This window comes from Neolamprologus brichardi, chromosome 11 (assembly GCF_056152115.1).
Source record: "Neolamprologus brichardi isolate AB-2024 chromosome 11, ASM5615211v1, whole genome shotgun sequence".
Classification (NCBI taxonomy): Eukaryota; Metazoa; Chordata; class Actinopteri; order Cichliformes; family Cichlidae; genus Neolamprologus; species Neolamprologus brichardi.
The window spans coordinates 4,602,339-5,105,774 of record NC_142114.1 but is presented as its reverse complement, the minus strand read 5'-3'; the positions used below and the strand labels follow the sequence as shown (position 1 = coordinate 5,105,774).

Here is a 503,436-nt window from a genome sequence, read left to right as displayed (position 1 = left end):
CTTATGCAAAAGCTTTATTTTGAGTTTGGAGAACAGTAACAGTGACACACCAAAACATGCGTAAATAGAATATTTAGGCATCTTTGCACCCCGTAAATACATAAATATTTATTCATTTATTTAAATAATTTATTTGATTAAGTTCATTTACATGAGGAAACTTTCTAGTTTTTATAACTTAACTTGAAATTTTACTTAACCAATACCTTAACATCAGTTACCCTTTGTTGTATTACTCCTTCCAATAGGAAATGTAAATCTGTATAGATGTCGTGAGAAATAAAAATAAATAAATTAAAGGAGTTTCAGAGTTTCAGGCTTTTTTTCATTAGGAAAGCTGCTTTTGGTACTGCAGTCGGTGAGGGTAGTGCTGGTAGTATTACATGTGGGTGTGCTAGAAGGAGGGGGAAGAGGGAGACGAGCAGGGGCAGGGAAGAAGTCATAATCACGTCTCCCTTCTCGCAGTTATGTGCAGCTCTTTGTCCCGGTTGTAACGTTTCCTAAGAAAGGAGCCCGCAGGACAACAGGAAACATGCAAATGCAAATACATGCAGTGACAGTGATTAACCACACTGCTGTTCACAGGCAGAAGAAAAAGCCTCTGTGGCTCTGCCAATTGGACCTGACCTGGGTCCTGAAAAAGCAGCGGACTAGTCAATACTGCTTTTGTGCGCAGCATTCTTTGTATACACCGGTTTGCACAAGTGTGTGTGTGTGAGTGAATGCATTTTGGGAACATCTAGACACAGCCAGTTAGGTAGAAACTTAAAAAACGAAAGATAGCCGACAACACCACTACTGTGTCCTTCATCTATATGCCATACAAATACAAATAAATAATAAAATAAATACACATTTAATAAATAATAAAAGGAAGGAGCTACTCCTCACGGAAATCTGTGTATTAACAGCAACTATAACAAATGGTATTTGCACATAGAAATAATTGGGGGGGGGGGGGGGGGTGTAAATCACAGAAAGCAGATAAATAGTCATATAGTCACGTCACCACAACAACACCATCTACCCCCTTGGGTTTAGCTCAGGATGGATATATTATATACAGACAGACAGAGATACAGTCATACCTCTCTCTGCCCCCTCCGGCAGAGCTCTTATCCCCCCCCTGCTGTGGTTTTACTGGGCCACTGACTCCAGCAATCAGCCTGTTCTGCTCCACTCTGCTCTGCCCTGACTGCTGCCTGCACATCTCCCACTGAGGAGTCAGCTGAGCCAGGCATGAGACTGCACACTGAACAGGCTACATACAGCTTAGAGGAGCTTAACACACACAGAGACACACAGAAGTGCTGGAAATCTTAAGAAATTTGCAAGATTATACCAAACAGTACAGATATTATTGCTTCACAATCATGGGGACATTAAGATAGGAAGTATGCAGTGGGTGCTAAAACTGCCAGCTGAAATAACTGTTTATTTGCAGTGTAAGGTTAGTTTTAAAACACGACTAATTAAGCTGCTATAAAATGCATATATCTGCATTTCATTAAGGAGATAGTTAGCAGTGGTATCATGATATCCACTATGGATTTATGCACTTGTACATGCTCACTTTATTTCAACAATCAATGCAGATTTTTTTTTTATACACCTTCTCCTCGTTTATTTAAAAGGAGACGTCAGACAGTGAAAAAGGGCACCAAGATGCATCTAATTACGACAATAAAAATAACTGATAACTCCTAAACATGCTGGTGTTTTTACCATACATAACAGTTTCACAAAACCAGTTACACTAATAACCCTGGAACACTTACAGTAATTTAATAAAATAAACTGTTATGCAATAAAACCAGTCGCTGTGTGCTTTGAGCTGCACAGAAGAGAAATAGCAACAATTAATAATAATAATAATAGCAATGATAATAATAAATTAAACCATTAATATTTGAGCTAAGTATACAGTCTCTTGCCTTGTTATCAAAAAATACCCATGTCATGTAGTATGATGCACATGCCCGCACACACACATGCACACACACAGACACATCCGCATACTGTAGACAGACATGCTTGTCAGCTACGCTGGAGGGCCCTTGGCTGACTGCTGCTAAAACAGCCCTTCCCCCACAATAAGGGTCTGTCTGGGAGAGGGGGAAGGGAAATCATGACTGAATCAAGTCTGAATGCCAGCGTAACGGCACAACAGGCTGGAATAGAATAGAATAGAATAGACATATCTTGGATGAAGATAATTATGTATTCACTAATGAGCTGCCTTCATTCAGTCACTTAAGGTGGTCTCAGTATGTGTGTGTCTTTGATTAATGATGTAAATAAGCAGTGTGCTATTATATAGAAGAAATAAGGTGCTTAGGCAAACCTGCCCTAACTGCTTGAGGCATATTTTGGTCAGTTGCAATGGTTGTGGGATCGCTTTTCATGATCAGTTCTTGGCTTGGGTGTGTTTTCTTTAATGTATTATCCAAGGGAGGTTTGAGGGGGAAATAAAGGAGGGGTGCAGCAGTCAATTCATGTTTTCCTTTTCAGGTTGTATTCTTGCATCATCTTTCTAACAGTTCTCCAGTTACCAGGTTGTTTTATTAAATATTCAGGGATAAAGAGCGTTCTGTCCATTCAATGTTATCTGTTCTGTTTTTTATTACTAAAAAAATTCACGTGAACTCCAGAAGTAACATTGTAGCAACACCAAAAGATACTCTGAGGTCACTGTTAATCGTCATGATTTAGCGCTGCTGGGAATACGACTTGTGTCTTCTGTTCGATACGAGTGACGCTAAACTATTTTCTGCTTTGACCCAGTAGCAGCGTGGTTTTAAGTTATGCATAATGCATTAGAATTTTAAACTCTAGAGGCATAAATCAATTTTACATGTGTGCTTGAACAGACAAGTGCAGCTTTCATGCGGTTTCTTGGTGATGTGCAAATATAATAAAAACAGTAAATACAGAAAAAGGTCATGTCATTTATACAAATAATTAAAATAAACAAATCTACACGTTTGAATATCTGATGTAGACTTGAATCCTAACGTAAAGCTTCCATACCACTTAACTCCAGCATCAAACTTATGTCACAAAGGGGTTAAGAGCATCGCCTTTTAAGCTTTATTTACAGAATAAAGTGGACAGTGACTCTAGGGATGCTAACACCTGCTACAAAACTCTTTCCAAACCAACCCATCCCATTTTGTGGTGACTAGAATTTAAAGTGTGTGTGCTTTTTTGAGCTGAGCCAGTCTTCAGAAAGTTTCTTATATGAATGAGGCATTTACACCGAATTAAGAGGAAACTTAAATAAAAGTCCCTGCGATGTGCAGACATGGATAATATAAACTGACTTAATGTGCAATTGTCACAGTAGCTGAGAAAGTTTACAACACAATATTTGAATAATTCTTCGCTAAACCACTTTTCTTTCACACTGCAGACCTCACAACCATTTTTGCTTGCCTCTTAAAATTATGTAAATAGTAGTTTTTTTGGTGGGGGAGCGTGTTGCCACACCGCTGGAGTGGATTTCCCCAAAAGCAGTTAATGCTCATTACTCAAGACTGTTTTTATAAGTTATTTTGAGCACTTAAATTATTTTCAGCCCCCATTGCAAACGTTTGCTTTCAGTTGTCCATTTCTCCCCAAGTAAACCATGGCTTGATTAACTTGGGGAGAAAATAATAAAAGAATAGAAGAGCCAATTAAAAGCAGCTGAAGTGGTGAGTAAAAACCTTCATCTGCTTATAGAAAACACTTAACAACATATAATGTAATAGTTAAACACAGTTTGGACAACTACTGTTAGGAGAGGAACTTGGAACATAATAACACAAATGTATCATGTCTTGGGTATTCATGGCATTGAATGAGAGATTAAAAAAAACACTCATGAATAAAGAAAAAAGCTGTTGAGTTTCAGTTCCAGCTGATATTTATTTCCTTCCTTGAAAAAGTTCTGTACACAAGTTTGTATCAACAATCTGACAGGCAGTGAATGGACACAATTTAGCTGGCATGAGTCCCCGCCCCTTTTCTCTGAGACTCAAAAAGAGGGTGGGTACTTTTGTTTATGGCATGATTAGAGACAATAAATGATAATTCTACACATCATATTGCACAGGATGGATGAAAAATAAAGTTAATATATTTAAAAATGCTTTCATATTTATATATAAAAAAAACAGTCTGAACTGACCACCTCGAATGTAGGTAATGATGTGTAAAAGATGGCAGCTCTAGACAGTGCCTGTCCTCGATAGCAACAACGTACATAAACACACAATCTTTTTGCTTTATGATACAGTCAAATATACAAAGACCGAGTTCACGTTTCATCGCTTTTCCTCATTTTTTTCCATTTTTTTCTGAAAAACACAACAGCTAATAACCTGAATCTGAAATACAAATGCTATTCACCATGCCATAAAGATACTAAAACAATTATTAGCTAATAGTTAGCCCACAAGTAGAAAAGATTATATATTCAAATACAATGAGAAACGCAGTACAAGTAGGTGTTTGCAGAACTCAAGTCTGAAATTTGAATACGCTTGATGTTATCATCCTTGTTGTTTACTTGCTGCAACGCTAGTGCTATTTCAATCCAGTGGTTGATTGGCAAATGTGACATCAGTTAATGAAAACATCAAGAAATAAGTCAAATTTAAAGCTACAATCTCCTTGTTGTTGTCGTCACAGGCAAGATATTTGACAGGAAATGCAAAAGCAAAGTGGCTGCTCAAGATAGTGATGCTCTTAAACCCACATGGCCCACAGGAATAGCCTGCAGAAACAATGCGTTCCTGTGTCTTTAAGGAGCCTGCAGTCTGGCACTGTAAACGTTGAAGGTAGGCTGATACAAAGGCTGATGCTGCTTTCAAGTGCTGTCGGGCAAATCGCAATTAAATCCTTAGAAGTTAAGCATGTCATGCCTGCAGGCTACGGTCGATACAGGATATTGAAATATTTAGGGACTGGATATCAGAGAAGTCTTAAGAGCATATGCTGGTAAAAGACACGCAAAGTTTGCCTGTTTACTGAAGTAAAACATGAATTACACACCTGAGCCACGAGGGCTCCTTTATTTCGTCAGTAGGTAAATGTAGTTTGGTGCCTTTGATTTCTAAAATCAAAAACAATTGGCACCGCGGTTAAAAGGTCTGTTTTGTTGCCTGTTTTTGCGAAAGAAAAAAAAGGAAAAAAATGTGGGGGAAACGTTTGGACAGGCAACAAAACCTTAGAGCACACGAGCTTACTGTAAGCACTTGAAGGCAGCATGAAAAGCAGCCTGCCGGTGGTATTAAAAATTAGAAAATCCAATACAGCTGTATTAGTAGGCTACACACACCGATTGTTGACTCCCCCACTTTCTATATAGATTTGTACAAAAATACACTGAGAAAATAATCAAACTGTTTCCTCTCTTTTTAAGTGTCCAAAAGTGTGTACATTTAAATATAAAAAAAGAAATCAAAAGTTGTGTTTTTTTAAACTCTAGCCCTTCGCCTGAGAAGGAAATGTGACAGACACAGACATACTGACAAACAATCGTGTAAGAAAATAATAATAATACAGGACTAGATCATGTATACAAGAAATTAAAAAAAATGATCAAGTCAAAAATGCTTGGCCCAGTATATAAATACAACATCCCATATAAAATGGCATCTGAATACATGTACAAAACAAAGCTCATAGGATGGAGGAGAAAAGGGGAAAAGAAGAGAGAGAAACCGGTGAGGATTTCTCTATAGTTAAAATCTTGAAAACATTAAAAGAATTTTGGTCCTGAATCATAGAGAACATGTGTATAAAGTTCAGCACAGATTTGAAGTTGCGTTTGAATCCTGAAGTCTGAAAAATTACAACAGCTGGTGATTATTTCAATGTCCGTTTTTTTCCTTTCTTTCTTTTAAAGAGAAGAACCGAAGCGAGCGCCACCTATCCATTTAAATAACCCTAATACTAGTTTTTAAACTGCTCGACAGTCTCACAGAAAAAATCTCAGCACAAGATAGGAACAAAGTAGGCTATCATGCTTAACGTGTTTTTTTTCCTTTTGCTTTTTGAGAAAATAGTCGACTTAGAAAAAAAATTTAAAAAACTCCAACCCACCTTGGTTTCACTTTTTTTTCTTTTTCTTTTTTAAATCCCTCTTTAGTGACACACCACAACAACAAAAAAATGTCGCACGGCAGTCCCATTTCTGTACCTTTTTAGTGGTGAAGTTCACCTGGCGATTGGTAAAAAGTTGCAAAATGTCTCTTTTTTTTTTCCTTTCTTTCTTTTGCTAAATCGTCAACAACATTGATTAAGTGAACGACGTGCAAATCAATCACAGTAAAGTTGTTCAGTTCAAAACAGTCCACGACTGAGCGTTTTCAGTCTCCAGTACTACTTCCTCTTCTTCTTCACCCCCTTCACTGTCGTGTTGGTATTAAGTCCCACAGTCGACGCATCCAAAGAAAAGTAGCCTAGGAAAGGCATTTATTTGCTTTAAAGTTTAGCTCTCCAAGGATATGCAGCCTCTTGCCTATTTTGGGGGGCGAGAAAGGACTGGGGGGTAGTTTCAGCGGGGCTTTAATAGTCCGATGCAGTTAAGTCTATAACACAAACTATTGCGCCCACTTATGTCCCCGTTTCTGTTTGTGGTCTCATTCTTCTTCTTGTTATTATTATTAATTTGCTTTCAGGACGTTACCTGACGTTTCTTGCCTTTCTCAGTACGTGAACACCAGGTTGGAGATGGTGGACTCTAGCCAATCCCCGGAGATCATCTCGCTGACTTCGGGTGTGCAGTAGTCGGGGAATTCGAAGTGGGACCCTCCGGAGCCGGACTCAAAGTTCAAATCCCAGTCCCTGTCCAGCACCGAGGAGCCAAAGCTCCCCAGCGACATGCTATCAAAGCTGGGGCTCGGGTTGATGTCGAGCAAGTCGTCCTCGAACTCTTCGTCCTCCGAGGAGGACGAGGAGGAGTGCGACGAGGCGGAGGAGTGAGAGCCGGAGGGGGTAGGCGAGGAAGCCCGCCGACTGCTGTACGTGTGCCCACCGTGGCGCTCCGAAGAGCCGCCCAAGCTGCCGCTGCTGCCGGGGGAGTCGGCACCCTCCTCTCTGCCGCTGGCCGCGTCCTCGTACAGGCTAAGCGGGTCGCTGGAGTCCGCCGAGCTGCTGAGCGTCGGGCTGGCCGGGACCACGACGGAAGACGCCGGGCTCACGCTCAAGCTAGCCCCGCTGCTCCCCAACACGTATACTCGTCGGGGCTTCTTGCCATCAGGTATCTGCTTGGCTACTGAGGAGGAGACGGACTTGGACTTGTAGAGAGAGTTGTGGTGGTGCTCTGCTGGGTGCTCAGAGGCAAACACTGATGCTTTGGTGCTATTGCTGCTGCTCCCGAAAAGTGATTTGTGGGGTTTGCTGCTGCTGCTGGGTGATTTGGATCCGTTCTTCCTCGAAGAGGAGGACGTCTTAGTGCTGGTGTTGTTGGAGCTACAGTTGAGCTTTTCCCCCTTCTCTCCTGCGGGCTTGGATGCGCTCGATTTTACCTTCTTTCTTGGCCGGTACTTGTAGTCGGGATAGTCCGCCATGTGCTTGAGCCTGAGCCGCTCCGCCTCTCTGATGAAGGGGATCTTGTCGCTGTCTCTGAGCAGTTTCCACCGCTTCCCCAGCCTCTTTGAGATCTCGGCGTTGTGCATGTCCGGGGACTGCTCCATGATTTTTCTCCTCTCTATCTGGGACCACACCATGAACGCGTTCATGGGTCTCTTGATGTGACCGCTGGGAGTTTTACACCACGCCGGGTTGTCTCCCAACTTGTCGCCGGCGGTCGAAGAAGCGGTGGAGCCCGGGGAGAGAGGCGAAGCGGCCGTTTCAAGGTCCATGCACGCCCCGGAGTCGGAGCTCGAGTCCCCGGCGAAGAAGGACAGCGCCTCGGTGGTGCTCTCTGTGTGGCTCATTTTCTGCACCATGCTGCCCAGCTGTGCAGACAGAGGGGGAGAGCGGTGTGCTTGCTCTTTCTCTCCCTCTCTCCTTGCTCCTCTGATTCACTATTAAAGCAAACTCAGCTCTTTTCTCTCCTCCTCTTCACAGTTTGAGCCGAGTAAAAGCCAGTGCAAGAAATAATTCACTCCTGAGATGCGCAGTAAACTCGGCAACACTTCAGTCCAGAGTAGCCTCAGTGGGCTAGATGCGTAAAAAGAAAAAAAAAAGTTTAATTTCCAGCTTCTGTTGGCGTTTAAAACAGCACGGATGGTAGCCCAGTCTCCACTGTGTACCCTGTAATCAGTCTCTCAGTCTCCCCTTCTGTTATAAAAACCAGTTTAGCCGTGGGGGCCACTGAGCACAGTCTATGCAGCTGCAGAGCGCAGACCGGGTGCCACACTGTGCGCTCGGGCACTTACAAAGGGCTCCCAAGTACAGTGTGTAGGGTAAGTGCTTTTCTCTGCATCAGAAACAAAAGCCATGCATGCTGTGTAAGGGAGAAAAAAGCAGCTAGAGCGAGTTACACTGTCCGCCTCCCATCAACTACAGTCGCGTTTCAAGCAGCCCTCACGGCCCGGCCCCCTTACTTGCATTTATTCCTTCCCGTAATACAACGGCGATAAAAATCCACCAATGAAATCCTGTCGCTAGCCTGCCTCCGCGCCAGACTCACGCCCACCTCGGCGCCGATTGGCCAAAAATGGAATCTAATAATAATCAGCGCGTGCAATGAGGAGCCTCGTGTCTGACCTCATTCCAGAATACAACAAGAAACTTCATTTTTTTTAAAGAGACATTGGCTTATGTTATGAACACCCCCCCCCTCCCCTCCAGACTCTCACCACCAGCCCATGTGTATATCATTAACATGTAGCCTTGCTATAGGAAAGCTAAGTATACTTCACCATATGGCCGTTTAAACACAGTGCAGTTTGTACCAGCGCGCCCGAGACGTCACAAAAGCCACGCGCTCTATTTTAACCAGCCTCCTTTTCTTCCACTATCCTCACACAGACAGTGAAGATATTGTGCATGGTGCGCACCTATAATAAAGCCAGTTGATACAGTGGTCCATTGCCGTGTGCCTGCAATGCTAAAGATGACACACTCTAAGGTTATCTGGCGTATACTGCAGGCTATATTATAATGGGATCACTCATTTAAACTGATTATCATTCTAACGACTGACTGAAACATGCGATAATTAGTTTAATTGGAGGTAGTTTGCCTACAGGTGGTCACCGTGCGAGCAGACTGACATGATAGTTTGGCTGGTGTGAGTAAAGACTCCAAGACAGCCAAGCTGTATATATGCTTTGCTTTGCTTTCACTCCTCTCTCTCTCCGAGGCGGGGTTGGGCGGTCTTTTGTCACATAACACATATCGAACGAACCCTCTCCAGCGCACTAGAAAGAGAGAAGCGAGGAGGGAGAAAAAAAAAAAAAAAGAAGAAGTAGGCAGTGTGTGCGATGTGTGTGCGCATTAACCGCCTGCGAGAGCGCTTGTTCTCTTTCTCTCTCTCTCGTTCGCGCACACACGCACACACAGCTCAAAACTGATACTCAGTGCAGTTTTTCGTAACACAAAACGCACCGGTGAGTGAGAAACGCACGGCACAGCGCAAGGTAAGAGTGTGCCCAGTTTTAACCACAATCAGATGAAACGTGTGTACAAAAACATAAAGCCAACAGACAGCATCATTTTATCTTGTTTTCCTGAATCTTAACACATGCACCTAATAAAGGTGCGCAAAAAGTATCTGGGTAAGAAGAAAAAAAATATATTTTGCTTGTGGACATATTATCATCCTAAAGCAATCACAGCACGTAGTAGGCTCTGTTTTCTCGGGGCATCCAGTTCACCCAGTATGACAATTTGTGGTTTAATCTACTTTAAACGTAATGAGTCACATAAATGAAAAGAGACAGATGAGAGTAGGACGTAGGAAGGCTTTAAACTACAATGCGGAGTTAGGAGTGACGCTAGATGGCGTCGCATAGCCGGAGAGGACCCTGTTTCGGTCTGTGCTGCAGAAAATTTAGGGAGAGTAAAAAGAGATCAACCCCAGCATTGAATACAGTTACCAGGGGTGAATTACATAATGTCTCTGTGCGACAGGGAGGCATCCAAGCGATACTGTTGTGCAGAGTGAACGTGTATCTGCGGGTATGTTGGAATAAGGTATAACAGACTGCACTGAGGTAGAACAGGCTGTGGAATTAACTGGAAATGGAAGCAATATGGTGGTGTTAAAAAAAAAAAAAAAAGATTGAAATCAGTCACCACTTTAATGATTCTGGCTTCCAGGGGAGCATGCCTGTTTCTTCACATTAAAAAAATCAATCTAAATAATAATTTAAAAAAAATAGTGCCAAGTGTCTTTGTAACAGAGAGAGACCAGGAGAGTTGATCAGATGTTCAGTGTCTTAATGAAAGTGGAGTCAGAGGTGACTTAGACCGCCACAGGGAAATTAGTATGAAAGTACAGTCGCCAGAGTTACTGGATGCATTTCACTGGATACAATTATATTCAATATGGCCTCGTATCTGCAGTGCATCCAAGTAAAGCAGTGGGTAATTGGGCTCCAATTTGTGTGTTCATGGAGCAGAACTGCAATGGATATAAGAATGTTAACTCGTAAACTCACACTTTGCCATAATGCGTCTTTTAATATGGAAATGTGGGACAACACGATGCAGTTTCACTCTTTGCTATAGAAGTCGCTGTGCTTTAGCCCAGGAATTACCCTTTACTGTACAAGTTTAAAGCTAAAAACACACACATTTCAGCTTGAGTCTGTTGAGGCTGGTACAAATTCTGTAATTTATAATAATTACAGACAACAATTTCAAGTGTAGTATATCTTCTTCATACATTTTCCTCTCTTCCAACAAACTCTTGGGAGCTCTGTGCACCTGGAGGGACAGCTGGTAACCTTTTAAATCTAACACCTCATTCAGTACCTTGAGCAGGTGCTGTCTATTCTATTCTATTCTATTCTATTCTATTCTATTCTGTTCTATTCTATTCTAAAACATAAATGCAACCTTTCACCTAGCTTTGGTTTCACAGTTAACTTGAATGCACGTCAATTTCTTGGCACACTTATCTGTCTTTCTTTCACTCTGCCCCCCCCCCCCCCCTTACCTTCTCTGTAAACATTAGCATGCCACACACACACACACACACACACACACACACACACACACACACACACACACACGCACACACACACAGACAGGTTCGCACGACCTAAAAGGATAAGTAGTGCATTCAAACTTTCCTCTCGCTTTCTCCGTCTCTCTCTTTTACTGCCATTGTTACACTAAGGTGCAGCTGCCACGCGAGTCGGAGTGGGTCGCGTGCCAACCCCAGTCTCAACAGGTGTTCTTTTTGCACACACCCCAAGCCCCCAACTTCCTTTGTCTGTCCTCACTCTTTCCTTCTCACACACTTTCTCTCTCTCTCACTCAACTCCTCCCTCCATTTTTCACTTCGCTAACTTTTCTCGCCCTCTCTCTCTCTTTTCTCTCTCTCTCTCGCTCTCTCTCCCTGCCCCTCCCAGATCCAAATTTACTTGAACCAAATAGAATGACCACAATTAAATGAAGTTAAGCATAAAAACGTGTAAGAAAATACATTAGCACACATTACATCCTGTGTTACATTACACTTAAAATATAACACGACTTGAAATGGTACTTTAACCAGTGGGTAAGATGGTAAAAATAAACGTAAACATAAGGCTGAAAAGTATGAAAGAAAAAAAGGTGGAATTCAAAGCTTCTGAATATCCTGCCACTTAAATAAGACTTATAGAAATGTCAGGTTTTCACTGAAGTACGAACTGAATTTTGCTTGGGTCTTAGATTGCATCAGGAACTTGGTATTTCTGTCTTTATACTGGCTACAGAGCAGCAAAAGCTCTTTAACTCTCCTTCTTCTTTCTTCTTTCTGTGTGCACTCTCTCTTCTTACCCATCTGTCATTCAGCGCTCCTTCTCTGCTTTCTGCCTCCCTCTCTCTACTCTCAAGCCCACTTTGTTTTATTGGCATGAATGTTAGGTGAACACTGTTGCCAAAGAACCCCGTCTCTCTTTCCTTTCTCGCCCCATCTCCCTCCCGAAGATAAATCTGATCTGAGGTCATCTGTTATTCAGAACACTGACACCATATGGTCAGCCACCCACTCGGGGTGCATTCAGTCGGTATCATGAAAACTTAAATCTTCCCATACTTAAATATTGATGAAGGTGTTATGCTGCCCGGCTGTCGCAAACCCTGCTTATCTCATATGGAAAAGAAATAGTAAAAACTTATATGATTTACTCATGAAAGTGGCCACTTTCTCATTACTTTCATATATTGTTTTAATAAGTATCCAAAACATACAAGCTTCATTTATATAATTTTTCAAGGGATCTTATATCTGTTTTCACTCTTGTATGCTTTTCATACAAGTTTCACACAAGACAGATACAAACTTTATAAGATCTATATATATCTTTTCCATATGGGATACTTTACTCTGCTTGAACTTTGAATCATAACAGTAGTTGATCTATTAAAAAATACTGGCCTTTTAATAATTAAATACGTGAATGTTCATGATAAATAATTAAAAAACCGAAGAGTACAGATATAAGTGGAATATAAGTAATGGAAATCCCAGAATGGCAAATAGGAAAATACAAAGTTTAATGATGAAATCACTTATGAAAATATGATGGACTGTAGAGTGAAGCTGGGAAACATAATCACCAGCATTAACAAACACAATTAAATTAACAGTTATGCTTTTCCCACTACCACATTTTTTTTGTTCATCCCAGCCATGGTTGACCTTTAGTGCAATCTTCCAAAAGAAATAGCCACAACTGCAGTATTAAGCATGTAGTGAGGCGAGTGGTGGTAATTGATGTCTGGAGGGTGTCAGCGATGTAAAAAAACGTGAAAGGTTTTAATTGTTCCACAATTTTTCATGGAAATGAATGAACTCTGTGTTCCTATGCATCTCAGGCATGTCACTATCTCTAACACTCCTAATTATTTTCACTCCACAAACTAGCAGAGAGCGTGGAATACTAAACAGAAGCTCATCACTTTAATGTGCACATCCACACAGCAATCTGCATGGTTACTTTGCCTGATGTTGGTTGCGCAAGAGTTAATCAAGATAACCAGTGGATTGGATGTTTATAATTACACTCTGACAATGCATGCTACTTGAATTAGAGTCTGCAGATGGACCACATACCTGCCTCCTTAAGTAGCTGTGAAAGGATGTAATCAGTGAAATGAGAAGACCATTATATAAGAAGGGCCTGGGCCGGCGGCAAGGCTGAAATACTTTTTTCAAGGATTTTGTGTTATTCTTTTGAGCACAACAAGAATAACACTGTTTTATGTTATACTCTGTAGAGAGCTGAACACAACAAAACATAATGGATAGTATTATAACCCCAATATTGGAATGGCCTTGGATTTTCCCCCTCTGCTTCACCACTGTGACATCTGGGTTTATCCAATGGGCATTCTGGGCACATGTCACGGGGCCCATGTACAACCTGCCCCTTTCTTCCATATATTGCTGAGGCTAGTTGTCTCTCCCAAAGTCAGCTAGCTTTGGAAGAGTATTTCAGCACTTCCAAAAGGACTGAAAAGGGCATGATAGAAGAAAAAAAGTGATACCTAAGTGGTGGGTGTAAAATGTTCCAAAGTAACATGTTAGTAGTCACTCTACATTTTTTAGTAATGTAATGTGTTAAGTTGCTAAATATAATGATTTCGTATTAATTGCAAGAGCAAATACCACTCTCAACCACAACTTCATTTACAATTATGTCATTGTGTTTTCAGTTATCTGCATGCCATATCTTCATGAAATGAAAACAAGGGCGATGGTTTAATGCAAACTGCATCCAACAGCATTATACTACTAACACAACTTTGGCTGTCTGCAAGCATCTAGACTGACTGCATGCAAACACAAAGCTAACAAAGAACCCAGAATGATGTTAAAGCTGATTGTATACTGACCAGCTCAGCAGCCAGAGCCAGATCTTCAACAGGTAACAAAGGCAGTGATGAGAAGTAGGGATGGGTTCCCAGTAGTTCAGTTTCTTGGAAATGTTAACCTGCTTGCCTATCAATCAAGTATATCAGTTCCACTTGCACTGCGCTACAATCAACTGATTTCGGTTTGTGTGCTGGAAGAAGAAAGCAGTTGTGCAGTCCGCAGTGTAGATATGGACATTACTTTTATTTTTATTGCACAAAAGGACAAGAACATGATGGTAAAGTACAAACTGCATCCAGGGACGAAACAACTACTTTACACTGCTCACACAAATTTAGCTCTCTGCAAGCACCTGCACAGATAGCATGCTAACGCTAAGCTAGCCAAGAACCGAGAGTGATGTTAAAACTAAGTGAATGCTGACCCCAGCCCAGCAGGCTGGGTCCTGAACTTCAACCGGTAACAAAAGCAGTGATGAGCAGTGAAGCCTCTGTTCCTACCTGTTCATGTTTCTAAAGGAGAATCCCAGTGCATGGCCTGGAAGTTTTTAGAGATTGTTGTGAAGTTGTATTGTGATGGTTACTTTTCATTTTTTCAGTAAGGCACAGTGCCCTTCATTTCAAACTACTCTGTGTACATGGATGTCAACATTCCTGTATGATATGTCTGATTACTGAGAAAAGAAAAACAGTGTGACCACTAAAAGAAGTTGGCTAGGGTCCACCAAACATTTGTGCCCAGGGGTCTGTAACTTGAAGATCTGGGCATGGGTGGCATCCAAAGAATTACAGAAATTCAGGAAAACTTTCAACCTCTTGAAAGCACATGGATCTACATGGCAGTAGGACCCACATCATGTATTACTAAACTACAATAGAGACAATAAAGTTCTTTGATTTATTATATTCAAGTCATTGAAGTCAATGACCCCAACAGAGTTCTTTACAACCTTATAACAGACAGATGGCTGGTTACTGTATATATAAAATGTATTTATTCAGTAATATTTCTAAAGCTTTGTTTGAACAGGTGTTTTCAAGCGCAGATAGAGACAAAGATGCAGACATAAATCCACACAAAAGAACACACAACAGTGTCTCTTTCACAGCAGCAAAGTCTTATCTTATCCAGAAAGAGCAGCTGCAAAGTATGACCCCTAGTTTAGCTGTTAATGATTGGCGGTGTGTGATTGGGAGCGTGTATGTTTGTGCATATATACGTTTTTGGTTTTTTGGTTTTAACCCCCACAATCTCCCCTTTTCTAAACTGACAGGAGCTTATTATTAGTGGTCTTGCTTTGATTTGTGAAGTTCAGAAAGGTGAATTTGAACATCTGTCGCATTTCAAGGTTGTTTCTCTAGGAAGTTCAAACACAGGCAGGGCTTAACTACCAAGGCAATGGTTAAGTGAAATGCAAACACACACACAGACACACAGAGTAGGTATATGCGCCTTGAACTAATCATGGTGTGCGAGAAAATATATATATATACGTATAAATATTTTGTTTTTGTACATCGTTATAAGGCATTTGATTATTTTCTGTGAGATACAGGGTGCTGCTATATATCCAATGAGCTTGTATCAGCCTCAGTGGTTTTGTCCATTGTGCAGTGTGCAAACAGTCCAGTTAAAGAGGAAGCCTTTACTCTAGCCACAAAATGTGCTTGTGGGGTAGCCACACTGTCAGCTTTAGACCCAAATTAGATATAATATCAGTTTCCATCTAAATAAACAGTTGTACCTAGAGATCATGGTGATGTATACAGTTTAACATGCCAACAGTATAGATGGTCAAAAAGAACACGGATAGTGTCGCTTTCCATTTGGATTCTCTGTCATCCAACACAGAGTGTAGCAGGGTATAAAGAGCTCTGGGTGCAGACAAAGAAAGATTACTATTAATGCATGTGTATTAAACTAAATATGATGATTGACATCTGACATTCATGTGCAAAATGCTGCACTTTCAAAATATCATTGTTTGGTGTGATAGAGTAGCTTATATCATGCGCATCTCTGTGCGCATAAGCCCAAGTTCATTTACACATCAACGTGTGTGCGAGCAGTCGTGTCAAGTCAGAGGTGACCAGTTGTCACTGAGCTTTGACAGAGACCAGCTATCACAGAGACATAGCGTCACCTTGTCACCTCCAACGTTTTTGTGTGCGCACGTGTGCGTGTGTGTCAGTGTGGAGCATACCTCTCCAGAGACACCTCCTAACCTGCCCCAGGCAAAGTGCTTGGATGACACACATGGAAGGCTCCCTGGAGTGAACCTCAGGTGATGAGACAGCAGCGTATGTGTGTGGTTCACATCTCCTGAGATTAACGATCTTCTTTGGAGAATGGATGGCAAACACACACGCACAGTTACACAGTTTTGACATAAGGAAAGTTAAGCTCTGCTCTTTCAGTGATGGTGCAGTCAGTCAATATCAGGGTCAAAGGAAAAGAGAATAGAGGAAAGAAAAGAAGGAAGAAACAAACGAGCATCTCAATAAGGTTTTAAGTTTTGGAGAAATTAGAAACAGTCTTTTACACCAGCGCTCCACTTTACATAAAATGGCACCAGGTCTATGTATATATAACACAAGTAGCACATTTGTGACGCATACAAGAAATGGTTCTCTGCTTCACGTCTTTAAGAATATGCTTTGTCAGTGGGAAGTCAGTGACTTGTGGTATGTTTTCAGGGTAGAGGATGGAACACAAACAGATGTAAAATGAAAGATCTGTGTTGGTTTATTCCCAAGATTAGACCTTCATACAGTGCATTTGGAGAAACATAGATAATAGTTTGTCCATATCATGGGCAGACCTATTGAAAGTCCTGTAAAAATGCTGTTTGATTGTGCAGACATGAGTACATGATGTAAATGTGTCTCAGCTTACAGCTTTAAAGACTTCAATTAGCAAGAAGGTACAATTTGCTCTCAGCAAGATGTAGTACAATGTGTGTAAGTGGGTTTTTTTGTTGGGTTTCTTTATTGGCTTTAATTACATTCCACCTTTTTGTATGTTGTGGTCCTTTTAGAAAAACAGAACAACCTTAGTTCTTTCCAGCATCCATCATGAGCAGTTTCGTGAAATCAGAGTGCATTTTATTACAAATATCAGGGCAATGTAGTACTGCATTTTGTTTTTCACTTTAGGAACTCGCCTTTGGTTTTCTGTGACAAGAGGGGATATGATTTCTATTCTCTATGTTCAATCATATTAGAAACACATTGGATGCAATCTATTCTCCAGCAAAGTGATAAAGTGCTTTCTCACCAATTACCGACTGCCATCTCCCTCTTCACACCTAGCAGGCATGGGATGGATGGATGTGGCTGACAATGCGTATGTGCATGTCACAGAGGGATGGGGGAGAGGTTGGGAGGGGTGAGAGGGGGAAAGGGGGGAAAAAATGGGCAGCAAGAGCCACAGTGTCAGATTAAGTCAGAGAGAGGTTTTAAAAGGGTTGTCACTTGTGTTTACATTTTCTCAGTTATCATCAGGTGAATGACATATCTTTGTTTCTGCAATATCACACTGCTGTATTTAGGCCCTCTATAGCAGTGTTTTTCTCTTTTCTCCCTCAAGGACCATTTTGCTCTGTGCAGGAATCAGAACATTTTGACACTGGATATTCCTCTTATGCATGTCTACTTTGCTTTTCAATATATTCGTGGATTATCATTGATTAGGCATTTAAATTAGTGTAATATTGGTTGGATTAAACACACACTGGTTTAAACAAACCAGACAGAGGTTAGATGTAATCTCTGGTAAGTGGCTATTTTACACTCGCTGTGTGTTGCAGTGATGACACAAAACAAGCATTGTGTGAATTGGAAACAACGGGAAAAAGCAGTTGGCTCTGCCTTCAATTTTTTTTTTTTTTTCAAGAATGCAAACTCTCATTTAAAACAAACATGAACTGTACAAGACTTGTTTCAAAGGTTAAAGGCTTTAAAAAAATCACATCCTCCATGTTTCTTATCTCAGTCTGGATGCTGAAAGCCATGTGCTAGTGAACTGAGTCTTAGTCAGCTGACAACAGAAATTCAATAAACACCAGCTGTTCAGCTCTTAGAAAAACATTTAGATTACTATATTTAATTGCACTGCACAAACAGTATATTTACAACTCACATTCTCTTAGATATCGCTGCATTATCAAGCAAAAATGCACCAGACATACATGTAGATGACTCTCCACTGACTGTAGGTACATTCATTCCATAACAATGTGTTTTTAAATGACTGAATCACTGTAGATGTCCATATGTATTCTTTGGAGACATATGTGCTATAATATAATTAACCAGACCTTGAAAACAGAACTGTTTGATAGAGGAATGCATTAAAGAAAGAAAGAAAATAGAAGAAATTGTATCCTTTTGTATTTCCTTAATATCCCAAGGAAGAGAACAGCAGGCTAAATTTTGCTTCGAAAGATTAGGTCACAAAACAGAAAGCAGATATTAAGGTAAGTATGAGGAGAAAAGAAGATTACCTCCCCTCAGGACAAACTCTTTTAAAATTAAACAGGCAGTGTTGCCTGAAGGAAGGACAAGGGCGAGATGAAAGTAGCATTTGAAAAAAATCTTAAAGCACTAGAGGCATCGAGCAGGCCACCCTGAAGGAACTGGAAAACCAGTGGCAAAAGCAGGTGAGCTAGCTTTTAGCAGTGGAGGAAAGGGAGACTGGGATCAGCCGGGTCAGTGAAGAAAAAGGGAGCCTTGCACAAAGGTGCATCTGAAGACCTTGGCCCTGCTCATGTGAAGAAGAGAAGAAGAGAAAAAACAAGTAAGAAGGAGTGGAGAAAAAATGTGAATGTCTGAAGGAAAGCCTCTGAAAAAAGCTTTGAAGACACCTGAGGAGAGGTGAAAGAGGTGGTAAGTCAGGTCCTCCTCTGACCTGTGTGCATTTCAAATACTCTTACAGAGCACTGGCATTTTAAGATTTAAAGATACGTGAACCAAAGCCTGATTATTTGGGGGTTGCTGAATTTCAATTCAATGACAAAGACTAAAACTGAAGACCTTTCATCTGTACGTTTATTTTAAAATTTAGGTCGTTTCATAAGTACCCTTTTCTCATTTTTTCCTTTTCTTCCAGGTAATCGGTTGTTTCAAACCTAGTTTTAGTCTAATTTTAGTTAATTATGATAAGCTTTGTATGAATGCCTGATCTTCTCAACCCAATAAGACAGAGAAAGATACGTATCTGTATCTTTGGGCAGTTGCAAACTACATTAAGGTATCTAAACTACAGGAGACTAAATATAGAGGCAGAGCAAAAATCTTGCTAGTCAGGATAAGTGCTGTCTGTATTTATGTGCAGCCATGTGTGTGTCTGCGTGTCTGTGCGTGAGGTGTCTTTGTCTATATGAATTTTAGGGTGTCTGTCTGCATGGTCTCTGAGGTGATGACTGTTGTGCTCACACCCACTTACACACCCACTCACGCTCCCACTAATGCACGAGGCTGTTTGTTTTGACTGTGCTTGACAGTGAGTGATGGCTGATTGACAGCCTCAGCTGATTTTTGCGCTACTAAAACTGCAGCCATCCAGCTCCACACAATTCAACCACTCTTTTTGCCAGTCTGCCACCACAGAGTTAGCAACAGTCTGCGTTTTGCCTCCCTCACTTCTCCAAGCCAGTCGCACTGCACTGCGGCAAGCAGGGGAAGCAGACACACACACTCACCACTCCACTCCCAGATTTTTTGGAAGGGGAGAGAAGAGGAGCAAGCAAAGCCTTGACATAACTACGATATTTTTTGCGCTTCTTGATGGAGAGCTGCTGTAAAATCCAGAAATACCTTTCAAAAATCTCTGTTTTCTTGCCTTGTGCTGAAAGTTGTTTCAAAGAGGCTCGGAGCATCATCCTGACAAAAGGAATATGCACAACTCAACCTGCCTGCCAATAACGAGACACAAAAAGTGAGAGGAAAGAAAACGAAATTTGGACCTATGTGGTGGATTTTGGAAGCGAACGAACACGCAACGTTCCAAGGGTCTTTTTCTTTTTTGGACGAGATTAAGAAGGCAGGGGCAATGCCAAAGGTTTTTTCCTGCCCTCTTTTAAAAAACAGTCTTGCAGCAGCTTGGGCTCTGGCTATGCTTATCTCCACCTGCATGTTGCTAGGGAAAAAGCACTGGAAATGTCTCCGCTAATTCCAGGATATAGATGCGGCCGGGCCTTATAATTGTGCAGCTCCTGCACTCTCCATACGCAATATAAATCATATCCAGTACAGCGGTATCCAGCCAGGCGAGCAAGCTATCCGGCAACCGGCTCCCAGCCCAGACAAATTGCATCCCCAGTGGAGGAGAAGAAGAGGCAGGAAACGATGGGCTGAATGACTGGCAAGGGAGAGAGAGGGAGAAAGGAGAGGGGAGCTTCCAGACAGAGTGACCTACATTTAACAGTCTGGAGTTAAAGACAGAGGGAGAGGGAGAGAGAAAGAGAGAGACAGAGAGAAATGTATGAAGAAAAACAAGGTAGGGGGATGAAATGGCATGAATAAAAGATGAAAAGCAGAAGATGAGATACAGAAACAAACACAATCAGAAATTAGCCGTGGCAGAGGAGAGAGAAAGCCGATCCTCAGCGCTGTCTCTCCTACATTTTGTCTTTTTTCCCTCCATCCGCTCATTTTACACCTTTCACACCCTTCCTCTCCCCATATCCAATGTTATTTTCTTCCTGCTATGTTGCTGCTTTACTTTCATCTTTTACCATTAATCATCCATTGTGTGGGGTGTCTGGGGGGAATGGAGCTGACTGTGGTGTAACCCAAGTCTCTGGCACACAAACAGCTGAGAAACAGAAAAGTCAGCCCGGGACGTCGTCTTGGTTTTGCTTATGTTCTCCATGTTTTTCCACAAATTTTGACTCTTTATCTTCTACTGCACCCTTCTTACTCCACATTGACCACCCACTCCAATTTTTCTCAGCACTCTTTAAACTTCATTCGCCTACGTTCAACCACCCCATAAACCCTCCCCTATATATTTACCTCTCTCTTCTTTTCTCTCCTCCCCAGCATTTATCATGTATGGCTAACTCTAACCGCAACACTTTTTCATACTGGATTATTATCTAGCTTCTTTTATCTAGTATCAGTAGAGAGGAAGCATAAAAGTAGCAGCAGCAGTTATATCTATCTGTGTGTGAGCCTGACTCATGAGCTTGGTTTTATATCTATTTGATTGCCTCATGAATAGAAAGCTGCCTGTCTGAAAGCTGATGGCCTCCAAGCTGGTTCTCACAGCTTTTGTGTAGCTGACTGTACAGTTGGTAAGGTGCGATATTCAAGTGTGACTGCCTGGCTGGTTGAGCATTTGTCCATCTGGCAGTATTGGATTTATATTGTGTCATTCTGCAAGTTTTTTTTTCTTTTTCATAATGATTATTACTTTTAACAAAGAGATGTCTTAATTATCTTACGTGCTCTTTTGTCTTTAAGTCTGTTTTTTTAATGCACACAGCATTGATCATTCCCACTGCAACCTTTTTATAGTTTTTACCAATTTTCCTCGTGACCCCCCCATCACTTCCCTCCCCTTACATGTCAGTCCTCAGGGATCAGTGTTAAGGACAAGAGCAGGAATTGCACTTGAAGGAGAGGAAATGACATGGGTAATGGAAGAGGACACACAGGCATCTGTCAAGGAAAATCGAGGCTGGAAAGGGGGAGAAAATGATTTATTCATGAAAGAGAATTACACTGCTTTCACCTTCTTGAATAGGCTTGATCAGAATCCTATATTTCCTTTAACTCTTTAAAGAAAAAGGTGGTGGGGAGCACTTCTTCCATCAGACTGTAAAAGCTTTTTATGCACAGCTCAGACATTTTTGGTTTATATTAATTTTATGGCTTCCAACACATTTTAAACAAATGCCACGTACATTGCATTCGTGGCGCGAGCTTCATGAACGCACAAGTACAGCCAGCTCTTTCTGATCTCTTTTGGTTTTGCTCACACAACAAATTCCAACATCACTGAATTATTTACTTATACCTACAGTCATAAAACAAACGTTGCTAATTTTATTAGTAGGATTTCTAGTTCACATTTACTGTAAGTAACAAAAAAACAATGGAAATATCCTAGAGAAGCATTTACGATTGTGTTTGTTAGCATTCGTTCTTGCTCTCTCTCTGTACACGAGTCCAGGACAGAACACACTTTGCCCTGAGACATGTGAATTTATAAATAGAGTGTTATTTCCCCTCATTGGAGCACTCTGGCAGCTTAAATAATCACTAACTAGGCTTCCGCTTGCCTTGTAACCCTGACAGATACTTGCCTTGTTTGACAAGCTTGTTTTTGCTACTGTGCTCTCTCTGTATATCAGCATAATAAGGTTGACCTTTCCATAAACATTCACACAAAGAATCAGTAGCATCCCCCATTTTCTATACCCTCGTCTTCCCACATCATGTATGACAGGTCCATTATTTGTAAATGGCAACTACACAGCACATCTCTTGCTTTAAGCCACTTAGAGTAAATCACATCTGTTGGCAATGGTGTTTTCTGTCTCTGTCAAAATTGCCTACTACTAAATGTACTTATATTTTTTTCCTCTGTTCTTCTTACTTTTATCTTGTTTCCTATTGAAACCTGGTTTGTAAATGTCTCTAAAATCCCAAGGGAGAGGAAAAAAGCCTTCATGGCTGGCACTACTTCAATATTGTATAGTCTATTATTAGCCAAGTACATGGTGGACAATGCTAGCTGTCAGTAACAGTCATAAAAGTGCTGCAGAATTGGAGATTTTATACAGGACTTCATGCCAGGAAGCAAAAGCACTCTGCCCCATGGTCCTTAATGTATCCGCCATCTATTTGATGTCAGTGGGGAGTCTTGGTTCTCGGCAGGTTTTGCTTTAAATGTGCTTCAAATAGTATAGTGATTTTTTCAACTCAAATACAGTTTATTTTTTAAACATAGTAATTTTAGCTAATATAGATATATGAATATATTCCTAATAATAGAGGCATTTAACAAGTAAATGTGTTGTAGTGTTGCTGAATCTGGTTTCTAAATGAATGTGTGCTATGTTTCTCTTTAGTGTTGCTTTGTGTTTGACCCATAAAGTAAATTCCAAAGGTGTATCTAAGAGGTAGACATGCTGGAAAATAATCCACATCCATGGTGATGTAAGACTTTTTAGCAACAACTATGTTCAACATATGCCACATTTCTGTTTCAATAGACCATTAGACACTAAATACTAAAAAAAAACGCATTCATTCTAAATATCATTTAACGTTTTTATTTCTTTAATAAAAATGGTAATGAGAATTTTGAAAACACCAGGCTTGTAGTCTTAACTCTCTCATCAGTGCCATGACACTCGTCCTCCTTGTGGTTTATTTCTAATGTCACATTGAGTCTGAATTAATGGAAATAACCGGCACACCAGGAGGTAACGTTGGCACAGTAATGCTCATGGATCAACCGGTGAACTGACTGCATAGCATTACATTAATCAAGGAAAAAATGTTTTTGCCTCTTATAAGTCACGTCCTTCACATTAAGCTGCATTTTCTCACTGTGTCTAATACAGTTCTGTCCTCAGTAGGCGGAAAAAGTGCTATATTATTCCTCATTATATTCTTTTTTTGTCTCAGTCATCTGCTTCCAAGACAGCAGCATGTTCCCTTTTCATTAACTCTTCCTGCTCAGATGCATTAGAGCAGACTGTTCTAATTATTATATGAAATGTTAGGCCTCAATAAGACAACAAGGCAATAAAGACTAAATAACAGGAAGTATCCTTAAACTATTTGAATGAAGAACAAATTGTTCACCTTTCTCCTGCTGACTTGTAGTTATATCTGATGTGTGAAAGGAGGAAAGTTAACATATACTGTTGTGATGGATTGTGATGTACTCAGTTTGACTATAAAGTCTAATCTGATGCATTAAGCTAAGCAATAGGCATTTCTTTCAAATGATTCATCTAATTTTCTCCTTTCTTACTGACTTCCATAAATAATGGCAGGCGAATCACTTTGATGCTGTTATGTCATTTATATTTTAATACAGCTGGTCGTTAACAGCCAGTAAATCCAGCAAGGCAAACACTAAATGATCAGGTAACAGGTAAGTGGTTGTCCACTAAGTTTTCTGTAAGTATATTTCAAAAGAACTGTACAAGGCAGCTATTTGTGAAAAATTTGTGATTAAAATTATTTTTCAAAACGCTGATTTTGTGACGTCTTTCTGCTTCTGCACATGATGACAGAAATACAGAAAATAAAATCACTTCCAAAGCACACAATTTGTGATGTGTGTAGAGCTCCTCTGTTATAACGCCCATTATAAAATAACTGAAAGCGTCGCACTTCTTTCACTGCATCCGATCTTCTTCACACATTTTCATTCATTAATTTATTCCTACTTCTCTTGTTTTTGCTGCTAATCCAAACAAAACTTGTAACACATAACACAAAGCAGTATGCTGCTAACACTGAATTGGATTGTATGTTAATTGTGTTTTGACATTTTAGAAAAACATCAAAGTGTTTACTGGAGATTCTCTCCACCATGCATAATGAAATGTGTCACTTTGGTAGTCTGCTGACACAAAGTGCTCTTTGTTATTGTTTTTGCAGCCGTCTCGCTCCTCCAGATGATGTGAGGCAGGTTTCATGTAGCAGGTCAAACCTGCTTTAAACCACTGACTCAACACTGTGACTCAGCCTGTGTTGAATAAACAAATAAAGAGATAACGCTTTTGAACTCGAATGGAAAAATCTAGCACACACACACCTCATAGTTTAAGTTTAGTGTACACAATGCCGACTGTGTGAAACACATCTGTCCACTGTGTTCAGTTAAACTGATATAACTGTTCCCTTTCTTTTGCATTTGTAAGCAAAAATCCTGCAGATAGATCTGTTGCATAAAAATGGATTCTGCTATGCTTAAACATTTTATCTTTAAAGACAAAGATTACAAGGAAACACAATATTAAGGTCAGACTAACCATTTGAAGGCACACTGTTTTGTACATTATAGTCACATATTTGTATTATTAGTTAATCTTTTAAGTAACTTGGGCAGCTTTTTAACAACACATAACAACAAAAGTTCAGTTCAGCTGAATTCAGGCTTATTTATTTAGCTAACTTAAGGGCTTTTATACTGGGAGATAAAGACCTAAAGGACTCCTGAGAAAACCCCAAATAATCAAGCAACTTCCCATGAGCAAGTACTTTGCAATGGTGATAAGGGATAACTCTCTTTAAACAGGATGAAACATCAGTCAAATGCAGGCTCAGGAAGGGGTACCCATCTACCGTGACCAGCTGGGGTGAGGGAAGAGAGAAGAGAAAAAGAGAGCCTAGGGAGATAGGATTACACAGACCAAGAGAGGGAGGAAACAAAAATTTAATGACATGCTGGAGCGGTATATAAACACCTGTGACGTGACAAACTGTGAGTGGAGATGAAATACTTAGAGCACCACATAAATCGCGTAGCCGTATGAGCCTATATAATAATTATAACCCTGCACCATCACAGTGTCACCTGATCCAGCTTTAACAATAAGCTTCATCAAAAAGGAAAGCTTAGTCTGATTTAAAAAATGGGAGCTGATTTCATGGGAGTGTGACCTGACAGTTGAAGGTTCTGCCTCCCATTCTACTTTTAGAAACCACAAGTAAGGTGGCAGTCTGAGAGCAAAGTGCTCTTATGTGATAATGTGCTACCGAGGTCTTCAAGATATATTGGGATCACATCAAGACTCAGTATGTGAGGAGGACAAAGATTTTAAATTCAACTTTGGATTTGATAGGGAGCGGTGAAGAAAAGCTAATATGGGGAAAATATGATCTTTCTCGCCCCTCTTAGTACTCTTACTACAACATTTTGGATTAAAAGGAAGCTTTTAGAACCTGAAAATAACTAATTACAACACTCCAGCCTAGAATTAATGAATGTATGAATTAGTTTTTCAGCATCTGACTGAGACCGGATGTTTTTAATTTTAGACACATTGCGGAGTTGAAAAAAGAAGTCCTGCACACTTAATGTGTGTATTGAAGGACATATCCTGGTCAAAAATTATTCCAAGATTACTGACAGTGTTGTTGGAGGCCGAAGTAATACCATCTGGAGTAAGGATCTGATTTGACACCATATGTCTGAGGATTTTAGGGCAGAATATAATAACCTTAGCATTGTTTGAATTTAGGAGAAGAAATTTATGGGAAATCAAAGTTTTTTCTTTAAGACACACCTGCACCAACTATGTTCTATAACTAATTGAATTATGCATGTGGCTTTAAAGATAAATAAACAGAGGAATAATATAGATAAAAATAGTTGGGTATCATCTGCATAGAAATGAAAATGTATCCTAGTGTTGTGTTAATAATATTACCTGAGGGAAGCATCTATAACATAAAATGTCTGAGTCCAGCAAAAAACCACGTGGAACTACATGGCTAACTTCCCACATAGCAAGCAGGTCTGGCCTGGATCTGGTATCAAGCCGGCACTGCTGGCTGACTTCTGGCATGATAAGACGTATGTCATCCAGATATGGGCCAGGCCTGGCATAGATGACACTGTCTACGTGATGGCATGCCATATCTGGCTCGATTGTAGTTTGGTGTATGTGGCCCAGGCTCATAGAAAACAGGTCTGGCCCAGATCTGGCATCAAGTTGGCACTTCTGACTGACTGGTGTCTTGGCAGAGTGTATGTCAACCAGATATGGGCCAGGTCTGGCAATGATGGCACTATTTATGTTCCTATTTTAGTTAGAAGACCCAAATGCTATGTTGCAATACTATACTGCTATGGTAGCTAATGTTTCAAATGCAGGTCTGACAAGTTTGTGAGTGTACACTTTATCCAAAACCTAGTTTACCCATGTTTACTACTGGGTGGCTGTAGCTCAGGCGGTAGAGCAGGTCACCTGCTGATCGGAAGGTTAGTGGTTCGATTCCTGGCTCCTCCAGTCTGCATGTCAAGAGTGTGAAGATGTATGTAGTTAAAAAGCTCTCAGTTAAGAGAAAGTGTGTGATTGGGGGAATGTTGTATGGAGCACTTTAAGTAATCTGGGAGAGTAGTAAAGCGTTACATAAGAATCAGTCCATTCACTGTCTGAACAGAGTTTCGGCAAGTTACTTTTGCATGTTCTGGCACATGTTGTTATTACATGGCTTGATTAAGGTACACATTAGAGGCTGATATCTGGGGCCAGAGCTGAAACTGTTCTGGGCCAGCACAGGGCCAGCAGTCTGTCTACAACTGGCCCATGGCTGCACACCACCTACGAATGGCCCACATACCGCAAACAATGACGGCCCTTTGGTGGTCCAGATCAGGTTTGCCGGAGGTAATCCACACATGGGCCAGCATAGGACCAACAGTGTGTATGCAACTGGCCTTGTGTGGGCCACCAAAGGGACCGTCATTCTTTGCGGTATGTGGGCCATGTGTAAGCACATTGTGTGAGCCTGATCCGGGCCATACCAATTTTGCTGTGGGTTTAGTGTCTGAGGAAGACTCCCCAGACTGTAATCTGTCAGATAGACATTTTTCAAACCACAGTGCAATTCTTTTGATACAATAAGTGTTTTCTAATTTCGTTTTTTTTTTTTTTTTTCGTTTTGTTAAATAGACAATTCCTCTGCAAATGATCAGTTAGCTGTGTGACAACTACTCTTTTATTTTCATTTTTTTTAATAAGGATGGAAATTGTTCTAGAATTAACTAAGATAGTTCGATGAAGTAAAGACTTTTTACCTTTTTTGATATGCATATTAAATTGTGGTGCTGAGTAATGATCATACTTTTTTGATCGGTCTTCTAGGAATGATGTCCAATAAAGATGTAGATGATTTAGAGGAAGATATTATTGAAGTTAATTCAGAAAGATCAATAGGCATGAAAGATTGTAATCAAATATCAGCAGTTATTAAAGTTGCTGTAATTAATTGTATGTCTGAGGGATGACTGTGAATATTTTTTTTCTCTTATGGTTGGAATTTTATTTTTAAAGAAATCTTTTTTTTAGAGAGCAAAAAACTATAACAAAGACTTATTAAATTAGTACAATGCCATTTTTACTTTAAGGCATTTAAGAATCATCAATTTGACTCTTTGATTTGACACTTTCTTTTTTTGGAGTGACTGTATTCAGGGCCATAAACCATAACGATTTAATACTATTACCAAGATAATTGACTTCTGTGGGAGTGAGGTTCTCGTAACTGCTCTGAATTGTGTTGGTACAAAGAATTCTATTGAACATAGAAGGATGAACTTTAAATTGTGTTACAGCATTTTCAGTGAAATATCTAGTGTACCGAAAATGTTTTCCAGTTCGGTGTAGTCCATTATTATAAAATTAAATGTTATTAAGAAATTGTCAGACAAAAGAGGGTTTCCAGGAAAAACTGTTCAGTGTTCAGTGCCATATGTACGTTACTTTACATTTTGAGAAAAGCCAGCTGAGTCTAATAATTCAATACAGTATTGAGGCTGTTATTGGCAAAATATATATGAATGTTAAAATAATTTCCTTGGCCTTTGCCTCGAGGATTCTGACAGTTAATATAACTTCAGTTGTTGATTCATTTAAACTATCATATTCATTCTGCTGCAGCCAGGTTTCTGTGAGGCAAAATAAATCAATCTTTTAATCAATTATTAAGTCATAAACTGTCAGGGACTTGAAAGAGAGTAATCTCATGTTTTTAATACTCCACATTTATTTTTTTTGTTCTTTAGTACAGTTAAAAAAGTATTTTTTTCTTGTGATTTTTTATAATTCAAATATTTTTTGCTGGTATTTTGTTTGTTCCTAGGTGGTCTAGGACAGCGGTCCCCAACCTTTTTTGCACCACGGACCGGTTTATGCCCGACAATATTTTCACGGACCGGCCTTTAAGGTGTCGCAGATAAATACAACAAAATAAAACTAGTACCGGTACCGAAAAAAGAAGATTTATTCATAACACACGTGAAATGACCCTTTAAGTCTGACGTCATTAGCCGTTTCCGGGTCCAAACTCCGCTACAGGTCCCAAAGTCAAAAGAATACTGCAGCATCACTGAGAGTTACAAACTGTCAAAATTCTTTCATCTTTAATAAAATGATCAGTGTGGCTGCTTTATCAGGTGTAACAATTAAGTTTAACATCCTGTCATCCACAGAAACAGAATTTCTGAAATTTAACGGAGTTAGAAGTTAGCAGGAAGGTAGCTCGCTAGTTTCCACCTAAACATGATATACCATGTTCTAAATAAGGGAACATAAATGAAGACATTAAACTAAATAGCAGTGATGTTTGTGGGGTTACTGAAGTTGGGCTACCAGGTATATCATGATGTGCTATGTCAGGGGTGGGCAACTCCAGGCCTCGAGGGCTGGTGTCCTGCAGGTTTTAAATGTGTCCTTAATCCAACACAGCTGATTCAAATGGCTAAATGACCTCCCCAGCATCTCCTGAAGTTTTGCAGAGGCCTGGTAACGAACTAATCATTTGATTCAGGTGTGTTGACCCAGGGTAATATATAAAACCTGCAGGACACCGGCACTCGAGGCCGGAGTTGCCCACTCCTGTGCCACGCTACAAAGCCATGATTAGCATAATACAATCACATTAGCGCAGTGAAGTTGGAGGATAAACGCTAACTTTTTTTCCACTCGATGAAAGCTAACGTGATGGTTCCTGATGGTTAGGGACAAATGCAATCACATGGCAGGATGCTGTAAACGGACCAAACTTCAGTCAGGAGAACAAATGAGATAATCGATCCACAATAGTGGTTAGTAATTAATTTACCGCTTCACGGGCTGAGCTGTAGTTACATAATAATGTTTTTAAAACTGACTTTTAAAATGAATAGTGGTAATAAAACCCAAGAGAAGTCGACAGTGATTACTGCCTTTTTTAGGGGCTTTTTCAGATTAAATAGAATAAGATACAAAGCATTAAAACACGTTAAAAACACAACTGCCTTAATAAACACCGAGTCGTTTAGACCCAGGAGAAGGATTCATACGTCATCACTTAAACACCAGATTGTGGCAGTTGGGTCGCAGTTGTCAGAGAAAGGTGCAGCATGCAAGTGGTGTAAACATTAAGATAGTTATGCCAATAACATCCAAGAACCCAGTCTATTAGAGTGTAGAGACAGCAGGTGACGGTAACCACAAGTTCATACTGTTGATACTGGATATCATTTGTTCCCACATGGACTACAACCCACTTCAACTCAGATAGTCTTCTTTAATCTCTGGGATTTTGTCAATAACTTACAGAACTCAAGCACGAGGAAAGCTGTAAGTTTTGTCCATCTTAATGCTGAATTTCAACATGATGGAGATACCTATAATAAGAATTGTGGAGCAGGATGGAGTATGAACCAAGGTGGAATTGGCTGCAGTATCACGGACCAGCCTGACTGTGGATGGAGTGCAAGGCCATGCAGGAGGCTATGGAGAATCTGAGGCCGTGGGGTTTCTTGGTGGAACCAAGGTGACAGCCAGTGGTGATGCAGGTTTCCTTTGGAAGCCTTGTCCAGTTGAATTCCTGGAATTACTGGAGGAAAATCCTGTTTATCCAGAATGTCCTGGGAGCGCATGACGGAATTAGAATATAGAAGAGCTGAGCTGTGGAGCAATGATCAAGGCCAGATGTTACTTGATCAACTTCTTCAATCCTTTATCCCAATTCGGTGATTTATCGGTTGACATTGGGACAGCTTGCACTCCCTGGTAAGGAGGTAATTGGTGGAAATCTGAAAAACCAAGCAAAGATAAATGATTAGCCAGACTAAAAACACATGCAAGAAAAACAAACTGGGTTAATCTAACTGAGAAAGTCTATTACAGAAATGCTTGATTCTATCCAGATCAGGACACTCAGTAGTTAATTTCTAATTGCCTGGTTTTGACAGTTTTATAAGAAATATAATGCATTAAAATGCAAAATGAATCCTTGAGAATTGACACAAGTATAAACAGAAACTGCTGTAAGATCAACAGAACACCAATAGATGTGCAGTAGAAGCCATAACAATGCTGGCCACAGAACCCATAATTTGATTGTTACACAATGCAGTGCAGAGAATTTGCATAACCAGTGTGCATGTTTGTATGTGGTTGTAAAAGCATAGCAGTTGTTTGCAGGATGCTTTAGTTCACCCACTGTGGCAAGTTTCATCTTTACTGTTCTCAGTGGGTGGGTTGTTCTTTCTCACATACAGCAGGGCTTTACCTTTTGTGCACAAGAGGAACATTGATATCTAAAGTGCACAGTGACTTTACCGGCCAGTGGTACACACACACACACACACACACACACACACACACACACACACAGCACACACCTCTCCCAGACAGTCCCATATGGACTCATTAGGGGCCAGTCTATCACCACCTGTGCATTGAAAGACCCAGTGGACTAGCTTTGACAGTGACTGTGGACAGAAGCTGTGCAGGGAATAGACACACACACGCACACTTTCTCAGATACATCATGCATGCATATGGACTCGTGTACACAGCTTCAAGACATCTACACACCCGCTTTTGGTGGCAAGCAGGGAAAGCTTGGGGACATCATGTGTACTAGGTGTACACTAACAACAGACTATGTAACTAGACTTCAACTGCTGACTTGAAAAATACCTCTTTATGAATGATATAAACTACATTATGGACTCTTTTTACCTCTTTGAAAGATTGACTTAAAAGAAACAACTGTCATATAACCAGCAGTTGATGATCTCTACAATATCTGTTTCTGTAGAAGAAGTCACAATATGCAAACTAATCAAGAGAACTCCAAATAAACTTTACATCCTATTAATATTTTGTCAAAGCTCAGATGTGAATCATAATAGTTAAGTGTCATCAATCAGATGTGTTGCATTCTCTGACTTTATTGAGGTAAAGTATTTAACATAAAGCTGTATTTTGTGCACATTTCATTCTCCAATAGATGTGATATTGTAAGAGTGAAGTGTGAACTCAGGAGGCTGGAGCTGGAGGCTAACAAAAACAAGCTTTTAAACCATTAACAACTAAAGAAATAATCAAAGTCCAAGAAGGAAACCGAAAAAGGAGAACATGCATGCTCTTAAGCTTACACAGGAAGCATAAGAGACACCGTGACAAAGACTAAGGGGAAGGCGGGATTATTTATACACGGAGGGCTGATTAGTGGATGACAAATGGGAAGGCAATTAAACACAGGTGAAATAACACAAGACAAGACAATCAGAGGGAGAAAGACAGGAAGTAAAGCTAAGACAGGACATGAAAGAAAACAAACCTTCAAAGACTAAAAGGTAATAGCCTGAAGATACTGATGCAGACGTGAATACTAATGTTTAACACGATGTACGAGACCAAGGCCTTAAACACAGAAATGAGACAGAAACACAGCAAAGGTGATCTCCACAACTGCTACTAGAATAAATAATAGACCTGTTCCATAAGAAAGTCATGAACCAAAATTTAAGATATCACAAAACAAAATTAAAAAAGAAAAGACATTCAGTATTACCAGAATAATAATGGAAACATGAACCAAAACAGGATCACAGAATAGTAACAAAAAAGGATTCATGCAGTAAAAAGAGAAATCAAAAACTCAACAATATCACAAGGAAGCCAAACTCCCCATTTAGAGATTAAAGAAATCAAATCAGGAATTTTCTTGAATTTTCTTTCTTGTTAACTGACTGCTATTGGGTATCATAGTGAATACTCTTCACATGCTAATTTCAAGAGGTCTATTCAAAAGGAACAAAACTGATTACTAATGATGTATGAAATGGTTACATACCACATTACAATATAGTAAACAGAATAAACAACATGTTGTAACAAAAGTTATAGTGGTTGCTACAGATTCTAATCAGCCCCAATTTTTCTCCTTCATGTGACAATGGGAGAAAGAACCACTCTTCTCTCTTCTGTATCAGTCTATACTCTTTTGTCTTCCCCTTGTTACACTACCACACTCTTCTCCATCTTCCATGGCCAGGCTGTTGCCCTCGTCGTGCTGGATCCATGTTCAAAAACTGTTGGAAATCTGTTATGCTCAGGCTCTAAAATACTCATATTCATAACTTAACACATGTGAGTTCAGCAGATTTTGACAATTCAACAATCTGTAAATACTCACATAGAAATGGTTTCTTTCTGGTGTTCACAAGTAACACAATGCTGTGAAGGATTTCACCTACTGTTTTGACAATTTCAACTGCCAAGAAGTGAGCCAGAGCAACTGAGGAAAACTAGAATGGAAGGGAGCGTGTTTGAAGGGAGTTATAGCGACACTCCAGCTTTGTTCCTGCAGTGGGCCATGGCATTAACCACTGTGGGGAATCCTCACATTCCTGGCAATTCTTGCCAAAAAGCTTCAGAATCACTTGAATGAGTTGTCTGTGAGCACATGACAAAAAAAATAATAAGAATACAAAGGCAAAGATTATACTCAGTTCCAGACACAGACATGGGAAGATGCAGACACCAGAGAAGGTAGGCCTTCCTGTTACACATCTATAAAGTCCACCCAAGTGTGCTGAAGGGCACCGTGGCAAAGCGCTTTGGGTGCCTTGAAAAGCGCTATATAAATCCAATCCATTATTATTATTATTATTATTATTATTATTATTATATCCACAGTTGGTCAGTCGTAGTTTAGTTAGTCTGCACTGTCACTAAAACTGGCAGGCATGTGGACGTCCACAGGCTCACCATCTGATAACATTGTTTACCACAGCAGACTCGCAGATATGGAAACTATGACATGGCTGTAACCGAGAGGAGGTCTCTGTGTCCGTCTGGGTACTTACATGACCTTTTATCCCAGTTACTGATTGTTTTTATTCCTCAGATTCACAACAGGTTCTCATTATATTATCAAAGTGAAGAAAAAAGTCATGTTATATAGTGCTGTGGTCCCCAACCTTTTTGCACCATGGACCAGTGTATTCCGGACAATATTTTTACAGATCGGCCTTTAAGGCAGATAAATACAACAAAATAAAACCAGTACCCACACCAAAAAAAGAAGATTTATTCATAACACACGGGAAAAGACCCAGGGAAACCGAGTTAACAATAAAAACGATTTAAAAAATAACAATAAAAACCGCTAAATATCCTGAAAACCATAAATTTCATACCCGAGCCTCAACTCTCGTGGCCTGGTACCAAACGACTCACGGACCGCTACCAGTCTGTGGCCCGGGGGTTGAGGACCGCTGATATAGTGAACAAGCTTGATCACACACAGCCTAATAGTAGCATAACCTTAATGCTGCATCAGCTACTGGTGTCTTTGGATGTTTCATGTGGAAGCAAGGTGAGAGATCTCTCATTCTGAACGTTTCTTTCTTGCTCCGCCTCCCCCTCATCCCTCATTTTTCCCAAACTGCCCTTTATCTGTGAACTTTACTTGACCCTCTTCGACTGAACTGATCTGTCACGCTCTAGGGAAACCAGGGTCAAAATGCAGAGCTTTAACAGACTCTGGGAACTTCGCGCTAAAGTAGCAAAGGGTAAAAGGAATAAGAAATAGCTGCTCATAACATAGACTGATAAGAGGCTCCACAAAACTCTTTTCATCGTGGTTTCGAGGTAAAAGATTAATGCCAAAAGTCTTCAGTTAAATCAATATAACATGTACTTCATTATGTCATTCGTTATGTGGGTTTTTTGGGGGCTTTTTTGCTTCGTTTTGTTACTTTCCTCTACTGTGTGCATGCAGGACCATGAGCATAGTATTGTAAAACACAAAGCTGAAACACGTACCGTGGTTGGCAACTTGTCCGTACTCTGCTGAGAAATGTTGATCGGCTTGTTGGTTTTTTTGGGTTGCACCCTTGCCAGTAAAGTCCATTCTAAACTGGGCCAGCGAACTGGAAGCGACGCAGTTCACACCATGTTTGTGTTTTCACGGATCAAAAATCAATTTAAACCCACTACTTTCACACTTGGGTAGCTGGCGCATTTTCCAGTTTTTGCTATGGCTGCTTTAAATAATCAGCAGGGTTCCACTCAAAATTCCACAACTTTGCTGCAGATGTCATTCTGTCGTAGAGTGCAAAAACATGCAGAGGCATTTTAGCAAAGAAAGAAAGAAAAATATCTGTAATGTCTAATCATTTTAGCACTCTACAACTTAATTCTTTCTATTCTCCCCATTATCATACTATCTTGGAAGCCTTATTTATTCTATTTGTCACAGAAATAACACAGAAATGCTGTGCCTTTAAGTTTCATAGGTTAGGGTAAGGGTGAGGGTTAGTAGCCAGCAGCTGGAAAAATGACCCTATTCAATTCAATTTTATTTAGAGGAAAATGTCAACTTTCACCTCAAGGTGCTTTATATTGTAAGGTCAATATATTTTCAAATACTATAATAGAGAAGAAGGTGTGAAATTGATGAGATGTCTTACAGCTTTTACTGCACTTTACACTTTTAAAACAACAATTTTTTTTACTTCTTTCCGTACTGGAAAAATGTTTGTCCGGCTTTCACTCTGGTGTATGCTGCAATTGATCTCTTCATTCTGGAAAAAGGAAAAAAAAGACTCCTCATTGCCTGAATGTGCAGGAACAGCACAGATCAGTAGCCAACACCCCAACACATATTGCAACAGAAATCCCATTTGCCCCGTCCACTAAACACACACGTTTTTACTCGCATTTACACACATCCTGCAAATAACACTCACACACAGCATCCCATTCAATTTCGCACATGTCAGGGGAGGCTCTCAACTAGGCATTCATATTAAACTAGTTCATTATTTATGCAAGGGAAGAGATTGCCAGTCCTCGATTTGTCTCATGAAATGTTAATATATTCATCGGAAGATTGTAGTCTTTTAATCTGCCCCACCAGAATAATACTTATCTGCCACTACAGCAGCATGTTGTACAGTAGCTCTATCTCTCCTAAGACTCATTGCCTTTCTGTACCTCTCTGCTTTCCCCCCCGCTCTGTCACATTCTTTTATTCCTTATCTTTTCTCTCTTTTATCCAAGGAGTAGCTGGGAGTGACCTAGTGTGGCATTTGGGATGCAAATTCTCATTGTGTTCATCTTGGTTTTAATTGCCAAATGTTAAATGCACTATTTAGTATATTTATTATGTCTTGGCTTCACACTAGTTTTTTCAAATGACAATATTTATCTTTTAAATCAAATTTGTGACATAGCAGTACATCATAAATACTTTTCTTTCTTCTACTACTACTTTAAAGGGGAGATTGAATTGAAGGCTACATTATTCTCAAAAGGATTTCCTAATTTAGAAAACCTACACAGCGCTTCTGTTATTCATGGATGTTACTAACACCATCAACTTAACTTCACAAACAGTGATCAAAGCTGTCAACCCGGGCTCCTAGAAGTTGCATATTAATAAATTAGCTGTCTAATTAAATCTGTGTTACAATGTAATTGTTGACACTGCATGCCTTGGTGGGACCTTTGATTGTGAGAAATTTGATTAGACCAAAGAGAGAAGAATGTGAGTTTTTGAGGTTGAATATAGTCCTCGTGGAGCACCAGGAGTTCATGTATTGCTATTGTTTTCACTGCATAGAAACTACTTAAGTTTGGTTACTGAAGTTCAGGTCAGTGTCTTCACTTTCCTGGTGTTGGTGAAAAACTGTCGTGTCGAATGTAAGGATTTCATATATCAGTTTAAAGTAAAATTGTGGGAGGTAGCTGGGGTGGAAGAGGCTCAAACTCACCTGCCTAACTAAAAAAGTGGAATCTTTTCTTTTTTATTGTCACTCACTAATTAAGTGCATATTTATTTGCTCTTTTGTGAGGCTGCATTGCTGGAAAAAGTAGTTTTAGTTCAAATACATAATTTTCATGAGAGTAGAAGTAAATTGTCATAAACGTTTTGCCAGGATACTATGCGGTCCTTTTCTGAGAGAGGACTTGAAAAGGTATATATTGCTCATATAAAACACTGTACTGTACTACAAAAATACATTGCATGAAGTCCAACATGTATGAAGGACATCAGACTTTGGATTGTAGAATTGTACCATCATCACGCAAAAGAGTAGACCTCAAATTGCGGTTGAAGGCCCAGCTGTGGATTATTTTTCCTTTTTTGGGGTGGAATGATTACGACTTTATGACTTTTCCCCAGTTTTAACCGAGTGCTTCCAGTGTTTTAATATAACCGTATAACCGCACAAAAAGCTTAACAATGCTGTAAGTCCCTACAGAGCAGTGCTTGATTGTTTCATTTTCCTTGTTAAAATATCTAAAGACTGAACTGATTTGTTCATTATCAGCACATTTGCAACATGCAAATATGTCAATTAACAATGTTAATCTTCATTATATTAATAGAAAATAGAATCTGATAGCAGTTACGTTCCCTTAAAAACACATAGTGATATATAAATGCAATTTAAAAGACTGCTTTTTTTTTTCTTTTATTCTATCCCCCATTTCTTTCTCCCTGTGGCTGGCAGCCAAAAATATCTACACTCCTCCTGTTTTATTAACAAAAAAATAAAATTCTATCACCTAAAATGAAGCAGTGTTAGCTATCTGAAAATTACCTAGGTTGCTATGCAACGGCAGAATCATGCAAAGCCCTGTCATTTCCCAAGCCAAACTAATGTCCCATAATAACCTCAAATAAGCCCTTTACTCATATGTGTGTGTACATTTGTGTGTGTGTGTGTGTGTGTGTGTGTGTGTGTGAGAGAGAGAGAGAGAGAGAGAGAGAGAGAACAGCACAGAGAGATATTGTATGTGTGCATGTGTTTGCGTTTTCAGTTGTCTGTTTTGCATCTCTTTGGATAGAGCTGTTTCTCTGTATGTTTGTCCACTTCTGAAAATACAGAAATTGAACAAAAAGAGCAAGAACATGAAATTATTATTATTAAAGAAAACCTTTTTTTTAAAACATTTAACAAATACAGTAGGAAAGTCAAATGTTTAACTAGTAACTGGTGGGATTTGGAATTTGTCTGCAAAAACGCTACCATTTGACTTAGCATCAAATAAAATAACAAGTCTGTATCATGGTATATGTATACCATGTTATATTGCAGCTCAGTGCCTTGCTACAAAGAAAAGAGCAAAGCAGGTCAGACTGAAACAGCCTGACCAGTCAAAAGTAACGCTTTGGCATGTGTGCCAGCTAATCTCGAAGATCCAACTAACTTGCAGAGTATGAAGTCATCGTGACAACAGTGTGGGCAGACCATCAGTATGTGTAGCCCTGTAGCTTTGCTGAGATTTATCACCAAGTGTTGAGTGCAGTGACAAGTTGCTGCATGTGTGCTATTTGTAGGGCGATAGTGGGTGCTAGTGCCATCCACTCTACACACTGGTCAGGTGGAATAAGGAATGAAGGTCATTTCGAATTCTCTTGACATATTAAAAACTTCACCTTACAACCATTCCTTCAGTGCTGAAATCTTAGAGTTTTCTTTGTACAAAAATAAATAAATACTGCTATGGAGAGGCTAAAAGTACAGCTTGTGAGAGCAGATGATACCCTCCAAATTTGCAGTCTTACCACAGATTAATAAATTGATAGATTTGGAGTACACGTGGCATAAACATAGGTAAGATATGAAGCTAATACAGCAGTTTTGTAAATAGTGAGAAAAAGATTTCTCAGAAAAGAGTCTGTGTAGTCTTATTTGGTTATTTTGGTTGTCCCTGTATTGTTATCTCCTATATTTATGACTTTGATAATGTTTGATAATGTATGTGGTATGTGGAAGCCTGTCAAAAAATGTATCCTTTTTAAAAAGCATCAGCCAGAGCTAAATTTTACCTTGCGTGAAAATAATTTACACCTTCAGGTACAGTTGTCACGCTCCACCTAAAGCTCAGGTCTTCCTAAGGCCATGTGTATAGATTTCTGTGTGCTTTATGTCTAAGGCATTCAATCTTTCTCGTCTTCCCTGGAAAAATAAGCTAATAACAAGCGCGGGCAAAAGACATAGCAGAGTTTACATTAACGGTGAAGGGTAACAATGTTTTGTCATCAGCAGATTTAAAAACCGTTTAGTTTTCATAGAAAATTGACTCTGTTCACTCTATACTTGTGATATGTCAACAGCAATAGAACATTATTTATTTATGAAACACAGGAGGGAACAAGGACTTCAAAATACCTTTAATAAAAATTCTATGATGGCCAACAGCCAGTGAAGGGATTTAGAAAGTCACCTGTTTGAGTGTACTTCATACTAGAATGAAATTAGTAATGGAGTATAGCATTAGTTCCAGCAGCTAACAAGGTTAGCCTTGGTGGACAGTCCTGACACAATGACACTCTTAAGTTAATGGCTAATTATCAAAGCCTCATTCAGGGTGTGCTATGTAACTGCCTTAGACACAGTATCTATCTGAGTTCAAGCTACTTTGACTGGAGTGGTGGTTTTCAGTCTCAAGCTGTGACTTACTTAATCTGCATCATTTCAATTGTCATTGATGGCCGGACTGTTCGGTTCCCTAGGGGGTCTTTGTTGCCGCTCTCTGTGCCCAAGGCATTCCAGGTAGGTAAATGCAATTGCAAGGAGCTGTGCTTTGCCTATTTTAGTATTTTCACATTGTCACATGGAATGATCTGGAGGTACCAGAGAAAATCCATGCTACCATGCACTCACCAGTTATATTATTAGTTACACTTCGATAATACCGATGTGGATCCTCTTTTGCTTACTGTAATTCTTCCTGGCACATGTTCAACAAGATGCTGGAATCATTATTCAGAGATTTTGGTCCATACTGAGATGGTAGCGCCCCACAGCTGCTGCAGATTTTTAAGCTGTGCATCCATCCACATCCCAAAGGTGATCTGGTGACTGTAGAGGCCGTTTGAGTACAATGAACTGTTTAAGAAATCATTTTGAAATGATTTGACCAGACAAGACATGTTATCTTGCTGAACTAACCATCAGAAGACTGGTACGCTGTATACATGAAGGCATAAACACGATCAGCAACAATACTCAGGTAGGTTTCAGTTTTTTAGTATTTCTTAGTTGGTACTAAGGGGCACAAAGTTTGCCAAGAAAATAGCCAGCACACCATTACACCACCCTTTTTCTGACCCTACCATCGGCACATCACAGCAGAAATCAAGACTCATCAGACTTGACATTTCTTATCTGCTTTTATAGCTGCTTCAAGGTTCACTGTGCAGTGCCTTCAAAGATCCTCTTCTCCAAATGGTTGTTTGAGTCACTGTCCCCTTCCTATTAACTTAAAGTATTCTGGCTATTTTTTACTTTTGCATCAAGAAGGCATTTTTGCTCATGTGAAATCATATTCCCTGAATAGTTTCTCTTCTCGGACCATTCCCTGTACACCCTAGAGATGTTTGTCCCAGTAGATCAGCAGTTTCTGAAATACTCAGCTTGAGTGTCACCAACAACCATGCTGCAAAATCACTTGAATCACAAAATCACTTACATTTGTTTTGATGTTTGACCTTCAGCAATTTGCCTTGACCAACTTGCTGCCATGTGACTGGCTGATTATATATTTGTGTTAAATGGCAGTTAAACACCTTGTGTAAGTGCACCTTATAAATGAGCTGGCATATATACAAGTGATTGTAGTTGGAAATAATAACTTCCTTTCAGTAAAGTAAAACTGGAGTAATTGTGGATGATAGACTTTTAAACACCTTAATGTTTGAACAATTTTTAACTTTTCTACAGTCTCACCATTCTTTATATGTTGAATGCAGAGAAAGAGTCTTTCTATTGAAAGACTCCAAATACACAATAAATGGGATATAATAGCCATTCTTGGACAATACCTTTGATTCAAATGTTTTTTAAGAATGGCTGTGTTACACAGGTATGGGTCTTTTTTGTATAAGTCACATAAAAATGATCTTTTAAAAAATGCCTTTCAGATATTTCAAGTCCAAGTTGCACTGTGAATACAAACTTTAGTCTAAACTTTCTTCAAAGAAACAACGTTGGCCTTGACAGCATGTAACAGACTGACCCTCTGTACTTTCCAAATATCAAAAGACTCATTTCAACACCCATTCATTCACTTTCACACATTAATATAACACATTCCCTGGTACAATAGGCCAACATACAAACACACGCAGATGGCAGACGCTGGGACCAATCCAGTCTGAGTGTGCGTGTGTGTGTGTGTGTGTGCGCTTATGTGGCTGTAGGAGGTTGATAGGCAGTGTGTCTGTGTTTTTATGTCCAGTCCAAGTCCTCCTGCGCCTGCCCATAGAAGGAGGCTTAGTGGGCAAGCAAGTACATTAAAAGTACGTATGGGTGTGTGGAACGTGAGGGGGGGTTTTGCTGCGTGTGGTTAAACGGGGTAACAGAGACAAACATGTGTATTTATGTGTTTAAGAGCAAGAACGTCTGTATGAAAAGGCACTGCCAGATACAGAAACAGGCTTTACTCAGTTACTTAGCATTTCTGGCACACTGATAAAGCTCTTGAAGCCATCAGAGTGAATAATATCCAACAGTCTGGGGAGGCCTGCTTAGATTCTCTAGCCAGCCCTCTCTGGTTTGATAAGATTGTGTTAGCCACCACCCCGCACCAACTCAGACTTCAAACAGTTACATATTGCCCTGGAAATTGTCACAGGAAGCGCGTCGAGCAGATAAATTTATTTCTGATCATACATCTAGCTCAATTCATTTATAGCGCCGCCAGGCAGTCAAGCAGGAAGCTAGGATGAAGGCGAGTAGGAGGGACGTGGGGTGGAGTGAAATAAGAGACATGCAGAGATGGAGAATGAGCTGTAGGGAACATTTAGTTTACTTTCTGTGGTTTATACAGCATCCAATATGTAAAAAATGAGTAATGCCTCTTTTTTTTTTCAACCGCAGCCTGCTTCACTACTATAAAATGTAAACAGTCACACTTTTTATTTTTTTGATTAGACACCTTTTCCAACATGTAAAAAAAGAAAAATCATCTTACCATGTTTTAACAAGGTGATGATATCAGAAAGAGAGGCAGCAGACTGCTGCTGTCAGAAAAACAGTCATTGACATCAAGTCACACAGCTGCATATGTGTGTGTAGGAGTGAGACACCTCATCAGGTGGTTTCACCTCGTTGTGCAAGCTGAGACAGTTCTGCACTGACAGCGCTGCCAACTTCCTGCCTCTAAGTATTTTCAGTCTCACTGTCTCCTTTTCACTCTTGTGTGCACATATCACAATGTCTTTTTCGAAATGTTTTCTACCTCTTCAAGCTTCTCAGGCCAACAAGGTTGTGTCTTTTCTTCAAATTCTTTACACAACTATACAGAAGGTCCTCCACCAGGTTGTCTTTCTGCATGTCAGCGGCAAACTTGTGATGACATTTTTACAATCGTTATTCTTAGGCTGACTTCAGAGGTGATCGGCAAGGGAGCAGTATTTGAGCAGCAGTTTCTGTGTACTTATGAGTGCATGTTCTGCAAGTAAAAAGGTGGATAAATCTGGAATAAAAATTTGACTTATTGAGTTGTGTCCTGCATTCAACTTTTTAGGGCTCCTTTCTGTGCATAACAAGGTTTATTAAACTGGGGCTGCGGGACAGAATATGTGAAACACAGATGTTATCCTGGACTTTTGTCAAATCTCAGACTGCTCTTCCATCCTGGAGATTTCAGAGACGTTCGAGTTGTGCAGTTACCAGTGGTTTGTGCAGTGGCAGTGGAATTAAGATTATATACTTGACACTGACATTACAAACTTACTTCAGGTACCCTTGGGAGAACGCCAGCATCTAGGAGAAAACACTTTCCTATAAGTGTCCGGGATCAGAGGCCAGAGCAAATTAGAGGATTAGCAGGGCAGTTTCATGAGCAGTAACTCTTTTCATACGCTAATTAAAACCATGTCAACAAGACCCAATCTTGCACTGGCGTCACACCAGCCACCAAGCCAATTAGTTTTTCAAAACCTGTGTGTGCATATACGAGGTAAAGACACCTCATACATTGAGTTAGAAATAGAAAAACTGCAAAAGAAAGTCAAACAGGTGAACTAAAGCATGGGGCCAAACGATGCCTATCTTCGAACTCAGCCTTCATGTCTTTTGTAGCTGTGACTATATGCTGCGGGCAAAATCTGTCCACAGATTTGTTGTAGTTTCTGCTAAAGTATATGTTTCAAAGACCAACTCACAGACTCACAAAGTGAAAGCAAAACCAGCCAGAGTACTTTGATGAAGGGCAAACTAAAAGCACAACACTTTCTTAAGTTTTCAGAAGGAAATTTGAAAATAGGTTTCCATCAGTCAACAGGAAGATTTTATCAGCTTGTACAAAACAAAGACAACACGACAGGCAAACAGTCACTAACACAGTTGTATTCAGTTCTGAAAAGGTGTGTGAAACATACACAGATCAGTTAACTAGTGCCTAACAAGGTGAATGACCTAATGGATCAGCTTGATGAATTAATGTCTACCAGATCTGTGGTGACGACAGCACTTACCTTTTAGAATAGAGTGTGCATCACATTACCAGCTACAGTAACAGACACCGACAGTCATGTCTGTGCATTGCAGCTCAAAACTCTCATTTCCTCACTTGCAATGACACCTTGACCTTTTCATCGCTGGATGTTGTACACAGCAGTGCAGGTGACAGTGTGAGTCAGATGACAAGTTAGATGAGCAGCACACTTCATAGATCTAATGAGGGAATTAATAAACGGTTTAAGCTGAAGGACTGAGTGAGTCTGCACAGAAAAAATGATGCTATTTCCAATTAAACTGTTGAAGAAATCATTTACATTTAATTGTAAACTGTAGAAACCCTTCCATTGTCTGAGTTGTTGCTAGCTCCTACCTTAAGCCTGTGTAAATATTAATTTGTGTAATAATTAGGTGCTCTTTTGAGAGTCACTGCCAATTGAATACATAGCGTTTTATATTGAGTTACTTCAGTCTACTAGCAATTATACCAATGACTTTGAAGTGCTCTGTGCATCAGAGCTATTAGCTATATGAACGCTATTAGCTTTTTAGCCATTAGGTATTTGTCTTCCTTTCAGTTATAATGGTGTTGTTAATAAGTGTGGCCTTTTTGTAGCACTCAAAGCCAGGCTTAGTGAACCTGAAATAGACAATGTTAGCCTTTGAAGTAAAACACAAACACATTTAACACTTTTACTTTGAAGATAAACATTCTCCATTTACAAGTGCCATCGTGCTTTTCCGTCAGGGCAGGATGTAAAAGTTGAAAACCCAAAGTGCAGACATGGGAGGCAGGTAGGAATGGGTGAGCTGTGTAATCTAAGAGTGTGAAAATAACTAATAACAAACAGAAAAGCTCACAAAATCCAACAACTAATAATAAATACACAAAACCCCTGCTACCATACTTACACAATACTTTTCATAGTTTCACTGCAGCAGGTTTGCAAGTGATTTCAGACATGTTGGCGTCTTCCATGTAAAGTGTGGGTGAATATTACAACCTGCTAGCCACCAGAGCAATCGCATGGACGTTTTTAGTTTAGCACCAAATCCATCTTTGTGATGAGTTTCACACTAACAGCTGCCAGCACCCACTGGCCTGTTGTCCAAAACACACTCGTCCCCAGAAACCTGTGGTTACTAGGCCAGTCGCTTGGCCGGTGTGAATGGATCTTTAATGATTAAATCCTCAACAACTGCCAACAACCGCTCGCAACCAGTCAGGGAGTATATTTTTTTTCGCCTGATGGTCACTGATTATTCTCTAGGCCTGTGTAACTAAGGCCTTGGCCTCTGGGAATAAATATTTAAGGGACACTTTTCTATCATGAACATTTGGGTGATTAGATGGAATGAAGCAAAGGAAATGGAGATGAGAGAACCTTCTATTTAAACACAGGTGGCAGAGAATTTGAGTTAGCAGACAGATGACACGAACAACTGGAGATGGGGAGATTATGGTCTGATTGGCAGAACAAGAAAATAGCAATATATGAGTAATCCAGTGATTCACTGGACTGGAACAAGAAGACCTTTAGTGCAGGGTAACTTAAAACAGAGAAAGAGGAGCGTGAACAGTCAACTCTCTTGCATATTAGCCATGCAATAATAAATGCCATCTGTCACCATCAACTACGTCATGTCTGTTTAAGTAGAAGAACTGAAACACAAGCCACAAAACTAATGCGTACAGATTAAAAGAGAAGCGAGATGCACAGGAGGTTAGGTGGGATTGAAAGTGGTAAGAGTGGGTGTGCAAGACCGTCCGGTTATTAATTAGTCAGTGTCAGAGGGAGGGATGGGGGGTTGGGAAGCAGGTAATGCACTGATATGTTAGTGATGTGATTCTGAATGAGTGGCAAGGCTGCTGCAGAAAGAGCTGCTGCGTATGGAGCATATATGTAGCGTGTTACAAGGCTGCGAAGCTCATCTTCGTTCAGTTCTGACAGGCTAAAACTGACTTCCAGATCTCCTTTTCAAATTATCAAATGTTTAAAAGGGTATTACTTAAAATAATGATTTGGTTAGCATATTGCCTTTAATTCTGAATTATTTTAACCTGAGTGCTCAGTGTGAGTCCCTTGTTTCTGTTCTCATTTTTCTTTTGTTTACTTGTTTACTTACTCTATGCTTTTTCTTCTCCGGCACCAACAAATGTGCATTCCTTTCATTATCTCATTGTCTGCCATCTATTTCTTTCTTTCTTTCTACACTGTACCGTTTGGCCCTGTTTTACTTCGTTCTTCTTATTCCTCTTCACTCATATTATTCTGTATCCTCCTTGTCAAGTAAGTCAAACAGAAGATAAAAATCTGGTAGTTATTAATAAACCAGAATTCATCCATCCATTCATTTCCTCTTAGTCTTCTATGACCTTTTCCACCTACTTTTCATCCCACACTAATCCCATTCAGAAGAGATTCAATAAAAGAGCTACTGGATCGCAGATCCCATGGATAGGGGATGCAGCCTTTAATCACACTGATGTTAAAGAGATTATCTACAGAAAAAGGAGTATAAGCAGTGTCTGTTTATCGCTGCGTTATCTACCGCTATCCCATTTTGCATGCTGAAACTGTGCCAAGGGATTTAATTAATACAGGAACCGACATCCATACAGTAAGAAATCTGAAATGAAAAGCAGAGGATATTTGCATACATACTATAGGTCAACATGGGGCATCGGGGCACTGAGTGAGACAGATGGAGAAAAACAACAACAGAGAGGTTAATTAGAAAATATTGCCATGAGTGATACGAGGCTTTACTTTCTCCTTTGCTTGGGATAACGTGCTAATATTTAACTCTTCATCTTATTATTGCTGAGCCCGTGGGCACTGCTAGCTTAATAAAGGTTTCATATAGAAAACTTTTGCAACTTATGGAGCTCAATTCACTTGGTGCTGTTTTTCTTCATAATTACATGAAAAAAATGTTTAATACTGAGTGAAGTGAAGAGAAGAGAAGAGTGAATTTGTCCATAATAAACCTTGCATTATTAATGAGAGCATCATTATGACTGCTTAGCTATGCAGTGTCTATAAAGGGCCCACTAGACCTCCTGTCTGAGCACTCCTATGAACAGCACATAGTGCACAGTTAATCACCCTCCTGTACAGCTGAGACTATTACAGAAATATTCTTTCAGGCTGAAACTATACAGTATATCCAGGCAAAATAATTCTGATTGTAATCATTGCATACATGAACTGTTAAATCTTATTTTAACCAAAATGTATCTCTTGCTAACATTAGCATTTATATGATAATAACAGCTCGGTGAAACAGAGGGAGGTCTGACATTTCATACATTTGCATAAGGCCATCACATATAGGGTCTGAATTCGTAACTGGGAATACATGTCAAAGCCTAACAGTGGTTCTGTTGCTGCTCTTTATGAGGCACATGGAAGAGAAAAAAATGAAAAGTAAAAAAAAAAAAAGATCCAGAAAGCGGTGCCTTAATCACTCGCTCATTCCTCTCTTTCATTCCCCCTCTCTCTTTTTCTTTCTGTATGCCTTTGGAGATGCTTTAGTCACTATAATCCACCGAGCGCTGCTTTAATCACATCTTCGTGGGTCTCCACTTTTTAATTAAGGCCCATGTTTCAGCTCATTTCACTGTGCATATTTAGTGAGCCAGTGGGACGCAGAGGCATTCATCAGACAGAAGTCTGACAAAACAGCATCAAGCCACTCCTGAGTATTTATTTTAAAGGCACTGATTTGGTTTTAAACCAAGGGCAGATGAAGGGCTGTATTATAAACACAAACAGATCATTGCATATATTTAATTTCCTCGTGGTTTAGTTTTCTTTTAATTACAGATGCAGTGTAAGAATAAACGGCACCTCTCACTCTTGGATCTCCTAAACAAGCCAATTAAAGATTTTGTCCAAACATCATATGGATAAAACAACACGCTGTGCCGTAGATGTTACATTAAAAGCCATTTGCTTCTGATTTTAAGCTGTTTGTTAAGTGTTCTATAAAAATGGTCACTTCCTCTCTATGAATCTGGCATGTGTATGTCTTAACTCATACCCAGGATTCCATATTGCTCTTGGTTTCTCTCATTCAGACTTTACCTTTTATTCACTCTATCTGTCTGTGTCTCTGTCACACACACATACATCTCCACCCACCGCTCCATCAGTGATCATCACAAAGTCTTCCATTAACTTCACAGCAAGTGGTTTTCCATCTCGCTCAGATTGCTCTTGTTTGTCATCCTAAGCTCTGCCTTCAATCATGTTTGCCCACGCCTTTACAGCACATTGCCCATTTAATTGGATTGAGAACCCCATTTTGAATATGTAAGAGAAGGAGCTGCATAATAATCAGGGATATTCAAATGAAGGACAGTGCTTTAACTGACATTTGTGGATGTGCTGGAAAGGACGGAGTCACTTTGGAGGATTAGCAAATGATGTTGGCTTTGTAAAAGGATTTTTTAAAGAGCAGAATCCATGAAAAATGTGCAGAATTGCCTCATAATCTTTAATGAAATCTACTTCAGATATTTTATCACAGTGGCATCAAATGATAAACATTATCATGCAGCTAAATGAAAATCTCTATATGGATGATTTTAAAGGGGCGTTTTTTTAAACAACTGGTGATTGCAAGGAAGTTCCCCACGTGTTCTTCACCTTTCCGCACAACACATGTATTTGGAGATACACCTTTTGTTAAGCAAACATGTTAACAATTATATTACTTATATTAATGATTTTAAAGAATATAGATTTAAAGAAAACCAGTCAGACTGAATACAAAAAGGGGAGAAATATGTTCAAAAACTAAAATTCACCTTAATTAGACAACAAATTATAAAAAGACAAAAGGTAATGAAGCAATTTGAAATTGACTGAACCCAGGAATACTGGACCTAAGCTCATCCCCATCCAGGTTTAATTTGTTTCTTTCTTTAAAAGCTAAACGTCAGTTATTGACTGCTTGAGTGTGGGCTGAATATTGACATCCCCAGGCACACGTAGGAGCTAGTGGGGTTAAGGTCAGGTCCACTGAGTCAGAGTTCACGTGTTAGTGATAAGAGACTTTGCTGAGTAATGTAAGAGAACTGTCACTGTAATCACAGAGGTGAATTAAAAAGTTCCCAATAAACAGACAAATAGTAGATGGTGTAGAGCAGAAAATAGCCTCTTTTTGTGGATCAGTGGATGGATATTAGACTGAAGCTCTGGTAACAATCAGACCTGCGTGTGTCTAGTCAAGCTGCAGTTTTTTGGATATAGTAAAATGGTAAATGGACTGGTTGTTACATAGTGCTTTTCTACTTTAGCTCTCAAAGCGCTTTATACAGCCTTCACACATTCGCCTCTTCACATACACACTAATGTAAGTACTCTTTTCTATGCCTAAATGCTTTCTATCTAACGTGTCTGTGAAGGTTCTCAGCCATCCAGGTTGTGAAACCTGGTCGATTTGAATCCTGGGTGATGTGACCTCAGGATATCACATGATAGGGTGGGACTAGGTTTCACAATGAGTTCACCCAAAACCTTGGCTGATTGTGACCTACACCCGTTTTCACACTTTGGCTCATGCGATTAGGTAGAGGACCATTAGGGGGTCCATTGTCCTTATTGGGAGGATGCTCCCACAAGGCTTAAATCTGGGACTCTCCACCATTTGACCCCAGAACTGAAGAAGCTTCTCGGATGACAGGTGAAACGTCTTCAAGCAACTTAAAGAAGTCCAGACGTTTTTCTTTACAAGCTCCTTAGACCCTTTCTATCTAACATTCACACTGCAATAAACACACTGAGAGCAACTCGGTTTCAGTATCTTGTCCAAGGATACTTGGGCATGTCAACTGGAACCAGGGATCGACCAACCACAACCTTCTGATTAGTAGATGCCTCCTGAGCCACAGCCGCTCATAACTAAAAGAGGAGATTCTTTTTTTTTCCACACAAGCACCATTATAGTTTAAAATGTGTTGTGTGTTTGTGTAGTCTGGCTTCATGTGTTCATGGAGAAAAGTAAGAAGGATTTCATGGCACTGCACAGTTAATTGATGAAAATAGAGGCTGTGAATTTGTTCCAAACCAATCCAGAATCAGGATCACATGAAGCTGATGTCCGAGAAGCTGCAATGCTTCCTATGTGTTGTGAGATCAAACCCACTTTAATGGTTATTAGAGCTACATGTTGTACCAAGACCACACGAACAGACCTTGGATGAACACCTGCTGTCTAACCAAGTAATTAAAGATTCTTAAATGCACTTTTTGGTGCATTATTTCTCCCACCAAAATGTTTCTGTGCTGTATTTTGTGAGCCGTGGAATGTATTGATTGAGGAAGAAGTTTTGCAGTGAGCAAACCAAAGAAGCAGATAAAAAGGGAAAACTGCCGAGAGGAGAAGAGATAGTGAGAGCTCAAATGGAGAGAGCATGCAGACAGCATAAAGTAGTAACTTATAACAAAGTGACAGAGTTCAAGGCAAGGCTGAGTCCTCTTGTCTCCTCATTGCTTTTGTCATGCTCGCACTCACACACAGACACACACATAAAACACACAACGGTTGACAGAGAAAAGGGCTGATTCCATTTCTTTGAGCTGACATAAAGATCAGTGTTGCATGGCCCAGGCAGCCTACTGAGCGTACTCTGTGTCGACTCCAATACTTCCTGACACCGGAGCCTCGGGGACAAGAAGACTCTGTCGCTCATGCTCAACCATATAAAAACACAGAAACCACAAAGACCGTGACAAAACGCCACTTCTGTGTATAAATGTGCGCCACAATATATATCTATATATCTATGCTTGAGCACCTACCTTAGAATGCACAGTCCCAAACTCGAGCTTAGGTGCGTGCCTGTGTGTCTGTGTGTGAGTCCATCTATGTGTGGGTGCAGAAGTGTGTAAGATCCTGCCCTTTTGCCTCATCAGCAAATGCCAGCAAGGACCAATGTGTCAGTGCTATGTGCAAATGCCAGTCATGATAAGAGAGAAGGGCAATTACCACCATAGGGCTTTGGAGTTGGACAGCTGATGGCTTTAGAGAAAAAAATGAAAAGGACTAGATATTAAAAGGAACTTTATTGAAGTTCTTTTTTTACCCAGAAAAAAGTTAACACCAAGGTGTGACCATGTTGAATGGGAAATCAGTTCTAGGTATCAGAGCTATTCATCTGCAAGTTAACATAAATCCCTAGGAAACAGAACTTTCGAACACTGCGCCTACAAACAGCTGATCTGACTTCACCAGCACAACAGTGTGCAGCAGTGAGACAGTGGGGAAATGGAGATTGTTGGACTTGTAATTGTAAACATAAGTAAAGCATTTCTATCTTGATTTACAGCAAAAATCTCAAAAGCCTTTCAACTTCAATCTGTTTCCAATTTTAAATCCCCTTATAAACAGGAATTTCTTCCATTTGCGCTGAGAAAATCAAATTTTCCCCAGCGGGAAATCAGACTTGACCTTTGGGTTTATCTTTCCACTGGTGGTGGTGGGGGGGCATCAGTGCAGATCTGTTTTCAATAGGCTTCTTCTGTTAGGTTTGATTTTAATGTAAAAATCCAAACACCCTAAACACTACTAAGTCGCTAAATGTTACTCACGAAGGATGTTTAGACTTGAAAGATGTGAGGAATGCAGCATGCTTGTGGGGCATGTTACAAAACAGATTAAACTGCACATCATTTGCTGTGCCGGTGCTTCATGAAAGTAAACTAGAAAAATCTTGCAAAGGAAACATAGAAAGGGTCTCTGTGGTTAGAAATATAGCTCATTTGCAATGTTGAAACTTGATGTTTACCTTTGAGAAGCAGCGTTTCCACTGCTCACTGGTGAACATATGTATCTCTTCTAGGGTTGTAGCAGGAATATATATCATACTGTTTGAAATATTTTAGATGAAACATATGAAATGCTTTTAGGCTTGTTAGGGTTTGTGATATTTTGTTTACTGATGTTTTGTTCTCAACGGCAACAAACGAACATGTGTGTAGCTTTTGGACCAGTTTAAATCAGGTCTACAGTGATTGAATGCACAGTTTATGAAGTAAGTTTATCTTATAGGCTTGCTAGAGAATTTCACTGTAGTTTTACAGTTTTTTCTGAATGCTTAAACCGTAACTGTGATTCTTATAGCACAATTTCTAAAACTATTAATACTTATAGCAAAACCAAACACTGCTTTGCACTCAGTTTGCCATTTTGTAACACACACTTTGCAAAACTGTAGGCACAATCCACTGCACAGCACTCTTTTTACAGAACTGTTAACACAACTCACTGCTTTACACTCAATTCCCAAATGATCAACGCACTCCTAGCAAAACTATACACATTTATGGCCATTATTTACACTATTTTGCCAACTGTCCGGCACACTGTCACATGTGAAAACTGTTTTAGATAATTAGTTCACTTTGCAATCAGTATAAGCACTATAAATATAAAGGTAACTATAAAGGTAAGCTGTCCGTGTGGAGTACAATGGAGGGAGCAGGAAGAGTGAGAAGAGTGAGAATTAGAGGAGGCCGAGGAAGAGGACGTGGAGGTGAAGACGTAGGACGAAGAGGACGACAAGGACAAGGAGGTGAAGTTAGAGGAAGCGGACGAGACGGAGCAAGAGGAGGACGAGGAGGGGGAAGAGGAAGGGTAAGAAGAATAAGATATAGAATTACTGATGACATCAGAGCTACAATAGTGGACCATGTAATCAACCGTGGAATGACCCTGAGGGAAGCTGGCCAACGGGTTCAGCCTAACTTCAGCCGCTACACTGTAGCAAGCATCATAAGGACATTTCAAAATGAGAATCGGTTAGTACAGTCACTTTGCACTAAGACTTGTAGCACTGCCATATGCTAATGAGAAACACAACAATACCATAGATGTAAAAATACTGAAATTGTTACTTTACAGAATTGCTAGATGACTAGATGTTGGGGGCAGAGGAAGAATGTTCACTGCAGACGAAGAAGCCCATATAGTCAATATGGTAATTGCAAATCATTCCATAAGGCTACGCAAAATTCAGCAGCGCATAATTGAGGATGACACCACCTTCCAAAACATACAAAATGTGAGCATTTCTGTATTAGGCCGTGTACTTGCTCGCAACAGAGTCCGAATGAAACAAATCTACAGAGTACCTTTTGAAAGAAACAGTGAATGTGTAAAACAGCTGCGATATGACTATGTGCAGGTAAGCTATAGTATCATTGATACTGAATCTGGAAGTGCACACTGTAGTGCTGTGCATGTGCCTGCTGTGCTGAATTTGTTTCGTCTTGTCTAGAGAGTGATGTCATGAGCAGTTTTTTGTGGATGAGGCTGGTTTGAGGTGGCAGGAACATTATTGGACACCGTGCCATAATCAATGTCCCAGGACAACGTGGTGGTAACATAACTATGTGTGCAGCTATAAGTCAAAATGGTGTTGTTCACCATCATGCAACGCTGGGCCCATATAACACTGCACACATTATTACATTCCTGGACACCTTACATGACATGCTTACTAATGTTCAGAGACCAGAGCAGACCAGATACGTCATCATATGGGACAATGTTAGTTTCCATAGGGCTGCGTTGGTCCGCAAGTGGTTTACCGATCACCCACTCTTCACTGTAATCAACCTCCCCCTATACTCTCCATTCTTGAATCCAATTGAAGAGTTCTTCGCTGCCCGGTGCTGGAAGGTCTGACCGTCATCCCCATCAACACATAGCCCTTTTACAGGCAATGGAGGAGGCATGTGGGGATATTGACCAGGCATCATGTCAGGCCTGGATACACCATTCCAGAAGATTTTTTTCCCGGTGCCTTGGACTAGAGGACATTGTATGTGATGTAGACTAAATTTTATGGCCAGACCCAGAGAGACGACATGATGTAGACTGATTTCTTTTTTTTCCTCAGTGAAATTATTATTGTGTTTTGACTTGGAAATAAACACTTTTGATGTGTGTGAATAAACACCAGTACTTGAAGTTTGGATCCCTCTATGCTTACGGACCTATGACAAAAGTATGACCTCAAACTGACATAGCCTACCTTGTGCACAGAGAAAGCAAAAGCCAGATGTGTTTTTTTATTCATACCATCAGTGTGTAGTTGGTGCATTGTGTGCTTATTAATGTGATGGCTTGTGTTAACTGTTTGATACGAAAATACCATTTTTACAAAGGTTTGGAGAGTTAAGCAAGGTTTATTAGCTTTTGCAAGAAAACTACAATGTTTTGCTGATTTGGTGAAGGGTTTTCTTATTTGTGTGTAGAGTTTTGCAAAAAATAGCCAATAGTTACAAAAAATGTGCTTAAGCCATCAGAAAAAACTGTAAAAATAATAATGCACACTAGCCAAAAATGCTGTATCTGTATCCATGCATATACTTTCATCTACCTAAAATGATGTCCCTGCCGAGGTATTTTGTCTGTGGATGTGCATGTATGCCCATGAAATGTGGATACACATATCAGATAGGATTGGGGTCACCAGTGTAATGAGCTTTGTTGTCCCCACATGGTCACTGAGTATTGGTAAAGGGCTGAACAGACGGGAACACACACACATACACGCAGGTCCCCCCGGAGCAGTCTACATATAGGCGACATGTTGGCACTGATGAGGGCAGACAGCTCACCCCCTACACGTAGACAGACCCAGACAGGATGGCATGGTGCCAGGAGGATGGTGCATGCATGTGTGTGTATTTGTATGTGTGTGCGCTTGTGCTTGTGTGTCAACTCTGCCCACCTCAAGTGTCCTGCTGGGAGTTCGGCTCCATGTTAAAAACAAGCAGACAAGAACAAACAAGAGAGAGATGGATACTGGGAGGAATGCAGACTTTCTATCTGTCTATTCAGCAATTTCATCTTTCTACAATACCTTTTCTTTACACCTGGTTTTTGTTTGCAGCAAAATCTTACCACCCCTGACGATGGAATAGAGAAAAGTTCTTGTAATCATCCCCCCTCCGTGTGTTTATTTATCTTGGTAGCAGACCCTAAACTAAAACTAATTAACCCTCCGTGACCTGGTTACAGATTGGCATTTGTAATATACACTTTTGTCTTTTTTGAAAGAGAGCAAGACAGCATATATATATATTTATGTATAAAACCACACCATGTTTTCTACATCGGTTGCAAAAATCACAAAGCATAGATTAAAGATAATAAGGTTGAAGTTCTCTAACTCTGTGTCGGGAAAATGACAAACACCTTCCATCCGCCATGTGTGTGTGTATGGTTGTGGGGATGTGCGTCAGTCTCCCAAATCCCACACCTCTAGGTGTAAATGAGATTGAGAGGCAGCAGACAGAGGCCTACCTCTAACTAAGACAGAGTGAAAGAACAAACAGACTGGCATTTTGTCTCTTTAGAGCATTTCTCTCAAACAGATTGAGACACACACACCTACATGTTGTACGTGAACAACAAGGACCCCCTGTGGTTCGTGGCGCTAGCTAGTTATGCTAATGTCTCTCCTCACTAAGACTGTCAAGGAGTGGAACCGGATTAGCATAAAGTTGATTTCAAAGCATGTACACACGTATACCCGGGCATCTGGCCTATTTCAAATAATCACTCCTCATACTATAAGCTAACAGCACATGGGTGTCAGGCATTAATAGAACATATATGTGTGTGCAAAAGCAATCACTGCAATCGTGACATCCTGAACTTAACCCTGTCTGCAGATCTGTAGCATCAAAGTAATTTGCAGTTTTGCTGAGAAAGAGATTTGGAGTTAGAATTGGATTTATTGGATTAAAACAAATCTATATATAAAAGATCCCTTGAGAATATACAGAATATACCCGAAGCAAAGAGATAACAAAAAAACCCAAACAGGTAACCAGTTTCCAGATGACCTTCTTGGAACAGGGATGCAGTAACCGTATCCAGTAACATAAAATGTTCAAATTTAGACCAACCTATTAAGAAGTGCAGGTATAGACACAATAAATAGTCAACAGACTATAAAAGGGAATTCCATGTGGAGAGAGATTATACATTTTATCAATCTTGTTTCTGGAAAATAAAATCCCATTTTAAAATATTCAAAATTTACCAGTAGCAAATCCTGTCTGATTACCCTGAGAGCATCTTTGGTCCCTTTTCTAATAAATCTTTCTCTAATCAAAAGAACCATGTCAAAATTTTTCATTATAGAAATTTATTTGAGATGCGTAGTACCGTAGTCTTCTTAATCCCTGAATGATATGGCAGGAATTATGTCATAAGATGTAAGGTTACAGATTTTCTTATGCCTAAAACAGAAATCTGTAACAAATTATTCTGTCTCGTACATACATCGATGGGCATTACGGGGCTATCAGCTCCAGCACAACACAGTGAGTTTCATCAGATGTTTCGCTTATTTCTCTCTCTCTCTTTTCACTTTCCCTGTATCTACAAGAAACAACAGATGGATGGAGAGGAGGGAAGTGGGGGAAGTGGAGTGGCAGGAGAGCGAGGGAGGGTGGGGAAAAGAACCGGGGGGGTCTTCTCTTTTTTTTCTCTTTCCTTTTTAAATCTAAACTGAATCTAAACTCTGTGCTGACATATGCTGACCTGCAGAGGAATGTGCCATATGCTCAGAAATTCATCAAGCGATACCAGAGGCAAACACTGAATGAGCTATGTGGATTCAAGGACTGTTGGAAACCTTAATGCTCTTCCATAAGTGCTGCTGGTGAACATCGCTGCAGAAGCTGTGAAATAGTTTTTGTTGCTGCAACAGGCAGAGGTTTAATGGGGGCGATTAGCTTTGAATATAGAGCCTGGCACATAAATGCCTGAATATATGAAATATAAAAAAAGGAGCAAGGCCTTTTAATGTACCAGTAAATTCGCTTTACAATTGCATTCAGTGGTGCTTTTCAATGCATACATAAAGCTTGAGATAAATGTTGTTTGGGACTGGTGCTCACCTGATTTTTGCCCTATAGACCCTGGTCTTCATGAGAGTATTTTCCTAATACTGGATGTAATACAAAGTGCAGTTCAAATCTTAAAACACTGCATTGAGTTGTACCAGGAACCAGTGTTGTGGCTACACATAACAGGTAATTTAGCAAAGAACCAGTTTTAAATTTTATCTTTGTCCACTTTATCACTAGCAGCCTGTCACAAAAACACATCATTAGCTCCCTTTTCTTTTTTTATTAGCTAAATCAACAAAAACTGCCAAAGATAATTTGGCAAAAAATGTTACTTTTGCCCCAACAAAGTGATTGTTAAGAGCTATGAGCTGAAAACTTGGTAAGTGTTGGCATGGTGTGCAGTGTGTCCTTAAAAAATTGAGGAAATTAGACAAGTGGAGGATGAAGGATGTAGCATTTGGAAAGTGTCTGATGAGCAACAGCTTAATTTTTCAGCATTACAACGATCTCAAAAACGCTGATAATACAGTAAAAGAATACCTGCATAGAAAAACGTGCAATGGAACAGTATCAGTCATTAGCCAGATCTACCCAGAGCTCAGACCTCAACATTGTTGAAGCAGTGTGGGATCATCTTGACAGAGTAAAGAACAAAAGCAGCAAACATCCAAAGAAGAGCTTTGAATGTCCTTCAAGAAGCATGAAGAACTATTCCTGATGACTGCTTAAATACTTACCAGAAAGCTAAGAAAATTCAGACTGTATTGAAGATTAAAGGTGGTCATACTAAACACTGACTTTCAAGCTCATCAGAATTGTCTGATTGACCAACGGGGATTATGCCCCGGTGTTGCGTTTCCTATTCAGAAGCATTCACATTAACGGTGTTTGAGTTATTTCTCTCACAGCTAGAAGAAGAGGCGGAATGTGGCACTGCAGCTTTAAATGGAAACATGCAAAATATCAGTCATGTATCAAAATATGATACTCCAATGAAAGTTTGAAGCAAAACATAATTTCCATACACAGATAAAGTATTTTGTCCTTTATAGTCATTAACTTTATCTAACATGTTTGTTTTTCCAACACCATGAGATACCGTCTCAATGCGAAACTGTTTTGCATGTAAATACCACCTCCGTTTGGAATTTAGCTACTGTTATAAATGCTTTTTAAGCCTTTGACTTCTTTCTTTTTTGCCCAGATGTAAAGAAAACACCCCTGAGACAAACCATTTAAAGGTCGCTGTTATATTCAATGACATATGCCTCAGCTGGACAAAGATAAATGAAAATGGTTTTCAAAGCTTTTTCAGTATTTCAGGAAATGCAGAAATAGTATGAAATTCATACACTCTGAAAAATGTGAATTTCATAAGGAAATCTTTTCAAATCAACTGAGCAAGTAGAGGGATGCCCCAAAGGCCTCGCCTTGATCACGAGTGGAGGTATATCCTCTCTCTCTCTCTTTCGCACACACACACACACATAAACAGAAAGTGCGATATGAGGGTTCTTCCCACAGATATGATGGGATATCGTTTGTGTCTACCCGTTGAGGTCCCACCACGTGCATACACACATATGTGTACACACACTGCCTAGGCCCTGCTTGTCTGCCACGGGTGTCAGTACATCTAAAAGGTCTCAACATAAATGGGATTAATTCAGTCTCTCTCCCATCGGCAATCATTAAGCATTCTGTTTAAAGCGCAAACACACTCAAAATAAACGCACTACCAGTCTCCCCTGCTGAAGTAAATTATTCAAAGAAAAAAAAATTTAAAGAAAGAAGGAAAGGGGGAAAAAGAGAGAAAGTGAAATAGGGGAAATATAAGTGACTCCTCTGAGGGAGGAGGTGCATTGGATAGGAGGCAGAGAAAAATAAGAGGTGGTAGGGGGGCACGTAAAAGAATTGTTTTAGAGTTAAGAATCCTAAATGCAGCTTTGTCACCAAGGACTGATTTCTCCCTTTTCCTCTAGTTTTTCTCTTCTTCTTTTTCCCTCCTCATCTCCGTCGCTCTGTCCTGACATGTTCCACCCGCTCTCTCCAACTTTCTCCTCCCATCTCCCTCCCAGTTTGAAATCCCTGCATGCTGCTTGCCATACGTTAATAACTGTTTACTTCCCACTGAGAGCAATTAGGCTAAGAAGGGCTTATTGTTTTCTCCTTTCATATTCTTGAACTTTAGAAACTGGGCTTAGGTTTTCAAGTCTATCTTTGGTGGTCCTAAGTAGTTAGAGCGTGGTAGTCTGGGTCTCTTTAGCAAATGAAAAATGTTGGGACAAATCAGAGCAGAGCAGAAAGAGTCTGCGCTGGTCTCTGCTTAGTTTGGATTAGGCTTCTTCTGAATTTACAAACAAGGCTTTTATTTGATGTTAAGATTGCTACAGAAGGAGATTCTTTTTCATTAATAATCCGCATTGCCTATTAAACAGCAAACAAAACGTAAGATCCAGTTGACTGAAAAACTAAGTGGAAGCCACTTTTCTTTGATATCTTGCACTTGGGAGGGGGTGGGGGCTTATGTTGAAATTGCCAGCCTCTTGCTGAAAGAACTGCTGCATTGACCAAAGGGTCCCCTATAAGCATCCACATGCACCACATATACATGCCTGCCATCACTGGGTCACTGTCATTTTCCAGTGGGCATGATTAATGCTCCATTTTTAACGCAAACCACCAAGCTTTTGCTAGACCTAAGTATTTTTTTATTGTTCTAATCAAGCCAAGTAGGCATGAGGTTTGAATTTCTAGTGCGATGACAACCCTAATCTGAAGTGAATTATGAAAACAAAGATCTTCACTGTATTTCACAGAATTTACTGATCACATATTTCCTTCATATGACTTCTCCTGGTCTCTTCTGTAGTAACTATATCAATATAAGCCACAAACGGTGCTGGGAAGGTTACTTTTAAAACGTATTCCACTACAGATTACAGAATTCATGGAGGAAAATGTCGTTTGTAACGTATTCCATCAAGTTACTCAATGCGAGTAACGTATTCTGAGTACTTTGGATTACTTAATATATTGGCATGCCTTTTAGAACTACATGAATGTATCAATCACATCCTTCTGGCTCCTTCTTAACGGGCTGTTAGGCCTAAATTTCTCTGACTAGACAATATATGTAATGTAGAGGAGCAAAGACTTAGGTTAACATAAGTTAACACAAGATAAGACGTTAGCTCAGTGGCGAGTAGCCTTCAGTAAAAGTAATAAATCACACAGCAATAGTACATTGAAGATACCGAAGTGGCACAAAACCCAGGTAGCTACCACAACTAAAACAAGGTAGTTGCAGTAGGCTAACGTTAGTTTAACGTTAGTGTCTTGACGCTGAGAGCAGCTTGGTTGCTGGCAAACAGCACTTGCATTACACGGTCAGATTTCGCCCATCCCTTTCTTCTTTAAATGTGAAGCGGTATCGGAAGAAATGCATTCCTGTCCTGGCTCTGTTGTGCTGGCTCCGAGTCCATTGTGTATCTGACACCACCAGCATTAACAGGATGCTTACATTAGAGCCTCTCATTGCGTGTTTTGTTTGGGTTTCCAACAATGCGTGGAATTACCACAATTAGAGAGGGGATAGCCTAACATACAAAATGGAAACAGGCCGCCGTGTAATCCATTTATTTTAACAAAGTAACTGTATTCTAATTATCACTGCTTAAACAGTAACTGTAGCAGAATACAGTAACTCATATTTTGTATTTTAAATACCTAAGGCGGGTACAGGTATTCCATTACTCCCCAACACTGGCCGCAAATAACATTAACTAGTAATTGCCAATTGATTACAGCAACTTTTCACCAGATACTCTGTGCTTTTTGAGGTAATGTAAGGTAAACTGTTAACAAAAACAGTTTCTGAGACCTTTGTCTAACTCTAACAGATATTTTCATTGTTTAAAATTGACATAGATGTACTTAATTAAAGAGGGCAGCGTTTCTCTGTATGTACACAAGCTTCAATAATGGTCTTTTTTCTCACTTTAATGAAACTTGTGAAAAAAAGAAATGTCTTCATGCCTCTCTAATTTTATTCTATTGTCTTTCGCTTTACATATTCATGTGTAAATTTGTTCTTCTTTCCTGTTTCACATGTCTTTAGTATTAAGCACAACCTTGTTTTCTGTTATGCACATAACATAATATCATAGCCAGAAGTAGAGATTAGAGGTCACCATCTTTATATTCTTTTAATCAGAAGCAACACTTTAACAAATTATTTTTTATGTATTATGCATTTGATGCAGTATTTTTTCATCTTGTTTAAGGAATAAGTCTTTATAATAATAATTATTATTTGCTGTATTTTACAAAGGCATAATTGTCATTAAATGTAACAATGAAACAGCGGTGATCAGCAGTGACTTATTGAAGAAGCATAGGACCTTTAGTTCAAGGAACATTTTTCACTTATCTAGAATGTTCTTTAAAGCTTTTTTTATTCATTTCAAAGGTCACCAAAAACTTGGCAAATCAGTCGTCTTGTTTTTGAAAAACAATGGCCATTTTTACATATAAAGCTAGACTGGGCGATCGTGGCTCAAAGAGTTGGCATTTCGTCTTGTAACCAGAAGGTTGCCGGTTCGAGCCCCGGCTCGGACAGTCTCGGCCGTTGTGTCCTTGGGCAAGACACTTCACCTACCGCCTACTGGTGATGGCCAGAAGGGCCGATGGCACGATGTGGCAGCCTCGCTTCTGTCAGTCTGCCCCAGGGCAGCTGTGGCTACAACTGTAGCTCGCCTCCACCAGTGAGTGAATGAATAGTGGAATTGTACAGCGCTTTGAGGGCCCCGAAAAGCGCTATATAAATGCAATCCATCATTATTATTAAAAATTCAATTTTATTTATATAGCGCCAAATCACAACAAAAGTCGCCTCAAGGCGCTTCATAGGTACAGAGAAAAACCCAACAATCATATGACCCCCTATGAGCAAGCACTTTGGCGACAGTGGGAAGGAAAAACTCCCTTTTAACAGGAAGAAACCTCCATCAGAACCAGACTCAGGGAGGGGCGGCCATCTGCTGCGACCGGTTGGGGTGAGAGAAGGAAAACAGGATGAAAGACATGCTGTGGAAGAGAGACAGAGATTAATAACAGATATGATTTAATGCAGAGAGGTCTATTATAATGTGACTGGAAAGGAAAGGAAAAACTCAATGCATCATGGGAATCCCTGGCAGCCTACGTCTATTGCAGCATAACTAAGGGAGGATTCAGGGTCACCTGGTCCAGCCCTAACTATATGCGTGAGCAAAAAGGAAAGTTTTAAGCCTAATCTTGTAAGTAGAGGTAGTGTCTGTCTCCCGAATCCAAACTGGAAGCTGGTTCCACAGAAGAGGGGCCTGAAAACTGAAGGCTCTCCCTCCCATTCTACTTTTAAATACTCTAGGAATAACAAGTAGGCCTGCAGTGCGAGAGCGAAGTGCTCTAATAGGGTGATATGGTACTACAAGGTCATTAAGATAAGATGGGGCCTGATTAATTGAAGGCTTTTCAGGGAGTTTTTTGGACATCTTGATAATAATGAATTACAGTAGTCCAGCCTGGAAGTAATAAATGCATGAACTAGTTTTTCAGCGTCACTAAGAGACAGGATGTTTCTAACTTTAGAGACGTTGCGCAAATGGAAGAAAGCAGTCTTACATATTTGTTTAATATGTGCGTTGAAGGACATGTGCTGGTCAAAAATGACTCCAAGGTTCCTCACAGCGTTACTAGAGGCCAAAGTAATGCCATCCAGAGTAAGAATCTGGTTAGATACCATATTTCTAAGCTTTTCAGCGCCGAGTACAATAACCTCAGTTTTATCTGAATTAAGAAGCAGAAAGTTAGCGGCCATCCAGGTCTTTATGTCTTTAAGACATTCCTGCAGTTTAACTAATTGGTGTGTGTTACCTGGCTTCATGGATAGATAGAGCTGGGTGTCATCTGCATAGCAGTGAAAATGTATGCTATGTCTTCTAATGATACTGCCTAAGGGAAGCATGTATAATGTAAACAGAATTGGTCCTAGCACTGAACCCTGTGGAACACCATAATTGACCTTAGTGTGAGAAGAGGACTCTCCATTTACATGCACAAATTGGAGTCTATTAGATAGATATGATACAAACCACTGCAGCACAGTACCTGTAATACCTACAGCATGTTCTAATCGCTCTAATAGGATATTATGGTCAACAGTATCGAATGCTGCACTAAGGTCTAGCAGGACAAGCACAGAGATGAGTCCACTGTCAGAGGCTATAAGAAGATCATTTGTAACCTTCACTAAAGCTGTTTCTGTGCTGTGATGAGCTCTGAAACCTGACTGAAACTCTTCAAATAAGCCATTCCTCTGCAGATGATCTGTTAGCTGTTTGACAACTAATCTTTCAAGGATTTTTGATATGAAAGGAAGGTTGGAGATTGGCCTATAATTAGCTAAGACTGCTGGGTCTAGAGATGCTTTTTGAGTAAAGGTTTAACTACAGCCAGCTTGAAGGCCTGTGGTACATAGCCGATTATTAGAGATATGTTGATCATATTTAAGATCGAAGAATTAATTAATGGCAGGACTTCTTTGAGCAGTTTTATAGGAATGGGGTCTAAAAGACACGGAGGTTTGGAGGAAGTAAATATTGAAGTTAACTCAGAAAGATCAATTGGAGAAAAAGAGTCTAACTTAACATCAATGGTACTAAGAGTAGCTGTAGATAATATTACATCTGTGGGATGATTATTGGTAATTTTTTCTCTAATGATAAGAATTTTATTTGTGAAGAAGTTCATGAAGTCATTACTAGTTAACATTAAAGGGATGGTTGGCTCAAAAGAGCTCTGACTTTTTGTCAAAAAAAATTATTAACAAGATAATCGACCTCTGTTGGAGCAGCGTTCGGATAGCTGCTCTGCTCTATGTTGGTACAGGGCATTGAAGATGTTAACAGTGGGTGGATTATTTTCTTAAACTTAGTTACAGCGCTTTCAGAAAGACATCTACTGTGATAAAGTCTACTCTCCACTGCTGTGTAATCAATTATTGTAAATGTAAATGTTATCAGAAAATGATCAGACAGGAGAGGGTTTTCAGGAAACATGTTCAGTTTCTATGCCATATGTTAAAATAAGATCTAAAGTGTGATTAAAGTGGTAGGTGGGTTCTTTTACATTTTGAGAGAAGCCAATTGAGTCTAATAACAGATTAAATGCCATGCTGAGGCTGTCATTTTTAGCATCTACATGGATGTTAAAATCACCCACAATAATTATTTTATCTGAGCTGAGCACTAAATCAGATAAAAAGTCTGAGAAATCAGACAGAAACTCTGTGTAAGGCCCAGGTGGACGATATATGATAACAAGTAAGACTGGTTTCTGAGTTTTACAGCTGGGTTGGACAAGGTTAAGCATCAGGCTTTCAAATGAATTAAAAGTCTGTTGGTCTTTCGTTAATTAATAGGCTGGTGAGAAAAATTGCTGCCACAGCGCCCCCTCGGCAGGTAGTTAGACACAGTCTCAATTAGGGATGGGTATCGTTTAGGTTTTATCCGATACCAGTGCCAAACCGGTACTTTTGAAACGGTGCCGGTGCTTAAACGGTGCTCAAACCGGTGCTTAAAGAATGGAGAACACAAAGTTGGTCCAAAAACCTCTCACGTTCAGCTGTTTTTTTTGTAAAAAGATAACAATGTTAGCCTTTTCTGCAGCTATAGGGCATATATGGTATCACTCTTGGCTGGAAGCAGTGCTTAAACAATGGAAAAAGCACAAACTTTGTCCAAAAACCTCTCATGTTTAACTGTTTTCCACTTTTTCTTTGGTCATTTTAGCCTTTTTAGCCAGGGTGAAGGGAGTATCTGCCATCAAACAAGAAGACAGCCGCATGTAGCTATGATGATGTTTGCTAGTTCACCTTACATGCATTAATGTAATAACGTGGTTAGCCTACTCAACGTAAATTACACACAAACAACATTAAGCTACTCACGCAGAGAAGAACGGCTGCTGCTGCCATCATCATCTGTCATCATTTCTGCTACACTGGCAGGGCTAGGGGTCAGGACTGTACTCTTCGGGCTTTTGGGGGATGTTGCTAACTCCGGGTCCGATAACAGGCACCACACCCGCAGTAGATGTGCTCGGTGTGAGGTCTCGCAGCAAGCTATTAAATACGGAGCATTTCTCGGCTTTAAAAAAACGCTATGCGTCGCCAGGTGTTTCATCGGATTTGAGGTGTTACTTCCTTTGACAGTATCACAGTATCAGCTTAAAGCACTTGTTGCAGGCTGCTGAGTTTGCATCTTTTGCTGTGAAGTACAGCCAGACTTTTGACCGCTTCGCCTTGGGCATTTTTAATCTGTAGCTCTGCTCTAAAAGAACGTATGTACCTGGACCCGCCTACTATCCTCGGAAACGTAAAATGATTGGCTAGAATCTAAAGTGTATCACATCCCAGGAAAAAAAGCACCGAAATAAAGCACCGAAATGTGCGCTGCTTTTCGGTCTGTTTACTACCGTTTATGTCAGAACCGGTGCCATGATGGCACCGGATACCGGTACCCATCCCTAGTCTCAATGGAGATGGGTTTTTTGGGGGGTAGCAGGAGGAGAGAAGCCTCAGAGAGGCGTGTAAGACTGCAACTCTGCTTCCTGGTCCCAACTCTGGATAGTCATATTTTGGGGGGTTTAATAAATTTGTCCATATTTCTAGAAATGAGAGCTGCTCCATCCAAAGTGGGATGGATGCCATCTCTCCTAACAAGACCAGGTTTCCTCCAGAAGGTTTGCCAATTATCTTTGAAGCCCACATTGTTTTGTGGACACCACTCAGACAGCCAGCAATTTAAGGCGAACATGTGGCTAAACATGTCACTCCTGGTCTGATTGGGGAGGGGACCAGAGAAAACTACAGAGTCCGACATTGTTTTGGCAAAGTTACACACCAATTCAATATTGATTTTAGTGACCTCCGATTGGCGTAACCGGGTGTCATTACTGCCGACGTGAATTATGATTTTACTGAATTTACGTTTACCCTTAGCCAGCAGTTTTGAATGTCCTTCAATGTCGCCTGCTCTGGCCCCTGGAAGACAATTGACTATGGTTGCCGGTGTCTCTAGCTTCACATGTCTGAGAACAGAATCACCAATTACCAGAGTTTGAGCCCTGTCGGGTGTGTCGCCGAGTGGGGAAAAACGGTTAGACACATGAACAGGTTGGTGGTGTACCTGGGGCTTCTGTTTAGGACTATGCTTCCTCCTCACCGTCAACCAGCCACCCTCTTTCCCCAGCTGCTTGGGGTCTGCCGGGGAACAGCTAGCGGGGCCTACACTATCTTCGGCTGCACCAGCTACAGGAGCCTGGCTAGCTACGGGTGAATGAAGGGTGCGAAGCCGAGTCTCCAATTCAGTAATCCTGGCCTCCAGAGCTGCAAATATGCTACATTTGTTACAGGTATCATTACTGCTAAAGGAGGCCGAGGAGTAGCTAAACATCTGACACAATGAGCAGGAAAGTGCAGGAGGGACAGGTGAAGTAGCCATGGTGCTAACGAGTCGGCTACGACCTAAGCTAAGCTAGCGAAACAGTACAGAGACAATGAGTGAATACTTTGGCTATAAATTAGGTAGTGAGTACACAGAAAGTGTGCTTCGGATGAAGCACGTGAAGATTATACTATGAAAAAATAATGTATTTAAAACTTTTTAATTAAATTGCTAAGTAGATAAGCTACTCAGAAACACTGTCACTACCCGATCCGTACCGGAAACCCGATCGGTACCCCGCATGCGCGAAAGGTGTCTACCTCTGGTCGAAGCGTTTTACGATAGTTACGGGTCAGAGTATCTGTTAAGAATAATAAGTATCTCTTAAAATGTTTACGATAATGAAAAATTTAATATAATGTAGACAAAAACAAAAAAATAAAAAGATAGTTACGGATCAGGACTCCCCGATCCTTACTGCGCATGTGCAAAGTCGGACCATACAATTCGGGTCTACCCCATCCGTACTGCGCATGTGCAGGGGTTTTCTTCTTCTTCTGTTCGTTTAATGGCAGTTTACTCCCCTGTGTACGAGGATACTGCCACCTGCTGACCGAGAGAATGAACCCTATTGTAAACTGAATTAGCGTGTGTTAAATTTGATTTAGTGATAGTCGAGTGTGTTTATGCTTGTCTGTGTGGAGAGGATTGATTGGAATAGTGATGATGATGTCCGCTATCACTGTCAATTGTCAGTAAACACTTCATCTGGCTGATGAATCTTCATGTGACATATTACAAAGTCTGTTATTAACTCTGTAATTAGGCGCCATTCTTCTTATTTTACGGCGCTGTTGTTCAATCGGGGAACGCTCTCTGTTGAGGGGAAAAGCATGAATTTGTTTGTATACAGATTATCCATTGTTTAAATGTCCTGGTAGTCGAAAAGGAGGCAGAGCTGTTGAGAAATGCAAGGAGCTAACTGGGCGCTAACCGCTAATCATCCCCAATGTTCTCAAACTATTAGAAGGTATAATAACTAATCAGGAACTTGTTGAGAGATAAACAATATAATGTTTTAATAAACAATTAATATTTTATATTGTTTATATAGAGATAAACAATATAATATATAATATTTCAATATCATATAATATTTACAAACTCAGTTTCAGAGGCACAGACTTCTTGTGGAGTGTATAAACCACCTGCAACAACATTGTAGCTCCACACTCATCTTTAAACCCTCAAGCTTTTATTTCGATGTTATCCGCATACCTGTGCATAATTGCATCTTGTGAGGTTATGACAGTATCATGTTTTACATAAATTTATAAACACCTACCAAAGTCCTCAAAACCACCTTTTGGTAGGTCCTGCTGGAGTGTTTTCAAACCAAGAATTTGGGATGGAAACACACATGCAAAGGGAAATAAATAAACGTTGGCCGTTAGTTTATTTTTATACTAAATAAAGATACTTGTCACATTGTTTGTTATCATATCTCTGTGCTTTTTTCTCTTTAAGCTTTACCCTCATCTCAAGTCAGTTGAGGCAGATGGCCCTGAGCCGGGTTCAGTTGGAGGTTTCTTTCTCATAAAAGGGATTTTTTTTTCAACACACAGTGTTGTCAAGTGTTTGCTTATAAGGAGTACTGGTGTTGGTGTGTGTGTGTGTGGGGGGGGTGGGGGGGGGGGGGTTCTGAAACGCAACGATTTTACATAATGTTTGAGGCTGTATTTGTTATATTCAGGACTGTATTCAGGACTCTATGGAAAGTTGCAGGGATTCCTTTCTGAATTATTTGTTTATAAGAGCTCAGGGCCAATCGGAATGAGTTGGTATCTAGCAGAACTGTTACTTGATACAGTTTGATTGGCTAATTTGTTACAGTGCTCACCTCGGTTTTGCTCATCCTCTTGTCTTCTCTTTCTTCCTTTTTTGCTCAAGTTTCTAGATATCTTGCATTTTCTTTTCATGCTTTGTGGCTGCTGTGCCCATATGTACTGTGCTGTTTTTCTTCTTCGCTACCCCCTCATCCTCCGTTCGACAAGTGACTTAACAAGCCAATGTTCTGATTAACTTCAAATGTATGACGCAGCCAAACTGTCATTGAATACATAAAAAATTCTTTTTCGTAATTAACTATGACTCTGCTGTAGTTAATTACCTTTCCCTTGGTTCATAAGTAAGATAGAGAAAGCTTGCTGAGTCTATATACTCCCCTTATCTCTCCAACAGTGATTTACAAGGAGCCATTTTTTCATGTGTAAATTGCTTTATTTGAAATTTAAATGTCTAATCTTATTGGTAGTGATAGCGGCACCATTTGGGAATCCTGGCATTTTCATCAGGGCAGAAGTATGAATGTTTCACTTTTTTGGGTTACATTACACACGAACATTGCAACAACAGCATACATTGCGTTTAGAAGCTATATACCCAGTATATATCCAGTTCAAAGGTCTGATTGCGCTCCTCTTTGGACTCTCTGATTTGTCACTTTTCTGTAGTATGAAATCCACACTCATGTACTCTGATGTACTCTCATGTACTGAGCTCAACTTATACTGCAAAAGAAAATCTTGTGAGCTGTGTCTTTGACAACAAGGGTCTCCAGCCATGAGCTTTGATTAAATATGGTTCAAGGGATAAGGTTATAACATCTATACATTCTTCTCATCTCTATCTGCTCCCTTTCGCCGTCTTTTGATTCATAAGTAATGTTACACAGTGGGATTCATCAATAACCGACTACAACGCTCCTCTGTGAAAAAAGCATCACGCTCATAAATGTTATCACTACCCCCAATGTACAGCACTAGATGCTGTGGTATATCAGTGATATTTCTCTGTGCAGGCTTGTGTTGTTTGTGAAGAGAGAGGCAGAGTCAATAAGCCATGAATGAAGTTACACTCATGTATATTCTGCTTTAAATGTATATTCCCCGGGGTCAATTATGTGAATGTGCAGATTTCTTTGTTACTGCAAGCGGAAAATGATATTCAGAGTGGCCCAGGGCTCTCTCACCTTCCTGGTGTTCATAATAACACTGTGTCAGTGCAACACTTTACTCGTGAGTCATTAAGCCATATTAGAAGAGAGTCTAAAGCTGAGAAAGCTACATTCAGATGAACAGAATCAAGTTTTTGCCATTCAAATGTAACTGCAATTCAAAGTCCCCTTTGTTTGTTTTTTATTTTAAGGTTAGTAGTACAGGTGGTTACCAAAGGGACCAAAGGATACCATTGACTGACTGTTGTTAAATACATTTGAGGCTCGCCAGAATGTCTGCTTTATATCTGGAATAGGCTTTAGAGTTTAACCACTGTTAGCCAAGTAGCATTAGCCAGTGCTGAAAAATAAAGCTAATGCAGAACTGTGAAGAAAACCTGCAGTTCCAATACCTACTTAACACTCCCTAAAGATCCATCCATTTTCTTAACCACTTTTCTAATGTATGGTCAGGAGGGGCTGCCGGAGCCTATCCCAGTTGTTATAGGGTAAAAAGTGGGGTACACCTTGGACAGGTCACCAGTTTATCATAGAGCCATCACATACATACTCACACTCACATTCATAACTAAGGCCAAAGTAGTACTCAGAGAGAGACCACGCAGGCACAAGGATTACATGCAAACACCGCACAGCAGGGTGCCTCTATTTCTTTTTTCAACAATTCATTGTACATACTTAGTTTCAGCCTCCGTTATTGGTGTGCCAACATGCTGAGGGCTGTCTGCTTAGCCTCACATCTAGTAATTCCAGTCTTGACTGAACTGGACCGTGTTTATGGTGTTGGAATGGAATCATGATATTATAATAACATGGCCTGCTGCGAGGTACAGCCAGCTATACATCCAGAAAATCCACTGAAAAAAAATCACTCCACCCTCTGGTCTAGAAAGTCACTTCTGGTTGCAAATAAAGACACCAAGTGTGTAAACAAATGGTTGATGCAACTTTGATATACTGGACATTCCTGCACTGCCATATTTTGCATTGTTGTGTAGAAGGCATCGCTCGCTCTCTGATCTCTTTATAAATGCAGTGTCAAAGGATGTACTCACGTGCATGAAGACGTAAGGGCAGTCGGACTGGATAACAAAACACGGAGCAAGGGTTATGACATTGAAAAGTGTACTACAAATGTCATTTTTATAATGCAGCTTTATATGACACATACATAGATCTTGCATGTAAAATATTTCTGGGACACAAAACCAAATCAGTTTTGTCATTTTGGTTTGAAGACATCCTTTACAATAAAGGCAAATGATGAATGAAATGTTGATGTGCTTTGCTGCAGTTAATGGTGCTATTTCTTGTATAGGTAACACATGTCAAGGATGCTTCATGTAGCTCTAATAGCTGGGTTAGAAGAGTCATTCTGGCTATCTGCATGTTTCGTGAGCTGTTTTGCAGGGAAAATGACTAAATCTTAAACCCTGATCGTTGTTGATGTCTCCTTGAACAAGACATTGAATGCCCTACCTCTGGAATGGCACCATTAACTTAATTAATTTTTCACTGCTGAGTTAAAACATGTATGCACCTCCCAGAAATATACTTCTAATTACATGGCTATTTAATATGGCCAGTGAGCACCCTAGATTCTTAAATTTAGAGTGCCCTAAAGTTGAATATAATATTTCCCTTTCATCACCCACATGCCTTTGTGAATATTACAGAATAGAAGTTCGCAGGGTTCACATTAGCTGTGGTGATGGTGGTCGGGGGTTAGAATCAGAGAGAGTACTTTCAACATATTAATTAATAATCCATGGCTGGGTTATTATTGTAGGAGCGATTTCAGGCCCCTATTACTGTAGATCAGTAAAACTAGAGGGCATCAAGGGAAGGGATGAAGGAAGACGACACAGACTGCCTCTTAATTCTAAATACATTAAAATAAAATGAGTACATTTGTTTCCTATTCAGTGGCTCCCTGCAGTGTTTTCACCCTACAAGCTACTAACAGTAGAACTATTTGTTGAGGATGCTAGTTAACTAGCCAAGTTAACTACTCGACTTTTTCAAGTCAAGGACAAAGTTACTGGTAGAAACAAGCTATATCCCGACCTCAATTCTTGGATATTTGCTCCTATCAGTCAGTTTCCTATAACATGTCCTCATATTTCAATTAATAATGACTATAATTGAATCAAGAATCTATGAGCTTTGCGGGCCCTTTTGGATCTAAAAACAGTCTGACTTCACACTACACAAGAGGAACACATCTCCTAAGGAATCATCAAATGTAGCCCATTACCTACACATCACACGAAAAAAACACCTTGAAGCCACCGCGCCACTATAGCCAATTTAATTTCCATACGCTTATGCTAATAAGCCTGAAATAATCAAGCTAATTTAGAAAGATGCAAATGTGTTGGAGGCTGAGTTCATTAGTAAAGGAAGCCTGTGTGTGTGTGTGTGTGTGTGTGTGTGTGCCTGAGTGCGTGTCTGTGTGTGAAGAAAAGAGAGAGCGAGAGGGAGAGAGAATGGGTGTCATTAGCGCGGGGCCCTAATGTGTGCTGAGAGGGAAGCTGTGCAGTGAAGGGGAGAAGAATAGTGACTATGGCAGGTACAGTTTCTCCAGAGAGTCAGATCATTATGTATGCAGTGTATTTTAGTCACTTCCACCCATCTATCCATTTTCTTCACCACTTATCCAATTTAGGGTCACAGGGGCGCTGGAGTCTATTCCAAACTGACTCTGGGCGAGAGGCAGGGATGCACCCTGGACACGGCCATCATGAAGAAATAGGAACTCTCACATGCACAAGCTAATTTAGAATCACCAATTAACCTAACATGCATTCCCTGGACTGTGGGAGGAAGCTAAAGTACCTGGAGAAAACGCACGAGAGCTCCACACAGAAAGATCCCACCCAGGAGGTCCTCTTTGGAAGGGATACATTAAAGCCTTTATTTAATGGTGCAGTCGTGTACATACTCATGCCATGAGAATAAAAGGATTTTCATTATCTATAAGAGACTGCATTGAAATTCTTTGATGTTTACGCTTACTTTTGGAAACCACAGAATTTAAACTTACATGCATGGCTACATGTGGTTAAATCTTTTCGCTTTTGCATTGTGATCTGTGCGCTGTCCTACACAGATTTGCACAAGGAGACCTTTGTGTATCTGTAGCTACTAATTAAACATTGTAATATCCCCTTGCCCTGCTCCGCTAAGAAGCTGGAGACCCAGATTACGCACAAACACCTCTTCCGCAATTATACTGATTACATTAGAGCTGCAAGTTCAAACACGTTCTCAGATGCACATTTTTTTTGCTACACTTACAGTACATATTCTCACATCAACACATACATATAATGGCATGCATACTCTGCCAGGTCCCTCAAGGCCAGGCGTGGGTGCCACTGGAGGTTGTAGCAATTAAAAACATCATCCTCCGCTTGTCACAAACATGATGAATTTGTAGCAGCAGAGCAGTAAGGCATAACTCCTACAGCCCATAATGTGTCACTTTCTTCTTCTCTTCTGATTGTTTTGGGTTGCTGTATCATTATGCTTGTGTTGACAGCAAAATAAAAAGTATGACGCTGAGATAGCACCAGTAGTCAATGCTATATTTATATAGTCACGTAACTTCTTCTGTTTTTTTCATTTGCTGCTGAAATGGCTTGGAGTCTGGATTTGTGGCGGTGTACCTGTGCATGTTGCAGCACAGCAAATGCATTTAATTGTCATTGTCAAGTGACAGCTGCAATTGAGCAGATTTCAAAGGACAGGGCATTCTGTTGACACGGGGAACACTTGACTTGCCTTATTATTCAAGAGGCTCAATAATCATTCAAGTGCTTGTCAACGCAAGTGCCATTAAATGAGCTGAAAATGGTCTGTTTCTTTAGAATCGCCGTTTTACCATTAAAGACCCACAGCTCGGGTTGTCTCCACATTTTTTCAATCATAAAACCGGGGTTTATCTCAGCTATTTCAATATGGCTGACACTCATGAAGGAGACGAGTGGTTGAAATGCCTTAAGGCATCCATTTTTTTGTGTCCATCGCATCAGTCAGTGGTCTGTTTGATGGCAAACAGCTGAACAAAAGAAGAAAAGAATATGGGGGAGCTTCAGAAGCTAGCCTTCAGTGCAAGCCTCTGCTGGAGTCTTCATGCTCAGTTTATGTCAGCTGTAGCAGTTTGCTTTAGGTGGAGATCCCACTTCATATTCATCAGGCAGTACATATGTGTGTGTGTGCTATTCTCTTTGCTGCTTTAACTGCATTGCCCCACCTCATAACATATGCCATCTACAACACATCTAAAGCTCCAGCATGGTTCAACGTGCTAACCCACACGCTGTGTGTGAATAAGTGTACGGGGGGAATAAATTAAACCACCTGCAACAGTGTGATCAGCAAAATGTTGCTGGGTGAAAATACTGCGATTAATTGTCCTCACTTTTCACCCAAGGCTTCAACTTATTAAAGTTAAATTTAGAGTATTTTAGATTTGCATATGCACAAATGTTCTCCAAAATCATTTATAACCCTTTAAAGCCACGTGTATTGTGTTTGATACATGTGTTTTTGTGAGTTCTTTTACATCATTAGCGTGACTTTTTTTACCCTCAAAAAATGATATAAATTGCATGACACAATTTTAATGATAGCCCTGTGACAGACTGGCGACCTGTCCAGGGTGTACCCCGCCTCTTGCCCTATGACAGCTGGGATAGGCTCCAGCGCCCCGCGACCCTGAAAAGGGTAAATGGACGCGAATGGATGGATGGATGGATGGATGGATGGATGGATGGATGGATGGATGGACATTTTCAATGACTAAATTGCAAAAATATGACTAATGTAGCAAATTTGATACAAATTAACACCTGTATATGCAGTTTAAAATTTTCATATATTTTTATATATTTTGTCTAAAGGTTGAACAAACACTCCATTATCAAAAACTTAAAGATTTCTGGCAGGTTTTTTTATGGTTCAGGTTTTAAAGGGATAAAAAATCTGACAAAAGTCTTTTGAAACCCTCCTGTTTGAGTTTGCCGCTGCTGCGTTAGTCTTTGAGTAAAATGACTTTTGTCTTGACGTGGGATTATAAATCTTTAAAACAGTGCACCTTTCATTACTGCAAATGTCACGGCGGCCCGTAGAAGGCATCCAAATCATCGGCATCAGTTTGGAATAAAATCATCCACGTTAAAATCATTCCCCTAATGAAACTCATGGTTAAACAATCAGAGCTTGTTAAGCTCCTTGTTTGTTAATCAAGCACTTGCTTGTTAAATATGAGATGAGATAATAGACCTCTAGTGTGTGTGTCTAATTTTGGGGGCTGTCTATCTGCCTGATTGTTTATTACTTTTAAATATCAGGCACCGCTGAGGAGGCTTCTCTAATTGGTTTGTTTGACTTAGCCTTGAGTTGGTTGGGTCTTTGCAACTGTTTTCCTAAAAATCCTCTACCAAGTATCAATTTTTTTTTTTTGTAATCCGACAGTTTGGTGGTGTTTGGGATAAAAATGAACATTTGCATGTGTTGCGAGGCGCTTACAAAGACAGGTTTGCTTTACCGAGTTTCATGATCGCTCCTTTTTTTCTTAATCTCTTGTTTTAGTCCAAGAATTTTCCCATTGACAGTTACATCCTAATCCTACACCCTGTATTTTATTGTCCAAATCAAAGTCCAAATTGTGTTGATGAGTCTATCATGTGATGGAATACACTGGCTAGTCAGCTCTTGCATTTTGTAAGGGGATTGGTGTAGTTCATGCACATACTATTACCCAAGTAAACTGCTGCAACCCACATAGATTATCAACCTCCACAACACTGACATCAAAGGTTGAGAAAACCTCCATTTCAGGTTTCAGCCTACATATCTGTAAGTCATAAATCCTAAAACAAGGAAGGGTTTAGGGGGAGAGGTGTTTCTGTGCTATTATGAATGCTAAGTCCTTTTTTTGAGAGCGCTGACAAATCCTTGTCAATGAATGCATCAAACCTGATCACTCTGGATTTGATTAGCATTGCCTAATGTGCCATTAAATGCAGAGAGAGGGACGGAGGGAGTGAGTGAGACAAACGAAAGGAGGAAGAGGGAATAGTTTAAAGATTTTGCCGCGTTGGTTTCCGAAATCATTTCACTGTAAGCCAATGGACAAACGCGCTTCTTCTGTTAAGACGCTTTGAGGCCTAGAATAGCTGAATGGTTACATGAGAATGTTTTGATGTTGCAGCAGGTAATTCGCCGCGTATTGGCCTAAAGCCGGCCACAGAGCTATGCCAGATGATAAAATAACATGGGTTCAGTCAATGGTGTCTGTTCTTGTCAGCAAAGCCTTTATCTCTCTCTCAGGATTTTATTTTTCTGAGAGGTTCTTAGGGGAAAATTGTCATGTTTTCATGTCAAAGGCGTGCTTTTATCTGTTTGTTTTCCAGGGCGCTTAAAGTTGTTTACTGTGCCAGGGGGGGCTTTCAGTCTGTAGATACTGTGTGTTGGTGTGTGTTCCTGTGAGTGTGTGCAAGACAGAGAAAACCACCTAAGCAGGGATGATGCAAGGAGGAGGTAGAAATCTGACATCTAAGCCTTAATGTATCGCTGTATCAAATAGAAAAGTAGAAGCACGGGACAAAATTTAGCAATGGCCTACTTATCTTTGATCACGCAGAGATGTCATTGATTCCCAGCCAAATGTTGACATAAAATAAGTCAAACGTGTTGATGACCTTTTCAAGTCTCCCAAAGCAGAGCAGGGCCAAGGTACAAAAGCTGACATAGTATGTGATGGAAATTATTCCTCCTTGACATTTCAGGGACCTCGGCCCGTAGGTTTTTAGCATTCCATTCAAGGCACCAAAGAGAAAATGTCACCTTTTTATTTACTTGTGGGAATACACCAATTAAATGTGACTTTAAGGCTAGGCCGCAATAGCTCATCTCTACCACTGCCACGGTTGTTCAGGAACCAAGCCACGCAAACGCGCACTCTTGGAATATGTCCTGAACGTATCAGTGACATTTTAAATAGAGCTGGTGTTTGACCCTGTTAAGGTAACCTGTTTCACACCTTCTTCTGCTTTCTGAGTTAACTGCACCGAGCTGTGGAACCACTGTTGGAAATTTGTATTAGAGGGAGTGGTTGCTTTCTACCCGGAAACAGGACCCACAACAGGAATTCTAATGCAATGTTAGGGTCCTCCTTGGTGTTGTTGTTAGTATTTCCTTCATATAACTCTAACACACTAGCATTTGTTTGGTAAAATGAAGAATGGTATACTTTGAAAAAATATTCAAACACAAAATAATGTTGTGTTCTTAAAATATGATACCATAGAGGTGAATTCATTTTTTAAAGATTTGTTTGTGAGCATTTTTATTAGCAGGTGTAGTGGAAAGAAACAAAAAATATACATGAAAGAACTGACATGCAGTGAATGAACTGGCCAGCCAGGAATCCAACCAGGGACTTGCTACCCGGGGCATCAATAACCATGTGGTAAGCACACCAGCTGCTTTGCTACTGGGTAGAACACTAAATTATTATTGTTCTGTATTTGGGGATTTCATATGTATTTTTTTCATAATACAAATTATTTGATAATTGTTTCATGATTAGATTCGAGATTAAACATTGGTGTTATATATATATTATTTATATATTGTTTATTAAACTTGTTTGTCAGTGAACTGAGCTATAGATCTCTCTGCAGAAGTCAGCAGGTGAAACGGGAAGAGAGGAGAAAAACAGAATATCATCATTTTTCTCAAGACAGGACACAAACTTAGCTGGTACAACACGCTTTATGAAAAACTATAAATCAAATCCAGTAAGCAGAGGAGCACGAACAGACATTTTTTAAAAATCCATATACAGTGCAATGCCCAAGGCCAGGGTACAAATACAAGAAAAAACGATTTTAAACCAAGTTTTTTGTTGTTGTTATTCATAAGTATAGCAGGACACTGTGACTTAAAGTATATAATAAAATGTATAGTAATATACTACAACAGCCTTTATTTGTAACATACACAATCATACATAGTACAACATGTAATGAAATGCTTCGAGATCCAGACAGGCTGCGCCATTCCAGGGCTTGGTTTTAGCATGGGGGGGTCTAGCCAGGACCCTTACTGGATACCGGGTGGGAATTGAACTTATGATTCCCGCTCCAAAGGTGTGTAGGCGTACCATTACACTGTCCAGCGGTAGGCTGGAAATACACTACGGTAAAAACAGTACGTCAGCATTTGTAATATGTGTTTTATGAATTAAGCAGAAATATATAAATGCACCAAATCATCAAAGACCCCAGTCACCCATCACATGGACTCTTCACCCTCCTGCCCTCTGGGAGGCGCTACAGGAGCCTCCGGACTAAGACCACCAGGTACCGGAACAGCTTCTTCCCCACAGCTGTCAGACTCCTGAACTCTGCCTCCTGACATCTGACCCACGTTAAACTCATGGACTGGACATACACACACCCACAACCACCTACACACACACAATGGACAACCGTACCCTCAAACACACAATAATAACATGGACTGAACCACCATTCACAATCACTAGCACTTTATATAGCCTCTGTAGAAATTATCCACATATCTCACTTATCTTAACTGCACTACTGTATAGTTCTGTGTAAATAATCATACGATAATTTTTTAATCCTACAACTGTTTATAACTTGCATAGTTCACATTTCTGTATAACTGTATATCTCAGATTTCTGTATAGTTTTTTTTATTTTCTTATTTTCATATTTATATCCTGTTCATAGCCTGTACATAGCTGTACATAGCTTGTACTCACTACAGCCTGTACATACTCATAGTTATAGAATATTCCTAACATACTTCATACCGTGTACATTATAACATACCATAATAGACCCATTTCTGTAATATACTCACATATCTATATTATTGCTAATATATATTGTAATATATCTATATCACTAAAGCACTTCTGGATGGATGCAAACTGCATTTCGTTGCCCTGTACCTGTGCATGTGCAATGACAATAAAGTTGAATTCTATTCTATTCTAATTCTAAATGTACATATGCATTATAGGACTGTGCAGTGCATTCATGTCATTGTAGCACATAGTAATAGTTGTAAAGATGATGTATAAACATCATCAACATTCATTCACTTTGCTTTTTTTCCTTTAAACAGATTTACCGTCAGGCTTCTTTCCTACCGTCAAAGCCAAAAAGGAGTTTTAATGTTGAAATGACAACTGTGTTTATCACAGTGGCCAACGCAGTCTCTCGTTTTTCAAACAAGCAAGAAAAGACAAATTTAAGCCAAATAAAACGATTAATTGGTATTTTCTCAGCAGCGAGAAATCCACTAATTAATCGTAATAAGATATTAGCTTACAGAAACATGGTACCCATGGTCATTATAACAGTGACTACGAGGCATTTGAGAACATCCTACACAGTCATATTCCTGCCAAGTTTCCTATTCCACTGTAGTGTGCGTGACTTGGACTGGGGTCAGGCAGAGAACCCTGTGTGAATGTAAAAGTGTATGCAAGAAACAGCAGTTCAAAAATAACTGATGCAACATATTAAATTGGACAGGAAATGCCTCTGAAGCACAGAGGATCTTCATCTCTTTCCCCTCTTTAGTCCCAAATCCAACCACCCCCCTCTTTAATTAGTGCTTTTTCAGTTTCTCCAGCAGTTTTTTCATCAGTGTATAGCTTTGCTAGCCTCGGTTCAGTGGGAGTAAGACAGAAATGGGGAGAGAGAAGGTCCTCTGTGGCTGTTAATAGTTCTCATCTCTCCCCTGGACTCTCCTTTAATTGCTCTGCTCTGCCTGCAGGGTCATTATTACTCTGATCAAGTGCAACTCTGACTTTCCACTGCTTTTCATGAATATCATTTTGCAAAACAACTGCTTTGAGGTTTCTCAGCCAAGACATCAAATTTGATCACCTACTCTGACGCAAATGTGTGAGCATTCTTAGCATTAGCAGGACACAATATCTTTCACATGCACAACTTTTAAGTCTTTAACAAATATGACATCCACAACACTTTGAAGTATTTTCCCCCTTCACTTACCTGCTTTAATCAAGCAAAATGCTTTTTGAGGTTTTGACAGTCAGTGGTCAGACCGCATGCATTAGTTCACTCGCTGCAGCTGCAGGAATTATTGTCCTCAAATTCACATAAATGTAACCTTCTGGTAATATTAATGTCTCGCTCCCCTTTGCAGTTTTCTTAGTCTTTCTGCGGGTTATTGTTGCTCTGATCAAGGGCAACTATGTTTTTAGAGGTTTTCTGAATGACATTTGGCACATAAAAAAATTAGTCCTGGTTTTCTCAGCTAACAGACACGAATAAAGTCCAAAAATGTAGCACAATGGGAAAAAAAGGGAACGATCTCATTCATTCAGCAAATTTAACAGGGCTGAATGTCAATGTTTGAAAGGTATATCACTGACAAAAAAGCGGAACCAGATGTATCACATCAAAAAGTACAAATTGTGTCATTTTTTTAATTCTATTTTCACCTCAAATGAAAGAAGATCATTAAAAGATCAGCAGCACTTTCTAAAGGAGTACGTAAGAGGGGAGAAGCTGAAAAAGAAAACAGCTGTTTGCACTTGTCTATCAAACTTTAGACAAACATGACCTATTCAGAGCTTCCTACTGAATAATGTCAAACCAGTTCAAATAATGACAAAAAAACATATTGTACTATGTAGTTATGTCACATATTTTTGAAATATGTTCCAAATATTCAAGTGACTATGAAAGGCAAAAAAGAGACAATGTGTTGGTATCTGTTCTATAACACAGGTATAATGTTAATAACAGCTATCTATCTTAGGTACAATTATATGCAACCCTACGTGATAGCCCCCCAAATTCCTCTTACTATGAAGGCTCCTAAGACAAAGACTGCCATGTTGTTTGCCAATTGGTAGTCAGTCACGCAAACTCTGTGTAGCATGCAATCTTCCATGCAGGCGTCGTCAAATAAACAAGTGAATCTTCAAATATGGAGAGGCTTATCGCGTACTTCCACTCCCTTGATGCTTTCGAAATTCAAACGGTCTCCTCGGTGTGGCTCTGAATGCTGATTTCGCTGGGTAAACACACTTTTAAACTTACCACACATGTTTTTACCAAACAGATCATCTGCAAAACCAAACATCTGCCCGGCCAGCATTTGCCACTGGATTAACAGTCACCTGATTGGCATCACAGAAGTATGAACAAAGACAAAGACATTTTGCAGATTTCTACTCATAAATTACTTGCTTTAAAAAGGAAAAAAGAGCAGGTGCAGGAAGTTTCGCTCGAGAGCTTCGTCTTTAAAGTTAACCAAAGCAGAAAAACACAAGTTATTAATGAAAGGACCTAAAAGAAAATCCACGGTTTTGCACTTTTCTGCTGAACAAATCAGGCAGTGAAGCACGGATCAAAGCGGTTGCTGTAATGAATATTATGTGTTCACCGTTTGTTCTCTGTCATATTTACAAATATTGTATCCCATGCTGGTTTGCAGGCAATATTTTTTTTTCCTCAATTGCATCTTTTTTGACGGCTAATGTAATGTGTGTATCATGGAATCAAAAGAAATATTCATGTCCAAGGTGTGACTGACTGCCAGCGGTGCAGTAATGAGCGCCTTCCTCTGCCAAAGACCAAACTGCTTCAGTTTTCAAATAACAGTGTACCCAAAAGCAGCTCCATTATTCGCTTGGCTGAATAACAAGCTCTGTAACAATATTGTCAAATATACTTCTGTGAATATCAGAGGCACTCTCTATGCTTATGATTCAACTCAGTAATGTGGTTAGAGGGTCCAAAAGCACATTTTATATCCAATTTTCTTGGGCTGCACAGTCTGGGAGCCTGCGGGCAGGCCACTCAAAGCAGGGGATTCTGTAATGGTTGCATAGCTGTTGAAACAATTTGTTATGCAACCTCTGAAATACAGAAAAGAAAGAAAAGGCAAGCAGTCATTTTCACTGCCGACACAACACAGACAGAAATACCAGTTTCAGCTGCATGCCAAAATTATGCCCACATGCATTCGGACAAATAATTCAGAACTGTGCCTTTATGCACCTCTGTTTATCTCACGTTTTACCATATGTGCTTTATATATCGTTTATTAAACACACGTACAAAGTGGATGTTTACAATTTGCTTTGTAGTAGCAGGCCCAATTAAAATCATTACCAAATGACTTCTAATCTGTATATTTACTGTATAGCCTATATAATATTTAGCATGAAAAGTGCATGTTAAGTAGCACTCATTATAACAATTAGCTCTCACACAGGGCACAATATATTAACTCACAAGACTTTCACTTAATGAGAAGCAAGTACTTAAACACTGATACACTGAATATTAAAGATATTTGTAACTCTCAAATAAGCAGTAGGTTTTAGTCATTTCAACATATATGTATACACTTATACTATTTTGGTAACATTGTACAAACAAATAATTTCTCAAAGTCAGAATGTCAATAAATCAAATCAAATCTCTTCCCCCGAGGTCAATCTGAGAGTCATATTGGTTTTCAGGAGGTCAGGGCTCTTTCAGCAGAATCCTATCTTGTCAATATATCACAATGTAGTTTCCAGTCAGCATCTTCTGTGTGCCTGTATGTGTGTGTGTGTGTAAATGCGTGCATTCCCGGCAGACCTGCCACTGGCCTGCTTCGACAACAGATGTGTGTAGAGTCCAGCGGAGAAGAAAGTCAGCGCATTGATCCACAGCACAGCAGACATCAAAAGATCCATAGGAGAAAGAGGAGAAAGAGCAGAAAGGAGCAGGGAGGAGGGTGGGAGTATTTACACCGCAATGTGTGTGTGTGTGTGACTGAGATTAGAGCTCATACAGAAAACAAAATGATTAACTTAATATCATTATACCTGCCATAAAAAAGAAAAGAATGAATCATAACTGTCCTCCATATTCAGAGATTACCGAAAAACTTTACATCTGGTTTACTAAAATCATTACTTGTTGGCGACACACTACGCCTGTGTTTTATGAAAAACTACTGGGGGAAAAAAGAGTGATATTCATTACTGTGATTGGGTTGGCTGAGGGAATTAGAGATGTTGTAATGCCCTGGCAACACACACATGGATCCTAAGTTGAGTGACTTGCCAAATCTCTGGGTAGCAACACGGCAGAGAAAGAGGGGGAGAGGGGGAGAGAGGAAGAGAGCGAGCGACTGAGAGAGACTGTGGGCAAAATGCAGCACATTTGTAAAAAAAAAAAAAAAAAAAAAAAAAAAAAAGGTCTCCATGTACCGAAACAAGATTTCAATTACCACGCTGCTCTCTCCGTCACCCAATAGACTCTTAGGCAAACACACGCATTTGAAAAACCAGTGCCATTTATTCTATTCATTCTCTGTTTCTGACACAACACAGAAATTAAAATGTTCGTAGCAGGAGATAAATGGCACATTGAAAGACCGTATGAATAGAAGGAAGCAAGAAGAGGCAGCCTTGACTCAGTAAGTTTGCAGGGAGCTGCACCCTGAACTTTCCTAATAAAGCTGTTTTGCCTGTCAAACAGCTTCTGTTAAGAATATTTGTAAGGTAATGTATTACTGTTTTCATCAGACCAGAAACGGTGAAAACGTGTAGTATTTCTTAACAAAAAAAAACCAAAAGCACCGGAATGTATCTTTTTTTACAAGTCAGAGAGTGTCGAAACACAAAAAAGAAGCAGACCTTAATTACTGCGATAAGGAAAAAGAAACACCGAGGTTACACAGCGTAACCCTAGGTCAATGCAAAAGTCTCATTCATGGCTATAGTTTTTAAATGTAAATTTGCTCGAAAAATGAATTTGCACTGTTTCACATAGAATAGTTTTGCAGCTATGAAAGGTTTATATTGATCATATGTAACTGTTGAACTCTGACTTGTTCTCCCATAGTGTATCTTTTGTCTGAGCTCCCTCTGTTCTTGTCTCTTTCCCTCCGGGTTTCTTCCTGTTAAAAGGGGGTTTTTTCCTTCCCACTGTTGCCTTGTGTGTGCTCATAGCGGCTAATCTGATTGTTGTGGTTTCTTTCTAATACTGTGGAGCCTTCACCTTATAATCTAAAGCAGCGGTCCCCAACCTTTTTTCCGCCACGGACCGGTTTATGCCCGACAATATTTTCACAGACCGGCCTTTAAGGTGTCGCGGATAAATACAACGAAATAAAACTAATACCGGTACCGAAAAAAAGAAGATTTATTCATAACACACGTGAAAAGACCCAGGAAAACCGAGTTAACGATAAAAACGATAACAAAATAATGTTGAAAACCGATAAAAACCCTGAAAACTATACATTTCACACCTGAGCCTCAACTCTCACGGACCGGTACCGGTCCGAGGCCCGGGGGTTGGGGACCGCTGATCTAAAGCACTTTGAGGCAACCTTTATATTATATTATGACAAAGACTTACAACCCATAATCACATGTGGTCAGGACAATTATGCACTTTGTGTGACTCTCTTTATATTCCACTATCAAAGCCAGGATATTAATCTTGGATATTTTTTTATCGTTAATGGTTAATAACAGATGTGGGTTATGGAGGTCAAAGCCTTATACAACATTTGGTAAAATATGTGCCTATGTCAAAAACTAATTGGTGGCAGATATAAAGAGACAGTGGTAATACAGTGGTAATAGAAGACATATAATACAGATTGATAGCTATTAATCCTCTTAAGACTTTCTTTTTAGCTTTCAATAAACAAACATCTGTTTTGTGTGTCTGTGTCCAACACATTGTTCAATAAAGTTGAACGGGTTCGGTAGCTGATTCCATCTGTTGACTGTCAGCTGATGCAATAGGAGGCAACTGCTGAGAATTAGCTCTCCTACTGTCTGTGAAATCTGGGCTCTATCCAGCTCTCCCTTTCTCTGTCCCACACACACACACGCACACACACACACAAGCAAATGCACACCGATGCTATCTTTGTGAGGACATTGCCTAATACATTCCCAACTCTTGCTTAATTCTAACTCTAACCTTAAAACCAAGTCTATGAAACCTCCAATCAGCCCGTCAAAGGGGTGTGACAAAGTAAGAAAGGGTGTGTTTCCTTTCTTTTCATACCTTGTTAAAAAGTGGTTAAACTTTGCACTTAATGAAGAGCTATTAACCTATTTGAATAGCTGGTTGTGTGTAGATCTTCCCTTTGTCCCTCCTGCCTACTAATTTATCTTCTACGTGGATGGCACCAACAGCCTTGGGTAGACCATGGCTCAAAAGTGGCACATGGTGAGGGCAAGCTGGGTCAAAATAAGACAAGCGGGCATGCGCGCACACATGCACGTACAAAAGAGGACAGCAGACGGGACAAGGGTGGTGCATCTGCTCTTTAATTAAAATAAGAGGGGGGCCTGCAGACAAGGCCTTAATCAAAATGTGCACTTGCTCACATACACCTACACACACATACGCAAAGAGTGACCTCTGTTGTTGATCCATGAGACATAAAATTGTGGGCCACTGCAAAATAGAGAATAGGATAGGTGGGAGAGAGGGAAAGGCAGAAACACTTCACCTCTTAAGCCCCAAGCCTACCTGATCTCCTGCCTTTTGCCCGTGTATCAGGGGCGTTGGGGCTTAAGATGTTAAAGAAGGGCAACATAAATAGGTAGGTGAAGTATCATTAAAGCTAGAGTGTTTCTTTAACATTAAAATTAGAATTTAAGGTATAAGGATGGCTTCAGCTCTTAAATGTACTGGCATGTTGTATATAGTCAGGTCCATACGTATTTGGACAAAGACATATTTTGTTTTGTTTTCTTTTGTTTTGCAAGATTAGCTCTCTACACTTGATTGATTTATTTTACATCAAATAATCAAGATGTAATTAAAGAGTAGAGACTTTCACCTCGGGTCAGTGAATTGGCCATCACAGAATATCCCATTTCACTGCCTTGAAAAACTCTGTTCTTTTTTTGGCAGTGAGCTTTTGGGTCATTTTCCGTTAGCACTGTGAACCCTCATCGGGTCATTTTTGCAGCATTTCTCTAAATCTGAGCAAAGAGAACAGCCCTGCACATTTCAAAATCCCTTCTATCAGCAGTCACATCATCAGTAAACACGAGTGACCTGTCTCCACTGGCAGCCATACATGTCCGTGCCACATTTCTCTTGCCATCACTCTAGTACAAGTTAAAATTGGAAATTAACACACAATGCAGGCAAAAAGCAACAGAGAAAAGAAAGAGCTATTTTCACTGATGGAGAAAGATAAGAAAGACAGGACAGGACAGGAAGAACTGAGGTTAGATTTAAAGGTCAGGACTGCTCAGTGGGATTTGATAAACTGCAAATTTGAAGCTTACATGCAAGTTTAAATCAGATACTGGGTCTGAACACGTGACATTATGTTTTTTATATTGTGAAACATGGTGCAAAACAAACCGAGGTAGACTAACTGTGTTATTTAAAGGTTGCATGAAAATCCTCTGCAGGTTAAAGCAGGATAAACAGGTTAGTTTGCTCTACTGTGATGGAAGTAAAGTAAATAACAGAGTGTGACTGGTGCACAGTGGCCATATGAAGTTAATATAAACAGTCAAATTAGGTCAAACCTAAACAGTGGGCTGTTAGTGTAGCGCATAGGTGTCAAACTCTGGCCCGCGGGCCAAATTTGGCCCGCAGCCTAATTACATTTGGCCCGCGAAGCCATACCAAATTACTATTAGAGCTGGCCTACTGGTATTATACAGCTAATATATATATTGTTTAGTATTAAGCTTTGCTTGTTCCATATTCAGTTTTTCAGCAAAACTTGTTTGAGTCCATAAGAAAAGATTCATTCTTATTTCTAGAGGAATATATATATTTTTTTATTCAATAAATATTAACGTTAGCCCGCGACTTTGTTCCAGTTTTGAATTTTGGCCCACTGTGTATTTGAGTTTGACACCCCTGGTGTAGAGGATGAAATCAGCCAGGACAACTCATTAAACATCTGCTGACATCTGGTTGATTTCAGTTGTGTACATCCACAAAGAGCAGCAGGTCGGCTGATCACAGCCTGTACACTAAGAAAATCTACTGGAGCTCCTTATAAAAATCTACTGATATTATTTTATCATTATGTTAATATAGCACAAGGTTCAGTTAGATTTGCACAAAAATAGAAAGATCCCCCAAAGAGCTACTTTTTACTTTCTTACTTTGAGTACATTTCATAGCCTGTACTTTTTTGCTTTTACTTGAGTAAAGAAATTGAATTAGCACTTCAACTTTTACTGGAGTATTTTCAACAGTAGTATTTTTACTTCTACTTAAGTGCAGAATGTCTGTACTTTTGACAACTCTGTTTATTATTATGGGGCTTGTTGAACAGTATGGCAAACAGGTAAGCGGGCAGCTTCAGTGGTGTCTGTTTGTTGATTATGTCAAACACCAAAAAGCAATGAAATGACTTTAAAATTTCTTGAAGCCAGCAGGAAAAGACAGTCTGTACAATATTATTGTTGCTCATCAGGGAAAGCTAAAGGGTTTAGATGGCATCTAGAAACTACACCCCTAGAGAGACTCCTGCAAACTCTCCTTATTATCCACACACTGAGCTCAGTAGGAGCTTCTAGGAATGGTGATACAGTTTTCAGCAGAACTGGTTGGTCAATAAGCAGCTGTTTCATGAACGCTAGACTTGTTATCTCAAATAGCCTTCTCCAGAGCAGATTAGTTTTTGGGTGTAGGTTACCATGGTGATGTATCCTGGTAAATGTAGAACCAGAGTGAAATGATAAAAGTTACCTCACAAAGTCCAGAAACCTGTTTTGTAGTTCAGATCTCAGTTCATGACAAAATCTCAACGGAGTGCTAAAAAAATGCAAAGTGCTGGTGATAAACGACAACACTTAAAAATTATCTCCAGAGGAATGGGACATCGTCAACTGGCTTTTTTCTCATTGTCAGTAAAACATTTTGTTTTCCTCAGCTGTAGGCTGATAGTTTAATGAATGATCAGCTCTGTAAGTAACAATTTGTTTATTTTTAGAAAAGCAATCAGCCTTTCCTTTTTCCCCACCACAGGCCTGTGCCATGATGTAATACTTGGAGCTTAGTGGGGTAGCTTCAAGTTCAACCTTGGGTTTTCAGGTCCATGCAGGTGGTTCGCTTTTTAAATCAATATGGTAAATAGTGCTGATGCACACATAGTGAGAGGGTATTAGCAGACTGAAAGTTTTGCCCCTCCGTAATAAGAAACAGAGATTTTTAAGACCAGCTTAATTCCTTGCTCTTTTCCCCCCAGCTTGCTGCAAGCAATTTTAAACCAATTTTGTTGCTCGCTGTGTTAATATAGTGAAGAAATCCTAAGGGCTCCAAAGCCTCATACTTGTTGACCCTTATAAAAATTTGCAAGTATGCCTGCTTACCAGTTTGAATTCTATTTTTCTATTTGCTCTTTACTTGCTCTCAGACTGCCTGGTTTTGCAGCTGAGAGAATATGACTCAAGTTGTCTTAAACATCACAGAAATACCTTCATTTTAACCTTAAAGGAATAAAAAGTTATAGCCATTAGAGCTGGATATAGGAAAGTTACTTACACGTTTGGTATTTTGTATAACTCCCTTCATGGCTATGCAGAGATTTATTTATATAGTGTTTTTATACTCTTGCTGATCACTTGAAGCATACGAATTCATTCTGTAGAGCTTTTTTACTTTCAGTCACACGCACCCACATGCTGCTTTGGCTGAAGGACTTGTGTTACATTTATCTAGAATTACTTTTTACTCTCTATTTTCTTTTCTAATATTATAGCCTTCTTTGTAAAATAAGAGACTCTTCTGCTAATACACCTGCTCCTTTGTGCACTTTTTCATATGTAGTAAATACAACCTCAAGTGTTGAGTTAATAACTGCCTGCATATGCCCAGTTGCATATAACAACTTATCAGCGTAAGGGTAAGTGTGGCAATATAAGACAAGGATTTTCTAGGTAAACTGAATTTATTTCATAGAATATATTCCCAAAGGCTATTGTACCCCAAAGAGTCTCTCATCACCTGCTGCAGAGAGCAGACAGAAGTACGGGCCAACACTGTCTATTGTTGTAAAAAACTTTCCCCTGCTGTTTAAAATGTTAGTTTTAAATCATGTCCACAATCCTATCACTGTGTGCACCCTCAAATGTTAGTGGGTTATGAAACAAACAAAATCTAGTGTTATGGGTTTGGTATGCTGTAGTAATCTAAGAGAAAAAAGACACATCTTTGCATTTCAGCGGGAAAATATGAAAATGTCTCCAGTCCACATCTGTGTTTTGCTCCAGCTACCAATACTTAAGAAAAAACAGGGGGAAGTCATCGAATTGTTCTTTACAAGGTCATGTGAAATCATGTGAACTGGCAAGAAGGAAACTGTAATGTTGTGATTATTTCATTTGCAAGCATTTAAAAGAAATTGCTGGGGAGTACTGGAATTGAAGATACAGGCTATTATTTTTAAGTTTATTTAATTGGAAAAACAAATATTATTCTCATAAATATACACTGATTAGTGTTTAATTATGTTTTACAACAAAATAATGCGTTCTAATAACCTTAGATTTAATCCATTAAAAATACGCAGGAGCTGGCTCTGGTATTGTGGAAGACACCATGTTACTATACCATGTTGAATACAGTGGTCAAGATGGATATTGCCATTCTGCCTAATCATATTATATGTTTGTGGCTAGAGACCAGCCACATATGTAAGTACACAAAAGGCGAAGGAGAAAAGAACCTGTAGGCATTTGTGTACCAATGAGGTAAATTTCAATTCTTGTCTGAACCTTTAGACTCAACATATGGAGTTTGTTTATGTGTCATGAACTGAATTCAGGCCTTTAATGCAAGAAAACATGTTTATTTATTCCTGATATTATTGTCAGCAGATTAGAAGTGTGACCCTCCCATCTCCAGACAGCTGTCGGCTAAACAACAACAGCTGTTAAGCAAAAATTGTGGCAGCTAATGATAGCTTTGTGTGTCCTTAAAAAAAAAAAGAAATCACACTTTTCTCCCGATACACCATCATATGAGAGCAAATTCACTGTCCATGTCCAACAATGTTAGATTCATTTTAAAGAACGTTTCACTTACACCGCACAACAGCAGCTAACAGAAGATAACAGCAGCTAACAGAGGCTAACAACAGCTAACAGAGGCTAACAAAAGCTAACAGAGGCTAACAAAAGCTAACAGAGGCTAACAAAAGCTACTGATAGAAAAGTCCAGGACATTCTCAACAACTAACCTCAGTGTCACTACCACTTATCATCTCATACTGGGCTTGTTTCACAAAGTTTTACAGCCTCATCCAGAGTTAATAGACAGCGATTCTCACCTGGCATATTGACAGCTGAGGTAAAGAGCACACAGACAGCCTACGCTGACTACAGATGAATAGCGGCCAGCGTTTTGAGGGGGCTGTCAAATATTTAACAAATCAATTAAAAAATTCGGAGTTTATATTAGTCAAATATCTTAAAATATTCAATGTTTTGTTTTGGTTTTTGCTTTTGTTTTTTTGCAAGGTGGGGGTGGGGGGTTCTTTTTTACAGTAGTAGAAACAAACTGGCTGGCCACGGCCATTATGGGTTAAAGTGTAAATTTTATGCTTTTGAGCTCTAATTCTGTTCGTGCTACAGTGGCCACCATAGCTATGATTTCAAACTTACGAAAACAATTCAGCTGACTAGAATCCGCAGTCTACTGACATCTAGTGGTGAGATTTTACATACTGCAACTTTAAAGTAATTTCAGGATAATGCAAGACTGTGCAAATTTTCATGGTTTTCAGGCGTTTCATGCATAAAAGTAAACACCAAGAGTCGCCACATGCACTCCAAAATCTGTACTATATAATGTGTATATATATATTTTTTTTTTTAATTGTTAGATTATCACTTCAGTAATTCCTTATTTAAAACACTTTCTGGCAAAAGCAGGCGAATCCATCTGCACATAAATGTATTCTGCGTGAACACTTTTCCCTACAGAAGTAGTTTTAAACTGAGTGTGCAACTGAATCTCTACGGTTGCTCTATGGGGAATGTCTCACTGGAATAGTCAGAGTGAGCAGGACCCCATATATCCACCATAACTAACAGGATTAAACCTGACTGGGTAGGGAGACTGATAAAGGGGGGGAGTTAGTGGAAGAAATCAGGTTCTCGTCTTTCACAGCAATGGGAGAAAGAAAGGAGGAGGGGAAAGAAGAAGCAAGTTATGAGCATCAAAAAGAAGAGGGTAAGGCGGAGGATCAGAAGAGACTGATCAGTGTGGCTGGAATGGTGGGGGAAAGCAGAGTATGTCTGTGCATACATAAAAAAATCATTTTATGTTTACCTACGCAAGTGTTTCCACCATGGATGAGTAGTCCTCCTTCCATCAGCTTTGTAAGGCATATATTCACCAAACCTGTCCCTTGGGCAATTTAAGAGCAATTTCGAAATGCGTTCACACTTTAATGCCTTCAACACCACTGAACACACACACACACACACATGCATATACACAAAGCCATGTAGTGCAGGGAGCATAAAATCAGAAAGCACAGGTCAGCAAGATTTGGCATTATTAATCGAGCAGCATCTAATATTATATTAATATTTAGCAATATTAATCAACTATGGTGAGGGACGGGGGGAGGGGGGGGGGGGGGAGGGAGAGGACCTGTTTTGCATCATCCCATGCTGAGTAAAATATGTTTTCCATAAGGTTGTCTTTTGCAAAGTGTGAGCCCTGCTCTGCTGGGTTTTTACATTAACACCCTGCAAGAAGTCATTCACCACAAGCACTGCAATTTCCTAAGTAATAAGTCAGCATGTTATATTATTCAATAGTCTTTCAGTTTCCTCTGGAAGCTACACCAGGGTTTAAAATCATGTTCCTGCTAATGTTTTAGCTATTAAAAAAATGTTGCGCCGAGACCTGAAAAAAAAAATCTGATTTGCTTACTAATGCATCTGAAAGCAATAACTACATTGCAGTCCCATGAGCGAGGCTGGTTTAGCAGATGGAAAAATGTAAATAAATGATCAGTTGACAATCATACTGCGAGCTTTTTCATGATGAGAGAGTTGTTAGAACCGCACAAGAAAACACAATCAACAAAATCAAGAGGAGGTGTGAGTTTATTTAAATGGTAAAATAAGAAGGGGAAACCGAGTCACCATCATTCATTTTCCAAAGTCAAAAAGTTTGTGCTACAGATTTTGTGTCTGGTGCTGAACTCTAAAAGAAAAAGAAAGAGAAAAAAAGTTTGTCTTTTCATCTCAGTGCAGCAGGTTTTTGAGAATGTCCTTCAAAAGGTCCTTCCTAAATCCACCGGTGTAACATCCACTCTGCTAAAAAAAGCCCTACAGGCTAGAGAAGAGGACTTAAACTGTTTTAGATCTTGAGTACAGCTAAATAAATGTAGTTGAAAATGAATGAGCAGAGCTCTGCCAAAAGGTGTGACCTAGTCAACCTTGCTCAAGTCCCAAGTCTACATAAAACGAAAAGAGTATGTGAGTGGAGAGGAGCCACAGTAATTTCTGCTTGCTGCTCAAAGCAGCCTGTAATCACTCTGCTCCCAGCTGCTCTGGGATTTCTATCTGCCCCTGCAGAGAGAAAACCTGTTCGCTTTGTAACAGGTTTGGCTCGTCTTATCTCCACAACAGTGACAAAGTGTGAATCCTGCCCTACAGTTGCACCCTGGGCTGCTAGAATGTGTTCTTTGCATTCAGCTACAATGTGAAGTGAAAGAGGTGGTATGGATGTGTATAAAGTGAAAATGGAAATTCACGTCAGTGCACAATAACACATCTGCTCAAGCTGAAACTTAATTTAAGAGTAAACTTTGCAGTTAGAGTCAGATAGTTCTGTGCATGTGCTGAGGCAGCAGCAAACAGCCGGAGGCCAGGAGAAGAGGAAGTGAATTAGTTTGAGGTTTGTCTGGACCTCTGCACATACACAGAAAAGCTATCACACACATCCATGTGCTGTTTATCGCTATGGATGACAAAATTTATCTAAGTCACATAAAAAGATGCTTCAAACTCTATGATCTTGCGTGAAACAAGACGATTCGGCCTGCCTTATTTCTGCCTGCCGTTTATTTACTTTCCGGCTCTTTGAAACGACGCGGCAAAATGTCGAGGAAAAGCACAGAGTTTTTTAAATGGACTAACAATGAGGTGGAGTTGTTGCTGCGAGTAACACAAAGGTACAAAGTTGCAAAGGAGAGTGAGAATTAAAGAATTTGAAGAAAAGCTATCTGAAGAATGTACAAACTATTCATCTTTGATAGGGCTGTCAAAATTGAGATCAAACAAAACAACTACTGTACCCTCTGCTATCTTAGTTTAATTGGTCACTTGACTGCATCACATGACTAAAATATGTCATTGCTTTGAAAAAGTCTCAGTTTTCGCTGTCCACGCTGCGACGCGAAAGCACCGTTTTCAAATGTATGCGTTTTTGAGAGTGTTTTCATGGAGTGAAAACACCGTCTCAGTGTGGACATGAGGACAAACCAGGGAGAAAACGATGCGTAAAAGTAAAAAAGGCATCGTTTGCAATGAATTTGTGATTCTGTTGCCTTTGAAATTGTTGGTTTGAAGACGGGGACCTGGTCTGCAACCGCTCAGTTGGTGCATCAAGACGGCAATAAAATTTAATCAGTTTGCTATCAGTTTGTAACTCATTGGTGCCCAGTTTGCAATTACACACAATCTGTTTGTGATGATACAGTGATTAACTGTGATTAGTCTGCAAAATCACAAATATCCTGCTGTCAACATACACAGATATTCACTAAAAACTTACAGAGTCTGGCCAAAACCTACAAGATCTGAAGCAGAAACTTTTCCTTGATTCCTCCAGAAATCAATGCAATTCTTTCATCATATTTTTACTTGAGTGTGACAAAACCATTTATGTCTGATTGCTGTCTTTTTCATGAAATCATGATCAACTCATGTATTGCTTTAGCGAGTGCTGACCTCATACCTTTTAAATTCCTGGAGTCATTCCATTTCAATCAAAGAGCTCACACATAAATCAAGCTAAATATTCCTTTAGGGGTTTCTTCCTTCCTTCTTTTCCCAGCCACAGTGCCCTTGAGCAAGGAATCTAGACTTCAGGCCCAACAGAGCAGCTGAGAGAACACCGGGTATGCAGCTGCAGTTAGTGGTTCCCAGGTATTAACATTTGCCAGGGTGCTGCTGTAATGAAAACAAGTGTGCTCCATTGACTTTCTTGGATGAATAAAGGGTGATACCCCATAAACACTGATGACTGATACAGACACTCAGAGAGATTATATAGCTCATGTAGCCTGCACAGAATGCTGTAAGGAATCAGAGAGAGGGACTGGAAAGTGGAGATACTATTATAATGGGAATAAATCACGCTACACTCTGGGGCTTGAAAATGAAACCTGACATGGGCCATAAATCTTCAGGGATGTAAATAAAGCAGGACCAGAAATTAGATATTAGAACTTCAATATCCGATGACACCAACTCTAAAATCCTTATCGTTTTATCTAAGGAGCAAAATATTATACAAATAACTAACATGTTCCAAGAAAGAGGAAGATGGAGAAAGGGTAAAAAAAAAAATAAGAGAAAAAAGAAAAAGATTTGGAGAGCGCAAAGGAAAAGAGCAGAAAGAGAGATTAATGCAAGCAGTAGACAGCATGAGAAGCGAGAGAGAGAGAGAGAAAGAGACAGGGATTATGAGTACTTTTCTTTTGCAGCCTCATCACAAACAAATAAGCCGATCGTCAAGACCCAGCCAGGCAATTAATATTCAAGGAATTAGTTTTCTTTTTAAAAAGGAGGGGAGAGGAGATTTAGATTCTTTTCCTCCCTTTGCTGCACGAGGATCCTTTTTGCGAGCTTAGGCTTTAAACAGCTTGAAATCACTTTGACAGCCTGCGCTATCTCATGGAATACACACACACACACACACACGGGCACCCGCAAACACACACTACAGGGAATTTTAATTTTCAACCTGTGAAATTGTAATTGCCTCCCGTGCAAGAGGCAAAGGATTGTGGGAAGGCAAACTCCCATGTATCAGCTCTGACAGTACGACTTCTTTATTTGATCGTCATTATCTATTTATTGGTAAGTTTAAGTTTTGAAGTAGTTTTTATCTCTTATTTTCCCGCTCCCCTTTCGCCTCTGTCTTTTCTTCCACTCTCGCACTTTCCTGCGCTCAGATCTGTTTCACAGCGCTGAGGCGAGCCTGGCAGAGCTGACATTAAATTAACTGGAGCTGTCAACGACAGGAGGAGGGTGGCTAGGAAAAAGAAGAGAAAATGAAAAGAGCAGGGAGGAGAGGACGAAACATAAGGAGGAAATGAACAAAAGAGAAAGAAGAGTGATAAAGAGAGAAAAAGAGCAAAAGGTGAACCCCCACCCCCACACCCACATGACAGGAGAATGTGACGAAAATGTCTTCAGGGAACTTGAATGCCATTACTGTTTTTCCTTTTCTGTTCATTTTGTAGTTCTGACTCCTCTCGCTGCGAGGCTGCCCTGCGAATGACTTCCCAACTCCGTACGTGTGATTTTTGTTTTGCAGACCGCCTGCCTTGCAAACTGTCAGCATAAGCTATGTTCAGCTCAGAAAGAAAAAAATAACTTCAAAATATGGCATGAAAGCCTTGCACGTGCATGTAATTAGCTGTGATATTAAGTCTTTTCAACCTGTCAGTGCTCTTCTCCCTCAACCCAGACACTCGTACTATGAGGTGAAGAGGTGCCTATTAAATAACAGCTCTCTTTTATCAGAACCTAACAGTGAAAGTCCTTTAGATGTATGAATATGTTTGGATATGATTTGAGCTTGTCTTCTGCTGTATGTGCACCGAATGGGGAATGGAGGACAGGTGAGTTTACCTACTTTTTTCACCAGTGAATAACAGTAACATCAGTTCAGTTCTGTTCTATTGTATCAGTACAGTGCTAATTCACAATAACAGTTGCATCAATGTGCCTTATATTTATATTCTAAGGCAAAGACCCTACAACAATCCCAAAAAGCACACAATAATAATGGATTGCATTTATATAGCGCTTTTCGAGACCCTCAAAGGGCTTCACAATTCCACTATTCATTCACTCTCACATTCACACACTGGCAAGCTACAGTTGTAGCCACAGCTGCCCTGGGGCAGACTGACAGAAGGAAGGCTGCCATATTGTGCCATCGGCCCCTCTGGCCATCACCAGTAGGCAGTGTTGGGGAGTAACGGAATACATGTACCGCCGTTAGGTATTTAAAATACAAAATATGAGTAACTGTATTCCGTTACAGTTACCGTTTAAAAAGGTGGTATTTAGAATACAGTTACTTTGTTGAAATAAATGGATTACACGGCGGTACTTCCCTGTTTCATATTGTCGCGGGTCAGGCCTGTTTGGGTTTTGTTTGACAGCTAAGTTCTGTTGTTCCAGGTGGCAGCGTTACGGTTGCCATGGTTACAGGGTGACGCTCTCTCTCTGCGTGTTTCCTGGGTGAGAGAGGCTAATAGGCAGAATGCTACCGGTATAGCTCTAAAGAATGTAGCATCATGGGCAGTGTAGTCCGTGCTGCAGGGAGAATGGACTGCCATACTCGTTATGTGTCTGTGAGCGAGGGAGGGAGAAAAAGGAAAAGTACGAGCTGTCATCGAGCAAAAATGGGAGCTGGAAGCATGTAAATATAATAATAACCACTGCAGCCAAGAAGAGAGCCTGACGAGCCCAGTTGTAAGTAAGCTATTAAGACTCGACTGTACACCGTGTTCGTGTTGTCCTCCAAAAACAATAAGTTCTGTTGGAGCAGCCTTTCAACGCCTGTCTCTGTCTCTCGCTAGCAAAGTTGACCCAGACAACAAAGTAAAGCTAGTTTTCGGCTACGAGCCCGACACAACCTAGCAGCAACCATTTGGCAACAGTGGGAAGGAAAAACTCCCTTTTAACAGGAAGCAGCGTCCAGCAGAATCCGACTCGTGGAGCAGCAGTCATCTGCCAAGACCGGTTGGGGGTGAGGGAAGGGAGAAGAGAGTTGAGGGAAACAGCACAGAACTATAGGAGAAAGCCAGAGTTTATACTTGCTAATGAATAAATACAGTAGTGGTGTATGAGTGAAAAGAGATACAAGTAATGAAGAATGCAGAGATGAGTGAGAGATATGACAGAGCGAGAAAAGCAAAAAAAAACTAATGAGGTGAAAATGGGGATGATGATTTTAAAAAGTAAGGCAGAAGAGAGAGGCTGCCCTATTGTAGTTATTTTTAATACACCAGAGTAGTTTTCAATATCCTTATTCACCTTTTGCTGGATGATGGTTATTGCTCTCAGTTCATCTGTGTGGGGAAACATTTTTTAGCTCCTGTCCCTTTTTTCTTTAGGCAGTTTTTCTACTTCTCATTGGCTACCTCATGAGGAGCTTCTGAGCCTGAACTGATCTCCGCTCAGATTGTGTCACGGCTTGGATGGCAAACCGTGGCGGTGTAGGGAAGGAGGACCCAGGCGTGGAGCTCTGTGTGCTTAGCGGTGCGTTTATTTACAGTGATGGAAAAACACGACAATAAATCCCCGTGCTCTCCCGACTCCTGTGATGTGTCCTCTTCTCAGTGCTAGTCTGTGATGAGCACCCCGTGCTCGCTGTCCTCTCGTCTCCCTGCTACTCCTGGGGACATAAGGGAGAGGCAGCAGTCAGACACACAATAATGCAGCAGACTTAAACTGAGAACTGGTCGAGAGACTAACGTGAAGCTACGCAATGATCCAGCGTCGGAGAGAGCTCCACCACACTCTCAAGTAGCTCCTCTGAAGAGGCCTGATCAGCTGCAGGAGTGTCACGGTCTTCAGGTGTGGCCAATCACCTCCCAGGGCCGCACCCACCAGGCCTGAAGATGCCTGTAAACGAGTGCTTACAGCACACCTGCATCCACACACATATATCTACAAGCAGGGAGAACGAGGGACAGCAATACCAAAAATACATATATTATAATACAAGCTGATAACTGGTCAGGGTCCCTGGGTTGCTCAGACCCAGATATCCTGACAGATTGACGTGATACAGAGCCGAGAGTGATAAAAGACTTTGCGTTTAGAGCGGCCTGAAGGGATGTTTCACACAGAAATGCAGAGAAAGTTTCTGGTCTGTCAGTGAGGGTGAAAGCATGCAGCCTGTTCTACAGTGACCACTTGAGTCATAGCCTGGAGGATGTGTGGAGAAACCCACCATGGCTGGATCTCTGGACCTTTATATCGATCTACAGTGTATACGTTTTTACTGGTATTGGTTTATTCAAGTAAATTTTCTTTTTCCAATCGGTTTGAGAACAGTTTAATTTCTTCATGTAAATTTAATTCAATTTCATGTAAATTTAATTCAATTTTATGTAAATTTAATTGGTCAGACTGGGCTGAGTTCTTGACCTCACCAATATTTGTTCTGACACTTTGTCCACTATGCAAGTTGAAACAGTAGTAAATAGACTAATATGTACACTTATTCAGGGAAAGCCATCTTCATGATCGCTTAGCACAGACCTTCCCAAAGTGTGGGGCCCGGCCCCTGGGGAGGTGCGGTATGAAAAGGGGGGGAAAAAACCCAAAACGCTTGGACACTGCTAGCACAGGGCTCCCACACAAACACAAAGCAGGAGATGAAGCATCACTGAATATGTTTCCAAACCAACTTCATTCTAAGCCAAAGACTAGAAAATATGGTGAAGCATATCTTCCCTTTGGTTTCACCTGCACAAGTGCTGAGGTAGGTCTCCCCTGCAAAATTGGTTTTCCCTTCGTTGGGAGCAGCGCTGGGCTGTTCAAATCACGGACAAACAGTATCCCACATTCTTGATTTTTAGTTCACAAACACTTCTTGTAATGACTAACTACTCCTGACATTTTGGAGATGTTAGCTCTTTATACAGTAAAGTTACAGCGGGATACAAATAACATCAGGCTGATCCTGCTACAATTTGTTCCCCCTGTCTAAATCACAGACTAACAGTATCCCACAGCTGTTTATGTTTTTAAACCCATTTTGCACAGAGAGGCATTTTTGAAAAATGTATTGATAGCAATGTTGAATATTATTACACAGGAAAAAAACAACTACACGTAAAATAATTACACCGTGACACCTCTGCCTTTCTAAATAGAGGGACATTAACTGCATGTGTATATGTAAGCATGTAAAAACCGAAGAAAGTCAGATTAGCAGTATTTTGTCTCTTTCTGCCATTCTGCAATTCATCTCATGTAAACAATAACGTGGCGCACAGCGTGACGTGAATAAAGGCACATATCTTTGACGTTGCGTGATGAACTGTATTCCTCGTCCACACGTAAACGCAAAAACTGAGTTTTAAAAAAATCTCAGTTTTCGGTGATTCGAAACGCCGTTTACGTGTGAACGAAAGGTCCAAACGCATAGAAACAGCTGCGTTTTCAAAAATACCCGTGTAGGTGTGGACGTAGCGTAAAAGAGTTTGTAGTTTATTTTATTACCACCTGTAATTTATTGCAGATTACTTGTATTTGCTTAATTGTTTACATTCTGCAAAAAAGAGAGGATAATAAATAAATTTAATTTGATAAAAATCCACTTTTTATAAAATTAAATATTCTCAAATTTAAAGATTTGGTTGACCTCAGAACTGCGCCAACAATGTACAAAGCAGCAAATAAATCTTTGCCTCACAACATTCAGAACTTGTTCCAAATAAGACCAAATACTCATGACCTGAGAGGAATCCTTATGTTCAGCAAGCCAGTAGTAAGGACAAATGTAAAATGTCAGAGGAGTTAGTGTGTGGAACACCTGTACAGATGAAATCAAGACAAGTACATCAATACAAAAATTCACACGATTGTTCAAAAATAATAAATTGCATGAATATATGAAATCTTGAGTTGTCTCATTGTGTCCTCATTTTTTATAGATCAAGCTGAGTAACCCAACCTTAAGTGTTCATTAAGGTGTTTGTCACATAGATATAAAATAAGCTCAGAGATTAAGCAGCTGTTATAGACAGGGTGATTAGTTTATGTAAAAATGTAGTTTGTTGTTGTTCTGGTTTACATGCTGAAAATGGTTTTATTTGTGTATGTTCAATGTGTTAGACTTGTACATAGTTAACCATATATGATCAAATAATGATGAATCCTGGATATGGATTTGTAAGCAATGAAATTTGAAATAAGGGGTTAGGAACAAGAAAAGTGTAAACTTCATCCTACTCCTTTTCGAGCACACGCATTCTGTAGACATAGATATTTACATGAAAACTTGATGATTTTTAAGTTTTGGGTTTTTTGGGGTTTTTTTTCTGATGTTATTTCAATTATATTTGCATGTTCAAAATAAAATTATATCTATCTATCTACTAAATGTTTGAGGTGTGAAATAAACCACAATGGAGCAAAATATGGGTGTGTGTGGTTGGAGGATGTGTGCGTGCGGGGGGAGGAGGGGGCGCAAACATTTTTTTGTTAAACAAAGGGGGGCCCAGCAAAAAAAAGTTTGGGAACCACTGGCTTAGCAGATATGATGTATCTACATATCTCTACTCTTAAAAAACACCCTTAATTCAGCATTCTTCTTTCACACATGTGAGAATATCGCCAATAAACATTAACAATGTAGTTATGTAAATGAGCATTGTTTCATGCGCGGACAACGCCGCAGGAACACTTCACCATGGCAACAAACCAGCCCTCAGGAGTCTCAGGCAATGTACAGTTATTTCCATGACAACATCATTAAAAGTTTCTTGGAAGCCAAGTGAAGTACTCTAATCAAACATTAGCAAGAGGAAAACAGCCACGAGACCTCAAGGTGATCTCTCTGTTTTTCTCTTCTGTTTTTTTCTTTTTTTCAAATTCCTGTTTAAAAAGATATTATGCACGTTCCTGCTGTTTGATGAAAAATATTCAACTCAGACGGTTCATTAAACTAAAACCTGCTAAATGTGGCACATTACCGCAATTAGCAAAGTTTCTCTGAGTTACTTTTTTGACCCTTCCCACGGTAAAAGTGAGTTGTAAGCTTGCCAAGATCTACAGCGTAGCTCTTATCTGAGCAAACTTACCTGAGTAAAGTGCTCTCTCTCTCTCAGAAGAAGAAGAAAAAAAGCAGCTATGAGCAGTCCAGCAGTTCAATGAGAAGCTTTTCATTAAGTATCCAGAAGCCGGAACAAGTTGAACATAAATGACATCATGAACTCCTAAATAGACTTCATTTTGACAGGGCTTTTGTGTGGAGAGATTTTATTTCATCGACAAGATTTCACGACTATGCAGACGAGTTCACGATGACTTAACAAAAATCTTGTCTTTTTTTAGTTTCAGACAGATAAACTAAATGATTTTATCCACTTCCTGTTGTGCAAACAGCACACGCACGGCATGTTTAGGGACATTAAAACTGTCTCCAAACTAATAACAGCTTTTAACACCAAGTAATACTGCGGCGCTGCCGTGTCTCTGTGTGCTTATTAAAGTGCTTTCAAGAACAATGAAAGTGTGGAGCTAAAATATTGACTTTGGTCTCCCGTCCCACTGGTGATTACAAACACCCTTAACCGTTCAAAGTCAAAGATGTATGTAGGTCCATCAAACACGAAGACACAAAACCAGAGACACACAAAGAAACACACTGAATCAGAACTGGCAAACCACCAAGACGCTCAATAGAGCCAATCTCTCGCTCACACGCCAGGCTGTGAATTCCCAGTTTGCTTTGCAGCGACAATGGGGTGTGTGTGCAAGTCTGTGTCTGTGCGTGAGTGCAGATAAAAACGCCACAATCACTGAATGCAGGCACAAGGGCCACCAAACTAAATGCTTGGACGGAGCTGGCATGAGGACCCATGTACACACACATATATATGATTAGGAATGGATATGCTTGCCAAGACAGTTTCCCCTCTGTTCCAGAAGGCACTAAGGTGCTTAAGCACTCAGCCTATATAAATGGAAAGGCAGAGTGTGGCAGAAAGAAGGGGTAGGGTGGGAGGTGAAGAAGACAAAGCAACAAAGCAAGTTGGTCACCAAAATTGCAAAAATTAATTGGTTACACCCATGTGGGCTTTCATTCACACTCAACAATTGCTTGGGTCTAGTTGGAGCAAATTAAGCCAGTTTTAGGTGAAATATCCATCAGTGCAAATATTTCCATTCATTATCACAATCCGTCCTTGTCCTTACTCAATTAATAGCCGGAGTACTGGTTTAATTCCCTGTAGCTCAAGTCTGATATGGCTTCAGTGTGCTTCTTTACAACATTTACGATGTCGGTGCATGCAGTGTGTGCAGAAATGTGTGCAAAATTTGGAAGGTGGTGAGGAAAAGAAGGATTTTTCCAACCTTGTTTCCAAAGAAGGTCACGGTTAAAGAAAGGCTAATGTGCGCTGCACGCACATTAGCGGATATTGTTTCAGCCAGGCCTCAGTTGTAAGGTAATGCCAATCACTGCTCTTACGGTGTATCTGCCCCGGGGCCAAGTAGACCAACCTCCCTCCAGACACACACGCAAGCGCTCACAGATCGCAGTATTTTCATATTTCTTTTTGTGGGCTCGTCATCCTGCGTCAATTAGAATCAGCGCTGTAATAAATGGTGCGTGAAAGGCTTTGATGGTGTAAATATTTTATTTGCACCTTCAGCGCCGTTGTCCGTGTAATCTCGCTGCTGCAGCTTTGACTGGCGTGGAGGAAAGATGCTGGTTAAAATTCTGAGCTAAAACACACGGGGAGAGAAAATGATATTTTTAATGAAACCGTTGTGAAGCATGCTGAATGACAGCATGGTAAATTGACTGTGCTAAATTGGGCTTAACCTGACATATATCAACATGGGATTTATGTCAGGTTTTTTCATTCTCCGCACTTTAATGACTGCTTTCCTGCAGGAAAGCGGAACAAACATTAACAAGAGTAGTATCAGGTAAAGTCTAAAAAAAGCAAAAACCTTGCTTACTAAATTGTATTTGTTTGCTTTCATGTATTGAAAATTGAAACAGTCGAAATATCCATTAATCAAAAGAATCATTTACATTCAGATAAACTCGAGCAGGGGCTACTGCATACATAATCTCAGAGGTGGATGCAGAAAAATGGGGAGAAATTTACTTCATTAGATGAGAATGAAAAGGTCATTGCCTGAGATTGTGGCTAATAAGAATCTCCGTCAGCCAGTGGCTGATGTCAAGACCCTCTGTATTAACCAACAATTCACACTAGTTATTGCTATCAAAGTGTATATAGTCTAATTTTGACATGCATTTATTTAAACAGAACTCATCTTCTGTGAAATTGAAGTTTAATCTAAAAATAATTGTATTCTTACGAACTTTTGATCAGCTCAGTGGAAAGGGTACCTGGAAAGCCAGAAGAGAAGACTAGCTAGTGCATGTCAGATTCTACAGCACCATTAGATTTACCGGATCATGGGCGCTCAGGACACACAGATCCAGTCAAAGAAAAGAGCTTGGATCAAATAGCAGAACTCAGAGGGTAAAAAAATTCACATTTGCAACAAGGCTTACTGTGATTTTGGAGTATTGATTTTACGTAGGATTTTAGCCCTGGGAGAGAGGAAGCAGGTGGGGGCAGGTGAGCGGAGACTGGAGAACACAGGTGTGGCTGGTCCAGTTAGCCGAGAGCAAAGTGGACAGCGGAGAGGGCAGGTTTTATCCGGTGAGAGTAGAAGGTGGATGGTGGGGTGAGGTAGAACTGGTGGCTGGAGGAGAAGAAGAAATTGAGATGGAAAAACGGATAGCTTAGAGGTCAAAAAGAGCACAAGGAGAAGAAGACGATAACTTTACAGTTACAGGTGTGGTGTGGTGTAGTGCAGGCCTGAACAATCCAGTAGGGAATGATAAAGAGAGCCAGGGGTTAAATACTGCTAAGTCTTGATGAGCTGATGAATCTCAAGTGTGCCGTTTAATTGGTCAGAGATGCAGGAATGTGGAAACACCTAGATAGAGGGAGCGAGAGAAAGAGGGGGCAACACGAACATTAGGAAACGAGAGAAAGGTCAAACGGAGGCAACAACAACAGCAATGAGAGAGAGAAGCATAGTAACCAGGGGGCTGTGGAGTGATTAAGCATTCAAAATGATTTAAAAAATGATTTGCATTCTACATTCTTGGTGCATGTGTTTCATTTTTATTAACTTCTAATTAGAATTCATCCGATTCTTGTGTCACATGGTATGTACAGTAATTTGAAAGAGTTCTCGGCAGCACTGTTGTGTGGCTGTTAGAACCGTTACCTGAAAGCAAGAAGGTCTTGAGTTTAACTCCAACATCTTTCCATGTGAAGTTTGGATGTTCACTCTGGCTTCCTCCCACAGTCCAAATATATGAAGTTAGTGGAGTTAGGTTAATTGGTGTTTCTAAACTGACCATAGGTATGAGTTGTGTGTCTCTCTGTGCTAGCCTTGCCACAGTGTGTACTCTGTTGGGATAGGCTCGAGCCCCCTGCTGGAAGAGAATGGATGGATGGACTTTTAGGAATTGAAAGGGCAAGTAGCTGCCAGGTACACTCAAATCAAATGCACTTGATTTAACTGATCATCAGTAAGTGTGAGCACATCTATAAAAGCAGATGATTTTTCAGTTTGCTGGTCTGGAGCTTTCAGGTACGCCTGAATAAAATGCTACAATCTTACCAGGAGTGAATTTCTGAGCATATTCACCCCAACAACAGTCCATGCAAGGCTTGGAAACAACACAAAAAATACCATAAATACATCTCAGACCCTATGGGCCACAGTTAGCATGTTAAATGTTAAAGTTTGTGGCGGCATAACTAGAAGATGATTCAAGTACCGTTTATTTGGAAGGGTTGCCATGCTTCTTCTCTCTAAAAAAAAAACATGGCTGCACAGCTTAAATGTAATTGATACTCTACTGTGTGTGTGTGTATATATATATATATATATGTATATATATATACACACACACACATATACATACATACACACGTACACACATATACACATACGTACATACATACATACATATATACATACATACATATACATACATACATACATACATATACATACATACATACATACATATACATACATACATATATATATATATACATACATACATATACATACATATACATACATACATATATATATATATACATACATACATATACATACATACATATACATACATACATACATATACATACATATACATATATATATATATATATATATATATATATATATATACTAGGGGTGCAACGATACTCGTATCGATATCGAACCGTTCGATACAGTGCTTTCGGTTCGGTACGCATATGTATCGAACGATACAACATTTTTAATTTATTTTATCAACTTTCCTTCTGACGATGCTGTCTGTGTTGAGCGCTCAGTGGATCTGCGCTCGACAGTGCAGCCTAGGCGGAGTAGTCGAACACAGATTCACTGAGCGCAGGGCAAGCTAGCTAGACAGAAGTTAAGCTCGTTGCAACATGGCAAATTGAACCTCCCCCACCCTCATTCAGATCTGGCGTTTGGAACTATTTTGGTTTTCATGTGACGTATGACCCTGAAGGTAAGCGTGTCATGGACAAAAGTAAAACAGTATGTTGGATGTGCCAGCAATGCTCAATTGGTGGGAACTAGTGTGTTAGCGCAGTTAGCTCGTTAATGTGTTGACGTCTTCCAGCCCCACTCATGAGGCGATCCGCGGTAGCTCGTTAACGGAGATTTGCCGTGTTGTGACCTTAACGTCATTTCAGATTAACGCTGACAGCACTAGTGGGAACACAACCAATATGACTGCACATTTACTCCGACATCATCCTAGTGCAAAGACAAGTGGAAGCAGACAAAAACAAGCACGCATGCTACAAACTTTACCCGAGTCATTTAGACAGCCGTTAGCACATGATTCTCCTTATGGGGACCTGATATGTTTAATATGCTGCTGAGAATATAGCCCAGAAGAAGCGTATAGTATAGCTTTTATTTTGGAAAGAGACATTTCTCCATAATAAACTCTCTTTTCCAAAGATGAGTGATTCCTCAATCAGATACAGGGCTCGCAAAATCGCTAGCCCGACGTCCTGGGGCTTTTTTCCAGTCGGGCTACCAAAATCTATCTCTGCCCTGCCCGTCGGCCTATCGTAGGAAGGAAAAATATATGTCAATGCTTTTGCATTCTTTCGGAAATGTAGCTGGGTAATTATGTCATTGGCATCGGCCACTGTCAATATGTGACATACTGAAATCGCGTTTGAATTTGCGCTTGTTTTTTGCTTTCACTTTGCAATCGCGTGAACTGTGTATAGAAAGCGACAGTACTGATTGGTGAGTGATGATAATTTGCGCACCAATTCCTCTGACATCGTCTTATCAATCGTTAGCTTACTATGCAAACATGACAAGTGAAATCTCCTGCAGCTTAAACATGTGAGAGGTTGATCGCGCAGAGAATCGCTGAGCGTTATGTTAGTGCGTGTGTAAAAGCAGCAGGATATATATTTTAGTTCTGCTGAGCCAAATAAGACAGGTCAGGGTGAAGAAGTGACAAAACGGAAAGGTTATGACAAATCAGACTATAAGGCAAAAAGAAAGTGCAGCTTTATGGTTTCATGGACATAAGAATTTCTGTGGCTGCAATATGACGAGCTAAATAACCAGGGCTGCACATAAGTGGTCCGCAGGTGCGCATTCGCTGTCAAAATAAAAACCCGCACAAGATAAGAAGTTGCAACGCGTGTTTGCATACATAAGATTTTAAGGAAGAGGACAGACATTTGTTTAGAACTCTTAAAGATGTCGAAGAAGCTCCTTTAAGCAATTACTGTGAAGTTCCTCCACCTCCAAAGAAATGTCAGAAGGAGTCCGAACCACAAAAGAAGCGCGTATTCTCGGAAAAGTGGTTGCAGGAGGTGAGCTGGCTTCAAACAAATGATGAACGCACAGAGATGTGGTGCAGAATGTGCCGTGAAAATTTAATAAATGACAAATTAATAAAAAGGCATGAACATTTTTTTTGTATCGAAAAAATATCGAACCGTGACACCAAAGTATCGAACCGAACCGAACCGTGAATTTTGTTGTATCGTTGCACCCCTAATATATACATACATATATATACATACATACATACATATACATACATACATACATACATACATACATACATACATATACATACACATACATACATACATATATACATATATACATACATATATACATACATACATACATATATACATACATACATACATATATACATACATACATATATATATATATATATATATATATATATATATATATATATATATACACACACACACACACACACACACACAGTAGAGTATCAATTATTACACAGATAGAAAAAAAAAAAAAAGGTCCTATACTCACTATCAGACACAACAATTTGGGCTGCAAAGGGATGACATACTGTGTAGCAGCATGAAAACAGTGAGCGTATGCTGGCCTCCCACATGCTACCACTTGTACAGTTGAAAATGCAGAGACGTCTTTCTTCTTTCTTCCCCCTGCGGTCTACATATTAATTGTAACTTTTCCTGTAGTAAATCACTGTCAAGCTCTAGAACAAAGACTTAAAGTGTGATCATATAGAATCTTAGATCTCTTAATTTTTTTTTATTTTGGATTAGAAGACCTTAGTTTGATATACCCCTGAAAACATTTTCTTATGCCGGCCAAACAGCATTTAGATCAATGAACTGAGATGACAAACAAATGAGAGACGACACCGAAAAGTGTGTTAATGTTCAGCCTCCCTTCCATTTGTCTTGCGTCCAAAGTTTCTCCGTTTCAAACCAAGAGGACATCACAGATGACAAATTGACAACAGCTGCAACTGTAAGACAAGAATTCAGAAACCGCCGCTTTTATTAGAAACGACTGAAGTGAATGATGCGAAGTGAATAATGATCTTCTGTGGATGGCTCCCGCCTCAATATTTCACAGTAAGTGATGATCTCCTAAACATAAAGGGTGTCGTTGAATCCATATTTCATTGGAGAACAATGCAGTGTTACTGACATACACAAGCAGGAAATGCGCTTACAAAGCATCAAAAGAACTGTCGCACAGTATGGATGGCTGCAGAATAATATAGGGCACTGCTGGATGGATGTAACAAGCTTCACAGCTACACGCATCATTTGATCACATAATACAAAAGGTAGTGTGTGCGTCCGTGTGTACGACATGCATCATTTGATCAGGTAATACAAAGCTTTGGTGCTTGTGTTTGTGCACAAGTTTGCCTGGCATGCATCATTTGCCTATATACTACAAAGCTGCAATATGCTGTGAGTGTATGTGTGTGCGTGCATGTAATATGCATCAACTAGGGAAGAAAAAGCCTGAGCGCATGCTTGTATCTGTTTGTCTACAAAATGTGTGACATGCATCATTTACTTAGATAATACAAAGCCTGCGTGTATGTAGGCTACAAGCAGTGGTATATCTAACAAGAGGGCTTTTTGAATAAGAGAGCGATGAGTCCTGTCAGTTCTAAAGCATGCGCGCGCACACACGCACGCACAGAGACGCACACATGCTGACTTTCTGCTAAATTAAGCACAGGACGACCCTACAGACAAGACATCAGACAGCAGAGGCATTTTCTGACACACACAACTTTTGACACAAGCCCATAAACAAGCTAAGTGAGTGACTAGAAATAAATATGCACAAGGCGCGCACACACACACACACAAATACAGACATACTGGTGGAGACACGTGCCAGTGAAGCGCCACATAAATTGGGGCATGCATTATTAACTGTCTGGGGTTTTTAGAGCTTGCGCTGGGACAGCTGTAGGTCCAAACAGCCTGACATTAGAGAGCAACACAGGGAAACTCTATGCATGACAGCAACCGAGCAATCAATAATTCAATGACTCAGTGAATCAATCAACACTTTGGCAGTTTTACTCATGGCAAATGGATTTTATCCTTTATTTAATAATTCTGGATGGTTGGGACAACAACACCCCCCAAAAAATCTAAGTATAGAGAGTTGTATTGGAGGGTAATTACACTGGAATTATAGAAAGGGGGGGAAACTAAACAAACAAAAAAACACAAGCAAGTTTTGGTAAAATCCAGCAGTAGTATGGATATCGGTGCAGTTGAGATTTCTGCTGCTATCCAACTATTTGAATTTTGTCCACATGTGAATTATGAACCCTATGAATCAATAATGGAGGTGGAATCATTCTCGTTATTTAGATTGGCATGGCAGGAAATCAGCTAGATACCACTGCAAGTCAGCCACACATGCCTAGAGACCAACTGGTAACCCTCTGGGAACTACAGATTGCTTGGGAAAATGTGTATTCCCTGCTGTTTGCAGAGGGTGCTGCACCAAAAACCTCTTTGCTTTGGTTGCTAGCAGATTGATAGTCACCTATAGTTTATCCGGGCATTAGATTGATGTCCGGAACACTCTAGTCGCTGAGCAGCAGTGAAAGTGGGAAAAAGTGTGATGCAAAGTAAAATCTGTGCTTTATTCCTTTAACCAACAGGTTTAAAAGGAGCAACTTTTACAGTTTCACTACTGCTAGGCAAGCAGTTAGAGTGTGTTTGGAGACAAGTTGGTATCTTCCATGGAAACTACAGGTGACAACGGCTGCTTGCTGGTTACTAAAGAAATTACAAGGATGTGCAGGACTGTATACCTCTTTGCAATCAATGTCACTCAGCAACAGCCAGCAACTACTTGGCAACTGGTGGCGGATTTTTCTATCGCAGCCTGTGGTTGCCAGAGGGTTTCTCACCATTCTCTAGACCTGTGTGACGGTGGCCTATTGGAGAATATAGGGAACCTTGTATGCTAGAAGCACACAACTACATCTTGTAAAATGTGTGCGTGGTGACACAATGCGTGTCAATAATAAATGAATCCCAGCTGTAAGAATCGTTCGCCTGGCATCTCTGCCAAATATTCTATGAATTATTGTGGAAAACTCTAAACACAAAGCACTTCTTGAACAATGAAACATAAGGTTAACATTTTAAAACAACACAAATGACATTCATTTTCTGAAAATATGTTCATGTCTCACTTTCAAAAATAAATACTGTGAAATGAAGTTGTACACACTTTAATCAAAGTATAACACAGATCATCACTCAGTTTCACAAAATGAAATAAACCAAGCTTAATCACGGTCCAATTTAAAAGGATGCAGAGTGACAGATCAGACTCTCGTACTGATGGTAAAGCCCTGAATGTATGATCAACTGAATATCTGTGTAACAGCTGCACCAGTAGCCATCAGTAAGAACTAAACAAAACACACTTTTACCTTTTTCCTAAGCAAGAAATGGCTCTACTGTCACTGTCACAAGTAATCAGCACTTAAAAAAATATTCTAAATGAACTCCTAAATCTGGTGAATTATTTGTACCAAAAAGACTGGTATAAAAGGTGTTTGGTGAAGCCGTTTGACCATGCCGATAGACTGCCAAGAGAAGGTATTGACATTACAATAAAAAGACTGCACACAACAGTCATTGTTCAGTACACTCTCTGTACAATATAAGCCAAGATGACTGCTGCCAGCGCGAGCCCGATCCCAATCTTCTTCAGCATTTCTCTGTCCAGACTATTAGATCCAATGGAGAAGGTGCACGGAGAAGGCGTGGGAGCAGAAACATGGACGCCATTGACCTTTTGTTCCTGTCGGAGGAAAACAAGCAGATTAAAAAGAATCCCAACACAAATCAGAGAGTTAAGAGAGTTTTTTCTGCACCATTTATAACGATTGGTAGTTTAAATGATTTAATTTTAGCATCATCTGTGATATGTGAAAACCCATCTCCTATGCAGACACACAGAGAGCTTGATACTGAGGCGGTTCATATCATGTATATGTATATAATTATGGTGGAATCATCTTTAAAATAAATCAGCTGGCCACAGTCACAAATCAAAGAAGGCTTGACAGCACAGTGAAAAAGATAAAGAAGAGCATTTAAGGACCAAACCCCAGCTGTCTTTGAGTCTATTCCACAGCACACAAGCTATTTCTTTGAATATGACACTTCAGCCAACTAAATAATTTAACTGCAGTTACTGGACAGATGTGAGGCAAGCCCCAAAAGAAATATCAAAAAATAAAAAAAATAAATCCATTCATAGATCATACGTGTTGATTACTGCGTACATTTTGAAATATATCTATGGATGCTGGTATGCTGGCATGATGATAATGACAGGGATTTATCACTTCCTCTGCTTGCTCACTGCTGTCTCTTCCTTACACCTTCTGTCTCTCTCCATCTGTTTCCTCTCTAGAACTCAGTTTCATGTGGAAAGGAAAACAATAATAAAGTGAATTTAAAATGCAGTGCTTGTTTTAATACTTTGCGGATGAAAGCATTCATAAAACTGGCCATTTGCTTATGCAAATGAGTGCATTTCAATTATGATGCTATTATCTCTGTGTAAGCAGTTAATGCAGTTTTGTAGTGATCCAATTACTGCAGAGTGCTGTCTATTGAATGGAGCTGATGTTGAGAAGGTGCACTGTTATGTAGTTAGAGAAGCCTGGATCGACATGAGGAAAGAAGACTGATGTGATGGTGTTATAGCGGCACGGCTGAAGCAAGACTGTGGTAAAAAGACGGTGACTGCATTTGTATTACAGTGAAATGATACTGCTCTGCTACAGCTATCAATTCAGCCTACAATATCAAGATCCTAAAATCAAGAACAAAGCAACTTTCTAAAATCAATAAGAGGAAGCATTAAGCCAAGAATGCTGAAGCAAATGGCTACAGATAGTCTGGTTCTGTTATTTAAGTCTGCAGTGTTCTTCATCAGTGGCACATACAGTGCTGTATAATCAGACAATTGGCAACATGTTAGTAAATTTGATGTTGATAACAATGGTGATATACAATATGGCTCAGACCTCAACACCCTAAACCTCTGGTCAACACAACTACTGCTACACTCAACCTCTGCGAAAACACTTATGATTGCAAGATGACAGCAGAGGTGACCCGGTGGGAGGAAACTTGTCTCCAAACAATCTCAGTCCAATTTGTACCAACTGCAATGAATCTGAGACAGATTGCCAACACGTTGCCATTAGTCTGAGTCAGCCTGCACGGATGAGCCCAACTCGTCACCACATCTCTGCAGCAGTGGACTCGACTTAGCTGGTTGCCAACTGGTTGTATTCCAATTACATTGCTATACAAAAGTAAGGTTGCCAAACAGTTATGTCATTTTGCAGTTAAACTGCTGTCCTGGAGCAATTACGTCACTATTTGTGGCGAATACAAGTACTTAATGTCTGTATATAGACGGCAATAGATTTGCAAGTTTCACCAGTTTAATTAACTATATTATCACAGACAGAATGCAAAGACATGCCAGCCTGACCACTTTTGAGTGGTCAGACCTGGTCCCTGTTGTTGAAGAAACCATTTCAAAGGTAGCAACAGTGCAAGTTCATTGCACACGACTGCAAAAGTTTTGGTCGTGCTGCAGTCTCCAACTACTGTCTGATTGTAGCATTTCAATATTTTGTGAATGTTCATAAAAGGCGTTCATCCGTTAGACCAGGGGTGTCAAACTCAAATACAAAGTGGGCCAAAATTCAAAACTGGAACAAGGTCGCGGGCTAACATTAATATTTATTGAAAAAAAAAAATCTTCCTCCAGATTTAAGAATGAATCTCTTCTTATGGACTCAAACAAGTTTTTCTGAAAACTGAATATGGAACAAGCAAAGCTTAATACTAAACAATATACATATTAGCTGTATAATACCAGCAGGCCAGCTCTAATAATAATTTGGTATGGCTTCGCAGGCCAAATGTAATTAGGCTGCAGGCCAAATTTGGCCTGCGGCCAGAGTTTGACACCTTTACGTTAGACTGATTTCTAATATTTAAATATTTAAATATGTAATATATGTTCAGCGTGCAGTCCTTCATTTACATTTGTTATCTCATTATTTTAGTCAGGTTATCCACTCCTGATTCAAAGCATTTTTTAAAAGTTAGATTTAGCAATTTCCATGTTTGCCATGAAACATTTCAACAATGTACATGATCATGTGACGTTCAAAAATGCAGTTTGTGGCGAGAAAAACATCAAAAACTCGTTTCAGGCCTTGATAGCTGTAATAATTCAGTTAGTAACACTGACTATTAATCACTAGCCCAATTTCTCTCTGGCCTCCACCCACCATCATTGATCACCATTCTGTTTGATTACACATTTATATGATTTTATCGTAATGTATGAGAACGGAGACCTTAGGTGTGATTTGAAGCTAGGCTAATTAATTGATTGATTTATAAATAAATAATCCTTCACGGTGTGGTACTTTTAATTTCAGCCTTAAACAAATTGCAAGAAGAGGAAAACGGGGAGACAATCGATCCAAATGTCCTTGTTCATGTACGTTGCTTTTAAATATGCCATCATCTTCATATTCCACGTCTCTTTAACACGTAATATGTGGTGTTTCCAATTTTCTGTACCTTTCAAGCTTTTGTTTTTAGGCCAACAAAGAAAAATTCCAAAATAAAAAGAGACTACAGAAACTCACACTTTACATACAAACATACTAAGATATTTTTACCCAAGGACTGAAAGCAAAACAATGGCAAACTTTGTTGACTACAAACACCTGCATGTACACTATACATTCATATGAAACTGAGCATCGCTGCACGCCTACACGTCTTGCACGCACATGGCTGCGTGAGTGAGCAGCTGCACAGTGTCTTGTCCTCTACCTCTCTATCCTCCGCATTACTCTCGCTCCCCTCTACTTGCTGGAGGTTGTGAATGCTACCTTGCCACCCACTCTTTTCCTGAACACACTGTCATGAATGGGTTCCTCTGTTACGGGCACACAATGGTGAATGGATACTATAACCGACAACGCCTAGGTGACACATCTCTAAGTCACTTACAGTAACTTCAGACAATGAGTCGAGAGAGAATCTGTAACAGTCGTCTAGCTGACGCATCCACATTCGCTTAATGTTAGGATCACAGCTTGACTCCCTAATGGCAAAGTGATACGCTGTTTTGTTTTTAAAGATGCTTGAAAACAATAAAGGTGCATTCAGGCTCAGTGGCAAGACACGCTTGCCACTGAGCCTCATGACTGTGAGAATTGCATCATGATGGATGAACCTCATTCAGATTTGGATCGCCCATCCTCTCTCATCCAGAACATCATATTTATAAAGTTCTTTTCTATGAAGATAAATGCTAAGTATTGTTAGTATGGTAATATAGTATTATTAGGGATAGTAGTGATAGTTTTGCGGTGCATACCACACCGGGCAGAGAGGGCAGCTGATAAGCGTGTGTGCCCAAAAAACCCTTATCAATAAAGACCCGTCACCTTGCAACGGCGGGTGCGTGGGTCATCCTCCTGTCACGGATAGGTTTTAAAAGAAAAGACATGGCAGATGAGGAAAAAGTTACAAGACAAAGTAAATATTTAATTACCACTGTGACAAAAGAAGAAGTTTATAAAGCGTAAAGGACTAATGCAAGAGAAATAAATATGCTGTGGGCCAAGTCCACCACCTTCTTCTCTATGCTTCTATTTATCTGTCTCTCTGCAGGTGTCTTTTAACAATGGGGTGCCAGAAGAGACACTGAACACTACAGTCGAAAATCTATTACTAGTAAGAGGGATAAGTGAAAATCCAAGTGCCAGTAGGTGCGTGTCAGCACAGTAGGAAGCAGCGGAGCAGAAGAGCAGAGAGGAGAGAAGGAAAAACTGAGAAGAAATGAGAAGCACAAGAAAGGGAGCCCCCCCCCCCAAAAAAAAGAGATGTGGCTTTCAGTGATAGTTTACCACCTGCTAGCTGGCATGCTGAGTTTGTGCATTTCTGTGAGAAAGACAGCTGGCATTTGTGAGTGAGTGTGTGTGTACATGTGGAGACCTGTGGTAGATAATGTCTGTCTCTCTGCTCACAGCAGTAAAACACAGCAAAATAATCCCCCTGAAAATCATCTAACACTACACCAGGAGTACAGACTGGCTAGCACAGCTAGATACTTTTCCCTCAAGGTCTAAGGCTTCTCAAATGTCTGTTTCTTGGAGAAAAAGAAAGAGAGAGCGAGTGGGGGAAAAAAAAAAAAACAGAAAACGAAAACTCTTGCTCCAGTTCCACATATGCACCTTTTTTAAAACAAAATCTGCCTGCGCGTCTGCTGCAGCCTTTGCCAATACACTGACATATTCGCACAAAAACACACACTGTGAAATGCACAACACATCACGAGAGCCAGGAAGCACAGTGCACAATGGTCACATTTCTCACATGATCCTCACCAGCTGTCAGTGTCACTCTAGACACACACAGACCATGGAAGTTGGTGCGTGCGCGTATAAACAGATACTGTAACAGGCTCCTTAGTCACGGCTGATTCAACAAAGCCATAATGACAATCACAGTGTGCTGTAGCTGTATTTACAACAGGAAATAGGGACAGTCGGGGGAAAAAGGAGGAATTGCAAATTTTTCTTTTTCTCACCAAAAGGTCATTAACCTAAAACCAAAGATGGAAAGAGTGATTTACCCTAATGTATGAAAGTCTAGCAAAGCTAGAGCACTAACAGCTATGCTCCTGAGGGCTGGCAGTGTAGTGTGACCCTCCTGCCTTTGCCAAGCTCCCAACCCCAGGGGAAACCGTAATTCTTACTAAAAAATGTCTGCAAATCACCACTACTGATAATGAAGCTATTTCTTGACAAGCTTTCTGTAACTAAACTATTACTAGTCAACTTTTAGCATTTACTTCTATTCAAACTTGGTTAAAGTTAGCCATTCACTTTTGACATTTTGCCATCAATTCTGGAGGTTATTTTATTGTGTTATTACTGATATCTATACTCTCTAGTCAAAATGTCATCATTTATATCAATAAATCAACTTTCCACAGTGGATAACTGCACTTCAGGCCTTTAAGTGAGTACCACACTTAAAGTAGCCTTTGCCTCCAAAGGACTCTTGATGGGCGATACATCAATCAGTCCATCAATTTATAAACTGCTTAGTCAACTCAGTGTTTTGTTCGTTTATGCTAATCTGCCCCATTACTTTTGAGTGAACCTCTTAAGAAAGGCCTGAACACCACAATCCCTCAGTGTAAAAACTGTCACTGTCAAACTGTATTTGGCTTTTGTGCAGACTCACTTTTATCCCACTATGGCTCAGAAAATCACAGCCAATCAATGGAAACTAATCAGTTCTATTCTAAAAACAGTCTATAAAACAGTGTTTTCAACACTAAAGGTAAGAGTTTGCTGTGATGTGATTTTTATGTGTGTGTTTTTTTAATTGTGTTGTTTGTTTCCAGTGTTGTATAGTAAATTGTCAGAAGGACTAGTGTCCAAGCAAACAATTTGTATTGGAATGCAATTTGTAACATAATTACCACTCTAATAGACATTAACTTTAATCAAAATGATCTCAAGAGATTTGGTACGGACACTCAAGTCCTAACCAGCTTCTATCACTGCAGTGCTAATGATAACTTGTCATTAAAACACCATGACACACACATCTTGGTCTTCATACAGTCATTGCTTGTATAGAGTGTATACAACACTTGCTCACAAAGAGACACAAACACATACGGTTTGCACAGTTTACAGTTACTGTAACTAAATACAGAAGAGCACTACATGTGCTACACTATAGTGTTGGGTGTGCAAACACATGACTGATCAAACACATGGCAGGCAGTCACACACAGACAAACGGGGGAAGAGGCACATGTTTTCAGGTACTTGGAAAAGTACACAGACATAACAGCAAAATAGCATTTGCAGATACACACATCAATTTTAAATGAGCAAATGGTGGGATAAAAGGTCCGTGTTAAAGTGAAAAGACTAGCACTAAAAAGAGAACGCACAAGAGAAATATGCCAGTTTCCATGAAAAGGGTGAAAACAACATGCCAAAAGAAAAGACAAGAGCACGAGTGGTGTTTTGGGAATGTTTTCTTGTTGGGGGGAGAAAAAGACAGAATAAAAGATGGGCTGGGATAATGCTCTAACCACCTTGCTGTTCAATGCTTTATAGCTTTTGAAGATGCTGGACTTGTTAGTGGTGTTGGAAAACGAGCTGACATGTCAGAAAGTGTAGCTTGATTGCTCAATTGCTCAAGTTATCATTGGTGCTACATTAAGTTGTCAGTTTGATAAAGATATTTCTTTAATTTCTCTGTGTTTTTATCTATTTGACTGTGCTGTCTTAGCACTGACGTCTCTCAGTCTTTGTACTAATTTGCATTCCTTGTGTCCACTACATATATCCACTTGCATTATTTTATGGTTTTAGTATATTCTGTTTTACATTTCCAAAAAAAGAAAACAGTTAAAGTAGTTAATAGCTCTCACATAAATGAACTTGTTGGGTCGCTGTGTAAAATACAAATAAAAAATGGACAAATCAACTTTTTGACACATATTACTGCCATCAAATCATTGCCTTCTGCCCCCCCCACCCCCACTTCTGCCTTGTGCTCTGTCATCCTGGAAGAAACGCTTTCTATCTGGACAGAAAGATTGCATCATAGGATAAAAGGTGATCAGTAATCCTTTTCTATGCAGCGTCTGTAACACCGAAATGACACGCCAAGCTCAAGAGGAGGACACACTTATAAATAAAACACAAGACACGGATGAGACATTTAAAAATGTAGTGGTGTTTGTTTACAATGCCCACGCTTGGTTATGGCTATGAAAGCATGCTAAAACATAAAGACTGCTCTAATGTGAACAGATCATTCCTCGTTCACACAAACTGATTTAGGTGTTCATTTCGTTTTTGCATTTACTTTTTCTACCCGTGGTTCAAATATTAAAAGCCGTTTGAACTCTTTAACATTATGAGGCAGAATGAGGATTTGCAATGCAATCTGACATGTCAGGCTGGAACAGAGAAAACACACCCGACTGATATTTTGATGGCGTAACATTTGGCTCTAAAGTGGAGCCGCTGTAATGTAACTTGACACGCTAAACGAAATGCTTAAAAATAACGATCCCTGCTGTTTTCAAGGCAAAACAAATGATCTGCTATTAGAGTAAACAAAGTGGAGCAAAGGCCAAGCAAAACCCTTTGACATTTTAAATATAAGGTTTAAAAATAGACCAATTTCAGAGGATTAACCGTTCCCTGACCAGAAAATTACATCCCGATCTTTGATTTTGGCTTCTTTCTTGACAAAGCAGATGACAACACGTGAGCATAACGCAACATCAAAGCAAGAACTCACAACAATTGCACGTCAGTCCGGAGGAACAAATAAAGGAAAATGAACTCCTACAGAGAAATACTGACTTTTGTGCGAGCTCCGTGTCTGTGTGCATCACCACTGCTTCTGTTTTGTTTATGTGATGATTGCGTGTGTGTAAAAGAAGCACCTCATACAGCCCGCGGCCAGTCAGAGTCTGCCAGGCACACTGGGGGAAGACAGCATAAGTAAGTATGTGCTTAGAAATGTGCACGTATAATAATCAACATGTGTGTATAAGCTTTCCTTTACCATTGACTGCTGCTATATGCAAGTGTGTCCGAGTTTACGTACTATAAACACTATGATGCAAAGCAAAGGCAATCCCACCCACACGCTCTGTACTAAAACCCCGTTTTTCTAGTTGCATTTAGAAGATGTATTTCAAAAACTGCAAACTGACCAGATGCCTTCTCTTGCTGGGAATTTACATCGAACGTAAAGGAGAGAGAGAAAAAGCTGGCAAATTTCAACTCCATTTCTGTTATCCTGCCAATTTGTGGTTATGGAGGAACATTGTTCACTACCTAGATTCTTCCCTCTTTCCCTCCTCCAGATCTCTCCCTTTTACATTCTGCTTCCATACAAGCTGTCAATTTACTCTCTTGAGGGAGCAGAGCAGTTTTCTTCTCCCTCTCTATTCTCTTGGTCTTCTTGAGGAAATATGCTGTGAAAAGAGCTGATTATTATATGGCACTCCAAGCTGCTTCTCTGAGTCTTGATCTCTCCATCTCACTCACTCTCTCGCCATCATTCCTGCTTTATTTTCCAGTCTCTCGCTCTCTCTGTGTCTCTCATTCAACCCCTTCCCATCATTTAATTTCGTCTGCAGATGAGGACTGGTGAAGAAACTTTTTCCTTCACCATGATGTGCTTTCTTTGCTATTGTGTCTCACCAAAAGACTCATTACTGTCCTTCCTCTCATGTTGAAAGTGCTATTTCTGTGAATGAAGGACTAACAGGTGTAGAGAGAGTAACAGAGAGAGAGAGCGAGAGACTGGGAGACAGGAGGAAGATGTGATCCATCTCAATAAAAGAAAAAGTATGGTGTCATTAATGCTTTTTATTACACGGTGGAAAAAAAGCACACTTAGCAGTTTATAGATCTTAAGGTGGCTGACAGGAGGTTCAACAATACACACAAAAAGATCTATACATAAAGTGATGCTCTTCCTCTCTCTGTAGAAAATCAAAAGTGTTTCTTGTCCAGTGTTTAAAGCAAGAAAACACAATTTACTACACTTTGGCATTAGTTACACAATAAAACCAAAACGTCCAACAGAGGTTTTGTGTTTTCTGTGGATTTTGCCTCATCTGGTCCATAAAAGCATCGTCACAGACACATTCTTTGCAAAACAATTTGGGGATGCTTTTGGATCACTATTAATCACATTACTCATCCATCCATAACTGTAATACATTGTTGATATATTCACACATCTCTGCACCTATTAAACCAACTCATTCACCAGTTTTGGGCAACTAAGCCACATTCATCCATATCTGTCACATCTGTCGCTTTTTCCCCAGCTATCCACGCAAGCTTTCATATCCTATTCTTCTATAAATGCATCCATCTATCCATCTGGCCATGACGCTTTGGCCTCACACACATCACTACATGCTGGCTTTTGCGCATTCATTACTCTCCATTTCTGACATGAAAGATATCTCACTTTGGACATTACAGACCTCAGTCCTCTCCCCTGCCGATCCCAACCATCCACTTATCTGCCACTTTCTTTTTCTTGGTTTTTTTTGCCTTACATTTTACATTTTTTGCCTCTGCATCTTAGATGAAATGACAAAGCTCAGATTCTTTCCTTCTATCAGCCATCCAGCTATCATGCACGTCATCACACACAGTCTCTTATCCTGCTCTTTTTTTCCTTTTGCCACAAGCCTGCAAATATAGACCCTGCCACAAGACACAGGAGTGAATATGCGCCTTACCGCAATCACTCGTTCGTCTCATACTCCACCTTTTTCTGCAGTGGACTCAGCTGCAGACACTCACTGTTGCACCTCTCTCTCGACCTCATTTGTACATATTGAAAACAATGTGAACCTAAAAATTCCAAATTTTAATTAATCACTCCATAACTAACTCCACCTGCTGCCACTGTGCTTCTACCTCAGCCCTTTTCCCCATTGCTGTTTCTTACAGAATGGCTTCTTGAAACCACTTCTGATGAGGCTTCAGTGAACAGTAGGTCAACTGTATCAAGTGAAATGAAAGATGCATCTCTCGGGTCCTGTGTCAGGCATTTAGTGGATTTATAAAGGATATAGCTTTCAGATACTGTTCACCTGCTATATTTATATATGTTTTTTCTTAACTTTGGAATTTTTAATAGACTCAACAAAATAGGAAAACATTTTGTATACTCGTACAATAAGCCGGTCTTTTCCAGATACTATTGTTTTTCCCAGAGACTAGGTCGATTACTACGCTCCGCTTAAGTGCAACTCAGTACCATTAAGAGCTGACAATGCAGGTCATCAGGATTGCAGATCGTCAGCATCACTGGAGATTTTACTTAATATAACTCAGTGCTTAATTGCAAATACACCATGGAAAGCAGAGGAGCATAAACGGAACTTTTCAAGTTCAGACACAATATTTAATTAAGACAAACACTAATGTTTGCCCCTGTTTGTCTTTTAGCTTGACTTCTTAGTTGTCTTCCTTCAGTTCATTTAATACTTCACCAAATAAATTCTCTACATTTTGTTTTCATTTGTTAAGTCCTTGACTTGCTAAAGTACCAGCAAATCAAGACAGTCAAAACAGTCAAACTCAAAAACCTTCACAGCATCAGTTTTGCTTGCAAAGGGATATTAAATCAATGTTTCCTATTCAGCTATTGCAATTCCAAAAGATTCTCTCTTCTTCCTTCTGTCAAACTCAACCTCTTAACATAAATTCTCTTCTACTTCTCGTTGACCTTATCTCCCTTCTCACCTTAAAAAAATTCCAGAATTTCACCTTGGGTAAGAGAATAGCTGGAAATATATGTATTTGCCCATTAAGCATGAAAAACAGAGTGCAGGTAGAGTGCTGGGTTGTTACTGGATCTGAATAGGCATTCAATATGTGAATATTTCCAAAAGTTAGTACGATCGACCCACAATTAGTCTGTGTTGCACTATTTACACCATTTATATATATGTGCAGCCCTGTTTGTTTTTAACCATTACTTAGTGATAACGATCAAGTATGGACATCTAACAGTGCCCGTCTCATTAAAATGAGTCAAAGTTCCATGAATCTGAGTTTAATCAAGCTCAGGGATGCTGGAGTGTAACTGCCTCCTCTACAGAGGTTTTCGAGAAAACAAGTTACCAGTAGACGTTTGGTAAACTGGCTCTATACAGGCTCATCGTTTCATTTGAAGGGACTGCTGGTGTGTTGTTTTTTTGTTTTTTCATTTTCTTTTAGTGCTGCCTGAGGTGATTTTGGTTCATCTATCTTGAAGTGTGATCGGATGTGTGTGTATGAATTTATGGGCAATCCACATGTTTCTTCAGTGCCCAACAAAATAAGGCCTGGATTATTGTGTAAGATTTTCTTTTGGAAGACTGCGAGTGTTTGAGAATGAAGCTGGGTGAGGGGCGAATGCATGTGTGCTGGATGACCTGCGGGATTCATAAAGCTAGTAGTTTTACAAGGCCTAGTCTCCTCTTCTGAACTTTTTACTGCTGAGTGACGTGCCACTTGGCTTCCTGTGAAATCCTTCTTTTCCCTCTCTTTTTTATCTCAGTTTCTGCTCTCCATTTCTCTTTCTGCTTGCTTTCCTCTTCATCCATGCCCCCTCCCACCATGTCTCTGTCTGTTCCTTTCTTCCCCTCCCTCTACGTCTGGCAGTAAAGGCTGATGGAGTGTGAAATTAGAAAGTGTATCATATTCTGCTCTGTGGCTCCATGTCCTGAGCTATAAGCTATAGCTAGTCAGAGTGAAAAATAACATGCAGTGAAACAGATACATTAACATGGTTTTGTGTGTACATGTGCGCGCGCGTGTGTGTGTGTGTGTGTGTGTGTTGAAAAGGACAGTTTAGCCGGCCTGCAGCTTATCTGAAATTACTTATCTCACGGATGATACACTGGGGCTTCTTCCTAAACTACAGGACTGAGCATGGATTCAAATTATGGACAAACATAAATACACACCTGACTCAGATGCTGAGTGCACACAATTTGAATAGCCTGTTGTAAACAAAATTTTAATAGTTTTGATAAAGAAAGTGCACAGAGTGAGAGATAGATCCTCTCACTAATTGAAAAAGACAAGTCCCCAGTATTTGATCAAATACATGCATAGTCACAAGAAAGAGTTTGCAGACCAAGATTTCTGTACTTACTGCTGATACAATATATAACCGTCATCTGATTTGCAAAATACATAAAGAACTGAGTGTAAGATGAAGTCCACACCACACTTTATGAGCAATGAATGCATCCTAATCCTGATTTTTTAAACGTTTTTTTGCGACTGTAATTATCTGTTAGGTGTACCTGCTGCACATTACATTCGCTTCCAACACAACTCACCGTCTCAGGTTCACTATTTGTTCCACCTTGGACAGCTATCAGTTTGCTTACAGTGTAGCTTACAAAGAGCAACCTACAAACCTTGTTCCCGAGATGCTGTAGCCGATTGGTTCAGAGCACTATCCACCAAGTGGCTATTAGAACAGGAACCAGTAGTACCACATCATGTGAAGTGGTCTTAATAAAAGGGAACACTGGATCGTCAAAGTATATCGTGGAGTCAGTTAAACTTCAGGGATATAAATGTGTCCACTCTGGAAGTCACTTTCACCTGCTTTGGTGCAAATTAAAGTGACAGCAGTTGCACAGGAGGCTCAACAACAAAACCTCCAAAAATAAAATAAAAAAAGAGAATGTCTTTGGAGCCATAGACCATTGTTACTTTTCTTGTCATTCTTGGTATTATGGGAAAGTACCTGCAACCCATTCACATTGCACAGGTGTTCCACTTCTTGCAGTAGGACATTTTCATTGGCGCAAGAAGCTTTTTGTGTCTCCCAGCACAGTCTCAAGAATAGGGGGTAAATACTGTACACAAGAACAGCTGGACAGGTCTGTAAAAGTGCATCAACCAAGCACCAAGACCCAAATCTGCTCTTTTGTACAAGGAGGAGCAGGAGGAGCTCTACCACAACCCTACAAAATTCTTCAGTAACATGCACACATGTAACCTACTGTGTTAGCATACGGTGCTGCGTACGTATTCGCACCGTGCAGTGAGCACTCCTGTGCACAGATCATAATAAAGGACCAAGAACCCTCATGCCACCCTCACGGAGGCCGATTCTGATAGGCTGAGTAGAAACATGCACAAGTAGCCTGCTGCATGCATTTTATGTCTCCTCCTGTTTCTCATCACATAAAGCAGCAGATACCATGCCTTGTTGCTGGCTCAGTGCCCTTCTATGGTCATGTTCAGCTCTCCTTCACACTCCTGAGACTGTGCTGAGACACAAAACTTCTTGTGAAGGCATGTGCAGAAGTGCAATCCTGGAGGAGCAGGTCTGCTTGTGCAGCCTGAATGGGCTGTAGGTATGGTCACATGGACACACTAGCCTAAAGCGAAAGTAGAGAGAAATTAGTCAGGAGGGAGAAGGAGAGAGCACTGATCTGTAGCCAACATGCACAAAACCTCCCTTTTTGGGAGTTGTGTTGTTTTTGCCTCTCCAGTGGACTTGTCATTTTTATTTGCACCAGAGCAGGGATAATGGACTCACAGTGATTTATACTTTGTAACTTGACACACTGACATCTCTGAGGTTTACCTTATATTGTGTTATACTGTGATCACCTGGTGTTCTTCATTTTTTGAAGTGTGTTTTTGTTCAAGGTATATATGAATATTTGAAAGACGATATCTGTTTGTGCATCCATTTAAAAATGTCATAGCACCATAATGAGTGACTGACAAGACAATGACACATCTAGGCTTTAATTTAATTACTGTAACTGTAAGCATGCATGTATGTGCTTACCTGCAGCAGACCAGACACCTCTCCTTTCTGAAGCGGCATGGCAATGGAAGGAGTGAACGGCTTACTTTCCTCAACTGGTTTGCCTTTCATGAAGTGTTTTCCTGCCTCATAGACGTCCACCACAATCATCTTTCCTTTAAACTCCACCCTTTTAGGTACCAGCACCTGCAAATCGGAGGACATCATAACTGACTTCACTGCAAAAAAAATACACAAATAAAAAACACTTTAAGGCAAAAATTCTAACAACTCCATATTGCTAAAATTTCAAGGTAGAATATAATGGATACAATTTTGTTGTTTGCCGCTTAGTCACCTTCTGTGGAGTACATGGAAGATAACTCAAAGACTTTAATGTGACTGACGTAAAACAGCAGACCTATATAACCGTCCACTCCACCAGATAATGTTCCCTGGTTCTTTACATCTGTCAGCCTCCATACTGATTTAGCCAGTCCACGGCTTCATAATAAAAACCAACAACGACAACAGCGGAAAAAAACAAACAAACCCCCCCAACTGAGTGCTTTCAGTTCCATTTATGGAAGACCTCAAGGTCGACAAGTACAGGAACAGCTGGGCGCTAAACCAGAGGGAAGGATTTGCTGGTTTGTCTTATTATTTCACCATGGCAACTGCACATCTTAGCTGATCACAGCAGGAAGGAAAGGGAAAACAAAGAGTTATAATTACGGATTCATGTGGAAGGGAATTTGTTCTTAATGACTTATTCCTGTAAATAAAGACTGTATGAAAATACTTTTTCCTTCAAAGACAATTTCAAACTAGCTACAAAGTCAACAAGCTGATAATGATGTACGGTGTATGATTATCGTGCCGATTTACTCCCTTTCTTCGGCTCTTCTTTTCAGATTCAGTCGTTTTATGTAGTAAACACTAATTAAATGATTTGGTGTGCGTGCATTTTTGAAGGATGTCAGGCAGTTATAAAAACTTCTTAAATTCTAATCACTGCAAAAGTGTGACTTTCTTTGTGAAGAAGGCATCATTTTTTATCAAACTTTGTGAACACCTTAGGAGAATAATAGCAGATGTAAATCCATCCACCTAGATGGATTTCATCTGACACTACACAATAACCTTTGAAAAAGTTGTTTGAGAACTTGTTAGCGTATTATTATACATCATTAAAGATACAGATGATGTACAAAATGAATAATGATGATAATAAGATGGCATGTCACTGATCCTTGTCCCTGCTATAAGTCCTGTAACGTTTTTGCTTAATCCTTTCCAAGGACAGATCAGAGTTCGGGTCATCAGCCTCAGACATGCTGGGAATTCAATGTCTTGTACACATTGGCTTCAGCGAGGCGCTGACGTGCCGACTCGGATCATCTGGTGGTCCGTCTAACCATTACACTACTCTGCAGGGCTTAGGCACTGACTGAGCAGAGAATAGCGTATGAACTGGAGGAGAGATTGTTACTGGTGTGATGGCGGGGGCACGCCTGCCTCAGTGTTAATCTGTCAGCCTTCATCCAGCTGGTAAAATATGATAGGAGACAGAGTGCTGGCCAAACAGACACAAAGCCAGCACGACGTCTGCCCAATCAACACACCTGCTGCTCAACACTCTGACCACAGAGAGAGGCTGTGTGTGTGCGTGTAAGTTACCAGCAGCCAGACTGTGAGTGGAGAGGTGAAACCGCAGGGCTGTGGAAGAGATAGCTGTCTTTGTGTGTGTGTGTAGGTGAGGGTCATTCGTTGCCCATTACATAGTGATTAAATGATGAAAGAGCTTGTCTGATTTCATTGGAAACCCCCTCTCCTGCTGCCTCACTCAGACACTAACACATACACACACACACACACAGGTGGGTTGGGTACCTATTACAGCCGTCAGGATAGATATCCATCTGATGGTGTAAAAGTGAAACTAGGCCATTTGTTCACTCTCACACCTCTCTCTTCCTTATTCCCCATTTCCTTCAGCCCGCACATCCTCCTCCTGTCCTTTCCTTTCCTCTCAAACTCATTGTTTCTTTTACAATTGAACTACCTTAACTTCCCTTTCTCGCCATCCATTATTCCATCCATTTACACTTTTATTGCTACACAAGCTTTTTAGCAATAATAGCACAGGTTTTAGAATAATTTGATCTTTATGGATCAATATGGTAAGAATTAAAGTGAGGCTGAACTCACAACATCTGTAATGTATAATGTGTATGAACTGGAGATCAGTGAGCTGCCTTAATGGTCCCATATAACGCTCCTTTTGGACAAGTTAACGTCTCCTGAATGTGTCTGTTATGTTTCAGGTCACCACCTTTTGTTTTCTCTGCCATGTGTCTATTAACCTCTCTGTTTTAGACGGATTCCAAATGAAGCTGGTTGTAACTTTCAGTCTGTTGCCCATGACCCCTTTCATGCCCTTTTCCTGTGACTTACCTACTATTGCTATGAACACCTGAGTTAAAACAGAACCAATGTGTCTGCAGTGAGACTCATAAAAGTGAGCGTGTAAGAGGAAGAGCCGGTGCTTTATGAGCACTCGTTTCATAAACATCACCTAAGGCTACGTCCATCGTTTTCTCTCCATTTTGGCCTCACGTCCACACTGACACGGAAATGGTGGAAAATCACAGCGTTTGATGGAAAACGCTCTCAAAAACGCGTACATTTGCAAACTGGACACCAATGAGTTACAAACTGATAGCAAACTGATTAAATTTTATTGCCGTCTTGATGCACCAAAGTTGCTTTGAAGACAGCAACTAACTGAGCGGTTGCAGACCAGGTCCCCGTCTTCAAACCAACAATTTCAAAGGCAACAGAATCACAAATTGATTGCAAACGATGCCTTTTTTACTTTTACGCATCGTTTTCTCCGCGGTTTGTCCTCATGTCCACACTGAGACGGTGTTTTCACTCTCAAAAACACATACATTTGAAAACGGTGCTTTCGCGTCGCAGTGTGGACAGCGAAAACGGAGAGTTTCTAAAACAATGACGCATGTTAGTCATGTGATGCAGTCATGTGACCAATTAAACTAAGATAGCGGAGGGCGCTATACAGCAGTTGTTTTGCTTGCTCTCAGTTTGGACAGCCCTATTAAAGATTAATATCAGTCTGTACATGCTCCAGATAGCTTTAACTTTCTTTAACTCTCACTCGCTTTTGCAACTTTGTACTTTTGTGTTACTCGCAGCAACAACTCCACCTCATTGTTAGTCCATTTAAAAAAACTCGGTGCTTTTCCTCGACATTTTTCGGGAAAGCAAATAAGCGGCAGACAGAAATGTGGCAGGTCGAATCTTCTTGCGTTTCACGCATGCGCAGGACTAGAACGTATGCGTTTTCGCCCGTTTCAATGTGGACGCACAACTCTGTGAAAACGACTGAAAACGCTAGTGTGGACGCGAACAAAAACACCATTTTCAAATCTATCCAGGCTAGTGTGGATGTAGCCTAAGTGACAAAAAGCTTGATTTTATCAGTCAATGTTGTAGTTACAAACTTATTAAATGGCTATTTTTGCAGCGAAATTAGGGATCACTTTGTAAATGATGGGAAGCACGACATCCTACTACAAGTTACTGGCAGCTAATTAAACTGTAGTCTTACATGTGGGCTCTAACAGCTATAAAAATGCAAAAATTCTTCAGGAATGATTTGAAGAAGATGACTGATTTCCAGGTGTTCCCTTTCCCAGCATTCCCGGTCTAATTCATACCAAGCATCTGTTTGATGTGCTGAAAAGACAAGTGTGATTCATGGAGTGTGCACCTCACCACTTATGGGACTTATGGGACTATTGCCCGTGGAGTCTGTTTTAACAGCACTAGAGCGTCCCAAACTATTTCAGGCAAATGTTTAAAGTGTTTGCATGTTCAGCAGGAGTATGGATATTTCAACACAAGAGGGTCAGAGATTGTGCTTAAGTACGGTCAGCTGACACACATGCCAAGACATACACAAATCCAGGCACGCATTAAGGAGTGCGCACTCACGCAACGCACACATGAACCGAGTAACACTTGTAACTGAAGTTTATAGCCTCAGACGAAAGTGCAAAGGAGGAGGAGAAGAGGGGAGGAGAGGGAAGTGGAAGGGAGGAAAAATTATTACCATCCTTTGCCCTCCCTGCTAATAAAAAGCATAACTTCAAACATGTTTCTGATGATGGTTAAAGCAGGAGGAAATTGATTTATTTGAAGATGTTTTAAAGTGGATTTTTCACAGGTTGAGAGAGGGTCTTTGAAGCCATGCAAAGGTATATGTGTGTGTGAGTTTGCAGGATGGAATGTTCATGTCTTTAGGGCTGACCTTAATGTTAGTACAGTTTAAAAAAAAAATAGTACTGCTGCTATCAGCCTCCAAATGCTGCCATGACCACCGCAGGGTTTATGTGTGTATTTGTGAGTGTGTTTGATATTACAACTAACCTAGTTTACTCAATACAAGCTCAAGCATCTGACACCTAATGTGACTAGTCCTGAGACATGAAGAAGAGTTGGAAAAGTTTCACGCTGAAAAAACATATTCGTTAAATTATTGATTAATTTGCCTTTCCACTAGAGTTGTCTATGGAGGAAAGTGTATGTGGAGAGCATCTTAAGCATTATTGATCCATACAGTGCAAGAGCTTGGCTGAATGGTTCTTTAGCAGACAAGCTATTCATAAGTCTGTGCACTTAGATTAAATTTTCACTATCAAAATATGACATTTTTTTAAATATTACCACACTAAAATTCATACTTTTTGTAGAGAATAATTAAATTCAGCAAAGGCACGGCTCACAGTTATCCTCACTGGCTCCTTGAGGTTGCATTTAAGAAATATATTCGATATATAAACGGTGAGAAACAAACACGATTTATGGATTCTGTGCTTGAGTCGTTTGTTAATGTATCTGGACAATAACCATACCTGTTCGTAGTACTTGTTGTGAGCCACATAGTATTGGGAATCAAATGACTCCTCTGTCACCAACACATGCTGTCTCTCCCCTACCTGCACAGACAGAGGGAGAGAGAGTGAAAAGGAGAGAGAAAGAAGTTATCCAGTGGATTTACTCAGACAAAAAGGAAAAATTGGACTATGTTAAAGGTGGACATCAATTAACCATTCACAATAAACAAGCTGTAAAGCCGTTTGATTTAGGCTCATCCAGTAAAACTGTGCTAGTTTCGCTGAAAAAGAACACATTTACTGCTGCAGCGCACAGCAGACGTTTATGAATGTCTGCCGTGCATAGATGCGTTGGCTATGGGGTTGCAGTTTTTGTTACATAGGCCGCGTTTCTTCTTCAGTTTTAATTCAAGCAAGCTTCCTCAGTCAAGCTTCTATTCACGGAGATCCAATATTCAATAAAAGCTTTGCTCTTTCACGTTTTTTTCAAGTTTTATGTTAGTGCCCGCCGTTCACCTTTTAATTAAAATCTCAAGGTTTCAGAGCCACTTCAGTTTTAGTGCTTTGCAAAGAGATGGCGAGCACTATTCAGTTCAGAAAACTGCATTTAAAAAAAAAAAAAAAAAAAGTCTATACACGATGCAATTCAAATGCATACAGAAAACAGTCTATTCAGGACATCAGAAAATCAAATACTACAAGGTCTCCCCATCTGGCAATTTAGTGTTGGATGAAATGAGAGAAAGCACATTTTTGTGGAGGAATGTTGTTGACTCTCCGAAGGATTAATAGAAGAGTAGAAGAACTTTTTTGAAAGTTCTACAGGAAAGAATAAAATCTATTTAGGACTAGTTTTCTTACCAAAAAGGGGGAAGTGTTTCCATATTTGAACAAGTATCAATTCATCACAGTTTCTGTACTTCATGACTATATATACGCCCGTACATTTCCTAAACGGCTAATTCATTTTAAGTATATTAACAGGTATAAATTATGCATTAATTCTTCCCTTCATCTCTGATGTAACTTTGGCCAGTATCACCTTTAGGGTCATCTTCTTGGGCAGCCGTGACTAAAAATGACCAATGGATCAGTAGCTCCACTTGTGTTAAATCCTTGCATTTTCACTCTTCTCTTTATTGTAGACTTGATTAATGTGCACATGCATCACCCGGCATGCAGCCTGTTTCAGTTGCTCCTTTTTCTCCATATTTGAACTTTTATTTTTTGTCTTTGTCTTTTACTTAGTATTAGAGTGTTTGTTTTCATAGTTTTCTCATAATTTCCTGCCTCCTGGAGATTTTTCATGACCTTGTTGTGAAGAGGTTTTTCTATATCATGACTGTGATCACCACACACGCGTCTTGAGGATTTCCAGGCCGGTTTATGTTGCCAAACACAGCACAATGTAGCAAACTGTGGATGTCCTAATGTCCACGCCGTCTCTCAGATGGATTTGTTTTGTTTTTGCAGGCTAAGACGATTTGCACGGATATCTGCTTCGACTTGGGGTTCACAGAAGTACTTTTTAAAAGCCAACATGAGCATTTGAACAAAGCCAGGCTTTGATCTTCTAATTAATGAAAAAACAATAATGAAAAAACTAGCCATACTTTTTCATTTAACAGTTTTGAGTAAACTGTCCATTTCATTTGAGCCCATGAAAACAGGCTGACAGCATTCAGTGCTTGAAGCAACACTGTGCAACTTCAACTGTGAGAAAAGTGTCACCGTTTAAACATTTTTAACTGCATTTGAAAATGTTTCAAATTCAGGTGTCCTGTGGGTAGCATTTGCATTTTAACTCTGTCAGTGATGAGACCTTTACTCAGAGTATGCTGACTGATCATTTCCTGAGCAAAATGTCAGAGCCTTAGAAGTCACGGCTCTGACATATCGCCCAAGGTATTTCCATTTTTGCAGACGTCCATATTCTGCGCTCTCTTCTTCCTCCTCCCCCCCCCCCCCCATGTTTACCCTTTTTCTTACATCCCTCTCTACTGTCTCTGGGCTGTCTCTTTGTTTTCAGCCACTTCCTCTCATCATTGACTGACTCTCACAGAGAGCACCTGCAGAGGCAGAGACAGACTCAAAAAGTGATCAAATAAATTGTTTTTATTTGAAGGGTTTTATTTTCAGGGGGAGAAGTGGGTAAAAAAAACAACATAAGACCATTATTACTGGACAGCAAACACTCAATTGTTGCCTTTCTTAGTGCACTTAAACCGAAGACAAAATATTTTTCCAGGAAGATAAAAAAAAAAAAACCCTTTTATTTAGTCATAGTCAAATTCTCCTTTCCCCTTCAAGTACATTACAAAATTATAAATATAACATTTATGTGGAAATGTATATGTATGCACACATACTAATGTTGCCTGAGTGCATCTAAAAAAGAAAGTATTGTTGAAAAAGTTATTTTTTGTAATTTAATTGAAAAAAATGTAATTTTCATGGAGTCTAAGTGCATATGTCAAACTTCTCTTTAATTTTGATTGAAGCCTGGTATCTTTAATTCAGTTTTTCAACACATTACTGCTCAAACAGTAAAAATACTGTGCAGCTTACTTTAGCTCTGTACATGCAAACACAATCTTGGGGAAGACTGCAAACTTGACAGTGGCCCAGATGACCATCATCAACACCGTCCAGAAGGAAGGCGAGCCACAGAAGGTCATTTCAAAAAAGGCTGACTGTTCACAGTGCTGCAGCAAATGGAAAACTCAGTGGTAGGAAAAAGTGCACACACAAGCAACAGGGATGACCGTAGCCTTAAGAGGACTGTCAAGAAAAGTCGATTCAAGAACACGGGGAATGAAGACAGTGCAACAAGAGCCACAGATGGGTAGGAATGTGGCTAAACTGTCAAATTACCAATGTCAAGCCACCCCTGAACCAGAGACAACGTCAAAAGCATCGAAGTACTGAACTGCTGCTCAGTGGTCCTTTTTAGTCTTTTTAGATGTAAGTAACATTTTAAGTCAACAAAATCAAGGTCCTATAGACAGTCTCAAGGTCCTACGGCAGGAGAATTCAAGCTAGTGTGAAATTTATTCATTCTGTACTGATTTGGGGTCCCATGTGGTCATCTTCTAATGGTGGTGGAGGTTTACCCACTATGTATGATCAAGTCAAAAAGTCAATGTTGCAACCTACTGGAGGTTTCAGAGCATTTCATGCATTCTTTCGATGACAAGCTTCATAGAGATGCTGATATCCTTTTCCAGCAGGACTCAACACTTTCTCACAGTACCAAAACTGCTAACCAACTTTTACTGTACTCGATTGACCTTTATATTTACCATTTTGAATGAAATAAAACATAAATAATGCAAATATTGTAAGGAGTAGTTCTAAAGTAGTTCTCCAGTTATAACAGTTTGTGTATGCATTTGTTTTGGCTTGTTTGGCCGCTGGACTTTTTTCCTCTCATATCTGCGTATGTATGTGTATTTAGATTTGTATTTACTCCATCTGTTGAAGAACGTCACAGCTTTACAAAGAAGGACTGAATGTCTTTACACAGCATGATGGTTTTTTATTTCACCATCCAGAGAGCAACATCCCAGGATACACCGAAGATCCAGTAAAGATTTGCGGGATCATGTGTTTAATTGATAATTAATCCACATCAAAACAAGAACAAGGAGACGACTGTGGCTTTGAATTTTAATCACCATTTTTATCTGCGCCACTAAACATCATCCAAATGATTTTGCTGCTGTCGTTTTCATTTTGAGCAGGAAGACTAATCCGGGCGAGAAGCAGTCGGTGCATGTTGTAGTGGGATACGTAACGTCATTCAGACATAGGTTAGCATTACATTCATGCCCGTCACAGCTTCATTCAGACATTCCCACAATGATGTAACAAACCACTATTACAGAATTATTTAATATGTGCAAGATTTCACAGCACAGCAGCTGATATTTAATGCATTATGTTAGAGTTTTCTTCGCATGGGGACTACATTTTAATACTTAAAGCAGTCAACTAATAAAAAAAGCAGCTCAAGTATATAAATCACTGATCCCTGTCATCGTGTTCAAATGTCTGCAATTATTTTTTATTTACGACATTACTAGTGTACTGTAACTACTGTTACACCATGTGTGTAAATGCATGCACCTCTTTCAATTTGGAGAAGGTTGCTGACGGACAGTGATGTTGTTTGGTGCTGCAGGTATGCAATAGAGAAAGTGACAAAAAAAACTTTATACATACTTTACAGTATTGTAGTTTCTTCTTTTGAGTCATAAACCTGAACATCCACGTTTGGTTTGTTCTGAAATGTTGAAAAGTTCAGTTTGTGTGCAGAAAAATCCTGAACACCACTGTTGAGCAGTGGCTTGTAGACTTACAAACACAACGCTAAACGCCGTTCTAGCAACCATTGTACATTTTATCACAACAGTCTTGCACAGACGCACTCATTTTTACCTCAACTGTCCTCTGGACTCATTATGCATCCATACGATTCTCATATACACACACAGTTTATCACACAAACACATACATAAACATACACAATACATAAACGTTACTCAACTATGACATACGCACAAAGCGGCACACACACGGCTTTTTTGTAGCTACTTGTAGAAAGATAGTTTGTTTTGTTGCCTGCTTAACAATCGCTGTGGGGAGTGATTTAACAGGGCTAAAGAAAGAAGCTCTGATCTTTTGGAGGTTCTCTTTGATTCTTGAAAGATGAAGGGAAAAATCGCCCCTGTTGGTCTGGGTATTTTGTTTTAGCCTCAAAGTAAAAAAACAATATAAAAGAGACTCAAATTTTTGAGTGTTGGCCATGAAACAGAGGGGATTATGGGTGGTTTTGGTTTAATGATTGCAGGGACAAATGTAAAATCAAATCAAGTTATACAAATAAACTGTTCTACACAAGGCATAATTACTTTAGACAGAGTAATAGCTTACAAATGATGAAGACACAAGGAATAGATGTAAGAAAGGTTGGAAAACAAATGAAAAAAGGATCAACATTGAAGAAATTTAGTCAAACTAAGCTAAAACAGAATAGCCTGGGAGCAGTTATCAGATCTTTGTCCCAGTCAAAGCCTCTACTAGCTGGTCCAGGTCAATAACTTCACACACATACACACCAGCACCAACAGTTTCTTCACCAAGTCAATAAACCTTCCTAACACTCTGTTCGGGCAATGCACTTGACTGTTTTTACAGCAGATTCAAATTGCATTGTGCTTGATTCTCTGAGCCCTTCAGAACTGCAACAATATATAAGGAATATAAGACGAAATGTGTGGTTTGCTAGCCTGTGGAAACTATCACTGTTTTACCTACCTCCAAAGTGAGATCAACCATAATCTGACAGCTGAATTTACAGGTTGATAATGCATGATGCCAAATAAGCAGTGATTAAGTATAATTAAGTAATGACTACTGAATATTTTAGGGGGGAAAATAGAGAAGTTAGCTTAGAGAACAATGCAAAGTTCTGGTTAATCTTAAATACGTAAAACGCTGATTACACACAAAGTAAAGCATACACAGAGAAGGAAACAAAGCAATCAATGTCTTTAAGCTTTCAGGGAGGAACTACACTTTGAGAAAACATGTTAGAAATTTCAGGGGTAAAATTAAGTGAAAAGTTCTTTTATAGCTTTTAAAGGAAGTTTGAAAGTCCTTCAGATTTGCCCAGATCTATACACAAACACTCCCGCTAGTAAGAAAAACGGACCGTGAATTCATGAATAACTCTTTTAAAGGTGGTTGTGTGTGAAGATTTTTCCGTTTGACAGAAACAGAAAAAATAAATTAATTAAAACCTGGTGTTTGTTAATCCAAAGTAGTCTCCATCCACCTGCCTGAAACTTCAGTGCCTACATGTACATTGGTGGGAACATAATTTGCAACTGTAAATGTGAAAATCCATTAGGGTGGAATTCATTCTTTTAACACATAATACACAATAACACAATAATGCAGATTAAACCATACAAAGGGAAACTTCTCATGCTTTTGAGATTATGCCTATGATACACAAAAATATCCTGTAACATTGTCTCTTACAAAACAAGTTCACAGTGACATTTAAAGTGCTTTTTTTAAAAGTATTTTTCAAGGATTTCAGTATTTTGTTGACTATAGATTAGAAATATCCCTGCTGTTGTGAGGTGTTAACTTATACGGATGTTTATACAGGCCTGATGAGAGTATTTAATTACACAATTTGGGGCGGGGGACTAAAAATGCTGTCTGGAAATTTAAAACCTTCCTATTTCCCTGGATATTTCAGTAAATCATTTGCTCTGATTTCATAAAACATATACAATAGAGTCAAAGCTGAAGGAAAAATCAGTGTTTGTGCTTGTTTTCTACTTGGAACCTTGAAGCTGAGTATCAGTGAACCATTGACCGAGCCATATAATAGTCAAGACTGATAAACAGCTTGGAACAAGTTGAAGAGCTGGAATACAGCAGAATAGTGACTCTTCAATGACATGCCCATTGTAGAGTCTTGACTTTACAATGCAAAGCTCCTTGAAAGCGACTCTTATTTTATGCAGGCACTATATAAATAAATAAAAATTGCATTTGAAGGTTGTCTATGGAAGAATAATGACGGATTAACAGAAAACAGAACTATAATGGAAAATGTGTAACAGTTCAGGTTTGGAGTTAACCACACTAGTTGTAATGATAAAGGTTAGGGTAAAGAGCTTTGCGGAAACAATACGTCAATGAGGATCATCACAAATACAGAAAGGTGAGTGTGGATGCGTATGAAGGCCTAGATATCTCCTGGATCATAACAAACTCTCACAACACACACAGGACAAAAGTATTCACAATAACAACTTGTCCAGCAAAGCACTTTATAAACAGAGTCTAACCCAAGCTCCACATTTACAGAGAAAGGCTTTTTAGACAGCTTAATATTCTTGTTGATTAACTTTGTTTGTTTGCCTTGAGGCTCTGAATTAGACCCGTAAAGTGTTCTTGGCCTTGTAATGTCCACTGTCCTCTCTCAGAGCTAAGGGAAGTGTCGGCAGTTTTTACCCAAGCAGAATGCTTCGTGCCTGCATCAAATCTACAAGCCCCCTCCAGGTCCTCTCCAACACTCACACAACTCATCAGACCAAAGCTCTCTCATGCACGTGTGCACACTTAAAAAAAGATACTTTAATAACGTTGAGCTGCTGATTCAAAGGAAACAACTGTTAAACAGAAGGGAAGAAAAAAAAATTTTTTTAGCAAGAAGACTAAAACCCACAATAAAGGAAATGTGCAAAATTAGTAGAATTAGTACAACCCCAATTCCAAAAATGTTATTAAAAAAATAGAATTCAATGATTTACAGATCTGGTAAACCCATATCTAGTTCACAGTAGAACATAAAAATCAAATATTTAAACAGACATTTTAGTATTTCATTAAAAAGTATAAGCTAATTTTAAATTTGATGCCAGCAACACGTCTCAGGAAAGCTGCGATGGGAACGATAAAGGCTGGAAAAAAAAGTGGTACTAAAAAGAAACAGGTTGAGGAACATTTTATAACTAATTTGGTTAATTGGCAATGGGTCAGAAACATGAGGAGATCTAAATCAGAGATTAGATTAGAAATCTCCGTATGCAAGGGACAAGGCTAAACGTCAGTACAGGATGCCTGTAATCTTCAGGCGACACTGCTTGAAAAACAGGCATGGCTCTGTCATGGAAGTGCATGGGGGTCAGGAACGCTTCTGGAAATCATTGTCTGATCACAGTTCAATGTCCTATCCACAAATGCAGGATACATTTCAAAAGCACTGCAAAGCCAAATTGGAAAAGTGTTCTGTGGACAGACAAATTGAGATGTTAAATTCTTTTTTAGAAAACATGAATGCTGCATCCTTGAGACTAAAGAGGAAAAAGGACCATCCGGCCTGCTGTCAGCGCAGAGTTCTCCAATGGTTTTAGAACAACACATGCTCCCTGCAGAGAATGTCTTTTTCAGGGAAGGCCTCATCCTAAACTGCATACTCCTGCCATTACAACATCATGGCTTCGTAGTAGAAGAGTCCAGGTGAAGTACTGGCATGCCTGGAGTACATACCTTCTACTGATTCAACACATGGACCACCTAGGGGAGATTTTTTACTAGGTAAAAATCCAGAAACTGATGTTATATGATCGATAACATACACAAGTCTGCAACTGCTAGTATTCCCTAAATGAATGATTGAATTCTGCCATGTGTATGGGTCTGAACACATATGTATAACTGTGTGTGTGTGACTGTGTGAACATCGTTTTTGCACCACAAAAACCAGCCAAGACTGTTGAGCAGCTTGAATCCTATATCAGATGAGAATGTGACAACATTTCTCTCCCAAAAGTTCAGCAAATGGTCTGCACAGTTCAGAGACTTTTATGCACTGTTGTTAAAAGAAGAGGGGTTACTACACAATTGTTAATATGTGTGCAAATTTAAAAAGTGTTAGTGTTTGAACTTTGAAATGCTACACAATGCTGGTTAAGCTTGCACCAAGAACACAGACTTTCCAAGCCTGAAGGATGGCATCCTTGCTGTTCTCTTCTATATAACAAAGTAAAGTTCTTTATAGTTTTCTTGAATGCTGAGGTCATAATATGTCTTGTGTCAAACAAGGACTTTCAAGAAGTTTCACAGAGTGTTTACTAAAGAATTGAAAGCATGCGAAGGTTAGCGCAAAATCATCACAATAATAATGAACAGGTTTGGTATGCAGTGTCAGTTTTGGTAACATGTTCCAAAACATTCTCACAGTACTTCTAAATTGACAAAAAAAAAAAAAACCTCAAAGGGAAACCTTGTACAAAGCACCTACCTTTTAAACCCTATTTTATGAGCTATTTTATTCTGCGTTTAAGCAAAATGGAATGTCTGCCTGCATTTGATTTTAATGCCAAAAGGTGAGCATGCAAGAAAACTCAATACACCAAACATCAACAACCAAAGTCCTATAATAAAGCTTTTCTATCAACTCAAAAACACAACAATCACGAAGTGCTGGGCTCCATCGCAAATAATAATGTCCTTCATTCTGAGCAGCAGACTTGAAATCTGCTCTTAACAATAACTTCTGCAACGAACACATCGTCGGGTTACATGATTAAACTAAAAACCTTTTATTTTACTTCTTGTGAAACCAACTAATGCTCGTGTTACTGCTGATCGCACCAGTTTATTAAACATTCTTTACCCTTACAAAAGGTTCAAGTCACATTCTTAGCCGGCCCCAAAATACTGATTCTACTTAATACTTAATATTGCCTGTAGGCACTGTGGTACCTCTCCTTGATCTTAATTTGACCCACACATGTCAATGTTGGATTCGTCACTCTTTAAGACCTGTTCCAGAGTCACACCTCAGCCTTTTCTGGCCGCTCCCCCTCTTTAAGAATGGCTTCTCCACAGCCGTCCTCCTATTGAGAGCACTTCTGTTGAAGCTTCAGCAAATGGTGGGTCAACTGGATCATTTGAAGGGCCTGATGCATCTCTTGGGTCTTTTTTATTACAATGTGTTTTTATTAGTTCTTGAAAATAGGAGAAGCGACCCAAGACTTTTGCATAGAGCTGTATATTTTCGCCTTTTATTTTCACTAATGCTGACGTTACCCTTGAACTAAGGACGGTATCTACCACTGGCATACAATTCTTTATAGCAGAAAGTTCCTACAGTCATAACTGTGGGTTAAGTGAAAAGACTGCATGTTTTAGCATCTTGAAGGCATTTGCTCAAAGCTTTACAAGCTTTAATTATTTTGTTGGAATAAGTTGGAATAACATTTCTCGTTTATTACAATTTTTTTTTTGAAAAAGAGACGTTGACCTCGATGAGACTTTCTAAATACATATCGTTTGCTAAACAGTTTCTAAAAACAAAGGGGAAAAAAGCCAAATAAGAATGATTACACAGCGCAGTCTTTTACCGTTACAGTTAATTTTTTCGAATTATTGCTTATATGGAATATGTCCCATAAAGCTGCTTTATTCCTTTTAAACTAATGAATGTGTACTCTGGTCCTACTTGCACTCTATAATCTAGAACGTACAGACGACATATAGTTTTCTGGCAAAGTTTCACTAAAAACTTACAAACATGAGCAACTGATTGCCTCATCAGTTTCAGCCATTTGAAAAGAAAAGACAGCCAAGTCCGCCACCAGCGTGACAGATCTAGTTTGTCAGACGAGAGACAGATAGATGTATCTCTCACTACACATAAACACGCAGGCCTGTGACAGTAGCCCGTAGGCTGTTTAGTGTCTCAGAATGAATCACATCAAAACAGAGACGTGGCAGAAGACGCAGGAGGAAAGCCTCTGAAACATCAGTTGCTAAAATCCAAGGCATTACAGACACAGAACTCACAAACTGCTGAAAACACATATACTTGGTCATGCTAGAGGAAAGATTAACGTGTCATGTCTTAGAAAAACATGTGAACGAAATACACAGAAAGAAATCACACAGCACAAGAGCTGTAGGTGGATGTGGTCTCGAGTTTATCCCGTCCTTCAATATTTTATTTTCTCTTATTCTCAATACATGTATTTATTTATTTGTTTTTTTACATGAGATACTGCAGACATCCACTCCTCACAAACTGTCACCAGTACCCTTTGGCCTACACCCATTTGATCTACAAGGTTTCAGACAGAGGACTGGCCATGTATTTCTTTCCTGTCCCAGAAAAGTAACAACTAACCTCAACTCGCTCCTGACCACAGCGATTGTAAACGTTCCATCCTTCATTTATTCAGCCCCTTATTGTCAGGCTTATTAGACAGAGTGTGTGTGTCTGTGTACGTGTATGTTTACGTAGGGATGTAGGCTGCAAAGTCCTCTTGGCATTACAGCATCTGTGCATCTGAAACTGTGTGTGTGTGTCTGTGTGTATGCAACTGTAGCATCAATCAGAGCTCAGCTGCGATTGTCAGGCTGATTGTCTGTTATGTCCCTGTGGGCCTGGAGGCCTTGGTGTGTGTAATTCATGTATTTATGTGAATATGTAACAGACACGGGAGGAGACGGAGAAATAGAGAGAGTAAGACAGAGTTCACATGTAAGGCATACATCTATACATCAACATTAATCTATAATAGCAGCCGAGGCTAATGCCTTGGCAATAGCGGTACAATTATGATTATCACTGGAGGCCACACCGGGAGACACAACAAATAATCGCACATGCACTGGCCTATCTAGAGCAAACGTCGGATTGCTGTTCAAGGCTAGCCCTCCAGTCATCATATTAGGATGAGGGAAAGTATGTGATAAGGGAGAAAGAAAATCATGAGCTACAAGGCCATCCTGGTGGCTCTGTGGGATAAGGCGAGGATAGTCCTAATGCCTCACTGGGTTAAAAGCTGGATCATGACCTTGATGCATATTCCTTTCTTTTCTTGTTGCTTTTTTTTTTAACGTGATTTTTTTTACCAACTGCACAAATCCAAAAATACTGATAAAAGACTTTAAATTTGGTGAGAAGTGATAAGACAGTCCACTGGGAATAAATGTGTAGAAGTGGGTAATTTAAGACATTTATTGTATCCATCTATCCAGGTTCTAATCCCAAGGCCCTTTTCCAAACCACTGTAATGGTTGGTGAGTGACTTGACATTGAAAACAGGGACCTTCAGTAAATCTTGTTCTTGAAAAGTATATGATGGTCTATTTTTATTCATGTTTATGCATTTTATAACATGCTGGTGTGACATTAATTCTACTTTATGTTTGCTTGGTAGGCAGTAGTTTGAGGTGTTTCAGATTTATGTTTATTTGTTTAAAAGATAATTTTGTACTTCCCACTGGAGATCAAAGACAAACAATGGAATTTTTGTCACTAGATGAAGCCAACAAATTTGCAACTGTAGTGTAGCATTTTAACAAGTTTGTTGGAAGGAATACTATGAATACTATATAAATATACAATTTCTTTAAAAAAAAAAAACTGTGCTTAATCTTATTACCAAGTTTTCTTTTCTGTTTCGCTGAATTTATATCTTTCCCAACAATTCTCCTCCTTTACAAACAGAAGCGTTCCTGTCAAGCAATATCAAGGAAGCTGCAGCTGTCGTTCAGTACGGAGTAGGTTTTGTGTATAATTGTGATGTGCATCTTTAATTTCCCTCACTTATGCACATAGAACGCAGACACGGGGTTTAAATGTGTGCTGTATAGGGTTGCTTGCTCTTGGAATCTCAACATTTTGATTCCTTTCATGAGCTAAGAATTTTGCACGTGCGTGTGTGTTTGAGTCTTCCTGATTCAGCATGCTTGTGCCCTCTTCATTTGTCCCACTGATGGTATATTCTGAAGTGCAGCAATGATGGACTGTGAAGTACTTTGTTTTTTTCCTTTCAATGAGTCACTCAGGTACCAAGGACAAAAATACAACAGATGTCCTGAACAAGGAAATGTGGAGAGCAGGACGCAAGACTGAAGGTTTTTATTTTCTTTATGCAATCCATTTGTTTTCGCAGGCTTATTGTCAAATGTACTTTTATACTTTTTGATAAAAAAAACCCCCCCCCAAAAAAACAGGTGAGTGATGAAGCAATCTGTTGTTGTTAAAAGCGTCTTTAAGAACACACGTGTGCTGCTAATTTGTAACAATGTTAGCATTTATCTATTTCTTAGTGAATAGTAGTAAATCACAGAAAAGTGGGAGTCATTTCTGCTTATAATAGGTTCAGTCTTTAGATATGTCAGGCAATTAAAAGAGGTACATACACTAATTAAAATGAGGAATAAGAACATAGAAAAACTGAAAATGCAGTAGGAAAAGTAAAATCAAAGCACTCTAGTCCACCTATGCAAATGCGGTGCACATTAAAAACTGCAGACACTCAATACAAGTACAGCCCTATTTTTGCTGGTAAATCTAAACCATCAAAGTGTATAGATGTATATGTAGGTAGCCTGAGTGGAAAGCGCAAAATCAATAAATGAATAAATAAATAAATAAAGACAGGCTGTTTAGTGGCCACAGGGTCAAGATTGACAAACTGGATATGTGTGTGCTTGTTAGCCGTTAGCACATGGACTATGTGAGAGTTGTAATTTGAAGGTTGGAATATGTCACTGTTTTTAACTCGAAAAGAAAACAAGTGATTAACGAGAGCAACCTGAGATGATATACCTCCAAACTGACTAAAAATTCCTTCCACACTATGCAAGAATTGAGGGCCAGAAACTAGAAGGATATCTGACCCAGAAAGAAGGGGTGACTTTCCCAAAACCGAATGACTCTGAACAGACACCCCAAATGAAAAGTCTTCAGATGGTGACAAAGGGATTCGATTAAATCACAGAGAGGGGAACCCGTCATTTTAGAGTATTCTGCTTTTTGCAAGCTGATCTATGAATTCATTTACTTTGTTATTTGGCAGCCAGAGTCCCAATAAGAAGAGACACAAACAGTCAATGAAGCATTTATACTTGCTGACCAATTATGCAGTTGCCAACTATAGCATGCTTTGTATTTCAAGTGAATATAAAGACAGAAGAGCCAACAGATGAGTGTCGATGGAAAGGGAGAATAAATTAAAATATTATTTATCGTTTGAAACACTGAGGGCCAAAATTAGCAAACACACACACACACACACACACACACACACACACACACACACACACACACACACACACACACACACACACACACACAAAAGGCAGATTGTAACATAATTAACAGGTTCAAAATGCTCTGAATGGACATTTATGTTCTTTAATGACTTTGCCTTAATATCATCTATCAGATGGTCTTACTGTTCATTAACATTTAGAACAAAATAACACAATTTTTTCCCCCTCTGATGGATGTAAAATTGAATAATGTAGTAATTATAAAATATATATAGTCTGATGTTCACAACTAGAGGAAAGTGAATACATAATTAGCAGATGTGTTCAACAACAACATGTTAGTAATTATGAATTTATTAATTCTGTCAAAATATCTGAAAAAAAAGTATTTTTTTGTTGTCAAACATGGAATTATTTATTAAATTCTTCCAATTCAAAGAAAGAAAGTTTACATTTTACAGGATGGTCTCTTGTTATTTGCCTAGTAGTCCAAAAAAAAACCCAACTTCAAAATATTCAGTTTGCTATCATGCTTGATCAAAAAAAAATGTTGGGTTTAAAGGGGGAAAAAATCAATTATAAATAAAATGGTTGCAAATTAATGTTGCGTGGCTTGTCTAAACTTGTCATAGAAATCATTAAAAATAAAGTCAAAATCCTCATCAGTAAATGTCAGATTGCCTTCAGCGAGATGAGACTTGAATAAGAAAATGGCTCACAAAGAGGGCAATATTAGCACTTCAATGGTGTTGATTGATTTATGGCAGGGGGGTCAGGTTGAACTGGCTCTGTGAGCACATGCACACATGGGCGCGCACACACATATACACCCAGACATAATGAGCATTAATCAAAGGCAGCAAGTAGCAATCAGAGTGAGATTTAAGAGGCTAGTGTGCTCGCACACAGCTGTGCCATTCAAACCAAAAGTCATCAAAAGACAGACAAAAAGTCCAATCCCTCAGCATTCAACCAAAACCAGTAAGATAAACACATAGCTAATACCCAGGATACACTCATAAGAGTGCTCTTGTTCATACGAAACCACTTCAAACAAGCACGCTAAGCATGATGCAAAGTGTCTGTGATTAAAGCAAAAACACTTTATGAGCTCAGCCTTTACATGGTCACTGAGATGTGTGAACTGAGAGGAGGTAAAATGGCATATGTAAGCACTGATGTTTAAAAAAAAAAATCAATATCCTTCAGTATTTATGACCAAGGAAACGATATGTGATAGGAAATAAAATAGTGAGTTTATGATTGAGATAGATAACATTAGGTAATGTAAGTGCAAGTCTTGTGTGCAGGCAAGTCATCTTTGAGTGGAAGTACAAATAAAGGAATAACCTTAGTGGCTAATTGAAATATGCCTTAACTCGGGGGATGTTCCATTCTGGGTATGATTGTGCATTTTTAAAGGGCTGGTTTTGCCGACAATGATCTGTTGTCCAAAAAGGGGTTACACCAACAAATATGTCTGGATTATACATGTGTTGCTTTAAATCGATTTTCATACAGGGAATGAGCTGTTAAAATGACAGGACTGCTTTGTGTGAACGGAATACACACAAAAAAACCCTGATTACTTCAGCATGTGTCTCTTGTTACTGTGCATTTGTATTCCAGCAGATGCCAAACCCTTCTGTGGCATATAGCTGAGTGACAGGGCTCAAAAACGGCCAGTGCTTGTGTGTGTGTGTGTCCGTGTATAGACAAATTCCGGCTCTGAAAAGACTAAGATATGATTGCTTGAATGTAGAGCGTGTATATTAAGCACTTCGAAACAAACTGGCTCACACACTCACAAGCACCTGTATGCTTGGCATGGTGGGCTTCACTAATTTGACACTCAGCAGATGCTTGAAGCTACTGTACTCATTAACACAAACCCATATTCACAAAACGGATGTAAATGTATGAGGAAGTGTTAAAAAAACAACCCTTGCATAATGCAAATGCACAGACATTACACAAAGATCTGCATATAAATGTGCATGTGCATGTGAAATGAAGCAGAGTGCTGGAAATTATTTTTATTTATATAAAGGTGGTAACACTTTAATTGCCTTGCACTTTGCAACAAATAGATAATAGAACAATAAGAGAATTAGTGAGTCCTATTGTGGGACTCCAACTCTCTAATCTTAGACTTGAGGTAGTCGGTAGGTCCTGATCTGCTCTGAAGCCTTCAGCTTGATTTCTGGAAACAAGCCTGTTCAACTGCAGCGTAAGAGACTGACTGGAAAACCAGCTGAATCACACAAAGGACCACCAAAGCAGCAAATGAGCCAGTGAACCATCCAGCAGGGAAATACAAGATGGGAAGGGTTGTGCAAGCTGGTTACCAACTACTGAAAATGAAGAAATGTGTGTGTGTGTTCCTGTCTAGCTATCTTTGTGAGGACCAAAATCTGCATTCTACTATACTTGTGAGAACCAACAGTCACTTGTGAGGACACACACACTGGACTTAAAGGTTTGAAGGCCTTTTTGAGGCTCAAAATGTGGTTTTAGTGTCAGGGTTACAATTAGGTTATGGCTAGGGTTAGGCATTCATTTTTGATGGTCAGGGTAGGGCTGCTCGATTATGGCAAAAATGATAATCACGATTATTTTCACTGAAATTGAGATCTCGATTATTTGACGATATTTATTTAACAATAACAATGTATTGAATAATGACTTTAAAGATTGTCAAAAAATAATATAAAATAGTGTGCAAATACTGATAACAGTGCAAATGTTTGCAATATAGAAAATAAATGAAAAATGTAAACATCTATGTGTAGTGAACTTTGCAGTGTTGCTCTGTGGTGCAGCTACGACACCGTAGCAAAGTTTACACACCATGTCTACTTGATCCACGTCTGACTCCGCGAACCCATAATGTTTCCACACCACTGAAGTTTTTTTTTTTTACCTCTCTCTTTTCAACCAACGGCAGTCACTCTCCTCTCCAAATAACTTCTGCTTAGCTTTCCGAGCTTCCCTCGGGTCCTCTAGTCTTAATTGTTGTGACACGTGTTCGAAATGCAGAGAGGTGCGCTCGATTTGCCACACGGAGCAGCGCGAGAGTAAAGCACGAGGGAGGGGCTAATAATCGGCTCAGTCTTAATGATCCTTGAAAGCCCAGATCGTAATTTAGATTAAAATTTGATTAATTGAGGAGCCCTAGGTCAGGGTAAGGGGCATTATGTCAATGAAGGTCCTCACTAAGATGGCTGAACGGGCTTGTGTGTGTGTGTGTGTGTTTTTTCATGTCTCAGCAGCTACTGTAAGAGTTAAATCAATATTTCTATGTTTCTATATTTAAGGGAACACAAGTATATTGGACGCACTATAAAATAAAAGTTTTTGTCTTGCCAACTGTCATTTTATCACCTTTTACAGAACTGGCAAATTTCATCCAACTACTAACAGCTTTTCTGTATGTGTTAGATTTAGCGTAGTCGTCAACATGTTATATCTTTTAATGATTGAAATATCTCAGTTCTCCATCTCAATGTGAAACTTACAGTAGCTTTAAGCCATGAATTAAAAAGTTTTCACATTTGAAACAGACAAAAAAACAGACGTCAGTTACTTTTCAAGTGTGCAAACGCAAAACATACACAGTAACAACACTACTATAGTGTTATATAAAACGGGGTCACGGTGAACAAACACCATGATATAAGCACGGCTGTATGGGATACGCCTGCTGGGGTTCGGGCTAATACTTAACATAATGTCTTTTAAAACAAACCAACTTTTTAAATGATCCTTTAGGACCTTGTTCTTAGATTTGTTTTCAGTCTCGTGTGTTAAGAAGATCTAAGCAAGATAAACTGGCATATTGGCCGATGGCAGACTTCAATAAGACTTAATAATTTACCAAGTCTACGCATCAAGTACAAGTCTGCGGTACTTGTTGGACACACACTCAGTTATACTCAATAGACATTTACTCAAAGCAAGAAAAAAAACCCTCCATACTATACTAGATTAATAAACTAGCTGGTGCCCTCCATAAGGCCTCCACACAGTTAGTTCAATCCATACTTGCCACTAAAGGTTATCCACTCATATATGGTGCATTAGATATGTAAACAACTTTGCCCTTTGTAAAGACCTGAGGCATTTCATGCACATTGCTGCACAGTTACTGCAAAGAATGACTTTTGACTTTTTCTAAGGCCTTAAAAAAGGCTTAAACTCATAATGCATAATTTTCTACATATTTACTGTAAAGCCCCGCTCAATGACACACATCATGCATGAAGGCTTGTGCTATGATGAAACAGTGTAATGTTTTGAACATGAACTGCACATCAAGCAAAAAACTGTTAAATAGTAATGCAAAGAAACTTAACGAGTCACAAAGGGACACAAATATTTCTACGACTTCTGTATTTGTTCAAATAAAAATACAGTTCTATGCATGTTTGGTCAGAAAATGTCTATAAAACTGGCAATTCATTTGTGCATTTACATTTTATGAATGTAAATGCATGGTACGTGATATTACATGACGTTGCCCAGGGCGACAGCATAAAAACATCCCACAAATAACCAAACCTCAATCAGCAACGGCGTTTTTTTTTTTTTTTTGCTTTTTCTTAAGTACAGACACATACAGTGTATGTTATATGAAAGAACTAAGACACACATCAGCATATGGATTGTGTATTGCTTGTCAGTGCATTCACATTTTTCTACGTGCTAAACATCATACACAAGATGAGGCCAATGAAACCCCCAGAGTGCAGTTTTACAACCTTTAAATTAAAACGTTAACATTGTCTCTCTCTCGATATATCTATATCAGGGGTGATTCTAGGATTAGAGCTTTGGGGGGGGTGAGCACCTATAGAGCTGCCCAGCCAGGCAAGATAAACTTTACACGTCACGATGAGACTTCTTCCCTGTCTCTGTCAGTCCCTGCATCCTTAAATGTCTCCAGTTGTCCCGCGTTCTCTATAACTGTCTCCTTGGTGCATTTAAACCCCTGTTCCTCCCTGTCCTCGTCGTCTGTTGTCTTCTTCTCCATTATCAGTCATCATAATTTTACCATCTCTGTCTTTACCATTTTTACCATCTCTATCTGCAAATTTCTTTATTAAATCATCCATCCATCCATTCACTTCCGCTTCTACTTTTCAGGGTCGCGGGGGGCGCTGGAGCCTATCCTAGCTGTCATAGGGTGAGAGGCGGGGAACACCCTGGACAGGTCGCCAGTCTGTCGCAGGGCCAACACACAGGGACATTTGCGCTCGCAAATTCACACCTAATGGCAATTTGGATTTTCCAGTTAACCTATCCCCACAAGATGCATGTCTTTGGACGGTGGGAGGAAGCCGGAGTACCCGGAGGGAACCCACGCAAACATGGGGAGAACATGCAAACTCCACACAGAAAGACCCCGGCCTGATGTTGGAATTGAACTCAGGACCTTCTTGCTGTGCGGCAACAGTGCTAACCACCATGCTGCCCCTGCCCCTTAAATCATAAGATTCCTAAATTCATCAAGTCTCTCTGTGCCTGGGTCCTCGTCTGAAAACATGACATCACTGTTTTGTACATTTTAACACAATTTAATCCCACATTTGTGAAAGAAAAACAAAACACTTTTTTGAAAAGTCTGTAACAAAACCATCAAATCTGATAAAGGTTATTTAAATGCTGCAAAAGAAGGATGGATTGGAATAAAAAAAATACATATCCTAACCTTAATTACTGGGGGGGAATAATGAATGATGCTCATAGTGAGTAAAAAGTAAACTGACTGCATTGTTTTGGAAGGGATTTACTTTTAATGTGTATGTATAATATAATACAGATACATTAAAAAAAAAGAATAAATTATTACAAATAAATTATTACAAAATATTAATAAAAACTATAAAAATTGAGGCAACTTTGCCTGTGGTAGAATGTATAAAATGTATGAAAAAATCTTTACTGCAGATACTAATTTTGTATTGTAAGATTTATGAGTTTCATGCTTTCATAGTGGTGCTTGGGAGAGCTTGACATTTTATCAGGTGGTACACACTGTAAAACGTTTGAGAAACACTGAGAAGTGTATGTGTGCTTTTGGAAAACATTTTAAGCTGCTGTACAGAATCTTTGAAACAAGCTTAAAACATGTTTAGAATATAAGCAGACCATCTGCTTCTCTTTACAGCTCCTCACTCCACCAGGGCTGTTTGGCACTTTCTGACAGTGTGCAAATGTGATGTATGTACTGCGGCAGTCATACAGACAACTGGACGGTCCTAGGGAGTTGGCCCACCTCTTACTGGCTGAGGTTTTAGAAGAGTTGTGGCTGAACTACATAAAAATATATCATTAATTTTAATCTCCCCAATCAATGATAATGTTATGTTGGAATGTTGTTAAAGAGGGTCAAAAATGTTTCAACCCAGTTTGTTTTGCAGATTCTGTATAACAGCTTTAATATAGGGAGAACACAACTTCCTGATTGTGTGAGTAAAATCAGGTTTTTTTTTCTTTGTCAGTTTAACAGTTTCTGTTTTGCCTGTCACTGTTCCCTCTGTTTTCTTACCTGGTTCTTACTTTCTCTTCACATTCCCCTCTTTCCTCTCTCCCTCTTTGGACTGACAATCGTACACAAATAGATTGTATACAATTAGATGAAAAATTACATTAATATGAAAAAAATACTATTAAGATCACTAATGAAAAAGTCCTCTCTCAGTGTACTTTCAACCAAAAGGCAAATAACCAAACCACATGTATATCTAATACAAGCACCCCCGAAAATGGGCTTAAATCGCCGCTGATCTATATCCATCTATTCATAGAAATAAAGATATATATAAAACAACAGAGCTAAGAGTTTACACCACAGTTAGTAAAAAATAGCCTGTGTCCCTATGAGATTTCCTGAAATCTCAAACACCAACACCAAAATACATCATACAGATACCCAGAGGACATAGCATTAAGCTATAGTCTATATCTCCTGTTTTTGCCTCTTGGGTATTAAATACACTGATTTTGCCAATGCTCAGCCATAGCTTGAGGCCTTATTGCTACTACCTGTGCTGTACTGATGAAAAATACACCATTTTATTACAATCTGGCATTTGCATACACACACACACACACCCAGTGAGAGAGCGAGAAAGACCGCTGAGGCTGTTATAGCCATATCAGAAAAACAAACATCACTTACACATGCTAAGTCACACACAAAACTGAAGCCCACATGGGCTAAAAAGGCACATATTCAAGACGATGCATATACAGTATATCTCCCTACTTGCACAGAAAAACAAAAGCTAGAGGGGTGCTTAATTTGTTTATGCTGCAGTTCCTGGAAAAGACTCTGCTCAAGGCTGGCATTACTTCTGCATCAGAAGAGATGACTCGAACGGGTCTGCCCTGCTTTTAATGTCTCATCCCCTTTTTTCTTTTTATTTGTCGCCATTCTCGGCATATGTGCTTTTAACAGGTCTGTGTCAACTGCTGACTTTATCCTTGGTTTGTAGTTTGTATTGAATATATATTTGTGTGTGTGCTTTTCACCCTATATCATATTCCCAAGCAATTTTGGGGCTAAACCCATACAGGGATTGGGTCAAATGGTGTATATATGATGAATACTATAGCACTGTAGCGTTTAGCTGTAGCTATTCCGTTCTTCTGTTTTATTATATTACTTTTTAAGTTAAATTCCTCATTTTGATTCCACCAGCAAAGCACAGTGAAGTTCCATTATGTGCTAAAGATTCAATCCATCACTTGAAAAGACTTCAAATAAGAGTCTGTGTTTAATAACGGAAACAGGCACAGACACATATTCACAGGTGGCCATTAAGCATTTGATCTTCCCTGCTTTCTTTCAACAGAAGCTTCATGTCATCAAGTCGGCTGACAAGCCCTCGGGGTACTGCTCCTTCCTTTCAAATAAAAAAAAAAGAAAAGAAAAAAAAGACTTATTTTAATGGTGTGACAGAAATCTGTCTGACTCAGAGATAAATGGTAGAGAAGGAGACCAAAATAAGAAAGAGACACAGCTTGAAACATTAGTTCAAGCTGTTTCTTTTAGTGAAATATGTATAACAGTTAAAACCATATCACAGATCCAAAAATTGAATCTATGCTAAATCACTAAAGATGTAAATTAAGTGCAGCTTATAGAATGAAAATGTCCCCTTTAGACATCAGATAATACCTCCAGTAACCATTATTAATAAATGTAAGTTGATCGTTAATTTAAATGTAGTTGATGATTTACTGTAATTTACCTCAAAATTCATTTTTTTAATGTAGTTCCTTCCTGTTAAGTAATGAATGATCATTAATGTTTAATAACTGGTTGCAAATTGGTTTATAGAGCATTTACATGGTTATTCTAAAGCTGAATCTCATTGTTTATAAAAATCTGCAAATTAATGTGATGATATGTAGTTTGTCTATAGCATAAACATGTTAAAATGCCATATTTACAAGTTAAAAGTTGTGTTCTAACTCTTGATTTAAAGAGGTTGGCATAAGCTAATTTTAGTTTACTTAATCTTTCATTTCACTTGCTGTTTCCTTATGTTTACTAGCTTTTTGTTTTCATTTTAGGTATCAAAACCCACATGTATAAATACCCAAACACAACAATGCTCGAGGGTTCCAGTGTGTTAAAGTGTGTCTGTGAAGAGCTCAATATATAATAACACAAAGTGTCAGCCACATCATCAGACTGCAACTTATCGGCTATAATACAATATCTAAGTGAATATATAATTCTTAAAATATTATTTTTATTACATGTGCTGTGATGAATTTACTGAAAAACATTCATTTGATGAATTTTGTGAGTTTGGTATCAAATTTAGGTTGATCGCAGAGTGATAACAGAGTGATGCTAATGGAAAAGACATGGTATTGTGGTATTGTGACATTTCTAGACTGAAGTGTTTATATATTTCACCATTAATACTTACAAGGTTGACTAATACCCTACAAGTGATACAATGCCTCAAAGCCATACAATAAATGTGTTGATAAAGCTCAACCCTGAACCACCACAGGTCAAGCCGCTGTATGCTTTCTGAAACACCACTTCTTGCATCCTTTGGCTTTCTAAAGTGTCAATTAAAAGTAATCAGATCAGGACACAGGCCAGTTATTTACTTCATGAAAATCACAATAACCTCAGGTCTATTACTCGTGTCCCTGAAAGCCCACAAAATGAGAGGGTGTGACAAAACCCCCTCCCCCCAAAAAAATAGACAAATAAAATGCATTTGAACCTCACCTGCTCCCATTCAGCTTTCTATTTGCTTCTTCGCAGGCATGAAATAAAACCATGGGTGAAAATAAATAGCTGATACAGTCGAGAGAAAGAGAAAATCCCTGATGCTTTTCTGCTCTTTAATGGGCTTAAAGTTCATTTTCTTGAACTGGCAGGACTTCAAACAACTATACCTCACTTCAACAAGCCTGGGCTCATATATCAACATACACAAAAAGACAAGCAACCGTGCAGGTCAAAGAACATAAGACAAGATCAGGAGCAGAATGAAGATGACAGAATGATGACTAAAGATGACAAAGGTGGGGTTTGCAATCAGTTTTCAGCCAAACTACAAACACACAGTATCCTTTGGCTTTTCAACACACTGTCATTACAACACAGAGACTACACGTCTTTAACAACATACATTAAATGTGTGATCCACCTTACACTTTTCACACACTACAGCATATAGCGCAATATATATTTAAGATTCACATGACACTGTTAAGGCGTTGGGGTGACAATACCAGGTAATACTTCCGATTTATCGCTGTTAGTATCACAACAAATTAGGGCTGCCACAAACGATTATTTTGATAGTCGACTAATCAGATCATGCATCCATTGGACGTAAAAGTACAGCTTATTGCACCAGCACGCATCTGCTCTTAAATAACTATCATTAGCTTTAAGTGTTTAAGGTATGTGCTAACTAAAAATAGAGGCAAGATGATAGTTTATTAAATTTTAATGAAATTTGCAGATTGTTTCGGCGAAGTTCAATAAACTCCTTGCTATCTAAAATATAACAGGACACCGGAGTATATTCTCGAGCATCTCACACTTCTGATAATCAGTTGTCTGCTTGACATTTATTCAGCTGTGTAAAAACTATAACTTTAATCTCAGCCAAACTGATTTACTCAGGAACAAATAAAATACTAAAAAAAAGCCAAACAATAACATTTTTAAGTTATCTAAGTGACTTATATATGTTTAACCTGAGTAGCGAAAGACGGCGGTGGGTTTGAAAACGATTTGCCCGGAGTCCGGGGTTCTCACCGGTTCTAGTGAGCTTTGCCCCCGGCTAGCTATCGAGCTAGTGGGTAACAGATGTCGGAGCGCTTTTCGAAATATGTGGTGTCTTGATAAACTGAGCAGATATTTGAGATTTACACAGTTACATTCTCACCTGAAAATATGTTAAATGTTTATTTTGTGACCCAGAAAGAATAATAAGAGTAATATTAACACTAACTAGCTGCTGCCATTGTTGGAAACTGAGCTGGGCCGCGCTATGAATTCTGGGACAGAGCTACTTCTTCTTCCTCTGGGTTTAACGGCAGCTGGCATCCTTGTACATGCTGTGCTGCCATCTTCTGTTTTGTCCGTTATTACACTCTTAAATCCTACTACTTACTCCTGCGTCTTTTGTGATCTTACAAAGCTTCAAACGAGGCGTCGACTATTAAGTCAGTTGTCGACGATTAAGTCAGTTGTCGATGATTTTGATAGTCGACGTAATCGTGACTAGTCGACTAATCGTGGCAGCCCTACAACAAATGTCTCACTGGTGACAGAGAAACCTACCTTCTTGGTTCCAAAGCCGCTTCTGTCAATGCTCCTTTAATCTAAATGAGTGATACTTTCAGGTGAATTTCACCATACTGTAGTTCATTGTTCTCCTGCATCTGGTTGCCAAAGCTTTAACACCCCTGCCTCGCCCATGCCTGTTAATTACGGCTATTTATTAGCCCCAAACACCCAATTAACAGGCCTTCAGCACAACAAGCAAACACACTAATCTATGCGCAACACATTGAGAGACAACTCCACCAAATATTATGAAGAAAAATTAAACCGAGGGCCACCTCAAGAATAAGTGTCAAAGCTGTTGAACATTGTCTTTGTTTTTCTTCTCTTCCGTTCAGTCCCATAAATATTCAGCCCATTGTTCTTTCTGAGGTGTTTTTGTTCTTTTTGTCTCGTTTTCTCCTCTTCAATATGTGGAAGCTCCAGCTCTTTTCTCCCCTTTATCTTTAATTGATTCATTCCTTCATTGTCCCAAGCTGTCCAGCGTGTTTCAAAAGAGCCGAGACTAATGACGCCGGGTTGACCACATCGTTATGACCTATACGAAGAGTGTGTACTATAAACGCAATGATCAACAAAATATGGACAGAATTATGTGCTGCTATTGAAACATTCCAACCAAAATAAACAAAATTCTGCAATAATGAATCAACTTCAGTTGCAAGCTTTTGTAGTGGCAAAATGTCTCGAGCCTTAACATGAAATGAAAAAATCAAGCAATTGATTACTATGTGGTTGGTATGCATATAACATTTATCATACCCCTTGTCTGTCATTAAATGAAAGGGATTTCTCACAGAGACATGGATCAGCTCCAGGGTATGTGACAACAGTTTTATATTTGGACCTACATGGTACAGCATACACATGAATCTGGATTATTAGCATTCGATCACTGAAATATTCTGAAGTGAGAGAGGAGAGGAAATACCCTAATTCTCTGTTGCTTATTGATTACATCCTTATAGCAAATGTTTCTGAATATGAAAGTCATTTGTTAATATGTAGTAAGGAAAAGAAACGGCAACAAGATTAGGGTGTAGAAGGAAGCATCAAGTTTAAAAAAAAGAAACAAAAAACAGTACAGACTCCCACAGCATGATGACATGGGTTAACCACAAATGAGCTCTAATGAATGATCCCATCAAACATACAGGAAATTTCTGAAAACAACAATCTCACATGGTTATAATCTACTGACTGACTTTTAAACGAAAAAATAAATATTTTATACGTCACACAAACATGTCAGATATGACAACTTGGGAATAATCCTTGCCACCCGAACCCGTACAAAGAACATAAGGCAGACTTGCATCACTATTTTTAACTGCCTTCATTTAAATTCTAAAAATCTGGCTTGCTTACACAGACACACACAGACACACACCCACACAATGCCTGCAGACAGTTAATGTATCACTTATCCCCCCTACTGTGCCCCAGTTTCTGGAAGTCAGTTATGAGAATAAGGACTTTACAGCAGTGATCCTACATTTGGTGCTATACACACAGCTCATTTGCAGGGCCTTGTGAGCAGCATGTCTATACTCCAACTGGAAAAACTGTTGTCTTGAGCGTAAAGTCGCTATTCTTCAGGTACTCTAAGATCTTCCTATTCTAAGATATGTTGCTAACACCTCTCCCTATCAGTAAATTTACAAGAACATAGATTAAATAAATAGATAAAACAAAAACAATACGCAAAGGACTTAATGACCAGGCAAATAAAGAGATTTGACACAAATTCAGGTATGTCTGTCAACAAACAGTTCAGAGTTCAGATGGTTCTGAATACAAATTATGTATTTGGTCAGTGGAGGCAGCATGCCCACTGAGGCGCTGCATAAAAGGCAATATGAGATAAACACAGATGGGTTTTTTTCTTTACAGAGAGAACTTTGTGCAGACCAAGAGTCTGTGTGTAAATATATAATCACATCTTATTGGAGTTATACTAAAAAAGCTAATATAGCGTTAACTGTAAACTTTTAATGAAATACCAGAGGAATTTTTAAAAGGCTGAAATAAAAGCTTAAAGATGTATCCTGACTAACAACAGGGATCTCTTGCAGATGAAATGGTGGGTGGTGCGCTCTCCCAGAAAAAAGCCAAATAAAGCGATCTTAACTCAACTGAATTAAGATAATTTTAGTTTCATCAAGATTGTCTTGGACAAAATGTGGTAACAAAACTGACTTTTTCCTTTTGTTTTGTAAAGACAGGTACGCTTTGAACATGTTGAAGCCACAGGAGGAAAACTCATTTTGCATACTGCTAATTCAAAACCTTTAAGATTTAAACATTTATGGTGGCAGTCTGCTTATAGCGACTGCCGAAGTTAGTTATGTTGGACAAATAGATACTCTGTAAACATACAGTGGACAAGATAAAAGCCAAGTAGAATCAATAAGCAAATGCAAGATTTCAAACTGTGTTAACATTCAATTTACAATGGAAGATAAGCTTTCCAAAGGCCTGTGAAACTAGAAGATAAAGTGGCTAACAAAAGCGCTTGTGCAGTATGCAATGTATACAGGCAAAGAGAATTAATTATAGAGAAGGGCCGAGTTTTTCCGATGTTCTGATGAAGTGTATGCGACTCTGACTGTGCAGTACTGTGATAAGCTGGGATTTAAGTGGGAGAAGTGCATTAAATAACCTTAAAACACACATAAAATTCGTACAGCATGAGATCCAGGTATCTTGGTCTCTGTGCTAACAATTATCCATCTTTGCTTTAGTTAGTGGCTTAGATGGAACATGACAGGATTTCAAGGTGAGGTTTGGATTAGGGCTGTGCGATATGACCAAAATCTCATATCCCGATATAAGACATCTATTGTCCCGATAACGATATAAATCACAAAAATGTAACATTTTCTGTAAATTCTGTGAATCTCGTTCAGCTCGACCTGCGGGAAGTGTTTCCTACTGTGTGTCATGTACCTGGAGTCAAGTGTTCTAACCGATGCATGAAACGATACATTTTTAGACTTAAGTTATAACAGCCGCCGTTTTCTTTGTGAGTATTTATTACACGGCGTGCTGTGGGGAAAAGCCTGTTCTAACGTTAGTCTAAGGTTTATTTTTTAGCACCTGCCGGCTTTTTTTTACTTCTCATCCGTAAATAATCTGCTCGTTCACGTGATTCCGTTTATTTTGAAAAGTCTCAACAGGATCTTGAGCTTTATTGTGAAAGGTTTATGTGGAACATAAACAAGCGGACACGCGATGGTGTTACCGTCGTTGTTGCTAACCACAACGCATAAAAACAGGCGCTTGTCTGTCTGTAGTGTGGTTATATTAAATATAAGAGAAAGAGAGAACTTTAAGAAATTAATATAGCCACTACAGTGACCATCAAAACGATGAAAAAATATTGCCGTAAACAGTTTATTTTGCGACACCACAAAACAAACGATAGCGTAAAATGAAACGATAGTTTTCATATCGTCATCCGATATATATCGTTATAGCAAACAGCCCTAGTTTGGATTCATTGGATTCTTCCTGTGAGGAACAGAGTGTTGGCAACTTTGTACCTCAGCACTCAGCGACCCCGCTCTGTAACTTTTCATACTCTGCTCCTTTTGATACAACTCCACTTTACAATAATACAACTCCCAGTTGATTGTGAAATGTCTACCATGGAAGAAATTTCACAAACTGAGCTGTTGCAATGATGACATCCTATTACAGTACCATGCTCAAATTCAGTGAAAAAAAAGAAAAACCAATTTTTTCACAGTTGTTTTTAAAGGCACACTTCATGCAAAGTACGTGATTTTATACACTTGTAGCAAAGGGACTGAATTCAATGTCTTTGTAATGAAGATATTTATTCAGTATATATAATGGAGGCTGCAGGAAGTATTGGGAGCAAAATGTCAATCATCCAAAATAAAGCTAGATAAATATCGAGAAACAGGTGGGAAATTGTCATTTTGGTCAACTGAGGGAATTTTATTTTGAAAGGCCAACAAATTTACAGGTACCCTGTTTAAACAAGGGTAGTCAGAAACTGAGCCAGTGAGGCAGGATTACTGCCACTGCACAGCCAAACAAGCAAAAACTTCCAGATTGCTGATTTGATATTAAGCCATCTCCCCTCAGAGATTTTCATCACATCATACAGACCTAATATGTTATGTACCTTAGCCCAGCGGTCCACAACCATTTTTCCGCCACGGACCAGTTTATGTCCAACAATATTTTCACAGACCAGCCTTTAAGGTGCCGCGGATAAGTACAACAAAATAAAACCAGTACCAAAAACAAGATTTATTCATAACACATGGGAAAAAACAGAGTTAACGATAAACACGATTTTAAAAATAACAATAAAAACCCTGAAAACCATACATTTCACACACAAGTGTTAACTCTTGTGGCCCAGTACCAAACGACTCATGGACCGGGGGTTGGGGACCGCTGCCTTAGCCTACCTAAAGCCCCCTCAGGTTTGTCACAAAGATTTTATTTTTATGTTCAGCGGGTAACTGCCAGGGTGCTAAGCATCCATTACTTGAATTACTACAGAAAAGCATCAAGAAGTGTGACAAAGTTGAACAGTCAGTCTGATCCACTGCCCAAAAGTACAATCTACAACATGTAACAGTAAAACTTTGCATTGAAAGTGTGAGCCCTGATGTGTAACCCAGTGAGTAAGTATGCTCCAGGCCACACTCATGATGTGACAGCTTCAGGCTTGGACACTGCAAGCCATGCCAATGGAAATTAATAATTATCATCATAAATAGTAAATCAGTTGGAAAAGAGTTTAATTTATCAACATGAAACTAAATGAAACAGAATCAACTGCTTTTGTATGCTAGTAACAAAAAAGTCTAAGTACTTAAAAAAAAAGCCGCACAGAGTAAAACGGGTCTTTCACAGAAAAGCAAAAACCGATGGATGAATAGACAAGTTAAGCGAACATGGCAAGAAAATAAATTACCATAACCAGTACTAGTGTCTCATTTCTCCACTTCCTCCTTGTCTTGTCCTGAATAGTCAGTTAATTAACAGGAAAAGAAAAAAACAAAAGCAAGGCAAGCCAAAGTCAAGTTTAACAAAGATAGAGGTTAACATTTCACAACAATGCAAAACAACAGCAGCTTAAAAACTCATTTTAAAGAAAATAACGGCAATTAAAAATGGCAAAAGAGGAAAAAAAGAAAATGCTAATTGTTTGGTTTAGTAACAGGCGGGGAAAAAAAAGGCCAGTTTTGTAGAGAGCTGCTAGACTAATTAGAATTTTTCCTTTTATTTCCCAATGATAGATAACTCTGTAAACTCCTAAACAAAGCAGTAGTTCAGAATATCCAAAGGGGGAGTTTATTAATGTGTAATTAAGTGTTTTATTTTCTACACATGCCTTTATTCCCTGTTTGGGCCTTCATTATGAGCCTATTATTCAGCCGTGTCTAACTCCCTTTTTATTACTATATTCCCTATTTCTGTTTCGCTCCCTTTGTGTGTGTTTCTTATGAGGCTGGGCAGGTGCACCGGACCATATTGACAGCTTGTCCCTCCTCTCTTGCCGCGGGGAAAACTGTCACCCCTGTCATTCAGGCCTATGAACACAGCATGGAGAGTGTATGTGTGTCTGTCTGTGTGTGTGTGTTCTCAGGAGACTGTGACAGTGCGTGGGGGAGAAGAGGGAGGTGCTTTGTTAACTCGAGTCAGCTGAATGTGTGGACGCACACATTGCTGACAATGACCTAATCATGATGGGGACTCCACAACCTCAACCTGGAAGGGCAAATCCTTCAGGGAGCAAAACTTTGCAAGTGATGACACGGTGATGCAGCAAAGTCTGAATGAGAAAAGTGCAATTACACCCTTTAACTACATATTTATACAGGGAAATATAACTTAGTTGTTCTTGGCAAACAATAGCAAGGATGCTAGTATTACTGTGCATCACCACTGACTATGCGATACGCATAAGAAAAACTCCAAGTATCTTAATAACTCAAGCTATGAACAGGTTTTAAATTGTTTTCACTGTAAAAGATACTTATTGGTTAATAGTGGAGGTCATATTGGTGTTTGTTCCTCAGACAATTACACAAAGAGATATGTTATTATTTCTCTTACAAGTCTGTCTATAATTAGTCTGTCATTTCTCTGTATCATCCTCTCATTTCATTCACAGGATTCTCTGTGTGTCACCACAGAGTGACAATTTTAACATGAGTGTAACGTCCAATCAGAATGTCAACATCTGGCTGGAAAAAGCTGATTGGGGAGAAATTTCCACAAAGAATTTCAAATATCAACCACCAGACCAAAGCACAGTTTTGGTGTCACCATTCACAGAATATCTTCCTGTCCTTACTTTTGAAAAGCTCAGCATTTATATCTTTTAGTAAAAGTCTCTGCATTCGAAAACCCTACAGTAGTATACTGCCCCTCTACTGCATGCTAGAGAAAAGAAGTTTGGCATTGATATAAAAAAACAGAAACAAGCCTCCACCCTAGAAGTTTGTTTGTTTTGATTTTTTTTTAAGTTGAAGGCAGTAAAAAACAACAAAAAACAAAAACAAACAAGAACCTGCAATCCTGCAAAAAAAGAAGAAAAACCCCAAAACAATAACACAAGGATCCAACACGGCTTAATAGGTTACACTGTCAAAGCCTAAGAGAGTCTGTATGTGAGTGTGTCCGATGGGGGCACTGGCCCCAGACAAAGTGCTCTGCCAGCTTTCTGCCCACTGCTCTTTTCATTGCTGATGGATGGGCCTTGTTCAGCACCATCTGGCTAAGGGATACCTCACATTAATCATTGTAAACACACACACACACACACACACACACACACACACACACACACACGACACAAGAAAGTCTTTTAAACATAAATACAACAGAACAGTGCAATTGTCTATAAGTAATGTATACTAACTGTTTGAAAGTGGAGCTCTCCAATCGCTCACTATGACTTATATATATTCATACATTTATATTTTTTAAACTAGGTGATTATTTATATTTATATTAACATAATTTTCTCTAGAGGCAGATATCGGGGGGGTGTTTAACACCATTTACCGTGCACAGACTGCAATAGTTTAACTTGTAATGTCAAAGTGAAAACAAAAAGAAAACACCTATGTTTTCTAAAAACCTTTTATGGTTTTTATTTTAGCGAGCCACTTACTCAGTTTGTCATTCAGAATTATTGAAGACAGATTAAGACACAAGCTCTGTACAAAAACAACAATTAGTTCATTTAAAAACATTGTTTCATCGGGTTGGTACCCTGAAGCTACAATAAAGCCTCGACTAACTCACAACCCTCTCCCCAACTCAGTCTTTATTAATGACCTTTTCATCACAACAGGCAGATGCATAAAAACAATAATGGCTTCAGAAACGACTATTTCTCCCCTCTCTCTAAATCTAAACGCTGACTCGCTCGTTATCTCTCCCTCAGCCTCGCGCACAAACACGCACGGAGACGCACAGACATAGGATGTGTTAGTAAACACATGATATCCTTAAATAAACCATAAGCTGAGCTAGCAGACACCCAAGGGAATCATGGAAAATGAGGGACATTATCAGCCTTCATTTATTTTTGTCTAAGGGCTATATGGGCTTAATACACGCTGATTTGCTTCAACATTTACACAGTATACGAACACGGGCAAGGACAGGAAAAACTCTGCCTGCTGTGGGAGAATGCATGCTTGACATTACATTTGCTATCATTAAATCACATCTCACGGCCATCCAGATTTTTAATCTAAAGGGATCTATTGGCACATCTCCACAAAAGGAACAAGACCAACGGTAACATTTATATACCATGAGCTGATTTGTAGAGTGTTAAAAACACTCAAGCTGGAATATTTTTTGTAAATCTAAAGGAAAACCTTCACCTTTACTTTTAAGGGAATAAGACATTTGAGGTGCAGTGAAAACAAGCTTAAAGTGCAGCCTTTTACACATTTCCCCCATCAAAACCATTTTTAACGTACCTGAGAGAATTTTGAGTACAATTATTTTTTATTTATGTGGCTAAAGTACGTGTAAGCATTCATTTAATCTTTTAAGTTCTCTTTTCCAAAAATGATTATACTTATTCAGGTACACTGTACATGTATTCAAACTGTTATGAATATGTTGTCAATACAAGCAATGCTCTAAATATCATTACTATCACTTTAACGTTAATAATAGATAATCAGGCCCAATCTTATCTTAACAACCTTGTAGTACCATATCACCCTATTAGAGCACTTTGCTCTCGCACTGCAGGCCTACTTGTTGTTCCTACAGTATTTAAAGGTAGAATTGGAGACGAGCCTTCAGTTTTCAGGCCCCTCTTCTGTGGAACCAGCTTCCAATTTGAATTCGGGAGACAGACACTATCTCTACTTTTAAAATTAGGCTTCAAACTTTCCTTCTTGCTAAAGCATATAGTTAGGGCTGGATCAGGTGACCCTGAATCCTCCCTTAGTTATGCTGCAATAGGCGTAGGCTGCTTGGGGATTCCCATGATGCATTGAGTAATTCTTATTCAGTCACCTTTCTCACTCACTATGAGTTAATAGATCTCTCTGCATTGAATCAACCGGTCGCAGCAGATGGCCCCGCCCCTCCCTGAGCCTGGTTCTGCCGGAGGTTTCTTCCTTTTAAAAGGGAGTTTTTCCTTCCCACTGTCGCCAGAGTGCTTCCTCATAGGGGGTCATATGATTGCTGGGGTTTTCTCTGTATGTATCATTGTAGGGTCTACCTTACAAAAAAAGCGCCTTGAGGCGACTGTTGTTGTGATTTGGCGCTATATAAATAAAACTGAATTGAACCTTCAGCTCAGTCTATTCATCTTTGAAGGAGAGGTCATAGGTCAAATGTGACATGATATTTTAAATACTTATACAGTACCTTCTGTACGTTGACAATATGCAGCACACTTGTAAGAATCATAGTTTTAAGTTTTAAGGCTTTTTGACAATTTTTGACCAATAAATCGTTAAGTTGAACTTTAAGATTTCAGTGGACGTAAGACAAATGTGTACAAATAGACTACACATGATCCCACTCTAGATCACTAAGAAGTGCTACAAATGTGCTCTACAGTATAAACAAACACAATGTAATGTGCAAAATAAAAATAAAAAAATATCACAACCAACCTCAGATTATGTCTGATATATGGTGTCAAATGTGCTGTATTATCTCAACAGCTTAATTAATCCTTAATTCATTCTTTCATAAATCAACATCCATGTATACTTTGAATTTTCATAAAAGATGACAGCATGTGGAGCTGAAAAGAATATAGCCATAAGCTTTACGATAAGGGTTTTATTTCCAAGGCAATTTCAGAAAGAGATATTCTTTATGTGTAGCGTCCTGTTATTAAATTTCCTGTTATTAAATTCAAAGATTTATCCAAAAGTGGACCAGGGTTTAATGAGGCTTCATGCAGTAGTAAGAATTTAACTTCTTCAATAAAGTTAACTTTATCAGCATGTTCAACAAACAGAAGGAAAACATGAAAATGAAAAAAGTAAAAAGATATTTACAAGATGCCGCAGCTTACCACGCCAAGTGGCATACATCTGGTTTCTCAATCCCTGTGAGAATCATACTTAAGGATAGAGCCTGCTTATGAACCATGTCTGATTGAGATAAAAACACGTTTATAAAATTGAATGGCATTCTCCTCTTCTCCTTATTCACCCTCTCTGCTTTTGCTAAAAATTCTCTTTTCTACTAATTTTTCTGAATGTCTTTCTGAGGTTGTGTGCATCTGCAAAGGTGTGTGTCTACACCAGTAAAAACGTGATCTCTCCCAAATCTTTAAAATTACTGCTTAACACATAAAAAAAATACTTTGTTACAACTAAAAAGCTAAGCTTAAGTGTTGCTACATAGCTGGATATAACTGATCTCGTTCATGATGGGAGATGGTTATTAGAGTTCATGGGTTTGACCCTTTCAGAACACGGCTTTATATATGAATGAAAATCATAAATGTGCCTGAATAGTGTCATTTTTGTTCTGCTGTGTAATGTCAATCTGATAACATTTAATTTTCTTTTCCGTGCTAACAGCACAAAGCCAAGGTCACATGACACAGAGCAGTAAGTGTAGTAAGAGTTTCTGTGATGTTGTGTGATGAACAACTATTGGCTGTACAGCTGTGGCTCAGACAACAAACAACAGTTTTAAGAGTGAAAAAAGCCTCAACTCTTGCCGACACTCATCCAGTAGCACATTGTGAATTTGTCCCCCAGCAATAGCCCATCAACAATGACTTCTAGTCGAATGTCCTCAAGTATCCAAGAGAATTTTATATCACGTAAGGCTTTTTCTTCTTATAAGTGCAGTTCATGACTTTTTGATCGCACTTCGTATGAACCCAGACGGAGATAAATACAGGAGGATCCACACATGGACAGAGATGATTAGCTTTATATCAGACTTCACTCTCTCAAACACGCTCGCTCTCACGATGCAATCAGGAACAAACACTTGAGCCGTCCTCATTCACTACATTTCTAACAAGAGCCATAGATCTTGGAGAGACAACAAATTCATCACAGCCTTGAATACAAGGCAGCGATGGTGACCTACAACAACTAACCTTGCGGTCTAGAGGCGAATGACACTGAAAGCTCAACGCTCGGCTCGTTGAGATACATTAAATGAGCAGATAAAGCAATATACACTGTTGAAAAAGAAATGCTGCAATTCACGCTGGCGAGGAAAGTTATTCAGGGACAAACAGTGAAAGATCTTACCTTATGGTCATAAGGGTTGTAAGAGTGGAAGACCTGCGACAGCTCTTTAGTTCTTTGCTTCTTCTGCAGACAGAAAAAAAAAGAGAAATGTTTAAGAATCACTTACACAACACAAAACAAATAATCTCACTAATAAATGACGTTATGTTTTTTAATGACAATCTGGATGGAGACTTGAAGAGGTGCAGTATCGAGTTTGACGCTGGATGAGGGGGTGATCATATTTTTTGAAGTGCAAACCCACGGGAAGATTTTTGACCTTGAAAGATGTCAGTTTTTGATCTTAAACATTGTTACATACGTCTGTCACGTAATTCAGGTACGATTATTAATAAACATCTAAAAGTGACTCTTTTCAAGATCAACCGATCAACAACAGCAGAGGCTAACCGCTCATCGTGACTGTGGCTAGCTTTGCTGAAACAGTGGCAGTAACACATTCAAACCTTTGGTGCTAATTAACCACTTTGATTTAACTGTAGCTCCATCTACGTAGTTAAAAAGACATGATTACTCTCTTACTACAAGACTAACAATAGAACTTTAAAATGACAACTCAGTTCAGGTTTATTTATATAGCGCCAAAACACAAGAACTGTTGCCTCAAGGTGCTTTATATTGTAAGGTAAAAAACCTACAAAAAGACAGAACAATGGAAACAAGATTTCTGATTCACAGCCTGAATTTTCTTGTCCTTTATTTGTGTTGTTTGTAAAACATTTCTTTGGATGTGTGATACATCTTATTTGCATTTCCTTGTCCTCTGTATTTCTGATAATGATCATAGAGATATTATACAGATATGGACATACATTACAGCTCCACTGATATTAACTGGATTACTTCAAATGGATGGAAAAAAGCCAAGGCTTATAAGTATGCCCACAATGAATTCCTATTAATAATGAACGGACAGTTGGAATGTATTTATCTGTACACCATCTGTGGCAGAAAATGCTTCATTTCATTTCTAGTTAAAGTCTGGCCTTCGTGTACTTACTGTATAATGAGATGCACAAGCGTGAGACGTGGCGGTTTGATCTGTGGCAGTTGTTAATGCAATGAGTTACATGAGGCTGATGCAGCTACAGAAAGTGCTAATTAGCTCACTGATTAGGCCATGTATGGCTAAAGGGAAAGGGCATATGAAAATGGTACTGTACCTAAAGGGAGTATGCATTCATAGCTATTCTCCCTCCTGCTCTCCCCCCCTCGGGTCTCTGTCTTTTTGAGTGTTAGAATGTGCAGGGTTGAGTTGAATGTCCTTAAGCATGAGCCGTACATGCTGAACAGAAAACCTGTTGTTCCGCTATTGCACAGCTGGACAAACAGGCTAATTCCAGACTGGCAAAGACAGCTTGATCTTTCAACGTAGAGGAGGAAAAATCTCTGCTGACTAACCAAGCACAACATTCAACTAACCATATTTACAACATGGTGTAGTCAAGTTTCAGAAGCATGCCATGCAGCCTCTGCTAAAGTCCACAGATAAGAGAAAAATTAGACCAAATTAAGAAAATAATAACAATAATACAATAAAAAATGTGGTGTATGAACAGAAATGTTGTGTTTTGGCCAGTTTGGACCTTTTCTGTTGTTCTCTGCCACTGCTCCTCTCATAGCTCGTAGCTCTTTTCTCCATTCCTCCCATCTATTCGCTTTCTTCTGTTTCCATATGTTACCCATCTTTTACTCATTGTCTGTTCACTCAAGCCTCTTCTGATCCATACAATCCTGTAATCATTGGCCCCGTCCCACTGCCATCCTCACATTCTTGTTTTCATCTGATTCCCTCTCTATTCCTCTGCCAAAGGGTTCTTTGGAATCCCCAAATCCTCTTTTCTCTCATTTTCTTTGCCTTTCCACAGACCCCTCAATGCCCCTCCTCCTCCTGTTCTGTTTTTCCAGAGGGGGAAAACTCATTCTAATCATTCATTCTTCGCTCTCTTGCCCACTCTCCCCCACGTAAGTATGTCTCTTGATAATTTCTTGCACTCTCTCCTTTTGCCTTGAGCACCTCGGCTCTGAGCAGCGATCTCATCATTGTTCCTCAACACCTTTCTCCCCCTTCTTATCATCCCTTCATAACTTTTACCATCACTCTGTATTCATTGATGCTCCATGGTGTTCTTGTGTGAGAGAGTGCGACTAAGACAGCTTTAACTCCAGGTAAGGATTTATCAAGCCCCAATGAATACTCAGCAGAATTTGGTTCTTTTCAGGAGCAGCACACATACACACAACGCACCAACACAACAAACAACAACAACGTGCCAGCTCAAAGGCACACACTGACTAACACAAAAAACAAAAGCTGTACACTCATATGGACAACGGTATGAATATAAGGGATTCAAAGATCAACATAAAAACAGACAAACAGAAGACAAAAAGAGATAATGTGAGCCTAAAAAAAGCTGTTAAAAGATAAAAACTCGTGAAAAAAGTGTCCCAGTGTCGCACCAGATCGGGAAGAGGTGGAAACCTCAGCTCATTATTTGAAATCCTACAGCTTTGTAATATTCTCAAGTCAACTTACCTGTTCCTAACCTTTAAGATAGGAGCTACAAAATTCCTTTAAACCTCCCGACTATTGTGGAAAGCTGCTAAAGAAAGCTGAATGCTCTCATTATCCCACAACTGCTCTGTCTGTGGGTCCTAGAATAAGAACTACACTCTTAGCTATAGCAGTAAAAGTCTAACCACATGCATTAGTTTATAGTCTGGAGGTAAAGATGTGTAGACTAAAACTCAAATAGACTGCGGATGATCTGTAAACACATAATATCATTTACATCAGCGGTCCCCAACCCCGGTCTGGTCAGCAAGTCGTTTGGTACCGGGCCGCGAGAGTTGAGGCTCGGGTGTGAAATTTATGGTTTTCTACGTTTTTATCATTAACTCTGTTTCCCTGGCTCTTTTCCTGTGTTGTAGTTGTGTGTCTTATTTTGAAAGAAATATTTACGCTTTACCATAGTGACCAGAGAAAATAAGGGACAGAGAGGAGGATGTTACTCTCAGTGTTGTTGGTGCATATCAGAAGGACGCTGCTAATAAAGTTAGACAATTACATGCTAAATTTGCGTTTATTATTATATTTACCAAGAAAAAAAATAAAAATCACAATTTTGTCTTGGTCGTTTCATTTTATTTTGTTATATTTATCCGCAACACTTTAAAGGCCGGTCCATAAAAATATAGTCTGACATTAAACTGGTCTGTGACAAACTGCTCTGGAGTTTGTTTGTGAACCGGACCTAGACCACTGCAATTATCATGTTCATATTTGTACAAACAAACCACACCAAAGGGAAAAACAAACCAGAGTCTGATTTAAACAAACCAAACATCACACTTTAGTTTGTTTAAAAGTGACATCTGTCCAAATAGTCATCGCCTAAAAATGATCCCATGACATCTTTAATGTTATCAAGTTGTCCAAACGCTCTGCATGACATGTATGACTTTTTCCTCTGTACACAGATATGTGTGTGTGCAACTGCGTGTGTTTGGGTCCATGTTCGAAGTTAATTTTGCATGCTGTCGATGTCGCTGTTAGTGACAACCCAGCAATGCAAAGCCAATCCGTGAGCGTGTGGACCTGTCAGCCGGGTGATGATGAACAATGGTTGTTATCATGACATCCATCTGTTGTTGTCCCCAGAGACGGATGCTTCATAAAACCAGAAGTGACATTACATGAACGTAGCCAACTTCCAACGCAGGAGCAGTGGCGACACAAGTAAACAATATCAAAGCCATCATAAAAAATACAATTATCTTATCTAATAAACAAGTAGCAGCACAAAGCTCATAAAGAGTTGATCTGATCACGCTCTGATTTTGTGATCATTAATGACACCATCTGAAAAGATTCAATATTAAGACCAGGAAACAACTGCTAGTTTCGCCGACTTAAAACATAAAACTAATAACGGGATTCTAAATGGTTTATTGCTGATTGAGTGACTGATTTTATATGTATGGTTTTTTGTGCCAGCTCTGTACATGACAAGCAGAAGCTGTTTTTAATGAGTATTTTGTGTATATATTGCAATTCAGTGAGGCCCTGCGCATAGTTTGCCAATTCACAAAAAATATCGATTGCATGACTCTGTGACGCAAGGCAGTAGAATTGTGTGTAATTGCACGTGTGTGTCTATGAAACCCATACTGGTATTATTCCAGCATGCCAAAATGATTGTGTGTTGTGGGGCAAGGTAACAATGATCTTGCCAATACTTAAATTGCTTCTGGCCACCAATATGCGCCCACTTGTCGTTCCCTAATGGCAAACAGATGTTAATGATATAGAGCTCGAGCGTCATTATATCTATAGTCAAAGAACCTGAGGCATCAACCGCAGAGTTGTGAAGGATTTACACCTCCTAAAGCATCACAGAGTGGTCACAGTGGGGTTTATGACCTTCCTCTCTCACAGAGGTCACTAAACTAACATTTTCTTACCCACTATCTCAGTTAAGCAATCATCATTCATCCATCCTCTTCCTCTCAGTCAAATCAGTGTTGTGCGAGGGCTGGAGTCTATCCCAGCTGTCATAAGGCAAAAGGCGGGGTCACCAGACTATCACAGGGCTAACACATAGACATTCACACCTACAGCCAGTTTACAATTGCCAGTTAATGTATGGCTTTGAAAAAGCCACTCAGAAATGCACCAGCCAGTGGATCTGAGCCCAGGACTTTTGCTGTGAGGCTTTCCACACCACTGTCCCACCCAGATATATACTGCAAACTGCTAAAATGTAGCAAAGTTAATTTTGCAGCATGGGTCTCCTGTATCTGCTTATAAGAGAAATTGTGGATCATTATCTCCTACAAAGCACTTTCAGTTCATCAACATTTCTGGCATGAAAAGGCCCCCTGAGTCATTTGACCAGGGTTAAAGGCACGCCCCTGACTTAGCCGGATCCAAAGACTTTGGATCACCCAACGTCTCCTCTGAGTACTAGATCGAAGACTGGTCGCTGAAAATTTCCTAATATAATTTTGAAATCCTCCTTCCATCAGTGACTGCAAGCCATCCAGGCCTGAGGCATTATGAAGCAGGACAGCCCCGAACTATGCAGCTCCCGTGTTGTACAGGGTAGGGATGGCTCAGCAGGTAGAGTGTTCGCCCCGAATCCACCAACGGCTACCCTGTCTCTTCATGAATGTGTAAAACTTGAGTGAATGGGTTAAATGCAGAGGACTACAAAAATCTCACGTGTGGGGACTATAAGGGATAAAAATTAAAAAATACATATAGTATTTGTTGCCTTTTCCCTCTAAATTTGGGGTTGTGCAGAGCTAAGATAAATTGACCCTTTTTTTCCCTTTTGTCTCATCTGTGCACAGAACATTATCCAATGAGATATGAGAACATTGCCCGAGATGTTCTTAATTCTTTTGATTTCCTTCATGGTGTCCTTAGATTATATCAGCTCTTTCCGAATTGCACATTTTGTTCTTGGTGGTATCTTTGTAGCACAACTACTATTAGGGAAAGCAGCAACAGAGCCCCTGCCGCCCATTTTTTTAATAGATTGATGGATACAAAGTGTATAATGCTTCTTCTAAAGCAACCAGATTTTGTACACCTTTGTTTTTAAGGAGGAGCACATCTACAACCTGCACTTCTAATTGCATTCGCTTTAATGGAACACCTGGTTCCAAGTAGCTTTTGGGGAGTCATTACCACCAAGGCTCGTATATTTCTCGAGCCCGGGCTGTAAAGTGATTACTCAGTGTGTTCAATAAGGCATGATAAGCATGGCTGTTGCCGTGTTATTTGTCTAGTCAGATTATTGTTGTCTATAACCGTGATTTAGAAAAAGACCAAATCACATTTTGTGAGTAATCAATTATGATATCTACATAATTCCAAAGGGTTTTGAAAAGTTTTCTTCAGAGTATATGCTTCAAGTGCACCAACAGTCAAAGTGTTCTAATTAAGAATTTCTCCAAATTAAAAAAATGACACTTTATTCACCACAATCATCCTTCTTCAACATCAAACAAAATTCCCTTCAGTCAAAAAGCCTACTTTATTTTTCACACACTATTATTGCTTTTCCCTCCAGCTATAACGGCGCGCTGATGACCTATACACAGAAAAAAATCATTTGAATTAAAAAAGAAAAAAAAACGTATCATTAAAATGCAATGTCTTCTATTATTAGTGGGCTAGGAGCTCATTAATCAAATGTAGGCCTCCCTAGCATAGACAGCAATTTAACCATTAACTCAACTTAATACCTGCTAGACTCCCTTTAACCAACTGTTATTAGCTCCCCTGTTATGCTTGTAGGAGTGTTTCGTCTCAAATACAGACAGAGATGGAGGGGAAGCGTGGATTTTTCTGAGTGTGCGTCCAGGCATAGATAGATGATACAGAGGCTTGAAGATGGAGCTACTGGTGGCTGGCCAGCTGTTTTACTTTGACAGCTACTGCACTGGTGCCTCGTGGGTAATGGAGTTTTTAACCAATTACAACCAGGGGAAATTAAAAACACTGTCCCATTTGAGCAGCCAATCTCTTTCTCTATCACTTTTTTCTTTTCTTTGTCTCGTGCAGCTGCTCACTGGAAAACCCGGCCTTACCAGCAGACATCCAAACAGCTTCTACTTAGCAAGTTCATTTATCAAGGCTAGGTTCGAGTCACCTGGGAATGATTAGAGGGATCCAAGCTAATAATATTCACTTCCCTTTATTCTCAACATGATAGCTTTCTCTCTCCATCCATGTGGTCTCCTGTTCTTTGTGTTTTCCTACACTCGAATCTAAAGTGAGTATTCTCTCATAAGTCATCTAATACAGCAGGTCATAACAGAACAGAACAGTTGGACATTGAAGATGGACAGGCTTCACTCATGACTGTATTTTTCTAATCAAATATTTGTTTGCTTGTTAGAGAATAGATTGTCAAATTAAAACAATTTAACCTTAAAAATCAGGATTTAGAAATGACCAAATATTCGCACCAAATTCTCTTTTCTGTCCTCAGCTCATCGAGTGCCAAAGCAGCAAAGCGTGAAAAAAAAATCTCGTTTTTGAAAAGGAGTCGTTTCTACACAGTGACATCGAGTCTCATCAGTACAATACAGAAGTATTTTCAGGAGACAGTGGCACTGACAAAAAGACAGGAGCCTGAACCAGAGATTCTGCGATTTTCATTGAGGGTGTCCAAGATGGACAACATTAGAAATGAGTGTATGAGACACAAATTCAGGCTGAGTGGCTTGGAGACAAAGATGGTTTGGACACGTGTAGAGAAGGGATAGTGGATATGTTGGAGATAGGATGTTGAATACAGACCTGCTGGGCAAGAACACAGAAGATTCAAGGGATTAGAGAAGCAGTTTGTGCAGACAGCTGGTGTGACGGATGCAAGGGATAGGGCAAGACGGACATAGAAGATGCCCTGTGGTGACCCATTAGCAGTCATTGGTACAATATAGTAAATATGGTTTACTATATTTCCCTCAAAACCAAACTGTAACTATGAAAAACCTCACTACATACATTTACATCAACATCAGCGACCACATTTAGGAGGCTGTGCAGAACCCCCAACATGCATCACGGTGGACATGTCCCTTTATGTGTTTCTTCCTGTCTCATTATTTCTTCCATCCATCTCCCTTTCAGCAGTGCTTTCTATCTGCTCGCCTTTCCTACACACTCTTTATCTAAGACCTCCGTTCCTAATCCATCTAGTTCTCCATCCATCCCTCCTGTGGCTATTGAACACAGTTGTATTCCAGACAAACCATCTGGTGCGCTTTATTAATGACCGACCCTACATGGCTTAGATGTCGTCTGTTTGCTGTGTGTGTTTGTGTTTGAAAACAGGTGCATGCTGACTGATGCAGTGATGTTGTGTGCGGCTTTAACCACTGAAGCAGGTGTACTGTATACGGAGCCACACGAGTATATATTTCTTGTCTCTCTGACAAGAAATATATACCATTCTCTGTCACTTTTAAATTGTTCCTCAAAATGTACATTTTCTATAAAGTTTAATAACAAAAAACCAAAAACAAATGATTGCCATCTTATTCTAGGCACCTAAATATGGACTTTTGTTCATATGAGGCAAGTCTGTTCTTTATTACAATGATTTTTTTCCAGTATACCCAGTGACTCAGTGCAACAGTATCAATTTGAGAACTATTTAAACCACAGATGTTGCCTCACCAAGATAAGAAATATACAGCATGTTTTTGGCGTACAGTTAAAACTTCTGGATCCATGATGGTATCTGGGTGCAATACTGAGCAATGAACACAGCATGGGTGACTGGCGGGTCACAGGTTTTGGACCGACATGTCACGGCATCTATTTAGGGCTACACAGTTTAATTTTTTATATCAATCGTGCTCGAAGATCAAACTATTTTCAAAATGAGCGCTTTGCCAACAGGACGCTAAAGAAAAAAGCAAATCCAGCGCTCTCTTCATCACTGCCTGATTCCACGTGCCTGCATGTGATGTTTCATCCTAATAACACTAGGATGAAAAACAGAAATGCAACAGGTAACAGATCATCAAGACAAAATGCAAACATCTGGCATGGCAGGAGATGAAGTCCTGGATCCTTTACGTGCAACATGCGCAACCAAGCTAATTGCAGTATGAAGAATACATAAAGGCCAAGAACACGTTGCCGACGTGAATTGCCCAGCATCAGCTCAGATGTCTATAAAAGCAAGCCTCATCAGTGTGTCTGTGTAACCATCAGTGTTGGGCAAGTTACTTTGAAAACGGAATTAATTATAGTTACTAGTTACTTCTTCAAAAAAGCAACTGAGTTAGTAACTGAGTTACAATATTCTAAAAGTAATTAATTACTTGAAAAGTAACTATTGCGTTACTTTAAAAAAAAACAAAACAACAACATTTAACCCTCTGGGGTCCAGGGTATAATTGGCCATTTTAACTACTTTTGATTTTCCCTCCACAGTTTACCTTTAAAAACTATTTGCTTTGCCATGTTTGGTATCATCCTTTTCAGCACAACCTCACGTGTCTGAATTTACAGTTATGTTTTCATTTTGACATACTGTATTAACACAATTGATCTAAAATCAGACAACAAAAAATAAAATCAGAGTAAAAAAAGTTGTATTTTTTTACTGTAGCAACCACAAAAATATTTAATGAATCATATTTCGTAACTTTAAATGCAAATATAAATTGTCAATTTTAAAAAAAGTTATTTACCTTTTACCTTGATTTTTTAAATAACCATTTCAAACTATTTACAGAACAATCAGCTGTTCTGCATTCAATAAGATGCCACACAAATTATTTGTGCCACTCCAAAAGAAAGATTTCTGTCCACTATAAAGGAGAACATCACAGCCTGATACCTGCAGGTCTGACAGCAGCAGGTGTATCACTCCTTTTTCTACCTGGAGACAGCAGTCACCTCATTGTTCTGACACACAACACAAAACTATCCACAACACTACACACTAACTACACAAGACAACACATTAACTACACACTCCAAACACGCTAAACGTCACAAATCTCTCACATCTCAAAACTCGCTCTCTCTCTTTTTCTGCTCTCTCTCTCTCTCTCTCTCGCCGTCACTCCTAAAACGTCCTGTTTTTTGTTTTTGGTCATAAGCAGAGAGTGCTTGCTAGCGCTGTCCTTAGACAGTAAATGTGATGAAACTATTGAGGAAAAAACGCCGCGTATATATTGTTTATCATGACTCTGGTTTTATGTGGCCTATCAACACAATTTATAAACTGGTATATATCACCTTGTTGCTTTGTCTTTAAGTGGTCATGTGATTGGCTTACCACGACCACTTTATTCTTCCTCAGTCAAACAGCAGCACTCATGCTAGGAGTGGGCGATATGACCCAAAATTCGTATCTCGACATTTTTTAGCTGGATGGCGATATACGATATATATCTCGATATTTTTTTAAAGCCATAAAGTAAGAACAAAAAGAGAGTTCTTAGTCAAAGCTGTGTCCCAGATGTCACACAGGCACTTTTATTAACATACAGCGTAGATGTACATGAAAAAAATACTCAAAAATAAATTATGAGCATTTATTAAATAATAATGCTCCATAAATAAAAGAAAATGTTGTTTTTACGCATAACAAAGAGCTCACAATTGTGCAGTCAAAATGTAAACTAAAAGACGCTGAGCATAATAACAAAGAGACAGATTTCACAGCTGCTCTGTTCCCAACTTCTACTGCGTGACTGACAGCCTTGAGTTTGAAATCTTTTTTCTAACCATGTCTCTTAACAGGTGCCATTTATAGTCATATAGTCATATACACACACAATACGGTAATATTACGTTGAAGCACAGTATGTATCACTCCGCGAGGCTCCTCGGTAGCCGTAATGCTCTGACAATCAAGCGGTGCAGCTCCGTAGCTTACCAAAGTCGTACCAAAACATATTTTGACAGATTGCTGAGTGCCGTGCAGCACATAAAATTGGTTCGCGGTCATCAAGCACAACCAGAATTCATACATAAGGCGCGCTGTCAACTTTTGAGAAAATGAAAGGATTTTAGGCTGTGCAGCCCCTCTGGGCTGCATGGCGTTAGCGCGGTTAGCTCATTAACACGTTGACGCCATCCAGTCCCACGCACAGGGCGATGGGCGGTAACTCGTTAAAGGAGATTTGCCGTATCCATCTTGTCGTTGCCTGCAGGTGAAGCGATGGGGGAGGGGGAGTTGTGTTCAGTGAAGGAGAGAGTCAAAGGAGCTTGCAAAGAAAAGCGTCTGGACTTCTTTAAGTTACTTGAAGACGTTTCACCTCTCATCCGAGAGGCTTCTTCAGTTCTAAGGTCAAATGGTGGGGAGTCCCAGATATAACCCTAGTGGGAGTGTCCCCCCACAGAGGGACAAAAGGACCCCCTGATGATCCTCTAATCGCCTGAGCCAAGGTGTGGAACTGGGTGTGGGTCCCAATCAGCCAGAGTTTCGGGTGAGTTCATTGTGAAACCTGGCCCCACCTTATCATGCGAATTCCTGAGGTCAGATGGCCCAGGGTGTGAGTGGGCGTTAAGGCGTCTGGGAAGGGATCTCAAAACTGGATTATAGATGGCAGAGAGTTGGTGTCGTAAACCACCGCCTCTGTTCAAAGATGGTCGCTCACAGTGGACATAGATGGCTTCTTTCACTCCTCTTTCAAACCATCTGTCCTCTCTGTCCAAAATGTGAACATTGGCATCCTCGAAAGAGTGTCCTTTATCCTTAAGATGTCCTTTATCTGCACGAACTGGAAACACTTCTACCCTCTCCAATCTTAGAAGAGGTTTACAAGTTTGTGGACAAGGCTCAGCGGGCCCAACACTCGAAAGGAAAAGAAAGACAACGCAGGAAATTTCACACCTTGCTTTCAAAAACACACTCCTCATTCTGAATCTGAACCTACACAACCCATAGAAGAAAACACACCTGAAGACAGTCAGGAGAAATGGGTTAAGAACTTTTCAGACAGGAATCTCACTGAACCTGAAAAGAGAGTATTAGCCAAAGGTCTCAATTTTGCCATTTCTCCACAACAGTTGCCCATAGTGGACCTCATCACAGCCACAGAATCTGCCATTCGGATTAATAAATTATCACAGACAGAAGCAGAGCAAATCAGGATGAAAGTCTCAGCAACCCTCTCCAGTGCCAAAGTCCCTCCGTCCAACCTCACAATACAGGAAAAGAAGGCCGTCGCTTCCCTGAGCAAAGACCACAACATCACTGTTTTACCAGCGGATAAGGGAAGATGCACCGTGGTCCTAAACACTACAGATTACCATACAAAGATCACTACTCTCCTCAGTGACAACAATACCTACGAAGCCTTAAAGCGAGACCCCACAAGCAGCTACAAAAAGAAAGTTATAGCTTGCCTTCAAGACTTGGAAAAGGACAAAATCATTGACCGCCTTACTTATCACCGCCTTTACCCAGGGGATGCCATACCCTGCATTTACGGACTTCCAAAAAATCCACAAGGAAGCTGTCCCACTCAGACCCATAGTCAGTAGCATAAACTCAGCCACTTATAACATTGCAAAACACCTTGCTACCATCCTTGCTCCTCTCGTGGGGAACACCCCACACCACATCAAGAACTCCACCGACTTCACTGACAAGGTCCAGAAACTTACCCTGGATCCAGATGAAACCATGGTGTCCTTTGATGTAGTCTCTCTCTTCACGTGCATACCCACCACGGAGGCAGTGGAGACTGTCAGAAAACGACTACAAGAAGACAACTCCTTGGAGGACAGGACCAACTTCACACCCGATCAGATTTGCACACTGTTAGACCTCTGCCTCACCACCACATATTTCAAATACAACGAAGGCTATTACAGACAAAAACATGGCTGTGCCATGGGCTCCCCCGTGTCACCTATTGTAGCCAACCTTTACATGGAGGAAGTGGAAAGGAAGGCTCTTGGCTCTTTCAAAGGAAGAGTACCCAGCCACTGGTACAGATATGTAGACGACACCTGGGTCAAAATCAAGACACAAGAAGTGGAATCCTTCACTGCGCACATCAACGCTGTGGATAAAAACATCAAGTTCACCAGGGAAGACACGAAGGATGACTGTTTGCCTTTCCTGGACTGCGCTGTGCACATTGAAGAGAATGGCAACCTCAACATCGAAGTTTACCGGAAGCCCACACACACGGACCAGTACCTCCTGTTTGACTCCCATCACCCTCTGGAACACAAACTTGGAGTAATTAGGACCCTACACCACCGGGCAGAACATGTTCCCTCTAAGCCTGAAGGGAAAAAGAAGGAACACACACATGTAAAGGAAGCACTCAAAACGTGCGGCTATCCGAAATGGGCGTTTTTAAAGTCAGCAAAGAGGCACAGAAAAGAAGATCAGACACCAGCGAGGGAGGATAAGAAGGACAGGCGCAACAACATTGTCATCCCCTATGTAGCCGGTGTATCAGAGAAACTCAGGAGGGTTTTCTCCAAGCATGACATCCCGGTTTACTTCAGACCCAGCAACACACTCAGACAAAAACTGGTTCACCCGAAAGACAAAACGCCAAAACACAGACTTAACAATGTGGTGTATGCCGTACAGTGCAGCGAGGAATGCCCAGACCTCTACATTGGAGAGACCAAACAGCCACTTCACAAGCGCATGGCACAACACAGAAGAGCGACCTCCACAGGACAAGACTCAGCGGTCCATCTGCATCTTAAGGATAAAGGACACTCTTTCGAGGATGCCAATGTTCACATTTTGGACAGAGAGGACAGATGGTTTGAAAGAGGAGTGAAAGAAGCCATCTATGTCCACTGTGAGCGACCATCTTTGAACAGAGGCGGTGGTTTACGACACCAACTCTCTGCCATCTATAATCCAGTTTTGAGATCCCTTCCCAGACGCCTTAACGCCCACTCACACCCTGGGCCATCTGACCTCAGGAATTCGCATGATAAGGTGGGGCCAGGTTTCACAATGAACTCACCCGAAACTCTGGCTGATTGGGACCCACACCCAGTTCCACACCTTGGCTCAGGCGATTAGAGGATCATCAGGGGGTCCTTTTGTCCCTCTGTGGGGGGACACTCCCACTAGGGTTATATCTGGGACTCCCCACCATTTGACCTTAGAACTGAAGAAGCCTCTCGGATGAGAGGTGAAACGTCTTCAAGTAACTTAAAGAAGTCCAGACGCTTTTCTTTGCAAGCTCCTTTGACTACGATGACCTGGATGACTGAGAACCTTCACAGACAGTGAAGGAGAGAGGCGAGGCGGAGTATGTTGCGTAGAGTCAAAAGTGACGAAAGAGAGGCAAACTTGCGGCTCCACAAGTATAATTACATAACATATACTATATCGATATAAACGATATTGTCACATCTTATATCTCGTATAAAAATATATCGATATTTTTAAAAAACTCGATATATCGCCCAGTCCTAACTCATACGATTGTTTTGCCCCTTTAGCTCCAGGTGTTGTGCAAGACAGTGATCGTGATTACGTCCGCAGGAGAGCACGCAGCTGCTTAAAGCTGTAGTGTCCAGATCAGTGTTGCCAACTTAGCGACTTTGTCGCTATATTTAGCGAGTTTTCAGACCCCCTAGCGACTTTTTTTAATAAAAAAAGCCGCTAAAGCGCATATCGCTTTTACTCTCAACAAGCAGCGGGTGCTGTAACGCAGTCAGTTCTTCTTTTACTCTTTTACTCTTATGCTGTTTTGTGGATCACAAGGTTTAAAACTACTTATAAACACACACACACAAAGTAACTCCACCAGAGTGCCTATTTCGGGTCACTTTTGCCGGTCCAAGCCCGGGTAAAGGAGCAGGGTTGGAATTGTGACATTAAAAAAAAAACAATAATTGCTAAAATAAATTTAATTTGTAGTTCTAAATAAACTCTAAATGCATTTAGGACGTTTTTTTACTCACATTATGTCTCTTCCACGATGTTATTTCTCTCTCCAACAACATAGGTTACAATGACATTAGCATGACCAATTATGCAAATTAGGTGATGACGTCATTTAGCGACTTCTAGCGACTTTTAGGACAACCAATAGCGATTTTCCTTACTGAGGAGTTGGCAACACTGGTCCAGATTAGTCAGTAGTCAGCTACTTCCGTGCAACTGATATAAGATGCGGTAAGCTGAACACAGCTTCAACCATCTGTTTGTTGAAAAATAGTAACGGACCGCATTTTCTTGTTAGTAACTGTAACGGCGTTGTAACGATAGGAATAGTAATTAGTTAGATTACTCGTTACTGAAAAAAAGTAACGCTGTTAGTAACGCCGTTATTCCCATCACTGGTAACCAACCAGGTCACCAAGAACACTGAAATCCACAATGTAGTCCCGTAGTTGCATTCCATTTGTCCAATAAACACAGTGAGTAACAACTTACTACTACTAGTAAGACTTCAGGAAAAAGAGTTACCTACTGGACAAATATGGTACTTTTCCAAAGTGGCAGTGCATCGCAGGGGAAATGGAGAGAGATCTCATAGATGTTAAGTTATAAATTTTATTCACATCCATCAATCAGCCACGATGAAAGAATTGAATGACTTGATATTTTGCTTCTTCATATCAAATATGTTTACATTGTAATTTACTTCACTTTATTCTAAGTGACTCTATGAATTTAAGTAAGAACAATTTTATTTTGATGCAAAGAATTGCAGCACGAATAAAGATAACGATAATGTCAACATATCAGTGTTATAGTTAACTGACACTACAATAAAAATATTTCTGCTGTTTAAAATCAATAAAAAAAAACAAAACATGATAAATAATTGCAATAGTACTTTTAGGCCATAATGGCACAGCCCTACATTCAATCAGCTTCTTGATTAGGTTACCTTGTTTATTTCAGCAAAATACCATACCATATTCTGTATGTATTAAAAGCAGAGCACTGCAGTTCAGTGAAGTCCAGTTTTTAGGATTTTACAGTGTCCTGAGTTATTTTGAAGCAGTTTTGTAAGCTCTTGTCTTACAAAAAGATTTTAATTTGACAATTAAAGGTCTTCTTACATGCCACATTTTAAACTCAAAAAGCTGAATGAAATCTTGGACTGATTGTGCTATGATCTAAACACAGACAATAAAGGTCAGAGGAGAAGGAACGAAGAGGGAAATAAAGAAGAATAGAAGCTGCAGTGTGGTTGTGTCTGGGGATTGATCCCTCTAGGAAGCACCCGGCTTCTCCTCAGAGAGCAAAGTGAGGAAGGCGAGAAAAGGGAAAAAGAGAATGACTTATGAAGACACTCCACTTGAAAGAGATGTGTCAACACTTTGATGTTGAGTATTGGAGTATAAACGCAAGAAAGAAGACAACACGGTATAGAGTACAGCATATGTAAAAGGTCAAACTAAAGAAAAAGGAGGTCAAAGAAAATATTTCAGGTAGAAGTACAAACACAAGCAGCACATGTGCAACGGCAGCACTTCAGTAATGTGAGCTGTTGCATTTTGTTGCACGTTTTGTCCAATAACTTTAGAAACAGGATCATATTTTAGTAATAGTAAATAATTTTCCACGAGTAAAGATTTTTACAAACAACTGCAAATAATCGCGTGTTAAGTTTAGTTCCTTAAGGGAAAAAAATCACAAGGTGTACTATTGCTAAAGTGTAGTATGAAGAAAAAAGTGTGTATAATCAACGGTGTGATCATAAAGTTCAACTACATTATTACTTAGCATTGATATAATACATATGAACGCTTTAGCTCATTATATAAGAATTTAGTTGTGCCAAACAGCAATCTAGCTGAGAAATCCATGAGCGAAAAGGTCAAGAAAACGTTGGTGTGACTGAGTGTGATATGCTCAGTCTGCGTTGCTTCTCACTCCCTCCCTCACTCACACACCTTTGCAAACAATTAAGATTTTATTAGCTGTTAATTGTTTTATTTGGCAGCAGATGGGGAGATGTAGGAAGCTAGAGAAGCGATGTGTCGCAAGTTGGGTGGTTATACAAAGAACAATAATGTGTTCAGATGAGACTGTTACCACCGTTAGGCAACATTTACTAATAGCATGTAGATCTCCTGGGAAGTCGAGAGAAAAATGCTTCAGACAATTTCTTATTTAAGAAGATTTTCAGCTAAATAATGTCTATAAATGTCTATGGAGCGTATTAGCTTGATTTATGTTCTCTCGCAGTCACTCCTCCATATATCTCAGGATTAGTGATACTAAAATAGTGCAAAATCTTCACAAGTATAGAAAAGGCTTTTACATTTTTAAGTAACAATAAGCTAAAGTTTGCTTCTTTAATTGGCATGTTTCTGAGCATCTGATCAAAACTCTGTCCGTGTCTGCACTCACCACATGTGCTGGTACTTGCTCCAACCTGGCGGCAGGCGTACCGGGTCGGGGGTAAAACTGGTTGATGAAAAGACTGGGGAATCGATAGGCTTTCACTAAGTCTATGGTTGCTTGAAAGTCTTCCTCGGTCTCTCCGGGAAAACCACAGATGATATCTGTAGCAATCGTTACACCAGGGACTCTATAAGAGAAAGAAAGACAGAGACACTTAGGTGGAATTTCAAAGTTTTTGCTATATCCTAGAAAATCATTTTAAAAACAAATAGTGTATAAAAAGGGCATTCATCTCTATTTTCATTGCTCTGAAATGGAAACTAATCCCTCTCAAATAATGGATGTCTGTCCTGCTTCTTTTTTGTTACACTAAACAATGTCAGCTGATTGGGTAAAGATACTGGTAGCTACTTTGTAACACAAAAAGTGTTGCACTAGCTTTATTGACAAAATTGTATCGTGCAACCAAGAGTTACAGGACACTACTTTAGATGAAAACCATGTCATAGAACATCATGTTATCAACATTTACCTTTTAAAAGTCCACAGCAAAAGATCCAGTTTTGCTATGAAACCAATCTACAGAACTTTAGGACCACTGGTTCATATTATCCATCTTGTATCTACTTTTACTTTGGTTACACACACAAAAACAAATCACAATACAATCACTGACAGCCAACTACTACCTAATTTATTACATAAGATTCTGCCCAAGCTTGGAAATCACAGACATTTGTCCACTGCTGCTGTGCACCTTTGAACTATCTAAGGCACCACAGCATGAAAGGAGGGTAGTGCCTTTCCCCGTGGACTCGGGAGGATTCAGCCAATCAAAACCTAATTAGCAACCTCTGGTGCTGATCATTAGTATTTGATTATTGACCGGCTGGCTCATTGGATTAATCGGGGCCAGTAGAATGTTGTGGGAATAAATGCAATGATTTCTTCCATGTATTTTGTTTGTATTGACAGCTGTTGGGTGGCTTGGAAAAGAACTCCATAGGGGAAAAAGTGCATACCTATAGGACATGACATTCCCATTGAGACTGACAGTATGTGTTACCACAAATTTCTGTGATAACACCTAATCCCAAAGGCATTTAGGCATTTATTACTATTATTTATCATTATTTCTTCCAATTAACAGCCAATTACCCCAAAAGCCCAAAGTAGCATAAGAGAATTCTTCTAAGGACAAAGCATTTTACAAGTACAGGAATCTAAATTATTTTTGGGAAACTGGCCTTCCAATAGAATCTTCTGTAAAAATTCAAACTGGAAAAGGTTTTAAACAGAACAGAAAATAACATTTATATTTAAATAAGCAAAACCACTGACTACAAGCTTTCTATCAAAGTACAACAAGGTACAGAGTGGAATCAGAGGGGTGCAGGAGCATCCTCATGTAACAGCACCCTGTCAAAGACAACACACGAGACCATTACATGTAGCCTTCTGACTATTTATGCCTTCAATCTGTTTTCTTTCCCCAGTCACTTTCCTTCTTACAAAGGCTTTCAGATGTCTTTTTCTGTGTGTGTAGCACAAGTATAAGGAGTGTTTGGATGAAAATCCATGCAAAGCACAAGATATTTGGACAAAAATCAAAAACGCACAAAGGCATATTAAAGGGCCTTACAAAGAGAAGACAGCTCAACAAAGAAATTAAGAGTGGAAGAGACACTTTCTCTGCAATCGACAATGTGATGCATCTTTAATTACATTAACTTCCTGCATCTGCAACCCCAAGATAACCTCTGACCTATTGATGACTTCCAATTGGCTGCTGGTCATTAATATTAAATCACGGCTTGCGGGCACAGGTATCCTTGACCTCTCGGATCTGCCTGACAACTATCATATGGAGAAGTGGAGCTACGTTTAAAACGCAGTGCAAGGAATGGTCAAACGGCTGAATAAATGTATAATTCCCGATCATTCATTAAAACCGATTCCTTGGATCTTCTGAAACTGCAGTTCTACTGAGTATTTCAAATAACTAACTATTGAAGGCCTGTACCCTCCTACAACAATCAGTCAGGTAAAGTATCCTGAAAATGAGAATATATATTTCATTTTCTGATGATGAGGCTCCCAATTGTGTCAGTGTGGCCTACAAGCCACATTTAAGAAATCCTGTGCATCACATGAGATTTAATCACACACACAAAATGAAAAGCTCATCTATTCTTAGGATAAAAGAAATACCGAATAAACTAATTTACTGCTATTTAAAGCTCTTGCTCATATAGTCCCCTGAGCTGTTTTATTAACGCAGTGGTAGGGAAGGTAAATAAAATTAGCACTATGAACAAACAAGCACTTTTTTCTAAATACAAAGACGCTTCTTGTACCTCCAGAGGGAACGTATATCTAATTTGCTATTGCCCTTGGGTAGTGGTGGCAGTGAGGAGTTAAAGGCAGGCACTAGGTGCTTTTCATTTTTGTAATACTACTAGAAACTCACACATTGCTGCTATGAAGAAAAATGCACAATTCAGGCCAGGGGTGCAAAATAACAGAAGAAAAATGGAACACTGAGGGAAAGAGCAGGAACTAGTGCGAATCGACTTCTGTGGCTTTTTCTTTCGGTGAAGGAGAGGGTAAAAAAATATGCGTGCGCACATGTGTCATTTTGACACCTCTGCCTCCTCCAGATCTAAGGGTGACAGAGGTGTGATATGTGATACTAATGAACAAGAACCACACTGATACTGTCCTTGTTAAAATGAGAGAGGAGAAATGGATCTTGTTATTGTTCACCTTTCAAAAACAGAGAGTGTGAGAAACAAAGAACCAAAGATAGACCCAAAGAAAGAAAGATGGGAAGTAAAAAAAAAAAATCAAGGAAAAGATGTAAAATTACATTTCAGCTCAACTCGCTTTCAATTAAAGCGGTGCAGAACAGAGCTATTTTTACAAACTTCAGATCCTGAAACACTGGTTTGTCTTTTTAACCTTGTATTAACATTTGCCACAAAACACCGGGCATAATTTAAACAGCGGATGAGGCATGCATATGTCTTTGAATCCTTAATAAAGCCTGCAAGTTTTATATCCTTCCACTGAATTTTTTAAGCTCTATTTTACACTTTACGCCTAGAAAACGCTTTCTGATATTCAGTAGCGCTCTAATGCTGTTCTTACAACTGTTGCTTGTGAGAATTTTGAGGACGCGCGCTTTAAAAATGCGTAGTCTAAGGAGCTTGGAAAGAAAAGCCTCTGGGCTTCTTTGAGTTGCTTGAAGACGTTTCACCTCTCATCCGAGAAGCTTCTTCAGTTCTAAGGGTCAATGGTGGGGAGTCCCAGATTTAAACCCAGTGGGAGTTTCCCCCCAAAGAGGGACAAAGGACCTCCTGATGATCCTCTACCTCAGGGGTGTCGAACTCCAGGCCTCGAGGGCCGGTGTCCTGCAGGTTTTAGATCTCACCCTGGGTCAACACACCTGAATTACGTGATTAGTTCATTACCAGGCTTCTGGAGAACTTCAACACATGTTGAGGAAGTAATTTAGCCATTTAAATCAGCTGTGTTGGATCAAGGACACATCTAAAACCAGCAGGACACCGGCCTTCGAGGCCTGGAGTTCGACACCTGTGCTCTACCTAATCATTGCCAAGGTGTGAAAGTGGGTGTGGGTCCCAATCAGCCAGGGTTTCGGGTGAGCTCATTGTGAAAACTGGCCCCACCCTATCATGTGATTTCCGATGACCTGGATGACTGAGAACCTTCACAGACATATTTAAAAATGCATGATTTTCAAACCAGCAGACCAACCAGTAAAGATTTACCAAAAAAAACCAAAACTGTGTGTGGAAAGGAGATAAACAGAAAGCTGAAAAGGACATTTCAATAACTGAGGCAAGTGAGTGAGTGACAAAAGTGTTAAAGATTTTATATTTATTAAAGAAAAGCCCACAGAGTGTCTTATTTGCCACAAAACACAGACAAAAATAAATGTATGTTAAAAATATATTGTGAAAGAAGCATCATCATCAAAGTCTAAATATGAAGCTCCATATGTTAAACTCAGCAGCATAAACATCCTCCGCTTTCACCCCTACTGACAACTTACAATCTCCCCATATATGAACCATAAACATATATTTAGGATGCATGAAAACCTGCATTTAATTTGGTCCCTATTTGATGAAGTCCGAGACCATGGATGATGTGTTATAATGGAAAGCAAATGAATACCTTGTGAATATATTACACATGTGAAGAGAAAAGAAAGAGCATGCAGCATACAGTCAATCGCTACTCTAATGACTAATGGTGAGACTTCAGCAGGTGCTTAAAAGGCGCTGCTGAAGAAAATCATGTCTTTGTCTGTGTATTTTCCTCTCTGTCACTTCTGCTCCTGCTTCACTGAGGCAAATGGACAACACCCCCATAGACAGCAGCCTCCATTAGCTATTAGTTAAGTTTTAGTTAAGTTTTGCACATGGGGACAGGGAACCATCACGAAGGCTAAGCTCTACTATTAAAATCTCCAGCTAATCCCTAATCAGCCTGGATGGGCTGAATTAAGCTTCAGAAATCTCACCATCAACTCTTTGTTTGCTAAAGACTTCACACGTTCAATACACGCGTGCACGAGTCCCCATAGACACAGAACGAGCCTCGTCATCGGATATTTAAAATATGTGTATGTTTGAACAACAGATGCCTGTGAACGTGGCCTGTGACAAAATGAGGGCACGACCACTGGGACGGGAAACAAACCAAAACGCAGCAAGCGACAAAATAAGTATACGGTATAAAAAGGTGGAGGAAAGAAGGATGAGATTGGAAGAAAGACAATCTGGGATGGTAAATATTTACCTATTCATGTGTGGGAAAGAGACCATGCCTGCCATCTGTGCTGCACTCTGTGTGTGTGTATGTGTGTGTTCTCCGAAATGATAATGTTTGGCTCAGTCGGGCTCCTGTAGCGTAGGAGTCAGGAGGTGAAGAGAAAGAGATACGGCAATGAGAAGAGATGTAAATTAAGCGCTATGACAGATTTTTTGTTAAACGCAAAAAAGTTTGCAAAAATCCCTTGAAGAAACTTCAAGTCCTACATACAATCACATTAACATGTAACCTGACAGCTTAACTAGAAAGTGTAATTATGTGTGAGGAAGGGAGAGCGCAGCAGCTGTAATGAGACTGAAAACAAATTCTGTTTGAGAATTATTGCAGGAAAATTTCAGGTCTCACATAAGCAGTGCTGATGTGAGGAAGAGCAGTGGGAACTGCGCTACGGATTTCAAGCTTTAAGATCCATCTGTCCAGTCCAATACTCTAAAATAAATAATCATTCATGGGTTTTTTTCCTCTTTTTGTCCAAGATAGAAGGGCACTTGAAAATTCTAGCTCTAAAAAATAGACCGGTAAATGCTTTAGACTCTCATCTATTACATAATGTCACTCTCTACACATGATGAACTTCTAGAGCCCCCAAGACAAGTCACATCAAACTAAAGAACGCTAAAGGAAGCCTGAAGAATATTGGTAACCCATTCTTTGATCAGATGACAACAACGCCTTCAGCTAAGGTGGGCATGTTGGATAAAAACCTGAACTGTGAATGTGACGATGTGGGGCTGCATGGGGACAAAAGGTGTCTTAAAGAAAGCAGCTTGAAATACTGTAGCTCACAGTATTAATATGGCTTAACATCTCTCTCCATCCTGAGGTGGCTTCTACTACTTTTTGCTTTACAGGGTGGGCCATTTATATGGATACACCGTAATGACATGGGAATGGTTGGTGATATTAAAGTCCTGTTTGTGGCACATTAGTATATGTGAGGGGGCAAACTCCTCAAGATGGGTGGTGACCATGGTGGCCAATTAGAAGTCGGCCATCTTGGATACAACTTAGTTTTTCAATAGGAAGAGAGCCATGTGACACATCAAATGTATTGGTAATGTCACAAGAAAAACAATGGTGTGCTTGGTTTCAACGTAACTTTATTCTTTCATGAGTTATTTACAAGTTTCTCTTTGTGCACAGCCATTGACATGTCGAAGAGGTTAACACGTGAGGAGCGGATCGAAATTGTGTTGATATCTGGTGAACGCAGTAACCGGGTCATTGCAGCAGATTTCAATGCAAGACACCCTACAAGACCACCCATCTCCCATGCTACAGTCAGCAAACTGCTTGCTAAGTTTCGTGAAACTGGTTCAGTGTTGGATTTGCCAAAATGTGGACGCAAGAAAACTGTCACTAATAAAGAAACATCAGTGGCTGTCCTAGCTTCATTCAGCAAGAGCCCACAGCGTAGCACTCGCCGCATGTCACTGGAGAGTGGCATTAGTCGAACATCCCTTCGGCGGATATTAGCTACTCACAAATGGCACCCTTACAAACTCCAGTTACTGCAGCATCTCAGCGAGGATGACCCAGATCGGCGCCCAGAATTTGCAGAATGGGCAAAACAAAAATTGGAACAGGACCCTCAGTTCACGCAGAAGATTATGTTCAGTGATGAGGCAAACTTTTATGTGAATGGTGAAGTTAACAAACAAAACCACCGCTATTGGTCTGACACTAACCCACATTGGATGGATCCCTCCAAGACTGTTGGAACAACAAAAGTGATGGTTCGGTGTGGTATATGGGGTACAACAATAGTGGGTCCATTCTTCATCAATGGAAACTTCAAGGCCACTGGATATTTGAAATTGTTACATGATGATGTGTTTCCCTCTTTGTGCACTGAAGCTGGCACATTCCCTGAGTTGCCAGGTCCCGAGCATTCCTCGATGAACAATTTCCTGGAAAGTGGATTGGTCGTCGTGGGCCAGTTGAATGGCCCCCAAGGTCTCCCGATCTGACCCCCTTAGACTTTTATCTTTGGGGTCATCTGAAGGCAATTGTCTATGGTGTGAAGATACGAGATGTGCAGCACCTGAAACTATGGATACTGCTGTGTTGCTATCAGTGTGTGAAGAGTGGGAGAAGAGGGTTGCATTGACAATCCAACACAATGGGCAGCACATTGAACACATTTTATAAGTGGTCAGAAAACTGTAAATAACTCATGAAAGAATAAAGTTACATTGAAACCAAGCACACCATTGTTTTTCTTGTGACATTACCAATAAGTTTGATGTGTCACATGGCTCTCTTCCTATTGAAAAAACAAAAGTTGTATCCAAGATGGCCGACTTCTAAATGGCCACCATGGTCACCACTCATCTTGAGGAGTTTGCCCCCTCACATATACGAATGTGCCACAAACAGGACTTTAATATCACCAACAATTCCCATGTTATTACGGTGTATCCATATAAATGGCCCACCCTGTACTAAATGTAAACTCTTGATATACTAAGTTGAAGAAACAAGTCAGGGATACACCCTCTTCTGTTGTGTCCTGCGATTCTTCTGTAAAAGAGACAGAAAGAATCTAAGAAAGAGGAAGGAATAAGGACACTTGTGAGGAGTGTAGGTAATCACTCACACACTTAAGTGTTTGATTTAGCTGTGGCAGCTGGAGGTAATAGCACTGTCATGTAGCAGCTCAATTTACAGGGAAAGACAAGGAGAAAGAGGCCTGCTTGGTTATCACTTACTTTCCTCACCCACTGCCACTATCAAGGATGAGCGAGAGGGGGCTGTGAATACCAGCAGAAGACATGCCAGGTGACTGAATAGATAACACCGGAGTTAGAGGCAGATCAAAGCTGCAAAAGTAGGGTTCACGGCTTCACCGTGGCACTAATAAAAACTCTGATTACTGTTAGCAGACCTTAATGAGTGCACCGGCATGGAAGCAATGCTGTGAATTCTGCAGGTAAGACAAAAAGAAAATAACAATAACTTAATTTTCTCACAATGTGCTGTTAACTTAAAGATTAGAAGATGTGAAAGGTTTTAGAAAAAGAGGTTAGAGAAAACTGTGGCAAGATTAAGAGTAGGGAAGTGACATAAGAGTGACTGGTTAGCAGACAGAATGAGATGAGACAGGTGATAGTTTCAGACGGCACCAGAGGAAACTGTCAGAAAGACTTTCTAAGCCTGTATCGTTTACTTTTATTTTCCTCAAGTCCCTGATGCCTCCCAAACTAACTTGTGGGTTAAAAAGTAGAAGATGGAGCAACTTTTTCAAGTGTTTTAATGTGTATTTGCAACAATTTATGCGACCATTTCTTTTGAAATAATGAAAAAAACAACTATGTAATAAATTTATCTTATGTTTATTTATGCAGCATCTCACTATCTGAAATTTAAAAAAAAGAAAATCTGATCTTGGATATCAGCGCAAATTGGTTGTGCAAACATGCTGGCTCTGGTGGTCTCCTGAAAGAATAATAAAGTTATTTGTCTTTAACCCTGCGGTGCAAAATAACCTCCGTCTTTCTTTGCAGCGGGTCATTTATAAAGATCGAGGTGGCTGCCGTGGAATGAATGGCGAGCCTACTAAATAATGATCCCGCTGGAGTCATCTGTAAACTTTATCATTTAATGAAACAGTCTGAACACAGCAGAGCAGAACTGCAGTTCAATTTAACACACTCGCTTACACATGCTGGCACACACATACTTCATTAGTCTCGGAGAAGGGTAATGAGAACGCACGCGTACGCATTCCATTAGTCTCAGGGAGGAGTAATAAGAGCACACAGACACCACAAATCCATCCATTCACACACACAAACAGTTATTTTAAACACGTCTCAGCACAGACACCAACGCGCACATCTGAAGACTTTCGGGAGGGTAGCGGTGCAAAGGCATCCCACTCACGACTGGTTAGCCAGGTGTTAAATGGACTGACCCTTTGCACTTTATTTCATATTCATCCAGCCTTCATTGGCATAGCAGTAGCATGTAATTTACCATTCCACTCCACTCTCCTGACCTTACCCTGCAGATATAGATAGGATCTTGGCATCAGATAAATGAACATAAAAGCCTCACCTGAAGCAAATGAAAGGTAGACACGTGTAAGCTTTGGTGCTTTCTTTACTCAGCAGTTCACCCAAAGCAAATTAGAAATATTCAACCTGAATGGATAAGATAAAGAGTGCAATTTATAAAGTGATAAAAAAAGGAATTCACTTAAACCGGCTTACTGAAATTTAACAGTTAAAACCAATCAAGTAGTTGCTGTATTAAGTATTGATAATAATCAGCCTTTTTATTAAAAAAAAGAAAATCTGATCTTGGATATGCAAAGATTGATTTTATGTTACTCACGCTGAAGATTTCTCTTGAGCTGGCAATGACACTTGATTTACTTATAACAACATTGTGTGAAAGTACTGAGCCACCTCTATTTATTTATATATTGCTTCCAAGCAGCCAGACTTTCTTGTACTTTCTTTCTAAAGTGGTCTTGAGCAATGGCTCATAAGCCACTAACTGCGGACCTATAAATCATTCAAGCATTAAAAAAGAAGCTAAGTCACGGAACGAACCAGTGTTGTGTCTACACAGTGAACTAAATCGGCACTTTCTTATTTGCAGCCTGTCACAAAAACAGAAAATTTTAAGATTACCAGGCGTAAATGCTGTTTTTGCACCAACAAGGTACATATTACTGTGTGTTGTGTAATGTGTTCCTAAAAAAATTGACAGAAACTGAACAGGTAGAGGACAAAAGAAGTAGTGGCTGGTCTAAAAGATATCAAAAGCTGGTTTTTTTTTTTTGTTTTTTTTTTTTTTTGGGGGGGGGGGGGGGGGGGGGGGGGATACAGCAAAGACATGCATCTGTCCCTTAAAGTGATGCATCTGCTGTTCACTTAAGCCTGTTTGCTGAAGAAATGGCTTGAATGTAAGGTTAGCCATAAAACAATTATTAAAGATTAAAAACAGCAGGAAAAGCCTTCATTTCTCAGCATAACCATGATGCAAATGTGGTAAAAGAATATCTAGAAGAAAAAAAGAACACAAGTCATGGATTGGCCTCCTCAGAGAACATTACAAAAGGAAACCAAAATCCAAAGACGAGCTTTAAATGTCCTTAAAGACGTCTGGAGAACTATTCCAGAAGACTACTTAAACTTACCAGAAAGCTAAGAGAGTTCAGGCTTTGTTGAGAATATGTCATGCCACAGACTTTGTTTCTGCATATATATTTTCTCATCTTTCAATAAATCATTGCAATTATTCCTATATTTCCAGCAAAATATAAAGACTCAATGTCTAGAAAGTCAGTTTTTAAGCTTCAGTATTTCTTTGTGTTAAAAAAAACAAACATGAGATATGGGTGCACAAAACAAGCAATGATTCAGTTTGTAATAATCTTTAATCAGAACAGAATAGAATAGAATAGAATTCACCGTTATTGTCATTGCACATGTCACAAGTACAAGGCAACAAAATGCAGTTTATGGGCAAATTCAATTCAATACAATTCAATTTCATTTATATAGCACCAAATCACAGCAACAGCTGGCTCAAGGTGCTTAGAAGCACTACAGCTCATAAACATCAGTAGGCGTTTTCCTGAGTGAGAAAAAAACCTGTCGTGCCTGAACTGCCCAGTAAAACCAGGGTTACAGAGATTGGAGCCCACGCTAACTGATTCACTTTCTGTCACTCAATTATTTTAACAATGCCACGACGGGGGTGGGGGCAAATTAATGTCATCAATCATTTTGGCATGTCACGTTAGAATGAATCTAGGGTACCATTGTACAATTCACTAGCAACATTGCAAAGAAGGGTGACTACAGCCTTGGAGGCCTGTGTCTTCTTAACATAACATAAAGCATGACATTGCAGAATCCTCCCATCATGTGATCCTGGAGCACATCTGTGAACGCCAGAGATCACTCAGAGGTTCAGGTGCACCCTGGTACAGAAAGAGCATATGGCGCAGGATTGCCTCCTGATAAAGTGAAAGCTTGCAGGAAATCTAAGCCTGATTGTCTTTCAGTGTTGCAGACATCTGAGCATTTCCCTGGAGTAAATCTTGCCTGACATTAAATCTGATTTAGGTGCTAGTAATTTCAGTTTCTACCATGCAAGATCAGCATTTAAGCACAGGATTAAGTGGAATCATTATTAGGGTCAAGGATTCTCATGTTAAATTTGATTTCACTTAATGTCTTGTAAGTTATTTATGTTTTTACCTAACATCACAATGTCATTTTTGAACTCAATGTAAATAACTGTATAAATAATACAATACAGAACTGGTTTATTTATGTCATTTATTTTGCTTCTAATTGTTCCTAATATTCCTTCAAAGGAAGTACATGTATAAATGTTCAGAGGTGTGGACTCGAGTCACATGACTTGGACTCAAGTCATTAATTTTATGACTTTAGACTTGACTTGAAAAAATGTTCTAAGACTTGTGACTTGGACTTTTACACCAGTGACCTGGGACTTGAATTGGACTTGAACCGGTTTACTTGAAAAGACTTGATATTTCACCCCAAATCTAAAATTTAATACACATATTATATAGAAAGTGTGTCAACTAACTTTAATGTCTATGATATTTTTGTCATGCTATTTTAAAGCCGGTCCTACAAGCGCATCCAAGAATAACATGCAGCTTATCTCAGAACTGTCGGTGAAAATTATTCTTGGAGCTAAGTTTAATTGAGCTGCATTTTATAGAGGTGCAATTTCACAATTTGTGTATATTTTCTAAGTTCACTATTTCGTCATGTGTTGAGAAAAATGGAGATTTAAAAATCACATGGTCTAATATTTACATTTAGCATATAACTGCAACATTCTTTTTTCTTTCTTTTTTTTAAAGACTCGAAAGGACTTGAAATTCAAAGTTTCAGACTTGTGACTTTACTCGGACTTTTAAACCAGTGACTTGAGACTTGACTTGTGACTTGCCTGACATTACTTGAGACTTGACTTGTGACTTGAGTATAAAGACTTGAAACTTGAGACTTACTTAAGACTTGCAAAACAATGACTTGGTCCCACCTCTGTAAATGTTTGATGGCCATAAATAGTATATCAGCATTCCTCATTTGCTTTGGGGCTACATAACCGGCATGACGGCATATAAAACCTGAAGGACATAACTGTTAAAATGGGTATGGTGTAAGAGAACATAGTTTAAAGTTTAACTTATTAACTCTGGTAAACATTGCTGGCTCATGAACAGAACTGCAGTGGAGGGAAATTTCCCGCCATGTTTGTGGTAAAAATTATATATAAAAGCAAATCCTGATAGCTGCTTCACTTCTTACACCCATTTCTGAAATGTATTGACTAAATCAAGCTTAGTGTGATATACTCAAACTGTAAGTTGAACAGATTTGCCTTATGCAACAAAGTCTGCTGCAACTTCATGGTTTGTTACAGTATTAGCTTAGGAATCAATGTGCTGTCCTCGCAACTCAGTATCAGACTGATGCAATCTGCTGTAGACGAGTAAAATCATTTAAGTCAATATTTTACTTCATGTTTTATGTTTCCTGTGGCCATTGCCATTTTCAATTAAAGCATCCACATTTTAATGTTTTCCAAATGCAGTGGTTTTAACCTTGAGAACGGGAGTTGCAGCTTAGCCTGGAGTTCCCCCCCCCCCAAAAAACACACCATTTATTCGATTACATTCAAGTTATTCATTTTAACATCAGTGTTGTCAGAAGATGTGACTTTATTTTTCAGCTACATTAATGATGATGAGTCGATTGTCTTATATTTTCAAACTGCCAGGAGTCATGCAGAGGGTGGACTCTCGATGAGGAGAGATGGCGCCTTTCAGGGCGAGTTCTAGGCTGGAGGCATTTTAATATGTTCGACACAATTACTGGACACTTTAAAAGCTATTTTAAGTTTAAACAGTTGTTACAGTGCTGTTTGCTTGTCGTTTCTGCAATAAAATGATTATGAATCCGAACGCTTCTCTATTTTAAGTGTTTCGTTTACCTACCTACCTGTATTTGATGAAGCTTTCCAGATACCTTGGCGTTAGCACGTTCCAGAAAAAGGCTAGTTCTTGGCCAGATAGAGCCATGCCGGTATCATTAACAATACAGCATAATACTTATTTTTTTGCATTTAAAAAAATAAAAATACCTGCCGAGTCATCTAATCAGGTTCTTGGATTTACTGACTTCCAACCTATTCAGGAACGCACCATCAATGAAAAATCTAGTAACCAATCACAACACATTGCTCTAGTTTGTTTCTGCAGTGCTGTAGTGAGCTACTCCTAGCATATTCGAATGAGAGCCATTCACACCTTCGCTAGACAACCTGGTTTGCTATCCCTGCTCGTCATTCTTTCCCGTTTCTGACTATTTCTGGCATTTATGAATGTTTCCTTCACAGTCGGTGTCTACAGAGCTGAAAATCGTAGTTTTCTTCTAGAGTTTAGAAACACAAGTAGTGGACAAACGGCAGAAGTTGTACTGTCGTCACCGGTAAGCAATCTCAGGCTGGAGTACCTGTTGCCCAGCGATAACGTTTAACAAGAATAATACTCAAACATGTTCAACTCTCACACAAACAGATTCTAATACAACCCTGAGTGAAACTGTGTGGTTCTCAAAGGCAGGATGACTCAAACACTAAACAAGAGAAATCTGATATCTTAAAGAAACTGAGAGGTGAGTCAGACGCTGAAATATGACTATGTCCCAGTATCAGCTGAGCAGCAGTGAGTGCATGTGAAGTTAACAAGTTACTGCTTGATTTACTTGGCATTCCATTAGTGTGTGTTGTTTGCAGGTTGCTTGTATGTCCACATTTCACTGCCGCGCTACTTCGCTCCCACTCACTCAGTGCTACTGTGTTAGCATTCCAAAGGTAGGTATACAGGTCTGTCAGAACAAGACAAAGTCAAAGTGTTTAAACCTGCTCTGCATGACCAGACTGTAGAGGCAACTGAAAAGCTGGCATGTGAAGAAGATGTAACATGATTTCATGTGGATGAAGTCTATCTGGGAGGGCATTATTAGCTCAAACGCGTTTGCGGTTTAAAAGTAATTTCTAATGTTCTTCCCTGCCCAAAAGGTTCCAGTTTTTTGACTCAGTTTCCTCATATCAGCTATAAATTTTTAGCATCTGACTTCTGGTACGGTGAAACATGTCTTAGGGATTTTGATAGCCCATACCTGGCTCAAAGGTAATAATTTGTGTGTGCTTTTGCATATTTTAAAAAGCCAAACTGAATTTGTGATTGTAAAATGATATATTAAAGCAAATCAAAGGGATGTTTTACAATCAGAGGACGAACAATTACGAGGAACACAAGAGAACAAACCAGTATCTTCAGATAAATTCAATCCCATACATTCCCAGATTATAGTTGGCATATTGTGTAGGAATTGAATTGAATTTTATTTATACAGTACCAAATCACAACGATAGTCATCTCAAGGCACTTTATATTGTAAGGTAGACCCTACAATAATACATACAGAGAAAAACCCAACAATCATATGACCCAAGCACTTTGGTGACAGTGGAAAAACTCCCTTTTAACAGGATGAAACCCTTGACAGAAACAGGCAGCATAACTAAGGGAGGATTCAGGGTCACCTGATCCAGCCTTAACTATATGCTTTAGCAAAAAGAAAAGTTTTAAGCTTAATCTTAAAAGTAGAGATAGTGTCCGTCTTCTGAATCCAAACTGGGAGCTGGTTCCATAGAAGAGGGGCCTGAAAACTGAACTCAGGAAGCATATGTACTTCCCATACTAGTGTTAAATACAATGTGTTTGAGGAAAAAGAAAAAGAAATAACCCTGTTTGATTTAAGTAAATCCATAAATTGTTTACCAAATCCAGTAACTGTGGTAACTCAAACACGACCTCAGTCCTTATGAGAAAGATAACCTTGAAACTTATGAGCTCAGCCCACATCAAAGCATTTCATTGATAAAAATGACAATGATAAACTACAGTTACTAAGTAAAGCAGCAAACAAGTGGCCAGTCAATATTATCCTTAAATAGCTTGAAACCTTTCAAGACGATAAGCTGATAATGAACAAGATGACTAACATCTCCTTTACAAAAAAAAAATTTGACACCAGTTTTTCGTAATTAAATGAGTGAAAAGTAAAAGCATCCAAAAAAAATTATAAAAAGAAAATCTCATTCACCCAAATCATTTTTTTCCTTCAGATTACTCATTACACAGATTTATAGATGTGGGTTTAAAAAATAGTAACAACATTAACTGTGACTGTTGCATTTGGAGATAATTTCATATTAAATATTGAAGTTCAGTGTTGCAGTTAGTCAAAAAGTGCCAAGTGGACAGGACTGGAGATGGACTGATCCGATATTATGTATCGGTATCGGTCCGATACTCACCTAAATTACTGGATTGGATATCGGAGAGAAATACAAAATGTAATCCGATCTATTAAATATCACAAAAGCACCTCACAAAACTTGCGACATAGCATAACCCAGCTCATAAGCTTAGCACATTGGAGCAGCATGCGTCACGTGATAGAGCGGCTGCGGCTTGCAAGACTTGTCGGCGGTCTGGTTGAGCATTTGGAGCCTCGCTACGAAACCGGCATTTTGTCTCAGAAAGTTATCCCAGAGAAGTAAAGCAAGTGTGTAAGTTCATCTCTGAATGTCTGTAAAGCATTCCCACGTTAAGTCTAACAACCAATATATGGAGTGACTGCCTCTCTCTCCCTCCCTCTCCTGTTGCTACTTCAATCATGAAACTGATCAATGATCAGCTGATTGGCTTTTCTGTCGTGAGTCCGTCTCCCTTGTTTATCGCCCACTTTGTGCCAGAAAGAGGAAACAAGTGGATAAACAACAGCAGCACGTTTAAGCTTGATAAGCTGTTGTTAGAATTGATTCAATATTACTTTCTACACCAGGATCCTTTTCTAAGTAGCTGACAGCTGGTAACTGTGCAGGGGTGGATCTAGCAAAGTTTTGCCAGGGGGGCCGATAGGGCATGAACAGGGAAAAGGGGGCACAAAGAAATACTTTTCTTTCTTATTCTCATTTAAAATGTGTAGCTTTTAATAAATAATTATCTGAATCTTACAACCAAAGTTTTCATCTCACGTAAAATGTATAGAAATCCATTATTGTATATAGTAACTATTAACTCTAATATATACCCTGGCAAGCTATAGTACCTTTTCCTTTGGGAAGGTACCATCTGTGGAGTCTGCAGTTCTGTTGAAGAAAGATGTTGAATCTATTTAAATATTGTAGAAAAATAATTGATTTCTGTGCATTTGTTTTACATGTGCATTAAATTAAAGTAGATTACGTCGATTAAGTATTATAAGGCGGAGGGTGGGGGGGTGGTTTCCTATTATTTTTGCTCGGAGTTGGCAAACCTATTAGTTAGGTTGTTTAATATTTCTGCTAAGTACAGTATAACATACCAGAATAGGGAGGATGGTGCAGGTTTAAGTTTATTAGATTGATCAGTCTTGCTGAACTATGAAATATTTTGGGTGCAGTGTATTTTTTGCATACAGGTATAACAGAATAGCTTTAGTTTAGTTTACTTTTTTTTAAACTTGAGTATGAACTTGTACAAAATGCAGCAAGATATTTAAAAAAAAACAACTGTTTTGTTGATTATAAAATGAACTTTATTGATTCACATCGGTATCGGCAGATATCCAAATTTAGATATTGGTATCGGTATTGGACATAAAAAAGTGGTATTGTGCCATCTCTATACAGGAGATTTAACTCTGGCATGTTAAACAAGTTGCATCATTACCTTTGACTACGAGTCTCTGAAGAGGGAAGCATGAAACAGGGAACACTGCAAATATATTCTTATAAAATTATTAACTTACCCTAATACACTCTAACATTCAGATATGTATGTAACACACTAACACAGACCCATTGATTGCTGTAAACATGACAAACATATGTAAAGTAATCTCTGGTTTGTATTTTTAGCTGAGAAAAAACAAACATAAACATTGCTCTGTGGGCACTGCTGAGAAAAGACGTGCCGAGATGTTTCCATTTTGTACTGATCATTGCGTAGAAATGTGATTAAAAGCCCGAAACACTGGAAGCTGCTTTATTCACTGTAAAAAAGAAAAGAAAAAAGAAAAGAAAACAACACGTATCCTTTTCTGCATCTTACACTGATGCATAAACACACTCCCTTCAGTTCTTTCAGTAAAATCCAGCATTATTAAGGAGCTGGAATATGTAGGACTTTGCTGTCAACACTTATAGTGAGGACTGAGTATAAAGCTTCAGATAATATCCACCCTCTCATTAAATAAATCAATCCTCCTACTGGCATCGATCATGCAAATATTGGGGGTGAATAATTCTTGCTTTCTGATGTTAAATCTATTGTGATTTATAGTAAATTGACTGCCACAAAACTTAGTAATGCAAGTTTCATTATTTAATGGAGCTGACGAGTTACACTCATCAACGCAGACAAACCCCAGCTGATTACAACATGTTGGCAGTCTGCCTGCATTTATAAATGAGATGAACTGAAAAACTTCGCCAGTCTCTTTGAGAGTGGCAGCAGTCAGTCCGAGTTAGACCGAGACAGGAGTGGTTACGCACGATGACGTCTTGTGCATTCACTAAGCTCAACAGCAGAGTTTGAGAGTTAATAAAGATGTGAAAATAATTCAGCTCAGTAACGTGTTTTACAGCATCACGGACTGTAAAGCATAATACTGAGCATGCAAGCCACATGCCGTGAATGACGAGCGAGTTAAAGTTGACCTTTTCACTCAGAAGTGCAACCGCTCCTCTCTATCGGCCTATCACAGCAGTTGCGCGATCACTTCCAAAGCATGCAAACATTTCTGCAGAGAAATCCTCATAGCAAGACTTTCTAACTGCGGGACATGAGACAGCAGCCCTATTGCACAACTCCAATCCTGTTGCATACATTTACGCCTTTATTAACACACTGGCAGCTTGGGTAAATAGCACTTGGCTTTCTTCTACACATCATACACCTGTTACACACAAATTTCAGGGGAATAGTTTCGAGTAAAGCAACTTTCTGGATAAATTCTAAAGTCTACCTGAGTCTCAGCTGTCACAACTGCACAGTCCCCAGCAATTTCTAACAGAAAATTTCACGGTTATATCAAACACACCGAGTCCTCTTCAACCTCCTCTCATTTATATGGACTGCCACTCTCAGAGAGCAAGTATAAAGCCTGCATCTACACTGTGTTGTTCTTTAGGTACATTACTGGCACCCTCACTTTTGAGCTGCAAATTTGCAATACTTTTAGTAGAAGGCTGGTCCTTAATAAAATGAACTAGCTGCATCTGGTTGTTTCTAAATGTATAAATTTGCCCTGTTTAGATCCGGTCCAGTGTGACCGAGAGAGCCGTGTCTAATGTGCGGATTTTACACGGTCCGCTAGTGGCGAGCCTGCCGCTGGCTCCACTACAGCACCATGCATCTGATGTAGACGGCAACGGATTTGCAACAGATTTGAGATTTACCACAGTTAATCGTGGGATTATCACAAACAGACTGCACATAAATGCCAACTTGACCTCATTCAATTACAAACTGATACAAGCCTGGCTCCATTTTACTGCCCTTATATCCTTGTTTTATCACCGTCTTGATGTACGAAAATTGGTTTGAAGATGCAAACTGACTGCATGTGGTCCACATCTTACAATCAACCCTTTCAAAAGGCAGAGAGATCAAAAGCTGACGACACACATTCACAATAATTTATTGTCATGCCACAGTTTCCAACCCCTGTTCTCCTTATTGTAACCGTAGCCTAAAGGAATAAGTGTACCCAAACCACAAAAATAAAACAACTCCCAAAATATAACTACCAGATCTTCTCACCGTGGGGATCAAAGGTGTCGGTTTTTTCTTTTATTTGTCACCTGTATCTTTTGTGCATGAAGTTTGTGGTTTAAGTGGAGGAAATGAGGTTTAATCCAGAGGAAGTATCAATAAGACTCTAATGTTTTAGGAATTTGCGAGAGTCATTATCCACAAGGCGCGTCTTTCTCTAGACACAGACACACACACACACACACATGAAGAGGATATCGTGGTGTGAAGCTAATGAGTCGTCTCTGCTTGTTTCCTGTTGTTTAAACTAAGGCAATTCACAACACTAGACTTATTGACACACACAGCCAGGTATGTTGGCAGGACTACCTGCTACCTCTTTCACTCCTTCCTGGATTAAATTACTTCTACACACAAGCTAACAGGCAACATAAACAGTATTAACAGGTGGATAAACAGACACAGTCGCAATAACAGTTGTTGTTACTCAACCCTCCCTATCCTGTAAGTTTAAATGTATTATTTATAACGAATGAACTTTATGACATGTCTACGAGTTAAATCTATGTGATAAGAATCATTAAATCTCTATTACTTCTGTTTCTAGTGACGTACTTGATGACTGTGAGTTTAAAATTTACTAAAGACTTGTAGAAATACACAGATGTAAAATCTTGCACAACAGAGTGGAAGCGCTGCTCGATGAGTTTAAAAGCACTCGAGCGTGTGTGTGTGAGAGTCCGTGTGATGACTAAACCAGGTTGTTTGTTCTGCATATTCTTTCTGCGGTTAAATAGGGGTTTTCAATCATGCACTGAGAGTCAAAGTACACAGATACCTGGCCCTCTCCTTTCCCTCCAGCTGAATCATCAGCTGGAGGGAAAGGAGAGGAGAAAGGAGGCGTAACATGTTGACAACTCGTGCCAGTGTGGCAGGTTGGAGCTGCAAACCTGTCTAGCCCACTGCTCCCTTCCCGCTTCTCTTTCCCTCCCTTCTTACTTTTCGCTTCTATTTTTTCGTTGTTTCTCTCTAATTCCTTCAGGGATCTCCTGCACCTCCCGCCTTCCAGTGAAACATTAGCCCAGGCTGATACCTTAAACCCTTGTGGGAGTGCTTGTGCGTTAACTACAGAAGGTATCTTCAACAACAAACAGAGCAAGAGGCTGTCTCCAGAATGCACAAACACACACACTGTGTAGTCACGCTACTGATGCATGTGTCCTGCTGTAACCCAAGGAGCTTTGACATAACTATCTCGCCTCGTGACTAATAGAGATGACTAACACACACACACAGACAGCCACGCATACGGGACACACAAGCGTCTTGGAGCCGTTTGTTTGCGGAGAAACAGTCGCTGCACTCAAGATACAGACACACAAAGTTTATCAGGCGTCACAGCGCCACTCTGGCGTCACATTCCAGCACATTACTAACAGAAAAAAAACTGCTGAGCAATAAAATTGATTGTTTTAGTAAAGCATTGACTGAAAACAGGTTCTACTAGAACTTTCCCAGGATCAAGTCTCTGACTAACTTACATTAGTGTTACATTCTCAACTCATTTATTGTCCTGTGAAGTCACTGAAGAGTTTCAGTGTTTTATTAAAAAGGAAAAGATCATATTGGAAGAGATAGAAAAGATTGATGTATTTTATAAGAATGAATACCGAAAGAAATTGTTGGTTGGCTGTTGGTTCTTGTCATAAGCCAGCACAAAAAGCCTTAAAGAAGTTTTCTAGCCCAGGTGTCGTATGTATGCAGGTGTCATTTGTGTTATAAGATTAGTCAAGTTGTGTTTGTCTACAACTGTCAGATGAAGATCAGACCTGGAAATTCCAAAGAGCTCCCAAATCTTTCTTTGCAGCTGTCTGCTATATTCGTTTCACTTACATTACTGGTGTCGAATCCTGTTTAGACTGAAGGGCCGTCTGGTGTCACTGAAACAACTGTTACACATAAGAGGAAATTACTTCTTATCTATTGAAGTGCCGCATATAAGAGGCAGATTTGAACAAATAATTTTATGAATACATGATATGCATTTCACTCCCGTGATTCCGCCAGCCGGGCTTTTAAAAAAATCCTCTTTGATTTCTAGATAGTACTAGGGTCATGAAAGCTAGAGTAATCGTATGCTAAAAGGTTCAGTGACTGTCAGCTTGCTCTTTTTGTACATCTGTAAATTCAGCCTCATGCAGCCATGAGCATGTGTTGCATTTAAAGAAAAACAAAGCAAATGGGTTTTGGAGTTGGCTCTGTTATGGTAATGGTTCAGGTCAGTAAAGATTATAGTCACAGCAGCATGTGAGGTGAACGCAGCTCATGTAAAAAATTAATCACATCTCAGGGAGTTAAATTAGTGAAGCAACGGAGTGAAGCGGGTCAGACCAAATGCTTAAAAGGTGCTTAAATGGGACTGATAGGTTTCCATAGGTCACGTTGTAGGTCAAGGGTCGTTGAATCAGTCAGCTACTGACCTATCCAAATCCTTATTCTTTTGGGAAATTCAAACGTAAAATTACACAAAATATCACCTTATTTTGAAAATGTGCTGTCGTTTCGCTCTTCCTTTGGCCCCACAGCTTTGAAACACATAAATAATATAGTTTTCTTTAATGTGAACAATTCTGGCCATAAAGACATGCAAATTGGAAGAAGGACCTCTATGCCCTTATACTAAAATGGTTTTAAGGGGTCAGGAACACACAACCTCCAGGGAAACCAGCCTATCAACCTAGAAGGAAACCCCAGAAGGTGCCACTCGATGCACAGTTGTACTCAATCATTCATCACTGTTTGGTAGAGTGATATTTACGCCGACCGTCTCTTTTCTCCTCAAACCAACTAGCCCTAAATTTCAACATGATGTTTTTTCTTTGCACACATATAAATCTAATAACTAATCCCCTACTCACAGGGGCATAACCATTCTATTCCTGGCCCTTTCTTTGGTCCCAGTGGTTAAAGCACACTTAATCCTTGAGACTAGTTCAGGGAAAAATCAACCAAATACTTTAACAAACTATGAAACAACTGTAGAAAATCCTCTGACCACATCCACTCATTCTGTAAAGGCTTAATTCCACCATAACAGGATTTACTCCATACAGCATTACATAAAGACTACACTGAGTTATGTGATTTTAATTGATGGAAGCAAAGAGAAAAGAGCAGGAGAAAATAAGGTCCATACCAGAAAAGAAGAACAAATTAACTATTTTAATGAAACAATCATTCCACTGATTGTTAGAATTATTCATGGAAGAACACAATTAAGTTAAAACCACCAAAAATTACCTCCAGAGTTATTCAAAGGAGAATACACGGAATGATTCTTTTCTCCGCAGATTTGGATGAATTTAGTGGAAGGTTGTACAATTTGTATTGTAAGCTGGGCTGAATATTAAAGTTGGAATAGAGAATGTGCAGTGAAAGAACGGACAGGCTGCAAAAAATACTGCAAAAGATTAATATTCAAAAACTGTGCTTTCACCCTGGAGGTCAACACTGTTCAGCTGTAGCTTCCACAGGAACTTAATGCATTGTGCAAACAGTAAGCACAGTGTGAACCAAATGGTCCATTATGATAGAATATTCTTAAAAGGTAATTGATTTTATTTAGCAAAGGAATATTGCGTTTGCCATTTTCTTTGTCCAGTCATAACCTCTCATATAATGCTAACGCTGGATCAACAGAGGTTGCAGTTCCTCCTGCTTTTTAAAGACATTTCTAAATTTCATAGCCAGTTTTGAACTGTAATGATGAGCCTGGGTGCTGAATAATTAATTTCTGATCCGTTTCCATTTTCAGCCAAACTTATTGGGCTTTTGGAATCAATTTTGCTCACTTTAATGGCATCGACACAAAATCATTGCAAAACATTTTGCAGAAAACAAAACAAAATCAAAAAAATTTCCTTGAGAAAAACAATTCGACCCCAGGTATGTACCCTTCATTTCCTAATGGGGTTCATGATCCTGAGCAGTAAACAGCGTCAAGGAGAAAGGTCTAACGTGTCAAGTACGGATATGTGCGCGCGTGCGGGTTTTCAATGATAACAGAGGGCCGCAGGAGCGTGACCCCTCGTGACCTCTGCAGAGCTGCTGGCATTAAGCTGTTTGTACGGAGAAATAACATTTGTCTCCTGCTGTGTGTGTCAGTCAGATAAGCCGTGACCTCAAACACACCTGGGCAAGACGCCTGTCTCCTTCTCTGAGGTGAACTTCACATGCTTCAACAAAGGACTGTTTGTGAGAATCTACATTAACAGCCTGACTCATGCATACACAAACACTGTGTTTAGCACTTAAAAGAGAAATTCAGAGGAGAAAACTGTTGCAAACAGACTTATTTATTTTATGGTCAAACAAGAATTAATATAGTTTTGACCTTTTTTTTATGTGGGCTGACTTTATCATCAAAAATTAGCAACAACTTTAGTAATGGAGACAACCATTCAACCATTTTTGATGTATTTTGAAATGAAAAATTAACAATCATGATGTTTCCACTATATTTATTTATATAAGCTGCATAAGCTGTCCTTTTTCACTGAAAAGACCACTTTCCTGACCACACAAACAAGACAGAGGACGCTGATACCAGCTCTGCCTCATCATCAACTTGTTGCGTCCATGAACTAAAACATCACTACAGGAACTAACGCGTGCCAAACACACACGCATACAAAAAACGTTTATATATTACACATGCCCACTCTTGCGCCTTCTTACTCTCTCTCTCCTTTTGCAGGAACACGAACACAGTGGGTGTGTTTTTGGCTTGTCTGAAGTCCTGGCCTCTCTCCCAGACCCTGAACCATATCTCTGTTACTGCTGCAGCCAAACAGTTTAGACCACTGGATGTGTGCTGGTATCGATTTCACACAACAAACATCGCCCATTTGTGTCTGAATGTTTATGTACAAGTAGCCAGAAAACACCCGCGCACAAAAACACAAACACACACACACACAGATTTGTCAGGGCCTCACACAAAAGACAGTTAATGGCCAGTATGTGGAAAGAGAGTAAATATGTGTGTGTTTGCGGGAAAGGTCTCTTTGTGTGTTCCTTGACAGTTTACCACAGTGGGGGTTTTTGGGAGGGAGGCAGATTAGTGGCACTGTAGTAGGATTTCTACTAAACGACACCAAACAACAACAAAAAAGAGAAAAGAAAAATCCAGAGACAAGGCAAAAACTGTGGTATATCCACAAAACGAGCCAAGGAGAAAGCAGAAACCCTGACGCAAAAGAAATTTATGACTTAAATTAGAAAAGGCAAAACATTTACTATATCTATTTTTTTAATGACCTGAAAAGAAAGATAAATGATCAATACACAACCAGTTCCTAAAAAGAAACAGAATACAACTTGTAAATGTGACTTCTAAATCTCAAACCCAAATTAAATGCAAGGTTAAATTTACAAAAATCTTTTTTGCAAAGTGTTAAATCTGATGGCAACAATGTCCCCCAAAGACATTGAGACAGGACCATGATTACCACGGTGCAGGACCCCCTCCTCTTTTAACACCATCTGCAAATGGGACCAGTTGCTGGACTTTTGTAAGAGTAATCTTGTCCCATTCTTGTCTGAAATGCAATTAAAGCTGCTCAACAGTTGTGGGTCTTTGTCGTATTTTTTGTTTCATGGTGTGCCGAATGTTTTCAGCTGATGAAAGCTCTTAAAATGCAGGCAGGTAAGTTCAGCACCTGGACTCTTCTGCCATGAAGCCATGCTGTTAGAATAGGTGCTGCAAGCAGTTTTGCATTGTTTTGATGTAATATGCAAGACCTTCCCTGAAAAAGACACCATTTGGATGGGAGTATATCTTGCTCTAAAGCCTGTATAACCTGTAAACCTTCAGCACTGACAGTGCCATTCCTGATGTGCAAGCTGCAGATCCACAGGCATTAATGCAACCTCTAAGGCTGATAACAAGCTGGCTGGTCTCGCTTCTTTTGGCTGGCACAGTGAACTGGGTTCACAGACAGTGATTTGTGTTTGTGAACCCTTGCAGTGATTTCCATGATGGGATTATGCCTGTTTTTAATTCATTGCTGGCTGAGGGTTAGAAGATCAAAAGCATCCCCGTACTGTACCTCGCACAGAGATTCCTCCGGATTCTCAAAATGTTTGATGATATTATTGACTGTAGCTGAAGAGATATTCAAAGTATTCACAGTTTTAAATGGAGTAACATTATTCTGAAATTGCCTTAGAAGTATTTTTTTTTCCAGATTAGTGAACCTCTGCCTCTCTAAGATGCTCTTTTTATACCCAATCATGTTACTGACCTGCTGCCAACAAATCTAATTAGTTGCAAAATGTTCCTCTGGCTAGCTTTTTTTTTAGTACCACTTACTTGTCCCAGTCTTTTAATGTCCCAGTCCCAATCTTTGAAATCTTTTGCCTCCATAAAATACAATAAGCTAACATTTTCAGTAAAAAAGGAGAAGTTTAAAAATGTCTCAGTTTAAACTTTTGATGACATGTTTTGCATGTTCTATGAACAGGTAGGTTTATGACATTTAGTGATCACTGCATTCTGTTTACATTTACATTTTACACAGCATATCAACTATTTTTTGGAAATGGGGTCACATATTGGATATAAGTAAAGTATCTAAAAGAACAGAGAACAGGTGAATTTCAGACTAATGGAGCTCGTGTTTTATGTCAGCAGGGTATCCACAGAGGGCCAGAGGGAAAACAACGGGAATGTGGGAAAGACTGGATGAGAAAAGAGTGTAAATGGGAGATGTGGTCAGAGATAAAACGAGACCTGCAAGTGCGTTGTGAGTCACTGTATCCAAAGAGATACGGTGACTCAGAAAGTATCACATGTACACACAGACACAATAACATATGGACATGTGAGGAAGGGAAAGAAAGCATGGGAGTGGTTCTATGAAGCCCGTAAATGCACAGTGTTTAAAGGCACAGTTTCATTTCACAAGATTTTTTTCTTGAAAAGTCACGTTTTTGTGGAATTTGACTTTTTTTACACCAGGACAGTGGATTTTAAATCAAACCATCAAGATATGACAGACATTTCCAGTTCTGGCACTGTTTAGCAATTACAGCCCAAGTTTTCAGAAGCTCAAAAGTAATCCAGCAAACGAATATAATGTTAAAGATAATGATTGCTTTTAACACTTGGATGACAATAAATATGCAATCAGTGACCTCCTGAAGTCTAGAACCCACTGTGAGGTTCTCTTTTGCAGCATTTAGCTGAATCTGAGCAGGAGTTCATCCTGCTCAGATTCAGCCATCACATCATCAAATAAACACTAGTGACCAGGTTCCCCTTGCAGCCATTTGTGCCCATGCCACAACATCACCTCCACCATGACAGATAACGTGGTATGCTTCAGATGATGAAGTGTCTTCTTTGCTTCTCCATATTCTTGTGAATAAGTGAATCTTGTGCGGTTTTCAGAACGGTGCCGGCTCTTTTAGACGTTTTCTGGCAAAGTCTACTCTGGCCTTCCTGGTTTTCAGCGTGATCACAGATTCAAATCTGATTCTGTGTTTACATTTATGAAGGCATCTCTTGATTGAAGATTTTGATGAATACCTCCTCAGTACTGTTTTTGACTTGTTTAGTTGTTGTGAAGGACTTTTCTGAACCAAGGACATAATTATACTGTAGTTCACTTTGGTCATCTTCTGTGGTTTCTCAGGTGTTTCGGTGTTACTAAGCTGGTCAATCCATTCATTATTTTAAAAATTGGTCCAGATTACTGATTTTGCAACTACTAAAGTCTCTCATTTTTTTGAGGTTATCCAGTCAAACAATCTCCAGTCTTTCCGCCTTCTTCATCACCACATCTTGGGAATTCAGAATACCAGTGAACTAGTTCAATACTTGGAATCAGCTTCAGATCTTTTATCTGCCATTGTCATAGAACAATGAAGGAACAGGTTTTACTCAGGCATGTAACTGCTTGTCAGTCAACTGTCCACATTTAAGCCTCTGGAAACAGGTGACTTTGTATCACATGAATATGCAGAAAGACTTCAAGCAATACCTTTCTTTGAATCTCTTGAATTAAAACTGAAAGTCTACTTCTACTTATTTACGTGGCTATTATGCGAGTCTTTATGTAATGCATCATTGTACAAATATTTACAGGCCTAACTGTAGATGGCTGTGTGAGTGATCTGCGTAAAATAAATCATCCAGATTTATATTGTTTTCTAATCTCGGCTGACTTTGGCTTATACATGAAGCAGCTACTGCTGCAGTAAACGAAAATGATCAAATTATAATGAAACAAGGTCTTCAACTTTACAAAAAAAATACAAGTAAAGAAAAATATCTATATATATATTTATTAGGGGTGCAACAATACTCGTATCGATAATGAACCGTTTGATACAGTGCTTTCGGTTCAGTACGCATATGTATCGAACAATACAAAATTTTTAATTTATTTTATCAACTTTTCTTCTGACAATGCTGTCTGTGTTGAGCGCTCAGTGGATCTGCGTTCGACTACTCCGCCTAGGCTGCACTGTCGAGCACAGATCCACTGAGCGCAGCGCAAGCTAGCAAGAAGGAAGCTAAGCTCGTTGCAAGATGGCAAATTGAACCTCCCCCACCCTCATTCAGATCTGGCCTTTGGAACTATCTTGGTTTTCACGTGAAGTATGACCCTGAAGGTAAGCGCGTCATGGACAAAAGTAAAACAGTATGTCGGATGTGCCATGCAATGCTCAATTACATGGGTGGGAACTACTGCGTTAGCGCAGTTAGCTCGTTAACGTGTTGGCCGTCCAGCCCCACGCACGGGGCGCTCCGCGGTAGCTCATTAACGGAGATTTGCCGTGTTGTGGCGTTAACGTCATTTCAGATTAACGCATTTTCTTGTATCGAAAAAATATCGAACCGTGACACCAGAGTATCGAACCAAACCGTGAATTTTGTGTATAGTTGCACCCCTAATATATATATATATATAACTGAATATTATTGGAGTGAACACATGTCGATCCTGAGATTAGGCCTTACTTGTGCTTGCTTTTTCTCCCTTCTCATCTTTGAAACTCTCAAGAACGTACTGATTGCAGTCCGTCTTCTCAATTAAGATCTATTGTAGAATGTGCTCGCCTTCTTACGCAGACATTAAAGCATATGTGTGCATGAACACACACAGGCACACTGATCAATGACCATGAGTACCATTCACAGAAAGTTGGGGAATGGCTGCAATCACAGCATTGTAAGATGGCGAAAGATGTACCCTTAGGCCCCCTCCTCGATTCAGAGATGGTTTTTCCCTTTTCACGTAAATGGCCTCCTTGACTCCGCTCAAACCAGCGCTCCTCCCTGTCCAGGATGTGCACATCCTCATCATTGAAATAGTGTCCACTGGCCTGTAGATGTAAATAGACTGCAGAGTCCTGGCCTGACGAGGAGTTGGAGTCGGCGTCAAGGAAGCCATTTACATGAAAAGGGAAAGACCATCTCTGAATCGAGGAGGGGGCCTAAGGGTACCTTATATTGTTGCCATGGCAACAATATATAGCAACCTTATACAATGCTTTCGCCATCTTACAATGCTGTGATTACAGCCATTCCCCAACTCTCTGTGAATGGTACTCATGGCCATTGATCAGTGGTCTTTGATCAGTGGGTTTTGGTCAGTGGTTGTTGATCAATGGTCATGAGAATTTGCATAATTAAGATTAAGGAACTGATCTCCCAGCCCATTGTTCCTTCAGTTGGCTGGTTTCAGTCATTATGCAAATGTACTGTTTATAAGATTTGGGGAAACCTGCAGTCAGCTGAGACTGAAGAAGTCACTTGGATGAGTGACGAAACATTTCTCCCACAAAAACACTACGTCCAGATGTCCAAAAATGTAGGTTATGATGTGGTAAGAGCAATAACATGCCAGCATATTAAAAAGATGTTCTTTTTTGGTAAATCTCACAGTAATAGCAAGCATTTTAGGACATATCTAGAATACACACTGATTTTCCCATGAATCCCTTCATTATATATTATCATAGCATCAGTTTTATGTTTATTCACCCCTCTGACATGCGCTGCCATCAGTGCTGATGCTCAAACTCTATGACAGATTATCTTCCATATATTGAAAGATTAATTTTGCATCTTTCTGGCAATGTCAGAGGTCGCATCTGTGCATTATGTGGTTATATTTAATCCATGTCAGAGATGTACACATTTCTCTTGAAATCTGTGTGAGGAGGTCACACTGTGTATTTGCTAAAGGAACATTTGCTTTAGTGCAAGGAATCTGGTCTCAACCATTCAAATGGTGCTGCAGTCAGTAAATTCTGAGTTGGAAATGCGTAACCTTGTAAAGCGATGTCGTTTCAAATGAGAGCTTACAGAAAGAGTCGTACAGTAAAGAAAAAGGAGATGAAGAAAAGAACGGATCAGTGCTGCTATTCAAATATATACATATTTCAGCAGCTAAAAGAAAAGTATGGTTTGTAAAAGGCTCACATTTATGAGCCATAGCAACAATAATTACATCTATTAATGGCATCAGTACACTGTTGGAAACTGACATGCACACTGGGGTGTGTCCGTGTATACAGGTTCACGCCTGGATTTCTGCCCGCATTTTCAGAAACGCTTTATACTACATTTTCTCTTCTTTTTTTAAACCCCCACTGCTGTGCTAAACTGCTGTGTGGGAACAGCAAGTGAAGAGTTCCAAACAGACAGGAGAGATATTTTACATATTAGAACAATACATTAAAAACATACATAAATGGGCCATATAGTGGAACACCAGGTCTAAGGTAAATGAGTAAAGATCCAAGTGTTAATGGTGTTTTATTAGTGTTTAACTTAATGGTGTTATAGCTGTTCAGCAGATATCCATCCACTTATGTTAAACAACTAGGGCCTGCTCAATAAATTTGTAGTATAAGTCAACGTGTACGTGTTACTTTATACTGGTTGTTGTTATCCATCCTCCACAATACTACTGAATTATAGAGGAGGGATAACGTTCTCTGTTGCCTGGCAGAGATGTCATTGGCCAGTGGTGATGTCAAAGAGAGATAATAGCACATCTAGGTCTATGAAGCAAATGATCCAAACCTAAGAGACACTACAGTGATGCGGTACTGCTTGGAAAATGTGCCTTAAATATTTCAGTAGCATCCTGGATAATTAAGGCAATATAAGGAATCTGAGCACAAAGATGGGCAGGCAACAGTTTGCATAACCAAAAACAGTTCATCAACTCTCAGCTAAAAAGCAATGATCCATTTTAAATTGTATCTATACCTTAAAGGAAGTATAGGGAAGGAAGTGTATAAAGAGAGTATAAAACAGCATTGCTAGCCAAAAAGAAAGATGTTCTCCCAACACCTATGAGCTGTTCTGATAACTTACGACAGCGGTCCCAAACCGTTTTTGCACCACAGACCGGTTTATGTCCAACAATACTTTCACGGACCGGCCTTTAAGGTGACACGGATGAATACAACTTAATAAAACCAGTACCGGTACGCAAAATAAAATGGAGATTTATTCATAACACACAGAAAAAGACCCAGGGAAACCGAGTCAATGATAAAAACGATGAAAAAAATTAACGCTAAAACCCCTGAAAACCATGAATTTCACACCCGAGCCTCAAGTCTCCCACCCTGGTACTGGTCCATGGCCCAGGGACCGCTGACTTACGACACACAGTTCCTGTTCAAGTATATAATGAATAACAAGTGAGGAGGACAGTGTGTGTATCCCTATGAAGGTGAAAGTTATAATATGTCCCGAGTTTGTAGTTGTAGTCACATGCTTATATATGCATTTGCACTCATAGACATAATCAGTCAACTGGGAGTCCATATACTGCCTTACCTTTCTTTAAGGAAGTCTACCACTCGTTTGAAGTCGTCAATGCAATATTCTCTCTTCATATCCATCAGTACGCTATCAGAGGCTGACTGCACCGGAACGTGGAGGAAGGCATAGACGCGTGGATGATTCAAAATCTTGGCCATCTCCTAATGTCACAAATGGGAAAACATTAAGGAGGTAACATTATTATAACATGCTGATTTTTGAATGTTTAATTTGTAAGTGTGACTCTATTAGTGATTGTGGATATGCTATAACACAGCAGTGGATTTCTAACAAGTTGCGTCTTAGGGCGAGAGATGGGATACACTCAGAACAGGTCACCATTCTCTCACAGCGCTAACAAAGAAAGCGAGCTCACGTCCACACCTCCGCATCGCCAATTAACCCATCATGCAGCTACACGAACATACAAACTTCACAGAACATAATGTCCATTAATTATTGATTTCTTGACACAGATCAACACCTTAAAAACTAAAACATGCAAAAGGAGAAAAAAAGGAGATGTGAAGGCTCACTGAAGCTTCTGGTGAATGATAGCCGCTGGCTTTGAATAAAATAAAAGTGCCATTAACATTCCTGTCTCTTCCTGCACTCTTTTCACTCCCGCACTCCTTTCAGAGCTTCTACAATACACAGCTTACATCCTATATTTATTTTTTATTTTTTTGTATTTTTCCTTTTCATTTCGGAAATTTAAAGTCCTAAGAGTCAAGGTTGCTCCAGTAGGGCTTCTTTATGTCTGGAAAGTCAAGAGCTTTTACTGAAGAATGCAGGTCCTATTTTCAGATCAAAACCGATTCAGAAGATTCTTCATTTGATTTTATTTCAATAAAAACCCTCTATCTGACAAATCAAAAGAATATTTCTGCCAACACACAAGGCTAAGTCCACAATCTCATATGAGAAATGGTGAAAGAAAAAAAAAATTGGGGGGAAAAACACCCAAAAGAGTACTTTGTGTGTCAAATAATTTTGCTAAGCTAAATTAAAACCACGATCATCATTTTTTCTGTGCACAAACATGTATTTACAAAACATCTACATGCTTTTACAGGAATTTGAAAAACTGAATTCACCAGGAGCAACACTCAAGTATAACATGCACCCCAACTCTAATACTTTTAATAAGAACACTGCATTTAAATGCACTACAGTAATTAGGGGACTTTGCAAGGTTTTTTTCTTTTCGTCTCACTTTTAATTTCCTCAGTAATAGAACTGGAGAGAACACAGATGTCAGATTTTTCTGATGGACATAATCAGGATGCTATCATCACCATGCTAATCACCATAAGAAGGCGAAAAAGAAAAGGAGAGGGGAGGAAGAAATGATTTAATGATTTCCTACAAGAACGTACTGATTGCAGTCCGTCTTCTCAATTAAGATCTATTGTAGAATGTGCTCGCCTTCTTACGCAGACATTAAAGCATATGTGTGCATGAACACACACGGGCACGGCTCAGTATCAGCGCCACGGGGGGTTGACCGCTGGAAGCTCCAAATTAGAAAGAATTAATTTGGTTGGAAAATGGAGCTTGATTGGTGACAGAAATCAGGCTACTGCATGTGTCTGTAAGTGGGTGAGTGTGTGTGTGTAAAAGAAAAACCATGAAAAAGAACATGTATTTATGTGTTTTTAAATGTATTATGAACCAGAGTAAATAGCAGAGTGATGGATTCATAGTGCCTCTGTTTCTAAGTGTAGATGCTTTATTGCGTATACTTCAAATTTCTGCTGTGAAGCTCTTTTAGAGTCCACAACCATCAATGGCACCAGAAGAAAGAAGCCTTGAGGCGACTTTTGTTGTGATTTGGCGCTATATAAATAAAATTGAATTGAAAGAAGCAAAAACTACATGCAAAGCCTAGAAAAAGGGGCATTCCACATAAAATGTGATGAATTAATTTGTACTACAATAATAAAATATACTTTAAATGGTAAGGTTCTGTTGTTGTAATACATTTTAAATACTAATGTAGACGTACTACTATTGCAACAATGTATCTACATGGAAAACATGGACCTCTTCTGTGTGTGTGCCTTTCTAAAGTGTAACCTTTTACCTCTGACTGTCTCTTCTATTATTAAGTTACAATCCTCTAATGTGGATTTCCTGGCAAGCAGAAGTGACCTATAAGATCTAATGATGGCTATCAGGGAGAGGGTATTTATTAATGCACACTTGTGTGCTTTGAAGACATATATGATGTGTAGTAATGTGTTTCTTTTGAATCAGAATAAAAAAAAAACTTTAATAACCACTAAGGGAATTAGCAATTATTAAAGGGTTACAGCTGCTCCAAGACAATAACGGTAACAGACTGAACTAATTAAATAATACAATATATTACAAAGTTTGCAAACTATATACAAATACCTCAAACCTGTAAAACCCTGTCATTTGTTATTTTAACTTTAGAGCATGTGTAAAAGGGTGTAGCTACTGAAAAGATTCCAGGCAAATAGAGACATTTAAATAATTTACGATGTATTTACACAATAATCAATCTTTTTTTTGGTTTTGTTCCAGCAGTGTACTGTGTGTACTGAGCTGTAAAGGCTCCTCCATCTAAGGATGCCTACTATCTATCCCGGAGCTTCCCCTAAATTAACAGTATTGCCAATTACCAAAATCACTCTTTATGTCTCTGTAATGATTAGTTCACCAGTATGTAAAACACTTTAATCAAAATTATATGTTTTAGTGTTGAAATATAATTATTGTTGCTATGCACGAATTTTCAAATTTGCTGTTCTACAAAAAGTAGTTGAAAAAAAATGGATTAAGATGCCAAATTATTCTTATTTAATTGCATTCCTGAACAGGAATAAAGTTGTTTTAATGGCTGAGCGTTATGCTTGATTAATTTCTGACTTTTCAGAGGAATCTAGGATGTCGGCTGAAATGCGGGTATGAAAATGTGAATTTGGCTCGTTTACTCACAATATCATTTTTGTTAAAACAGGCAGATATTGACTCAAAAAAATTGTGGTGTCGTGTTTTTATGACAGCTAGTTAAGTACATTTGTTAAGAGTATGCGTATATGTATGTAGCTGGGTGTCAACACAGTTTCAGGAGACTTCCCTCACATGGATCATTTATCATGCACTTGACTGTATAATAGAGATCTGCAAATGATGTTGCAAATCCCAGAAGACTTGAGGATCTTTAATATTTCACAGCTACCAATACTAAATCTCAAAGTGTAAATGATGCTATGTGCGCAATAGGCAGGTAAAAAATGGTTTTTAAAAAACAATATGATGTTCAATAACTACGTGCTGCCTTGATATTGATCATCTTTAGAGTTATGATAGTTTTCAGATCAAAGCAAAGCTTTGTTTTCTTTATGTAGGAATATTCCAGTTCAAGTCTGTACTGAAGTTTTTATACCTCACTCACTGTAGAAGTGACACACTCCTAATTTGCATGTTGGCTTCATTTGTTGACACACCATTGCAACGTGGCTTTAATTGCTTCTACCATGGCGATGATGTTGTCTTCCAAAAAGTTTGCTTTTTTCTTAATATTCCCGACTACACCCTCATTTATCCTGGTGTCATGTAAGGGTAAATCAAAAAAGGATGTGCCATTAACTTTAGTTTGAGATTTATCAATCACATATGCTCAAGTTACAATCTGGGATCCTTCAAATGTGCCAAAGCAAGGTTTTACAATCAGTCAACTGTAAGCTTTTTTGTGTATTTATATATTTATAAATCAGCCTTGACCAATACCGCTTTTGTTCTTGAACCCAACAGGTCTTCATCTGGAAAAAAAACAATCTTTTCATCTCTGGTTGATCAGTGCAAATAGACACACGAACACAGAAAAGATCGAGTTAAGCGGATTAGCTCAAAGGATCTGATATAACCCCCCTCAAATCAGATATCACTTAAAAGAAAAGAAAACATATGTGGGGGGAGAGGTGATGAAAGTCGATTTAGCTCCAAGCAGCCTCAGCACGTGACTACAGACGTTTCACAACAATTTCCCAGAAAATATGCTTACTCTAAACTTTTCCGTTTCTTTTGTTTGTGTATCCTTTTCCTCATCCTTTTCATCATTCACTCTCCCTTCTTTTTTGTGTTTGGCGCTTAAAACACGTGATAGTCATGTTTTGAATACTGCGGGTTTCAAAAATGAATGTTTCTTACTTTCTGTCTAAGCAGGCTGCTGAAAGTCAGGGTCAACTTTGTTTGAATCAAGTCATCTCTGTCTGTATAGCTTGTGACTGCAAATATGTTATTAATCAAGCACATCGCACAAAAATGAAATAAATGAAATAAATTCTAAACTCTGCAACCCAAAAGAAATCGACCTTAACTTTTCAAGTGAAATTCGGTTGAATTTAAACATTTGAGAAAAACATACATGGTCAAACGGGCCAAAAGGGATCAATTCAATGTAATTCGGTCTCCTCGGGGCAGCGGGATATTGTATGCGTTATTCAGAAATAAAGAAGCACCGACTCACAAGCATAAAGCCAGAAGAAAAATGAAAATTAGCCAATGAAGAGACAAAATCTTCTACAGTTAAGGTTCAAGTAATAAATGTGAAAAAATACATGCTTTACTTGTTATTTGTGCCGTCTTATCATTTGAAATTGGACAGAATCCTTTAAAACTCAAAGCTTTGAAAGATGAAATCAATTCATACATTCAGATTACCTGAACCTCTAAAAACATATCTTTTAATATCATGTGTCACCCAGTGAAGTCTGTAGAGAAATCTATTCCCAGGACAAGTCAGTATTTGTGTGTACATGACCAAGCACAAGGACACTTCAGAAAGTGAAATCCCTCTGGTATTATACATTTTAAACACTTCAAGCTGTGCTTGATTTTCCTTGGCATCTATACCAAGCTTGCTGCACACCTCTTAGAATGAAATGCATTGCACGGTTAAAGGTGAATTGGGTGTATGTGTAGGATTTGTCATGTGCAAGTGTTTTCTGTGACTGTGACAAACTTTGTTTTTAAGGGGACATGCACAACAAGTCACTCAAAAATACAACTAAACTACAGTCTAAAGGCGCAACAGAGGCACATCTGAATAGCTTTGCTGTGAGCTTTCATTTGGTTTAGTTCCTCACACAAAATGCTACATTAGGCCTCTAATGTGAAGAGGCTCCCAAAGGCTTCATTAAAATGAAAATGGATTGAGAGGGTGTTTCTATACAGTTGCCCTTGAGCCCAGGCAAGAGATGGCTGTGGCTATGTTTCTGTGAACGGGTGTCCAGTGTATAATCATTAGTGTGTGTATGGGACAGACCTTTTGCTGTGTTACAGCTATTTAGTAGTTTATCAGGGCACACAGGGAAATGCTTCTGATAAGTGCTAAAAGTGGGAGGGAAAAAAATAAAAATAAAAAGCAACCAAATAAAATGAAATATGAACTAAAATTACCATATTTTTCGGACCATAAGGCGCACCCGGATTATAAGGGGCGATCGTGGCTCACGGTTTGGGAGTTCGTCTTGTAATCGGAAGGTTGCCGGTTCGAGCCCCGGCTCGGACAGTCTCGGTTGTTGTGTCCTTGGGCAAGACACTTCACCTACTGGTGTTGGCCAGAGGGGCCGATGGCACGATATGGCAGCCTCGCTTCCCAGGGCAGCAGTGGCTACAACTGTAGCTGCCTCCACCAGTGTATGAATGTGAGAGTGAATGAATAGTGGAATTGTAAAGCGCTTTGAGGGGCTCGAAAAGTGCTATATAAATGCAATCCATTATTATTATTATTATTATTATTAAGCGAAACAAAACAGCCAGATAAGTCAAACTTTACTCAACTCATTCTTCTTGCTTCCTCCACTTTCGTACCATTGATCCATTAATGTTGAATTCTCTCGCAGCTGCTCTGTTCACATGTTGTTGCAGTATATTAATGACTAACCTCGGATTGTGGATGGATTATCTCAGTTGTTCTCCTGATTGAAGTTTGGTCCGTTTACAGCATCCTGTCACGTTAACTTCTATCGGAAAAAACTTAGCATTCATCCTCCAGCTTTACTGTGTTTTTGTTATGCTAACATAGCTGTGTCGCTAGCGATCACATAGCACATCATTAAGGTACCCGTAATGCTCCGACAATCCATCAAGCGGTGCAGCTTCGTAGCTTGCCGAAGTTGTACTAAAACATTTTTTGACAGATTTTTTAGCGCCGTGTTCCACATAAAATCAGTTTGGGGTCAGTAAGCACAACCAGAATTAATACATAAGGCGCACTGTCGAATTTGGAGAAAATTAAAGGATTTTAAGTGCACCTTTAGTACGGACAACACGGTAAGTGCAATGAGGAGGGAAAGAAGCCATTTATGTCCACTGTGAGCGACCATCTTTAAACAGAGGCGGTGGTTTACGACACCAACTGTCTGCCATCTATAATCCAGTTTTGAGATCCCTTCCCAGACGCTTTAACGCCCACTCACATCCTGGGCCATCTGACCTCAGGAAATCACATGATAGGGTGGGGCCAGGTTTCACAATGAGCTCACCCGAAACCCTGGCTGATTGTGACCCACACCCGTTTTCACACCTCGGCTCATGTGATTAGGTAGAGGATCATCAGGGGGTCCTTTGTCCCTCTTTGGGGGGAAACTCCCACTGGGTTTAAATCTGGGACTCCCCACCATTTGACCTTAGAACTGAAGAAGCTTCTCGGATGAGAGGTGAAACGTCTTCAAGACACTTAAACAAGTCCAGACGCTTTTCTTTCCAAGCTCCTTAGACTACAATGACCTGGATGACTGAGAACCTTCACAGACATGGTAAGTGCAACGTGACACAGCATAAGAAAACCACACAAAAGTTCAAAATTTTTGTTTTTACTTTGTGTTTCCTTAAACTTTCAAAAGTTCGAGATGAACATATAAACACACGTGCAATCAATCTGTAGTTTGATTGTTTTTTTCAACTTGATGTCAGACTGTCCTCTCTTTGAATTACTGTTGTTAGTAACAATGTATATAGATAAACAGAGACTTGTAGCATGCATGTGAATAACATCTCATGTGAAAAAACTCCACTGGGTTATCAAGAAACTGTTGATCGATCACAATCCACACGGCATTATCACCAAAGGCCAAAGATGGAAAATTCACTGGCATCACTAAGGGAGCAAATTTCACTGGTTGACTACCTACACGGAGACTATTTTCACACCTCATTTGCCATTTCTAGTATAGATTATTATAAATCGCCCACACATAAAGGCTCACAGAAACACATCCATACTTATCTGCACACACACACACACACACACACAGACAGAGTGGTCAGATGTGGCTGTACTGTGGACAGACGGACAGATTCAGAGATGGGTAGATGGGGAAAAAGATGCTACACTCCAAAATATAAAAACTGAAGAGGGGGGGAAATGAGGAGAGAGAAAAACAAAAAGTGGCACTGTAGAGATATTTTTACGTGAAGCTACTCAAAAACGAAGCACTGATAGCACAATGCAATCAACTAAAATGTCAGGGAGAAGTGGCCCGTGAGAGCAGATTGGGCCTTTAACTGCTCCAATCAGCAAATGGTTCTACGGGGCTGTCTACATCTGTCAAGAAAAACAGGCTGCACATAGGAAGAAATTGTGTGCTCTTGTGTGACAGAAGGAGACAGTGCAGACGCGTTGATCTGTGAGTATTTGTGAGAGAGGGTGATCTTTAAAGGGGTAGTGGAGAAGTTACTTGGCCTTTTCAGCTTCAATCACATCCATTCGGTATGATGCCATTATATAAGTGCTAGCGTTCTTCAAAAGAAGAGACAGCAGGACATCATTCAGCCTTTAAGATGAACGATAAAAATACTCTGGAGACTTGGCCTTCTTCATCGCCATGCCACTGACGTGATTACCATCATCACGACTTCAATTGGAGAAAATAGACAAAAGAGGTTATGGACGAGTAATTAGGAGAAGAAAAAACTAAAAGCAAAGGGTGAAGGGAAAAAGATTAAAAGCGTCAAAAGGAGAAAATGAAGAGCTATACTGAAAAAGAAGGAGCCGCAAGAGGAAGCAAAGAAAGAAGGAAAAACTTTGAGGAAGGAAGCTCGCAGACTTTCAAAAGACTTTTTTTTCTTAATGACTGTCAGTACGCCCGTATTTATGAGTAGGGCTGCAAAAAAGAGGGAAAAAAGGACAGTGTGGAAAGGGTAGCAGACAAGAGGGGGGGGGAAAGGATGGATACGAAAGGGTACATAGGGAACAAGAGCAACACAAGACAATGATAAGTTAAAGAAGACCATCTTTCCTTAAGTAGGTTAATTGGGTGAGGAATTAAAGCAAAAAATATATAATTCAATCCAACACATGGACATTAACAATAAAAAGGGCTGCTAGCATATGAAATTATTCTTAATACACACACACACACACACACACACACCAAGCGACTGTGTCTTCCAAGTGTGTTTCTAATTATCAGTTAATTGTTATTCTCTATCATTAGGAGGGTGGGTTTTTAATTGTAATGTAGCCAAGCAGAAAGCCTACCTATACATGTGGGGGACAATTAGCCACCTCCATTAACCCCTGGTTAATTACAACCTCTATAGCTGCTTCCCACAGCACTTTTCCCACTGCTTTTTACCCCTCGTCTCTATCCCCAGGCCTTCATCCCCTTACTTTTTTACATTTCTGCCCTCATTTCATTAATCAGTGATCCCAATCATCTTTGATTGTTTGATTCAAAGTATCTGTTATGAATTTATTTTTTAAAGAAAAAAAGAAAGAAAAAAAAAGTTCTGCCATTTGCTTTTTCAAGGTTACCATTACCCAGTTCATCCTCTATTACTTCCACTGACATGTTTCTCCTCTCCTTTTTCCAACCAACTGTTTTTAATCAGGGCTGAAATTATGAATGCAAACAGGCAACCAGAGCAAGAATAATAGGACTGAAAAATAAGCCAGAAATCAAATCTATCAAGGTCAGCAATCACGTTTAATATAACATTAAAATATTAACTAGAATTTGTGCAAAAGGTCCCACTTCCTTGAGTTTTATCCCTGTCATTGAAGCAAAAGTTCACATGTGATTTTATTCCCAGCAGAACATTGCTTAATAAGAATTGTGACATTGGGAAAACCTGGCATGAGAACGAGTAGGAAGTGTTCAAACACCTCAGTTTTAAGGAAAGAGGTTTTATCATTAACTCACTGTCCCAGTAAAGGGTTTTAAGAGTGCAGTGCATTACCTTCTATCATGTTTTGCAGATAATTTGCACAAAAATCACAATCAGACCAAAACAGAACAAACCAAGAAAAACAAGGAAGTTGCTTTTCAATCTAAGTGGCTGAAAAGTAACTTCCTTTGAGATAAAGTAATCAATAAATAAAGATTAAAAGACTCAAGTCGCAAAAGAGCCGTCAAAAGCAGGCCACAGAGGATGAGCGGTGTATCTATAGCACTTCTCAGGAGCCTTAACACGGGCAAACAAGATAGACCTGCAATGTACAGTAGATGAGCAGATGAACAGGAAGGAAGATGCAATTTATCAAATTTATCAATTTATCAAACACATACTGACAATGATGTCTCAAGTCACACCTACTATGCTGGATCAACACCATGGTAGGCGATGAAGTGAACTAGCACAGCACAAGCATGACACACTGGCTCTCATCATCGCAACACGATGCTCTCCATTATGCTAGCTGCTTATTATATCAATATTTTGATGGCTGTAAGGTAGGTTTAGATGTTTCAAAAGAATGAAACATCCATGCATGTTTAGATCATGTGACTACAAGCAAATGATGTCACACCCTTTCTTGCACTACTTTATAGCAGGTTTGCACAGACCATCAGTTTTCTTGGTGTTTTATCACATACTCAGTCCAAATGTATCCAGTTTTTATATTCTTCTCATTACCAACAATGCAAGATTTAGGTTTAACAAAATATTCTATTCCCAGAAAATCTGGACACCACCAGCTGCCATATAGCAGTGAAAAAGTCAGACTGAATAACAGCTCGCTCCCCTAGCTCAGACTTTCTTAATGACCTGAATGCAGGACCTCGGGGTAAAAATGCACCACGCTTTACTTTCTCTCACAAAATTGAAACAGGGAGCTGATAACGGTTGTTAAACGCACTCATCTGGCAAATTATAACTTCAACCCTTTTCCATTATTGGTTTATTTTCAGAGTGATGGCACAGTGATGATCTGTCAGTGATGATCTGTCAATGTCAAAAGGCAACTTGCTTGCTCTTTCTCACATTTCTCTGGCAATGACTGCTAAAAAAGAGCAGACTACAAATCCCCACGGCAGAAAATTTTACAGGAGTACCACATAAAGTAGAGAAAGTCTTAATTGATGGCAAAACCCTGATGTAAATTTACAAGTCTAACTTTAATTAACCAATTAATAATCTAATTAACTATTTCACAGACTCCTGAAGTTTGCTAGAAAGTGAATAATAATGAAATAATTGAAAAGAAAATGAACTGATTGCAACAAACAATGGACCAGGAAACAACATGTTGGCATGTGTCATCTATCCAGATAATCTGGACAATGGAAGGACTTTTTTTTTTATTTTTTTTTTTAAACACACATTGCAATCCTTTGCACTCAATACATGAATATGTTATTTAAAAAGAGGCACAACTGTCAGTTCATGAAAAGCGATAGAATAAAATAATGCGTTGTGTCTCCAACACAAGTTAATTTTTTTTTTTTTTTAAAAAAGGGGGTAAGGCAGAAAAAGATTTAAATGGCAGAAAATTCATGTCTCACAGACATGCAAATGCACAAAGAAGTCAGGGCTAGAGATCGAGAGAGAAAATAGAGAGGGGTAACAATGCCCATTGTTCCATTAGAAAAGACAATAATGATTGATAAAATGAGGTTACTAAAGAGGACACAATGGTCCTTAATTGACTCATTAGGGAAAGAAGAGAATGAACTAATCAGCAGAGAATGAGTGCTGCAGCTAAACTGCTTGGTAAGCAAAACAGAAAGGCTTTTAGTTTATTAAATCTAGCCAAAGCAATATTGTTTGTTCACAGAAAGAGCCCGTCAGGAGAAAAACAAAGCAGGTAAAAAGGAAGTGTGTGGAGTGTCTCAGTCTTTTACTTTTATTAATACCGATGCATTATTATATTTGATAGGACTCGTGGGTGAAATTGGGGAGGTGCTTGTGTGCACAGCGCATACCTCTAGGTGTTCCAGGATATATGGTGGATTCGTCATCCCCAGCCTTAGCATGGCACCTTCGGGAATCTCCTCCACCAGTCTCCACAGCAGCGTGGGCAGGTCTGTCCCTATGTCTCTACCGTAAGCACCGGTGTCCTCACTGGTCAACCAGATCTCGCACACTCCCTCTACAAAGGCACGCACATATAAACATGCTCATTAACCATAGTAAATTCATTAATTCACATGACATAACAGCCACCAATAACCACCATCAATAATCAAAGCAGGCTGCGTATTAGTTCCCAAGTGGGAACAGTTTACAGTGACTGTGGGTACTGTTGTACTTAAGGGAATCTCATGTTAACATTTCACTAATTTGATTAAAAATAACCTTACCTACTGAAGGTAATGAATGAAAAACATGTAGGCTGAAACCTGAGGGAGATATTTGACTGTTAAATTAACTGAATCAAGCATTCCACTTTAGAGTTAATGTTTAGCTTGTGTGTTAAAATACCTTTTTCACGTTTAACGACTTAGTTAAAATTATCCATGCTGCTTGTGCTATGAAGACATCGCTCTCCTCCACCATGTATTATTCAAAGTTGATTTTAGCGCTGCATATTTGAAACTTTCAAAACTTTGACTAATTTGAGGTCAGAAGTTCGCTGATAGCATTCTGCAAACTGCTTCACAGTCCTATTTTTGACATCCATACAGCCCGTTATGGCTGTCTGCTTAAAATAAGTCCAATTAACAATTACCGTCTGTGCTCCTGACTAATGAGCAACACCTGAAAAAGCTTTAAAATGCCCTTCGTAAAACACTCTCCTGCTCTCGTAGCTATAATTCTCTGCGGGAGTCTCCTCACATCACATTATTTTCTTCTTCTTTAAGCAACTGTCAGAATAAACGTAAAAGTTGGTTTTTACTCTGTTTTACTTCCTCCTTCATCTGTTATTAGAAATACTAATGTAAATAGTTATGACAGCCAAGCTCAAGCTCCAAAGGTTCCATGTCATTATCTCACCTTCTCTCAGGTATCATTATTTCACTGCCACTCTGAAGCTTTTGATGTCATTGCTTATATATGCCAGGTCTTTGATAGAAACCCCATTTATGACAGTCACTGACGAGTATTAAAAATACCAGAGTTGTAAACATGGATTGCAGGAATGTGAAGGTCAAATGCAGCAAGAGAGGGTGATCAACTGGCTTCATGCTAAATTAGAGCAACGCTCAGTGCTAGAGCTTAATGAGCTAAGTGTCATTTGACTGCAGGTCCGGAAATGGCTGAGTGTCTGTTTAAGCTATGTGTTAAGACATATTATATCACACAGGCACACATAAACACATTTGCACTTGCAGGGGGACAAGTATTAGGCACACACACGCAAATGCACACAACCATCATTATCATTAGCTGTGCAGAGACAGACAGAAAGATGCATGTGGTCATACCGTTTGGCTAATTGGACAGTGTGTGTATGTGTGTGTGTGTGTAGAGGTGAGCATGGGCCAGATAGATTAAAAATGATGACGGTGTAATTGTCTGGAGTCGAATTAAAGTGTTTCCAGAGCTCATCGTCGACATTAAGAAGCACTAATGATTTCTGTCGCCAGCCGCGTCTAAAATCGCAATCAAATGCATCCATCAATCACACATGCTTAAATCGTATCAGGCCAGCATGCACACTATATAAGAATATATCAAGATAGCTTCAGTGTGCAATTAATCCGATGCATATTTCACCTTCGGACAATATTTAATAATAACCTAGTTCATTAAACTCCCTATCATTATTTAATTCATTCAATTTATTATGCTTAGAAAGTATGCGCTGTTTTTAAGCAACGTGTCTCCTCACAGGCATAAGAACTTCCCGTCTGCTGCTGGCCACCAGACATCTTCAAACCCCCCCAGAGGTTGAGCATATCTCATATAGACGTGTTATCTTCTAATATGAATTTGTAATGGTGTTTATTTACTGCAGTATTTACTGTATTTATGTAATTTGTCACATTCCCATCTTTTAAAGGTAAAGAAAAGCATTGATAGCAATTCCATGGACAGCTCAAATCAGCTTGTTTGGGCTCAGTAATACCAATGTCACTACCAAGTCAGGGACCTTGACTGCATCATCTACATACCAGTAATAACCAAAACCAGCACAATAACAGTGTCCTTTTCAGCTTAACTGTTGCAGAAAGACACTGGCCAAATGATGGCCTCATTCACAGCCAAACGTACTTTGAAATGACCTCTGAGCTAAATTGCTTCCTTCCAAAACAACATTCTTGTGATTCCAGTCCAACAATGCTGTACAAATAGTAAGCATATATATTGTTTGCTGTGAAATATTTCTGAATCCCCTGTTAATTATGTTTTGAGCAGGGTGATGCTTTGCAAAAGTCTCTTATGTTTACTCAAGGCCACAGCCGTGCACAGATCTCCAGCTCAACTCAATAACCTACCCAGTAATTTGCCCTTTTGGCTTGCTTCTCGGTCCTTTTGTGTCAGGTGTGCCAACGGTGTTATTGTTGGCCAAATACAGAGAGGAGGCAGCTATTAGGAAATGCCTGCCCTTCTGTATCTGGTCTTATACAAGCTGCACATCTGCTTCCTCTGCTTTTGTTTATGTGTAGTGACGAGAGGTCACAGTGGTGAAGTGCTGACAACTGTCTCCTGTCAAGATGGTGCAACAAAGTCACGATCTCTGTCAGGAGGAATTTGTGAACCTAATAGCGCATTAGCCATTGCTTTTCATAATGTACTCGAAAATAATTTATATACAGTACGCCTAATTGCCATCATATTATCATCATCATATTATCTGGCTGCGAGTGGTTTTACTTCAATAGATACTTTCTGGTGAGTAGAAAGTATGTACACTGCTGAATGGTTTAGGGAATACTGTTCTGAGCACATTTTGGCCTCTGATACCATTGAGAAATATGAATATTGATCATGTACTATCATTGTTTTATTATTATTTTTTAATATGGGAAGATGAATCCCATGCAACAAAGTCAGGAGGGACACATTTCCATTGTGCTTTGGCCTGTGCGTGTTGACATTACACATCAACATTTGACCCAAGTCCTTTTTCCAACCACTTTATGATGTCGTTTGATGTCAGAGCAGTTCCAAACACGGGTGGGTAGCACACCCGTTTTCCTAAACGCTATTAACATTCACTTCATCCTGACAAAGCATAGCACAGACAGTGGAGTGAAAAAGCATGTCAGGGTTTTAAAAAGTCCTGATATGCAAAACAAATTCAAACAAAGGTAAAACCAAAACAAAACACTCAGTGAGATAGATCTGCACTTATGACCACATTCCCAAACCTACAAGCTGAGAGAGAAAGCATGACCACAGAGGAAACAGTTGCACGCTTGTCCAAGTTCCATTCGTCTTTGTCCAAGAACAACACCATCAGTGCGCCTGAATAAACCATACAAAACCATCATCACACCCGGTCTCGGTCAAATACTTGTTTGCTGTGTCTGGGTTTGCTTTTATGGACACGTTTTCATTTTAGACTAAATGCAATTACATTTCTGTAACTTGCAATTATATTTTGCCTCTTATCCTCACAATATGAAAGGTGCTTTCTAGACACAGATTCTTCCCCATTAATCTGACAGCACCTCATAGTGTCAGCTGTATGCCTGAATGCAGCAATTGTTCAACTTTTTCATTAAAGTCAAAATGGACATCTTGCAATGGTACGGTCTAGGAATGTACCATGTTGCATCTTTCAACATGGTACAGCCTGCAGGCACTCTGTAACAAGTATTTGCCCCCTTCCTAATTTCCTAGTGTTTTGCATATTTCTCACATTTACGTGTTTCAGATCGTCAAAAAATGTTAATATCAGACAGACAAAAATAGCCAAAGTAAACAGAAAACGCAGTTTTTAAATGATGATTTCATTGATTAAGGGGGAACAGTAATCCAAACCGCACTGGTCCTGTGTGAAAAAGTAATTGCCCTTCTTGTTAAATCATCAATTAACTATGATTAACTAATTCTTTGGGAAAGTTGAGCTCAGTTTCACTAAACACACTCAGGCCTAATTACTGGCAGACCTGCTGAATCAAGAAATCACTTAAATAGAACCTGTCTGACAAAGTGAAGCAGGCTAAATGATCCCAAAAAGTAACAAATTCACTGAAATATCAGTCTGGAAAGGTTAACAAAGCGATTTCTATTTATTTTCTTTGGGACTCCAGTGAACCACAGTGAGATTCATTGTACACAAATGGAGAAAACTTGGAAAAGTAGTGAAGATTCCCACGAGTGACTGGCTGACAAAAATTACTCAAAGAGCATATTGATGAGTCGTCCAGGAGGTCAAAAAAGAACCAAGAACAACTTTAAAGAACCACAGGCTTCACATGTCTCAGTTAAGGTCAGAGTTCATGATTCAACAATGAGAAAGAGACTGGGCAAAAATGGCATCCATGTTTCAAGGAGAAAACCACTGCTGTCCAAAAGGAACACAAAGGCTTGTCTCATATTTGCCAGAAAAACATCTTGATGATCCCCCTAAGATATCTGGAAATATATTCTGTGGACTGACGAGACAAAACTTTTTGGTTTGAGTGGCGTTACATTTGGCATTAAAGTAACACAGAAATGGAACATCATACCAACAGTAAAATGGTGGTGGTAGTGTGGTGGGCTAGGGCTGTTTTGCTATCTCGGGACCTGGAAGACTTGCTGTGGTAAACAGAACAATGAATTCTGTTCTCTACCAAAACATCCTGAAGGAGAATATCTGGCCATCTGTTCGTGATCTCAAGTTAACATGCACTCTGGTTCTGCAGCAGCACAATGATCCAAAACACACCAGAAACTCCACCCCTGAATGGTTTAAGAAAAACGAATGAAGACTTTGGAGTGGCCTAGTCAAAGCCCTTAAACAAGCTGGAGGGTTTCACAGGATTAACAATGTGGCTAAATTACAAAAATTCTTCAAAGATGAGTGGGCCAAAAATCCTCCACAGGGCTGTAAAAGACTCATGGCCAGTTATCACAGTTGTTGCTACTAAGGGTGGCCCAACCAGTTATTAGGATTAGGGAGCAATCACTTTTTCACACAGGGTCATGTAGGTTTGGATTTCTTTCCACTTAATCATAAACACCTTCATTTAAAAACTGCATTTTATGTTTATTTGTGTTATCTTTGTCTACTATTTGAATTTCTTTGATGATCTGAAACATTTAAGTGTGACAACCAAACACAAAAAAGGAAATCAGGAAGAAGGAAAATGCTTTTTTCACTCCACTCTACAATTCACAAAATTAGGACTAAGCATGTGTCTCACCAGCATCTCGAGTCACCGATCTTACAAAAAAGGGGTTGTTTTTTTAAAATACCCAAAAGAGCAATAACTTAAGAGTGAGAACAACTCACGTCTAAGATATACATCGTATTCAGCAGATGAAAGAAAACTGTTGATGCTCACTGTTTAGATCAGTCCATTTTAGACAGCGACTGAGGGACTAAAAAGAATTGCCTAAATAAGGACTAAAAAGCTTAAAACCCTTACTTTATATTACAGAATTCATGTACAGAAACCTGTATTCAGTCATACAAGAATATAATTGTGATTCGCAGATTTGGCACTGGAAATTAGAAACTACAAATTAGACAACATGATCACGTATTTCCATGACAGGCCTGTTTCTGTTCAGCTTCCATACTTTTTAGAAGTACATGTAATAGTCATGTTGTCATGTAAGACGTATATGTAATAATCAAAGAGGCTGGATCAATGTTCCCTCTAATTTTTCATGTGTCTGAGCGAACGCACAAACTCGCTGAGCGATCCCTTGGCCCACTGTGAGCAACAGCAGACGTGTGCACTGTGGTCACGCCAGCATCGAATCCATCCAAGTTACAGCATTTACATTTATGTTAGACTACTTTTAATTAACTGCTTTAGCCCACTTACAATGAAAATTAAAAAAAAAAAATCTTGTTCATGACCTGTGTAGTATGTTAACATTATTGGAAGGAAAAATAACTTTAACTCCAACTTTTTTTTTTTTTTTTTTTAAATATAAAGCAGTGACTTGTATTATGAGTCTGTGGTCTGGGAGAGAGTCCTGTAACTCTCTGTTACTTTTTTGAAAAGGTAACTATATAATTAATTGCCCAACATTGGTCATTATATACTGTATTTTGCAGACAGAGTTATGCAAACAACAAAGTTTTTTGTAGCTGTTTACCTAAAAATGCAGCCAAGGGTTTTTTTTAAATAAACATTTCAAACTATTTACAGAACAATCAGCTGTTCTGCATCAAATTTGATGCCACACAAATTATTTGTGCCACTCCAAAAAATAATTTCTGTACACTATGAGATAAAGGAGAATAACAGCCTGATACCTGCAGGCCTGACAACAGGAGATGTGTGACTCCTGTAACACCTGTAACATTCAGCAGTGGCCTCATTGTTCTGACACACACAACAAAACTAGTGACTACACTACACACTAACTACACAAGATTTGCGCTAAACGTCGCAAATCTCTCACATCTCAAAACATTCCCAAAACTTTTCCCCTTCCTAAACAACTGTTGTCATATCATTTTTTTTGATTGGTCGACATGGTAAATGTTTCGACCAATAGGAAAGGGTGTTTCTCTTTTGGTTTTTGCTTTTCTCACAGGGAGAGCGCTTTCCTTATAAAACGCCGTTTTTACCGTTTCTTCCCGCAGTAAATATAAACAACGATAGTATTCAGGAAGAAAACCAAACATTGCATATATTTTTATCATAACTCTGGTTTTACGTGGCCTATCAACACAATTTAAAAACTGGTATAAAGTCCACACTTTTCCGTCAATTGTTCCGTCTGTCCTGCTCACATCTCCAATGGTTTACACGTTGTCATTAACGTGGCTTCACTCCACATCAGCCGCTTTGCTAGCTAAAACACCGGTGTCGGCACATAAGGACGCTGTCATAGCCTGTCAACGACGTTGATATACGAATGTGAATCGCATCATTGGCTGGACTATGTGATAAGGTGGCATCGTTCTAATCCCATACGGGAGCAGCCAGTCACTTACTGACTAACACTGCAAAACAGAATTGTTAAAGTTTTAATTTTAATTTCAATTCAGGTTAGATTTTTTTTTGTGCGCAACGCAGATTTTCTGTGCGCAGAGACCGTGCCAGCAGTGCGCAATTGCGCACGTGCAGCTTAGAGGGAACATTGGGCTGGATGCTTTCCAGTGTGTCCACACTGTAATGTAAAATTACTAGTATTTCCAAACAGAATAAACTATAAAATAATTACATATCTCCGATATTAAGAATCAAAATAACACAGAAATGATACAACTGATGAAGAAATTTCATTTATTCCTATTGTAAGGTTAAAACTGTTGTATTTTTGCAAAAATATGTTATATTTAATATGTATTATCTGAATATTAATTTTGAAAATATGTACGTAAGCACACTTCCTTTCCAAAATAAAAACATAATGATACAAACAATGATGCAAATCTGAACATGTTTAGATTTCTTGCATTGTTACGGTTGAAGCAGTGGTCAAATGACACTGATTAAACACTTCTGACTAATTAACACTGTGAAAACTGGAAAATGGCATCAAACTATCCAAGTGTAAAAAATGTGTTATTCTAAGCAAAAAGGAGTTTTCTATCCCTTAAGCTATTTCTAGGACATAGCTGATTAACTGAAGGTTATTAAATTGGCAATCCAAAGCCCTCTAAAGCAATCTACAGGAACTCTCCCCTGTTTCCAAAGCACTTTAATGAAGATGAAAAGTGACCAACAAATTAAAAAGAAAGAAAAAGCTGTTCAGGCATGATTCATTCAAGATAGTCTGACTAAAATTAGCAAAAGTATTGTTGAGGAAAAGATATCAAGTGGTGGCCTCAGAAACACAAGATTTTATCAGTGAGAGCCTGTTTGACCAACTACACCCTGGGATACTTACACTGACCCAACTACACAGTCACCATAGGGAAGAGTTGCCCAAGAGCATAATGAACTCAAACCTTACAAGAACTTGAAAACCGAACCACAGGCATGTCACCTCAACCCACTTGAGGGGAGGTCTTTTTTGTTGTGGAAAATTTCAACTTTAATGATACATTTAAACACTGAAATATGTAAGTACTCCTAAAATCAAGAGAACCTCTGCAGGACTTTGTAACATCATGCTGGAATATTGCATAGTGGTTATAGGTCCAGTTTGCCAGTTTGACTGATATCAAGGTACTCCAATAAACTGAGATATATATGAATGATCATCCACCAGTCAATTGTATGATTCTACAGAAAATCAATTTTTAGAATTTTTTTTCCTATCCAATCGTTGACTCAAATATATTTCTCCACCACTGAACTACCAGCAACTATGGCCTGGGTATATTTGATTATATGATACAAGGCCTTATATCACATATGGTCGTGTGATCACTTGGTGATTGGTGGATAGGTAAACTGGACACACAGGAATGGTGATTTTAAATATTTCCTACTATATTTCTTTTTCTCTATATACATTATTTAAATTGCTGTAAACATGTTACAGTATACACATGGTAGAAAAGCATGTGAAACAGAGGGTGACCCCGTTTGGTTGCTTTAAACAAAACATTCTGCTAGTTGAATATTTGGTTGATAATTTATTCAAAATGTAAGACAAATAATGTGACAACCTAAAGCATAAGCATGTGCACACCCTTGTTTTCATCATGGTAGCTCAATGTTCACACCATGTTTAGCTATGTGTTGCTTTGAGTCACGGAAAATGTGCTTAATGTAGTGTCTGCAATCTAATAAATATTAGCACTGAGGGGGTTTCTATGACCCTGCACATTTGCAAACAAAAAATAATATATAACAAATGTCTACAAAGAGGAAAACACCACAAATCAGGCCTGGTCTACGACTGAGCTATAAGTTTGTGAACTTGGTACCTTTGGTCAAACCGATCACAATTCCCATCTCTTCTTGTTTCTCATGGACACCAATAAAAAAAACTGATTATAAATATGCACAAACACACTTCGGGTCCCTCCAAAGAGAGATGAGTGTCAACACAGACCCAACGTGGATCGATAGATTTCCTCTTAAGTACATTCAATCTGTGCGTGCCCAGAAATTCATATGCAGGGCAGCGAAAAGAGTCAAGAGAGGCTACATATAAATGATGTGTAATCAATATTATTACAACATAACTGTAAATTGAGTGATTTCTAAATTAGATTCATACGAGCAAACTAGATTTATGTAATGAATATAATGCCAAACAAAAATTTTTATTATTATTATTATTATTATTTTTAAAATAGCAATTTGTATTTATTTCAATAAAACACTTTAAAATGACTCAGTATATAAAATCCTCACACGTGGAATAACACATTTAAAAGGTCCATGAGGAATCCGGGCTTGTAAACACAAAACATGTCTTTTCCAATAAATCATTAAGTTCTTCATCATATGAAAATATACACACACGAAAAACACACAACCATGCAACACTTCTGTACTGTGGGTCTGACTGGAAGGCCCGTCTGACCTTCAGTCACATCACTCCCTCCCCTATCCTACTCCATCATCCACTCCCCCCTGGCTGTCTGCCTCCACAGTAAACCTCCCCACCCACCACCACACAGTAAAAGATTCTGGGGCACATGTCAGGAAAAGCAACTTGAGAAATTAAATGATGAATGTGGAAGGAGAGGGAGAAAAGCGAAAGCTCGTGTGGTGAGACTGAATTAAGGAGAGAAAAAATTTGCTGGAAAAAGAAGGGGGGAAACATTTTAGTTAATCTAACAGATAGATTTGTTGATAGAAATCCATTTACTCCATAAAAAATTCAGTTCTTCTTAATTTTCATATGAAAGACATTTAAGGATTCAAACGGTACACAGAGTACGTAATTATTAGTTTAATCGGCTAACAAGTAAATATGTGTGATGCCACTTCACAATTTCATTTAATTCCTCTGATATTTACATAAATTTATGTATTCAGCAGCTTTCGCAAAAATTTCTAAACTTTACTAACAAACATTTTTATACATCAAGAAGCTTCACACACGTATTCAGTCTCCACCGCACACATTATCACACTGCAGCCTATGCACAAACACCACACACAGAGTTTAATTGCAGTAATTAAGCAGCTTAGTTTAGAGCAACAACTGTTGATGTGATGCGTGGGTGTCTTGGCAGGTAGCATCATCATCACGGATTAACCCAACACACACACACACGCGGGTATATGCAAATATCTCTCAAGCATGTTTACACCAATTACATGTATGTGTGCATGCTGCACATGCATGTTTGGTGTACGTGTGTGTGTGTCGCGTGCATAAGTGAATATACATGCATAGCTTTAATTAATAGCCTACACAATCCTTTAAAAAACAACAACACATCAGCTTTAACCTACTTTTGAATAGTTTCCGAACTGCAGGCATGACCTTCTGTGCACGTCGATGCATAACGCAGAGCGTCTCAATACATCAAAGCTTGTTTGTATGTGCACACGTGATGTCACGGAAGATATGGGTCAGACACACTATGGATATATCAAAAGTAATTGGCAAGGGAGCTCCAAGTATAATGTTTATGTGCCTATTGTGTCTATGTGTGTGACTGTAACAGTGTGTGTATATGAATACAAACAGAGTAATGGGGGAAAGATAACACATATGCACACTTGTCTTTTCTGTGTGTGTCTGTGTGTACTTGTAGAAGCTGCCTGTTTTCCAAGATGATGAATGACTACACATGAGAGGATTGGGACCAAAAGCAGCCCTTTAACTGCCTTAAGTGCTTCACGACAGTGTTGCTTCCACTAAAATACGAGGAGTTCAGTGAATTAATGGGCAGAGAAAGATGGAAGTGGGAACTATCTGAGGATTTTTTTTTTTGCTGAAGTTTCATAATCATGTAGCATTAGAACATAAATGTACCAAGGGGACAAGATTTAAAGACCACAAAAAAGAAATATGTTAATGAGTTAGCAATCAATCACAAGTAACTCGTAAAAGTTTCATGCAGCCTGACAGCCAGTACGAATGTTTAAGTGTTCAAAAAGTAATGACACAAAAATAATTCAAACGTTTGATGTTTGAATGAATGGAAAAATATCCTGACACTGTGCAATTTACATATTCTTTAGCATTGTTCTCCTATTTTCCTGTTATTGACACCCAATTACAATTTGGCAAAAGGAAAAATGTGTAAAGGGCATCTGTGAGCAAGGCATAATATGAGAAATTACATCTAATACCAAAATAACAAACATGTACAATGAGTGTCTTATATTTCGTTTTCATATGGTTGCAATGGAGTGCATGAGCCTTAACAAGACAGTGATGCAAGAAGCCCAACAACTGATATACTTTAGGTAAGACTCAAAACGTCTGTTTGCATGATTGTGACAAACTATAATGCCATTCCTTCAACAGTGAACTCTACACACACAGTTTGTGAGAGTCAGGAAGCAATTTTCTCGGTATGTTCTCGAGGCAGGGTTATACGTTCAATTAAGTCATTGTCAGCCCTCTTATAATACCAAAATATATATTTAAGCATGTTACTACTAACTATGTCATTGTATAAAACCCCAGGTGCTGCAGGGGTAGATGTAATTTCTGTCAGAGACTCCAAGAACTGCAAAACAATAAGACCATTAGACACACACACACACACACGTTTTACCCATGAGAATAACATATGGAAATTTGTCCTTATTAAAAAGTCATTGAGGTTTGTACTGGTTAATATCAGCTGTCAAGAAGTTAGCATAATGGACAAACATACACACGCATAAATATGTACAATCACATATACTGTATATACATACGGTCATACAGGACCGAGTGACATACAAACACACCAGACTTTTTACAGCTGTGTTATTAATCAGACATAATAAGCCTTAATTCCATTCATTTCAACGGTGCTGACCTAATTTCTTGGTTTGTGTGTGTGCGTGTGTGCATGTGCGGGCATTAATGTGATAAATAATTATAGGTCCGGTCAGTATTTATGCTAATATATTCATGACACCTGCAGGCATGATGTTTGTGTTTGTTAATGCATTTAGCCAGTTTATGCGGTGTGTGTGTGTGTGTGTGTGTGTGTGTGCGTGCACGCGTGTGCCTTTGGAATTAGTTACTGTAGCAAGCCCAAAAGAACTTTGCACTCTGTGTGACCCTGTGTGAGTGTTAATTAATAAAGCAACTCTATTAAGTATTCAGTGCATTTGCAGCTGTGTTTTAAATATTTGCAAATGTATTACTGCGTTATTCTGTGTCATGTGTGTTAACTGAGCGCTACATTACACAATATTATGTTATATAAATACTTCATGAGGCACCGGTTCTGTATTAAAGCCGTTAGAAGCTGAGGTCCATACAACAGAAAGAAATGTATAGTTCAGTAACTCTATTCTCAAAGAACCTGTCATGGGCTGGGTCTGTGATGCAGTGTTTGAGTTTTTATATATTTTGTTATTCATTTGTGCCCTAGTTTAGTTCATCTAGTTAATTTCGAGGTTGCTGTTTAGTCCTTTGTTTCTTAGTTGTTTATGTCATCTCCTCCTGTATTCAGTCTTCCTGGTCCGTGCGTCTACCTGTCATGCGTCATGTCTGTGTGGTTATGTTCAGTTCAGGTCACGTCTAATCCCCATGTTTCCCGTTTTACTTTGAAAGTCTGTGTCTAATGTCAATGTATGTAGTTTCACTTTCCCTGTCCTGTCATTAGGTTCATGTGTATCAGCTGTTCCCCCTCATGTGTTTCCACTTCCCTTGATCATCCCTTATGTGTATTTAGTCTCTGTGTCGCGTCGTCTGTGTTCCCACCCTCCATGTTTTCATGGCCAGTCTTTGCAGTCATCGTCATAGTTCTCTGAGTCTCCATAATTTATCACAGTATTAGTTTCCCAGTTTAGTTATAGTTTAGTTTAGTCACTGTATTTCTGCTTTGTTTGAACTCTATGTCATCAGCTATAATAAAGCCTCGCTTTTAGTTTAAGTTCACTCCCGTCTACTCACTTGTGTTCGCACCTGAGTCCACCACACACACCACCGCACGGCCTGTCTCCACAGACCGTGACAGTACCAAGGCCATAATGTGCTTTTTGGGCAGAGTAGTCAAAGGCAGGAACTGACTGGTCCCAGTAAGAATAGACAGTGAAAACCAAAGGCCAAAGCTTTTCAGGGAACAAACTTCAATCACAACCACATGTTTGAACATGCATAGACATTATTGTTTGCATCTTTTTTTGTCCACAACTTATGCTGCATAAGTATAGCCATAGTTTGCAGAGAGATTACATTGGCAGACAAGGATATACATAAAAAGTAAAGTGCAAGTCCACAAGAAGGGGTCTGATTTACAGTTCTTAGAAACCTGCAACCCAACTGAAAAAATAGAAAATGTAAAAAATAAAATAAAACATTTGAAAGTTTTGTTTTTTGTTCACCTGTTAACCCTGAGGGGTGTTTCTGAGGTCCCTGCTTGGAAATGAAATTCCCAGACAAACTATCTCAGTATCAAAATACAGCTGCAACTTCATCAGTTTATCAGAGTTGTAAGCATAACAGCAGATGCCTTTGTGTCAAAGTAACTGAGGATAAAACACAGAAAAATATAAAGGAGCTTTTCCTTATATATCTGTGAAGGTTCTCAGTCATCCAGGTCATTGTAGTCTAAGGAGCTTGGAAAGAAAAGCGTCTGGACTTGTTTAAGTTGCTTGAAGACGTTTCACCTCTCATCCGAGAAGCTTCTTCAGTTCTAAGGGTCAATGGTGTAGAGTCCCAGATTTAAACCCAGTGGAAGTTTCCCCCCAAAGAGGGACAAAGGACCCCCTGATGATCCTCTACCTAATCACATGAGCCGAGGTGTGAAAACGGGTGTGGGTCACAATCAGCCAAGGTTTCGGGTGAGCTCATTGGGAAACCTGGCCCCACCCTATCATGTGATTTCCTGAGGTCAGATGGCCCAGGATGTGAGTAGGTGTTAAGGCGTCTGGGAAGGGATCTCAAAACTGGATTATAGATGGCAGAGAGTTGGTGTCATAAACCACCGCCTCTGTTCAAAGATGGTCGCTCACAGTGGACATAGATGGCTTCTTTCACTCCTCTTTCAAACCATCTGTCCTCTCTGTCCAAAATGTGAACGTTGGCATCATCGAAAGAGTGACCTTTGACCTTTAGATGCAGATGAACTGCTGAGTCTTGTCCTGTGGAGGTGGCTCTTCTGTGTTGTGCCATGCGCTTGTGAAGTGGCTGTTTGGTCTCTCCAATGTAGAGGTCTGGGCATTCCTCGCTGCACTGTACAGCATACACCACATTGTTAAGTCTGTGTTTTGGAGTTTTGTGTTTGGGATGAACCAGTTTCTGTCTGAGTGTGTTGCTGGGTCTGAAGTACACTGGGATGTCGTGCTTGGAGAAAACTCTCCCGAGTTTCTCTGATACACCGGCTACATAGGGGATGACAATGTTGTTTCATCTGTCTTTCTTTTCCTCCCTCGCTGGTGTCTTTTTTTTAAGCACTTTGTAATTTTTTTGGTATTGATTGGCAGAAATGAGGTTTTCTTGTCTGAGGTCATTTTGGTGGGGAAAAAAAGACAACATTCGGCCAACAACATTAATTGGTGCATAATTAATTGTTGGATCCAGAAATTGTTTGCTGTGAGTTGCATCTCAGATAGAGTTCATTGCAACATAGGCTACTACTGCAGAAAACTAAACGTCTAGAAGCAAACTAAAACAAACATCTTGCTACATACAGTTTTAGCTACTAGGCAAGTAGCTTTACAGTTAAATTGACCCCCCCCCCCCCCCCAATACACACAGACACAAAAACATGCAACGGGGGGTCGAAGGGAATCAGGCACAGGGTTTTCTGCAAAGTGACAGATGTGGCGACAGGCTGTCCAGTCAAGCAGAAACGCTCAACAACTTGTTTAGCCGAAGACCTGGAGTGACAGTGACTGTGGCTAGAGAGAGAAATGTGTCAGGACAGACAGAAACACACACAGGAGAGGAAAGCATACAAAATACCGTTACTCCACTATCGGAGTCAAGAAACACAAACTTAGTCTTAAACATACTTTTTGCTATTAGCAAAAAGTGATCCAGTCTCTCTTTGGGGTTCAAACCAAAGAGGAAGAATCAGGAATACCACTTCCCTACATTGAATATACACTCCTCTTCATGCACACAGTTCCCAGTCTCTACTCACTGCACACCTGTTCAAGTCCATCTTAACCTCTTCTAATCATCTAGCCCACTAGTTCCCAAATTTGGTGCAAAGACAAGTGGGGGTAAATCCAGATGTGCATTGGGAATTTGCATCATCCAGGCATTTTCATTTAAATGCACAAAAAATTTAAGAATGAAATTTCCAGTTTACTGTGTTAGTACAAATCAGATAGTCTGGATCAAAGCCCCGATCAAGAGGAACTACTACCAGTCCAATGACTTCTGCTGTAGCCAGTATTTCAGCACTTTTTAGTAGAAGCGCATAATTTTTCTGAGATGTTAACTAATTCAAAAACAATGCATCAAACAAGCTTGGGCACCAAATCTCTCTTCTGAGGGAAACTTTGTCTACTATAAAATAGCCTGGGACCCAGGGTCTACTGGATTGGGCAAAAGCAATAAGGCGATGAATGCAAGTTGTATTCTACTGAAGCTTAATGCACAGGGAAAAAAGTTAAGGTGACCTGCTCAAAAGTGTCTTTATGTGTAATATAATCCATAGATAAAATAATGACATTCAAGATGACATAACACCAGTTATATGTAGATACACATGTAGGTTTGCCTTGAAATTATGGCGTGCTCCTGGATAAAAATTTAAAAACCACTGCCGTAGCACCACCACTAGATAGCCAGCTAAGGCGAAAGGTTGCTTTTTGCTACCAAAATTCCTTAAATGGTTAAGGTCTCAGGATCTGTCTCAGAGCGAAGCCAATTATATTGACTACATTTTGGGGCCCTCTTTCCAAACTCAAAAGATTTATTTATGCTTTATCTGATTTAGGCCTCACATCAAATAAAGTGACAGCATTCAGAGAAGACAAAGTACTATCCTGTGGACAGGTTGTTACACTACGGAGAATTAGAAAGTCTCATATGTGCCTTATTTTTGCGAGGCTAGCAGTTGGTTTCTATCTGTTTACAGCAGGTCTAATCAGCACTAAAAGGGTATGAGCCGCCTTGTGAAGGCTTCGATAATGTCTTTTATACTCAGAGAGGGAAAAAAATTATGATAAGGAGAAAATCAGCTGTCACTGATGATTAGCATTTTTCACCATTTTTAGCAAAAAGACAAAACTTTACAGCTTTTTTTCCCCAAAATGACACTGGTTTGCTGACTGCTTTTAATTATCCTACTGGATATTTTAATCGATTAATTTTATATGTAAATAAAACCTCTGTTTTTCTTGTTACTATGCAACATTTGATCGTTTTAAACTATTGGGGCTTCTTCTGAACTTTTTTTTTTTTTTTACCTGAAATGCTTTGGAGTCATGCATTTGAGTCTGAGTCATGAAAGCCCAATAGCAATAACTCCATATAAAACAATATCCCCTAAGTGAAGCAATGTTCTCCTGATTAACACAAAGTTATGTGCTAAAATGTGCTTCTGTTTGGCAAGAGTAATGAGATCACAAGAACTACTGAGGCTAAATACTGCACTGCCACCAGAGGCAGGCAAAAATAAACACACAGATGCATGCTGAAGACATGTCCTGACATGTACAGAGCTTGTGTTTGTGTGTTTGCAACCCATGCAATTCAAAAGGATTCTCTTTTCTTCCTTGCCAATGGAAACTGCTCTCACTGGCTAAGCTGCAGGAAGTGATAGTGTATTCCATAAGATCAAACAATTTTAAGCGCTTCTGTCTTATATTCCATCGTCTCCCCTTATCATTTTTCTTTTTAATGATTCATATCTCTTCTTGCCGTTATACATCGCTGAAAGCTCTTCTCTTCTTTTCACTTTTATCTTTCTATCACTTTCTCCAGCAATTTGCTTACTCTTACAGCCACTTTAAGTATTCAATAGCATCGCCTAATGTGCAGTCATTCCTGCCCACCCTGTTAAAATAGAGTCCCACACAAAAATCCTCTTAATATTATAATGCTCTAAAACGTTCAAATCCATATCATATACCACAGTACTCATTCAGTATACCTATACTGAATATATTATACCTTTACCTCACCAATCAAAAACTGGCATTAACTGGAATAAAACAAGCATCAAGAAAGCTAATGTATAGTTAGTGCCCTGAGTCAAAGATCTTAGTAAATATCCAAATAAGTATGTTTTGTAAAATGGAACTTCTTATCACTCAAAGAAATAATACAGTTTAACTAAAAGATGACTTTCAAAATGCCCTTTTTGTCTGTACTAACTGACATCACATGGTTTATGTTTGTTTGGCGGTGAACTACTCAAGTTCCATCATATTAAAGTCGAAAAATTATTTTTTTAAACTCCCAGTGTCAGAAAGATAAATTATCACTGCTATTCTGTGCATCACCAAACAGAAAAAAATGTTTTCACTACAACTGCTGTGGTTTAATGTTCAGGTTAAAGTAAATTATTGGTAATAGATAGTCATCAAATCCATGATTTTATTAAAAAAAACAAAAAAAACCAACATTTTTTATAACGAATAGTGCAGAAGAATTCTTCAACCTTAGTCTCAAAAAATAAGTCTGTTTTGCATCAAAAGAAAGCCTGCTTGGTTTAGTCATCAATGACACCTCCCCACCCACTTCTATGATTTGCATACTGTGCACGAACATGCCATCTGATAACACCAAACATTAAATATTCACAACGAGCAGGCAAGAGCTCATTATTTGAGCAGCATATTGGTTGCAGGTTGGGTTGCCTTGAACCATCACAGGATTTAAAATAACCTAAAAAATCTAACTAGAATACACTTTTTTAACTGTTTACAATTTAAAGCTCTTTAATGACTTTGTGTTACCTTTCATTTTCGAACCTTAGTACAATAAGTGTGGTGAACAGACCTGTGCTTTTTGCCCAGTGTCAAATCTTACTGGTTCAACTGGCGTCTTGTTGCAGTTTGTTCGGACAAAGTAATTCCGATGGTGAGCAAAAGAACTGAATCAATGTCCTTTTCCTTTTTTAAACCTTTCTTTAAATTCAAATGAAAACACTTGCGATTACGAGTCTCTTGCTAGCACATAGTCTGACATAAGCAAGTGAACTAGCAGTGAAATGCAGTGGTTGTTTTGACAGTGAAGTCTGATAACTCATCAACTAATTTAGTTCAGTTCAAATAAACTACAGGTTTAAGCCCTAAGAATTAGCTGGCTGTGTTATGTCCAGGTTCTACCACCATTTAAAGCATAAATTTGATGGATTGCATCTAACCGTGTTGCCATAAAGCATGGCTTTACGAATGTCTAAAGCCACTGCCAGTATTGCTGGTAGGAATGTTGTTGACTTTTCATTGAACAGGAACGCTACAATTTAAATTTGATCAAGTGTTTTTGATGCTTAAATGACAGCTCAGACATAAACCTGAGGGATGAAGATTGAGTACAAAATGATGATCAAGTTTTCTGCCTTTTTCTATCTGCCAAACAATAAAACATCCAACAGAAGACGCTTTGGAACAGTAAATGCGATGGAGTAAATATTTTTGAACTGCAGTGGGACAAAACAAAGGTTGTTTATCGAGGGGCAATGCCATGTACAACCTGAAGCACAAAGAGTTTGAGCTAAAACCGTTTGAGGGAACATTTCCTAGAGGACACATTCAGTAGTTTCCAGCATTTGCAAAATATTTCTGTGAGCAAGCTTCTGTTATGTTTGCGTAAGTATGTGCATCAGCTGTCTACCCTGTAGCCCCTTCATGTCACCCAACACTAGGAGCTCGTGGCTATAACAACGGGCAGCCCACTATGTGAGAACTGCTTCCTGCAGGGGGTGTGAAGAGACCCCCTGATGGTATCAAAATATATTTTAGAGAAGGACAAACACAAACGTATGCACAAATACACAAAAACTACACTAGGTTATAAAAAATAAAATAAAATAAATTCCACTTAGAAGATGTGGGTGTGCTTTTGTAGAATAACCGTACATGAGGACATGTTTGCCAAATAAAGGCACTTTTTAAACTTCTTTTGATTCCTAAAGAAAAAAAATGAATATGACACAAATAAGTCTACACCAGTTTACTGATAAAACTATTCTTATTTTTGCCTGATTTGAGCAGCTTGACAGTAGTAGTGATTGAATGTATAAATATGTATAAATATGTTTGTTATATGTGAGCCTGAAGCCATTAAATTTAATGTAACAGCACTAAAACAGCTAAAATCGTGATTAATAAATTATATCGCAAATCCACAACACAACTTCATCCCAATATGGATCATTTAAAATTAATTTAAAACTGAAGGCTAAATAAACAAACTTCAGGGCTAACATTTCTCTCTTGGTTTTTCCTCATTCCTTAAGCTAAATGGGAAACAAATAAGTTGCTGATGATGTGTCCCTTTAGGAATAAATTGGGTTTTATGCTTTTCATAAGCAATATTAATACACATAAGTTAACACAGGTTGGAAATTAGGCAGTAAACTCTGATACCAATAAACAACAAGACTAAAAAACTAAAAAGGTTATAGTTGTCAAGTGAGAACACAATCTTAAAAAATGTTTAAAAGATAAAAGTTTAAAAAAGGAAAAAAAAGACTCGGAGACAAAGAAATGTACACAACAAATCGACAACGGGACACGAGGAAGACTGTGCCAGTGACTGATGAAGAGGAAAGATCAAAGAAGTTGTAATGACAGGGTGAGAGAGCAGAGTCGGTAAAGAAAAAGACGAGTAAACAGAGCCATTAGTGAGTGTGAAGTGATGGAACGATCCAGGCAGAAAAACAGCTGCAGACATCATTTCTCTGTCTTTCACACGTAATGAGTTGCACTGATCACAAAACATGATGTGGGTTCCATGTTAATTACAGGTAAACTACCAATTAATTGTGATGTGTTAAGTGGATGGATGTGTGAAGTGTGTATGGAAAAAGGTAGGAGGCCAATAACCTGCTTTGGAAACCAAAAACTTCTGTTTGCACTTCTGCAGACAGACCGTTTATATTTTTTGTGGGCCATGGGGAGGAAAAATGCAGTGAAGTTAAAGCCTGAAGTTGGAGTCTGTCAGTTGTCTAATAGCTATAATGGGAAATAAGAGTAAAATGCATACATTTAACGTAAAGAATCTTTCCACATTTAAAAAAGTGTTGAATATGCTAAACTATGCAGTTTAGCATATTTCAGCTTTTTGGTTTTACATCACTGAGAATCTCGTCTGTGCTTTTTGCAGATGATGTGGTACTGTTGCGTTCATTGGGTGGCGGCCTCCAGCTCGTACTGCAGAGGTTCGCAAAGAGTGTGAAGCGGCAGAAATAAGGATCGGCACCTCCGAGCCTGAGGTCATATTCCTCGACTGGAAAAGGGAGTTTAAATATGTCAGGGTCTTGTCGATGAGTGAGGCGAGTAGGATACTGACAGACTGATTGGGTCTGTCGCTTTGAAGACGGAGCTTAGCGTAAAAGTGAAGCTGTTGATTTACCGGTTGATGGACGTCCCTATCATCACCTATGGTTCTGAGCTTTGTGTTGTTACTGAAAAATGAGATCCTGGAATTTAGCATTTTTAGTTATGTTCAGTCATTAAAGAGGGCCTACTCATCCACATTAAAAGGACCCAGTAGAGGTTGTTTAGGCATTTGAGAAGGATGCCTCCTGGGTGCTTACTGGGAGAGGTGTTCTAGGTATGTCCTATTTAGAGGAGGCCAAGAGGCAAACATAGGACATCCTAGAGCAGTGGTGCCCAAACCCGGGCCTCAAGGGCCAGTGTTCTGCAGGTTTTAGATGTGTCCTTGATCCATCACAGCTGATTCAAATGGCTAAATGACCTCCTCAACATGTCTTGAAGTTCTCCAGAGGCCTGGTAATGAACTAATCATTTGATTCAGGTGTGTAGACCCAGGGTGACATCTAAAACCTGCAGGATACGGCCCTCGAAGCCTGGAGTTGGCCAAGCCTGTCCTGCAGAGATTACATCTCTTGGTTGGCCTGGGAACACCTCAGTGCTCTGCCGAACAAGCTGTGGATGTGGCTGGGAAGTTATGTCTGGGCTTTTCTGCTTAGGCTGCTGTCCCCATAAACCTGAAGCGTTTATGGGTGGGTGGAAAAACCAAAGCACTTACAAGCTACAGAACCAGAAGACTTCCCTGTTGACCTGGTGGAAACCAAAGTTCAAGTTTAAGGACAAGTAAATTTTCAATTTGATATCCATTAAGGCAAAACACATTGCCCATTTAAAAAATAAATAAATAAATAAATTAAACTCAAAAACACAGTCCACAATCTAATAATGATGTATTTATTCACATATTTATTTTTGTGTACAGAACAGGAAGTCGTGGGTCCAATATCAGGTGGCTATGCTGGTCTAAGTCAGGAGACAAGCTAATGATTTCCCAGACTTATGCTTGCTTTACTGTTGTGTTTTATAAAGACAGATGTTATATGACAAGCTGTTCTTCAGTTTAATTATCATAAAATAAGAAAAAAAGGCTTCTCTCCACTTGAAAATTATAAACAATAAAGATGGAAAGGGAAAGTGCTTATTGCGATTAAAAACACCCTAAATTAATCTGTTGCTGTGCTGCTATAAACAACTTCGTACTCAACTTTCACTCATCTTAAGCGCTCTTCCCACACAGAAATCCATCTGACACAAATATGCCACACGGTAAAAACTTTAAGCCCTCAGGATATCGAAAAGGCTTTTTGTTTTTGTGACACTCACAAAAAGCTTACAAAGGAACTGTGTAGATTAAACAGCCCAATTAATCTCAGATTCTTCTGCCTTTAAACCTCCGAGACAAGACTTCAAAGCAGACAAACTTGAGGACTTGAGCCACTTGCGGCTTTTTCCTTTGTTTCGTTTCGGGACTATGGAAACAACCTTGTGGTTTTCACAGCTTTCCAGTAACACTCGACTGAAAATGATTTTTTTTTTTTCCCCCTTTAATTAAATCTCAGGTATGACACTAGGTAACAGGCATGATCTGGACTCAACTGATCATGTAAATCAGTATCCACCATCATACATGACTGTTTTTCATAACTCCTTTTACCAGAACAGAGTGATGAAAGTATGAAAACAACAGCAGAATAAGTAATAAATTAACAAAAGTCATGCTGTGATATGATGTAATTAAAGGCTAAGGCCAAAAAACCCCCCAAAAAAATCAAACCAGTAATTTTTTGTTTTTATGCCACCATTACAGAGCTTGACTAAACATGAAAGATCACAAGGGAAATGAAAAGATGATTGCCCCCCACCCCACCCCAACCCACTGCCACCACGAGGAAACAAAATAAGAAAACATGAAAATAACTTCTTTAAGCGGGAAATCATTCCGAATATTTATAAGGCTACAATAACAAAGAAAGAGGGTGTCACGTTATTTGTTGTCTTTTGTGATTCACATGGACTAACAAGGAGGAAGTCGGCAAGTAAACAACATCAACAGTAGTGCGCTCAGCTGCTTGGGAAAGGGAACCCACACACATACAGAGAGAGGCACGGGCACATTTTTTTGGCGAGAAGGAAATAAAAGCCAAATGTGAGTCAGAGGACTTACAGCAGTTAAGACACAAGCTGACTCTCAGAGTGTGCGAGAGACAGTGTGGGCATGTGTGCAAAGCTCTACAGACAATAACAAGACCAGTGAAGCAAGCGCATGGTCTGCGGGCTTATCCAAGTGTCCTACTGCCACCTATTGATTGAGAAGGGAACTGCTCCCCCCTCCCCCCACACAGTCCTCCACAGCAGTTAAATACAGTAGCACACGCTGACTTCAAAGTGACAGGGAGTAAAAAATTAATTAATAAAAGACAGATTGAGCTGAGGAGGCATGGAGGGAAGATAAAGTGACATAAGAGGAAAGAGACGTGAGAAAAAGGAAAAGGAAAAAATAACATGCACTCAACTCTAGAATATAAATAATCTTGTATGAAAGTCTCATACAAGTATAGCAACAATTGTTGCCAGATTAAATTATAATGTACATTTAGTAGTACACAGAAGGATCACCAAGTGTAGCTTTTGCTTACTTTGTTGTGTTTTTTGTCAAAGTACGTTATGGTGAAGTGGAACAGGAAGAAGAGAGGTGTGGACACGAGTTCACAGAGTACAGAGCAGATGGTGTCTGCTGGACTTACACAATCGCACATACACACTTGTGCACACAGATACACAACACGCTGGTGACATAATAGCAGCGTGCCAGGTGTGTGGTTGGTGGCCTGCAGTGTGGCATTGACTGCGAGTTTTGTGTGTATGTGCCCTCTTTGTGTGAAATGGGCCCCCTATTCACTACTCTCTGCTGCCAGCTTGGCACTAAATCACAGGACAAGATGCTACACACACACACACGCACACACACACACACACGCACACACACCACCCTCTGCTGTCTTTTTTGTCCAGACTAGGGAAAGAATTAAAAGAGGTCAAATAAGAATGCAGAGGCAACAACGCAAGTGAAGGACAACAGCAGTTTAGCTGCACTGGAAGAACAAAATGTCACAAAGATGTTTAATATGGTATCACAACAGAGATTAAAAAAAAAGAAAAAAGTAGAAAAGAACCAATCCCTCGCCGCCGCCTTTAGTTTCAGCAGCTTTTAACTCTTCTGGTGTGAGCGCACAGCGACACACTCCAATACACGCACAACACACTAACATGTCCGCGATAATGAGCAGTTTCATTTTGCACATACAAATCATGATGTAATTGGCTCTTCACTATCTTATTCTAATAATCAAAAAATGGATAAATAATCTTCTTTCATGGAATTTCTTTTACTGTTGGCCGTTACGACACTGATATGAAAATCAGTTCATTTTTAAAATGATAGTTTTTATTCTCGTTTTTCTCGTTAACTCAGTTTCCCTGGGTCTTTTCCCAAATCTTCCTTTTTTGGGTACCAGTACTGGTTTTATTTCTTGTATTTATCTGCTTAAAGGCCGCTCCGTGAAAATATTGTTGGACATAAACCGGCCCGTGGCACAAAATAGTTTGGGGACCGCTGCTCTTGTGGACAAACTATGCAACATCAGAGTGTTTCTCCCGGATCCTCCATAAGCTGCGTTCACGCTGGAAGTGATTTGCAACAACGTGACAACCAGGCAAGAAAATGAAGCAACTACCAATGAGAGGGAAGGATACTGGTGATTGACATAAAGGAGTAAATACATCAAAGGGTCACCTAGACAGCCAGAGCCTGGAATATCTGCAAGCAGCAAGCCGTCAGCTTCAAAGTGACATGTGGTGAACAAATTGCGCCCATCGTGTACAGAGATTTACTTTCTTCATTTTCATTTATCGACTGTTATAAATTCAGATACCAATACATTAGGGGTGCAACGATACTCGTATCGATATCGAACCGTTCATACAGTGCTTTCGGTTTGGTACGCATATGTATTGAACAATACAATATTTTTTATTTATTTTATCAACTTTTCTTCTGACGATGCTGTCTGTGTTGAGAGCTCAGTGGATCTGCGCTCGACTATTCCGCCTAGGCTGCACTGTCGAGTGCAGATCCACTGAGCGCAGCGCAAGCTAGCAAGAAGGAAGCTAAGCTCCTTGCAACATGGCAACTGCCTCAACGCTACCCGAAACTGAACCTCCCCCACCCTCATTCAGATCTGGCGTTTGGAACTATCTTGGTTTTCATGTGAAGTATGACCCTGAAGGTAAGCGCATCATGGAAAAAAGTAAAACCGTATGTTGGATGTGCCACGCAATGCTCAATTGGTGGGAACTACTGCGTTAGCGCCTTTAGCTCGTTAACGTGTTGACGCAGTCCAGCCCCACGCACGGGGGGATAACCGCGGTAACTTGTTAACAGAGATTTGCCGCGTTATGGTGTTAATGTGATTTTAACGAGATTAACGCTGACAGCACTAGTGGGAACACAATGAATATGACTGCACATTTACTCCGACATCATCCTAGTGCAAAGACAAGTGGAAGCAGACAAAAACAACAAGCACGCATGCTACAAACTTTACCCGAGTCATTTAGACAGCCGTTAGCACATGATTCTCCTTATGGGGACCTGATATGTTTAATATGCTGCTGAGAATATAGCCCAGAAGAAGCGTATAGTATAGCTTTTATTTTGGAAAGAGCCATTTCTCTGTAATAAACTCTCTTTTCCAAAGATGAGTGATTCCTCGATCAGATAGATTTATTTTATTTTATTATTTTGTTTTTTCAGCAACATTAAATTTAAAAACTGTACTTTTGAGTTAAAATATATATTTATAATTTTAATAAATGACAAATTAAAAAGGCATGAACATTTTTTTGTATCAAAAAAATATCGAACCGTGACACCAAAGTATCGAACCGAACCGTGAATTTTGTGTATCGTTGCACCCCTACAATACATGTGAAAGTAACTAATATCGGGCAATATAGATACATGAGGCTCTATTAATTACACCAAAATGTTACACCGATTAATTGAATTGACATACTGAGGCTAACTATATTTTTAACGAGGATTAGACCACTTTTCTATCAAATACTTTTTGTCATCAACAGAAAACAGCAGACAAATGTTAAGCATATTAAAACTGTTTGTTCTAAAGGAGTTGTTAGTTTTTCTTTTATTCGTGAAACCTGGTAAACAAACTCCTGATCTCCATGCAGAGGTAAAGATCTCCAATCAAAACCACAAATCTCACGAGCAGTCTCACACACTGCTTCATATGTACACTGAGAAGTATATAACAATGTCACAGAAGTGCAAAGGAGCTTTTCCTGATTTCGCCAGATTGATTAGTTTCCAATAGTCAAGCTCTCAGCATTTCCCCGTCTGCTGCACAGACCATTACACCGGATCTTTAAAAACTGTATTCCATACAGCCGAGATTTTCTACGTCTGTGCTTTAATTTGCGTTTTGCTTCAGTTAAACATGCAAACAAACACCAAAACAGACCTGACAACAAATCAAATCGAGTAACTATTGTTATTAATTCTTCGTGTGTCGTTGTCTGAGCTCTAGTGCATGTGTTCATGTGAGATTGCAGTCTTTAATGAGTTTGCTTGCTCCACAACACCCAGAGTATGAGAAACTGTTGCCGGAGCCTGAACGATTACTCAGTAAGAGCACACACAGAGGAACCTCCACATCTCAGTGAAAAATATCAGCAAGCTATCGGCCTGGTAGCGATTTAGAAAATCCATTTTTAGCTTCTGTGAGAGGGCTTTCTCTGTGAATAATGAATGCGAGTGCCTCCACACAGGAAATTTGTGTTACCGCTTGCATGCTCAGCAGTTTTCCACATGCTCTTTCTAATAGATGACTCTTTGGTGACTCAACTATGATCAATGCTCTCCCATCAATATTTCAGTCTTGCGGTTTGTTCACCTCCAGTGTGAGTTTTTATTTAATCTCACTACCTCCATCTACATGTTTACAATTTACATTACATACCCATCTGTATCTGTGCACATATTTCACGTATATCATCCATTTTTGACCTTGTGAGTCTTAATTTATAGCTTTCTTTTGGTTTTCTCTGTAAAACATTGCACTCACAACTCCACAGCCTTTGCAAGAAATGTATTGAGCCAAGCAGCAGAGCAAAGGTGCAATTCAAACGCACAAAACTTTAGCTTGAACACCTGACTTACATGGACCGCTCACCCATAGAGGATCGTTCCTGGCAAACTTTGGCAGCACTGTCTGTCCATGTGTCACATAGCTGCAGCGGCAGAGGTAAACATGAGCTGACACCTGTCACAGATGTTGGAGCTAGCCAACAACCTAGCCCACATATCTGCCCGTCTATCTGTGGCTATCTGTCATATGTCATCCAGCTGGAACCAAGGAACTAAGCAGTGCCATTTCTGCTAATATCTCTTTCAACACTGATGCCAGGAGTCATGTGGGGGGAAAGCAGATGATATCTTTTTGTGGGTGTTATATAGTTCAATACTTTGCTTAGAATTTTACAACCGTTGTTCAAGCCCTTCTAAAATCTGTAAAGCTTTTTCACCACCAAACAACTCCAATATTACATATATACTTTCTGAACCTGAAAGAAAAAGAGCTTTTTTTTAAGTATGTATGCTATTGTGAAACCTCCTGATATTACAAGAAAAAAGTAAAATCCAAATGAATATTTTATTCCGTATTCTATTCAAACACAAAATAGCCCGAGGCATCCAGGCAGCAAACAGAAGTATCAGCCGACTGCCTTTCTAGTCGTTATTGACTCGAGACAGTCCAGAGCCTCTGCTACATTCACACCACAAGCCTTTGTGCTCAGATGTTTTGCTCAGACTAGATTGTTTTATTTTTTTTTTCTAAATTTGGTTGTTTGCGTCATTCCTGAAATTTGTCCACTATCAGAGTTTCGCGGGAACTGGTTACGTCCCTGAACTGATACACATGGATGAAAAGAACAATAACAAAGATGTCACATGCACAGCGCTGTCATACAGAAGTATGCACGAAGGCCACTAAAGTCAGCAGATAGTCTTTCATGTATAAGCTGATGTGCAAGAGCCATGCATATTTATGGAGAATAACATATTAATACATAATCAGGAGTTGCAGAATTGTTATATGAGTGGCATTACTAAATAAGATATTTTAATTCAGGATGCCATTGGCTACTTAAAACTACACTTCCCAGCTTGTCTCTCAATCACTCAAGTATGGAAAGAAGACTTATCTTTTTTGCTTAGACGGGGAAATGAGATAAAAGTCATGAGAATTCTGGCTTGCCTGTTCAGACCGAGAGACCTTAACATAACAGTCTCAGAATCAGGACTGGAAAGATCAGATCCCATTCTGTTTGTTTTTCTCTGAAAGACCAATCCCAAAGACAGTTCCCAAACCCAAAGGATCATTAGTCAGAAATGAAAGAAGTTATTTCTGGTTGAGAACTTATGACCTCAAATTAAAGGAATTAAAGTTGAGAATTTCACTCAGCATCACTGTAAATGTCTGAAAAAAGGCTGAAAGTTCTATATATAAGTTCGATATAGCAGATAAATCTCTCTAAATTCTTCTCAAATAACCAAAAGTCATTCGTCATCCAACTTAAATAAATAAACTTCCCTACTTATTTACAAATGAGCACAATGGCTCATATCAGAAATGGCACTAAGATCACACTCAAGCCACAAACTAGAGTGGAACTTCACCATATATTACAGCCCACTAAAATAAATTAAATCTCTCTATCCTATTTTATTCCTTTTTTAAAGCAATGCTAACACAAAACCGTCAATCTGATAGTATTATATTAGATAGGCAATGCAGAAACAATTTCATTTCACACACTTTTTTGCAAGATTCAAGGATATTCAAGAAGTTTTTAAAGATTTTCCAGCACAAGAACAAGCCCTTTTAGAATTTAGCGCATCAATCATTTGTACGTGGGAGAAAAGCACCAGCTGGTAGTTTTAGAAAAAAAGAAGAAGAAATATTGGTGATAGGAGGTTTCATGTCGTGTGTTTTCATTATGCCAACACCAGCTAGAGCCAAAAATTCAAGCTGTGTTGTGATTGCTGAGACGCATGTCACACGCTAATGTAGTGTGTCATGTTGGAATGATAGCAGTGTGTCTGTATCTATGAAGCGTCACATCCTGTTTCAGACAAGGCCATTTCAAAAACACCCTACTGACAGACAAAAATGACAAGGCATCTGCCGCAGTGGGGGTTGAGGAACGCAACAAAAATAGAGTTCTCTCTCTGCACGGCCCCGGCACCTCCCTGTCACACCGACTACTCGTCTCCCATCACACTTCTCAGGGGCAGAATATCTGCAGGTCTCAGAGCTTTAAGCTATAAAACATGTCTTTCATTCTGTACAATCACTGTTAAATGAGACTGTAAATGGGTTGTACACAAACTGTGACGTGTGATATGATACTTCATGTAACACAGGGGGGCCAAAACTCAAAGCACACTTTAGGTTGCGGACCAAACAAGATAAACATTTATTGAACACACTAAAACAATATTTTTTAAACATAAATATGAATAAAAACAGACAGGAATATTATTCCAGATTAAATAAACTTAAAAAAATAAACTTTAACAGGTGCAGTTCAGCAAAGTCCGCTGACTTGGTTCAACATTACTTGGCAACAGGGAAAGTGAGGCAAGTTGCACTGGTGCATTTGTTACAGCTTCACTTTTTTCACCGCACAACACCGGCGCTCCATCTGTTGTAAGTCTCATGTCGGTTACACTTTGACATACGTTTTAAAAATTGTCTTTTCCTGTCGTTGTCCCGTGCATCGATTTAATGTTCAATATTTCCTCTCCACGGATGAAGATGGCCAGCTGTGCAATGTCCATCATGTCTGTACTTTCATCAACAGCAAGAGAGTATGCAATAAAGTTTTTGCTTCTTTCACACGACTGTGTTCTTAAATCAGTGGCCATCTCACAAACCCGATCAGCAATCGTATTTCTGCTCAGGCTCACATTTGCCAAAATCTGCGTTTTGTCTGGACGCAAGACGTCGCACAGCTTCATCATGCAGCTCTTCAGAGTGGTACCGGGCTGATTTGGCTCCTCTGCTTCAATAAAACTTACTTTCACAACAGCTTCACTTTATGATTTTGCTCTGGTAAAAAAAAGTCTGCTGAAATGTCAGATTCTTCTTTAGACTTCTACTTTCTGTAGTTTCTGCATTTAGGCTTTTCAGCTTATCCTGATGTTTTGTCTTGTAGTGCCGTCTTAAATTAAATTCCTTAATTACAGCCACATTAGCTCCACTAATAAGACACATGGGTTTACCAGCAATGTCTGTAAACATATGTTCAGTCTCCCACCGGTGATGACAGGCTCTGCTGTCAGAATCAACTTTTCTCTCCACCATTGTGAGCGGCTAGCTTCGCCATAACAGAAGTTTGACTTGATTGACGCGGGAATGTTCCCAGTTAGCCTAGCGTTCAGCAAGGAGGCTGTAGCGCTGCATTATGGGATCTGTAGTTTGTATATTATTAGCGCCTCATATCGCCGGGCCATGCATAACAATAATAGTACATCTATCTATCTATATCTATCTATCTATCTATCTATCTATCTATATATATATATTTTAGGGGTGCAACGATACACAAAATTCACGGTTCGGTTCGGTTCGATACTTTGGTGTCACAGTTCGATATTTTTTCGATACAAAAAAAATGTTCATGCCTTTTTATTAATTTGTCATTTATTAAATTTTCACGGCACATTCTGCACCACCTCTCTGTGCGTTCATCATTTGTTTGAAGCCAGCTCACCTCCTGCAACCACTTTTCCGAGAATACGCGCTTCTTTTGTGGTTCGGACTCCTGACATTTCTTTGGAGGTGGAGGAACACCAAAGTAATTGCTTAAAGGAGCTTCTTCGACATCTTTATGAGTTCTAAACAAATGTCTGTCCTCCTCCTGAAAATCTTATGTATGCAAACACGCGTTGCAACTTCTTATCTTGTGCACGTTTTTTATTTTGACAGCGAATGCGCACCTGTGGACCACTTATGTGTAGACCTGGTTATTTAGCTTGTCATATTGCAGCCACAGAAATTCTTTTGTCCATGAAACCATAAAGCTGCACTTTCTTTTTGCCTTATAGTCTGATTTGTCATAACTTTTCCGTTTTGTGGTAAGCTTTTCTTTGGCTGTCACTTCTTCACCCTGACCTGTCTTATTTGGCTCAGCAGAACTAAAATATATATCCTGCTGCTTTTACACACGCACTCACATAACGCTCAGCGATTCTCTGCGCGATCAACCTCTCACATGTTTAAGCTTGCTGCGGGAGATTTCACTTGTCATGTTTGCATAGTAAGCTAACGATTGATAAGATGATGTCAGAGGAATTGGTGCGCAAATTATCATCACTCACCAATCAGTACTGTCGCTCTCTACACACCGTTCGCGCGATTGCAAAGTGAAAGCAAAAAACAAGCGCAAATTCAAACGCGATTTCAATATGTCACATATTGACAGTGGCTCACTGATGCCAATGACATAATTACCCAGCTACATTTCCGAAAGAATGCAAAAGCATTGACATATATTTTTCCTTCCTACGATAGGCCGACGAGCAGAGCAGGGCAGCCAGACTGGAAAAATCGCTAGCCCCGGGACGTCGGGCTAGCGATTTTGCGAGCCCTGTATCTGATTGAGGAATCACTCATCTTTGGAAAAGAGAGTTTATTACAGAGAAATGTCTCTTTCCAAAATAAAAGCTATACTATACGCTTCTTCTGGGCTATATTCTCAGCAGCATATTAAACATATCAGGTCCCCATAAGGAGAATCATGTGCTAACGGCTGTCTAAATGACTCGGTAAAGTTTGTATGCGTGCTTGTTGTTTTTGTCTGCTTCCACTTGTCTTTGCACTAGGATGCTATCGGGTAAATGTGCAGTCATATTCGTTGTTCCCACTAGTGCTGTCAGCCTTAATCTGAAATGAGGTTAACGCCACAACACGGCAAATCTCCGTTAACGAGCTACCGCGGATTGCCCAGTGTGTGGGGCTGGACAGCGTCAACACATTAACGAGCTAACTGCGCTAACACACTAGTTCCCACCAATTGAGCATTGCTGGCACATCCAACATACTGTTTTACTTTTGTCCATGACACGCTTACCTTCAGGGTCATATGTCACATGAAGACCAAAATAGTTCCAGACGCCAGATCTGAATGAGGGTGGGGGAGGTTCAATTTGCCATGTTGCAACGAGCTTAACTTCTGTCTAGCTAGCTTGCCCTGCGCTCAGTGAATCTGTGTTCGACTACTCCGCCTAGGCTGCACTGTCGAGCGCAGATCCACTGAGCGCTCAACACAGACAGCACCGTCAGAAGGAAAGTTGATAAAATAAACTAAAAATGTAGTATTGTTCGATACATATGCGTACCGAACCGAAAGTACTGTATCGAACGGTTCAATATCGATACGAGTATCGTTGCACCCCTAATATATATATATATATATATATATATATATATATATATACACATACATATATATCTGATTTACTTTTTCAATGACTATGTAAAGGACAGTGACAGGTTGTAGCTGGTTTAAAAAACTCAAAGTATTCCATGCCAACATATTCTTACAAACTTATAGTCATTTTAAATAACTCGTATTACTATCGCTTTGTATATTGAAGGAGAGGTCAGAGGTCAAAAGTGACACATTTGAAATATTTATATGGTTCTTTATTTATGACTACAACACACACCACAGTCATAGGATCATAGTTTCTAAGTTTAAAGGCTTATTGTCATCATCAAGCTGACCTTGAAGACTTTGGCAGATGTAAGCCAAATTGTAACACAATGTTAATTTGACCCCACTCTACAGCCCTACGCGTATTCATAATTCCTTCAAAAATGTTCGAGCTGTTGTGTTTACAGACAGAATGACTTACGACAGAATAAGAACTAAACATGTGGGCGAAATGCAATTGTAGAAATTGGGGGGTTAAAAACAGATCTAAAGATGTGTTTGTTAAGCACTGTTCTGTACACAATGTTCAAGTCAGTCTAAAAATGTCCTTATGTCAGTATGCCCTACATCATAAATGGCTTGAATCCTAAGTTTATTAATGACTATATACAGGTACTCTTGGAAAGAACATTCTAGAGCACTCCATCCGTCTCCATTAAGACGTGTATTGTTTTTTGGGGTGGGGGTGATCCGCACACTGGATCAGTTCAAACTACATGCTGACTGTCAGTTTTTAAATCTGCCCTTTATTGTCTAAGGCTGGTGCCTGCGACCTCTCATTCAAACTTTAGTACTATCCATTGGTCACATGTAACTACTAAACCCCAGACGCTTTTAACCAGTAACAGTACCTTAAATTTTACAAACCACATCCCTGCATCCTCTGTGCTGACAAAAAAAACAGAACGGCAGAGACATTTTATCCAAGTTTAAAGCTGAAACTGAAAGCTGAGGTTAAACAGCTGAGTGTTCACAGTAAGTAGGGTTTGATTGGCATCTCCAGAAGAATATACACCCATGCTTTCCCACTGACACGCAAACCAACCCACTCAGCTCCCCAGCACGTGTTTGTCACACACATGAACCCCTCCACTCTCCGACCCATACACTCTCTCAAACACACACATACACACACCCCTGTCATTTCCCGTGACATCCCCAGCCTCCATTACCTGCATGCATTAACAAACCTCTCTGATGTTAAAAATTATAATTCATACATTTGAATAATTCAGATTACTTTAAAAGCTGTGCGCTCACACTCGCTCACTCTCTTCCCAGCGCGAATGAAAAGTGTTTACCTCAAATCACATTCGAATAAATCCTATAAGTCCTTTTAAAATTCCTTAGATAAACCAATCAAATACCCCCAGCGCTGGGCTGACTGGCCAATCAAAATTAGCATTCGTAGAAGCGGCCTAGTTTTACTTAAAAGCCATCAAATAGCAAACCAAATTGCAGCGTCTATTTGTGAGGTTCAGTTTGTTAGAGTTAGAAAAAAGGTGATAAATAAAGTGAGAGTGAGAGAAAAAGGGGCCCTGCTGCACCAGATGTGTGTGCACGTGTGTGTGTGCATGTGCGCATGTGTGTGTGGTGAGAGAGAGACATTTGAAAACAGTCAACAAGAAACAGGTTAGCAAACTGCACGTTCCCTTTAGATTAGATCTAAGGTTTGGATGGTGAGACCTCGCATCTTTTCTCATCTCACTGTCCATGTCGGTTTCTGTTAATTCCAGCTATCTGTAAATCATAACCTTCTGCTTCCTTTTTCTGTGTTTTCAAAACAACAACTGTCTCTGACACTCATATTTCCTGTGCTGTAACGGATTACTCCCCACCCTACACTCAACACACGCGCAGACAGTTCCCATAACTTCAGAGGACATCACTCTGACTTGCACTCATGTCACAGACTTGTGCCAATCCCGTGGTTCTCAAATTGTGGGCTGGGCCCCTTTTGGTTCCTAGTTGGCACAGAGCCAGCACGGGGGCTGTGTGAACAATGGGCATTTTGACTCTGTACGTTTAGACCTGCAGCGGTGTAGTGGTGCAGTGTGGAGTGCTTTCATTTGGGGGACAGTGACAAAAATATCTGAAGTATCCGGTAGTGTGGGTAACTCTGGTTGGTGTTTGTACTATTGCGGGTCCTTATGTGCAGCCCATGCAACTTGTGTTAGTGTTTAAAAAAAAAAAAAAGCACAAACACTCAATTCTATCTCCTGTTTGAGCTTCTCACACATGCTTTTTTTAATCTTCTGTCCGGGGCTTTTTTTAATTTTGCACTTCTTCCTCTTAATGGTGAACTAAAAAAAAACACTTTTTAACCAATCAGCAGTCTGTCTATACATGGGATTATTACTTGTACATGTTGATGGCTTCTTGGCAGTGTACAGGAGTGTGCCTCCATATAAGTTGAATTCCTACAATCCCTTTCTTGGACACACAGAGAAATGCAAACTTACACCAAAAGGTAGAACGATAAAAATTCAGTGACTACAGTTTATATTTAAATTTAAGATTCAACTTGGAATGAGCATTGCTCATGACACACACAAGCCTATTAAGGTTATCCATTGTAGTGCATGAGGTCCTGGAAATTAGGAGTGAAAGATGTATATACTGATTTATGTATTTATTGTTGGTAGTTAGCAATGAAAGCTAAACTTGTTTTTAAATCTATGCATGTGTCTTCCCAAAGTCTGAGTATACCCTGTCTTTCTAACGGGCAGGTGCGTTTCTTCCTCCTGATTTCACCCAAATCATACGACCATAATCGTAAAAACATACAAATACACACCAAGGTTCAAGCAGCTGGTGAGTTTGTCCTTGACTGCCCACCCTGTGGCAGTGGCATGGATGCAGCTGTTTTAGAGGGTTCAGGATGGGATTTTAAAAGCCGTGTCCTTGTCAAGGGTGGACTCTTGGTTTATTTTTATTTTTTTTTAATTTTTTTTTTTTTTTTAGGGGGGGGGGGGGGAGGGGGGAGTTTGAGAGGAGGGAGGGTTAATTACCCTAATATCGAAGGTTGTGTAAAGACCAGCACTCACGTTGCATTGAAAGTTCCAGGCTCGTTATTTATGTCAATTAAAGTACTCTATTAGCTGTGCAGGAGCAATTAGCACACAAGGATATTTTCTTTTGGGAAGTAATACAGCAGACACCAGCGTTATCCGATCAGTTCTGAGCAAATTATATAACACACCTGGCACAATGCAGTACAGAATTTATTCATCTCTTCCTCATGCAAGCATCGCAACAGGCATCCCTGGTGCGATGCTTGAACTCGGATGGAAAACTGGCGCAAAGGTAACACAAAACAACTTTTTAATGATTTAATAATGATTTTCATGACACTTAGTATTATCAGTAGTGCATTTGGGAGCCAGGATCAACCTGAACAAGTAAATCCTAAGAGTCCAGAACACAACAGCCAGGCAAGTCCTGTTAGTGGGATGTTCTTACGGCAGTGGGGTGAAGAACAGCATAATAAGAAGTTTCAATACTTTGCGAGAGGTTTTATATATTTAATTTTATCTGTAGGTATGAGGCTAGAACGCTGTTATAAAAGAGAAAGCATGTTTTTGTGATTACTGTGAAATAAGTAAAGTTAATGGCAGAACGAATGGATTTTTGTCATTGTTTTTCATGTCTTTGGCAGGGAGATTTTGTGCATTAACACTTAGTTTTACAGCAAAGTTTGAAACACAATGAGCTCATGGATAAACGCTGGTGTTAAAGGGATACCAGAGTGACCCTAGCTAGTTTAAACAAATGAAAAACAGGCTTTTTTAATAGACAGTTGGCTTTTAAAATGCATATCATAAAATGGATGATAGCGCCTCGATAATTAAGTTAGCCACTTGTGTCATGAGTGCGTAGACTTGCCCTTGACTGACCTGCCTGGGGCTCTAACAGAGGCATGGCCTGCTGTGCAGTTAGGGATTCTGGGAGTGTGCTCTTAAGGAACAGATGCCAGCGCACAACAGCTGTTCCTTTGGCATCAAACTAGAGCCAAATGGCTGGACCCTCCACCCAAGAACAAAAACATCAACATGTGTTACTAAAACCTCTCCCTCTTAATAGGACACACACACACACACACACACACACACACACACACACACACACACACACACACACAGGAGTACGCTGAATCAGAACTTAAGTGTCTCCACAACCAGACTGAACCACAGAGACACCGACACAACCTTTTATACTCAATTCGAGCACAGTCAGGGTCAAAATCCACCAACATAAAGGAGAAAAGGAAGTGGGAGCGCTGGATTTATAACCCAAGGCAAAACAAGAATGTGTCACATTAATTTTTTTAGCTCAGCTATCTTGTTCTAAACCAAAACTGTAACTGAAATTGAAATTTCAATAATTGCACAGCCCTGTGTAGTGATAGTGTGTGTCTGTCTACAGAGAAAAGGTACTCACCCTGAAAAGACTGCCTTGCTCTCTCCACTAGCTCCTCTATGGGATAACTGGCCAAGTCTCCTCTTGCATGCTTCGTCTTGCAGTAGGTACACGCATTCAGACACCTAAACCGACAGAAGGACACAAAAGAAAATGTAAAAAGAGAAAGATCGAGCAAACCTTCACTTTTAACTTTATTGAAGAAAACATGTTTTTTGCTTTGGTGGCTTGTGTTTCAATCTTTTTGTGCTCCATTTATATCATACGGCACAAATCTAATAATATATTAAACATCAAATGAAAGCAGCTGGTTGTATTCACCAATGCTATTGGAAATGGATGTCAACTTAAATGAACTATACTCAGCTCAAAGTGTGAAGGTGGAATATAAAAAATATATCAATGAACAGAAGAGACTTAACCTCCCAGGACCTGCCGTCCACATATGTAGACATCACATTTTGGGTTATTTAATAAAAAATACTCAATTTTGCTCTACATGGGCCTGATATCCACTTACGAGGACATTATACTGCTACTTTTCTATCAAAATTTTAAATGAATATCCTCATTTGTGGCTCTCATGTTTCTTAAAAACAAAAATAAGGTAAAAAAAAAAAAAAAAAAAAATCTGATAATTCTTTGTTTTTACATTCATCAGGCCCCAATATGCCCAAAAATCAAAGAGAAAGAGTTCGGGTCTTAGGAGGTTAAAAGGAAAGTAATGAAGCTTGCCCTGTCAATTCAGGAAAAGCACTAAAAGACAGGGGAGAGTTAAAACTGCTCTCTCTTTCATAAACTATTTCAAAGGATTAGAAGTGACCATGGACAGCTGTCTCAAAGACCGAGGCAAACAGTGGAAACGCTAGAGTCGCCGCATTGTTTTGTTCGAGAAAAAGAAGAGAGGCTTGATTCAAACTGACTGTGAAAGGAAGGGAAAGGAGAATGAAGCAGAACAGAAAAATGAGAACAAAAATAAAACTGCCTCACACTAAAGCCCTGAGTATGGCAGGGTGTAAACTCCGGGAGAGTGCTTGGTTGGGAAGATCAACCAAAACACACTCTATTAAAACCATCTGATGAATATGGATTCAATTTCAGACCTCAAATTTGTCACTGTAGTTTGAAAAGTACAACCTGGCATTAAAAAAAGTTTGTGCGATGTGTTAACATCCTGAACTGCAAATCAATTACATCCTATATTAAACTGAAAATGGTAAAACACACACACACACAAACCGACAGTATTACAAAAATAACAGAGTCTCGCTCAGGTGCATTTTATGGATTTAACATCTTTTCCAGCCAACTGTTGTTGGCATGGAATTTCTGAGGTTACGTGAGCATATGACATCTTTGTATTTTCTATTTTCCATCTAATTTTATTTCTATGCATTTTTCTTTTTCTGCCTTTTTTCCCCTCGTTAGCTCCATTAGTTGCAAGTACATGTTATTGGGTCAGTCTGACTAAAACGCTGTGGCATCTCATTAGCAAAATACTGCAAAGTAATTGGGGGTAAAGACCCAAACAAACTCAATTATAGCTAATAATGGGCCAGTACTTCTACTCATAAAGAAAACCTGACTGTCCATTAGCACAGCACTACTAATGGAGGCTTCTAACCTTGGGAATACATTGGGTACAGCTCTGTTGCTAAAGCTGATCATGGTAACATAAAACAATGCTTCGGATTTGTTATATATGCATCCTAAAAGCAGCTCTGTTCTGGTTCGCTCGAAAAAGGAAGCAAGAAGAATGAGTTGAGTAAAGTTTGAATTATCTGACTGTTTTGCTTCGCTTAATGCGTCTTATAATCCGGTGTGCCTTATGGTCCAAAAACAAAAACAGTAAGCATAAACTGCATCCTTGACATTCAAGGAAAAATAACATTGATCCCCAGAAACCTGAAGCACAAAGGACAGAATTTGTCATATGCCTCACAAAAGACACCAACAATCACACTATGATATTACTCCACATATAAAACAATATTGTGCTCAAGAATGATCATGTTTTTCAATTAGTAGGAATGGTGGATTCGTTAATCCTGATAATTTCCACTATCCAGTGAGTAATGTTGTGAAGCATCTCTCAGGTGGAAGCTGGGATCATCTGTAATATGGTAACATTTTTTTATGTAATCCATATACAAGAAGTGATATATAAATATTAGGGGTGCAACGATACACAAAATTCAGCGTTATTCTCGTTAAAATGACATTAACGCCATAATGCGGCAAATCTCCGTTAACGAGTTACCGCGGATCGCCCCGTGCGTGGGGCTGGACGGCATCAACACCTTAACAAGCTAACTGCACTAACGCACTAGTTCCCACCAATTGAGCATTGTGTGGCACATCTGACATACTGTTTTACTTTTGTCCATGATGCGCTTACCTTCAGGATCATACTTCACATGAAAACCAAGATAGTTCCAAACGCCACATCTGAATGAGGGTGGGGGAGGTTCAATTTTGGGTAGCGTTGAGGCAGTTGCCATGTTGCAACTAGCTTAGCTTCTGTCTTGCTAGCTTGCCCTGCGCTCAGTGGATCTGCACTCAACAGTGCAGCCTAGGCGGAGTAGTTGAACACAGATCCACTGAGCTCTCAACACAGACAGCATCGTCAGAAGAAAAGTTGATAAAATAAATTAAAAATGTTGTATTGTTCGATACATATGCGTGCTGAACCGAAAGCACTGTATGAACGGTTCAATATCGATACCAGTATCGCTGCATCCCTAATATATATGTTCCATAGAGGAAAGTTCAACTGTTCTTACTCTGATGGTTCATAGTTAAATACTGGATCACATTTAAACCAGTGATATAAAAAAAAAAAAAAAAAAAGGTTAATCACAGTCTATCTACAGAGCAGATACACTACAACTTTACACAAATTCTTTGTCAAAAATAAGTAACACGCAATAACCTAAAGATTACCAAAAAAGAGGTTATTCTGTTACGGTGCAAACAGCTCCATTATACATGTCGATCCACTTGTTCCACTGCATTTGTTGGACCATCTAACACCTTGCACACTAAAATGCTGCAATCCCTCTCTTATAATCGTTCTGACATTCATTTAAAATAGCAGAAGAATTTTCAATGACACAAATCACCACAACGGTTAAAGAAAACAGAGCTATCCATCCATCCATCTCTCCTTCTCAGAGTATTGCTTCGCTGAGGGCACTAAAGATGGCAGCTAGGTCACAGGACCTTGCTGTGGAGAAAACACAGACAGATGGGACCCCGTGTGCGTGCACACACACCGACACAGACACACACACCACCAGGGGGTCAATCCATCTTAATGTGATCAGGCCCAGCTGAATGGATCACACCAACATTAATCTCAAGAGACAGTCAGTGGCCTGCTTGTGTGTCTGTGTGTATTTGCATCAGTAACGTGCAATGTGTGTGCGTTCGTATGGCTGTGTTCAAGTGTGCTGCTGTTGCTGAACATTTGTCCAGTATCACAACAATGCATTAGCGGTTTCGACTTCTCCATTAGCCAGGACGGTCTGTGACAACTAGACCAACGCTGAGCGCAAGAGAGGAGCCCGTGTCCCTCACTCGCTGTGGCAGGCACATGCACGCCTTTACTTTGTATTAAAGTTGCGATGGATGATAAATTATTTGAAATAATACAACAATTTTAAAGCTGCTTTTACCATTCAGGAAAACTAAGCAGCTGCAGTGACGTAAAGACGCACTTTGATAATTAAATCCAAATATTTCTCGGCCTACTTTATATCTGTCCTTGCTCCCTCTTCTGTTTTGTCCCAGTTAATTAAACCACAGAGGTAGCTGTTGTACCTGACAACAGTGTAGTTCATCAATGTGTTACAATGAGAAAGGTTACCTCCCCAATGTGCGTGTGTGCGCGTGTGAGATGAAGACGGAGAGATTATTGTGTGGTTGCAGCCTTGAAAAGGTAACAAAGGGAGGAAAACCCTGAGGTTCCTCTATACATTTGTAAGCCTGCCTCAATACACACACACACGCACACAAACAAAGTACAGTTCCCTTCGGGAAGGCTCCCTTGTGCTGCATATTAAGAACAAGAAAATCATTTCTCAGTGATAAGTATTTAGAATCTAGACATTAATTAGAAAGCTACACATTAATTAGAAAACAGCCATCGGTGTGTATTAGTGTTCGTCGGGGCTCGTATTGTGCCAGCTTCAAAACGCAATTATGAAAACAAAGCTTAAACTGCGAGGGGAAGTCGGAGCGCCATGCAAATTGTAAAGCAAGATTAGTCATTGCGCTTATTGTCGAGACGGGGAGACGCTGAAGTGGGTATATTAGCAAACAAAATCTCCAAACTGCTGTTATATGGCTGAACAATGCCTCGAGCCTGTAAGTTTGCAGTTAGTGTCATCTCAAAGTCAAAGTGGAGGTGGCGAAATAATATGGAGTCAAGGAACAAAGACTGCTGACACAATGAAGTTAAGACCTATTAGGAGCAATGAATAGAGGGGTTATTAGTAATTCAGAAAAAGATTGGCAGTTAAAACCCACTTCAAGTTGCATGGGAACGGCACACACACCGCTGATCTTGTGTAACTCATATAAAAAGGCAATATTCATCACATCAAATATTATTAGGCGCTCTAATCATAAGGGTTTGGGATTAAGCGGCGCTTGTGGCGCTTAGTCAATGGGGGTTAAGTGGAGTTGCGACGGTGGGTTTGAAACGACACAACAGAGATTTCACTTCATTTTTCAAAAGTGTAAATTTGTGCAAACACTTTTCTATGGTGGCTCGCTGACTTGTGACGATTGGTTAACACTCTGAAGCTGTGTGTTAGGTAGGGAAAAAAAATCAATCAAGTAAAAGTTTTTGCACCAATATTTCACATGAGGATTGGTTGTTTTTGCGTATTTGTGTGTGTGCATGGACTTCAGTGAGCTTCCTTTCATCTACGAGTGTGCGCTCTAATGCAGCTGGGCCCCGTTTCTCTCTGTGTTCAATCCAGCCTTTGTTCATGACCTCTCGAGTTCTGTTATCGAGTCTCATGTTCCCCGTGTTAAATACCGAAAGAGCTCTGTGTGCATTTTCGAAAATGTGTCACATGTTGACCCCGCGTTTCTGACACTACTACAGCAGCTTTGCTTGTTGTTTTGACTGGAAAAAACGTCAGCGTGTGTGTGAGAGCGTGTGCGCTTGTGTGTGAAACCACATCTCCACGTCCACGTAGTAGCTGTGTTTTCCCAACTTCTTGTTTTGTCTGTAGTCTGACCTCGAGACGATGTTTGTACTAAAGTCAATCGGCCTATTGTTGCTGGAAAAGAATGGTGCGATATTTGTTTATTTTTGAACTCACTGATAAAGTGTCACGTGAAGATATGCTATGAGGTTAGGCCTACAATCAGGCTGGCTGAGTCAGTACTTGGTCAGGTGATCGGCTCACTTCTCTGGCTTACTAACCACTTTGCACTCTAACTTACTTGATTTTTAAGTACCCTTTTCGCTGATGATCTGAATGCTGAGCTGACTCACACAGTAGATAGATTCAGAGGTCAGAAGGACCTGCACACAGTAATAACAGTCAACTGACAGCTTGTTTTGCTGACTTACTACTTCATGCAAGTCACTAGACAAAACAGTGGTTGGAGACCGCAGGTCGCCTGAACTGATTGTGACCGTTTGCAATGAACTTGTGATCTTGTTGCTTGAAGTTGATGAGCAGGTCTGCAACCACTTGCAAACAGCTGCCATCTTCAAAGCAAGTTTGATGTGTCAAGGTGATAAAACGGCAATTACATGTAATGTGTGTGTGTTAATATGGTATAAGTTGTCCATCCATCCATCTATTCCGCTTATCCTTTTCAGGGTTGCGGGGGGCGCTGGAGCCTATCCCAGCTGTCATAGGGCGAGAGGCGGGGTACACCCTGGACAGGTCGCCAGTCTGTCGCAGGGCTAACACACAGAGACAAACAACCATTGGCACTCACATTCACTCGCACATTCACACCTAATGGCAATTTGGATTTTCCAATTAACCTATCCCCACAAGCTGCATGTCTTTGGACGGTGGGAGGAAGCCAGAGTACCCGGAGAGAACCCACGCAAACACGGGGAGAACATGCAAACTCCACACAGAAAGACCCCGGCCTGATGGTGGAATTAAACTCAGGACCTTCTTGCTGTGCGACAACAGTGCTAACCACCGTGCCGCCGTGCTGCCATAAGTTGTCCACATATACATAAATTTAAAGTAAACAACAATTCACATTAACTACTTACATTTAGAGTTCAGCTAGAACCTCAGATTTGAAACAGGAATTCCTCCACAAACCTTTTATATTGGAATAAAACCAGAATAGAACCAGATGACAACCAGTTTAGTTGAGTTCCCTGTTGCAGAGAGATGCACTGCAGATTGACTAAAACATGTTGACAACATCTCTAACTACACATTCGAGAGAACTTATTTTCAAATGCAGTCAGTGTGCAACAGAATTTTTACTCCATTCTGACTGAATCATCAAGGAGTGACTAGTCAAGTTGATATTTCAAATGCCTTAAAGTGGACCTATTATACTCTACCATGTATATAGTGTGATACAGTGGTAGTTACTCACATAAAACATGGCAAAAGCTTTTTTTTCTTCCTCTTGGCTCTGTATGACATCACTACAAGTCGATATCTGTTTTAAGCAGATGAACCGAGGGGCTTCGACAAAGCCCAGTCTAAGATAAATAAGGGTAATTTTAAACCGTAAATCATGCAAAGCTACTCTAATCAAATCCACAAATAAAAATATGCAGCTGGAAATGTGCATAACAGGTCCACTTTAAAGCTGTTGTCATTTTACATCTAGCAGAATCTTTGCATATATCAGAGGATGTAAAGGAATTATTGAGACATTTTAAAATGTTTCGGGTTTTTTCTCAATTAGGAGTTTTCAAAAGGTTCCTAAACATTTTATTACAAACATAACCACTCTCTTCTTAAACTCCATTCCTCTAAAGCAACAAAACAAAATGACTGGACTGCATGTGTACACACCACTACAGATAATGTAGTGGAAATCACCTCATTACTGGGCTGGTGTTTCTTATTGACAAGAAGTTGCTGCTTCAGTCACAAATCTTCTCTAAAATAGTCACTCGTGTGTGTGGTCTGGGTGTCGCTCAGATTGTAGGGATGTAAATTTGTTTACACAGTCACAGTATGTCAATGTGTTTCCTTAGGAGGATAAAAAAAAAGCTCCTGTAATGTCTGTCGTCAAATTTTTAGGTGAAGACATGTTGTTAAGGTTGAAGTAAGCTTAAGTTTTGACATGTAGTAGTTATGGTTAAAGCTCCAGAACATTTCTAACTGAACGTAATGCCCCCTGAAATCATGGACACACTAATAAACTACTGCGTGTACGTGTGTGCACGAGTGTGTGTGTGTAAATTGTGTTTGCCTGTGACACACTGGGACTAATTCAGTTACTCAGGGGTTCTGTAGCATAATACCTTGTAATGACACACAATCTCATTTTGTCCAAGGAGACACATCAATCTTTTGGATTTACTGTGGGGAGCACAGTCTGTCCTGGTGAGCGAGTGTGGAGAATAGTGTACGGAGTGTGTGCGTGTTTGTCCTGAGCATATATTTGTGTGTTTGTGTGTTAAGCAGTGGGAAAGAGGGAAATGGAATAAAGTGTTCAGACCACTGGAGCTGAAAACTACCCATACATTGGTTTGATAAACAGCAGGAGAGGCCACTGTGGTACACAGCTAGAAGAGGTGTGCGCATATGTCTGTGTGTGAGTGTGTGTGCCTGTCTGCATATAGTCGTGTGTGTGTGTGTGAGTGTGTGTCAAGAATGAAATAGAAAAAGAAAATGAGAATTCTGTTGTGGAGGTGTATGTGCGTGTGTGTCTTGTGCTGAAGTGCAAAATCAAAATGAGATTGTGTGTATATTGGGCATCCATGCGTCTCTGCGACTGTTCACACATATGTACGTGAGAAGAAAACCTTTTGTAAACACCCTTCATTCTGCTGTAATTCCACTTTTCTGAAGCACATCAGCACATTTTCTCCAGCTTTTGTTGCTGCTTGACATGATGCATTTTCACTTCTGCTCTTTCAAGAGAAAAACAACACAGAAAAGAAAAGATGAGATCATTGACCAACGGCAAACAAAATGAAAACGCAGTCAAGCGGCGCGGTCCAACGTGATTCTGTTGTACGACGTGGAAGAGATATGGACCGATATCATGCAGAATGACTGCGGACATTAGAATCTGAAGTTAGAGAAAATATACCTGCTTTCATTATTAGGTTAAAAATATGATGTATAGGAGAAGAAGAGATGTTGATCTCGAGTCCCATTGACTTCCATGCTGTTGCTATGAAACTGAAATTACAAAACATAAGTCTTTTTAAGTTATCTAATAACTTTGCTAATGAGTTTGCATCTCTCCATCTTTGCTTTCTGTGTCACACTCCCCTTTAAAGCAGAGACTTATCTATAACACCAACACCTGTATTCCTTTTGTAACATTAGCATTCTTAAGTGCCTATAGGGAATAAATAAATACAAATAACATTTAATAAAAATAATAATGTTTGCCTTATGCCAGATGCCCCACCTGATCCAACCCCACAGGGATTCGTGTCTTCTCCCAGGATCGCACCAGGAATCTCTTGATTATGCTATTCCCAAGTGACACCCTTATAAAGTGCGCACTCAATGAGTTTTTTCTGACTTTTTACCTTGCTTAGTCAAGGAATGTGCCATACAAATACATAAATCAATCATAATGACATTGATTGATCTGCAAAGAGAAACGGTTAAGAGGACTAAGAAAAGAATCCAAGCATGGAGGAAACTCTGAAAGTGAAACACGCCAATCACATACTGATGACTGTCATTTCTTTTCTTGAAATAGGACCGGCATGATTGTTCAAAGTCAAAATTAGAAAAGCGAACTGGGAACTAAGAGTTAAAAATACACATAAGCACAAAAGCTGTTTTTTTGCGCTGTTTTTCAGAAGACCGATCACAGTGACACACTACTGATGGCGAAATTTAATGACAGAAATTTTGAGCAGACTGCAATTAAAATGATCACTGAAGACGAATTTAAAAGTAATCCTATCAGACATAGAGGCTAATATAACTTCTAAATATAAAAAAGGGCTTTCTCCAAACTTTGTGATGTGATTTGCTTGACACTTTAATATTTACTGGGAAGGCAATGTTCTTAATATTGAAATATTAAGACGGGCAGCACATGCTCAAAAACATTTGCACAAATTTTACTGAAACTAGGGCTGTGCGATATGACCAAAATCTCATATCCCGATATAAGAATTCTATCGTCCGATAACGATATAAATCACAAAAATTTTACATTTTCTGTAAATTCTGTGAATCTCGGGCAGCTCGACTTACGTGAAGTGTTTCCAGCTGCGCGTCATGTAGCTGGAGTCGAGTGTTTTAACCGATGCATGAAACGATACATTTTTAGACATAAGTTGTAACGGCCGCCGTTTTCTTTGTGAGTATTTATTACACGGCGTGCTGCGGGGAAAAGCCAGTTCTAACGTTTGAGTCTAAGGTTTATTTTTTAGCACCTGGCGGCTCTTTTTTACTTCTCATCTGTAAATAATCTGCTCTTTCACGTGATTCAGTTTAGTTTGAAAAGTCTCAACAGGATCTTGAGCTTTATTGTGAAAGGTTTATGTGGAACATAAACAAGCGGACACGCGATGGTGTTACCGTCGTTGTTGCTAACGACAACGCATAAAAACAGGCGCTTGTCCGTCTGTAGTGTGGTTATATTAAATATAAGAGAAAGAGAGAACTTTAAGAAATTTATATAGCCACTACAGTGACCATCAAAACGATGAAAACAAATTGCCGTAAACGGTTTATTTTGCGACACCATGAAACAAACGATAGCGTAAAATGAAACAATAGACGTTTTTATATCGTCATCCGATATATATCGTTATATTGAACAGCCCTAACTGCAACAACATTGAGACACAAGCAAGAACCGTAGAATAAAATCACATCGCTTTCTGTTTAAATAAGAAACACCTGCCATCCAGCACCTGTATGCAGCTTTTTTGTTTCAAGTAGCTTGAATTGTTTGTTGTTGCTAGCTGACATGCATGAGTTCAGAACTGGCCAGTGGACCATCTCAATCCGGCCTCCAAAATCCTCCAACCTTAACAAACCTTCCAAAAATAAAATAAAAAACTACACTTAAACCAAGTCTCCACCTGCAGCAGCTTCTGTTAGGGAGGCCTTCCAACTCGCACACAGCAGATCAAGGACTATCATACCCAGGTGCACTTAAAAACGGCAGAGTCTGAGTGTGTCAAACTGTGGGATGAAAGCATCTGAGGACTGCCTGTAGTTTCTTCCCTTGTTTAGTTTTGACTAAAGTATTTAGACCTTCATTCTGATCAGTCCTTGTTACTCAGGGATACGTAATGTCAAAAAACAGGAGTCATAAAGTGATGTTGTATCTGCAGCTTAACATCTGAGTCCTAACCCTGCTCTAAGGCTAATTGATTTTCTGTGCACCGAGACATTAGTGACCCCAAATTTACCCCACTCTCAGCTGGCTAAAGTGTTGTGCAATACACCTTAGACACAATGGTTAACACAAATCTACGTGAAGGTCAGCACTAAAGTTGATAAGGCCTATTATTCCACTGTGTCGGCTCGGAGAGGGGACACAAATCACAGGAAACAAGGAGGCTAACACATAGGGGGCCTCCCGGATAACACAAATATGTTCACAATGCACTCTAACATACATTTTTTTACATGCTCATCTGGCTTTGTTTACATTGTGTCTGTGTGCATAGCGTAGGTGTATTTTGCTACACTGATTGTGGTTGCTTATATAAATACATAAATGAAAACAGCAGATAACAAAAAAGAAAAAAGAAACTGTTTTTTCTTGAGATTATTAAAGCCAAATACAAATAAAGCATCTAAAACCGTCACGTGAAACGTTTTAATCATCCATTCAAATCCCTAACAATGGATTCATGCGATATTCAACACAGTAATGGGAAGATAAATTAGCTTTCTGTTAAGTAGATAAGAACATTACTATTAATGTCACGAGGTGAAAAGAAGAAAAAAAGAGAGAAATCAGGGACTGGATAGAAAACCGTGAACAAAGGAAAGAGAATAAATTGGTGTACAAGTTCCAAGGTTATCCATTATAGTCCCCGGACTGAGAAGAGCAGCAGCTACAAGAGGAAGAAATGTTTACTCTCCTGTAACAAAAACGAAGAGCACTGAAATTTATCATGCATTCAATTTTCTGATCCTCTGATCTATTTGAAACCTATTGTAAACCTAATCTGCGGGCATCCAACGGCATTAATATTCATTTTAATTGAGATCTATAAATTAAAAAAATGCACCATCATTCCATTGGAATAATTTGTTTCAAAGTTTTTCGATACCTCTTGATATTAGCAGTTCAACTTCAAACTATTTGTTGCAAAGGACGAAAAGCCAGCCAAGCGCTCAGTCGTCACGGTGCAGTCGGCCTTCGGGCAATTCTTCACATGTGTTTCAGAGAGCTTTGAAACACATTTGAAACACAGCCTAGTCTTGCTGCCTATTCTGATATCATCCTGTCCACCTATTGGTCTGCTGGGAGCAACAATACAGTTAGTTATTGGTTAGAGGTTAGAAGATGGGATCATGTGCACCTGACTTTAACACGCTGCAATCTCAATGACAGAGAGAACTGCCTGAAATGCAACTAAACAGAGAACGGGGAGGAGACAGCTAATGAAACGTAATGAGCTGTAACAGCGGAACAAAGGACTTTTTTACGCCTGGAATCTAATAGCAAAGGTTGATACAGACACAGCAAGACACACACACACACACACACACACACACACACACACACACACACACACACACACTTAATGACCCATTCTGTGCAAGTGGCTGTAAATTCCTGTTTATGACACTGAAGCACCACATCTGATCTTGCTCACAAAAGGGTTTTGAACACACACACACACACTCTTTTACATGTCCCCAATGTTTAATCAGAATTTGACACCCAATACCAATGTCTTGTTTATTTGCCTGTCCTTTTTTGTTCATTTCCCTTTTTCCAGGGAAATTTTTCATTATATACAAAGTTTATTACAAAAACTTTGCATTTTTCAGCCCTTCAATGTATCGTTAAACGATCACATATTAAAATCATAAAAATATTTGAAAATACATCCCATATAAAACACTCACAAAGCTGATGAGACACCAGATAATGGTAGGTAATTAAGTTGGCCTCTATATTTAAAATAGCGTTTAAAAATCCAAAAACAATCGGTGTCGGATTTTCAATCCATGTAAAAACAATCCAAAAACAAATAATAAGGAGGAAAAATTATACCAAATAAAGAGCACAAGCAACAACATGAAGTCAACATCAAAAATATAAGGAGCGTGGTTTTCAAAGCAACAAGACCTTATTCAAAAATTCCAAAAGTTATGAGTGTGTATTTCCAATATTCTTTTTTCTTCATCCCATCCCCACATCTATTGCCTCCATTGCTTCACCACTCTCACTGACTATTCAATGTATCCATTCACAAGGTGTGAAAAAGCCTAGGTTGATGAACATCCAAGTTCTCAAGGTTTGAATTACATGGAATAAGAGGCAGATGACACTATCATTTTCTCATTTTCTGGGATTATCCATTTCTGTACCACCTCTAAAGCTTACAGAGAATGGTCCAACAAAGAGAAAATATCCAGTTAGTATCAATTCTCTGAGGGAAAATACCTCATTGATGTCAATCAGAGGAGAATAGACTGAATGTTTGAGCCGATAGGGAAATACGCGCTCATTAGAACAACGGTATACTTTTAGAACTAAGGTATGCAGAACAGCATCTCTGAAGGCACACAAGATTCAAGCAGATGTTTGGATATATTGTGCATGATGATGGCTACAGAAGTATAAGACCAAGAGCCACTCAGCTAAGAACAGGAAGGTAAGGCTATAATTCACACATGCTCACCAAAAACTGGACAGCAGAAGACTAGAAAAATGTTATCGAGTCCAATGAGTCTCTTCTGCTGCAACATTAAGATGGTAGAGTTTGGGGGATATTTTCCTTTCATACATTGGGCCCATTAGTATAAATTAAGCATTATTTAAATGCTACAACTTGAGTGAGTATTGTTGCTGACCATGTCCTTCATCCCCCTATGACCACAATGTACCCATCTTCTGATGGCTGCTTCCATCAGCACTTTCGGGATGTGGTGGAACGGAAGATTCACATCATGAATGTGCAGCAACTGTGAGACGCCATCATGTCGATATGGACCAAAATCTCTGAGGAATCTTTTCAGCACTTGCTTGAATCTATGTTATGAATAATTAAGGCAACCCTGAAAGCAGAAAGGGGCCCAACCCACTACTAACAAGTGACAGCAAAAGTGGCCAGTGAGTGTATATTTGCAATACAACATGCATAATATATATGACTCCCAATGTTTGGAAGTGTGAAAGTGAAGTCCAACTAAAATCCAAAATCGGAAGCAAAATGAAACTAAATTAAAATTTCCAGCTATTTTAAACAAGCTATTGTTGAACCAATATTAAAGAAACCAAATTTGGACACATCTCTTCCAAGCAGTTACAGGCCAATATCAAAATTACCATTGGTGTCAAAGATCTTGGAAAAAACAGTTGGAGAACAACTTAACAACTTTTTGGAGAAGAACAATGTACTGGACATTTTCCAGTCTGGTTTCCGCAAATTGCACTCCACTGAAGTACACCATTCTGGTTATGCTGGATCTCACCTCTGCGTTTGATACTGTTGTTCACAGCATAATGATAAATAGGCTGAAGGACTTGTTTGGGATTACTGGTGTTGTTTTAAAATGGTTTATGTCGTATCTATCTGAGAGTTCTTTTACTGTGCGTATGACTCATGTGTTGTCTGAAACATCAGCTCTGCATTCTGAGGTACCTCAAGGATCTGTTTTAGGTCCGATTCACTTTTTGCTGTATATACTCCCTATTTGTCTCAACAAATCGGCTCTGGATCGCCTTCGAACTCTACAGAATGCCGCAGCAAGACTTTTAACTGGCACAAACAAGAGGTCACACATTACTCCAGTTTTGGCTTCTCTTCATTGGTTTCCAGTAAATTTTATGGTTTATTTTAAAATTTTAGTTGTAACTTCTAGAGCTCTGCACGGTGAAGCTCCCCAGTATATCTCTGAACTGTTAAAACCTCATGCTTCATCCCGAACACATGGGGATCGGGCTTTTCAGGCACTGGCACCAAGGCTGTGGAACTCCCTGCCGTCGTCTTTACGCTGTCTAGACTCCACTGACTCCTTTAAAAAGCAGCTGAAGACATTTTTATACAAACGAGCTTTTGATTTTAATTTTGTTGCCATGATGCCAGGTCTCTCTTGGAAATGAGATTTTTAATCTCAATGAGATATTTTTACCTGGATAAATAAAGGACTAAAATAATTAATTTCTTCACTGTTTTTTTTATATTATTTTTTTTGTATTTCTGATTTTATTGTGAAGCACTTTGTGATTTTTATCTGTGAAATGTGCTATATAAATACATTTTGCTTACTTACTTACTAAAATAAACCTACAAATGATATAAGGATCAACATCACAGGAAGTACAATCCAGGACTGTTGTTCATTTATGTAGCTAGTAAAGACAACTAAAAGTAACTGTGCTACTGGCCAAGAAGAAATCTAACAATGTTTCTTTGATACAAAGCTGAGGCTACATATGGCCTAGCTGGACTACGGTGAATGTATTCTGATGAGATGAAATTAACTTGGTGGTGGTGGCGGCGGGGGGGGGGGGGGGGGGGGGGGGGGGGAGCCAATCTAATGTGGATTTAACAGGAGCAAATGAAATTAATATGCAACTTAATGAAACTAATATTGTGAATCAATTTGAACACAAAATTACATTTTTATAGGTACTCCCAGGTGAGTCACTGTGCCAGGCTTTTGGTAGGATTAGCAATAATAAAGCAAAGAGGATGGTTCCCTAGGTTCATCTACGAGACCCAGAATAAAATTAGCATGTGCAAAATAATTTATTTCTTCTTCTTTTCGGGAGGGGGTGTGTTTGTTTGTTTGAAAATATGAACTACTTGACCTTTCACTCTGTGATCATCTAAAGTTCTAAAGCTCAGAGTCGTCTAATTGTTGGGGTTTTCGCTGTATTGTTGTAGTGTCTTTGCCCTAAGCACCTTGAGATAAGTAATCTGGCCCTTTGATTTACTACATGTTGGATGCCATTCTAAAATTCAAAACAGCACTAGTAAAATTCTAAGAAAAAATATCTTAGACATGGCAAAAAAGCACGGAGATATCAACTGGGTTTAAGAAATGTTCAGTTTTTAAACCCTAAATTTATACAAGATTTACAACGTTTCAAAGATCTGTGGAAGCCCTCCACCCTGAAGCATGACACCTACTTGACATTTGGCAAGAATAGAAGAGAGCGCCCTCAAATGAATGCATCCCACGAGTTCATATAAAAAAGCAAATTGGCAACAAACTCGAGACATTAAAAGCTACACGAACGAAGACACGCACACATAAATGGTTTTGAGTGTTCTCTTCGGTTATTTAAAAAAAAAAAGTGAATGTGAGCGCCTGTGTCCCACACAAGGATTTCTCTGTTTTAACAGCTGACAAATGTCACCAGTGATGTCACCAAGACCTCAGAGGAATAATTACGACTGATCATCCAAAACTAGAAAACATAAAGGACACATTTTGTCTTCTTTCCATTACACCCCCAAACACACACAAGCGCACGCACACACTTTAACCTTAAGAGGACCATGTCAAATTACTGACAGCAGTGGCTGACCAGCTCATACAAAAGCGCATATTAAGCTTGGATTTTCAGTAACATAAGTGTTATCTGGAAGAGATTGGGTCGATTCACCCAATCAAATATTTGAATAATCCACTATTCTACTGAAGCCGTTTTGGTTAAAAACAAGAGGATTTATTTGCTGCCAACCCAACCCTTTGAAAAACAACAGCGAGATCATCTGGATCAGACACAGACCTCCTGCTGGCAGGAGGCTCCAAGAGACTGACATCTGCACACCCATACTGCAACACAAAGCCACAAACACAATTCATATACAGTGGTGTGAAAAGTGTTTGCCCCCTTTCTATTTTTTCATGTGTTTGTCACGCTTACAGTAAATGTTTCAGATCATCAAACAAATTTAAATATTAGACGAAGATAACAGAAGTAAATACAAGATGCAGTTTCTAAATGAAGGTGTTTATTATTAAGGGGGAAAAAGTTTGTGAAAAAGCAACTGCCCCCTAAACCTAATAAAAGGCTGAGCCAACCTTAGCAGCAACAACAGCAATCAAGCTTTTGCAATAACTGCCAGTGAGTCTTTTATGGTGCTGTGGAGGAATATTTGCACACTTATCTTTGCAGAATTGTTGTAATTCAGCCACATTACAGGGTTGTAAAGCATGAACCGCCTTTCTAAAGTCATACCTCATACCATATGTCAATCAGATTCAGGTCAGGACTTTGACTAGGCCACTCCAAAGTCTTCATTTTGAATTTCTTAAGCCGTTCAGAGGCGGACTTGCTGGTGGGTTTTGGATCACTGTCTTGCTGATCAGAACTGTTGTGCTTCAGCAGTTCTGATCAGCTGGTCACGCCTGGGAAACCTCACCACTGTTCCATGTTGTTGCCATTTGTGGATAATGACTCTCACTGTGGTTCACTCAAGTCCCAAAGCTTTAGAAATTGCTTTATAACCTTTTCCACACTGAAAGATCTCAATTACTTTGTTTCTCATTTGTTCATGAATTCCTTTGGATCACGGCATGATGTCTGACTTTTGAGGATCTTTAGGTCTACTCAACTTTGTCAGGCAGGTCCTATTTAAATGGTAAATGAACTAGTTCTTACATTACGCTTTTCTACTCTGGGCACTCAAAGCACTTTATATAACTTGTCTCATTCACCAATTCATACATGGCTTTTTTCTATGCTTTTCCTGTGCAAGTGCTTTCTATCTAACCTTCACACACATTTGTTCATATTCCAACGATCACTTCTTCACACAGGGCCATGTAGGTTTGAATTTTATTCTCCCTTATTATTAAATACCTTCCTTTACAAACTGAATTTTGTCTTTACTTCTGTTATCTTTGTCTAAAATGTCATTTTCTTTGATGATCTGAAACATTTAAGTGTGACAAAAAATTTAGGCGTACCGGCACAAAAGTTAGGCGCACTCAAATTTTTCCAACCGCATCGCTTATCGCTGCAGTTTTACATGTGTGCTTTCTTTGGGGGGGAAGTCCATACAGACAATATTCATTTCTAAATTATTAACTAACAAACTTGTGCTTGAAGTGCTTTGTCAATATTGTAGAAAGTGTTAAACTTAATCATCATCTTGGCCTCCTCTGACGACCTGTTTGCTGCTGTCTGTTGCTGAAAGGCAGTGGGGAGAGGGGACACTTGAGCAGTGCATTTATTGCAGCATATATATTTCCTGGATACACTGTGCTTTTTCAGCATTCAAAGATTGATGGCACCATGTCAGAGCACTGGCTATGAATTTCAGACGGATCAGGCCTTAACTTAACAAAAAAGTTATCAATAGTTCTTTTCATCTTTTCTCATTAACCACAGCTACATCCACTTCTCTCAGGCCTAGGCTGCTCACTAGGGCTGGGTATCATCACTGATTTCTATAATCCATTCGATTCCGGTTCTCAAAGTCCTGATTCGATTCAATTTAGCCTCAGACAGTCAGAAATATTATAATTCTGATCATTTATCAGTACTGATACATGTGAGACTCCTGGTCTGGCTTTTTATAGCAGATAACCTTAAAAATATTCTGCAATATTCTGCAAATTTTGCATAATTTTAGTTTAAAGTTTAAGTTTAAATTTCTTCAGTATTGAACAGCAGAAATTAGGCTTTCTTGTCCGAGGTCATTTAAGTGAAAAAAGAAAAAGACAGCGCTGTAAACAACGGTAGACTGGTGGGTAATAAGCGAATGAATAACGCAGAAAACAGATTTGAGACGGGAAACTGTTCTTGAAGTAGAGAGAGAGAGAGAGAGAGCTGTGCATGAAGTGTGATTTTTATCGTGGTGGAAGCAAAACAGCAAAAGTCAGAGGGAATTCATGATGACATTGATCAAATGTGAAGTGTAGTTTGCTGCTTCTTTTGCTGCTGGCTCGGCGAATTTTGGTTGGAGAGAGACAAAACCTGCAGCTCAGAATCAGCGCAAAAAAGACAGAGCGGACCCGACGCATCAGAATCGCTAAGCTCCGACAGCGTGTCTGTCTACGGGCCGTCAGGTGAGAAAGCCAAGAAAGACAAAGCTGATTCTGATGCGTCGGGTCCGCTCTGTGTTTACGTCTTTGTGTGGAATCCGTTAATGAATTGATATCGCTTTATTCAAGCTACTCACCTCTCTTTCAACTGGACCACGGCCAATCAGAGAGGTCCCGCCCCTGACTATCTCTGATTGGTTTAGTCCACGATAGGGGCATAATGTGTGTCTGTTGTTGACCACACGGAGAGTTGCAGAGATTTTTTTTTTTGTCACCCAAACAATTTTTTTTTTTTTTTTTTTTTTTTTTAGTCGCACCACTGAAAAATTTGGTCGCACTCTAGAGCCCTGCCACAGGAAATCAGGAAGGGGGCAAACACTTTTTCACACCACTGTACCTCCAGGTTTAAAGACCCGCTTAAGCAAACACAGCAGTCACATGCATTAGTGCAAAGGTACACAGAGCAAGAGTTACAGATATTTAAAAAAGAGGCTGAAGTTTTGAAGTGACTAAAGAAGTGACAGAGCCTAAAGTTTATTTACTGAAAATTATATACATATAAAATATAAGAGCAAGGAAAGTGCTGAAAAAAGAAGAAAAATAAACTGTGCAGTTTCAAATATTGTGTCTTTCAGACCAACCAGGAATAAACCAGCTGCACTATGGTGACCAATTTTAAGCAACACTTAGAACATTACAGAAAAATGCTGTCTCTGATGTGCACACTTGATGGCAGATGTTGCAAAAGACGATTTATTTAATTGAAACAAAAATCACAATCCTGCCATTTTGAACATGCTAAATTTGACACCGATCAGAAGTGTCAATTTAGATGAAAAACAGTGGCTGAACCAGTTAAACATACAGATTTTCTACTTGGATCAGCTCAAATGTGGTCTAAGAAGCTTTACTCTGGAACTGAGCTCTGCAGATTATGAACATCTGAAACACAACCCGCTCTTCAGGAAAGACTCCCACAACTTCTCAGCTGATGCTTTTTAGAATTAAAGCAGTTCTTAACCTTGGAGTATCCATCCATCATCATCATTTATGTTGTGTAATAATAACATCACTTCTCACATCTTTGAGGTAAAGAAGGATACTCTCTTCGCTCTAGAAGTACAAACTCGCAAGTGAGGGAATACAACAGGCTATATATTTTACTACCACCAACAGCAATGCTAGTGGTTATACATCAAAACTGATGTTACATATAATGACTTCAGTGACTGCAGACACTATATAGGCAGACCTTTGCTGACAAAACAAATACAGCTTTAAGCAGCAGCATGATAAGCATGATCTTATCACGTTAAGTGTGAAAATAAGCATAAGAATGCTGCTGCAAGTAGTCCAACAGATTCATGGAGAAAACTGGTAATTCTAGTAAAATCTTCAACTCCCTCACTGACTGTAATAAATGTAAACACAAGAGGTTCAAAGAAAGAGACGATGCACTGCTGATTATGTGAAGTCTACAACTTCTTAATGGTGCTTAGGAACAGCTTAAGCTTGTTTACTCGACAGCTAGTTAAAAAGCAGGAGGGCCTGAACACATCTGTACAAGAACAAATACTGTGTATTTAAGCCTAGAATGCTATACTCATAAAGAGGATTATTGCTTTGGTACAAGAGTACTTGGTCTGGGAGTCAAGCCATTAATATATAGAGCCGGAAGACATGCATTCGGATGATTGATGGATTATCCTCAGTGGAGGTCCAGCACTAGGAATTAGTCCGTCATAACCCTTTTTAACTAGTCTACTGAGAATATAGTGCATGAGTTAGAGGAGACATATCTGTAAACAACATAAAATTCACCCATAAAGTCCAGCTGTGCAAGAGGATGTAGGTCTCAGAGTCTGTGTATTTAAGACTTAATTATCAAATTTATATAAATTGACAAAATTTAGATATAATGTAGAAAAATTATTTTTAAATTAACTAGGAGTGACTTAAAAGGCAAGATCTTGCAGATTATCACAGCGATGATGGAGAAAATACATTTTTTTAAATTATGCTTTTGTAATAGTACACCGAGAAAAAACTGAGAGGCATGTTAAGCATGTTAGGCATGCCACTCCCCTGCTGATTCAGCTGCATTGGCTCCCTGTCAAGTTCAGGGTCCAATTTAAGATCATAATCATGACTTATAGGGCCCTGCACGGTGTAGCTCCAACTTACTTAAGCGATCTTCTTCTTTCTTATCACCCCAGCAGGTCCCTGAGGTCTTGTGACCAGGGGTTGCTGGTTGTCCCGCATACAAGGTTAAAAACAAAAGGTGACAGAGCGTTTGTATCAGTGGCTCCCAGACTCTGGAACTCACTCCCTTTGAGTTTGAGATCTGTGGACTCAGTCATGTCTTTCAAAAAGCAGTTAAAAACCTATCTGTTTAAACTCACTTTTGGTTGATTTTGTTTTGTTTTAGATTTTAATGTCTGTTTTCTGCCTCTGTAAAGCACTTTGTGATTTTATCTTACTATAATAGTGGTGCAATGGATCACGGTTGATCCGTAATCCGAACCGATCCCACTCCACGGTTCGACACGCACGTGATCTGAAGATTCAAAAAAAGAAGGAAAAAAGTACGTGTATGGTGCGCGTGGTGGGTCTGTCAAGCGATAGTTATGGCCAGCGCTAACGGTCCAAGTGGAGGAGCAGAGGAGTATTTAAGCAGCCCTTTGCTGCCCAGTCCGACCGGGCTAAAGCTATTACAGAAGCTATTGGGGTGTTTAGCTGCAGACGGGAGGCCGTATTCTGTTGCGCAAAACAAGGGGTAAACTATGATGAACGTGCTTGAGCCACGCTATGATATCCCGTTTGCGTCCACTTTAGTGGCAAGATCGTTCCAAGCATGTATGAGCAGGAAAAGATTGAAGTTATGGCTGAACTGTCCAAGACATCTTCTGTTGCCGTGACTACTACAAATGGGTGGACCTCCAGGGCAACGGAAAGCTACGTGACCGTGACCGCTCGTTATATCACAGCGGAGTGCGATATAATGAGCGGTATGTATTATTGTAGGGTCTACCTTACAATACAAAGCGCCTTGAGGCGACTGTTGTTGTGATTTGGCGCTTTATGAATAAAATTGAATTGAGTGGTAGATACAAAGACTGTACTGCCCTATATTGTACCATATTTTTGTTTTAATAATTGCGTGGAATGAGTCTTGAGTTGAATGTTTTTAACAGCAAAAAATATTTCAATAAGTAAATGTTAAATTTTTGTCTTTTTTCGCTGATCCGTAAAATTGATCCGATCCGTGACTTAAAACCGTGATCCGATCTGAACCGTGAGATTTTTGATCCGTTGCACCACTACTACATAAATAAAATTTTACTTTACTTTACTCCTATTACATTTCCACTTGATAAATACCAATATATGCTCATGAACATACTCAGATTTCATACACACATGCACACCATGTGAAGTGATTTTAAATACCCTTATTAATTAGGCATAGAGATGCGCTGCTCAAGTAGCTGAGCAACCAGAAAGAGAGAACACACCGACATGCACATGCAGTAAACTGGAAAGGCAATAAAACTGTATTCAGTTGTAACATAAATACTTTAAGCTGTGTTTTCTGTTAGTGTCTCCGTGTCCTACCCAGTGTTAATTGAGATGATTTCAATGAGAGGGTTCTTCCTGATCTTGGGGAGGTCCAGTCGAGCTCCTCCAAGTCTTCGGCCTCCATCTTTCTTCTGACCCAACAGACGAACCGAGTGGCCTGAAAAACAACAAAAACAAATCGTCTCACATAATCAAATGATCCTACTAAAACGCTGACTGACTATCACACTACTGTCCATGTGCAGATGGATGCAAACATGTTTAAAACGGCACTCTGAAGTATTTTTGTTGCTGTATTTTAAATGCCAAATCTGAATTGCACTGCTAAAGAGAAAAATAAATACAATATAACAGACGTAAGAAACATTTTGCCCGTATTGGTTGTCAGAGCACTTGCTCTCTCTTCAGTATGTCTCTCATCAAACTTACAATGCAAACAATGAGATTATATTTGCATTTTACCCACAAGCAAAATGCCAAACAGAAATCAAACTTCCCATTGTGCAAAATTGACCTCAAATAAATCGCTCTCCTCAGGACAATGAAGAAAGACATAATAGCAGATCGAAGCACATGCAAACAGGGTTTTTCCTTCTCAGAAGTGGACTGTGGGGCCTCTGGCTCTCATTAACACTGTTTTGGGGTTGGGAGGGGTCCTCAGCCGTGCCCATGCACACTATAAAAGTTGGTATCCAACAAAAAGCACAACCAAAAAGAACAGAACCATCCTATGTCTGACAACCTCACACAGACTAGGGGTTAACAAACACAATGGAAACACAGTAGGAAGAGGGTAATAAGGCAGGAAAAGTAAAAAAGCCACTGACAAAGTAAAAAAGGAGGGAACAAAGACACAGAGAGCCACACTGTTTGTCAACATTCAAAAGAAAAAAGGAGGTAAACTAATAGACTGACCAAGAATAAAGTCACATAAAAAAATGGAAAAAAACAAAAACTGATAATATTAGAAATGAAAAGGGGATTCCTCTACATAAAGAGGGCTACTTTACTCACAGTGAGAACTAAAAGAAATTATTTCTATTTGGCTATCATAGTGTCAACCAAGGCAAATGAAAAATCCACAGCTGAGCCTAACAGCTAGTGACGTCTAGCCTTTGGTGTGTGGAAATGGGACGCAGTACTCTCTCTTTAACCGTTTAATAGGCTGCTAGCTAGCTGAGTGTGAGATGGAGGCGCTGAGGGATGGAATTGTCTTCCTGTTTTCATCCGCAATACAAGGGTCTCTTGGGAGGGTGGGTTCAGAGCAGGAAGCATGGTTATCAATTGGTAGATAAAAATGACAATCTGCCCCAGAGGAGGACAAAGAGCCAATCGTTGAGGCATGACTGGTCTTAATATCCCAGTACAAGCAAGGAAATACAAAAATGTCCCTTGTGGAAAACAGCTGGGATTTGGACCACATTTGGCCCCACATTTTTTTTTTCCTCCCCTGGATCTGTGCGTCCACCCTCAGTCATGAAACAAGGATTGAAAACTCATGCATGTGCTAATAATGCCCTGAAACATTTGGAATATGTGAAATGTTAATGGCTACAAAAAGTCACAAGAGTAATTTCGCTGCAGGTTTGTGGTAAAATCTGTTTTTAGAATTCCCTCTTTTTCTATTTTCATATTGAACATTTATTTCTGCACGGTGGGAAAATATACTTACTAAACATAATTGCAAACACAGACTTGTCAGGAAAAAGCAATTACCAGTATGGTGCTGGATTTCCAGATGTTTTTTTCCCCCAAATAATGAGCTTGTCCATTCTAATAAAACTGGAAATTGTCATTCCCCACATACTCCTTTGCTCTCTAATACTGCACAGGACCCCTGTCACTGTGACTACCGCAGAAGACTCTAGAAATAATCTCACTGCCAGCATGGAGTCACTCCAGGAACGTACCCAAAGCCAAATTCAATTTCAGGGCCTAGGGGACCATGAATGGGAAGCAAGAGATAAAATAGCTAATATGACTTGCTGAAGAAAACCAAAGAACGCTTCACTATTTGTCATCTCAATTATAGAGTTTACAGAGGCCAACTGCTGTGATGGGCAACCCTGCATAGTCATAGACACACACACTCCTGTCTACTAATACCACATTTTCTTGTGACTGACTGCCCTCCTCTTTTTCCTTCTCAACTTTCCTCAATCGGTTCTTTTCTTTCCTTTAAATCTAAACTGCTAGAAATGTCCCATCCACTCATAACGTCCCACTAAAACACGCCAGAAAAGAGAAGGAAGGAAAGGGAATGATAGATGGATGTGAAGCTAAGATTTGTAGATGCTTGGATGATGATGAAAGATGTGTAGGATAGCCAGATGGATGGTTTGGAGGGAGAGGGAGAACGCTAAAAGGATGACCTGTTGACCTGTGTCTGATGTCTTAGAAGCAGAGGGTCTTGTTGAGCTTTCTGGGTTGATTGTAAAGTAGCAGGCAGGAATGGGGGAGAGGTGATGGGAATGTACTGAAAAGAGGGGACAGAGGTGGCAGATGAGAAGGACAGGAGGGTTTCATGTTTTTCCATTTATCCTTTCAACCTAACTCTTTATTAAATATGTAAGACCGTCTTTGAAAAAGCTGTTTATGTCCTGACCAAATCTCACACAAACCAGTTTGATGGGAAATTTTCTCTCACACGCATCAAATGCATGAGCGCTACAACGCCAACAATTCCGAAGAGTGCTTCCCTTAAACGTCATCCAGGTTTTGACGCTTTACAGGGAAGATTTTTTGGTCACATCTAGAGGGGCTCTCTCAGAGCGGAGACGATACTCAGAACATCTTCAGATGACTTAAAACATAAGTAAAAGTCCTAACGTTTTTCTTTTCTTCTGCTCTTCATTTACTTCACTTACTATCATCTGTCTGCATCTGTTCAACCACACTTCTGCTCAGTTTTTCCCTCTGCGTTGATAAAGGCAAACAGGTTATTAATACTGGTGAAATAAGGCTCACAAGGTTATAATCTCTGATCTGTAGCTGCACACATAAATTATCCTAACTATGCTTTTCCTACTCCCTGTCTTTGTGTGGCATTCACACACCAACTATAAACTGTTTCCTTAACGATAAATGAATATCAGGTGAAAAGGTAATATCCAAGGGCATTTCTCAGTGAAAGAATAAGAATATTAGGAGTCTTAATTATAAAAAAGTCTCAAGATCAGATTATTAGTATCTTTTTGTGGGTTTTTCCATACATTCTTCTCGATTAAAAATATTTTACTCATTTGTTCTTGTGGTGTGTATTTGTCTGTTGAGCATTGCCGAGAATCATAAAAGCTGCCCTTGTAAAAATGTGTATCCACGAGTGTCATTAATGTGTCTTTTTTTGTTTTTCCGTAAATGGAACTGCCAGTGGGCTCGGAATACAAGACGGAGTCAAAGCACGGGTTGTTGTTAACAAGAAATTAACTTCTGGCACAACTAAAACAAATTGATCTGGATAATCAAGCTCGTAACCACAGTAACACCACCACCAACAAATAAATAACACTGTATTTATAAGCAAGCATGCACCGACTAAGCCAGGAAGTCAACCTGAGATAACACGACGGGATAAAAACACGTCCTATCATTTACTACAGGTAGTAACTTGAAGTCTTTATTGCACAGATGCACTATGATAAAAAGCAGCTTTACAACTATGATGTATCCTCATGACATCAAGGATGTTTAATTCATTTAAAGCTTGGAACTAAATGAAAAAGTCACACACGCTAAGCAGCGAGTCCCCAAAAGCATATGAGTACTCTTGTCATGTGGAAAACACGACCTGCAAGCAATTTTGGCACAGCAAAGACCTGTATCTATTAGCAGTTCATTGAAGTAAGTATTTTAGTAGCCATTACGATAGGCAAATCCCCCAGCTTTAAGGTTTATGCCCAGGCCTCTGAGACGAAATAACAGCTCTCAGTTTATACGAGGTCATAAAGAACAGTAATGATACTGGGGAAATTAGTTTCTATGGAGGGGCTGATGGTGGGAGGAAAAGGGGAGGGAAAGAAACAGGGGGGTGAGAGGCGAAAGAGAGGAAGGGAAGAGATCAAAAGATGTTGGAAGGGTGGGAGAAAGAAATGGGGAGAAAAAAGACAGAATGAGCAAATCACAGAGAAGAAAGGGGGAATAAAAGTCACAGAGTAGATGTGTGACTGTGAGCTTGTGTGTAGGCTCACAGTTTAGGCTTGATGACACATTGTAAAATTAAGCCTTAGTTCAGCTGTCCTTCATTAGAGTGAACCCTGCAGTGCAAAGTAGTCACTCAGACGCACACACACACACACGCACGCACAGTGTAAACTCAATCTGTTCTTTATTAGAGAACAGCTGGGGGTGTATGACAGCTTGACTAGACTCACTCACACTGTAAACTCTCTCTGACCGTCATTAAACAGCTAAGTGTGGTGGTTCGCTAACAGTTTAAACGGATGACCTATAACTGCCATGTGTGTCTGTCAGTGAGCTGCTCAGACAGAGAGGATCATTTAAGAAGCAGCTCAGACAGTTAGATCGGTTTCAACAAAAGCCGAAGACTTTTGCTTTAAAATACACATTTAAAACAATTATTTAGTCAAATTTAGTTGTTTTTTGTTCTTTTTAGTTTACCATGACAACATAAAAGCATGCTCTTTCCATTCACTTTGGAAAATACTACATTTTCTAACAACCTTAACACTATTATAGCTAATAATGACTGTTGGTTTTTTTTTTTTTAACAGTGTTAGTATAATATTAAGTCATCAGCATTTGATTATGTGCTCTTCTGATGCAGTCTGATACACTCCGATTCTTACCCGTCAAGTAGACTGTAGTAAGGTAGTAAAAGTGGAGAGACTAAAATAAAATGTCTAAAATAATACACGCGGTGGTTAGCACTGTGGCCTCACAGCAAGAAGGTCCTGAGTTCAATTCCACCATCAAGCCGGGGCCTTTCTGTGTGGAGTTTGCATGTTCTCCCCGGGTCCTCCAGCTTCCTCCCACAGTCCCAAGACATGCACTTAGTGGGGATAGGTTAGTTGGAAAGTCTAAATTGCCCATAGGTATGAATGCAGGAGTGAATGTGAGTGCGAACGGTTGTGTGTGTGTGTGTGTGTGTGTATATGTGTCAGCTCTACGACAGACTGGCGACCTGTCCAGGGTGTACCCCGCCTCTCGCCCTAAGACAGCTGGGATAGGCTCCAGTGCCCCCGCGACCCCGCCAAAGGATGAGCGGAAGCGAATGGATGGATGGTTGGATAAATTAATACATCCTTGGATCTTATTCCTTCCATGCATAAGTGCAGATTTGTTTTGTGTTGTAATGGGGATATGGATTTGTGTTAGAGGACCTTAGTTTTGAGTTTAATTGCGGTGGTTAGCATTACGTTAAAGACCACGCAAAGACAGTAAAACAAGGATGCGTGTGTGTGTGCCTTTGTGTGGTAAAATACCTTTAACAGCCTCGTCTACTACTTCCACCACTCGATCAATCTGCTGGACCTGTAACACAAAGAAACAAGAGAAAACTTTATTGATCCTGAAAACCCAAGTCCTCACAGTCAAACAGAAGCCTGATATTGACGACCCACAGACACACTGACACTCTGATCCACATTTAAACAAGGTGGATATGCAAATACACACAAAGGCCATATGCAATAAGAGCAGAGACAAACAACTGCAAAAAGCTACAATCACCAGGCAGGATTAAGGAATATGGATTTCCTAAATTCCACTGACACTGAGTGTTTGTTGTGTATGTAGTGACAAACATGTTCTGTGATAGATCAGACCACATAGGTAACAATAAAGCATTACCCAAGTCCATAGCTGTGTTTTTCTCCTCATTGTCTCACATAGAAAACAAATCCTGCAGTTCTGCTAATGGCTACTATAATGAACCACCGCGCTAATATAAAGAGAATAAACAAGGCCCCCCACAGGCCACAGTTTAATAACAGGCAGACTTTAAGTAGGGTAATCTGGATACTAAAAGAGACAGAATATTAAACGAGGAGTTCAAACTTTACTTATCTACCAACCGATATTACATGAAGAGGAAAGGAAGCAGAACGAGTGAAAGAAAGAAAGAAACAGAATACTAAAGTAGTGACAGGGGGACAAAACTGATCATTTTTCTGCTGTTATTTTCCTTTCGCTCTTCCCAGCAACACCTCGAATTCTCTCCACTTTCACTCTACACTGGCCCTTGGCACTGGCTCTCAATGCCTTCAGGCCCATCACTTAAAATAAGCCTCCTTTCAAACACACACACTCAGATTCACACTGTGCTTTGCAGGAAGCAGTTACTTGCATGCCACATGCCTGAGTAAAACCTTTTTCAATCTAATGGTCAAGCAATCTGGGCCCATTCAGAGCAGCAGCAGGCGTCCCTACACAGAGTAAAACTCGGGTGTACATTTCAGCTATTAATTTAGATCGCACTTTTAAACTTTGGCTGTTTTTAAATCCTCCATTGTAGCCATAGAAAGAAAAGGATAAATACTGATATATTCAGCACATTTGTTGCATGTAAAAGGCAGTCACAGGTCTACTGGACGACATACATTTCTGCCTGTGCTTAAGCTTTATTTTAAGGTTTGTCGTTCTATTACCATAACTTAATGACAAGCACTAATGCAACATCTATAGTATTTGGATTAACCTTCGATAAAGTAATTAAAATTGTATATTTTTAAAAAACAGGACCATAAATACTGTATCCTGTGAAAGCTGAGGTGTGACATTTCCTGCTCACAGCTTTGCATGCCCATTCCGATCCTCTGATTACTTAACCAGCGCTGCGTAGGTGTGCGTAGGTGTGCGTAGGTGTGCGTAGGTGTGCGTAGGTGTGTGTAGGTGTGCGATGCATGGCAGTTACAGGATGCGACAAGCCTAGTTAAGAAAAGCGAAGCACTGCAGTCTTGCGTGACTGTCTATGAAGCTCACACAATACGTTTGCAGTCATTAAACAGCAACCTCAAACAAAACAGCACAACAGCAATAAAACACCACTCAGAAAAGCTGGCAATACACACACAGGTCAGATAAAATGAATTCAACAGGAAGGCCCGCCTATTTATTTTTAACTACACTCCTTATCTGGCCGTTGGTGCAATCACTATACACAAATTCTGAACTTGCATTTGCATCCAATTTGCATAACCCACCAACTGCCACTATCATTACATGTTCCACTGTGGGAATACAGAGGGACTCTGCATTCTCATATATTTATGTTTGGGTTTGTTACACAGTGTGCCTGTTCATGCATGCGTGTGTCTTTAAGTTAAAAATGCTTGTCACTGAAGCTCTGGCAGTTATACGCCGTTTGTGCTTCACCCTGAAGCCTATTATAAGCACAAGCCTGTTTATCTGAATAGAATCATATTATACATGCATGTCACTATATCTGGATCGTATTAAGTTACATAGTGGCATTTTTTACTTAAACTGAATAACATTATTTATTGTTAAAGATATCCAACTTAGCACTTGAGCTGTCTTCAATCCATCCATTTTAAGGTAGCGGGAGTAATCAACACAATACTGTTTGATTTGTTCCCATTTTCAGCACAGCAGTTTGTTTTACTTTCCATTAAAAAAAACAAAATATCCAATTATAGAAATAAGAGCACAGCTTTGTACGGAGATTTAGAAGGCATATCCTGGTTGAATTACATTTTTAAAAATACCCTGCCAGATTAGAGCCTTTTAGTCTTTAAAACTTTTTTATGGCGCCAATTCAGCAAGGTGCTGGAAACATGATAACATCACATAAATGCTGCAGACTTGTCAGCTGCACATCTATGATGCAAATCTCATATTCCACCACATCCCAAAGGTGCTCTTCTGGATTGAGATCTGGTGACTGTGGCGTGCAGACATCTTCAAGAAATCAATTTGATATGAATTAAGCTTTGTGACATGGTGTGTTATCCTGCTGGAAGCAGCTAACAGAACAGGGGCACCCTTTGTTCATAAAGAATTATGGTCAGCAATAGGGCTGCCACAAAAGATTATTTTGATAGTTGACTAGTCACCGATTATTTTTGTGATTAGTCGACTAATCAGATCATGCATCCATTGGACATAAAACGTACAGCTTATTGCACCAGCAGCATCTGCTCTTATATGACTATCATTAGCTTACAGCTTTAAGTGTTTAAGGTATGTGCTAAGTTTATTAAATTTTAATGAAATTTGCAGATTGTTTCAGTGAAGCTTAATAAACGCAGCCGTCTGCTCATTGCTATCTAAAATATAATGGACACCGGAGTATATTCTCGAGCATCTCACACTTCTGATAATCAGTTGTCTTCTTGACATTTATTCAGCTGTGAAAAACTATATCTTTAATCTCAGCCAAACCGATTTACTCAGGAACAAAGAAAATACTAAAAAAAAAAAGCCAAACAATAACATTTTTAAGTTATCTAAGTGACTTATATATGTTTAACCTGAGTAGCGAAAGACAGCAGTGGGTTTGAAAACGATTTGCCAGAAGTCCGGTGTTCTCACGTGCTCTAGAGAGCCTTGCCCCCGGCTAGCTATCGAGCTAGTGGGTAACAGTCGTCTCCGAAAACGTCGGAGCGCTTTTGAAAATATTTGGTGTCTTGATAAACTGACCAGATATTTGAGGTTTACACAGCTACATTCTCGCCTGAAAATATGTTAAACGTTTATTTTGTGACCCAGAAAGAATAATAAGAGTAATATTAAAGCTAACTAGCTGTCGCCATTGTTGGAAACTGAGCAGGGCTGCGCTATGAATTCTGGGACAGAGCTACTTCTTCCTCGGGGTTTAACGGCAGCTGGCATCCTGGTACATGCTGTGCTGCCATCTTCTGTTTCAGTCCGTTATTACACTCTTAAATCCTACTACTTATTCCTGCTGCTTTTGTGATCTTACAAAGCTTCAAATGACGCATCAACTATTAAATCAGTCGTCGACAATTTTGATAGTCGACGTAATCTTGACTAGTCGACTAATCGTGGCAGCCCTAGTCAGCAACAATACTCAGGTAGGTTGTGGTATTTAAATGATACTCAGTTGGTAAAGTAAACTGTATGGAGCCTGAACTGTTACTACAATGCACTGATCCATGTTTACATGTTCTTTACTCCAACTTCTGACACTAACATATGAAGTTTGGTAAGCTTGTGCAAATCGTAGCATCACTTTTCTTCTCTTAGCTGACAGGAGCTCTCATGGCACTGCCCATCTGCTTCAAGGTTAGACATGTTATGCATTCAGAGACGTTCTTCTGCATACCTCGGGTTTTTTGATTCACCGTTGCTTTCCTACCAGCTGCCACTCATTCTTTTTCTCCTGCTTTTAGATTATTCTCTGTAAACCCCTAGAGATGGTTGTGTGGGAAAATCCCAGTAAATAAGACGTTTCTGAAATATTCAGACTATCTTGACTGGCACTCTCAACCAGGTCACATTCAAGGTCACGTGAAGCACCTTTCAGGTTAAACTTCAGCACTGTGTCTTGACGTCTACATGCCTCAATGCGCTCAATAGTTGCCATGTTACCGGGTAATTAGTTGTCTGCATTAACAAGAAGCTGAACAGGTGTAACTAATGAAGTGGCCACTGTGTATATGTGTTAGGCATAGAGGTGTTAGGATGATTTTGTCCAGGCTGCACTGTGGCAGTGTGCTGAAAAGCAAACAAACAACGAACTGAATCAATTATTCAATGAGGAACACTCATTTAGCTATTAACCAACAACAGGCTTGACATATCCATTAGTTTCTTTCTGTGACAGCAAAGGTGAAACAGAATAATTCATCTGCTCTGTATCTCTTTGTTATACACTCCAATCACTCACCAGTGGCTGGTAACCAAAGCAGAACAGCTCAGTTTAAACAAGTAACAAGTTAAAATGTATTTATTGTCATATATTTGTCTGTTTGCCGCTTGTAATCTCTTAAATATATTAATACTAGTAGCAAAAGTAACTAGAGGCTAGACTGCCCCATGCCACCTTTAAAGGAAGCAGTCTATGCTAAGGAATCACTGACGTATCCTTTCCTAGCTCCGTCTCTGTTCACCCATAACACCTCCCCATAGTACAGGAGTTAATGTACCCGATCTTCCTTTCATGCAGAACATTTGTGACTGGGAAATGTTCTGCCTGAAGAGAATGAGCACAAGACAGAGCAAGGTTAGCTGCCCGGTGAATGACATCCCGATCAATCAAAAGCGTGTCCGTCTGTACTCGTCATCAGACAGAAAGGAAGATAAAGAGACGCACCTTTAATACAGCCAAGTCAAAACACACAGATGTTCACAGAAAGTGCACATACCCCAATGATGCTGAGACCTTTGAGGTAGTCCATCCTCGGCTGGGCCTGGGGAACGCATCCTGCTACTACCACCTTTTTCTGCTGTTCCTGGGCTTTTCTGTGCAAAAGCAAAAAGAGAAATAAGCATAGAATAACAGGTTAACTGTAATATATGACAAACACTACTGTTTTTCTGTTCCACTTTCTGATTTAACCCAGGAAAAACACTGAGATCAACAATATACAGTTAATATATCCTCTGGATCCTTTTGAAGATGAACATCTTATTTTAGAACCTCAACGGTTAAAATTAAAATGAGTCCTTCATATCATATGTGCTAAAGTCTTCCCCTCCGACCATCTGTGTGCATGTAATTTTTGATCTCCACTAGAAAATTTCTTAGGCTGACATATTCTAATGCAATTTTCAGTGAGAGTAAATACTTTCCGATAGCTTGGGAAATGGATGAATCCAAGCTTATGCTTCATTTGGCAGAATGCATCTGGCCCCCGACCCATTAAAACAGATTTCCACAAGCCTTTGCCAAGCCAATCACCACTGTTTATTTAAAATGAGGCGTGTTTGATATAATGACCACACTGTAGGCTTTTTACATTGTCACCTCAGCCCTACATGGCACATTTCTTTGCTCTGACTGATTGAAGGTCCAGAGGCATTTTGATCTGTAGCTGATGAAAACAGCTTTTGAAATCATTGCTGGAGTGAGATGTTCCCAGCTAATTGCATTTATCTTTGCACGTAAGGCTACTGTGCTCCTAAGTCATTAATGGATAACGGCTTGACAACAGTGCAAACAAGCAAAATCAACCGCATGCAGTGATAAAACCTGTCTGCATGCTCTAGCATATGAAACAAACCTCCAAATTCTTCTGATACCCAAATCTTAAAGTCAAACTTTATAAATAAGTTAGAGAAAAAAATCTATTTAAAGTGTGGATTTACTTAAAAGTAAATTTTGCACATCTGTGAAATAAATCTAGGTGAAACTCAAAAATTAATTAGAAAAAAACTAATGTTGTGAGTTTATTGTACTCAGAATTTGCCCTGTCATGCAAATTCACTCTGCTACAAATTATTAGGTAAGAAAATTCTCAGTATATGAATCTGAGAACATCATTATTTCAGTCGCTAAATGTCTGAGCCCAAAAGCGTACAGGTCTAATCTTTGATTGGCCACTGGAGCACCTTTATTCTTTCCATGTTCACACATTTTGCTGTAGATTTGCTGCTGTGCTTGGAATCATTGTCCTGACGTAAGACTGAATTTCAGCCAAGCCAAACAGAAGAGTTCACAGTCGACGCCATGACTGCAAAGTGTCCTGGCCCTGTGGCTGCAAAACAAGCCCAAATCCTTATCCCTCCATGACCGTGCTGAACAGCTAGCATGAGGTTGGCTGATACGATGTGCTTGTTTTTTTACAAACATGGACAAATATCTCCACTGTCATATGTCTAAAGTACATTGTTCCAAAAATCTTGTGGTTTCTTCAAATGAAACTGCATAAACCTTAGCCATGCTGCCGTGTTCTTTTTAGAAAGAACTGGCTTCATCCTGGTAACTGTACTGAACTTTCACATTTATCATGCTAACTGCAGCCTGTAGCTTCTGAGATGTAGCTCTTGGGTTTTTCATCATTACATGATCTGAACTTAAAGGGAATATGTAAAAATTTTCCAATCATCAGTCCAACAATCGCCAATGGGCGATTGTTAACGCAGCGTTAACGCAGCTTAAACGCGGTCATCACGATTAAAATTTTTTAACACTCTCAACCCATCTGGAGCGCAGAATGAACAAAATTTGGACAAACTGCCATTCCAGGGATTTTGACTCAGTCGTGTTAGTCGTGATGACGGCGTGTAAATGCTGACAGCACTAAAAAAATATAAAGTCGCCAATTTGGGATTTCTTTGGCTTTAAACCGGATGAAAGAGGTAAACCTAAGGATGTAACCAAAGTGGTGTGCCGCTTGTGTAGACGTATAGTGCGAGCAAAGTACTGAAACACGACTAACTTGCATGAGCATGCATGTGTCCACCATCTGGCTGAGTATGCTAGACTATCACCAGCTTCTGCAGCTCCATCAACAAGCATTTGGGCGCACTCTGAGGAGGGTGCACCTGCTCGCAGATGTAAGAGGGTGCTGTTAAAACAGCGCTAGTAATTTTTTTCTGTTGACTGCTTCAATTAGCTCCATCATTATTAGCAAACTTACTCATGGGCAAATAAATAAATAAATCGCCCTTGTAAAAACTATCGATGATAGATAGTTGATATAGTCGTCCAATCGCCCAACCCTAGTATGAAGCACATATAGCATAAAGCATGCATTACACCTGAGGTGGAAAACTAGTAAACAAATCACCGTTTTTCCTTTTCACATTAACTAAGGTACATTATGTGTACATACATGTGTTTTTTATACTACCTAAATTGGTAATGCATAAAATCCAAAACAAAGCAATGTCAAACATTTCATGTTGCATGTCAAATATTTACAATATTGATTAATAACTGGTAAAACACTTAACAGCTTTAGAAATCCTAACTGATAAGACAATCTGAATTAAAAAGCAGCGAGGTAGTGAATTCGTGAAACAAACCAGAAGGAAATTGAGTGTGTGTATTTGTGAGTGTGCATGTGGATTTATGCAAGTCTTTATGTCACATCCAGTTAGTGACAGTGAGATTTAAGGCATTCGGTCTGTCTGACAAAAGCTTTTGGAAGAGCTGCCCAGACTCTGCAATGAATCTTTAATAATGAAGCCTCCTGACAGCTGGAGTGAAAGAGGGAGGTAGAGAGGGAGGGACGGAAGGGGGGGCGGGGGGGGGGGGGGGGGGGGGGGGGATGCTTGTAAGTGAGGTAGGAATCATAGGAGTAGGCAGCAAGGAGCAGCAATGAAACTGGATGCAGAACTGTCAGCTGTGTTTTAATTTAGACTGTTTGATTCTTCAGGAAAACAAAGAAAGTGATGAAGGTGGGGAGGGTGGGGGTGGGAGAGCATGGTGTGATGGGAGAAAGATCTGTGAAGGTAGACATCACAATTCAAAGCCAGTTTAATCTGTCTCGTGTATGAGAAATGAGGGGACTGATAAAAGCTAAAGTTTGTATGAGAGAAGAGATGGAGGAGAAAAAAGAGATGAAAGCAATAATTAAGGACTTTTGTCCTTATTTGATTATAAGAAGCTGCTCGCATTAGGCAGTGTAGTTTCAGAACCAGAATCTGTTTAACTGGAAAAACAGGTACACAGTGCACATACAAGGGAATTTGAGTCCAGTATATTTAGTGTTATATAATGCTTGTATATAAATTCTAGGAAAAGGTAAAGAAAGAATGAGAGTTTTCTGACACCAGAAAAAAAAATGGTGGGCAGACAAACTTTCATGACTAGGTTAAGTGAGTCAGAAAAGCCAGGACAAAAGAGTCGGTATCTGTTTAGAGTAGCTTGTTCTTCCCACACTGGCAACGCCGCACATACAGACACACTCACAGTAGGGGTGCGTCTGCATAATTCACACCGTCTCTTGCCAAAATGCGCCAAACGTTCCTTTAATGCTCTGCTCGCTCTCTGCACACAGACTCGGAGCCATAGCTGACACAGCGAGTAAGCAGACAGCGCCTGAGTCGCTGCCTCAGTGCCCCAGGGGGAACGGGCCAATCACGCCCCACGCAGTTCCTGGGTGGGATGAGACGGAATGGGATTATGCGATGCGGTTGCCGTGGTGATACTTTTGAGCCCAACCAAGCGCTCGTTGCCAGTGACCCGGACTAGAGCAGATGTCCCCCAAGATCAGACGACGAGGTGTGTGTGTGTGTGTGTGTGTGTGTGTGTGTGTGTGTGTGTGTGTGTGTGTGTGGGGTTGGGGGGGGGGGGGACACTACACACACATTTCTCTTTGACTTCTTTGGCACCTCGCCCTAAATCTCTACGGCCCTCTGTCAACTCTTTGTCACCACTCTCCATTGCCTCAGGACCACACGCACAGACACACACACACGCACAGACACACACCCACATGCTTCAATGATACAATGCATACACATGGTCCTGGCTGGCAATGCCATCAGTGCACAATATTCTATGCATACATGTATGACCTCTGTGATATGTATGCATGGTACAGAGTGCTGTGCTGTACATACAGGTTTTTAACAGCTCAGTAGACACAGTGAATCAGTCAAATTAAACCAGACTAAATGTCCAAGTGACTTGATCAGGTTGACTTGGGAGATGTCTCTGCTATGAATATGACATTAACATAACTTAAGGCACTGGATGGACCGCAGTGCATGACCTATATAAAGGCCTCTTCAACTTTGTCACAACAAAACCTGAAGTGAAAGAGAAGCCCTTCCTTAGTGGATTACAGCAGCCGCTGGAGCTGAGATGTAGTGACATCATATAAACAGAGGTAATATGCTGAAGTCTCCTTAATTCCTACTCATTTGAAAAATGGTTATGTTAACAAGAAAAATGGCAAAGATAAGATAAGATAAGATGACCTTTATTAGTCCCACAGGTGGAAAATTGGTTTCCCACCTGTGGGACTAAGATCGAAACAAAAGGTATCGATCTTTATCTTTTTTACGAAATGCTTTTTAACAAAGCATATGTAGCGTCACTTTGGGCTTATAGGAAAGTTTTGTGTTGACCTGAACAGAAGACTACTATCCTACACACTGCTATGGTCAACAAGATAGCCACCACTGCCCACAGAAACATTTCATGTATATTTCCATTGTCTAGATCAAACCAGAACAATTATCAGAGGCACTAAAACCTAGACGCCAATCTAGTGAGGTTTCTTAGTCAGAGCAAGAATGAAAGCCAGGAGTCTGTGATAATTTCTGCCTAAGTTCTGTGACTCAGACTTAAGAATCAAAGACCAATTCAAACTTTCTTCTCCTTGTGTGGTTCTGCAACAGTTCCAGTGTGTCTGCCATTGTTGGTTTGCTCCTTCCTATGAGCACATTGTGCATCTGCAAGGCCCACTGGATCTCATTCAGTCTTGCCAAATGGCAGCACTTCAATTTTAATTTTATTTTAGCCTTAGGATGTTTCAAGAAAACGTAGCATGGGCAATATGACCCCAAGGAAAGAACATAATATCATATATTTATCATATATCATATATTTGAATATATTTTGTCACTTCTCTACACAACTTTGATTTCCATGGTATCATCACAGTCACGCAAGTGCAAAGAACTGTAGCATCCCACTGGAAGTGGTCTAGCACAAGGAGCTGATGCTGACAGAAAAACCTTCCATCCATCCATCTTCTTCTGCTTTATCCGGGGCCAGGTCACGGGGGCAGCAGCCCAAGCAAAGAAGCCCAGACCTCCCTCTCCCCAGCCACCTCCTCCAGCTTATCCGGGGGAACACCAAGGCGTTCCCAGGCCAGCTGAGAGATATAATCTCTGCAGCGTGCCCCGGGGCCTCCTCCCGGTGGGACATGCCCGGAACACCTCACCCAGGAGGCGCCCAGGAGGCATCCTTGTCAGATGCCCGAACCACCTCAGCTGGCTCCTTTCGATGTGGAGGAAAAAAACCATCTATACATAAACATATCCACTATAGTTTGTGGTTTTGTATTATACTTATTTCTTTCTAGCCTGCCTACAGTTGTTGGTGCTGCCGTAGTGTAGACGCTGCACGGATAAGTACATGCAGTCGCAACAAACTGGACACCAGCACAGAGCGCTGGTAGGGCTCTTTGATATAACGATATATATCCGATGACGATGAAAACGTCTATAGTTTCATATATATTATGCTATTGTTTCGTGGTGTCGCAAAATAAACTGTTTACGGCAATATTTTTTTCACAGTTTGATGGTCACTGTTAAATTTCTTATACTTCTATCCTTCTCTTATATTTAATATAACCCCACTATGTCGGACAAGCGACTGTTTTTACGCGTTGTCATTAGCAACAACGACGGTAAAAGCATTGCGTGTCTCCGCCGTCCGCTTGTTTATTTTCCACATAAACCTTTCACAATTAAGCTGAAGAACCTATTGAGATTTTTCAAAATCTGAATCACATGAAATAGCATGTAGAGTGTTTACAGACAAGACGCTAAAAAGAGCCGTCAGGTGCTAAAAAATAAACAGAACAGGCTTTTCCCCACAGCACACCGTGTAATAAATACTCACTAAGAAAGTTGTGGCTGTTTCAACTTATTTAACACTCGACTCCAGTTACACGACGTCCAGCTGAAAACACTTCACGCAAGTGAAGTTGCCCAAGATTCACAGAATTTACAGGAAATGTAAAAATTTTGTGATATATATCATTGAAGGGGCGATACATGTGTTATATCGGGATATGAGATTTTGGTCAGATCGCACAGCCCTAAGTGCTGGTGTCCAGTTTGCGCACACCCTCCGATTTTGAAGGACAGACACCAACAGACCCCTAGCATACTTGCAAACATGGTGAGTATAACGCTGGTGTAACTGTGTCCTCTCAATGACTCTCCCTGCTGCTCAACATCCTCAGCCCTACATAGTGGGGGAGAGGATGAGCTCATTACACACACACACACACACAGAGCCAGCCATATGCTCCTTTACAAGCACGTTGCTTAAAGGATGAGGTCATACTGGTAAGAGTGGTGAGGAGTTTTGTGTATGTGAGATGTACACATTGGCGGTTTAGCGTGATTTGAATTCGATGCATTTTGGGGGAAGCAAAGTCCAAAACATAAACTTACCAACATGTCAGGTGTGTCCCTTCTTCCCTTTCCCTTTCCTATATCTGGCTTGTCCTTGCCCCTGTCTCCCTCATCCTCTCATCTCCACTCCGACAGTTGTTTCTGGCTGATTTGACAGCGAGCCAGCCACTCGGCACACTCCTGACCTCTCTGCATTAGCATAAGCAGCAAGGGGCAAGGTTAAGTACCCATCAAGCCTCAGTAATTAAGATGTGAACCGGTGTGTGCACAAGTGTGTGCGAATGTGACGCCAAATGTATCTAATCTTCCACTTCATTTACGTGTCACTTCCACAAACTTCTACATGTAGAATAATTCAGTCTCACGGATGGTCACTGTCCTAATTTCAATTCCAGGATGGATATCGAAGTCTAAAACTTTACCTTACATACGTTTGAGCTGCTTCAATATATGTTTTATTCATTGTTCCATATTTATTTCCCCACGTGTTTCATCCAAGCAGCAGCAGGATATGGATCTGCGCTGACTGACAGCACAGGCTGTTACTCTGATGAAGAATGTAGCCTTCCCTGAGTGAATAAGTACATCTGCAAAGTTTACCCAAAACAACTGTCAAAACACAAACAATATAAATAAAACAGCAGCTAACTCTGGGCCTAAGGGATCTGACTGCAGACAAACTAAAATAAATGAAAGCCATTAATGTAGTGGAACAGGATCCTGTAGGAGATGTTGCTGAGAGAGAGAGCGAAGAGGGAAGAGGGAGGAAAAGCAAAGAAGGATTCAGTGAAACCGTGAAAAGAACATCTTTATAAGAAGGAGAGAGAGAAGACCGCACAGGGGTGTCAGAGAGGAAACGGTTGAAGCTAGAGGAGATCAAACGCGGGGAAACCTGAGAGCAAAGTCCCACAGATCCCACCCGAAGTTAACTGCCAAATGTAAGGTTGACCTTTTAAAGACCGACGAGTGTCCATGAGCGATCTATCCCAGCTCAGACACTCGATACAGTGCAGCAATACTCTGTTACTGCGTCTGAATGATAAGCCTGATGTCTTTAACTGCATTTACACCAACTTTAGATTACAGAGGCTCTCTTTATCAATATCTGTTATTATTAGAGGTGGGAATCACCATACATCCCACGATACGATATGTAAGAGCCAATTAAAGGTTAATTTTATTGGTACTGGTAAAATGATTAGAGGAGAAACATACATGTTTGATGTTAAGAATATAATTTCTAGTTAATTTCAAAATACTGTTTTGTTAAAGGTATAGAATATAGAAGTGCGATATTCTAATGCGTTTTTTAGTATTTTGGGCTTCCGGCACACTGTAATTACGTAGTTGGGGAGTCGGATAAGCTGGAAGCAACACAGTTTTTTGACCGAGCCTTGCCATGTAAATTAAAAGTTTCAATAAACATCTTTTTTGCAAGAAAAGTACCTGGACTTGCTCGCGTTTCAAATGCATGTTGCCGGACTGACTCCTAAAGGTGGTACAGAAGAGTGAAATAGAGACGGAGTGCCGCCACTACACGATATTATCACAATACTTAACGCACGATATGATATTATTGCAATTTTTTAAAAATATTTTGCGATATTCAGATTCTGTACATAAAGGTCAACTTTATCAATATTCATTTTATCTAATAACAAAGTCTCACACTCAGTCTTTCTCTCATTTCAGTTTTATTGTTGACAAACTGAACGGTTTGTATTACAGTCTAGTCCAACTTAACTGAATGCAACCATCTGGTACAATTATAGCTATTCTGAACTATGAAATTTATGAAAACTATGCAGCCCCTTCAGCAACTGAAGAATTTGAAAGTAAATTAAAACAAAATATAATTTGAAGTCAGAGCATGTTCCAGTCCACAAAAACTTTTTTTGTAACAAAATATCGATTTCTGCTGTCCCTGTATCGATACATTATTAGCAAACAAAATATCACGATACTACACAGCATCGATTTTTTTCCCCCACCCCTAGTTATTATTATTGTAATATAGGATAATGACGACTGCTTTTCAAATGAATCAGTGTTTTGGATATAATCAGAGCAAATCCAAACCAGCGGAATGGCAAACTTTGCATGATTTGTCTTTAATCTGGTCAATACGCGAACATGGACATTACTCTGTGCTGTTATTTTGAAATTTCTCATCAGTGTTAATGTACCAGAATTAACTTCACTGTTAAGTTCACTGTTACTTGCCGTCCAACAAAACCATCCATCTATCAGCTACACTCACTTATCTTCAAAGCAGCCACGGCCTGTACAAGCTGACACCCGGTTAGAGGCGAGGTACACTGAAGTGTGTTTGTGCTAAATGGCGAGGGGTTGTGGGATCAGTCACGAGCGTATTTGAAACTGGCAATGAGTAAAAGGAAGGAAAAAGGGCACATCTATTAGCACAACTTCATCAAAAAGTAAAAAGACAGGCAGGAAGACCCTCAAAAGGAAATGAAAGAGAGAAATGTAAAGGTCAGGGGCTGCTATAGTTCCTTGGGACCTCTCCCTTTCTTTCAAACACTCAGAGATAGAAATTCTTCAGCAGTGCTATGTTGTTTTTAATTGGCTAGACAGAGGCAAGCAAAAGCAAAACTAAATGAGAAATTTAAAAAACAAATAGACGATAAGACCAGCAGCAGAGAAGGGACGTGTGGATTAATCAATAAAACATAACTACATGAAAGCAGATCTCATAAACACGTGTTGTGGAATAAGATGGTAAATGCAATATAAAGGGCAGCCTAAGCGTTGAAGACAAGCTGCGAAAGCCTAAAGTCACCGCAGTGGTGGCCAGGCCCAGTCCACCTGCAAACATAACCACGTATACAAGGAGAAAAAACTCATAATAACAATAATAATAAAGTCAACAGCATGCCTCATTTTCAGTTTTGCACATTTATTACTAATGTGCTTAATAAAAGCATTCACATTTGAGCTGTGTTTTACAGGATACAGGCCAATCAAGATCTGTTGACCAATCAATGCACATCTATAACACAGAAAGTTTATGGCCAGCTCACATGGCCTTTGGGTATATCAGAGATCGGGCTGCAGACCAATTGTCAACATGGGGCTAGTAAAAACAAGGCAGACAAAATGCAAGGCTTACAGATTACAGCCTTTAAAAAAAAAGAAAATACCTGCCACGCCGGCCCAACGCTGTGAAACACGACATCTGTCTTGTAAAAACCGCTGAATGTGTGATAAATATTCCATTACTATAAATGAGTTGTATTCACCACTTGAGTGGTTCGTAATAGAGAAAATGCTAGTTTAAAAAAAAAAAACACACAACAGCGCACAAACATTCAGACACGCAGACTCCAGGGAATAACTTTAGCTAAGCTGAACCTGAATCCTGGGAAGAGTCCCAAGAGTCCCATTTCTAATGCAAAGTCCTGCAATCTATATGTGAGACGCTTATGGAACAACGACACGGTGCCAGCCCAGCAGCCTCAAGCTGCGCTGAAGAGGCTGAAAGGGGAAACAAACACATGCCGCTCATGAAAGCAGAGGGTTTGCATTCTTTAAAAACCAGGAAGGATCTCACGAAACAATCACACGCTTAGAACAAACATCAACTGGAAAATGCATCGCACTGAGCTCCTGTTTGGGGACGGCAGCAGTTATACGATAGTGTGGCAGCTTTAGTGTCAGACTGAACAGGTCATTTCAGTGGGGAATAAAGATATTTACCATGGTGAGCCGCAGCCACTGAAATGTATGAGAATGTTAGCAGCAGGGAAACAAGCGTTTGACTTCCTCCATTTGTGCAGGCATGAGCGACTATGCGGCGTCTCTGTGTGTTTGTGTTTCTGTGCAATTATTTTGATCCGAAAGAGGAGACGAGCGAAGAATATTTGCTGGGATTACACAGGTGAAAGGACATTCTGGTTGAACGGATCCCTACAAAATTAGTCCAAGCATAAACAATCATGATTGGTTTCAAGGTCATAAATTATTACAAGCAAAGGTTTGGAAAAGTGGAATGGCACATGCTCAGTGACCTGGAATGCATCAACAGTCTTTGCAAACCAACACTTTTTTTTTTTTTTTACAAAAGACAAAGACAGAATAATTACACCATTCTAATAAGTAAGGATTGCATAGCAGTATTCAAATAGTTTAAAAACGCAACCCAAAAAATGTTTAAGCAACTAATTTCTTGGTTGATTAAAAGGAAGAAACTGACTGATTAGAATTAATCAAAACACTCAAAAACAGTCATAATTAAGCACAGTTTAAAGGACTTCGTCCATATACATAACTGTGTATGTATTTACACATAAAATAGTAAGGGTTGTTTTAAATGCATGACAGACTGATGCAAACAGTCAAACTATTCAAACCTTCTGTTCTTGCAGGTTAGGTTTCTTGTGGTTAGGGATTGCTCTGTGGTTCTAGACCAGTTGACTCTGACGCAGCATGCATACAAATAATCATTTCCTAGATTATAACACTACAGAAACGCACTGGGACTGTCGTCCGTCTTACTTTCCACCTTGCTGTTCTACAACTTCTGGCACAGAGAGAGGGTTGCTGCCACCTGCAGTAAAGTCTGGCTACATAACATGTAAGACTCCACAGTTAACTTTTGTTTTACATTATTTATATCATGAATATTTATCATATTGTCCAACAAGTACTTCTAGCAAAAGCAGCAACACTAAATATTCAGTGCATCTAGTTCTGTCTATAATTACAGAATAACAGGAAAACAGTAAATGATGAGATTAAGATGAAGACTAATAATGGGCACTAGGGAATACTCACTTCTGTACTATAAGCAAACACTACCTCAGAGCTGTTTAGTATATCGTGCTGCAAATGTCTCAACTTCGAGTAAAATCTGTTTCATCTTACTGTAATTCTTTCTTTGATGGATATTTCAATATTAGCATAAACACAGGGAATAAAGGGTTTTTCTGAACATGCAGCTTCGATGTCATTTTATGTGGGTGGAAGTATTGCAGGGAAGGTGCTGAACACAACATGAAGCTATAGTGTGCTATACTTGGCAACTGCAGAGAAAAGGTGAGTTTCTGTAGAGAAGACGAGGCTTATTTTCACAGCGATGTGTTCACAGTGATCTATACTATGAATATGACTGTGCACTTAATATAGGAGACGTGATTGTGAAGTATGTTCCTCATGTGTAATGTATGTATCCAGGGAAGAGATGAACAGATGAAAGAAATCATGCATGTTAACCTCGTACTTTGCATCAGTGGAAATCAAGGCAACATGGAGTTTAGCTTTGCGTCCCCTGACTGACTGTTTGGGAAGAAGTAAACAGACTGCTTTTCATTTCCTGATACACTTGCCTGGCATGAAAGCTGGACTAAAATCTCTTACTGGACTTCTGCGGTAAATCGTTGTAAAGCTAACAACATAACCTATGGTTTACACCGTCACCAGCATTCATGCTTTTTATTGGTCATTCACCTGTTAATTACCTGGTGGGCCTGTCCCAGTGACACAACAGAAACAAAGTGCTAGGACTTATACAATGTGACCAAATATATTTGCGCCTCAAGCTTTTCCACTTCGTTGTAGACTTCCTCACATCCATTCTCATAGATTTGGTAGGCTCTCTCCAGGAATTAACGACGCGATTGCTATTCTCTCACTGATGGATTTAAAATGTGAACTCTTGAAGCAACATGCAGTTAAGAGCTGCAGGGAGGTACACTTCAGGGAGGAAAGGTTTGGGTTTTTTAACGACGCACCTTCCTATTTAACAGAGGTATAAATCTCTTGTGCCGCAATAATGATAAAAACACAAGCAAGAAATAAAAGATAAAATTAAATTATTTCGGTTGGTGTGCCGTTATTATTTTTTATGTGAACATTCATTTAAAAAAAGCAGATATGTGAGTAAATGTACAGTCAGAGCAAAAATACAACAAGTGTGGGAGTCTCATTATAGAGCTACAAAAGTCTAAGCATCTATTCAGCCTGTTAATTTCCCTGGTTGAAGAGGCTCTACAGTGGCTCATCAGTCCCTCTAAATAAGACCCCTCGTTTTACCGCAGCGCCTTATTTATCCTAAACAACATTCTGCTGAAATTCAAGGAAGCAGTGCATACAAAGCTGACTCCACGACTGAATTGCTTTGCAGGACCCCTTTCTTTGTAAACATTAATTTATGTAATGCTACTTTTCTTTTCTTTACTCTTCTCATCAGAGTCAACGCCAATTAAAAGGAAGGTTCAAGACTCGCTTCATTATATTAGAAAGGAGGAGGACGAAAAGGGTATGAGGAAGGAAAAGGCTTTACTGAAAGAGGTGGTGATTATGGAATACATTTAGCTTGTTAGAAGGACGCTGAATATTTTTACAGATGCGCATGAATAGAGTCGTCTCCACCTCTTTTGTTGAACCGTGTTTATTACAGCTTTCTCCTTCATACACTTTCAATTTGTTAGGACCACGTTCAATGCAGACTCGTATACTGTGGTGTACAATAATGAAATGACTTTCAGTTTCTAAGACACTTTAAGAATACATTTGTACGCTGCATCAAAATGGACATCAGTCTTCATTTGAAGCATAACATCCATTTCCTGTATAAGCTACAACGAAGGCCTGCTGTTAATAGCCGGGTAAAATTCTTGTTACACCATGCACGCTGCATGATTTTTTAAGTACTTGCACCTGCATAACTAAAACACATCTCTTCAAAATTGGTCACTATTCTTAGATTTAATTTTCACATAGGGTGTTGTGTTCATCTGCAAAAGTCTAGATGTTATTTGAAGTTTTTTTTTTTTTTAAAATCAATTTCAGTGAAAACAGCTCAAAGACGTAGGAGTCAGAAAAAGCTACAATTACAAACTCAAAGTCACTGAACACACATACACAAAACTGTATGACACAACAAAGTTTACAGCAGTAGTAAGAAGCAACTTAAACATACCCAGGATATTTTCTTTCTACTGTCTCACTTCACCTACCCTAAAACCAGTAATCAGGTTAAGCAGTTTAACATGCTAAGTAATCTAGCTTGAAGCACATAAAACAGACGATGACAGTGATAAAACTATTAAATGGAAAAAATAGTTATTGTAGTTGAAGTAACAATAATAGCTTATGCTTAATTAACAAGTGAACTGCCTTTGTAATAGCAAAAACCCAGGGCTAACCCTTAAGTGACATGACTATGCCCAATGTACAGCCCTCAAGTGAGTGTAGCTGATACAGAGGAGACGCATGATGGTATCTTGTCTGACAGAATCACATATCCAAATATACACATAATCCCTTGTCATCGCAAAAATCCAGAGCCTTAAACACGCGCTCAGATTCCCCGCAGCAGCATCGCTTCCTTGTATATCTGTCTGTTTGTTTACAGTACCTCACATGTTAAGAACTGCCCCAGGTATACTGAGGCTCTGGCTTACCAATCCCTTACAGAGGTTGGCAGCTAACTGTGTACATATCCACACATGTGTGCTCTGCATATACCTGTGGCACAGTTGTAAGCCCTGGGCTTCTGTCACTCCAAATAGTGTTTGAGAAATTTCTTGGCTAGCTTGCTCCTGCCCATCAGCTGGTTAAGCAAAATTAGAAACGAGCCGTTCTAAGAGTACCGAGATACTAGATGAACATAAAGCGACTGGAAATAATATACACTATAAAATTCACATTAATACTGAAACACAATCAAGCGCATGTTTTGTTTACATTAGGTTTGCAAGAAGACATCCACAAATTAGCAACCCTCTGCAACATCTGTATTAGCTCCTCCAGTTCCCTCTTCTTTAAAGCTGACCAGTAAATTCTTGCTGTCATTGGTTTTTCACTCCAATCTTTTCCACTGTGTGCATCGCCCTAAACACACCTCAGGGTTTAAGCATAAATCACGCAAAGGTCGAAGATGTTACTGTCATCTTGCATGACTTAATGTATATCAAGCACCATATTTAAACCCTCAAACCTGGATGTGACATCCACTGACTGAAACTTTAAGACTGTTTGTGTCTTCATCAGGCCGATCGGGGTACCGCAAAGCTGGCCAAATAATTCTGCCGTCGCTCGTCACCCTGAAGCTGCATGAAGAGTGAACACAACATTTTCCTGGGAAAGAATGTCATCTTTTATAACTTGCAGCGAATATAAAGAATCTCTGTGGCTCAGTGGTAATTTCCAGGTCAGTGCTTGTTTAGCTAGCACTAGCAAAAAGGCCTCTGGAATTGTTAGGTGGGAAAAAACTAATGAATAAATAAATAAAGGCAAAGACCAAGAGGGGAATGCAAGAGCAGCTTACAGGTGCTCCTCGAGAGAACGCACTAAACTCTCTCTTACCATTGCTCTTTCCTTTTCTCACATATGAAGAGTATTAATAAATGAGTAGGCAATCTAAAAGCAGTTTGCTGAAACAGAGTAGGCCTGTGTGACATGATAAAGTTTGATGTCGTTTTGAAATCCACGCGTCTGCACCCAGTTTTTGCCTTTCCTTGTTTGTCTCTACGGGTGAAAAGATCCAGGCCGATCATGTTTCAGTGTCACAGGTTTTGGTTTAGTGTCAGAGCCTTGTGTGTGTGTAACTAAAGATACTTGATAGGAACACAGCAGCTGCTATCCTGTCTGTTACACAAACACCCACACCTGCCACCTGAAGCAGTCGGTCCCACAGGCCTTTTCTTCTTCTTCCTTCTTTCACGCCCACCCACTGAATCAGCAGACATTATGGCATCTCTGTGGACCAGTGTGTCACACGGGTCCAAACACACAAATATGTCAAGAGAGATAATCTCGCATTAACGCATTGTCTTTCATGCCAGAGAGGCGGTTTGAAATCAGGTGAGAGTGGGTGAGAAGGGGGCGGGGCAGCAGGTGTTGTGTGTATACGTGACTTTTTCTCAGTGCAGGTGAACAGAAGGTCAGAGCGCTACTCTCCATATGCCATCTGTCAGATGAGCTACATCTCTCACTGACATTTCACTACTTGAAATAACGATGTCAAACTACTTAGACTCCAGTCCAGTGCATTCACCGGCAGAGACACACAAACATCAAGTTTCTCATCAAATATTTGCTTTAGTTTGTAGATTTAGTTGCCACATTACACACAAGCGATTCCTTTAAGGGTGCGACATTTGGTTTTTAATCTGTTGATTATGTTTTGAGGAATTTTAAAAGTGTGAGAGAGAAGCATTTTGAAATGTAACATATGTAGATTTCCACATTATTTCAGCTTGATTAATTCTTTCCGCTTTAGAATTCATGCGCTTTTCATAAATACCTTGATCTGCATGCATTAATCCAGATTTACAAGTAATACCCAAACTTCTCACAGCTACAGAAATGGACTTTGCTGAGTGTGAACATTTGCACCGGAGACATTATGCTTCCCTCAGTGAGAGATTGCGCTATACAGTGGTCCCTCGTTTATCGCGGGAGTTACGTTCTAAAAATAACCCGCGATATGTGAAATCCGCCAAGTAGACAACTTTATTTTTTACAATTATTATAGATGTTTTAAGGTTTTAAGACACTTTATACACTTTTCGCAGACAGGCATGAACATTTTCACACTTTTCTCTCTTGTTGATACCCTCAAAGTTCAAACCTTTGTAGAAAAATAAGACCAAAGGCACGCGCGGTTGCTTTTGACAGTGCAAAACGTTTCGTCGACATTGCTGTGTTTGTTGGGGAGAAAACTGGGGTGGCTGCAGCTCAGGAGGTAGAGCAGGTCACCTACTGATCGGAAGGTTGGTGGTTGGATCCCTGGTTCCTCCAGTCTGCATGTCAAGTGGGCAAGTATCTTGGGCAAGATACTAACCCCAAGTTGCTCTCCGATGCATCCATCGAAGTGTGAATGTAGTTAGACAGCACTAAGTATAGAGAAAGTGCTTGTGAGAATGGGTGTGACTGGGTGAATGTGGCATGTTGTATAGAGCGCTTTGAGTACTCCGGGAGAGTAGAAGAGCGCTATATAAGAATCAGTCCATTTACCATAACTTACAGTGCAGCATTTCAGAGTCACACTGCTAACAATCGAAGACTTATGTAAATTTGACAAGCTGAACCCATCCTGACTGCACAGGAGACACGGCACGAGATTGATTGACAATGCTCTACAGCCAATCAGGATGCAGAACACAATGCACTGTAAAAAAAAAAAAATAATAATAATAATAATAATAATTTTAAAAAAGCATGCAAAATTGCACAAAAAAAAAAAAAATCAGTGAAGCAGCGAGGCCACGAAAGGTGAACCGCGTTATAGCGAGGGATCACTGGATTCCATTATTTTGAAAGCTCTAGTCCTTTCACTGATAGGCTGACCAAGAGTAGCATAAACAGTATGTGACATGTGATGAAGCCTGTAAACAGACATGCAGGGCATCTTCTGATTTTCAGTATGCTCTGCTTGGACTGCGGATCAGCAGGTCAGCTTCGCGTATGTCCGGTTACGAGCTCGTCTGCTTCACACATGGAACACATATATGGGCTTCCTACAGCCGTTTAGCTGCTTGCAGACTCAAAGCCACACACTACGAGCAGCCTGTTCTCTGATGGTGTGAGTGAGAAAGTTTGCCAAAGTGAACCACAGGGAACAACCAAAGAAACTTCTTAAAAACAAACCTAACCAGATACTTTCATCACCTTTGCCTAGTTGAACATGGCTATCCAGAGGTCAAAGCCACAGACAAGCCACCAGCCTCAGTATGAGCAAAGGCTCGAAGCAGTATAAGGAACATGATGAGTGAAAGACAGAAAACTGCCCATGCCTTGTTTTTTGGTGAAGTACTTAAAAATTAAGTGGGTTATTAAATTAAGGAAGTAATCGATTGGTTCTGTTACATAAACCTGTAACATCTGCCTTTTTCTAGTAGCAGAGAACTTTATTTCCTTTGTTTTAAGCAAAAGAAGACGCTGGAAAAGTGATTGTGTTTTGTACATGCTGACAACTATTGTTCTTAGAAAGAGAATCAGGATCTTCAAAAATAAATGTATTAATCAAAAACAAAAAGTATTGGCAGGTTACACCTTGAGGGGAGAAAAGAAAAATTAACCTGTAACCCAACAAGAGGAAAGACGACTAATTTGAATTCTACATCTTTTGACAACGTAGACGTAGTCTGACAACACACAAAAGATGAAATGAAACGTTTGAAAACTGCTAAATTGTCTAAGCATAACAAAAAGACCCATACTAACCAATTTAGATTTTGCTGAAAGTAATGTTCACACAATGTGCTCAAAATGCTCAAACAAAAGGTGTCACGATTAACCCCGCCAGGCTCCATTCCCCTATATTTCTTCAGCTTCATAATTACATTTTATTCCCAAGGGTCTAAAGAGTACAAATGAAGGATATTGACTTTAGGTTTTCACAAATTCAAAATATTAGTAGTATGTTGAAACAAAAAATGCAAGTACAAGCAAAGAAGCTGCCATCGTAAAGATGTAACCTTATTAATCAATATTTCCATTCAAAAAGATTCTAGTTTTTCCTAATAAGACCTCATTTAGGATGAGTAAAAAACACAAAAACCCTCAAATCTCAGTTAATTTAATTCAGCCCTGAATTGGGCTCGACTCTTTTCCACATCTCTCCCAGTCGTTTTTCTCCTTCCCCATCCGTCTCTCTCACTCTCTCTCGCCATGAAAGTCCTAATGAGGTGCTAATGAGATTCGCAGTCTTCTTCTGAATGAGATTACAGTGAATTATGTATAAAGCCTTTAAATCATTGCTTTAAAATTACATGAGTTGGCCATGTAGCAACATGACAGCCTTGTGTTTTTAGAAACTGACAGCACAGCAGCAATGCTAATTTTATTAAACAGAAATCACTGTGCAGTCATTTTAAAGGCTGGTATTTCTCTAAATAACATAAAATGCCTTTCCAGGCACTGTCACACACAGGCTACATACTCATATAGCAAGAACCCATTGCTCCAGAATTTGAACTGTAAAACTAATGACAAAATTTAGAGGAAAAAAAAAAAAACCATGAAGACGGTTGGTGAGGGTCCAAAAGTGGAGAGAACATAAGTGGGGAGAGAATGATAGACAGAAGGAGGTAATGGTGTGACCTTGTGAAAGCCTGCCATCACCTGCTGAGAAAAAATTACCTGCAGGAGAGAGCTCCAAGTACACCTCAAGATCTGAAAGAATCTCGTCTCTCTGCCTTCCTTCTTCACCACCTCCTTAACGACTCCCAAATGAAATGACAAATATGACGAATATGTTACCTGCTTGAAATAACTAAACTCAATTAAAAAGGAATAGAAATGACTCTTGTGGGTTCTCTGCTCTCATTAATTGGGAGCAAAATAACCTCGCTCCCATTTACTCCTGCGTTCCATCCATCTTTTTTATCTGTCTCTCTCACTTCTTCCTTACCCTCTACTGTAATTTGTCTTCATCTCTTGCAAGTTAACACTGGAGCTGTAAATTCAATTAAATGCGCATTACTGCTACAAAACTTTGAGCGCAGTGTTGCCAAAGCATCAAGGTCATCGGCACTGTATTGAAATTGTTCCGCGGTCCTCTTGTCTCATTTCATCTTAAATGCTAAACAGTGCACTTATTAGACACTTTATTAGTTATACCTTGCTAGTACGTGCTGGGCCACCTTTTGCCTTCAGAACTGCCTTAACATTTGATTGCATAGATTCAATATGATGCTGGAAATTTTCCTCAAGAGGTTTCTGTCCACACTGACATGATAGAATCAAACAGTTGCTGCAGACTTGTTGGCTGCACCACTGACACATTTTCTTCCACCACACCCACAAAGTGCTCTTTTGGATTGAGATCTGGTGACTGTGGAGGCCATTTGAGTACAGTACACTCAGTGCCATGGGTCTAGGAGCCAGTTTGAGAGGATTTGGGCTTTCTGTGCTATATTATTTCTTTTAAAAATCGGGTTCAATGTCCAAATCCTGAAACTGAACGCCAAGTACCCAACAGAAGAACAAATATCCAAGTAAAGTTTTAATGAACTGCTGCCTGAGGCCCTTGAGAAGTGAAGCTAGCCATTCAACATTGTTTTATTAATGACTTGTACTTGTTACAGTAATTAACCTGGATTCTTTAAATCCCCGTGTCCTTTGCATTGAGAAGTGCTTTTCTTAAATTGCTGAATGATTTGCCTTTACAGTCCTTCATAGAGCTCCTTCTCTGTATTTAATTCTGTAACCTCAGATGGTTTCTGTTACCACCTCCAGGTTAAAAGTAGCACATTTTTTAGCAACCTCTGCTTGTTTGCATTTTTCACACACCAGTACCAAATTCTGTTCATGGACTTTTGACTTTTGTAGATTACCTGAACAGCTGCCTTTTGTTTCAGTTACTGGAACAGAGTTACCAGAGTTAACAGAGTTTCACGTTCTATATTATCATTTTACAAGCTGGATTCAGTTCTCAGGCAACCCTAACACCATCATATCCTTTAATTTCACACAACAGACTCCACATCTTTAGTTCTTTGGGGTATTTTCATTTCCCTAACTTGGCAGTTAGTCTTAGAGCCCAATAAAGCCAGTGGTATATCCCTGTAATTAATTGTTCGGGGCTCGTAATACTTGACTCCAACTACTTTTTACTTCCCATCTTGCTTCATCAGTCTTCTACCTATGTATTACACTCTCTCCACATAACTCTTGGTTACCTGGGACAAAAACAAACACAAACAAAACAAAAACCAGCTTATGCCACCTTAAATCTTTAGAAACCAGAGAACACTGTTTCCATCAACTTAGATATTAGTTTTGAGTCATCTCTGATTATTCAGAAAGGAGCATTGACCTTGTTATTGAATAAATAGACTGAAAACAGGAACATGGGGAAGTTCTGTTACTAGATGACCTTGCAAATGTCACAAGAGTAACCAGTGGACGATTCTCAGATGGCAAGGCCTTAAAAGGAGGAAAACAGCTTTGAGTTCCTGAAAGTACAGGCATCTTTGACTTAGAGGCTAATGGCAGCAGCGAGTCACACAAAACTACTTCCTGAACAAACAGTGAGGTAAGAGAAAGAGTGAAGCAGGTGTTAAAGCAGGGAGGTGGGAACAAACACACTAACACAGCTAACATTATCTTATAGTTGGGGCTGGATCAGGTGATCAAGTACCCTCCCTTACCTACACTGCAATAGGCCTAGGCTCCTGTGGCCTTCCAATAAGGCACTGTATGTTCTTCTTCACTCACCTCTTTGTGTGTTTATAAGTCACTCTGCACTTAATCGTTAGTTATTATTAATCTCTAGCTGTCTTTTGTCCTGTATTCTTCCACTCACCCCTAACCAGTCATAGCAGACGGCCACCTCTGCCTGAGCCTGGTTCTGCTGGAGGTTTCTTCCTGTTAGAAGGGAGTTTTTTCTTCCCACTATCGCCAAGTGCTTGCTCATAGGGGGTGATCTGATTGTTGGGGGGTTTCTTTGTATTATTCTCGGTTTTTTACCTTACAACATAAAGCACCTTGATGCAACTGTTGTTGTGATTTATATAAATAAAACTGAAGTCAAACCTCAGAGTCAGAGTAATAAAACACTCTACAGATTACATCAACAAAGCAACGACATCTCCAATAAATCATTCTAACAAACACGACCTAAACAAACAAGAACAAAGCCCAGTAAGAGTCATCCAATATGACTCCTAACATGACAGAGACTATGCAGTGAGCCTACTTGATCAGTGATTCCCTGGACAACACAGATCCATGTGTATAGCCGCCCCCGCCCCCGCCCACACACACACACACACACACACACACACACACACACACACACACACACACACACACACACACACTTCATCACTAGTTGTAGGGAGAGCATAACCTCCAAAACCTTTCAGGGACCTCTGGCCTCTTCAACGTGACCTTTTCCAAGGGTCGCTGCAGATTTATCAAACAACATATAATGAGCATTACAGCCATCATCACTCACCAGTGCTAGCTTTCTTGCTGGAAAACACACAACAATATACAGGCCAAATAAAAATAACACCACAGTGTCAGCGCTCCTGCTGAGACCTCCCATTTCAAAATATTTCACCATTTTCTTATTACACCTGACAGCCCACGCCGTCTCTCAATTGTGCACTTCTGCCCCACTGCTTCACTTTTTATATTTTCTATTTACCTTTGTTATCACACCACACAAACTCGAAGTCACTCACTGATGGCAGTGGCATGTAGCTGCCAATGGGTATATTATGTTGCTGTGACCAGAGTCAGTTTGAAACACAAGCCTCCCTGACAGAGTAACACAGCTGCGACGGTATTATTGACATCTATTCTTATTAACAGCCTGAGTGCTGTGCATGACAAACTGACATCATTGTATCAATTACCCATTTGTTTTGTTAATTCAGTGATTAAAAGTCAATCTATATAATATTACACACACAGTCATTTAAGGAAATCAAACCCACGCAACCCAAGATAAGACTACAAAGACTGTCATCGTCTGCAGACACTTCAGAGAAATGCAGTTTCCTCCTCTGTCGAGGTAAGGCTGACTCTGTTTTAACATATGCATAAAGAATTGTGATATAAGCAATTCATGAAAACAAAATGCAACACATAAATGTCAAAATCTGGAATGCTTGTTTACATATCCTACAATTACTGGCTTTTTCAAATGCCATGTGTCTTTGCAGATACGGGACTATCAGTAGCATACACATCTTTTAATAAGACAGTATTTCCTGAGAAGTCTAAGAATTGCATGTCCATCAAAATAACTACAGAGGGATTTAGCTCATTCAGCTTTCTCTCAGATATGTGGAGAGTGATTTGCCAGAACAACAACACAAAGAAAGCAGTTTGCATAAAGCAGTGGCAATCCTGTCACAGTGAGTAGATGCACACAGTATGGTGAATTGGAACGATATACTATATATACACACACACACAGAGTATTTATTTTTAAAAAAAAGAATCATACGATTTCAAAGTGCTTTAATTTCGCAGCCGTTCACCGGTAACAACCACAACAGAAAAAAAGGATTCGTGAGCTTTTACGTGGTTGTCGGTGTGTTAAATAAAAACAGCAGTGGCTGCAATGACTCCAGATATGCTCACAAACACATGGGATGAGTTTGACTATTGTATGGAAATGTGCCATGCATCCAGAGGGGACACACTTGACCACTTGTAAACAGTGTTTTGTGTAAGCGCAAGTTCCTCTACAGGAAGTGAGGCCCTTGTGCCACCCTCATGAAGTTTTTTAGGTCAGAAACATGCACATGAGGAGCCCACTGTAGGTCATTTTGTAAGGTTGATTAATGTCGCTTTCATACTCAAACCAGTCAGTGACCCCTTTCCAGCCCTACAGACACAGGGACTGTCATCTGAGAGGGTACGACTCCAATAATGAGTGAAGTTAAAGAAACCACTTGGACAAAAGTTACAATCAGAACAACTGCAAGCGACTCTTTTCTCTAAAGGGACAACTGGACCGAAATTATGCAAGCAAAATGTCACCCAGAGAACCACTCTTTTAGTAATTTGTTTCAAACGTAGTACAAAAGCAGCCAAGTAGTAGATATTCAAGAGAAATAAACAGAATATTAAAGGAAGAGGTTACTTTGTGTTTTAATTCCATTTTTACAAACTGATAGGACTTTCTCCAGGCACTGTTAAGTTTTGCTTATCAAAAAAATTAAATAAAACCTACAATCCAGTTTCAAGCCTATTAACACACATAAACCGTATGTTTTGGAGCCAAATTCCTGTCATTTAGAAGAATACTCTGCTTTTCAGGAAAACTCACGGATATGGATGGAGCCCTGCCTAGCCATTCGCTATTTCTTTATCCAAGTCAATTATAGGCAGACTATGCCATTCCCAGACTCATCCTCTCACAGATGTTTAAAGCCCTTATCTAAAACTGCAGTGGGAAATGCAACCCTCCCACCAATGACAGAAAACATATGGGCCTACAGTTCTGCTTTAATTTTAATCTTACCAAATTGTGGCCTGAGTCCCCCCGTCTCTGCAATCAACATGATTGCAGAGACCCTGAATATGGGTAAGAGATTCTTTTAAGCTTTTTAAACCAACTAACTCACAAAAAGTTGAATTCAACTTGAGATTTAACTATGGAAACCAGTTATTCGTAAAACACCACGGTGAAAGGTCCTCCATTTATCTTCAAATCTATATTAACTTGGTCTCTTATGGCTTAAATCCGCAATCGGGGATCAGCAAAAATGCAGGAGCCCAGTGGGGTGCCTTAAGAGCTCAGCCGTCTGAACAGATGAAAGGCGGGAGTTGTTTGTGATTGCTATTCAAGAAGGCCTTATAAGGCCAGCAACAATGTGACAGGCTGTGATTATGCAGCCATTCATTTAAGAGATCACTCATGCGCACACATCACTTGAAATATGCAACAAAACACACAAAAAATAAATATCTGTTTTCCAGCAGACTTGAGCTTTTGCTCAGTTTGGGATAAAAGCTTAAGAAGATTTGAAGTGCATCCATTAGTTTGTAATTTTATTAATTATTCTCCACGACTGCTTAAACAAGCACCATATTTCCTATTAAATGTAATTTCCAACACTTAAATCATTTAGATGCAATAATGTGAAAACATGAGTGCATACAAAGAACACACAGATGCAAAATCAAGCTGGAGTAAATTCATGTTTATCAAGATCTGGTTGCATGATGAGAGGTTATTGATTCAGGAGAGGCGCTGCAGTGAGAAAGGCCCACAGTGTGGACGCATGCACCACACCTCGAAACCATAGGCTCACGCCGAGTTAAACTTGGTCCAAAGCTTTTTGCAAATCAGGAAAAGCTTGATGGCAGGTTGCTTAAGAAGCTAATATTGATCAGATTGGCTGAAATGATCACTTTAAGTCCAGTATTGGTTCAGACATCAGTCTCTTGCTCTGGCAACTTCTGCATCTGAAGGCTTCTCTCACTTCCTCACGCCGTATTTAAAAATAGTTTGGAGTCAAGTTAACTGCGAGTTTGACGTCAGTCACAGTTAGCTGGTTCACTGCCCACCCTCCTCAGTGGATCCTGTGTGGCACAAAGAACATTAAGTGTGGTTCTTCCTATGTCTTTTTAAAGCCTATTGCTGAGAAGAAAAGGAGAGGTATGGGAGTAGAATTCCCACTTCAAACATAAAAAGAATAACACAGGCTACACCTGTGGGAGAGCACAGATTCAGGGTTTACCTCATTTCCATGCAGCGATAAATGTTTCTTAAATCTCTGCAGCGAACGACACTGGGACCATTCTCATTAATGGGGAACACTTCCAGAATTTATTTTAATGTTCATTATTAGAATTTTATAATTTAGGGCAAGCGTTCAAAGGAAGCCAATAACTAATAACAAGTTGGTGATCCATCAATTTCCCTGTGATCATGGAAAACATGTTTTTAACCTTTCATATCCAAAAGGTCAAAGGTAACCTCAAAGGTTACCTCTGCTGCAAAAATACTTTTTGGCCATGCTTTAATGCACCAACTTAGGAACAGGAGGGAAGACTAAATGTGCCGTCTACCACATATTTTCACATATGGATCTCGGGGAAGTGTTGTTTAGTTTATAGCTGGCAGGTAATCGGAATTGCAGTACGCAGGCAGAAACCCTACATGTTAGGATTTCATGTTTTGGCACTTTGCCCTTTAACTAGTCACAATCCCCAAACTAAGCCAAGACTGTTAAATTGATGGCAGAGCACTTCATGTCCAACTTGAATATGTTTATTGTTCTCCACTGATTTAAAAGGATTCTAATGATCATTTCTAAACTGGTTGAACTACATTTCTCTCTCTACAGAAATTGTGTATCCTGAGAAACAAAAAACAACCTCTGAGATGACATTGCAAGACTAAACTGATATGGACTTTAATTGGCTGTGGAAATGAAAGCACCTTCTACTTAATGTTTTTAAGCAAGCCAAGAAAAGTCACCTTTAAAAGGAAGAGGGATCTAATATTTTTAGCTTTTTATCAAATTACACTCATCCCTTCTGATGCTTGAGAAGCCCATGACCTTTTCTGATAAACAAGCTTAAAAATGCTAAGGTTGTTACTTTACTTAAAGCGTTGCTTGCACCACAAACATTGGAGCTGACTGTTTGTTGTTAAGGCTGAATGTCTTAGGATAAGTACCAAACCTAGCCTGACAGCAGGTAAGTCATTTTAAAAGGATAAGGCTAGGATGACAGATAATGACCTGATTATGCGTCCAGTTAAGTCGCACTTAAGTCAATCAGGTCAAAGCTAGAGCTGTTCCCAAGACGCTGGGGTCATGGAGTTGAAGGTGTATTGTTAAGGTAAAGTTTTAAGAAGAGGAACCTATCAGTATTATGAACAGCTTTAATAAGATTTAATATGTATTACATTTAATGAGAATATTATGACATAGCTATTGTGTTGGCAGGGCCTATATAATATCAGATATCCACTTTGAGCTTGTTTTGACCACTAGTTTCATATAACCTCAAAATGACTATGAAGCAACAGAGAAGAAAGAAGCAGAACAAGGCAGATAATATAGTCCAAAATAGCCAAAGCCACTTGAACTGCTCATGAATTACTAGGTGCAGTCTGTTTTCCATTTGTGCGTGCCATTTTAATTTCAAGGACTCTCTTAGCATACTCAAACTTAAAAAAGGAAATTATGACTACATTCTGAAAAATAATTTGTATGGTTCACAATGATATGAATCCACAAAAAGCAGTACAGAAATAGGGGGCAGCAATATCACTCAAAATCTCAACAATAGCAGATAATCTTCTCTCTACTCGACAAACCAACATATCACAAAAATAGAAGAAAACTGAAAACTCAAGTATACTCCAACTATGCAGATGTTAAAACAAGGTCAGGTTGGGGTCGGTCCCAGCTTCGGTGTGGTTCTCACACAGCCCTGGGCTCAGTGAGGCCAAAACAGGATGCCTGAACTCGGCTACACTCTCCCATCGTTGCTCCCCCGTCTGTCCATCAGTCAGTCTCTCCCTCTCTATTTTTGTGTCTGTGTGTACCCAAAAATGTAGGCTAATGCCCTGCAGAACTGACAGATTAAATGCCAATCCCTGGGTTTCTACCAAAACCAGCCCAAGGCATCAAGCTCTGTGTATATGTGTGTGTATGTGTGTGTCTCTCCAGCCAGACACAAATTCTTGCCCGCATCTCTGCTGTACTGCCTGAACACAGACAAAACAACTGCCCTTAGTAAACAGCTCTAAAGGTCACTGCAGATATTTCAGATTGTTTATACCTCGTTGTCATGTCCTCATGAAAGGGAAACATTTCTGGCCTTAACGTCAGTCACTTCTGTGTTCAGTTCATTTGAAATAACATGCTGGCAAGGCCTGTTCAGCACCTCTATAAGTTATAGGTACTTTTAGAGGAAAACAAGTGAGAATTTTGGGAAATATTTATGAATGCTTGAGTCATTGAGGTCACTGTCTAATCCTTTATTAAATCAGTGGGTCAGATTTTGCCATTTAAAAGATTTATCAGATTGACTACGTACGGTCTCGGCGCAAGTAATTCAAGGTTTTTGAGAGACCCGCTCATGCTCAGAGCAGAATAACGTGTTGATGCTGTACGTTCACCTTGGTAGATGTTTCATCAGAAATCAGCGAAATAAAAATCACTTTTTCTAAATTGCATGGATTGAAGAGCATATTCACCACCTATAACTTCACTGTATACAGTGGTGTAAAAAAGTGTTTGCCAAAATTCCTTCAGAGCGCTATTAAAGGCTCTTCGCCAATTATTGCAAATGCTTGATTGCAGTTGTTGCTCCTAAGGGTGGCAAACCAGTTATAAGGTTTATAGGGGGAAATCACTTTTCCACACAGGGCCATGTAGGTTTGGAGTTCTTTTCCCCTTAATAACTGACACCTTCATTTAGAAAATGCATTTTGTTTACCGTATTTTTCGGACTATAAGGCGCACTTAAAATTTTCTCAAAAATCGACAGTGCGCCTTATAATCCGGTGTACCTTATGTATTAATTCTGGTTGTGCTTACTGACCTTGAACCGATTTTATGTGGTACACAGCGCTCAAAAATCTGTCAAAAAATGTTTTAGTACGACTTTGGTAAACTACGAAGTCGCTTGATGGATTGACGGAGCACTACGAGACGCGTAACATACCGACGATTTGTCACATCCCGAGGCGTCCCACAGGAACGGGAATCCAATAGAATGACACTCCCGAGGGTAACACACGTTCCACCCGTGTATTCCAGCCTTAACCTTAATAAAAACCATAACCTTAACCACAACCTTAATCGTGTTAATGATTTCCAAAGCGATTAATGATGAGAAAAATACAGTACTTGTATTATCTTTGTCTAACATTTCAATTTGTTTGATGACCTGAAACACTGGAGTGTGATAAACAAGTATTAAATTAGAAAAATACTGGGGAACAAACCATGTCCCATCCTTGTATCACATCAAAATACCAATGCATAACCGTAACTAGGATGATATTTGATATGTAGCATAGTTATGAAGTAGCTTTGGTTCCGTTTTCCAATCTACTTTTGGCAGCATATGGTCTAAAATTAATGGCCCTAAATTTGCACAGAAACTTCTGCCAAGGCAACACTGATGTAAACTGTCCTGTAGCCAAGGGTTATAACACAAAGTCACATCCAGCCTACACATCTGTTAGAAATACTCCGTATAAGCACATTACATATACACTTTGGACGTCTTCCACGAGTTCATTCTGTGTGATGTGGGCCCCTTTTCAATTAACAACTGTTTTCTTTCCTTCTTGCGGTTGTTTCATGAATATTAAAATTATATTGAAATGAATGTAAATATAATATGGGAATTGGTGTATTTGGAAGTATAGAGCTCTGAGCTGGTTTCTAATTCGTTAAACATCCATTCCCTTGATCATACTAATTAGTAGAAACAGCCAAGTGGAGAAATCCAACGCATGCTGAAATACACACAAACGGAGAGCGGTTTAATTGCAGCGTGCTGAGCAACTACTCCTTTAATGTATTCTGCATTCATTGATTTGAGAGGTCTCTGACATTGAATTACACTATAGATTCTAGCATTTAAATGCACACGCATGCATGCCCAACATCCATACTAACTGACTTTTTAGCATTCAGAAGCTGCTCTATTAGCAGTTTATGCTACTTAGTTCCTGACGCCAAAGCCCTGCCGGAGGAGTAAACAGCAGGGTGGAGTAGACCTTCACTCTTTTAAAGGATCCTGGAAGGTATCCAATCTCTCCCTGCACGCTGACCGGAGAGAGCCAGACGAGCACAAACTGAAAACGCTGAGGGGCAACCGTACGGCTGGCATTGCAACACCAGTGAAAGTAATTATTAAGCAAACAAATTCTGTCTTGGGCTTTCATATAATCTCAATTATAATCAGCACAGAATAAATCTGATCCTCTCCTAGGCATCCTTGACGAACACGCGTTTTATCTGCGCTCACTATAGATCTACCATAAATGGATTTTGTGCGTGCACTCACACAAACTCGCTCACACTGCAGACTCAAAGAAACCTCATGCATATCTGATCGCGTTCTCTCACTGGGAAACCCTTCACACCAGACACAGAGCGCTCTGCCTGGGCATTCATCCACCTGACAACCCTCATACACATATGCGCAAATTCAGCTCCTTATCGCACACACACTTGGCATGGATGCCAACTAAGCCCCAGTTCTCCTGAGGTAATAAACCATCTTTTCACTGTGTCTTTCCAAACCACCATAGAAGACTGTTCAAAGCCCCTGTGTTTGAGTTTAAAACCCCTCAGCTCGTTTATTATTACACTTGTTACTTGTGTGACCACGATAATGTGTGTGTTTATGTTTGGCCGGTGTTCATTTGGCTTTTTCCTCTTACACATGATAGTACACAACTATATATCACAATTAACCGTCACATTTACCCCTATAAAAGTCAATTTATCTAGGTTATAGGAAATATTTAATAGGTGTATGAACATTTGGACCAAGTTTAATTAAAGGACATTTAATGTTTTCCTTTGTTTTTATATAAAAATCAATACGCTAGTGATCTTCGATTGTAACAAATGTAACAACGCAACAAATAACGCATTTCTCATTCATCTTTGTCAATGTGAAAGGTCACTGAGGACCTTAATAACCCGTGTGATATTGTTCTCAAATGCCTCTCGAATGACACTTTAGTAAATATTAAAATGTTCATATTTTAATAAAACTGTGCTGAAGCCTACACTACTGCATAATTAAGGCCCCGGCTGCTTTGAGTGTCAAGTAGATGTCATTCTGTCTTGTATATTAGAAGACACTTTAAGTAGACAGCTGTTCAGATTTCCCAGTGCACATTTTAATTTCAGCCTGTTTTTCACTAGTGAATATTAATTTTATATAATTGATATTTCACATTATACTTCTTATGACTAAAGTTCTGATTTGTTTTACTCTTCCTGCCAAAGTCTCTTAACAAATTACATCTTTTTACCATGTGGAGTAGAGCGAGCAGGCACCTGTGCAGTGCAGAGCTGTGGCTAACAAGTCCTCGGGTTTCTTTCACTTTTTCCTTTGACAGGCACTTGGCATATTTTGTGACAAGGTTATGTTAGGATGTCGGCTATGTTTCCTTGTAAAGCAGCAATATTTGCCTATAACTTTACTTTGTCCTGTATCGTGTTTACTAAACTTAAAATGTGGCCACACATTTCTTTTTCTGGAGTAACTCCTCTCTACCAGTCATTCCAACAGTGGACTGGTTTTCACTTTTCTTGCTGTCCTTTGGACTAACACGTTTTAGATCGGATAGTGAGTTAGCTATCTACTTTTTACAGGAATGTATGTTCAAACCAGCTTAGCACCAATGATTAGCTGGTAAAGAGTTGAAATTCAGACATGTACACATACACTACCAGTCACAAGTTCGGACACACCTACTCATTTAATGGTTTTCCATTATTTTCATGACTATTTACACTGTAGATTCTCACTGAAGGCATCAAAACTATGAATGAACACATATAGAATTAACTTAAAACATGTTTTATATTTCAGATTCTCCAAAATATCCACTATTTGCTTTGATTACTGCTTTGCACACTCTTGGGTGCTCTCTTAATGAGCTTCATGAGGAAGTCACCAAAGAACTCAAATTTGGACTCATCAGACCAAAGCACAGATTTTCACTGGTCCAATGTCCATTCCTTGTGTTTCTTGTTGTTTTTCCTTATTAGTCGTTTCTTAGCAGCTATTTGACCATAAAGGCCTGATTCAGTTTGCTCTGAACAGTAGATGTAGAGATGTGTCTGCTACTGGAACTCTGTGTGGCATTTATCTGGGCTCTCATCTGAAGCGCTGTTAACTTGCGATTTCTGAGGCTGGTGACTCGGATGAATTTACCCTCAGCAGCAGAGGTGACTCTTGGTCTTCCTTCCTGGGGCGCCAGTTTTCTTGCAGGGTTTGATGGTTTTTGACACTGCACTTGAGGACACATTCAGAGTTTTCGCAACTGACTGACCTTCAGTTTTTAAAGTAACGATGGACTGAGTTTCACTTTTCTTAGCTGATTGGTTCTTGCCATAACATGAATTCTAACAGATGTCAAATATGGGTATCAGCTGTGTACCAAGCTGACTTCTGCACAACACAACTGATGGTCCCAGCCCCGTTACGAAGGCAAAAAGTTCCACAAATGAACCCTGACAAGGCACACACGTGAAGTGAAAACCATTTCAGGTGACGACATCATGAAGGTCATTTAGAGAAGGCCAAGGGCTTTCAGCACTGTCAACAAGGCAAAGGGTGGTTACTTTGAGGAATCTAAAATATAAGACATATTTAGATTTATTTAGCCATTGTTTCACTTGCATTATATACTTGATGTCTTCAGTTTGTATCTACAATGTAGAAAGTAGTAGAAATAAAGAAAAACCATTGAATGAGAAGGTGTGTCCAAACTTTCCACTGGTAGTGTACATACTTTATCAAGGTTACAAGTCAACTTATCACAAATCAGAATTTAAGAATTCATATGAAATGAAATAACCTACAGTTTGGTGCAACAAGTTAGGCCCTAAGAAAAGCAGTTTAATGGCTGAATGAGACCTGCTCCCTTGTTATTTAATGGCAAACAAAATGATCAAATGATGATTCAAAGTGCTGAATTTGTATTTTATAGCTTTTCATTATAATTTTAAATATGAGGCCCAAATAGATGCAAGTGCAGGGGCCATGATTAGAACGAAGATTAACTTGAAGCAGGTTGATGGGGAGAGAAAAGTATGGAGCAGGAGAGAGCAAGCTCATGATGCCAGAAGAACTGTTGATTGATTCTCTGGTTGCTGATAGAAGTATCAGAATGAATTAAGAAGTGTGTAGGACTGTACTCTGCTCACATTCAGACAAATACTGGAAAACTGAACAGTGCAAATGGATAATGACCCAAAGCAAAAACAATCCAAGACTTTCTCAAAGCAACAAAATGGGCTACCAGGTTGACATTACACCAAGTCACATGATCTGAACCCAACAGAACAGCTTTTCAGTTTTTGAATACAAAACTGAAGGCAGAGACTCACAAACAAGCAACAGCTGAAAGTGGCTACAGTGTTTGCTGATATCCACCGAGATCTAAATCAAGTGCAGTGTTGCAGAGAGGCAAAACTACAAAAACTGTCTTTGTCCAAACAAACTATGGACCTTACTATCTGAACAGAAATATTGCCCCAGTCTGAGTGTGAGTGTGTGGTACCAGGAGGCGCAGGCTTATGCCTGCGCGGGCTACCGTGTGACTGAGCACGAGGCAGCTCGTGTGCCTGTCTCCTCCTCTCATCCCCCCCCCCCCCCTGTCCATCATACAAAGAGAAGGCAAAGAAAAAAAAATAATTCTTGGAGGAAAGAACAAAACGGAACGACATGTCGGCATTTGGATTCGCTCACATCCCGTACCCCCTCATTTTGTGTCTCCATCTTGCACGTTGCAAATGATGAAAGGGAGAAAAACTTTTCCATTTCTTCTGTGTACGTGTGTGCATCTGTGTGTGAGTGTTTGTGTCCTTCTCAGTGAATAGAGCATTAATTGCATTAGCATTACAGCTGGGTGATTTTCCAGTCTAAGAAAAACTCTAGCATCAACGAGCAAGACATTTCAAAGTCCTGAAGTGTGTTGTTATTTCGTGCATTTCAATTGGCAAATTCGAAGCATTATTTTAAAAAATGCCATAACAAAAGGAATAAAAGAGAACCGAGCACCAGGAGACAGCTGGAGCATGAAGATTGCACCGATCAGGTTGGCCAAGTAAAACTGTTCAGCTCTTGAAATATTCTCTTGATAGAAATTATTCAATTGCAATAATTCAGCCACCAAAATGAAAATGTGGCAGATAATAAATTAAAGCTTTAGCCTGATTTTGCCCGAAATGCAAAAATAATCTAAAAGAGTAAAATCTAAAAACAAAGTGAAGCTAACTGGGGCTCAGCTCTTTTGTTTGGCTGGTGCAGAAATTCAGCTGGTGCTCCATGCTGTGTGTTGTCGGTTTGTAATGAGAGGGGCAATAAAGAAAATAAAGGAATATCATAATAACAAACAATAACTAAAATCTTTCTCAATTTTCTGAGTATTTAAACCAGAATAAAATCCCTGATATCTAATTAGGTTGTATTTTTGATTATTGTTAGTTCTCTCTGTGGGCCACTGATGCACTGGAGCAGCTGAGGTCAGAGCAAAAGCGTGTTAACCTGCACTCTCTCGAGAGGCCCCAGGAGAGAAGCTCAAGTGTATATTAATTTCACACGACTAACTTGATGTTAGACAAGGATCATTAATTCCACTTTCCCTCTTCACCCTGGCATGGTAAGGTTAAAACCGCATGCAATAATATGCAGTGTATGGACATAAAAACATATGTGTGTGCTTAAATCATTTGGGATTTGGATTTCTTACTCAAAGTAAACCTTAAAACCTTTAGTAGCAAAATCCAAGTTCGGAGTCGCAAACAAAAGCACATACCCGCCAGGTGTGTGCGCCCCTGATGGAGGCAAATTAATCAAAATGCAAAACAGTTAGCTTAATTTCTCTATGTTTATGCAAATAGGTGTGTGTGTGTGTGTGTGTGTGTGTGTGTGTGTGTGTGTGTGTGTGTGTGTGTGTGTGTGTGTGCATCGCTGAGAGAGACCAGTAGAACAGTGAGTAGGTGGAAATTGACACCAGGCAAAAGGCTAAAAAAGAACACACACAAAATTATGCAGAAGAAAAATGGTTTTCGCAAAAAAGCATCACAGTTATGTCCACGTTGGAGTAAAACGGTACATTTTGAAATAATTAAAGATGTTTAAAGATCTACAGTCATGGTAAAGTAAACCCTCTGTCAAGTCTGAGGTTTTATTAGTCAGAATATGGTAAAAATCCATCTAGTCCTCACAAAATTTACAATTATTTTAATACAAACTCTAAGTACACCCCGGGATTCACTAGCTTGTAGAACCTCCTACTAGCAACAACTAAAAGTAACGGTTTCCATATAACTTTTTCAGTGTCTAATATTGCTGTGGATAAATTTTAGGCTTGGTTCATTGAGATTTGTAGGCATTTGTTTATGCATAGCTCTCTTAAGGTCCTGTTATAACATTTCAATCAAGTTAAGTTTTGGACTTTGGGCCGTGACACCTTTTTCAACCATTCTGTTGTAGATTTGCTGCTGTGCTTAGGATCATTATCCTATTGCATGACCCACTGTGGACCAAGCTTTAGCTGTCAGAAAGATTCTCTATAATACTTTGGTATACAGAGGAGTTAATGGTTGATTCAATGACCGCAAGTTGCCTAGAACCTGAATCTGCAAAACACCCCTAAATCATCAGCCCTCCACCACCGTGCTCATTGCCTGTGTTTGGTCTTGACAAACATGGCACTGTGCATCATGACCAGCATCTCCACTTTGTTCTCGTTTGTCCAAAACACATTGTTCTAAGGATGGGGGATATATCGAATGTACTTGATGTCTCACAAGTTTTTCCATGTACGATGGTTAAAATGTAACCATGGAGTATACATCGAGTAACTGCCATGGCAATATTAAGCTGTCTGCATGAAATTCACTGCAAGTTTTCTTTCTCCCACACTGCAAATGCATCATTACCCCTCCCAACCAGAAAATCTTCTACCTGGCACACATGCATGTTTATACACGACCAGACTGGGAAAAATAACCATAAAATGTTTTGTTTTTGTTTTTTTTTTAAAAACCAAACATTTCAATTCATTCAGATTTTTTTAATTAAAAGTGGAAAAAAAAAACACTGAATGGTGAATTTGAATGACTATACCAGTGCAATAGTGCATTTAGGCACTTTATGGTTGCAAATAAAATTTGTTTTGGGAGGTGATTTAAAAGGTTGCCGGTTCGATCCCCAGCTCTGTGTGTCTTGGTCGTTGTGTCCTTGGGCAAGACACGTCACCTACCGCCTACTGGTGATGGCCAGAGGGGCCGATGGCGCAATATGGCAGCCTCGCCTCTGTCAGTCTGCTCCAGGGCAGCTGTGGCTACAACTGTAGCTTGCCAGTGTGTGAATGTGAGAGTGAATGAATAGTGGAATTGTAAAGCGTTTTGAGGGTCTCGAAAAGCGCTGTATAAAAGAAAATGCAATCCAATATCGTGATATATATCGTGTTATAGCCAAAAAAATATTGTGATATTAGATTTTCCTCATATCGCCCAGACCTACATTGTTCCAGAAGTCTTGTAGTCTGTTCAGATGCAACTTTGAAAAGAACATGGCAGCACAGCTTAGGTTTACAGAGAGGAGAGGCTTTCTCTGGGCAACCTTGCAAACAAACCGTACTTTTCAGCCTTCTTCTAACTGTACATTAACATGCTAATTGAGGCTGTGAAGTCTCAGATGTACCTCTTAGGTTTTTTGGAGTTTCGATGAGAATTTCGTGCTCTGAACTCAGGATGTCCACTCCTGGAAAAATGTTTGCATTTCCTTAACGATCATCTGAATGATCCACACCAGCAAAAGGGACAAAAGTCTGCTTTTATAGATGTGCTCACCCTTGTTAATGATCACTTAATCAAGTGCATTTGATTAGCAGCACCTGGGGGCTACTTACCTTCTTATTTCCTATGGGAAAAGTAAGGCTGCACTTAGTGCTTCTGCATTTTGGCTTAAAATGTGTTAAACATGCCTTGTTTTGTAGTTCATTTGTGTTAAATTGATCCTGGATTACGTTTTCTAACAAAACACAATTAGATGTTCGTTTATTTATGAGTGAATTGTGCTCCCTTGTCACACATAGTTGTGATCGTGATTCAGATTTAGTAATATAAGACATAATTATTATAACAAAACAGACTCATCACAATGGGGAAATCTTTTTGGCACACATTAATTTGTAGAAAACTATTTCTGATTGTCTGTTGAGCAGCAATTCTACAGATGCCAGTTTTTTCATTTGTATTAAGATTATTTTTTTATTCTTTTTTTCTTATAATTTAAATTTTTTTACTTTTTTTTTTCTTTATACTAAACTCTCCTGACAGAAAAATGAGCCATCATAACCCCATATAAAAGACCTACTTAGCAAAGCTAACACTTCTTTATCCAGTCCCTATTAAAATGTAACGATCCTTCAAAAAAGACAAGGATACATATCGTTTGTGTGTGCGCATTGTGCTTTTTCATTACTTGATTGAGTTTCTGAAGTGATCCTCTGCAGGGTTTTTCACAGTGCAGCTGTTGAGCAACCACACGTCTGCTTCTGTCGGGTCATCTACAAAGAGAGACAACGCATTTTATTTTTGCAGACTGGAAAAGCAAACGTAGCATTACAATGTTATGAGTACCCAAGATGAAGCCAACACACAGAAAAAAAAACCAACCGAAACGCATATACATGAGTCAAGCACAAAGCACATGGCATCCTAAAAGATGAAGAAGTGCTTAATTAGTCTCTGGTGGAACTCCTTTGCGTCTGAATTCCACAGTGAGTCAGTTTGTACTCACAAAATGATCCAATGTGTGTCGGTAATTTTAACCCCATGTAAATTCCCACTTCTCTATGTTGTGAAAACTAGAATTAGAGCGCACTGGAAAAAGTGTCTCTGACAAAACATGGTTGATTCCCGTGTCCACTTAGCATTTTCTGCACTTTCATATATATAGCTTATATAATATACCAAGTATACAACTAACTTTAAAAAGCTGAAAACCAGCTTCGTGTCAAGTGCCAAACAAGATAAATTCTCAACTCCTAGTTGCTTAAAATTAAGATCATTTCAACATGTTTAACCAGCACGCACACGCACACGCACACACGCACACACACACACACACACACACACACACGCACACACACACACACACACACACACACACACACACACACACACACACACACACACACACACACACACACACACACACACACACACACACACACACGCTCTTTGAGACGATGGTATGAATCTTAGCACTGCCAGGAGAGCTGTCACACACAGATTTGGAGGGGATGTAATGGCACGTTGGTGGTGGGGTGCTGCTCCTTTATGCCACATTAAACCAGATATTTCAGGAAAGCTACTTCCCTGCTGCAGCCAAGTATACTCACACACAGCATTATAGTTAATGTGCTATATGGTGGTTTTATGTAATAAAATTACCAAAGAAAATCAGCGTACCATAGGTAAACTCTACGGTCAATAGAGTTCACTTTCAAAAACAAACAATTTAAAACAAAAAAAACCTCAAACAAACAGCCTACATACCATTTTTTTCTGCACCAAGGGCAAACCAGAATGAAACAACTATTAAATTATTCATAGCGCCACACAAATATATGCAAATGTCTCTCCGCTCTCATTCATGCTGTGACCAAGTATTCAACATTTTTCGGTATATTCAAATTCCAGTTCGTTAAAATTTAAACCTTCATGATGTCACTTTGCCACTAGTTTTGAATACACAAGACAGAATAAATTTCAATATGATGAACAATCTGTAACAGCGATATTAATTCAGTAACACACGAGCACAGACGCAAACCGCATCTTTAAAATGTACAAATGCAGCAGGTTTGAGGTTTGTTAGTCGACTGGATCCGACAGTAAGTTTGACTAAATGATGCCTCATCAAAACAGACAGACAAACAGACAGTCCTTCTAAAAGCACTACGTGTGACTCAGAATAGTAGGGCATGAATCACGAGCATGTTTTGGGTTTGTTTGGGCTTTTCTGTTTGGAGTGATCAATTCTTTAAATGACAAAACTAATAATAGAAACACCAGACATAATGAGTAATCCTAAAGCTACAAATGTGTGTATATTTGTGCTGATGATTGGGAAATGAATAACGGAAAGGGACGAGGGGAGGTGAGAGAAAGAGAGAGTGTTCAGCTGGCAAAAGCTCTTATTATGCCTACATTTATTTGCGAGGCAACCAACACACACACACACACACACACACAGGCACACACACACATGCACACACACACATGCACACACACACACAGGCACACACACACGCACACACACACACAGGCACACACACACGCACACACACACACACACACACACACAGGACTTTAGTGAGAGTGGTCTCAGCTGTGTGGTTGCTTTCTCCTCTCAGTCCCAAGGGATGCTTTCCAGACCAACAATAACAAGCTCTCCATCAATTTAACAGAAACGCGCACACACACATATGCGCACACACACACGCACACAACAATCCTAGCTACAGAATAAGCTTGCTAGTGCAGAGACAAAAACTATGCTGGAAAAAAAAAAGAGAGAAAACAACTACAGTAAATATTATGGTGCACATCCTGAATTTCTTTCTTTTTTTTTTTAATTTTTTTATTTGGTTTAAAGTGACTTTTTTTCTCATTATAAATTATAATATATCATATTAGCAACGGGCCTTTATTTTGAAATTAATCTATTGATTAAAAATACAAACAATCTTAAAGAATGATCAAGTGAACAGCAAATGAAAAAGCATACAACACCACATGAGCCTGAATGTAGAAGCATTACCTTGCAGCTCAAAGCTAACATACAAAAGCACATTTATGACATCACACGACGTTTGAGGTCAAAGGATGCTTTATTGTGTTGTATTTTTGGAAAACGGAGGCTGTATTTAACTAAACATTTACAGAGAGGGCGCGGAGGGAGCGGCGCATTAACGGAGCCCTGACAGTCGCTGTCACATTCTCAGTGACAGTCGCTTTGGCTTCTTCTTTCACATTTTCATCTAACTGAAAACTAATCCAGGCGTAACTGCTATCAACCATGTGACGATAAAAGACAGGCGCTGGCTGTTACAAGCAGCCAACCAGACGTAGATGTGCAGAGGACGCAGAATCTCAAAGAATGCAAGACTGTACATTTGCAAAATAAGGTTTCATGTAGTTGTGGATTAAATGGCGTAGGCAGCAGCTGAACTTTAGATCATATTTTGTGGAATTTTTCTTTTTTAAATCAGTGAATCAAAGTGCAAATTTAGACTGTAGATGACTTAGTAGGACACTAAACATTTCCTAGGGTCAGACTAAAAAATTAAGTCTGCATTAGATCCTCTGTTAGATTCAATATTACGGGTCCATGCATATGTTCTCTGCCTTTTCATCTCTCATCCTCAGGTATGGACTTGCTTTTATAGAGCACTTTTCTAGTCTCGCTGGCCAATCAAAGCAAAAGCTTTCTCACGGTAACCTTGACTTAGTCACCATTTAAGCTCCGATAAATTCCAACCACATAAAGACATCATGTTACTGGAAAATCTGTGGAATTTTACATTTGCATACATTTGCATTAACAAGGAGGTGCAGCCAATGGCGCAGAAGTCATTTGGTTATTTTTTGCCTGCCATGGCATGTCAATGTCTTAAAACAGAAAGTGCACAAAAACTGTTGACTTATCTTATCTAATACAGAACATAAAGATCTGTATCCCAGCCCTGTGCTTTCACACCATGAATGACAACTTTACCAGTTAGACTAAGGTGACACCAGTGGGTAAATGGGTAACAAGTAAAAAGTTTAATGATGCTGTTTCTGCCTTTGTGCCATTCTTAGACTTCACAGAACACATGGAACAGCAAAAAACCCAAAAAAAACAACATTTCTACACAGCATCTCCAAACAAAAACCCATCAGGGCCTGCATGGTGAAACCATAGTTATATGCAAGTGCATAAATGTAGGCATCTGATATTATGAGAAACAAAGACAGAGAGCATGTCATAATGGCTATTCACTCAGTGTGCAGCACGCACATAAAAAGCCTGTTTTATATTTTGTTCAGTGTAAGAAATGTTTTCCATTTGACCACAACAGACTGATATTTTTAGGCTGTATGTTTGTGAGTTTCTCCAATACTATTAAAAAAACTCCAGCAATCCCAAACCGTTGACCCCAATATATATAAAAAAAGAAATTGACTTGTGTGCATGCACATGCACAAAGCTTGGCTTTGATTTCTATGTATGTGAATGGAGGTGCGGTACGTCTACAGAGGGCCCAAATGATTAAATCTTAACCTTGAGGTTATTTCTGTTTACGCGGTGTGTGTGTGTGTGTGTGTGTGTGTGTGTGTGTGTGTGTGTGTGTGTGTGTGTGTGTGTGTGTCTCACCCTAACTTCACCCTAAAACCAAATCATACAAGAGAGACAGGGATATTGGAAAAGCAGCACCTGTGGTCAGTGTGTGTGTGTCTGTGGTGGTGCAGACGTATACACAGGGTCATACATAACATATTTCAATCACACTACTCCCTATGGAGATGATGTATGGGAGGTTTGGGAGCAGGTGCACTCATCAAGTAAGTACGGATGGAAAAATGGCCAAATCAAAGGAAAAACAACAGACTGCAAGTTATTGTTTCTTACATAAAAATGAATAAAAATGAATAAAATAATACGTAGGACTGACTTAGAAACGAGTCATCCTGAGAGAAATTGAAAGCGTGTGTGGAATAAGGCAGGTGATAATTTACCCAAACACATTTTCATTAAAAAAAAAAACAAGTAAAAACAAAACCCACCACGATCAACATAACTGATTAGAAACAGAGCCGAAGTCCTATTTGTCTGCTCACCTTTACACTTAAATGTTTGTGGTTTACAAACACTACAAAATGATGAATTCTGCTGTATTTGCACATGACTGTATTTCTTGCTGATTTACCCACAGGTGTGTGCAGCACCCCGCGGAGCAGCAGACAGTAGGCTCAGCTGCAGGGTCAGAAAGCAGAGGAACACAAACAATAACAGGCAGAATGGGAATACGGTAATTTCCGATGCTCGCATGTACTTTATGCAGATGTGCCAATTTACAACTGAAAACTGTAAATTTCACTCACTTGTTTACTGTAAACAGACAGTTGTCTTGCACTTAGAAATGAGAAATGTCTGTGGTTTTGTCTGTGTGACTAAATTTAATTGATTATAAATTTTATATTTTCCTATTAGGGCCTAATTAGATTTCCACTAAACAATAAGGATATAAAAAGCACATAAAATATGTATAAGAAGTCATTTTCCACTACAAATATTATTTTTACAGGCAAACTAACCATAATGAAAAGCAGAGGCTCTCCAAATTTTCATGATTGAGTGCCAATTTAGGGAGCGAGCGCGACTGAGGGCAGCAACATGCTTAGAGGATGGTTCATTTGTCAACGTTAGCGAGGTTTACTCTGCAACAATTGCTACAAAAGACGAGCTGAAATTGAACAGATACTTTAGTCCTGTCACTTTATAGTATGACATGTAAAGTATATTACAAATATTACACTTGCGATTGGCCTCAGTGTTTTGCTTGTTGCGATAAACAATCTATTTCCACAGTGGGTCTGTGAAGGTTCTCAGTCATTCACGTCATCGTAGTCTAAGGAGCTTGGAAAGAAAAACGTCTTCTTTAAGTTTGTTGAAGACGTTTCACCTCTCATCCGAGAAGCTTCTTCAGTTCTAAGAGCAATTGGTGGAGAGTACCAGATTTTAAGCCCTATGGGAGTGTCCCCCCAAGAGGGTCATGAACCCCCTGTTGATCCTCTACCTAATCACATGAGCCACGGTGTGAAAACGGGTGTGTGTCACAGTCAGCCAGGGTTTCGGGTGAACCCATTGTGAAGCCTTGCCTCACCCTATCATGTGAGTTACTGAGGTCAAAAGGCCCAGGATGTGAGTGGGCGTTAAGGTGTCTGGGGAGGGATCTCAAAACTGGATTATAGATTGCAGACAGTTGGTGTTATAAGCCCCGCCCTCTCTTCAAAGATGGCTGTTCACAGTGGACATAGATGGCTTCTTTCACTCCTCTTTCAAACCATCTGTCTTCTCTGTCCAAAATGTGAACATTGGCATCCTCGAAAGAGTGACTGATGTCCTTTAGATGCAGATGGACAGCCGAGTCCTGTCCTGTCGAAGTGGCTCTTCTATGCTGTGCCGTTTATGTAAACAAAAGTAGAGCCTGATCAACACTGACACTTTTATTGATATCGTTATTTGGCCATTTAAAAAGCTGATGTATCGTCTCATTATTTGTTCCTCTTCAAATACACAAAGATTAACATTTGGCATGTGTAGCTATTTCTGATTTAAGATCTCAGTTGTTGTCGTTTTTTGTGACAACAGGTTGTGGGTTACTCTTCTACGCTCTGCCCTCCTCAGCTCGGATCAGCTGGGTGTTCTGTTTGTGGCGTTACAAACACATGTTGCCGACTGAGAGGCTGCAAAGTACCTCCTAAGAGAAACTATGAAACATCCACACTTTAATCTGATTTATCAGCCAACACCAGTGTATCAACAAATGACTAATATTTTCCTCTCTAAAAAAAGAAACTGGATGAACTATGCTAAAAATCCTAAACCACAGTAAGTGTAGGTTTCAAAATGTCATATATCGACGTATGCACTGCAGTGAGGCTGTAAAGTACACATCGTGGTGTAAATAGCAGCTCGAATTCCTAAGACTTACACTAATAGTCCCTCCAAATATTGCTAACATGGTAATTAAATACCTCTGCAGGGATCAGCTATCAAAGCTAGCGCTGCCTTAAAATAATGAAAAGAAGAATTGTCCTTGTGTGAGCTGACACAGAGGATATGAATACAGTTACACAGATATTTAGGAAAAAGAAAAAGTTGGAAAACCGTGTTTTAGACCACAAAAATCTAAACCAACCACCCCGGGTCTTCAACACTGGTAGATGATACATGAGAGCTACTACTGGGACGTGCGTGTGTGCACGTGCGTGTGCATGTGCATGTGAGTGACAGAGAGAAGGGGCAGACAGCAGCCCTACGGGTCATTTTGATGCTCCTGGTGCTTCACATACAGACTAAACCATGACCCACTTTCGGCCCCATCCCACAGACACCCCCACATTCACACGCACTTCTCCCCCTTGTTATTTCTGTCCTGTACCCTCCATCCATTGCGCCCTTCATCTCTAACATATCGTCTTTTCTCCTCCTGTGCCGCCCCCACTGCTCGTCAGACACACACACAAAAACGCACAGGACATGCCGACCTTGGGATACGGCGCTGTAGTGCTCTATCGGGGTAAGAGTGCTGGGGCAAGGGGTGGCTTTGGGGTGAATGGACACACTTGACTGAGCTAACAAGGCCTGTATGGGCTTATTGGCTGATAGGCTGGCCGGACAGCTGGATGCCAAGCGTACTGGCTGGGAGGACAGGTGGACTGGAGGGCAGGGCGGGGCAGTGACCCCGCTCCACCGTGTTATGCATCTCCCAGAAGTCAGAGAGCTCACTGCCATGAATAATGTCCTAGCCCAGATATGGCTACAGCCCACTTTTTCCCCCCTTTTGATTCATTTATTTATTTATGTTCCCTCCAAACAAACAAAAAACTAAATACTAAAGCATATTTCATAAAACATATTGTCAGGACAATAAATATTTCAAACATACATTCTTTTAATGTATTTAGACTTGTGTTATCCTGGCACTACTGCAGTCTTAATATGTCACACAGAAAGAAAACCACATGCCACTATCACGAACACATACAAATTCAACAGAAGGGAAACTGAATCAAGCTTGTGTTGGGTTTGTTTGTGTTTTCATTTCTGTCAATTCATCATTTCATCATTTCTTTTGACAGTTTGTGTCAAAACTGCAACTTTACGACATCCCACAGTCACAGGCACTGGTAAACAAGCACAAACATAACAGCTACAATCACAAATGCACACAAAGTCACTGTGTGTGTGTGTGTGTGTGTGTGTGTGTGTGTGTGTGTGTGTGTGTGTGTGTGTGTGTGGGGCAAGGCTGATTCTCAGGTGATAACATTTCTGCCTAAAAGGTTCCTTTTCCTTAGGGGAACGAGTGTGAGTGTGTGTGCGCCTTACTGATGTGGCAAATTCTGAATGGCTCTTAGAGGACTTATGAGCTTCACCTCCAATCACATTTTACAAAGAAGCACTTGCACTGGCACACAGCTACAGCCACACAAACACTGTGACATACGCACACTCATATACACAGACAGAAGGCCCTGGGGTTTGGCAGTTGGTCCATACATCTACAAGGGTGAGCAGCCACTCAGCCGTGGATGATAATGCAATCAACTATCATTAGAGGGATGCTGGCTGACTGCATACGCGCACGCACACGCACACACACACTACAGCTACCCACAACACACTCAGACCTGTCACACTGAGGAAACTGCTCATATTGCTGTGGTAAGATGCGATCCTACGTTTACAGTCACTTTTTCACAAAGTCCTCATTACAAGGTAGGAAGCAAATGAATTTTTTAATAGATTAAACAATCAAATAATCATCAGCAGAATAACAAGAACGGAAACAATCTTCGGCTATAGCCCTAAACTAAAAGGGATTTTGTTAAAATATCTATAAAAAATAGCAGAAAGACGCACAAACAAAGAAAAAACTGGCACAGGCACATCTAACTTTATCACTGCTTCATCTTCTGATGCAACTACAGGGCAACACTAGTGCACAACAGAATCACAGTGTCTCAGTATTAAAGCGTCTCAGGGCATCAATTCTTTGTCCTCTTTTGGCCAACTCTCTATTTATTCATGTGTTATTTAAAGCTTGCTGGTGGCATATAGTTTACAGAGTCATCAGCATCTCCGTAAACTGAAATCAGATCAGACAGCCTGCTTCTCTGCTGGCCAGTCAACCCTTATTTTATGTTTTAAAACTATAGATTGCCGAGCCCTCTATAAACTAATTGTCTATGTTATATGTGTCTATAAAGTTAAAAGACACTCACTTTAGAGTACAAACATGAATAAAATAACTTTACTGAAAGCAGTACAGACTGCTAAAGAAAACTAATTTTTTACTGGGCTATGGAGAAAATAAATACAGGAACAATCACAAAGAAAAAAAGATGTTCACACAGATTTCCATTCAGATTGATTTTCAGTAATTTATCCATTTTTCAAATATTTGATCTTCAGGGTTGGAAAATCCCAAAACTAGATTTGAAAAGGAAAAAAAAAAAGCTTACAAATTAGTACAAATTACATCGTCTGAGATGTCAGATTTTACAGTTTTTCTATTTTTGACACACCTCAGATACACCAGACTGCGGTCCTCTCAGACTCACTGTCTACATCGACTCTTAAATAGCAGAAATCCACAGCAGTGGTTCTCGTAATGTGTGCATAATCTCCCGACTCTTCTCAAGGGACAGATATGGCCGTGTGTGCGAGTGTCTCTGTGTGGAGGTAGGGAAGTAGAGAGGGTATGCCAAGTTAGGCACAGCGGGGGCCCGTGATAGCACTCACGTCAACAGTTTGACAACATCTTAGAAAGATCTGTTCACTTGGGATTACTCTCCTGTCCTCAACAACTCTGAGTACATTACTGTTGGAGGAGGAGAGTGAGCCTGACAGATAGGGGCTGAAAGAGACAGAAACGATGAGGATGCAGGGCTGAGAGGCAGGGAAAGAATCACGGCTAACAAGTTAAGAAGGATGGAGGTGAAGTGAGAGTAGAGATTCGAAAGGGGGGGAAAAGAGAGAAAGAAAAGCAAGCCAGAAGAGATTGAAAAAAAGAGTGATGAAAATAAAATCCAAGAAACAGACAGAAAGAGTACAAAATAATGAAGATGGGTAAAGGAGAGGGAGCTAGCATTAGAAGATGAAGTGGGAGTAGCTCGGTGAAAAATAGCACACAAGCTCAGCTGAAAGTGGAGCAGCCATGATGAATGCTGCGAGACAGGCCAACCACTAATTTGGATGGCAGAAGTTTGCTTCCACAGGGCAAGAGGCCGGAGTCAATCTGTCTCTCTTACGTCTGACCACAGAGCCACAGTGGGTGCACCTGGGTCCAGACAAGGGCCCCCGTTTCAGACCAGAACTAGTGAACTGCCAATATAAAGAGTCAAGCATGTACGCGCCTACACGGGGAAACATTAAGGCATGTTTTTCCACTACAGTCATGGAGTTACAAATGTTTTCAGGTATTGTGTTTCAAACCAATCACATTCTCCAGCAGAATTAAGGTCTTGTAGGGTATATATGGGTTACATATATGGGGAAAAGTACAATGGAGAGTAATGATAAACATCTGGCTGTCAACTTCATGCGATTTTAAGTGTGCATCAAGTGTGATTTATTGAGCTGCAGGCAGGCACGAGATGGAAGCGAGGCCTAAATAGATTTTTGCCATTACATGTCTCACCTTGCATAGATAGGATGATTTGAAGTCTGAGGTTCATGCTGTAATTGGGGCCAATCACTAGTCAGCAGCTCAGACAGAAAACCATTATGATCATCAGCGCAGACATAAAAAGGTATTTCACACAGCCAGAAAGGGATTATTAGAGTCAAGGGCACAAAAGTCAGGGTGTCTGGGAGAAAGAAGGGCCTGAAAGGTTACTGACTGACAGATTAATATACCAGTGATTTCACTTTTACCACACACCTCAGAGTGAAAAATGACACACACTTTCGCTTTCCAGTGTAATTTCAAAGGCTGGATAAAGAATCTATTTTCCAATTAATTGCCTTTTTAAAATCCAATATAGACTCTTAAAAATCCTCCTGACTGACATTAGCATTTGGGCACATGTGTCCTATACATATATCATCTCTGCTAAACATTATTCAAACGTGCACAAAGCTAGCATTATCATTTTTAATCTAGCAAAAAAATTACAGATGGCTATAAAAGCTGCTGAGAGTCTCAACAGTCCAAACTAATGAAACCGTGAGTGTTTATACAGACCCGTCGCAGTTTAAGACCCCAGCAGTCGGCCGTACCAATTGTATTTGATCCAGACAACACAATTACACGAGAAATAGAATAAAGAAGGAAAAGTCTGCACACTGGTTTGAAATCTGTGAGTGTTGACAAGATATTTTCTCTGGCTACATCATATGAAGCCCATAAGTCGAATAAACAGGGTGTGGATTTTACTTTATCCAGTCTGTCCCTGCCGGGAGCTAATACTAGCCAGCCAGCTGCCTGCACACATCAGGCTGATCTTGTCAACACAACACCATTCTGCAGACGAATTAGCGAGCAAACTTTCAGTTTCTGCTCTGTCTGTTTAAAAGGAATGTCTTAAAAACAAAACTCAGAGTCCATCGTGAGTCTAAGACACAGGATGTAAGTATAAACAGCCTGTTCAACGTATTGAATGGTGCAGGTCCTAAAAATGTGTGTGTGTTGTGTGTAAGGGGTTCTGTATTTATTAATTAAAATGATCATTTAAAAACTGAATGTGAAAATAAATGGTTTGTTTTAAGGCTGTGCGATATGACCAAAATCTCATATCCCGATATAAGAATTCTATCGTCCGATAACGATATAAATCACAAAAATGTAACATTTTCTGTAAATTCTGTGAATCTCGGGCAGCTCGTCTTGTGTGAAGCGTTTCCAGCTGCGCGTCATGTAGCTGGAGTCGAGTGTTTTAACCGATGCATAAAACGATACATTTTTAGACATAAGTTGTAACAGCCGCCGTTTTCTTTGTGAGTATTTATTACACGGCGTGCTGCGGGCAAAAGCCTGTTCTAACGTTTGAGTCTATGATTTATTTTTTAGCACCTGGCGGCTCTTTTTTAATTTTCATCCGTAAACACTCTGCATCTTTCACGTGATTCAGTTTATTTTGAAAAGTCTCAACAGGATCTTGAGCTTTATTGTGAAAGGTTTATGTGGAACATAAACAAACGGACACGCGATGCTGTTACCGTAGTTGTTGCTAACGACAACGCATAAAAACAGGCGCTTGTCCATCTGTAGTGTGGTTATATTAAATATAAGAGAAAGAGAGAACTTTAAGACATTAATATAGCCACTACAGTGACCATCAAAACAATGAAAAAATATTGCCGTAAACAGTTTATTTTGCGACACCATGAAACAAACCATAGCGTAAAATGAAACGATAGATGTTTTTGTATCGTCCTCTGATATATATCGTTATATCGAACAGCCCTAGTTTGTTTCCTGAGGTTCTATTGTCCTTCGTTTCCTATAAAATTACACTTTATGCACATGTGTCAAAACTAATCATCCAGTTTCAAAAAGCTAAATTCCTTCTGCTGAAGGGATCGGCCCCGTTTGTTTGTTAGCAGGCAAGCATCCACAGTTTCCAAGATATCACGCTAGCTCAAGTTGATTTCAGTTTCATCAGCTCAATCAAGGTCGCGCTCTTCTGGAGGAGTTGCACTCTTTGAATGCTTTTGTTTTTAAAGAAGTTTGCAGTCAACTTTAAGGTGTCCTCCCTCGGATGCACGGCATGTGATGATACATTAGTGAATATATCGTCGCTGTAGCCACTGCTGCTGTTACGCTACCAACAAGCAACCACGTAAAGCCTGTGAAGACCCTCACGAATCCACAGTAAACGTTACGTCGAAATCAGGCCATTGTTTTCTGACATACAACCTAAGACAAAATCCAAACTCACCATTGTTGACTCAGCACCTTGCGTGACATCACATTAACAAAACTAAGCCGGTGTTTGTGTTCGGATCTACTGGTATTTGCGGCGTGTTGTGTTTGCACGTCATTCAGAACGCTTCATATGGAAATGTAAGATGCACAGAAACACTCAGCGATTTAGTGATTACACACGATGAAGTTTAGATTATAATATATGCAGAAAAACTTTCCTCTGTCACAGCGAGATGGCGAATAAGAGAAATACAGATTTGCATTTTAACCCCTCTGGAGCATCTGGTTGCTTCCATTGTCATATCTAAGATGTGCTGGTTTTCAACAGATCACAAATAATTTAACTAGAAAGCATATAAAATTATGATCGGAGCTCATGAAAAAAAAAAAGCAAGAGAAAGAGTGACTTTCTGTACCTCAAAGCCAACTGTCATGCACACCATGGTAACCACAGTCTTTTCCCCATTTCACAACAATAACAGACTAGACAAATATTGACACGCCATTTCTCTGCCATTACAAATGTGATTATATTTGCTGTTTGCCCTAGGAGATGGCAGTTAATATTCAATGGTGTGCGTGTACCTTTGTGTGCAACTGGGTGTGTTTGTGTATATGCACAATTGTGCGATGGAAAAAAAAAAAAGAAGAAAGAAAGCACACGTCTGTTTGCCCTGCACACAAAAGAATGTGTTAGAGGGCGACCAAGGATCCAGAAATTTCCTCTGTGTGTGTGTGTCTGTTTTCTTTTATGCCATATGTCACCTGGTACAGAGACAAAGACTTAGGATAGAAAGCTTAAAAAGTAGGAACCACCTGTATGTAAAAGCTCACCTGTCCTCTGGTGGGAAAAGCCTGCAGTGAACGTGTACTGTAGCAGATGGAGTGTGAGGCGAAACAAAGGTAGAGGCAGTAGCTAAAAGGGGCTGTGGTCAATAAAGGGAGAATACCAAAGCAGTTCTTAAGTTTTTTGTTTGTTTTTTAGTAGCCTAGAGAATAGATAACCATCTTTCACAATTACACACAATGACCTGTCTTATTCTGTCCACAGTTTAGATACACACTGTAAAGGAATGGCAGCTGAAAGGACTCTAATTCCACCATTTAGATCCTGATCTACCAACATCCAGGTTCATGCGCTGCTTAGACACGAACAAGCATGGCTACTCCAGCTGTAGGCGAAGAATGTGGAGTTAGAAGTTTGTCAGTGGGAACGGAGACCTACTGGAAAAGCAGCTGAATAATATAAGTGCACTAGAGCAAAGCGGCTCTCTCCACAGTGGGAAAACATAAGGCGGGATGTCAGCATTAAAAGTAAATGTCTGTGTATTTGTGTTGTTTGTTTTTTCGGCCACATATTACTGGCGGAAATGGGTCATAAAAATTATTTTTAAAAATAAAAAGAAGGTTTGATTTGAAGGCTTTTTGTACAACTGTTAGCAAAATGAAAGGATACTGTATCAAATATTTACATCTCTTACAATATGTTAGATCATGTGTTGTTTTGGTCTTTTTGAGCCTATATATATATATTTAAAAATTGATTGAATCAGCCCAAAAATATACACCTGATTCGCTATTTTGAAACTCAAAATAACTCCTGAGAAGGACTCCCAACAGAGGAACGTTGCATAATCTTTAACTCTCCATATGAAGAGCAACCATCACTGACGATGAGTGAAAAAGAAAACTTGGAGTAGACGTGGAATTAACACCCTCCATTCCTCTGCTGGCTAGTGGCTGTACAGCTAGCCAGCAGCAGCCAGCCACAAGGATCAGAGACTTTAGCAAGAAGCCAACTGCAACTACAACATCAAACATCTATAGGAAGACGAGAAAAACATTAGGCACTGCAGTTTTGTTTTTACCATAGAAAAAAATGTGTGTGTGACTTAAAAGCTGGCATAAAGCTTAGACTCAAATTTTATTCAGGTTAGCCTTAATGCTGTTTATACTGAGATTGCTTGTTAGCGTTTGGAGCTAATAACTACTTCACATATTTATGTTTCACATGTAAAGTGACCTAATTTGATTAATAGCAATAATTAGAGCTTCCTCTGTGTTTTCTTTTTTTTTTCTTTTTTTTTTACTTCTGGGTGAAATTGAAACAATTTAGGTCATCTGGCTCCTTATTCCCAAATCTAAGCTAAGGGACATGCAAATCAGATGCAAATGACACCCAGAAAAGTGAAAACTAGTTATGGGCCCTGGTAATAAATACTGAATTTAGCCTCTTGGCATTCTAAAAGCAGCCAGTTGGGGTTAATATGCAAATTGTATGCAAATAGCCCAGATGCAGAGAGCGCCTTTTTCTCCCCTGATATAGAAAGCACGGGGGGTGTCCTGATGGCTTAGAAAGCAGAAGCATATAACATGCCCTTATGATGATACCGTCCCCTGATACTTGCACTCTTATATTCACTCTCCAACTATCATAAAAAAGAAAAAAAGCACAGATATGATTAAAAAAAAAAGTGTAAAGGAAGAGAAGAAGAAAAATTACAAGCCCGTTTGAGAGGAAAATGAGGGGGTAAGACAAGGAGACAAGAAAAATTGAGAAGTATGGTATGTAATTTCAATACTAAATCCCAGACAGCGTTGTTAGCTGATTAGAGGATCGGCGTGGAGGCAAAGGCAGAAAGAAATAAGAGTAAAATATACAAAGTACAAAGTAGGAAAGAGCCAAGTAAACGTAAAGGGAGAAGGGTCCAAAAGGATGATGAGCTTTGACACAAAGGGGTTCAGGGAGTAGTAGTCAGCAGCTTGTATGTAAAAGTCACAGGAGACAGACCTAAAGATATGGCGCGCGCACACACACACACACACACACACACACACACACACACACACACACGCACACACACTTTGCTGATCCTGTTTGTGCATAAAGAGGAAAACTGGGCAAGTACAACACATGATAAGCTTAGTGGACCACCTTGTTCAATTGGCGGTGTCTCCACAAATTACATGCACCACCGGCACGCACACACATACACACCATGTTATATACTCGCAGTTCCACCATAATCACTATAATGCTGTTAATTGAAACCCAGACTTGCCCTGAACACATCACCTGATCTCCCTACCTGCAATGGTACCACATTCAAAATGAATACCACAAAGCTCTTAATCACAGATTCCACCCTCCAGTACACAGAGGCAGGCTGGTTGCTGATGTGCTTCGTGCTGAGCATTAAAGGGAATGTGGAGGCTGGCAGGTAGACTGGTGATTAGACGGGCTGTTCTGCTAACGGCATGTAGACGTTAAAAAAAAAAAGAGAGAAAGAAACACACGCCAATACAAATTGCTAGTCTGGTTCACAGCACATTTCCATACACAGACACTAAGCAGGGTGGTCCATTTTTGAGCTCCGCATTTTCATCATCTTCTTTTTATCTCAACACCAAAAATCTACAGTGACTCAAAAACCCTGACTGCAATAATTGCTAGGATTTAAAGACAGAGGAAGAGATATATGGATGTAATAAAAAGGGGGGTCTCATGACTGGATTAATGGAGAAAATCATGCCAAAAATATATCAACAGAAAGAAAGGAAAATAAATACAAGGATTATTCTGACTGAAGAGCATGAATTGAACTGCAGCTATTGATTAACTCTCTAAATTGACCATAATTTAAGATGCAACACAAAAAAGATCAGTGACTTGGCACATACAAAGCAATTTAAATTGACCACCTTTATTTTCCAAGTAGTCACTGTGCGCATGGGGAAACGGCAAAAAGGCTCTCTCTCACTTTTTCCATTAACCTCACATTGTCCATATCCTGCTGCTTTTCATTGCTTCCAGTTTCCTATCAGCATCATATACCACACCCCTTCTAAACTGCTGAGCCTCATTTAAAAATCTCCCTTTTCTCACGCTCATCCTTTCAGAATTAGCTTTTCATTTGAAGTTATTAAAAACCTGTTTTATTAACACTTATGCACATCTAAATGGATAATCCTATAGAACAATTTAAAGTATTTTTATAGTAAAAAGCTGCCTATGAGACCTGTGTGTGTGTGCGTGCACACATAAATGTGCGCTCCATTCATTTGTGCCTGAATATATTATATAGGTGAAGTAAAGATGAAGCAAAATCCCAAAGAATGCGCCTCCCCTAATTAATAAATCATGACAAAAATGGAACAATTAAAGTGTTTCTCATTATAAATAATTGATGTGTTTGTCCACAGAAAACAGTATCTCTCCTCTTGCAAATACAAAAAGTAAAAAAAATAAACCAAAAGGTAGAAAAAGCTGCTGGATAAAAACAAACACCGAGCCTAAAACAGCAGCGTGGACGATGAGAGAGAGAGAAGGGAAGCAGGGGCAGCGCATGCACAGAAAAACACACATTCCATCTCCTAACAGATTCCATTCAAAACAGATGGCATCAGAATTATCTGATGTCCTGTCACCGTCTTTTTATATGCTAATCCAGCTCCTACACACATCCGAGTGGCTTTAATCAGATATCAGGTCAGAGAAGCTAAATCAAGCGGAGACAATCGTGCTGCTAGAATTTTACACTGCGCCGAGGCAAGCAGTCACACACCAACGTATCGTTGCACTTAATGCCGTGAGACTCAAAGTGTGGAGCAACAAAGCTGGGCGATGTTGTTTCCCGCACTTAAAGTGACTGATAACTTGGACGGAGCATACCTGCTGCACTAACTCACTCGCTGCAGAAGCTCTACACCTGAACGTTCAGCAACGTGACAAACTTCTCGTGCATAATTATCTCTTATTTATCCCCGTTTGCCAGCAGTCATTCTGTCACTCAAGTAGCAATGGCACAGCAGGAGTCTTGTTGTTTTCTGTTACTGCTCAGTTCCTGTGCCGCATGCAGCCGTTATTGATGTTTAGAGCTACTGTTGATGATAATTCAACACTTTCTCCTTCAAAGTCAATCAGTTTCTAAATAAAGCTACGAGATAAGAGTGTTTTTTTACTGTATGGTCACCTCTGGAAAGGTGACAGAAAAATAATGTTACCAAAAGACGCTGACTTGTTAAAGTTCGTGCAAATGTAGATCTTTTTTATGCTTTTTATATGAACTCTGCCCTCTATCTTTTAAACAAAGTATATTATTCAATGTTTGCACTGACTACTTTTCAACTGCTCTTTAATTCAAATATCTAATCAGCCAATCAAATGGCAGCAACTAAACTGAGCATCAGAACGGGGAAGAAAGGTGATTTAAGTGACTGTAAATGTGGCGTGGAGTATTTCAGAAACTGCTGATTTGCTGGGATTTTCACACAAAACCTTCACAAGGTTAAAATTTTCAGTGACCTGCAGCTCTCTGTGTGAAAATGCATGCAAGTTTATTTCCAGGGCGTTTATTTCTACACTTCTTTATGCATGCATGCTTCATTATATGTTGTATGCATGCTGCTATGACAATTCAATTTCCCTCTGGGATTAATAAAGTCTCTCTGAACCAACCTCCAATTTGATCTGAATAAAACACCTGTGAGATGTCGTGCAACAGGAGATTTGCATCATGGGTGTGCAACTGCCAAACCTGCAGCAACTCTGTGATGCTTTCATGTCAACCTGGACCAAAATCTCGGAGGAACGTTTTCCATCTATGAAACAAGAATGGAGTTCTCAAGGTAAAAGGTGTAATTAATCATGTGGCCAGTGGGTGCACATCTACAAGGTTCCTTTCTTCTTGTGTAGATGGACAGAGGAAGACACATGCACACAGAAAAGGCTGTGATCTTTATGTCAAAGTTTTTCCAGTGTTTAGATTTTTTTGGCATCATGTAAAATAGGGCTGTGCGATATGACCAAAATCTTATATCCCGATATAAGAATTCTATCATTCGATAACGATATAAATCACAAAAATGTAAAATTTTCTGTAAATTCTGTGAATCTCGGGCAGCTCGACTTGCGTGAAGCGTTTCCGGCTGGGCGTCATATAGCTGGAGTCGAGTGTTTTAACAGATGCATGAAACTACACATTTTTAGACATAAGTTGTAAAGGCCGCCGTTTCTTTGTGAGTATTTATTACACGGCGTGCTGCGGGGAAAAGCCTGTTCTAACGTTTGAGTCTAAGGTTTATTTTTTAGCACCTGGCGGCTCTTTTTTTAAATCTCATCCGTAAATAATCTGCTCTTTCACGTGATTCAGTTTATTTTGAAAAGTCTCAACAGGGTCTTGAGCTTTATTGTGAAAGGTTTATGTGGAAAATAAACAAGTGGACACGCGGTGGTTTTACCATCGTTGTTGCTAATGACAACGCATAAAAACAGGCGCTTGTCCGTCCATAGTGTGGTTATATAAAATATAAGAGAAAGAGAGAACTTTAAGAAATTAATATAGCCACTACAGCGACCATCAAAACGATGAAAAAATATTGCTGTAAACAATTTATTTTGCGACACCACGAAACAAACAATAGCATAAAATGAAACGATAGACGTTTTTATATCGTCATTCGATATATATCGTTATAGCGAACAGCCCTAATGTAAAATACAGCTATTTTTTTTCTTTCCCACTGAAAACAGTGAAATACAGCCACATCATAATATTCCTGTTCAGTCACTTAACTACCAATGATAGATAAGTTATACATATTTTTTTTGTTAAAAAATGCTGAAAGAACACACAAGCAGCTGAAAACCCCACATACACACACATAACAGCTGGGACCTTCAGAGGATAGACTTTTTGAGTTCAACTGCAGAAATACACACGGATAAACACACACACACACAGCAATCATAAGATCAGATCAGATCTCAGAAGGCAGTGTCTGTCTGAAAGATTAGAAGAACCATCTGTCCGCCATGTGGAAAGCATTGGATTATCAATAAACTTCACACACTTTTCGATGTGCATGCCTCCATGTGCCTGTTTGATCCAGAAACCGAGTGTGGAAAGTAAATGAGGGCAAAAGCAAAGAGAAACACATCTATACACCAGAATATAGAAAATAATAAAATTAAAATAACCACTCCTGGTAAAAATTTCAAAATAAATCTCCAGATTTTAGCAGACTAGATAGATATAAAATATATGTATTGTCTGTTTTTGAAAAAAAAAACGAATAGAGGCAGTGCTTTTTTTAAAGTCATGAGTTTAATAATATATATAAGAAGAACCCTAAAAGTTACACTAATGCATTGTGTCATTATTCAGTCCAAGCTAAAACTTATAAAAAGTTCTATAAACACACAAAAACAACAATCACTCGCCTTCACACACACGACCAGGAAATTACTTGTGGCCACACTTGATGCTTAATCAATACACAGCTATCGATCTCTTGCCTGGCTAAACATTACTTGTATTTACTCTGCTAACTTTCCCCTGTACAGATCCATATTGCTAAAATAACCACAGAACTAGAGGATAGCAAGCTTTCAAAGAGAGCACAAAGAAGTTGAGCTGAAAATTCAAGCTCTGTTATCACCCTGCTCTGCACAATCGATAGCAGATGAGCCATTTGACTCAAACCCTGTGGATAACCACACACAGTTGCTTATATTCATTCACAGTTTTTTATTTTATCTGGTCAAGCAAGGTCCCGCCAAGCCTCCCTGTCAAGTTGCTTTCTCTGCTCGGCGATCAGGGTTACTTTGTCGGATGATGATTCAAATGAAACCCGCTGCTCAAATCATCTGCTGCTTTTTAATCCACTTTATCCATTATCTGTTCTCTCACATGGAAATCAGGACATCTAGCACAGAGCTGACTCATTTATATGGATGAAGACGAGATCAGAGACGCATGAAGGATTCATTACAGAAAGGACATAAGCGTGTAGCACTGAAATACTTGCAGGGACCACAGACTTCTGTAACATGCTTATTATCTAGTGCATTTATTCAAAGGGGCGACTAGCCCTCACACAGCTAATAAATTCATACAACACACAAACTCATGGTCACATTTTTTCCCCCTTTTCACTCACAGGTAGCCAGTCCTTTCATTTCAGCAGGTGGCCTCATACAAACATCCACACACAACAGCGCAGGTCACCCCTGCTTTCCATTTCAGCAGGTGGTCAGTGAGTAATGGCAGCTGATGGCTGAACATTGGACACTCAGACAGAAAGTGGGGGGCTATCTTCCAAAACAACACAAAAGGGCCAAAGTGAAGAGAAGGAGAAAGAATAACCTCAAAGGGGGCCTTTGAAAAGTCATTTACTACATGTCCTTGAATGCCTAAAATGATTTCTTTGCTTTTTATCCATATGTCATCCACCCACACCAACGGCTTGGCACGCCACATTAATTACAAATGTCTTTTAAGCATTTCCTCCTTATGAAGGAAATTGCATTTGTTTTCCTTGTTGAGTCAAGATGACAAGGAAACCAAAGAGACTTTTTAGTCTTTCTCACTTCTAATTTGTCCCCCTCCTCTTTAAGCTTGTAACGTATTAGACAAGCTAATTATTCCAAAACAAAGAAAGCTACAATAAGTTGTCAAATGTCAAAGAACACAGATCATCTGTCTTTAGTCCTTTTAGCTCTACTGCCAGAAAGCACGACACAAAGTTGCACTGTTTGTCCTCCAAGAGCAGGAAGCTGTGTGACTACGCTGCACCAAACGCTGACATTTTGAAACAATGACATTTTGAAATTGGGACAATTTGTGCTGCCAAATTATGTGAATAAAGCTCAGTTTGGACTTTGGTGAACCCAATTAACACATTGTTAGCTCTGTGTTATTGCAGTCACTGGTAAATTACCACAAAAAATAAAAATAAAAATGTCTTCTTGCTTGCATTACAGTCAGTTACAGTTACAGTTTTTTAAATTGTCAACAAACCCAATGAACAAATATGTACTCATTTCAGTTAGCCGAGTTTACAAAGTCAAATTTATTCTAGCGTGAATGCTCGCAGGCTTCAACAGTCAGGCTTATAATGATTTGTGCTATATATGGTTCGTATGGGGCTCCATCGTCAGATAGGATTTCAATAATATCAGCACTATCCAGTATTTAAGTCTGATGTCATTAACCGTTTCCAGGTCCAAAACGCCGTCCGCTTCAGGTCCTAAAGTCAAATGAACACTGCGACATCACTGAGAGTTAAAAACTGTCTAAATTCTTTCATCTTTAATAAAATGAACAGCGTTGCTGCTTTACCAGGTGTAACAATTAAAATCCAGGCATCCAGCAGAATTTACTAAATTTAACTGAGTTACAGGTTAGCAGGAAGTTAGCTCGCTAGTTTCCACACAAATATAATATACCGTGTTCTGACTGAGAGCTTTCTGAAAAAATTAAAACGTACAGCTCTGCTATCACTTTGGACATAAATGAAGACAGAAAACTAAACAGCAGTGATGCTTGTAGGGTTACTGAAGTTGGGCTAGCTGGTATATAATGATGTGCTACGTGATTGCTAGCTAGACAGGTATCATTAGCATAATAAAAACACGTTAGCACAGTGAAGCTGGAGGATGAACGCTAACTTTTTTCCAGTTGATGAAAGCTAACATGAGGGCTCCCAATTGTTATGGACAAATGCTATCGCATGGCAGGATGCTGTAAACGGACCACACTTCAGTCAGGAGAACAACTGAGATAATCCATCCACAACAAAATCATTAATACCGCTGCATGCATTGGGCTTAAGGTACCACATAAGGTTTTAAAAACTGAGCTTTAAAATGAATAGTGGTATAGGGCTGTTCGCTATAACGATATATATCGGATGATGATATAAAAACGTCTATCGTTTCATTTTACGCTATCGTTTGTTTTGTGGTGTCGCAAAATAAACAGTTTACGGCAATATATATATATATTTTTACCGTTTTGATGGTCACTGTAGTGGCTCTCTTTCTCTTATATTTTATATAACCACACTACAGACGGACAAGCGCCTGTTTTTATGCCTTGTCATTAGCAACAACGATGGTAACACCATGGCGTGTCCGCTTGTTTATGTTCCACATAAACCTTTCACAATAAAGCTCAAGATCCTGTTGAGACTTTTCAAAATAAACTGAATCACGTGAACGAGCAGATTATTTACGGATGAGATTTAAAAAAAGAGCCGCAAGGTGCTAAAAAATAAACCTTAGACTCAAACGTTAGAACAGGCTTTTCCCCGCAGCACGCTGTGTAATAAATACTCACAAAGAAAACGGCGGCTGTTACAACTTATGTCTAAAAATTTATAGTTTCGTGCATCTGTTAAAACACTCGACTCCAGGTACATGACGCGCAGCTGGAAACACTTCCCGCAAGTCGAGCTGCCTGAGATTCACAGAATTTACAGAAAATGTTACATTTTTCTGATTTATGTCGTTATCGGACGATAGATGTCCTAATATCGGGATATGAGATTTTGGTCATATCGCACAGCCCTATAGTGGTAATAAAAACCGGGAGAGACCGACAGTGATCACTGACTGTTTTGTTTTGTTTGGGGTTTTTTTGTGGTTTTTTTGTGGAGGGCTGGGGGGTAGTAAATTGGACCCGGAAGCAGGGTTCATATGTCATCACTTAAAGAGCGGATTACCGATACTGCAACAATACAATCATCACGGCCAATTCTAACACAGCGGTGAGCTCACTCTATGTCTCTATAAACAGTTCTAGCTTGTTCCTAGCAAGTTACCCCAACAGTACTTGTTATGCAACGTGTTTCAACAGTGAATAAAAGCAGCTGAACGAATAACTTCTCTGTATACAAGCTGGCTTTTTATCTGCAAAGATTTTCTCAAAAGTCTAGACTTCTTACTTAAAGAAGTCCAGACGCTTTTCTTTGCAAGCTCCTTTGACTACGATGACCTGGATGACTGAGAACCTTCACAGACATCTAGAAAAACATCATCTTTAAATTTACTCTGTGTATGTTTGTGTTTCAACAATAGCGTAGATGCTGAACCGCCATCATATGTAATCATCTGATGTCCCTTTCATCATGAACGTTTCTGTTGGTGAATTTTCTATTACAGATGCACGTAGCAAATCTGTGTGAATTTCACAGTTCGAGTAAAATTCACACACTTTTCAAAAGTTGGCGACAACCTGCGAGACTTTGCTTTTTTATTTACCCTTACCCAACAATTGAAAATGAGCTTGATTGTGCTAGCTCCCTGCTATTCACTGACGAAGCTGCAGCTGCTCGTCTAAGCGCTAATTAGGAACATGTGCGAAAACCAGCGTTCACACCGACCCGGGTCAATAACTACAGACTTCTTTTCATAATGATACCGTCTGTTATCATGACACGAGGTTAAGCCAGTCACAGTCTTAAGTTTAGTTTGGCAAATTTCACAAGCACTGGAGCCAGAGCTGAAGAGGCTAGAATAACAGCCACCTTGATTAAGTAAGACGCACTGCACTGCTTCAATTTAAAGAAAGTTTTTTTTTCTATTTTCTTATTTTCTTGAGGGCTCCTGGTTTGTCCCTTTTACAAGCAAGCAGCTTTTTAAATACAGCATACTGCATGTAACTGAAGTTACATTAAATGTAGGAAATTCAGTATTTATGAACGTTTGAACACACCAGCAACTTCATTATTACAGTGTTTTAGGAACATGAACGCATCATGTTAGATTAACTTAACGTCACATGAATGCCACTTAGCCAGATGTTTATCAATGCTACAGTGCTGACCTGTCTGCCACCAGAACTAATACAACACGACAGCTCTGTACCATTTGCTCAGTATAGGTGGGTGGAGGACATGTCACCAAAGGTCAACCTGTTACTGTTAAAGAAAATCATGAATAAAAGCAGCAAAAGGTAAAATGATCACCAAATTAAAACTTCTGTTTAGTATGACGATTTAGCTGAACTATGTAGCAAATGTAGGTTCAGAAAGTCAGAACGAAAATAGCAGCCATGAGAGAGAGTAATGTAAAACAAAATAGTGATACGATATATCCCATTTCTTCCTCGTGTGATACAATACACTCTTTTTTTGGTCTTTGGTTCTTAATATATTAGTTTAACTGAAAACGCAGTTTCATGGCTCTTTGTAGTGCCACTCACAAAGAGGAAAGAGGGCAAACCACTCAGACAGTTTCAGATGGTGTGTAGTGCATCCTTTAAACAGTTTGAGTAAAGTGGAGGACAAAGGAAGAAGAGGCAAAAAAAAAAAAAAAAAAAAAACTATCTACAGCAGATTAACAGTCATTGGAAGTCATGTCCTTAAATAAAAACAAAAACCAAACCTGACATAAGACCTGAGGCCAGGACAGGTACAACAATGAGAGTCTGCAGCCATCAGTAAAACACACTGGAGGCTCTGTCATGGTTTGGGGCTGCATTTGGAGATCTCGTCAAACTTGATAGAAATAAATAAATCACAGCGCCCACTCGCCGGTTTCCCAGCAGAACACAGAAATTCGATTTGGTACTCGACACGGTACTTTTAAAGATGAAACATGAAATGTGAACATCAAGCAGCTCTAGTTTGATTTAAAATCATAACTTCATGAGTCCTTGTAGAGGAGCTTAGCACAGAATGAGGGCAATGAGGAATAAGGCAGCGGTCCCCAACCACAGACCGGTTTATGTCCGACAATATTTTCACAGACCGGCCTTTAAGGTGTCGCGGACAAATACAACAAAATAAAGCCAGTACCGGTACCAAAAAAAAAGGAGATTTACTCATAGTACACAGGAAAAGACCCAGGGAAACCGAGCTAACGATAAAAAAAACATAACGATAAAAACCCTGAAAACCAAAAATATCAGACCGAGCCTCAACTCTCGCAGCCTGGTACAAATGACCGGTCTGTGGCCCGTGGGTTGGGGACCGCTGGAATAAGGGAAGAACAACAACATCCTACACTAATGTTATAATTTGTCAATAAAATTCATTACTAAAACATAGTAACAGCAATGATATATATGTACAGCTCACTAAAAACCACAATACAGTAAAACAAAAAAAAATGTTAAGCCTGGACAAGCAATGGGCAGCACACACATACACCGATACCCAGTATACTATAGAAAGAAAACTGCTCAGATACTCATCTGGATGGAGACTGTTGTCCTTTTAAAACACTGCTTAAAATGACTCTTAGTATCACATGGATCTGAACCATCAAACAAAGCTGAAATAGCCCATTACTGGTTTAATGCTGTGGAGGATACATATGCATAATGGTCTGCTGTACTGTACATTTACAGCATAATGTGTGACACGGCAACCCTATTCTTTTTACAAAACACCATCAACCACCAAATCTGCAGGTTGCAGTATAGCATCCTCACATTAGTTACAAATCCCATACTCGTTTAGTTTTACTTGTCCTTACACGCCATGAATATGACACAGTATTAATTCTGGGGCAAAAGATAAAAACGTAGTTTGATCTCTTTTCCTGTAGTATGCTTTGTACACAGGTCATTCCACTGTAATGTAACTATTAAACTTAAAATACATAAGAAATACAAACACTTTCATCTATTTTATTTATATTGAATGTAGCCTAAAGAAGATTTAAGTCTGCTAGAAAAAGGAAACATTTTTGCTTAGTGTTAAAAAATTTATAAAGATGAAGAACGAACTATTATACTGACCCAAGAACTATAGACTCACTATAATCTTACTATAATACATTAACAGGAAGCAGTTTTATAAACAAAATTTCACACACACTGCCCAAGAACACACACGCTGTATTTGTGTGTCATATTATTACACATGAATTGGCAACACTTGGGCAATAGAGGGTGGGTGCATACACCTAACTGGGAGCTGCCCAACATATCCACAGGCGTGCCATGTTTCCCATCGAGCAGCTCCAGTCGAGACATTAGGGGTTAAATGCCTTGTTAAATGGCACCCGATGGATTGCGTTCAAGGGGAGTGAAGGCTGTACTCCTGCAATTTCCCACACAGTGTGGGTGTGTTGGCCACAGAGCTGAACTGTCAGTCGTAGGCCAATAGATTTTTTCTTCTTTTAAGCCTAGGCCACCTTCAATGCCAGAAACCAACATCTCCCAGCTTTGATTTAAGGCTCAATACTATGGATGTTGAGCAAAATCTAGCCTCACCTCTCATCCCTTTTCCAGACAACCTCCTTTACTTGTCATTTTGCTAGTCTCCTTTCCTTTCTGCCCCTCCACCCCTACGCCTTTCCTCCAGCTCGTGTCTTATCCCATTATATCCCCTCCATGATATTCACATTATGCCCCTTCAGGGTATTCACAATCCCTGTGGAATGCAGGCGGTATTCCTGGTATAACATGGGGTTTACTTGGCTGGTTGGATTCTAAAGGGAATAGGTAATACACTTCCTTCCTCCACGGGGAAGTAGCAAAAGAAACTTCCTTCCAGCTTCTCTCGTTCTCTTCATCAAGAAATGAAAGAGCAGGGACACAAATGACTGCGCAGATGGGGAACTGGAGCAGCTTTTCTTTTTGCTTCAATTCTTCTTCCTCTCCTACCTTTGAGGTTTAAGGCAACAAGGATGAAATATCACTGCCCTTTCGGAAATAAATTTGTTCTGTTTTTCCCCCCTCAGAGAAGCGAGGAGAGGTCTCTTTTTAGTCAAATCTGATTGCTCTCTATGCTCCTTAAATCATACACATGAGAAAGGTTTTCCAGCAGTGAAGGAGATCTGATTCTCCGGAATGAGTTCCTGGAAGGAACATATTTGTTGCCCTCCTACAGTTTCTTTACTATGTAGGCATTTTTTTTGCCCATTTCCACAGCACATGCAGATTACTTTTAATATTGAACTTTTTTGAGAATAAAAATCTCCAAGACTGACACTGTGTTTTCCAAACCCCGTGACAATTTCTCGCCGCAATGATTGTTCTGCTCAGACGAGTTTACAATGCTATCAATATTCCATTCCTTAGAGTAATCACCGATTGACACCGAGCACCGATCTCCCCCTTTTCCCTCTGCCTATGCCGCTTTCCATAATTCCCTCAAGGGAATTTTAAGGTCTTTAATCCTATGGCTTCTAAATGGTTACTTACTGGGTGCCGTCTACACATGGGTCACCTTGTAGGATCACCAAAACACACATGTGCGTGCACGCACGGGCACACGCACAATGCTGGGATCACTCTAATCTTCTGATCTCTAAACGGTTCCACCCGACTGCCTGGACTGATGGGTCTTTCTATCGCAACTTCAGACAAAAATCACAGCTCTGCAGACTGTGTGTCCTTAGTAAATACCTAAGAAATGAGAGATTGGTGTTGCTTTACCGTTTTAATAGTTTTTCCTTGTTTACATCAAATTGCATTACACAAAAATGAAATAAGGACAATTTCTAAATTTAGCAGATTAGTGCAAAGTGCTCTTTAAATTCAAGCACACGCGGTGGAGTTATTTTATTTTTTTACATGATTCAGACGATGAATAATTCTGCTAACTTGTAAGAGTATTTCATTTATTATCCAGCAGGAATCTTTTCCCCCGCACTGTATCTACAGCTGCCAGATACAATTTTGTATTTTCTTTCTGTAGCTTCTCTTTTTTTCCTCTCCCCTTACATCTCACCTGTCATTCCTGGTCATACAAACCACTACACTCTACATCTCTCTACTCCCCATTTCTGCAGATCTGCCAGATTCTAGCTCATTTCCCTGGCACCGTACTTGCCCTCCCTGCTCGCCTTCGCACTTCCAAACCGTCGCTTAGACTAATTCTGTCTTGAAGTGCCATCTACGTCTGCTGTGCCCCGCATCCCACCACCATCTTTCCTTCCCCGTGGACTCCTCCTCTCATCTTTCCTTACATTGCCTTCTCCTTCATTCTTTCCCAGTCTCCTTCTCCCCACTCTAAATCAGTGAAGCGAGCCGCGCAGCTACGCCACAGTGGAAAGACGGTGAGCATACAGTGAGTTTTTCTCAGGCGTACAGACACCAGGCGATAAGTCTAATCTTACAGAATGATGACTGTCGAAAACCCGACTGTCTCTCAGATACTTTCTCTGCACAACACCAATTCCCACCACGGCTGCAACTGTGTGTGAGAAGAGTAAATGTGCGTACGGGCGGGTGGGCTGCGAGCGCCAATGTGTGTGTTTATGTGAGAGGTGGAGTCAGGCAACATTGTAAGTTTTCATTGGCTATAATTTTACGGCGTGTAATGTTGCGTAGCGCGTAGGCAGCCAGTCAGAAGGTCCTCACACGCTCCGTTTTATGAATGAGACGGCACGTATGCGAGGAACACAGACTCAGAGTGAGAATACTCTACGGTGATGTAATACAATCACACAGAGCAACAGAAGAGCTAGAAACACAAATGCAGTGTGAGCGCCATCAGAACATTGTTTCAGGGGTTTCAGCCAAAACATCCAAATACTACAACAATTTTTCTAAGGCTAAGCAAATGTTAAAGACCCTTAAGAGCAGTAAAAATACTAGATCTAAATTTAAACTATTATTTTTTCAGCTACTATTGACTAAACACTTTTAAGTGCTTTAGCTCAGTTGGAAAAAATACTTTTATTACTAAAAGCAGTATACATAATGCTTCAATCTTAATTAACCGATATATATATTTCATATTTTTTGACAATTACCTGCTCTGAAACAAGGCTTAATAAAGAAAAAAAACCACACTCTGTGACACTCACAGCATTTTCTATTCACGGCAGCACCTGTATTACCTGCTGATCAATTAAGTCCTCGTATCATTTTATCAAAGCGGCCCACACCCTCTCTCTCTGAAACCATATCCTCTAACGTCTGCGTCCAAACCAGGAACTGAAAACGCCTCATTTGGCTGACATTGTGTACCCAGGAGTAATTTTGCCTAACCGGTATGTAAAATCCTAACTGAAGTGCTGTGTGCCCGGCTGGATGGCAGAAAAGATATTGGGAGGGGAGGAGACCAGCCAAAAACAATCAAAATATCCTGGTGTGACTTTCCATGAAGGGTGTGTTTGTGTGTGTCTGCACACTCATGTGTGACCATAGATGCTTTCCTATGAAGTCACTATTTGGCACATTGCTCTTCTGCTCAAATGCAGTTCGTTGGTGTCGGTGTGCTAGCGTGGGTGAAGAGTGCCCCCTTTGGTTGGGCGCAGGAACAGCAAATGAGAACGAGCCATAATAAACCAGCACCAGCACTAAAACAAGTGGAAGACAATGAAAGCACAGGTAAACAACAGTGTCTTTCATTGATGCACACAACTTTTTAAAAGGAGCAAAGAGAGCCATTGTTATTTGATCAGCACTATTTATTTTATGTGTGTGTGTGTGTGTGCATTTATACTACTAGAATATGAGCGTGACCAAACAAATAAACGCCATGGCATATTATTTATCGCCACAGGTGGCAACCAAGTAATATGCTAATCTCAAATATGAATGTAACTGGTTAAATAAAAGACGTTCCTGAGAGTTACACCTTTAAAGCACTGCATGTACCAGCTAAGAGCATCTCCAGCTACAGATGAGGACTGATTTTTCTCAACTAAACACAACTACAACAATCTGCTTTAAGCCCTAACAGAGCAGCCTCCATGTTTATATGTTTATAATACAACTGATAGAGAGCTGGCTTCATGTACACCTTGCATATAATCACTTTGAAAGTTACACATTTTAAAACCATGAATGGGAAGAGAGGATGTTGGAAGGATGACCTCACCCTGATATGGTAGTGGTTCATTCTTACAACAAAGGGCTGCTACACGGGGAAAGGCTGCCACCTATAGGCCAACACAAGAACTGCTACTATCTACTATAAAAGTGATGTCATAGTTTAAGAAAGAAAGTTAGAGAAGGGTAGGAAGGAGCGACAAGGGGGGGCACGGGGATGTGATGGAGAGAAAACAGGAAGGAAGGATAAGAGAGAGAGGGAGAGAAGGTGATGTCATATTTTCAGAGGCGCCGAGGCTCCTTTGTCCATACGCTTTCATTAAACTGCAGAGCGACGTGGTGGATTTGAACACACATAGGCGTACAAATTACAGAGGTGGGCGGGAATTTGTGATTTCATATGGAACGTTCAAACTCACAAATGATAATCTTCAACCTGTCCTCATCTTCCATCTGGCCAACAGCGCCATGCTATTCACAAGCCTTTTTCTATGTTAGTCATACCACACGATTCCACCTTTGATACACTCCTGACAATTTCATGCCTTTGTAGAAGACTGCGCATCATGCCATACAATACCATTCAGCACAATCGTCACCTCTACCAAGTGTAATCTCACCTGATTTTGTCCATGACCGTCCATTTCTTTCTAACAATCTCACAATGAATTGCAACGACTGACTGCAGATTTTAACTCCGAGAGGGACGGAGGGACGAGGACGGCAGGGAAAGAGAAAAGATACAGGAACGCAAACAAGACGCGGATAAAAAGCAGAGCTGTGGAGGACAGAAACCAAACTAAGCCTTTAGCATTAGCAGTAAGACTCTGACCTTTAACATACTTTGTTGAGAAAGAACAGAGTGAAAAGGCTTATGAAGAAAAGCAGCGGTCATACTCTGAGGCTTTATGAATGTAAGATAAAGGTATACTTTGGGCTACAGCACAGGGTAAAACAACACCTTTTCATCGCTGTGAATAGAAGAATTTCTCACCTTTTCTAACCTGTTATATGTGAGACATGCGACTAACAAAGCTTGCATACATGTAATGATGGCCATCAGCATTTCTCCTATTATAGGGAACCTATTACTGTTCCCTACTCCGCGCTCTGTTTGATGTGACTTGCATAAAGAAATAGTTTTTTTACAATCTCACACACGTTCACATCGTTTCTATCTCCCTCTGACTACTGGAGAACATCTAGTCTATGGCTGTGGCCACGTTTCTGTTAAGGTCAGCTTGAATGACAGCAGAGAGATGGCCTTTACATTGTGGAAATATCTGCATTATTCTGTCGCAGAGTTAGACGTATTTTTTTCAGCTGCCAGGAATCTCTAAACGCATGCGCCCTCAGCAGGTAGATTTATGTGTGGCAATCCATGCTGAAATAAAATATCATGTTTAGGGCTGCAGGAAGTTATAAGGGAAGATTTACTAACATGCTGCACCAGCACAAATTTGGTTTTGCCATTTAAAAAAATAAAATAAAATACTGTCTGTATTTACAGTGAGGAGACTGTAAGAGGTGGGAACTGAGACTTTTTGCGGCTGATCATGTTGCATATGCATTTCTGGGAGTTCCTTAATCAAGGTGCTAAATATAGAAAGAAATCAGCACACAGACTGATTTACTAATGTTTGAGACACGTCATTTCCTGCCAACTGCTCCGCTATTTATTTTAAAGAAATCATATGTTTAGTGTATGGAAGCCCGTTTCCACCACTAAAAAAAAAAAATTAATTAATTAAAAACAAAAGTATTCATAACTCGAAATTTCAAGTTATTTTCTTGACATTTCGACTTATTAACTCGGAATTTTGAGAAAAGTAACTCGAAATTTCGAGTTAGCGCTGCCAATCAGTAATCTACGTGAATGACGTCATTTCCTTGTTACCCGGAAGCTGAAGCCCTGAGCTACAAATGCTACAGCTAAGCTAACAGTATCACAGCCAGTCATGAATGCACAAATTGCTGAGTATTTTCACCGTGGCTTCACAAATGATTAAATCCTTGTGTTATCAGCTGAATCACATCAGCAAACATGCTCTCAAAAGCGCCAATTTGTTGCAATCCGGTAATAAGTGCGTATTCCTCTGCGCCATATCCTTCCAGGTAATAAGAAAATAATGTCAGTCACATAGATTACTGATTGGCAGAGCTAATTCGAAATTTTGAGTTAGTTTTTAGTTTGAAATGTCAAAATTTCGAGTTATTTTCTCGAAATATTGTCCCTGCACACTCATGTGTGCCCACACATTTTGACAGAAACAGCGGATACTTTTTCAGTGGCGGAAACAGGCTTCCATAGAAACAGCACAACTGGTTGTTTTTTTGTTTTTCTTCCTTTTTTTTCCTCTTTCTTTTTTATGTTTTATTGTTATCATCCTAATTTGTTTTGATATATGTCTTTATATCAGTTGGTACTTGCTGTATTGGGCCTGATATGTCAAATTACATGTGCAAAACTTTATAAATAAAGAGGGGGAAAAAAAGAAAAAACCCCAAAAAAGAAAACAGCACAACTTTTGTAAATCACATGAAAAACTCAGCACACCTATTGAGCACCATTTGGGGATCATGCTCACATGCACATGTCCATAAAGACCCTGGAGTCACAAAACTGTTCCGGCAAAGAAAACGTTAAAAAATTTTTTGTAAAATAGCAGCTTCACATCAAAGTACGGTGTCAGACAGAAAGAAAATGAACCTTCGTTTCAGCAGAGTAAACATACCACCGGGGCACACACCAGGGAGACAAATGTATACGACAACATCAAACAAGAGCGCATCCTTTCTAAACGTATTCAACCATGCAAAATATATGCAAACAATAGAAGACAGACATTCAATTAACTTTCTTCTGACCCTCATGTGTATTTATATCCAATTTTCTCTTTTAGTGTTTAAAGTCTGCCTCACAGGCACATGCTCTGAATGATTTGAGCTTTCTGCTGCGTAAGATTATTAAGGGTTTCACTTTTCCTGCCCGGTCGCTGTGCAGCCGTGCTTTTAACATGAGGAGGAGACAGAGAGAGTCTTCACCCGGAGATTATAATAATCTAATACCCATAACAGCAATATTTAACCTTATTACCAAAGAGTGTATTACATTACACCCTCTTGCATGTATATCTGCTGAGGACTTTAAGACAAACAGAGAAGCAACATGTACTGTAATCAGATTCAGAGACAGGAGGATGCTACCCTTACAAAGGTCAAAGTGGGAATAGAAAACAACTGTCTGAATACAAACAAGTTTTCTCTACGCTCTCTTCCGACTGCAGCCATTCCACTAAATTTAAAAAGAAAAAATCCCAAATTAAATTAGCACAGAAAGTCTAAAGCTGTTACGAAGTGGAGGGGCAGGTGAAAGACGACAAACTGAACAGAGACGCGTTACGTCAGCAAGGACTGAGAAGAGAGAAATCAGGGTCTGGCCTAGCAGATGAGGAGAAAAACTATTGGCCTGTGGTCATGGGCTTACTGTGTCTTGCGTGTCATGTTGAATGAGTGGGTAGATCTGCATTTTTGAAGTGTGTGATTAATTTTGCTCTATGGCTGTGGAGACCCCACGGAGAGAAAGAAAAATGCCTAAGGGGTTTACTCCGTCTTCTTCATCCGTCTTGGTGCGTGTCTATTGAAACACACACACAACAACACAAATACTCACACTGAACACATAACTAATCACACAAATCCACGCACAATCAATTTTCCTTGTGACAAACATGAGGTCACAAACATTCACCAGAGTATCATATTTAACTGACTACAATGCAATGCAACACTCAGTGTCATATCACTCTCTGCGTTATCGTTTTCACCTGTGTCGGTCTATCACACCTGCGCACACTCGCAATGAAACCCTCCTGAAAGACGTCCCGTGATCTAGTACCGAACGTGGCCAGCGTCTTCATGCAAAACCGAAGAATGAAAGGCAGCATTCACTATATCAGTTTTTTCTAACGAGCTGTAATCTGAACCATGTACGCTCTCATCTACTTTAAGTCAGTTTAAAGCATGTAATTGACCGCTGTAATCATGGCGATGAGAAATAACAAAATACATCTGGTTCCTAAAGACTGCAGACGTGAATTAAAATGCTTACACTGCACAGTTCATCCATAGGTGTTTTTAACAAGTTCAATTCAATGAAAAATAAAACTCACCAACCAGAATAACATTTAAGGTTCAGTGTACTTATAGAGCAAGACCGCCCTCTTGTGTTTAATAATAATATTGACATTAATCCTATAGACATTCAACAATAATAATGATATTTAAATGGTTTAAAGATTTGTGGCCTTTTTTGCTTTTACTAGATGCACAGTGGAGAATAAACAGAAAAGCAGAGAGTGTGGGGGAAGACAATCGTCAAAGGTCCATGGGTTGGAGCAGACCCAGAGCGCTGCCCCTGCTCAAGCAGCAAGCTAAACTGGCACCCATAATAATGGTAAATGGCCTGTATTTGTATAGCGCTTTACTTAGTCCCTAAGGACCCCAAAGCGCTTTACACAACCAGTCATCCACCCATTCACACACACATTCACACACTGGTGATGGCAAGCTACGTTGTAGCCACAGCCACCTTGCGGCGCACTGACAGAGGCGAGGCTGCTGGACACTGGCGCCACCGGGCCCTCTCACCACCACCAGTAGGCAACAGGTGAAGTGTCTCGCCCAAGGACACAACGACCGAGACTGTCCAAGCCGGGGCTCGAACCAGCAACCTTCCGATTACAAGGCGAACTCCCAACTCTTGAGCCACAAAGCCCAATAATTCCATATTTACCACTGTAGCTGTTCATCCATTTATCTTTTGTCTACATATAAAATACATCCAATATTTCTATTGTAATGTTATGGTATAGGCAGCTTCCTGTTGGTACTGTTGACTTCAAATCAACAGAATTAATACAACATAGTACAATTACATCATTTCTTACCAGTCATCTTGTATCCGCTGGCAGCCAGCTGCCCAGCCATGTACTCCCCATCTGAGTTGTTATGACTGCAGCCCCATGTTTTCATCCAGATCTTTTGGGTACCAGGGATCAAACTAAAAAAAAAAATACACAAGTAATACGTCCATTATAAATCATCCTGATGTGCAAAAATCGATGTCTGAACCAAACCGGCTGACAAAAGACTGTCTATTGTAAATTTGCTTTATTACCCATGTGTGTTGGAGGAAGTACAAAGGTGCTTTTACACCAGCTGCTGTCAAACTAAATCTCAAGAGTAAATATCAAACCACCCTGATAAGGTGGCTTTCCGATTCAGTGGGATCTTGTGTAGGGCATTTGTGGCTTGGAAGCTTCTAAGGTTTTTGGTATAGCTGATGTATGCTATTGGTGTCATTTCCTCTGTTAGATAAGAAATGCAAAAAATAAGACAACATGAACGTGGAACAGCAACATGTACCGCGACTGTAATTTAGTTTTCCCCAGCATAGCCATGTAGAATGTAAACATGCTCAACATGACTATGGCATTTTTCTAATCTATCGGATTACTGAAATATAAATATATAAAATATTAACATAAAACTAATCAGAAGAAAACAGTTTGCAGTTAGATGAAATTATGGGGTTTATTTTATTTTTTTAAGTAGTGGAAGAAACAATTCAGTTATAACAACAACTAGAAATGTAGTTGAAGAAACGAACACTATTTCAAACACTTCAGGAATTTCAATTAAAAACATCACTCACTTGGAAAACTAAGTAAACACCTTCAGAAATCCCCAAAATTGCGAGCTTCTGGATTATACACTGGTGACCAGAAACCTCTCACACAGGGTACAATCGATAGAGCAATCAAGAGAACACTGGTAAAAATGCTGGAAATGGAAAACTTTTGGTTTTGTTGAACGAGATGCTTGGAGTAATTTAGAAATAGTGTCCAAATAGTTTGCTTAGCACTGTAACTTTTACAGAACTCTAAAAAGTGTCAGCAACGCATGCAGCCGAGTTGTGATCAATAAAGCAGTGTTTTGATTTGAGTTGCTAAACACTTTGTGAAATACAGTCATTTTCCTTGTTACTAAAGTGTTTGGGATCATTATTCCAAGTTTCATAGCTCTAATATGAGAAGAATTTGCCTCGGATTCGACAAGCTTAAACCAAGATGTTCAAATGTATGTAATGATTTATGTGTAACTTTTGAGAACTCGCAAGTGCGTGTTTAAATCCACACACAAATGCAAAGCAATCTGGCTCCACAGATAAGATAATTCTCTCTTTCAAAAAGCTTTCTGTGCATATAAACGTCTAAAACTACTGACGTGAGATGCGTTCAAGCTCCAGTGTGAAACTGGGACATCTGTGCTTCCACTGTATACCTACATTTCTTTCTTTCTCTAAATAAAGAGAACAGATTGTCACCACTATACTACAAAACATAATCTATGTTTCGGCCTACATTTGTGGATCTGTGCATAGCTGGCAACATGAAATCTTTCTAAAAAAAAAAAAAACCCAAATGGGCAGGTACGAAAAAGCATTAGGGCCACATGAAGAAAAAACATTATTGGTCATTTTGAGAAAATGTCCAAATGTGGCGATTAAAGTTGTTGTTTCAAGAAAAACTGCCATGGCTGCTACACCCTCTATAAAATGCCAGTGGTTATCAATGGTTAAATCATGAAGAGGATGTATGTTGAATGCGTTTTAGGCTTGAATTCCACAACTACAATCTCCACATGGAAGTGGGCTCAAAAATTTCAGTGCACTGATGTTAAGAGATGGGTGGACAATTATTAAAAACCATCTAAAAGACGTTATTCCTTCTAACATGAAGCCAAAATACACGTTTTTCACTGACAAAAATATCTACTAATACATTTTTTTAATACATGGTTAATTTTTTTTATTTTTAAGCCAACAATTTCCCTTTTTCCCCCATGGCAGTAACATAATATCAAACACTGGACACACCTGTCAGCTTGAAGCTCCTCATTCAGGAGCTCTTTCTTCTTCCTTGCCCTTGGTATGATACTTTTTCTAGCAGACTGTCTTTCATGAGGAGTGGGGTCACTAGAAGACACCATGTCCTCGATGTCTTCCATCAGAGAGTCACAAGAAGACGGCATGATGATCTGGAAATTAAGCAAAGCTTTAGTCAGCTTTTTGGAGTAACATAAAAATATATAGTGGCAGAATCCCTTTAAGAAAGCTCCATGCTTCACTGCTGCCAGCAGACTCTCCTTCATTTCGCAGATTTCAAGGTTTTTAGTCATAAAGTCGGAGTACCTGCAAAATTCTTGGTATGGTTTTGTGGACACTTTGTTTTGTTCCTAAACTGTTTTGCGCAATGCTTCAAGATTTGGATATGAAACCTCTTCAGTAATATTATGGCTGACTCAGTCTCACTCCTTGTACCTTGTACTGTTTTTTCATTAGTACCCGTTTTAGGGTTTTAGGAATGCAAAGGCTACATGTGCAGGAACAGCATTAGCATTTGCAAAATAAGCATGATTATTAGAAGGATTCATAGATAAAGAAAGATGCAGTGTGCAAATTATGGATTAAAGTATTACTAAAAAAAAACTATCAATACAAGATCTTCATGACCAGTGAGTGCGACATCCTGAAGTACAGTACATCTACTGATGCACATGTATTAATTACCGTTACATTCTCTTTAAATGTGTTGTTCACGATAAGTAGATGAAAAGGTGCATGGCTGGAGATACAAGCTATGCTGAATATGCGCACACGTCACTTAAACGCTTACTGGGTTCAAGTTGTACAAGTTTTATACAACAGATCACGTTTCACACTTATGAGCTGGTTTTACTTTACCCTAAACGAGGATTTACACAGGGAGGCTAACATTAACGTAAATTTACACATTTAAAATGCTTCATTTGACACTTATTTATCCCTCTTCATTGGTTTTACTGGTTAACAATCGCAGGGTAGCGTTTATCTTGGCTAGCCTCATTGGCTAGCTAGTACCCACGTGTCTCTTATTCTGAGCAGACAGTCCCAATAAAAACATTAAAGTTTCTTACCTTAGTCGTACTGTAGTTGTAGCCTTCAGCTAAACTCGAATGTCGAGGGCAATATGCTTTAAAAAGGCACACGATGATTATTTACGCCACCAAAGCAGTCACCACAACCCTTAGACCGCCATACTTGTCTGTAAGTACGGAAGGTAAATAGGGACAAACTGTATAAGCGCGTGTTTTTCTCAAGTAGTGAGTGAATAAGGCCAACTGAATACGGGTATGATTCAGTGTCATGTGTGGATAACACTACATATACGGTCAGCAGCCACTTCATTAGGTATAACGGTTCAGCTGCTCATTTAAATGGTAAATGGGCAGCTTCTCATACAGCGCTTTTCTATTCTAAAAACTCAAAGCACTTTATACAACTTGCTTCCTTCACCCATTCCCACCCACACAAGCACTTTTCTCTTTGTAAGTGCTTTCTATCTATTGACAGTGCATTCACACTCCGATCAGAGAGCAACTTGGGGTTAGTATTTTGCCCAAGGATATTCAGCATGCAGACTGGGTCTGCAACCTTCTGATTAGTGGATGACTTGCTCTGCGTCCACCACCATTTGCACACGAACTTGGCCACAATCACTATGATTGTGTTGGACACTGCTGTTTAAATAATTGAATAGTATTGTACATAAGACTTATCTTTATATTTTTTTAGTGTACACTGAGGGCCATGAGAGTATTGCAATTTCAAATTCCTGTGTATGACTGTACATAGGGTCTTTGACAATAAAGCTGTCCCTTTTTTTGACATGTAGACACGGTCAAGATGACCTGCTGTGTTTCAACTGAGGAAGAAACATGATTTATGTAAGTCTAAGGAGCTTGCAAAGAAAAGCGTCTGGACTTCTTTAAGTTACTTTAAGACTTTTCACCTCTCATCCGAGAAGCTTCTTCAGTTCTAAGGTCAAATGGTGGAGAGTCCCAGATATAAACCTGGTGGGAGTGTCCCCCCACAGAGGGACAAAAGGACCCCCTGATGATCCTCTAATCGCCTGAGCCAAGGTGTGAAACTGGGTGTGGGTCCCAATCAGCCAGAGTTTCGGGTGGGGTCCTGGCTGATTGGGACCTAACCTGTACAACTAGTAAGGTGTAATTAGTGTCAAGTTACTATACATGTTTAAACCTACAGACTTCTAATAATGCAGCCAGACTTTCTACCATAGTGCAAACTACTCCCTGAAGACGCATCAAGACAAAATATACATTTCCTCATTTATATTTGCTTTATTCAAATTTTCAATTACAAATGCCCAGAGTACAAAAAAACAAATTCATTTATCCCCCCCCCCCCAACCCACCCCTACCCCTCCAATACACACAGACACGCACACACATACACACAGCTCAAATTCCTCATTTTAACAGATGTACATAAACAAGCATGTAACTGAAATACACACATCAAAAAACATCAATTTTATCTCCAACATTCATGAGCTCGTTCACCCATGCCTTCACATCGCAAACTGCTCTCTCTGTTCTGTAATTAGCAAAAACAGGCAGAAATATAATTTTACAGACAATCTAATCAGATTTGTTTTTTGTTTGTTTTTGTTTTTTTACATAAGCTTTACAGAATATTCACTGATCATTACATCGTATTTGGTAACAGCTCAAGAATAACCATAAGAAAATAAAAACAAAGCTGTTTCAATGTGGACCATAGTTAGCATCATACTTAGCCTAACGATACACTTCAGTAAGATCTAATCACACATTTCGAAATGAAAAACAAAGTTGCAATTTTAAGTCACTCATTATTACCAGACACTAGCTTTAGCAGTGCACGAAATCTCCAACATTCCATTAGAAACCAATGGAAAGGCACAATCTTTCCACCACACACACAAAAAAAAAATCCCTCATGTAAAAGGACATAAAATATAGCAACCAGATTCTGGTTGCTTGAAATCCTTGGGGGAAAATATTTTAACTACTGTAAACTGGAGAGTGGGTGTTTAAACTTTGCATGAATACATGTAAAATACACCAATATAAATACGCCTGTGGAGAAACTCTGCTGTGAATCAGGACATTTTTGTGCATTTTGTAAAGACTAAAATAATGAAGAGACTGGATGTTCTTCTCAGAGTTGAGGCTATTCTTTAACAAGTCAACATGCTTTTCCTGAATTGCCCCCATCGTGCTCTTGCGTCAGAATTTTGCAGATGTGAAATGCTTCAAAAGAAAAAACAAAAAACAAAAAAAACAGAACACACCAGCACAAAAAATAAAGTTCATCCAAACAACAAAATAGAATAAAATTTGCATTCGAGGATTTTCTTCTGTAAACTCTCGGTCACTGTGTAAAACCCTTGCACCTAGTGGCTAACTTGGCAGACCCTAAAAGAATGCACAACCCTGTATTTTTAATACAGTCCAAAGTGATGTTCTCATTTACATATTTTGCATTTCTGTAGTCAGATAAAGTCACCTTGCCTTTTTCACGCCAACTAGCCATTTAGTGCAGACTGTGGGGATTATTGGGAGTGGAGCATTCAAGGCACGCAAGTGCAAGTTTCAGACAAAGTGAACAGAAATGCTGCAGCAGTGTACGGTATAATGTGTTCTTTGAACATTAAAGCACGCAAACATATTCTAGCTCCTTTAGCAATAATGAAACCGAGGTTGTACATGAACATAATAGGGGCACTTGGAGAGGTGTCATTCCTCTCCAAAAAAGTGAGAATTGCAGAAATGGTAAGGAATATCAGGGGAAAAGTTTCCAAAAGTTCCTACACACCTCCAACAGAGAACAGCCAAACCAGGGATGCGAAAAACACAGAAATGTCTCTGCATCAGATAGACCAACTGTGAATCACTGCCTGCGTCCGGGATTATTGAATATGTCCTTTTTGTGTCTAAGTGGTGCCTCTCCATTTAAAAAACATAATTAAAACAAAAACACTGACACAGGAGCTAAATAACTTATTGGAGAAAAAAGCAAAACAAAAACGACACACACTAAAAAGTATTGCAATACATTCATCCACTTTTCTATGCTTCAAATGTGCACCGCAATGGTGAAAATTAATATGTGACAGTATAAGTCTGGCTTTTGGCCAACGGTATTCCCACTATAATGTCGGGCTTTCCGACATGACTGCTAAATAAAACGCGGGCAATTCCTAAAACAAAAGAATTCAAAATCATACAAACTATGGCATTTATCTCTTAACGCCCTATTTTCTATTTTGCAACATTAAGTGAGAGGTAGCCTACAGTACCTTGTGCACTGAAAAAAAAATTAGAAAACTGTACATCAATTTACACACAGGCAGGCTCACTCTTTAACGCAAGCTCGACTCTGACATTAACTCACACACGTGATTCCTCAGGCACACGTCAATCAGGTCGGGCGGGGATAAGTCAACAATAACAGCAGCAATATCACCTGTGATCTCTAAAAGCCAAGGTCTCTTTGCACTTCACTATTATAAGGGATGTAATCAGACAAGCTACTGGTAGTGAACTGTGATGGTGTTTCTAATACCTAAAGTGGAAAAAAATTACATCCTCTCAGCTTGTTTTTCAGCAAGTAATAAAGCCTTTTTTGCTGGCTTACCACGGTAAATTCAGTAGCTCTAAACAAACACAAGTCACTACGGTTTAGTTGCGCTGAATTCACTTAAATTACAAAATAGCTGTATTTTTTTTAAACATTTTGTTACAGAGGAAAAAAGCCCTTCATTACATGCTGAAGTTTAAATAAGTGGCTATCTCATCCTGTTTTTTTTCCCTTAGATGACCCAAGACGTTAAGTAATTTCTACAGTTTTAAAATCCATTAAAATTCAACAGTTATTGAAGCTAAAAAGAGCCAACAACAGTCTCAGTACACACCGAGCAGGAAGTGTGCACAGAGTGGTAAGTGATTCAAATACAGGTTTCTCTGAATAGCTCAATCCACAGTATAATTGCACTGCACACAGTCTAAGTGAGGAGACATTAAGGGATTCAGTTATGCAGGCTACTGCTAATGAAGATGGGAAAGGTAAAAAGCAGCGAGAGTCGAGGAGTCAACTCCCAAATACGCCAAATCAAGAGTATAGGGTGGAGATGATTTTTAAGTTTGCACATCACGTGTTCAGATTTACCCACTGGCAAGAAATGATGGCTTTTCCAGCTTCCTTTAGCAACTTAGCAAGTTGTGTATTTGTCAGGAGATGAGACACTGGAATATGTGGAATAAATGTCTTGCTTAAATGACTCAAGAGTGCATATTCCCGTTATTTTCCACACTCATTTTTCAATGGACACCCAAATGTACCCAATACTTATACTCTGAACTTTATAATCAGCCTAACCTAACTATTCTAACTATGTTGCAAGTGCTGTGCATCAAAATCAGCCCTGTTTCCATTCTTATATATATATATATTTTTTTTATAATTTCCAAAAATGTTTCATATGTGCACACACAAGATGGCTATTTAACAGTCAGCAGTAAAAGCCTTCGGTCACAGATCATTGTTGTGGATGAAATCAGCTTGAACTCTACCCACAGCACTTGGCAGTAACACATCTAAAGCGTTACCTGGGTAGCTCTGCACACCCGACGATAAAACAAAGAAGATCGACCTTTTCCTTGCCAAAACAAATTCCTAGACAGGATCCTTCAAGATTTGACAATGTGATTTTTCTTCTTTCCCAATCTCGAGGGTGTTTTTTGCTAACTGCACGGTTATGCTCAACACAATGCAATAACCCCGGATGTGAGGTAATGCCAAGCACTGTGGGGGATGTTTCCTTATAGCTGTTCTCTCTTTGCTGTCTCTCTATAGTAACACCCATACAAAGATGTGGATACCCTTCCCATCCCCATTTACATTTAACCAACCAGCCATGTAAATTAGCATCCACTAAAAAGGAGATCAAAGGCTTTACACTGCTGATGACGTTTGTTAGTTATACCATGAAAGAACACGGTACTCCCTGTGGGACAGAAAAAGCCCTCTGTGTGTCCGTCCGTTTTGTTCACCTAATGCTAGCTGCCCAGGAGCTCATCCAGGCCAAGAGAGGGCATTTTATCAAAGTCACAGGATTCAAACAAGTCGCTAATTCCCTGGTCGTCTCCCAAACCTAACAGGTAGTCATCTTCTTGGTCCAGAAGAGTAGGCCCAAGGTTTAAGAAAGGACCCAGGGACGAGGGGATCTGGTCTTCCGTCTGCTGCAGGAGACTGGTGTAAGGGGATGAGATGGGTGAAAGAGTTGTGACGGAGACAGCTGAGGAAGAGGAGGGAGGTGGAGCCAGAAAGGGGTTAGGAGAAGTGGTTGTGCAGCTGGGATCTGTGGAAGGAGAAAGACAATTTGTTATGACACCAACACAGCCAAGAGTACCATTGGTATTCAAAGAAGTTGTACGGCTGTTTTGTTGCACTGGAAGCAAATCTAGTGAGATCTGAACGTCTCTTCTGGAACCACTTATAGATCAGCACTGAACACTTAACTCCTTTCTTACCAATCCATTCATACTATTTAAGAACAATGAAACAAAGCATGTGGTTTTCATTCATTTCAGTACAGAAAACTGTTTAAATGTTGCCAATTTCTGTGACTGTAATAGAAATGGGGATTTTTTCCCCCCACGTGTTTAAATGGTCATGATATTTTTTCTTTGACTCAGTCTATGGATATATGTATATGCAAAATGAATGGATCAGCTTTTCATTATGAATGACAAAAAGTGCTGCGGTACACTACTATCCATCTGAAACCAACCTTGAAGGACTTTGAGGAAAGGAGAGTTCCCATTGATGTCTGTGTTCCCATTTTTTACGGGACTCCTGGGGTCGTTTTCCTCATCCGGGCACAGCAGAACTTCTATGGGACCCTTTGTGCTGGTCAGGTGTATGGATAAACTCTACAGAGAGAGAACAGGCACTCGAATCAGAACACCCACCTTGACTACAAGGTCATTTATGTGCCAACACTACACATAAATATACCAGTGTTTACCAACATATGGACACACCAAAAGCATAGGAGTTTATCCATGTAGCATTATATTTAAAATATTAGTAATTCAGTGCAATGATTTCTCAGACTGACCGAGCCACTGAGATGTCATGGTTAAAGGAGGACAAATTAAAACTCTAAAATTTGTTAAATTAAATAAAGTAAAAATTAAATAAAAAAATATGTTGTTTTTTTTATTCAAAGTTTACTCACTGATTTAAAAGGAAAAAAAGTGTCTGTTACATAGGACAGCCCATTTTCAGTTTAAATAAATGCTGCCAACATGAGGTTCTGTAGACACATGACTGCCAACCTTGTTGCATTAACCCGTCAGTCATTTTGGAGATTTGACCATGATAGTGACAATGTAGGATCAAGTTAATAAGGTACCAGTCACATAGGCTTAGAAACCGGCTAGGGACCATATGGCAAACACCCACTGTGAGGGGGGGGGGAAGTATTCCCCGACCAGTTACAAGTGGTTGCTGAAGGCAAGCTAGTTAGACGAGTAAGTGACACCCATTTCCCCCCCCCCCCCCCCCACATGACAATACGGGAAAAAAAAGATGCATTTTCCCCAACAAGAAAACGGTTGCTAGCATATCCCTTCAGTTGCTTCTAGTTTCCATGAAGGTGACAGACTTGTCTGCAAACACTGTCCAGCTGCTCTGAGCTGTAATGTAATGTAATTAAACCAAATTTCCCAGAGGAACCCACCCGAGGGATTAATAAAGTTTTATCTTATCTCTAATGAAACGGTGACAGTGTGAAACAAAGCGTAAATGATGACCACTTGCCTTCAAACTAAAAGTTTACTACTTTTCCAAGATGCTCTACCACTGAAGATAGTTAGCAAGAGTCTGCAGAGAACCATGGAAAAATACTGGCAGTGGTCAGCAGTACCCTTCAGCCTTCTAATAGGTGCACCTATGGGACGAATTTCAAAATCCTAGGTGACCATCTTCTAAAGTTATCGCATTGACAAAATATTCAGAAAACTTGACCTCCTGATCTTGAGGTTGAGGTCACCGAGATTCAAACTCGTCTGAGATTTTTACTAGATACACCTATGGTACCAATTTGAAACGCCTACAACGCTTTGTTCTCCTGTTATCCATTTACAAACTTGGGGGTCCACATCACCCGCCTGCCCACCTGCGCTGCAGGGTGCTGACAATGCGCCATCAACCTTTTACGGTTGAGGCGTAAAAAAAAGAACTACTGGCAACTGGGAAATCTGCTACCAACCGGTGCAATATAGGAGGTTTTCATGAACCACCTACTTTCCAACAGATTTCACCCAGCGAAAACCAGAAACCTCCATGAACCACTCCCAACCAATCAGGCAATACACACATTATTGCCTAGCAACCAGTGGTTGTATAAGATCCAATATGGTGGACAAATCTTGAGCAAGATGTGCATGACATCACGCTGAAAAACTTCAATATAGTTACATTCAAAACTGACTGACTTATCCAACTAAGGTCAGAAGTGAACCTAACCAATATGAAGTCTTGTCTATAAAAAGAACTCAAGTCATATGACAAGTGGTCGAAAACAAATTAGGCGGATGTGTTTGTGAGCATGTATACAAACCTCTTCAGGGTCCGGCACTTCTAGTTTGGTGTCTGTGGGCGCTTTGACGACAATAACCGTCTGGTCTCTGAGGCTCCCCTGTTTGATATCTTGGTATGTTACATAAGCATATGTGGAAACACCCGGGTTAAAGAAATAAAACTGCGTCTGCGTTGATACAGAACATAGACTATATGATTATGTGCGGTTAGAAATGACTTGCATTCTGTGACATGTTAGAAAAGAGATGGTTTGTTCGAGGAGAAGTAAAACACAGCTAGTTGTTCCTGAAGGCAGAGCTCTTAAAGTACTGAAAGCATATTACAGCTCTTTGAGAAGAGACTTTTAGACTAAGAAACAGCCATGTCACCATTCTGTGCCTGTCTAAACCCCCTTTTGGCATTATAAAACAATTAGTGAGACTTAAAGAATTCATAATGACAAAAAAAGGCACGAGCACAATTATTTTTGCAACTAGCTGTACTGCATGGTATTTGAAGGAGTTTGAGTGTGCAAAATCTGAGGACACGGGTCCATGAGGAAAAGATCTCAAGCCTCTGCGTCTTTACTGAGCAGTGCACACATGCAAACCGTGACTATTAACTTGGATCACAAGGTAATCCATTTTTTCCCTGATGATTCTAATAATTGGCTGCAAGCTAATGTTATGCAGAAAATCTTTTTTTATATATATGATCTACAGGAACATTAACTTCTGATGATTGTGTGATCTTCTACGCATCCTATGTGTGAACTTGCATTTGAGCCTCTGCGGTCAGTTCTGGATCTCCTCCAGTTTGTCAGAAGTGTTATCATTAAACTTGATTTTTAATTTCAGGGAAGTGGATAACGTTGCAGGGAAGCAACTTTGGTGAGTGGGTTATTGGTGAGTTAACACTGTGCTGGTGGGTGTGAGGGACAAAAAAAGAAGTCTGTTTTCAATACACTCGGAGATGAATCGCCACGATTGATGAAGTCACAGTGCACAACGCTGAAAAAACTGAAGAGCGTTTTCCATTAGTACCTACTCAGATCAGCAAGATGTGACTCGAGTCTTGTGGCGATACGACTCGTTTTCCATTACAACCTAGTACCAACCGGATGTGTGTGTGGGGTCGTTATTGCAATGCAGCTAAGCACTACAAAGGCAACGTTACACCTGCTGCTCAGTGTGTAGAGTTTCAGACTCAGCAAAGTTGTTTCTGTCCAGATGTTTTCCTCATTGCTGGGTTTAATAAATGGCGGTTTTGATTTTTGTGAAGAGACATGACTCACTAACTAGCCAATCGGTAGTATGCATTCTGTTTACATTACATTTTTAGGTCACTTGGAACACCGGCCTGGTACCAGGTCTCATCACCTAATGGAAAATCCTGAAAACTGTGGCGAGCCGCCCTCAGTAGGTACTAATGGAAATGGTGCTCCAGTGCCACTCCTCACCTGACACGCTGCCCTCAGGGCTTCCAAACTGAACTCCTACACCTGCTGAAAACTAAGCTGCAGCTCAGACTTATGAACAACAATCCTCCACATAAAATTTGAGTTAATTTGAAACTGACCTTGACTTTGTGTGCTCTGCGCAAGTTTAAATGAAATCGCAAATTACACAGTTAAAGGGTTATAGCACTATAGGACCTGCTGCCTGGACGTGACCAAGAAAATCACCTTTACTGGGGAATCTCCCAAATTCAAATCAGCAAAGGCTTCTGATGTTTGGCGTTTTTGATCAGATCGCCTGTGACAAACTTATTTATAATAAAACAGCCACTCCCTACATGAGCTACAACAATTAAGAAGCGAATGGCTTCCCTAGTCAAGAGCGATTTCTAACAGACTTCAATCTCATGTCAGAACGTATGAATACTCCGTCAGCTTCCTCCCACTGATCTAAAGAAGCACACTGCTCACAGAGACATTTAAAAATCTATCATCAGGTTGTTTCTGATTCTCCAATTGTCCCTGCTCTTAGTAAAACTGCAGTGGACACTCCTGAAATTAACTTGCTTGGTGTTTGCTCAGAAATCTGCAGTTTTAGTAGATTACAAACAAGACCTTGCAATCCTGTACTGACTTACTCTGCATCTTTACGAGATTTATGTTGAACTAAAACTTTAGCCACAATCTCAACTAACAAAAGGATATTTCTGGTTGCCTGGCAACTCGCTCATGTGTCTCATATCCAGAGAGCATCTCTGGATGAGTTGTTCGAGCCTCTGCTCTTCATCAGCCAGCGCAGAAACTTCAGCTGTCAGTCTCTGTCTCTGGCTCAGCGCCCCCTCGACCTCCAACAGACTACAGCCCCTGTAAATGAAAGAAAAGTCAGTGGAGAGTGAAATACAGCAGTTTAGAGTCACCTCAGGGCGCTCAATTGTAGCCATTTGGTGTTTAGTTTCAAATATTTGGCACATCAACTTCAACAGTGCAAAAAAAGTTCTGATTTCTGTTCAAGTAAACACAGGATTTATGTTTCGGTACGTATGAGCTACCTCTCACTTAAGCACCTTTCCTTCATTAAAAAGAAGGTGTGATTACCAGGCTCCACTGACCGCATATCCTGTAAAGAACAAGTGACTTCAAAACATAAAACTGGGGAAACTACCTTCAAAGTATTCTGACCCAATAAATTTCTGTAGTCATTTCCGACTTTAGTGCCTGACAGCGACATGGCCTACATCTTAGGCCATGAGAGGAAAATCAACAGAGCTTTAAAATAAAACCATAACAGTACATACAGCTCACAAACATGACTCAAAATCTGTTTAAATGAAAAGCCACCCTAAACTGCAAAGCACAGGTGTCTCGTGCCCAGTTATGAACTTATGAGCAAACTACTAAAATGATTCAAGTAAAGTGAGTGTCGGCACTGTTGGGTATCCTCATACGACATCAGCTGAGGTAAAGAAAGAAGCAAAGACGGAGGAGAAAGAAAAATGCAGAGTCCAAACCAAGCACCTGCACGGCAGAGTGAGGGAGAATAACCACTTACATCCACTGAATGTTGTTCTTGGATTTCTTCTTGATGAGGTGAATGCCTTCTAGTACATTGGTGATATCATACAACCGCCTTTTCTGTACCTGCAAGTGAGGAACACACGTACAGATTTAACGGCGTAACTCATCAGTCGCTAAAACGCTGACCGAAAACAAAGCATCTTCCTCAATTTACCTGTAAGGTTTCAGCAGCAAGGTTGAGGTCCAAAACGCCATCGGAAGACTGAGCAAGGAGGTCCACGAACTTCTTTGTTAAGAGGCCCAAAGATGTGTCGTACCGCGTCTTCTCTGGTGGAGACTTAGGTGCTATGGTGGACAAAAAGCAGAAAGAAGGGGAAATTAAGTAATTTAAGCAATTTGAAGGAGAGTTTCTAGCCAAGACATGCAAACTCAGTCATTGCTAGATGCAGTTTTAACATGAGAGCATATGGCTGAGCGAAACGCAGCTTCACCAATATGTCCGAGAGTCAACAGGAGTCCAAGAGCAGCAGGGGTGTCAGAAGACACAGACTACCTGCTGGACGGATGGGTGACCATACTGTTTTGTGTTGTGACTCATTCACAAAGATGAAGAGCCAACTTTGAAGTCATTGTTGGAAACAAGCGAGGCATTTTCATACTGGGCACATTTACAGTACGAATTGCTCATTAACACTCAATATTGGGAAAACCGAAGACAGTTTTTCCAGGGAAATGCTGAAAGGGAAATGACTCAGCAACGATCGCCGGGGTATTTTCGTGAAGACGAGCTACAGGCCAATTTGCAAAAAGATCACTTTTTAATTCCTCTGTCGGGTTGCAATTTAAAGCTAAACGTTTTTTTAATTTTAAAGGCTCTGTTCGCACAGTATCCCATTCCTGTTCTCAGTGGGCAGAGCGGTTTAAGAGCAGAGATCCACACCACGTCACCTGTTGTGACCTCCCACAAGACCACGTATTACACTGCCACGATCACTAGATTCGTGTAAAAGAACCAGATCTCTCTCCCCACCCCGTTCGTTTTTAAATTTTCTAGGAATACAGGCCAAATAAAACACCAAGCTAACAGGAAGTTACTTACTGTGCTTGAATATAGTCTGGAAGCAATAAGCTTCATATGAAACACTTCCCTGCTGAGAGAGTTCCCCATTTCAGCTCCATAGTTTATATACACAAAACTACCGTTTATATATTGAAACAGATTAATCAACACTACTAATATACTGATGTAACACTGGAGAGATTATTCTTCATGGAAAGCTGAGTGAACCACTCGGAGAGAACCAAGGACCTTACCTTCATGATGATGTTTAGCTCAGGGGAAAAAACAAAACTCATTTTATTGGAATAACCATAAAAAACAGCTGTATCTACACTGTTCTCATCTGTGCTGCTCGGCAGGAGCGTGGACATGATGACGTTGAAACAATCTGCAGTGAAATGAACAAACAAGATGATAGAGGGCTCTTAAGAGCCACCTTCTTACTTCTGGGTGTCTTCAGCCGTGCCCCATTTGATGCCGCGGCTGCTCCTCTACCTCTTGGAGTTTTGGCTGGTTCTGTCTGGTACTGGTGGTCCGAATCATCGAGCGCCAATCGCCTTTTTGCCTAGGAGAGAGCAGAAGGGATAGTTAAGGGTGGATGTGGTTATTTGGCAGTCACTTCCAAAGCCTTTCCATAAGCCTAGTCTCTCTAAAACACAGTATAGGACCAAAGAGGAGTTTACACAGAGTGACTGCTAGTTTCAGGCTGCTTTTAGTCACCAAATGTGATTGTTCTCTGTCGACTACTTCAGCATTCCTGAGGTTTTCGCAGCAAGGACAACAACATCAAATCTAAATTGAAAGAAGTTTTGTCAGCCACAGAGATTCCATTTTTTCAAATTTATTGGAAAGGGCAAGCCCAAATAGCTCAAGAGTGAGTCACGTCGACGATTTGAACGTCCCACCACACACCAACGCCAATCCCAATAAATAATCGACCGTATAACTCCACCCAGCCAAATAATTAAGGGAAGCATCAAGTAGTTCTGCTCAGTCCAAAACTTAAATCCCAAATCCAGACAAAAATGTCTGATGTCCAATTACCCAGCATGAGTCAGTTTAAGCGTATGATCCAGCAATTTATGGCTCCAACACAAGCTTTTATTTAGCTTCATATGCATCTACATTGTCCCCAGATTCATCTGTACCATTCACCATGTTTAAGTCGATTTATGGGATGTGTTGAAAATTGGATTTGGTAATGCAGATGTTAAACTTCTTACCATAAACATACCCGATGTCTTGTTTCTTAAAGCACAAAAATACAATAATAATTTTTTTTTTAACCAAATAACCCATCTCAATTATAGCCCAATGAACATGAATCTGTGCTTTTGCAAGAATCCACCCTGTTTTAGTGTCTTTGAGCAGGACAGAGTGCCACCAGCTTGCTGGTCTGCATTTCCCTCTAAAACTCATGCACAGCAGAAGCCACTTTCCCCTGAAATGGAAAACACATTATAATTTTTAAACCCATACTTACTACTTCATCTTTTGCATAACCCCAGACTGAGAAAGAAAGAAATATGTCCTCTGTTGACAGTCAAAGTGTCAGCCATTTTATATCAGCAAGCAGCTCCCCTCACCCCAAAGCCTTCTCATGGCTCACAGCCTGATATGTGCAGACTGGTTGAGTTCATAAAAGATGAATAACCAGGAGGAGAAAGAAATGAAAACAACACCCTGAATGCAGCTTTAACTGTTTTGTGTGGTTTGTGCATGTTGAGAATACAGGAAACGTAGAATCAGCACTAAAGCAACAAACTCGGGTTTCACTTTACTTGACATGAAAGGCACCACAGCGTTACTTCAGTTACAAAAGAGTGGCATGAAACAGTTGTGCCGAATTAAAAGAATAAGGTCAAGCTCGACAACGACTAACGTTGCTCTCTAATAACCAATAGTGCTACTAGCTCTGATAGCTAACGCATATTTTCAAAGCTTTACCCAAGTTGGCTTGCATCTTCACAGACGACTGGGAGAAAATCTATCGAGCAGATCCCAGACTGAATTGTAGCGATATCTGCGTATAACATCATGCCTTTATAAGTTCCACTAATCATGTAGCGTTAAAACGCTAAAAACAAACATATAGCTTACCAAGAAACGAGCAGGGAAACCATCCCCCAACCCCCCAAATTAAGACACCAACAGCAGCCACTAGGCCAGCGCTAACGTTAGTCATCTCTTACCAATATTTCCATCTGGCTGCAAAGGTGAAGCGGACTCAAAAGCACCATGAAGTCTGCTAACACTCTCTTAGATGACAGGTCTGCATTCTAGTTAACGCTAAACTCACTTAAACTTGTCACTGGCGTCCCCACAGCAAACGAAAACACTTAACCAGCCTACTTGGGTAACTTAGCTAGCGGTAGTTAGTTAGCCACCTCGCTAGGTTGAGTCGTGGGAATGCCCTGGCTAAATAGCTAACATTAGCTGCCCTGAACAACAAGCTCGGCTAGGTTAGCAAGCTAACATTGTGTCGTTGAGCGTAGCAAAGCTAAATGTATAAGCAAGCTGTGTGGATTATTACCGGCGGTCTTCCCAGAGCTGGTCGTTGTCCTGCTGCGTTTGCTGCAGCTTGTTGTGGAGTTGTGTAAATGTTGTTAATCTGAGGCTCGGATAAACACACATTTGATGTCTGTGTAACGTTGCAAGGCGGTGGTGTGGTTATTATTTGGATATACGTAGCGTTTGATTGACCGGGGTTCAAACGATCCGAGAGAGCTGTTAAAATTATATTATTATCCAGAGAAGAGCCTCCAACCCCTGCTAAAATCACTTTTTCCTGAGCCGAGGAGGTCCCTCTTCTCATCTTGCGTATTCAGGGTAACCCCTTTCTTATCTCGGAACTTTCGAGCTCGTATAGCTGCTAATCCGCCGCAATGGTTACAAAAATAATCAGACCAAAGTAAAGACGAGTGTCTGAACTATCGATTTCTGAAAAGTATTTTTCCCTCAGAAAGTGCATTTAGGCAGATGCAACGGATTAAAAAGTAGCGCAACTCTTGTTTCCCCCGTCTAGAAATGGCTTCAGGAAACGGCCTGATGAATGAAGGGATACGGTTTACGCGCTCAAGAACCCTCCCGCGAAACTCAGATTTCCCGGGAAAATTTCAAACATAATTTACATGCCAGACCCTATTGGCTCCTAACGGCAGAGTACCCACCCATATCGATGTCATTTCGACCAATGACGGCTTCAGATTCAGTGCGCCACGTGTTCATTGGCAGTTGTAAACACGTGACGTCACTTGTCACGCCTTGCGAGCTCTCTAATAGGACGTAAGGTGGCGCCAGAGACCAATTTGCTGAAGAGAAAGCATGAAGAACCAAAACATATTTAGGGACTTTACGGATATTAAATTATATTTAAAATGTAATTATTATCATTAGACCTATTTTTTTTAACATTTGCAAAAGCCATGTGTTTGTGCTTATTATCATTTCTGAATAAATTTACATTAATCAAGTTTGGATCTTACCTATAACTTTAAAAAAGCACATACATTGCAAAATGCAGGTCCCAATACACAGTCTCAGTGATGCAAGTGAGCTCAACTCTATGTTGCAACAAATGTGATTAGCTTCTTTTTTTCCATTAGTTTCCAAAGCACCCAGTGACATCACAGATTTTGTTTTCTTTGTTTGTTATTTCAGTGATTGCTTAAATAGTGCATTGTGTGATGTTCATCTCTTTGGACCATGTTCAAGGAGAAAATTACTGCTGTGACAAGAAGGATGATGAATGTAGCCAGCACACTGTTCGGTCACATGAAAGCATAATAAATTTGTTTGGATTATGGGATCTCACATGTTTGCTATGGAAATGGCTGTTACGAACTGTGAGACATAGAGGAGCGAGTGTGCTGATGTCATCTGCATAAGTGAAAGAATTATAGGGGAAGATATAGATGGCATGAAGTTGCAGCCAAGTGAAAAAGAATGTTTTCAGAAGTTAAAATGGAAGTTTGTGCTTCCACTGTAATTGGAATTATCACTCAGGTACTGCAAATGAAATGCACTTGATTAACTGATCACCGGCAAGTGTGAGCACCTTGATAAAAGCTGAAGTTTGAGCAGTTTGCTAATCTGGAGCATTTACTGTAGGTGTGTGTTGTCAGGACAACGCTGCAATCTTCCTGGGAGTGGACATTCCAGAAAATTCATTCCATCTGACTGTACAATGCCCAGAGAAATGGCAAAATCTAACTGTCAGGCCTCAGTTTGTATGTTAAATTTTAACGTTTTTTGGCAGTACAATTAGAAAAAAAATGAACATCTATGGCTTGTTTGGAAAGGTTGCAAGGTGTAAGCCTGAAGAACATGACAACACAGTTTGGGTTTGCATCTGAACAAACCACAAGAATTCTGGAACAATGTCCTTTGGACAGACCAAAGTAGAGATATTTGTCCATAATGTGCAGCACCATGTCTGGAGAATATCAAACACATCAAATCTGTACAATCACCTAATGCCAACTGTCAAGCACGGTGGTGGAGGGGTGATAATTTGTTTTTGTTTTTTTCCAGCCACAGAACCCGGGTGCCTTGTAGTTACTGAGATGACTGTGAACTTCTCTCTATACCAGAGTATTCCCAAAGTCAAAGTCAAAATCAGCTTTATTGTCCAAACCCATATGTACATATGAAATTCTAGAGTGAAATAAGAGGTCATCTGTTTGCCATCTAATACTTGGGTGAAACTGGGTCAGCAGCACATCAACCACAACAGAATGCCTGAGAAAGAAAAGACCCAAGATGTTGTAATGGCTCAAGTCAAAGTCCAGATCTCCACCCGATTGAAAATAACCTGAACACTGAAGTTTGTACGTGCTTTGTCTCTTGGGGCCACCATAAATCATTTTTTATTTATTCACTCCACATAAAATGTAATAAATAAATCATATAATACAAAAAACAACTATTTACATTTCAACTTTTAACTATTTAAATTTTCAGCTTTTTTCTTTTAAACAAATTTAAAGTGAAACAAAAACACTCCAAAACACGTAAAAACTCCAAAACATGTACAAACTCCGAAGCACGTAAAAACTCCAAAATGGCTACACTAGCCAGGAAGTACCAACGACCGGATTTGGTGTGTGGAAGCCACATTCAATAACTTGCACAGATTATTTTGAAAAGTGATGGTCAATGGGCATCCTTGAAAGGAGTGCATTACTTCATATGCGTTTTTTTTATGGTAATCAATGTATTTATTTAGGCACAGGAGGCAATGATCAATTTTAAAATGTAACATTTATTTAAATTTCATCTTTTATGCTAACAATAATGCCAACAGTGTTCTCTTCACTTGTCCCACAACTCTGACAGTTTTACTCCTCTGCTCCCCTCACAATTGGCTGATATCCATCTGAGCTGCTACTGTCAGCTGCATCAAACTGATTTTACATTGCCTTGTTATTCTAATCTTTATCTGTGTTTAGGACTTCAAACATTCACATCTGCTGTTAGTAACCAGAGCTCACAAGAGTGTAAGTGGTGTAGCTCAATAAAGTGATCGATGTGTTCACTAGTTGACTTCAATAAACCCGTAACTTATGAAATCTATATTTTATAGTGAGTACATTACTGATAAAAGAGGTAATAAAGTGTTAAATAATAATAGTTAAATAACAATAAGTCTGTTAAATTGATTTTGTGGCTGTTTTCCTACAGCCACATGGGGCCTATCCAACATAGAATTGAGGCACTTCAAATAATTCCATCCCAACAACGCCCACCTTGAAGTATCCCAAATACAGGAGTTTAAAATAAGATCTGGTTTCAAGCCATGGCGGAAGTCGTCCAGGATGCTCTTTATGCGTGTCACAAAGTAAAAGCGGACCAGGTGGTGGGTGGACTGAGGAGTCAACACACATATGTGTGGCCCAAATTGGACCTCTTTGTAATCTGTGCCATTGTGCATTGGACTCAGACAGCCCCCTTTCATCAGGCAGTCCTGTTCGAAGCTTATCTCACCCTAAAGAAGTAGGTTACAACTGTAAGAACAACACAAACAAGTAGGTGAACTCGTTTCTATTTGTGCAAAAATATTACACTGATTTTTTTTTTACATTACAATTTAAATGACACCAGTGGAATGATTATAACATTTATATTAAATAAGTTAGCTGAGGTTTAATCTGGTAGCTTACACATGATTATACACCCTGCCCTCTTCTTTGTGTCAGTGTATAAAAGTGGTAAATTTTAGCCCTTGCCTTGCTCCTTAGTTGATATTTCTCTTTCTGGATCAGCAGAACCAGATCCTTATATACAGAGCGCTAAACTGAGGAAAAATAAAACGATAGATTAGAAGCAGTCCCCATAGAGTCAAACATTACATTATGCAGATTCACTTCATTAGGCACACTTTTCCACTTTCCACTTCCATCACTTGGCAGAAGATTGGGGGAAACTGGGCTGGTTTTAGCATTTTAGAAATTGCTGATAAACTGAACTTAATTGCTACCATCTAATTGAGCCAGAGAATGGTTCAGAAAACAAATAAAATATATACAAGACGTCTGGATAACAATGTCTTGATGACAGCAGTTGACACCAGGGCACATGATACATTGAATAGGGTAAGAATTTAGGTGTAAGCTGTGTAATTTACTTTTCTTAAATTACTGCCCTCGGGATGAATAAAGTATTATAAATCAATCAATCATTCATGAATCTGCAGGGCATCTCTCCCCATGAATTGACCCAGTGGTGGGCTGGGTGGTAGTGATGGGATCTCCGGCTCTTTTTAGAGAACCAGGTCTTTCGGCTCCGCTCACTAAAAAGAGCTCTTTCGGTTCCCAACCGGCTCTTCAGGTTGTTTTGTTGCTTTAGTTAATTTATTATAAACAACAATATAAAATTATGCACAAAAGGAATTACTAATGTAAAAAAAAGTGCTTTTATTTATATATGTTTATTTATAATTATATACGGTGGCCCCTAGAGACAAAGCACGTACAAACTCCAAAAAGCACATACAAACTCCAAAACACATTTCTAGCATTAACTTCCAAAACAGAGCTACCTAGATCACATAAATGACACTATTGAGAGCATATGTGTATTGTTTGTGCATTTATACACAAGCACTTATATATATTCAAATAATTAAAAAAAAAAGTTCATTTACCTGTTACTACCACACACCAAATCCAGTCGTTGGTACTTCCTGGCTTGTGTAGCCACTAGGTAACAAAAGCTCAACACTGCGCCTAGCATCCTGGAGCACATCTGTTGTGTTTTGGAGTTTGTACCTGCTTTGGAGTTTTCACGTGTTTTGGAGTTTGTATGTGCTTTGTCTCTAGGAGCCATCGTAAATATACTTTTATTTATTCACTCCACATAAAATGTAATAAATAAATCATGTAATACAAAAAACAACTATTTACATTTCAACTTTTAACTATTTAAATATTCAGCTTTTTTCTTTTAAACAAATTTAAAGTGAAACAACACAAAACACTGCAAAACACAACACAATTAAATATAAATTAAATATGAAAACAAAAAGAACATGCATATTCTCTGTCATATAGATCTGCATGAATAAACTTTCTGAATCCTTTATCATTCGCAACTGAAAATAGTTGTGGCTGATTACTATACCTTTCTAATGTGACGTTGTTGTCCCTGGCTCTCTTTCTCTGTCTCTCCCTCCCGCTCTGTTCCTTCTCACTCCCGAGGCGTAACATGCCGACGTTTTGTCACGTCCTGCGGCGTTCCTGAGGAACGCGAAAGGAGACCTTCAGCGCTGTAGGCGGCGGGTTATAGTTGAAATCCAGTGCAATGACGCTCCCGGGGTAATAGACGTTCCAGCCTTGTATTCCAGCCCTAAACCTAACCTTATCCCTAGCCCTAACCATAACCTTTTTCCTGACCTTAACCAAGACTTTAATTATGTTAAATAGCATGTTTCTAAGCGATTTGAAGAAAAAGAGCAACATGTGTAGATTGAGTCCATAGGGTTCTCATATTTCCTCATTTTTCTGGTGGGTAGCCGAAAAGGTAATATGTTGACGATTTGTCACTTAGCGTAAAATGTTACGCTTTGGGAGTGAGAACGTGTTGGCTACTGAGTGTAACTACTGCCCCTCCCCCCTCTTCCCAGTGCAAAGCACAAGGCTCGTGTGCAAAGTGAAGCAGGAAAAAAGTGTGGGTGAGATAAAGAAAAAAAACCCCATGGCTCCCAATAATGAGCCGGCTCGCATTGTTCACTTCAAAGACCTGGCTCTAAGAGCCATTTCGTTCGCGACCGACACATCACTAATGTAGAGGGTTGTGAAAATTGTCTTTTTTACATGACTCTATACAACTACACTACTGTCTTGAAGTCTCAAGATCTACCGTGCCCTGAGGTGCAAAACATAACAATACAACTAAAAACACAACAAAATTACCCTTTATTAGTATTATTATTAGAATGATCGACAGCGACAGCCTGATGTTTCTATACTACTTTGAGCAGTGTCCTTTAGAGTTTTCAGAGAGTTAAAAAAAAAAAAAATATGGAAAGGGATTTTGGAATAATGAGAGAATCTTTTAACAAAGACATTCCTTCCATGTTAGGACACTGGAAAGAATTCAGACTGAGATCACTGGATAACGTTATGCAGAGTTATGCCTGCTTTTCTTATCCTGAGTTTTGTCTGTGATGTCACCACATGTAGCTAAGCAGAAACATTTTGTTTTTTGTTTTGCACATCAGGACCACTATACAGGTGTTTGGATGGAGGGGAATTTTCTGACATGACAGTGAGGCCACGACAAAAAGTTATAAGTATAACTGACTTCAGTGATAACTGTCCCCTGACTACAATCCAATTTAGTTGGCCTGATTGCTGAGTGCGGTTCCTTAGACAAGACCCACACGACATTCTGTTTCCCCACATTTCGTTTTTATTTTTACTTTGACATATAATACAATAATAACTATAAAGCCGAAGGTAGAGCAGCTAAAACAGCTGAAAATAACCGTGTGTTGTGACAGTCTGGAATATTTTTATATTCCAGACTGACACAACACACGGTTATGGGAAAACCATCCATCATGACTTCAGTGATGTTTTACTGTATGACAAGTTAGTAGTTTGACTTAAAGGTCACATTACTCTGCTGTCTTTCTAGCCAACAAGTATGTCAGTATGGTTTGTATACCCTGTAAATAGACAGTGAATTGTGGTGACAGGATGACATAAAGGCCAAAGAAACCGTCCTTCATATTAAGAAAGATTCAGAAAGAGACCACCTCAGACTAAAGCATGATGATATGTCCTAACTAACCTTATTCTGGTTTGATTTTGCAGTTGATCTTAACCTCTGTCTTCATCACTGAGGGGAACCAAAAGAAAGAATAATTCTGTTTTAGGGATCAATATGACATTCAGTGTCATATTGATGGTTTATCATTTAGAAAACATGATATTTTTAAGTCCTCCTGTTGCCACGGGGACCACTGTTGCCTTCACCTTCTGCATCCTCTAGCTCCTCTCTCAGCCCTTTGTATTTCTCCAGTTCTCTACTTTGTGATGCTGCTATCACTTGGTATAGCTAAATCTACTACTACAGCCATCTCTTGTGCTCGTCCACCACTATGATGTCAAGGTTGGTTAGCCACCACCAGTTTGTCCATCTTATCTCCACAGGATCTTAGTTTGGTCATTTGCAACAACTCTTGGGGGTGTATCCCATTTTGACCTTATAGGCTATACTCAGCACAGATGTTCCCATAAAATCAATAACCTCTTCCAGCTACCATAGGGCTAGAGAAAGGGTACACCCTGGACACGTTGCCAGTCTGTTGCAGAGCTAGCACAGAGAGACTGTCAGGTTTCAGGGAAAACAAGATCCAGACGCAGGACTTCCTGATAGGTGACAGTGAATTTATTTATAGTGAAAAAACAAGCAACGATGTGCAAAAACAATTCCAAAAACACAAGTCTCCCAACTACCTCAGCAATATTTACAAAATTCAAGTCAAGAGGGGCAGGACTATGGCACAACAAACATATGACAGAAACATAATTTTACAAAACAGGGTAATAATCAAAATGCATTGTGGGAGATGTAGTTTATGCTCAACATGCACTTTTAAGCAACATACAGTAAACTTATTTTAATGCAGACGTTCTCCAGCCACATTTGGCCCACAGGCCTTGATTTTTACACATGTGTAGACATGGTGTAGACAATCTGAGAGTCTAGTTCCAGGTTCTGGTTCTTCCTGCTGAGCCTCCTTTATCAGTGGCTTGATCTGCCATGTGAGAGATTCGATGATGCAAGCAGCGGGTAATATGGGCTCTTCCTTCTCTGAGGTCTCATTCAGAGTAGAGAATTGGTGTGATCGAGGGTCCAGTTTTACATTAAGGGATATAGGGCTGTAAGTGATAGTGAGATTGAAATGGGCAAAGGCTAAAGCCCATCTGGCCTGACGAGCATTCAGACACTTGGCTGCCTGCACATACGCTAGATACTTGTGGTCCATTCAGATAATCTGTGGATGTTCCATCCCCTCCAGCAATTTCCTCCATTTTTCTAATGCAAGCTTGATGGTTAGAAGCTCCCAGTCGCCCACAAATTAGCAGAATCAAGGAATCTTTGAAGCTGTTTCCTTGTTTGGGGTTGATACCACTCCACCACGGCTTCAATTCTAGCCGGGTAAGCTTGTAGCTTACCTTGTTCCACGATGAACCTGAGGAAGGAAACTGACTGGACGTGAAACTCACATTTTTCTCCTTTTACAAAGAGCTGGTTCTCCGGCAACTGCTGCAGGACTTGGTGGACATGTTTCTTGTGTTCCGACCTGGATTTGGAGAAGATGAGAATGTCATTAACGTAAACAAATACAAAATGACTGATGAAATCTCTTAGGGCATCGTTCACTAAGGCCTGAAACACTGCAGGGGCGTTAGTGAGTCGAAATGGCATGACCAGATATTCGAAATGTCCAAGGTGAGTATTGAAGGCTTTTAAGATTAGGCTTCAAACTTTCCTTTTTGCTAAAGCATATAGTTAGGGCTGGACCAGGTGACCCTGAATCCTCCCTTAGTTATGCTGCAGTAGATGTAGGCTGCCGGGGGATTCCCATGATGCATTGAGTTTTTCCTTTCCAGTCACCTTTCTCACTCACTATGTGTTAATAGACCTCTCTGTATTGAATCATACCTGTTATTAATCTCTGTCTCTCTTCCACAGCATGTCTTTTATCCTGTCTTCCTTCTCTCACCCCAACCGGTCGCAGCAGATGGCCGCCCCTCCCTGAGCCTGGTTCTGCCGGGGGTTTCTTCCTGTTAAAATGGAGTTTTTCCTTCCCACTGTCGCCAAAGTGCTTGCTCATAGGGGGTCATATGATTGTTGGGCTTTTCTCTGTATCTATGAAGCGCCTTGAGGCGACTTTTGTTGTGATTTGGCGCTATATAAATAAAATTGAATTGAATTGAATAGTATTGTTTTCCATTCACCTCACTCCCTTATTCTGATTAGGTGGTGTGCATTTTATAAATTGAGCTCCTTGCAGTAACTAATTAGGGATGGGTATCGTTTAGGCTTTATTCGATACTGGTGCCAAACCGGTTCCTTTGAAACGGTGCCGGTGCTCGAACCGGTGCTCGAACCGGTGCTCGAACCGGTGGTTAAAGAATGGAGAACACAAACTTTGTCCAAAAACCTCTCATGTTTAGGTGTTTTTTTTGTAAAAAGATAACAATGTTAGCCTTTTCTGCAGCTATAGGGCATATATGGTATCACTCTTGGCTGGAAGCAGTGCTTAAACAATGGAAAAAACACAAACTTTGTCTAAAAACCTCTCATGTTTAACTGTTTTCCACTTTTTCTTTGGTCATTTTAGCCTTTTTGGCCAGGGTGAAGGGAGCATCTGCCATCAAACAAGAAGACAGCCGCATGTAACAACGACGGTGTTTGCTAGTTCACCTTACATGCATTAATTTAATAACGTGGTTAGCCTACTCAACGTAAATTACACACGAACAACATTAAGCTACTCACGCAGAGAAGAACGGCTGCTGCTGCCATCATCATCCGTCATCATTTCTGCTACACTGGCAGGGCTAGGGGCCAGGACTCTCCTCTTCGGGTTCTTGGGGGATGTTGCTAACTCCGGGTCTGATAACAGGCACCACACCTGCAGTAGATGTGCTCGGTGTGAGGTCTTGCAGCAAGCAACAGTTTTCACAGCAACAAAAGTCTCCACCTGGAAATACAGCCTTTAGACCAGTTGATCTGTGGGTTATGAATACTCAGCAATGAATAACCAAGGACTAAGGGAGTGCCATTTGCATGAAAAAGGAACAGACTAATCTCTTCTACATGGTTGACCAATAGAGAGAGCTGGATGGGCTGAGTTCAATAGGCAATGTCTGGTGCCATTTAAGCCAGAGACCTGCAACGGTTTAGTCAGAGGAATTAACAGGAGGTTGAGTTTCTTGGCTAAAGATTAGTCAATAAAATTTTACTCTGCTCCTGAGTCGATTGAGGCATTATAAAGGTGAATATAAGGATTGAGAATAATTTTGCCAAGTACCTGAGTGGAGGTAGGGAAACACTGTACCCCTACGGTTACTGATGGGCGTGGGCGCGAAGGACAGGCATTAACATAATGCCCTTTCTGACCACAAGAGAAGTACTCACCAGCCAGCAGCCACGTCCTAATGTCTGATGGTGATAGCTGGGCTCGGCTGAGCTGCATGGACCACTCCTCCCCATGGTTCGCTTCCTCCTGGGCTCTGTTCTCCTGAGGAGGCTCCAAAGGCCAGCGTGAATCCACCACTAGCTCGCCAAGAGCCAATGGACTGTTTGCCATACTCATGGCTGCAGTCATCCATTCTAATGAACATGGAAATTAAAGCATCTAAAGACTTGGGTAATTCCTTTGTAGCTAACTCACGTTTCTGGGCTGGTCCAGACTGGCTTCAGCTGGGAGAGATGAAAGGGGTTATGGATCTTCATATTGTGAGGTAAGTTTAAATGGAAGGTCACAGATTCAGAGATTAGATTCAGTTCATTAAGGTACATTTTTAGTGGATAACCATACTTTCTGACCTGATTGATATGGTGAGGCAGAGACCCTGTGAAGGTCAGCCAGATGTTTGTGTTGTTCCTCTGACCTGAGGAGGGCTTGGGCCTGGGATTTTGGGAAGAAACCGGAGTACTGGAGAGAACCCACACATGCATTGAATAAACTCTACACAAAGGCCCCAGCCAGATGGCTTCTTGCTGTGAGGCAGGAGTGCTGACCACTGTGCCAGCACGCTGCCCCAATATGTATATATGATGTACATAAGTATTTACAGCCTTTGCTCAATATTTTCGTTTTGTTTTGTTAAATTTGGCAAATTTAATTAAATTCTTTATATGTTATTTTTATAGCGGCAAATCACAACAAGATTTGCTTCAAGGCACTTTATATTGTAAGGTAAAGATGCTAGAATGATACAAAATGTCAACAATTACAGCCTCGGCTCTTTTGAGTATGATGCTGCAAACTTGGCATCCCTATTTAAGGAGAGTTTCTCCCATTCCTCTTTGCAAAACCTCTGAGGCTCCATCAGGTTGGATAGGGAGCGTCAGTGCACAGACATTTTCAGATCTCTGTAAAGATTATTTGTAGAGATTAGGTTCATGTTTAGGACAATCAAGGACTTTCACAGAATTTTCTGAAGACACTCCTTTGTTGTGTTGACGTTATCCTACTGGAAGATGAACCTTCACCCCAGTCCACAGCACTCTGGAGCAGGTTATCATCAAGGATGCCTCTGTACCTTGCTGTATGCATCTTTCCCATGACCCTAACTAGTTTCCTAGTTCCTGCTGCTGAAAAACATGATTTAGTTAACGGATGGTGACAGGTGCCTAGTTTCTTCCAGACAGGAAGCTTCACCAGATCATTTTGTTTCTCATGGTCTGAGAGTTCTTCGGGTGTCTTTTGGCAACTCCAGATGTCCTGTCATATGCCTTTTACTGGTGGAAAGCTACATGCATTGTCAACAATGTGAACTAATGTAGAAAGGTTTCTGCATTTCCAAATAATTTTGGGCTTTGTCATTATGTATTTAAATGTATTGAATCCATTTTAAAATGAGGTAAAATAAGCTTTGTTACTAGCAGCCTGTTGCAAAAACAACATATTTCTTTTACATTTCTTTAGTTGAAAGTCATGAAAGATGCCAAAGATAACAGCTCGGCAGAAATACATTTATATAGGTTTTGCATTAATAAAGTAATTACCAAAGAGCTGCTGACCAAAAAATGTGACATATTTCAGCATGCTGTGCAATGTGTTCTTACAAAACTTTGGGGAAACTGGACAAGTGGAGGAAAAGTGGCAGTCTTAAAAAACTGTTTACAGGAGATGAACAGTTCCTGAAAAACATTTTTTTTACTAATAGGAAAGAAATCCACCAAAGACCGGACACATTTAAGGCTCTTGTACAGTGAATACAGAAATTTACTGAGAGTTTTTGATCCACCAATACCATCTGGAAAGCACGACAATGATCACAAACGCACTCTCTATGCAGTAAAGGCATAACTGGATAGAAAAACACACAATTAAGCACTATTCATGGACTATTCTCTCCAGAGCCCGGACCTCAATATTATTGAAGCAATGTGAGCAGTTTCATTTTAGGAGAGAACAAAACAAAAGACAGCCAACATCCAAAGATGAGCTTTCATTGTAAAAAAGTCTGGAGAACTATTCCTGAAGACTACCTGAATGATGAGAAGAAAGCTTGCCTTAGAGAATTCAGGCAAATTATTGACATTGAGATTAGTTTTCCCAAAAACTCGGTTTTTCCCTTATATACTGTATTTCCATGTATGTTTCAATAAAACACTACACCTATTACTCATTTTTCGTGCAAAATATAAATACATAAAGAGTTGCTTAAAGCTTTTGTACAGTACTGTGTTTATACTGGCTCATAAGTAACCTTTGTCCGTAAGTCTGAAAGAAAACGTACGTTCTGAGATGTTAAGTTCGAAAAAACACCGGAAGTTATGTGTAATAACATTGTTATGTTTTGAAAACTGCTTCAACATTCTTGTTAAAACTTTTAACATCATAAGTAAAGGTTAAAGTTTAATTAGGTTGTTGGCGCTAACGCACACGGGGTTATGGGTTAATTTCGTCTTTCGTGATAAAGCTGATGTTTTCAAAACAAAAGCACACAAGTCAACTTTGCGTTTGCCTGGACACAATAGCAATCTGTGCTCTCCACTCATCAATAGTGGACTCTAGGACATTGTATGGTTAAAAGAAGACTTTAGTCTGGAAGAGATTTGCGCGGTTAGTTCAAGTCTGCCGTTTAATTCGCTTTGAATTGGCTTTTATTTTGTAAGCCGCAACCGGAAGGGCTATTTATTTTTCGCCTACCTTTGTCTAACTCGACTGGTACTGACGGGGAGGGAAAGAAGGAGGGGGGAGTGTTCCTGGTCTGTCGACTGGTTTGACTTGTCACAGGCGCTCAAGGGAAAACGATGAATTTCAGTCACAGAAAATAGTTCGTAGTTAGCTACAAACAAACGTAAAGATAACCTGGCAAACCGAGGTGCCGTGGCAGAACAGCTGCGTAGGATGGGCGAGCCGGCACAGACTCCGTTTAAAACCACAGGATCCGAGTGGCTGCTGCCTGTCAGTGAATACTTGGGCTTTCCTCTTGATCAGGTAGGACAAGCGTGAGTCACAAGTCAGTGAGGCTATTTCGGAAGAATTAAAATCTTTTGATTTATTACTGGGTTCTTTCTTAAAAAAAAAAAATCATTTCATGTCATAAATGATGTTCCGTCAATTAACCTAGTGTCACTTGTGGGACACACGTGCCGTGACTCCTTAAAAGTCGTCCACGTCCACATTATTGTCCTTTTATTGGAGGCTTTGTCCAAAAACTAAATTCTGTCGTGTTAAAGAAAATTATTACTAATAAAAATAACGATAAAGTCCCTGTAACGTGTCATACGCTGCTGTTTTACGTCCCTATAAAAGTTTTACACTATCATAGTACACTATGATAATATACTTTAAAGCCCTTAATTGCCTATAAAAGTATAAAACGTGAAATGTTTGTTGATTATCTCTCTTAGCTGTTCACCCCAATCCTTATTTTTTATCTCTTCCCACACAGGTGAATTTTCTGGCATGCCAGCTGTTTGCCTTAACTGCTGCCTTCTGCTTTCGTCTCTACCTCAGCCCGGCCCATGTCAGTCCCCTGGTCAGGCACTTTGTTGCCGCTCTCCTCGGTATTGGTTTTCTCGTCTTCTGCTTTGGATGGTAATATATGGCACTGTCTCACACACCACTCCATTCATTTTTTTCTCCATTACACGAGTCAAAGATATTTGATGTGTCCATGTTTCAAAAAGTGTTTTCTGTCAATGAACAAAAACTTTATATTACAGAATAGTCTAGGCAATGAGCTACCGGAACTTTTTCTGTAATTTCACACACTTATGTTGAACAACTAAGATGTACTGAAACTGCACTTCTTTTTCTTCTACTAAGAAGTCTCAGGGGTTAAATATTCAAATGTCTTTACAATGACAGAAAGGGGAGTTTCACTAGCCTCACTTAATATCAAAGTGGGCTATATGTGGGCCCACCTGTATAAGATTTAAATAAAATCAGAATGCAGTGATTAATGAATCATTTACATCACACGTTTAATTGGAAAAATACTACAAAGCAGTGTGTTGAATGCTGAAAGAAAAAATGGTGTTGTCCTTGGAAAAATATGTGCTTAAAACATGGTAGCAGGTCAACATAAGAAGAAAAAGACCAGCCCACTGGATCAAAAGTTCTTTAAGAATATGGTCTCAGGCCCTCAGGCAGTAAGCTGCAGCACTAAAAACAGACCTTCTGTAGGAAAAATTATTGCATGCGCTCAGGAACACTTCTGAAATAATCCATGTGAACCAGATCAAGAATACACTTCTGCCTCCTGCCACTACAGCATCATCTGTGGTGTCTAGGTCCTTTAATGCACAAGGCATTGGTATCATCCACCTTTTGTGAAGGCCACATTAATAATAATGTAAGTTTTAGAGCAAAATAATATAGCCACTCTGACAACATGCATATTGTTTATTTCAGCAAGACAATGCTAAACTACAACATGGAAATAGCCATGGTACTAACTGGCCTGGGTGCACAGTTAGAACATGTTTTTAATGCCTCGGGCTTATAATTGTAGTAGAACACTGAGGGTATGCGGTCATGAGACAAATTGGAAACACATGTATTTGTATGGGTGTGTATTGTAGTGCTTTAGCAGCAAGTATCTGTGGGAAATGTGTTTAAGTTGTATTGGCACATGCTGCCTGTGTCATTGAAAAGACCTACAGAATGTTTTGTGTCACTTCTGCAGGTATTCATCTCACATCCTGGCTGTGGTTGTTGCAAACTACCTGATCATCATCAAAGCTGACCTCAACAGTGTGCACAGGTAAATTCAAGCCTCAAAGGCCAATCAACATAAAAGTCTAGGGAATGGCTATATAATGGATTTTGAAAGACAGAAACAAAAGTCTGAAACACCAGTGGATTCTTACATGGATTGTGCAACTGTTGCTCTTTTGCACGTAATTCCTGTAACGATGAATTAAGCCTAGTCGGTCTGGTTGTAGTCGTTCTCATCGCACACACACCTTTCCGGTTGCATTGACTGACATGCCTGCTTCATCAAGCTGGTACGTGATTGGCAGGACTGCATTTACTATGATAGGGCTGCAGAACTAGCTGTTGCTGTTTTCAGGTCAAACTTGCCAGACGAGATCAACCCAGCCCACAAGCCATTCACTTCATAGGTGGGCTAAGTTGCTCAGTTTAAGCCCTTGAAGTTTACCACTCATTCACTCCCTGCCGCGCATTCCAAGAAAGACTTCATTCTACTTCACCTCGCCCCCTTTGTCTTTCTGTTCCAATGTGGCCTGAACGAAAGTACTTTTTAAAAGGCATGAAACCTTTGGAGAACACGTCAGGCGACAGGCAGCCAGGTATGCCAGCCTGACCAGTCTATTCATGAAGATAACTAGCAGGTGTTTATGCGGATGTTGAAACTTTGTTTACAGGGTTTCAGTGGAACTCTTAAGAGCACATGCACATTTTTCATTACGTAATGGGTGGATATGGGTGTTGACTTCAGACAGCATGGCTCAGGTGTGTCTGGCAGTTGTTGCTTTTTTTGTTTTTTTTATGACTAGAGCAAAATTGTACGGTTATCTTGGTGAGGTATTCAAGGATTACCTGTAGGTAGAGCAAAGTAGAACTGGTATTGTTCTATGGCTTTAGAGGCAAAACACTGTGTAAACTCAACATGGGCTTCTGGACACACACCTCTGTGTCACTGAGACGGGGAAACAAAGTGATTGAACATTTTAGGTTAAAGCCAGGACAATCTAGGGAACGATCAGAACAACAGGTGATCATTACTTTAAGATATGCCGATGTTTGTAACTGTTTAACATTTTTTTGACAATGTGAAATGTAAAGCAGAATATCAGGTTTTCAGTCCTGCAGAAATAACACAAGTTCTTACCTGTGCCTGTTCATTCTTTTGTTTTTCATTTGAGAGTGATGAAATAGTTGCGTCTTGTCAAAGTTAAACCATGCTGGAAGTTTTAGAGGTAGTGTAAATGGCACAAATATTAAAAAGAAAAACGCATAATGCTCACTTTTTAAAAAAAAATTTGTGAAGTAACCCAGAGAGGCGACAATCACTGCCAGTAATTTCTAATGACTCATAACTTAAGGAAACTTCTTAATCTCCTCAAATGCATTTAGTGGTGACTCAACTGTTACCACACCAGCTTGTCCTTTTTCTTTTTTTCTTAGTATTGTATTAAACGATTGATTGAACTGCCCTTTACTTTATTTACTTTGTGTCATTCTTTTCCACTCAGGTATTCCATGGTGATATCTATGGGCTATCTGACTGCGTGCCAAGCGGGCCGAGCCTTCATCTTTAACTATGGAATACTTTCCACTGACTTCTCTGGGTGAGGAAAATCTGAAGCATTTCTTTTTCTCTCCTCTTTGCCACACCTTCTTTGTGACAACACATTATGGAGACATTTGAGGTTTAGATACGTTATCAGTTTCCACCCTTGGTGGTACCAGCTTACACACCGACTCCCCCAGCCTTGTGTACATATAAAACAACTGAAGAAAAAAAAAAATAGCAGCAGCATTGTTCACAGTTGACGCTGCCCAGCTTAGGCTGCTTTCTGCCTCCCATTTTATTGGAAATGTCTGTTTTTCTATGTGTGGTTATACTTTATAAAGCGACAGCTGACTTTGCTGGCCTCTGTATTCAGCAGCAGCTACTTTGCCTTGTTCCAGTGCGGATTAATTTGTTGGCAGCCTCATTTAGACTCCACGTGACTTTAGAGATGAGCAGCCAGGCCTGTGAGTCAGCCTCTGGTGTGATCCCATATTGAATTAGGGATCCAGATTTTATTTTATTTTTTGATACACTTTCATGTTTCAGTATCAATTCAGTACAAAAAAACCCCCAAAAACAAATTACATTCACTACTTTCTGAGCAAAAGTTGTGTGAGTCAGACTGAACAGCAGTCATTCATGCTGATAGATTTCTGGTTTCCCTCTATATTTCTTGCTCTCTTTAGTAGGGTGTTATGTCATTATCTCTAAAGTCTGTTTGCATTTGTTCAAGAGCATTTCCATGAACTGAAATTGACACTTGACATGAAAATCATAGGTACTATGCCCGCTCTATAATGTACAAAATGGAAAATGGAGCCTGTATGCTATAGTAATGGAGTTTTGCACATACTGGCTGAAAACATTACTTCAGAGCCCCCTGCCAGCTCTCACTGAGCTGGCACTGCCAGCCGCATGGCCAGCCTCTCTCTGCCTCAGTTTTCCATGCTGTGCACACAATGCAGCCCTCACACCCACACAAACTAGTGTGTGTGTGCAAGAGAGACGTAGTTTATATGTGGACACACATTCACATGAGTTTCCTAAATGTGTGCTTGATAAGCTGAAAATCTAGCTGTGCTGGTTTAAAAGGGGCCCGATGATCCAATGAAGCTCTGGGGATAGGAAAGTATTGCATTGGATTAATAAGTGACCTGATTTGCCACAACTAGAGAAGAATGAAGTGATTCACAATGGTAAATAAATCCAAGAGTCTCTCACAGAGGCTTGGTGAGCTTGGGAAGTGCTGTGCTTAAATTGGTAATGACTTAAGTTTTTACTTTCACTTAAAAAACAAAAACATATATTAGAATTGCTATGCTGTCATACTTGCAACATTTATACAATTTAAAATGATTATTAAAGTGAAATCTTTTCAAATTTGCCCACCTACAATCAGGCACAGGTTTGTGAGCATCAATTTCTAAACTTCTTAAGATAAAAACAATAATTTACCATCTTTCTCTGCCCAGACCTTTGATGATAGTAACACAGAAGCTCACCACGTTGGCTTTCCAGCTCCATGACGGTAAGTCAGACAAGTGGATGCACACATACATATGGAAGCTCAGCACATTGGCAAGCCTTTCACAGCATGCTGTGTGAGTAACTTAACAGGGATGACAGATTTTTACACAGATTTTCACACCTGTTGTAAAACATGTAGCCTAGGCTTTTATTAAAACACCTCCTTCTGATTCTCTTCTAATGTAATGTCGAAGTCATAATTGTGAGCCACAAAATGTGCAGTCATTGATGTTGTTAGTAACATTTGCGCTTTTTCCATTGTCAGTTGTTAGTGTTTCAGTGAAAAAGTCTCTTAGAGTCAGAATTAAACATCTGTTAAAGAAGGACAAGAGAAGGGCAGGAGGAGGGGAATTAAAGATATCAACAACTCCATATTTCTTTCAGGTATGTGTAAGAAGACTGAACAGTTGACACAGGAGCAGAAGCTCATGGCTATAAAGTAAGTTTACACAGCAAAGCAAGTTAGTAACTTACAGTGGTAACTGTGTGTGTGTGTGTGTGTGTGTGTGGTTTTTTTAAACAGAGTCTGATTTTAACAGACTAGAGTTCTTTGGGATTTTCCTATGTCTCTGATTTTAGCCTTCAAGTCTGCATAGATAAACTTACATATACCAGCCACTTTATTAGGTACACTTGCTAGTATTGGCTTGGCCCCCCTTTTGCATTTCGAACTCTTTTATTTTTCATGGCAGTGATTCACCAAGGTGCTGGAAACATTCTTCAAATTTTAGTCTATATCAGGGGTGGGCAACTCCAGGCCTCGAGTGCCGGTGTCCTGCAGGTTTTAGATATCACCCTGGGTCAACATACCTGAATCAAATGATTAGTTCGTTACCAGGCCTCTGGAAAACTTCAAGACATGCTAAAGAGGTAATTTGCCCATATAAATCAGCTGTGATTGGATCAGGGACACACCTGAAACGTACAGGACGCTGGCACTCGAGGCCTGGAGTTGCCTACCCCTGGTCTTTGTCAACATGACTGCATCACAGAGCTGCTGCAGATTTGTCAGCTACACCTTCATTATGCAGAATGATTTCACATTCCTGTACCATCACAACTCAAAGGTGCTCTATTCAACTGTGACTGTGGAGGTCTTTTGAATCCACTACAGTTTGCGATGATATGAGCTGTGAGATATGATGCTGGAAGCAATCATTAGACAATGAGTACATTGTGGTCATAAAGAGATGGATATTGTCAGCAACAATACTCAAGTAGGCTGTGCCATTGGACAATGCACATATGGTGCTAATTGGCCCAAAGTGTGGCACAAAAATAGCCCCCAGACCACTATACCACCACCACCAGTCTAAATTGTTCATACAAACCAGGATGGATCCATACTTTCATGGTGTTTACACAAAATTCTGACCCCGACCCAAATGTTGCATCAGAAATTAAGACTTATCAGACCAGGTAACCTTTTCTAGTCTTGTGCTGTCCAGTTTTGATGAGCTCATGTGAGTTGTAGCCTCAGTGTGGTACCTGGTGGTGCAGCCCATCTGCTTCAAGGGTTGATAAATGTTCTATTCACAGATGCTCGTCTGTAGCTCTTAGTTGTAACAAGTGGTTATTTGAGCTACTATTGCCTTCTTATCAGCTTGAACCAATCTGGCGATTTTCCTCTGAGCTCTGGCATCAGCGATTCTTTTTTGCCTAGAGAACCACTGCTTATTGGAGATTTTCTCTTTTTCTGACCATCTCCAGAGATAATTGTGTGAGAAAATCCCAGTGAAATCAGCTTTGTCTGGCAATAAGAACTATACCACATTCAAATCCACTTAATTCAACTTTATTCTATACTGTACTGCTCGGTTTGAACTTCAGCATTGACCGTGTCTACGTACCTAAATGTATTAAGTGGCTGCCATGTCATTGACTGACTACACATTTGGATTAAGGAGCAGTTTAGCAGGTGTACCTAATAACGTAACTGGTGAGTGTAATCCTATAATGTAAAGTTTACATGTGCAGCAAAGATGTGCAGATACTTTAACAGTGCATCTGAACTTGGACCTTATTTAAAGAATAAATAACTGTTTCTTTTCCTTTAGCCACGAAGGACAATGACAAGGACATGAAATCATGGTGAATAGTTTATTTATGGAAAAAAGCATGCTGGGAACTTAGAAAAGAGACATTGTTTTGCATGGAAAAACATTTTTGTGCATGTGAATTCATGAAATCACATTATCAGTGGACTGTACCATGCATGCCATGAATTGACCCTGTGCACGAGAAAATGCTAACTTCCTGGTTTGAGACCGGATGTGGGGTTGTGCATTTCCGGTAGCTTTACTTTGCGGTCAATCGCTACTGCGAAGATATACTCCAAAATCATGTCCAAAACTCGAAAATGGAAAGATCGCGTTAAGTTACAAAGAGGAGAAAGTGGGAACACTCACCACTGTTGTGTCATAAAAAATCGAATGATCAATTTTAATGTTTAAAGAGTTTAGATCGATCAGTTGTTTACATCACTCAACACAAGAAGAACTGCATTACTGCAGCAGAAGACACATCGTCCACATTCAGAAGCACATCTCTGTATAGTGACTGGTCTTATGATTTAAACAGGCAAATGTTCAGCATTCAAACTACAGGTGAAGAATAGTCAAACCAGATGTTTCCCCGTTATGTCGATATCAGCTAGTCAAGTACACACCTACACAGCATGTTAACGAACCGTGAAAAAAAGCCACACAAAAAATGAATGATTGCTAGTAAGGGTTTCTATACATTAGTATTTATGAAGGGTATGTTGTGACTTACCTTCAAAATTACAGCGGTCCCTCGCTATAACGCGGTTCACCTTTCACCTTGCTGTTTTGCGGATTTTTTTAGTGCAAGTTTGCATGCTTTTTTTTTTACGTCACATTTTGTCCTGCGTCCTGATCGCTGCAGACGATCTCCTCCGTGATGTCTCTCCTGTACAGTACAGAATCGCTGCATCAATCGCTAGCAGTGTGACTCTGAAGTGCAGTACTGTATGTCCACGATGTTCACGAAACGTTTTGCACCGTCAAAAAATAAAATTGGCTACTTGATTTCACCTATCGCTGGTTATTTTTAGAACATAACACCCGCGATAAACGAGGGACAGCTGAGAAATATAACATTTGAATCCCTTTTCTATTTTGCTCTGAGGCGCGGGGAAAAATATCGATAAGTCGATGAACATCATTTACAGATATACTGGGTAAATGCCCAAGACATCTATAGAAATGTAAATCGCTGCTTGATTCATTCATTTGCTTAACTTGTTTTGGACCGTAAACAAGGCGCGAATAGGACCCCGGAAACAAAGCTCCCCACAGGAGTTTCCGCACCGGAAGTAGCATATGCTAACGTGCACATAGTCAATTAAAATGTATTTTAAAAGCAGCCATAAAATATAGCCGCCTACCTGTGCAATAACCCAGTAGCTGTAAATCTGGTAATTGATGTGTTTGTCATAATACTTAAATATTCGATTAACTGGACTAATTTTGTTCTTATTTATCAGGGACCAGACATTGTCCTTTTTCCAGTTTTGCATACAAGTTCTCCTGTACTGTAAATATTACACATAGTTTGTAACATGGATGGAAGCGCATTTGGTCATGAATTAGGTCAGGTTTTAATACCCATCCTGGTTCGTTTTATTGCTCGGCAGCTGGTATGTACAGGGTCAGAGAAACCGAGTTAAAGGTGAGCAAAGATGCTGACTGATCATGACCTGTTGGATGTTTAATTTAAAACTAGATGGCATGTATTTCTCAGATTACGATTCACCTTGGAAGAAAATCTAAAGTAGCACCGTCACGCTTCACTCAAAGCGATCTCGGTTAGTGTTTCGAAAAGGTTTGTTTCTTTTCAGTGATTTCTGCCTCGTCTCTTTGTAGTGTGAGGCCTTCCCTCATTGAGTACCTGAGTTACAATCTGAACTTTCTGAGTGTCTTGGTGGGGCCATGCAGTAACTACAAAGAGTACATAGACTTCATAGAGGGCAGACACATCAGCACGAGGCTCAAGCAGCAGCATGCCTCAAGTAATCGGCAGAATGGCTACAATAAGACCCAGGACCCATCACCTCTGGTAAGTTCATGAATACTGGTTACTACTCTTGTAGTCTTTAACTATTTTCATTTTTATATTGATAGGTTATTGTTTTATCAGGAGGGGGATTAAATGCTTATCCAGCAATATGTTTCTTCTTCCATTGGTTGGAATCTCTGTAACTTTACTACAGTGGCTTTACTTCTTGTTCTTGTTTTATTGAAAGAGCGTTTGAACTGTCCTTTACATCATTCACAGTTCAAAAATAATTATTTTACTGGGATGTGGTGCATGCTTACACTTGATTCAGTTTCTGAAGTAGGTCATTTTGACTCTCTTCCCCATCTTCTTAGCCAATTTTTCTTCTGATTGGCTGTTCCTTGGAAATAAGTTTACACAAGCTCACAGCAAGAGTTGCAGGTCTGAATTGACATGAGGATCTGGCCTTCTTGATAACCTACAGAAACAAGAGTAGATAAAACTTAGAACAGGTGTTTAGAGGAGTCTAAATTGAATAAAGATGTGGAAAAGTTCACCTACGCACAATGAATATTTTTGGAATTACAGGCCCTTAAAGTTCACGTTAGCAGGCCAGGACTTTTAAGGACTAAAGAGCAGAACGACCTTGCTATGATGTAACCTCTTTTGACCTGTTATCTGTCCAACATTGTGAAAACACCCTTGAAGTTCTCTATTGAATTCTCAGAAAACAAATAAAACGTCTAAGCTATAAATGTTTCTTTCTGTTACTCTGTTATAGTAATTGAAATCTGTGCAAAGTTGCTATCAAAATTATGATGCATCCCGTGACGCTAGCGCTGAAAGTTGATTAAAGAAAATTAGATTTTTCTTTACATTGTAAAACTTGCAGAGGGTGGAAAATTACATTGGTTGCAGTTTTTAATAGCTGAAATTTGTTTCATGCGATAGCTCTTGTACATAAGGAGTTATGCTGGAAAAAACAATAATGTAAACTGAAAAGCACCAAATTTCAACCTAACCTCTTTAACATAAATTACATGGGGGCCTATAACTCAGAAAATACCTTCAGTAGGGAGGAAGTTTTGCATGGCTTCATTTTCATAAAAAAAAAAAACAATAGAAAGGACTTGGCTGATGTGGACTAGATAAAAATCTGCTACAACCATATAGTCGCAGAAAGGTCAGATATTACTGAGGTACCCAGGAGGACTTTTTTCAGCTTCAAAGAAAATGTGTAACCTCTGTGATGAACATTTTAAATGTATCCACTAGAGCAGAGCTACAAACTGATAGTTTGTTTCTGGTTTCTCTTGGGTTAAGTTAAGCCCTAAGTAATTTGCTTTCTCTGCAGAACGCCGTTTGTCATAAGCTGCTAGTCTGCGCCGGCTGTATGCTGTTCTTCCTTACTGTCACTCGGTCCTTGCCCATAAAGTACAACGTTGACCCCGACTTTGTGAGCCAAGCCTCCTTCCTCACCAGGCTCACTTATGCTTTCTTCTCCATACAAGCTGCAAGGCCCAAATTCTACTTCGCCTGGACATTAGGTGGGTATTTAGTGCGTCTGTGTGTTTTACTTGGCCAGTTTTTTATTGCTTCTGGGGACAAATGCCACGGACGTCATGTGATGATCTTCCTCTTCCTCCGTCAGCTGATGCAGTCAACAATGCTGCAGGATATGGTTTCCTTGGGATGGATGAACATGGAAAGCCATCCTGGGACCTCATCAGTAACCTCAACATCATCGGGATTGAGGTGCCGTGTTTCAGATGCTTAAAATCGAGAGCATGATCTTTCAGCACTGTGTCCAATTGTGAGTTAATTAGACACTGGAGCACACTCTTATTGTAGCTACTGATCTTTTTTCTTTTAGACAGCAACCAGCTTCAAGACCTTCATAGACAACTGGAATATTCGAACAGGAATTTGGCTTAAAACGTAAGTGTTGCGAGTGTGAAATCAAATTGTGTGCACAGTCGGAAAGTGAAAAAAAAAGTGAAATTCCCAACCCGTTCCTTTTTCAGGGTGTGCTATGACCGAGCACCAAAGCACTGTTTGGCGTTGACCTTTATCCTGTCTGCTTTGTGGCATGGTGTTTATCCAGGGTACTATTTTACCTTCCTCACCGCCATCCCCATCACCATAGCAGCAAGAGCTGTAAGTTGTCTACATTCTCTGCAAAGTAATGCTCTAAAATACAAATGGAAGGTAATCGGACGGTATGGACACAAACTGACCATGAATAGATGGGACAGCTCTTGTTACATTTACAACGGTGCAATTCCAGTAGCTTTGTGAAGATTAAGGATATTTAATTTTCCTCAGTACAACTACAAACAAAAACATATCTCATCAGTATGAAAGTGGTTCTAAAAATGTTTTTAGTGCCTGTTCAAACAAAACCTCTCTGGTAACAACTTTAACTGACTTTTTATTGCACTTGGCACGTTCTGCTTCTCGCATGTTAATTAAATAGTTCAACAAAAGTTTTCCTTGAATACACTAATCCTGTCATCTGTTAAACAATAATTGTTGTCCGTCTGCCTCTCCCCACCAGATACGGAGGTCAATTCGTCATTACTTCCTGGGCTCCAGAGTCATGAAGCTGGGTTATGACATCTTGACTTGGGCAGCCACACAGCTGGCCATCTGTTACACTGTCATGCCTTTTCTCCTTCTTGCAGTTGACCACACTATAGTTTATTACAGGTACGTCATACCCCGCTTTAATCAAACTGTCCTTTTGCTTCAACTCTGTGTGGTTCTGCTTTCTATTAATCTTTCTATGTACTCATAAATGTGAAGGTGAGCAGGAACCCCTGTACATACATCCATAAACTTCCAAAGAGGCGTAATCACAGGCATGCCGAGTGGATTGTCAACAGTTCTTATATCATGCGTCAATAAACTGTTCTTGGCCACATTTCCTCTCTTTGACAGTTAACGAGAGACAGGAAGTAAGGGCAAGTCCCCGAGACTGCTCTTTGCAGTGCTGTAGATTCTCCTTTAGCTCTAACATAATAAATCCCCTTTATTTCCTTATTTTCTGCAGTAAATGTCTGTGTGCACACCTGTAGACCATATAGGAGCATGCAGCTGTGTGTTTATTTAAAAATCCTTTACTATTTAAAAACATTAAACAATTCGGTGATGTTTCATGTTTGTGTGTATTTTGATGGTCTTAGAACCAATTTTTAATCCACACTCACTGGCCATTTTATTAGGTATACCATGCTAATACTGGTATTAGCATGGTATAGTTTTGAAGGCCCTTTTGCCTTCAAAACTATACCATGCTAATGGTAATACTGGTATTAGCATGCTAATACCGGTATTAGCATGGTATAGTTTTGAAGGCCCTTTTGCCTTCCTAAACTACCACATCCCAAAGGTGCTTTTAGATTGAGAGCTGTTGATTGTGGAGGATATTTGAGTACAGTGAGCTCATTGTCATGTTCAAGAAACCAGTTTTGAGGTTAATTTTTTCTGCATTTTGGCATGGTGTGTTATTGTGCTGGTAGCACCATTAAAAACTAGTTACATTGTGGTTACAAAGGGATGAACATAGTCAGCAACAATAGTCAGGTAGGTCAGTTTGTGCTTAATGGGCTCAAAGTGTACCAAGGTGTGGTCCCCCACACCATTGCACCACCAACGGCAGCCTGAACCATTAATACCATGCAGGGCGTGCCTTGGAGAGTCATGCTTTCATGACTCTCCAAACTCTGACCCTAACGTCTGAATCTGGCAGCAGAAATTGTAACTCATCAGCATCTTATCCAAGCAACGTTTTTCCAGTGTCTAGTTTTGGAGAGCCACTGTGAGTTTCCTGTTCTTAGCTGACAGCATGATGTGGTTTTCTGCTACTATTGTGCATTAAGAGATGGTCTTCTGCATACCTTGGTTGTAATTATTTGGGTGTAATAATATGAATCACCGTTACTTTCCTATCAGCTCTAAAGTAGTCTGGCCATTTTGACCTCTGGCATCAACAAGGCATTTTTACCCAGAGAACTGCTTCTTACTGGATATATTTTTATTTATTTTTAACCATTTGGACCACCAGACTGTTGTGTGGGAAACTGTCAGTAGCTCAGCAGTTTCTGAAATGCTCAGGATACTCCAGCCATCTGGCACCAACAACCATGTCATTCACTTCACCTTTCTTTCTTTCTCATTCTGTTGCTTAGTTTGAACTTCAGCAGGTCACCTTAACCATACTCACGTGCCTAAATGCATTATGTTGTTGCCATGTGACTAGTTTTGAAACATATGATGACTACTTGCCCCATTGTAAACACAATGCGCATGGTTTCTTGTCATAAGTTAGTAGTTAAGTTTGAGGAAGTTTCTCTGGATTCATACAACAAAGTGTGATATTGTTGCTCGTTTCTAATCTGAATTATTAATGAATCTAGTATAAATCTAGCTAGATCATTTTTGCCCCTACATAATAAAAGTTCCACTCTGTTTTTCCCACCTAGGTCCATGTATTTCCACGTGCACATAATCAGCATTCTGGCTGCAGTCGCCCTGCATCGCAAACACAAACCCAGGGAACCCACCACCAAAACCTCCTCTGTGTCCTCCTCCGCTCCGTGCTCAGCCCAGTGCCAGCATGTTCACTCCAACAACAATGACAAAGACTGAAAATCTCACTTTGCGTTCTTTTACCAGGCTTTTAGGACTCGGCCTCCTTTCAAAGACAAATGAGTATCCCTAGGGCATTCAGCCAGCTTGAAATGGGAAAACATTGTGCTATTTATTTTTTGACTATACAGAGTAAAGGAAATTTGTACTTATGGTACTGGATGTGTACGGGGAGAGCCCTCTCCCATGATTGAAGCTCATCAGGCAGACACTGAAGAAAAACCTCAGCTGAGGAAATGGTTCTGGTACAACCACCACCACCAGAATGCTGGCCCCCAACCCCCTTTCCCCTTTTACCTACTCCCGCTCTCTGCAGCTTTTCCTCCCTCCTTGGCCATCTCACCAGCACCAGCCTGCCTCCTCCAACAACAATACAACAGTGTGAAGAGAGTATTGAGACTCACTTTCGTTCCTGTCCTCAATCTGTGCTGTCCCACTGACTGGTGGGATCTCAGCCAGCACAGCGGGTCAGCAGCTCATAAACGGGCCACAAATACCAGGACACATGCACACGCAAACTCATGCATAAATAGACACTAGGAAACAAAAACGCACATATAGTCGCTCTTAGACATGCTTGTACTCGGTCGCATTCGGGCGGCACACAAAGGCTGCCCTTGTGAGGCTGCAGAGGAGCATGCCAAGAGGAGGCTGCACCCGCTGCACTCGCTCTGCCCAGAGGATTTTGTAGATCTGTGTGGGTGATGGTTCGCCCCACTGTTATATCCCAACAGCCACTGTCAGTGACCCCCGAGTGTGTGGACCTAATCATGAAACACTATGGACTGTCACAATACTTCCACTGTTTACTGGCTTGGATTAAAACCACATGAAAAACTAATCAGACCATGGAGCTCTTAAGCTTTTTAGTGGAAGCCTTAATATTACTGTTAACCATTACTAATGTTTTTTAATGAGTATGGCAGCTCCTTCAGGTGAGGAGACTAGTATTTTATAGTTTCTATATTTCTTGGCTTCCCTCCCTGTGAACAAAAAGGAAAAGGTAAGAAATAAAATGAAATCTTTTGCCCTTGTTGGTTAAAAGCCAAAGTACACTTCCCATAGTTAAATGAGTAAAGTTGATCTATTCCTCTACTGAAAATCCCCTTTTCTCCAACAGTGACAAAAGTGAAGTTAATGTGCACAGTGCTCAGTCCCTGTTGGCAAAATGTCAAGGAAACTGAGAAAAGGCTGTGGTGAAACTCAAAGAATGGAAATTCTGATCTGAAAAAGTGATGTTTCTGTGATTCTTTGTAGCAGCGGAGGTTTGATTTAACAGAGACATCTGGTGGTTGTGTGAACTGAGCTGAGCCAAGTCATGAAGAAAAGTCATCTGACTGACATAAACAGCCATTTTTCCATGTGACATGATGGCGTTGCATCAGAATTCATTTTCTTCCCTGCACAAGCGTTTCCCTTTGCACAGACGATGCTGAAAAACTAGAAGTTAATGTGCAGATTACAGACTGTAAACACGAGACACCTTTGCCTTTTTAATTTATTTTGCAGTACTTTTTTTTTAATTTTAGGACTGATTATAGATTTTGGAGCATTAGTAGTTTTAAAGGTGGCACAGTCGGATTGTTCTTTTATGGTGCTATCTGCAAGCTATGTGATAGCTTTTCAATACGTTTGTTATAACACGAGTTGCAGTGCAAGATGTTGTTTTGTAAAGAAAATGCGCATCACATTTGAAAATTGTCTTACAATGCATTATACAAGTTGCCTAGTGCATCACGTTTAATCACGTTGGAAGAACAATCTTAATGGTTTTTTATTATCTGCTTTGGAATTGAATCTAAACTTGATAACGACAGAAAATGTTTGCCTGTTTGGATCAGTTTTTACATACTGACTAAACCCTTAAATTTATTAAGGCTCTGCTTTGAGGCTTGACTTTTTGACATATCAGGTGACGTTACAGCTGCTTCAAAACTTGGGATGAGGAGAAAGCATGAATTTAACACTTAAAAAATAGACATACCAGGGTATTTTAAAGATTTTAAAGGAAGTTAAAATGCTATTAAATTTTTTTGAATATGGTATCTTTATGGTAATGAAAGTGGTATCTTTGAACGTACATGAGTACTTGTCATGATGTTAAGTCTTAGGGATGATGGCTTTTGGGCCAAAAGTTCTGAGCATTTAGGTCTAAAAAGTGGTACCCACAGGCCTCATTAACCCGGCAACATATTTGTGGCTCCACTGGTTTCTGTGTCGGCGATGTGATTTTAGAGCAGGGCGACGAGCAGAGGGGCAGATTTACAGTATGAATATGTTGATGAGCAGCTATTTAAATGATTTAATACCGATACTGAAGATATTTTTGTATTTGCTTTGATGATGTTTGCTGTCTAATTGTACTGACTGTGAGAATGTGAGATTTTCTAATTACACCAGTGCTCCATTTTAGTGTTTTGTGTGGAGGAATGTCTGAGTAACAAATAAAGCTCGAATGAAACTCTGTTGCAGGTTTATTATAAACTATAATGAAGACGCTTTTTGTTTTTGTGCTCTGAAGATGTGACTGTAAAACCTCTTTTAGGAACAAACGAAGTCTAATTTCTGATGTCAGAAAACATTTGCTGTGTTCGTTCTTGCAGTTTGCTCTCCTTCTCCATGCGACGCCTCTCCCCTCAGCAATTTAACCTCGGATGATATTCTCAAAGGGGCTCCGTCTTCATCCCTCGTGTCACGTCTTTTCCCATGTGACACAGACGTGTGCGTGTGTGCAGTGATTCTGCCTGAATTCAGTCATGTAATGACAGTTGGGAGGCAGGACGAGAGGAAAACAAACATGTATAAAATGAAGTGAACAATCACTACGATGCCTGACTGTTTTCATTTTAGAGAGACTCAAATACCTCAGCTGTTATTAAAACAACAGCTGATCAGAAAAGTATGGATGCTTGCATAGCTAGTTTTTGCAAATATAACCATATCATCTAGAGGGATTAGAAAAGGTGAGAGTATGCACCTTTTTTTAGTCAGCTGTAGTGTTTGCATATTTCTTAGAAATCCTCAACCTGTCACCTAAAAATGTGGAAACAAGTTGGATAAGTTTTCCACACAAGCTACAAAAATGCACAGGATGAAAGGAAAAAATGACTAATCTATGAAGTTTGATCAAATTACAGAATTAAAAAAGAAGATTATCATACATTTCATCATCAAAACAAACAAAACAAAATTTAACTGTCCTTAATGAACAATATATAACAAGAAAAAGCCTCCACTTATTGTTCAGGCTCAGTCCTCGTCTTTTATTTGTTCATGCTTCCTGTGCTAGTCCTAAATCTTTGCTACTATTTGATCCAAACGCTTGCACAGGAGTAGGAAGAGATATTAAAAAAGGAGGAGAGGCTGGAAGTTCCTGGATCAGATAAAGAAAAGCACGGCTTCACTTTCCCAAGCTGACAGAATGTTAATGATCCAAAGGCACAGTTTTGAAATAACTTTCAAAATGCTTGTAATTCCTAAACAGTGAAGGAAATACTTTTGCTAAACCCTGAGAATTAAACCTGGAAGTCTGCACTTCAATTCCATCTTGATACTTTGATTTAACATCCACTGCGTTGGTGTGAAGAGGCAAAATTAATCATCATTTGCAGATAGCCTGATGGCTGAAGAGCTGCAGGCCACGCATTTAATGCGAACCTCACAGATACATTTAAAAACAGCATCCTCATGCAGAACATTCTGGCAAAGTCCACACTAGGGAAGATGTTTGCAGCCAGGTCGCAACTTTAATCAAAGCAGATCAATTCTGAAACAAAACACAGCAACACACTCCTATAATCTACACCAGTTTTGTCCGTCTACATTATATTTAAGGATTATTTTAATGGTTCTATTCTTTATACAGTTGCACAGAGCACACATTCAGTGTTTGCTTACAAACAACAGAAATCTTTACCTTCACAGACAGCAAAACATGAATTTTTCAGGACCTTGGACTCCATCATGACACAGGAGCAACTGGGCAAACTGATTATTCTCGGCTAAAATGACGTTTCCTAGAAAGATGAAGCTGATCTCAGCTCCTGCTTGTACCAATGCCATGAATTTAAACAACTTACCAACTCACAGCATTCGAGGAACACCAGCACGTCAAACAAAAAAGATCCTCAATGCATGCATTTGACTGCAGCATGCTGGATTCAAACATTTCTTTTTTCCACCTTATTTTCAAAAAACAACAACAACAAAAAGAGATCGCAGCTCAAAATTTCTGTGAACTGGAGATCTTGTTGGCTCTCAACAGCACAATAACTTCAGTCGTGTATTTTAAATGGTATCCAGGAAAAGGCAGTAACCGTCATATTACCATACTTTAACAGAGATTATATGTTTTTACTGCGGCTGGCACACTGAAGAGAGCCTTAAAGCCTGGGACAGGCCATTTAACGGCGCGGTTCAAAGAGGCAAATTGCTGTTATTACTGCAAACCTTTCCCATCCTTCATAAAATCCTTTTTGCAGTAATAACAGCAAATCCAATTTTGAGCAACTAGCTATCTTAAATTGAAGCACATGATTCTTTGTGGCCACAAAATAGTTTTTATTTATTTTAAATAACTTGTGCATCTTATTCCAGCCGGAGTACTTTACCTCTCCTTTATCCTCCACCAGTGAGTCACATCCTGCTGTGATGCACAACCTTACAACATACTGTTTTTTTTAAATTAAGGTTTCTTTTTATTAACAGTGCATGCAAGGTGGATATCAAGCAATCAAGATAAAAAACTCAAAAATCCTAGCTACATATATGTACGCGTTCATTTTCTTCATTATTATCATTCTTCAGGATCACTCTTACCCACGCAGTAAATATTGAAAACAGTCATATACAGGGTATACAGGGTCTCCTTAGTCTTTTTAGAACAAGCGTAGTGAGTTCATGTAACATAAAGCGGTCAGTCGCTGGGTCCTTCATGGCATAGAAAGCTGCTAAAATATACTCACTCAGGTATATTTTGTGCTGATAAATATTTTCACGGCCCTTTTGAGATAGAGAAGAAACACAATACAAACGTACATGAATACTAGTCTATTATAACAAAATAAATACATTTGCTGTGACGCAGAGCTGCCTCTCGTATATTTCTAAACACTTCTTCAGTGCGGCTCCTGAAGGAGAATCATTCAGAAAAATAATTACAGGGTGATGAGCGATGTGAGGAAAGTTGGAAATTATAACCGGGGGAGACTAGCAGCTAAGGTTTGTGGGAGCTGTGGTGAATTATAGCCTGTGTACGGGGAGGGGGAAGGGGGGGGGGGGGGGTCGTAGCAGGTCCACCAAGTTGAAAGAAAACAACTAGATCTCCGTCTATCGGCCAGCGGAGGGCAGTAACGCACAATAGAAGTGAGGGACAGGAAGAAATGCAGCCCGTCTGCACACACCGTAACAGTTAATCTCACAAAATGAAAACACTACAGCAGTCACGTTATGCAAAATAACATTCATCTCCCCCCAAACCTCCACCTCTACGCGTGGCTGTTTTCAGAAGAGGTTGAATATCATCTCACCTCTGAGGGGGATATATTGTATTTCGTCCAGTGGGTGCAAATACGGACATATGAACCGGAGGATCAGTGCAAATGAGGAAAGAGGATCCAGCTGATCCACGGTTTGTACTTCATCGTCTCTTCCTCCTTCTGCCTCTTCTTTAAAATATTTTGTAGGACTTTTAAATACATTTAACTTCTTCAGTGATTTGTGTGAACCCTTTGGCAGAGGTGCGCATATGCAGTGCATCACTGAGGAGAAGAAGAAGCTTTCAGGTGTTACAGATTTAACTACCTGTAGCGGACTAGTTGTCAAGGTCTGTGGATGAGGCAGGACTTGCTCAAATCCAGAAGCTTACATGCTTTAGGAACTGAAGACACTGTGTTCTTGGTTTATAACCACCAAAAACTGACAAGGAAACACGGAAAGGGTGTTTAAACTGACTTCGTTCCGTCTTCCCTGTAAGGTTTTCGAGATTTCTGACAGAAAACAAGAACTTTATAACACGACTGAGCTCTAACTGTGTTTTCTCCTATAATATTTCAGGGGTTGCATGAAGCTGTCAGTTAACCTATATGCGATCTAGCCATCTATAGTCAGAGGTTAGAGGAGGTGTCTTAGACAAATGACCGTGTCGGTCAGTCGAGACGAAGTGAGGTTACGGGATCAGGTAGCAGCAGTCGTTTCTTCGAGAGATGACGAGCCTCCTGTGCTTAAGTTCAGAGTTTGTGATCGAATATTATCTAAAATCCTCTTCAGAATACCTCCGATAGTTCGACTGAGCCGTGCGATTGGACCGTATGGAGTTCACTTATATTTCCATACGCTCCAGCGCACAAGGCGAGAGCAGTCGGCGTCAGATTAAGTCAAGCATTCAAACGGATTCTGAATAGTAGTTGTCTCTAGCCTCGCCTCAGTTTTTGCTGCTCTCTGTTGGAGCAGGTGATGACTGCGTTTGCTCCTTCATCTCCGCCTGGCCTTCTTTCTTCTCATCCTCGTCCTTGAAGAAGAGGAGGGGAAACATACCGAGGATGCAGCCGATGCCCACGCCGATGGCTTTACCCTGCGGGTGGGAAGAAGACAACAAAGATTTTAGCAAAGATGGAGGGATTTCTGCACATTGTTACCGTGGGATTATTCTTCATTTATTTCAGGATTGCATATTGTTCTCTAGGTGTGATCTTCGCAGGTTGGCAAATCCTTGAGACCCTCAAATTTCTTTTTTTATTTGCAGAAAGCCCGCCTTATTGCTGTCTGATGAACACCCTGAGCTTTCTTAGCCTCTGTGCATCCCTATACTCCTTTATTTACTGAAAAAAGATGATTTCTGTCTGAAAAAAAGACCCAGTGGCCTTGATTTATACGAACTGACATATCCACAACCCACATCTTCAATCTGGTCTCCTTAACTGGAGCAGCTGAATCCACGAACCCTGTGGAGAAGTCATTTACACAGAGGTGGACAGGTTTCTCCAGCCTGCAGCGTGAGTTAAAATTCACTAGGTTCAATAAAGGCACAAATGTAAAACAATGTCTTTTTATAACTGTGACTTGGAGCATTAGGAGCTGTTTATGTAACTGTAAATTGGTCTTTATTGTCATTTTTTATTGAGCTCTTATTGGTGCTTTTCATGTCACACCTTCCCTCTTTACTGTAACGCTAACAAAGGGTTGAAGGCAAACACTTAAAATCTCCAAAGACCGATATGTTATTTTAGGCTTGTATCTATTAAAAACTATTTCTTCACAAGCCACAGCAGCCTTTAGCAACCAGCCAGGTGACAGACTAATCACTGTAGCTTATTTTATTTCATGCTTCAGCACTTATAGCATATTAAAGATCGCCAGGTCCCATTTCCTTTTATGACATTTGAAAGCTGGGCCCCGTCACACAGACTTGTGTTACTCGCGTTTGAGTTGTCAGCGTGCAAAGGCCTGTCCTGGTTTGATGTGCATTTTGCACAGTAAACAGAAACGCAACAGAAACACTTTTTTTGCAGTAGTTTCACTCCCACATCAGGAGCCGCTCAGATTGGGGGAGCGAACCAGAGCAAATTCTGTAACTGTTTCTATACCCACCGTGTGAGAGCTGACTCTTGTCTGCCACATATCAGCCTGTTTTGGGCTCAGGTCAGGAATCTGCATCCCCAACCGAGACGCCAACGCTTCTACATAACCTGCCAGCCTGAGGAGAGGGAGAGACCGATGGATAGAAAAAGAATTAAATAGGAGGGGACTTAACACAGTTCAGCAAACTGCAGCGACAGCATTATTCTATTGATAGAACGCTCTATATACAGCAGGGGTGGGCAATTCCAGGCCCCGAGGGCCGGTGTCCTGCAGGTTTTAGATCTCACCTTGGGTCAACACACCTGAATCACATGATTAGTTCGTTACCAGGCCTCTGGAGAACTTCAGGACATGTTGAGGAGCTAATTTAGCCATTTAAATCAGCTGTGTTGGTTCAAGGACACATCTAAAACCTGCAGGGACACCGGCCCTCGAAGCCTGGAGTTGCCCACCCCTGATATACAGTGTACTGTGCAAACGTCCTGAGCAACCCCTCTTTTGTTTAATATTTTGCTATGGAAATGGGAAATAGGTGCAGTGACTTCTTGAAAAGCACAGACATAAATGGAAACACAAAATATGGGCAAAAACGTTTTGTGATTTTTCTCATTGAAAGCAAAAATACAAAGAAATGAGGAGTGGCTCAAGATATTTGCACAGTGCTGTATATCACACATGCACACACACAAACATCATCCATCAAAACTTTCTAATCAAATGAAGTCTGAATACAAAAGTCTTGTGATTTTGTTGAAATGTTATTGTGACAAAAAGAAAATCAAAGAAACATAATGTGAAATAAAAAGTCTCACTCTGTAAAATGTGGCAGCACAAACCAATTTGCATCAAAGCCGGTTTTGTTAAAAGATTCCGGCTATTTCTGTGACAGATTGAATTCACCGCTGCCTATTTGTGTTTGCATCGTTTCTGTTTATATAATAATCCCCCCGTTGATAATTTTCTCCATTACATATCATAATTCAATAAACCCATGCTAACATGATACTTCCCTACCAAGGCAAACAACAACCAGAGTCGGTGCGAATAACGACAAAATAAATCAACAGATTAATGCTCCGTCGCTGATGTTCATAAACCCAGCAGGATGCCAAATCTCAGCTCTAACAACAGATGGAGTAAAAGAGGAAGCTTCCAACAGTGTATAAATTAACTCAGTCCCAGGGCTTTGCGTGGATTTACACAGATCACGGACCGATGACGGATTGCAGCAGATAAAGAGTGCTCCACGGAAATCACCACGATGTAGAAAAATGAGTAAGATTGTATCAAGAATTCTGTGCAACTAGAAACACGAACATTCTGCTGGATCTCTATTCAGATATGGACTGGGTAATGCGTTAGAAATGAAAGGATGCCATATCATCCGTTCATTCCTTTCATTTCATTTCTATCATTTGACAGAAATGAAAATGATTAACCTACAGGGGGCCTCAGCTGTGGCACTCCTGATTGTGCTCAGGCGCCTCCTGCTTCAGTTATGTGTCCACAACCTGACAGGTTTCTGCTCGTGTGTTTGGGAAAAAGTGTTTCCAAAGAGACACTTGGCTTAATAGTCCTGAAATAAAAGACTCTTGGAAACAGTGGGAATATTTCTACAGCTGGCCATCCTGGAAACAGAGCAAGAAGATCATCGCTACGCTCCAGTGAGCAGTTAGAGCCACTTTGGTGTAAAATGGACATGAAGCGACAGCCAGCCTGCCAAATGTCATTAAAAAGGAAAATTATCTGGCTGAAGCTAGAGAGGCTCTATTAGAGATTAGAGACTCCAATATGCAAACGAAGGGAACCGACATAAACATTGTCGTGTGACCCTACATGTGCCAAGGCACGTAAATATAGTGCAGGTGAGGCGGTTTTGAATGTGAGGGAAGAAATATGGGTTGACATTTGGACCCAGGTCGGCTTCACTCACTGGCACTAATGGATCCTCAGTCGGCTGCACATACAAATAAGCTGCAGCTGGAGCTGTTAGGGGGGCGATAAGCTGCACACAGCATATCTGAGAAAAAGGCAAGTCTGCCTGTGCATTTGTGTCCAGGGGGGTGTGCTTTCAAGCCCACTGCCTTTCAGGATGGGGCAGCAGAAGTAGTGGAAATAGGACTGATTCTTATCATAACAGATGATGAGCTATTAAGTCCTTATGAGGAGAATAAGTAGATTCATTAGACAATATTCTTTCTTACAGCATCTCAAGTGGATACACTGTAGCCATTAAGTCTCAAGTTTATGTTTTCTTTTTCTATTTCGCATTTAAAATGATGGTTAAATTGAAGTAATTGAGACCACAGCTTTGAAGCTCAGTAAGCTACAGTGAGGGTGGCATTTGGTTTTTCTCTCCGCTTCTTTGAAATTCAGTCTCACCGCCGAGCCCCAATCCTAATTTCTTTCAAATTCATCCACGGCTTTAGATCAAATTCACTCCAAATTACCCGTGCTCCTGTAACAGCGGAGGGCAAAATAAATAAGCTCTGCACTTAAAAAAAAAGAAAGTCAAAATAAAATACTGCAGCAATCACAATGCTGGCATGATGAAATTTACTGAAAGGCCCGAGCTCATCCCCCCCAAAAAAACAAACGAGACAGACGGGCTGTTCACTGTGTGAGAAGCAGGCTGAAACACGAGCTGGGTGCATCGCAAGCCCCAGAAAACCCAGTTATATATTTTATCATTTGGAAAATTACATCTGGAGGAACTAAAAGCCATCACGTTGAGTTACTCAGCTTGTGTTTGGAAAAAAAAAAAAACACAGAATTTTGTGCATTGACGAAATGTCACTTTTGTTAATCTGTAAAGTTCAAAAGGCATCAGTCACACAGGCATTCACCCACTTTTTTTAAAGAAAGGTAATGGAATATAATCCAGATTATTCCAGGATTCAGAAGGAGAAAGGTAGAAAATGCAGGCATGATACGGAGGGTGATGAGTCTCCACTTCTGTATTCCCTAAAGATCCCTAATGTGCATTTCCTTGTCTGCCCCAGAAAGTCACCGATGCATTGCATTTGTAAGAAATTCCTAAAACAGCTGAGGCTAAACTCGACAGAAGCATTAGTAATAACCAGCTGAATGATTAGAATGACTCATGAGCTCAATTATGGAGTTCAGCAAGATTCAGATGGTTTCCAAGGTTTGCTGAAATACTTAAATGACTCAGACAGAGTGAAATATTACAAACGTGGCCTAACATGAACTCCTACATGATAAAATATGTATGCACTGGCACATGGCCTGGCCTGCATTTGTATAGCGCTTTTCTAGTCCTTAAGGACCCCAAAGCGCTTTACACTACATTCAGTCATTCACCCATTCACACACGCATTCACACACTGGGGATGGCAAGCTACATTGTAGCCACAGCTGCCCTGGGGCGCACTGACAGAGGCGAGGCTGCCGGACACAGGCGCCACCGGGCCCTCTGACCACCACCAGTCCACATATGTGGAAATGGTTGTGCATGTTGTTCAGCACAGTCACACACGGAAGATTCTCTACAAGTGAGTCAGTATCTCTCAAATGAGCAGATTTCCTCTTAATTATGAGGACTAAAAAGCATCATTGCATGACTGGCCAAGGGACGTGCTGCAGTGACAGCTACGTCTGTGCACTTTGATTATGTAATAGTCAAAATTTAGTAACTGGGAGTTACTAAACTCAGAGGATCAGCAGGTTTGAGGCTCTTTTGATGCAATGTCCAGAGTGTTTATGACTCATGTTACAGTATGTCCTTAACTTTTAATGAAGACCAACTCCTGCACATATCACAATATCACGCTGAAAGTGTACGTGGATATCAACCAAACAACTTTATACCGGTAAAATGTACAGTATATAATTTTCTGTGTGCATATAATATATATTTTACCCAGAGATAAGCATTCATTGGCTGCAGTGGGTTTCTGCATAGCAACACGGTGACCAAATCAGGATCTTCTGTACATACAAGCACATTAACCAGCAGAATTCAGCTAAGAAAGAAAACTTTCTTAGAACTCAGTAGTTCACTTCTTGATTAAATAAAACTTAAAGGCACTTCAACAAACGAAAGCTAAAGGAAGCTGCAGTTCACAGTAAGTTCGTTAGAGGCATTTTAATCAGTCTCCAGAGCATTTCATTTGGCTCATCTATGCAGGTGGAAAGTGAGTTCAGTTGCGGCTGAACATCATCACATCTATGCTGCTTGGGAATGGGAAGCCTGATCTTGTTCCAGGTGAACTAAATGTCTGAAAGTGAGGCTGTAATCCAACTCACCAACAGAAAGCCATATGCATATTTCCGAGTACATGCACAGGATTTTTTTATTTAGGAATTTTGCCAACTTCTGTTAACCAAACAGTTTGAAATCCAGCAGTAATATTTGCAGTAATTAGTCATCTGGGATCTCAGAGTCGGAGTCTACCTACAACCTCAGCAAGAAGTCTCTTTGCAGCCACTAAAGAGCCGCCGACTCCCAGTTTAATTTATAAGACGAGAGTTATGTGGACACTAAAGCGTTTCCTGTTAGAACAAAATCTGTATCGCAAACGTTGCTGTGAAAATCTCTTGTTGCAGCTCCACTGAGACTCTGAGGCAGACAAATGGCCTTCACACGCCTTGTCTCACCTTGATAAAGCGTCCACGGGGGCTCCACTTTCCTCTTTTGATTGAGCGGCAATCACACACTCGCTCACGGATGCGCGTGTGTGCCTGCTGAGAGTGTTTACATGGACCACAAGAACTAGACTAATACATCACAGGGAAAACAGAAGGAAACAGCATATTCCACTTCTGTCATCCATGCATGGGTATGATTTACACTGAAAAGGAGGAGAATAAATGCACGGCATCATTGCATTCACCCTGGTGTTCCATTATATTACAGTTTTTTCTGAATGCTTAAACCCTAACTGTGATTCTTATAGCACAATTTCTACTAAAACTAAAAGCATAAACACTGCTTTGCACTCAGTTTGCCATTTTGTAACACACACTTTGCAAAACTGTAGCTACAATCCACTGCACAACACTCTTTTTGCAGAACTTTAAACACAACTCACTGCTTACACTCAATTACCAAATTTCCAACACACTCCTAGCAAAATTATACACATGTATGGCTATCATTAATACTATTTTGCCAACTGTCTGGCACACTTTCACATGTGAAAACTGTTTTAGATAATTAGTCCACTTTGCAATCAGCCTAAGCACTATAAACAGGCCACAGGTAAGCTGTCTATGTGGAGTACAATGGAAGGAGCAGTAAGAGTGAGAAGAGTGAGAATCAGAGGAGGCCGAGGGAGAGGACGTGGAGGTGAAGAAGTTGGAGGAAGAGGACGTGGAGGTGAAGAAGTTGGAGGAAGAGGACGTGGAGGTGAAGAAGCAAGAGGGTTAGAGGAAGTTAGAGAAAGAGGACAAGGAGGAGCAAGAAGAGGACGAGGAGGGGAAAGAGGAAGGGTAAGAAGAGTAAGAAACAGAATAACTGATGACATCAGAGCTACAATAGTGGACCATGTCATCAACCATGGGATGACCCTGAGGGAAGCTGGCCAACGGGTTCAGCCTAAACTGAGCCGCTACACTGTAGCAAGCATCATTAGGACATTTCGAAATGCGAATCGGTAAGTACTTTGTAGCACTGCCATACTCTAATGAGAAACACAACAGTACCATACATGCAAAAATACTGAAATTGTTACTTTACAGAATTGCTAGACGTCCAGATGTTGGGGGGCAGAGGCAGAATGTTCACTCCAGAGCAAGAGACCCATATAGTGAACATGGTGATTGCCAATAATGCAATAAGACTGCGCGAAATACAGCAGCGCATAATTGATAATGACACCATCTTTCAAAATATACACAGTGCAAGCAGTGCAAGTCGTGTACTTGCGCGCCACAGAATAAGAATGAAGCAAATTTACAGAGTTCCTTTCGAGAGAAACACAGAACGTGTAAAGCAACTGCGATATGACTATGTGCAGGTAAGCTACTGTCATTGGTTCTGAATTTGGAAGTGCACACTGTAGTGCTGTGCATGGGCCTGATGTGTTGCATTTGTTTTGTCTTGTCCAGAGAGTGATGGAACTAGAAGCAGATGCAATGGGACATGAGCTACTTTTTATAGATGAGGCCGGTTTTAACCTCAGTAAAACCAGGAGACGTGGCAGGAACATTATTGGACACCGTGCCATCATCAATGTCCCAGGACAACGTGGTGGTAACATAACCATGTGTGCAGCTATAAGCCAAAATGGTGTTGTTCACCATCATGCAACCATAGGCCCATACAACACTGCACACATTATTGCATTCCTGGACACCTTGCATGACATGCTCACTGTTCAGAGACCAGAGCAGACCCGATATGTCATCATATGGGACAATGTTAGTTTCCATAGGGCTGCTTTGGTCCGCAACTGGTTTACAGACCACCCATCCTTCATGGCACTCAACCTCCCTCCATACTCTCCATTCTTAAATCCCATCGAGGAGTTCTTCTCTGCCTGGCGCTGGAAAGTGTACGACCGTCATCCCCATCAACACATAGCCCTTTTACAGGCAATGGAGGAGGCATGTGGAGATATTGACCAGGCATCATGTCAGGCCTGGATACGGCATTCAAGGAGATATTTTCCCCAGTGCCTTGGACTGGAGGATATCGCATGCGATGTGGACGAAATTTTGTGGCCGGACCCAGAAAGACGACATGATGTAGGCTGATTGTCTTTTTTTTCCCCTTTTTTTTGTAAAATTCCTATTTTGTGTTCTGACTTTGTCTTGGTTTTGATGAGTGTGAATAAACACCAATACTTGAAGTTTGGATCCTTGTATGTTTACATGACACTATGACAAAAGTGTGACCTCAAATTGACATCTGTACACAGAGAAAGCAAAAGCCAGATGTGTTTTGTATTCATACCATCAGTGTGCAGTTGGCGCATTGTGTGCTTAGTAGATGATGGCTTGTGTGTACTGTTTGACATGAAAACACCATTTTTACGAAGGTGTGAAGAGTTAATCTAGCTGTGTTCGCTTTTGCAAGAGAACTACAATGTTTTCATAATTGGGTGACAGGTTTTCTTATTTGTGTGTAGAGTTTTTCAAAAATAGCCAATAGTTACAAAAAATGTGCTTAAGCAATCAGAAAAAACTGTAAGTAATGGGACTGGTTGAGCTCATGAAGCAGCTCAGGAAGCTGGTTATGATCTCTGTGGCCACAAGGAGGCGCTTAAACAGTCATGCATGAGCTGATGGAAGGATCGGAGAAACATGACCATGAAGCTTTCCTATATCATTACGCTGTTATTGAGGAAATCACATTAAATTACTCTGTACAAATTCATCAGTCCTTACAGTCAGTGTTTTAATCAATTTTTACTTAAATTCATTCTTTTAATTTTGATTATGCAGGAAAGGGAAAAAACATCTGATGGGGTTTTTGTTGCTGGGTTTCTGGGAAAGGAAACAGAATAAAAATGAAGAAATTGGAGGAAAATGAATGAAAGGAATTTTCAGGGATTTAAAAAACCAAACATTTAAATCAATTTAAAGTCAGTGTCCAAAACAAATTTTACATTTCATGTTATAATACGAGGTTGTAACAAAACCACGGCAGACCCGTCCATGTTCGCATGCTTTCAGCATCTTTATTGACTCTCCCGGTTGCTGTACGCTCCAACAATCCAACAACAGCAACGACAACAATCAGAGCACAGACTTTAAGACGGCGAGGCGTGATTGCGGATGCCGTCCAGTAACTGTCATGGTCCTGGGCCATGTTGGCTCAGCATTCTTAGTTTTCTTGTATTTTGTTCCTTATGCCGTGGTTCCTAGGTTCTGTTAAAGATGTTCCTTATTTGATTACCCCCTGTGTGCCCCTCTGTGTATCTGTGAGCCCTCGTTTCCCCTCCTTGTGTTTCATTTAATGTTTTCCCCAGCCCGTTATGTCTGTGCTCTCTCTCTTTCCTCCTGTCTGAACCTCTGTGTACTTCCTGTTTTACTTTGACAGTCTCTCGTCAGTATGCGTCACGTTGTGTTCACTCCTGCCCTGTCTCGTTACGATTATCTGTGTCAGCTGTGTTCCCCGTGTGCTCCCTCGTTAACCCTCTGTGTATTTATGTGCATGTCTCCCTCAGTTCAGTGTCGCGTCGTCAATGTCTCCTCCCCGAACCTGTGTGGCTTTCTGTGTTCCCTCGGTCTTCAGTTAGCATTCCCAGTTTAGTTCTGTTTCGTGTTAAGGCCTGCAATAAAGCAGTGATTTTGAGTTCAGTTCCTGTCTCCGTGAGTTTTGCGTTTGGGTCCTCATCTGCCTCCACACAGCCAGTTCATGACAGTAACTGGTTAAAAGTGAGCAATTTATTGAATTAGCCCCACGAACAACATGATGGTAAACCTTTACCTTCTCAAAGTGATGTGAAAAGGACCTTTGTTTATAAATATTATTATTATTATCTGTGTATATTTGTGTGGAAAACGTGTTGCTGTACAATCAGATTAATGGCTCTTCCTTTCCTTGACTGATTCTAAATTTCAACTGAACTGTTTGAATTTACCAAGTGTGTGTGTGTGTGTGTGTGTGTCAAGTCTTACCCCAGTCCTGCCAGATCTGATACCAGGTTGCCCAGCGCAGCAGCTGTAGATAATGGGAGAAGCAGAGGCATGGGTTACAGAGGCATTTTTCCGTAGGGCATGATGGATATCCCAAGTGCATTATGGGCTCATGAAAGAAGCAGAGACACAACACACTGAAGAAGAAGACCACACTGCTGCCGTTTTGCTTCTTACATGCTGTGGTGCAAGTAAAAGAGGACGAGGAAACGCTGAAATAACTTCACTGTCACCTGTTTATGCTTTGAATGTGCCGTATGGTACTGTAACAGCTGTGCCTAAGGACAGAAAATGAAGCCTGTGCTTTACTCCTGTTCTCTCAGCTGTCCCTGACCCTGAGTGCAGAGCATTGCTGCTGCAGCATTATAGAAACACTCCAGAGGAAACACAAAACGCAACCGTGTCATCACTGCTGAGGCACAGTCATCATCTCCGGCTGGTCTCGAGCACTTTCATCTGATCTTTGAGCTACTGTAGCAATAAATATTATACACGTTACTCAGAGACAAACACTCTACTAGCAAAGCGAGCAGAGACACATGCATCCTGTGGCAAAGCGTCTTTAAGCTTCTGGTTTATAAAAGTTTAAAAGCAAGCAGCTTGTTTTTCTGTGACAAGATCAACGAGCGACTTAACTAGAGCCTCTGAATGAGAAGCTCTAGAGTAAAGGAAAGCGTGCAACTCTTGGCTCAAGAGTCTGTGCCAAAACACACAGAGCATATTTGGACTAAATAAGGTAATTTCTGCAGAAATCTTTGCACTGTGCACCATTAAATCTGACTGTAAATCAGCAAATACCACAAAGGAAAAGGGGCTTGTTGCTTCGGCTGATTTAGGTCAGATGAAGATTTCGTGTGGTTATTTAAACATTTTTAGTCAATTTCTAAATATAACGTTACTCTCTGGCAGTGTATAAATTTAAACATTTTTCAGTGTGTTTCACCTCATGTTGGCACTTAAACAGAGAGAGCTGGCATTAGCCCCATGCTTTGTCTTGAATTGTGTACCAGTACTTTACACGGTCACAAAGCTGAATTCTTGGCTATGCAGCAGAGGTAGACGCAGCTGAAGGAGGATACACGTGCAGGGGCATGTTTGGAAACTACCCAGCTTTGCATGGTTGCTTTGAGGCAACCACGTTAGCCAAATTAATCTACACTCTGAACATGATTAAAACAGATGTAACACAATATCTTGCTGACGTTAAACACTGCACCTCTGTACAGCCACTGAAGAGACAGCAGTGATGGAGCTTGAGCTTGAGACTTTATTATGTGGTCAACCTGCTCAAATGTAATTACAAGGTTGGCTGTGCCTTTAATTTGCTGCTTTCTCTCCCTCTTCGGGGCCTTGGCATTAGATCTGATGCACATCAACAGACTGATGAGGGGACGGGCAAATGCATCACAATTCAAGTCTTTCTTAAGCAGCTACAAACACAGAAATCACAGTGTAACTGATATTCTGACAAACTTTATCAAGTAGAAAAAGGGAAGTCAATTAAAAAGACAAAGAGTAACAAAAAAATAAATAAAAAATCTGATTTCCTGTTTGTAATCTCTGATTTCTGGCTGGACTCTAAATATAAGTATTACATGTGAACTCCTGCTTAATGTAAATTTCTGGTATGTGGAAAGCAACAGGCTGTGAGAGGTTTGGGGATTTTCCCTCATTTATCAGAGTTAATCGCTGTATCATCACAAACAGACTGCATGTAATTACCAGCTTAATCCCATTCAGTCACAACCTTGCAGTGTTTGAAGCGACAAGCCTGTAAATTCATTGCAAACGCCAAGCAGCACACTCTTTTCTTTAGTTTACTTTCATTCCTTAACCTTTCTGTTACTGTTATCACATGCTTCCTTCACACTGTATTTCTTGGGAACTTTCTAAAACTTTTTTGCCTAATAGTTGACAGTACTGTCAACCTGATGGAGCGAACAGATTCAAGTGCCTGGAAGCAGGCAAAAAACACCAGAATGTTTTACACCTGAAGCAAAACTAGAGAGCCTGTCTGCATGTGAACTATTCACTGACGGCTGCTGTGGGATAAATGTGGCATGAAACAATGTGAAGTTACAAATGGGAGACAGCGGGAACATTTTACACTAGCTGTATTGCTCCTGTACAAGCGGTCATAATTTATATGCGTGCATGAAGAGCACTCTCTACAGTGACAAAAACAGGAGTATACGAACACTCAGCAGTACATGGCCTTACATGCTTCTGTTCTCACTCAAAGCTGAAAATTTGTTTGCATGAGGCAGCTGGAGCTGTACAAAGGCTTCAAGTATGCAAACTGAAGCCTGGAAGCACCAATTCTGTCAAGAAAGAAATTTACACTTCTATTTCTTCCAGCTTGCTCCCCTTAACGGTTGCCACAATGGATCTCCAGCTCACCCCGTCCCTAGCATCCTGTTCTGTTGCACCAACCCTCTACATGCTGCATCTGTGAATATTATCTGAGGTCTTCCTCTTTTTCTTCCCCCTGGGAGCGCTGTATTCACCATCCTTTGTCTAGTATTTCTCAACGTTGCCTCTCTAACTTTGTCAGCAAACCTTCTTTTTTAAAATTTTCCCTAATTTTGCCTCCCAAAAAAGCCCAAAGCAACGAAAAACCTTAAAAACACCTTAGTTTCACCTCATATTTATCACCATTGTTGCACGCTCAACCACTTGGTTTGTTTGCGCACCACCAGTTTGACCAGTCTCATCAATCAAATGTTCCACACTGTGCACTGGGAGGAAAATTCACTCTCACTAAACATGAGTAACAATTTTGAATAAAATCAAACTGAAATAGATCAAATCAAATGTTTATTTATTGAAAAACCTCATCTTTAAGGAAAAATGTGCTTGGTACAAATTGGATGTATGCGAACCAAAATGACCCCTTTAATGCAATACATTACATTATACTTATTTAACAGAATTACACTGAAAATTTACCTGTAATTAAATTAGTTAGAGTTAGAATTTTGGCCAAATAAATCTTTTTTGAATGTAATTGTTTGACCTCGTATTCATTTTGAGCTGAAGTCTTTTCACATCATTAAGGCTGTTTAACTGAAGTAATTAAGAAAGTCAGCAATAGATGATTCATGCAGCTTCCACGCTCATCAAGCGAGCAGAGACATTTTTACCTCCTATGAGGTGATTTGTCGTCTTCACTAGAGACTTGACAAGAGTGCTAAATCACTCTGGACCGGGTTAGATAACTGCAGCATTTTAGTTTGCAGACCCCCGAATGACCTCAATCTAGTGCGAATGACTAAATGGGGTCTGAGTGATAGAAAGTGTGTTAAGGCTCTGCTTAAGGAAAGAACAGAAGTCCTGTGTGCTTCTTGTCTCCGAGTGGCTCTGTAGTAGATTTAGATTTTTTTAAACTGCTAGTTTAATGATGGTGTCTGTACAGCTCACTGTCAAATCCAGGTTAGAAAACCTCTCCACACAAAGGTAACAAGCACTCCCGTCAAACTTCACAGTGGCCTCTCTAAAACTGAATTTTGCACATTCTGCCTGATAACCTTCTTTCTACGAGTCCTACCATGCCTGAAATTGCTTCAATCAAAATTCCAATCATCCATTCAATCAATTCACTGGGAATGAACTGAACAAATGGAGATTTTTCTTTTTTTTAACTGAAACTTGGCTGAATAGAAATATATGGAGAAGGGTTTGAAGTGAAAATTCAAATGAGTCTTGTCTACAGTGTATCCCTTATAGATCCATTTAACTGGAAAAGGTCAAGTCTTCCTTTTCCAGTCCCTCCAGGTGAAGTGCAATTTAAAAAGCTTCTACCTCCTAGGCTCTCGGACAAAAGATCAGTTTACCCAGTCTGCTGCATGTTTAAAAGCTTGAGCTAAAGACAAAGAACTGCCGTCACCACCAACAGCAACAGAATCAGAAGCACTGATTCTGCTCTGCTTCGATTAATGACAATCTAAAGAACGCTCGCTTTGTTTGAGTTGGACAAAAAGAAAAACACAAAATTTGAAGCACTGAGTGATACGGTCATCCCAAAGCTAATGTGTGTTCATTCTCACTTAGGGTAAAGTAAGGGGCTCTTTTAGACACGGCGAGCAGGGGCGGGCGATAACAAAAATTCTGATGTGCGTCGTCAAGGGGATATTACAATACCCATTCAATGTGCTTGTGAGCAGCATTAACATATTCATGCAGTTTTCCTTATCGTAGCCAGCCGCTCTTCCTCCTCTCTTTCTTTAATCTGACCTCGCTTTATAATTATTTTTAAATAGTGTCACAGTTCCATGATTAAGGTTTAAGCTGCAACACAGCGCACTCTGTCAACACGTCACCTAAAAGTGCCTTTTCTTCTATTTGGAGACTTGGCAGTCAGCTATGATTTAGCATGCTGCAACATGAATGTGAATGTCAAATATATTTTCCTAAATCAAATAAAATGCAATAAATAAATTGATTTGACTGTTTTACAAGCAGATATTCTTGAATCTGAATGTGACACATATACAATACATATGTAACACACGTTTATAGAATTGACCAAGTGCAGCACTGTGGGTGATCCTCCTTTTGCTGTTCAAAGTCTTCTACATAACTCATATAATCAATACTTTAAAAGGACAATACAGGAAATGAAAACGTGTTTTCAAAAATAAAACAGATTCAAATACATTACGAGATTCTCTGACCTGCCATAGTTGAAATGCCGAGAACCACGCCGATTGATAACTCAATCTGTGTGCCCTGGAAAAAACAAGAGAACAGAAGCTCATTTGTACAAAGAAGAAAGCTCAGTGCAAGCTGTTGTCTGCATCTCTTTGCAATAGGGGACTCAAGCCAGGATGCCAAGCACCTGTGTAATTTTGGAGTTAAATCACCTTCCTTTAGCATCTATGTCACTATTTCTGCTTCAAACGTGTGAGGTTCTGGCTGGACCGGAATATAAATTTTCATCAATTTATCACAGTTAATAACCATGTCGTCACAAAAAGGGTCACACATAATTGCCAACTTGACTCCATTCAATCATAAACTGATAGCAGAATGACTACGATTAAATTTTTAATGCACAAAAGCTGCTTTGCGTGCAGCAACTGACAGCGAGTGGTTGCAGACCTGGTTCCTCGTCTTCGAAGCAGCCATGTCAAAGGCAACGAGACCACCTTGAATCACTCACAAAGCTCCTAATCTCAACAAAGTACTATTTGTAAAACTTAATCTATACTTAGTACAACCTTTAAATGCATTTTTTGCAGTCTTTCAGGTTGCATTAGCTACCTCCAGAGACTGAGAGAATAAAGTGCTAGTGGCTACCTTTATATTCCCCGCCCTGACTAAGCAGATGGGAGTGCATCCCCCATGAAGCAGACACTTACAGCAACAATCATGATGCAGTTGTCCAGGAATCCAAATCCAACGAATGGGAGTGCATTGTGCAGCAGAACTGTAAAGCAAGCAAACGCAACAAATCACTGTCAGACACATTATAATGTGATTCAGCATGGATAGACAACAACGCATCACACATTTAGAAGAGAAATGGGAACATTAGACACAAAATGCCTCTGAAACCATAAGCAGTTGTAAATCAGTACCAGGCAGTGATGCATTAGTGCATGCTCATTAATGTGGTACGGGGGTAAGTCGTTCCGTCTTATTTCTTTAGCACTGCCGCTGGTAAAATGCAGACAGCTACGAAGCCAGCGGGTGAACACTAGACTCTTGGTAAGGTGGAATGGATTTTTAAAACAGGAAAGAGTAAATAGCATCATAAATATCAAGAAAATCCACTTGCAGCAGGGGTGCGTGGATACTATAGACAGTCTGATGTACCGATGGTGCTATCAAAGTGAATTTTAAAAGGTCATCCACCGCCCCGGCAAAGTATATTCAAGCTTAAGTTCAAGTGAAGTTCAGTTTATTTAAGTGACAAATCTGCAGGAAAGTTTGAAGCGTAATCGCCACGATGCTACTGTGTTCTCTACGGATCTCGTAGCGCTGCAGCTCTCCTTCAGGACGCTGTGAGAACTTTCAATCCTGCTGCTCCTCAACACGATAAACACCGACACACTCAACACTTAAACACAGACGTGCATGCTGAAACGGAACAAAGAGAGCACTCAGAGAATTCTCGGTGTTGGGTTTGAGTGATTCCCTACGGAAACAAACTGGAGCTCGAGTGTGAAATTTAACAGCAGTTAGTGAGGTCAGTCGGGAAATCTCAACATTTGGTAAATGATTTGCCTCTTTATTTCTCAAATGTGTTTTCACATCCTTGATGCGTCACATTTTTGTTCTTAACTCAGAAAAATTATTTAAGAGTGAAGCTGTCTTTAGAGATTTAAAAGCAGTGAACGCCACGATGCTCTGAATTTGAATTTCACAGCAAGGGCCTGTTATCTTAACTGGACTCGGCTGTCTCAGGATCCCATTCTGCACACTTTGAGTTTAACCCAATATTAAAAAATGACTCCTCTGGCCATGTTAGCTCTAATTATAACAGCCATCTGGGGACATTTTTCCCTGTTGGTGGGGAAATTTCAATTAGGAGATTTGAGGAAATCACGACTGCTCGTCCTTAGTTTTCCTTTTTGTGACTTGATATGAACTTTCCTCTAGTATCAGCTCAAAGTTTGCTTCCCACAGGCAAAGGTCTGGACTGTTTTATCTGGGCTCCTCTAATGTTTTCCTGGGAACATCACAGCTAGCCTACAAGAAAGAAAAACTCTGAGCTCGCCAAAGTGAATATTTGAGATGTTGCAGGCATTTTTTTTGAAGCTTCATTCCTCAGGTGGACTTCCATCCACCGCAGCTTTCACAAGTTTTCATCCCTGAGATGGATGCAGTGGGGTTTTTTTTCATAATCTTGTGCGACACCACAGTGACAACAGGCTGAGTCAGTGTTTCACTTGAAGTTCGTCTCTTCTGTGTCAGCTCAAAAAGACAAATGCTCGACTCCAGAGGAGACTAAATATTTCCCACACAAAGCGGCTGTTGTGACAAAGATCTGTTTTTGTTAAATATAAGACAGACGAGGAGGAGAAGCTTCCAAACCTTTAAAGTGAAGAGAGAAAGCTGAGCTCATGAGATCACCAACAGAGAGAAAAATGCCCACACAGCCTTTGCAGTTGGATTACATCCTTTCTTTGTTAGCACAATGAGAAAACCCCCACTCAGCTTTATGCTGAAGCTTTTCTGGCTGGTCCCTTTTAATCTTGCAGTTTTATATACCAATTCAGGTTTATTTCATTTCATTTTTCTTCAATTTCTCTGTGTTTTACATTATTTTGACTTCAAAAGAAATGCATGCTTCAAATGTTTTCTAATACAAACTCTCATGTTGGGAAGTGCTGACTGATTTACACAAGATGATCCAGGATGTAATAACAGACAACTGTACAAACAGAAAACATGTCTCCTTATACAAATTCACCATCCACCCACATATCCATCCGCTTAACCCCCGTGTCTTTTCCAGCTGTTATTGGAGGCCAGGTAGATATGAAACCAGGACTTCCTTGTTGTGAAGTAAAATGGCAAATGGCCTGTATTTGTATAGTGCTTTACTTAGTCCTTAAGGACCCCAAAGCGCTTTACATTACATTTAATCACCCATTTATTCACACACTGGTGATGGCAAGCTACATTGTAGCCACAGCTGCCCTGGGGCGCACTGACAGAGGCGAGGCTGCCAGACACTGGCGCCACCGGGTCCTCTGACCACCACCAGTAGGCATCGGGTGAAGTGTCTTGCCCAAGACTGCCCAAGACGACCAAGACTGTTGGAGCCGGGGCTCGAACCAGCAACCCTCCGATTACAAGACAAACTGCCAAGTCTTGAGCCACCGTGAAGCAAGAGTGCTAACCACTGCACACGTGCATAATAAAATAACACCTTTAAAATCTACTTTTAGCTGCATACATAATTTAATGGGTTGTCACAGGCTACTAATATTAAGTGTGCTTTCTTAAGCACATTAGTAGAAAGAAGCACTGATAAAGGGTAGATGTCAGATTACGGATGAAATAGCTCATCCATTTTTTACCCCTACCCTTCATTTTTCCAAAAACGTTCTATACAAGTCAGAAATCCTGTTATATTTTCTATTATCATATATTAGGGAAAGTCTGAATTAAAAAACGCTTCAAAGAAATTGAACAAGGCACAAATGGACTTAGGACTACGTGCAACAAGTAGTGTTCTCCATGTTTAAGCAGATTGTCGTTCCGGATATTTTTTTCAGAGTATAATATTATGATGTACAACTTCACACATTTGCTGTGGCAATGTTTATTATAGTGAGCCATTACATTAGTAAGAACTAAAGTAGATTTAAATATCAGTAATATTGTATATGAACAGCTACATACTAAAGTTACAGTGTGCAAAATCTCACCACTAGAGGTCAGTAGATTCCAAATTGCATTCAATTTTTTTTTTGGTTTTTTTTGTGTTTGTTTTTTTACCACTCCCAATTCAAGTGCATAATTCTAGCTATTGTGGCCAATGTAGGACAAACAACTCTGGCCGTTGTTCATCTCTTGTGAGTGTAGGCCAGGGGTGTCCAAGTCCGGGCCTCGAGGGCCGGTGTCCTGCAGGTTATAGATGTGTTCTTGATCCAACACAGCTGATTTAAATGGGAAAGTTACCTCCTCAACATGTCTTGAAGTTCTCCAGAGGCCTGGTAATAATTTGATTCAGTGGTGTTGACCCAGAGTGATATCTAAAACCTGCAGTATACGGCCCTTGAGGCCTGGAGTTGAGCACCCCTGGTGCAGGCTGTCAGTCCACTGTTTACCTCAGCTGGTCTCCATGACTGTTTACTTCAGAGGCTGCAAAACTTGTGAAAGGAATCAGATACAAACTGAAGAGAAGCTCACTTCTAAACATTGACAGTGATCTTGAGGTGAATTGTTTAGGGAATCCTGAACCTTTCTGTCAGTAAAGGCTGCTGCTTTTGCTGCTGTTAGCTGGCATTCATGAAGCTTTCTTTGAGTGGATCGAACATTGTTGGACTCTGAGACTCACTGAATAAACTCTCATATGATATGAAAATGCAATCAAACTGTTTATCACACAATATTAGCTGGCTTAATGTTAGCTCATAACCAGCTGTTGTTGGTGCATGTTAATGCACGTCCTCGTGTGTTAGAGCTCAGACATCAGATCAGTAGGTGACACTTGAGGTGAGAAGGAAGAAGACGTAGTTTTATCAAGTCGCGTTGTCTCTTTCCTTCTTGTTTTAACTTCTTTGGTAAAGTTCTCAGATAATAAAGCATAGATACTCATATCCTGAGTCTGACACTCTGCACGGGAATGCCTACGAGTTTTCTTCTTCTCCACCTCTGGTGTACTATGCATGTGGCCGCTCTGCAGCCACATTCATAAAACACTATTACGCTGAATAACAAGGAATTCAATTGCAAACCTGCTCCTATCTAATTTTATTTATTAATTCTAAGTTTACACATAAATTCAATCCACCAATTTGTTGTTTTTTCTCTTATATAACCTCAAAAAACCACTGATTTTACATTTAAGTCATTATGACCTCAGACTCAGAGACTTTTTTACTCCTTATTAGATTCAATTTGGATCCATTAGGTCCATAAACAGGGGTTTTTCCTTTCCTTTGGACAATTCACGGAAACAACACATTCACAATGAGCCATTAATTAAACTGGTCCTAATTAACTTTCCTAAACTGACTGACTGTTAAATGAGGCATGTCCTAAAAGATTAGTGAGCAATTTTACTCATCTTGTAAAATGAAAAGGATAAAATATACAGAGACACATTGAGGAGTAAATATATCTGCCAAGAACAAAAGGACCTCTTACCATATCTTAACTGTGCTGCAGTGGGTGGTGCAATTTCCAGCTGTCCTGGAAAAAGAAGAAAACAAATATTAAAGAAAAACATTTCTATTGAGGAGAACGGTCAGCATAATTGAGAGACACTTCATAGATGGCAAAACATAAAAGCAGAGAAAAAGAAGAAGGAAGGCATGCAAGAAACATGACATGAGAGGAGCGAAGAGAAAAGAAACCACACCTCCCTCGACTGAACAAATATATATGGATTTGTGGATATAGACTCACAGTAAAACACAGTCTTACAGGCCTACATGCCTGCATACACATATTAAATGGACAAAAATGATGGGAGACAGATTAAAGAAAAAGCTAACCTATTAAAAATAGCTTTTAGCAGTTATAACAAACCACAGATAGGCTGATGAAGGTCACTTCAAAGTTTAGAAGCTACAACCTCAAAACTGTGATCACCTCTAGTTTCAAAATAAGAGCACAAAAGGGTTTAAAAGACTCAGATAACATGATCGGAGACGCCAACGATTAGAATAAGGTCTCTATATAACTCTGCTATATGTAGGCCATGCAGGACTTCATATGTTATTTATAACGTTAAAAGTGGATTATGAATTTCTCTGGAAGCTTGTGAAGGGAAGTGAGAAAAGAGGTGATGTGTGAGCACCAGCTGGTTTTCTTAGTAGCCTGGCTGCTTCCAAAATAAGGGTTAAAGTGATGTTGAAATATAATAACTGTTGCCAAACAAGCTTATCGGGAGACTCGCCATCATACTGATTAGCGTGAATGCACGTGGCGCCAAACAATTAGAGCCGAGACCCAAAGATTCAAATATCTGACACACACAACATACAAATACAAAGTTTACTGAGATTTCATTAAACTTTGATACTGCGACAGCACAGCTGAACTGAAACTGAAGTTAATGGGATGCAACCTCTATCTGCGAGCCTGGATTGTAGAGTAAAATTACTGTCAGACTATATGCCACATTTACTCAACAGCCACTGAACTGTGATGCAGCACAATGACCTGCTGTAGAGAAATAGATAATTAAATTGGTTCTAAGGCTAAAGACACAAGACAAGAGGACTTCTTCTGCAGGTCCAGTGAAATTGGATTTATTGCCATGAGATCAGTGGAAATGTTAGTCCACATAATGAAGTCTGCTCTGTCATTTCCAGGTGTTATTGCACCACTGCAGGGTAAACCAGGCTGGAAAGGTTTGGATTATTAGTAGTGAAGGTGATTAAACTCCAAACAAACATACTCCTTCATTCCCTCCTTGGACCTTGGAGAAAACTATTAACTTTTGTTTTTACTTAATTAGAACAAAAAAAAAGTTTGAGCACAATTTAATAATTTTCAGTCACTTAATGGATTTATTTATGTTACAGTTAAGTTTAGAAGTTTAAAAACGGAACCCAGTCGATCACAGAATGAACGGGAAACTAAAGATAGCTTTCTGCCTTCTTTCCTCCACCCTGTGTGCCTCCCCCACACCCACTGCCACCCATGTTCAGTGTGACATTATGAGCTCTACAGTCTTCAGTTCAACTCCCGGCTCATGCAGCTCACAACAGATGTTCATCAGCAAAGTGCATACACAGACACACACTGACCTGTCAATGCTTCTAGTTTGTGTATAAAGAAATATTATTATCCCATTTTCCAAGTTTCTGGACAATTATGTTGCTTCCACAGGCATCAACCATCCAACTACAAGAGATGGAGCTCTTATCCACATGGATGGTTTACTTCCTTCCAGAAACCATTTGTTTCCATTTATTGCTCATCCAGGGGCTGCTTCAGGATTTAATTGAAGAGCTTTCAATGATCATCAACATCAGTGAGGCAGTAACCATTAAACCTTACAGGTGAGTTATCCTCACCTGCCTTACAACACTAACATTTGTTAGAAAATGGAACTTTTCAGTAAAGAAAGATGCATCAGTGTTTTAACGATATTCCCCCACTTTTTCATATTTCAAAGCAGTGTTTAACACCACCCTAAAACTATCTGCTCCCTGGTGAATACCCACCAGCGTCAGATGGATGAATTGCACATAAATCAAAGTGGTGAAGGTCAGCTGAATCAGTCCTCAGCTGACGCCGGTGCAGTGTCAGGTCATGTGATGTGAAGGGCTCATACTGCTCATTTAGCATGGCTCTGTCTCAGCCTTCCTTCCGTTGGCTGCTTTATTTGTAACATCTCAAAACTTGAAAAAAAAAAAAATCTAAATAAAATAAAAAATCTAATGAATCGATTTCCTTCCACGCAGAGACTGATCTTCAGGATATTTGGATAAAGACTTGAAACATTTATTATCTCTCTTTTTTTTTTAAAGTTTGTGCATGTAGAATTATTTAATAGCTTTAAATATTATACCCAAGCAAAAAGAGGGACTGATTCAAGGATTTGTCTTATATTCAGAAATGGGGGCAACCGATCCGAAACTGATACAGCATTAAATCTGCATTAGAAAACACTCGGCATGACTTTTAGGCTCATCACCTCCCTATTAAATAAGATGCAGTGGTTCCAACATAAAAATTGTTTTGTATTGGGGAACTTTTTGTACTTTGTTAAGTATTTTGTTAAATGAAGCCAAAGAAGCAAAATATTGTAAAATAATGTTGCAAATTATGCACTGCAAGTTAATTTGTGTCACGTATTAGCATCAAAATATATATATTAAAATATAAAGGAATAAATGGTAAATGGCCTGCATTTGTATAGCGCTTTACTCAGTCCCTAAGGACCCCAAAGCGCTTTACACTACATTCAGTCATTCACCCATATTCACACACTGGCAATGGCAAGCTACATTGTAGCCACAGCTGCCCTGGGGCGCACTGACAGAGGCGAGGCTGCCGGACACTGGCGCCACCGGGCCCTCTGACCACCACCAGTAGGCAAACATGGGGTTAGCATCTTGCCCAAGGATATTTGGCATGTAGCCAGGAGGCAGCCTGGGATCGAACCACTGACCTTCTGATTAGTGGCTGACCTGCTCTGCCACCTGAGCTACAGCCACCCCATAATAATAAAAACATAATGGAAAAAATAAAAATTATACTTAATTTATTAATTAGAAAAGTATTATTATATAGCATAGTCTATAAATAGATTTTATATTTTATGTTCATTATCTAAATTAGCAGAAATAATTAATATGAAACTATTCTCTTATTGCAATGTCCTATTTACAGTATCCCAGGTTAATATCATTGGGGGTACTGGGGTGGTAATTAAATTTTGGAAGCTGGGGCATGTCTGGCCCCCGGTGCCCCCCTTTTAGATGCACCCCTAGAAAAAATGCTGACTCTCTTGGTGTGTTCAATTTGAAGTTGGAAATCAGAATTTCTGAGTTGCCAGACGAGATTTTAAAGTGAAACACCGCCTCAAGTCAGAACTACAACTTGAATCAGCACCACCAACCCCACTTAACAATCCAAGATGGTGGTGGTACAAAAAACTTAGTAAGAATTAAAAAAGAACGAAGTGTAGCAATTTTGTGTGTAGACTGCATTTCCTTAGAGAATAACACATAGTTAAATTATTTATTTAATGTAAAGCCCATTAACTTCAGTTATCAGGTATCAATAATCCCCGAATCCACAAAATTAAAACATTATCAGATTTTGAGGTGTCTGGACCCCGGTGCCCCCCTTTTAGATGCACCCCTGGAAAAAGTGCTGACTGTCTTGGTGGGTTCAATTTGAAGCTGGAAATCAGAATTACTGAGTTACCAATGCAGATTTTAAACCAAAACGCCTGCCTCAAGTCAGACTGAAAGCTTGAATCAGCACCACCAACCCCAACTTAACAAACAAGATGGTGGTAGTACAAAATAACAGTAAGAAGCCGCTTTTACTTATTATTTATTTAATGTAAAGCCCAACTTCAGTTATCAGGTATCAATAATCCCCAAATCCACAAAATTAAAATATTATCAGCTTTTGAGGTGTCTGGCTCAGTTCTGCACCAGTAGGCATGAAGTTCTCATGCGCACAGCGCAGGCCGTGATCGTGCCGATGGAAGAAATAGTGTATTAAACATCATTTCAGCTCCAACCAGCAGTCCGTACCTGCTGCATTTTCTCATCACTTTAAAAACAATGAGAGAAAATGAAAGCACAGCTGAGTCACTACACATCAGCACTCAAATAAAAAAAAGAAATAAATATTAAAGAGGGACAGATTCCCGCAATGATTTTTCACGTAGCCATTTATTATGCCCTGATAGCTGACATGGCTCTCTGTTGCCCCCAGAACTCTCCTATATTGATCAAATGGAGCCTCAAATCCCCCTGAGCTGCTGAGAGACTTAAATTTCAAAAGATAAGAGTGATGGGAACGTTGAATGGGTCGTAATAAGTCGCTAACTATGACTACGAAGCAGAATCAGCTCCATCTGATAAAGACTGTGTTTACACATAAATTTCAATTTCAATTTTATTTATATAGCGCCAAATCACAACAAATGTCGCCTCAAGGCGCTTCATAGATACAGAGAAAAGCCCAACAATCATATGACCCCCTATGAGCAAGCACTTTGGCGACAGTGGGAAGGAAAAACTCCCTTTTAACAGGAAGAAACCTCCGGCAGAACCAGGCTCAGGGAGGGGCGGCCATCTGCTGCGACCGGTTGGGGTGAGAGAAGGAAGACAGGATAAAAGACATGCTGTGGAAGAGAGACAGAGATTAATAACAGATACGATTCAATACAGAGAGGTCTGTTAACACATAGTGAGTGAGAAAGGTGACTGGAAAGGAAAAACTCAATGCATCATGGGAATCCCCCGGCAGCCTACATCTATTGCAGCATAACTAAGGGAGGATTCAGGGTCACCTGGTCCAGCCCTAACTATATGCTTTAGCAAAAAGGAAAGTTTTAAGCCTAATCTTAAAAGTAGAGATAGTGTCTGTCTCCCGAATCCAAACTGGAAGCTGGTTCCACAGAAGAGGGGCCTGAAAACTGAAGGCTCTCCCTCCCATTCTACTTTTAAATACTCTAGGAACAACAAGTAAGCCTGCAGAGCGAGAGCGAAGTGCTCTAATAGGGTGATATGGTACTACAAGGTCATTAAGATAAGATGGGGCCTGATTATTTAAGACCTTGTATGTGAGGAGCAGGATTTTGAATTCAATTCTGGATTTAACAGGAAGCCAATGAAGGGAAGCCAAAACAGGAGAAATATGCTCTCTCTTTCTAGTCCCTGTCAGTACTCTTGCTGCAGCATTTTGGATTAACTGAAGGCTTTTCAGTGAGTTTTTTGGACATCCTGATAATAATGAATTACAGTAGTCCAGCCTGGAAGTAATAAATGCATGAACTAGTTTTTCAGCGTCACTCTGAGACAGGATATTTCTAATTTTAGAGATGTTGCGCAAATGGAAGAACGCAGTCTTACATATTTGTTTAATATGTGCGTTGAAGGACATATCCTGGTCAAAAATGACTCCAAGGTTCCTCACAGTGTTACTGGAGGCCAAGGTAATGCCATCCAGAGTAAGAATCTGGTTAGATACCATAACATAACAATAAACAGACTACACATTTCAGCATTCTGGTCACAGATGATGCTGTTTGCAAGATCAGGTATAACACCTGTGTGAATTTGGTAAACTCTAAAACTCTGTCACTTATTCACACGAATTTCCAGTAAATCCTAAATCTAAAAAAAGGTACTACTTTGAATTTGCTCTATATTTCAAAAGTCCTTGCATAAGTGGTAGCTGGTTTGGCTCAACCCACAGATTATTTGCTTTGTTTTGCTGCTTTATTCCTCCCTCTATGAGAGTGTTGCTGTGATCTCAGAAGAAGGCGAGAGGAGCTCGCAGTGTGTTGTCTTTGTTTTGCTTTGACAAATGGCCACACTCTCTCGGTGCTGGTACAGTATGAAACCAACGTGTGAAGAGCTTAGTTTTGTAAATGGGAGATAAGTATGAAGAAAGGAAAAAGGCAAACAGCCTCAGCCACAGGAAAAAATAAGTTGAATAAATGTCTGTCAGTCCATTCTGCATTTCATTTTTGTGTGTAGAAATGACAAATACAGGCACTGTGAATTTCGGCTTTACTCTGAGAGGGTAAAGCAACAACTACTGCAAGGACAATTCTGCACACGGTAGTTCAATGCAGTGTTGTGTGTGTATGTACCTGTTTCTGTTAGTGTGCATGTCTCGCATATTATGTACTAAAACATTATTGGAGAGAGTCTCGATTCCAGAGGGACGTGTTTCTGTATGAATCTATGTCATTGAATTGTGTGTGTGTGTGTGTGTGTGTGTGTGTGTGTGTGTGTGTGTGTGTGTGTGTGTGTGTGTGTGTGTGTGTGTGTGTGTGTGTGTGTGTGTCTGGGAGAGAAAGAACAAAGGTTCAGCAGAAGAGGAACAATTGAAGGCTGGAGCCATTCATCAGCTGCACAGCACCTTGCTATTCCCCTATGATATATGAGACAGGAGAGAGGAAATTACACAGCACAAAGAATGTGGACCTCGTGGACAGGACAGTCATTAGCAAACACAAAATGGGAACGATTTTTTCTTCCTTGGGGGAGGGGGGCACTTTTTAAAGGTGCAAACAAAGATGAAATTAGTCTACAGAAGGATGAAGATTAGGTATCATAAAAAGTAAAAGACAATGAGTTAAATACTCAAAGAAATATCAATAATAATAATATTTTTCTTTAACTTTTAGTGCCCTGCAATATGCTTCTGAATGTTAGAATTAATCCATTGAATGTCGGAGAAGGTATCATGAAATTGACTGCTTTTCTACTCTCCCAGAGTACTCAAAGCACTCTATACAACACGCCTCATTCATCCCTGCACTTCTAAACTCAAGTGCAACTAATAAACATTCTCACATAATCACACTCCAATGAACGCATAGCAGGGCAATTTGGGGTTAGTATCTTACTCAAGGATATTTGGCATGCAGACTGGGGAAGCCAGGAATTGAACCACCACCTTCCAATCAGTAGCTGATCTGCTCTACCACCTGAGCCACAGCCATCCCAAAGCTGTTTACTTGCCATTGGGAGCGCATGTCTGCCAACTATTTAGGCCAAAAGAATTCTGAGTGACCCAATGCCGTCCAGAAAAAAAAAAAAAAAGAGTCCTCAGCTTTTGTTTTCAACATGATCTGTGAGACTATTTCAGTTTTGCCCAATTTGAGGACGACAGTATTGGCCTTTAGCAACCCCTACTATGTGTTCGCGGGAGGAACTTCTAAATGTCATATCACAACACGAATGTCTGCTGAGAGAAAACAATGAGTAGTTTCTCATTAAACGCAGAATTACCCTGTCAGTTTACTTCTGCGAGAAGAAAACACAAAGCACTGGAGCATGAACCTACACAAGCAGATGCATAATCCAGGACTTATATTTCAGAAGAGTATTTTTTTCCCTCTGAGCTCATTGAACTCTAAATGGCAGGTAGAAAAAGAAATACAGCTTTCTGTTTCCTCAGTGCCAATTTAGGGAGCTGGGAAAGCCCTGAAAGAAAACTCAGAAACAGACAAAACCATCACCAATCCCTGCAAAGATCCCCGACAAATGGAAAACCACTGGAGAAGAGAAGGAAAGCAGGAAGTGCAGTTTCAATTTTGCCTTTGATCGCCCAAAAGTTCACATTGGAAGCAGTGTACAACGGCTTTACCTGTGCTTAACATTAAGTGGCAATTTCGTCAGGTACACCTGTTCAACCGCCCTTATCTCCAGTATCTTATCAGCCAATCGCAAAGCAGCAACTCAGTGCATTTAGGCATGCAGACTGGGACAAAACGACCTGCTGAAGTTCAAACCAAGCATCACAATGGGGAAGAAAGGTGACTTTGAACATGATGTGATTGTTGGTTCCAGACAGAGTAATTTAGAAACTGCTGGGATTTTCCAGTGGAACTCTCTCTAGTGTTTACAGAGAACGGTCTGAACAAGAGGAAATATCCAGTGAGTGGCAACAACTGCCTCAAAGTGATAGGAAGACAAAAGTAACTCAAATAACCTCTTGTTACAACCCGGGTATACTTTAAAGAGATGGGCTACAGCAGCAAAAAACACTCCTGTTGGGAGAGAACAGTTCACATGGGCTCAAGCAAAATGCAATAACAGAAGATTGGAAAAATACTGAGTCTCAATTTCTGCAGACATCCAGATACTGAGGTCACACTTTGGAGTGAACGACATGTAAACGCCACAGCCAAACCAAGTAGTGTTGATGAACATGTCCATCCCTTTATGACCACATTGTACCATGTGACAAAGCTCAGATCAGCTCAAACTGAGTCTTGAACATGGCACTGAGTGACTGTACTCAAATGGCCTCCATAGTCACCAGATCTCAATCCAGTGGAGCATCTTGCAGATGTGATGGATCAGAAGATTAACATCATGGACGTGCAGCTGTCAAGTCAGTATGGACCAAAATCTCTGAGGAATGTTTCCAGCAACTTGTTGAACCTGTGCCGTGAAGTGTGGTTTGTCTGTGCAGGTGCACAGCAGTTCAACTGCAGTGATAGTTTTAGCTTTTTAGCCAGTAAGGTCATATTTATGTCCACTATGCAACAAATTGGTCTTAAATATTTAAAGCATGTGACGTAAACTATCAAACACATTTGTAATAAATCAAAATTTTAATCTGAAAAATGTCAAAAAGTGCAAGCTGACATAATCAATACTTTTCTTAAATAACTAAAGTCTTAGCTACATATTCTCGTGCTCCCCTCCAGCTCATAAAGAGCATTTTACCATCTTTCAGCTCATTGTTTGGCTTTTGTTTGGCCTGCTTTCACTGCTTGTCTTTTAACCACTGATTCCAGACACAGCAGGCAACCAAAAAGACGCCTGCACACTAAAAAAACCAACAAAAAGCACAGATGCACCAAGTTCAAAGTTATCTTGTAAAAACTGTGAAATATTTAGCAGCTAAATGGTCATTTAAATTCTATTTCACAGAGGAAAACCAAGGTTAGCGAGTTGCTTAAAGCAGTAAAGCCAAAGCAGCAAACCAGCAAATACAGGGCCGGAGAGAAATTAACCTTGATAAGCAAGTGCTGACTTGAGCATTATGGGGGAATCGGCAGCCACAGTCAGCCAGATATATCTCTAAGGGGCCAGGTAGAAACCAAGGAGACATTCTCATCCGAGTACAAAAGTAAAGCATGGAATAACAAAAGCAAAGAGAAAAGCTGCTTAGAGAAGACAAAAGGTAAATATGCGGTGTCTTGAGAGGTTGTGATACCTTGTGAAAAAGACATTTTTTCCATCCTTGTCTTTTAAGCTTTTGACCTCGTCATGAAATGGACAGGCTGGCCACAACAAACACCACCTTGAATGTCAAACACATCCCGCTGTGCATAATATTACCCGAGCTTCTGTGATGCTGTATAATTTGATTCATGGCTCGATCCATCTGCCTAGACTTCACAAAAAAGAGCAACCATATGCAGTGATTTTCTGCCCCGCTTTTGTCCTCCCCGTATAAATTATAAAAGTTCCAGATTGGCACCAGGCTGAAAGACAACATCACAGTCTTTTATTTTTAACTTTATTCCCCTTTTTTTAGACTAACCCTTGATTTTCTCCTTTACAAGGACTTGCAAGAGGAAGCAACTTCATATAGTATAAGGGTCACAGCAGTGGGAAAAAATATTACTACGTTGTTTTTGCTATTTGCCTCCAGCAAACAGCAAATGTATTTGAGCCTTTAGGCAGGTAAAGTAACTGACAAGAAGGGAAGCAGGAAAAAGGGTGCCATCAACAATCTGTGACCTACTGAGCATGAATGACAAGAAAATCTGGCACTAAACAAGTCCAACTGCCAGGTTTAGAATCTATAGGTGGACAGGTGAGAACAGGTGTGTGTGAGAGTGGGCGGGAAGGACAGGTGCCTGGGATTGGTACAGTCTGAGGACATCTAGTGGCTGCATGAAGATTTTACACAGCAAACAGCCACTAGATGGCTCAGCAACATCATCTTAAATCCAAACAGGATGATTAGCCTTTATTCAAAGACCAAAGCGCATGTCATTAACCAACCACAGTTCGTTGGTAAAACGCTGCAGGAGTGCTTGCCCAGTTCCAATCCTGGATGCTATTACTGTTCAGCAGCTTTTGTCTCCTTTGCACAATTAAGCTTCAACAACCTGAGCCAGGTTCACTGTCTGTGTGCTGCTGTTGTTTGGATAAAGAGCTTTAAGTGCTCGTTTCTTCACACTTTAAACACATCAACAACACAGCATGCATTTAGCCATCAAACACATATTTAAAACCCTCTAGACTAGGCTTTCAACCCACTTGTGGGAGCTGAAGTGGTTTAATTAGCTAACTGCAGCTAATTAGATCCATCAGTAAGAGTGAGCAAAATCAATAGTCTCATTATGGAAATGGAAAGCCTGTTGTGGTAAACAACAATAAACTGGTTTAGTATAATTAACCAATAAGAAGACCTGATTCAAAGGTAATACTGATTCCAGTATCGCTTAATGTTTGGGACGCATGCTATGAATCGTGGCAGCTGATTGGAAACGTTTCCAAAAACCACTTACTTTGTCTTACTGGCATGTTGAGACTGATTAGTTATTAATGGCTGCACCTCTGTTGTTGGCAGCAAAATCCAATTACTCCATAAACACAGTACTGGAGTATCTGTGTGATGTATGGTGTGTTTTCAGTACATAAATTATCTGTCACAGAGACAACTTCCACAGGACGGTTACAGGCCTCCCTCTGTGATGTGTCAGTAACCAAAATAATTCATCAGCGCTGCTTTCGACTGACGAGCATCAGCAGGATGGCAGCGTCGCACCTCTGATGTGGTAAGCTGCGATCATGCTTCGTCGCAGTAGGTCAAACGCCACCTGGGAGCGCCATGTCCCAGCTGCACGTTTGAATTTGCATCACAATAATACTGTGTGAGAAATTCAAAGGTGCTCTCCTCTGTGTTAACCCAGGTAAGATGGACACAATGTAAAAAAAGGAAGTGAGAGGGCACGGCTTCTCCTTTCAACATGAAAGGTGAAGTGAAATATCACCGTGCTGTCTGACGGCAAAAGATATTGAGCATAAAAAATAGTAGGTATATAGATGCCCCATTGAAATGTAGTAACCTGTGCATTGAGGATAAAAGCTTTTATCATCTATTTGTTATTCAATCTGCTTCAGTCGTGCCGTGGAAAGAGCTGCTAAACAAAAAGAACCAGTTTTTGAAAGGAAGCTTAATTCGATGGCACTCAGACTTGAGGGGACAAACAAAGCAAAGTCATAAAGATCATCGAGCCGTCTCCCATCCTCTCGCCGCTTGCTTGCCTCCTTTGCATCTCCAATTAAGTCTCCCTCCTTTGCGCCATGGAGGCAATTTCCCCTCTATCTCATCTCCTCTCGTGTTATCTCTTCACCAGCAGCCCTGTGGGCAAGCGAGGCATATAGTAGACATCACAAAGTGGCTGAACAGTGAGGATGACAGAAGTCCAGAGGAGCTCCAGAACGATTCTGTTTTTCTCTTCTCCTCCTCATCTTTGCATGCATCCGCTGTACTCCTGACATTTTTGTCAGGAGTACATTTATATTGTCTCTACTGGACAATATAAATTGACTGTGACTTGGTGCTATATAAATGAAATTGAACTGAGTTGAAATTACTTTCCTGTAACAGCTTGATATTTAATTTCTCCATCAAGTATCAGTTTACGAACATTAATATCAGGCCAAACAACACTGCTGCATGGGGATGTACTATTGATTTAATAATAAATAATCTTATTATGACAATAACAGTGAACTCAAAACTATGCTTACTGAACGAGACAGTGAAAAAAATGATTACAGTACATCAGACTTTCATTTTTCATAACTAAATATCCCCGTGTAGTTGTTCTTTTAATATTTAAATTTGCAAACACCATTTAGAAACAACTCTAAAATCTATATGCAATCTGATCAATACAATGCTCCTGCTACAATACAATGCTACAATGCTCTTTAAAAAAATCTTTATTTGAGGTGAATGGTTGTCAGAAAGGTTATAACTCAAAGGCTAATTCACTATTTTAATTTCTTTTGATGTCATGAACTCATTTTTCAGTTCTCTCTTTCTCTTTTATTTCAATGTTTTCTTAAAATGATGAAATTATTATTGATGTTCCTGTTTGATAAACTGGAGTCACAATGCACCAGATTATTACTAGTAGAGTATAGCGCTTCTCTCCATCCTTTTAACCATCATCTAAACAATTCAGCCTTTAACACAGTGTCTGCATTCCTCCGCTTTCTCCGTTTGTTCTTGTTCCAAACTGATTTGCTATCAGAAACCTCTGGAATAGACCTTAAATTCCCTCATGAGTAAGACCTTAACTACAAATTGCTCCTTCTTAAATTTTTCTCTCGAGAGTTGTGGAGATGTTAATTCACTATTTTCCATTAAAGCACCTGGTAAACTTTTCTCAGGAGAATTTTATAACAGTAAAAAGAAAATGGTGATAATTTTGGACAGAAGAAAAGGGAATAACACCAAAACAACAAACTTTTAACCGTGATCAAACTTGAGTTTGCTGATTTTCCAGATAACCCCCTTAGTATATCAAAAGTATAAAAGGAGAGCGGATATAATTTATTATAACAACCGCATTTGAAATAAATGCTAATGTTGCATTTATTATCAGAATCAGAGAAACTTTATTAATCCCAGAGCCAATTGAGTTTTCATAGCAGCAAATATACAACAAACAACAAGCACTCATATAAAATGAGTGTAGAAACAGAATTATGATAGATAAATATGTAGTAGGAAACTATTTTATTATTACAACAGTTACAACAAATGAACTTTGCTTGCGAGAGACAAAGAGAGGCCTTGAAAGGCTGCTCCAACGGAACTTATTGTTTCGGAGGAAAACACGAACACAGTGTACAGTCGAGTCTTACTTGCGTACTTACAACTGGGCTCGTCAGGCACTCTTCTTGGCTGCAGTGGGTATTATTATATTTACATGTTTCCAGCTCCCGTTTTTGCTCGATGACAACTTGTACTTTTCCACTCGCCTTTTTCTCCCTTCTCGCGCTCACAGATACATTACGGGTATGACAGTCCATTCTCCCTGAAGCACGGACTACACTGCCCATGATGCTACATTCTTTAGAGCTATACCTGTAGCATTCTGCCTATTAGCTTAGCATAACAACAAAAAGGCGCTCTCTCACCCAGGAAACACGCAGAGAGAGAGCGTCACCCTGTAACCATGTCAACCGTAACGCTGCCACCTGGAACAACAGAACGTAGCTGTCAAACAAAACCCAAACACTCCTGACCCGCGACAATATGAAACCGGAAAGTACAGCCGTGTAATCCGTTTATTTCAACAAAGTAACTGTATTCTAAACACCACCTTTTTAAACAGTAACTGTAACGGAATACAGTTACTCATATTTTGTATTTTAAATACGTAACGGCGGTAAATGTATTCCGTTACTCCCCAACACTGGTTGCAATTTCCGGAAATAGGGGCAGTGTATTTTAAATTCTTTGCATTATATTGTGAGAGCGTGGGCTTTTCTGGTTGTGGTTTCAACCCTGGACACACAAACAAGAAGGAACCAGCCCAAGCAGAGATTTAGAGATAAAAACCAACCAATGGGCGAGTCTGCAGATATACAGATGTAACCAGACAGTCATGTGTTTAAATGTTCACTATATGAATTAAAAAAAATGTTGCTTGATATGCTCTAAAAAAAAATCAATGAATGCAAGTTTAAATCAAAAACTACAGTTCCCTTCAATTTCCTAATTGTCTTTCCTCACATCATTATTATTATTTTAATTAAGACACATTATACACGCAAGTGGAAAAAAAACATGTGCAAGAGTAGTTGCAGACAGACAAATGTAATATTTTAAACTGTTCCAGTAAAAATAGTGAATGCAGGTTTTTTTTTTAAAGCTTGTTTCATGTCTAGACAGCAAAGTATTTTACATCAATTTTTTCCAAGTTCAGTGTGAAACCAACAAAAAGGTAATGTTAAAATGTTCCGCGACCTGACAAGGTAAGTGCTGTGTTTAAATTGAATCAAGGAACGGAGGTCAGCAGGCAATCACTGCAGCAGAGCCTTGTAAATAAAAATACAACGCTGCTGCTTTAGATTTTCTCAGTCCAAATTTTTCATATATGATACAGTGGGGTGTAAGAAAAGAGCCGTCTGTGATGAGTCGTCATCCACTGTGACACCGAGAAACAAGAGGCCTTTAAGGTGGCAACAGAAGCATGCATGTAAACAATGTCATCAGAATCAAGCGCAAACAAAATTGTGGATTGAACATTGAGAAACAAGATTTGTTTGCATATAAAACCATAGTTACAGTAGTAAAAACGGAAAATTTTCACAGAACAGGAGAGAATGTAAACACACAGAGAGACGCTGTGTAATGGTACATTACAGCAACAAAACAGTGCTGGGATTCAGCGGGCATACAGTCGCTCCTCACTGCTTCGGCCCAGATTCTCATCGACCTCACACCTAATGCTCTCCCTGGCACTCTTTTATATCTCTTTTATATCAACAGTATGCTATACAGATAGCATACTGTTGTCTTCACCCTGCTTTACTTCACATGCACAAACACACATCCTTATTCCACTTCTTTAATGAGCACACTGTAAAATGTTTATTTGAGCATCATGCATGTATTGAACATATTTTTGGAGAGCAAAATTACTCATCATAAACTTTGCCTCTTTAGTTCACAATGACATAAGTGACAGGATGTTTAAGACTCATACTGATATCAATATTGGATTTAAAACTCTGATATATCAATTGATAAATGAAAATAATTTCCTGGTGCTGATATATTGGCTAAAAGCTAACAAAATCACTCTCTTACTCCCGTGGGTTGCCACAGCAGCCAGCACTTTTCCTAAACAACAACGACCCTAATGGACTTGTGTCTCCTCTCAGCATCAAACCAAGGATCTTTAGTTTGTTAGTTGCATGTGTAAACCACTACACTATGGAGCCATTACAGGCAAACACCTAATATCAGCTGGCTGATACATTGGTTTGGGCTCTAGCTGTTTTAGCAAAATGTTTTAGCAAAAACCTGAGCGTAATTATCTACAAAGAAAAAAGAGACTTCTTGCTCTGTTTCATAAAAACAAAACTGAAAGATTTGACATATTTTGATAACTTTTACTGTCATTCAAGAAGGAAAGCTGCTGTGAAAGACTGAGAGGCTTTTGTTTTGCACATTTTTGGATGGCCCTTGTTAACAAGCAGCTCAGCGGTGTAGTGGTTAACACATTTACCTTATTTACCAAAACATCCCTGGTTTGAGACCAGATAGAAACACAAACCCAACTTCAGCGTGTCACAAGCTAGTGCACTCATTGTAATGAAGCTTGTGCATAAGTTCAGGGTGTCAAGGTGTTTGTCATCACCGGTCTACTCCAATCACCTCCTCAGTATCCATGTCGCGTACTTTAAATCTCATTGCGCATCTGTCATTATCCTTTGTGCAACCAACCTTCTCCCAATCTCCACCTCTCATCACTCAAGCTCCATTCACGCCACCTTCATATCCACCACTAGCGGACTAGGCTCCGGGGGGTCCTGCTCTAATCCCTTTCACAGCTGGGGTTCAGTTCTGCCGAGACGACCCATTGGAGTCTGACCGCCAGACACCAATCTATATTCTGTTTATCAATAAATCATGTTCATTTTTTCTGATTATCGGTCCTTATTGAACTGGTCTCAAACCTGGATGAAGGGGATCTGGCATAAAATCTGTGCCAAATCAAACATGCAGATCCACTGGAGAAAATAAGGAAGTGGCCAAAAGTATCTACTCAAGCTAGCTGGGTTGGTTAGCAGCTACCCAGCTTTACCCTAATGATAATGGCCGAAAGGCTTAAAGCATTCTAAACAGCATCCTCATCTCTTTAATACAATCTGTTTAAAACTGAGATGAGGAGAAATCTTACAGCTTTATTGTCTATAGGACATTACAGCATCTCTGTAGAGGTTTTGACCTAAGTGTTGATAAATACCACTGATATAAAGCTTGGGATGACATTTCTTGCTTTCAAGCCTCAATATGTAAGCAAACTGTGCATGCAGTATGAATCTGTTGCTCTTGAGGCAAGCATTTTCAAATATAAAATATAAACTGAATTCAATATAACGATCCATCTCAGCGGAAAACACATCCAGTCGATATGGCCGCAACCACCATGAATCTACCGCAGCACACTCCATTAACCCAGAGGACTGGCTGGTCCTAAGATAAGTCAGCAAGTGCGACTCACAGGCAGACACCCAGCACCCTTACCAGTCAACCAGCCCGTATGTGAGTGTCAGGAAAATGGAAAGTAAGGGTTTGGCGTCAAATGTCCCACAGACTGGAAGTGGCATAATGATGGATGCTCATAAGCCTGTCAAAAAACTCAACCTACCTGCCAGCAAAGCAGTCAGGGAGACCGTCGACCAGTCCAAGCAATTACAGATTCAGCTAGACTGCAGCCTGCATCCACAGTATGTAAGAGAATCCCTCAGGGTTTTTATAGAGCGAAGGTGAGGATGTCAGCAGGCTCCAGTCAGGCAGGCCCCACAAACACTGGCTTCTGTGTCTTCTCACCTCATTCTAGTTTATTTTGAGAGGATTTGGAATTCTAGGATATGTGCCATTTAAATGAAAGCTGAAGATAACCTGCAAGTATCATAATCGTTCAAGAGAAACATGAATCGGTATTACCTTTAAGATTTGATGAGTGGTGAAATAGGTGATTTTCTTCATCTGCAGGCGTATAGATAATAATGTACTTTTGGAGAACAGTAATATCTATCTATCTCTGCAACATTCTCCCTCTTTGAATTTTTATGTATATTTACAGCATATTTTTTGTAATGACTTATTTTTTCTTTTATTTCCTCTTTTAAAGAGACAACAACAGTCCAACAGCTGGTTATTTGCTTCTCCGAAGATGCCAGAGCGAGAAGATGTGGTACAGATGTGACACTTGCACACATTTTTGGTTTATTCTGACTTTTTCTCTAAAGGTTAAACAACTCTGGAGCTGCCCGCAGTGTGTGCATTATCATGGAAATCATTTCTCCATCACCAGCCAGGAGAGTAAACGTAGCTTCCCTGAAAATACGTACATGGCACATACTTTGTTCCACAGTCCTGAGGCTAGTGCAGCATTTCTAATTTTTAAAACCGATATTAATAACAGAGACAAAAAAGCAAGGAGCCTCAACAGAGTTTCTGATATCTAGCTGTAGTTTTGTGACGCTATAATTGTGACTGGCAAAGATTAAAACACGAAGCTATTAAATAAAACATAGAATATTTATTTTAAGAACTGACTCTGCACTTTATTCCCGAGAGGAATATGATGGGTGACAGCAGGGTGCTCCCAGAGAGCTTCGTATGCTGTAAAACCTCATCGCCATCGCTCATGTTTTTCCTCATTCCCAGCCTCTCTTCTCCTGTATTGATCGACCCATTTCTTTCTGTCTCCACTCGTTGCAGATCATCAGCACACCGCCTCCTTCTCATATAAACTTATAATGTCATTGCTACGTTTCACAGAACCCAAGTCATGCCTCAGCGCTACACTTCTGGAGTACAATGGACTAAAAAACAACCATGGTAACCTTCTAACATGGGGAGACATGTTGAGAGATAGGAGACATTATGAACTGTGTATGGTAAACCAGAGGCACCAAAAAGTCCCAGTTTTGATTAAATTCATAACAATTTGAGAAACTCAAGTCTGCCAATGATTAGTTATTATCAAGCAGAACCAGAAGACTTTAGCTTAAAAATGGGAAAAAAATCTATCAAGATTATGTGGTATAATGTGTTGGACATTGACAAAACAATTCTGAATCTAACAAGCAAGATTTGACACTTTCATTCAAACAGTTTCTACAAAAATGTTGCATGAAATCTTTAGGAATTACAGCTATTTTTATACAGAGTCCCTCATTTTCACAGTATAATGAAACTAACATAATTTTAAATATGAAGACTGCCTCTAATACTTGGATGAAAAACACCTTGCAGTCAATAGCGCCTTAAGTCTAGAACCCATGGACATCACTAAATGTCGTTTCCTTCCTTGAGATGTTCTGGCAGGCCTTTACTGCACCCAGCTTCATTTGCTGCTTGTTTGTGGGTCTTTCTGCATAAAGCTTAGATCTTCAGTAACTAGAAAGCATCCTCTGTTGGATTGAGATCAGGTGACTGACTTAGCCACTGAAGAATACCTCATTTCATTGCCTTGACAAACTCAATGGTTGCTTTTGCAGTATGCTCTGGCTCATTACCCATTTATAATGTGAAATGCAGACTGATCGCTTTCACAGCATTTGGATGGATCTGAGCAGAGACTACAGCCCTGTACACGTCACAGTTTCTCCTGCTGCTCCTACTAAAAGTGAAATCAAAAATAAAAACTACTGACCTGGTTACACTGTAAGCAATATGCCCATGTCATACCACTGCTTCCACAAGGTTTGACAGATGATCCAAAGACATTTTTCAGAACTGTGCAAGCTTGTTTAGATATTTTTTGACAAAGTCTAGTCTGGTCTTCTTTTTCTTGAGTGTAACCAGTGGTTTGCACTTTGTTCGCCTCTGTACTCACATTAATAAAAGACTCACTTCCTTGTAAACCTTGACAAGATGAACCTAACTCTTTGAGAGTTGGTTAGATGCCGTTGTTAGATGCCGTTGTTTTCATTTACCATGGAAATAATTCTGTGATCATGCACTTTAGTTGTCTTCTGTAGTCTTTCAGGCATTTTAGTATTGCTAAGCTAGTTAATCGCTCAGTGGGGCGATCGTGGCTCAAGAGTTGGCAGTTCGTCTTGTAACCGGAAGGTTGCTGGTTCGAGCCCCGGTTCGGACAGTCTCGGTCGTTGTGTTCTTGGGCAAGACACTTCACCTACTGTTGATGGCCAGAGGGGCCGATGGTGCGTTATGACAGCCTCGCTTCTGTCAGCCTGCCCCAGGGCAGCTGTGGCTACAACTGTAGCTTGCCTCCACCAGTGTGTGAATGAATAGTGGTATTGTGAAGTGCTTTGGGAGCCTAGAAAAGTGCTATATTAATGCATTCATTCTTTTCAAGTATGAACAACATTGTGATTTAGAAACTTCAGAAGTTATTGCTATCTCTGATAGATGTATTTTGGGTTTTCAGTCCAATGATGTCTTCCCTCACATGCATCAACACTGTCTTTGGGCCTCATGTCTAAAATTTCTGCAAAAAGCTATAAAATACAAATTCAACACTTTGAATCAACTTCATATATCAGACTACAATGGCAGATATTATTCTGCCTCATTTTTCATAACACCGACAGGGAACCGGCCTGACCTGGCTGTGAAACTACTTGTTATTCAGTTGTCCAATTACTTTTGACCCTCTAAAAATAGGCGACAGTTTATAAAAAGTTGATGCAAAATTACTGTTAAACCCCTTAAATTAAAGCTAATAGTCTGCAGTTTAATTTCTGTTGTTTGACTTTAGATTCACAAAAACTGCAAATATGTGTCTTTGTCCAACAAATTGTTGACCTCACTGTATAAGCCTGAGAAAAAAAACATGTTCTCTGACTCAGTCCTCTTTGCTTGGCTGAACATATCAAGCCACTTTTTTTCTGCAACACTTTTTTTGGCAGAAGCACTGTCTCACCCATGAGAGAAGACAAATCACCAGTCCACCAGAGGACCCAAGAGGAAAGTCACTCACACTCATATTCACACTCAAAAGCACTTTGGACTTTCCAGTACAACAAACTTACATGTCTTTGAACTGAGAAGACACGTGTAACAGTTGTGTGACTCAAACACATTGTGGCCTAACTACTAATCGTGGACCATAGAGACTGCAGACAAATGAAATGGGGGTGCCTGTAAAAATGCATTGTGTTTTTTTTAAAGTGTTGGAAAAACAAAGTCAAGGAACACTGAAGCGGCTCTGGCGTATTGTGGTGGCCCAAATGCCAAACCTCTGGTCTAAAAGATACACCTACTGCTGTATTTTGATAGTGGTAGTGCAGGCCGATGCACACTCTGCTATGGCTATTTGATTAGTTCCAGATCTGGAGACTGATGAAAACTGCTGCATTTGACTGAGACTATTTTTATATTCTCTGGATCCTGGAAGAGATCGCTACCATTATCACATAAGAAAGATAATCAATCAGGAAAAAGTCTCAATGTCAACAAGGTTCGTTACATTATAAGAGAGCTTCTTTTTTGGGGGGGTCAAGGTGTCAAAATGCCAAAGTGGGAATTTAGAGATCAGGGGTCAGGAAAGAGTCGGGCCATTTCCTCATGATTAACAGCTCTTCGTAAGGAAGTTATGAAGGATTTATTAGAAGCTGCCAATCCTCCACCATGCTTCAGAAGTGTTAAAATGGGAGTACTGCTTTAAGAACAGCACACTCCTAATTCTACAGGTGACTTCATCCTTTAAGCCAGATGTCAATGGTAATAAAGCTGAAGGCTGAATATTTGTAACCCCAGAGGTAACCCTTGTCATCACACACTGTATCCAGGGATACAGCGATGAATAATAGATGCAACCAAGGCACACCTCCTTTGATCATTAAGACCAAAAACAACTGATATCAAGCAAAACTTAAAAAGAAAGGACGACTTTTTTAAAAAAAAATAGCTGTTACATATGACTAGCATGAACTGTTTCACATAAAGATTCATGCTAAAGCACAGCTTAGGGGGTGGGCGGGTGTCACACTGGACACATATATAAAAGCACATGTAATGCATCACATACCTTGAGCAATAGCTATGGACTCGAACCTGTGCAGCTCTCTGAGCAGACAGGTGCGCTCAGACGGATGAAGGCTATAAATAAACTCCTTGGCTCCTCGGGGTGAGTTGAGGGGCTCCATCGGCTCCTTCAGGGGGTGTGTGCCCAGGTGACACCGCTGCACCACCACGGAGAGCGGGGTCTCCGAGGCGAGCTGCACCGGGGATGCTAGGGCGGGCGTTTGGTGGGTTTTGAGCGCGGCTCCGGTCAGACCAGTCCCGGCTCTGAGAGAGAAGGCAGGCCGCAGGACTCTCCGCAAGCAGGGCAGCATCTCTGAGATGGGGAAGTAGAGCGAAGAGCCGGAAACCTGATGGAGCAGAGCAGGCGACACCAGGCCTGGTTATCACCACTAAACGCGCACTCACCTAAAACCACATGGCGTAAAGATTTATATAATTATTTATCTCCAGTGTGGAACAATCGCGGCAACAGCCATCGCACGATAACATCCTGTACCCTCCACAGACAGCCAGGCTTACTTAACAGGAGCAAGCACCGGCCTGGCAATGATCACCACACTGACCATGTCGACGAATAAATATTGATTAGAGCGGATTGAACGCATTTGCTTGGAAACCTAAAGGTGAAAAAACAGATTCGCCAGTTTTCCAACTTGACTTATCGGACTCACCTCAGTCGATGCTCCGCTGTCCCGTCCAACAACCTCCACAGAAAACCTTGAAAACAGTGAGGTCGCTCCGGCTCATACGCGTTCCTCCTTTAAATCCGGTGGGATTTTGCGAAGCCCAAAACCTTTATAACTAGCTGGGTGTTTATACTTAATCGCATTTTTGCGAGCCCGGAGCCCTGTCGGTGTAACCTCTGGTTGACAGGATAATGTGTGAAGCGGATGGGAGGGCACTTAAGCGGCCAGCCGCCCTGGAAATATTTTCCAATGGCAGCGCCGCTTTCCTCCGTGCGTAGCTGTGACGGCATCGCCACACGCACGTACAGTCAGGACTACACTGACGGTCGGTGTATTCATTTTATGCCACATCATCTCATAAATTATCTTTATTTGCTCACGGTTGTGCGTATTCTCGTGAGGATACATTCTTACTGTGATTTCTATCGCGCATCTTCTGTGGTGTTTATAGCGATAAAGGTCTGTGTTTGTCTCCTGGGTGTGTGCCCATCACTCCGTCTGCTGTTATGCACGTGGAGCATTTGAATTATTCAGCCAGATAAGACAAAACTACCACGACGAAACATGACACCATGTGGAAGTTATTCGTTTTAGAAGAAGCCCGCACCTCAAGGAAAAGTAGTGTCTGTTCCTCATGCTGTTTCTTTTGCTTCCTTTTTTTTTTTTGACTGTTTAAATGAGTTGTCCACTGACTATTTCATTGATAAATATTTCCAGGCCTCTAAAGATGGGTGGAGTAATAAAAAATCCAAGTCGAAGCCTTGAATCAGGTTTGGATGTTTAAACTTGGATAAGGGCGGCCCCTGGTGGCCAAATCAGGGATAACATTCCTATATTATTAATTAGAAATAACTTCTCTTGTTTAGGCACATTTTAATTAGTGCTTTGTGATCCTGCAAAGGTTGGTATTGATCCGACAGCAAGTAGATACAGGATCAGTATTGCCGACACCAATACTTTCAGCCTATAAGTGCACCTTATATAGGGGAGAGCAGATTTATAAGATGAATCATCATCAGTAAAACACTGACTTTTAGTTTCCATAAAAACTAGTGAACAAAACAGAAATCTTTTAACATTTCATGTTTTTTTTTTAAAACTGGGCTTTTTGGACACCTGGGACGTACATGTGCCGATCCCACCCACTAGTATCAATTTGATAGTAATACCTGCTTTGGTATCGATGCCATTTATTTTCAGATTGATCCACCCACCTAATTTTAATCAGTATGTGTTTATAAGGGCAGCACTGTGATTAGCACCGTTGCCTCACAGCAAGAAGGTTTGAATCCACCTTCTGGGTAGGGCCTTTCTGTGTGGAGTCTGCATGTTCTCCGTGGGTTCTCACTGCCATGCCTTCCTCCCACAGTTCACAGACATGCAGTTTGTTGGGTTAGGTTAACTGGTGATTCTGAAATAACTATAAGCGGTGAATGATGTTAACCTTACGACAGATTTCTCTCTCTCTCACACACACACACACAGAGACACACACACGCATACATATTCGAGAAGACACAAAGCCAAAACAAAATTAATATTCTTTATTATATTGCTAAAGCTGTCATAACACAAAAATAACAACATTTTTACCTCCTTAAACAAAATGCATTAAAGCCTGAACTCTACAGGGACAGACTGAGAGGTCAACTCTCTGTGGGGAAGGAAAACAGCTAAAAACTAAACTGGAAAACAGACTTAACTATACTTTAAAACTTTCACAAACTATAAACTTCTTATAGGATATACTGACATTTGGCAAATATAATATTTATATATATTTATGCTAGTAATTTAAATATGGGACTTACAGGTTAATGATACAAGTTTTAAATGAGTGGACGGAGGTTTGCAAGGCGCAATCTGTTTAGCAAACTCCTAGCATGGTTGTTGTCATTCCACTTTCAGTTCAGTCTCCAGAGGGAAAAAATCATCACTTTAAACAATAATTTACAAAAAAAAAAAAAGGTTTTGTCGTTCCCACTCAGATGAAAATGCGCCATTTGGACCGAACTGAAGTGGGTGCAGCTCTGCACAAGACCTGGGCTCGTAATACTGATGAGACTCAAAACCACACCTGCTTGGCATTTTTCTTACAAAAAAACAAAACAAAACCGTGTGCTTTCAAACCATCTTATCTGAATTCATGATGCAAAATATACAGATGTGTGAAATGAGGGACTGACAGCGGGACAGTCGTGAACATTTGACTGAAAACTTTAGACGGCACTGATCGAGGGAACAGCTCTGCCACTCTGATATTTTATAGTAAGTATAAAAATAGAGACGAGTTGAGGAGGAAGACATTTAAAGGATGAGAAATGAAATAAATTAAAATCGTGTGAGATCCTGGACTAACTAAATAATATTTACAATTTCAAACATCCTGTAGTAGCCATGGTCTCACAGTGCTTGAACTGAAATGCAAATCAAATACAGACTGAGTGACACTAACTAGCCTGTTTAGCCTCTGGTCTAATGACGGGCCTAGTATCTCATCTTATATGATGGTTTTTTGCGATTTCCTTGACGATAACATAATCACCTTTGTAAAAACAACCAAAAAAACTAATTTAAAGTGGCAGTTGTAAAAACGTGGTCTGAAGTCTGAAGGACAGAAACATCATGGCGTTAACAAAAATTTCATTTAACTCTGAAATAATGCTTCAGGTTCAATAAAATGTTTAGTTCTCTCTCTCTTTTTAAACAGAGACAGTATATACTTTGAGATTTATTACTGCCGCTGTGAGCAATCAATGCCAAGCAGCTCATACTGTGGTCAATAAATGACAAACAAAGGAAAGAGGTCGTATATTAACACGAGAACCTCTGACAAAGTTTAATCTGCAGCCCATGAACGTGTAGAGATTGCAGATTAAATGAGTCATAAACTGAGGAGAAGTAAACCCAATCCATTTGGAGGCAGTGTGGTATGATGATCCTTATTTCCTGTTAAAAGATGTGGAACTGATTGATTTTGAACGTTTGAACGAGCGATGCCGACACTCCCCGGTAACACAGACGTGCAAAATTATTTAGCCGTGTCAATATGAACCCTTATAAAGACGAACGGGACACAACTTTAGTCTCTCTTAATGTCACAGCGTCAAACATGTGACACTTTAGTCACACCGTAGCCTCCTACGACTCCGAATGCGACACAGTCAATTCCTTTGCTTTTGTTTTGTTTTGTTTAGGAGCTTCCTGTGCTCATGGCGTCTCTGAGTATCGATGCATACTGCATTTAAGTCTTTGAACTGTGACTGGAAGCTCAGCACCTATGAACAGCCATCAGGGCGTGCCTCCAAATAAGCACTGATGCAGGTCAGGAGTTGCCAAAAATGGAGCCATCAAAGGCCAGCCGCTGAAGCTGTTACTGTTATAGAGCACTTTAATAGCGCTCTCTCGAGGGCGTGTCGTACCTGCAGAGGTTATTGCCAAGTCATCAACAGTAAGAATGCTGATCCCACCGCAACAGTACAGTGCACTCCCAAAACACTGAGTCTGTGTACACATAATATACAGTACTTTTTTTTTCCACTCAGAGGAGACGTAAGTATTGTGTGAATGTGTGAAAATAATGAGCGATCAGTGTGGTGCTACTTATTAACAAAAACATGCTGTTTTATGCTGCTCTTTTACATCTGTGGGCCTGCAATTACAGCTTATAGAAGGATTAGCACAAATGGCCTCATCCAGAGTGAGTTATTAACCTGGCTTTATATCATTTCTAGGCAACGTAAGCCCAATAAGACAACTGCTTTTTGAGTGATTGTAAATGGGGGCTGTAGTAGGAGGTTCTCACAGGTGACGAAAGCCAGCAGATACAACTGATATTGCAATGTGTTATAAGAAGCATTTTAAGTTTACACATTGCACTTCTTATCTGCAACGTTCCTTTTTCCTAAAGCTTTTGACCTAATTTACAAATGAGGTCACACGTCTCCTGCGACCTTTGCCGAATCACGCGATGCGTGGTGCAGAGCGATCGTTGGTGAAGGTTCTCTTGAGCTTGACCCCTTTGCGGATGGCGATCAGCATGTCTCCTTCTTCTTGCTCTCCTGAATCATCTCCTCCTCCCTCCTGTCTCATCTCACTCTGAAGGTGCTGCTGGCTCACATAGTTGGGTAGATTGGGAGGGTTGGTTGTGGCCTGACCGCTCCAGGACGCCATGGGTAGCGTGCCGGGATCCTCCTCTCCTCCAAATGTTGGAGAACTGGGGGATTCTTCTCTGCCTCCCATCTCCTCGCCTCTGTTCCCATTAACAGCTCCTGGCATATCAGGCACCGTGGGGATCTTTACAGGAACGACAGGAGTGCGAATGGGAATGGGGCCTGTACCTGTAACGGAGCCCGAACGGCGTCCAGGTTTTGATGAAGGCGTGCGGCGGATTGTGGCAACTCCAGGGGTCACAATAACTGGACCGTGGCCTGTAGAAATGGGAAGAGAGGCATTTTGGGAACTGATGGTCATGATATTTTATCACCAACATTAAGAAAGTGGCCAAAACAGTTACCTGTAGGTGTAGGAGGATACTGTGTAGTAGGAGTAGATGGATAAGCGCCTGTGTGGATTGGTGTGGCGGGATAAGGCCCCGTGTGGTAGGCCCCCGGGCCAGGATAAGGTACCTGACTGCTGGGTAGCCCCGCTGTGGAGGCTGGGCGTTTGGCCTGGAACATACGTCTGTAGGACTGAGTGATATCACTGTTTCTGGGGATGGTGGAGGACTTATCAAAGTCAGACTGCTGCTGCTCAGACTCTGGGTCTCCAGCCATTGAGAAGTAGTCGTAGTCTGATACTGGAACGAAACAAATAAAGAAATAAGCAGTGTGTGCACCCAGCCACGTGACGTATGATATGATGCTAGCAAGTTAAAAAGAAGCAGAGAACTGGTGAGTGTGCTACCTTGTGACGGTATAGTATCCTCAGAGCAGCAGGGTGTGTTGGTCTGTGTGCTGTAGCCACTGGAGCACTGGATAGAGTCTCTACTGGACCTCTGGGTGTCCAGTTCCAGACCTCTGGATAAGGCCAGAGCCAGATCATCCTGGGCCTCGATATCCCCGGCCTGGAGAAAACCAGATGCAATCAACCAACAAAAAGAAAGAAAAAACAAAACATTTAGTAACAATCTGAATGTTTGCCTGGAACCAGTCAGGTACAATTCATTAAAGTCATTAGATTCAACCCATTAAAGTCATTAAATGGGGACATTAGTGGTGGGAGGCTATTCATAATCGAAATCCCAGAACAAAAACATTGGTCTGCAAGTAGTTTAACGTGGGTTCACCTGAAAGTCAAGTATCACAGTTGGCAATACACACAGACTGATCTCCGTTTACAGACTTCACGAGTTAGTAGCAGTAAGATAGAAATGAATCACAGAGGAACTTTAATTTGGCTAGCAAATGACCACAGCTTTTAAGCATTAGGGAGGGATGTAAGCAGAAATCATGTGGTGCTTCTCGGCATAAAAAGCCATGAAAAATTGAGAAGAAATTAATTGAAGTTAATTAACAATTTATGGAGAGCATTCATGTAAAGTAGACCAGTAAATTTCTCACCAGTTGCTATTATTAACAGTATACAGCTAAACAGTAAGGAGTGCAAATGAGATTCCTTAATTAGGAAAAACGTGTTACAGAGAGACCAAAAAACCAAAAGAACATTTGGCTGAAGCCTCACTGGCTAACTAACAGCATGCTTGTTTAATCAGTTAACAAAAAGAGGGAGACAGAGACAAGAAACTGACCCTGACAGCCGCAGGTGTGTTCCTGTTCTTGTCTTGCACTAATGCTGATTGGCTTGGTGTTTGCAATGCAGCTGGAGCTGCGGTCTGGGCAGAGGGCGGGCTATTATCACAGTTCATACTCCCATTACTGTCCACCACAGCTGGACTCTCCTTGTCTTTCTTTCTCCGTAACGTGTTGACCATAGGCTGGTCATAAGGCCCAGGCTTCGCCCAGTCCTGTTTAAAAACGAGATGCAGATGTCAGTGTTTGTTGTTCATACTACATTTTTGGACTCAACTAAAGTAGGTAAACAAAATAAAGAAAACCCAAATAATTCACTGAATGTGTGTTCAAACTGTAGACAAGGAGGATGGAAATATGTCGATCGTCAACTCAGAGGAGATGGACAAACCTTCCAGCTGGGGACTCGTGATGAAGGCATCATGGGGGAACCCAATGTGCAGTAGGGAGGGTAGTCTGGCAGCAAGGCCGATGCAGGACGTGACCATGAACGAGTGGGGCAGGAGGTGGAGGTTGAGGAGGAGGGAGGGAAGAAGGGGAAGGCAGTGTTTGACACTGAGCCCAAACTGCCCCCGTTGCTATGCAGGTAGGGGGAGCTGGCTGGGCTGTAGTGGTCGAAACCATTGGACAACTGTTTGTGTGCATGCCGATGAGGAGGAGGGATGAGAACAGAAAGAAGACAAGCAAACAAATGCGTAATGGGATAAATCATTTAAATGATAAAACAGTGGAAAATAAAAACAAAACATAACTGAGGATAACTCAAGTACAGGAAACACAAAAAATATACTAATCGAATCAACACAGAAGAAAGGAACTGCTCACGAATGCTGAAATGAATGAAAACTGGAGATGCACATACAGCATACAGAGTACCTTTGCACTACACTGAATCGATGGCATACACACCCGGGTTTAGAGTTTAGTATGAGGAAAGCATGTTGCGTGTGTAAAGCTTATAAGATTCATTGTGGATGAGTGTTTATCACCTTGTCAGTAGAGGGCTGAGGTGCAGTAGTATCTGCTAGTGAAGAAGGGCTGCTGCAGTCACTATGCAGCAGCCCTGTCTCTGACATCTCAGAGGGGCTGGAAGTGGGACAAGCCTGGGACAGCGAGGGCAGCGGCAAACAGGCAGTGACACGAGACCAGAAGGAGAGAGGAGCGGTAAAAGGAGGAGGGAGACATCACAGACGGACGTTTAAAAGGAAAGAATCAAAAGATAGACATGTCAGCAGGTAGCGAGATAGAAGCAGTTTGTTAAGAAAGCAGAGGCGACTTTTTCACTGTTCTCAGCAGTTAGTGCAGTGCACAGCCGAATGACTGCAGAAGAGGTGCACTGGGAGTCAAACCAGCATTAAATGCATGGACATCAGCAGTGCGAGGTTGAGTGCTGGAGGCTGGAAACACAAAGTTCCTTGTGATGTGTAAAGTGCGAGCTGTGAGGCCGTTCTCTTTCAAACTCTTTCAGCTACTGTAACTACACCAAGAAAGAGGCATCGAGGAGGCTGATTCCCAGGACTGTACTGTAAATGGGTCAGAGTTAGACTTGCCAAACCACATTCAGTGCATCATAAAAACTTGGAGCCTAACTCTACCAATGTGTTCTGGACAGGGGAACTCTGGTTGCTGGCATGCCAAGACAACATCAACTAGTGCAGCTGCTCTCAGTGCTGATCTCCAACCGCGGAGCCCGCACAGACGATCCCTTGGACTACCTCGCAGACGATTAGATAAAAGTGACAGACTCAGACCTGCTGATAGAGACATGCTCTTAGCGACTGTAAAACATAATGTTGATGCTCTAACATGCAATTTTGCTGTAATTCATTTAATGAAAATACAATACACACCGCAGTCTGTCACAGCGGTTGACTTTTTAATAGCAGGATGGGCCTGACCCGTTTTGCCCCGGGCTAGAATGGAGGCAGACTAATTTCCTTCACATTTATGCTATAATAATAGCAGTGAAATGACTTCACCATGATCACACACACACTAACTGCTGCCAGCTAACTGTCTCTCATCGTCTTGAGAGAGTTGGATCCAAAATTATGGTCAAGTGTGGGTATCTGAGGCCTTTTTCTTACCTTTTTTTCAGCTGGCAGTGGCGAGGACGACTTGGATAATGTGTACTGGTCTTGTGATGAAGAAATGAAGCCCGAGTCGTGGGAGGAGATGCTAGGAAGCCGAGCTGGGGTCTGCTGGGGTAGCGTGGAGCTGCGGTATCGATGGCGAGGGTGATGGTGGTGGAAGAGGTGGTGTGAGGAAGAGGAGGAAGAAGAGGAGGAAGGAGAATGAGAGTGAGAGCCACTGGATCCCCTGGAGTCACTACTGTTAACGCTGTTCAGACTACTGTGAAAGGGGAAGGAGCAAGCGATGAGGGTAAAGAGAATCAAGTGCACCCAAAGGCAGATTGGGTTGAAGGAGGGGGGATGATTGGGTAAGGAGGAGATAAAAGTAGACATAAAGGCAAAGGTTTGGGGGTGGGGGAGTGGAAAAGACATGGTGGGAAACAATTAAAACACCACACCAAGATGCAGCAGGCAGTGAATTAGGCCAATCCCCTCAAAAACAACAACACAAACCAACTCAAGGCGACTGAAATCATAGATGGCAATAATTGCAGGCAGGATTTGTGCAAGCTTTTTGTAAATATTCACAGGAAAAAATCATGAAAAACAAAAAAAACAGCATAAACAGTGGGTCTTAATTACTCCGTGACTTCTAAATTAAAAGATCTGTCCTACTATAAATGCAGCGTGAAGCAAATTATGACGATGAAACGACTCTATGCAAATCAAATCTATAACCAGCTCAAGCTGCTAGTGCTGTACTATGATGCACCATCTGATAAAATGTGTATGCATTAACCAAGTCGCCAAAATCTCAGATGAAAATGATATACTTGCAAAAGCCTTAAGAAACAGGAGGAAAAGCAGCAATTTTTGTTTTTGGCCTCAAAGTCTTGCATTGTTACCATATAGCAGTCAATCATAATCTAACATGTAATTTAAAGTTTTGGTCCAATCATCACACCCACAACCCTGAAATAGATTTTAGCACATTTAAAAAAAAGACGTAAAGCAATACACAACCCAGGCATTAGACTTATTTCCTTAAACCAGAACAGCTCTGGAAAACGAATCATTGGAAGATACACAAAAGCAGTGAGGACAGAGTAAAGACGACAAGATCTGAACAGCTAAAAATCATTAGCTGCTTCCTTTTGTCAATTCTCCTTCATCTTTCTTAACACTTTTCACCAAATAGTTATACCAAAACATATCTTTAGCATATCTTCTGCAAAGTATTGCAGATAATTTTGGCCACTAGGTGGCAGACAAAGTTTAAACAAAGCCAGTAAATCATTTACTCCTACTTTAAAATCTCTTTAAATTGATATCAGCTATCTTCCTAGCAGATTCACAAGCACTGATATGGTTAAAATGACCATTTTGCATATTTTAGTAGATCTTGCAAAGCATATGCGGGACCCTGTTATAAAACTGTGGAATTCTAACTTGACGAAACACTGTAATGCAGTTCCATTTCTCTTATCCATTTATGGAAACTGGTCACAAAAATGGCACAATGAAATTTTACTTTAATTTAATTTTAAGTAAAGTGAATTTCAAAAGTTTTATGGGTGTAGATTCATGTGTGCTTATAAAACTATGCCCCTCTTTCACTTATTTGAGCCTACCTGCACATGCTAGACTTCCTGGACATGGTGGTGCTGGGGGATGAGGGCGGAGTTTGATATGACCAACCATAGTCTGAGCCCTTCAAGTCCAAGATCACCTGAAATGGACAAAATTATTAGCTGTTTTTTTTTCAGAGTTGAGAAAAAAAGGTAGTGAACAGAATTTTTTTTTTAAAAAAGCACAAAAATATGACACATATAATGAGTACTTTATCTTTTTAATGTTTTTCCTCACCTGTTCACTCGCAGGGGGAAGCTTGTGTGGGTCTGAGGTCAAGGCTTTGAGGTCCTCAGAGATGGTCTGGAGATGGGTAACCTCTCCCAACATGGAAATCTCCTCATCCTACAAGGACAGGACATGTAGACAAGATGATTACGCCTAATCAGGTTACACACCAGTAAGAAGAGTCATTACATTTCAGGGTTTAAAGTAAAAAAAAAAAAAAGCTTACACTTCAGTGTCTTAAAGAAAAAGAAAGTTCAACGTTTTCTATCCAGTGTGTGGGATGTAAAAAGCACAGAGCCTGTGGAGCTAATACATTTTTCTGTTGCTCTCTCTGAGTGGTTACCCAAGGCCCATTTCTCTTTCCTCTCCCCCGCTGCACTCACCACTATAGGCCGCAGCATGGCTACAAAACAGCAAAATCTCTGTCTCTCCTCTATAAGAGCCTTCCTCAGGGCCTGCTTCTCCGTCTCTTCCAGCAGAATGTATTTGTCACTGACATCCTGCATGGCGCTGTCCAGCTGTGGCTGGATATCACCACGACCTTGGAGGGGGAAGAAAAAAGAAAAACAGGGGAGAAAGAAGAATCTACGTCAATAGAGGAACATAAAAATGAGATCAGATATGTGATCAAATTGACAGGTTAAGTATGAAAACAATACTTTTTACCTTTGTAATTCCTTCACAGCACAGATATTAAACAACAGTTACCCTAGTGTGAGGCGCATGAATAATCACTACTTCTCTTTGGTGTTAGCTTGGTGCTAGCAACTTGTACTGCTCTGCATGTTGTTCATTGAGGTGGACATTGCTGTTGTAAAAGCTACTGTTTGAATTTCTTAACTACTCCACACGGCTCCTTGTAAAGAGCCACTCTTGTCCCTGGAGCTTCCCATCTTTTGATCAGAAGTGGAAAAACAAGTTATCAACCTTAGGCTGAGCTTTCGCACGTCTTGGAAAGCTTCCCATATGTTATGATAAGATAAAATGGCACTCGCTTCCATCTATCTTTCCACTACCGTTTGTCGATTCCTGTGAATTCCTGGAATGTGTTAAGAGAGAGAGAGAGAGACACTGTGTGCATCAGCTTTCATAATCACAAGAGTCCGGGGTATTGACACAACCATCTGGTCCTTGTGCTGCGTTTTAATATGCATGTATAAATCCAGGAATGTCTGAGGACGTTTGCAGTCCCAAAGGTTATAGTGTCATTCAGCACTTTCAGATTCTGTGTTTAGAAATTGCATTTAGTGTATGATTTTAAGAGAGGATACCCTGAAGTCAAATCAAATCCTCCTGAATTCCCTGAGGCAGCAGGAAAGCTGACGACTACCCGACACTGTGCTTCAAAGGCACTTAAATTACACTTATACGCAAACGTATATACACACACGCACAGAGTTTTAACTTTGATAATCAAGGTTAAGCATACACTTGCAACGTGAACAAGGTCTGTGGTCTCTTTGTCTACTCTTGTGTCTGGGCAAAGATCTTTTGTTGACGTTTCATGTGAGGCCCTTTATCATGCAAATAGATACCAGAGAAAACGCAGAGATGGAGTTACACAGGTAAATCATCCTCATCTCAAATGTAAAACACACTGTAAGCATGTGCATGTCATCCTGAGGACAAACAAGCTTGTTCCTCGTGGACGTGTCCATGTGTGGTCTATGCATGTTTAACAGGATAAAGCAGCAGGAAGATACATTTTTATAATTAACAGTGACTTGCAGAACACACAAATACCAGCACACGAACACTACAAATCTAAATATCACGGGGCAGTCTGGGTCTGTAATGACTGTGTACAAAAAACAAGAGACAAGACAAAAGAAGCTTCAATATGAAGGGAATCCATTTACCAAGTTTAGCGGGTGAGTTTGACACTGGACTCTGAGGAATGTGAGCTGTGTGTGTCTTTATGGCAGCTAAAAAGTAAATTGACTGTAAAAGCTGGACTGGAAAGTCCAGATTGAAGTATACATTTTCAGTCTCATATAGATCCAAATGCAACTTCTGAGGCAACCCAGGGTACAATTATAACATGCAAGGGTTTGTGGAGAGCTGGCTATGTGAGCAAACTTTAGAGGGCTAAGACAGACCTCACTCATTAGTCTGGTTTCCATTGCAGGACTGAACTCATTATAGGGAAAATCGTATCCCTCCTTTAAGGCAAAAGACAAGGAGGGATGTAATCAGTGCCGTGTGTCTGTCACTTCGGTATAAGATGCAAAAACTACAAAACCAAATTTCATGAATTGTAGTGGAGTGATGGAGCGCAGGCACAGGAAGACCCCCTTACAGTCTGGTATGACTCCAAACAGCTATTTGAAAACAATGTCGAGCTCTCTTAAATAAAAGTTTAAGTTATTATGATGCTTTATGTAAAATCGTGCATCTGTAAGGTTGTAAGTACTGGCAATATTTGAATCCAAAAAATGTAAACTCTAATGGGAAAAATTCCTTTACATGCCATGATCGCAAATGATGCTCTGAGCGAATGTACGCTCTCTTATTAATACTCATTTATATGCAGTATGTCAGACAAAGTTAAAAAAAATGTTCTTAACATTTTGTATCAATGTTTTCCTTCACTCGGTTTTGGGACTAAGTCCACGCTAGGTCTCAGTTGGCCTCGGCGTAGAAGAATAGCATTTCAACCCCCAAAGCCTGTGGTGTCTCCTCAGCACGCTGAATTCTGGTTTTCTTTACTTTAAGCATTGGCAGACGCTTTTCTCAACAAAACCGATGTGGTTTTGGAAAGACGCTACTGTAAGTTGACGTACTTTGTCTGAAACAGATGGAAAGCCAAATATTTTCTTTGTTGCTGCTTTTTAGAGCTCGTGAGTAGCTCGAGTAGTGCTTCTAATTCTGCTTCTGTTAACGGTCGAGGCTCTTAAAAGGCAGCTGATCCCTTTACTCGCTCGATTACATCAACAGTGTAAAAGTTGCAATGTACTAATTGGTTTATGAGTTTAGCCTCTTTAAAGTCAAGTATGAGGCAAACATGCTTATTTACAATAGCGTGTACTGACTAAACCCCCAAACAGGTACTTGTTAATAACCTGCTTATACTATTCAACCAGAGGCCATATCTGTTACTTAACAACATCAGAGACTTAATAAAGATACTACAATTGACATAAATGACTTAAATACTCAGACACAGGGACTCAAGTGTATGGAGCGGCCATGAAATGACAGTTTTGGTAAGAAGAAGTGGTGTTAGTGTTGGTTACACATTGGGTTTGTCTGCATTCCTAGTCTCTGAGCAGCTATGTGGATGACAAGGTTTTGATAGCTACCTTCTATTTCCCTTCAACTGCAGAAAACCACCAAGGTATAATAAAGATCTGTGGTCACTGACCGCACATTACAATCTACTTCACCGCCATTTTTAATGTTCAATCAGACAATTGGTGCTGTAAGAGAAAAGGAGAGACGGTCAAATAATGTGACTGTACAGAATTCATAGGATATATGAACAAATAGCAATTGTAGCATTAGGTACACTGGTTATGTTTAAGTGCTTATTAATGCAAAAATCTATTCAGCCAATCATATGGCAGCAACTCAATGCGTTTAAGCATGAGGACATGTTTAAGATGACTTGCTGAAGTTCAAACGGAGCATCGGATTGGAGAAGAAAGGTGATTTAAGTGACTCTGACATGACATGATTGTTGGTGCCTGAAAGGCTGGTCTAGGTATTTCAGAAACAGAATCTGGGGTAAACAATATTAGCGATCCATCTTGCCTAATATCAGCGGTTTAGACTGGTGGTGGTATAATGGTTAATGGTGTGGCACACTTTGGGCCTTTTTGCACAAACTGAGCATGAAACTGACTGTTCCCTGATCCCTTTATGACCACAGTGTACTCATCTCCTGATGGCTGCTTCCAGCAGGATAACACACCATGCCACAAAGCTCAAATCATCTCAAACGGATTTCTTGAACATGACAACGAGTTCACAGTACTCAAACAGCACAGTCACCAGATCTAAATCTAATAGAGCACCTTAGGATTGTGGTGAAATGGGATGTTCTCATCATGGATGTGCAACCAACAAATGTGTGTGATGTTATCAAGTATGAACGCCATGAGGAATCAGAGGAATTGGCCAGTGTTCCTTTTATTAGCAAGGCTAGCTTGTGCAAATGACTGCAGAGAGCTCTTTTAGGTTAAAAGTAAACCTAAATCACCCTAAAGATTCAAGAATTCAGCTTTTTTCTTTTCAGTTGTTTTGAGTTGTTTGAATCAGGTGGTTGAAGTAGCCCCCATTCGATTCACATGTAGATACATGTGCACACCCAAATGACATTAACTGCTTCAGCTTTCACGAGGGCAATGATTACATTAGGTTGCAGTCACAGGCTGTTTCTTAGAATGGCCAGGGTCTCAGGTCAGAAAAACACCCTCACAAGACACATATCAAACATCAGATATCGACTGACCAACACAAGCAGACAGATGGTGTCTTACATCTGATAGCAAATGGAGCAGTCTTCTTTCAGTGTAGCATATTAGAATCTACTAACCTACTGCTTTGCATTTTATTTAAAGATCTGTTTGTGCTGCTATCAGTCAGGTTTAAAGAAGCAAAGCTAGTTACGATTGTCTTTGCTCACATCAGTGTGGAAGTCTCCAAAATGCCTAAATAGAAGATGTCTATATACAAATAGCAATCAATTTGGAATTAGTATGAAATATTAAAGGGTGGTTAGATTCAGCTGTTTATAAAAAACATCACTTCGGCTGTTTCTGTAGTTATGCTAGGACAAACAACAAGTTAAACCGCCTGTAAATGTGGTTAAAGTTAAGGTGATTATCAACACGGGTCCTCAAATCTGGAACTACAGACCATGAATATATAAACAAATAAAGAGAAGGTAAATGAAGCATCTACATAAAGTGGGAATCCTGGTTTCTCCACCCCTGAGGAAAAAACAACAACAACATGCCAATATGTTGTGGCAACCATCGAGTGTAAACAAGAGTTGCCTCACCTGTAGAAAAGAAAAATGAGCATGCAAATAACTGGAAGCATTTACACACATTAAAATTTGCATACAAAGATCCATGGTACCCATTTCACAAGACAACCAAGATGCTCGGTTAAGCACAATGGCGTGAGCAACAGTGTGGACAGTGTGTCTATTCTATAAGCTGACTTACCGAAATTATCAGCTGCAGTGCAGCGTAAGGTGAGGGATGGTATCAGAACCACATGGGGACAAGGAAAGGAAAAAGATCCAAGTCAAGTGAAGGAGCGCCAGCGCTAAACACTAATCATCACATGATTTTGGAGCATTGTGTGTGCGAATGGACCATGTAGCATTTTAGGAACCTGAGAAAAAACTAAAACAGTACTTCAATGTGCTTCAATATGTTGTTTGCACTCAGAAATAGATTACATATACAGTAAGTTTTTATGTATATTTGAGTGAGGAATTATTGACTGGCCATGTCTTTGTTTCTTATGTTTAAGCGAACTTAAAGTCCTTTTAAAACATTATTTTGCTGGATATGTTTCACAGATTCAAATGTGTATTCCTGAGTTAAATCTAGTGCTGAGCTGAGACTTTTTTTTGGCTTAAGTGTTTTGTACGAGTTATCCACTGATTTAAAAACGAACCTGCAATATCCCTAAAGATACTGAAGGGATATCGGACTAACTCCTTTTTTGTGTATCGAATTTTTTTTCTAGGTAGGTGAATGTGTATGAAGAACCTGAGCCAAGAAAACGGCAGAGGGAAACGAGCCCTACCCTCCGAGGGAGTGTTTACCAAGTAAGGTAATGTTTAGCCTCAGTGGAGCTGCACAACTAAATCAGTGGGGACAAACGTCTACACACATCGCTGGTGTCTAATGAAAAACTCACATATATAGTTTGAGCATTTCCCTATAAGAAGATTCGTCAGCTTAAGACACGTAAAAGTTTGTCTTACATTTAAAATAATCAGGTTTTTAATTTAGTCCTGTATGTAAATTTACAGTAGATGGTTCTCTTAAATATTGTAAATATTGTAGCGGAGCCAAATATGTCTCGTCTGTTTTTCCTTCTACCCTCATGTGTCTTTATTTTCAATTGTTTTTTTAAACTTGCGAGATACAAAGAAGACCCCCCCTTTTTTAGTGTGAATTAGTTTATGTTGTGTCATGTGTAATCCATTTACTGTTACCAGCATTTAGCAGGTAAAATTATTGCAAAACTTAATTAAAAAGTACCTTTTTTTGCTTTCTTTTGAAGTTTCAGCGTGTCCGATGACTTCTTCTTAATTTCCTGCCGAGCTCTTTTGTACTCTGGTTCACATGGACAAGATTAATAAGGTCAACTAACAGTTTTAAAGTACAGTTTTCCACAAACGTATTATGTGAGATGGGAAGGAAAAAAAAGATAAAATAATTCTGTATTTAAAGCTTTGGTAACATCTAATACAGTATGAATAGAGCTAACAGATTACCAATACTGCTTTTCCCACAATGATTAGAAGGTTTTTTTGTTCATCCTACCTTTTGCATGGTCCTTGTCCAAAGTGTTGACTCCTCTTTTCCACTCCTCCATCTGTTCTTGTAGAGGGTTGATCAGACCCTCAAGGAAGCCCCTGTAAAAACAGCACATACTTCACCCCCGATCTAAGGTCAACCTGATCAGTTAACCACATTTCACCATATACAGCAAGTATTTGGACAGGGACCTTTTTAGTCTTCAGGGTGCTTCAGCAGATTGAATTTGAAACTGAATTGTACCGAGTTTGAGATTTAACTGGAGTAGTTTTAGATTAATATAGAAATAACTGTGTGAAAGATACAGCAATTTGAACACATAGCGCAAGGTTATACCTGCCCTCCAATTAAAACTTCAGACAGACTGTCAGACTTAAAACTCATTTGTTTAGTTTTCCTTTCTGTTTATATGGTCAATCATTGACAGGCAGAGAGAGAAAAACACTGAGAAAAAAGTACAGTTATATCTGTCAATCATTACAGACGTGTCTGTGAGTGTGAGAGGTGGACAGCTGCAGTCTTAGTGCATGCAACTAAAATTAGACTATTCCCACTTGCAGACATTTCTACAAAGTCCTTGTGTGTGTGTGCATGCATTTGGGGGGTTGGTGACCCTAGCCCCCTTGTGTACAACTACTACTATGGAGCTCCAAGTGGAATCTCCACTGAAATGCCAGCTGAAATTAGAGAGCCCCTTGTCTGTGTAGTGTGTGTGTGTGTGTGTGTGTGTGTGTGTGTGTGTGTGTGTGTGTGTGTGTGTGTGTGTGTGTGTGTACAGAAGAGCGACCTGGTGTGTACGTCTTTACAGAGACATTATAGATGCACATACTGCCAGACGAATAGTCTCTTTCCCAGCATTCCCCGACACGGCAATTTCACCCACACACACATTAAATGTCAAAACATGGCGGGCACAGTGTGGAAACAACTGAATTACAAACCGTTTTATTAGAGCTGCACAGCATGGAGGGCAGCGTGGGTCATTAACTGTGAGTTAATAATATAAGAACTAGTGCAAGAGGAAAAAACAGAAAAAAAACAATCTACCTTTGCAAGTTGCAAGTTTTGAATCTAATCTCAAAGCAGAAATTGAGAGTGGCTCACACAACTGAAGAGCACTATGGTTAAACATAAGTAAGGAAGGGTGAAGCAGCACAGTAATATACAGTACTATAATGTTCCTTACGTGGAGAACTGTTTGAGTTTAGCCTCTATGCTGCGATGTCTCATACACATCCTGGTCAATGCTGATCCAATGTCTCTTGTGCCACCTGAAAGATAGCAAAGAAGAAAAAAGAAATACCAACGTTATTTTGTTAATAAATCATGCTAATTATGAAAAATGTTCCTGCCAGTGAACAAACCTGAGACATTTACCTAATGATACTAATGCACAACTGCATGAGCAGTGTTCTAACCCCCTCTTCCTCCCACCAGTTTAATTTTACGAGAGCTGACAAATGATTGGGACTGAAACAAGAAAATGAAGAAAGGGAATGATGTTTGCCGATATTTGAATTCTTATTAGTAACAAACATTTTTTTCCAGTTTAGACTGGTGAAACAGAAAAAAAAAAATCCATCTGTGTCTTATTCCCGTTAGCCAACAAGACTGTTTTTGATATGAACCATCTCACACGAACTGCCATCCAAAAGTTATATTTGCAATAATTTGCTTGAGATTGAGTCATATTATAATTATATCAGAGCTGCAGCTGGACCATTTAGCAGGACCTCCAATTATATGAGTAACAGCAGAAAACGTTTAGCACAGAGCAAAAACAAAACAAAAAGAAAGGAAAAATGCAGTCATGGGTCTTTAAAACAGATAAATTCTAATGTCCTAATTATTGTGAAAAGATGCAAATGAATTCCACTGACTGCAGCTCACTGGCCTTCCTGACCTACTCTCTATCTACACTTCCCCATAGAACTGTCAAAACTGAGCTACCAAATGCACATACTGTGTATATATATATATATATATATTTATACACATGTATTCAGGGATAAATGTGCTCGCGGCTAATATAAGATTCCATTAGGGCTGTCCACCAGAAGTCTTCAGGCTGGACAGCTAAGCAGGGCCCTGACACTGATTGACAGAGCTATTGTCTGGCTGCTCGGTATGACTAGCCGCTTTCTCCGTGGGACTACTGCGAGTATGTCTATGTCGGTGTATGTGTGTGACAGAGGGCAGAAAGATCCTGTATGAAATCGTGCAAAATTATCGTGATACTGTCTATGTGAGCACGGGTTTTGTGTGCGAGACTGTGATAATCTGATGTGAAGTGTGAATCCCCTCCAACAGAGCAAGCCATTCTGCTGTCAGCGCGGCCCTTACCGCGTGCAGAGACGCACGCAGAGCTGTCACTCACTCACACATTTACAGAATTGTCTTTGACTCTTACACCCTGCACAAAACACGAGCTCTCCGACACTAACACAAAATAGCAAGAAAGAAATCCTACAGCTATAATCTGATAAAGACAGTTTGGAAATTTTACCAAGTGCATTTCAGGCTTGTCAGCATCTTGTGCTATCTGGTGTGAAGTGTGTACCTCAGATTAAGCCAGGGTGCTAAAATGCTGGGCCCAAAATTATTCTCCTGTGGAATTACTGATTAATTTAGTGTCTAAATTCAATTATTAATAATGCTGAACAATAAAGCAGCACGAAAAGTGTGTGAATCAGCAACTTAAAGGAGTGTGGGATGGTATCAGCACTATCAGCAAAGTTCTTTCGTTCACTAAGCAACAAATGTTTTTGTAAGTGCACTAGAGTGACAAAATATCTCAGTGCCACCATCACACGTGTGGTTTGTGGGGGGTTTGAAGCCACAGTCAGACAATCTGCCTTTTGTCACATACTTCTACAAAGACGTGTTTTCACGCTGTTATGTTTTAGACTGCAGAAAGCTGGACAGAAATACTAGGTCATTATTATTAGGCTACTCTGATTGTAAATCATCATCTAACCTTTTGACTTAACTCACTGTCCCACTGAACTCAGTCCTAACCAAATTTTACCCTCTTTCCATTCATTTATTCATCCTCTTTTTCCATGTGCTTGTTATTGCAGAGGGTGTGGCTTTTACGTGCCATGAAAGACCTTTTTGTCATCCAATATCATAATGCTCATTCATTCCTGCGTCGACTTGTTTAGTCATCATATCTATCAATCTGCCCAGCTTTCCCTTACTATGTGTGCTTGTTATTCTAGAGGGTGTGGCTGATAGATGCCACAGTTCCACAGAGAGGCCACAGCAAAAACTGGGTGGTTAGTTTCTCATTATAAAAGGTACCTTTGTGCAGTTGCAGCCCATTCTGACGAATGAAGAGTTTGGTTTCAGTTGATTAGTCCTTTGCCACAACCTCACCCACTGTTATTGGATTCAATGAGGCAAATAAGACAACCAAAATCAGCTCATGTCTTGCAACTAAAGATGAACAGACCGCTGCCGTTAGAGCCTGATATTAACTACTGGTATCAGCATTTATGATTAAAAGGCAAAGAAGAGATGGGATAAACATCTTTTAACCGGGCTATGAGTGTTGATGTTGCATAGTTTGTCAGCCAGAAGGCATTCTACGACTTGTGGGCGACGCCACAAGAACAACAAGTCGGGCAGAGCCTCAATGACTAATCCTCAACTTGGTGTGACACTAAAACAATTATTTTATTATTTTAAACAGCGTTGCCATATTATCTTAGTAAGGGCTCACTAAACACTGCACATAACAAAATTAAAATGTTAAAATCTGAAATAAACAAAATAATATTTTTAATCACCAACTATTGGTATCGGTAAGGTACTGGTCTTAAAAATCCTATATTGGTCAGAGTAGTTGTAATCATGCCAAAAGCATGAGGTTAACCCCAAAAATATTCAATACTAGGGGAGAAACTTCTCTTCCTACCACTATCACAGCAGGTAGCCAGTCACTGTGGCCCCTGCCTTGCCTCCTAGTTACCAAGGAAACTGTACACAATATGCATCTGTATTATCGGCGCCTATAACAATTTGATTTGGTGCCCCAGTAGAATAATAGGGGTTTCTAACATATGACACATATGCACATTAGCATTAATCACTCATGCATTACATACACAGAGAAGTGTCAGGCTGATTTTCCCTGCGTGCTCTCAGGATAAAATGTCTGCTTACACACTACACATAGTCTGCTCTTTCTAGCAATGATTGACCCCTGGATAGAAATAGCTGCATTGGCAGCTCCAGTTGTCTGCGACAGACGCACACAAAAAAAACAAAACAAACTTCAACTGCGTCAATACCAGGCCATACCACTTCTGTGTGCGTGTGTGTGTATAGTGGCATAGCTGGCTGTCAGTAGAAATAGCTGCTCTCTGACAAGCTTGTTTTCAGAGGCTTGTAATTATCCCTGCACCACCAACTTAACCAGTCAGAGAAACTATAGGCTTCATTCTTTGGTGAGAAAAAAGGAGCAAATTTAGCCGCAGAATGTTTCAGTATATTATTTCACAATATTTTGGTTGTGCATGGTTTGGTTAGCCATTAAAAAAAAAGCCTTCCCAATCAACAAAAGAAACCAAACAGTACGGAGCGAATGAAACATCTTCATGCTGCACTTTATTAAAAGAGTTCTTGGTGTTGATTAACTTAAAAACCTCAATGAGTAATTTTCTTATTTTAAGAATCTCAACGTTTTGTCTCATGGTTCCTGATATTTCAGCTTTCGTGTGAGCCAGCCCGCAGAGAGTCTGCGAGGACATTTGTGACATTTTTCTCTCCGAGTGAGAGAGAGAGAGATAGTGTGGCAATTAGATGCCGAGTTGCCAAGTCTGTGTCTGTCCTCAACCCCCTTCCAGACTGTTCCTTGGAATGTCACACTGTGCTGACACAGGAGGAGTGTGTGCATGTGTGTTTTTGCACTTTGTCAGACTGTATTAGAAAGACAAGACTTCAATGCGTTGGAGCACTCAAGGGTTCGTGTCTAAATGGACTGGAAACATACTGTAAAAGACACCCATCAGTTTACAGTGTTTTTAGTTGTTATAACATCGTGGAGTGAGCGTCGACTGTTTGTTTTTGATTGGCTAATCTTTGAATAAACCGACCTGTTAGATAGACCTACTAGGCAACTGTCTGAAAGGCAGCAGGCTGTGTAAAGACGGAGGGCAAACATTCCTCTCAAACAACTCTCAGGTTGCTCGTGGATTATGAAACAATCTGATGCAATCTGAAATCATCGATCGCCAAGGTATCAATAATGCAGGAACCAAGATGATACTGAATGCTTCTCGGCTATAAGCCTGCTGTTTGCACCTGCAGAATAATACAGTACATACTAAATATAAACTTATATGTTGAGCATTAGGTTTCTAGTTTATAATGACAACATACAGGCACACAGGGAATGCATCTCGAGATTCTAAATAGCCCTTTTAGCCCTGTGTCAGACTGGGGACCTGTCCAGGTGTACCCCTGGTATCTAGGATAGGCTCAGCGCACCTGCAACCTTGAACAGGATAAGCAAAGGAAAACGAATGGATGTTAAGCATGTGTTTAAAACATGTGTGTGGTGGATAAACGGTGTATATAATACTTACAATAATTACAACATACAAAATAATAATAATAATAGTCCTATTTTTAAACTTATACCAGCTTTTCTTTAGACATGATGAGAAAATTATGAGGGAGGAAGAGAAATGGAGGGGGTGAGGGAAAAGTCTATGAAGTAAATGTTAAAAAAGCCTCTATTTATTCATTTAAAACATGAGGGATAAAAAGAGCGGTGAACCAAAAAAGGAAAGGGGAAAGTGAGGAAGGAGAGCGCATGTAGTACTGACATGTGGATGAGAGAGGTTGGTTAGCTAAAACCAACTCTGTGCATGGGCACCAGATGGCTGCTGTTAACTACGGGGCAGTGGTTACGCTGATAAGAGACTGGAGACTGTACAGCTGGTTACACACACACACACACACACACACACACACACACACACACACACACACACACACACCCCCAGCTGGACAGAGGTAGGGTGATCTGTTCACACACACACACACACACACACACACACACAATTAAAGAACCGGAGAATAAACATCCACACTGAGTCACCTAAATCTCACATAGCTGGTGATTTTTACACCACAAAATGAGTGATGTCATTTATTTCAGAATCATTATGGAACACCAGCTTATTCAGAAGTTTATACAACACTACTGAAACTAACCTATATTTATATGTTTCATTCGTGACTTTTTAAACTGCTCTGACAACCTTAATTTAAAGTAGGCCACATTTACAGGGGACATTTAGTCAAATCACCATTTTCTACTCATTTACGATAGCAGAAACAGAACTAGCATGTTTTCATTACCATAGAGAACAACTCATTTTAGTATCTACCTAAAGAGGAAAACAGTGTCACAAAGTGTCCGTGATTTAGTTTAAAGCTACTACTTTAACAATACTGTACAGGCTAAGAAAGAAATGAATCCGTAGACACACGCACACACAGCCCTAGATGAGCAGTTGGCAAGCCCAGATGGAGCCACCCACACAGTACAGATAGAAGCTAGGATTTCATTCACTGATTTAACTACTCTGCCAGTCTGGTACCATACTATTAGTGCCCAATTACACATTTCTGTAAGTGTAAAACTAAGTGCCTATTTTTGATGGGCTTCAATAAATGTAGGAAATAAGGGAGGTCTAAAGAAGGCGATTTAATTAATTTAATTGACAGATTCATCTAAAGATTATCTCAATAAATCTAAGTATAGCAATTAATTAAGGTGTGCTGCATGGATATAAATCAGAGTTAAGCTTGAGGGCTTATAATAGCCTTTTCTCTTAGTTAGCCTGCCCTGCTTGGCTCAACTCTTCATTCATCAATAGCTGCTGACAGACAGTCAGCTCGTCTGTCTTACGCTGCCTACCTACGTACACGCACAAACACACCCTATACCGTCAGCAAGTCTAACCTCAATGGGTACCAACACATGCAGAGTGCGGGCGAGCAAACGCACGCACCTGCTTCAGTGTGACCCGTGCTGACACAGAAAAAACCCGGGACTTTCTGATTACATCTCCAAACAGCTGTCATGCAAAGACAAGATAAGGAAAAAAGGCAGAAGAGGAAATAGGAAGAAAAGAAAATGGGGAGAAATTATGGCAATTATCAGACACAGTTAAACATAGTGAATGCATTATCAATGTACTCATTTCCTGGACTGGACTGTAGAGCTGTGTCACCCTTTGTAAATGTTTTGTAAAGGTCCCAGAAATATAATTATGAATGCCAATTCACTTTGGATAGACAGTCAGCCAAGTGATGGATTTCTGGATTATTTAATGATATAAATATTGTTGCTTCTGGCATTAAAAAGAGATTAAAACATTCACAGTAAAATATGCTGACAGGGAAGGGCAGTAATTGGCTCAGTACTGCGTTTGCACCATCAACACTGGTACATGTATAACAAGTTTTCCACTCTTAATCCCTGAACCTATTACCACGACCTTACAGTTGACTATTAAAGGATTTACCCAGCAACAAAGAGTTGGAACTACGAGCACCATGTTCATTGAAAAAAAAGAATAAATAAGCTGACAGGAGGGGATTAGGAAAAAAAGGAGCGTAATTCAGCACATATTATTAACTAGAGAAAAACTAACAACGCCATTGTTTAATGCACTTTCGTGAAATGAGGCAGAAAAACATCTGGAGCTTGACCTCTATGTCTACAAAGCTATTCAGGATATTAAGTATCCTTTAGAATAAACTGAATGTGTGTCAGTCCACCACTGCAATGCAGTGAAATGCTTTCTGAATAGTAATGCATTACCTTTCTCTCCTTTACGTTGCTCTTCTCTCCTGAAGGCTATATTTTGTTAATCTCCTTACGTGGTTCTCTTTTTCTCTTCTTTCTGCCCAGATCATGTTTTCCCCACCTTCCTTTCTCCCCACTCATTTGTCCTCTTTTTCTCTTTTCATCACCTTTCTGCACGCATTCCTTCTATTCTGCCACATCATCGTCAGCAACGAAATTTAAACCAGAGATAGCAAAATGTTTTGGCACTGGGTGATGTATTTGGACTTTTAAAATGTTGTATACTAAACAGAACCGAGGCTAATATGAGTGAGTGTTTCAGTATGCCACTGTAGTGCTGCAGCCTTACTACTACTACTACTACTACTACTACTACTACTACTACTACTACTACTACTACTACTACTACTACTACTACTACATCTTGTTTAAAATTTGAGTAGAAAAAGAAATCATTTTCCAGAGGAGAGCTGAAAGGGAAACAGGTGATAGGATAGGGATATATCTACATATATCTAGAGTGTGACAGTATGCCACCTTACTGCAGTTCTGCTAATAAGGTCTTGAAGCTGTAGCTAAACACGATGAGACAGCTGACAAATTCAGTGTCTCTTTTCGTTTGAATACCACAAAGCGACTGTATCCCCACCTTCCTCCCCTGTTAGTCTCCCCTTTCACTGTTTCCGCCTCACAGTGCTGCTTTATGAATGGATGCTAAAGCAATGGATGGGAACCAATTAAGATAACAAGAAAGCATAGCTCTTGCCAACACCATCCCTTCTCCTTTCACTTTTCCGACTGCGGCGTGCTACGTGGATTATTTCTAATCTTCAACAATTGTTGCAAATCCAGTCCTTATTTGTGCATGAAACAACGCTCCTACCCGTTTGTCAGATACATGTTCGGTGAGTTTATAAAAATACATTATTAGCTCTATTAATAATTTTTAAAGTATTTCAGTTTGTGCCGTTTACTTTCAAAGTATACAGAACAGAAAACTACTTATTTTTAGGACCTAAACATACAAGTATAGCTAAGTGCTTTGTGCCCAAGCAGTGGAATGTTTAAGGGTGGATGACCCAGCTAACTGACCTCAATCCAGATGAGCAGATGTTTCACTTGACACCACAAAGAAGCAAACCAGCGCCCCAAACAAGAACTTAATGAGAATGGCTTTAGTACATGCCTAGCAGAGCACTGGCATAAAGATTTCCATTTGATCAAAAAAAGGAGGACAGTGGTAGTAGTTGTAGTACAAAGATCCGAAAACTCTCTTCTGTCTTTAGACTTGACGTGCAGATATATATCAACTTGCAAGCTGTACTCTTACAGCAAGAGATGTCATAACGTCACATTTCGGTTTCAGCTGCAGATTGCAATGGAAACATCGGCTATTTAGTCCACTGCATTCCATGTTTAATCTTTTATCTCAATGATCTTGTTGTTCACAGTTCACTCCAATCTCTCTGTGCCGTGTTTGTTTCTCTATACAGTCTAAGGCCTTGACTCCCACTTGTCTCTGATGTCTCTGTGATAGCAGTACAATAATGTTAACGCTGAGCCCGAGTTAATCCAGTCAGTAAGCAGCTGGCTAGTTCAACGAGTGGTCAGAGTTAAGAACAAAACAAACACTTAAAGAGAACGAGAGACTATCCCATGAGAAAGTACAATAAGATGAGAAGGGAGTTTGTGTATTATTGCATATGTCTTGACTCTCTTGAGGGGAGATTAAATGATTTCTGTGGGACATTTTGTTTTGCAATGTTGCCCTTATTTTGCCTTCTGTTACACTACTCCACAGTGTGCTTTTACTTATCTTTGAAGCCTAAACGTCACCAATCATTGGGCCACTCGCACGATAGCAGCAAGTATTACATGTTGTTAGTGTGTTCAATTAAAGTGTTGCTGCAGTAGGACTTCTGCTCAGGCACCGTGGGTTGAAAAGACTATGCAAGTTGGTGCAAGGCAACCAAACTGTTTGATGGGACTGACGTGAGCCTGGATGGAGGTCCTTGGATGGCCTCTATGTAGAAAACCTTTTATTGCTTTTATTTAACTTTTTATCTTGAAATCATATTTAGAATTTAAAAGGAAACCACTGTAAAGTAGATAATTTCTAGTTTTAAAGTTGAATGATGCATGAGGTTTCCAAAAATCAAAGGGTAATTGCATTAAATATTTATGCCACTTTAGCTAAAATGAATCTACAGTCCCATGCCAAACACTGGGCAATTGTTTAGTGTGCCTGAATAGCAAAAATCAACACAATTAATACAATTCTGCCCCATTAGCAATCATCAAATGTTGTGTGAATATCTAACATATAAAAAGGCACAAAAAAAAGACGTATGTATCAGCTCAACAGCAGCAACACCCCTGCTGCAGTTTAAGCCACCATTGAGTGGGTTTAAGCATGGAATAGTCCCAGAGAGAGAGAAAACGAGAGAAACAAATAGAAACAGACAGAGAGACAGTGAGAATAGATTACCCTAGAGCCCACTCTGGAGCTTTTCTGGGCTTTGGTGCCCCACTTTTTTCTCTAATCTTCCTTTCTGGTCTGACACACATTCCACAGACAGATAGACAGACAGGATTTACCAGGATCGACCAATGAACTAAATTCACTGGTTGTTTTGGGTGAACGGTTGGCTCTGTATTCATGTATGCAGCACTGAGAAGCAATAGCAACTTAAGCTAGAAAAAAACCAAAAAAACGAAACAATATATGACTCAATGAAAGGCAACGTCAAAACACACATGCGCTGCAGGGCGCCTGCGTCCATTTGGAATGTGCAAAAAGTCTGACGCCACAGTTAATCATTTACAACAAACAGTTTCATATTTCCACATCAGTTTCTCAATAAACTCATGACTCGTCTGAGTCATGTTTGTCTTGCGCTCAAGACAAACAAAGTCAAAAGTTCAGATCGCAGTGTGGAGAATGCGTATGTGTACCAGTTATAAGTCAAATTATTATCAATGCAAATGAGCATTATCATCATCATCATCTTGTATCACAACAATAAAATAAATAAATAATTACACCCTAAAAGTGATTAAGAGAAAACTTTGTTACAACATGTATGAGTATAAATCATAGAGAGAAAACAGGTAATTCAACTAAGAGGGTGGAGAAGGTTTACGACAGTAATTAAGACTTTGTAGACACGTTTGAAAAAAAATCCTACAAGCAAAGGTATACATTAAGTATGTGTGTAAGAAAGGAGACTTTTATCTTCAACAATGGAAAGACCTTCGCTGATTGTAACCTACAAACATGGTGAAACTTTCTGATGAGCACCACCCTAAAATGGTTTTCATTAACAAAGTTGCTAACAAGACAGCAACTTCACAAAGTAAAGAAGTAAACTTCCTTCTCACTTAAAACCAAACAGGAAACACAACATATGAAAAAAATCTGCAATGTTTGGTTTGTCACTGTCTGCACTCAGTATGTGAATGTGCCACTGACCTCTTGTTTCCCTGTAGGGGGAGAAGCTGAGAGGCCGCTAGTCTGTGCGATACTGGTGATAATTTAAACCAGAGACGCACCAGAGAGAGTGTACTGTTCGGCAGTGCAACACAACACTGCCTTGTTTGCAGTAATGACCACCAGATTACATCTGCCATGTGTGTGAGCCTCTGCATGTACATGTGTGTGTAAGAGACCCCCATAAAGTCAAAGGGTTAGTGAGGGGACTTTGTCCTCCCCGGTGCCACTCCACATATCCCTCCACCCGCACAAGTAGCCACACTTCACACAAGTGCATCATTCATTCAGTCTTTTATGAAGAATCTAAGAGGGAACAAGTTATAGAGATTACTGAATCTGGCTGCTTACTGAGTAACTTGAATGGACTGAACTTAAGCAGAATATATCCCTCAGTCGACAAGTATAGTAGAAATACTCTCTCACACATGCAGCTTTACACATAAGAACTGTTGCTAGCACAGGAACTACCTCTGTTCAAGCTTTAAATGGCCCTGAAGAATAACTGGTCTGGACTCAGTGCTGATTGGATTACAAATAAATGTCATTTAAGTAAGAAGAAAACCAGCAAGCACCAAAAATCTGCTATATGAGCTGACACAAAAGCATCAAAATAACCAAAGTGAATCGTAAATGGTCATTTTGAGTTTGATGGACAAAGCAATGGAAACAGAAAACTGAGAGGCCCGTTTAAGGGGCTACCTGGTGTAGGCAGGTCCTGCAAGGGAAAGGTTAACCTCACAATTGTTAATCACATCAAACGAATGCTGTATGAAAAGCTTGTTTTGAAGAGTTTACAGCAGAAAAACCATAGTGTTAAATGACTATATATAGAAAATGTCTTATTTAAATCAAATACACCTAAAGTACTTTCAGTGACTTGGGAGAACTGCATGAGCTGACACTTTGTTCAAGTTCACCTTTAATGTTAATGCTGCAACAGATGGCCCAGCTGCCCTCACAGCAACAAGCTGACACAGTATCCCACTGTGCGTGTGCGTCATTTTATGCAAATATGCAGCACTTCATTCTCAAGTATGATACATTCAAAACTGTAAAGTCTTAACACACAAGCACATTTTTCCCATTACAGATTTCTCTGTGCTGCCTCTGCAGTCCTGCATCCTTCTCTCTGTCCTTGAAGGAAGGATCACTGGCAGATAAAGCCACACCGTAAGTGTTGCTGTCAAAGATCAGTGTGGGTACACTTTCCCTTGACAACCTGGACATAGTCAGGGGTGAGGTTAGAGATTTAAAAAAGAGAAAATGAGAGTTAATCTTTCTGAATGATATTTGGACTAACTGAGACCACAGAGGGGAATTCTCTCAGTCGCAACTTCCCCGCCTATATGAACGAGTGTATTTATGTGTGTGCTGCAGGGAAGAAAGGTCAACTTTGTTGGGCCCAAGCTTGGCTGCTGGGACGTCGCCTTGTGTTAAAAAGTGCATTAAGAAGAAAAACCCAAAATTAGCAGACACAGCAACAACACATCTCTGCAATTGTGAGCTAGTCACAAAACTACAGATGTACACAGTTTCCTAGAAGTAAACAAATTAGTATGCACACACACACACACACACACACACGCTCACACATACAGCGTATATGCAAATAAAACACACTTGAGTTTGACAGAAACTGACACTCATACACAGAGCATAAACAGACCAAGATCAGATCAATGTTTTCCTCAAAAACGAGGTGTACAGTGAGACAATATCAGCTAATATCACTGCTTTTTACAACTACTGGGGCTACTGAAGCTGATTCTTCACTGCTGTCTTTTGTCTTGAATAATAACAGAAAAGATTTAGAGCAGCTCCCAGTGTCCGCTGTGCAAGTATCACTTTAAGATAGTTTAAGACAAACTGAGTCCTAATCTATTTGAGCCGATATCTGCAGATAGAAATGTGTAATCTGTAGGCAGTGTTGGTCAAGTTACTTGAAAAAAGTAATCAGTAACTAATTACCGATTACTTCCCCAAAAAAGTAATCCCGTTACTTTACTGATTACTTATTTTCAAAAGTAATTAATTACTTAGTTACTTAGTTACTTTTTTAAAACACGCTTTACACCCTGAATAGGTGATAAAGCGATAGATCTTTCAGCCCAATTCTACTTTTTCTGCATAATCCATCATACAAAATGTAATCAGATGGAAAAGTCTCTTTTTAAAACTTGTTTTGTTAGTTTTAATCTTTTAACTTTAAGCATCAAGCAAAAATTTAATTATCTGCAACATTCTCTGACTGGAAGAAATTTGTTTAACATTTAAACTTATTTTCTGCACATTCCAGCACATAAAATAAAATATTTTTTTGTGTGTTTACACTCACTCTTTCAAATAGATGCAAGTAAAACACAGCAGAAAATAAATAAAGTCAAAGACTAGCGGTCCTGTTGCTCTATTTTCACCTGTAAAGCAGGAGTCGGGCAGGCGGAGCTTTACCCTGGTGCAGGTGTGCCGCAGCGGTCAGTGGAAGGATACGGCAGCTTCTCTGTGAGTTTCCCATTACGTTGTTGCACTCGGTGGTAGCTTGGAAGTTTAGGGGTTTTTTCGCTTTAAAAAGAAGTTTTCTTCCCACGCACAGCGGACACTAATGTTTTTGTCACTTTTTATGGAATCAAACTCAAAGTAAGGTCAGTACTTCCACGCTTTAAACGCTGCACGCTCATACTCTCTCCCGCACTCGATATATGATCCATTGTTGATCTGCACACAGCTGTTGTCACTAACGTCGCATTCGCTTACGTCACTGTCATGAGACATTCTCGCAAAAAAAATCACGGTTTTAGTAACGCAGTAACGCAGCGTTCCTACGGGAAAGTAACGGTAATCTAATTACCGTTTTTGCAATAGTAATCCCTTACTTTACTCGTTACATGAAAAAAGTAATCAGATTACAGTAACACGTTACAAGTAACACGTTACTGCCCATCTCTGTCTGTAGGCAAGGAAGAATACTTTTGCTACTGGAAACCTTCTAGTTCCCATTGGCAGGGCAATTGATTAACTACTGACCAATCACGTTTGATCACACCTTGGTTGCATCCAGATTAACAGTCCATGTGGTGAGCAGAAGAGGGAATGCAAATGCTGCTGAAATATAATCTAGAAACAATCAGCTATTGTCTTGTACTGGATATCAGCTGGGTACAGTGCACCCCCAAAACACTGGCTTCTGTCCACAGAGGCTATGTCATCAGAAAATAGCCAGCAGCTTCCCAAATTGATTAATTGACTCCATTTATGTTTCCACAGAAATTTAGATTACAGTTCTCTGTATTTATTTTTCTCCCTGTGTTCTACCCCATGACATCTGTGGTATGATGTAAGATTAGAGAGAAAGATGAGAAAAAACAAACAGGATAACTCCTGCAGTGCATCTTTTCCATCGGTAGAAAAATATCAATTTGGCAACTAACTTAGTAAATAATGATTTCAGCACTTCGGAGATAAACAGCACTGAGGTGCATTTGCCAGAGAAGTATGTTTTGAATTTGGCTTTGCATGCATGTCAGATGTTTTAAATCCGAAGCTCACTGGTCTAACCGGGTTTATGTTTAAACAAAAACAGAGAGCAAACAGCGCTAACACCCACAAACACTTGTGTGGACACACGCTGTATGCGTGCATAGGCAAGTGCACAGATGATTCTATGGTACTCTATTTGCTTCTCTACAACGTACCTATTCTTTCTCATGTGACTTTCACGTTCCTGGTCCCTTAACTGTATGACAAGGGCAACTGGACAACTCTGAATTTGTAATGTTGACGTATATATACTCTATGCAAAGCAGAAGGCTGTAACTAAATATTTTAGAAAACGTTTCTTGCATTTTTGTAAGCTTGCAGCACAAAGCTCGTCCAAGGGATGAGATATTGGTCTGCACTGGACAGAAGACAGGAAACGTACATAGCCAGAGCCAGCCTGAGAACAGAACCCTCTCAGAGAGGGCATTGAGACAGTGGGTTAGTTCGGGATCTAAGGCTGCTCTGTTATGGAAGCCAAGGCGTGAACAGAAAAGGGGCAAAGAGGAAAGGCCCCGATTTTTTTTTTTTTTTTTTTAAATAGTTGTATGAACGCCTGTCCACAGCAGCACACACAGAGTGTGCTTAGAGAAATGAGCAAAATACATTGAGAATTACATCAAGTCTTGTATGCAGAGCATTCCAATGTGGGTTTAGATATCAGTGAGTCTTTGAGAAGTTAAAGCAAAAATGTTTATGTCAACTCGAATGCTTTTTGCTTTAATTAAAAGAAGCTGGGTGTAAGTCAGTTCCCAGTAATTACATGGTCCAGTGTCACTCACAGCAAAAAAAAAAAGACTGAAAAATGCAGAACAGAAGCATCATTGAGAAACAACTGGAGCATGCATATGTATCTACATAGACTCACAAAGACTTAAGAGCACAAATGTCTTGCATGCAAATGCCTACATGCACATACACACCTATAATCACTACTGCTACTGTGTTATTGTGGAGGTCATTAATTACTCCCCTCTAAAACTTGTGATACAATATTGAATTCATTATTAACTTTTTGATGGCAAGACCTGCAACACCTGAGGTAGAACAGGGCTCTCAGGATGTTTGTGTGCGGTACCTTTTATCATCCAAACATAGTGCTGCCTCTCATTTTGGACTGATGAGTACTAAGGTCTGTAGAAATGCCTCTGAAGCCTTTCACACAAACATCATTTGCCTTTAATTACAGGGAGGAGCACCTCTATGAGCCACACCTCCAATATCCTCTCTTTAATTGGAACACCTGCCTCAAGGTAGCTTTTTGGGGAAGATGTTAGGACACAGGCTTCCATACTTTTTCGAGCCCGTGTTCAGATTGTGCATGTTAAGAGTAACTACTTGTGCTTTATTTTTTAGGACCTGGATAAAAATCCAATTGCATTTTATGAGTAAATGGTGCAGAAACTTGAGATCTTGAGACTGTACATGTATTTATTGTGCTTCACTTGAACCTCTCATCCAGTGTAAAAGCCCACACTTACTGGTGACAGGGCTAAAAAGCAGCAGATGTGACGGCTTCTGCCTCGAATTAGCAGAAGTGCCAAGTACAACAATTTATATAATATCTGCTGATTTGGGGTGTGTCAGTTGTGTGTTCTTTTTTAAAGTTTTAGTTTCACAGCTTTATTATTTAAAAACAAAAGGAGTGATCACTGATAGTTATCATGGAAGAAAATACACTACCTCTAGGCTAGGAGTTATTTTGGGATGCTGAACTCATTGTTGGCACACAAAGGTCTCAGTGGAGCTAAGCTATTCCATAAGGAGGGGCAGAGCTGCTGTTAATGGGATAGGTTATACAAGGCAGTGTAAAGAGGTCAGAAAGATGTAGCACAGCCGCTCTGTGACAACCAGAAGCAAGCTGTCAAATACACACAGATCGGCCACAACATTAAAGCCACGACTGGTGTGTATTTTGAAGGTCCCCTTTGTTCTGCCGAAACAGCTCTTGTCCGTGGGGACGCAGACACAGAACCTCTGGGGATGGGTTTTGGTTGGTGGCTGTAGATTCTTTGGGTTTTGAGGGTTTTAGGTGGGGTCTGGGCTAATTCCAGCACATCCTGCGAACAATCAGTTGGATTCAGATTTAGGGAGCTCTTTGTCTTAGTCATATTCCTGGAGCTGCTATCTAGCAGTTTTTACTAGCAGTGGTGCATTGTCCTGGATAAGAAGGCTTTTGCAATTAGAGAGGGTGAGGAGTTAGGAACAGCCACACAAATACCTAGACCTGACGTTTCCCTGCAAAACACTGCAATCTATGTAGATGATCGGTGTCAGTCATCTTGCCATTAGTGGTCTTAATGTTGTTGAATTAAAAGCACTGGCATTATTGTTGGTAAAACTCCTGAAACTTAAGTGTTGACAACAATATTCATACTATACACTTTTATTCTCTGAATACTTTAGACTTCTATGTCTAATCACAGAAGCTTTGTAAAGCTGGGAGGCTTCCAGTCAGTCTACTGGTGTTTGTGTTCGGTTGGTGTTTTGTTTTTCCTCCGCTCCATGCCTGTAATTACTGCAAGTGACAGCTAAGATGGATGTCAACAGACAGGATGTACATGAGATTTATCCTTTTAATAACAGCTAACTAATATTACACCATGGGAGTACAATAAAATATCTGGCCTTTAGGGTTAGAGCCTTAAAAAAAATTTTCATGGAACATTTATTTTGTTTATGTATTTGATATAGATCACAGGAGGATTAAAGTAATTATAAGCTCTACAAAAGAGTTGCTAACTAATCTTTTTAGGTTATAACAGATCCAACAGGCTTCTACAAGTAAGCTTTGTGGCAGGTGTCTATTTCATCTCCACGGACTCAAACGTGTCCAAACAGACTCAACATCAGAGCTGCTGACAGAGTCACGGGGATTAACATACTGTATGTGCACAGGCTCACATCCACATGCAGACACACACTTAAACAGCACACTGGGTATGTACACACTCTACAAGTAGCGACAGAATCCTAACACCTGCCAACCTGCTTGTGAAACTGAATGGATTATTTTTATTGCTGTGAACTCGTCTGGGGAAATTAGGTGTGAGAGACAAGTGCACTGTTTCCCACACAGACCTTATTTAGGCAAACTGCTAATATGGGCTAAATAACAGATATAATAAAAGACAGAAAACATGTATACACCTCAGTAAATACTTTCCTGGAAACTTAATGGGCTTAATCACTAGTTTCATTGAATAAAACATTAACTTTATTTTGTAATCGATGGGCATTGCACAAGTCAGAAAGGAGGACTATCTAGCGTGTGCTCATTGGATAATAAGTTGTCAATGAACTTGTGGAGTCCTCGGTTTCACAATCATATCCACTCCTTGTTTGGCACATTTGATTTCAAAACACCAAGATGGCGATGAGAGAAACCCCCCCCCCCAAAAAAAAAACAGCTTGAGGCTTCACTAACTAATCAGTGATGTCATGGTGGCTACATCCATCTTTTATACTACCTATTATTATCTTTACCGTTTTTGTCCAAAAGAAAAGGACTACCTCTCATCACTTTACTCGTGGACAAATATCGTTGCTCATCTTATTTTGAAAGTTTTGTGAATGCTAACAAGTCAGCCTCCTTCCTGTCTGGCCAGTATGCTGTCCTTGATGTCACTGGGCTGTCTCTCCAGAGAATGCCTCACCCCACAGACCGACACTCCATCGTATTGAACTTGAGTCATGCCAAACTTACTGAGGCTGCACGCTTGTACAAGGACTGCTGTCGCCATATGCAGTCCAACACAGTGACGCTGGAGACAGCTGCGAGACAAGAGGTTCATCGAAGAGACCGCTTCACTCCAATAATATGCAGTTCTTATAAAGTGTAAACATCTCTTTATATTATTAATTGTAACTTTAGCTTTTGGTGTCTCAATTGTTGCATACAGTGAGATCATCTCTCTGTGTAGGCCAGATGCCGCCAGCTGTTTCACTGCGGCTGCCTTGAGAAAGGTAACACAGATATACATGTACACACAAACAAGCTAAAAAAAAGACCACAGGCACACAGAAACAGATACAGACACACAAGATCTTTCTGTAAAAGAGGAAACAATGATGCATCTATAATTTGATACTAAACAGAGGGAAAGAAGATCTACATGGAAAATGGACTGTCGCTTGATGAAACAAGAGAAAGGATTATTCTCCAGAAAAGCTGTTTTTGTCTGTTCTCGTGCCCCTGTTATCGCTCTCTCTCTCTCTTCAGGGATTCAATAAGGCTTTGTCTCCTTCTTCACCAATGACCGCTACTGTTTCAAGTTTTTGCAGTCAGGAAATAGACACTCCAGACTGCCTTGTGTTGTCTCCATGGAAAGAGAAAGTTGTGCAAAACACTACATCAGCTTGTTTTTCATCTACCACCCAGCACCTTGTTCAGAAATATTTTTTTTTTTAAAAAAAGAGAGAAACGTTAAAGGTTAACTCTAAATCTTGAAAAAAAAATCAATACAAAAATCCAAATTCCAAAAAATTTAAAATGATGACAGACACAATTTGCAAATAAATGACCTTGTTTGTATTGTAATAATGATAAAGTTCCTCAAAATTTGACATGTTTTTATGTTGTATTGTGAACATATTACAGATTTATGAGATTTGCAAATCACTGTGTTCTGTTTTTATTTACATTTTCTGTGCCACCTCTTTTTGGAATTAGGGTTGTATATCGTTTCCATTTTGGAAGCAAACAAGCCTGTGAGTATCCGTGTAATCAAATCATAGCACCGTCAACTGGAATCTAATTTAACAACTAACTAAAAGAAGGTCACTCTTTTTCCTTCAGTAAATTCACAGACACCTCTTAGTGTCAGCTTGTTTGCCAGTTTCTAGGGCACAGGAGGACATGTTCAAAACATGTTTAATCATTAACGTTTTCACATGAGTTTAAATCAAATAGAACCATTATACCTATTAGCACAAACACTGTCACACTGCTTCAAGGTCATCTCTGTAGATGCGTGCGTGCGTGCGTGCGTGCGTGCGTGCGTGCGTGCGTGCGTGCGTGCGTGCGTGCGTGCGTGAAGGATAAATGAAAGAGTGAAGTCAACAGTGAAGAAAAAAGCTTACTAAAGAGCAATGCCTGAGCATAACTAGCATCACTTGATGAAACCTGTTTAAATGCAATTGAGCCTGAAACCAATGCAATCCAGGGTAGCTACAGATTTAAGTTTTCTGTCTTCTATCTTTATTTGTTTCTTATGTCTCACTGATTCTGTGTTTGTATCACCACACAGATGAATGCTTTAATGCAGATAAGTAGGTTTAACAATCAGAGACAAAAGAAATCCAACAACCTTATCTGTCCTGGCATATGTTGAATCTTTCAGCTGATGGTTTGGTCTGGTCTGCAGTGCCGATGTTGGTTTTTCCAACAGCACAGAAAATGTCCAGAAGCTTAAGGAGTAATTTATTGTCTACCTTAGGATAAGAAATGCTTTGCCCTAAAACTAAAGTCAATCTTTGTTACTTTTATTAAACTTTATCCACTTGACATTCGAGTTCCTTGATTGTATTCAACTAATAAACCAGTAAGCTTAGACCTTTACAACTGTAGACAAACTTTTGAGTTTATTTTGGTAATACATGTGTGTCTTTAGCTTGGTTTGGTCCATGTATTAAAGAAACTGGCGTAATGCTCGAGGTTCGCACGCTTTTTCTCTTCTGCTAATCTTTATCAATACATCTGGTCCTCATCACTGAATTCAAACACTATAAATCACATTTCTACAGAAACATCTAGCAACAGCTAATAATTATATTGCTACAGACATTCGCTGGACTACATCCAAAACTTGGCTGAAGAGTTTTATTAAACCACAATGGTTAGCTCATGCAATGACTATTTACTAATGTTAACACCGGGGGGTTGTTTTAAAAGACCAGTGTGTTTTGCTTGAAACAATTACAGTATGGCTACAAAGCACTACTGAGATTTTACACAATTTCTTCAATCTAAAGGTTGCCTCAGTGGGCTTCATGCACTTCAATATCAATAAGAGCTCAGGGGAATAAGTGTAGAATAATGTCTGAATGTAATTTGTAGCAAACATTTATTTATATAGCCACTATACAGGCCTGAGAGAGCTACTCCAAAACCCTGTCGGCAGTAATCAAGAAACCATATGGCTACATTCTAATCTGATAAAGCAACTGACTTATCGCATGAGGAATAATAAAATATACGAGAGAAGCCAGAGTTGGTAAAAAAAAAAAAACCTACTTTCCAAGGAAAATATTAGAAAAGGGTTAGATTCTGTGAAAAAGGTGCTTTCATTTTAGTGCTGGAACTCAGGGAGCTGTCAAAGGCGACCACTGTTTTACAGCTTTTTATTACCAGCAACCCTGATCTCCACAATAACTCAGTGCGACGTTTACTGCACATGTTCATCTTCAGCTCTCTAGTGAAGATGCTCCTTCAGTCGAAGAATCGTTGAGGTTTTTGATAAGCAGATAGTCTATGAAGAGCATATTTCTAACAACAACAATAATACTGGTCAATCATACAAACAGATAACTTTGAGACACTTTATACAACCTAATTATTATTCCCAATGGGACCGTAAACTTCTATTTTAAGGTCTACAAAGACCATCAAGTATCTAACTCTGATTATAGAAGAGAAACAATATAATTAAAACCTAATACCAGTGTAAGACACTACTGTGTTGTATAGCATGCTATCCTTTTGTTTCCCAACACTCCACTCACAGGGTTTAGTCCCTACCCCACAACGTCCCTCTGGGTAACATCCCCGACCTAGACAAAGCCAACCAGCCCAGCAAAATTAATCTAGACAGTCTTGATTGAAAAATGCAAATTTGATCTTCTTTAAGTCACCACTTGTTTCCGTGCTTGCTCCCCAGAGAAGGATGGCCGTCTCAGTGTGTTTTTATTGGCAAAGAAATTACCACTGGTGGTGCTGAAATCTCTTTCTAGCTCAACATTTCTCCTTTAAAACACAGGAGCATTTTGGGTTGCATCTCACACCTGCTGCTGCACATGAAAGCCATCCAGTGCTAAAAATAAGTTTAAATGGAGTCAGAAAACCCCCTAACTTCATACTAGAGGACTAAGTGGATATGAAAGGATTTTATGTGCAGGGATGTGTAATGATTTGTAGGGTAATACACATCAAACATATCTCCATGAGTGTAAATGCTGTACACAGGCGGGTGTACATTTAAATGCATTATTTAAAACTAAATCTTGGATGGGGTGCTGCCATGGCTCCCCCCCCCCACACACACACACACCTACTGTCCTGTTCAATAAAAACAAAGATACAATTTGAAATGCACTTCTCACATGTCGCAGTTTTTATAAAACACCACAAAGCAAAGTCGAACCTCATGCTGCTTCTCTAATCTGACTGATAAAGCAGTCCTTTCATGTTAACGCCAATAAAAGTACCTGCTGTCAGATATCAAAGTCTGCCGGTTTTATAGATCACCCCTTAAATCTTTATATACTATAATCCTCCCAATATATAAAAAGCAATACAACACATTAACTACCCAAAAGGGCAATCGAAACCTCTCTTATTATGATTAAGACGTTAATTGACCTTTAATATAGGACATGCATAAACGTGTGGCCTCAGAAGCACCTGAAGACGCACACACACAGACTATGACATTTAAAAAAAATTTTTTTACTGCATTTCAGCACAAGCATCAGTAAGATCTTGAATGAGACGAAGTGAGATGTTGAAAGATTTGTTTCCCAAAAAGACCTAAAAATCTAGCCAATTTTAGCCCCTCTGAAGTCTGTATACATAAAAAAAATCTACTAAATGAAATTAAAACAAGTTTAATGGATACAAATCTGATGGTTAATGTAATCTTTGAGTCCCACTGAAAGCTAAGTTTAGCTGTTAAAACTGCACACGGTATCAATACCTTTCTTTTTCTCAACACTGAAGACTCGTCTGTGACACCTGACCTTTTTCCTGCCCACTACAGTTTTATTTAATCCATGACTAAAAACAAGTTCAAAGTCTCCTAACGTTCTCCTGCAGTTAAACTGAGCTAACCGAACACTTTCAGTGCCAGCTGCCTCTGAATAATAATTACTTCAACTGTTTTAAAACGGACTGTTATCCTGAGAAATCTGAGGCAAGAAATAAGACTTGCCTAATCTCTCCTTTATCGACCATATATTACTGATAATCTGACAGCCTCCGCATTTATTTGGGGCAATACAGTATCATTGTTTTTCAGAGCAGTGGAAAACTCCAAACAGGTCTCTCTGTTTCTGTTAATGAACGCATCAAAGTGTTTGGGCACCAAATTTTACAGAAGTAAGGAAAACTGTGTAGATTTCAGGCTAACTCTGCTAAGGTGCTGATGGGTAACAACTGGTGCACCACTAAAACACTTCAGTTGGAGCATGTGCTCTTGGATTCCGACATAGACATTTGACAGTTTGGCTCAAAGGGCATACCAAACTGTTTCAAAATATCAAAAGAACACATCTTTACTCAATGTTCTTCTCTCCCCATTATCTCTCCAACACATGTTGTCATTACAGCAGCTCTCTGAGCTCACTAATGCCTAGCCAATTCAGTAAAGTCTTTAATCACCACGGAAAATCAAACAACCTTGTCTTGCAGGAATACCGCCATTAGGTAGACAAAGAGTGCATGTGTGCCCATGTAGGTTTGATGGTATTATAGTTCGATCTCAATTACTTTAAAGCATTTTTATACAAGCATTTTAAAAGATAATGCAGTGATAAGCAGATTAAAATCCCTTTGCTATAAGATACTGTCAAAGCTTTTGTAAGCTACTGACAATAACTCACACAAAAGGTTAAATGTGTAACTTCGGTATAATGGATGATTTTAAATTCGATCTGTAAATCTGTTTGAGACTCATTATAATATCTTAGTAAAGTTCTTATGGACAGGTTATCTACCTGTGTCTCAGACATGCAGCAGTGTATTATAACTCATTATCCATGTTTGCCTCTATTCTGAATCGCTAGGTGTTTAGTAAAGTCTGAAAAACAGAGCAACAAAAAATGAGGGGTGGTATATGATACCCCTACCATATAATACTATATATAAAGATAACAAAAATGGAAAGTGATGAAAGAGCACAAAGAAAATGACACAATGCTCTTAAGCTAACTGAATATGACTCCTTCAAAGCCAACAGATCTACTGTATGAGTTCAACACCAGAGAGCGAAGAGAGCAAAGACTCCCTGCACTCCCCCGACTCTCTCTTTAGCTCCATACACTCTTCTCTCGTTCTCTTTGCTGTGAGTGAGGTGATGAATGTGTATGTCTATCTCAGTTTCTATTAATAGCTTGGTGCAGGGCTGGAGGTGTCAAGGCTGGGGAGGGATGAGATCTTTCACCCTCTCCCTTACGCTCTCATAAACATACAGAATTAAAGCATGCTACCACAGAGTCCAGATGTAGCCGAAGTGGGGTGTAGGTGGGGGTCTGTCGAACGAAGCAGAGAAGAGGGGGGTAGAGGTGCAAGACAAAAGCCTGCAGCAGAGCTTCAAACAGGGTACTGAGTGATTTACTACCCATATGACAGAAGCACAGCAGAGCTACACAAACACAGTGACGCACGAGTAATAAGACACATAGACTGTCAAACAATGACGCAACAGTTTTAGCCCTGTGAGCAGTTCGGTCTGTCGTGTAAGAGACGAACAGTAGGTTTGATGGAGAATACTACTACCGGCTACACACTGAAACTTCCTACCTCTTGAGTTGGTAGCCAAGTCGGCCACTTTCTGAAATGCATCTAGGAAGGCGGCCACGGCAACCACTGTCGCCCTAGAAGAAATGAGAAAGACAAAGGTTGATTTAAAATAAAATGACAAAAAATTTACTAAAAAAAAAAAAATGAACTGCAGCATACAAGTGATGGTAGTCAAAGACACAAACAAATCTGATCATTTTAAGATGAAAAGAGCCACCCAACAGGGAGGCGTTAGTACAGTCCAGCATAACCGATAACTCTCTGCTACATTCACCATTAAAACAGTGGACATCACGTGTGCTGCCTCCTACATGCTCTACCCAGGCAGCTCTCTCGCCTAAACCGCGATCACTTCCTTTAGCGGACCCTTTCCTGCTGTGTGCTACATATGAGAAAGGACAACTGTGGAAAAATACCCCGAAATTCATGTGTGAAAATGGCATAAATGTGCTAGAGTATACTGAACATATTGTTTAGTGTGTATTTAGGTTAAAACTTGAATGTGCCCTGCTGTGTGAGGAATGTCTATGCAATTACTTAAGAGACCACTGGAATCTGTCTGGCTCAGCAGAGCGGCTCTCGAGTTTGCCACACTTACAGGTCAATGAAAGGATCAATGGGATCTACCCTGTTCGGCTGTGAAATGGAAGAGCGAGTGTGCAACTTAAACCGGCGTTCCTGTCATCTTGCATCGCTTAGCAAAGTGCAAGTGCAGTATAAATTACCCTTTAATCGTGGCAGATTACAGAAAGGGCAAAATCCAGTGCATCATAAAAAAGAATGGAAGTCTTGTGTTGATTACTTTCTGTTTTACTCATTACAGAAACCGTCTTCCTAGTACACCAACTTGACTGCCGACCTGGCTGTCTGGCAGACCAGCTGTTGTGTGTGCTTGCAGCAGGCGGCTTAACTGTCGAACCCACTGACAAGTTAACGTACTTCAGATCTCCCATTGATTAAGATCACAGGTATAAATAGATGAAAGGCTCTCGGTGTGGGCACGTGCATGTATGTGATATCAGATCTACCAAACAGAGACTAGACAACCGCAATCTGTCACGCGTGCCAGACAAAGAAAGACAATTGATGAGAAATTTTCCACAGCACTCCCAGCCACAATAGATTGTTTGTTCTAACACAGGGGATGTTAATTTGTCAAATACTTGTTAACTTCCATGGGTAAAGAGAAAACCTTCATAACACAACCTGGGAGTTTCACACTAGGAACTACGTTTCACAACTGGAAAAAAAAACAACACATAACTGATTACGGGACAGAACTGCAAAGGGAACAAAGGTATTAATATTCCAAGAAAAATGTACGACAGAAATAGCAATAACACATCAGGGTTGTAGCCACCATCGTATAGTCAGGTTCCATCCATGTTTTTTTTGTTCATAAAGGCTTCTTCTTCTTTTGGATAGTCCCTCTAAGGGTCATCTGCCACCATCCTATCCTATTCCTTGCATCCTTCTTTGTCATACGAACCCTCTGCAAGTCACTACACTCATGAACTGTCTCAGTGGTCTTCCTCCTCTGTTCACCATCCCTCCTTTGTACATGTCCAAACCATCTCAAACTTGCCTTCTTTAACTTTTTCTCCAGCAATAATAGGCGATACCTTCAAATAAGGGTTTAGTGTCACTAATTAGACATCTGCACAAATACGAACTGTTGTCACAATGCCCCCCTACTTTTATTCTTTATCAATTTTTCCTATTAAACATTTTTACTTTACTTAACTTTGCTCCAGGCATTCTTTGGATATTACATTTCTGCATGGATGATGGTGACCGAAAGCATAATGCCTCAGGCTACGAATGGTTTGTCGCCAGCATGGAGGCATGAAAACAGATGTTTATCCAATGACACATACAAGGCAATGCTGAAAGGTTTTTGCACAACACACCTAAACCTCAATCAATCTGTCAGCAGTTGTGTTGCAGTGTGGGTAATGCTGGATCCTGGATACAACAGGAAGGAACAATGAAGGAATAAGCTAATTAGAAAATCAACCCTGGTTCTACAGCATTGACTTGACACCGTTTAATTTATGTCTCACAGTATTATCAGGAGCGCAATAATAAATCATTTTCTATTAATACATATCTTTTGGGATAGAAGGAAACTGGGTTTCAACCAAGAACAAGCAGTGTTGGGAAGGTTACTTTTAAAATGTATTCCATTACAGAATACAGAATACATGCCCCAAAATGTATTCTGTAACGTATTCCGTTACGTTACTCAATGAGAGTAACGTATTCTGAATACTTTGGATTACTTAATATATTATCATGCTGTTTACAACTACATGAATGTACTATTGCTGTGATTTATTACTGTTACTGAAGGTCCGCGGCTCCGAACCGTAGTAAAGGGACCTCTGACTAATACGGTGGGTTCTGTGTCGGGCTCGTAGCCGAAAACTAGCTTTAATAGCTTAATAGCTTACTTACAACTGGGCTCGTCAGGCACTCTTCTTGGCTGCAGTGGTTATTATTATATTTACATGCTTCCAGCTCCCGTTTTTGCTCGTACTTTTCCTTTTTCTCCCTCCCTAGCTCACAGACACATAACGTGTATGGCAGTCCATTCTCCCTGCAGCACGGACTACACTGCCTATGATGCTACATTCTTCAGAGCTATACCTGCAGCATTCTGCCTATTAGCTTAGCACAACAACAACAGGCGCTCTCTCACCCAGGAAACACGCAGAGAGAGAGCGTCACCCTGTAACCATGACAACCGTAACGCTGCCACCTGGAGCAACAGAACGTAGCTGTCAAACAAAACCCAAACAGTCCTGACCCGCCACAATATGAAACAGGGAAGTACCGCCGTGTAATCCATTTATTTCAACAAAGTAACTGTATTCTAAATACCACCTTTTTAAACGGTAACTGTAACGGAATACAGTTACTCATATTTTGTATTTTAAATACGTAACGGCGGTACATGTATTCCGTTACTCCCCAACACTGAGAACAAATGCTGGAAATAAATTCTGCTTCACATACATTCCTTATGCTGACTTACATATAGTGTGCATTTGTATCTCACTGTTTCAATGAAGTTGTTTGGAGATATCTCAGAGGGGCCTTATGCAGGGCTGACAGAAAGGAAAAGCAGACCAGATGATAAACAACCCTGATTCAAAGATTAGTCAGAGCAGGGCTGTTAGGTGCTAGCATCCTTCAAAGGACAAAACTTTTTCTTTATCACTGCAAAAAACCTCACGCAATATTGCCTAACAAGTGTTGTGTTGTTTCAGAGCTGACCAGAAGATCCTGGGGTGTGTCCCGCGAATGGAAAAAGAAACATACGCGCAGGCAGACATAGATTCCTTTCTATTTAAAGCCCAGTGCGGGCACCAGAACAACCTCTAACTGATATCTGCCCCCACTAATTTATAACATGCACACATTGGTCTATGGATCATATTTTACGTGCATTTGCAGCAAAGTCAAGTTTAACTCATAAATTCAAAGCAGACTTGTGCAAACACTGCTTTCAGCAACCCTGGCTCCAGACAACTTAAGTACAATATGTGGTAGTTAACCGTTACTTGTGATGATTATCTGCTTTTATCTGCTACATACTTTTGCAAGAAAATGCTATTAGTCTAGTTTTACCATTAATTCCAGCTCTGTGACCTTTTTGTGTTACAACACAAAGAAAATTGGTAACCCTAACCCAACTGGGAGGAGAACCTAGGGCCGATCCAGGACATGCTGGAGAGATTATGTCTTTTGGATACCTTGAGAATGCCTTAATGAATGCCTAGAAGAGCTCTATGAGGTGGCTGAGGAGAGAGAGGTCTGACTATCACTACTCAGAGTGCTGGTCCTGTGACACAGTCCCACATAAGGACCAGAAAATGGATAAAATGGACGGACAGATGGCTAAAAAGTTTCAACATGCCAAAAATAAGACAGAAAAAAAAAAAAGAATCAGCTCTCGACAGCAGTACAATTCAGTGACCTGACTTCAACCGATGGTCTTAAAATCTGCACACACCCCTGTTCTTGATTTAGCAAAAATGACTTTAACTTTATTCCAGAAGGCTTTGGTCAAGCCAATTCAAACTCCCTATACAGACTGACACAGTCCAGCAAAGTGCACTTTCTGACAATGACACATTCAGCACCACTGCCCTCACAGCCCTATTCTTAGTGCAGCAGAAACTGCAAAGAAACTGGAGCAAGTTTGAGTAGGAAGAGGGTCTGTTCAACTCAAATTGATAGCTCTTTATCAATAAATGAATCTATATCCATATCCTACTGCTTATTTGAGCCAAGCAAGTTTTTCTAAAGATAGAAAAACAGTTCAAATCCAACACGGGCTGTCTTTTTAAGGTTTATGTTGGTCTCTTTCAACAGAAAATGAACTTAAAAGCAGAATGGTGGGGGACCGTATCAAAGCCCAGCTTGGACACAGCTGTGTCAACCTCGGTACACCAAACAGACCAAACACTGACAAGTTAAAGGAGGACTGTCATTAGAAATCAGTTAGCCTATATTCCACCCTGCCTTCCTTCTTCAAAGCTCTGTTCTATACGCAATCACATGTGTATATATATTTGTGCGTGTGTGTGTGCGCGCACAATGGCTCTTTAGAACCACAAAGAGCAAAGGGAAAAAAAATGACAGAACTACCCGAACACTGTAATTGGTTGATTTCCTAGTTACTTCGTAGGGGAGAGGGGGGCAGAGGGGCTAAATTACAGAGTAGTCTGCCTTAGGGCATCATTACACACACAGACATATGCCGCTAACACTGCTGGCTAGTCACTTATCCAGGCCAAGGAGGGAAGGTGGGTGTGTTTGTGTCGTATTTGCGTATGTGTTTGTGTGTATGTGCGCCCCTCTATGTAGTCCACTCCCCAAACAGATTACAGAGGACTGTGGGTTGGGGGTTGTGATGTAGTCAAAAGGGCTATTTTTGCATTTGTAATGGCTTGAGAGAGGCTTTAAAGGCAAAAGAATAAGTCTTATTTGTAGGTCACCATGAGCAATCCTGCACTTATTAGTGATCCAGCAGCAAGGGCATCATTAAAGGCACCCATACGCAACAACCACTGCAGACTGTAGCAGGCTGTAGGCCAAGATTAATCAGGAACATTAAGTCTAAAATGATCCTGTGAAGGATGAAATGTTTTCTGAGAGCGTCAACTGGCTCATCCTCACAGAGCTGTCCAACTGACACAATGACTATACAGTACATGCCACGAAAAAGGCAAACAATCATCCAGCTAACACTAGTGTACTGAGACTAAATAAAAAGCTCCTAGTGTGAACTCACCCCCCCCCCCCCCCCCCCTCCCAAGTCAAAATCAGCAGGTTTGTACTTTTACCAATGTTCGGAGACCCAGACACACAAACACTGTTCTGCTAAACAACCAGTCATTAGCAAAGAGGTCACAAATACTCCCCTGAGCCTTAGCATGGCAGGGTCACATATTTAACCCCTGAATGATGGAGACACTTGAATAACATATCACCATTAATCATCCCTAACAGTGAGAAAATGGACAAAGAGGACATGGAATTCCTCTTGGAAATAATTGTTAAGTCACTGAGCCTTTATACAGCTGTCCCTGTTAGTCTGTTTGAGGACACGTGGACACTTAAATGGAAAGAAAAATGCCATGCACTGTTAATCACAGAATAATTGAAACCACAGGACACTTGTGTTTGCAGAACCCAATGGACAATGAGCTTTTATTTCGGCTGTCATAAGTTATTGGACTGGTGACACGTGCCCACTTAAAAACAACTAGGAGAGGTGGCTGGGATTGGCATCCATTGTTAGAGGAGGACTTGGAATAATAACGGCAAAAGGTGTGTAACTGTACAATAGAGGAATGTCGTAAAGACGGTAAAATGATGAAGAGGGAAATGTAAAAGACCCCTGTGCAGTATTGCTAATGGATGAGACATTTGTGTAAATTCCATTGCTCATTATGTCCATGTGGCTCCTTGAAACTTCTTGAGAATGAAATTGTACTGACATCTTTCCAGAATTTACACCCTTAGTGCTAAAGAGGATCTTCGTGAGGTACCATAGAAGTTACGCAATAGTGACTTGGGTGTCTATCCCATGACACATACATCTTAGAGACTGCTATTGCTATAGAGCAATTCTTCAATACCCCATATTTTGCAAGCGAATCATCAGCTGTGTAAGTGATGGATATATGTATTTATTCACTTCATTGTGCCATTGGCGTGCATGAGATATTATTATTAATAGACTAAATAATGTGTTGTTTTAGTTAATCAGCCCTGTGTTTATTATCCCACCTATCTGAATTTGCTCAAACGTCATCACAAATGCAACGATTAGTAACGTACTTGTCGTTAAAAAAAGATTGTAAATCCCGAATCTTTAGATTTTCGTATATATTATGTTTATTTCATCATCCCCTTGTGAATACGGTGTTATTCTCCGTTTGTTTGTCACATTCAACACACAGAGGAAAATATGCACCTGTTAAACCTCACAATTTTGAAAAAGAAAAGGCCACAGTCTTATCATTAACCTGCACGTGTCACGTTTTCATGTGTTGGTGATTAAGCTTGTGACATGGAAGCTTCAGAGAATGACACAGACAGGTAACAAATTTGAGGAAAAGCCCAAACCCTTAGACCACCATAACAAGTGGGTCTGCTGTGCTAGTTTTCTGGCCTGGTTTGGGTCCTCTTGTCCATTTAGAGGAAATGGTCACAGCAATACAAAGATGTTCATGTGCAAGTAATCTCCTTTAGCCTGTAAAAATTTATAACCTGTTGTGATTAGTCTCGAGAATGATAATGCCCCCATCTTTTAGGTTATGCAATATCTACCTCTATGAGTAAAAGACATAAAAACACACATACACATGCACAAAAACATGCTCTCACCTGAGCTGCGACTGCAGTTTGCCTGCCTTGGTGATAAAGTCCTCCCAAATAGGGTAGCTGCTCTGTGGAAGTAAAAAAAAGAAAAAAAGACTCAATCATGACTGACTGACAAGATCTCATGACATGATCAGATTTCACTTTTCCCACAGTTGCATAAGAATTAAACCGATAAAGGTCATACTGATGCCTCACCTCACCTGCAGGGCTAAACAAATCTAAGCCAAGGTTTAGGCTTCCCTATGCAACCAAACCCCAAAATAACATGTTTTCCCACCTTATCAACAGCAGACCTGAGGGTTTCTGGAAATTAAAGCTAAAAATGAATCAATCAGTTGTATGCAAATGAAAATCTTTGGCTCTCCCAAGAATCTGGCTTTCATTTCACCCATGTTTTATTCAATATTTCCTGCACAGACACATTTAACTGAAAAACAGAAATGGGCTCAACGACGTCCTGCGCGTGTTAGATTTCAAAATGGGTCAGAGATGTCTTTTAGCTCTAATACTATGGTATAATGAGCCTGGTTCCCAATAGGGGGGCTTTAAATGTTTCCTAATTCAGGTCTCAGGCTGAAAATAGCTGAAGAGTCTTTTATCAAAACCATTAAAGAGACCAAGTGGCCTAATCCGTCGTCAAGAGGAGCTAGTGAGGGAGCACAAGATAAACTGATGACTATAGCATGAGCACATGTTCGCCATTAATGTGTTACTACTGTCAGAGGCCTGAGGAATGTTATATTATGCTGTCAAACTTTACACCCAAACACCATCCCTAGTTTCTACTACCAAGAGTAGTAGAGACTAGGGACCCTTACATCACCTCTGCCCATCTTCTCTCATCGTGTCATCCTGGTCCCCTCTGCAAACCTCCTGTTGACTATCTCCCTCTAAACATCACCAAGACGAATGGGCTTCCCCTGCATCTACCCTATCCTGCCATCACTCCTCAACAGATTAGGCTTACATACTGTGAAAGGTTACAGTAGGCAGGCATATCTTCATCAGCTGTGCCATAAAAGACAATGGGAATTTGAATCTTTTTTGTTTAGATTACTACGTGCATTTGCACATTTTTTATTGGCACTACCTTGCAAGCAGAGTGGCCTGACAGCTAAAAAAAAAAATTCTGTGGAGCAGGGAGTGAGGCGTGAAGGAGGTCTCATAACAAACTTTCTGACTCCATCAGGCAGGCCATGTCAGAGGCTTCAGACCCTGTGGGTAGGTTTCTACACTGACAGCTAGGTCCCCGGAATTTCCATTAGGCAAACACAACAGCTGGGGAATCAGCTAATTGTCTCATCAGCCAAGCTCTGTCAAAAAATAACATCAAAACAAGACGCCCTAGTTTTGTGACTGCCCCAGTTAGCCTTTAATGTTGGTCACTACATCTGCTTCAAACTGGAGCAAATAAGAAGACTGCATTGAAACGTAAAAAACACTTACCGCAAAAAAGCAAAACAAAAGAAGCAGGGCAATTTACATTATGGCCACACAAGCTGATAACCATCAAGTGAAAATCATTTTTCTATTCGTATAAATGCATACAAGAGGTTAGGGTTGATTTTAAGCTGAGATCAAAAGCCTGGCTCTAAGTGTAAGTTTAAACTTAGCTAACTAACCACGGCTCTCGTTTACCAGTTACCAGGCTGCTGTTAGGGGAGTCAAGTGGCTAGTTATGTTTTGGATGTGGCTCTTTGATAAATTAAGTGATAGTGTAAAGTTTAAAAGGCTTACTTTCATGTCTGCGATAACAGTTTGAAAGAGTCCTCCGAGCGCGCTGCATTCCTTCTCGATAACAGCCTCCATTTTTCAGGACCAACTCCAGCGGTCAGTCCCGACTCCGAGAGCCGTTTTCACTTCACCTCCTCCGCTCTCCACGAAAAACACAAACTCTACACAACCCTAAAACTGATTCGTAAAAAAATCAAGCAAGCCCGCGAGAAATAACGTCGACTGCTGTAGTAACTTTTATCGCGAGGAAACACTGGCCGTTTTTTTCTGCTGAGGTGCACCGTAACTACTTCAAATCAAAAGAAGCTGTCGGGACGAAAAGAAATTTAAATCCCCCTCTCCCCTCCACGCCGCCCCGCTCATATCCATAACTGAAGCGCCAAGATACTGTTTGGAAGTCTGCTAATCGAAACGCATATAATCCACGATGTTCAGCTGGTAACGTTATTCCGCAGCTTGACAGGTAGCTTTAATATCGACACCCGAGGTTTGCCCTTACTTCACAACACTGAGAGGGAGAAAAAGCAGTAACGAGCCGTCAAGCCTAGCCGAAAGATACAAAAAGTGCACTTCCGATCGCCTGTTTGTCATCAAAATAAAACATCAATTTACTGGAGGATTTAAGGTCATAGCTCGTTCAGCGTTGTAATTATATCATCAATAGACACATATAACCAATCGAACATAATTTAAAATGGAATACTACGGCCTGGTGGTAGCTCAAGGTTTTTATTTTTGGTTTTTATTGTGAAGTATCTACGAAGGAGTCTTGTTACTTCCGGTTTAGGCTGCTGCAGATGTGCAGGTGAAGTAACGCACGTTTACAAGTGACTTCTAGCGTATCCTTAAGCAAGTCTGATTTTGTTTGTTTGTTTGTTTAATTTTTAGTTCAAATAGCACAGAAACAACGACTGAACATGTTATTTCAATGAATCAGAAACGTGTTTCAAAAATGTTTTATTTCCTATAAATGTAGTTTGACTTCGAAAATATTGAGACCACAGTGATAAAGCAAATTATTTCAAAAAATACATCATCATACATT

The 503,436-nt window shown here is 39.9% G+C and overlaps 6 protein-coding genes across 13 annotated transcripts; 1 reads left to right on the top strand and 5 right to left on the bottom strand.

Moving 5' to 3' along the window:
- Window positions 1-3,889: 3,889 nt before the first annotated feature.
- sox4b (SRY-box transcription factor 4b) lies at window positions 3,890-8,509 on the bottom strand. Its single transcript, XM_006804403.3, has one exon. The coding sequence runs from the start codon at window positions 7,938-7,940 to the stop codon at window positions 6,696-6,698; it is 1,245 nt and encodes a 414-aa protein (XP_006804466.1). The 5' UTR covers window positions 7,941-8,509; the 3' UTR covers window positions 3,890-6,695.
- A 99,302-nt stretch (window positions 8,510-107,811) lies between these two features.
- cdkal1 (CDK5 regulatory subunit associated protein 1-like 1) lies at window positions 107,812-364,926 on the bottom strand. Its single transcript, XM_006795862.3, has 15 exons — window positions 364,787-364,926; window positions 363,708-363,868; window positions 361,717-361,829; window positions 327,023-327,107; window positions 290,686-290,782; window positions 285,820-285,868; window positions 280,415-280,535; window positions 258,462-258,565; window positions 221,871-222,037; window positions 210,700-210,845; window positions 180,140-180,320; window positions 163,290-163,352; window positions 128,112-128,195; window positions 123,214-123,378; window positions 107,812-109,567 (listed from the first exon to the last, which is right to left on the bottom strand). The coding sequence occupies exons 2-15, from the start codon at window positions 363,860-363,862 to the stop codon at window positions 109,406-109,408; spliced, it is 1,692 nt and encodes a 563-aa protein (XP_006795925.1). The 5' UTR covers window positions 363,863-363,868; window positions 364,787-364,926; the 3' UTR covers window positions 107,812-109,405.
- A 1,174-nt stretch (window positions 364,927-366,100) lies between these two features.
- On the bottom strand, window positions 366,101-379,388 carry LOC102786072 (transcription factor E2F3-like). Of its 2 annotated transcripts, none has more exons than XM_006795863.3 (8): window positions 378,870-379,388; window positions 376,781-376,901; window positions 375,491-375,621; window positions 375,311-375,399; window positions 374,467-374,625; window positions 372,346-372,457; window positions 370,510-370,651; window positions 366,101-370,077 (listed from the first exon to the last, which is right to left on the bottom strand). In XM_006795863.3, exons 1-8 carry the CDS (start codon window positions 379,149-379,151, stop codon window positions 369,776-369,778), a joined length of 1,338 nt encoding a protein of 445 aa, XP_006795926.1. In that variant the 5' UTR covers window positions 379,152-379,388; the 3' UTR covers window positions 366,101-369,775. The 2 variants fall into 2 exon arrangements, with proteins under 2 accessions (XP_006795926.1, XP_035765913.1); XM_035910020.2 differs by lacking the exon at window positions 378,870-379,388 and adding an exon at window positions 378,529-378,681.
- A 12,030-nt stretch (window positions 379,389-391,418) lies between these two features.
- On the top strand, window positions 391,419-408,161 carry mboat1 (membrane bound O-acyltransferase domain containing 1). Its single transcript, XM_006795864.2, has 13 exons — window positions 391,419-392,030; window positions 392,488-392,633; window positions 393,727-393,804; window positions 395,261-395,356; window positions 396,774-396,829; window positions 397,213-397,267; window positions 400,716-400,908; window positions 402,203-402,395; window positions 402,500-402,603; window positions 402,722-402,786; window positions 402,873-403,005; window positions 403,406-403,557; window positions 405,333-408,161. The coding sequence occupies exons 1-13, from the start codon at window positions 391,941-391,943 to the stop codon at window positions 405,496-405,498; spliced, it is 1,527 nt and encodes a 508-aa protein (XP_006795927.2). The 5' UTR covers window positions 391,419-391,940; the 3' UTR covers window positions 405,499-408,161.
- A 1,852-nt stretch (window positions 408,162-410,013) lies between these two features.
- Window positions 410,014-453,219, bottom strand: LOC102786671 (transmembrane protein 65). The gene is made up of 8 exons (XM_006795865.3): window positions 452,970-453,219; window positions 452,303-452,645; window positions 431,509-431,553; window positions 427,044-427,111; window positions 426,357-426,411; window positions 421,666-421,708; window positions 413,086-413,191; window positions 410,014-412,069 (listed from the first exon to the last, which is right to left on the bottom strand). Exons 2-8 carry the CDS (start codon window positions 452,607-452,609, stop codon window positions 411,920-411,922), a joined length of 774 nt encoding a protein of 257 aa, XP_006795928.2. The 5' UTR covers window positions 452,610-452,645; window positions 452,970-453,219; the 3' UTR covers window positions 410,014-411,919.
- Window positions 453,220-454,513: 1,294 nt separating this feature from the next.
- LOC102786982 (protein MTSS 1-like) lies at window positions 454,514-502,940 on the bottom strand. Of its 7 annotated transcripts, none has more exons than XM_087848016.1 (17): window positions 502,395-502,940; window positions 500,661-500,722; window positions 493,758-493,831; window positions 470,356-470,440; window positions 469,176-469,267; window positions 468,891-468,965; window positions 467,838-467,849; window positions 463,047-463,204; window positions 462,673-462,780; window positions 462,438-462,535; window positions 460,822-461,086; window positions 459,724-459,870; window positions 459,126-459,365; window positions 458,734-458,949; window positions 457,890-458,049; window positions 457,501-457,782; window positions 454,514-457,414 (listed from the first exon to the last, which is right to left on the bottom strand). In XM_087848016.1, exons 1-17 carry the CDS (start codon window positions 502,464-502,466, stop codon window positions 456,948-456,950), a joined length of 2,613 nt encoding a protein of 870 aa, XP_087704142.1. In that variant the 5' UTR covers window positions 502,467-502,940; the 3' UTR covers window positions 454,514-456,947. The 7 variants fall into 7 exon arrangements, with proteins under 7 accessions (XP_087704142.1, XP_006795929.2, XP_006795932.2 ...); XM_006795866.2 differs by having other exon boundaries at window positions 459,724-459,837; XM_006795869.2 differs by having other exon boundaries at window positions 459,724-459,837; window positions 460,822-460,951.
- Window positions 502,941-503,436: the final 496 nt, after the last annotated feature.

Bases quoted from the DNA above. Each gene is read 5' to 3' on its own strand.
- sox4b (XM_006804403.3), bottom strand. From the start codon at position 7,940: ATGGTGCAGAAAATGAGCCACACAGAGAGCACCACCGAGGCGCTGTCC.
- cdkal1 (XM_006795862.3), bottom strand. From the start codon at position 363,862: ATGCCGTCTTCTTGTGACTCTCTGATGGAAGACATCGAGGACATGGTG. The intron at 361,830-363,707 runs GTGTGTCCAGTG...TTTTTTTTTTAG, and splicing joins GAGGAGCTTCAAGCTGACAG to TTTGATCCCTGGTACCCAAA. The intron at 327,108-361,716 runs GTAAGAAATGAT...CTCTCTTTGTAG, and splicing joins CAGCGGATACAAGATGACTG to ATGACCCGACAGAAGCAGAC.
- LOC102786072 (XM_006795863.3), bottom strand. From the start codon at position 379,151: ATGAGAAGAGGGACCTCCTCGGCTCAGGAAAAAGTGATTTTAGCAGGG. The intron at 375,400-375,490 runs GTAAATTGAGGA...CCTCACTTGCAG, and splicing joins TTGCTGCTGAAACCTTACAG to GTACAGAAAAGGCGGTTGTA. The intron at 370,652-372,345 runs GTTTGTATACAT...CTCTCTCTGTAG, and splicing joins AAGTGCCGGACCCTGAAGAG to AGTTTATCCATACACCTGAC.
- mboat1 (XM_006795864.2), top strand. From the start codon at position 391,941: ATGGGCGAGCCGGCACAGACTCCGTTTAAAACCACAGGATCCGAGTGG. The intron at 392,634-393,726 runs GTAATATATGGC...TCACTTCTGCAG, and splicing joins CTCGTCTTCTGCTTTGGATG to GTATTCATCTCACATCCTGG. The intron at 395,357-396,773 runs GTGAGGAAAATC...TTCTCTGCCCAG, and splicing joins CTTTCCACTGACTTCTCTGG to ACCTTTGATGATAGTAACAC.
- LOC102786671 (XM_006795865.3), bottom strand. From the start codon at position 452,609: ATGCTGCCCTGCTTGCGGAGAGTCCTGCGGCCTGCCTTCTCTCTCAGA. The intron at 427,112-431,508 runs GTAAGAGGTCCT...CTTGCTTTACAG, and splicing joins TGCAGCACAGTTAAGATATG to TTCTGCTGCACAATGCACTC. The intron at 421,709-426,356 runs GTCAGAGAATCT...CATTATCTACAG, and splicing joins CGGCATTTCAACTATGGCAG to CTGCTGCGCTGGGCAACCTG.
- LOC102786982 (XM_087848016.1), bottom strand. From the start codon at position 502,466: ATGGAGGCTGTTATCGAGAAGGAATGCAGCGCGCTCGGAGGACTCTTT. The intron at 468,966-469,175 runs GTAGGATGAACA...CATGTGAACCAG, and splicing joins GGACAAGGACCATGCAAAAG to AGTACAAAAGAGCTCGGCAG. The intron at 459,366-459,723 runs GTGATAAACACT...GCACACAAACAG, and splicing joins CTCAGCCCTCTACTGACAAG to TTGTCCAATGGTTTCGACCA.